The 496,421-nt window shown below is 42.5% G+C and overlaps 6 protein-coding genes and 1 long non-coding RNA gene across 23 annotated transcripts in view; 2 read left to right on the top strand and 5 right to left on the bottom strand.

Moving 5' to 3' along the window:
* Window positions 1-25,655: 25,655 nt before the first annotated feature.
* On the bottom strand, window positions 25,656-41,958 carry LOC144596266 (T-cell-specific surface glycoprotein CD28 homolog). 2 transcript variants are annotated; one of them, XM_078404485.1, is made up of 5 exons: window positions 41,885-41,958; window positions 33,568-33,933; window positions 31,967-32,073; window positions 30,017-30,153; window positions 28,101-28,215 (listed from the first exon to the last, which is right to left on the bottom strand). In XM_078404485.1, the coding sequence occupies exons 1-5, from the start codon at window positions 41,949-41,951 to the stop codon at window positions 28,209-28,211; spliced, it is 684 nt and encodes a 227-aa protein (XP_078260611.1). In that variant the 5' UTR covers window positions 41,952-41,958; the 3' UTR covers window positions 28,101-28,208. The 2 variants fall into 2 exon arrangements, with proteins under 2 accessions (XP_078260612.1, XP_078260611.1); XM_078404486.1 differs by lacking the exon at window positions 30,017-30,153 and having other exon boundaries at window positions 25,656-28,215.
* Window positions 41,959-57,648: 15,690 nt separating this feature from the next.
* On the bottom strand, window positions 57,649-84,708 carry LOC144596265 (T-cell-specific surface glycoprotein CD28-like). Its single transcript, XM_078404484.1, has 5 exons — window positions 84,645-84,708; window positions 74,530-74,910; window positions 73,873-73,878; window positions 62,920-63,020; window positions 57,649-57,687 (listed from the first exon to the last, which is right to left on the bottom strand). Exons 1-5 carry the CDS (start codon window positions 84,706-84,708, stop codon window positions 57,649-57,651), a joined length of 591 nt encoding a protein of 196 aa, XP_078260610.1.
* A 6,374-nt stretch (window positions 84,709-91,082) lies between these two features.
* On the bottom strand, window positions 91,083-107,022 carry LOC144596264 (cytotoxic T-lymphocyte protein 4-like). The gene is made up of 4 exons (XM_078404483.1): window positions 106,936-107,022; window positions 95,269-95,628; window positions 93,019-93,107; window positions 91,083-91,148 (listed from the first exon to the last, which is right to left on the bottom strand). The coding sequence occupies exons 1-4, from the start codon at window positions 106,997-106,999 to the stop codon at window positions 91,083-91,085; spliced, it is 579 nt and encodes a 192-aa protein (XP_078260609.1). The 5' UTR covers window positions 107,000-107,022.
* A 5,046-nt stretch (window positions 107,023-112,068) lies between these two features.
* rbm44 (RNA binding motif protein 44) lies at window positions 112,069-168,361 on the bottom strand. 3 transcript variants are annotated; one of them, XM_078404481.1, is made up of 17 exons: window positions 168,214-168,361; window positions 165,254-165,315; window positions 161,932-162,062; window positions 153,955-155,756; window positions 152,160-152,239; window positions 149,290-149,490; window positions 144,525-144,702; window positions 143,718-143,764; window positions 142,095-142,191; window positions 139,428-139,497; window positions 135,455-135,601; window positions 132,794-132,879; window positions 132,485-132,558; window positions 121,782-122,046; window positions 115,153-115,298; window positions 113,069-113,207; window positions 112,069-112,254 (listed from the first exon to the last, which is right to left on the bottom strand). In XM_078404481.1, the coding sequence occupies exons 2-16, from the start codon at window positions 165,295-165,297 to the stop codon at window positions 113,072-113,074; spliced, it is 3,504 nt and encodes a 1,167-aa protein (XP_078260607.1). In that variant the 5' UTR covers window positions 165,298-165,315; window positions 168,214-168,361; the 3' UTR covers window positions 112,069-112,254; window positions 113,069-113,071. The 3 variants fall into 3 exon arrangements, with proteins under 3 accessions (XP_078260607.1, XP_078260605.1, XP_078260608.1); XM_078404479.1 differs by having other exon boundaries at window positions 165,258-165,315; XM_078404482.1 differs by lacking the exons at window positions 112,069-112,254; window positions 113,069-113,207; window positions 115,153-115,298 and adding an exon at window positions 117,315-117,405 and having other exon boundaries at window positions 165,258-165,315.
* Window positions 168,362-168,468: 107 nt separating this feature from the next.
* On the top strand, window positions 168,469-179,202 carry LOC144595878 (uncharacterized). The gene is made up of 3 exons (XR_013547545.1): window positions 168,469-168,553; window positions 171,407-171,583; window positions 178,862-179,202. It is a non-coding gene; the product is annotated as an uncharacterized LOC144595878 (long non-coding RNA).
* Window positions 177,524-297,021, bottom strand: LOC144595877 (leucine-rich repeat flightless-interacting protein 2-like). Of its 14 annotated transcripts, XM_078403707.1 has the most exons (24): window positions 296,820-297,021; window positions 293,189-293,281; window positions 252,621-252,707; window positions 251,287-251,304; window positions 250,571-250,618; window positions 248,931-248,975; window positions 248,316-248,366; window positions 228,909-228,977; window positions 219,405-219,461; window positions 218,306-218,383; window positions 216,365-216,400; window positions 212,454-212,579; window positions 209,720-209,791; window positions 208,807-208,977; window positions 207,232-207,324; window positions 205,627-205,719; window positions 204,032-204,124; window positions 199,812-199,932; window positions 196,782-196,937; window positions 186,293-186,342; window positions 185,509-185,626; window positions 183,307-183,386; window positions 182,047-182,151; window positions 177,524-179,966 (listed from the first exon to the last, which is right to left on the bottom strand). In XM_078403707.1, exons 2-24 carry the CDS (start codon window positions 293,276-293,278, stop codon window positions 179,856-179,858), a joined length of 1,968 nt encoding a protein of 655 aa, XP_078259833.1. In that variant the 5' UTR covers window positions 293,279-293,281; window positions 296,820-297,021; the 3' UTR covers window positions 177,524-179,855. The 14 variants fall into 14 exon arrangements, with proteins under 14 accessions (XP_078259833.1, XP_078259835.1, XP_078259820.1 ...); XM_078403709.1 differs by lacking the exon at window positions 196,782-196,937; XM_078403694.1 differs by lacking the exons at window positions 177,524-179,966; window positions 182,047-182,151; window positions 183,307-183,386; window positions 185,509-185,626; window positions 186,293-186,342 and having other exon boundaries at window positions 192,104-196,937.
* A 191,569-nt stretch (window positions 297,022-488,590) lies between these two features.
* LOC144596359 (uncharacterized) overlaps window positions 488,591-496,421 on the top strand; it is a 185,732-nt gene continuing 177,901 nt past the window's right edge. The window contains exons 1-2 of the mRNA XM_078404616.1: window positions 488,591-488,629; window positions 491,280-491,380. Coding sequence (XP_078260742.1) covers window positions 488,591-488,629; window positions 491,280-491,380 — 140 coding nt within the window. The remainder of the gene's footprint in view (window positions 488,630-491,279; window positions 491,381-496,421) is intronic.

Genomic DNA, 496,421 nt, shown 5'->3' with positions numbered 1-496,421 from the left:
TTAATCCTATTAAGACTCATTTCTAATAAGACACAGAACAGTACAGCACAGGATGTCCATGCCCGGCATGATGCCAAGTATGCACAAGATCCATATCCTTGTATTCCCTATGTATCCATATGCAACTCCACTGAAACACTTCGGTACAACTTACCCATGCTGAACAAGATGCTCCATCTACACGAGTCCCACCTACCTATGCTTGGCCCATGTCCCTCTAAACCTTTACTATCCATGAACTTACCCAAATGTCTTTTTAAATGTTGTTATAGTACCTACCTCAACTACCTCCTCTGGCGGCTTGTTAAATATACCCACCATGCTCTGTGCTAAAGTTGCCCCTCAGTTTCCTATTAAACCTCTCCATTCTCACCATAAACATATGTGTCCCAGTTCTTGATCTCCATATTGAATAAGATTGCTTATTTAAAATCCTCTTAAATGCCACTTTTGTATCTGCCACCACTCCTGACATTATGTTTCAGGCACTCACCACTATAAGTAAACAAAACATTTGTCCCATAAACTTTGCCCCTCTCATTTTAAATCTATGCCTTTTGAAATTTCCATCCTGGGAAAAAGGTTCTGAATGTTTACCCTATCTATGCTTCTCATAACTTTACTTCAATCAGCCTCTGACTTTCAAGTGAATACAATCCAATTTCTCCTTGTGGCTAATACAATCTAAGCCATGCAGTATACCAGTAAACCTCTTCTGCACGTTTTCCAAAGCCCTCACATCCTTCCTTTAATGGGGAAACCTGAACTGCACAGAATGCTCCAAATTCAACTTAACCAGAGTCCTGTAAAGCTGCAACATGATTTCCTGACTCAAATACTCAATGTACTGACTGACTTACCTTTTGCCATCTTTACCACTCTATCTACTTGTATTGTCACTTTCAGGGAGCTATGGACGTGGACCCCAAGATTCCTCTGTACATCAATTCTGTTAAAGGTTTTGCCATTGGACAATGGACAAAGGCCAGAAATGGGAAGAAGACAAAAGGCTCTAAGGAGGGAATAGGTGGAAGGGGCCGCAGAGTAGGGGCAGGAAACTCCAGCCCTTTGTGCCTTTTTTTATAAATCAACATCTGCAATTCCATGTGTTTACAAAATACAAAGATACTCGTCAAGATCCCAACAATCTATTTTCCTGTCTCCCTCGAGAACGTGTGATAGATCCCATCAGGCCGTGAGGACTTATCCATCTTACTGCTCTTCAAGAGCCCCTGTGCCACCCCCTTCTTGATCTCAAACTGCCCAACTATAATAGTATTCCCCACACTGGTCTTACTGTCCACAGTGTCCTTCTCCCTGGTGAATACAAATGCAAAGCACTCATTTAACACTTCCCCTACTGTACATTGCTGAACTCCAATTTCCTCCTTTATCCTTGAGTGGTCCTACAGTACTTTCTCCCTGGTTGCACTTTTGTTTTTAATGCATGTATAAAAAGCCTTGGGATTTTCTTTAGTCAAACACGTCAAAGACATTTCCTAGGCCCTTTTGGCCTTAATTGCCAGTGCTATATTCCTCAAAGGCCCTGTCTTTCATCTTTTGAAATCTTACACTCGCCTCCTTTTTCTTTTTGATCAAATTCACAGCCACTTTGGCCATCCAAGGACCCCTTACCTTGCCATATTTAACCTTTCTTTTTACTCAAACATGCCAGTCCTGACTGTGATCACCTGGCCTTTAAATTCCCACGTCAGTGTGGATTTACCCTATAGCAACTGCTCCCAATTTACTCTCCCAGCTCCTGCTTAATAATGCTGTAATGTGCTTTACCTCAATTTTGTGATAATCTCTCTACCCTGCAACTCACTGAGACTCCCCTCCCTCGCGTGTCCCCCCCCCCCAATTCTACCGGTCACATGCACACTAGAACAATTATCCAATTAAATTACCAACCTGCACAACATTGGGATGTGGAAGGAAACCAAAGCACCAATGTGAAACCAAAATGGTCACAGCGCAAGCGTGCAAACTCCACAGATGGCATCGGAGGTCAAGTTTACGAGAGATGTGACATAACTATTTTACAAGCTGTGCCATTGTGCTGGTTGTGCACCACTGTGCATCGTTTATTCTTCTGCCAATCAACGTAAATACACAATAAAAAACAAAATGTAGGAAATGCTCAGAGAAACAATTATTGTTTCAGATGAATGACCTTTAATCACACTGATTTCTGAAAAACATAACTTTATATCCATGTCATTATCCTCTCTACTGAGGAAAATAATTCCTGCTCATCCTGATTTCTATCATTTTACAGACATTAATCTTCCTTTTAAAAAAACCCAATCTCAGCCTAAATTAATCTCAACACATTCTCCCACCCTGATAAAATGCTTGTAAATGTCTTTTTCACCATTTCTGGTTGTCAGAGTGTTTACTTGTCATACGTACCAGAGACAAAACAATGAAATTCTTACTTCCTGCAGATTAAGAGACCCATCAATGCAATAATGCAAATAAATATATAACATATGAACTATGATCTTGCGGCCGTTGCAAAAATGTCGTTGCATGAGGGACACGGCCGACCGCTCTGCATTCTGGGGATTTGGTGTTTCAGACGTGATAGTGAGGGAAAAGATGTGCGGAGTTGTCCTTCACAGGGAGAATGTCATGCTGCATGCAGTGAAGACATACTGGAGGCTTCATGCTCTGAGGCAATAAGGGTAGAGCTCAAAAATAAGAAAGGTACATGCACTCTAATGGAATTGTACTGCCAGCCCTCCATTAGGCAGCAGGGGATAGAAGAACAGATGTAGACAGATTACTGAAAGATGCCAAAGCAACATGATTGTCTTAATGGGTGACTTCAACTTCCCCAATAATGACTGGGAATTGCGCAGTGCCAAAGGATTAGATGGGTCTGAATTTGTGAGGTATATCCTAGAGGGCTTCTTGAAGCAGAACATTGATCGTCCAACCTGTGAAAGGAATATACTAGACCGTGTTGAGAAAGGAGCTTGATTAGGTGACTCTTGTTTCAGTGGAAGGGGATTTTGGAGATAATGATCCAAACTCCATAGATTTTAAGATTGTTTTGAATAGGGATAAGTCTGGATCTTGTGGGAAGATTCTTAATTGGACTAAGACAGTTTACAACATTATTAGGCAAGAGCTCAGGAGATAACATTGGGAGCAGATGCTATGGAATAACTCCACGTCTGAAACACGGGAGTCGTTTAAAGGCCAGTTGATCAAAGTTCAGGACCAGCATGTTCCAGTGAAGAAGAGAGATAAGGATGGCAAAGTAAGGGAACTCTGGGTGACCAAAGAGCTTGTAAATTTGGTCAAAAAGGAAGTATATGCAAGGTTTAAGAAGATAAATTGGACAGGGTCTTTAAGGAATATAAAACAAGGAGGAAATAACTCATGTTACGTTCTACCCAATGGTGGTAGCAAAATAAGAGCGTAGCCAGGGTGCTGAAGGTCTTTGATGACATTGGCTCCTGTTTGAGTCAGCGCCTCTAATAGATCCTTTTGATGATGGGTCATGCAAAGTCTACCACTCTAGCTTCATTCATTGCTAGGCATTTGAATTGCTGAACCAGGTCATGATGCAACCAGTTAGTATGCTCTCTACCATACACCTGGAGAAGTTTAATGGAGTATTGGTTGACATACCAAATCTCTTCAACCTTCTAAGGAAGTACAGGCACTGATGAGCTTTCTTTGTGATTGCATCAATGGTATCAATTGAACTTCAGAGATATACCTGCCCTGGGAACTTCAGGCCGTTGAATCTCTCCATCCCCATCCCAATGATGAAGGAACGTTCATGGATCCCCAGTTTTCGCTTCCTGGGGTCTACAATCAGCTCCTTGGTCTTGCTGACATTGAGAGCAAGATTGTTGTCCTGGCAACATTAGAAGGATGAGAGGAGATCTTATCGAAACGTATAAGATTATTAAGGGATTTATTCACAAAATGCTGGAGTAACTCAGCAGGTCAGGCAGCATCTCGGGAGAGAAGGAATGGGTGAAGTTTCGGGTCGAGACCCTTCTTCAGATTATTAAGGGGTTGGACACGTTAGAGGCAGGAAACATGTTCCCAATGTTGGGGGAGTCCAAAACAAGGGGCCACAGTTTAAGAATAAGGGGTAGGCCATTTAGAACTGAGATGAGGAAAAACTTTTTCAGTCAGAGAGTTGTGAATCTGCGGAATTCTCTGCCTCAGAAGGCAGTGGAGGCCAATTCTCTGAATGCATTCAAGAGAGAGCTAGATAGAGCTCTTAAGGATAGCGGAGTCAGGGGGTATGGGGAGAAGGCAGGAACGGGGTACTGATTGAGAATGATCAGCCATGATCACATTGAATGGCGGTGCTGGCTCGAAGGGCTGAATGGCCTCCTCCTGCACCTATTGTCTATTGGCACCATTCAATCAGATTATCAATCTTCCTAAATACATCCTCTAATATGACCAATATTATGCACTTATATGGATTTAAATATAGAGTTTTGTGCATGTCTCCCTCCTCTTGTTTTTTCAGCCTTGACTGAAAGAAGACGGTATTCCACAGGTCTTAATCACCTGATGTGCTTTAGCAATTTGCGGACATGCACTCTAAGATTCTCTGTCTGCATTTTTGGTGGTTTACCATTTATCATGCATTATTTAGGTTTGTTTGCATTCCCCAAATGTATTTTCTCAAGACTGAATTCCATTGACTATTTTTGCACCCATCTAACCTGTCTATTGATGCCATCCTATAGCTTAGAACTTCAGAAACATACAGTTATATGTCACGTAAGCAAGCCCATCAGCCACCCGTCCAAACTAACCATCAAGCACCTATTTACACTAATCTTACACAAATCTACGAGGGAACAAAGGGATCATCACTTTCACGTCTTATTGTAAAATTACTTCTTCTCTAGTAGGTTCGACTACAAGCTGCTCTCTGAAGCCATCTCACAGGCATTCTACACATTCTTTCTCTTGGGATCCAGTACCAGCCTGATTTTCCCAGTCTACCTGCATATTGAAATCCCCATGACTACTGTAACATTGCCTTTCTTACATGCTGATTGTATCTCCTGATGCGATTTGTACTCTACATCCTGCTTACTGTTCGGAAGCCTGCATATAACTCCCATGGTCTTTTTACCCTTGCAGTTTCTTAACTCTATCCACCAGGATTTTACATCTTCTGATCCTACGTCACCCTTTCGAAGGATCTGCCTATTAAATAACCCTCCCCCCTGTGTTAGCCTAATGCCTGCCAGGCTTTGTTCTCCCCCACCTATCTTCCAGCTTTCACCCCCCCCCCCCCCCCGCAATCAGTCAGAAGACCCAAAATGTCACCTGTCCATGTTCTCCTGAGTTGTTGCCTGACCCACTGAGCTACTCCAGCATTCTGTGTCTTTTGCAAACCAACATCTGCAAATCATTGTTTCTAAAATTTAAAGATTTGTAAAACAATTAATTTACACAGAGAGTGGTAGATGCCTAGTATGCATTGCCAGGGGAGGTGTTAGAAGCAGCACAACAGCAACATTTAAGAGGCATTTAGGCAAACGTGTAAACGGGCAGAGAATAGCAGGATACGGACAACGTAGAGGTAGATGGGATTAGTTAAAATGGCATCCTGGCCGGCACAACCATCCTGAACATTAATTGAGCGTCCACAATAGGCAACCAACCCTACCTCAGGATCTCTGTATTCATGTGCCATTCATTCATTCTTTACCCTGTGGTGGAAATCAGAACAGAGCTGGGATTCAACGAGGAGTAGAAATAAAATCCTTACACAAGGTCAGCGGACTCCACTTTGGCCTGTCAATTAGAGATGTTTTAAGGTGTTTTCTAAGTGAGAAACAAGGCTAAGTTGGTGGTGGGAGGAGGTGGAATTCCAGAGTTTGGACCTGAGATGGCTCGGGATATAGATACCTGGCTTACAATGAGCCTTGCATTGTTCAACTGGAACTGTACATTTTCCAGAGATAGGTAGTGATGGGGCCAAGGAAGGATCGGATAAAACTATTTCCAATGTACAAATCTATTCTTAATGTCAACAGGTTATAAATCTACTCAACAAATTTGTCACATCAGATTCTTGTGAAATGAGCGGCTAACCTCAATGTCTTCATGATCATTTCAGGTAATTAGGGTTCCAACTTTCCGTGTCTTATAAGTTTGGCCCATGACATCAGTTTTATTTTCGAGTTTCATTAGTGGCCTCTGTCACATTTAGGTGGTTAAGAAATTTTTTCAAGAGTCGGCAAAGTTTCCAGATTTTGTTTTTGCGCTGTAAAAGAATCTGAGTTTCTGAAGATCAACGATTTCCAGTCATGACATTGCAGAATTTGTAGAAAAAAATTAAATGTTCCAAAAATATACTGGTTAAATTTACGTAGAAGTTTTGATAGAGTAAAATATCACAGAATTTGATGGTTGGTAAACTAACTATTTCCATTGCTCCTGGTGTGTAGCAGGAGAATTGGAGTGAGGGATAGAGCATGCGGGATAAAGCAGGTTGCAGGGAAATAAATGTTGCAATGAGATTAATGGGAATGTTGAGAGATTCAGATCCAGATTAGTTTGTCATTTATACCAGAGTGCAATGAAATGTCGATCACATGAGCCTCACAAAATAAACAGCATTAATACAGTAACGATAAATACACCAATAAATACAATTGACTGCAAAAGAACAGAATGTCTATGTTTATGTCTAATGGTGCAAGGTTGTAGTGCAATCTGAAGCAGTGTGAAAAAATTTAAAGTACAATAACCTCCATCAATTGCCAGGGACAGGTATGTGGTGAATAGAGAACGTAAATGCAGGAAAAATGTTCCCAATGTTGGGGGAGTCCAGAACCAGGGGACACAGTCTAAGAACAAAGGGGAGGCCATTTAAAACTGAGATGAGAAAAAACTTTTTCACCCAGAGAGTTGTGAATTTGTGGAATTCTCTGCCACAGAAGACCGTGGAGGCCAATTCACTGGATGAATTTAAAAGAGAGTTAGATAGAGCTCGAGGGGTTAGCGAAATCAAGGGAGAAGGCAGGCACAGGTTATTGATTGTGGATGATCAGCCATGATCACAATGAATGGCGGTGCTGGCTCGAAGGGCCGAATGCCCTTCTCCTGCACTTATTTTCTATGTTCTATGTTTCTATGTAGCTTGTGGAGGGATGGTGAATAATAATTTCAGTCTTACCAATATTTATTGGAGCATTGTTCACCCAGTTCATTTTGGTAATTGTTCGGCAAGTTAATTGTAGTTATTGTACACACAATCCCAAGAACAAAGAGTATTAATGAAATCAGTGCTAAAATGTGGTGGTGTAGCATACATAAGGAGGTGTGTTTCTGTGTCAGGCACCTGGTAAAAGCCCCCTGCCCTCCCACTGTTGGCTGCAGAGATGGGAATCCAAGTGAATTGTTGCCTTCCCCACCAGTGTTCCTGCAGCAATGAATCACTCCAAGGCCCAGTGTGGATGGGCTATACGATACACCCACTCAGCACTGTGGTGCTCGGAACTGCTTCGGCGAGTGTGGGCTGTTGCTGGGGTTCGACACCATCTACTTTATGTGTTGACAGGCCATTCTAATCTGACTGTTCCTCTCTTTATCTGCTGAAAGCTGCTGTCTCCTTCTGTTTGGTTGCATAATTCTATCCAGACATTTCGTTCAATGGTGATTTAAACAAAAACAAATGCTGCAAGACCTAAAGGGCCTGTCCCACTTAGGCGATTTTAAGGCGACTGCCGGCGACTAGGCTGTCGCCGACAGTTCGCCGGGGTGTCACGGGCATGATCGTGAGGAGTCTTCCAAAGATCGTAGCGGATCTCAGCGCGTCGCCGAGAAATCAAACGGTTTGAAAACTCTTGGCGACAGCTGGCTTGTCGCCAGGCATCGTAGCTTATTGCAGTCGCTGTTGCATGCTGTCCCCAGGTTTGCTAGGTTCTCTTAAAATGCATTTAGAAGCACATAATATTAAAATAAGTAAAGCCATTTCAAAATACCATAAAATGCTTGTTTTTAACCAATTTATTTACCGTCAGGACATTTGACAGGTAGATTGGAGGCGACAGTTTGACGATCAGGTAAAGCCAATCAAACAGCATCAATGAAATGAGAAGCCAGTTAATGATTTAGGTCAACAAGTTGACTGGTTGAGTTCTTCCGGCATTTCTGTTTGGTTTCAGATTCTAGCATTACAGTTTTATTTTTTTCCCATCAATGGTGTTTGGGCCATCAATGCTGCTGTAATGAACTAGTGCTTTTGGGGTAGGCTGTGAGTGGCGTAGGTACCCGCATAATTATTTTATTCTGCCCCTTGGCTTCTCTGATTGCTCTCATAATTCATGGCATTGACAATAAAAGTCAGGAAATCATGATGCACCTTTATCAGACTGTTGTTAGGCCGCATTTGGAGTACTGTGTGTAGTTCTAGTCGCCCCATTACAGGAAGGATGTGGAGGCTCTGGAAAGGGTGTTGAGGAGTTTTGCCAGAATGATGCCTGTATTAAGGGGGTATTAGCTACCTGAACTGTTCTGTCTGAAATGCCAGAGGTTCTTTCATCTCTCTCTCCATATCTTTCAGTAATCACCCAGGGCTTGTGATGGAGTGCTGTGGGGTGGTAAAAACATAGTAAAGGTGAAATAGTCTATTTCTCATTCATCCCATTATGTCTGACACGTGAGCACATCTATTCCATCGCACTGACATAGATGTGCCCAGTTGGTGGAGAGGCGTAGAGCTGAGAGCTGCAGACTTGTCTAATGTGAAAGCACGCTGGCATCTGAACTGCAATTCAGCAAATTTCATCATGATCCAACAGCTGATAAATATGTTTTCAAGAACAGCTTCCTGCAACTGACAATGATATTGACCACAGTTCGAAAGCTGCCACCCACACGGCACACGGATTAAGCACACAGATTGTCACAGTCGGAACAGCATCAGCTAAAAATTGCAAATGTCACAAAAAATATTCAAAATGCAAAAAGGAAGTGAGAAGGGCTGTGCGGCTGGCTGATGTATTGCGTTACAAGAATGTCTTTGTCTGCCTTGGATACAGAATGAAGCACTCTAATTATTCCCATCAAACTTTGCCAGATCAGGCAGAGCAAGGGTTAAAGACAAGGGGTAATGTTACCTCCATGAAGTAACAGTAAAAGATCTCAAGAACAGATTTCAAGAACAGAATAGACATGAGACATGAAGTCTGGATGACATGAGAAATTGAGGCTCTGGTCAGGTAACAAGGAAGCATGGGTCACATATAGGCAGGCAACAGGCATCAAGTGCATTCATGGAGGAGTATTGGGGATCGAGAAGCATATTTAAGGAGGAGGAAGAAGGGTCCCAACCCGAAGCATCACCTATCCATGCTCTCTGGAGATGCTGCCTGACCTGCTGAATTACCCCAGCAGTTTGTGTCATGCTTTATACTTAAGAAGGAAATCAGAGAGCAAAAAGGGTGCACGAGATAGTTCTGGCAGATGAGATTAGGAATATCTAAAGAGATTCTATAAAGAAAATAAGGGGAAAAGAGTAACTAGAGAGAGAATAGTGGTCATCTATGTGTGAAGCTGTAGAGGATGGGCAAGATCCTCAATGAATATGTTTGCTCTGTTTTTTACTGTGGAGGAAGACTAAGGAACTGGAAAAAGTTAATGGTAGTATCCTGAGGGCAGTCTGTATTACAGTCTTGGAGGTGATGGATGCCCAAAACTATATGAAGTTAGAAATAGCAACGATTCATTTTACAGAGCTCTGATCCATCCAACAAGGCGCCAGTGTTTTGTGGGACTTTTGTGCCTATCAAGTTTTCTTAGAGAATTTGACCATCAAATCTATGCCAGCTCAATGTAATCCATCAGTTCCATTCCCCCTTATAACCCATTCTCTCTCTGGCTTTCCCACCACCCAACTATACTCCCCATAATTTACAGCAGCTGGCAAACCTGTAATCTGTGCCTTTGTGATGCGGAAGGAACCAGGAGCTCCTGGAGGAAACCCATATGGTCACAGAGAAAATGTGCCAATCCCACACAAACAACAGCCGAGGTCAGGTCTGCATTGTGTCTCTGAAGCTGTGAGGCAGTTTCTCTACCTGCTGCACCTCTAGGCTGCCTCTACTACACACATCATACCTTTCTGTACGTACACAAAGGAGATACATTTTCCTTCGTGCAGTGCATAAAACCATTGTGCTCCACAAATTATTACTAGTTCCCTGTTGTTTGGACAAGTTGACAACTCCAGGACTCTCTTGTCTCTTAGCAGTTGCAAAACTTCCTTGCATTTTCTCAAAGAAGGACAATTGACTTCTGCCTTGGCTAAACTATTCTCATAATCAACGCCATTTAAGAAAAAACTTGTCTATAGACAATAGACAATAGGTGCAGGAGGAGGCCATTTGGCCCTTCGAGCCAGCACTGCCATTCAATGTGATCATGGCCGATCATTCTCAATCAGTACCCCGTTCCTGCCTTCTCCCCATACCCCCTGACTCCGCTATCCTTAAGTCTACTTGTCACATTGGACAGCTGACATATTGCTTGATGAATTTTTACTGTAACAGTGAGTTCACTTCCAAAACAATTGGTTGAATCTTGCATAGGAGCATAGTAGGTTAGTGAAGGAGCTTTTTAGATATTTTGTGAAAATACAATCCGAATGAACATGACCTAGGCAGGCATTACGCTGTGTTTTCCTGTGAGAAATGATAGGCTTGACTTAGCCTTTGAGAGGCGGCTGAAGGCTATAAAAGACGTGGTAGATCAGAAATGGTTTGTTGAGAAAACTTCAGATAGTAAAACTGGCAGAGAGACAGTGGCTGGGATGTTCTGAGCACCCAGTGAATTTCTGACAGAGAAACATGGTGGTAAGTTCATCTGCCTGAAATTCTCTGCCAGGAATCTTGCTCCTAAATCTTTTATACAAAGATCACCACGTCTAGTGGAGGTCTTGTGCGATCTTGTCCCCCTGTTCAATTCAGGGAGTAAAGAAAGCTAACCAACACTGTCTCCTCCCCTCCAATTACTTGATATCTGAGATTGAGTGAGGAAGAGAGTGAGTGAGGAATCTACTCAGTGATTAGATCAAGCAGCCAAGTAGGATTCAAAGTGATGACACACTAGCTAGTGAGGACATTGCCTCAGAATGAGGGAGCAAGGGAATAATCAAACTTGATCCAACTCAATCTCAATCGCATTCATTTCAATGAAACTAATGAAAATGGTTGCCATTCTACCGATCTGATGCTGATCCGCTAGTCCAGCCTATGACTGTCCGTATCCTGCAAGCCCCCTTATGCTTTCACTAACACCATGCTTCAGAGTGGTGGCTCTGGGAGACATGTGGTGATTTGGACTGTTGTATTTTAGTCAAAGACCGGAGTGAAGCTTCTGTGGTTTGAGGATGGAAAGGATCCTGGCTGCAAATTTTGTCACTGGTCTCTAGGAAGGATTTCAGGGCCTTTGAGGATGTGCATTGGTTCTGTGCAGAGATGAGAGAAATTGCAGCCAAAACTGGAGGGACTCAGCGGGTCAAAGAAGATCTTTTGGGGAAATAAACTCTCGATATTTTGGGTTGAGATCCTGCATCGGGACTGAGGGTGGAGAGAGAACTTGGCTGGGGAGATGGGGAGGGGTGAGATGGGCCAGTGGGTGAATGTGGTCAAAGAGCAGGAGAGTAGTAGAAACCAGAGAGGGGGAACAGTGAGAGAGAGTCTCACAGATGTCCAGTCGAAGAAAAATAAAAAAAATCTTCAAAGAGGCCGTGCCTTGATGAGACTTCACCATGGAGAAGCAAAATGGAGGCATAAGAACAGAATCTGAGGTAGAATCGCAACAAAAGGCAAATTCGGTCTTGGTGCAGGGTTTTGAACTGAAATATTGACCAATCTTTCCCCTCCACAGATGCTGATCCACCTGCCGAGTTCCTCTAGCAATTTGCACTGTTACAGTTTTATATTCCAGCATCTACAGTCCACTTATTCAGTGCAGTCTCTTCAAGGCATACTCCCTTTGAAGAAGATTTTCTCCTCTCTCCAAAAGGAGTTCTGTGAGGCCTTCTCTCAGAGCTCTTCTTCTATGTTTTTTCCACGCTCCTCCTCTTTGACAGGAGAACCTGGTTGTACTCTTTAAGAGCAGAGGAGGTTCCAGGGGTTGACTCTTCATGTGGGGTCTTGTGATTCATGCTCAATTGATAAATCAATTAAAATGATGAATTAAACTGATGCTTTTGATTTGGAATTGTCCTGGTACCCAGCCCGACACCTCCATGTGACAAGAGGCCATTCGGTCTCGGTTCATGTGCTTGTCTTGGGCTCCTCAGTGAATGTTATTGTATCATTGGTGATAACAAGTGGTTGTCCTCATGAATAGTGTGACTTTCAAGCTGCTCTTTTTCTGACGTGGTTTAAACCACAATCTTTACCCCTAATTGTTCTTTGAAACTTTGCTGGTAAATGACGATTTTTTTCTCTCAGTTTTGAATTTCCATGATGTTTTCTGAAAGATGATCATGTACCTTAATACAGTAGGTTTTTTAAAGCAACGGTAGGTGATGCAATAATTTTTTTTTAATTGTCAGCGATGGAATTAATTCAATGTACAGAAACACTCAACGGGTCAGGCAGCATCTGGGAAGAAAGAAAGAGTTGACAATTCTAGTTCAAGACCCTTAATCAGAACTGGGAAAGAGAGAACAGTTGATTTTCGGTTGCCGCAAAGATGGGGGAATGAGCTGCAGAACAAAGGGAATAACTCTGACAGGTGACATTAAATGAGTGAATGTGACAGATAAAAGCAGAATTACCCTATTTTCCTATGTTATATGTTGTTACAACAAGCCTGAGAAACATGGCTAGCAGGTCAGGCTGCACCTGTTGGAGAGGGAGAAACTGAGCCAACATAATCGGTGGATGACTGGCAGAAATGGAAAAGGTTATCACCTAAAGTTGGAAAGTTGACATAGAGCCTGCAATATGGCCAGGTGAAAGGTGAGGTGTTGTTCCTCAAGCTAGGGTTTTGCTGTAACCGTGCAGGAGGGGCTGTAGGCCCAGAGGTCAGAGTGGGGGTGGGATGGGGAATTAAAGTGCCAGGCAATGGGGAAGCAAATCACTGCTTCTTCTGGAAAAACTGTTTGTAATCATGGAGAGGAGAGGGGTGAAAGGATAGATGTTGCACCAATTGTGGTTGCATAGGAAAGTGCTGCCGGACTGGGAGTGAAGGGCAGGAACGGAAAGTGTACAAAGGAGTCACAAAGGGAATGATCCCAGCAAAATGCTGCAATGGGAAGGAGGGAAATGTGTCTGGTGTTGGAATTTTGTTGGCACTGTTGGAAAATGCAAAGAATGATCCACTGAATGTAGAAACTGGTGGGGTGGTAGGTGAGGACCAGGATGTGGTCTGTCCAAGAGAGGGGTGAGAGCAGAGGTACAGGATACAGATGAATGCAGTCTCTTGCTTTACCCACTATGTTAGACGAAGTCTTGGCAAAGGAAGAAGGAAGATATTTCAGAAACAGTTTGGAAAGTCTCATCATTAGAGCAAACACAGCATATATGGGGGAACTGGGAGACTGGAAAGGAGTGGGAGGCCACATCGGCAACATAGCTGTGGGTATCTGTGGGCTTGTGATGCATGTTCAAGGCTTGTAAAAAGCTCCCAACCTGAAAAGTTGTCTGTACATTCCCTCCACAGATGCTGCCTGACCTGATGAGTTCCTCCAATACTTTTGCTCAAGATTCCAGTATCTGCAGTGTCTTGTGTTTCAATCAATACAGTCAATTGATTGAGACTTGGAAAATATGCCAGGTTCACAAATTAATCTGAAACAAAGTTAGCAGAGTTTTCCAGGAAAAATCTCTTGGGCCTTGATGCAAAGCACTGCTTGAAACCTGGCCTGGTCCAATGTTTGGCTCCAACAGCGCAACCTTCTGGACAATTCCTGAACAATCTGGGATAATACGCTTCTGGATACTCTTGGGAACGGGTTGGATGAGAGGTGTGTTGGTGACTCCTCTTGGTACAGGGCAGTTGACAAAAGGCAGCCCTGCACCTGATCTATCTGACAAAATACAACAAGCAACTCCTGTTTATGAATGCACATGGCCTTATCTTTTGCTGGAACTACCCTCATCTGAAATGTAGTCAATTTTGCCAGAGCCAATTGCTGAAGCCTGCCCTGTTCAAAACTGCATATTTCATAGAGGTTCTCATTTCCTACACATGCCTCAGAGTCATTGTTCAGCTGGTAGGGGCCTGGGAGTGGAAGGAGAGACCTTGGGATGCTGGTCTTGTAAGTACCAATAGACAGGGTGGTTAAGAAGGCATTTGGCACACTTGCCTTCATCAACTAGTGTACTGATAATTTTGTCAACATGTTACAGCTGTAAAATATGTTGGTAAGGCCACATTTGGAGTATGGTGTACAATTCTTAATTTTCTTGCCAAAGAAAGTCCATCATTAAACTGCAAAGGGTGCAGAAAAGCTTTACGAGAATATTACCAGGTCCGGAGAGCTTGGGATTTAAGGAGAGACTAAATAGACAAGGACTTCTTTCCATGAAGTGCAAGAGGCTGATGGGTGACATTATAGAGGTTCATAAGATCATGAGGATCATAGATACTGTAACATAAATAGCCATTGTTTTAGTGGACATAAGCTTTCGGTGAAAGGGGAAGGATTTAAAAGGGATTTGAAGGGCACGTTTTTCACTGAGAGGGTGGTCCATATTGGGAATAAGCTGATCCCAGAGGCACATCACTAGTCACAGCCTTACAGACTGAGAAAAAAAACATTCAACCACCAGCCTCTAAGCTTCCTCTGGCTGCTCATTTCATTTACCCACTATCATTTGTGTGAAAAATGTGCCATTCAGATCACCTTTAAATCTTTGCCTTCTCACCTTAAAACAATGTTTTCAATGTTTAGACTCCCCTACCCTGGGAAAAAGACTGCAAGCATTTACCCTATTTATTCCGCCTATAATTTTATAAACCTCTGCAAGGACCTCCTCAGGCTTCCAAACTCCTGGGAAAGCAGTGCCAGTATAGTGAGAGAGTGGTGAGTCTGTGGAATTCTCTGCCACAGAAGGTAGTTGAGGCCAGTTCATTGGCTATATTTAAGAGGGAGTTAGATGTGGCCCTTTTTGCTAAAGGGATCAGGGGGTATGGAGAAGGCAGGTACAGGCTACTGAGCTGGATGATCAGCCATGATCATATTGAATGGCGGTGCAGGCTCGAAGGGCCGAATGGCCTACTCCTGCACCTATTTTCTATGTTTCTATGTTTCTATATCTAGGGGCGGGAGGAGAAAGCTGGAAGAGAGAATGGGCAGGACAAAGCGTGCCAGGTAAATAGATGAACGCAGGCTGCAGGGGGAGGGTGGGGGGGGGGGGGGGGGGGAGGTGATAGGCAGATGGCTGAACGGCCAGAGATGAAAAAGCAGGTGTGAGATAAAAGGATAGAATTGTTGTGAATTGAGAAGCCAGAGGAAGGCATGTAGGTGGAGGGGGAGGGGGAGGGGGGAAATAGGTGTGAGTCCATGTGGGGCTCAGAGGAGATTGCCTAAAATTGGAGCAAATGTTCGTACCATTGGGTTATAAGCTACCCAGGAGGAATATGAGGTGCTGTTCCTCCAGTTTGCATGTAGCTTAACTCTGAGGTAGCCCAGGATAGAAAGTTCAGCATGGGAATGGGAACAGGAATTAAAATGCTTAGCAACCGGGAGATTCGGTAGGCCCTGGTGGACAGAGCGCAAGTGTTCGGAGAAACGATCGCCGAGTTTACGCTTGGTCTCGCCTATGTACAGGAGGCCACATCGGGAACACCGGATGCAGTAGATGAGGTTAGAGGAGGTGCACATGAACCTCTCCCTCACCTGGGAGAATCGATGAGGCCTCTGGATGGCAATGAGGGAGGAGGTATAGGGACAGGTGTTACATCTCCTGTGGTTGCAGGGGAAAGTATCTGGGGAGAGAGTGGATTGGGTGGGAATGGATGAGTGAAACAGTGAGTCATGGAGGGAATGCTCTCTGCACAAGGCAGAATGGGGTGGGAATGGGAAGATGTGAATGGTGGTGTGATTATGTTGGAGGTGTTGAAAATGTCAGAGAATGATGTATTGGATGTGGAGGCTGGTGGGGTAATAGGCAAGGACAAGGGGAACTCTATCCTTGTTCCATCTGGGCGAGGAGGTGAAAGTAGAACTATGGGACACAGAAGAGATGGGGTGAAGGATCCATCTATGACAGCGGGGGGGGGGGGGGCAGTGGGGGGGGGGGACCATGTTTAATAAAGAAAGAAGCTATCTCGTAGACTGGGTGGCCTTGGGGGAAGATGCGGCGGAGGCGGAGAAATTGATAGTAGGAGAATGCATTTTTGCAAGAGGCAGGGTGGGAGGATGTGTGGTCCAGAAAACTCTGGGAGTCAGTAGGTTTGTGGTAGATGACAGTCGATAGCCTGTCCCCTGTGATTTAGTCAGAGAGATCAAGAAAGGGGGAGAGGTGTCAGAGATAGTCCACGTGAACGTGAAGGGCAGGGTGGAAGTTAGTGGTGAAGTTAATACAGTCAGCAAGTTCTTCAGGAATGGAGAACTTCCATGTTCTCCAGAGATGCTGCCTATCTTGCTGAGTTACTCTAGCACTTTGTGTCTTTCTCTTAGCCACGAAGGCAAACATACACTCACTTCCATCACTGTCGACTTGTGTCACTAATATCAGGAAATTATGAACTTGTACCCCAAGGTCTTACTACTGGAGAACGCTCTTCCGGTTCCTGCCATTCACTGTGTATGACCTGGCCTGATTTAACTTTCCAAAATGCATCACTTCTCACTTGCCTGAGTTAAACTCCATCAGCCATTGCCATGCTCACTTTACCAATTGATCTAGATTAAGGGTTCCCAACCTGGGGGTAAATTTTGCCTACCATTAATTGTTATTTGAACTTAAAATAATAATGTTAAAAACAATATTTTAAAATTTCCTCTTTGTCGGTTGCTTTATTATGGTAGAAGTGTAAACTGAAATTACTGAACAAAACAGGGTGGGGTAAATTTACTTTCGAAAGGTTGCCAGTGGTAAACGGGACGAAAGATCCTGTTGTAACCTCAGGTAACCATTGTCCACTAAGCTAATGTTGGTGTCATCTGTGAACTTACTAATCATGCCATGTAATCATGATGTGTATGGGTCAGCCTCTGTCATCCCACCGCTTAGTCAGAAATTCTTATTGATAAAGATCTCATTGATGGAAACCTATCTCAAGAGTTAGCAGCCAGGATTTGAGCTGACTCCAACCCCTTCTCAGCCTTTGTCCAAGCATGGACCCTTCTCTCCCACACCTCATCGTTCCTTTCTGTCAGACATGCTCTGCATTCCACATTGCCAGCGGGGACTGTGAAAGACTATATGTAGGACCTTCCCTGCACCCTGTTGATCTGGCAAGTTCATGCAGAGCAAGCCTTACAATAGGTGTAATGTGCACCAAGGCTGCCTGCCATTTCTGCTATCTGGATGAACCAATATTCCATGTCTGTGCACAGCGTGATGTTGTTGCCTGTCTCCTGCTACGTGAAGGCACTACCCTACATTTCCTGCTCATGACTTAGGTCTAGGCGGTCATTGAGAAGGGGGCTGTTTAACCCAACTCTCTATCTCTCTCACCCAGATATGTTTATTCTTTGGATGAGTGCACACACAGCCAACCACTTATGACCTTACGCAACATGATAGGCATGGACATGGTGGGCCAAAGGGCATGTTTCTTTGCTCTATGGCTCTATGAAATGGGGATACCAGAGAGTTCATCACTGGACCACATTTTAATTCAATTTATTGAGTAGTCTAAACATTTAAAAAAATTGGTTTAATGATTGCATAAAAGGAACGTTTGTGAGCTGTTAATGATGACTCAATCATCTTAATGGAAATTAACAAGTTAATCTTTTAGCAAATCTGTTTTATTCATCCTGCCATGTGTCAGAAATATTGGTTAATCTTTCCATCTCACCGTGTGAAATACTGGCAGCTTGTTTTATTAAATCTTGCTTTTACAAAAAGCAATTTAAAGTTTACCTCTGTCTTAATCTTGTACTATTCATGCAGATTTAACTTAGTTCAAACATGCCTGTTCTGCTCTTGTTATGAATGGGTTTCAATGCTTTCTAAAGATCAGCATTCAATGTCTCTGTCAATCTGTGGTCCAAGCCAATCGGGTGGAGATTGTCCCTCTTGGAAGACTTAGCCAGTGTAGTAAATGTGTTTCAATTGTCCATAAAGCAGATCTTTCTGAGATGAAGATCTCGTAGCCAGATGATGAATGTTTAAATTCAGTTGTTCCTCATGGCCCTTCTGAGTGGGAGAGGTCACTGTCAGAGGAGACATGAATGTTGGTGCAATATACAATGTGCACAGCATGACCATGTTACGCCCATGGTGGATGGAATCAATATTTATGTTGTTGAAAGGGATGTCAATAAGCAGAGGTTAGAGTTGGAGTTACATCTGGGAATGTGGAGAATATTCCACTTACTCCAGTCTTGAGCCTTGTAGATAATAGAAAGGTCTTTGGATGTTAGAAGGTGAGTCAAATGCTGCAGGATCTGACCTGATAATAAAAGACCTTTGAAACCTTTGAACCATGGTATTTATAAGGAGACACAATACAGAGAAAATTAACGAGGATGTTGCCAGGACTAGAGGTGCTGAACTATAGGGAGAGATTGGGCAGGTGGGAGGCTGACGGGTGATTATATACAGGTATATAATATCATGAGGGGAATAGACAGGCTCAATGCACATAATCTTTCACCCAGGGCAGGGGGATCAAAAATCAGAGACCTTAGGTTTAACGTGAAAGGCTCAAACTTTAATAGGAAAGTGAGGGGCAACCTTTTCACTCAGAGTCCTGGGTAAATGGAATGAGCTGCCAGAGGATTGTTGAGGCAGGTATCATAACAGCATTTTAAAGACACTTAGAAAGATACATGGATAGGAAAGGTTTAGTGGGATTGAGCCAAACACAGGCAAATAGGACTAGGTTAGATGGGCCATCTTGGTTGGCATAGACGAGTTGAGCCAATGGGCCTGTTTCAGTGCTGTATGACTTTTGTGATTCTAAGATACAAGAAACTGCAGATGCTGGAATCTTGAGCAAAACACAAAGTGCTGGAGGAATTTGCAGGTTTGGCAGCACCCGTGGAGGGAATGGACAAATAACATTTTGAGTTGGCACCCTGACCCAAAGCGTTATCTGTCCGTTCCATCCACATGTGCCTGATCGGCTGAGTTCCTCCAGCACTTTGTGTTTTGTTCATGGTATTTACATGGCTGGTCCAGTTGAGCTTCTGGTCAAAAATGAGTCAGTCTCCAAGATGATGATAGTAGGAAACAAAATGAAAGTAAAGCTATTGGGCATAGGTCGGTAAAGGTTAGACTCTTGGTGGAGTTGAATATTGCTGGGTGTGTATCCTGTGAATATTATTAGTCATTTCAGCAAATGGGAATGTTCTTGGACCCACCTCCTCCCTTCTCATCCCTCTTGTACTGTGGATTTCTGAACAGAGAACAGCTCTCATTGATTCACTTTCAATATTTGGGAGACAGCTGAGGGGGACTGGGTTACCAGTTCAGTGAACAAAATCAGGCAAAATATTTTGGCCATACAGCCACCCATAGAGCAATGGGGTGATAATTCTGAATGTACTTTGTAAAACTGTTTAAATATAATAATCCTTCAATTATTGTGTCAAATGAGTTATAATTATTACCAATAGTTTATCAATGTCAAACAACTGCATAAACATCAAGGCTGGTGTGAGAATTAAGGAGGAGTTGAGGTGCAGGGGTATCAGTGGTTAGGGTGGGCCCTTACATCTTGGAAAGTCTCCAAGTTGCTGATTAGAATGACGACCCAAATATTGTTCTGGGATATTTATTTAGTTTAGAGGTACAATATAGAAACAGGCCCTCAGCTCACGAGTTCATTCCAACCATTGATTACCTGTTCATACTAGTTCTTTGTTATCTCACTTTCTCATCCAGTTCCTGCACACTATGGACAATTTACAAAGGCCAATTAACTTACAAACTCGCATATCTTTGGGATATGGAAGGAAACTTGAGCACCTAGAAGAAACCCACGTGGTCACAGGGAGAACATGCAAACCCCACACAGACAGCATGGTTGAATCCTGGTCTCTGGTGAGGTGAGGCAGCACCACAACCAGCTGCACCACTGTTGGGTAAAGGAAAGATTGATTAAACCTTTTAGCATCTTCATTGGAGTTTCTAAGCTTTTGTTATACTTATAAAGGCTAACGAGGGCACAGTCACCTAATCAACTTTGATCTAAGGATGTGGCATTTTGTTTGATTGAGCTCAATGGAAAGTTATGATAATGATTGTCATTTTGATAACTGATCATATTTTGTTAACCTTGTTGAGCAGTGTAAGCAGCTGCTTATTGTTGTCCAAAGAAAGCAACCTTGCATCTTCCAGTGGGCTGACCATTGCTGGATTCCAAGAAGACAGTCATCCAATGAAATTGACTGAAAACACGAGGCAAATGGTTCCATCACTTCATGGCAGTGCTTTGAGGTGTGGGTTGGGAGAGTTATGGGGAAGGTCATCAAGAAGCCCAGTCCTCCCCACATCTCAGGTTAGTTCCTGTCATGCAAGATGCCCTGGAAACTGCCAGTTTTTAATCTGCATTGTGAGAGGGGCCTGGGATAGTCACTTTGTGTCTTGAGCTCATATCACTTAAGTTAAAACTTTTTAAAAATCGTATGAGCTCATTAAGTATGACATCAAAATCCTCCTGCAAAGGTAACTGTTCCTCATGTTTTTCTCCCATAATCATACAAAAGCATCAGTTACGGTCTAAATTCATGAAATGACCAATTTATCATTAAAACCTATTTTGTTCACTAATGTTCTTCTGGGAAGGAAATTGCTGGCTTAGTAACGCAGCAAATGGAGCTGTAGTATCACAGTGTCAGTGAGCCAGGTTCAATCCTGACTTCTGGTGCTGTCCGTGTGGAGTTTGCCCTTCAACTGAATTTTGCCCAAGTGCTCCCGTTTCCTCCCTCATCCCAGCGACCTGCACATTGGTGGATCAATTGCCCACTGCAATTTGCCCTTCATTTGTAGATGAGTGATAGGATCTGGGGGAGTTGATGGGAAAGTGGGGAGAATAAAGTGAGATGAGTGTCACATTAGTATAAATGGTTAGTGCGGACTGGGCAGGCTAAAGGGACTATTTCGATGCAGTATGACTTATAAGCTTAAAATCATAAATGTGATTGACTCTTAACTCGCCTCTGATGTGACCCAGTCATCCACAGTTATCAGTTCGTGGGACTGCGCGCTGATCAGTGAAACTGCAGCCCATGGATGGTTCTGTCTAATAAGATAGGTCAGGGAGTACCAGGGGTCTGGATTGTCCAGATCTGGACAGGACCTGGCAAAGGATGCTCTATCATGACATGATACTGATTCCTTCAAGTAAGAGCTGGACATGTCTGTTGTTCAAATGCAGAGTGTTCAGAGCGAGACTCGGCTCGTGCACCCATTCCCATTCCCATCAACAATGTACCTGAGAGAAAGTAGCTGCACTTTTCTGAATTGTCCCAGGTCTTTTTCAACTTTCTCAGGGGAGTGTTTTTGGAGAGATGGTCGAAGTGTATACATTGTGGTAAACAACAAATCACAATCTGCCAAAGATTGTCTGCGTGTTTTCTTTTAGTTTAGAGATCCTGCGCGGAAACAGGCCCTTCGGCCCACTGAGTCCGTGCTGACCAGTGATCCCCGCACACTTATACTTTCCTAAACACCAGGCACAATTTACACTTATCCCAAGCCAATTAGTCTACAAACCTGTAAGTCTTTGGAGTGTGGGACGAAACCTGAGATCCTGGAGAAAACCCACGCAGGTCAGGGGGAGAACCTACAAACTCCGTACAGACAGCGCACGTAGTCAGGATCGAAACCGTGTCTCTGGCGCCGTAAGGCAGCAACTCTACCGCTGTGTCACTGTGAATATTTTACATTCAGGACAGGGGTCAAATCCCAGGTCTACAGCACCTGATGGAGATCAATCTGCTCTGAGATAATCTGCACAGATGTTATTCAAATAGAGACAGTCCCTTGATCTTATCTATCCATCCTGCATTTTCCCTGAACGGACATGTATTTCCCCTTCCCAGTTCAAACAAAAGGGCCTTGAACATTAAAAATTAATTCTATTTCTCTCTCCACATATGCTGCTGAACCTGATGAGTGCACTATTTTCTGTTTTTATTTCAGATTTGCAGCATCTGCATTTTTTAAAATTCACAGCAAAATGCATTATTGGCCATTATTTCAAAGGAATTGGAATATACACTGATAAGCCAAAACATTATGACCACGGACAGGTGAAGTGGATAACATTGATTATCTTGTTACAATGGCCTCTGTCAAGGGGTGGGATATATTAGGCAGCAAGTAAACAGTCAGTTCTTGAAGTTGATGTGTTGGATGCAGGAGAAAAGACCTGAGCGACTTTGACAAGGGCCAAATTGTTATGGCCAGATGACTGGGTCAGAGCATCTCTGAAACGACAAGGCTTGTGGGGTGCTCCCGGTCAGCAGTGGTGAGTACCTACTGACAGTGGACTGAGGAGGGACAAACCACAAACCGGCGACAGGGTGTTGGGCGTCCAAGGCTCATCGATGCGTGAGGGCAACGAAGGCTATCCCGTCTGGTCCAAACCGACAGAAGGTCTACTGTGGCACAAGTTACAGAAAATTTTAATGGTGGTCACGGGAGGAATGTGTCACAATACACAACGCATCACACCCTGCTGCGTATGGGGCTGCACATGGAGGACCAACAGCATATTAGGCAGGTGGTCATAATGTTTTGACTCGTCGGGTCATAATGTTTTGGCTGATTGGTGTAGAGTCTACAGTATGGAGCAAGCTCTTTGCCCATGAAGACCATGCGAACTCAGTTACATTGACTTGGATGAAGGGATTAAAAGTACCATTAGCAAATTTGCAGATGATACAGAGCTGAGTGGTAGTGTGAACTATGAGGAAGATGCTTTGAGGTTGCAGGGTGACTTGGACAGGTTGTGTGAGTGGGCAGATGCATAGCAGATGCAGTTTAATGTGGATAAGTGTGAGGTTATCCACTTTGGTGGTAAGAATAGGAAGGCAGAGTATTATCTGAATGGTGACAAGTTAGGAAAAGGGGACGTAAAACGAGATCTGGGTGTCCTAGTGCATCAGTCACTGAAGGGAAGCATGCAGGTACAGCAGGCAGTGAAGAAAGCCAATGGAATGTTGGCCTTCATAACAAGAGGAGTTGAGTATAGGAGCAAAGAGGTCCTTCTGCAGCTGTACAGGGCCCTAGTGAGACCGCACCTGGAGTACTGTGTGCAGTTTTGGTCTCCAAATTTGAGGAAGGATATTCTTGCTATTGAGGGCGTGCAGCGTAGGTTTACTAGGTTAATTCCCAAAATGGCGGGACTGCCATATGTTGAAAGACTGGAGCGACTAGGCTTGTATACACTGGAATTTAGAAGGATGAGATGGGATCTTATCGAAACGTGTAAGATTATTAAGGGGTTGGACACGTTAGAGGCAGGAAACATGTTCCCAATGTTGGGGGCGTCCAGAACAAGGGGCCACAGTTTACAAATAATGGGTAGGCCATTTGGAACGATGAGGATAAATGTTTTCAGTCAGAGAGTTGTGAATCTGTGGAATTCTCTGCCTCAGAAGGCAATGGAGGCCAATTCTCTGAATGCATTCAAGAGAGAGCTAGATAGAGCTCTTGAGGATAGCGGAGTCAGGGGGTATGGGGAGAAGGCAGGTACGGGGTACTGATTGAGAATGATCAGCCATGATCACATTGAATGGCGGTGCTGGCTCGAAGGGCTGAATGGCCTACTCCTGCACCAATTGTCTATTGTCTATTAATGCTACATTTGTATTATGTTTTATGCTTCCCACATTTTCATTAGCTCCTTCCAGATTCCACCACTCACCTGCATACTTAGGGAATTTACAATGGCCAATTAACCTACTGGCCCATTTGTCTTTAGGATATGGGAAGAAACCGAAGCACCTGGAGGAAATGATAATATGCCAACAAGACAATTTGTCAATCTCATTCAGGATCATTCATAATCTCTCCCTTGCAGTCACAGGGAGAACAATAGCTGTACAAGGCACTAGTGAGACCACACTTACAATACTGTGAACAATTTTGGTCTATTTATTTATGGAAAGATGTTATTTAATGGCAGGCAGTTTGGAGAATTTCACTATGATGATCCCAGATGTAGGATTGGCCTACAAAGAAAGGCTGAACTGATTGGGACTCTGCTCATTGAAGTTTGAAGAATGAAAAGTGTTTTTATTGCAACATGCAAGGCTCGTAGGTGACGAGACAGTGAAAATACAGAATAGATATTTCCATGATGGAGGAGTCCAGAATCAGAGACCATGGTCTCAGAATAAGGGTGCCCAGTTATGCCAGAGGTGATTTTCTTTCTTTCAGAGGGTTATATGTCTTTAGAATTCTTTGGTGCAGAGTGGAGCTGCAATAATTGAGCAACATAGGTAAGGTTCAGAGTGAAGCTTCTTCAATGTATTTCCTCTCTCATCTGTCTCACCAAAGGCGCTCAGAGCAGAAATGATGCAAGTTAGATAGAAAGGAAGGTGGCCTCTGAACTGTTCCTTGTGGAACGCTTTTAAAAATGTTTCATCCTGAATGAGATTGACAAATTGTCTCGTTGGCATATTATCATTTAGACTTTGACTTCTCAAGGAACCATTCCAGACAACGGGCTGTTGAGATTCCACCCCTGTCTGAGTTGAGTTGCAGTCCTTTGCATAGCCTGTCTAGGTTTTTTTGGTTGTATTTTTCCCTGTTCTTTCTCTTCTCATTTTTGAGTTGGATTTATGAAGCAGTACTAAGCAAACAGCACAAGGAAGTAGAGGCGTGTAGGTATCCGTTGTTCAAAGTGTGGACTCTTATACATCGACGAGACCAAACGTAGACTGGGCGATTGTTTTGCTGAATACCTTTGCTCAGCCCATCTGGACCTACCTGATCTCGCGGCTGCCAAACACTTTAATTCCCCTTCCCATTCCCACACTGACATTTCTGTCCTAGGCCTCCATTGTCAGAGTGAGGCCAAACGCAAATTGGAGGGACAGCATCTCGTGTTTTGCTTGGGCAACTTACAACCCAGTGGTATGAATATAGATTTCTGTAACTTCAAGTAACCCTTGCATCCCCTCTCTCTCCATCCCTCCCCCACCCAATTCATACCAGCTTCAGTCGCCTTGTTGAGTCTCATTGTCTGTACTCATTTTCACTTAGCACACAGCTAACAATGGCGTTTCCTTTATCATCGTTACTTTTCTGCATTTCTTTCATTAATTTGTATAACTCTCTACATCACCATCATATCTCTCGATTCCCTTTCCTTTGACTCTCAGTCTGAAGAAGGGTCTCAACCCGAAACATCACCTATTCCTTTTCACTGGAGATGCTGTTTGACCCACTGAGTTACTCCAGCTTTTTGTGCCTATCTAAGGAAGTAGAGGCATTTGGTTAAACTCAAAGATCTGTTTATTGCTTTATGCATGATGGGATAATCAATGCAAGTTTACAGTCCTGAGGGTAAGTTCAACAATAGAATGTGTAGAAAATGATATCTAAGATTTGCAATTACTCTGTAAGTATGTCAACAGCAAACTAAGTGACTTGGCTGAAGAGAAGCATGTAATTTACAAGCATCAACAATAACGCTGGACAACACATGTCTTGAATTTGCACGTCATTGAAGGCCAAGTGGATGGGGCTCCTGAAGCAGTATTTGTAGCTTTCCTTTCCAGCATTGGTCACTGTCCATTGGGAGGCTGTTGTGGTGGAATTCTCCTGGGACTCTCTGGGTCTTGCTCCCTGATTAACTTAGAATTTTGTTCTGCATGACGTGTTTGTGGGTAGACAGATGGTCTATCACTGCTCATCTGGTTTGACTGCTTGTTGCACACTGATGAGGAGCAGTGAGCTTTCAGGTACACGGTGCCTCGATTATAGAGTATCGCTATAACAATCGGATCATTTCTAAACAAATATACTGCACATTGTTCATGTATTTACAGACAGCTAATGCTTTGTGTAATTTAGAAGAACTTTTAAAATTAACTTCTCAGGTTTTGCCATGTCACTCACAGCTACACACACACTTTCAAGTTTGCAAGAATGGGAAAGATAAAAGCAGAATAACACAATTAGACACATCACGTAAATCTACATGCAGAGCCATGTGCTTGCATGATGTTGCATGAACTAGCATGGTTAAAATCATTAACCAAGCCAAACACAAAACTCATCCTGTGTGTATACTGTTGAAAATATATCGACTTGAAGCATTGTTACTCTTTCCACATATGCTGCCTAACCAGCTGAGTGTTTCCAGTATTGTCTTTTTATATTTCAGATTTTCAATATCTACATATTTAGCATTTTCTATTGTATTGTATTGTTGTGGGATGTGTCTAAATAAACTGTTAGGTGAACACAAGAAAATTGGAGCAGGAAAAGGCTGCCAAGCCCCTAAGCCTGTCCTGCCATTCAATGTGATTATGACTGATCTATGCTGACCTCAATTCCTCTTCACTGCTAGTCCCCCATAATTTCTTGCTCTTTCAAATATTATCCATCTCCATCATATATCTAAAGATCTGGCCTCCAGCACACTATGGGGCAGAGAAATGAGGATATTTACTAATATGCAGGTGACCATGTTTAAATGGTCCTCGTGGGAATATATTTTCAGTTCTAGTTTTTCATGCACTTTTTTCTTTTTCCTATCAAATGGTATCTGCTGAAAGCATTGTCTCTTTTGGGGTAGTATAAGAAAATAACTGCAGATGTTGGTACAAATCGATTTATTCACAAAATGCTGGAGTAACTCAGCAGGTCAGGCAGCATCTCGGGAGAGAAGGAATGGGTGACGTTTTAGGTCGAGACCCTTCTTCAGGGGTGCAATTCCATTGGTGTTCAGTGCCCCGTGGTAAGTCAGGATTCATTGAGCAAGATCCTGCGTGATGTTGTGCCACAGGAGAGAGTGGGCTACTCAGATGAGAGTGCAGTGTAAGCAAAACTATAATGAATGGTTTTCAATGTGTGTGGTGCTAAGCATTCGTTATGGCTCCACCTTGGACTTTGATGGTCAGAATATTTTCTAAGTTGGGAGGCACCAAGAGAAATGCTTTGGAAATTCCAAATAGGCAATTTGTTAAATGCCATGAAACAGATACAAAAATAAAATCCTAAAGGATCCCAGACTGTGACCTTTATCTGAAAGGGCTGAAGTTCACAGCGGAAGCCATCTAGACTTCTGAAAGGAATTGACAGAAGGTGTGGAGGTTGATTAGCAATGACTTCAGTGAATGGCGCAGCAGGCTCAAATGATCACATGCTGCTATCTATGGTGCACTCTGTTCTGATATATACCTAAGGAAGGGTGCACTGGGCTTGGTGAGGTGGCAGCACAGGTTAGTTGAATGATATGGAGAGCAGATCACAGAAACAGCTGGTAATTCCCTTGAGTGTAGAATATTTATGAGTGGGACAGTTACCCGTGTGGTAACTGGCTGGAGATGCCCAGGCCTGAGAGAGCCTCAGCCCACCAAATCACCACCAGATTGGTGTGTGGAGTAAGGGGTGGGATAAAGAGAAGTGGAAAGAAGTGGAATGAAGCTAGCAATTCATCTGCATGCAACAAAGATCTGCAACACCAACAAGGTTCATCTGAAACACTTGTGCTGAGGGAATATAACACCTTGTTAGAGTGGGAGATTTGGAAAGAGCTATTGGGGGTCTGGACTCTAGTAGTATTTGCCCATTTCCCCCTCCTAGTGTGATGCAGCTGCTTCTGGGATTACACTGTTCACTTTTCTATTTTCAAACCTAACTTTCATTGCTTATCAATGCAAAGGATGGGAAGGAAGCAGAGGTGAGTGTTTCATCAGAGACTTTCCTGAGTTGCTCAGGTCACCTCAGGAGACGTCTCACATACATTCATGGTAATTTTATATACAACGTAGGGTTAGGTGCGATGGTCAGACTGCATTCTGCGTTTTCTACCAGAGGCGTGGTTAGGAGGTTCCATGTTTATATATTCATTGTTTTGTTCCTCTTGGTTGTTTCTCAACATCTAAAGAATGAAGGAAATGATAAAGGCTTGTAAGTATGAGTAGCTCCATTCATGCTGACAGATCAGACAAGAGACTAATAAATAACAAATTCCCACCTCTCCTGCCATCTTATTGATAGCTAATGGCATTTCACCGTCTCTACACCAAACACATTGGAACTCACTTCCCAGATTGAGATGAAGAGACTACAGATTGTGATTAAACTCTGCTGCTCCAATCACTTCATATTTACAGCTGCATTAGAAATGGATGTCGAACCATTCATTTATGAAAGACCGTCTGTTTCTCAGCTCCATTCACCCACCTGAGTTCCATATCAGGGCACCCTTCCCTATAAAATCCCATTAATCTCAGTCTTGACGGCTCAGTTGGTCCCCAGCATCCCCAGTCTTTTGATGAGAAGATGTCCAGGGATTTACCACATTTCAGCCAATGCTTCCTGATATTGCTCCATAATTCCCAGCATTAATTTTGTGGTTCCTCCCCTGCAGTTGGATCTCCTCACTAAGTGAAGCATTGGCTGTTCTCATCCTGTACCCCCTCCCCCCCCCCCCCCCCCCCAGCCCATTCCCTCCCCACTTACCAGAGGAAATAGTTTCAACGTATGCGTTTACAATGAGCAAATTATCCTCAATCAACTATAGTCAAAGGGTAAAGGAATACAGGGGAAGTATGTGTGACCTGGCTTCAACATTTAACCTTTTTTGACCCCAAGCACTCAATTGAATCAAGAGCTAGTATTCCTGGATAGACACAAAATGCTAAAGTAACTCAATGGGTCAGGCAGCATCTCTGGAGAAAATGAATAGGTGATGTTTCGGGTGAAGCCCCTGATGTTTTTTGTACTGTGGCTGTGAACCTTCTCTGATTGTGTGCAAGCTCTCACATCTCTTTGCTTGTCCACATTCCCTGATTTTCTAAAGTTCAGTCTTTGGAGTTCTTAAGGAGCTTTAAAAAGTGAGCAAGGCTGGCCATTTACCGGGCTTTGAGCAACACAATAACACACAGTATCCCTCTGCAGTCATCTGATGAAATGGGACACTTCAACAGAATTAGTTTCAACCATGCAAGAGCTAATTATACCTAACCACCCCTCAAATCCACAGGATGAGATTTGAGAAATAAATCCCCTCACAAAAATGGGTTCAAAGTTTGTACTCTGGGCTCTTGTAATGATGAAGAATGCTGAAACATCACGAGCCAATTCATCTGCAATTTTTGAGTGGAATGAATTTGCCTGAAATGATGGGGAAGCATAGGAGGAGTGACCTGGGATAAAAGGCCAGGAGTTTATGTCTGCTAGCATCATTTAAGCACAGATACTATTCATGGGCTCCGATGGCATTCACTGTCCAACCCAGTCTGAAGGATACAGGAAAGAAAGGCAAGTGGAAGATGTTAGGTGAGGTTACTGAGTTAGTGCACTGGAAATCTGGGGAATGGAGGGTTCAAATCACAGCAAGACATTGAAGCAATTGAATTCTGTGAATAGAATTTCTGGGTATTAGAAGATGACGAAGGGTCTGTTGGCCCAACAGGTTCATTCACCCACTTTAAGCAAAGGAATGACTCTGGGCCATATGATGCTACATGGACTTGTCCAACTGGCCCAGATGATGGCTGTTTCCAACCAACATCTGGGACTCTGAGCCACTCTCTGTGACTCACCCAACCACCTGGTCTCAGTGGGTTAGGACGCAAACGTTGGAACATGATCAAGCGGGGAGTTGGCTTGCCTGTGGCAGGCAGGGCAAGGCAGGGGGAGACTGCTGGGTTTGGTCGAGCGCGGCTCAGACGTACTTGCCTTGCCTTGGACCTGTCTCCCAGCGCTGGCCAGTCCATGTAGCAGTAGCGGGTTCGTAGGAATTGTGAATCAGTTCACATTTCATGTCAACTGCCTCCTTCATCCCGAGAATACAAACGGTGGCGCCAAGAGGCTGTGGAAGGGGAATCGAACACAGAGCGGAGAAACAGGTTAACGTGGGAGAATCCAGTGGACAGGCAGAGGGAGAGGGAGAACATGGTGGGCTCAGGGGGGAAGTGCCAAGAAGGGTGATGAATCCCTCGGATGTCAGCAAAGTGTCACCCATCTTTTCCCTCAACAGATGAGTTCTTTCAGCACTTTGTGTTTTGCTAGTTCTCTCCACACCTCCCAAGCCTTTATTCTGGAGATGTGAACTGCTCGATGTAGGGAGTGGGAAATGTCGAAGATTTTGTGTGTGTGTGTGTGTGTGCGTGTGTGTGTGTGGTTGTGTGTGTGTGTGGTTGTGTGTGTGTGTGGGTGTGTGTGTGTGTGTGTGTGTGTGCGTGTGTGTGTGTGTGTGTGTGTGTGTGTGTGTGTGTGCGTGTGTGTGTGTGTGCGTGTGTGTGTGTGGTTGTGTGTGTGTGGTTGTGTGTGTGTGCGTGTGTGTGCGTGCGTGCGTGCGTGCATGCGTGCGTGCGTGCGTGCGTGTGTGTGTGTGCGTGTGTGTGTGTGTGTGGTTGTGTGTGTGTGTGTATGTATGTCCGTCCCTCACTCCATCTCCTTTTCTTGCTCTCTGGCCCTCTGTCTTTGACTCATTCTGCCTCTTGGGTACACATGAGTGTGACCTGTCAGAAAAGGGAGGACGTGGTGGCAGATGTTTTACTGTTTGCATAAAATGTTTTTGCAGTGTGTCGGGTGAAGGGCTTGTTTTTTTGCAGATTGTGTTTTCTCACTGTGCCCGGAACTATTACCAGTAAAGAAATACATGGGAGCAAGAGGGCACAGGTCTGGTGGCTTCTGCAGTGAGTGGTTCTGGTGCCTGACAACAGTGTGCCGCCCATGAACATCTCACCCCCCGGGTCACTGATTGTCTGCCCTTGTCTCACTGCCCCTTGTGCTCACCCCACCTTCACTGTCCTGTTGTACGATGAGTGATGGACTAGTTCCTCAGTCCAGAGCAATGGCCCTTGGTGCTCACATGCCCAGGACTATGAATGCACTGCATTTGAAATTTCCCCAGTCTCATCCTCTCCAGCTCTTTTGCCTTGGACTCTTCTCGTTGGCTAGCTAGCATCCACCCCAGGCCCCTCCACCTCTCTCGACTAGTCCGTAAGACTGCTCTTAACTGAGTACTTTTGAAAGCAGTCAGCTCTTTTGTTCCGGGAGGCATCACAATTGATTCTTTCCTCACCTGATATTGTTGCCAGTGTGTTTGACTGGGAATTAGATGAGGCAACCTACATCCACCCAAGGAGAAGTGGGAGTTTGAGAGCAACGTGACTTTAAACCCATTCATTATCAGAAACTCTCACCGATTCATTATGAATTGTGGACCAGGAATAGACTTTTCCTTGATTACTATTTGGTACGTAGCATCTTAGTCAGCATAATGCATGTTTTTTAATGATCTGTGGTCATTAGAGATACTCAGTAATTTGCACGGAACTCTGTAAATACGCACAGCATTTGCTAATCCACACTTGTTGACAAGGATTCAATAACCTGTAAATCACAGTCAATCAGTTACATCTGGTTGTATTCATTAAGGGACCACCTGTACACAAACACTTGTGTATTGTACCTGTGTGCCCTGTACTTGTTAACTTGTGCTGCATTAAATTTAGTAACCTGTGTTGCGTAGTTAATAATTGGTGACCTACACAATGACCTTGTACCTGGCAATTAATTATGTGTACTTGGTAATCTGTTTGATGCACTTGTTAATGCAGCTTGTTCTGAGTAAAGCCAGTGCTAGAACAACATTCCCTTTCCCGTATAATCCTTACCCAGTGCAGGTAGGTGATGACGACACTGTATAGCAGGAAGAGGCCGGCGAGAGCTAGGATGATCAGTGTGGCCTGAGTCACTTGAGGACACTGCGTCTTCTCTGGAACTGATATTGCAAGGTTAGCACAATTTACTGCTTGGACATCCAGTTCAGTAAAATCAAACACACTGGGTCAGTTACACTATGAGTAGGAAAACAGCTCAGAGGAAGGTGCATTCATATAGAGAGCATTGAAAAAATGAGGTTTGGAAAGAAAATAAAGCGTGGGGACAGGGAACCACTGATAATTCAGTGAAAATACCTCTCAGTTTGTGTGGCTCCCCCCCACACCCCTCCACACCCCTCCACATCCCGACCATCTCCTCCATTACCCTCCCTGACCCGTGCCAGTCTGTAAGAATACTCTTTACAGTTGCGAGAGGTGGCGGAATGAATACAGGTGACTCTTTTGTTCTGGGAGGCATTGCCGTTGATCTTGATATTGCTGCTGGTGTGTGGTTGAATGACAGGTGGCTGGTGGTTATATGAGCCAACCACACCTGCTCAAGGGAAACATACCTTTTGTAGCAGCCTAACATTAGCTAGATGGGAGTGGGTTTACAATCATGAATGTCTGTATTAAATGACATTATATTTTTGTAATATTTCCTCAAGAAGGCCATTTGGCCCTTTGAGTCAATGCTGGCTCTCACAGCATTCCCATCTATCCCATTTTTATCCCACTAGATCCAGTGACAAATGTTCATAACCATGGAATGCTGATTTAAATGAATCGGAAGATAACTTTATCTGTGCCATGATGTTATGATCTACAATGCACAATTGGCAGCTTGGTGGAGGTTAATTCCTGACTAGCACAGAAGAGAGAACAGGATGAGAAAAAAAACTGCAATTGAATGGAATGGAAAAGACTAGCTGGATAGCGTTGTTAAGGAGTCAGCACAGTGATCCAGTTAGATTTCTGCATGCCGCATGACCATCCATCTCCCCGCTTCCAAAACTGTTCAGTTATGAGAATATAAGGAACATGCTACCAGGGCAGAGAGTCAGCAAGCAAACCAAACTCTGCTCAACTCAGGGCAGAGGAGAAGCAATTCCCAATGTAATTCAAAATGTTCTTTCAGCCCAGCCCTCATTTCCCTTCCTCCTCTTCTCCCACCCTATAAAACCTTTTTTCATCTATTACCATCTCTCCATCATGCTCCCTTTCTCTTTCTCTTACACCATCACTTCCCTCTGGTCTGATCTGTTTTCATTTGCCTTTTTATCTTTCATTTCTCTGTGTTTGACCACTTCAAACATCCTTCCTCTGGAAATGGGCTTCATGAGCACTTTGTACAAACCCCTATCGTGCTGCAATTCAACTGCACGCGCTGATGGATAGATATAAAATACCACAGATAAATCATATTTGTCATATAATCACTGAACCCTCTTACCCATGCCTTATTACAGGCCTTTCCATTGGTGCTTTTCCTTCACTGCCACTTGTTTAAAAGCTAACGTGTGGATTTTGCATTCAGGCAGAAGGCTTCACAAATGCTGCAAGATCTGCTGAGAGGGCTCTTTTCAGTTTCTGTCTCGGATCTGTGCACTCACCTTCCACATCCGGCTTGATGAAAATCCAAGTTCCATTCCCAGTGGCCTTTGTGTAGGGCAGCGGATACATTTTCTCCACCTTACAGAAGTACCAGTCGCTGTGAGACTTGTCCATGCCAATTAACTTTATCGATATACTGTTTCTGCTTGGCTGGCCTTTACAGTGCAGTACATCTCTCTTCTCAAAGGGCTCCATGCTGTTATTAAACGACGCTACACAAACCTCAGAGTTCTTTTCCTCTTCACCTCTGTAAACGGTGACCCTGTATATCTGGGCTTCCCCATCTCCTGTGGTGTTGTACAAGCATTTAAGAGTGACGTTGTGTCTCTCAGCAATGATCTTTCTGGGTTGAGTAACTTCCATCGCTAGTGCGGGCGAGGGGATGAGAAAGGAAAACAAAATCACAACCTCATTTTAAGCGAAAGTGTTCACTAAGTTTTGTGCTAGATATTAAACGCTCGCCTGAGGAGTGTGCATTCAAAGCCAAGCAGTGGATAAGCATTCCAGTGGCCTGTGACAAACCAATTTCAGTTCAGACTATAATTAATCAATAATTCTGTTTCTTCCATGTAGCAGTTCTCCAGATCAGCATTTATCATCCTCTTGTCCCTGCTTTGCTTACATCATCATCCTTTTTATCATTTAATCTCTCCCACAGTCCATCCTCTTAAGGGCCTTGCATTTTCATTTTCATTTTCATTTTCTTATCCAATTTCCTCCACATCTTGAATGTTTTTATTATGAGGACAAGTTACAAACCCGAAATGTTAACTCAATGTTCTCTCAAAACTTGCTAAGTACTTGCGGTGAATTCTGCCTCATACTCCAAATTAGAGAAGTAGCAGGTTTTTAACAAGGTGCTGTAGTAGGGCAAGAAGAGAAAAAATGAAAGTAGAGGACTGTGGTGGTGGGTAAAAAAGGAGCTATTAAATAGCGAAATAGAAGAGAGTGTCAGCCAAAATGAATTGGTAGTGGGGTATTTCTAACATCTGAAAAATAAGGCCCATGAGAGGAAATGATAATGGAACATCAGTTCAAGAGCTGGTTGTGGGACTGCGGTCTAACTGACCATCAGCCACTTCAGAGCACAGCTGGGGTTTGGCTCCCAGTGTCTGCTGTCTGGCCAGGATAGAAGCCACAGAGACCATCCACAAGCAAAACTCCTTGTGGTGACATTTTATTCTGTTTATTTTTTGTTTATTTAATTTTCAACATCTAGACATTATTGTCTAGGCCAGCATTTATTTCTTACCTCTCCCTCCTGCCCTTGGCGAGGTAGTGGTGAGCCAATATTTTGACCTGTTAAAGCTAGATGCCAAAAGCTTTCCCATAGTACTTAAGTTGCAAAGTAGATCAGTAAGCCACAGAGCTGAAATAGTGATCGAAGCTTTAGTTTAGTTTAGAGATAGAGTGTGGAAACAGGCCCTTCGGCCCACTGATTCTGCACTGACCAGCGATCACCTTGTGCACTAACACTATCCTACACACTAGGGACAATTTACAATTTTTACTGAAGCCAATTAACCTACAAACCTGCAAATCTTTGGATTGTGAGAGGAAACCTGAGCACCTAAAGAAAAACCATGTGGTCATGGGGAGAAAGTACCACAGACAGCACCTGTGGTCCGGATTGGTAAGGCAGCAACTCTACCGCTGGAATTTATACAAATTATTTAAATTGGCAATGTTAGTGATGACCACACCAATACTTTTACTCCTAACAGGGCTGTTGAAAATGGAATTGCAGGATTTAAACTCAGCAACAACAATAAACTGGGGGAAGGCAGAATGCTATGTGATAAAGGGCAACCTGCAAATTGTGGTGTTCACATGCATCTTAAAGCCTTTGTCCTCCTTGTCCTTTTTGGAGATGGAGGTTGTGGGTTTAGGAAGAGCTGTGGGAGTAGGCTGCCTGAGCAACTGCAGCACATTCAGCAGATAATGCACACTATAGCCTTCGGTGGTGGAGAGAATGATCGTTTAGAGTGGTGAATGGCATGCTACATTGTGGATGGAAATATTCTGGAGTGAGCGGAAATGAGTAATTCACTGCAGGACCTGCTCTTATTGCAAGGTATTTATTTGGCTGGTACAGTTGATGTTTTTGTCAATAGCAAACCTCAGGATGTTGATGGTTCAATGATGTCCATGACATTAAATGCCAGAGGCAGGTATCTAGACTCTGTTGGTGATGATCATTGCCTGGCATTTCTGTGGCACTAACGTTACTTGTTATTTCCCAGCCCATGCCTGAATGTTGTCAGGGTTTTGCTGCATGCAGTTATGGGTTACTTCCTTTGCTGAACGGTTATGAATGGAATTGATCATTGTGCAAACATCCCCACTTCTGGTCTTTTGACTGAAGGAAGATCGTTGATGAAGCAGTTGAAGATGATTGGGCCTAGGCCACGAGCCTGAGGAACTCTTGCAGTGATGTATTGAAGCTGGGATGATTGAGCTCCAGCAACCACAACCATCTTCCTTGAGTGCGGTATCACTTCAATCGTGTTTTTCCATTAATGGCCATTGATTTCAGTTTTACCAGGATGCCTTGAGCCACACTCGGTCAAAAGCTATCTTAGGCCATAAGTCATAGGAGCAGCATTAGGCCATTTTGCCCATACAGTCTGCTCTGCCATTTGATCATGGCTGATCTATTTTTCCCTCACAACCCCATGAGACCATGCCCTCTGGTCCGAGACTCTCCCATTAAGACCCGTCTTGTTATCATGCCTCTAGAATTCAGTTCTTTGGTCCATTTTTAGATGCCTGTGGAGTGACTGTACTGGAACAGCTTCCCTGTCCACTCTTCCCAAACCTAACTGCCCTCTAACCTAAAACTCCAAGCAGGAGAGGGTTAATTTACTCATCCTTTTAATCTATGATTCCAAGAATCAGCCTTGAAAATCAAAAAATTAAAATACTGAAAATCTAGCATAAAAGCAGAAAATGCTGAAAGTACCTGTAATCGGAGTGGAGCATGAAACAGAGTTAACATTTCAGGTTAGTGACCTTTCCTTAGAAAGGTTCTCCAGATTTCCCATGAACCCTGAATATTTCCAGAGGATTCTTATTCCAGGAATCAATAGGCTGGCAAGATGTGTAGGAAGGAATTGCAGATGCTGGTTTAAACAATAGACAATAGACAATAGGTGCAGGAGGAGGCCATTCAGCCCTTCGAGCCAGCACCGCCATTCAATGTGATCATGGCTGATCATTCCCAATCAGTACCCCGTTCCTGCCTTCTCCCCATACTCCCCATACTCCCCAAAGATTTATCGCTGAGTTACTCCAGTTTTTAGTGTCTATCATCAATTGGCTGACAAAATGTGTTGGAAGGAACTGCAGAAGCTGGTTTAAATCAAAGATAGACACAAATTGCTGGAGTAACTCAGTGGGACTGGCAATATCTCTGGAGAGAAGGAATGGATGACGTTTTGGGTCGAGGCCCTTCTTCAGACCCTGGCTGACATCAATTGGCTGACGTTCTGTTCGCTTTCTACAAGGCATATATACTCTCGCTTGCCTGTCTAAATGCTTCTTAAACATTACAATTGTTTCTGCTTAGGCCTCCTTTCTTGGCAGTGTTTTCTAGGCACCTATCACTCTCAGTGCAAAATACTTGCCTTGCATATTTCCATTGAACATTCCTACTCTCACCTTAAAGCTATGCCCTCTACTTATTTGAAATTTCCACTCTGGGAGAATTATTCTGACTCTCTACTCCATGTCACAATTTTATAAACTTCTTCCAGGTCTCCTCTCAACCTTCAATGTTCCAAAGGAAACAATCCAAGTTTGTAAAACTATCCTTACAGCTAATAAACTCTAGTCCAGCCAACACCTTGGTAAACCTTTTCTGCACCCTCCCCAAAATCTCCACATACGTTCTGTAGTACACTGACCAGAACTGCACGTGAAACCTCAAATATAGCCTAAACAAAGTTTTATACATCTGCAACATGTCTTCCCAATTTGTATGCTCAATGTCTTGACTGATCTACTTGTGTTGCCATTTTCAGCAAGCTATGGACTTGCACCTAAGTTTCCTCTTTACATTACTAAGGGTCCTATCATTAATTGTAAACTTTTTCCTTGCATTTGACCTTCCAAAATGCAACACTTCATACTGGTGGAGATTGCACACCGTCTCCCATTTCTCCACATATATCTCCAATTGATCTATATTTTACCGTTTCCTTTGACAAACTCCCTGACTGCCCACATCGCCACCAATTTTTACGTCATCTGCAAATTTACTAATTAGCCCACCTAGATTTTTGGCCAAATCATTTATTTATCACGGTAAACAGAAGTCCCAGCACTGATCCCTGTGGAACACCACTGGTCGCAGACCTCTAAGTCAGAGAAACGCCCCTCCACTACCCCTCGTTCTTCTATGGCTAAGGCAATTTTGTATCTAATCTACCAAATCACTGTTTGTCCCATGTGGCTTAACCTTCAGAATCAGCCTTCCATCAGGGAACGTCAAATCCTTTAGTAAAGTTCATATAGATAACATACACTGCCCAAGCCTCATCCATCATTTCCGTCACCTTGGAAAAAACTTTAGTCCAGTTTTTAGGACATGATTTGTACAAAGCTATGCTGGCTATCGCTAATAAGCCCATACTTTTCCAGATGTGAGTCATGTTGGGCTTGGGTGAGGATACCAAGTTCTGCAGCAAACTACTGACTTCCTTGGTTCAAATTTCCATCTGGCTGCTTGCTTCAGGTAATCCCACAGGAAGGCACCTGTACCAGAATCCAGGTTTCCACAGAATCTGTGGCCAATTATAAAAATGGCCTATTCCTCAAGCACAACACTGACATTGTCTAAGGATATATTTAGGAGCATGGAGGTGTTGGGGGGTGGGGGTGGGAGGGAGGGAGGCATGGCTTCATTCAAAAAAATACCAGCTACCACTGGGCTCCGCCATTACCCCACGCACCCCCAATCTTGCCAGTGCCTTTAGATAAGTGTCAGCCCTTGCTGAGTAGCTTTCTCTCTGAGTTTTCAATAGGCTTTGGGTTCCTGACTTGCTCCTGACTTGCTTTGTATTGAACACAAATCTGTGCTGTTAGCTAAGCTCAGCAATGAACTGATGCTGCCTTATCAGAGGAATTGTTTTTTGATAAATTATTTCTCTTTTTACTTCAGACAAAAGATCCAAAGAACAGTGAATCCTCAGTTTAGAGTTCTATGATCCAATCAAATCTTTTTTCTCATTTCCGTTATTCTTGAACAGTTTTATTTTCCTGGTACATATTGATTTAAACAGGGTTGCAATATCTCACTAAATAGACATTTGTACGTCTTCCAAGAACATATACAAAAATAATTCCAGCTTATCCTCAAAGGTTAGTCTCCTTGTCACCAATTGCCAACTAATCGATACGGCCCTTGGTTATTGACCCTCTCACAGCTTTCTAGATTTTTGAGGCACTTTATTAATTCTCCCTTAACCCTTCTTCTGACCCAGCCAAAACCACATAAATAAATCTTTCACCAGAACTTTTCTAGTTCTCCAGCACAGAAACAGGCCCTTTCACCCACTAAATCCATTAACCATATAACCATATAACAATTACAGCATGGAAACAGGCCCGTTCGGCCCTACCAGTCCACGCCGACCCCTTTCTCTGACCTAGTCTCATCTACCTGCTCTCAGACCATAACCCTCCAATCCCCTCCCATCCATATACCTATCCAATTTACTCTTAAATAATAAAATCGAGCCAGCCTCCACCACTTCCACTGGAAGCTCATTCCATACAGCCACCACCCTCTGAGTAAAGAAGTTACCCCTCATGTTACCTCTAAACTTTTGTCCCTTAATTCTGAAGTTATGTCCCCTTGTTGGAATCTTCCCCACTCTCAAAGGGAAAAGCCTACCCACGTCAACTATGTCCGTCCCTCTTAAAATTTAAAAAACCTCTATCAAGTCCCCCCTCAACCTTCTACGCTCCAAAGAATAAAGACCCAACCTGTTCAACCTCTCTCCGTAGCTTAAGTGCTGAAACCCAGGCAACATTCTAGTAAATCTCCTCTGTACCCTCTCCATTTTGTCGACATCCTTCCTATAATTTGGCGACCAGAACTGCACACCATACTCCAGATTCGGCCTCACCAATGCCCTGTACAATTTTAACATTACATCCCAACTTCTATATTCGATGCTCTGATTTATAAAGGCAAGCATACCAAACGCCTTCTTCACCACCCTATCCACATGAGATTCCACCTTCAGGGAACAATGCACAGTTATTCCCAGATCCCTCTGTTCCACTGCATTCCTCAATTCCCTACCATTTACCCTGTACGTCCTATTTTGATTTGTCCTACCAAAATGCAGCACCTCACACTTATCAGCATTAAACTCCATCTGCCATCTCTCAGCCCACCCTTCCAAAAGGCCCAAGTCTCTCTGTAGACTTTGAAAATCTACTTCATTATTAACTACACCACCTATCTTAGTATCATCTGCATACTTACTAATCCAATTTGCCACACCATCATCCAGATCATTAATGTAAATGACAAACAACAGTGACAAACAACATTCTGACCATTAATTATCCATCAACTCTAATCCCATTTACCAGCACTTGGCCTGTAACCTTCAAAGGCAATACAAGAGCACTTCTAAATATTTATTACACGTATTCCAATACAATTCTTCTAAATTCTCCTCAAGTAACTCTAGCAAATCTATACTGTCTCCTTTCCGTGCTCCAATATCCTGTACACAACCCATCTTGGTAAATGATGCCTGTGCAAATTCAACAAAGCCTCACCACCGCTTGGAAAAGGATCCCATCTCCTGCCCCAGTGAAAATCTATACTTTCCTAGCCCCTTTTATAACCTGGACATATTGTGCAGAGATAAAGTACTTTTGAATGGTTTTGGACATAACTTATTTAAACATTCTGTTTAACATCTGAGAATATCGCTACCTTTGACACAAACGCTTGCTCAGCACTGTACGTGGGAGTGTCTGCACTAGATTACAGGCTCAGATCTGTGGAATAGAGTCACAGAATCATACAGTGTGGAAACAGGCCCTTCAGCCAAACGCCCACACCAGCCAACAATGTCCCAGCTACATAGTCCCACTTGCCTGCGCTTGGTTCATATCCCTCTGAACCTGTCCTATCCATGTACCTGTCTAACTGTTTCTTAAATAATGGGATAGACCCAGCCTCAACTATCTCCTCTGGCAGCTTGTTCCATACACCCACCACCCTTTGTGTGAAATGAGATGAGAACCAATAACCAAATGTTTCCACGTCAAATCCCACAGCCTTCGATGAGGGTGTGGGAAAGCCTCTTTAGTTTATCTTTTGGTATGAACTTGGCATCACTGCCAAGGCCCAACCCAAATTGGCCTTGAGAAGGTGGTGGTGAGCTGCCACTGAGCTCTGGTTGTGCCCAATATCACCCAATTATATGCTGCCAGGAGACTGCCCGACTGCCCAAGTCAGTATGAGCCCTGCCTGACCCTTTGCAAGGAAAATTAACATTTGGCACAGGTTGCAGGGAACTCCGACTGCGTAGCATTCTCTTACAGTAAATGTGATTCTTGAACACTGCACAGTAAGAATCAAAAGAAACATAGAAAATAGGTGCACGAGTAGGCCATTCGGCCCTTTGAGTCAGCACCGTCATTCAAAATGATCATGGCTGATCATCCAAAATCAGTACCCTGTTCCTGCTTTTTCCCCATATCCCTTGATTCAGTTAGCCCTAAGAGCTATACCTAACTCTCTCTTGAAAACATCTAGTGAATTGGCCTCCACTGCCTTCTGTGGCAGAGAATTCCACAGATTCAAAACTCTTTGGGTGAAAATGTTTTTCCTCATCTCAGTCCTAAATGGTCTACCTCTTATTCTTAAACTGTGACTCCAGGATCTGGACTCCCTCAACATCGGGACTATTTTTCCTGCATCTGGCCTGTTCAATCCCTTAAGAATTTTATGTTTCTATAAGATGCCCTCTCATCCTTCTAAATTCCAGTGAATATGTGCCCAGTCGATCCATTCTTTCATCATTTGTCAGTCCCGCCATCCCGGTAATTAACCTGGTGAACCCACGCTGCACTCCCTCAATAGCAAGAATGTCCTTCCTCAAATTAGGAGACAAAAACTGTACACAATATCCAGGTGTGGTCTCATCAGGGCCCTGTACAACTACAGTCGCACCTCCTTGCTCCTATACTCAAATCCTCTTGCTATGAAGGCCAACATGCCATTTGGTTTCTTCACTGTCTGCTGTACTTGCATGCTTCGAAGAGACTAAAAGAGTGGAAAATTACCTGGGACCTTCAGGAGGACCGTTAGAAGGCAGATGAGTAAAGTAGCCAGATGGCACCGGTTCATCATGCTGTCTGTGGTGGACTGTTTTCTGGGTGTCTGACACAATGCATATTATAGTCCTAAGGAAATTGGCAGATGACAGGATGCGGTTTGTTAGCGCGTCTGTCCCAGATGTCATGAGTGTGGGGGCGGCTGACGTAGGAGATTTCTGTTCAAATAATTTATTTTAAAAAACGTGGTGAAATTCATCATTTCTAATCTGCTGTGAAATCCAGTGAGTATAGAACGTAGAACAGTAATGTAGAGGAACAGACTGTTCAGCCCACAATGTCTTCTACAGTTGTACCGGGCCCTGGTGAGACCGCACCTGGAGTACTGTGTGCAGTTTTGGTCTCCAAATTTGAGGAAGGATATTCTTGCTATTGAGGGCGTGCAGCGTAGGTTCACTAGGTTAATTCCCGGAATGGCGGGACTGTCGTATGTTGAAAGGCTGGAGCAATTAGGCTTGTATACACTGGAATTTAGAAGGATGAGGGGGGATCTTATTGAAACATATAAGATAATTAGGGGATTGGACACATTAGAGGCAGGAAACATGTTCCCAATGTTGGGGGAGTCCAGAACAAGGGGCCACAGTTTAAGAATAAGGGGTAGGCCATTTAGAACGGAGATGAGGAAGAACTTTTTCAGTCAGAGAGTGGTGAAGGTGTGGAATTCTCTGCCTCAGAAGGCAGTGGAGGCCAATTCGTTGGATGCTTTCAAGAGAGAGCTGGATAGAGCTCTTAAGGATAGCGGAGTGAGGGGGTATGGGGAGAAGGCAGGAACGGGGTACTGATTGAGAGTGATCAGCCGTGATCGCATTGAATGGCGGTGCTGGCTCGAAGGGCTGAATGGCCTACTCCTGCACCTATTGTCTATTGTCTATTGTCTATTGTCTATTGTCTATTGTCTATTGTCTATTGTCTATTGTCTGTGCTGAACATGCTGCCAAGATAAACTAATCTCAACTGCTGCACATGATGAAATTGGCAGTTCAGGAGGACAGGGTGGTGAAGAAGGTATTTGGCACATTTGTCTTTATTGGGAAGGGTATTGAGGACAAATATTGGGACAACATGATATAGCTATTGAAGTTCTTGGTGAGACCACACTTGGAGTCTGTGTGCAATTCTGGTCACCAGCAATAGGAAGGTTGTTATTACGTTGGAAAGAGTGTAGAAGAGATTCACCAGAATGTTGCCCGGGCTTGCAGGCTTGAGTTATAGGGAGAGGCTAGATGGGCTGAGACTTTTCTCATTGGCGTGTAGAAGGATGAACGGTGACCTTATTGAAGTGTACAAAATTGTGAGGGACATGGGTGCAGTGAATGCTCCCAGACTTCTTCCCAGAATTGAGGATTTTAAAACATGAAGGCATGGGCTTAAGGTGGGAAGGGAGGGATTTAAGAGGGGCCTCGGGGGCAAGCTTTACACTGTTTAGTCTGACTTTGTAGTAAACTGTCAGAGGAAGCCGTAAAAATTGGTACAATTATGAATTTCCATACCACTTGGACAGATATATGGATAGGAAAGGATTGGAGGGATATGAACCAAATATAGACAAATGGAACAACCCAGAATGCCAACTAGGTCGGCATGGAAAATAAAAGGTGACGGCCCTGTTGCCATGCTATACAGGTCTACATCTCTATGCCTTTTGTATAGCTTCCAGCATCCCCCTCCCACTGGTAGTCCCCTGCTTTCTCTTTCTCCTTTCATATTTGGTCATATTTGCTGTCATCCACTCCACAGGACTCATTCCAAAATCTATACAATTTTGAAAGAAATCAACTAATTATCCTTTACCTCTAGAGTTACCTCATTCAAAATTCTGGGGTATTGATTATCAGGCCCTTGAGAATTATTTAATTTTGGACATTCTCCCTGGACACTTTTCATGGAAGTCACCTGGCCATGTAGTATCTATTCCAGATAGTCATGGAGTGACCGAGCTATGCAGCATGGAAATGGACCACTTAGTCCAACTCGAAGGTAGACACAAAATGCTGGAGAAACACAGTGGGTCAGGCAGCATCTCGGGAGGGAAGGAATGGGCGGCGTTTCGGGTCGAGACCCCACTTCAAACTAATGTCAGGGGAGGGGGTGGGACAGAGATAGAATGTAGTCGGAGACAGGAAGACTAGTGGGAGAACTGGGAAGGGGATAGAGAGGGAAAGCAGGGACTATCTGAAGTTAGAGAAATCAATGTTCATACCACTGGAATGTAAACCACCCAAGCGAAATATGAGGTGCAGTTCCTCCAATTTGCGCTGGGCCTCACTCTGACAATGGAAGAAGCCCAGGACAGAAAGGTCAGATTGGGAATGGGAGGGGGAGTTGAAGTGCTGAGCCACTGGGAGATCAGGTAGGTTAAGACGGACTGAGTGGAGGTGTTCAGCGAAACGATCACCGAGCCTGTGCTTGGTCCCGCCAATGTAGAGAAGTTGACACCTGGAACAGCGGATACAGTAGATGAGGTTAGGGGAAATGCAGGTGAACCTCTGCCTCACCTGGAAAGGATGGAGTCGAGGTATGTGGAAATTAATTCGATGGGACATGAACATGTCGGCGGGTTTGATTTACCCGCCGGCAAGGGAGGTGCCGTGGTAGTCTGGTGCACTGGCCTCTACCGGACTGAGGCCAAGCAACAACTCTCAGACATCTCTTACTTATCCTTGGACCATGACCCCACAGACAAGCATCGAGCCTTAATCTCAAACACCATTACTGATTTAATCACTTCCGGCTCTCTGCCCTCTAAGCCCTCCAAGCTTATCGTTCCCCAACCCCGCAAGGCCCGATTTTATATTTTTCCCAAAATCCACACACAGAACTATCCTGGCAGACGGGCCCTAGCTATGCCTGCCTCTTTGTAGGGTACGTCAAACAATCCCTGTTCCAGGCGTACACTGGCCCTATCTCCGAACACTATTTCCACTACATTGACGACTGCATTGGTGCTACCTCCTGCACCCATGCAGAACTCACTGATTTCATCAACTTCACCACTAATTTCCATACTGCTCTTAAATATACTTGGACCATCTCAGACATCTACCTACCGTTTCTGGATCTCACCGTCTCCATCATAGGAGACAGACTATTGACCGACATCTACTACAAACCTACTGACTCCCATAGCTATCTTGAAGTTTCCTGTAAAGACCCTATCCCCTACTCCCAATTCCTCCATTTACGCCACATCTGCGCCCAGGATGAGGCGTTCCATACCAGGGCATCGGAGATGTCCTCATTCTTTAGGAAACTGGGGTTCCCCTCTTCCATTATAGATGAGGCTCTCACTAAGGTTTCCTCAATATCCTGCAGTTCCGCTCTTGCTCCCCCTCCCCCCATTCGTAACAAGGACAGAGTCCCCCTTGTTCTCACCTTCCACCCCATCACCCATCAGCCATCGCATACAACATATAATCCTCCAACATTTTCGCCACCTCCACTACTGGTCACATCTTCCCATCTCCAACCCTTTCTGCTTTCCACAGAGACCGTTCCCTCTGGAACTCCCTGGTCCACTCGTCCCTTCCCACTCAAACCACCCCCTCCCTTGGTACTTCCCCCTGCAACCGTAGGAGATGCAACATCTGTCCCTTTACCTCCCCCTGGACTCGAATGGACCCAAACAGTCTTTCCAGGTGAGGCAGAGGTTCACCTGTACCTCCTCCAACCTCATCTACTGTATCCGCTGTTCCAGGTGTCAACTTCTCTACATTGGCGAGACTAAGCGCAGGCTTGGCGATCCTTTCGCTGAACACCTCCGTTTTAACCTACCTGATCTCCTGATGGCTCAGCACTTCAACTCCCCCTCCCATTCCCAATCTGACCTTTCTGTCCTGGGCCTCCTCCATAGTCAGAGTGAGGCCCAGTGCAAATTGGAGGAACAGCACCTCATATTTTGCTTGGGTAGTTTACACCCCAGCGGTATAAACATTGACTTCTCTAACTTCAGATAGTCCCTGCTTTCCCTCTCTATCCCCTCCCCTTTCCCATTTCTCCCACTGCCTTCCTGTCTCCGACTACATTCTATCTTTGTCTTGCCTCCTCCCCTGACATCAGACTGAAGAAGGGTTCTCGACCCGAAACGTCACCCATTCCTTCTCTCCCATGATGCTGCCTGACCCACTCTGTTACTCCAGCATTTTGTATCTACCATCGATTTAAACCAGCATCTGCAGTATTTTTCCTACACTTGGTCCAACTCATCGACCAAGTTGCCTACCAAAGCTAGCCCCATTTTCTCTATTGAAACATAGTAATTGCTACAATTGTTATGGTAGCATGTAATGCAGAGTGCAGGTCCCAGACGAAAGTAGTCCTCTTCTGACTTGACACAGGGACACAGATTTATTGGATGCTCATGATGAGGTGCCATACAGCTAGAATCAGAGGGAGTTGCTCAAAAAGGGAATGCTTAACAATGTCATTACAATGAGGGTGTTAATGACAATTAAGGCCATCTTGTGGTAGTTTGGGCTTTCGCAGGTCAGGATGTGAATTTCAAATACCTCAATATTTTTCCATTGAGAAACTGTTAGACTTATGTATGCAAGAGACATCCTTACAGTTATGGGGGAAGTAAACTGTTAGGTTTTTGGTAGAGACAATGTCCTGTTAAATGTACTCTGTGTACTTGTGATTATGGGAGTGACTGGATTGAGGGAAATAGAGGAACTGTGTGTTTGGAAGTATCATAACTTTGGCAGCTTGGAGGTCTATAATGGTTTGCCGTTATCCATGGCAGGCCACACTATAATTCATTCTTTCGGGAATAAGGGTTCCCCTCTTCTATCATAGATGAGGCCCTCACACAGGTCATCTTGGTAGTCTGTAGCTCCACTCTTGTTTCCACTCCTCCCAGTCGTAACAGGGACAGAGTTCCCCTAAGTCTTCACTTTTCACTTCATCGGTCATCGCATACAGCACATAATTCAGCAACATTTTCACTGCCTTCAATGAGATCCCACCACTAGTCACATCTTCCCATCTCCACCCCTTTCCACTTTTAGCAGAGACCGTTCCCTTCACAACTCCCTGGTTCACTCATCCCTTCCCCCCAGGCCACCCCCTCCCCAAGTACTTTCCCCTGCAACTGCAGGAGATGCAACACCTGTCCTTATGCCTCCTCCTTCGACTCCATCCAGGGATACCGATAGTCCTTTTAGTTGAGGCAGAGATTTACTTACACCTTCTCCAATCTCATCTACGGTATCTGTTACTCTCGGTGTGGACTCCAATATATTGGCGAGACCAAGCACAGACTGGGCGATCGTTTCACTGAATACTTACACTCAGTCTGCCTTGGCCTACCCGATCTATTCATCTAATTATTTTGTGCACCTTTATAAGATCACCCCTCATCCTCTTGTGCTCCTAGGAATAGAGTCCCAGCCTATTATACTTCTCCGTACAGCTCAGGCTCTCGAGTCCTAGCAACATCCTCTCCGCACCCTCTCCAGCTTCATAAACTCTTTCCTATAATATGTTTCCCAGAACTGAACACAATACCTTAAATGCAGCTTTACCAACGTCTTATATAACTGCAAAAGGACCTCTCGACTTCTATACTCAATACTGACTTCAGCAGGGCCTTTGAAATGTTTCCATGTGGTAGACTGCGGAAGATTAGATCACATGGGATCCAGGGAGAGCTAGCTAACTACACAGAATTGCTTTCATTGTAGGAAAGCAGGGTGACTTGGACAGGTTGTGTGAGTGGGCAAATGCATGGCAGATGCAGTTTAATGTGGATAAATGTGTGGTTATCCACTTTGGTGGCAAGAACAGGAAGGCAGATTATTATCTGAATGGTGTCAAGTTTGGAAAAGGGGAAGTACAATGAGATCTGGGTGTCCTTGTTCATCAGTCACTGAAAGTAAGCATGCAGGTACAGCAGGCAGTGAAGAAAGCTAATGGAATATTGGCCTTCATAACAAGAGGAGTTGAGTATAGGAGCAAAGAGGTCCTTCTGCAGTTGTACAGGGCCCTAGTGAGACCACCTGGAGTATTGTGTACAGTTTTGGTCTCCAAATTTGAGGAAGGCCATTCTTGCTATTGAGGGCGTGCAGCGTAGGTTAATTCCCGGGATGGCGGGACTGTCATATGTTGAAAGAATGGAGCGACTGGGCTTGTATACACTGGAATTTAGAAGGATGAGAGGGAATCTTATTGAAACGTATAAGATTATTAAGGGATTGGACACGCTAGAGGCAGGAAAAATGTTCCCGATGTTGGGGGAGTCCAGAACCAGAGGCCACAATTTATGAATAAGGGGTAGGCCATTTAGAATGGAGACGAGGAAAAACTTTTTCACCCAGAGAGTTGTGAATCTGGAATTCTCTGCCTCAGAAGGCAGTGGAGGCCAATTCTCTGGATGCTTTCAAGAGAGAGTTAGATAGAGCTCTTAAAGATGGCGGTGTGAAGGGATATGGGGAGAAGGCAGGAACAGGGTACTGATTGTGGATGATCAACCATGATCACAGTGAATGGCGGTGCTGGCGCGAAGGCCGAATGGCCTACTCCTGCACCTATTGTCTATTGCCAATTGAAACAGAGGGTGGTGATGGAAAGTTGTTTATCGGACTGGAAGCTTTTGACTAGTGGTATGCCTCAGGAATAGGTGGTGGGCCGGTTGCTGTTTGTCATCTACATCAACGGATATATTGGATGAGAATGTTCAAGGCACGTTTAATACCTTTGCAGATGACACTAAAATAAGCGGTATCATAGTCAGTGAAAATGGTTACCAAGAATTACAGAGGATTTTTGAACAGCTGGGTAAGTGGGGTGAGGAGTGGCTAATAGAGTTGAATTCAGCTAACTGTGAGGTGTTGCAATTTGGGCTCGAACTCGGTTGGGACCTTCACAGGATAGATCCCTGGGGAGTGTTGCAGAGCAGATGGATTCATCAGTACAAGTATATAGTTCCTTGAAAGTGGTCTTGGAGGGAGATAGGATGGTAAAGAAGGCTGTTGGCATGCTGGCCTTCATTAATAGAGAATTGAGTATAAAGGTTAAGGCATTATGTTACAGTTGTACAAGACGTTGGCAAGGCAACACTTGGAGTATTGTGTTCAGTTTTGGTCACCTTGGCGTAGGAAAGATGCCTTTAAGCTGGAAAGTGCATTGAAGATTTACGAGGATGTTGCCTGGACTCAAGGATCTGAGGTATAGGAAGAGGTTGGGCAAGCTGGGACTTTATTTCTTGGAGTGCAGGAAGTTGAGGAATTATCTTGAAGAGAATAGACAGAATGAATGCACAGATTCATTTTGCAAAGGTAGGGAAATCAAGAACTAATCATAGAAACATAGAAAATAGGTGCAGGAGTAGGCCATTCAGCCCTTTGAGCCTGCACCGCCATTCAATATGATCATGGCTGATCATCCAACTCGGTATCTTGTACCTGCCTTCTCTCCATACCCCCTGATCCCTTTAGCCACAAGGGCCACATCTAACTCCCTCTTAAATATAGCCAATGAACTGGCCTCAACTACCCTCTGTGGCAGAGAATTCCACAGATTCACCACTCTCTGTGTGAAAAAAAACGTTCTCATCTCGGTCCTAAAAGACTTCCCCCTTATCCTTAAACTGTGACCCCTTGTTCTGGACTTCCCCAACATCGGGAACAATCTTCCTGCATCTAGTCTGTCCAACCCCTTAAGAATTTTGTAAGTTTCTATAAGATCCCCTCTCAATCTTCTAAATTCCAGCGAGTACAAGCCGAGTCTAACCAGTTTTTCTTCATATGAAAGTCCTGCCATCCCAGGAATCAATCTGGTGAACCTTCTCTGTACTCCCTCTATGGCAAGAATGTCTTTCCTCAGATTAGGAGACCAAAACTGTACGCAATACTCCAGGTGTGGTCTCACCAATGCCCTGTACAACTGCAGCAGAACCTCCCTGCTCCTATACTCAAATCTCCTCATAACATACCATTCGCTTTCTTCACTGCCTGCTGCACCTGCATGCCTACTTTCAATGACTGGTGTACCATGACACCCAGGTCTCGTTGCATCTCCCCTTTTCCTAATCGGCCACCATCAAGATCATAAGTGAAAGGTGAGTGGGGAATAATTTAATAGCAACCCAGAGGGTTGTGGGTAAATTGAACAAGCTGCCAGAACAGAAGAAGTAGTTGAGGCAAGTACAATAACATTTAAAAGACATTTGGACAGCAAAAGGCTCACTATGGGCAGGATTTCCCTTTTGAAAAGCCTTAGTATTTGCAGCATTCAGACTAGCGGTTTCACTGATCTATCATTGTAACTTTCAACCAGTTGTACCTCACATGGTCATGCCAGTTGTTAGCCCTGGAGGCCGCTGCTCTTGGTGGTTGTTATATTTATTGTCCCGTTATTTAAACTTAATGAGCTCCTCCTTCCTGGTTGGAGCTCCTCCCCAGACCTGCTCAGTGTGCCGGAAAACATGTCCCGTCAATGTTTTCCTCATCTGCTGCCAGTTTTCCAATGGAGAGAGAAGCAGGGGGAAGGAAAGCATAAGCGGAGATGCAGATCTGTTCTGGAGATCGCCAAGTGCATGCACCTTCCTGAGAAGGAGAGTGGAGGAGGGTACAGTGGCACCATCTACTGGCAAGATGTAGCTCCTGACATGATATCTGCGTTCATCAACATTGGCCATTTGTCTACCTTGCTATTGGCACTTTGGTGGAGTGTTCACCCCTTCCCTTCCCAGCGCAATGCAGGCACATCTTTAGTTTAGTTTAGTTTAGCGATACAGTGCGGAAACAGGCCCTTCGGCCCACTGAGTTTGCGCTGACCAGCGATCCCCGCACACTAACACTATCCTACACACATTCGGGACAATTTACAATTTTACCAAGCCCATTAGCCTACAAGCCTGTACGTCTTTGGAGTGTGGGAGGAAACCGGAGCTCCCCGAGAAAACTCACGCCGGTTTCGGGTAGAAGGTACAGACAGCACCCATAGTCAGCATCGAACTTGTGTCTCTGACGCTGTAAGGCAGCAGCTTTACCTCTGTATCACCCTGCTTCTTTCATAAAATGTGTGCTCTTTTGAGGTCCATTGGTAGCAGAAACTTGTATCTTCCTGATGAGCATCAACTGTACCCTCGAGGAGAGGGATTGTTCAGGTCCCCACAGTGGCTGAGGGTCGGCGGAGAAGTTGAGAGAAACATGCAGTTGCCTTGACTTGGAAAATGTTTGGCAAACTTTCCATCCTGACTCCAGCACGTTCACCTGGAGGCCTGGGGGAGGAGACTCTCAAATCGACCATCTATACATTTTGCAGGTGTACGGTTTCTGCATCTCAGCGGCCCGCCTGGTGTGAGTGGAGCTAATTTGGCCTGCTTGCAGGTGCAGCCTCTGGACAGGCACTTTAACAATTGGCCACTGGAGGACAAGCAATTCCAGGATATGAAATGCCCATTATAGGACAACTGAAGAAGGATGTAGGAGGACTTCCCCTTCTAACGAAATGTGCATAGGATTTGCTTCCATGCCTTCCGCCAGGAGTACCCGAAGGGAACGCCTAAAAGGCAGAAGTCCGGGATCAGGCATCTTGAGAGGGAAAGAGTTTAACTTGGAATCCCATCTGGGCTGGGTTGTCGAGGGCCTGGCCCTGTGGAGACATACAAAGAGGAGAAGGGCACACTGAGAGGTGTGTACGTGAGATCACAGGTCCAAATTCTGCTCACTGGATAAATGGCAGGGTGGGGATCCACCTGAGAGTTTAGGAGATTTTAGTGGGAGGACCTACTGAAGGTTGATTGGACTATGTGCTGATGTTGACAGCATGCATGTCCTGTTGGCAAGCATGAACCATTCTGCATTGTGGGAGAAGCCTGTCTTGTACCTGGACCTTTTCAGACATTGCGACATGGTCACCTCACGCCAGTGGGGGAAAGCACTTTGGTGGCCAGGGAGAGCAGACGAAGGGAAGGACTGGATGGTGGAGCAGTGAGTTCCATGCCGCTTGGTCTCATGGCTGAACCCGAATGCATCATAAGGCTGTGACTGCAGTGATCCCAACCAAGCTGACTTTCATTCTGCTGTAAATGCTAATTGGGCCCAGGTCCCAAAATCATCATGGACTGTTTTTCCAGAAAGCTGTCTATGCCATTCTATGCCACACAGAGATATTTTCTGTACAGGCTGCTCCTACACACCCTCAGCCTTGTCGACTGTATGGCCCCATCGTAGTGCAGCTTTCCCCAATGGAGGTCTCATCCCCCTTTACATTGGGGACCTAGGGTGAAAGTGTTGCACAGAGCAATGCCATACATATTAGACAATAGACAATAGACAATAGACAATAGGTGCAGGAGTAGGCCATTCAGCCCTTCGAGCCAGCCACGCCATTCAATGCGATCATGGCTGATCACTCTCCATCAGTACCCTGTTCCTGCCTTCTCCCCATACCCCCTCACTCCGCTATCCTTAAGAGCTCTATCCAGCTCTCTCTTGAAAGCATCCAACGAACTGGCCTCCACTGCCTTCTGAGGCAGAGAATTCCACACCTTCACCACTCTCTGACTGAAAAAGTTCTTCCTCATCTCCGTTCTAAATGGCCTACCCCTTATTCTTAAACTGTGGCCCCTTGTTCTGGACTCCCCCAACATTGGGAACATGTTTCCTGCCTCTAATGTGTCCAATCCCCTAATTATCTTATATGTTTCAATAAGATCCCCCCTCATCCTTCTAAATTCCAGTGTATACAAGCCCAATCGCTCCAGCCTTTCAACATACGACAGTCCCGCCATTCCGGGAATTAACCTAGTGAACCTACGCTGCAAGCCCTCCATAGCAAGAATATCCTTCCTCAAATTTGGAGACCAAAACTGCACACAGTACTCCAGGTGCGGTCTCACCAGGGCCCGGTACAACTGTAGAAGGACCTATTTGCTCCTATACTCAACTCCTCTTGTTACGAAGGCCAACATTCCATTGGCTTTCTTCACTGCCTGCTGTACCTGCATGCTTCCTTTCATTGACTGATGCACTAGGACACCCAGATCTCGTTGAACTCCCCCTCCTCCTAACTTGACACCATTCAGATAATAATCTGCCTTTCTATTCTTACTTCCAAAGTGAATAACCTCACACTTATCTACATTAAACTGCATCTGCCATGTATCCGCCCACTCACACAACCTGTCCAAGTCACCCTGCAGCCTTATTGCATCTTCCTCACAATTCACACTACCCCCCGAAGATGGACTACTGCACAGTTGGCATTTCTGTAGCTGGAAGAATCAGTGGTCCATGTACTGTCTACACAGAGTGTGAGAGGTTGCATTCCTTTTTTGAGCATTTCAAGGGGCTGCTTCTCACATTCTAGTTGCATTTCAGCCACATACCTGTATCTTTGGGCATCTCGTTTGAAGGAAGGAGGGGGGGAGATGCTTGTTAAAACTGTCTGGATATCATGCAAAACAAAGGTTTTCACTGTACCTCAGTGCACGTGACAATAATAAACGCAAACCTAAACCAAAACCATTGCCCAGTGATGTACCTTTTACTATATCTGCTGGCCTCTGGCAAAGCTAACTGGATAGATTGAAAGGGAACTATGTCCACAGAGGAAATTATTTAGGCATCAATTGGAATAGCATTGTAATTTTCAGTCCAATAATTAATCTCTTTTACATTATTTAACAGGAACTACATCCGTTTGTTCTAAGTACAATGATTACAATTAAGATGAAGACCATTTGATTTATCCACTGTATCAAATTGTTTCTTATCCTTGCAAATCAATAGACTTAAATACTTTATTAGTGATAAATTAAGCTTTTAATGTTCTGTTTTACCCATCAATCCTCACAAATCTAGTCCTCCCATTTGCAACAACCATTCAGCTACACATCTGTCTATTGTTCCCTCCCTCCTCATTAGCCAATTCACCACAGCATTTTTCCAGCCCTTCATGCTGCTGGCAAATTATGGCATTCATAATTAAAGATAGAGTGACTGAATTTACTGAAGATTTTCTGTTGATTGGGAAGAGTTGGCGTGGGATTTGGAAAGGTTCATTATGACTGTCAAAGCATTGTATTCTTTGAAATGTTTGTTATTGTACATGGGAGACTATGGATACATACTTGTAAAGGTTCTTCACAACAGACCAATAACTGAAGCTGAAACTCATCTATCTATCTTCTATCTATCTATGTAGATAACAGTGATTTCGGCTGATTTCGGAAAAACGGTGAACCGTAGCGCCACAATTTTTGCACCACCTTAATCACCACGCTGAACGCTGCTGGAAAATGATATTTTTATTTAATTCGGTCGTATATATTTTAAGTTACAGAGGTTTTAAAGTTAAAAAAAAAAAATTCAAGCCTTTTATTGAAGGCCTTCAGCGTGTGACGTCACAATGCCCCTGTGAGATGAGCTCACCCTGCCCCCCCTCCTACTGATTTATTGAAGGTTTTCAGCGTGGCGCTGCTGTGCGTCTGTGCGCACGCGTGGCCTCTCCTCACTCGCACCAACGACATGGACGCCGTTAGCGGAGCAGCCCGCCCGCGATCACCGGCTCCCCTCTCCTCTCTCCCCTTGCTTCTCTCCTCTCTCCCCTTGCTTCTCTCCTCTCTCCCACACCCGGGAGACCCTCTCCCCGATATCGCCAGGACCAAGCGCGCCGCCGCCCTATCCGTCTCCAGTAGTCCGGGCTCGGCCACAGTAACGGCCGCGCTCCGCAGCTCCCTCCTCCTCCCTGCACGATCCGTAAGTGCTTTTCGCAGGGACCAAGGGAAGGGGGGGGCTGGTAGGGAAAGGGGGGTGGGGGAGAGTAACGGTGGGGGCAATGGGGAGGGTGGGAGGAGGAGAGAGTGGGGGTGGGAGGAGGCAGAGTGGGACTGGGGAGGGGGACAGCGGGGGTGGGGGGTTGGTGCTGGGGGCAAGAGAGAGTAGGGGAAAGGGGTGTGCTGGGGAAAGGGGGGGGTGGGGGAGAGTAAGAGTGTGTCTGGGGAGAGAGAATGGGGACTGGGGAGGGGGACAAAAGGGGTCGTGCGGAGGGGGCTTGGTGGTGGGGGAAAGAGGGGTACTGGGAAAAGGGGAGGTCCCAATCCCTCCCCCCCCTCCCTCTCCCCCTCCCTCCCTCCCTCCCCCTCCCTCCCCCCTCCTCCCCCCCCCCCTCCTTCCCCCCCCCCTCCTTCCCCCCCCTCTCCATCCCCCCCTCCATCCCTCCACCCCTCCCTCCCCCCTCCACTCCTCCCTCCTAACCCCCTCCCTCCCTCCCCCTTCCCTCCCTCCCCCCCTCCCGGTTACAATGGAAACCCTGAGGACGGGCCCACTTGGCCTAGTATGTTACTAAAACTTTCATCTTGTGTATATATATATATATTGCATTTTAGTACGTGCCCAAAATACAGCCAAAAAGGTACACGGTAGCGCAACTATTTTACACCCACCCCACCCACCATTCCCCTGCGGTCTCAATTGATCAAGTTTAGTTACATTTAAAAACAATTAACTTAATAAACTTTAATAAATGCACTCCCCCCCCTCCTGCCGGAGGACTGGCACCCTTACCGGCATGCCCCGCGCCTGACCTTCCTCCCATGGTGCAGTGCGGTGGCAGAGGGTCAAACACGATGGCCGTCACGGCCGAGCTGCTGCTGCAGAAGAGGCTTGCACCCAACGGGGGTTGTCGCGCCCGCAGGAGAGGTTTGGATGGAGGGTTGCCGGGCCCGTAGAAGAGGTTTGCACCCAACGGGGGTTGCTGCGCAGTTGCCGGGCCCGCAGGAGAGATTAGGACCCAACGGGTCCATGCCCGTCTAGTAAACTCATAAAACTGAAGACAGGTTATTGATGTGGTTAAGGGACTGATGCAGTGACGAAGGGGATAAGGACAAAGATTCAAATCGCAGGTGTGGCTTATGGTTCTGTAAAATTTTCTTTAAGGGCTGCAACTATTCTTAATATTTGAAAACCATTCTGGTAATGGGATAGGAAGCCACTATCCATCTCCACCAATGACTCAATAATAGGTTGCACTGTGAATATGACCATTATATTGCAAGATTAAAAGATTAAGCAAATGGGCAAAACTGTGTCAAATAGATTTCACTGTAGTCATATGAAGCTACATTAAAATAATAAAACACAGCACTTCTTAAATGTTCAATAGATATACTTTAAGCAATGGAGGCCCAAAGAGTTATTCCATCAAGTAAAATTTTGCGATAAGATCAGACAGACTGTACCTATATTTCCTGGAAGTCAGAGGTTCAAAGTGGTTTGATTGAATCTTTCAAACTATTAAACAGAACAGAGAGTTCACAAAGAAACTTATTTCCACTGGATGATGAATCTTTGACTAGAGGGCCACAAATTAGAGATGAATGATTTAGGAATTAAATTAAAGAAGTTTTCTATGGGGAAATGAATGGAAAATTCATCAGTCACTGAAAACCAACGTGCAATGCAGCAAGTAGTTAAGAAAGCAAATGGTATTCCAAGCCTCGTAGCAAAATGATTTGAGTGCAGGAGCATGGATTCCTTACAACAATTGATGAAAACGGATCTGGAGACCTATATTTTGTTTTGTTCTCTTTACATAAAACAAAATATATGTCATAGAAGGAGATTCATAGCGGTCATCAGATTCATAGCTGGGATGGTGGGATTATCCAATGAGGAGAGATTGGACAGATTAGACTTGTATTCACTAGAGTTTATAAAATGAAATATTTGAGAAGGAGACAAATATATTTTTAGGTTCATGGGGCCTCAATGTGCAGAGAGCAATGTGTGTAGGATCTTAACAAATTTTAGCACAGGCTGTAAAAACAGAATTACCATCTCCTGCTCCTTTCTGATTCATGATCCACATTTTCCAGGGTCTTGTTTTGGATCTTTATTATCAGGAGTCATGCTGCACAACAGGCCCTGTTGATGCCTGACGTTTGTGTTGAAGGTACATTCAGTGTCTCTGTCTCTCATGTATTCCCATCAGTGAATTGACAGTGCTCAGCCGCTGAATGTGCATGTGCATGTCCACAACTACAACTGATTAATAGACCAGGCAATGTCACTTGGTAATGACAGCAAATTCCCTCCACAATTCATTAGTTTCATGGTTACCATTATTGAAACCAATTTAGGACATTCTTTACTTATTAAGGTTAAATTCTTCAGCTTCCATGATGGTACTACATGATGGTACTCGAGTTCAGTGCTTCAGACCTGTTTTTCCAGTAACCTGACCTCTAAATCATTGAGCCCTCATCCAAAGTAAAGAACAATCTGAATTGAAACCTGACACATTTGCATTATTTCATCTTCTGCTCTCATGGGACTCTTGCCAGATAGTCAGGACAGCCTGGGATATATTATTTCCTGAAGTGGTCTTTGACAGTTACTCATTGCTTTTAAGAGTAGAAATGACACCTGTGAATTTCCTGGTAACACCATGTGGTGCAAGCACTGCTTTGAAATGATGCCAAAACATGCATATGCTAGGGTTTATTGAAGTTCTTATCTTATACATAATGATGAAGAACGAGGCAGTTAACTACTTGTCAGTTCCCAAAATTAGAATAAGTACTTCCATACTGAACCCACATCAGCTTTCCAAATGACCCAGTGCTTAGGTATCAATAGATTCAGGAGGGAGTTAAACAGATAGCCAGGGATCCTTAAAGTAAGGCATCAACTGGTGAGAGAGGGAGGAAAGTCATCACATGGACTGGAAGAAATCAGGCCATCGACTTCTTCTTCTGAAACTTGTTATGTCCGCACATTAATATAAATCTCGTCAATCTTCATCTGTAAAATAAGAAGGTTATGAGTTTGGTATACGTTCATTGCTAAAGAGCTTAGCTGATGAGGTGATTAGTTCAAAAAGGTAATTGCTCTGTGGTGAGCTGGAAGACTTGGACCATAACACGTTTTAATGGCTGGGAATGGAACCAGGGTAAGAGAGAAGAAGACAGGGGCTTGGCAAGACAGGAAGGACAAAAGGTACAAGCAGGATGTGAGAGCAGCTGAGACAACAAAAAAGGAAAGAAGCCAGGAAGGCAAGATATAGGGACAAATGGAAGTAAGAAAAGGAGGATGACAGATAAAGGGAGAAAAAGAATGGTACTCGTAGAACTGCTAAGATTTAGGACACAAAGTACTGGAGTAATTCAACATTAGTCAGCCAGCATCTCTGGAGGACATGGATAGGTGACATTTCAGGTCGGGACCCTTCTCCAGAGATTGTAATGGGGGCATGTGGAGAGGAGAAAGTTGGAAGAGAGGTGGGGGTGAGACATTTCTGGCAAATGATAGATGGATACAGAATAGAATGGTCATATCATTGGGTTGTAAGCAACGCAAGCAGAATATGAGGTGCTGTTCCTCCAGTTTGGCCTCGCTCTGGCCACGGAAGAGGCCCAGGACAGGAAGGTATGGGAAGGGGAGTTAAAATGATCTGCGACTTGAAGATCTAGCAAGCCTTGGTGGACCAAGCACAAGCCAACTCAATAATAATAATAATACATTACATTTATATAGCGCTTTTCATATACTCAAAGACGCTTTACAGGGATTTAGAGAACATAGGGAAGTGAATAAATAGATAAATAAGTAAACGAACAGAGAAAGGAGGCAGAGGGTGGGGTGACCTTCAGTGGTTGAAAGCAGTACTGAACAGGTGAGACTTCAGTGATGTTTTGAATGTGGTGAGTGTGGAGGAGTCTCTGACGGTTTGAGGTAGTGAGTTCCATAGGGTGGGAGCAGCGATGGAGAAAGCCCTGTCCCCCCAGAATCTGAGTTTGGTCCGGATGTGGGGGGATAGGAGATTGGCAGCAGCAGAGCGGAGGGTGCAGGTGGGAGTGTGCCTGTGGAGGAGGTCGGTCAGGTAGGATGGGGCCAGGTTATGGAGGGTTTTGTAGGTCATGAGGAGGATTTTGTACTGGATTCTCTGGGGGATGGGGAGCCAGTGGAGTTTGTAAAGGACGGGGGTGATATGGTCACGGATCGGGGTGTGGGTGAGTAGACGGGCAGCGGAGTTTTGAATGTATTGAAGTTTACTGATGATTTTTGAGGGTGCGCCATAGAGGAGGCTGTTGCAGTAGTCCAGACGGGAGGTGATGAAGGCGTGGATGAGGGTTTCTGCAGCTGTGGAGGAGAGGCATGGACGGAGACGGGCAATGTTTTTGAGGTGGAAGAAGGCTGTCTTTGTCATGTGTTTGATGTGTTTGTCGAAGGAGAGGGTTTGATCAAAGATGATTCCAAGATTCCGGATGTGAGGGGAGGTGGATACTGGGAGACCATCAATGTTGAGGATGAAGTTTTGGGTGGATTTGGTGAGCGTTTTTGGACCAATGATGATGATTTCAGATTTGTTGCAATTGAGTTTGAGGAAATTTGATTGAAGCCAAGATTTTATTTCAGTGATGCAGTTTGTCAGTGTAGAGTGTGTGGTGGGGGAGATTGACTTGGTGGAGATGAGGAGCTGGATATCATCGGCGAAGCAGTGGAAGTTGAGACCATGACGGCTGATTAATTGACCAAGGGGGAACAGGTGTGACAATGGTGTCAGCATTGTATTCTCCAATTTTAGGGAGCATACAATGCAACCCCACCTCCTTTTCCCCCCTCTCTTCTCTGTGCCCCACCTAGCTGAGCACCCATTTCTCTCATGATCCCGTCCACCTTTTCCTTTTCTCCCATCCCCTATACTGTATATGGCTCCAGACCAATAACGTGGTTATTTCTTAACTGTCTCCTCAGATCAGGGACTATCAGCGTTGAATAAGATAAACTGATAGTACAAGCAGGGTCTATACACAATGTGCCAATATATTTTTTCCTGCCTTGTGATCTATTACTCAGGGAACACAAATGCATGAATTGATAGCAGAGTTAAGATTCGTTGAATTGACTAACACCCTCGCCTGTCTATTCTGGATTACATTTTTAAGCGTGGAGCCATTTTTCACCCTTCAAATAAAATAGAGGTAAAATGTGATGATGAAAAAAACTAGATACTGGAAATTAGAGAAAGGCATTTATCAATTTCTTTGATCACCAATGTGGCTCCATTTACTGAATATCACTCTCTGAACAAACCCTCCCTTATTCTTATTTTAGATTTATATTTACAAAGTACCTTTCATTAGAATCATAGAGTCGTGTCATATTGTGTGGAAACAGGCCCTTTGACCCAACTTGCCCACACCGACCAACATGCCCCATCTACATTAGTGCCACCTGCCTGCGTTTGGCCCATATCCCTTTAAACCTGTCCTATCCATGTACCTGTATAATTGTTTCTTAAACGTTGTGATAGTCCCTGCCTCAGCTACCTCCTCCAGCAGCTCGTTCCATACACTCATCACTCATCGCTAAATTTTTCACCAACAAAGTTGAGAATATTAGAATGAACATTTCCCCTCCCACCCGTGACCTAGCTGTCTCACTAGTCTGTTCATCTAAATTGGACTGCTTCCAACCCGTCACTCTATCCTCCCTTGCAAAGCTTATCTCCGCTATGAAACCTGCAACCTGCCCCCTTGATCCTGCCCCCACTGCCCTTCTGAAGGATGTCATTGCAATAGCTGGTCCCAGCATCCTCTCTATTATCAACAGTTCTCTGGCCACTGGCACTGTTCCAACCAGTTTCAAGCACGCGGTGGTCCAGCCCCTACTGAAAAAACCTAACCTAGACCCCACCTTGCCTAGCAACTACAGACCCATTTCCAAACTGCCATTCCTGTCAAAAGTCCTTGAAAAGGCAATCCTTAACCAATTAGTGCCCTACCTGCACCAAAACACCATCCTGGAAAGTTTCCAGTCAGGTTTCAGAGCCCACCACAGCACAGAGTCTGCCTTGTTGAAGGTACACAACGACCTGCTTCTCGCCATCGACACCGGCGACTGTGCAATCCTGCTCCTTCTCGACCTCAGCGCAGCATTCGATACAGTGGACCACACCATCCTTATTGACCGTCTCCGGTATGCGGTTGGCATTGATGGCACTGCCCTGAGCTGGTTCGCTTCGTACCTCAAAGATAGGAGTTTCGCCATCAACATAGGCAGTTATTCCTCTGCTCCAGCTAGCCTCTCCTGCGGAGTTCCACAAGGCTCAATCCTAGGCCCCATTCTCTTTTCTCTATACATGCTCCCCCTTGGCCAAATCATTCAAAGGCACAGCATTTCTTTCCACTGCTATGCCGATGACACTCAGCTTTACCTCCCCCTGAAACCCAACAACCAGTCAAATTTAAACAGCCTCTCACACTGCCTTGAGGACATAAAATGTTGGATGGCACAGAACTTCCTCCAATTAAATGAGAGCAAGTCTGAGGTCATCCTATTCGGCCCCCCCGACTCCATCAAATTGATAACAGGCAGTCTTGGAAGCCTATCCTGCCTAGTCAAACCGCATGTCAAAAACCTCGGCATGATATTTGACTCTGCATTAAAATTTGATAAGCAAGTCAACGCTGTGGTAAAAGCCAGCTTCTTCCAACTTCGAACCATAGCTAAAATCAAACCTTTCCTCAAATTCGACGACACAGAAAAAATCATTCACGCTTTCATTTCCTCCCGCCTAGACTACTGCAACTCCCTATACACTGGGATCAGCCAATCTTCCCTGTCCCGCCTGCAACTGGTCCAAAACGCCGCAGCGAGACTCCTGACGGGTACCCGTAAAAGGGACCACATCACCCCGATTCTGGCCTCTCTCCACTGGCTCCCTGTACGGTACAGAATCAACTTCAAGCTCCTCCTATTCACGTATAAAGCCCTAAATGGACACTCCCCCCCCTACATCAAAAATCTTCTAACCCCCCTCTCTAACTCCAGGTCCCTCAGATCGGCCGACTTGGGGCTATTCACTATCCCACGGTCTAGGCTTAAACTCAGGGGTGACCGCGCTTTTGCGGTTGCAGCTCCTAGACTGTGGAACAGCATCCCTCTCCCGATCAGAACTGCCCCCTCCATCGACTCCTTTAAGTCCAGGCTCAAAACATATTTCTACTCCCTAGCGTTTGAGGCTCATTGAGGAGGCGCTGTGAACTGTTTGCGTGCTACTGTATGTTTTCATTTTTTTTTCTATTGGAACCTAATTCAAATGTACAGCACTTTGGTCAACGTGGGTTGTTTTTAAATGTGCTATACAAATAAAATTGACTTGACTTGACTTGACTTTCCGTGAAAATGTCACCCCCTCAGATCCCTATAAAATCTTTCACCCTTCACCTTAAACCTCTCTGGTTCTCGATTACCTCACTCTGGGCAAGAGGCTCTGGGCATCCACCCGATCTATTCCTCTCATGATTTTATACACCCCTATCCTCTGTCCATCCATATATACAACTCCTAAACCAGTGAACCTCAAACTTAACAACTGAGCAGCCACTACCGTTTGAGGAAATGAAGTCAAACGATCTGCAATGCTCTGCGCAAAGAACTCATACTGAGATTCAGCAGAATCAAGATGATTTTATGAAGGAAAAATCATGTTTGGCAAATTCAATTGTTTTGTTTTAGAAGATGCGACAAGCAGAATAAATGAAGGGGAACAGGCGATATTATGTACCTGGATTTTCAAAAGACATTTAATGAGGTAGCTCACAAAAGGTAATTTCACTGGGTAGGAGTTATATGCTTGGACACAGGATAGGTTAAATGTCTGAAAGTAAAGTAAAGAATAATATGACTCTGTAAGGTTGGCAGTTGTTACTAGCATGGTGTTGTAGGGATCTGTCCAGCGTCTGATTCTAAGCATTACTTTTTCATCATAAGACCATGTTGACTGTGCAAGGAAGGCCAAATACTAAAAAGAGCTGTCACCTCAATAGAACCACATATTAATATTTTAAAGAGCTTCCTGTTGGTCATCAGGGGACATACTGTGAGCATTGGTACTGCAATTATTTGAGGTGAAACAAAGAGGTTTGTAGTTGTTGTTCAGACACACCAGAAATTAACTGGCTGGTGAAGAGTTACCATCATAGTTCATTCATTGGTAACACTCAGCACCATACTTCCATGAGTACGTACCTTGTGCCTGCAGTACACCACTGTCACGGATACACTGTATAGAAGGAGCAGTGCAGCGAGGATGGTGAAAATCGCAGTCAGTGGTAAGCAATGACCAGTCTCTTCTGAAAGAGAAGACACCTCAGATTAATCCCATTATCCTCATGGACATTAACATCCAGCATTGGGCCTGTGTGAAGGATTGGAAAACTACCCATTACAATGTATCTGTGAATTGTGTGGGTTACAGCACAGTTTTAATTGGAGTAGAATTGGATTTAGACCACATTATACTATACAGAGTTATGCCTTGAGCAATGTTACCATAGAGCAGTGAAAAGAGAGGGTGTTTCATATAGTGCTGTGTCTGTGTGAAAGTGTGGGATGTTGGAGGTGGATCTGTCTGTGATGAATAGAAGTGTCTGTGTGAATGGTGGGAAACAGGCAACAGAGGAGAGTCGGAGGCGTGGTGTTTTTGGTAACTCGATACGAGGCACTGTGTGTGTGGGTAGAGAGTTGAATAATAGTGTTCATGTGTGAATTGAATGGATTAGTGCATCCCCATGAATGGTTGGAGATTTTCATGAAGCAGTGCCCTCAGTAAGTAGGAAGGGTAGCAGGGCCTGTGAGCTATGCTACATGTGCAAAAATGTTCCTGTGCAAGAGTAGGTGGAGGAGGGGGATTCACTGTTACCATGAAAGGGTGCTATTTGGTGAATTGTGTGTGAAATAGTGACATGTTGGCCATTTTCATTATGAAATAGTGCCGTGTTTCTGTGGAAAGCACTTAGTGGGGGCAGGGGTTGTGGTGGGCAGTATTGGAGATGCTGTACCTCTAGCTCTGTGCTCCCACAGGCATGAAGTAAAGACTTGAAGTCCGCCTCCAATTTCAATGGCTCTGGATTTCCTCTTTGGTGAGGATGTTGAACTTTTCCAAAGAGACGTTGATCACATCCTAGAATCTGTTTGCCAGCCTGTAAAATCTCTCCCCGTGACAGAACTTGGACGGAGAGCTCAGTCTCACTTTGGGGAGCCCGCTAAAGTGAAAGCAAATGATGTGGTCTTCCCAGCTGAGTTGACTGAGGGTAATTAAAATCTCAGTGCTGGGAGGTTGGTCTGGAAGAGGATACTGTTGTGGATTTAGGGGAATTTTCAGAGATCATGTTGATCGTATCTCTCTACTGCTGCCAGTAGTCCCAGCTTCGGAGGACAATATCATCTGCAATGCAGATGATGTGTTTTGAGTAAGGTTTGAAGTCTTGATCCTCAGGCACTCTCAGTCTCTGGAGTTTGTGTTGGACAACTGAAGGCATTGGGGAGTTTTATTGTCAAAGTCTTCCCTCACTGAAATGTCACTCCTGAGATATGGGAAGTGCCTTGCTTTGGAAAGGACTGTGGATAATGTGTAGTCATTCTCGGAATCATCTCTCAATTTAACTGCTCCACTATGTTTGGCCACACCTGCAGTTGCAGAGGCCCTGATTTCTGGAATTTCCTCTGTAAAAGTATTCTCCTCTCCTTCTCCTTTTAATTAAAATTAATCACGTTTGTTTAGGAAGAGAAATCAACATCATCCAGGTAAGTCTCTGATCAGCAGTAGGAATGCTATTGGAAGGAAGTTTTGAATAGGATTTATCACATTTGGAAATGAATTGGATAATTAGGGACAGTCAGCATGGGTTTGTCCATAACAAGTCATGTCTTTCTAATTCGACTGAGTTATTTGAGGAGGTAACAAAGGTGATTGATGAGGGCAGGGCAGTAGATGTTGTCAATATGTTGTAAGGTATTTGCAAAAGTTTCTCTCAGTAGCCTGATTCAGGAGATTAAGATGCATCAGATTGACAGTGATTGGGAGTTTGTATTCAGAATGCCTTACTCAAAGAAGACAGAGGGTAGTGGTGGAAGGGAGTTATTCTGGCTGAAGGTCTGTATGTTGCTTGTGATTTATATATAAATGACTTGTATATAAATGTAGGTTGGTTAGTAAATTTGCAGACAATAATAAAATTGTTGGAGTTGTAGACAGTAGGAAAGGCTGTTAAAGTACACACCAGGATTTAGATCAGTTAGACATATGTGCAGAGGAATGGCAGGTGGAGTTTAATATGGGCATGTGTGAGATGTTGCACTTTGGGAGGTCGAAAGTAAGGGGAAAGTATACAGTTAATGGCAAGACCCTTAACAGTGTCGGCAAGCAGAGGGACCTTGGGAACCAAGTCCATACCTCACTGAAAGCACATGTACATAGAGTGGTACATAGAACGTAGAACAGTATAGCACTGGAAAAGGCCTTTCGGCCCAGAATGCTGAACATGATGCCTAGATAATCTGATCTCATCTTTGCATATCCATGCCTATCTGAAAGCCTTTTAAACTCCACTAATTATCCTGCTCCAGCATCACCCCTGCAGCATGTGCCAAGCACTAACCACCTCTGTGTAAAAACACTTGCCCTGCACATCTCTTTTAAACTTTGCCTCTCTCACCTTAAAGTTATGCCCTCTAATCTTTGACTTCTCCACACGAGGAAAAAGGTCCTACCCTATCTATGCCTCTGATAACTTAATATACTTCTGTCAGGTGTCCCTTTAAAATCCAGTGCTCCAGAGAAACCCACCCAAGTCTGTCCATTCTCTCCTTGTTGCTGATATCCCTCAATCCAGGCAGCATTCTAGTAAATTTCTTCTGTACCCTCTCCAAAGCCTTCCCATCCTTTTCGGAAAAGAAGGCATGGTATGCCTGACTTCATCAGTCAAGGCATTGAGTAAAGGAGTCCGGAAGTCATGTTGCAACTTTATGACTTTAGTTAGACAACATTTGCACTTTGAGTGCATTTCTTGTCACTGCTTTACAGGAAGGATGTGGAGGCTTTGGAGTGGGTGCAGAAGAATGCTGCCTGGTTTAGCTATAAGAGGAGATTTGACAAACTTGAATTGTTTTATCTGGAACGTCTAAGGTTGAGAAGAGACCTGATAAAAGTATATCAAATTTTGAGGCATAGATAGATAGGGTAAACAGAACCATTTTCTCAGGTGGAGATGACAAAAACAATGGGGCACCATTTTAAGATTCGGGGGGGGGGGGGCAAAGTTTAAAGGACATGTGCACGGCAAGTTTTTTTACACAGGCTGTTAAGGGAGCTTGGAATTTATTGCCAGTGGTGGTAGTGGAAGCAGATTGATGGCGGCATTTAAGAGGCTTTAAAGTAGGCACATGGATATGCAGAGTGCAGAGGGGTATGGATCATGTGCAGACAGTGGAGATTAGTTATCTTGGCATCATGTTTGGCACAGACATTATAGACTAAAGGGCCTGCTGCTGTTCTGTGTTCGGTCTCTGCCATTCTCATCATACATCTTAATACATTACGTGACTCATGGTAAAACTTTGTTTGATAATAGCTAACCCTTTATTTTCACCATTCCAACCTCACTGACACAGCCTGATTTAAAGCTGACACTATTCCAGGGTCTGTCACAGGAAGAGATTACTAGTAGACAAGGATGTGCTCTAAGCCTGCCTGCTTGAAAATATATTCCTACTGACTCCTGGGAATCCCTGACACATTGCACTCAAAGTGGGGAGGAGTGTTTTGAATGATACTGCAAACTCGAAACCAACACATAGAGGCCCTGTGCAAGCAACAGAAACGGGCCAACTCACGATCTACCCACCGACCCAGTCACTTCCTGCCCAACCTTGGAAGTCTCATATGTTGGCCTCATCAGCTATGCAGAACGCACAAAACTGAAGCGGAAACAAACCAATCTTTATTAACTAGCTAAATACAGAGAAGAAGAAAGTGCAAAATGATAAGTTGCTGTAATATTGGCACTGTATAGCCTGTTGTTCCATGACGATGTATCTGGAGACTGGTTTCAGGGCTATATCCACATTCCAGGGATGACTAAATTAGAGACATTGAAGGGATGAAGATATATCTGCAGGTGGCAGTGTTCCTTAATATCTGCTGCCCCTGTCTTTAGAGGTGCTATTGCAGTAGCCTGGGCAAGTACTGCTAAGTATTTTGAAGGTGCTACACACTGCAACCACTGTGTACTATTAGTAAAAGATGTGAGCGTTTAAAGTAGTGGGTCCTTCATCAGAACTCTGGATGTTTTTACAAATGTTCTGATAAAAAGAATATTGCTTCAGTTGGAAAAGAGTATGTGGCCAAGCAAATGTTCTTTAATTTCATCATGTATGATATGTGACATCATTACTCGTCTCCAATAGTCCTTGAGAAGGTGCTGGTGTTACCTTCTTGATTCGCAGCAGTCCATTATGTGAAGGTGCCACCTCGGAGGGTTTCAGGATTTAGACACAGGGGGCGATGAAATAGCACCAATATATTTTTAAGTCAGCATGCATTTTGGAGGAAATACTGTAGGTGGTGGTAGTTCACGGCATCTGCTGCCCTTGTCTTACTTTGTGGTAGAGATTGTAGATTGTGTAGATGCAATCAAAGGTACCTCAGCAAGTTTATGTCCTCCTGAACTCTGACACAATTCCACTCACTATCAGCTACGGTTGTGAGTTGCAAACCATCTATCTTTTGAACCACCCTCCCAGAGTCTTCACCATCTCAGTGAAAACACCTATCAGTCTTCTAATCTCCAGTAAGGTTAGGCCGATCTATCTTAGTCTCTCCTCGAAGGATGCATGGGAAGAAGTGGAGTTGCGCTAATGATAAGGGAGAATGTCGCAGTAGTATTTAGAGACCATGTCCTAGGGGGATCAGCCAATGGGGATTTATGGTAGAAGTTGGGTATAAAATAGAATAAGATCACTTTGCTGGTTTTACACTGCAGTCCTCCCATTAAACAGTGGGCATTGGAGGAACAGATATGTGAACAAGGTGCAGGCAGTTGTTAAAACAATAGGGTTATAGAAGTGGACATTTACACTTTCAAAATATTGACTGGGATTGCCTTAATGCAAGGGGCTTTGATAGGGTGAAATATATGAAGTGTACCCAAGATGTCTAGACAGAGAGTGGTGGGTGCCTGTAACGTGTGCCAGGGGTGGTAGTGGAAGCAGATATAATACTGGCATTTTCGAGGCTTTTAGATAGGCACAGGATAAGCAGGGAATGGAGGGATTTGAATCATGTGCAGGCAATGGAGATTGGTTTAACGTGGCATCGTGTCCGACACAGAGATTGTGAGCTGAAGAGCCTGTGCCTGTGCTGTTTTCTTCTATGTTCTATGTTCAGACTCAGCCATTGCTCAACTGCCCTCATACCATTACATGGCTCAAGATCTGACTTTGTTTGATAACACTCATATAAAGCTTGACACAGCTTGTCCTTCCAAAACTGACACTCTATTCCAGGCTCTGTTACCGGAAGAGAAATATGAATATATTTGTAACTATATTAAGTGTATCCAAGATTTTCTTTCAGACCTGTACAAATAGTTCAACCAAAAGAGGTATACTTGACCTTCTCTTAGGAAATGAAGTTGGACAAGTGGTGGAAGTGTGGATTTGGGAACACTTTTAGAACAGTGATCATTTTTCTGTAACTTTCAAGATAGTTATAGAAAAGGGTATCCAACAAAGCGTTTAATTGTTGATTGTCAAGTTAATGTTCTAAATTGAGAGAATACTGATTTTTGTTAGCGCAAGAAAAAACCTGGTGAATGTAAATGGGGAGAAGATGCTTAAAGGAGGATAGCAAAAGTTTTTTTAGGTACGTGAAGAGGAAAAAAATAGTCAAGGCAAATGTGGGTCCCTTGAAGACAGAAGCAGGGGAATTTATTATGGGGAACAAAGAAATGGCAGACGAGTTAAACCGTTACTTTGGATCTGTCTTCACTGAGGAAGATACACACAATCTCCCAAATGTTCTAGGGGCCGGAGAACCTAGGGTGATGGAGGAACTGAAGGAAATCCACATTAGGCAGGAAATGGTTTTGGGTAGACTGATGGGACTGAAGGCTGATAAATCCCCAGGGCCTGATGGTCTGCATCCCAGAGTACTTAAGGAGGTGGCTCTAGAAATAGTGGAAGCATTGGAGATCATTTTTCAATGTTCTATAGATTCAGGATCAGTTCCTGTGGATTGGAGGATAGCAAATGTTATCCCACTTTTTAAGAAAGGAGGGAGAGAGAAAACAGGTAATTATAGACCAGTTAGTCTGACATCAGTGGTGGGGAAGATGCTGGAGTCAATTATAAAAGACGAAATTGCTGAGCATTTGGATAGCAGTAACGGGATCATTCCGAGTCAGCATGGATTTACGAAGGGGAAATCATGCTTGACAAATCTACTGGAATTTTTTGAGGATGTAACTAGGAAAATTGACAGGGGAGAGTCAGTGGATGTGGTGTACCTCGACTTTCAGAAAGCCTTCGACAAGGTCCCACATAGGAGATTAGTGGGCAAAATTAGGGCACATGGTATTGGGGGTAGGGTACTGACATGGATAGAACATTGGTTGACAGACAGAAAGCAAAGAGTGGGGATAAATGGGTCCCTTTCGGAATGGGAGGCAGTGACCAGTGGGGTACCGCAAGGTTCGGTGCTGGGACCCCAGCTATTTACGATATACATCAATGACTTAGACGAAGGGATTAAAAGTACCATTAGCAAATTTGCAGATGATACTAAGCTGGGGGGTAGTGTGAATTGTGAGGAAGATGCAATAAGGCTGCAGGGTGACTTGGACAGGTTGTGTGAGTGGGCGGATACATGGCAGATGCAGTTTAATGTAGATAAGTGAGATTATTCACTTTGGAAGTAAGAATAGAAAGGCAGATTATTATCTGAATGGTGTCAAGTTAGGAGGAGGGGGAGTTCAACGAGATCTGGGTGTCCTAGTGCATCAGTCAATGAAAGGAAGCATGCAGGTACAGCAGGCAGTGAAGAAAGCCAATGGAATGTTGGCCTTCGTAACAAGAGGAGTTGAGTATAGGAGCAAAGAGGTCCTTCTACAGTTGTACCGGGCCCTGGTGAGACCGCACCTGGAGTACTGTGTGCAGTTTTGGTCTCCAAATTTGAGGAAGGATATTCTTGCTATGGAGGGCGTGCAGCGTAGGTTCACTAGGTTAATTCCCGGAATGGCGGGACTGTCGTATGTTGAAAGGCTGGAGCGATTGGGCTTGTATACACTGGAATTTAGAAGGATGAGGGGGGATCTTATTGAAACATATAAGATAATTAGGGGATTGGACACATTAGAGGCAGGAAACATGTTCCCAATGTTGGGGGAGTCCAGAACAAGGGGCCACAGTTTAAGAATAAGGGGTAGGCCATTTAGAACGGAGATGAGGAAGAACTTTTTCAGTCAGAGAGTGGTGAAGGTGTGGAATTCTCTGCCTCAGAAGGCAGTGGAGGCCAGTTCGTTGGATGCTTTCAAGAGAGAGCTGGATAGAGCTCTTAAGGATAGCGGAGTGAGGGGGTATGGGGAGAAGGCAGGAACGGGGTACTGATTGAGAGTGATCAGCCATGATCGCATTGAATGGCGGTGCTGGCTCGAAGGGCTGAATGGCCTACTCCTGCACCTATTGTCTATTGTCTATTGTTAAAGGTAAAACACTATCTGACAAGTGAGAGTCTTGTAAAACAGAATTAACAAGAGTTCAGGGCCAGCACATTCTGCGAAAGGTCAGGTTAGGCAATGGAGATCTTTCATCTAAATTCACCAAGGAGAAGGATGTAAAAAAATATGGAATTCAGGGAGGGATATGTGGAGGTGTTAGATATCTTGGAATACTTAAGAGTGGATAAATCCCCATGGCTACATGATATCTGTCCCATAATTCTATGGAAAATAAGGAAGGAGATTGCTGGGGCCATGGCAGAGATTTTTCCATCTTCGTTGGCCACGGGTGAGGTAGACAAAGATTTAAAGAAAGAGTGCAACAATACACCAGATAACTACAGGCCTGTGAGCCTTATGTCAGAGGTGGACAAATTATTGGAGAAAATGCTAAGGGACTGGATTTATGTACACTCAGAAAGGCAGCAACTGATCAGGGATAGCCAGCATTGCCATGTGCGTGGAAAATGCTGTCTCATTCATTTGAGTTTTTTAAGGAGTTAACAAAGGATGATGGTAGAGTGATAGATGGACTAAAGTAAAGGTAGGCTCCAATTCTTCTTTCTATACACAGTACTCCAACTGAGGACTCACCAAAATCCTCACAACCCTTTGCAATGTCCAACTTACTGGTTGCCTTCCAAATTGCTTGCTGGGCTTTGGTATTTTGCATTTCATAAACCAGCATGCACAGATCCCTCTCTATATCAACTCTTATTGTTAAAAGGTATTCTTTATTTCTATATATCCAACAAAGAAAAATCTTACACTTTTCCACCCTTTCTGCCACCTGCTTATTTAATTTATATTTTTCGCCAACACTTTAATGCCCTCCTCACATCCTACTTTGCCACCTGACTTTTTATCTTTAGGTCTTTACATCTGTCATTAAGATCTGAATAGCTGAGTATCCAACATCGGAATCTGGGGGAGTTGTTGGGAATGTGAGGAGAGTAAAATGGGATTGGTGTATTTGAGTGCTTGATGGTCGGTTGGTCGGTAAGCTGAAGGGCCTATTACGGTGCTAGATATGTTCTGAATCTATGACTCTGACCTCACGTAGACACTGAAATTTTACCATTAGTTTCTCCTGCTTTCCCTCCTTTAACAAATCATTTATTCAAGCTAATATCAGTCTTATTAATCATTATTTCCGCCTTCATCTTTCTGTGTGTTTCTTGTGTGTGTTTCTGTGTGTTTATTTCCGCCTTCATCTTTCTGTGAGGGACTCCCCACAGGCTACGGGGTTTCTACCCAGGGCTTTTTAGGGTGTGTTCATCCCTTCGGTGGAACTCGTGATGGACCAGAACAATGCACAACCCGGTCCCGCCGACCTCAAAGCCGTCGCGTTAAAGATCCCGACTTTATGGACTGAAGAGCCTGATGTCTGGTTCCAGCAGGCAGAGGCACAGTTTGCTGTGCAGGGCGTGACGGTGGATGAAACCAAATATTTCTACGTCGTTGGCGCTCTGGACCAGGCGACTGCGAGGCGAGTTAAACCTTACCTCCGCGCCCCCTCCCCGGCAGCTAACAAATATGTGGGCCTCAAGGCCCTGCTCATCAGGAGGTTTGGCCTTAGCGACTCCGAGCGGGCAACTCAGATTCTGCGTATGGAGGGCCTCGGTGACCGCCGGCCCTCCTGGAGGACATGCTCGCCCTTATGGGTGACCATGAGCCCTGTTTCTTGTTCAAACATGCTTATCTTCGGCAGCTCCCAGCCGACATCCGCCTGCAGCTGACCAGCTGTGGATGGCCCGTCAGGAGGAACTGGAAGTGCTGGCTGTTGTCTCAGCGGCATCAGGAGGCGCACAGCAAGTCAGGGCCTCCGTCGACCGCGTCTCAGGGTGACCTCCACGGTGAAATCCGGCCGCCATCGGGCACCCCGGCGCAGGCACGTCGTCGCCGCACGGCCCGCCGGCAGTTCCTTCCGATGCCAGCAGAGGACGCTGGTGGTCAGCCCAGTCAGCACCATCGCCCGTACCACCGTACACCAGCAGAGAGGGCTGATGCTATTATCACCGCCGCCAAGCAATGTCGCCCGCCTTGTGCCTTCCCGGGAGTACACCACCTCAATCCAATTCGTGGAGGACAAGTACAACAGGGTGGCCGATGCCTTATCTAGACCCGCGGTCCACGCCGTTCTCCAAGTGGCCGGTGGTATTGATTATTCCGCCCTGGTAGCCGCAAAGCTGGTGGGCGAGGAAATGGCCGCCTACCGCAAGGCAGTTTCGGGCCTGCATCGTCCCCGTCGCCTGGCGGCGTAGGGTGTTCGAGGTGCTCCACAGGCTTGCCCATCCCTCCATTCGGAAGACAACGGCCCTGGTAGCCTCCCGCTTCATGTGGCACGAGCTGCGCAAGCAGGTTGCACACTGGGCACGCACCTGCATCCCGTGCCAGACCGCCATGGTCCAGCCACACGTGCGTGCGCCGCTGCAGGGGTTCTGCGTCCATCGGCAGCGGTTCGAGCACATTCACGTGGACATCGTGGGACCGCTGCCGCCATCCCGGGGCATAACCCACCTCTTCACTGTGGTCGACCGGTTCACGCGGTGTCCTGGGGCTATTCCGCTGGCGGACACCTCGACAGCCACCTGCGCTCGGGCAGCAGTTAAACATCTCCTGCATCCACATCTGTATTGAATACAGTATTGGTCTCATATTTAATGATGTTAATACTTTGGAAGTAGTTGACAGATGGTTTGCTAGACTGAGATCTGGAATGAATGGGTAGTGTCATGAAAAAAATTTGGACATGCTAAGCTTGTACGCACTGGAGTTGATTGAAACATATAAAATCCTGAGGGGGCTTGACAGGGTGCATATGGAGAGGATGCTTTCTCTTGTGGGAGAACCTAGAACTAGAGATCACTGATTCAAAATAAGAGGTCAAAAATTAGAAAAAATGTTAAAGATCTCAAATTAAAAACAGAAAAAAATGGAAATCCAGGAGGTCAAGCAGTATTTGTGGAAAAAGAAATAGTTAATATTTCATGCTGGAGACCCATTGTTAGAATATCAAAAATAAAGAGTTGCCTATTTTAATCACAGATGAGGTGATTTTTTTCTTCAGAAGGCCACAAATCTTTGAAACTCCCTTCCTCAAAGGGCAATGAAAGCAGATTATTTGAATCTAAGGTAATTTAAGGTAAACGTACCTAGATCGCTAATATTCAAGGAGGTAAAACCTTACTGGAGGCAAGATAAAGGAAATGGCGATTGACTTCAGAAAGCAAAGTGGTACATATACCCCAGTATACATTAAAGGCGCAGAAGTAGAAATGGTTGAAAGCTTCAAGTTTCTAGTAAATATCACTATCAACTTGGCCTGGATTACCCATATTGAAGCAATGGCCAAGAAAGCACATCAACGTCTCTACTTCCTTAGAAGGCTTAGGAAGTTCAGCATGTTGTCCCCAACAACTCTCACCAACTTCTGCAGATGCTCCGTGGAAAGTATTTTATTGGGATGCATTACAACATTGTTTGGCAATACTCCACCCAAGACCACAAGAAATTGCAGAGAATTGTGGATGCAGCCCAGACCACACCCAAACCAACCTCCTTTCCATTGACTCCATTTACACTTCATGCTGCCTCCTCAAGGCCATCAGTATAATCAAGGGCGATGCTCTCTCCGGTCACTCCCTCTTCTCCCTTCTCCCATCAAGCATGATGTACAGAAGTGTGAAAACGCAAACCTCCAGATTCAGCGACACTTTCTTCCCAGTTTTTATCAGACAACTGAACGATCCTAACAACAACTAGAGTGCAGTGCTGAGCTACTATCCACTTCATTGGAGACCCTCGGATTATATTTAATTGGACTTTATTAGACTTTATCTTGCACTAAATGTTGTTCCCTTTATCATATATCTATACACTGTGGATAGCTTGATTGTAATCATGTGTAGTCTTTTCGCTGACTGGTTAGCATGCAACAAAAGCTTTTCACTGAATCTTGGTACACGTGGCAATAAACTAAACTAAAATAAAATAAACTAAAGTAGCAGCCCAATATCTCCTGGGACTATGGCCACCAGACAGCGTGTGGCAGAGGTGGGAGAAAGTCAGCCTGGGCACTCACCTGGAGGACAGCTGGCTACCTGATTGACGTTGATGATGGTCCATTGACCGGAGATCTGCTGATATGGTGGCGGGTATATTTTTAAGATATTGCAAATGTATCGGTCTGTGTCGGTCACATTGAGGTCCCTGATGGTTATGGACACATTGCTTTGGCCACACCGAAACTCACATCGGGACAGGTCTTTCGCCTTTGAGGGCTGAATTGTCCAGTTGGAGAAGATAGCAAAGCAGACCACTGATGTTTTATTCAGCACACCTTTATAGAGGACAACTTGGAATTCTTCCTCAATCTTTGTGCCATTAAACCCACACAAGAGGGTGACCTCCCCTCTATGGTTGGCAGTCACAAACCGGGGTTTGGAAGAACTTCTGCTTGGTCCTAAAAAACAAAAGCAATTTTCATTATCAAGAATGCTCTTTATATACAATAATCACCTTCCCTGATGTAGATGGCCCATAAATATTGCTCATCTTTTAATGCCCCTTGAGAAGCTGCTTCCTTCCTGAACCGATGCATGTGATGAAGTTCTCTGCCAGTAATGACAGTCTTGAGCATTAAAAGAAAACAACCCAATAGTTGCTGTCATACCTCACAGCGAGGAATATGGCTGTGGTTACAGGCTAATCATTCCAGCTCTAACCATCGCCAGCTCTTTAGCAATGACCTTCGTTCCATCACAAAGGCAGGGGGAGCAGGGATGTTTGCTGATGATTGCTTAGTGTTCAGTAACTCTACAGTAAACAATCCAGTCTAAGCATGGACTGATAAGTGGCAAATAACATTCATGCCATAGAATGCCAGGCAATAACCAACTCCAGAGAGAGAGAGTCTAACCCCCTACCATCACTGTTTCCCCCACAATCAATATCCTGGGGTCAACCAATTGACCAGAAACTCAGTGGACCAGATGCAGTGGCTACAAGAGCAGGTCAGAGGATGGGTATCCTGTGGCGAATGACTCATCTCTTGATACTCTAATGCCTTTCCACCATCTACAAAGTGCTAGTCAAGGACAGAATAGAATACTATTCACCTGCCTGGAGGTGCGACTGACAACACTCAATAAGCTCAACACTATTCATAACAAAACACTCTAATTTATTGACTGATGATGGCCAGAATGCAAAAAACGTTCTTCACCCCCTATCTGCCAGCAATGCCACATTGAGGGAATTATGTACTTGTACTTCGAGAACTCTCTGCTCCACTACATTCCTCAGGACTGTTCATTTTGAAGGTTCTAGTTCGATTTCCAAAAATGCAACATCTCAGTTATCTGAATTAAACCCCTTTTGCCATTGCTCAGCTCACTTGCCCAGCTGATCAAGATCCGACTGTCATTCTTAATAACCATCTTTGCTATTTACAATACTACCCATCTGCAAATGCACTAATCATGCCTTGTACATTCTCATCCAAACCATTGATATAAATGACAAACAGCAATGGGCCCAACACCATCCCTGAGGCACTCCACTAGTCATTGGTCTCAAGTCCAAAAATCAAAATTCCCCCTCCACCTCCAGCTCCCTACCATGAAGCCCATCCCAAAGCAGTTAGCTTGCCTTCCCTAGGTCTCCCTGTGGCAGAGATTGGCCGAAGTATATTACATCTGCAAAATGCATGGCCATTTCTTACTCAGGTGACCCTGACAGCACCTTCCAAATCTATGACCTCAATCACCACCATACAGGTTCCACTCCATACTGATGGAAAGATATTGCTATTTCTTCATCATTACTGGGTCTAAAAACTGGAATTTCTCATCTAACAAGATTGTGGGAACATGGATATGTGACACTTGACCACTCGTGGTTAAGGGTTACATACTTGAACCAACAACTCTGATCCGATTGTGTAGGAAGGAACTGCAGATGCTGGTTTAAACCAAAGATAGACACAAAATGTTGGAGTAACTGAGCGGAACAGGCAGCATCTCTGGAGAGAAGGAATGGGTGACTTTTCGAGTCGAGACCCTTCCCCGCTGTTACTCCAGCACTTTGTGTCTAACTCTGATCCTATCTCTCTGCAGATGCTGCCTGACCTGCTGTGTTCCTAGAATATTATGTCTTTATTTCAAATTTCCAGTGACTACAGTATTTTTGATTTTCATTTTCCCTGGACTGTCCTTTTAAACAAAGACTTAATTTACATATTTAAAACTTCAAAATCAAAATATGATTCTTGAGGGTCCAGGACACACTCCAGCCACTGTTGCCTGAGGCGAGTCAGCGGATACCACATGCTCCGTCTCCATGGATACTCAGCCGTGGACCAGAGGAGCAGGCTGTCAGCTCAGACGGATCACTAGAGCATCTGCTGTCTGGACTTGAGAATGACCAACTTGGCCAGGCCTAGGAGCAGACAATGAGGTGGTTCCCAGACCAACTCACCCCTCTCCACACCAGGTGGCCAAAGACCAGGAGAATGGGACTGAAGTGCAACTAGACGTTGTGAAGCAGCCTATTCAAATACTTAAGAAGGGGCTACAGCCTCTCATAGACCACATAAATATGGATCATGAACTCCTGCAAGGTACAGAAAAGGCAAGTGGCCAAGCACCCACAAACCAACCTAAAAACCTATAGCACAGCAGCTCACTGCAATGTTCTTCACCCGCAGTGTGCCTGATATCACGTGGGAAGTCCTGGGCTGTTTCTGAACAATGAGCCTCGTTTGGTATTCAACCTCTGATCTTCAAACGGCAGCAGTGTACGATATACATGTTCAATTCCCTTTCTTTGTTAAAGGTCATATTAACGATGAGAAGTGCTGATGGCCTTTTGATGTGCAAAGCATTGAAGTTGTTTTTTTCCTTTTCCTGTTTTGGTAGCATATATTTGAAAAAAACATCTTTAGGAGAACAAATACATTTCCCTGCAACTCGATCTCTATTTCACTGCAGCCAATGCACTTCAAAGGAACTGGTGACTATACCAATATATCACCACTTCTCATTCCTCCTCCTACTTCCAACAAAAAATGATCATGTTGTACAGCTAACCTCACCGCTGGAAACCAGCGCTAGGAGACAACAACTTCAAAATGACCAGCAACCTGGACTTTGCATAAAAGTCAACCCATCAAAGGCCAGCTGCTGAAAGCGTTGATAATGCAGGGGGAGGGGATGTATGCAGAGAAGTGTGCGGGGAGTTTAAAATGGGTTGCAATGTGGTATGTGGTGGAATGCAAGTGGGTAGCCAGGGGGCATGCAGGAGTAAGGCGGAGAGGAATTCAGGATCGTGTGTAAGGGTGAAGGGAGATACGTGGGATATTGGGAGTTGAAGGAACTTCAGAGAGAACACACTCCTGCCTCAGATGGAAGGCAGACTCTCCATTGCATTATACTTGAAGGGGCATTCAGCTATTCACGAGCCCATGGTTCCCCAATCTCATGGGAAAGTCACATTTCCTGACTGCCTCCCTGAGACCATTTGTAATTTTAATGATTGAAAACCTGCGATCCTGACTTGCAGGAATTGATTCAAGGTTATTTAGAATGAAAGTCTACGTAAGAGTCTCCCAAATTACTCAACAACACCAAAGATGTTGGACTGTTTCTCAGAACCTCTTGTAATATAGCGGGAGGATCTTGAGCCCATCCAGTCAATGCCAGTTCTCAGGGCAATCGCATTAATCCCATTATCCAGCATATTTGCCTGAATCCATCTCAAATGTCCATTAACTCCAATCACAGGCTAGCCTTCACCACCCTCAAAATATCTATCTCAAGAATGTGGCATCTATCATCAAGGATTTCCACCGTGAAGATCACCTTTCCTACAACTATCAGGTTCTTGAACTGACCAGCACAACTCAAATACTACCTCAGCAATGGATTTGAATGGGCCCCTCTTCCACTAACGGGCTTGTTTTCTATTTGTGTATTTTTTCAGGAACATCTTGTTTTTTTGCACACTCTTATCCTTTTCACTTTCTTGTAGAATTTATCGTCAATATATGAAAGATTTATTTTATGTTTACCAAACATAGAACATAAAATAATACAGCGCAGAACGAACCCTTACTCCAGCATCTTGTGTCTACCTTCAGTTCAAAATATCTGTGCCGAACATGATGCCTAGTTAAAGCAATCTCTTCAGCCTGCATGTGATCTCTATCCCTCCATTCCCTGCATATCCACATGTCCATCCAAAAACTTCTTACATGCCATATCGTATCTGCCTCAACCACCAAAACACCTGCACCAAAACACCATCCTGGAAAGTTTCCAGTCAGGTTTCAGAGCCCACCACAGCACAGAGTCTGCCTTGTTGAAGGTACACAACGACCTGCTTCTCGCCATCGACACCGGCGACTGTGCAATCCTGCTCCTTCTCGACCTCAGCGCAGCATTCGATACAGTGGACCACACCATCCTTATTGACCGTCTCCGGTACGCGGTTGGCATTGATGGCACTGCCCTGAGCTGGTTCGCTTCGTACCTCAAAGATAGGAGTTTCGCCATCAACATAGGCAGTTATTACTCTGCTCCAGCTAGCCTCTCCTGCGGAGTTCCACAAGGCTCAATCCTAGGCCCCATTCTCTTTTCTCTATACATGCTCCCCCTTGGCCAAATCATTCAAAGGCACGGCATTTCTTTCCACTGCTATGCCGATGACACTCAGCTTTACCTCCCCCTGAAACCCAACAACCAGTCAAATTTAAACAGCCTCTCACACTGCCTTGAGGACATAAAATGTTGGATGGCACAGAACTTCCTCCAATTAAATGAGAGCAAGTCTGAGGTCATCCTATTCGGCCCCCCCGACTCCATCAAATTGATAACAGGCAGTCTTGGAAGCCTATCCTGCCTAGTCAAACCGCATGTCAAAAACCTCGGCATGATATTTGACTCTGCATTAAAATTTGATAAGCAAGTCAACGCTGTGGTAAAAGCCAGCTTCTTCCAACTTCGAACCATAGCTAAAATCAAACCTTTCCTCAAATTCGACGACACAGAAAAAATCATTCACGCTTTCATTTCCTCCCGCCTAGACTACTGCAACTCCCTATACACTGGGATCAGCCAATCTTCCCTGTCCCGCCTGCAACTGGTCCAAAACGCCGCAGCGAGACTCCTGACGGGTACCCGTAAAAGGGACCACATCACCCCGATTCTGGCCTCTCTCCACTGGCTCCCTGTACGGTACAGAATCAACTTCAAGCTCCTCCTATTCACGTATAAAGCCCTAAATGGACACTCCCCCCCCTACATCAAAAATCTTCTAACCCCCCTCTCTAACTCCAGGTCCCTCAGATCGGCCGACTTGGGGCTATTCACTATCCCACGGTCTAGGCTTAAACTCAGGGGTGACCGCGCTTTTGCGGTTGCAGCTCCTAGACTGTGGAACAGCATCCCTCTCCCGATCAGAACTGCCCCCTCCATCGACTCCTTTAAGTCCAGGCTCAAAACATATTTCTACTCCCTAGCGTTTGAGGCTCATTGAGGAGGCGCTGTGAACTGTTTGCGTGCTACTGTATGTTTTCATTTTTTTTTTCTATTGGAACCTAATCAAATGTACAGCACTTTGGTCAACGTGGGTTGTTTTTAAATGTGCTATACAAATAAAATTGACTTGACTTGACTTGACCACTCCTGGTAACGTGTTGCAGGCACCCACCATTTTCTGTATAAAAATCTTGCCATGCACATCTCCTTTAGACTTTATTTCTCTAACCACAAAACTATGGCCACTAGTCTTTGACATTTCCACCCTGGGAAAACAGTTCTGACTAAGTACCCTATCTATGCCGCTGATACTTTTATATACTTTGAGCAGGTCTCCCCTCAACTTCTGAAACTCCAGAGAAAACAATCCAAGTTTGTCTAAACTCTCATAGCTAAAACCCTCTAATCCGGGAAAGAGTTCTGGAAAACGTCTTCTGCATCCTTTTCAAAGCTAACACATCCTTCCTGTAATGGGACAACCAGAACTGTGCACAATGCTCCAAATGCGGGGCACCAAAATCATATAAAGTCACAACATGACTTCCTCACTATTATCCTCAATGCCCCGATTAGTGAAGGCAAGCATATGCCTTCTTTTATCACTATCTACTTGTGTTGCCACCTTCAGGAGGCTATAGACTAGGACTGTAAGATCCTTCCTAAAGTGCAACACCTTATACTTGCTCAGATTAAACTCTATTTGCCATTTTTCCACTCATATTGGTAGTTGATCTAGATCCCACTGTGACAGCCTTCCTCACAGTCCATGACCCCAGCAATTTTGATATCATATGCCAACTTACTAACCAACCTGCCGACGTTTTCTATCTGCCTCACAAACAACAGGGATCCCAGCACAAATTCATAGTCACAGATCTCCAGCCAGAGTAACACCCTTCCACTACAACCCTCTGTCTTTGAGGATTAAACAAGTTCTGAATTCAAACAACCAACTCACTGTGGATCCCAGTGCATCATAATCTTCTGGATCAGCCTATGATGAGGAACTTAATCAAATGCCTTACTAAAATCCATGCTGACAAAATCTACTCCCTAACCTCATTGAACATCTTCGTCATCTCCTCAAAAAACACGATCAAGTTCATAAGACATAACTTGCCACAGACAGAGCCACACAGACCCTCCCTAGTTAGCCCATTTCCTTCCAAACGAGAGTAAATCCTATTTCAAAGAATCCTCCCCACATAGCTTCCCAACCACTGACATGAGGTTCACCAGTCTATAAATTCCTGGATTATCTCTACTTCCTTTCTTAAACAAAGGAACAACATTGACCACTCTGCAGACCTCTGGGATCTTCATCAAGGCCCCTGCAATCTCTTCTCTTGACTCTCTTAATAACATGATAGATTCCATCGGGCCCTGGGGGTTTACCCACCTCAATGTTCTTCAAGAGCCCAGCACCACTTCCTTCTTGATCTCAAACTGCCCTAGCAAATCAGTAATCCCCTCCAAACATTATCAAGCTCAGGGAACTGGGCATCACTTTGCAACTGGATCCTCAATGTCTTCATCAACAGAATACAATCGGTATGAAGTGGCAACATTAAATTCCGTCCGTAAAACTTGTACACACGACAATAAGAAACCAATATCAATATCAATACCAAGTTGCCCACCATCCTGATTTGTAAGTACATTCCTGTTCCGTCATCACTGGTTCTAAATCCTAGAACTCCCTGCCTTCACCAGAAGGATTGCAGTGATTTCTGAAGGCAGCTCACCAGGACACTCAGATCCCAAGAAAAGAATAAATAAATTAGATTCTAATGATTCAAACAGTAAAGTGGTTCTCTTACTTCTTTCAAGATTCAGCACCCCACACTCAACTTATTGAAATTCATCTCCCAATTACACACCACTCTGCAACTGAATAATCACCTCAAATGCATTATTCCTTGGTTAAATATTACCTCCCAACTTGGTGCCATGCACAGTTTTTGAAATTGTGCTTCCAGTTCTCAGCACACATTACTGATGCAATTATCTGCAAGCCTGAGTAGATAGCTTCAATCACTATTCTTACCTATTCTAGGCAGCAAATTATGCATTGTACTAGAGTCTGAAGAAGAGTCCCAACTCGAAACGTCACCTATTCCTTTTCTCCAGAGATGCTACCTGACCCGCTGAGTTATTCCAGCATTTTGTGTCTATCTCACTTGTCTGCCAACTCTGTTCCTAACCATGAATGTCAAGAGTCAAGGGTAGTTTTCTGTCATGTGCAACAGATATGAACAGGAACAATGAAATTCAAACTTGCTGCAGCTTTACAGACTAAGAGATAGTGATAGTGCAAAGTACATAGAACAACCATAGTAATGTGAAGTCCATAAGGGTTTGGTTTGACTGAGGTGACTGATACAAGGTTGTGGTTAGGGCTATGTAGGGTGTTTTTGAAACTGGAAGAAACAGTTCTTTGTCCTGTTGACAGCAACAAGAGAGCATTCCCAGAGTGGTGTGGGTCATTGATGATATTAGGTGCCTTCTTGAGGCAGTTTCCAGTAGATCCCTTCAATGGTTGGCAAGTTGGTGCCACTTGTGTCCACAATTTTCTGACACCTCTTTCTTTCTTGTATGTTTGAATTTCTGAACCAGGCTTTGCTGCCACCAATCGGTACTCTCCACATTTGTAGAAGTTCAATAGACTATTCATTGTCATGCTAAATCTACTCAAAAAGAATTTCACTGTGCAGTTGCATATGTGACAAATAAAGTACCATTGAACCATTGAACCAGTAAGCTCATTCAGCCATCAGGAGCTTTTCAATGCACATTATTAAGCATGAATAGCATCAATGCACACAATTAATAATGTGTGTATTTTATCTCCTTTAATACACAGTAAAAATCTCAATACCCTTCCTGCACATAAAAATGATAACATACTGTGCCCAGAAATCTCCTCATGTTCCTGCACATTAACATCTGCCCCTTTTACAGTGACCAACAGCCTTCGAAATATTTTGTAATAAACATAAAAATTGCTCCCTGAAAATACAGACATACCTCCAAAATATTTCTACATATTCATGTAATATCTGCACCTGAAACATCAACAATCTCATCCTTATATACATAAAAGGAATCGCTACACTATTTAGGCTCTCTAATGTAAAATCGTTCCCTTAGATACAGTTGGCATTGTCACACTAGTCACACACAATTATATACAAATCCCTCATATACACAAACCAGGAATCCCAATGGTATTCTGGACATTAAAGTAAAATCTGCAATTAAAACACTATATTATTCCTGCTCATTAGCATTTGGCCCTAAGAAAAAGATCACACATCTCCATATTATTCTGGTACATCAACATAAAGTCTGCTTGCTGCATACAAACTGTTGTTAACATTAATATATGCCCCTCATACACCGGGGGATTTACACCATTTTTACACATAAAACATCAAATTTGCCCCTTATATACAGAGAAGGTATTTCCAGCATACTAACATACGTCTGCCCAAGATCTTCCACACTGTTGCTAAATGAGGAGAGTGGCTTGAGCTGCTTCTACAGGGAGAAATGGAATGTCGACATTTCAGGCCGAGACCCTTTATCTAGGCAGAGCCAGCAAGCTATCTATTCTAAAAAAAGACACAAAGTACTGGAGTAACTGAGTTATTCCAGCACTTTATGACTTTTTTTGTAAACCAGCATCTGCAGTTGCTTGTTTCGACAGCTATCTATTCTGCATCTGCTCTTTTCCCCTAAATGCAGACTGAGAAAACAGTGCAGGTTTATAATACCAGGCTTACACTGGCCCTATCCCCAAACTCTATATCTGTTACCTGATCTCCCGGTTGCTGGACAATTTAATTATCCTATTCTCCTTCCCATTCCTACCAGTCATTTCTGTCCTTGGTCTCCTCCATTGTTAGAGTGAGGCTAAATGCAAATTGGAGGAACAGCATCTCATATTTTGCTTGGGCAGCTTAAAGCCCAGTGGTATGAATATTGATTTCTCTCACTTCAGGTAGCCCCAGCATTCCCTCTCTCTCTATCCCTCCCCCACCCAATTTGCACTAGCTTCTCATTTTCACCCTACAAACAGCTTACAATGACCTTTTTCCTTTATCATCGTTACTTTTTTGCATATCTTTCATTCATTGTTCTTTATCTCTACACATCACCGTCTATATCTCTCGTTTCCCTTATCCCTAACCAGTCTGAAGAAGGATTTCGACCCGAATCGTCACCCATTCCTTCTCTCCATTCATTCCTTCCTGTCCCGCTGAGTTACTCAGCTTTTGGTGTCTATCGCAGGTTTATAATTGGCTGATCGTCTTTAATCAATAATCATCAAATTTCAACATGTAGATACCTGCTTGACTTTGTGCCTTCAATTTTAACTCCCCATTCACCCCTACTATTCACTCGCCAGTTATGCCGTTATGGCAAGGCCAGCAGCCTGTCTCAGGGTCAGTTGTGGAGTATGTCGGACAAGCGTTATACGGAAACCAAACTGAACATTTGCGACATTGTGGTGGGCAGCTCAAGGTTGGTTTCATCCTCTGGTTAAAATATGTAAAGGGAAACACTTTTCGAATCTCCAGAGTAACAAAATACAAGACAATTTAATTCACACTTTGGAACAGAAAGAAACAGATAGAAACAAAGGGCAAAGTTTTACCTCCCAGTGTGGCGACTGCAGGAAAACACAGGATGAAGAACCACACATTTCTCGTCCCCTCCATTGACCCTGCAACTTTCTGTTATCTGGTATTCGGTATCTTCTGTAATATTTTATGACAGGAAGAGGTCTGTGTGGGAAGGTGCAACCATACACACGTCTGAATCTATTGTCTTCACAGCGCCAGCTCTGTTTAAAGGGGTATGTGAAAATGGTAATAGGGCTCAGTGCTACCTCTAAGAAACTCTCCAGAACAAGCATGTGCTTCCAGAGATCTGTTATCTGCACATGGAGTGAACTGTGAGAAGAATAAGGATAGATTTCAAGATGAGAAAGACAGACCAGTGAAGTGGCTTAAAAATTGGCAGATGAAATTTAATGCCAAGAATTGGGAAGTGTTATATTTTTTTATATGTTTAAGGCTTCCAATTTGAAATTCCAACTGTGGCAGCTTCCTCCGGCAGCTTTTAACTTTAACCATCTTTGATTCAGTAAGCAAATCTGCCCACTAGTTTATTATGCTATCAGCTATTTGACTTCACAGTTGTCCTCTGTTGTGCCTTCCACAGGCACCACTTCACCTGCTCAGTGTTTCCAGCCTTCTCTGTTTTTATTTCAGATTTGCAGCACCTGTGGGGTTTTTCTTTCCATCATCTGTTTTAGTCTTGTCGTTTTGACTTTCGGTCGTATGTGTTGTTTCATTTTCCTCAGGGTATGTGTCAGGAGGACTGTAATTACGTTTTACTTGCTTAGCTGTGGTAGGGGGAATGGGTGGACATTATAAACATCAAGACTGTTTCTTCTCGGGACTAAATGTTGTGCCTGAACCTGCTACCCACAGCTCCCACACTGCGGGCCATTACCATGAATCAGTTTACAAGCGTGTCAGAGTTTTCCATCACACCTTTCTTCTACATCTTGTGGAATTTATGTGTCTTACCGTATTTTGTGGCTAAGCATAGTCTTACACAGCACCCTTGTTCAATAAAGAGGGAGATAAAATAAAGACATGTAGGACAGTTAGCCTGAAAACTGCTGCTGGAGTAGTCTTTAATCTCAGTCCTGGTGACAGGCATGTAGAAAGGCATAAGAGTCAACATACTTTTATGAAAGGAAAGTGTCGTTTCACAATCCTGACAGTATTTTAGAAGATGCAACTAGCAGGGGAGATAAGGGGTTTATGGTATATTGGAATTTTTAAAAACATTTGTTGAGATTCCATGTAAAAGTGGAACATGTAACAGTTTAGGCAACAAGACAAAGTCAGATAACAACTGAAGGTACTGAAAGTCTGAAGCAAAAAAGTAAAGAAAACTGCTGGAAACTTTGAGCTGGTCAGGTTACATCAGCATTAACATTTCAGTTCAGAGACCCTTTATCAGAACAAGCAAGGTTGGAGGATTATTTAAAGGTGGGAGAGAGCAGAAGCAGCTCACCTTCACACTGGCAGTTTGCTGTGAGTGTAGTGCTGTACATTGCTCGGTTAGGACTTTATTCCTTGGAGCACAGGAGGCTGAGGAATGATCTTACAGAGGTGTGTATAATTATGAGGTAAATAGATAGGGTGAATGCCCAGAGTCCTTTACCTAGAGTAGGGGAATCTAGAATCAGAGGATATGGGTTTAAGGTGATAAGGGAAAGATTGAATAGGGGCATCATTTTCATACAGAGAGTGGTCCATATATGCCAGTTGAGCATTTAAAAGTCAAATTGAAAAGTAAAATTTGGAAATATTTTTGTTGGAAGTAGAGATGTGTGGGTGAAGTCTGAGCTGCGGAAGCAATAAATACACAACTCCAGAAGCAGGCGGGTAAAAATACAAAAAACAATAAAGGGATGCAATGGAAGCAGAGACATGGGCATGGAATGCAATGAAGAGTGAGTAGTGTAGTCCATGGGGAGCAATCGTTAGTAGCAGCATAAATGATGGCGGGATGCAGTGAAGAACGAGCATGGCAAGGGCAGAAGGGTGAATAATAAAAGTAACTAGACCAAGTGGACCTGTTGGGCCCATACAACTGCATTGGTGCAGCACCCTCTCCCCTAATTCTCTCCTCCCACAATTCTCTCCTCCCCCAATTCCCCCCTCTCCCCCTCCTCCCCTCCTCCTCCCCCTCACCTCCTCCCTCCCCCACCCCTCTCCCCTCACACCCCTACCCCCTCCCCTCCCTCCCCCTCACCTACTCCCTCCCCTCCTCCACCCCATCCCCTCCTCCACCCCCTCCCCATCCCCTCCCCCCCAGGGTTGCCTCTCCTACACTGGTGCAGCACCCTCTCCCCCCCCACTCGCTCCTCCCCACCCCTCCTCCCCTCTCCCCCATTCCCTCCCCTCCTCCACCTCCCTCACCTCCTCCACTCTTTCCCCTCCCCTTCCCCCCCCCCCCCTCCCTCTGTTGAAAAAGAGACAAGTGAGCATCAAATGCAGTGATGTGGGCAGTAAAAGTAGGGATTGCACAATGGAAGCAACCAAGATTCTTTCCTGCTTCCAGTGCTCATTCTTTTCATTCTCCAATACTCACCCTAAACTGCATTCTATTCCCCTATCATCTATATATTATTTGAAATGTAATTATTTCACCTTTGACCAATGTATCTTCTTAATGCTCTTCATTAATGTACCTCTGTAGCCTCTCGTCTGATGAAATGTAATTTTGAACAATCTTTTGGATTTGCTCCATGAGAAGTTTCCACCTTCTCATCCTGCTCTTCCCCACTGCTCAATTCTGCCGGCTCAGCATTGCTTGGAAAAGCAACTCTCTGCTCTTTAAAAGAATACATTCCTTTGTTTTCTCAATTTTCCATGTCAAGTGGGAAGAGGAACTCAGGGATATCTTTCCCATCGACTGGGGGCCATCCATATATTTGCGTTTGTGGGTTTCTATTCTATCCACCTCCTGAGGTCTTAACATTACTCCCTTCAAATTGTTAATCATCACAATTTCTTCCCTCTGTCCTATACTAATTGATGTTAATGACTATTTCCAGTCCAATCTCCTATGTTCTGGTGACAAAAAACTCAGCCTATCCAATGTCTCCTTGTAGCTACAACTCTCCACCCCAGGCTACATCCTGTCGAATCTCTCCTGCACCCTTCCAATTGCTACCACATCCTTCCTGTGGTGTGGCAACCAGAACTATACCTAATGTAGAGTTCAAGTAATCAAACCAATATTTTGCATGACTACAACGCAGATAGCACCAGAGATCACAAGAGCATGAGAATGGGAGCAGGAGTTCACCACCTGGCCCCTCAAGCCTGCCCCAGCATTCAATATGATTATGGCTGATCAGGCCTCAACTCTTCCACTGTGACAAATCCCTGTCGTCCTCAAAGCTCGGATCTTTCAAAAAATTATCTTGGGATCCAGTGGTGCCCAACCCAGGCGACTATTTGTGTGCTAGTCACAGAAGTGGATCTGCAATCACACATTACAATCGGTCCACACTTTTAACTCTCTACTCCTTCAGCAATATTTCTTACTTTAACTATGATCTTGTTCACTAAACTTTATTCCCTTATCATGCGTCTGTACAGTGTGAATGACTCAATTGTAATCATGTATTGTCTTTCCGCTGACTGGTTAGCACGCACCAACTGTATCTCGATGCACGTGACAATAAACCAAACTAAACTTAAGGATTTTTAATTAGTTAACTTACATAACTTTCTGAGGTAGAAAATTCCAGAGATTCATTACTGACGTCTCAATGAAAAATTATTTGACATACCTTGGTTTTAAATACGTGGAAGCTTATCTTGTATTTATATCCCTTTGTTTGGGACCCTTTTACTCATGAAAATGTCTCCGCATCTACTCTGTAACATCCACTTCAGATCTTATATGGTTCAATATGATCACATCTCACTCTAAAAAGAATAGTTGCCACCTGTCTAACCTCTAATGATAGGAAAATCTTCTCATTCCAGGAATTCACATCTTTTGGGCTCCTCCAATGCTATTACATGCTTTCTTTGGTACTGCCATATTCCAGGCATGGCCTCCCAACACCTTGTACCATTGTAACAGAACATCCCTATTTCTAAACAGCCAGCCCCTTTGAAATAAAGGCCAACGTGTCAATCAGCTTCTTAGCTACCTGCTACACTTTGCCTGCTAACGTTTCACAATTCATGCACAAGAACAGTTAGAACCCTCTGCACTCTTTTGCAGTCTCAGGATAATAATCTGCCTTTTGATTCTTCCCACCACTTGCATAAACTCTCACCTTCCTGTGCTGAAGTCTGTTTGCCACATTTTCCCTGTGGCTCCATTCATTCTCTTGACTGGAGCAGGTGGATCATTGAGCCACACTAAATGCTGTTCATGGGTCCACCAGAGATCCATAGGACCAGAACATCATATTGTGGTGGCAAAATACATGCATTTTCGTGAGACCTGAAAACAAGGGTAATGACATGCTGCCGTCGTCTGTTTGATCTAAATGTAGATTAGCAAAGGGGAAACATTAAAAATGTTCTCAGAAAAGATAGCCAGAAGCCTGCTCTCTTTCCAGCTTCTGTTGCTGGTAGCAATGCCTATTATGAGGTTAATCTGACTAAGTAATCAGCAGTGGCATTTTTATTTGAAATCAATGCTTTGAGGGGGAATTGTTTCGCTTGTCTCTGTTTCAGTTTTGTGATCAACTATGGGTAACAAAACATCGCATCCTTGGGTTTTGGAAACCTGGAATGCTTCCTTCTTGAAATATTTTGAGTGATGGAAAAATACAATGTGGAAACAAGCCCTTCAGCCCACTGAGTCCATGCTGATCATTGATTATCCGTTCACACTACTTCTATGTTATCCCACTCCTGAGACACTCGTGGCAAGTAACCTTTAAACCCACATGTCTTTAGGATGTGGGAGGAGGCCCATGTGGTCACTGGGTGAATGTGTAAACTCCGCAGACAGCACCTAAGGTCAGGAGTGAATCCGGGTCTCTTGTGCTGAGAGCTCCACCAGCTGCGCCACTGTTCTGCCCTATTTTGTGCCCAAATTTGAAAGTGTTGAAACAGGACTGATTGGTTAAACAAAAAAAGAAAATGTTGGAAATTTTTGGTCAAGCTGCATCTGTGGGAAGAGAAACAGAGTCAATACTTCAGGTGAAAGACCCTTTGTCAGGTTAAACAGCTGTATCAAAAGTTACAAAACCAAAGTTGAAACCGATCAGCCACAGTCTAATTGGTACAGATTCAAAGGGCTGAAATACTTCCTCCTGTTCCAGTTTTTAGGCCAGGCAACTATGAGAACCAGAGTCAAGCACATTGGAGTCAGTACCTAACTCCCTGTCTCCTGTCAGCTACAGGTTCAGTGTAAATGTTTGGTTTGGTTCTAGCTATTGCCAAAGTTACTCTTAAATTTGGCTCATCCTAACTTCATGAATATGCAGGGAATATGGGTCACTTGCAGACAGAGGAGATTAGCGGAAATCAGGTTTGTAAGATCAGTGTGCTTATGAGAAGCTTACCAAACCATAGGTACACCATGGCAATAACACATATGTTAACACATCAAAGCAACGATTTTTGGTCCAAATAGCAATCTGCACCACTTTATTGAAAAATATTTTTTTAAATAGAGAACAACTTGGAACTTGATACAGAAGACTTTTTAAGTACAAATACAAAGATAATGCTGGGAACATTTGAAGGTCGGGCAGCATCATTGCTTACAATCACAAAACTGTCCGAACAAATCATGCAATGTGACCTTTAAATACACATAGCAGGACATTAAGCACAGTCACCCTCAACAAACAGCCTATGTTAAACAATAGATATAAGCAATATAAAAGCCACCTCTTGCTACTGCACCCTCCACTGCCCCACCCCCTCCACTGCCACCTAAACAAAGCAGCATTTGTATCCTGAGCAGTAGCAGCCCCATGGCATGGATTGTAGTCTTTGCAGCTTGGTAGTGTTGGTGAACTGTTTCCGTGCCTCCACACCCTTCCGTGCCTCCACATACAGCATCACTCACAAAGATCAGCAGCACTTCCGTGATATATCTCATAGTCCCCCAGTCAATCCCTGAAGGCACCAAATCATGGGAAGAATTTATAGATAAAGTCGGCGTGAATTAGGTTGTGCAAATTCTAGATTGGTCAAGGGTGGTAATTTCTGAACTGCAAGTTGTACTGAAATGGCAGCGTTGTACTGATTCTTCATTAGCTTTCATCAACATTTTGTCGGTGCCATCCCATTTTCTGAATTCCAAACTAAAATAATACAGTTGAAAATTATTGACATCTTATTTCATTTCTTGCTTGATTCTGTTTAAACTGTGATGGGTAGACTGCAGCACATATGTTAACACATCAAAGCTTCATCTTGGTCAAATGTAACAGCTCTCGCATATCTCTCCGATTCACCGCTATTGCTTTTTTCTGTAGTTGCACAAACGATGTTTGGTTGTTTTGATATCTACTCAGTGCTGCCTACCTCCCTCTCGTGGGTGCCATATGCTCATATACAGGATTCACATTGGTATTCTTCATTTTGCTCTGCAAAATAGACATTTACAAAATTATTATTAAAATACATACAGTAAGCAGTTCAAGAAAAACATTAATTTTTGTTTATGTATCGTCTTCAGATGAGGGGGGCAATCTCATCCGGGGAGGGGGGGGAGGAAATAGGGGATGTATGTAGGAACATAATTAGAGATCTTGTAGGGTTGCAGAGATAGGGAAGAACAAAAGTGGTGGAAGGATATGAACCCATCAAAATTAATCTTAAATCAAGATATTACTAGACGAGGAGCCAGAAATCAGAGAAACACTTGGTGATTCAAGCGGCAGTAATTTGGACAAATTCAAGATGTAAAGGCAGATGGGTGCCACTGCAATGGTTGCATATGGTGGTGATGGAAAAATGGAAGATGTTTCCAGCGGATTGGGGCAATTGTTAAGTTGGGCAATTTAACGGAGGCAGAAACAAGAGTTGAGATAACGTGATTCATTGGATTCCTGAGTCCGGGCAACTTCAGACATGGCCAGGGCAAGGGAATGACTCAGAATGAGAAAACTGTTGGTGATCGGGGGTGAAGCCAAAGGGTTTGTGTTGCCAAATGTGAACTGGAGTAGAGGCTTTGAGTCAGGCAAAGTGAGTGAAACAAATTCACAATTATGTTAATCTTTGTAAAATGGCACCCTCACCAATAAAGCGGATGTTTCCAGTAGGGACTTGGGAAGAGAGGAGAGAAATCTTTTACCCCATTTCCTTCCCCTTCCAACTGATTCTCAACTGTGTTGCCATCTCTATGGGTGGGTGGGGTTGAGCACCATGGGAAAATCTGGGAAATGGCCTGTGAGTGGCATTCCTGATCTGTGTCTGTGAAGAGGCAAGGGGTTGATGGAGGAGCGGCTTGGCCAATGATAACCTCAATCTTTGCCCTCCACCCTTCAGTGGATGGGGAAATAAGAACACAGGAGATTGGTTCCACCAAAACACCACAGGGATGAAAAATGCAGGGAAGTGGGGAATAACAGCTATAGGTAATCACAGGCCAAAGACTTTAAAATTGCCTGTGTGTACACATTTGGCATGCTCCGGTCTAAATGGATGGCAGTGTCCAATATCTCTGTCAAATAGGGATTCATAAGGTTGGCATTGGAATTCTAATGGAAGGATGCATTTGTAGAATCTGATAGGACTGGAAACAGGCCAACTCCAGACTATTATTTTCACAAATAATTAAACCCCCTGCTAACAATAATCGAACCATCTGACACTGTTAACTTAGAAAGCCATGTTTTAACCAAATAAAAATAATCCAGGAACGGTTAGAAACATAAAAACATAGAAAAATAGGTGCAGGAGGAGGCCATTCGTCCCTTCGAGCCAGCACCTCCATTCAATATGATCATGGCTGATCATCTAAATTCAGTACTTGTTTTTTCCCCCATATCCCTTGATTCCTTTAGCCCTAAGAACTAAATCTAACTCTCTCTTGAAACCCTAAGAGTTAAATCTCTCTCTTGAAATCATGTCGATCAAGGGTTCATGAAGTATCCCAGGGGTGTAGTGTACAATACTGGGTGAGAACCTGGTAAAGAGTTTCAGAGGTTGATGCTGGAACAGCATACTGATGAAGTTCCAGAAGATGACACTGGGCATCCTCAACCACAGTTTATAGACAGCATGACTTGAAGCACCGCACAATGTGGTCCACTGAGAATCCGACAATACTGAACATTGACCCGAGATGTTATTCTGTTTCTCTATTTACAGTTGCTGCCTGAACTGATAGTTATCTCGTGATTTTCTGTTCTGATGTTTGAAGCTGTAGGGTGTCGGTTCCTGGGAAAGGTCCTGTCTCAGTTCATCTCTGCTTATGCCAGTGATCACAGTAAAGTTTGCTTTGTTACTTACTTTAATGGTCAGAAAAATTATGTAGATCATGCACAATAGAAGCACTAGGGTTAGAATTCCCATAATTAGGAAGAATGGAAACTGAGGACCTGAAACACAAGAAAAATTCATGGATTATAAATTTGAAGATTGTTTATCATCCTAGCAGTTTTAAGGCAAGACGACTCTGATTGTTGATTTAGCATTCCCTCTTAAGGCCAAGTGCCTGACAAATGCCAGAGTTGTCCTCAAAGTGTGCAGTATTCCTACTGAATTAACAAAGATGATCAGGAAATTCATTTAGCAGAGAGGTGTAAATTGCTACCTTCAGGAATAAAAATCCCCAGCAAAAACAAACAACTTTACTATTGGAACTAAGCAGTTCAGAAATATGATCAGGAAACACTATTCCCAGTTGATGGATAGAGTAAATATGGAACTCTTGTTTATAACTGACCATGGATACTGGGACAAATACTGTATATTTTAGAGTGAGATTTGTGGACATTGGAGTGTTTTGAGATAGAAATGCTAAATGGAGTTGTGATGCAGAAGAACCATTACTTGATTGAGAGGCAAGTTAAAGAGTCCCATCTGAAAAATGGTCCCAACCCAAAATGTCGTCTGTCCATCCCTTCTACAGATGCAGCCTGACCCGTTGAGTTTCTCCAGCATTTTGTCTATGTTCAATATTTCAGCATCTGCAGTTTCTCTCTCTCTTGCAGTCTCTCTCTCTCCCTCCCTTTCTCTTCCCCTCCCCTCCCCTCCCCCTCCCCTCCCCCTCCCCCTCCCTCGTAAAGAGATCTGTCGTCCTTTATTTCTTCCTATGTGAAGTGGTTTGAAATAAATTCACTTTTGTAGGAAACAATTTGTACAGATCAAATTCGCATAAAAAGCGACGATTAAGTTAGCAATCACAAATGATTTGCTTCGTGATATTGTGTGTGGAATAAATGTAGGCCAGTACCACAAGGAACTGCAGATGCTGGTTTACAAAAAACCCACGAAGTACTGGAATAACTCAGTGGCTCTGGTAGCATCTCTGAAGGAAATGGATAGGTGATGTTTAGGTTCAGAATTTTTCTTTTCCTTGAAAAGGACCATAGGTTGACCCATAGGTTCTCATTGCCTTCAAGGAAGGGCTAGGGCCTCTAATGACTCATCCAAAAGGACATCTAATTGAGTGTAATCTCATCACACACGAGAGCCAGCCAACATTTTAAGAGTTCAAGCCTTTGGAATTGGATATCCGATCACAATCTGTTACCAATTGATCCACATTTGGCAGACTATCACAAGAGTCAATTGCTGATCTCTAAAACATTGTAGATGCAATTTAGTTCAAAGACCGCTGGGCTTTTTAAAGTGGCCAATGGTCCAAAAAAAATTTAGAATTAAGAATAAAAATACTCCAGATAATCAAGCATGAATGAAGGATTGTGTCTGATCATTTCAAGAGGGAGCATCCAAGCAATTGCCATCCATTCAATGTTGTGCCTCTGTTGTTGTTGCAAGCTTCCTATAATGTGAACTGACAAGGTTAGAATGATTCTGAAAGTCGTTCTTTGAAGGGAAGCTAAAATGAAGGGTTATACATTTATTTGGTTCTATTGAATTAATATTTTGCAGCAATTTAATTTTTAAGGAGCTGATCTTACACTTCATTGAACTTCAAAACTCTGACCTATTGATAAGGAACTGTAGTTTCTTAAGCATTATTGGAATCTATGTCCACAGACATTAACAGCATGGAGCTTGCCACCAGCATTCTCAGTAGAAAGACCACGAGAGAGCAGATTGGGGTAGGGATAAATATCATATCTGTGCAATAAGGGGGCAATTTTCCTCAAATTATGGCTAGGGACATTGCTTGAAGAGAGTAGGACATATATCTACCTAATTCTGCTGCACTTTCCCTTTGATAATTATGCCCATTGCCTTAAATTGAAAGTGTTCCATTGCTCAGTAGGTTTGCCTCATGTTGCCAACCACACAGATTAACCCGAAAGCCAAAAAACAATGGCCTGTTTCCTTAATCATCGTTACTTTTTTGAATATATTTTATTCATTGTCCTTTATCTCTCTACATCATTGTCTATATCTCTCGTTTCCCTTATCCCAAACCAATCTGAAGAAGGGTCTCAACCTGATACGTCAGCCATTCCTTCTCTACAGAGATGCTGCCTGTCCCGCTGAGTTACTCCAGCTTTTTGTGTCTATTTGTGTCTCTTTTTGTGCCCAAAAGCAATATCAATTAGAAAATGTCCTCACATTTCATGTCCTTTGAATTCGGATAGATGATGGTCCCACTTCCCTCACTGGATTCATGAGGTGGGGGGTATAACAACTCAATCTTGCAGAAATAAATATCAATCAGCGAAGAGTGCAGTCCAGATATGATGACGGAGATTTTATTTGGTATTCGTTGAAACTGACAATTAAGTTGCCCATTTGAGTTGAAAAATAGTTCGGTTGAAGATGTTACACCACGGCAAACAGCAGATTTGTTCAAGCCTTTAAGAATTGTTAACGCTAGTTCAGCAACATCATCGGAGCTGTGCTCACATTCCAGAGCAAACTCGTTCATGCTTGAAACTCCCAGACATCTAGGCTGAGAGACATTTAGTCCCACTGTAAGGAAAGAAATAAAGGATAAGCAATCACTATGATGAATTTGTTATGCCCATTACAAGTTGGTGGTGTAATGGGCCAAGCTGCTGTCTCACAGCCCGTGACCTGGGTTTGATCCTGCCTTTTGGTGGAGTTTGCATGTTTTCCAAGGGTCCTGGTTTCCTTCCACATCCCAAAAATATACTGGTTGATTAATTGTCCACTCTAAATAACCTTAGTGCAAGTAAGCGACCAAAGAAATCAAAAGGAAAGTTAATTGGCATGTGAGAGTAAGATACAGGCAAGATAAAGATAGAGGAGGAATGGACTGATATCTAGGAAGCTGGCATGGTCTTGATGGGCTGGATGACTTGTCATGCCGTGGCAAGTAACTACATATCTCTTGTTTACAACTGTTCAGACCATGATTTTACACGCACATTACATGCTGTGAGTTATACATCTCATCTGATTTTACTCTTATCATTAATAAACACCACCTGGGCAAGGTATAAAATTTGAGGCTGAACGGAATCTGTCGGGCCGTTTGAATAAATCTGGTCAATCCGTCAGCTTTAAAAAGTTCAGTGCGTGGAGTGAGGGAGTGAGCGGTACTAAAAGGGAATCTGCTAATGGGTAAATGTCTGGTGCAAAACCAGTGTTACAGGCAATGACCACAACTTGAGAGCAGTCCTGAACTACAATCTACCGCATTGATGACCATCGGACTACCTTTGATCGGACTTTACTGGCTTTATCATGCACTAAACGTTATTCACATTATTCCCATTATCATGTACTTGTACATTGTGGATGGCCCGATTGTTACAATGTATTGTCTTTCGGCTGACTGGTTAGCACACAACAAAAGCTTTCACTGACAGCACACGTGACAATAAACTAAACTCAAACTCATGTGAACAACAAAGTTTCATACAGTGCATTCAGTAAGGTATTCAGACCCCTTCACTTTTTCCACATTTTGTTACGTTACAGCCTTATTTTAAAATGGATTAAATTCATTTTTTTAAATCATCAATCTACACACAATACCCCATAATAAAAATGCAAAAGCAGGTGTTTAGAAATTTTTGCAAAGTAATTAAAAATAAATAACTGAAATATCACATTTACATAAGTTTTCAGACCCTTTACTCAGTACTTTGTTGAGGCACCTTTGGCAGCGATTACAGCCTCAAGTCTTTTTGGGTATGATGCTACAAGCTTGGCACACCTGTATTTGGGTAATTTCTCCCATTCTTCTCTGCAGATCCTCTCAAGCTCTGTCAGGTTGGATGAGGAGCGTCAATGCACAGCTTTTTTTCGGTCCCTCCAGAGATGTTCGATCAGGTTCAAGTCTGGGCTCTGGCTGGGCCACTCAAGAACATTCACAGACTTGTTATGAAGCCACTCCTGCGTTTTCTTGGCTGTGTGCTTAGGGTCATTGTCCTGTTTGGAAGGTGAACCTCCGTCCCAGTCTGAGGTCCAGAACGCTCTGGAGTAGGTTTTCATCAAGGATCTCTCTGTACTTTGCTCCGTTCATCTTTCCCTCGATCCTGACTAGTCTCCCAGTTCCTGCTGCTGAAAAACATCCCCACAGCATGATGCTGCCACCAGCATGCTTCACCATAGGTATGGTATTGGCCAGGTCCTCCAGACGTGACGTTTGGCATTCAGGTCAAATAGTTCAATCTTGGTTTCTTCAGACCAGAGAATCTTGTTTCTCATGGTCTGAGAGTTCTCTTTGTGCCTTTTGGCAAACTCCAAGCGGGCTGTCATGTGGCTTTTACTGAGGAGTGGTTTCCGTCTGGCCACGCTACCATAAAGGCCTGATTGGTGGAATGCTGCAGATATAGTTGTCCTTCTGGAAGGTTCTCCCATCTCCACAGAGGAACTCTGAAGCTCTTCAGCGTGACCTCCCTGACCAAGGCCCTTCTCCCCCGATTGCTCAATTTGACCAGGCGGCCAGCTCTATGAAGAGTCCTGGTGGTTCCAAAGTTCTTTCATTTAAGAATGACAGGGGCCACTGTGGTCTGCAAAGCTGTAGAAATTGTTTTATACCCTTCCTCAGATCTGTGTCTCGACGCAATCCTGATTCGGAAGTCTACGGACAATTCCTTCGTCTTCATGGCTTGGTTTTTGCTCCGACATGCACTGTCAACTGTTGGTCAAGTCAAGTTTATTTGTCACATACACATACAAGATGTGCAGTGAAATGAAAGGTCACCCACAGTCCAGCAATAGAGCAATAAAAATAAACAATTTCACACACAATCACAACCAACACAAAAAAAAGGGAAACAAAAAAAAGAAACATCCATCACAGTGAGTCTCCTCCAGTCACCTCCTCACTGTGATGGAAGGCCAGAATGTCTGTTCTCTTCCCCTGCCGTCTTCTCCCGTGTGTGCCTTTCGAAATCATGTCCAATCAATTTATTTTACCACTGGTGGACTCCAATCAATTGTAGAAACATCTTAAGGATAATCAATGGAAACAGGATGAACCTAAGCTCAATTTTGAGTGTCATAGCAAAGGGTCTGAATACTTGTGTAAATGTGGTATTTCAGCTGTTTATTTTTAATTACTGTATAAAAATTTCTAAACACCTGTTTTCGCTTCTTCATTCTGGGGTATTGTGTGTAGATTGATGATTAAAAAAATGAATTTAACCCATTTTAAAATTAGGCTGTAACGTAACAAAATGTGGAAAAAGTGAAGGGGTCTGAATACTTTCTGAATGCACTGTACGTCAGTACTGGGTCTTCTTTCACGAAAATACTGGAGAGAAGCAGAGGCGAGAATGAAGATATTGCCTGGGCTGGAGATCTTGGTGATTAGGAGAGACTGTAGTTTTTTTGGAATGGAGGAGGCTGAAGTGAGATATGTACAGAATAATGAGAAGCACGGATGGGGACATCTTGGCCACATTATTTTCCCTATCTGACAGATCAATAACTGCACTGGGGTGTTGGGGCAGGTGTGGGGCAAAGATAGAAAATTTTCGAGAAGAGTTGAAGAAGCGTTATGTCAGCTAAAGAATGGTTGGGGTCTGGAACACAGTTCCAGAGAACAGAGGAAGCAACTGCTGCAGGGAGAATAATAAGGGACTGGGGTAAATGAGCTCTCAGTGTGATCTCCACGTTACTTGATTTCCATGCTATGACTATGACTCTCCAGAGTATATTTTCGAGCTCTTGAAGCCCAAAGCCAAAAGCAGTAGTAATAAACTGTTGAGACCCAGAGCACACTAGAACCAGAGACCCCTTTGCAGCATTTTCCTTCAGTCCAGTGATGCTTTCCACGCGCCTGTAGCAAAGCCCTGCAGACTCTCCAGGCTGGCCGCAACAATGAAACCACCCAAACATATCAACAATCCTATTCTCTGGACTTGTAATAGCATGTTACTGTTGTCCCAGCATTGAAGCAGTAACCTGGCATTCCAACTTCCCATGTCAAAAGATGTTTGGACAGGTATATGGATAGGAAGGGTTTAGAGGGATAGGGGCCAAATGCAGGCAAAGGGGAAGAGCCCAGAATGCCAACTTGGTCAGCATGGACAAGTTGGGCTGAAAGGCCTGCTTCCATGCTGCACAGCTCTATGACTCAATGACTCTCTGAGTCAAGTGAGTCCAGGTCAGCAGGGGATGTCTTCACAACATCATCAGAATAGGCAGGTCTGGGGAGAAGCTGCAAGCAGCAATGTCAGGAGCAGGGCCTGGCCAAAGAAGAGTTTGTGCACTTCAGAACTGTTGCTCGCTAAACATCAGATAACAATCAGATTTGAATCTTAACCACAGCTCATCATTTTATGTACATTCTTGTCAGCGCCCACAATTACTCCCACCATTAATGAAAAGATCTTAAAACCTGCAGTTGTGGGAAACCCGAAACAAAGCCACAAAATGAAAACACTCAATCAAGCAGCATCTTTGGAAAGAGACATTTTCGATCACAAACGTTAACTGTTTCTGCTTCCATAGATGCTACACTGTGAAAGTCTGGCATTGAGCAAAAGCAGATAGTTTCACTCAGAATTGAACCAAGAGAAAACATAGGTCACAAACAACACTTGGTGGAAAGACGCAGAGTGAACAAGGAGGAGGGTGCAGGCACAGTTGATTTGTCATCACTGCATTAGCTTTGGAAAATGCAACAGGCTCTTCGTCTCAGTGGTAGAAGTGTGATAAGAACAAATAATCTGTTTTTTGCTAACAAGTGAGAAAAAATGAGGAGAAATCCCCTGCTTTCAGTGAAATAACCTCATGGAATCTGAGTATAACACTGTGGTAGAAAAAAAGCACCATTAACAGGGCAGCGCAGAACCAGCTTTATGTACCCACCTGGAGTTGGTGTGCCAGTCTTTTTATAAGTCTTTGCCCTGCAACCCGCATCGAGGGCAGGATTGCCACCCGCGGAAACAAGTGTGACACCCGCACACTGCCCCTTGACCTTGGGTGGGAGCTGAGTAGGCACATATGCTTGGTGATAGCAGGTCAGCTATCACCAGCTTATCACACTTCTACCATTGAGACAAAGAGTCTGTTTAGTTTCCAACCTCTACCCGTCAGCAGCCTCTCAACACTCTGACAGGAGGGAAGATAGCAGTGGGCTGTTGGCTTCTTGAAAACTCACTGAGCTCTCCCACTTATACTGCCAGCCTCCGCAGCCACAGATAAAAACAACACCTGCCAGTCAGCAACACCGAAAACAAAGAGAGGCAAGTTTTGTCAGCAGACACTGAATGAAAGTTTGCAAAGCAAATACAGTAGATAACAAAATCTAATATAAAACAGAACATTCTGGGAACATCATCAGGTCAATAACATCATCAAATAAATAACATTTCAAGTCTAATGAAGAGATCCTCCACACTCACTGTATATCCAAAAGTTCCATCATTTACATTGTGGTGACTGCCCAGAACTGTTTTCTTGAACTGAAAGTCAATTAAATTATCTGATTGTGCACATCCTTTGACTAATTAGGCAAATAAAGCTGTATTAATCATCTCAGAGAATTTTATTTACTTCAGAAACAACACAATTTTGCTGATCATCAGAATTCTTTCTTTCATGAATTGGTGGTCGGGGCGGAGATGGGCACTGTTGCATATGACTAATTCACTGATTTCCCTGTGTCTTGCTGCCTATTCCACAGTCTCTCTCATTGACTCCGAGGGAAGTGTTTTCCTTGTTACAATAATGTCTATACTTCAAAAAATACTTCATTTCCATCCCTGAAATGTTTAATTTGTTTTCTTAAGACTCTGATCCCAGTCTTCCTAATTTAAAACATATGTTGGAATTTTCCCTTTGGTGATATATTTGACCTTAAAATGATGTTCATTGCAGTGCAGAATATCCTTTGTCAGTCAAAAGTTGATTAGGGTGGTTGACAATAAGAGGAAAGCTTTCAACTTCAGGAGCATAGGCATGGTTTGGAAAATAGGAAAGAAAGAAGGCAAATGGAATTTAACCCAGACAGATGAGAGCTACACTTATTTAATCCAGACCTATGTGAGCAAATGCTTTTGATTCAAAGAAGTGTGAGCTCATATTTTTGTAGTGGTGTAACAAGACAAGGAATGAACAATAAATGGGAAACTGAGAAGAATGGAAAATCCCAGTTGGATTTTATGCGTACAGTGCCCTCCATAATGTTTGGGACAAAGACCCACCATTTATTTATTTGCCTCTGTACTCCACAATGTGAGATTTGAAATAGAAAAAAAATCACATGTGGTTAAAGTGCACATTGTCAGATTTTATTAAAGGGCATTTTTATACATTTTGGTTTCACCATGTAGAAATTACAACTATGTTTATACATAGTCCCCCCCCATTTCAGGGCACCATAATGTTTGGGACACATGGCTTCACAGGCGTTAGTAATTGCTCAGGTGTGTTTAATTGTCTCCTTAATGCAGGTCTAAGAGAGCTCTCAGCACCTAATCTTTCCTCCAGTCTTTCCATCACCTTTGGAAACCTTTTCTGCTGTTTATCAACATGAGGACCAAAGTTGTGACAATGAAAGTTAAAGAAGCCATTGTGAGACTGAGAAACAAGAATAAAACTGTTAGAGACATCAGCAAAACCTTAGGCTTACCAAAGTCAACTGTTTGGAACATCATTAAGAAGAAAGAGCAATGGTGAGCTTACTAATCGCAAAGGGACTGGCAGGTCAAGGAAGACCTCCATAACTGATGACAGATGAATTCTCTACAATAAAGAAAAAACCCCAAACATCTGTCTGACAGATCAGAAACACTCTTCAGGAGTCAGGTGTGGATTTGTCAATGACCACTGTCCGCAGAAGACTTCATGAACAGAAATACAGGGGCTACACTGCAAGATGCAAACCACTAGTTAGCTGCAAAGATAGGATGGCCACGTTACGGTTTGCCAATTAGTACTTAAAAGAGCAATCACAGTTCTGGAAAAAGGTCTTGTGGACCGATGAGACGAAGATTAACTTATATCAGAGTGATGGCAAGAGCAAAGTATGGAGGAGAGAAGGAACTGCCCAAGATCCAAAGCATACCTCCTCATCTGTGAAACACGGCCTGGGCATGTATGGCTACTGAAGGTACTGGCTCACTTAACTTCATTGATGATACAACTGCTGATGGTAGTAGCATAATGAATTCTGAATTGTATTGGCACATCCTATTTGCTCAAGTTCAAACAAATGCCTCAAAACTCATTGGCTGGCGGTTCATTCTACAGCAGTGGTTCTTAACCCCCATGGGGGTTGTTTGGGGGTTTTACAAGGGTCATGAAGGGGTCATAAATGAAATTATCCCATCTCATTGATTGAGTATTGGCAGACATGTTTCATAAATCGGGTTTTTTTTCCCCAACTTTTGTTTCGGGGGTCACGGTACTGACCAAGACTGTCTGATGGGGACGTGGGGACAAAAAGGTTAAGAACCGCTGTTCTACAGCAAGACAATGATCCAAAACATACTGCTAAAGCAACAAAGAAGTTGTTCGAAGCTAATAAATGGTCAATTCTTGTGGCCATTGTCAATCACCCGGTCTGAACCCAATTGAGCATGCCTTTTATATGCTGAAGAGAAAACTGAAGAGGACTAGCTCCCAAAACAAGCACAAGCTAAAGATGGCTGCAATACAGGCCTGGCAGAGCATCACCAGAGAACACACCCAGCAACTGGTGATGTCCACGAATCGCAGACTTCAAGCAGTCATTGCATGCAAAGGATATGCAATAAGATACTAAAAACGACTTTCATTCACATGACATTGCTGTGTCCCAAACATTATGGTGCCCTGAAATGGGGGGACTATGTATAAACACTGCTGCAATTTCTACACGGTGAAACAAAAATGTATAAAAATGGTCTTTATTAAAATCTGACAATGTGCACCTTAACCACATGAGATTTTTTTTTCTATTAAAAATCTCAAATTGTGGAGTACAGAGGCAAATAAATAAATGATGGGTCTTTGTCCCAAACATTATGGAGGGCACTGTAACTACTTGGAAGGTGGGTATTCAGCCCATCTAGTTCAATCCAGGGCCCAGGCAAGCAATTCCATTGGTCCCATAACCCTATTTCTATTTCCCTGTAACTCTACAACCTTTTCTCTCACAACCCCACCAACTTTCCTTTGATTTTTTATGCAATTACAGTGGTAATTATGCAATTCCAAAGGCTAATTCACAGTGGATAATTAAGAGCACACAATAAAGCTGTTCACTGTACCTCAGTACAAGTGACAATAAATAAACTAAATTAAAACTAAAGTTACTAACCAAGATATCACTGTGATGTGGGAGGAAACCAGAGCCTCCTAAGGAAGCACAAAGGGTGACAGGAAAAGTGTTCAAACTGCACAGAGGACTGGATGTCAGGACCATAACTGGGTATCAGAAGCTATGAAGTAGCAGCACAACCCGCGACATTAGTGTCCCACCCTTGGAAATTATGTCCAATGATGTTTAAAAATAACAGATCAATAACGTGGTTAAAATGACATACAGGAGACTTTCCTTTGATGCCCAGGAATAGTATTTGCGAGGTAGGATTCTACAAAATGATTGTTAGGGCACAGCTTAAATAATCTGTTCACCACACAACAGAAAAATTGTGATTACATTGAAGAGAGTTCAGTAAAGATTTATAAGGACACTTCCAGAACTGTAATATTGAGCTATAAGGAAATGCCAGCAAAAACAAATGCTGAGGAATGATTAAATTGAGATGTATAAAATGTGATAGTATGAAGAGCAAGAACTTCTTTCCTCCTAGAAGAGGGAAATCCCTATTCAGCCAGAGGGTCTTCGGATCCAGAAACCACCACCTGTGAGATGGCAGAGCAGAACCCTGTTTAGACAGCACTGTCATTATCTTGCTTTTTAACTTTGATTCCAACCATTTCACCACCATTTGACTGAATCACACCACATGCTGGTGAAATTCATTCATATAAAGAAATTTACACTTCCTCTTATTTATGCTCTACAGTTCTGTTTTCTCGTGCAATTGGGGACTATTTCCCCACATCCATCGTGCGGCCTATAGTTTTGGGTGATAAACAGTGCCCTCCATAATGTTTGGGGCAAAGCCCCATCATTTATTTATTTGCCTCTACTCCATAATTTGAGATTTGTATTAGAAAAAAAATCACATGTGGTTAAAGTGCACATTGTCAGATTTTAATAAAGGCCATTTTTCTACATTTTGGTTTCACCATGTAGAAATTACAGCTGTGTTTATACATAGTCCCCCCATTTCAGGGCAGCATAATGTTTGGGACACAGCAATGTCATGTAAATGAAAGTAGTCATGTTTAATATTTTGTTGCATATCCTTTGCATGCAATGACTGCTTGAAGTCTGCAATTCATGGACATCACCAGTTGCCGAGTGTCTTCTCTGGTGATGCTCTGCCATTAAGGAGGCATTTAAACACACCTGAGCAATTACAAACAACTGTGAAGCCATGTGTCCCAAACATTATGGTGCCCTGAAATGGGGGACTATGTATAAACACAGCTGTAATTTCTACATGGTGAAACCAAATTGTATAAGAATGGCCTTTATTAAAATCTGACAATATGCACTTTAACCACATGTGATTTTTTTTTCTATTACAAATCTCAAATTGTGGAGTATAAAGGCAAATAAATAAATGATGGGTCTTTGTCCCAAACATTATGGCGGGCACTGTATTTCTGGATGAGACCAAGGAGTCTGTTCACCCAAATGTAAGAACTGCTGGGTCCAACCAACATTCATCCCACAAACAACAACAAAAAGGATTGTGTTGGAAGGAACTGCAGATGCTGATTTAAACTGAAGATGGACACAAAAATCAGGAGTAACTCAGCGGAACAGGCAGCATCTCTGGAGAGAAGGAATGGGTGACATTTCGGGTTGAGCACCCTTTTTTTTTTCCAGAAGGGTCTCAACCCGAAACGTCACCCATTCCTTTTCTCCAGAGATGCTGCCTGTCCCGCTGAGTTACTCTAGCTTTTTGTGTCTATCTTCAACAAAAAAAGCATCATCACGTCACATCCTGGAGTTCGTGGCTTTCTTAAAAAACTGTTTAATCCACTGGAATGTAGACATTGCTATCAATGCTGGCATTTATTGGTCAACCCTACTTACCCCTGAAGGGCAGAATAGGAATGACCACATTGGTAGGTCTGGACTCACACGTGGACCAGACCGACAAGGGGTTATGAATTTCCTTTGCTGAACGGCAGACGTGAAGTTGATGGATTTTTATGACTAGCTGTTTTGTGCTTATCATTAGCTCAACAATCATTAAGAGTCATGGAGTCATACAGAACAGAAACTGGCCCTTCAGCCACATTGTCCATGCTGCACACTCAGCCATTCACTCACATTAGGTCCATAGCCACATGTGTCTTGGTAATTTAATACTTTACTTGGAATTTCTTAAATTCTGTGAGAGTATCTGTCCGCACCACCACTCAGTAAGCGTATTCCGTACTCCAGCCACCTTCTGTGTGGAAAAATTCCTCCTTGGATCCCATTAAACCTCCTACTTGTCACCTTAAACTCATGCCTTCTTGTCTCAGACATCCTAGCCATTGGGAAGAGAGTTTTACTTTTGTAGGAGCCATTTATGTTTAGGCTAACTACTGTTGGCATATTATATTATTTTGTCTAGATATATCTTGCCGTATTATTTTGGACACTTGGGGGGGGGGGGGGGGGACATTAGATGCACAGGGTGGTGTATATATTGGCATAAGGGACAGGGAGTGGCAGACACATTGAGGGAGAGCATACAGTTCTCATCAGACCAACGACTGGACAGACCTGAGAACAGACCAACGACTGGGCAGACCCGAGACCTGGGACCAGACCAGGGACAGAGCGGCCAGCTACAACGAATGCGGAATAAAGAAAGCCTGGTATGTTCATCTCCTTGTTTGTACAACTACTTCAATAAACAACCAATTAAACTGGAAATAATGACTGGAAGATCTGTTCTATTAGGTCTGCGTAAGATCACTCCTACTTCCTGTGTAGTAATGGCAAGTGGAAAAGAAGTAATTGGAAAAGTCGGAAAGTTGCCATTACAACTATCTACCCATAATATCCCTCATAATTTCATATACTTCTATTATTTCACACCTCAGCCTTTTTGCTGCAAGGAAAACAAACACAGTTTATCCAATCACTCATAATCGCAATGCACCCTTTGGGACATTAATTGCTTGAATTTAAATTCCCTTTTGCTATGGCTGAATTTAAACTTGCATCACGAAGTCAATGGTCCAGACACTGCTTGACTCTGCACCTTCTAGATCGTGCTGTGCACCGTGTAATTGTTAGGAAACCTTTTTGACAGACCACTGCACCACTTAAATAAATCCAAAGCTATTTGGTTTTAATTGCACCAGGCTTCCAGTCTTCTGCCAGACCCATTGCATGGAAATCTAAAACAAAACTGCAGACAATGACATATAAATAGAAAATGCTGGATATACTCGGCAGGTCAGTCAGCATCTGTAGAGATAGAAATAAAGTCAATGTTTAAGGTCAAAGCTCCGTTTCTCTTTCCACAGATACTGCCGGATCTGCCAAGTGTGTCCAGCATTTTCTCATTTTAATGCTAAGTCCGCGCACCTGTGCTGTCAGGGAGAAATCAAAGGGGAGGGGGCAGAGCTGGAGAATTGGTTATTCACCACCCATAACCCCGAGGTTTTCCCACCCCGTCTATCACACCATCTGCTCCCCAGTCTAGACTTGGGAGCGCAGGGACTTTCTACATTAGATATACCCATTTTGGTATGCTAATGACGTGTCCATGAGAAGGTAATTCTTACCACTCGGCCTCCCGGTCATGAAAATCCAAAGGAAAGCCAGGAATAGGCAGCGGAGCGGTGCCATCAGTCTGGAGATCAGGATCCCAGGCGCTGTCTACTTCAAATGGCAGTGGATATACCCGAGTCTGTAATTTAATAAAGTGATTCGCAGAAAGGAAATAGTTTCGCGCAAGTTACGGAAACTCCAGCCTGCAAAGGAAGAATTAATGCTGAGGCTTTCAATTCTGTTTCTAACTCACACACCCCTTCACTCACATGCTGCGGTACATCAAGAGGTTGGACTGAGCCCTCCTCTGCTGAACTGGACCAAGTCTACAGGAGATGCCTACTGCTTCTCCACTCGCGGCCGGAGCCACGCAAGCAAGCAGTTCTGAAGAAGAGGATGAAGTCAAGGGGGGACAATATGAAATCCCACGCAAAAAGACAGTACGATAGGCGATAGGAAAAAAAAGAATATGATAGGCAATGACAGAGGTAAATATCTGGTAAATAGCTGAGGTTGATAGCAAAGCAAGAGGAACTAACAGGAAACCGTGGAACGAAAATGTTTTATGGGAGAGAAACTTGATAGATAAGTGGAAGGGGGGGGTGGGTAGAGAATGGAAGAAAGCATGTGAGAAACGCTTGAAGATGGAAAGAACCAATGTGAAAAACAAGTGAAATAAAGATCTTGATGAACAACACAGAGCATGAATATGATAGTTGTTGGCTGCAGAGGGAAAATAAAAATTCGCGGAAAGAGAATGTCATAGAAAATATTATAGGAGAGAAAAATGGGCAGTAGCAGAGAAAGAGTGAGCGGGAGTATCAGAAGGAGCAGAGTAGAGAAAGAGGAACACCATAGATCAGACTAGATTCGTTTATGTCATATACACGAGGGTGCATTGAAATCCCGTGTTTCCATAAAGCTTACAGGGTAAATACACATAATAACAAACAAAAGTATTTGTCATTATGTGTATTGTTTACTCTGTGAGCTTTATGTAGTGCAAAAAAAAACCCTACTGCAATGACGGTAAAACTGAATGAGGTAGAGTGAACAGTAGGAGCATGTGACAGCACCTCTGGGAATGGGTGTGAACGAGATGATAGTCTTATCGCAGCTGGAAATAAACTGTTCTTAGACTCATAGAGACATACAGCGTGGAAACAGGTCCTTCAGCTCAACTTGCCTATGCCAACCAACATGCACCATCTAAACTAGTCCCACCTGCCTGCTTTTGGCCCATATCCCTCTCAACCTACCTTATCCATGTGGCTGTCTAAACTTTTCTTAAACTTTGCGATAGTACCTGCCTCAATTATCTCCTCCGGCAGCTTATTCCATACACCCACCACCCTTTGTCCAAAGAAGCTACCCCTCAGGTTCCCATTAAATCTTTCCCCCCCTCACCTTAAATATATGTCCTCTAGTTCTCGATTCCCCAACACTGGGCAAAAGACGGAGCATTTACCAAATCTATTCCTCTCATGATTTTGTACAACTTTATAAGATCTCCCCTCATCCTCCTGCGCTCCAAGGAATAAAGCTCTAGCCTGCTCAACCTCTCCTTTCAACTCAGACCCTCGAGTCCTGGCAACATCCTGGTAAATCTTCTCTGAACCCTTTCAAGCTTGGTGACAAAAACACAAAACTCTAAATGTGGTCTCACCTGTAACATGACCTCCCAACTTTCGTTCTCAAGACTCTTGACAGATGGTATTAGGAGGTTGCAGGGTGACTTGAACAGGTTGAGTGGGCAGGTGCATGGCAGATGCAGAATAATGTAGATAAATATGAGGTTATCCACTTTGGTGGCAAAAACAAGGAGGCAGATTATTATATCAATGGTGTCAGATTAGGTAAAGGGGAAGTGGAACGAGACCTTGGTGTCCTTACACCAGTCACTGAAAGTAAGCGTGCAGGTACAGCAAGCAGTGAAGAAAGCCTTCATAACGAGAGGATTTGAGTACAGGAGCAAAGAGGACCTTCTGCAGTTGTATAGGGGCCTGGTGAGACCACATTTTGTGTATTGTGTGCAGTTTGGGTCTCCTAATTTGAGGAAAGACATCCTTGCTATTGATGCTGTGCAGCGTAGGTTCACAAGGTTTCTCCCTGGGATGGAGGGACTGTCATATGAGGAAAGATTGGAAAGACTGGGCTTGTATTCACTGGAGTTTAGAAGGATGAGAGGGGATCTTATAGGGACGTATAAAATTATAAAAGGACTGGACAAGCTAGATGCAGGAAAAATGTTGCCAATGTTGGGGGAATCCAGAACCAGGGGCCACAGTCTAAGAATAAAGGAGAGGCCATTTGAAACAGGTGAGAAGAAACTTTTTTACCCAGAGAGTTGTGAATTTGTGGAATTCTCTGCCACAGAAGGCAGTGGAGGCCAATTCACTGGATGGATTTAAAAGAGAGTTAGATAGAGCTCTAGGGGCTAGTGGAGCCAAGGGATATGGGGAGAAGGCAGGCACAAGTTACTGATTGTGGATGATGAGCCATGATCACAATGAATGGCGGTGCTGGCTCGAAGGGCCTATTTTCTGTTTCTATGGAGGCTAATGTGCCGAAAGCCTTCTTGACCACCCTATCCGCTTGTGACACCACTTTCAAGTATGTATGCACATGCACTCCTAGATCCCTCTGCTTCACAACACCCCCCCAGAGCTCTACCATTCACCGTGTAGGTCCTGCTCACATTCTCTTTAAATTTCAGCAACCATTCCTCAGCACACCTGCCCAATTGATCAAGATCCTGCTGTAATCTTTGAAAATCATCTTCACTATCTACAACACCACTCACTTGCTAATCATGCCATGTATGTTTTCATCCAAATCAGTGATATAGATCAGTGCATCTGAAACTGGTGAATGGTTCACCCAAGGGCGAATTAAATTATTTTGGGGTGAATGAAACCAGAGGAGTGAATGACTTAATATATATAAAATTTATACACAAGACGAAAATTACCAAAAAACATGAGAAAATTTAGTTGAGGGTGAATGAAATTGTGATAAAGACTCAAGGGTGAATGACACGGTAATAGTTTAATAAGGACTGATATAGATGACAAACAATGGGCCCCAACAAACCCTGAGGCACACCAATAGTCACAGACTTCCAGTCCATAAAAACATCCTTCTACCATCTGCTTACAAGGTCATAAAGAATAGTAGAATTTGGCCATTCGGTCCATCAAATCTATTCCGCCATTCAATCATGGCTGATCTATCTCTCTCTCCTAACCCCATTCTCCTGCCTTCTCCCCATAATCCTCCGACACCTGTACTAATCAAGAATCTATCCATCTTTGCTGTAAAAATATCCACTGACTTGAATTCATTGCCGCAGAATGTTGTAGAGACCAAGTCAATGAATATTTTAAAGGCAGATATAGATAGATTCTTGATCACTACGGGTGTCAGGGGTTATGAGAGAATGCAGAAGAATGGGGTTACGAGGGGAAGATAGATCAGCCGTGATTGAATGGTGGAGTAGACCTGATGGGCCGAATGGCCTAATTCTGCTCCTATTACTTATATGAACTAAAAAGCACTCAACGATTCCTTCCCCTCATTCTCACTAGTACACCTATTCGCTTCCACCCAGTTTGTTCCAATTGGTATAATTCAACTTGCTATTTCACAGCCTTTATGAACGATTATTCTCCATCTCTAACTTCCCTCAATAACCTATCAACAAGATTTCTTTACCAGCAGCTCATCAATGCAGCAACACTCAAGTCATTTTATCAGATACATTTCCCTTATCCTATGCATTGTCCCCACCCTCTCTACAAGTTAAAAATAACTTTTCTCTCTTTCCCATTTCTGAGGGCCTTCAATTTGAAAAATTAATTCACATTTCTCTAACCCCAGATGCTACCTAACCTGCTGAGTGTTTCCAGCATTTTCTGTTTTGTTTCAGATTTCCTACACCTGCATTGATATTAGCTTTCTGGTATATTGCGCATCTTTGCTTCCTAATCTTCAAGTGATGTTGACTTGCATGCAATTTATGGAAGTGGTTTAACACTGTCGTTTGGTCGCATAACACCCTCAAATTCTCTTATCTGTCAGGATAAGAGTACTGTATAAGAGTACTAAAGAGTACTGTATTTTTTTTTCACAAAACAGTTTGCTTAAACATCTCCCCATATCTCAGAACCACAGAATGGTTACAACACTTGAGGCCAAAATCCCGATTAACCAACCCAGCTAGTTTCTCTTCCTTCCCTCTCATCATAGCCCTGCATTTTCTTTTCTTTGGAATACTTACCATTTCCTTTTTTACCACTTTAGCAATGTAGTCCAGATTATAAGCACTTATCACCCCCTTCTCTCTTCCAGCTTTCTTTCTCTCCACCATCACAATCAATACAGTGTCCAGTCATGAAACATCACCCGTCCATGTTGTCCGGAGATGCTGCCTGACCAATTGAGTAACTCCAGCGCTGTGTGCCATTTTCCCCAGATTTTTAGTTTTCAATAGCTCCTCAGCATTTAATTAATACTCACCAAAAGTGGCCTTCCTGATAGGGGGCCTTTAAACTAAACCTAACAGCTTTGATTTTTGTGCCTTGTTAATTATTATCTCCACCCTTAATCAAATACTTCCCTCACCTGTATCCACCCATCACCTGTCAGGCTTTGTCCGGCCCCCATCTTTTTCCCAGCTTTCACCCCCCCCACCCCATTACAATCAGTCTGAAGAAGTGTCCCAATCTTAAATATTGCATATTCATGTCCTCCAGATATGCTGCCTGACCCACTGAGTCACTCTGGTCCTTTAATTTTTTAAAAATTAAACTCTGTCATTTTAAACTAAGATAATAACCTAGCTATCGTTTATTTGTTTATAAAAAAGGCCTTGGTGAGACCGACCTGGAATATTACATGTTAATTTTGTCTCCTTGTAATACTTGTAATAAAAAGAGGGTCACCAGATTAATTCCAGGATGGCAGGTCTGATAAAAGGTTCATAGATTTAAATTCTATATATATGTTACAAAATGTAAGCACAAATTATGCCAAACTCTTATTCAAAGTATTCCGATCACAGATATCCCTCAGTGAACATAATTGCTTCTCATCAATTTATTTAACTTTCTCACAAAATGAAAATATTCAAAAAGAGTAACGTTCTATAATTAACACAATTAGCAGATCAACATTAAAGAGCCTTGTCATAAATGTAGAATCCTCTTCAATTCTGATAATTCCCTCCGATTAAAACAAATTTGATGAAAAATGAAAGGCAAGGCAATGATTATCACACGTTTAATGGAAGCCTGGAATTATTTCTGAGTGTGATTTATCTTTCTTCACAAATGCTGAAAAGAAATTAAACAAGTATTAAAGCACAGTTAATTCTTCTTTACAATGACACATTTCAAATATTCAACTATCATGAACATAAACACACATTCATTACATGCTACCCTAATAACCCTGTGAGTTGCCCTGGCGAGAATGTACAATGACATTTTGAGAGCCTAAGTCATTCAGCTCAGTCCCTTGTTAATGCTAAATTCACTGACCGTAATTTAAGTAGTGGGAGAAATACCATATTTTCCCTCAGCACTCCTATTTTAGTCAATGGTAACATTCAACTTGACTGTTGAATGCCTAATAGAAATGAAACTGATCTTAATCAGTAGTTCAAAACAGATTAATGGTAAATGAGGGGCACATATATTGTGACCAAATATCTTTTTTAGGGAGGCAGAGTGGCGCAGCAGTAGTTACGGTCTTATAGCAACAGAGATCTGGGTTTGATCCTGACTACAGGTGGTATCTGTACAGAGTTTGTACGTTTTTCCTGCAACCATGTGGGCTTTCTCTGGGTCAGCTCCGGTTTCCTTCCATATTCCAAAGACGTGCAGTTTTGTAGGTTAATTTGCTTCTGGAAATTGTCCCTAGTACGTAGGATGGAACTAGTTCACAGGTCGGCACGGACCATGCTGTATCTCTAAACTAAACTACTCAAGTCTTCCATTGTCCATTTTATTAACACTTTTCACTCTTTTCTTCAGATTTCAATGGGCGTAATAATTTTTTATTATTTCAATTTAACTTCATAAATAAAGTACATTTTTGTACACTTGCATTTATTCACATTTATCACACTTACATTTAAATACATACCATTTATTCTTTGCTATTTGTAGATGACTTTCTTTTCAAGATAGCAGATGCCAGTTGAACAATTGTGGTTAGAGCCAAGCCACTTAGCAAACCTTTGTTATTTGCTTTTACTTCTTTCAATGCTTGAATGATTTCATTCCTAAGTATAAATCAAACCATAAATTACTACACCAACGCAATAACATCGAAATATTCAAAGTTAAATTATACATTGAACTAAACAAAAAACAAAGTGCTGGTGGAACTCAGTAGGGCAGGCAGCATCTGTGGATGAAATAAACAGATAACGTTTCGAGTCAGGGCTCTTCTTCAAACTGGAGCATCATCTATCTATTTCCTTTCACACGTGCAGCCTGGCCAGATGAGTTCTTCCAGCACTTTTTTTTTGCTCAAGATTCCAGCATCAGCAGTCTATAATCTTCTACACACTGCACATGTATCTTGTACTCTACTGTAAATCATGCAATACTTAATCTCCCTTAACAGTTGCAAGGCCAAGATATAATTGTCATATTGTTTTAAAGAGTTACGGCATGGAAGCAGGCCCTTCAACCCACCAAGTCCACGCCAATTATCGATCACCCATTTGCACTGGCTCTACGTTCTCCCATTTTCTCATCTACTGCCAACACACTAGGCACAATTTACAGAGGCCAACAAGCCCGTAGGTTTAGGATGTGGGAGGAAACTGGCACACCCAGAGGAGACCCAGGTGGTCACAAGGAGAATATGCATACTCCACAGAGCAGCACCTGGGGTCAGGGTCGAACCTGGGTCTCTGGTGCTGTGAGGCAGAGACTTTACCAGTTGATTCGGGTATTCAAAGGTCATAGAGCTCTACAGCATGGTAACAGGCCAGTAGGCCCTTATGTCCATGCCAACTAAATTGCTTAATCAAGGTACTCCCATTTACCTGCGCCTGGCAAATCTTTCCTATTCATTACCCATCCAAGTATTTTTTAAACAATAAACGCTGGGCCCATCGGAGTGCTGTAAAACAGAAATACCTAAGTGTGCAGGTACATAGTTTCACGAAAGTGGTGATACGGGTAGACCGTGGTGACAAAGGCATTTGGCATGATTGCCTACCTTGATCAGAGTTTTGAATACAGGTTGGAATGTTGTGATATAGCTATACAGGTGCTCCTCAACTTACGATGGAGTTTACGTTCTGAGAAACCCATCGGAAACCAGAAATATCGCAAGTCGAAATGCATTTAATACACCTGATCACATGGCCGGAAGCAAGCTGCGGCTTGCTATGGGTCGCTGCCGTTTGCACCATTGCAATGTCGAAAATTCCAAGCATCGTAAGCTGGGGAGCATCTGTACAAGACATTGGTATGGCCAAATTGGAGTGCTATGTACATTTCTAGTCGTCTTACTTCCACCTCCCTGCCAGACAATTTTAAAGCCACTCAAGCAATTATCCCAACATGATTTGAGTCCCTCTCCGGTTCAGATGCAATTGTTTTTTCTTGTAGAGGTCAATTTGCGCTGATTTAGCTGACCAAAGTTGCAACATGAAGATTACTACAACTGGTCTCTGCACCCTCAAGCTAAAGAGGAGAGAATATGCCAGGGATCTTGTTAATTAAAAGTGCAAAATTAGAATGAAAACATCAGGCAAGAACTAACCTGGGCTTGGCTACTTTTTCTATCACTACATTTTTAGACAGCCAGCCAAAAATCACTTATTCATGTGTGCAGAATGTACAAGCATTGGTCCACTGACATAACTTCTGGAAGTTAGTATTATCAAGGAGGGAAAACTAGGATACATTTACTATTTTTTCAATAAAAAAATTGCTGATTGTATTGAGCATTTATGTTGTTTGCATTGGGATTATCACATGCAAGTCAGGACATATTCATGAAAAATCCATAGTGCAAAACTTAATGGAATTGTATAGGTACACAAATTAAAGACTTTAAGAATGCAATAACATTTAAGAAGCAACAATTTATAGCAGTGATATATTTGAGAGTAAGTTTTTATTAAGTTTGAAAACAAAAGGTGTTAAAAATATAGTGCAGGATTCTAGAACAGGTATTGACTCTAATCATTAGAAAATATTTCTGACCTGTTTGCTTCAGGATACAATTCCAAGAGAGTCTTCATCAGTTTGTTGAAACTACTTAAATTGGCAGAATTTGGGGGAATAAATGTTCCTGCTGCTGTTGGGGTGTTCTGCAGACACTGCATCTGTTTATATTTCCTTCTGCTCATCTGATAAGATGCATGCCAATTAGAAACTTCAATAGATTTGCTTGATGGCAACAATGATACATTTAAATGAAAGATTTCCACTCTCGAGGTTTTGTAACCTTGATTTCTATAATACTTAGTTTTAAGTGCAATTACTGTTAAAATATTAGACATATGGGAATAATTTAGAGATTAAGCTCCTTAAAACACCAATATGCTGACCACCAATCAGCTTTTGGCTGCTAGTTGAGGGTTAAATATTGATGACAATACCAAGAATTAACATTTTTGCTCTTTTGCAAAATGGTGCAGTGGGGTCCTTTACAGCCCCCAAAGGGCACAGATGGGCCTTCTGTAATACTCTCAATTCCACAGGCATGAGTCAGAATTTTGACGAAAATCTCAGCAGTGGAACAAGCCCACAACCTTCTGATTCAGATGATTGTACTGCCAATCCAGCCACAGCTGTAATTCGGCAGAGGGAACATTCTGAGGAGTATTTGAAAAGGAACAAAAGGTACGGTAGCATAACAAATAGCATTACTCTGTCACAGCTCCAGGAGCACAGGTTTCATCCCAATCTCAGGCACTGTGTGGATTTTGTATTCTCCCTATACTGGCCTTTCTGCCCTCAGCCTCCTCCACTGCTAGGTCGAGGTCCAATGCAAATTAGTGGAATATCACCTCGTGTTCCACTTATGATTCACATAATTCTCAAATTTCAGGCACCACTTCCCCTTCTTTTCTCTCCTCCATTTTACCCTGGTCCTCTCATACCCCCTTTTTTCTACCTTACCCCATTCCCGCCCCCTGTCATCCTGTTTCTTTCCTTCCCTCAATCTCCTCTCCCCAGTACTCATCCCTCCCCTCCCTCTGTTCAGTTCCATTCTTCATTTCCTTTTCCTACCAGATTCAAGAATTTACATATTTTTGTTCTCCACTTATCATCCCCAGTATCTGTTGCTTTATCCATTAACCCTCTCACAACCCCCCTCCCCTGACCCCCAAATCTGCCATTTGTCAATCAATCCTTCGTCAGCTATGTCTACCGATTGCATGCTAGCTCATACCCCAGCCCTTCCTTCACCTCGAATGGCTACTTCCCTTACACTCTTTCAGTCTAGAGGAAGGATCTCAACCCGAAACATTTACTGTCTATTTCCCTCCACAGATGCTGCGTGATCTGCTGAGTTCCTCCAGCAGCTTTCTTTTTCCTATGGATTGCAGCTTCTGCAGTCTTGTGCCTCCTAAAAAGTTAAATACTTCTTGCTCTCTTAATTGTTTAACTGAAATAGTGGTAGATAGGTACAATAGGCGTATTCAACATGGAGGGATTCCAAAAACCTATAGTTTTTGGAATAAATAGGACTTTTAGATTCAAAGACATTAACATCACCAGTTTGCTTTTGATCTTCAAGCAACTGCATTAAATACATTTAATTTGTTTTTATCCAATAGGTACTGTGCCCTCCATAATGTTTGGGATAAAGACCCATCATTTATTTATTTGCCTCTGTACTCCACAATTTGAGATTTGTAATAGAAAAAAATCACATCACAATAATACTTTATTAGCTAAGTATGTTTTGCAACATACGAGGAACTTCATTTGCCATACAGTCATAACAATAGAAAGCAACAGGACACACAAAATACATTTTAACATCAACATCCTCCACAGTGACTCCTCCACAGTGACTCCTCCACATTCCTCACTGTGATGGAAGGCGAAAAAAGTTCAACCTCTCCCTTCTTTGTTCTCCAGCGGTCGGGGGCCCCTAACCTTCCGTTGACGGGACGATCTCGACTCCCGTAGCCGGCGGCGGCCATTCCTCATCTGGGCGATCAAGCTCCTGCATCGGGGGGAGGATCTCAGTACTCCCGCGCCAGGCGATCTACCCCGGGTCAGGGCTTGTTGAACTTCATGCAGCTTTTGGAGGTCCTGACCGGTCTCAACCCTAGATTGGGAGCTCCTTATGTTAAAGTCCACAGGCCGCGGTTAGAGCGTCGATACAGACAAGGAATCGCACGCTCAGATGGTAAGTCCACAGCCCCGCGGGGGGTCAAAGTCAGTCCCAGCAAGGCCTCCAGCTCCACGATGTTAGGCTGCAGTGACCGGAGATACGATCTGGAAAACAATCGCATCTCCGGCAAGGTAAGAGATTGATAAGTTTCCCCCGACCCCCTCCCCCACCCCACACATAAAACAAACCAGAACATTTACACCAACTTTTAAAACTTACCAAAAATAACAAAAAGAGTTCGAAAGGGACAGACGACTGTAGGCGAGGCAGCTAGTCGCCCCCTGGTGTAAAAGTGGTTAAAGTGCATATTGTCAGATTTTAATAAAGGCCATTCTTATACAATTTGGTTTCACCATGTAGAAATTACAGCTGTGTTTATACATAGTCCCCCCATTTCAGGGCACCATTATAGACAATAGGTGCAGGAGTAGGCCATTCGGCCCTTCGAGCCAGCACCACCATTCAATGTGATCATGGCTGATCATTCTCAATCAGTACCCCGTTCCTGCCTTCTCCCCATACCCCGACTCTGCTACCCTTAAGAGCTCTATCTAGCTCTCTCTTGAATGCATTCAGAGAATTGGCCTCCACTGCCTTCTGAGGCAGAGAATTCCACAAATTTATAACTCTCTGACTGAAAAGGTTTTTCCTCATCTCCGTTCTAAATGGCCTACCCCTTATTCTTAAACTGTGGCCCCTGGTTCTGGACTCCCCCAACATTGGGAACATGTTTCCTGCCTCTAACGTGTCCAACCCCTTAATAATCTTATATGTTTCGATAAGATCCCCTCTCATCCTTCTAAATTCCAGTGTATACAAGCCTAGTCGCTCCAGTCTTTCAACATATGACAGGACCGCCATTCCGGGAATTAACCTAGTAAATCTACGCTGCACGCCCTCAATAGCAAGAATATCCTTCCTCAAATTTGGAGACCAAAACTGCACACAGTACTCTAGGTGCGGTCTCACTAGGGCCCTGTACAACTGCAGAAGGACCTCTGCTCCTATACTCAACTCCTCGTTATGTAGGCTAACATTCCATTAGCTTTCTTCACTGCCTGCTGTACCTGCATGCTTCCTTTCAGTGACTGATGCACTAGGACACCCAGATCTCGTTGTAAGTCCCCTTTTCCTAACTTGACATCATTCAGATAATAATCTGCCTTCCTATTCTTACCACTAAAGTGGATAACCTCACTCTTATCCACATTAAACTGCATCTGCCATGCATCCGCCCACTCACACAACCTGTCCAAGTCACCCTGCAACTTCATAGCATCTTCCTCACAGTTCACACTGCCACCCAGCTTTGGATCATCTGCAAATTTGCTAATGGTACTTTTAATCCCTTCATCCAAGTAATTAATGTATATTGTAAATAGCTGCGGCCGCAGCACCGAGCCTTGCGGTACCCCACTAGTCATTGCCTGCCATTCTGAAAGGGACCCATTAATCACCACTCTTTGCTCTCTGTCTGCCAACCAATTTTCTATCCATGTCTGTACCCTATCCCTAATACCATGTGCTCTAATTTTGCCCACCAATCTCCTATGTGGGACCTTGTTGAAGGCTTTCTGAAAGTCAAGGTATACTACATCCACCGGCTCTCCCCTGTCAATTTTCCTAGTTACATCCTCAAAAAATTCCAGAAGATTAGTCAAGCATGATTTCCTCTTCGTAAATCCATGCTGACTCGGAACGATCCTGTTTGGGACACATGGCTTCACAGGTGTTTGTAATTGCTCAGGTGTGTTTAATTGCCTCCTTAATGCAGGTTTAAAAGAGCTCTCAGCACCTAGTCTTTTCTCCAGTCTTTCCATCACTTTGGAAACTTTTATTGCTGTTTATCAACATGAGGACCAAAGTTGTGCCAATGAAAGTCAAAGAAGCCATTGTGAGACTGCGAAACAAGAATAAAGCTGTTAGAGACATCAGCCAAACCTTTGGCTTACCAAAATCAACTGTTTGGAACATCATTAAGAAGAAAAAGAGCACTGTTGAGTTTACTAATCGCAAAGGGACTGGCAGGCCAAGGAAGACCTCCACTGCTGATGACAGAATTCTCTCTCTAACAAAGGCAAATCCCCAAACACCTGTCCGATAGATCAGAAACACTCTTCAGGAGTCAGGTGTGGATTTGTCAATGACCACTGTCTGCAGTAAACCTAAGGCTTACCAAAATCAACTGCTAATGGTAGTAGCATAATGGATTCTGAAGTGTATAGATACATCCTATCTGCTCAAGTTCAAACAAATGCCTCATAACTCATTGGCCGGCGGTTCATTCTATAGCAAGCCAATGATCCCAAACATACTACTAAAGCAACAAAGGAGTTTTTCAAAGCTAAAAAATGGTAAATTCTTGAGTTGCCAAGTCAATCACCCAATCTGAGCACGCATTTTATATGCTGAAGAGAAAACTGAAGGGGAAGGCCCCAAAACAAGCTAGCTACAATACAGGCCTGGCAGAGCATCATCAGAGAAGACACCCAGCAACTGGTGATGTTCACGAATCGCAGACTTCAAGCAGTCATTGCATGCAAAGGATATGCAACAAAATACTAAACATGACTACTTTCATTTACATGACAGTGCTGTGTCCCAAACATTATGGTGCCTTGAAATGGGGGGGGGGGGCTATGTATAATCACTGCTGTCATTTCTACATGGTGAAACAAAATGTATAAAAATGGCCTTTATTAAAATCTGACAATGTGCGCTTTAACCACATGTGATTTTTTTCTATTACAATCTCAAATTGTGGAGTACAGAGGTAAATAAATAAATGATGGGTCTTTGTCCCAAACATTATTGAGGGCACTGTATGTCATTATGTGATAAAAGTTAGTGGTTAATTAATTTGAAATATGTAAGAGTAGTCTGGATGTTATTATGTGTAAAGAAACATTCGGGCACAAAATCAGGCTTATGTTCTAATATGATTTGGGTTAGCGTAACAGACTGTTATCAGAAAGAGTCTGGAACTCTCATGTTAGAAGCCCATCTGCAGCCCTTTATTATCTTCATATATCACATTTGAGCATCTGTTGTTACTTCCACACTTCCTCTCCCTATACCTGGCTTCATCTGCCCATCATTCACATTACCACAACCTCCACTGCAGATCTTTCCTGTGTAGCAAGTGAAAGCATTTTGTTTTTAAAATATTTTTGCATTGCAGAAAGTTACATCTCTCAATTCTAGGTGTTCTCTGGATGTCTTTTACCTCCATTATCCCACAATCAATTTCACCCAAAAAGGATACAATTAGTGGATATCACAGTAAATAATTTTTCCTGAATTTTCCTTGAAGTGTGGCCAACTCAGTAAGATTCCAAGTATAAAGATATCAAATAGTTTCTAAATGACAAGAACACATTATATGTCTGGACAAAGTTGAAGGAAGTAGGTTCCAGGACACTTAAACATAGACTCGGCCATGTAAGATTAAACTTCAACAAATGCCAGCCTGGTTGCCAATCAGACATACATGTTCCTGTGTGGATAATAAAATGGAGACGACAAAATTCCTACTGATACATTCAAGCTAGAAAACAAACTTGTTGTCCAGAGTACCTTCAGTGAAATCTTGGGTCTACATCTCAATTCTTCTCAGACGTGAAACTACTTGTGACCCAAGTGAGGAGATGTTTCAGAGATTAAAAATAGCAGAGATATTTAATGGCATCCCAGAAATGATAACAGAGAATGATCAGATCCATTAACTGGCTTTGCATTTACACAGATGCCTTCCTTATTAGTTCAGGGTTCAATTGATGTAATAAGTATACCAATTAGGACAGTACAGTGGTGCAGATAGCAGAGCTACTGCCTTGTAGCTCCCGTGACCAAAATTAAATCCATTTTGCGTCACCTCTCTTCTCTGTACCCTACTTGGATTTGCACCCATTTCTCTCTTTCCCTTTCCCTCTTTCCCCATCCTCCTTCAATGACAATAATTCCTCTGACTCACATTTCACACATTGAAGATAAGACACAAAAAGCTGGAGTAACTCAGCAGGACAGGCTGCATTTCTGGAGAGAAGGAATGGGTGACGTTTCGGGTCGAGACACTTCTTCAGACGTCTTCTATTCTTATCTTGTCTCACACTTTTTGTCCTTTGACATGGCCTTTGTCCAACCGTCTGCCAATCAAAAACCTCCCTCACCTGTATCTACCCATTGCTTACTGGGCTTTGTCCCAAGCCCACCTCTCTCCCAGCTTTCTCTCCCTTATGAAAATCAGTCTGAAAAGGGACCCGACCCAAACGTTGCATATTCATGTCCTTCAGAGTAATTGCATGACTTGGTGAGCCACTCCAGCATTTTTTTATTTTTTTTTGCAGATTGGTCTTTCCCTGTTTAACAATTAACAAGCATACATATAATATTGAATGAATTTCATATTAAACAAAATATTCCTCAAGGTACACCTGGAGAGGCAGTACAACAAACCATCATTTTATAATGTGTTCAATACCTTTTGAGAACCTGCATTAAGAATCTTTGTAGATGTGGAATAAAACTCCTCTTGATGGTCCACTTTGAATTTGGTGTCCTTGGTAACATGATCCTGTATCAAATGCTGCCCCTTCAGTGGTGGTTGTGTATGATTTTTAAGCATGCGATCTCCTGCGATTTTTGCCATGTGGACTTTAATGGACTTTCCATGATATTCTCTTCCATTCATTTCATCCACTGCTCTCTTGGCAAAGTTGGGAGAGGCAACTCTTAGTACTCCACATCTGAGAAAGCAGAAACAAAAAATACTCATACCATTTCCCCATTGTGCCAATCTGATATTAGGTTCAAGAAGATTTCTACTATGCCATGTCAAAAATAAAACAAATATCAGTAAATGGATTTGGTGACCTATCTTTCAGCTCGAAATATTTTTGCCTTTTCCAACCTGACTATCCACATGAAGGAAAATAGGACATTTGGGATCTGAATAAATGGGACAATCAAAAGAATGTCTCAATCAATCAAACTTAAAGGTTTGTGGAAAAAACAGAAGTTGAGTGCAGTGCAGTCGATACACGTTACATAACTTCAATAAGGTCTTCATAAGTCATAGGAGCAGAATTAGGCCATTCAGTCCATCGAGTCTACTCCGTCATCAATCATGGCTGATCTACTGTATCTTTCCCTCGCTACACATTCTCCTGCCTTCTTCCCATAACCTTTGAAACCCTTAGAAATCAAGAATCAATCTCCCTGATAAAAATACCCAATGACTTGGCCTCCACAGCTGTCTGTGGCAATGAATTCCACAGACCAGCCTCTAACTAAAGAAATTCCTCCTCATCTCCTTTCTAACAGTATGTCCTTTTATTCTGAGGTTGAGTCCTCTGGTCTTAGACTCTCCCAGTAGTAGTAATATCCTCTCCACATCCACTCTATCCAAGCCTTTCACTACTCAGTAAGTTTCAAAGAGGTTCCCCCTCATCCTTCACAGCTCCAGCATGTACATGTTCAGTGCCATTAAACATTCATCATGCGTTAACCCAATCATCCCCAGGACGATTCTCGTCAACCTCCTACGTACCCTCTCCAAAGCTAGCACAAACCTCCTCAGATATGGAGCGTAAAACTGCTCACAATACTTCAAATGCAGTCTGACCAATTCCTTATACATCCCTGTTTTTATATTCTAGTCCTCTCAAAATAAATGCTAACATTGCATTTGCCTTCCTCACCTCCGAGGGAATCTTTTGGGAATCCTGCACCAGCCCTTCCAATTCCCTTTGCACCTCCGATTTCTGAATCATCTCCCCATTTAGAAAATAGACCATGCCTTAATTCCTATGACATGACTACAAACTTTGCTAAACTGTATTCCATCTGCCACCTTTTATTCACTCTCCCAAACTGTCCATGTCCTTTTGCAAACTCCCTGCTTCCTCTACACTACCTACTCCCCCACCTATATTTGTATCATCTGCAAACTTGGCAACAAAGCCTTTGATTCCCTCATCCAAATCGTTGATATACTACGTGAAGAGTACCAGTCCCAACACCAACCCCTGCAGAACACCATTAATCACTGACAGCAAACCAGAAAAAGCCCCCTTTATTCCACTCTTTGCCTCTAATAGTATCTCCCCTCTAATACTATGGACACTCATCTTCCTTAGCAGCCTCACATGCAGCACCTTATCAAAGGCCTTCTGAAAATCCAGGTAAACAACATCCACGACTCTCTTTTGTCTATCCTGCTATTTACTTCCTCAAAGTATTGCAACAGAAGGGGCAAGATCTCCCCTTCACAAAACCATGCATACTTTGGCCTATTTTATCATGTACCTCTAAGTGCTCGGAAACCTCATTCTTAATAATAGACTAAAATATTACCAGCCACTGAAGTCAGGCTAACCCGCCTAGTTTCCCCTCTTTTGCTTCACTCCTTTCTTGAACAGCAGAGTAACATTTTAAATTTTCTAGTACTCTGGGACCAATCCCTGATTCTTGAAAGATCACTACTAATGCCTTCACAATCTCTAAAGCTATGTCCTTCAGAACCTTGAGGTGTAGTCCATCTGGCCCAAGTGACTTATCCTTCCCAAGCACCTTTTCCTTAGTAATAGCAACTACATTAACTTCTCATCACCCCACCCTCGAGTCTCTTGAATTTCAGAAACGTTACTAGTGGTCCAATGTCCACTTGCCTCTCTTTTGCTCTTTATAAATCTGAAGAAACATTTGCTATCCCCTTTTCCATTATTGGCTAGCTTACCTTCATATTTCATCCTTTCTCCCTGTATTTCGTTTTTAGTTCTCTTCTGTTGGTTTTTCAAAAGCATCCCAATTCCCTTGCTTCCCACTAATCCTTGCAATATTATAGTGTATGGCTTGTCTTTTAGTTTTATGCGGTCTTTGACTTCACTTGTCAGCCACAGTCACCTCCTTCTCCCCTTAAAATTATTCTTCCTATTTGGGATTAAAAGATCCTGCGTCTTCCGAATTACTCCTAGAAACTCCTGTTATTTCTTCTCCACCGTTATTCCTGCTTCCTTTCCAATTAGCCAGCTCCGCCTTCATACCTCTGTAGTTACCTTTAATCAACAGTAATACCAACACATCCAATTTCATCATCTCCCTCTCAAACTGCAGGTTGAATTTTATATTATGGTCACTCACTCCTGGGTTATTAATGGGTTCCATTTATTTAAGTTCCACAATCAAATCTGGTTCATTACTCAACACCATCCAGAATTACCTTTTCCCCAGCAGGCTCAAATCTAAGCTGCACAAATCCCTCTCTTGGAATCCAGTACCAACCTGATTTTCCAAGGTCTGCCTGCATATTGAAACCTCCCTTGGCCACTGTAACAGCTTCCTCCTGCCCCAATACTCATGCCAATATCCCACAAATTCAAACCCACCTCTCTCATACCGATCTTTGAGTTACACGTTCAACGCTTTAATCTTAATCTTATGCCAAGTTGCTCTTGGCTCAGGGAGCAATCCAGATATTATTACCTTTTTGGTTCTGCTTTTCAATTTAATCCCCAGCTGTTCAAATTCCCACAGCAGAACTTCCTACCGTATTCTAACTATGTCATTGCTGCCCACATGGACCACGATTGGATCTTTCCCCTCCCACTCCAAATTCCTCTGTAGATCAGACATCTTGATGTCCCAAACCCGGGCACCAGGCAGGCAATACAGCCTTCGGGACTCAATCCTCGTGACAGAGTATCGTGTCTATTCCCCTGACGACACTATCCCCAATGACGATACCGGGTCTTTTTCTCTCCCCTATTGAATGGCTCCCTGATCCACGCTGCCATGATTAGGTTGCCCATCCTTCCACAGTTCCCACACTCATCTGCACAGGGAGCAAGAACCTCAAACTTGCTTGACTAGGATTGAGGCCCCTCCAACACTACTTCCACCTCTGCCTGCCTCACTTGCAGTAACACGGTCCTCCTGAACACGGACCAAATTGGAAGCAATTACGCCAAACAGACGTGACTGCCTCCAGAAACACAACATCCATGTAATTCTCCCCGTCCCTGATGTGGCACAGCATTTGAAAGTCCAAACTCCAGGTGGTTAACATTGAACTCAAGTTCCTCGATCAACCACCATTTGCTGCAGATGTGGTCACGAGGAACCACCAAGGGGTCCAGCAGTTCTCACATCATATAGATACAGCACACTGCATGATCCTGCATGCCTCCTTTATGTGTTTCAAACAACTCCTATTTACACTTCCTATTTGCTGCTGCTCTGCACCGGGCTTGATAGGTCAGCACTCTTATCTTCAGTCCTTCGCACTCTTCGACAAGGTCCCACATGGCAGACTTATCCAAAATGTTAAGACCCCCATGGGATTCAAGAGAAGTCAGCCAATTGAATCCAAAATTGGCTTGGCAATAACCAGAGGGTAATGGTGGAAGAGCTGTTTTTTGCAATTGGATGCCTGTCAGTTGTAGTGTTCTACTTGATTTTCGATTGAAACCCTTACTGTTTGTAACATACGTGAATGATTTGGGTGTGGAGGCTAGTTTAATGCCACAAGATGATATTGATGTGGTGGTGAAAGGGTTAAGAAATTGTAGATGAAACTTAATCCTGATAAACATCAGGTTATGCATTTAGGCGTAGTACTGAGGCTGGGAGATACACCATGAATGGTAAGGCCTTAGGGGTATTGAGGAACAGAGGGACCTTTGCATACAAGTGCCAAGATCCTTGAAGATGGCAGCAAAGGTAGATAAAGAGATTAAGACGGGATATCGAACACTGGTCTTCAGTCAGTGCAGAGAATACAGGAGAAGGGAGATTAGGCTTCAACTTTCTAAAATATTGGTTAGACCTCAGCTGGAGTACTGAGTACAATTCTAATCAACACACAATGGGAAAATGTGATTGTGGTGGAGATGGTGCAGAGGAGATTCACCGGGATCATGTTTGAGATGGATGCTTTAGTTATGAGAATCTGTTCTAACTGGAGCAGAGGAAGTTAAGAGGGAACATTATTAAGGTATATGTAGTTCTGTTATACTGGGTGTTTCCCAACCACAAATCGGATATAATACAATTGATGTATTAGGGAAAACTATTTCTATTATGTATACCAAAATGATTATAACATGTTTTCCATCGGGAACTAGAGAACTATTTAAAAGTTATTGAATAGTTCTGCTATAGTGCCTTCCTAGAAAATCTTCCTAGATATGCCTTCCTAAGAGATCTTGTGCCATAGCAAAATCAAGTTATTAGGACAATTGTGTCAACAGGAAAAAGAGGGTTGGGGCAAGAGTGTTTCAGGCTCACAATGACAGTTATATTTTCCTGCAGGATTTTCAAGAAAAAAAGTATTTTCAATAGCAATAAGTTTACTTTTGTTACTAAAGATTTGTTTCGTATAAACTATGTTATGTTGTTTTTAGGAGTCTCAAGTGCCAAAAGAAGTGATTGTTCGTCAACTTCAATGACCACAGCGGTTCAAGTAGAAACTGTGTTGTTAAGAAACAAAACTGTCTGATTACTACGTGGAGGTAATATGGAAACTGATTAAATCCAAGACAGCTTTTTTTTTTGCTTGTCAATTTATAAGGTAACATTTAAGTAGTTCTCCAGTTACCAATCAAAATCTTGTTATAATTAATTCAGTCTAATGCAAACAATATTTCCTACATCAGTCGCAATGTATCCAATTCATGCTATGGAAACACGTCTAGTAGTTGAACTACCTATAACTTGGAAATTGACTAGCGGAAAAGAAGCTGTCGTGCAATAAAAGGTCAAGGGAAAATGTTTTTTGTATAACTTTTTCATTTAAATCAGCACCATTGTATCTTAAAAATACAGTCAGTTTCACTGTAGGTGGGCATTGAAATTGACAAGCAATCACTTTTATTGACACTTGTGCAATGAAACTCTATTAAACAATGTAACATACAGCCTTTAGTACTTGAAAAAGTAAAGTTATTAAAAAAAAAGTTATTTTTTAAATTCCTGCAGGGGAAAAAAACGTATTTACTGGAAATCTGAAATTCTCTAGCCCTAACTCTCTTTTCCCCATTGACATGATTGTTTTTCGAATGTAGCTTTCCATTAGGAGGCTTTTTAATAATGCAACAATTACATCACAGCAGAACTACCAGTATATACAAATTCTGAGTAATATAGATAGGGTAAACTGCAGGAAACATTTCCCCTATGACATGTGAATAAAACTAGAGGACATAGGTTTAGGGTAAAGGGCAAGAGATTTAACTAGGATCTTTTATACCCAGAATGGCAAGTACCTGAAATCTACTGCCAGGGAGAGTGGTAGAAGCAGATTGCCAGGGAGAGTGGTAGAAGCAGACTCATTGATACCATTTAAGAGTCCAGACGAGCACTTAAATTGCCTCGGTATAAGAAAATTATGGGAAGACTGGTCGGATTGTACATGGGCCCGCCTACATCCATACTGTATGACTTTAATTGAGAGGAGGTTGACAATGGAGATTAAATCAATATTTAATCTGGTACAGAAAGAAAAGATGGAAAGACTGGATTGAGATAAAGGAGTGCTTGTTAAATAATGATGTGATAATATTATTTGTTAAAGCTAAAACAATACACAAACAAAGTATTAATTTTGGCCTTGATTTTTTAAAGTTAATATTGATGCTTTAAAAAATCAAGGCCAAAATTAATACCTTCAGTTTGTGTATTGTTTTAGCTTTAACAAATCATAAATTGCTGCCGATAACCGCTAAGTTAATATTGATGCTTAGTAGTTAATGGCAGCAATTTATACTGGTATATATACCACTAATTACTAACAACAAATATCCAAGGTGTTCAGCTTGTATCTATTATTCAAACACAGTGATTTCAAGACCATCTATATATAAAAACTGTGGCAACCAACAAAACACTTATTTCATCAAGGAAATGCGAAGGCAGCATAACCCAAACGTTTTTTTGTGTCCGTATTTAACCACACATCGTCTTTTGTCTGTAATTACTGCATTAATTATGCATTAATGACAGAAAACGCTATTAAAAGCTATTCTAATAACATCTAGCTGAATATCATTCATTGATACATAATGTATGTGGATATCTACAAGTATTGACTGTAATGCTTATAAGTAAAGCATGGGTATCCTGAATAATAATATATGGAATGAGTAAAAGGCTGTCTAAATATGTGTCTTCTATATCTGGCATTAGACTCGGGTAGGATGGTAAGTGTGGCACTGAAAGATTTGCATCTACAACCTCCCATGTTTCAAATTTATACAAGTCATCTAGACAGCAAAAACAAATTCAAATTGATTAAATGTTCTGATAATATAAATAACAGTAAAACAGACAAAGATGATTATATAAATGAGCAGACAAATGAAAGCTAATAAATAAATACATAGGTATGATACAAGGTATAAAGATGCATAATAGAAGTACCAAAATACTATGAATTAAGTTGATTATCAAAAATACATGCAGTCTCCTGGGTCTAATAGCTGAATTGTTGCTTTCAGTATCTTGGTTGTATGTTGAAAATTGATAAATCTTAAGTAAAATTTTGGTATACAGAGATTATGCTAAGGCTGTAGCTCAGTTATATTGTTTGGACATATTAGAATAGTGAATTTAATTATTCATGTTAAAAAAACAGAGAAGATGTGAAGAAGGAACAATACTATAGTGTAAAGGAAATAAGTGGAGGAAAGACCAGAGAGTGAAACATTGTCTCACCTAATGAGATGGTTGCCAAGTCCATTTTTGTCTGATTTTGCTACCTTGGAATACGTCTATGTTAACAGTGCAAAGTGACTTTGTTGGGGAGAAGAACTCTCATGTTTTTGCAGATTAAGTAACATTGAAAATACTTTCAAAATTACACAATATAATATGAAACTAGTGAAAATAAAATTTTAAATGTAGAAAAGGAATTCTTAATAGAAGTGTGATCATTTTAATTAATCTGCCATGCAAGGTAATAGGAATGACATTTGAGATGGTCAAAAATGCAAGTTGTTGAGATAAAATGGTATAGGTAGGATATCAAAAGGGGCTAAAGCACTCTAATATTTAAATACTTTAGCATGAAACAGTATATGGTTACATGCAAACCCTAACCTTTTGACAAATTAACATCTTTCCAAAATATTCCATTAATACAACTTTCCAGAAATAATCTTGTAGAGTATGGTTTCAATTTTACTAATGCAATGAAACACCCATCAAGATAAATTGAAATTTAGTTTTTGATTTAATTATCCCAATGAGCTGATGTAAGAAAGGTAATGCCACTGAGGTGATGGGCAATTTCAATATGCAGGTAGACTGGGAAAATCAGGTTGGTTCTGGACCCCAAGAAAGAGTGTTTATAGAGTGCTTCCAAGATGGATTCTTAGAGCAGCTTGTAATGGAGCCTACCAGAGAAAAGGCAATTCTGGATTTAGTGTTGTCCAACGAACCAGATTTGATAAAGAGAACTCGAGGTAAAGGAACCGCTTGGAGGTAGTGATCATAATATGATTAGTTTTAATCTGCAATTTAAGACGGAGAAGGTTAAATCGGAAGTGTCAGTGTTGCAGTTGAACAAAGGGGACTATGAAGGCATGAGAGAGGAGCTGGCCAAGGTAGACTGGAAAGGGATCCTAGCAGGATTGATGGTGGAACAACAATGGTAGGAATTTCTGGGCATAATCCGGAGGACGCAGGATCATTTCATTCCAAAAAGGATGAAAGATTCTAAGGGGAGTAGGAGGCAACTGTGGCTGACAAGGGAAGTTAGGGATGGAATAAAACTAAAAGAAAAGATGAATAACACAGCAAATAGCCGGAAGCCAGAGATTGGGAAACTTTCATAGGACAACAGAAGGTAACAAAACGGGCAATACGGGCTGAAAAGATGAAGTACAAGGGGAAGCTGGCCAAGAATATAAAGAAGGACAGTAAAAGCTTCTTTAGATATGTTAAAAGAAAAAGAGTAGCAAAGTCAAATGTGGGTCCCTTGAAGTCAGACACGGGTGAAATTATTACGGGTAACAAGGAAATGGCAGAAGAGTTGAACAGGTACTTCGGATCTGTCTTCACTAAGGAAGACACAAACAATCTACTAGATGTACTGGAGGACAGAGGATCTAGGGGGGTAGAGGAACTGAAAGAAATTTTCATTAAGCGCGAAATAGTATTGGGTAGACTAATGGGAGTGAAAGATGATAAATCCCCTGGGCCTGATGGTCTGCATCCCAGGGTCCTCAGGGAGGTGGCTCTAGAAATAGTGGATGCATTGGTGATCATTTTCCAATGTTCAATAGATTCGGGATCAATTCCTGTGGATTGGAGGATAGCTAATGTTATCCCACTTTTCAAGAAAGGAGCGAGAGAGAAAACGGGGAATTACAGACCAGTTAGCCTGACTTCGGTCGTGGGAAAGATGTTGGAGTCAATTATTAAAGATGTAATAACGGTGCATTTGGATAGCAGTAAAAGGATGTCCAAGTCAGCATGGATTTATGAAAGGGAAATCATGCTTGACTAATCTTTAGGAATTTTTTGAGGACATGACAAGTAAAATAGATGAAGGGGAGCCAGTGGATGTAGTGTATCTAGACTTTCAGAAAGCCTTTGATAAGGTCCCACACGGGAGATTGGTGACTAAAATTAGAGCACATGGTATTGGGGGTAGGGTGATTACATGGATAGAAAATTGGTTGGCAGACAGGAAGCAAAGAGTAGGAGTAAACGGGTCCTTTTCAGAATGGCAGGCAGTGGCGAGTGGAGTGCCGCAAGGCTCGTTGATGGGGCCGCAACTGTTTACCATATATATTAATGATTTGGAAGTAGGAATTAGAAGCAACACTAGCAGGTTTGCAGATGACACAAAGCTGGGTGGCAGTGTAAACTGTGAAGAGGATGTTAGGAGGTTGCAGGGTGACCTGGACAGGTTGAGTGAGTGGGCAGATGCGTGGCAGATGCAGTATAATATAGATAAATGTGAGGTTATCCACTTTGGCGGCAGAAACAAGGAGGCAGATTATTATCTCAATGGAGTTAGGTTAGGTAAGGGGGAGGTCCAGCGAGACCTGGGTGTCCTTATACACCAGTCACTGAAAGTTGGCGTGCAGGTACAGCAGGCAGTGAAGAAAGCTAATGGAATGTTGGCTTTCATAACAAGAGGATTTCAGTATAAGAGTAAAGAGGTTCTTCTGCAGTTGTATAGGGCCCTGGTAAGACCACATCTGGAGTATCGTGTACAGTTTTGGTCTCCTAATTTGAGGAAGGACATCCTTGTAATTGAGGCAATGCAGCGTAGGTTGACGAGATTGATCCCTGGGATGGCGGGACCGACATATGAGGAAAGATTGAAAAGACTAGGCTTGTATTCACTGGAGTTTAGAAGGATGAGAGGGGATCTTATAGAAACATATAAAATTATAAAAGGACTGGACAAGCTAGATGCAGGAAAAATGTTCCCAATGTTGGGCGAGACCAGAACCAGGGGCCACAGTCTTAGAATAAAGGGGAGGCCATTTAAAACTTAGGTGAGAAAAAACTTTTTTCACCCAGAGAGTTGTGAATTTGTGGAATTCTCTGCCACAGAGGGCAGTGGAAGCCAAATCACTGGATGGATTTAAGAGATAGTTAGATAGAGCTCTAGGGACTAGTGGAATCAAGGGATATGGGGAGAAGGCAGGCACGGGGTATTGATTGGGGACGATCAGCCATGATCACAATGAATGGCGGTGCTGGCTCGAAGGGCCTAATGGCCTCCTCCTGCACCTATTTTCTATGTTTGTATATGCTTAGCAAGTAGAATTGAGCAAAATAACCAATACTGCAGCTTCCCACAATGCCAAAGTAACTTGGATTGGCTTGAAAAGGATAAAAAATACCTTTAGAAAACTGGTATTTTGCTTTATACACAATTATGGAATATCTTAATAATTTGACTTTAGTTTGATGTCCGCAATATTGATGCTGTGTCCTCATTGTTGCTGGCACAATAGACAATATAATTCTCAGCAAAATAAATACCAAGTATTCAGAAATAATTCCCTGGATTTTGGAAAACCTTATTTTAATGAACCTCCACCTGAACGTCTTCAATTCAACAAAAATTTTGATTCAGCATCATTGTACTGTTCAGACTGGTAGAGCATACATTCTTCTGAACTCAGCTCCAACTACAAAGAATAAACTGATCACTGAAGCAATTACCTGTAATCACTGTGCAAATTGCAAAGCCAAATTCCTGACACCTGATACTTCTGAAAAAGTATTCTTAATTCTACCTGGTAAAAGTGGAAGATAAATTCATTGTTTTATGAATATCATGAGGTTGCATACAAAATAATCAATCACCAGTGATGCTCTTCTGCTAGCAATCGGTAAATTTATATCAGATTTTAACTTTAATACAACTACTTGTATTAACTGGATCAATATTTTGAATAAAACAACAGTATTTTGTTGTGGGTTTACTTTATGGGTGAAATACAATTAAATGGTATGTAAAACATTCAGTACCTCTGTTATTATTCTAGGCAATCCATCCACATAAATGTAACTTGTTTGAGCTGTCTCCCTTTCCACAGATCTATCAACATGAACATCTACAAGAGAAGTACAGATCAATTATTACCCCTGACAAATAAACAGACAAAATTAATAATCAGTGTCCATCTGAATGACATTTTGGAAGACAATGAACTGACAAAGTATTCCATTAGAGAAAACTACTAGTAACAAAAGTTTAGCAACTAAATTTATGAATTCTGTAATGGAACAACAGTCCACATAAACAGACCAGTGCCTTTCTTTGCGTACCCGAGAGAGCCAGGAATTTTGGAAAGGTGTCATTGAATGATCAGTGAAGAAAAACCGAAGTGCTGCACTTGAAATAGGAAATATATATGAACAGACATATCAACATAGAAGGTAGTCCATTCAGCTCCTCGAGCCTGCTCCAGCATTTAATAACATTATAGCTGTTCTGACTGAAACCTCAACTCTATGCCATATACCTTGGTTATGATGCATATCAACTCCTACCTTAGAAATGATCTGGACCAACTACAATTTGCCACTGCCGAAATAAATCAACAGGGGATGCCATCTCACTGGCTCTCAACACGACCACTTGGACAATGAATGCATATGCCAGGGTGTTGTTCATCACCTACAGCTAAGTGTTCAACAACATCACCCTCTCCAAACTTATCATAAAAATCAGAGAACTTGATCTCCGCTCATCCCGCTATAACTGGATCCTTAACAACTTATTTGGCAGATCACAATCAGTCCAAATTGGCAACACTTCCTCCTCGAACATCAACACAGTATCTCAAGGTTGCGTTCTCAGTCCACAGCTCTACTCTCCCTGTATCCATGTGTCGCTAGACACAGTTCCAACGCCATCTTTAAATTTGCTGACAATACCACTGTCGTTGGATGAATAACGGGTAATAATGAGTCAAAGTACAGAAGAGAGATTGAAAGTCTGATTAAATAGAAAATTGTGTTCTCAATGTCAGCAAGTCCAAGGAGCTGATCCCTGACTTTGTGATGGAAATAGAAGATCCACTGAGCTGTCTTCATCGAAGGGACGGTGGTCGAGAGAATCACCAGCTTCAAGTTACCGGGCATGCATGTCTCATAAGATCTATCCTGGACCCACAACATTAATGCAATCAAAAAGGAAGCTCATCAATTACTCTATTTCCTAAGGAGATTGAGGAGATTTGGTGTGTATGGTAGAGAGCACACTAACTGGTTGCATCACGGCCTGGTTTGGCAATTAGAATGCCCAGGAACAAAGGAGGCTACAGAGTGTAGTAGACACTGCCCAATCCATCACAGGCACTGACCTCACCACCATCAAAGAGATCTACAGGATGTACTGCATCATAAAAGCAGTCAATATAATCAAGGACCCATAACATTTCGCTCCCACCATCGGGAAGGTGGTGCAAGAGCTCGAAACCTGTGAACAACAGTATCAAGAATAGTCTCTTCCCAGCAGCCATTAGGCTCTAGAACACTACATAACATAAACCTCATTAACTCTTAATTCTCTGTGGACTGTGTCTTGGGTAGCTCTACGGACTTCATTTCACGACAACCTGTGGCAACTTTTGACCTCCAAGGTCGCTGTAAACTCCCAACTCCAAGGACTCATCAATACAGTTTAATTGAGCTCAAAAGGCTACTGTGATAGGACCAAGCTAAATTAAATTTGCATTTTTCAGGAAGAAAATCTTTATTCTTTATCTTTATACAGTGCATTCACAAATATAAGAGTGTTACACCATGCACTAAATGTTCCACTGCGTCACCCACACATAGATGATTTCAGTTAAATGGATGTAGCATTCTTCAAAGTGCACAGCACCATTGTGGCTGGAACCAGATTGTGCTAAAATTAAATCTTGGAAACTGGTGCAAGCAATTTGAGCCTTGGGACAGAGTGAGAATATTTTCTGAGAAGCTGAGATGTCTCCACACCCTTTCCCCAAGCACATGGTCCAATCATCAGCATCAAATTAGAACAGATAGATGGACTGAATGACAGTGGGGAGAGGCAAAACTTGACCAGACACCAGGATTATTCAAACATCATAGGCTTCAAAAATGTTCTCAAATGGTTACATTTTCTCTGTAAATGTTGGTGTAGAAAAGTGATCCAATTTAGCAAGTCGGCAGATCCGCCTCCATAGCTGATTTCCGAGGCAGTCTTTGCGGGCCAGTATTTTGGCCTAGACGAATCATTTCGGTGCCATTGGACACCTCTCGGAGGATGTTACATCTGTTGGTCCAGCAAAATGGATAATCCAGAAAGGCAGTGGTGGACTGTAGTTTATATCAATACAATCAATGTCATTTATAATTTGCTTGTAGTTACATTTAAATATTTACATCACAACTCAAATTTCAAACCTTGCTGCATTGATGAATATTTTTTTTGGTTCTGTAAAATACTGCCATCAATTCTTAGTTCAACAGATCGAGAATCCTAGTGAGAAAATACCACTCAACACATTGTTCTGGAACAGTTGTGGGAAAGAGTTCATTGAAGCAGCTGTGACTTCTAAAAGTAAAGAAACTTTCTACTCAATGGACAATGTTTGTAACGTGTTTACAGGTCTGTTTTTACATTTTATTAAGTATTTTGGTTATCATTCCTCTTACATTCATTGCTTCTTTGGTCATCTGTTGCTGTCACAGCTTCACCTTGACTATTCACCTTCCCTTCTATGCAGTCAAGTCCACCAGAGGAAGTGAAAGTTTCTTCTGCATCAAACCAATCATCAGTTACTTCAAGATCGTTGGCTGTAGCTGCAGAATAAACAGCAGACGTTTATTAGGAGAAAATAAATTTTAAACTTTACAAAAGCTACAGTGCCTTTATTTGAATTACTTAAAATGATCATGAATAGCGCAATAAAAAAATGTTATGTCATAAATTTCATTATAAAACATTGCCAAAGTTGGTTGGATCTCACAGACAGGACCAAGTTGGAGAAAAAAAATGCAGAAACACTTGTGGATGAATTTATTTGCTTCGTGTTCTATAAATGACTACGAGCAAAAAAATAGAATGCAACTAAATCGAATTCAAAGCTAACTATACAATAGAGTTCATTGTTTGATTTGAATACTGTGGAAAGACTCACGATTCAAAACGGGTAGGCAATCATCTATCAGTTATTTAATCATGGAGTTGTCCATAAAAGATCATTGAATATTTAGTCATAGAGTAATACAACGTGCAAACAAGCCTACTGGCCTAACTTGCCATCCCACCTAAGCTAGTTCCATTTGTCAGTGTTTGGCTCATATCCCCATGAACCCTTTTCTATCCACATACTTGTCCAAATATGTTTTAGATATTGTTATTATGCCTGCTAAATCATTTTTTCTAGGCACTCATTCATATTCTTCTTCTTCTTCTTGCGTATGGCATGCAAAGCCTAAAGTTGTAGGTCAAGGGTAGACATCTAGAACAGGGCAGCATCAGTTGCCGGGTGGATGGCCTTGATGCCATGTAAGATTTGAGAAGTTTTCCCTCATTCTGCAAGCAACACCAAACCAAAGAGCTGCAGTTTGGACATTTTAAACGGGAGACTGGGGCTGATAGCGGAGAAAGGCTGCGGTCAGTTTACCAGGGGATGTCACAATCCGTGGGTCCTAAGATGGCCGCAGGACCTCGTGACCAGCCACAAAAAGCAAAAACCTTACAGCCCAGTCTCTAGGTTTCTGCAAAGCCACGGCCAGAACAATGGATGGATATTGGCCATGCAGAAACCTGCGAAACCAGGTCGAAGTCCAGACACTGGGGCACTGACATCAGCATACTCACAATGCCCCAAGCCGACCTACACAGTTAATCTCGTTAAGGGGGCACAATAGCCCATAGAAAACTACCTGGTAGGTGATGGGAAACCAGTTAAACCCATCACCTCGCAACGAAATACCAATTAACATCGTCTGGCCATCCCCGGTACCCCGGACATAAGCGCAGATGAAAGGGAAAACTCAATACATATCTTTTAAACAAAGAGATCCCGAGATCTGGCGGGAGATAGGACGGGTCAGAATAGTATAACTGGCCACGACTTTTGGGTTTTAAACTCAAGAAGAAATACTTCAAGAAGAAATACTGCAAGTCAAACGGATGCAGGAGGAAGAAAAGACAGGCAAGAAGAAGCGAAGTGCAAGAGAGAGGAACCGGCACGCAACTGAAGAAGAAATACTGCAAGAAAACCTGCAAGTCAAACGGATGCAGGAGGAAGAAAAGACAGGCAAGAAGAAGCGAAGTGCAAGAGAGAGGAACCGGCACGCAACTCGAGAAGAAATACTGCAAGAAAACCTGCAAGGAACGCAAGAAACGGAAGGAAGAAACTCAGGGGACAAGCACGACCCTCACGGAAAGCAGCGGAGAAGCAGCACGAACAGCCAGTAACCCCAGTAATAGCCCCATGGTGCGCATGTACCCCGATCCTGCATATCCTGGACATAGTTTAGTGTAGAGGGGAGGGTGGTTTGAATAAACGTGGGTGTGTACATGAATATGTGTTGGTCAATTTTACGATGTGTCGTACGTTCCCCATCTTACAGCCAAGAAATGTCTAGTAGAACTGTGTCTAAGTATTCGTGTAGTGATGCATATGTCGTTTAGAACTGTGTCTAAGTATTCGTGTGGTTATGCATATGTCGTTTAGAACTGTGTCTAAGTATTCGTGTAGTTGTGCATATGTCTAATAGAACTGTGTATAAGTATTCATGGACAATAGTCCCAAGCGCTCAATAAAAGCCTTTTCCATTTAAACCCTGGTCTTCAAATCTGGTCTGGTTGAATTTTTCTGCACTATAAACGCTCCTGCATCTAAGTCCAGTGTCTAGAACCGTAGGGGGTGAGAGGGTCGAACCACTCACGGGGAACCAGTGTGCGCGGCCTGGTCAAGGGATCAGAGCAAGGCACGGGGACCTTAGGTCGGGCGAAAGCTCGGCGCAGAAACCCCTTACAGCCACTAGGGAAAAGCCTCAGTGAACTCATTCATATATACCGCACCTCTGTGTGAAGAAGTTGACCCTTATATCCCTTTTAAACTTTCCCCTTAAACCTACAGCCTCTAGTTTCTGATTCCCCTTCCCAGGGAAAAAGATTGCACATTTACTCTATCTACACTCCACGTGATTTTATACAGTTCTCCAAGATCACTCCTCATCTTTTATGTTCCAAGGAATAAAGTCCTAGCCTGCCCAACCTACTCCTATAATTCCCGATAACAATTGCCTGAGAGTGTTTCAAAGTTTTTGTTAATCTTCTTTGCACACTTTCTAGCATAACAATAACTATAGTGTAATCAAAGCGCTACACAATACTCCAAGCGCAGCCTCACTAATGTCAACTGCAAAAGCATCATAGGCCGAGACATGGAGTAGGGACGTCATGTTGCAGTTGTACAAATAAATGAGTTTGATCGTACTTGGTATTCTATATAGTTCTGGTTGCTAGACTACAGGAAGATGAGGTCACATCAGAGAGTGCAGAAGACGTTCAGCAGGATGTTGTCTGGCTGTAGTTGTAAGGAGAGATTGTATAGGCCGTGTTTGTTCTCATTAGAATGCAAGATGCTGAGGGGTGACCTTATAATGATTTATAAAATTATGAGGGAAATCTTTTACTCAGGTCAGGGGTTTCTAAAACAAGAGGGCATGAATTTAAAGTGACAGTGGTAAAATTTAAAGGACGGAATCATCTTTTCCACAGAATAGTAAATATTTGAAAAAACTTCCAGAGGATGTGGGGTAGGCAGATATAATTACAAAAGTTTAAAAGATGTATAATAAGTTACTTGGACAGGAAAGGTACAGAGAGATATGGGACTAATAGACAATAGACAATAGGTGCAGGAGTAGGCCATTCAGCCCTTCGAGCCAGCACCGCCATTCAATGCGATCACAGCTGATCACTCTCAATCAGTACCCCGTTCCTGCCTTCTCCCCATACCCCCTCACTCCGCTATCCTTAAGAGCTCTATCCAGCTCTCTCTTGAAAGCATCCAACGAACTGACCTCCACTGCCTTCTGAGGCAGAGAATTCCACACCTTCACCACTCTCTGACTGAAAAAGTTCTTCCTCATCTCCGTTCTAAATGGCCTGCCCCTTATTCTTAAACTGTGGCCCCTTGTTCTGGACTCCCCCAACATTGGGAACATGTTTCTTGCCTCTAATGTGTCCAATCCCCTAATTATCTTATATGTTTCAATAAGATCCCCCCTCATCCTTCTAAATTCCAGTGTATACAAGCCTAATTGCTCCAGCCTTTCAACATACGACAGTCCCGCCATTCCGGGAATTAACCTAGTGAACCTACGCTGCACGCCCTCAATAGCAAGAATATCCTTCCTCAAATTTGGAGACCAAAACTGCACACAGTACTCCAGGTGCGGTCTCACCAGGGCCCGGTACAACTGTAGAAGGACCTCTTTGCTCCTAGGGCAAATGGGATTAGCAAGGACAGGTTTCACAGCCAGCATGAACAAGGTAAATTGAAATGGTCTGCTTCTGTGCTATATGTTTCAGATTCTATGTTTACATTTTTTCAGTTAAATATTATATTGGTTATACATATTTTTGAAAAAGAAAGCTTCTCACCCCGTGTTACAAAATCTTCACAGCCACCCTCTGCTTTATCTGGCATATGTTGATAAAGATCACTGTGTAGCTGTAACACAAGATTTATATTATATTTATATTATATTATTAAGTAGTTTCTAACATGGAATACAGCAAGGGGGATGAAATTACTTCTACACCTAGTGGAACTTTAACCAGTTATTCCTCATAGTTTGAAGGTGTGGGATATATTTTGCAAACTATTTGAAAGTTTAGGATCAGTTATAGGCAAGGAAAAAAATTAAAAACTAGTTGCAGTAAATATGAGGGAAAATCAGAATTCTGGAAGCAAAAAATGTCTAACCAGCTATTCTTGAAGTTCAAAGGCATTAGTGGGGGTTGTGGGGTGGGAGGGGGGGTTTGGACAGCACAGACCAGAAACTCACCATGACCAGCCACGTAACACACAAGTAAATTAGAGGCCTGCACGTTGCGCCATATGATTTGCAACCTATAGCCAAAATCTTTCCATCACATACAAAGAACAAGTCTGGAGTGTTATGGAATGCTTGGCATTTATCTTTTTAAATGCAGCACTAACAACTTTAATGAGTCATGATCCCCATCTAGGGCAAATTAACCTCTTAAATTGGCAGCCCGTAAGTCAGCTGAAACATTTGTTCCTAGAACTCAGCAACTGCAATGTGTACTATGTACAAATGGTACTGCAGTTATTTGCTTCAAGGATATTTTACAGTGACATGTACCTAGGTACAGTAAAATTCTTTGTACTGCATGCAATCTGGTAAAAATCAGACCATAGATAAGTACAAAAGTGCAACAAATGTAGTGTAATAGTAGATTTCACCAAGGCAGTACACAGAGATGTCGTGTTTCTGGTGCCAACTTACCCTTCAAGTTTCAAAGTTCTTACGAGTAGAGTCTCACTTTGGTCTTAAAGGCCCATTGTTTTGGCAGCAGCAATGAGTCAGTGTCGCAGGGTTTAACATGGCCCGACGATGCTGCATGGTGTCCTCCACCGCTGCTCTGCCTCTCCGTGTGGCAGCAGGCCGCATCGGATCCACTCGCTCGGCCTCAGTGAAGCTTCCAGTGGTGCCCGATCCACATGTTCTCCTGACTGCAGGACCTTTAACGACCTACTTCACTGACACCTCGGCCCGCGGACGCACCATCCCCTCGCTCCCGCAGCCACCGCTCAGCCTCTGTGCCCTGGGCGCCACCTCTAAACCCCCAGAGTGCCTCCGAGGGTGCGGGAGGTGTGCACACTGCCTGTTCATCGATACTCTCCTCCGTCCGCTGCCATCTTGAAATCGCTTAGTGTGAAAGCACTTTTTAGTCTGCATTCTCTAACATCAAGAAGGATAAGAGTAGGAGGTGCAGGGGAACACTACTGCCTGTAGGTTCTCCTCCAAGTTGCACACTATTTTGATTTGTAAATATATTGGCGATCCTGCATCTCTGCTGGGCCCAAATCCTGGAACTCCAAAAGATCACTGTTGGAATACCTTCACCAGAATGACTGCAGTGGTTCAAAGTGGTGGCATACCATTATCTTCTTGTGGGCAGTTAGGATTGGGCAATTAATACTAGCCTTGTTCACAAGAATCAGGTCCTGGAAATGAATAAACGGTGTCCCTACATAATACAGCAATATTATTTATAACCAAGCATACAAGGGCAAGGAAAAATTTGGAGAAGGAATAAGCAGAGTTAGCGAGGGACTTCCCAAAGTTCAAGGATTTGAAAATACCATTTCCAAGATGGAAAGTGAAATGCGTAAGAGGCCGGAACCGAATCAGCGCAGTTAGACATGGGGATGTGATTTGAAAATAAGGATCAGTATTTTAAAATGAAACTATAATTTCTATTTAACTGTCTAGCGATGACGGACCTCTCCAGAGATCCTGCCTGATCTCCAGCCCTTTGTGTCCTTTCAGAATGTTAATGATGTGGACAATAGTTCCCAGGTTAAATTGGCACAGCGACGCAGCTGTAGAGCTGCTGTCTCAGTGTCAGATACCTGGGTTCAATCGTGACCTCAGTGCTGTCTGTGCGGAGTTTGCACATTCTCACTGTGACCGCATGGGTTTCCTCCGGTTGCTCTGGTTTTCTCCGACATCTTAAAGACTGCCAGTGTAATTGGCCTCTGTAAATTGCCCCTAGTGTGTAGGGAATGGATGTGAAGATTGAATACCATAGAGCTAGTGTGAACGGGTGATCGATGATCGGCGTGGGCTCGGTGGGCCGAAGGACCCGTTTTCATGCTGAATCTCTAAGCCAAACTAAATCATTTTACAAATTCAGTTTACACTATTAATCCGAGCACTATCTTTAGCCCCTACTCCATAAAGCAGGGACTTCGATATCTAATCTTCCACTTGTCCCCCATCTGTAGTTATGGATTGTAAACAGCACCACAAAGACGTGCAGAAAAATCAAAGTTACATCAAATGCATCACCATTGTCTGTTACTCCATCTAGTGGGTTTTTTAGATTATTTTTTTTTGAAAATGAATTTTGGAATCAGTATTGTCTTTCTGATATCCAGATGTCATTTTGTTACATCACTGAATACATATTCCACCATCTTTCCTGCCACCAATGTTAACTAATTTGTCCTGTAAGCTTCTGCAGCTTACACAATGGAATAAGGCTGAAATTTTAATATTTAACTTAAATATTTACTTCTTCAGATGGCTTTGCAGCTTTGTCATCATCATCTCCGTGATGTTTTCTAATTAAGTCTTCACACGATGGCTCTACATTGAAAGCAACTTCATCGCTGGACAGAAAATTAATTTTTAAAACAAGTCAAACTTCATCACAAAACGGATACATTTCTGATATTTTTAAAATATTACATTTTAGCATTTGTATTACAACAATAGTATTAAAAATGAAAAATTCCAAACTAAAAAATTTGTTTTGAAAAAAAAAGCAATTGTGGAAAGTAAGCCCGAGTTACTGTTAAGATTTATAACACTGATCAAGTATCTCTTTCATAAATAGATTTCAAATTCCATATCATGCTGTAACCTCCCCCTTTCCTATCCAGATCACAGAGTATTTTAGATACTTCTATCAATTTTTTCCCTCATCATTCTCCAAAGAAAATAGTCCCAACATCTATAAATATAATCTTGCAAATGTAATACCAGACCCATGAAACATTATTATAAATCTTTCTGGACCTTCTCACATCCTTCCTATAATATGGTAATCTGAATTGAACCTGAATATGAATACAGACCCAGGTTACAAAATGAATTCTATTTTATCAGACACTCATAAGTCGATTTTGTCTGCAAGTTAGAAAATATACAAAAAAAATCACTTTCTGATAATGATACCTTCACAGTATTGTAATGAATATCATCAAAATGTATATGAGACTGATAAGAAAGAACAAGTATAAAAAGTGGAGAGAGGGGAAACTAGTACTAATGTTCACAAGAACAATATACATTTATTAGACTGTTGAATTGAATACTATAACAGGAGCTTGTTTACATGCATGGGTGAACCTAAATCAAGTGTTCATAACCCGGGGAAGACATATGCTCCAGTAGAGGCTGGATTACAGTTTTAAATAGTTTCAGCCATGACTAATTTGTTTTTACTTTCTATGCCTCTATTAAAAACACATAAAATTGTTAATGTATTATTAACCACCCTTTCACTTTCATTGATTTATATTCACATAACTCTAAATCCCTCTGCCCTGCACACCCTTTGGAGTAGCATCCATTAATCTACATTGAATCTTCTCATTGTTCCTACCAAAGTGCATCAGCACACATTTCTCCACATTTCACTTGCCACCTCTATGGCCATTCTATAGTCTGCCAATATTCTATTATAATCTGTCACTGTTCTCTTTGTAATAATGCCAAGGTTTTTATCAACTGCAAATTTAGAGAATTAAGATTTATAATAATAAAGACACATAATAATAGTACCAGATACCAGATCTGTAGTGAGTTTGCTGGCCTCCAGTGGTGACAGGTTTGACAATTGACCTCATCATCCAATATCACTTAAAGGAATAGGAAATAGCTTGCAGCCATGATCATGATCAAGAGATCATGGCCTACTGCAAAAATGAATTTAATAGGCTGGGCTCGGGTCTCATCATTATCAGACAGTAAAATGTGCTCCGTCTAAAATGGCACATGATGCCATGGATAAAGTACTAGAACTGGCATACTACCAGGACTGCCTCCCAAAATCTATGATTTTTGAGAGAAAATAGAAATAAATAAAATGAATAACTCACCATATTCAAGTTTAATGAGTTTTGAAATTTACCTGTAATTTGAATTGCTCTGATACCGTGAAGGTGATTTTTCTCCCAACTGAAATAGTAAAAAATATATATAATAAACTATCAAAAAATGATACTGAGCTGCAATCATTCCACTTACACCTTCCACATATTAATAATTTACATGTCTTCACTGCTTAAGTGAAATTGTGCCTCACTCATGACCATGGAAACATAACTGTTAAACCAGCTAACCTGGGAGTGAATCAGGATCTTTCTAGCCTTTGTTAGCCAATAGTTTATAATTTTAATTAGGTAACTCGTCAATAAAGCATTCACATTTTATAACTGGAAACTGAAAACTTTGCAAAGAACTTACTAACTTGAACCCTCATGCCAGTAAATGTCCAAGACTCCAGGAAGCTGCAGACTGACCACCAAAATAATTTGGAGAAAGATCTTTGGGGATTGAAATTCTACACAACCAGTTCCAGATAACCATGTATGTCAATGCCCAATAATCTGGATCGTGCTGGGTGAGTAAACCACAGTAAACTCTAAAATGTATAATGTAAGTTAACAGCATGGTTTCAAGTTGGCTAAATTCAGACATTAACTGTACAACATCTGTATATCAGTGATCCAGACTCTTCAGATATGTAATGGGTTGCATTGCTATGGGAAGTAGGATATATTCCACAAAAAGCTAACAGTCATTCCAGGTACATGGATAGATCTGAAGGATGTTAAATGCGATTATGGTTGGTCGCTTTAGAAATCTGGCTCTTCAAACAAAAGATGGAATTTGCCTGGTATCAAATGTACAAATAATTTTTAAAGTGAATTCATACCATAGCAGGAACAAATGTACCATATGACAGATTTAACTCAACAGACAACAAAGGGAGACTGTCCAAAGATATTCCTTCCAGCACTTTCTGCTTCATGCCCTCGTAGTTATTCTTAAGCTCTTGTAACGCAGATGATAATGCTGTGCCATTGTCAGTGCCCTCTTCCAATCTTGGGAACCTTTGATTTAAGAAAAATCTTCTATTACTAAAACTCTCATCTTGTATATTTGTTTGTAAATATATTTGTTCCTGAAATACAGACAAAACGGTACACGATAGCGCGACAATTTTAGGCCCACCTTACTCACCATTGGCCTGCGGTTCAAATGGTTGTTATACTTTAATAAATCACTTTTTAAACTTTAATAAATCTCTCCCACTTGCCCAGCCCAGTAATACCTCCAGTCAGCCGCGCCTACGCAGTAATACCTCCGTGTTCGACGTCACAATGGGAATCCAAACTTAACAGTAAAAACCTCACCAAGAAGTGGATTGTATAGCTCAGACACCGATAAGACTTCAAAGACAACATTGAACTAATCCACTAAGCTTAAAATACTTCACCCAATTATTTTGCTGTTGAACTAGTCATCCAACCTTTGGACACCGTCATCCCCAAAGGGAGTGACAAAATCCGTGAAAAAAATGGAATGAATAACAGTGATTATCATAAAATTGTGTTTTGTTTTTTCCCCAGGAAGTTTAAAAATATTTTTGTAAAATGAAACATGCTTGAGAGAATGGTGGAACCAATCAGTTGCAAGTTTCAGCCAACCTGATAATGTTCACATGTCGAAATAGTGGGGAATGAGTTTTAACTACACAGTAAGTTAGTATGAGTGTGGTTGTTGTGAAGCAGTTAGTTATTTCTATGTATTTCTGAAAAATTGCCTGTAAATTGATTAAAAAAAAATATCCTTCACAAGACTGATATATTGATTCAGATGGAAGAACCCAAAGAGAGTTATTGATATAATTGAACAGAACTGGACAGCAGCTGAAAAGGAGAGGAAGTCAAAAAAAAGTTATCCCATGACAGTCATTATAAATCGAAACTGCATAAATGGATTACCAATATTAAGTTCCAAACTAAAAATAACTTGCCAATACTCATTGCACACCTCTCTTCCCCCATTCAAATTTTTAAAAACAATAGCTAAGCCATGTACTGGAGAGCAGTTAATATCTATGCAAGGTAACTTTGTTTAATTAACTGATAGAGTCATAGAGTTATAGAGTCTAACAGTGTGGAAACAGGACCTTCGGCCCAACTTGCCCACACCAGCCAACATGTCCCAGTTACACTAGTCCCATCTGCCCGCGTTTGGTCCATATCCCTCCAAACCTGTCCTATCCATGTACCTGTCGAACTGTTTCTTAAACGCTGCGATAGTCCTTGCCTCGACCACCTTTCTGGCAGCTTGTTCCGTACACCCACCACCCTCTATGTGAAAGGGCACCCACACGCATGTAATATGTGTAAACGAATCACAAGCTCCTTCTCTCCAACCCCATCTATAATTTATTCCTTCACTGCTCTGTGTACTATTAGTGGGATTTTGAATGTTATTTAGATGTTATTAGAGTTTAAAACATTGCCCATAAGATTCTTCTGTGCTGTCTTTGGCTTGATTATGTGGCAAGTGACCAGAAGCACACCTGTCCTACTGTGGTTGTGAAGTCTTCAGCAGCGAAATTCCACTGTACTCAAGGACTAAAGCTCCATGTACCTGTCGAACTGTTTCTTAAACGCTGCGATAGTCCTTGCCTCAACCACCCTTCTGGCAGCTTGTTCCGTACACCCACCACCCTCTGTGTGAAAGGGCATCCACACGCATGTAATATGTGTAAACGAATCACAAGCTCCTTCTCTCCAACCCCATCTATAATTTATTCCTTCACTGCTCTGTGTACTATTAGTGGGATTTTGAATGTTATTTAGATGTTATTAGAGTTTAAAACATTGCTCATAAGATTCTTCTGTGCTGTCTTTGGCTTGATTATGTGGCAAGTGACCAGAAGCCCACTTGTCCTACTGTGGTTGTGAAGTCTTCAGCAGAGAAATTCCACTGTACTCAAGGACTAAAGCTCCATAAATAGAAATAAGGGAGGGAATGGAGCATAACTGTATGGTAAATGTATAGAGGCAAGTATGATGGCCTGGAGTTGAATGATGGGCCTCTGTGACTGGAAAAAGGGCTAGTGTTTGGTGTTTGTTGCAAGGGACCAAGTCTTCCTGATACACTGCTGTAATGTCCAGAGTGTCCACTGCGTTGCACTATATCCTCAGTTAAATATTAGGTGAGATAGGGTAGGTGAGATAGAGTAGGTGAGATAGAGTAGTGCATGCACACACACGCAACCAGGATCAAGCATTTGAAAGTGCAGTAGATGTTCACAAGGCCCCATCAGGTTTCAAAATTGGGCTTTGGATACAATTCAATTACATTGTGAATAAACATACCGTGTGAACAAACCTTTAGTCTATAAAATTCTTTGCCAGTGCATTCCGAGTTGTTAAGTAAGAACATTCTCAACAAGCTTCAGAAAGCTTTGGCCTAATCATGCATCTGAATATAAATGTTTGTAATCCAATTCATGTGAAATGAATGGGTATGGCCTCTATTGTAAACTGGACAACAGACCTGATGCTTGTGGAGATGTACATTAGGTCTATTATTATTATATTAGATTATTCAAAACTTTATCAACATCAGATATCACGTCAATTCATGTCCTGTGTGGTTATTTTAGCTTAACCTTGACAAATAATGACTGGTGAATGGTAATGGTAGCAATGTTGTTATGTAAAGAATTCTGGGTTTACCATTTTAATCTTTTATTTGTGGACAAGGTTTTGCTTGTGTTGCAATAAATGTTTATTATATGGTCCTACTTTGAAAACAAATTCAATTTATATTGGATATGACTATAAAGCATCTATGGTGTTTCACAAAAAGGAAATCAAACGAGAAAAAATTAGAGATGCAAAAGGAGACAATGGGACACAAAGACTGGGACAAGTAGATGCATTTTAATGACTCTCTTGAATAAAGAAAGGCAGGCTTTGGGGAAGAACACCTTGACAGCTGAAGGGAGGGTGAAAGAATTAAGTATGGGGATGCTTTTTAGGACTATGGGAAAATTACAAAAATAGAGACGTGGGAGAACACTAATGATTTTAAAGAGGTTACAAAGTTTAAAATTAAGGCATTCCTTAATTAGACATAAGAAAATAACTGTAGATGCTGATACAAATCAAAGGTATTTATTCACAAAATGCTGGAGTAACTCAGCAGGTCAGGCAGCATCTCAGGAGAGAAGGAATGGGTGACGTTTCGGGTCGAGACCCTTCTTCAGACTGATGTCAGGGGGGGCGGGACAAAGGAAGGATATAGGTGGACAGGAAGATAGAGGGAGATCTGGGAAGGAGGAGGGGAAGAGAGGGACAGAGGAACTATCTAAAGTTGGAGAAGTCGATGTTCATACCACTGGGCTGCAAGCTGCCCAGGCGAAATATGAGGTGCTGTTCCTTAATTAGACTTGTGTGTTTCAGGAAACACAGAGCTGATTAATTAATGGGAGATGGAATACTGATAGCATCGTTTTAGAGGATCTCAGATTTTTGATGAATAAAATGAGGAGCCCATCCATTAGTATGTTAGAATACATAGTTCTAAAGGTTAATAAAACATGGATTAAAGGTTTCAGCAGCAGATGCGGTGAGGCAAAGATGGTGAAGTACAAATGGAAAAGGATTGGAAACAATATGGCTTCAGAAGTTTAGAAAGGTACACTGATCTTAAAAAGTGTGGCTAAAACATAACATGATACACATACTGATGTGGAACAGTGGAACTCTTGTTATACCAAACCATATTGGGGGGGGATGCTGTTCCTTATTGTCAATTGTCTGCTATAACCGATAAAGAGATTATTATTGTATGTATTAGAAATAACTGCAGTTGCTGGTTAATACACAAAAGTGCCCATCAGGTCAGGCACCATCTCTGGAGAGCAATAGAAGGTGATGTTTCAGGTTGGGACCCTTCTTCAAACTCGAATGGGAACTTGGTCTGGAATCCAGGTGAGTTGACAGTTCCAGCCTGCTGGCGGCCAGGGGAGAGGCGAAGATCAACGGAGTCAATGGTTGCAGACACAGTGCTGGTCGACGGTGGCAGCTATGAAGCTGATGGCACAACCTGTAAATGGCCGGCTTAGCGTCGATGGAAGCGGTCAGGTGGCGGGAGAAACTGGGGAAGCAATGGCAGCAGGCGCGGGAGCAGCCAGGGTGGCAGTGACAGCAGCAGTAGGCACAGCTGGCGAGGCAGCATAGTCCAAGGGTGGTGTCAGCAGCCCGGCCTGGCAGTGAAGGTCGACAGGTCAGTCCTAACTGAAATCAGTCATAAAGAGGTCCATAAAAACGAGGGTTTACTGTACCATGCTGTAAACCTTTATGATAAATGCAGGATCTATCATTGTTATACTCAAAACTCTTCCTGATCTTTTCCCCACCTTAAAAAGGCTGCAAAGCAGCCGTTATTTATACAAATAAATAATGTCTTGATTATTGCTGGTCCTAAAGTTTTGGAATTAAGACTAAGTCAGTCATAGTTGGAAAATATTATGCATGCTTTTTAATCAATATTTTGGAACATTTTAGTTGATCACCTTAAAGCAAGTGCATTAGACAGCGACTATTTTTAAACTGAATGAAATATGATAGATACATGAAGTTCACATTACACTCTCTAAATGCACCTACCCTGAGTCTTCAGATATATTCTTTTCAATATCTACACTGTGAACTCTCCAGCAATGCTGTCGACACATCCAATATTGCATTTTCAAAAGTTGTAACTCTGCCTTTATAGCTCGCTGCTTCATATTACTATAGCAGTCTGATGAATAATTTCCATCTTCGCTGACAGTCAGGTAAACTGGACTCTGTTGCTGCAACTCTGTTCTGTAAAAGCATTGTAAAAGGTGGTAATTAGCAGAACATTTCAAATGTTCAGTATGCCACCAAAGATTTTGGAATACGAACTGAAAACAAGTTAATCACTTACCTTGGTTTAAAAAGATAAATTCTTGTCAGATATTTCCACAACCAGATTCAACTCTCATTTCTAAAATATTATATTCTTTATAACTTCTCACCATAATCCACTCACCTCCAAAACATTTTTCATAATTTCCAAGAGGAATTTTGTGCAGTTCATATGCATCAAGATGTTCCTCAGCACACAATTACCTATCCTTTCTGTAGAAAAATGTCAACTACTAGATAGCTTTTGAAAATGAATCTAAGCTTACAACGTTAGAGTAAAAATGAGGAGAGTCAGATCAATGTGGGGAATACTAATATGATAGGACAGTTGAGATCAAGAAGATGATGTTGGGGCTCTTGAAGAACATTAAGGTGGATAAATACCCAGGGCCTGATGGATCCATCTGGGATTATTAAGAGAGGCAAAGGGAGAGATTGATCTTTGTATCTTTGCTGGCCACAGGCAAAGTTCCGGAGGACTGGAGAACAGCCAATGTTGTTCCTTTGTTTAAGGAGTTTGAAGAAAAATCAAAGCGGTCAACTCTGTGTGGAGCCAAGGGAGATGGGTAAGGTCCTCAATGAGTATTTCTCCTCTGTTTTTACCATGGAGAAAGGCAAAAGGACTGAGGAACTTGGGGCAGTCAATGGAAATGGCTTGAGAGCAGTCAGTAATACGTTCAAAGAGGTGCTGAAGGTCCTGACGTGTACGAAGGTAGATAAATCTCCCGGGCTAAATCAAATATATCCGAGGACACTGTGGGAAACTAGAGAGAAAAGTGCAGGAGCCCTGGCTGAAATTTATGAGTCATCATTAAATATAGGCGAGTTACCAGAAGACTGGATGGAAGGTGGCAAATGTTGTGCCTTTATTTAAGAAGTGCTGCAAGGAAAGAGCTGGTAACTACATGCCAGTGAGCTTAACATTTATAGTCGGAAAGTTACTAGAGAGTATTCTGAGGGATAGGAAAAACATGAATTTAGATGGACAAGGGCTGATTAAGGATAGTCAGCATAATTTTGTACGTGGGAGGGCATGTCTCACAAATCTGATTAGATTTTTTGAAGACATGACCAAAGAGCTGTAGATGTTGTATATATGGATTCAGCAAAGCATTTGACAGGGTTCCAAGTGGTAGGCTGCGCTGGATGGTTAGATCACATGGGATCCAAGGAGAGATAGCTGAGTGGATAGAAAATTGGCTTCATGGAAGGAACTAGGAGGTGATGGTCTTGTTTCTCAGACTGGAGGCCTGTGACTAGTGGTGTGCCTCAGGGATCGATGCTAGGCCCCTTACTGTTTGCATCTATATCAATGATTTTGATGAGAATGTAGATGACAAAATTAACAAGTTTGCAGATGATGCAAAAGTGGGTGGCATTGCAGATAGTGAAGACGGTTGTCAGAAATTACAGCAGGATCTTGATCAGTTGGCCAGGTAGGCTGAGGAATGGTTGATGGAATTTAATACAGAGAAATGTGAGGTGTTGCATTTTGGAACGTCTTACATGGGCAGGACCCACACAATGAATGGTTGGGCTCTGGGAAGTATAGAGCAGAGAGACCTAGGAGTGCAGGTACATAGTTAGATACATAGTTATAACATAATTAGCCGAGGAGTAACTTTGCTCAATTCATTATTATTGATTTTGAATGTTAATTCCTGGATGTGCAAAGGCAATGTCCTAAATAGTTTGCACTATCCTCTTCCTTGAAGGTGGTATCACAGGTAGGATAGTGTGGTCAAAAAGGCTTTTGGCACATTGGCCTTCATCAGTCAGAGTATTGAGTATAGAAGTTGGGAGGTCATGTTGCAGTTATATAAAACGTTGGTGAGGCTACATTTGGAGTATTGTTTAGTTCTGGGCACCATGCTATAGGAAATATATTGTTAAGTTGGAACAGGTGCAAAGATTTAGAAGGATGTTGCCAGGAATCGAGGGTCTGAGCTATAGGGAGAGGTTGAGCAGGCTAGGAGTCTTATTCCCTGGAGTGCAGGAGGATGTCTCATAAGATCATGAAATGATCATATATAAAATCATGAGAGAAATAGATTGGGTAGATGCACAGAGTTTCTTGCCCAGAATAGGGGAATCAAGAACCGGAGGGCATAGGTTTAAGGTGAAAGAGGAAAGATTTAATAGGCATAAGAGCGGTATATTTTTCGCACCAAGGGTTGTGGGTGTATGGAACGAGCTGCCGGAGGAGTTAGTTAAGGCAGGTACTATTGCAACTTTTAAGATAGATTTAGACAGATACATGGATAGGGTAAGTTTAGAAAGATATGGGCCAAAAGCAGACAGGTGGAACTAGTATAGATGGGACATGTTGGTCGGTGTAGGCAAGTTGGGCCGAAGGGCCTGTTTCCATGCTATATGATTTTTTGAATGCATACAAACTCTGGATTAATTAAAGAAAATAAAGAAATATCATATACTGAAAATCTGGTATAAATAGAAAGTGTAGGGTGTACTCTGCAAGTCAGGTGTCAGTTGTGGAAAAGAAAACAGAGTTAACGTTTCAGGTGCAAACCTTTTACCAGTAAGGTCTTCTGGATTAATTCATAGGTAATTAGATCTAGAAATACCTTTTACACTTTTTCTTCAGCTGATCAAGTTCACCGAGAACTTTCCTCAATTTGGTTTTGCATTTATTATTGTCCAATTCCTGCAAGAAAAGGATAATTCTGGATATAGGTTAATTCAGTGTAGTTTATTGTCACGTGGTACCAAGGTACAGTGAAAAGCATTTGTTGCTTTATCCTTAATGCTGAATTATCCTTTTCAGCAGTAAGACAATACATGATTACAATCGATCTACATCCAGTGTATAGAAACATGATAAGGGACCATTCATTTTAGGAATGCTGAAAGGAGGCTGATGGGATAGAAGGTGGGGGGGGGGGGGGGAACGACCTCTTTAACCTTGGGGGGGGGGGGAGAAGATGTAATTTACAGGCCTGATATCTTGTTTGTCCCTCTCCTTTGCGCTCATTCCATTTGTTTACAGTTTCTCCAGACAGTTCATTTGCAAGTAATCATTTCTTGTACCTTCTAAGTAAGCAGCACTGTCAACTGCATAACAGTTCTCTCCAGAGATGCTGCCTGTCCCGCTGAGTTACTCCAGTATTGTGTGTCTACTCTTGGTTTCTAGCCTATTATAGGCATTCCCTTGCATTCTTTCACTACTTGCCCTTTTCTGTAACTCAAAACATGCTTGGTTGCTAACTTTTCCTGATTCGGATGAAAAGTTGTTGACCTAAAACATTGACTCTGTTTCTCTCTCCATAGAAAATAGAGTATTTTAATATTATTTTCAACAACTAAATAGCTGCCCAATATTCGGAGAGCTGTCATTGAAAACAATGAAACTTGCTGCTAGGAGTGGCGGTAAAGGGAGATACAATAGTGACATTTAAGAGGCTTTGAGATAAGCACATAGATATCCAGGGAATAGAGGGTTATGGATCACATGCAGGCAGAGTCAATTAGTTCAGCATGGTATCATGTTCGGCATGGACACTGTGAGTCAAAGGGCCTATTCCTGTGCTGTATTGCTTGATATTATGTGTTTAATTCTTGGAGAAATCTGATGATTCAATTTAACATTAATTGACCACAGTCACCACGAATAACCATACTGGTTGGCAAGTTTCAAAAAAGGATTGAGGAAATAACAGAAGAAAGACAATAATGTCTTCCATTTTGCAGTCAATGGTAAATTAGTGCTTGCCGCCGCGTACCCCACAAAAGATCTAGCGATCTTGGTGGCCTGACACCCCTTCTTTCCCTCCCTCACAAACAAATTATCACACTTTCCCTCTCATTCTAGTTTGTTCCCTCTCCTAACTCCATCCCTTTCATTTCCCTTGTTTCAATCTCTATCTCTTTCTTATCACTACTTTCTTCCCTCCTATTCCCATGCAACCTTCGGTGTCCAAATGACATAAAGCAGCCAACCAAACTGATGATTCTTCAGAGAGGAAACTATAAAGTAATTTTGGAACAGCTTTTTAAAACATTTTTACAAAAGCAGAATCAATGTGAACACATACACATGAGATTAAGATAGAAACTGAATTAACACGAATCACAAATAAATGAAGACAATTCCATGGACTTCCTGAAATTGGACTCCACACAAAATGTCTTCCTTAAAAAAGCAGCTGCATTCACCCTATCTATTTCCCACATGATTTTATACACCTCTTTACAATCATCCTTCAGCCTTCCGTTCTTGGCTACGAAATGTTTTTTCTCCACTTTACTTCCAGCTGAAAGCTCTCCAAAGTTACATAGATTTTGGTTTCATGTGTTACCCCTTAATTTTACTCTTAGAATATGTCTCAATGGCAAACATTTAGGTAATTAAAATAGCCATACCTTTTCATCCAAATTACAATCTGATGTCTGCGAGACAGTATTGGTGCATTTCTCCTCTGTTCCAACCATATCCGTCTGGGTGCCTTGTTGTTTCATGGTTGATTCAGCAATGGACCATTTGGTATTGCAAGCTACAGTTTCGTAGGTCTTACTTTGGCCTAGAGTTGGTCTATTTTTGCTCATTAAAATTATATCTGTGTTGTTAGCTCGGTCAATAACAGAGACCATCGCTGTTGTGGCTTTTTCCGTGGTGAAATCAGCTCTGAAATCAGCACTAGCATCAACAATTTGATTGACCTTGGCAATTAAATCATTAGTGCCTTTGTTAGAAAAGCAATCACGTTTCAACTGGGTATCAATGCAAGTTCTTTGAAACATGGAAGCATTTCCTGAAGGTGTTAAATCTGGTGTTTGGTAGATACAGCCGGTAGATTTATTATTGCCCTCATCTATGTCTAGTGATCCAAAAGCATAATTCGTTTGAACTGTCACATTGGTGTACTGCTCTGTTACCATCACACCTGTAATACTATCACCAACAGCTGACACAAATGAGTCATCAAACAGATTTAGCTGATCCGAATTGTCCAAAAGTTCACAGGACTTTCCGCATCCTTGATTTGAATCCACCGAACTGGATACTCTGTTATTTTGTTTTTGGTTACCTTGATTCCGTAAGACAGGACTTATAGACCCAATCACATTAAGTGCCTCCAATGGTGCTTGATTGTAATTTTCAATTTCTGTTGATGTACTACAAGCAAATTGATCATTAGCAAACTCTGTTGTTTGGTAAGGAAAACACTGTGCACTTTGATGACTATTTTCCAATAATACTGCAGTCTGAAGGCAACGGTTATGATCTACTTGTTCAAACTTATTCCCATTAAGAACTTCAGTGCTGCTATTACTGAATACTGCCTTGTTTTCCTCTGAAAATTCTACAAGCTGTGCTCCACCTGGCCTTTCTGCAGATTCAGAAGAAGATATCCCATTACTTTCAAGTGCAAATGACTTTTGTGTTGAGGTAACAGCAGAAAGGAACAAAGTATCATCTGTGTCTTCAACTGGATTAGAGTAATGTGCAAATTGAATTGATTCTAAAGGAATGCTTGGATATGCTGTTGGACTTTGTATTTTGGGAGAAATTTCTCCATATCTCGAGTAATCAACAAAGTCAGAAAAATCATGGCTTTCTGTGCTGTTTACACTGTGATAACCAGAAATTGGTTCCACATCCAAGGCTTCCGATGTCGCAGAATCCTTATACTCAGGAATGCAATGATGCAGAGTTATTTTCTCCAATTCATGAAAGCAGTCACCAGAAGCTTGTTGCAATGACATTTCACTCAGTTTCCTGTACATCTCAAATTCTGTGTCCAAGGACAGGTTAGTATCATTTCCTTTCTCTTTCACCAAATCCATTTTGCAAGTATATTTTTCTTGATCATGACCAGGCAGTTGGCCAGTTCCCTTGGTTATCAGACTAGTAAATAGATCCTTTACACATGAACTTTCATGGGGAGACCCAAATTCATATGCCGACACCAAATTATTTGAAGGCTGGTATTTTTCTTCAACAATTTCTTCACCAGATCGAATCTGTAATCCCCTATGAAGGGCATCAGATTTTATTCTAAACTCCAAAAGTTGTTCAATGGCTTTGTCAGAAGCAGCCTCGTAACTTGCCTTCTCGCTTACAAGATGAGATCCATCAGCAGTCTTGAAGTACGGAGGCTCTTTCTCAGTAGTGGAGCAAGTTGCAAGGATTCTTTGGTTGTGCTCAAGAAACAAATTCTTATCTATAAAATTTGTAACAATTATATAATTAACACTTGATAACACCATTATTATGGCCCAAGAGGCAATGACTGCTCTCAGTAACCATCCACCAAGCAATACCAAATTATTTAATTAGAACTGGAATAGTTATTTAGGAACTGCAGTGGTATTGGATACTATACCCCTGCTGGGGTCTAGTCCAGAAAAATAGTCAGCGTTGTAGATCACTATTATAGCTTTTCGACAGAGAGGAGATATCTAAAATTAGAGAGTATCGCTTTTGGATAAGATGCAAGAGGAGATCTATGGAAGAACCTTTTCCATAAGTGGTTGGAATCAGGAACACGACTTGTAATGGAGGCAGGTACTCTCACAACATTTTAGTATTTAGGTGAACACTTGAATCGCTGAGACATGGAAAGCTACAGACCAAGTGCAGTTAAATGGGATTAATGTAGACAGATACATGATGGTTGGCATGGACAAAGAGGGCAGAAAGGACAATTTTTGTGCTGTATGGGTAGGTTTGCTATAACGTGACAGCACAAAAATTGGTCCTTCTGCCCTCGATGTCCATGCCGACCATCAAGTATCTCAAGAGTCAAGAGTGTTTTATTGTCATGTGTCCCAGATAGAACAATTAAATTCTTACTTGCTGCAGCATAACAGAATATGTAAACATAGTACACTGTAACCAATATGATAAACAAGAGAGATAATCTGTGTATTAATCCCATTTAACTGCTATAATACAGTTGAGAACCCGATAAATCTTGCATTATATAAAGTTGCATAAAGGACAATTATGTCAATGGGGAAAAGGGTTTGGGTGTACAGAATTTCAAGCTAGTAATAACATTCTTTCCCCACAGGATTTTCAAAGACAAGTGTATTTTCAATACCAATGTTTACTTTTGTTTCAGAAAGTTAAAACCTATAATGTTACATTGTTTAACAAAGTATCCTTACGCAAATGTCAATAGAAACGACTGCTTATCAATTTCAATGGCAACCCTCAGTTAAGATAGTAGCTGTTTTCTTAAGAGCCATTGATGTCTGATAATTGTGGAGAAGCTACATTTTTCTTCTCTAAAGGCACTAAGTGCTGGAATAACTCAGCGGGTCAGGCAGCATCTCTGGAGAACATAGATAGGTGACATTTCGGGCTGAGACCCATCTTCAGACTGATTGTGGGGGCGGGGGTGGGGTGGGGGATTGGGAGGGGAGAAAGCTAGGAGAGACGAGAGGCAGAACAAAGCATGGCAGGTAATAGGTGAACATAGGAGAGGGTTTTTTTGGATTAGGATGATGGTTTGACAAATAGAGATGAAAAGAAACAGAAGGTGTGAGACAAAAGGATAGAAGAGTTGAGAATTGTGAAGCCACTTGAATTGTGAGCTCTGAGTTTTTTTCTGCTTGTCAATTTCCAAAGTGACTAAAGTCATTCTCCAGTTTCCTGATTAACATTCATGTTATAACTAATTCAATCTGCCTAGACAGATAGGGTTCCCCAATTCATCACTTGCATGATATCCATGCATGATTTGTGTTATGGAAGCACGTATATTAGCAGAGCTACCTGTATTTGGAATCTCATTATGAAAGAGAAATGTCAAATTGGCAATAATGGGCATGAGATTATGTAATTAGAAAATCCTGGATGTTCCATACTTTTATTCAAAACATGATCCAAGATGTTTTTAATGCCCCCCCCCCCCCCATAATCTGTGCACACTAAACAAACTATATAAAAAACTGAAACCTTAATTTGTACCCATACTGAATCTGAAATGTGATGATATGTCTTCACAAAATTTGTAAAGTGTAGATTCTATTTGCAAATATAGCAACACAAATTATCCCGGGACACTTTATAAGCAATCAATATACTGGTCTAACCATTCTTTCAGTAACATTACTCAAATGTTTTACAGACTATTTAACCATTGCCATTTCAAGACCAAACAGGGAATAATTTTCCACTGCCCCAGGTGCTCCTAGGAAGCTAAAATGGAATTTTGATGGAAGCCCTCTCAGCTGAATTGTTAACCATTTCCCTTCCCCTTGGTGCTGTCTGACCTGTTCAGTATTTCCAGCATTTAAGTTTTTATTTCCTGAGCTGAATATTCATTTTATTTGTGTTTTGTGCAAGTCACTAATTTAGTAAAGGAGTTAGTGCTAGAAACAGTTGCCCGGAGGATGTGTAGGAAAGAACTGCAGATGTTGGTCTGAAGAAGAGTCTCGACCCAAAACATCACCCATTCCTTCTCTCCAGAGATGCTACCTGTCCCGCTCAGTTACTCCAGCATTTTGTGTCTGCCTGGAGGATGTATGATGTACTGGCTCATTGCCAGTTAAATGATTTGCTGCAAAGCACCCCAGAAAATCACTTTTGACCTAATTCTTTCACCTAGCAATTGATGAAAAAATAATAATTGCTGAGAATTGAGAGTACAACTTAAAAACCATACCACTTTTACTATTCATGAAGATGTTTGATAAGTATGTCTTTGGAGCATTTTTAAACTACAAAACAGAAGTAATAGTCACAACCCTCACAAGAAATGTATTCTCATTTACATCTTAACTCAAAAGCCTTATTCTCAGGCCACAGGAGAACCTGATTGTGGACGATCAGCCATGATCACAATGAATGGCGGTGCTGGCTCGAAGGGCCGAATGGCCTTCTCCAGTACCTTTGTAAACGCCCCTCAAAATTTTGAATGTTTTAGTAAAATCTCTTCCAATTCTCCCTTTTTCCTAAAGTATAGGTCCAACCTGCAAAACCTTTCCTCATTGCTAGAGGAAGTGGCCAATATGAGATATAACAACATTTATGGGATATTTGTGCAAGTACAGTAAATCCTCGGACTTCTTTACAGTAAATGGACTTCTTCATAATGCATTTTGGTTTTAGCAGACTGAACTAACGATGGTTGCCACTCCCACCGCTTGCAGTGCCGGCTGACCGCAGCTCATGCCACCTCTTCCGCCGCTCCATTCCATTCCAGATCCTGAATCATGAAGAGATGGAGTATTGCAAGGAGATAAAGAGCTTATTAATGTGGTATGAAGACAACAATCCCCCTCAATGAGAGCAAATAGTAAAGATGGTCGATAGTTTCAAGTTCTTGTGCATCAATTTGTCCTAGACAAACCATATTGAAGCTATTACCAAAGAAACCCACTGATGCCTCTACTTCCTCAGAAGACTAAGGAAGTCTGGTATGTTTCCAATGGTTCTTACTTCTCAACTTCTACAGATGCACCCGACAAAGCATCCTATCGCTTTGCATCATAACTTTGTTTGGCATCAGTTCTGCCCAATGCCTCAAGGAATAGCAGAGAGTTGTGGATGAAACCAGCCTTCCCCCATTCCTCCCCCCTCCCCCCAATAATCAAATCCTTCTAGACATCATGCTGCCTTGGTACAGCAGCCAGCATAATGAAGGACCATTTCCATCTCAGTCATTCCCTCTTTGCCAATCCCCCATCAGTCCAAAGATACAAAAGCTTGAAAGCGCCAAATCAAATTCAGGAACAGCTTCTTCCCCAGCATGAACAAACTAGTGAATGGTTCTCTCATTAGCTAAAGTTGTATTGCCAACCTCCCAAACTACCTTTGCAGCCTTTGTACTCTTTATTTGATCCGCACTTTCTTTGTGGCTGTTTACTAAAATACTAGTCTGCACTTTGGCATTTTTCTCTTTGCACTAACAGCCGTACTTGTGTGTGGTGACCTGATTATACTTGTGCATAGTATTTGACTAGATGGTATGCTAACAAAGTTTTCAGATTCACAGTGAATGTAACAATAATAAACCATTTCAGAAACACTACAGATTGTGGGGATAATTTTGTGAAAAGTGGAAATAGTCACTGAATATCGTGTTAATATGTCGCGATGGGCCTGTACTTGCTGGTGCTTCGAAGGATGAAGGGGGACCTCATTGAAACTTACTGAATAGTGAAAGGCCTGGGTAGAATGGATTTGGCGAGAATGTTTCCACTATTAGGAGAGTCCAGGACTAGAGGGCACAGCCTAAGAATAAAAGGATGTACCTTTAGAAGGATTCCTTTAGTCAGAGGGTGGTGAATCTGTGGAATTCATTGCCCATGGCGACCCTGGAGGCCAAGTCATTGGATATTTTTAAGGTGTAGATTGACAGATTCTTGATTAGTAATGGTGTCAGGGGTTTTGGGGAGAAGGCAAGAGAATTGGGTTGAGAGGGAAAGATAGATCAGCCATGATTGATTGGCGGAGTAAACTCGATGGACTAAATGGCCTAATTCTGCTTCTATGACTGATGAATTTATGGTTCAGAAACAAAGAAGGGATGCATTCATCACAGATGATAAGAAAATAACTGCAGGTGCTGGTACAAATCGAAGGTATTTATTCACAAAATGCTGGAGTAACTCAGCAGGTCAGGCAGCATCTCAGGAGAGAAGGAATGGGTGATGTTTCGGGTCGAGACCCTTCTTCAGACTGATGAGGTCAGCAGTTGTCCATCCTTGTTTTTGTGAAAAGATTATAGTGAGCCTTGGGGTTGATCAACTGCAGCATTTGCTAAGTGTACTAACAGTATTGACTCTTGACATACTAGGGACTCAATTCACCACTTTACTGCCATCAGTGACCTCACCCACCTCGCACTACTCTCTTTAGCCACTATTACACATCCTTAAACTATATTCTTTGCACAATCCGCAAAGACAGTTCACCCCTAACTTACACCTGATATTGAACTTCTGCCCTAGCACATAATTCTTCACAGCAACTAAAAGTCAATGTCATTTTTGCAAGATAGAACAATATGAGGAGCGTAGTAGCCCTTGGAGAAACACCAGGAAATTGAAGATTTTAAATCGAGAGATGGCTCTTGATCAGCAGAATGAGAAAGTTTGCAATGGCAAAGCCAGTCAAGAGTCATGCAGAGAAGAGTGACAACATAAATGCTTTATCTGCCATAAAACAGATCTTTGAAAACAGATGATTCAATACTTTATTGTCACATGTACCTAGGTACAGTGAATTCTTTTGTTTTTGCATACAATACACAAAGAACGCAAAGATTCGCCACGTATCTGGCGCCGACAAAGTTTCAAAAGTACTCATTAGAGTCCCAAACATATGGGCTGGAGAGGCAGACAAGATTCTGTTCTGAACATGCAAATTCGAAAAGAAAGCTCACAAAATAAAGATGATTCAGGTAGTCGACATTTAGAGAATTGAGAACACACTAATGAATTGCATGACCTAAGGGGCGAGAATAGAGAATAATAGAACAGAACAGAGAAAAAAAAAAACTTGCTGGAAGAAATTATTAATGCCAAACTATGTTTTGCAGGACTGATGTAGAATTCCTAAGCCAATACCAAAAAAACAGATATATCTAAATTGCTCATTGAAGTATTGGCAGGCACAGTACAGCAAAGTTGAAATAGTTTAACTCAAACACCTGTGATGCGACCACACAAGGATTTTCAGGTCTGCTTGTGGCAGATCCTTAAATTGCAGCCTACACAAGTCAAAACAAGTCTATGTCTGTTTGTGTGAAAAATATACCGCTTGCATCCTCTTTAAATCTCCTTTCTCTCAAGTTAAACCTATGCCATCTTGTTTGGATACCCCAGGGGAACAGGATTTTGACTATTTACCCTATTTATGCCTCTCATGATCTTATATCTATTCCAATAGTATTCCAAAATGATTCAACTGAAAAATCTCTTATCTGTACTATAAATAGGGTGAATTCCCCATTACTCAACTTAATTAAACCCCAATGTGTGCTTCATTTTATTTCAAAATTTATGGATTCAAGCTAACAGTGAAAATATAGACAAAATGACCAAACCTTTAAAAAAGTCGTCCTGTGTTTAAGAATGTAGCCAGTTGGTCCCTTTATTTAAAAGGTGTAAGAAACACTAATCTAAATGACAATGGCACAGAAAGAAAAAAATATCACGCACAATTAACTCAAATATTATTTTTCATTATTAAGCCACGTATTGAGCACAATTATTGTCACTCATACCATTTCACCAGGACCAATAAAAAAAATCACATGAGATGTTCATGCTTTCACATGGACAATTAAGTCACTAACCCACATGTTTTCAATTATGAATGCCTTATGATAGCAGTCTAGCATTCTGTATGCCTTATAGCTCTGAAGAATGCAAAGCACGTACCTTCCAAATACAGAGGCAGCTCTGCATTTCTCATTGTTTCACTACAGTTCCTACATTCTCTTGTACTCAATACATTGCAGTAGCTGCACTTTTCACAAGGCCAAATGCAGTAAAATGTCGGTATCCCTGGCCTAGATGGAAAGATAACATGTGAAATTAATGGATTGGAAAAGTTTTGACGCCATGGTTCAAACGTGGCCAAGGGAGACTAACTGAAATGGGTATCATGGTCAGCATAGATAAATTGGGCCAAATAGCCGGTTTCTATGTCTATGGCTCTATAACTTAAAGCAGTTGACATCCTCTGTAAATCTTGCATTTCTTGCCCATGAACAGTACAAAATATATTTTAACACAAAGATTTAAATCACAACAGATATAAATCACAACTTCCAAAATGGCAAAAAACAGAAAAAGACAAGAAAATGGGGGGGGAGGGGGGTTTACCCAAACTTGGAGAATTCAGTTCATACAGTTAGGTTGTAAGATACCCATCTGGAATAAGAAGTGCTGTTCCTTCAGTTTGCGCGTAGTCTTACTTTGGCAATGGCAGAGGTCCAAGATAGAAAGGTCAGCAAGGAAATAATCATAATCATACTTTATTAGCCACGTAAGGAAATAATCACACACAAGGAAATAATCACTCCACAACAGAACACACAAAATCAATTTTAACATGCACACCCACCAGTGACTCCTCCACATTCTTCACTGTGATGGAAGGCGAAAAAAAGTTCAATCTCTCCCTTCTTTGTCCTCCAGCAGCTGGGGGCCTCTTGATGGGACGACCTTGACTCTCGTAGCCAGCGGCGGGCCTTCCTCGTCAGGGCGATCAAGCTCCTGCATCGGGGGGGAATCTCTGCTCCCCCGTGCTGGGTGATCTACCCCAGGTCGGAGCTAGTCAGAGATCTCTTGCAGCTTTGGAGCTTCCCGACATCGGTCTCAACCCGAGACTGCGAGCTCCTTGACGTTAAAGTCTGCAGGCCACGGTTGAAGCATCGATCCCAGGCAAGGAATCAGCTCTGATGGTGTCCATGCCCCACAGTGGGGCTCAAAGTCAGTCCCGAGCAAGGCCTCCAGCTCCATGATGTTAGGCCGCAGAGCGACCGGAGATATGATTTGGAAAACAATCGCATCTCCGGCAAGGTAAGAGATTGAAAAAAGTTTCCCCTGACCCCCTCGCCCACCCCCCACATAAAACAAACCAGAGAACATTAACACAAACTTTCTAAACACACCAAAAATAACAAAAAAAAGACGAGAAAGACAGACAGACTGTAGGCGAGGCTGCCATCGCGGCACCACCCGGTGGTCTACTTAATCTTTCCTCATATGTCAAATGTGCTAGTGTAGGAATCAGTCTCATGGACCTTTGCACTTGCTTTATTGTAGGTATATTCTTCCTCAAGTAGAGAAACCAGAACATACAATGGACTGAGATCTAATAAGGAGTGTCAAGTTCAAGTCTATTTTCATATGCACAAATACAGTGAGGTACAATGAATATCCTGCTTGCAGCAGTGTCACAGTGAGACAAAAACAAATTATACATAAGTTACACGTAAAATTCTGAAGGACTGTGCAAAAAATCAAGACATTAGTGTAAAAACACCATAATTAGAAAAACAAGTCATCTCTCTTTTTGTAATCAAATCTTTTTACAAAAAACATACAATTTTTACATTTCCAATTTTTTGCTGAACCAACATGTTAACTTCAGTGGAGACACAAGAAACTGCAGATGCTGGAATCTTGAGTATAAAACAGGGAATATAATTATATAAATATAATTGAGTATAAGCATCTGTGGAAGGAATAGACAGACATTTCAGATCAGGACCCAAACGTTGTCTGTTTATTCCATCCACAGCTACTTCCTGACCCACTGAGTTCCACCAACATTTTGCTTTATTGTGTTATCTTCATTGATTTGTGTACCTGGACACCTAGCTCTCTCTCTAAGCACCACCATCTTCTGATTTTTGCTCCATTAAAATATATTCTATTTTTAAAATAGTTTCTATTTTTTCTGCCAAAATGGCTTAAGTCTCTGTATTTTTCACAGCTCATACTGTTATCTACCTTTGTATTATCAGCAAACTTGGGTATATTACACAATTATATCACCTAAATCATTAGATTGAATAGTTGGATCCCCAGAACCAATTTGTGGCAATAGTTACAGTCTCCCAACTTGAAAATTATCAATTTATTTTTACTCTGTTTTCTGTCCAATCCTTAATATATATTCTGTTTATCATTCCCAATTGTACAAATTAAATTTCATCTCATGTAACATTAAAGATCTTTGGAAAGTTCAAATACACCCATGAACTTCATCACTTTTATCTATTTTACTAATTACAACCTCACTCTTATCCATTTTACTGGGTAGAACCTAAAAAATGTGATCCATGTTTTGTCTATCATTAATCTACTCACTCTTCCCATTTCTATATCCATTTGCCAGGTGTTCTATTACCACTTTATTAATGAAACATTCCAATATTTTCCATAGATATCTGGTTAATTGATCTACAGATCCCTATAATTTTTCTATTTCTTATTCACTCAAGGAAGGAGAGGGGATGAAAAGAGGTGGTGGGGAGATGGGGTGGGAGGAGATGTATTGAGGGAGAATGAAAGAGGATGTGGGAAAGTTGGACATGACCTCATGTCTGAGTGAGGAATCATAGTTCGATGTAAAGTTGGCAATGTATTCCACGGCTTCAAGTTAATAGTTAGGACACCAGCAAAAATGATCCTGTGAGGAAAAAGTTCAATACAAGTGATGATTTGAGTTCGATGGTCAGTCAGAATTTGGGGTATTCCATTTGTGCAACAAGTGGCAATATCTTTCCTGACCTGTACTTGAGCAATTGATGGCCTTCTAAGTTATCTCAGAAGGTTAAAATTAGGTATTTCATTGCTTAGATCAGTTACCAGTGTGCAGGTCGGTATATTTGCAGTAAAACTGGAGGGTATTCCATCAAGCAGAGCTATCATTATATTTTAGGGTGGAAGAAAGCTGGAAGAGAGGAGGGTAGAAGAGGGAGGAGGTTTGTAGAACTTGGGCTGTTCCAAAATTCTATTTTACTTTAAACTTAAATTTCAAAAATGTCCTAGAAGCTTGGAAAAGTAAACTAAATTCCTAAGTAAATAAACAATGTAAATTATGAAAATAGAATTTTAATTAAATAATGATCACTTGCATAACCAAGATTTTTTTTTGCACGCTTGATTTACTGTTTATTGTATTGATTTACTGTGTCCATTTTGTGGACAAATAATGGTTTTAATGTTAAAGAATCCTATTTCATACCTACTTGTTTTGCTGTGAAAACTTTCCAAGCTCCTGTGGATCATCCATATTCAGACTGCACTCTGTAAGAAATTCATATATTTTCAAATTAGGAAAGCTATATCATTTTTGTAAACTTTCAAAATTAACAGCCGAGCTTTTGGCTGTGTTTCATGACTATATGCCAGCATCTACCTGCAAATTCAAACTTTTTGACATATTCACCAGTAGGCATGTTTAACAAACTTAATTGGATACTCCATTGAAATTAGCATTGAGATACTCCATTGAAGATAAGATAATTTTCTTGAAATAGTTATCTTGCAGTAAAATTGGAAATTATCTCAATATTTTGTGAATTATTGTTTTCCCAAATTTTATAATGCAGTTTATATCATTCTTAATTATTTTTGAATGTTTCGAAATTTCCCTGACAAGAGCATGAAATAATACCAATAAAAAAGATAGTCATCAAACATATCTAATTCAGTTTCATAGGCAGGGCTTGAATAAATATTACCTAATGCAATCATTCATGTAATCGAGTGATACCAGTCTCATTAACCATGTCAGGAGATCTTTTATTCAGTAAGTTCTTCGTAAAAACCATGTGCAAGTTCAAGACAATTGCATTCGGTAGCAGTGAGTGCAAATAGCCAGCCTCAATATGCAAAATCTAGGGCTATTCATTTACTATGAAGTGCCTACTGCAACTGTATATTGCTGCAGAAACTGAAAATCTCAAAAACTTCAGAAAATTCTAGAAATAATTGTCAATCATTTTAGAAACAAAGTTAACACATTTCATTCAGAAGGGTCTCGACCCAAAACGTCACCCATTCCTTCTCTCCAGAGATGCTGCCTGTCCCGCAGAGTTACTCCAGTATTTTGTGTAAAATATGCTTAAATTGTGTCTGTCCATCCCCTACTCCCAATTCCTCCATCTACGCTGCCTCCGCGCCCAAGATGAGGTGTTCCATGCTAGGACATCCGAGATGTCCTCATTCTTTAGCGAATGGGGGTTACCCTCTCCCATCATAGACGAGGCCCTCACAGCCCTGCAGCTCTGTCCTTGCTCCCTCTCCTCCTAGTCGCAACTGAGACACAGTCTCCCTTGTCCTTACCTTCCACCCCATCAGCCGTCGCATACAACATATAATCCTCTGAAATGTCCGCCACCTCCAACGGGATCCCACCACAAGCCACATTTTCCCATCTCCACCCTTTTCCGCCTTCCACAGAGACCGTTCCCTCTGCAACTCCCTGGTTAATTCATCCTTTCCCACCTAAACCACCCCCTTCCCAGGTACCTTCCCCTGTAACCACAGAAGTTGCAACACCTGTCCCTGTACCTCCTCCCTCGACTCTGTCCAGGGACCCCGACAGTCCTTTCAGTTTAGGCAGAGGTTCACTTGCACCTCCTCCAACCTCATCTACAGTATCCGTTGTTCAAGATGTGAACTCACACATCGATGAGACCAAACACAGACTGGATGATCGTTTCGCGGAACACCTTCGCTCAGCCCGCCTGAACCTACCTGATCTCCCTGTTGCTGAACACTTCCCATTCCTACAGACCTTTCTGTCCTAGGTCTCCTCCATTGTCAGAGTGAGGCTAAATGCAAATTGAAGAAACAGCATCTCACATTCCGCTTGAGCATCTCATATTTCAGGTAGCCCTAGCATTCCCTATCTCTCTGTCCCTCCCCCACCCAAGTCACACCAGCTTCTCTTTTTCTCCCTACAAACAGCTAATAGTGGCCTGTTTCCTTTATCATTGTTACTTTTTTGCATGTCTTTCGTTTATTGTTCGTTATCTCTCCACATCACCGTCTATATCTCTGATTTCCCTTATCCCTAACCAGTCTGAAGAAAGGGTCTCGACCCGAAACGTCATCCATTCCTTCTCTCGAGATGCTGCCTGTCCCGCTGAGTTACTCCAGCTTTTTGTGTCTGTCTCCTGTTGCTACATTTTTGTTTCTCACTTTTATTAAACCCTTGGGTCATGGCAAATCTGCCTGTCCCACCTCGCTTGGTTCTCTTGCTGGTTCTCGACCTAACGGCTGCAAAGCATCCAAATCGCATCCAAAGAGCAGCAAGCCCAGGGTTGGCTAAACCCACCCGATTTTTCCATCCAGTTCCAATTTAAAATTTCCTTTCAAAGTAGAAAAGGTTTCAGGAAGAATCACTGGCTTCCCCGTTTGGATTGATCCTATAAACGTTGCTGCAATAACACAGGTCATCCAGTAAACAGGACCGCCTACTGTGAATTGATTACTTAAGTGCGGGTTTACATAAATCACCAATTACGTAAGTCGGGGATTGCCCGAGTATTGTTTCATCATCAAAGAATTTACCATCAATCTGTGGAGGGGTGTCTCTGAAAACCGCAACAAGATTATTAGACGCATGTTAAACAGGTTATCGCGTACTACCCATACTTTCATGGCGAAGACGGCAATATGGACAGAGTAGACGTGGCAAGGGGGCTGAAAAGAGTTGTTTGCACAATGTATCTTCCTCAAACCGAATCTGTGCAAAACTAACTTGCAAAACAACCATCCAAGCACCAGTATTTGAGGGAAGAATCATTTTATTGGGGACAAGTAGTGTGTGGAGATCTCCTGGCGAGGGAAATAATGGGGCGGGGGCTTTGGGGGAGGTGAACTTGTCTTGTCTTACACCAACCGCCGCTGTTGGGCTATAAACTAACGAGGACGATGGAGGGAAAGGGGTGTGGTGCACGAAGGAGGGAAATTGAGAGGAAGAGGGTTGCGGGGGCTCCGCAGGAAAGTGTGAAGTTTCACTGTGAAGGGGAGACCTACATGGTCAGGGCAGGGTTGGAAAATTGGTAAAGGAATGAAAGGAGGCGAGGGCGGGGAATGGCTACGCCGCGGATGAGGAGAGTGCAAAGTATACAGTGGTGGGAAGTCGAAGGGTTGATGATAGCGGATGGGGATCCATATAGATTGAACGTTTACCGTCGTGAGAATCAGCGGCTGATTCTGCAGCTTCCAGACGCGGCGTCCGCTCTGATCCCGCCCACCACAGCGGTGCGGCCGCAATCAAAGATATTGTCTTTGGCCACAATCAATCAAAGATACTAATGCTCTGCCATAATAACCGCCCGCGGGCCAGGGCCAGAGACACCGCCCCCTCCCTCCCCACGGAGCCGATTGGTGCAGCAGAGCCCCGCCCACCAGCTGGCCCGGCTCTCATAGGACGGGCGCACGTCAGTTAAACCGCGGCGCTTGGCGTCCGCACGTGGAGATGTCGCCGGCTCCGGCTCCGGCTCGCGGGCTGGATGTGCGAGCGACGACGGTTTGTGCGGAGGAGCGAGGCGTGTGTGCGGACGGGGCGGGGCGCCGGGCGAGGGTGTTGAGAGGGGAACGAGCAGGAATAGTCCATCTACGACCTCGCCGAGGCTAATAGCAGTCAGATATTGTTGCTACTATATTCCCCATCCGTTGTAAATAACGTTGGGCGCTGTTCGTGTTACGTCGTTCTCTTTCTCGGGCCCAAGGGATTACGGTGCAGCTCTGCGTTATCATTAATGATCCTGGACGCATGACTAATGCGGGACCATTACGTGTTATTCCCATTGATAATGAAGCGCGCTATTTTTCACCATTTAATCTATTGCCGTTTTCCAGTGAATTTTCAACTGCAGTGAATTGAAAGGAAATACTAGAGTAATGCTAGAGTAACTCAGAGGGTCAGGCAGTATCTGGAGAACACGGATAGGTGATGTTTGGGTCGGGATCTTTGATACTCTAAGAGAGGATGAAAACTTTTTCAAAGTAGGCATACCTGCAGGAGTTTTTGCAGTGGAGCAGTGAAATGTAGGCACAAGGATTTGCAGATGCTGGTTTATGACAAAAAAGTGTTGGAGTAACTCGGGGTGGGGTGGGGGTCAGGCAACATCTAACCTTATCTCCAAACTCGCAGGACTTTAGGTCAGCACTCATCTCTCCAACAGGATCCTCGACTTCCTGATCAACAGACCCCAATCAGTGAGGATAGGGGACAAATCATCCTCCACGATAATCCTCAACACTGATGCTCTGCAAGGTTGTGTACTCAGCCCCCATCTTTACACCGTGTACACCCACGACTGTGCAGCCATGTATTTAGTTAATTTTCAAATTCGCAGATGACACCACCATTGTGGGCTGGATATCAAATAATGATGATACGAGAAGGAGATTGAGAATGTTGTGTCCTGGTGTTGAGACAACAACCTTTCAATGTCAGCAAGACAAAGGAGATGGTGATCGATTTAAGGAAGCAAAGCAGTACACAAACCCCAGTTTGCATTGATGGTGCTGAAGTAGAGATGGTAAAAAAACTTCAAAATTCCTTGGAGTCAATATCACCATCAACTTCTGGACCACCCATATTGAAGCAACGACCAAGAAGGCATACCAACGCCACTACTTCCTTAGAAGGCTTAGGAAGTTTGGCATACAAATCTCACCAACTTCTACAGATGCACCATAGAAAGCATTTTATCAGGAATCATCATTGATTGGTTTGGGAACAGCTCCATCCAGGACCGTAAGAAATTGCAGCAAATTGTGGACGCAGCCCAGGCCATCACACAAACCAACCTATTGATTCCATTTATACCTAGTGCTGCCTCGGCAAGTCCAGCAGCATAATCAAGGACGAGTTGCACACTGGCCACTCCCTCTGCCCTCTCCCATCAGGCAAAAGGTATAGAAGTGTGAAAACGCACGCCACCAAATTCAGGGACAGTTTCTTCCCAGCTGTTATTGGGCAACTGAATCATCCTACCGTAACCAGAGAACAGTGTTGAACTACTATCTACCTCTTTGATGTCCCTTGGACTATCCTTGCCTGGACTTTGCTGGCTTTACCTTGCACTAAACATTATTCCCTTATCATGTATCTATGCACTGTCAATGGATTGATTGTAATCATGTATTGTCTTTCTGCTGACTGGTTAGCACACAACAAAAAACTCTTCACATGACAATAAACTAAACATCTCTGGAGAACAAGGATAGGTGATGTTTTGGGTCTGGTTGCATTCATTGCTTGTATTCTGGGGTTCTGCCTCATATCCTGAATTAAAGATGAGATAGATACTGAACCAGCAGGATTTCTGTATGGGATCTCCCGAGATGCTGCCTGACCTGCTGAGTTACTCCAGCATTTTGTGAATAAATCGATTTGTACCAGCATCTGCAGTTATTTTCTTATACTTTCTGTATGGGATGCTGGATTATCAGAGTTTTATAGTGCTAGGCTGTTATAAATGTAAAGGACAGAAGGAGATTGACTGAATTACTACAGGCAAAGGCTGGGAATAAAGGGGGCTTTTGTTGGCTGCCGGTGAGTAGTGGTCTTCTGCAGGGGCTGGTACAGAAAGTTGGTCTGCTACCTTTCACATTGTGTATCAATGATGTGGAAGATGGAATTGATAGTTTTGTGGCTAAGTTTGCAGATATGAAGATGGGTGGAGGATCAGGTAGTCTAGAGGAAGCAGGAAGTCACAGAAGGACTTGGACAGGTTGGGAAAGTAGGCAAAGTAATGGCAGATGGAATACAGCATAGTAAAGTGTGTGGTCATGTACTTTGGTAGGATTAAAGGTGGAATAAATGGGAAGAGGATTTGGAAATTGGAAGTGTAAAGGGACTTAGGAGTGTCCACTGGGGAGGAAACAGGAGGGGTGAGGTGTGGGAAAGGAAGGGAGAAATGGAGGAGGGGGAAAGGGAGTACAGGCAGAGGATCGTAAGGAGGGGTGTGGCATAAGAGGGAGGGGGTGAGAGGGAGCGGACGTGGGTGTCCACCTGCGGAGGGGCACGGAGAGGGAGTGGAATTACTTAAAATGGGAGAATTCAATCTTCATACCATTGGGCGATAAGATACCCAAGAAGAATATGAGGTCCTATTCCTGCAGTTTACATGTAGCCTCATTTTTGCAAATGAGGCAGAGGGCAGGTCATGGGAATGGGTTAAAATGGTTAACAATCCTCGGTGGGCAGAGTGTGTGTTTAGCAAAATGGTCACCTAGTCTTTGCTTGGACGTGCTGATATAAAGGAGGCCACCGCAGCAGTACCAAATGCAGTAATTTACACCCTGTTCTCAAAATCAGTTGGACTATCTGACATTTCTCTCCCTTTCTTGATCTCTGTCTCTACCACAGGGAACAGACTTTTAACAGACATCTACCACAAACCTGATGATCCCCACAGTTACCTTGACTGCCCATCCTGCCCCTTGCAAGATGCGGTCCTTTACTCTCAATTTCTCAATCTCCACCCCGCCTGCTCCCAAGATAAGGCTTTTCACTCCAGGACATCCAAGATGTTCAATTTCTTTGGTAAGTGATTCCCACCCTGCTGTTCTGAATGGATCCCTCACACATTTCTCCCACTGTTTCAAATGGGATAGACAAGGATGCAGTTAAAGGGAAAGAGAGTATAGGAATAATTAAGAAACACCCCAGAACTAACGGGCCACAAAGCTCACGAAGCAATTGGAGAGAATGTCCAAGTGTAATAGGAATCGATGTGGAAGCTGAGATGAGCAAAGGATTATAAGTACTAAACATAGCACAAAAAGTAAGGAAATTTGTGTTTGGTAGATTATTTCTTTGTTGTAACAATGCTTCTTGGCAATAAATCTTATACCGTTGGAAAGCCTGTTTATTTCCCTTTTAAATGGTGCCACATTTGTAAGGAACATGCATTTGTGGGATGAGCAGCAGAGCTGAGTATGTGGGTTGCGCCCATGAAAAATCTGCCAAATCTTCTCTGCCAATGCCAAACAGCTTATTCTGCCATTGACTCTTGTTCGGTGTTGTTTGGTGGATTGGATGATTGAAGTCTGAAGAAACAAGACATATTGGCAATTTAACAATTTATTCATTTAATAAACAGGAGCCTCAGTAGCGTGTGGAAGAACCATACACAGCCACAACAGCCTGGTACCTCCTCCTCATGCTAGTCACCAGCCTGGTCACACACTGTTGTGGGATGGCATCCCATTCTTCAACCAGCATTTGTCGCAAGTCAGCCAACGTGGTTGTGTTGGTCACTCTGGCACGAACAGCACGCCCAAGCTGATCCCACAAGTGTTCAGTGGGGTTGAGGTCAGGACTGCTGGCAGGCCATTCCATCCTCTCCACTCCCAAATTCTGGAGGTAGTCTCTGAGAAACCCTGCTCTGTGGGGGCGAGCATTGTCATCTTGGAGGATAGAGTTTGGTCCCAGACTGTGGAGATATGGGATTGCCCCTGGTTGCAGAATCTCATCTCGATATCTCTCTGCATTGAGATTGCCTCCAATGATGACAAGCCTCGTTTTTCCAGTGAGGGAGATGCCGCCCCACACCGTCACACTGCCTCCACCAAAAGATGTTACTCTATCGGTGCAGCAATCAGCATAGCGTTCTCCGCGTCTTCTCCACACTTTGACCCTATGATCCAACTGCCGTAGGCAGAATCTGGACTCATTGCTGAACATAACGTTCCTCCACATGTTCAGGTTCCAGTGCACGTGTTGCCGACACCAGCGCAAACGGGCCTGACGGTGAAGGGCAGTCATGGCAGGCCTCCTGGCAGCCCTATGAGACCGGAGATCGGCTGCGTGCAGTCTGTTCCGAATTGTCTGGGAGGAGAGCCGTCGGCCATATCGTCCTGCAAACCTTGACTGCAAATCTGTAGAAGACAGCCTACGGTTCCTAAGTGCTGACAGGGTGAGGAAACGGTCTTCTTCGGGTGTCGTCTTCTTGGGACGCCCACTTCGCGGCCTGTCTCTGACATCCCCCGTTATATGGAACTTGGCCTTCACTTTGTAGATGGTACTAGGGCTCACTCCAAATAATGCCGCAACTTGGTTTTGCGGAACATCAGCTTGAAGTTGCCCTATCGCATGGGCCCTATCCAGATCAGTCAAATGTGGCATGCCGATTCTTGGAGCAGACACCTACTGACCATTGTAGCAGGGCCCATGCTCACAGATGCTGCCAATCAGGTGCCAATCAGGCACCTGATTGTCAGCACCTGGGGGTACCAGAAGCTCAAAACAAGAGTCAATAGCAACAGCAGAATAAGCTGTTTGGCATTGGCAGAGAAGATTTGGCAAATTTTTCATGGGCGCAACCCATATACTCAGCTCTGCTGCTCATCCCACAAATGCATGTTCCTTACAAATGTGGCACCATTTAAAACAGAAATAAACAGGCTTTCCAACGGTATAAGATTTATTGCCAAGAAGCATTGTTACAACAAAGAAATAATCTACCAAACACAAATTTCCTTACTTTTTGTGCTATGTTTATATATGAATGGGCGAAGTATAAGAAGTAAAGTGGATGAGCTTGAGGCTCAGTTAGAGATTGGTAGGTATGACATTGTGGGGATGATAGAGACGTGGGTGCAGAAGGATCAGGACTGGGAACTGTATTCAGGGTTATATGTTCTATAGAAAGGACAGGCAGGTGGGCAGAGGTGGTGGTGTGGGATGGAATTCTGTCCCTTGCGAGGGGTGACATTGGGACTGACGATGTAGAGTCACTGTGGATAGAGTTGAGGAATAGAGTTGAGTAAAGGTAAGAAAACACTAATGGGAGTTATCTACAGACCCCCAAACAGTAGCCTGGATATAGGCTGCAAGTAAGTGCAGGAGTATATACTGTAAGTTGCAGCAGGAGTTAAAATTGGCATGTAACAAAGGTAATGCCACTGTAGTTATGGGGGATTTCAATATGCAGATAGACTGGGAAAATCAGGTTGGTTCTGGACCCCAAAAATGGGAGTTTGTAGAATGCCTCCGAGATGGATTCTTAGAGCAGCTTGTACTGGAGCCTACCAGAGAGAAGGCAATTCTGGAATTAGTATTGTCCAATGAAGCAGATTCAATAAGGGAACTCAAGATAAAGGAACCGCTTGGAGGTAGTGACGATAATATGATTAGTTTTAATCTGCAATTTGAGAGGGAGAAGGATAAACCAGGAATGTCAGTGTTGCAGTTGAACAAAGGGGGCTATGAAGGCATGAGAGAGAAGCTGGCCAAGGTCGAATGGAAAAGGATCCTAGCAGGAATGACGGTGGAACAGCAATGGCAGGAATTTCTGGGCATAATACAGAAGATGCAGGATCATTTCATTCCAAATAGGAAGATTCTAAAGGGAGTAAGGCAACCATGGCTGACAAGGGAAGTTAGAGATGGAATAAAACTAAAAGAAAATATGTATAAGATAACAAAGAGTAGCGGGAAGCCGGAGGAGTGGGCAACTTTCAAAGAACAACAGAAGAAAGCAAAAAGGGCAATATGGGCTGAAAAGATGAGGTACGAAGTGAAGCTGGCCAAGAATATAAAGAAGGTCAGTAAAAGCTTCTTTCGGTATGTTAGGAGAAAAAGATTAGTAAAGACAAATGTGGGTCCCTTGAAGGCAGAAACGGGTGAAATTATTATGGGTAACAAGGATATGGCGGAAGAGTTGAACAGGTACTTCGGATCTGTCTTCACTAAGGAAGACATAAACAATCTCCCCGATGTACTAGTGGACAGGATCAAGGGAGACAGAGGAACTGAAAGAAAGTTGCATTAGGCGAGAAATAGTATTGGGTAGACTGATGGGACTGAAGGCTGATAAATCCCCAGGGCCTGATGGTCTGCATCCCAGGGTACTGAAGGTGGCTCAAGAACTCGTGGATGCATTGGTGATCATTTTCCAATGTTCAATAGATTCCGGATCAGTTCCTGTGGATTGGAGGGTAGCTAATGTTATCCCACTTTTCAAGAAAGGAGCGAGAGAGAAAAGGGGAATTATAGACCAGTTAGCCTGACATCGGTGGTGGGGAAGATGCTGGAGTCAATTATTAAAGAGGTAATAACGGCGCATTTGGATAGCAGTAAAAGGATGTCCAAGTCAGCATGGATTTATGAAAGGGAAATCATGCTTGACTAATCTTCTGGAATTTTTTGAGGATGTGACAAGTAAAATAGATGAAGGAGAGCCAGTGGATGTAGTGTATCTAGACTTTCAGAAAGCCTTTGTTAAGGTCCTGCACGGGAGATTGGTGACTAAAATTAGAGCACATGGTATTGGGGGTAGGGTGTTGACATGGATAGAAAATTGGTTGGCAGACAGGAAGCAAAGAGTAGGAGTAAACGGGTCCTTTTCAGAATGGCAGGCAGTGGCGAGTGGAGTGCCGCAAGGCTCGTTGTTGGGGCCGCAACTGTTTACCATATATATTAATGATTTGGAAATGGGAATTAGAAGCAACACTAGCAAGTTTGCGGATGACACAAAGCTGGGTGACAATGTAAACTGTGAAGAGGATGTTAGGAGGTTGCAGGGTGACCTGGACAGGTTGAGTGAGTGGGCAGATGCGTGGCCTTTTCAGGTTGGCAGGCAGTGGCATTGAAAATGGCAATCAGTGGAGAGTGGGCTCGGTGCTGGGGCAGCAACTATTTACAATATAAATGATTTGGATGATGGGATTAGAAGTAACACTAGCAAGTTTGCGGATAACTCTGTTTAAAATTCTTACAAGTGCGTTGCCCATCTTAGTAATAATCCAGTGTATATAGAGTCAAAGAACATAAAAACACGTGTAGAAAAATAACTGCTGATGCTGGTTTAAAATTGAAGGTAGACACAAAATGCTGGAGTAACTCAGCGGGTCAGGCAGCATCTCGGGAGAGAAGGAATGGGTGATGTTTCAGGTCGAGACCCATCTTCAGACTGATGTCGGGAGGGGGCGGGACAAAGATAGGATGTAGTCGGAGACAGGAAGACTAGTAGGAGAACTGGGAAGGGGGCGGGGATAGAGAGGGGAAGCAGGGACTACCTGAAGTGGGAGATGTCAGTGTTCAAACTGCTGGGGTGTAAACTGCCCAAGCGAAATATGAGGTGCTGTTCCTCCAATTTGCGCTGGGCCTCACTCTGACAATGGAAGAGGCCCAGGACAGAAAGGTCAGATAAAAACATGTGTCTGAAGAAGGGAGGAGGAGGGGAGGGGGAGAGTGAGGGGAAAGGGGAGAGTGGGAGGGGAGGGGGAGAGTGGGGGGGGAAGGGGAGGGGGTAATCTTCTTGATTACCCTACCCTGGGTAAAAGACTGTATTCACCTTATCTATTCCCCTTATTATTTTATACACCTCTATACGATGACTCCTCAGCCTCCTGTGCTCCAAGGAATAAAGTCCTGGCCTGCACAACCGTTCTCTCTTGCTCAGGCCTTCGCATCCTGGTAACATCCTTGTAAATCTATTTTGCACTCTATCCAGCTTAATGACATTCTGAACACTTGCTAACGTGGCCTCCAACATTTTGTAGCCCATCTTAAATTGAGGCCATTAGCCACCCTCACCTCATCAGGCACCTCACGATAACTCACTTATCTCAGCTTGGGCTTCATCAATTTCTTCTCCAGTATCCCACAGTATCCTTAGTTATATCTGATCAGGCCTGGGAGATTTATCTTCCTTCACATGTATTAGGATAAGCAGCACCTCCTCGACGATAATATGGACTGTCCTCAAGACATCTCCATTAACTATCCCAAGTACCCCAACCTTCATATTTTTCTCCACAGTAAAAACTGTATTATATTAATACTCAAGTTGAATAGCAATAACTTATTTCTAAATTCTCCCACATTCATGCAATACCACTACCTTGTGAACCTCTATAAATTACCCTAGTGTGCAGATAAGTGGTAGAATGTGGGGGAAGTTGATGGAAATATGGGGAGAATAAAATTGTTTTAGTGGAGAATTAATATAAATGGTACTGGATGGTCATTATGCACTGTGTGTCGAAAGACCAGTTATTGTGTTATATGTCCATAAATCCAAAACAATATTTTTATTGTACAACATTATTTTATTCTTTTCATTCTTGGGTCTCAGTGTCTGGATTAAACATGCTAGGCAGCTGGATAAAGAATAAACCTATCTTCCCATTGGGGTCATTATCTGCAAATATATGGATTATTGTCAAGTTTTGTCTTGATACTTTTATAAAGTGCCGACAGCTAACTTTCTACCCTAAACATTGCTGCTATTTACGATTTTATTTTTGCCAGGACTACTTGCGCTTATTCCAATAAGTAGGATCTATTTTTATATCTTGTCTAAAAGATAGTCATCTATGTGTCAGCTTAAGTTACATGCTCAAGTCTCCTATGGCCTTTTCAGAGAAAAGACAGGTCCAAAGAAGATGGTCTATTTGTATAAAACAGTACATCCGTATTGTATCAGAAATTAAAAATGAACAAAAAAATAACAGAATCGACAATCTGATGGTCTTTGTAAAATGTTTTATTGGTTTGAGAATGTAGTGTCAACATTAATACTTGTGTTGCAGTAATTGCTTCTTGGAAATTGCAGTTGATCTTCCATTCTAAAACAAACTGAATCCAAAGTAATATTTTAAATTCCCCAACAGAAAACTCTCTTAACCAATTATCCTACACACGAGACCTCAATAAGGTCAAGAAAGAAAGCTCAGCTCGCTGCCTGAGGTAGTATCTGTTCAGGAGAACAAAAAAAAAATCAGCATGTACAACTTGTGAAAACAGAATTTTATAAACTACAATTATGTACATTTCTCTTTAAATCAAACAATAGACTGGTTTCAACGGTTCTTTTTAATAATATCCTATTGTTGCCATCTTCTGTTATTGAAAACTTTCATTTGCCTATGGCAAATGAAATCACTTAACACTTCCAAATTCACTTAATTCCTCAAATCTAAATATGTCCCAGTCATATATCTTGGGTAAGAGATGCTTGTTTCTTTTTTTTTATTAAGTGGAAAAACACAACTGTGTTTTTTTTTAAATGGAGCATTCCTTCAGCAGTTAGAAGCATGCTGCCTGTCCCGCTGAGTTACTCCAGCTTTTGTGGCTCTCTTTGGTTTCAACCAGCATCTGCAGTTCCTTCGTACACAGAAGCATGGTTTGTTGCAAATGCAGCTGGATCTGATACTTCAGCTAGAGAAGTTATAAGGTGAGGAAAGGGATGGAAAAAGCCATATTCTTCCAGGAAAGAAAAAATAACTATTCCTTGAACCACAAAGCCAAGTAGGCCTCTATTTTGTCCATTGACAACTGCCTTGTGGTCAAACCACCATCGCCTGTGTCACCACTGATGTCCTTCTTAAAGACAACCAGAGGTCAAACTATTGCAAATTTCACAAAAACTGTCTGTCTATAGTAAATAGCTATACTGTTTCTTAATGGCCTCTTTCATCTCTACCCTCTTTCATCTCATCATTCCAGACAACTGATTTTCATGTTATCGGAGAGAAAACAGTCATTGTTTGGAATATCTCCATTTGCATGTATGTCCAATTTACTGTTAAAACTTCTTTTGTTTTACAAGACAAGATCCATTTGGCAGAATTAAATGAAAATGACTTAAGATAAAATCTGGAGCATTAACTGAATTTAATCCTCAGTATGATAATTTAAAATCGTTTTCAAGACTTTCACTATATTAAGTGTCCTGCTGGTTTGACTTGCCTGAGATGCCCAGAATTCTTGTCTGACTGACTAGAGATTTATTCTCATGACTTGATTCACCTATTCTTTGAAGAGTATGCTATAATCCATGTACCACTTACAATATTCCCTTCCTTTCTTTAGTTCTGCAATCTCCAGTGGTCGAGTCCAGGGCTATGAGCAAATCGTGGTAAAAATATTTTAAAATATGAAACTACAGATTAAGGGAACACGGTGCGACTGGCAACATCCTTCACTGTATTGGCAACTTGACGTATTATTGGTCGCAACCAATAAATCACAAGTCAAGAGTGTTTAATTGTCATATGTACTGGTAACGAAACAATGAAATTCTTCGTTTTACAGGCCAAGTTAGATTTTAATTGTTCTGTTCCCGGTACTTAATGATCTTTATACCAGCATTGAACAAGAAAATTAAGTGCAATGGCTCACCATCACATTTTAAATAAATTATTCCCCCCAGATTCTGGAAATGCAGGCTTTTCTCTGTGGTGGTAACTGAGTAGTTGACTTGGCAGACAATTTCAAGGGGTAGTTAATAGTCAACGATGTTGATGTAATACTGAAGTCACAAATAGGTTAATACAAGTGAGAATGCCAATTATACAATTATAAATATAAATCCAGTTTAAATAAATCCACTGAACCAGTTGTGTTTTTAAAACAACTCAATACCCTTGTGGTTACTTTTTTGATACCATTTAAAAAAAAAGTTCAGTTACTTGAAGCTGATTTTTAAGTTCTTAGTTGGTTGAAGTGGCAAATAAACTCATGTTCAATGATTTTTAGTCCAGTAACATTATCACTGCTCTAACTATACTCCTCTGCTGGGGTTAACATATAGCTTAAAACTAGATCCCCATAAAGCTCGCCTATTACTTGCTGATGGAATCATAGAACAATATAGCATATTATGAGGCTATTCAGCCCATCATGTCTCTGCTATAAGTGTTGACTGCGAAGCCTTCTAAACAAAATGGAGTAAGTCGCAAGTCAGAAACGTGCAATTTTTTTCTCAGCAATGTGTCGTAACAGTGAAGCGTCTCAATACATCTTCTGTTTTTAAAAGCTTTTTTTTTATAACAAGCAGTTGGGCACACATTTGACAGGAGGCCCCTTATTGTTGTGATAGCAGGGCACTCCGGTTAGCTTTCATTTTCTCCAGCCTCTTCGATAGGTGGGTGTTACTCATTTCTAGCTCATCAATTTTATCCAATGCCGAGCGAACCTATTGAGAGGAAGTAGAATCGTAAGATCATCCCAGATTCATACGTGAGATTCAAAGTTACACCATATGTGAGCACCTATCCAAGTTACAACAGCAGAAATGATCATACAATGAAGTTTGGAACACAATAGCAGCCCTGATTTTATTACTTGATTAGATACAGCCCTTTCATTTGGGTTACCAAATTATAGAGAACCCATTGTTTTGGGAAATTTGTAGTTTTTGCATTTTCTGGCCTCCAGAATAAAATTTGAGTCATCAAGTTGCAATTTATTAGAGTATGGAAACATGGTTAAATCACTGTCACAGTGGAAAAGTAAACATTTATCTTGAATAAAACAGCAGTGGCTACAAACTATTTCCAGTTATGTTCAACCCTCTATATGTAGGTGTATGCCCAAGAGAAACTACAGAAAGAAATGCAAGAATTTTTTCAGAGATGAAGGACTGGTAGAGATGAATAGACTGGAGAAGCTGTAGTTGATCTCCTTGGAGCAGAAAAGGTTGAATTTTGATAAATAAACAGAAAATTCTCCCATTAGCGAAATTTAGTCAACAACATAGCTTTAAGGTGAATGGCAGGAGAATCTAATGCAAATTTGGGAACATTGGAAATATTGGAAAGCTGTGGTCTGTAATACAATACCTTAAAACATTTAATTGTATTTTATATTTCTAAAAAATAAATTTGATTTAACACAGTAAGGGGAAAAAAATGCAGGGCTATGGAGGAATAATCACAGATTTAGGCCAAACTGGAATGCTCGTAAAAATAAAACTGGCAGGATACAGAGGCACCGCCTGTCATCACCATCGATGACTACGAACTCGATGCCGTCCATCAGTTCACGTACCTGGGCTCCACCATCACTGACAACCTCTCCTTGGACACAGAGATTGACAAGAGGATCGGGAAGGCAGCTATAACTCTCGCTCGCCTCACAACTCGAGTGTGGACCAATCCAAAGCTGACAGTGAAGACAAAGATAGCAGTCTACAACACTTGTGTCAACAGCACGCTGCTGTACGGCAGTGAGACATGGACTAATATGCCAGACTGGAGAGAAGACTCAACACCTTCCACCTTAGAAGCATCCGCCGTATCCTGGGTATATACTGGCAAGACAGAGTGTCCAACGCCGAGATTCTGTCTCGCGCTGGCCTTCCGAGTATGTACACTACTCAGGCAGCGCAGGCTGCAGTGGCTGGGCCATGTCCACCGCATGGAGGATGACCGTATTCCAAAAGACATCCTCTATGGAGAACTAACAGCTGGGAGGAGAACCATCGGCCGCCCCCCGGCTACGTTACAAGGATGTCTGCAAGAGAGATTTGAAGGTGCTCGACATCGATGTGGAGTCCTGGGAGAGCCTTGCAACTGACCGTACAAGGTGGAGAGGTACCCTGAACCAACATCTCAAAACGGGGGAAGAGAAACTGATGAATGCAGCGGCAGAAAAGCGGGCATGCAGAAAGGAGCGCAGCAACTTCAACAGACCAGAGTCCACACACAGATGTGACCTTTGCGACAGAGACTGTCACTCCCGCATTGGTCTCTTCAGCCACAAGCGAGGTGTGGAGCAAGCGAGGTGTGGAGGTGTGGAGCAAGCAGCCAACTAGGATGGATCACCATGGTCAGCCATGACCAAGGGGGCCTAAGAAGGCCAAACTGGAATGCTCTTGTAAAAATAAAACTGGCTTGATAGGGTGAATGGATTTCTTTTCAGTTATAGCAATTCAATAATTAAATTAAAACATCAGGCAGTGATGTACATAGTTTAACAGCAACTATTAATTTTCTTTTCACCAGAGATCATTTACTTTGAAACAACACCACTATTTACAGGAGCAATTTCCAAATGCAGCAATTCAAACCAAATTTAGGGTTGGCTGTACACACAATACCACATGGGGTATTGCATCAACTAGTGAGACTGGCATGTTGTGAATATAAAAGCACTCACAATAAATAAAATCGCCTTAATCAAGATAAATCTCTAAATGCACATTAGATTTTTGTTTTTGCATCTATATATATTCTACCACTGAGATTCCTTGTACAATTGTCAGGTCATCTTACCTCTCTTTGGAGTTTCCGCTTCTCAGCTTTAAGTTCATCTTCCACTTTCTCTGCATTTTCTGCTGCTGTCTTGCACCGTAACACCTGGCTTTCAAGTCGAATGATCTGAAATAGTTCCCAATTCGACCATGCAACCCGCCCGCCCCCCCCAGAAAAAATGGAACATTAGGCAATTTCTTAAGGGGTAGATGGAAAGCATCACAATAATCTTGATCAAAAAGATATATATGAGTAGCATTCAATAACTGATTATTGACAGTGTGGTAACCAACATACCTCACCGCTTCGCACAATTAGTTAATTTAGCAAGTTTAATAATAATAATAATAATAATATATTTATTTTATATAGCGCCTTATCACATGCTCAAAGCGCTTTACAAATACATTTAACATAAAGACAAACAGACAAACTATCCTGACGGAAAAGCGGCGAATACTCAACGCCAGCGTCCTCTCACGTCAGGGTCCGGCAGCAGACATCAAAAAGCACAAGACACACAGATACAATTTTTTACACAAAACAGCCATCACAGTGATTGCTCTAGGCATACCCTCACTGTGATGGAAGGCAAAGTCTTATCTCCTCCTCATTCTTCTCCCGTGGCGCCACGAGGCAGTCGAGGCTCCCAACCCCTTGAAGCCGTAACTTAATCCGTATTTATATTGTTAACAAGTAAATAATAGCCAATCAATTTATTATTATGCATGTGGTTAGTTAAGCATGGAATGTTGGTCAAAGGTAAAGCGGGGGGGGGGGACTTCTTGTCAAAAATAATGCTAATGAATTTTCAACATCCGCTTGAATGAGAAACTGAATATATGGCACTTCAAAGGTATACTGTGTGGAATCAAGGCCCCTAGTGAGGTACGGCCCAAGCAGAAATAAGGCAAGTACCAACTGAATCAAGATGGTAGAAGTGTATTTTCAATACAATTCCTTGACCTCAAATCACAATTATTTTTGCAATTATCTTTGCTCCAGTGATCTATCTAGGTGAAAAGAATTGTCCTGAATTTTACCATCTTTTTTAACCAATTTTAATATTTAAATTGGATTAGAACATCTAGGATCTGAAAAGCACACGAGGGAGACTGAATAGGTAGGCTGAGATAAGAAGTAAAGTCCCAATATTGGGATGTGTACACAGAGTACGGGAGGAGATTAAAGGCTGGTTGAGAATCAACGACAATAGAGTTCACAAGGTGAACTTTTTTTTCTCCTATACTTTCTCATGCAGGAACACCATTAAATTCTTACATTTTGTTCCAGTGCAGTTATTTCCTGTTCGGTCTTCGTGAGTTTAAACTTGTAATCGCTGATTTGTCTGTTAGCATCTCCTTTAAAAGAAAATTCACCTGTTATGATAAGCCAAGTCTCAGGTTCATTTTGAGATAGTGAAAGATTTGCAAGTGATCAGACAACTGACCTCTAGATTATATTAATACTTGACAATAACATATTTTTAGCAGTAACACAATAGAATGAGTCAAACATCAGGATGAGGTCAGGGTGAAGGGGGAAGAAATACTAAGAAGAGAAGGCCAAAGTAAACATGAAGTTTAAAGGTAATCTGCATGTTTATAATTCAAGATAAACAGAAACAAAACTATGTAAAGGAAAGAACTGCAGATGCTGGTTTAAATTAAAGGTAGACACAAAATGCTAGGGTAACTCAGTGGGACAGGCTGCATCTCTGGAGAGAAGGAATGGGTGATGTTTCGTGTCAAGACCCTTCAGACTTGTTAGGGGAAAGGGAAACGAGAGAGAGACAGTGGTGTACAGAGATATAGAACAAATGAATGAAAGATATGCAAAAAAGTTACGATGATAAAGGAAACAGGCCATTGTTAGCTGTTTGCTAGGTGCAAATGGGAACCTGGTGCAATTTGGGTGGGGGAGGGATGGAACACTCGCTCTCAGGAGGCCACAGGTGGCAGATGCTCCAACGAGGTTGCGGCCCTTGAGAAACTGGACGGCGGGCCCCACAGTCAGATTTGGAGACGGCGTCGCGGAGATGTTAGGAGAGAACCCGGCAGCGGTCGAGGGCAGTTGCTGGCGGTCGAGGAACTTCAAGGAACTATGCACTTGCACTTGGGCTGATGGAACCAGAAGGAGGAAGATGGAGAGGATATGGTGCGTGAAGTGGGTGGGTGGTCGGCAAATGGAACCAGGATGGGGATGGTGGTGAAAAAGAGTGATGGGGTTTGTAGAATGGTCACTTTCCTTCCTTATCCGATTTCAACATTTATAGCCTTTATGTTCACGCTCATTACCCTCCAACCTCAATTGTCATAATCACCATTTGGATGCGCCCTCAACCGCTGCCGGGTCCTCTCCAGACGTCTCCGTGGCGCTGACCCCGAATCCGACTGTGGGGACCCGCCGCCTGGTTTCTCAAGGGCCGAAACCTCGTTGGAGCATCTGCCGCTTGTGACCTCCTGAGAGCGAGAGTTCCATCCCTCCCCCACCCAGTCGCACCAGGTTCCTGTTTGCACCTAGCAAACAGCTAACAATGGCCTGTTTCCTTTATCATCGTTACTTTTTTGCATATCTTTCATTTGTTCTATTTCTCTCTACATTACTGCCTATATCACTCATTTCCCTTTCCTCTAACTAGTCTGATGAAGGGTCTCAACCCAAAACGTCACCCATTCCTTCTCTCCAGAGATGCTGCCTGTCCCGCTGAGTTAGTCCAGCATTGTGTGTCTAGAATCAAAACTATGTTTGATTAATATACAAGCCCAATTGGTCCAACACATTTTACTGAATAACCTCGTTAAATCCTGGCTAATACCAAAAGGCCAAAGACAACATTTCCTGAAATAGACACAGTGGTGGAGTAACTCAGCAGATCAGGCAGCATCTCTGGAGAATATGGACAGACAACTTCAGATTGATGTGGGGGGGGGGGAGGGAGAAAGCTGGAAGAGAGGTGGAAATAAAGCAGCAACTGTAGTTCCTTGTGTCTACAAAATGTTCTGAGATCTGTAGATGTTTACAAGCCAGTATAAGCAGGAAATTAAATGTCAGGCAGGAATGCTGACCTGTTGAGATGTGGTGAAGCAAATGCTTAGCATTTGAACTAAAAAATAGAATTTTGACTTTAGGTAACAATGCAGTAACCTTCTTCAACATGATTGCTACACTTTCTCACTGCTATTATTTCCATGTTATGTAGCTAGAGAGAGCCAGGAACGTGATTGAGCAATTTTATTTACAGATATTCTTTGAAAGTATATATATTTTTAAATATATGCTGCTCAACGTAACAGGGTGAGTGACAATTTGACCAGGTTAGGAATCCAGTGAGCAAGGGTGCCATTCTCAAAGTAGGCCAAATTGAGCGTGAATCCACTCGAGCCCATGAGATCTGTGTTTAGCTACTATCTAATGTGAAATATACTTACACACTGTAAGCAAAGATGTACATTAAGCAGAAGACAGGAATTTGAGACTTACTTTGCGCATCAATCACTTGTACCTCCATCCCATTTTCCAAGATTATATCACTGTTTGCTGCCTTTTCTGTCATTCCACCCTTGGTTTTCTCATCCAGTTGTGCCTTCAATTTTTTAATCTTATGCAAATCAAATTCAAAATCAGAAATAATTTTGCACAAGCTAAATATGAACACAAAATATTTGAAATACTAATCTGACTCACTGTGCCTACCCACAAATCCCCATCCCATTGTCTAACCCCAACTAGTGTGATCTTATCGACAATTAACAACTTCCTAAGATACAGTATTTTACTGAATGCTTCATCACTTAGTTTGACTGACCAAGGCCTTCACTTTATAGAAAGCATCTACTTCATCAATCCGAGCACAATTTGAAACCACAGTCCAGAGATGCAAGATTAGCATCTGACTTAACAGAGCACCAGTTTGTAGAAAATAAACAACTAAAAAGGGTTGAGGGAAACAAGAAAGAATGCGGATCCTGGAACCTTGATAAAGCCTCCTCTTTCCTCTTATTCCCCACTTCCCTCGTTGTTATCTCCCTGTTTGCCTCCTCCCTTTTATTTTTGTTCTGCTCTCCTACTACTCCAGCCAGTTCCTCATCCCCTTTTTCAGTCCTTGACCCTTAACCCCTCTTCTTTAATTTGTCCCATTTTCCCACCTGTTCCCTCCCATTCCCATCTTCTTGTTCCTTCTGAGCCCACCCCTGCAACCTGTTTACACCCTAAATTGCTTTCCTCCTCTTGCCTCACCTGTTCTCCCTACCCCAAGGGTCCTTACCTGTTCTAATAATGCTTCCTTTTCATCTACAAATGTATTCACCCTAAAATCTGCAGAAGGGAAAAATAAATCTTTATGAACAAGCAAGGGCAAAAATCATTAATTTAAAAGAAAAACATAGGACAAAAGAGAATGAGGAATGCTGAAGTTAGTGTAAAAAGTTAAATGAGTTATTCACATACCACAATGCACGGCAAGGGTGAGCCCAGGTTTAGTTCAACGTCAGTATGAGTGCTGGAACATCGGGCTGCATGCAAACAGTCTAATCTTCCATTTTGTTTAGCATGCAATTTCCCTATGACCAAACAGAACTGGAACACAAAATCTCATTATCCTTGTAATTTGGGGTTACATAAAATATTATAACACACCAGAGAGAGAGGGAAGATGAATAAGTGGGAGGAAGAGAAAGGGAGAAATAAAGGCAAGCAGTGGAAGAGACAGACACAGACATATAAAGTGAGATAGACTGTGAACAAGAAAGATTGAGCTGACAGTATGAAAAAAGAGCAAATTATAAAGCAAAGGAGAGACTCAGAAATTACACAGAGGGTGTGTGAGCACGTGTATGACAGAGACAGGAAACATCCGGTGGATTGGCAGCTTTGCTCCTTGACAAAATAACAAATTGCCACCATGCATATCATCAGCCACACACATGCATAGTATATTCACTGTGCTTGACTTGCACAGTAAAAGGATGTGAAGGGTGCCCCTTGGTGTGTTATAATTTCATTGCACTATTGCAATTGACAGGTTACTTATTCCAAAAGGAGTTTACAATTAGTTATTTTAGAAGCTACACATTTATTAGTTAGTGGGAATGAGCAGACAACTTGTGGAAATGATATATGAATTACATGGAAAGACAAATGTTACATAAGAGCTACAGTAAAACACCAAAAATCTAGATGTGATTGTTCAGAAATCCTGATGGTCTGGCATGTTTTAATAATTAGTCTGGAATGTGAGCCGGGGTTGGGGGTAGGTCCTAGACTGGGTTATGTGTTTAGTTATGGTTGGTGGCTGGAACATCATGGATCATGAATCTGGATAGGTTGTGGCTGTACCCAGTGTTGAGTGTTTGTGTATTTCCTGCTTCCTTTAAACTCACCGGCTTCACTAGAAAATGTATTACACTGTTGTGTAACATGAGAAAAAAAGTGAAATAAAAGTCCCTTGGGGTTTTAATAGGCGTCATATCCAATTGTGCAGGAAATTGATATTGGATATCCAATTGAAATATTGCTCCAAAGTCCCAAGGATGTCAGGCCAAAATCCCTAGAGTGCCAGATATTTGCAGTTTTACTGTACTTAGACTTGTCACAAAAATATGATCACCAGGAAAGCATATGCTGGAATGCAAATTTCTATCATTTTGTTCCTGAGCAACGTGAGTCCAGTATGTTACCTTCTAGCTACTCTCAAGAATATAAGCCCATTCTGTGGGGAGTGAATCCATGATGCACTTTAAAAGTAGGGTGAGTGTCTGAGTCTTTGGGGGTTTGCCTGTGTTCCTCACACTGACCCGTTTCACTGATTTTGCCTCATCAACAATGATGTTTAGTTTAGTTCAGAGATACAGCATGTAAACAGGCCCTTCAGCCGACTGAATCCGCGCCAACCAGTGATCACCTGTTTTCTACATTATTCTACACACTAGGATTTATTCTACACACTAGGAACAAATCTCTACCAATTATTTCTCCTTAATATAATGGGTTATGTTGGATGGTGTTTTTTGTCATGCAGTGTAGTGTAGAGGTCTGTCTGTGAAACCAATAGTAATGAGACATGGTCAATGTTTGTGATTAACCCACACACTTAGGTATTTATGAATATCTGAAAAGCTACATCTGTATTTATCCCATGATCGACACCTGTGAGTGCATTGGCAGCTCCTTTCTGATGGAGCTTGCAGGCGAATGGAAACATTTAACAATGTTACCGATTCGTTACAGATACTAACGAATCGGTATTAAAGAAAGCAAACTCAATGCTAGCATTTATTACAAGAGGGCTTGTATACAAAAACAGGGATGTAATGTTGAGGCTCTATAAGGTACAGGTAAGGCCTCATTTGGAATATTGTGAGCAATTTTGGGCACCATATCTGAGGAAGGATGTACTGGCTCAGGAGAGGGTCCAGTGGAGGTTTACAAGAATGATCCCAGGAATGAGTAGGTTAACCTATAATGAGCATTTGTCGGCACTGGGCCTGTACTCGCTGGAGTTTAGAAGAATGAGGGAAGACCTCATTGAAACATACAGAATAGTGAAAGGCTTGGATAAAGTGGATGTGGAAAGGATATTTCCACTGGTGGGGAGACTAGGACTAGAGGTCATAGCCACATAATTAAAGGACGTTCTTTTAGGAAGGAGATGAGGAGAAATTTATTTAGTCAGAGGGTGGTGAATCTGTGGAATTCTTTGCTACAGAAGGCTGTGGAGGCCGTCAATGGATATTTTTAAGGCAGAGATAGATAGATTCTTGAATAGTACAGGTGTCAGAGGTTGTGGGGAGAAGGCAGGACAATGGGATTAGGAGGGAGAGATAGATCAACAATGATTGAATGGTGGAGTAGACTTGATGGGCCAAATGGCCTAATTCTACTCCATTCCTTAGGACCTTAAGTCAGGAACATGATGTACAGAAGTGGCAGGGTTTAGGGTGGGGTCTGGGAGTATTTCAATCCATCCATGTGAGAACACTGAAATGGGGTGGGAAGAAGGTAAGCGGATTGCTCACCCATTGCCCAATATTCTATTCTCACTTTACAAAATGGAGTTTTAACTCGATAACCTGAACTTTTAACAGTGACAGAAAAAAAGTATTTGAAAGATGAGCAATGTGTTGATTACCCTAAACAGAGGTGTTGCATGATTAGAGCAGGCTGTGGGCTGAATGGCTTACTTCTGCTCCCAGTTTTGCTATTTCTACTAAACATAAGAGTCAAAATGCAATAAATTCAATTTAGTAGCATGAACAACGTGAAAGCAGGTTCTTCCCTTCCTTACCCTACTTTTAGTTCAGGAGGTTTGTGCCAACTCCCTAATGATAATCATTAACTATCATCATAGGCAGATCCTTTAGCTCAACCTGCAATCCATCCCATACTTAAGCATGTTTTCCATTCCTGTTACCCTTAGTACTCCTGGAGACTTCAACTGTTTGACAGCAGACCCACAGTTATTGGTTGGTTTCTTGTAATCTTTCTGAATATTCAATTATCGAGTGCAAGACCCAAAGGTAAGCAGAGGGCAATCTGGGACTGGCAAGGGTTTTAAACAAACCTAATCCTGTGCTCAACCATTATGAACAATGCTTTTCAGCAGTGCTGAATTGCCACTTGGGGGAAGATAAGAGCTCAGCAGAGTAACTCTCAAATTATTACACTCAAATCAAGAGATATTGATGAAGGTGGAGACCAGCATGAAGCGGGGACCTTAATGCAGGTACATAACAGATATCTAAACTCATACAGACACATGACACAAAAGGTCTTGGCATGCAGCAAGATATGTGCAACATACCACACCTTTGCATTTACACATGCACAGACATTTTGCAGGAGTTCCTGCAGATTAATCATTTCTTCCCAAATAAAGGGGCAATGAAACTGATTAATCCATTCCCCAGCTCCTCACACATGCCATGGATAAAATGGTTAATCAAATGGCCTGCAGCAACCAGCTAAGTTATCATTGACAGAGTTTTATCATTCTATATTGCCGCTATGAAACGGTAAATCCATATATGCATGTACTCAGGAATAGTCTGTGCCCAAAACCTTTATCACATGTTGATTGGCAGTGTCACAGTTCAACTTAAAACATAAAATACAGAATGACTCTAAACTTAGAACAGTTTGATCAAAATATTCATATTGTGACTTTTTATTCAGATTCCAGCTGTGTCACAGTGCCTCATTTATGCGGTGCCTATTTTAAGACTTAATGACATTAATCCATATGAAAACTGTAACATAAGGCTAGACACAGTGGCCAGTACACTGTGACTTTTCACCTCTCCAAGATACATGTATATATTCAAGGCACAACAATAGGAATTCAAGTAATTTCTGATGCAATCTATGCTTCATTTAATTTTAAGCAGCTGTTCAGGGTTTCTATGAGTGAGCTATGTCTATCTTTATAATTTCACAGCAAAAATGAATATATAAATGAAGTGATATTTTTCAGGGAATGTTCAAACAAAAAGCAGAGGAATAGCAGCCACAAATCATCACATGCAGTTACAGTGCCCTCCAGAATGTTTGGGGCAAAGACCCATCATTTATTTGCCTCTGTATTCCACAATTTGAGATTTGTAATAGAAAAAAATCACATGTAGTTAAAGTGCACATTGTCAGATTTTATTAAAGGGTATTTTTATACAATTTGGTTTCACCATGTAGAAATTACAGCTGTGTTTATACATAGTCCCCCATTTTAGGGCACCATAATGTTTAGGACACATGGCTTCACATGTGTTTGTAATTGCTCACGTGTGTTTAATTTCTCCTTAATGCAGGTATAAAAGAGCTCCCAGCACCTGGTCTTTCCTCCTGTCTTTCCATCACTGTTGGAAACTTTTATTGCTGTTTATCAACATGAGGACCAAAATTGTGCCAATGAAAGTCAAAGAAGCCATTATGAGACTGAGAAACAAGAATGAAAATGTTAGAGACATCAGCCAAACCTTAGGCGTACCAAAATCAACTGTTTGGGACATCATTAAGAAGAAAGAGAGCTTACTAATCACAAAGGGACTGGCAGGCCAAGGAAGACCTCCACAGCTGATGACAGAAGAATTCTCTATAATAAAGAAAAATCCCCAAACACCTGTCCGACAGATCAGAAACACTCTTCAGGAGTCAGGTGTGGATTTGTCATTGACCATTGCCCGCAGAAGACTTCATGAACAGAAATACAGAGGCAACACTGCAAGATGCAAACCACTGGTTAGCCGCAAAAATAGGATGGCCAGGTTACAGTTTGCCAAGACGTACTTAAAAGAGCAACCATAGTTCTGGAAAAAGGTCTTGTGGACAGATGAGACGAACATTAACGTATATCAGAGTGATAGCAAGAGCAAAGTATGGAGGAGAGAAGGAACTGCCCAAGATCCAAAACATACCACCTCATCTGTAAAACACGGTAGTAGGGGTGTTATGGCCTGGGCATGTATGACTGCTGAAGGTCCTGGCTCACTTATCTTCATTGATGATACAACTGCTGATGGTAGTAGCATAATGAATTCTGAAGTGTATAGACACATCCTATCTGCTCAAGTTCAAACAAATGCCTCAAAACTCATTGGCCAGCGGTTCATTCTACAGCAAGACAGTGGTCCCAAACATACTGCTAAAGCAACAAAGGAGTTTTTCAAAGCTAAAAAATAGTCAATTCTTGAGTGGCCAAGTCAATCACCCGATTTGAACCCAATTGAGCATGCCTTTTATATGCTGAAGAGAAAACTAAAGGGTCTAGCCCCCAAAACAAGCATAAGCTAAAGATGGCTGCAATACAGGCCTGGCAGAGCATCACCAGAGAAGACACCCAGCAACTGGTGATGTCCATGAATTGCAGACATCAAGCAGTCATTGCATGCAAAGGATATGCAACAAAATACTAAACATGACTATCATTTACATGACATTGCTGTGTCCCAAACATTAAGATGCCCTGAAATGGGAGGACTATGTAATTTCTACATGGTGAAACCAAAATGTATAAAAATGGCCTTTATTAAAATCTGCCAATGTGCACTTTAACCACATGTGATTTTTTCTATTACAAATCTCAAATTGTGGAGTACAGAGGCAAATAAATAAATGATGACTCTTTGTCCTAAACATTATGGAAGGCACTGTAAGTAGACAGGTAGCAATGTTGTATCACAAAGAGTCTCTCTCTAACCCAAGAGTCACTACACAGTGTTCAGAACAACTCTAGCAAACTTACCTGTCCTGGACATTGATCAGAGACAGAAACCCTACCTGGTCAGTATGCAGTAGTTATTAGAGGGTGATCAGGAGCAAGAACCTCACTTGATTTTGCCATCTCTAATAAGAGAGTCACTGGATACTGGTGAGGAATCTGTCTGATTTGCTCAGCCTAATTCTGGCATGTTGTGACCCAGTTGCAGCCCCTTTCCAACTGCTTTATTGTTCAAAAAGAAAAATAACCTGGATCCCTCCAATCTATATTGTGTACTGACAATTCATATTGATTTTGCATTCAAAACACTTCATTAAGCAGCAAGTATTCATTGTATAATTGCTCAGCATTAACGGAACAATCATGGCCTTGATCTTCATATTGCACCATGAAATTGTGGCTACATGGCAGCAAGAAGATCAGTTTAAGACAGGTAGCCAATTGTGGTCTGAGGAAAGTGCAAGGTTTACCTTGATCTGCTCACAAAGACCGTGCACATCATGGGAAACTGAAAGTACAGGCAAGATGTGCAGGTAGCCAAAGGCTAGAGAAGCTGGGTGCTAGTGAAGCAGGATAGAGCAAGCCTCAGAATATAGTGCAAATAACAGCTCAGGGCAAAATTAAGCTTCATCATAAATGACAAATATACACATTTATATTAAAATAACAATTCTGATAAAGTGATTACAGTAAAATCTACTGACTTCTAATAGATCTCATGATAATGAACACTCATCTTTACTTTTGCTTTTTCTCTTACTATCCTTTGCTATCTTAGAAAGCCCCATTTCATCATCTGCTACTTTCATATTTCCTTCTGCTCCACTTATGTTGGACATGCCCTTCTGACTCTCACTCTGAGGCTGCTCATCATACTCTGCATCCTTATCACAATCAGTGTTAGGTTTTAGATTCTCATTGGACCTGGGTTCAGCCTCACTTTCAGCAGATGTCTTTCCCCTTTCCTCCTCACTCATAGGTGCCTCCTTATCATCTCGAATTTCACCTTGCAACATTTCATTTGTCCCTTTATCCCACTCAAACTGTTGCCCTTTCTCAGAATCCTCATCTTTGCCTCTGATCTCTTGTTCTTCAATACCACTCTGAATATTTGTTGTGTCTTCTATCCTTGTTTTGATTGTCTCAGAGTCCTGTATCTTTTGTTCTTTATTGGCGCCAGAAATATCTCTTTCACTTGTTACAAGAATCACTTTTTCACCATCTTGAATTCTTTGGTTAGTAACTTCCCCCAATGACATGCTACCCATTGATGAATCCTGCTGCCCACCTTCTGTTAGTTCTTCATTTAATTCACACCTTGCTTTTTCATCCTTTTCTTCGGAACTGCTAACAACCCTTTCTGATGTCTGGGTATTATCCTCAAATATTTTATTACAATTATTGGTATCCAGTATTTGCTTTGTTTCTTTCTCATCCCCAGCTTGCAGGTGCTCTTGTGCTGTTGGCTCTTCAGTTATTCCAGTCACCACCTCTCTCACCATCTCTTGTTCAATTTTGTTATCCATTGCCTTATGAACACTCTTGAAATTACTCTCTGGTTTGCCTTCAGATATTTCTTCAAAGCTCTTACTCTCCAATTGATTGGTTTTGCTGCTGTCATGAACTTGCCCCTTTAAATGCCACACAGTTTTGTCATCCATGATTTCACCCAGATTTCCCTTTCTTGTCAGATCAGTAACCTTTGTTTCGTCTGACTTTTCAACTGTACATACTTCATTCTCCTTTCTCTGCTCTTTTCCTAGACTGTCTGTGCCATGTTGTTCATCACTTTTTTGTCCAGTCCTGACTGTTTTCTTCTCTTTATCTTCAGGGTCTTTGAAGTCAAGCCCTTCCACTCCTCGGGGTCTCTTGACTTTTCCCTCCTTACCTCTGGGCCCTATGACATCATCATCCTCTTCTATGGGGCCTTCGAGCTCATCATTCAAATCACTGGGGCTTTTGATCATATCCTCCTCCTCCTCCTCTCCGGACCCTTTAAAATGGCCCCCTTTCTCTCCTCTGGGAACTTTGATTTCATCATCCTCATCTCCTCCCGAGCCTTTGATCCCACCGTCACCTATACTCGAATCATCTGCTACAACAGAACTCATGACCGTATCCCTTTCTTCATCTTTGATGTTATCATCATCTATGGAACTTTTGACCTCATCTTCCTCTTCATTTCTGACCTCATCATTCTCTTCTCTGGGATTTATGGTCTCATCGCCCTCTTCATCTTTGACTTCATCTTCTTTAAAACCTTTGTCCTTAACTTCCTCTTCATCAACCTCATCTTCCTTTTCTCTGGGACTTTTGACCCCATGCACCTTTTCATCTTTTACTTTATCATCCCCTTTGTAGCTTTTGACATCATCTTCTTCTTCATCTCCAACATCATCCTTTTCTCTGGAACTCTTGACCTCATTCCCCTCTTCATCTTTGACTTCATCATCTTCTTTGGGATTTCTGACCTCATTCTCTTCCTCAACTCTGGAGTTTTTTACTTTGTTCCCCTCTATGCCGTTGACACTATTAGCTTCTCTGGTACTTTTAACCTCTTCTCCATCCTTGCCCCTGGGGATATTGACTTCATTGTCTTCTTCAATGGGGCTTATGACTTCAACCTCTTCACATGTGGCATCATCATCCACTTCTTTGAAGGTTTTGGACTCATCCTCCTCTTCAACCTTGGAACAATTGATTTCATCATCTTCCTCTTCAGGTCCCCCAAATATATTTGAACAGGGGCGTTGAAACTCACTTTCATCTGCCAGAATCTTAACCTCACTGCTAATATCTCCAGAGATGTCCATCACAATATTTTCTCCTTGGCTTTCCAAATTTGCTTTATATTCTTTCTGTCTTTTAATGGTACATTCTTTCGGACCAAGAGTCTCATATAGATCACTTCTTGAAATGTTGCTGTTATTTTCCTGGTCATTATCCCCATCATTGCCTCCATCCACATTAGCCTTGGAGCCCTTGACACTTCCTGCACTTTCACTTTCACTGACCTCATCTATCTCCCAACTCTCTCTATAATATGAAATTCCATCTGTAACAGTCTCTTTGTCAGTACCTTCATCCGCTTCATAATCCTCAATGTCACTGTCTTTCATGTTATTCTCACTTTTATCGTTTCCATGGCCTTTAACTTTCCCTTTATCGTCTTCCCCAAGTTCTCTTGCTCTATCCTCATTTCCTTTGGGCGTCTTGACTTCGCTTTCAAATTCTACTATGTTACTCTCATTCTCAGTTTCTATCTCATTTTTCTCCTCATTCAATGTAATTTTCAGGAGACAGTCATGTTCTAAACTGTCTTCCACGTTTTGATGCTGCAACAGTTGTCTGGCCCCATCCTCTGGCTTTGCAGTTGTGTTGGGCTCACCTTCATTTGGCAGCTGTTCTTTTCCTAGTTCACAATCCTTCACTTCCTCATCCTGTGGACACATTTCTGTTCTCTCTTTCACAACCACATCATCCCTCCACTCTTGATCTTCATTATGAATGAGTGCATGGTTGACTTCATCTTCTATCACAGGCTCTTTCTCCCCTCCCAATCGGCAAGTATCATCTTTGTCTTCTTCCAACTCCTGCATGGCTGCTCCAGTTGTTAAACCATTCCCGACCTCAACTTTCTTTGCCATTTCTTCTACTTCTGCCAGCTCTTCAGAAACTGTGAATCCACCAACTATTGGTTGCTTCTTCCTCCCCAGATCATTTAATCCCCCTTTCTCTGTTCCATCTATCTCATAGATGCTTTCTCCACCGGACCTAAATTGATCATTGAGCAATGGGCCAATCTCCTCACTCTTGATTACATCATCCTGAAGATATGATGAGCAGATTTCAGTCTCCTGAACAGTCCCAATGACTGTTTGCTCATGTTCTGCCTTTTGTATCACCACCCTATCTAGTTCCTTCTGATCAACCTGGTCAGATTCACCAGGTATTTCTTGTGTTCTTGTTAAGTTTCTCCTTTTCACCTCAGGTGACACTATCCCTACACAAACATCCTCTCCCAGATCTGGCAACTTCTCCTGCAATTCATGCCCAGACATCTGTTGCCGAAAAATTTCTACAGCTTTTTCTACTACATTCTGCACTATTTGCTGAGTTTTCTCCATAATCATTTGATCGTCAGCTCCTGTTCCAATAACATCATTGTGTACAACATTTACATCATTCCCAATTTCAATATGTTTTTCCTTGATCATCCCTCCATGGAAACCTGGACCCCCTTGTTCATTCTGAAACCTCTCTTCATTATTCAAAGTCTCTTTAGAATTCTCCTGCAGCTGATTCACTTTTATTCTTAGATCACTTTCACTCTCACTCTCCTCTCTGCAACTATAGCTCTGCATTGCTTCTTCAGATCCCGGGGCACTATTTATTCTCTCAGTTACCTCTTTATCTCCAGTGTTTTGTGTGTCACATGCACTTTTCTCTCTGTCATCAGGATTTGGTGCAGTACATTCTATTTGGTCTGCATTTGCATTATCTCTTACAGTCACTGTTGGTGTATCAGTCTCAGTCAGTTCCTCACAATTCTCAGTTTTGTCCTTTTCTTCCACATTATCCATTAACATTTCCCGATTCCCAGTCTTGTCCATCTGTTCATCAGTTCCAGTATTCTGCATGTCTCCTTTTTGCTCAACAGCCTTCAAAATGTCATTCCTCATTTGCAATCCGTGGCATTCTCCTATAAGGATCATTGGAAGAGGTGAAGACAATGTGCCTGAGTTAACCCTTCCGAGTTAGGACCATTATCTAAAGAGCTGTAATTTGACAAGCATTTGTATTCCCCAAGCAAGAAAATACAGATGCTGGAAATCAAATGAATTGTTTTGAGGAATGGCCACTAATCTGAAACATCAACTTTCTTTCTCTCTCCACCTGATTTGCTGAGCATCTCCAGCATTCCCTTTTTTTATGTGTAGCCCCCAGTTCTGGCTTTTGTAAAAACATTGTTGCAAATGTTTTCACACTAGCCCTCAACGAATTTTGATAAAGATTGATTAAACCTTAAAAAATAAAATGATTTACTATTTGTGTGTTTTTTAAGTTTATTTTCAGGATCTGGCCATTGTCAGCAAGGCCTGCTCTTATTGCTCATCTCCAATAGCCCTTGAGAAAGTAAAGGTGCGCCACCTTCTCAAACCACTGCAGCCTTCTTTTTTAGGTACATCCATTATGTTTTTTGGAGCGTATTCCAGGATTTAGATCTAGAAATTATAATATATTTTTAAGTCAGGATGGCTTGTTTTATGTGTTTTTATGTCTTGTATATTTATGTCTTGTGTAAGAATCTTCAGATGTAATGTTCCCATACACATTTGGCCATTATCCTTCCCGATGATATAAGTAGTGATTTGGGAGATGTCGTCAGAGTAACTCCTAGTGTGTAACTCCTGACACACTTAAGCCGCTGTACACCATTGGGGGAGTAAATTAATGTTTCAGGCAGTGGAGAATTGTAGACCTGCGACCATTCAGGCCAGTGGAAAGTATTTCACCACATTCCTGACTTGCAAATAATGTAAAAGGCTTGAGTGTCAGAAGGTGAATCACTAATTCAAGAAAACCCAGCTTCTGACTTGCTCTTGTGTCCATGATATCTATGTAATTGCTCCAGTTGAGTTCCTCCTCAGTGGTGGCCACCAGGATGTTTATGATAGGGTCTCGACATTGTTTGCCACTTATCAGCCCATGCTTAAATATTGCCTATTGTCTGTAGGTGTGGACTGCTTCATTTGTTGAGGAATTGGGAATAGAATTGAACATTGTCAAATCATTAATGAACATCACCAATTCTGATCACATGATGAAAGAAAAGGCACTGGTGAAGCAGCTGAAGTTGAATGGGTCTAGGACACTGTCATGAGGAATTTAAATAGCAATGTGCTGAGTCTAAAATGATTGACCTCCAACAATCTCCTTTTGTGTCAGGCATGACCTATACTGCTGGAGTGTTTTCTCCATGATGCCTATTTACTTTAATTTTAACGTGGTGTCTTGCCGTCACAATTAATCAAATGCTATATTGATGTCAAGGGCCGTCATTCTCATCTCACCTCTGGAGTTTAGTTCAGGTCCATGTTTAGACCAAGGTTTTACTGAGGTCTGGAATAGAGTGCCCCAGGCAAAACCTTTGCTAGACATCAGTGAGTCGGCTCCTGGTGCACAAATGCTGTTCGATAGCACTGTCAGAGACAATTTTTATAACTTGTTAGTTAATTGACCAACAGGGTGATAAGAAGCCAGATTGGATTTGTCTTTCCAAGGGCATTTGAATGGGACAAATCTGGGCAATTTTCCACATTGTCGGGTGGATGCTACTGTTGTAACTGTACCGGAACAGCTTGACTAAATGTGCTGCTAGTTCTGGAGTGCATATCTTTAGGACAGCAGCAGGGATGTTGTTTGGTACCATAGCCTTTGTTGCATCCAGTGCTGTCACCAATTTCTTGATAACTGAATCAAAGTGATTTTTTTGGGAAATGGTGGCAGTGGAATATAATTCACCTTAACGGCCACTTACACTTCAGTTTGTGTGGAGGGGAACCTTTGACAGATGCAGTAGCAAGCAGATGCCAACAGGTGGTAATGTTACTCTGTGGAGAATAATGTATTGAAATGCTCCTGGTAACAACCACATTCTAAATTATATCACCCTTCCACGCTCCAGTCTCAACCACATCAATGAAACTTGCCCTAAAATTCCTTGTAGTTAATATTAAATATAGAATCCTTCCTATTCCCTCTCAGTTCGCTGCTCCTTTCAAAGGAGACACAGTAGAATTTGTCCAATTTAGAGAGTAGCATTATCTGTGCAGTGAACCTCAGCAATGCAGCCACTCCAATTCCAGCTGGCAATAAAGTACTAGCCAGCATAGTGGAATAGCCCACAGCACTGGGATGCTCCCACCTCTGTTATCTCATTCTTCAGTTCTATTCTATACTTGGGCTCTGACTGCAGTCCCTCTTTGCAATCTATAATACACTCAATTTGAAAACCTCCCTCAATTGCTGTACTTGGTAGATGATTATCTTTCAACTTTCCAAAAAGGAGAAAGTCTCGAACAAAATGCTACATTTCCTGCAAGACATTAGGTCAGACACTGCACTTTCATCTCTACCACTTGTTTCTAAATTCAGCCTAATGGCAGGTTTCCCATGCCTACTGGTTGGAAGGGACCAACCTGAAATGGGAATGAGCTGACCACAAACAGACACAATAATATTAACAATTCCTGATGGGTTATGAAGTTGAGAGGCATCAAAAATCAACTGTCACTGCACCAGTTCTCTTGGACACACTGGTGCAATGCACAATAAATCAGGTTAGTTACTGCATTGCTCTATTTATTCAGGTCCGATGGTTCAGCAAGGAAAAAAGTTTAGTTTTTTGCTACTTCAATTAATGCTCTCTAACAGTTTAACTCATTAGCACACATTTGCTCTATGATCCATATCAGTTCCATTCCTGGCTTCTTCCTTTGGTCCTTTCATACTCCTTTGTCAAGAGGATATTTTCAAGGTTGAATAAGTGACTCTTTCAGCATCCTGCACTTACCTAGAGGTTTGTCGCTGGAGCTCTGTTGCTGGGCCTCAGCCTGAGGCCTTGTCTGAGCTGTGTGTGCACTCCCTTCTTTGCCAACATGCTCAGCTTCTCCGTTTGTCATCAGCCCATGGGCCTGGGATAGAGAATGAACTATTGTTACAGGGAAGAACTGACCCCAAATCTTGACAAGTTCCCCACACAAGTACAGAAGCAATATTTAGCCCACCTGGTCATGTAGCTGTCTTGAGATCCTTCAAGCGGCTACCAGATGCAGCACACTCAGTTTGGAGGCCGTAGGCACTGATCTTTCTGATATAACTTGGTATGTTAACAGCTTGGAGTTTACAGTGGGTACAATTGGTACGTTTGTGGATGACACAAAAAATTGTGGAACTTTGGATAGCGAGGAAGGTTGTCTCATGCCACAGCATAGGTTGTATGGAAATTTGGATAAAGAATTTGTAGATAGATTTAATCCTGACAAATGCTAGGTAATGTGTTTTGGGAAGGGGTGGGATACATACAATAAATTATAGGGCATGGTTGCATTCCTAAAAAATGGTCCATACGCTGATATTCCAGAACACAAAGCCACACCATTTGCACATACGTCAGGAAAAGTGGGTTGAAAAAATTGTTTTCACATAATTCTGTGAGAACGAATTTTATTCCTGATCTCAGATTTTTGGGTGTAATTTATGAATTCTGTAAGGGCTAATTTCTGTTAGACAAACAGCAGTAACTTAAAGGTTGCCTCTTTAAGGCTATACTTGGATTATCGTGAGCACTTCTGGTAGCCACACCATCAATTGCACTGGAGAAAGTGCCGATGAAATATATCAGGACGTTGCCTGGATTGGAGGACTTTAGTTGTGGAGAGAGATTGGACAGGCTTGGCTTGTTTTCCTGGAGAGCAGGAGGCTGAGAGGTGATTGATTAGTACATAAGATTATGAGAGACATAGATAGGGTAGATAATCAGAATCGTTTTACTATGGTAAGAGAATCAAAAACTAGAGGGCATTGGTTTAAGGTGAATGGAAGGACCTGATTGTATTTTTCTTTACACAGAGTGCCCTATATCTGGAACATAATGCCAGAGGATATGCTGTAATCAGAAACAATGACTATGTTTAAGAGACATTTGGGCAAATAGGCCTAATGCAGGCAAATGGGATTTGTATAGATGGGCCAAATGGTTGGCATGGCTGTGGATGGAGAGTGCAAAAGACCCGTCTCTGTGCTGTACGACTATACATCTCCACCTTATAGGCAGACAGTATTTTTTTGTGATGGTTCTTGCGCCTTTGGCTTGCCAACATCTCTAAAAAGTTCATCATTATTATTTCGCATTCAGACCACGTGACACATATCTTTATTAACAGTGCGTATCGACAACTGTTTGTCCACAAAAAAAGCACTGCTGATGGGAATACATTTTCCCAGCTCAAAAGAGTAATTACTATCATAGCTTTATCTCTCCAGCTTCTATTCTTTAGTAGAGAACATCATAACAGGTAACGGTCTCCATTCAGAGCTTTGTTCTAGCTGTTCACACTACATACATAGAGTACAGACAGGCTGTTTGACAGCAGGGGGAATCCTAGTCAAGCCCGCCTTGTTCTCACCCAGTAATATTGGATAGGAATTGGGAGATGGAGGCCACAATGATTTCTCCTCTGTGCTCAGAAGTACTGAGACTAACAATAACATTACCCTGGCTGCTGAGCCCAAACTGCTTCCTATTCATCACATGGTTCACATAGAAGATAAAAGATCGTAGTGGAAGGATGTCATTCTGTCTGGAGGTCTATGAAAAGTGGTGTTCCACAGGGAACTCCATTGTTTGTGATATGTATAAATGACTTTCCAAAAATGTAGATGAGGTGGTTTGTAAGTTTGTAGAAAACAGAAAAAATGGTGGCGTTATGGACAGTGAATAAGGCTGTCAAATGAGATGGTGGGATATAGTTCAGTTACAGATATGGGCAGAGAAATGGCGGATGGAGTTAACTCAGGGAAGTGAGCGGTGCTCTACTTTGGGAGGTCAAATGTATGGGGAAAGTATACAGTTAATGGCAGGACCCATAACAGCATTGACATGGATTTTGGGGTCCAAGTCCATAGCTCCTTAAAAGTAGCAACACAAGTAGACAGAGTAGTAAAGAAGGTGCACAGTGTGCTTGCCTTCATTAAGCAGGGCATTGAGTAATAAAACTAGGAAATGATGTTGCAGTTTTATAAAACAATGGTTAGGTCTCATTTTGAATATTGTGTGCAATTCTGGTTACCCCATTACAGGAAGGATGTGGAGGCTTTGCAGAAGATGCAGTACAGGTTTACCAGGATGTTGCCTGGAGTTAACGGTATTAGCTACAGGGAGAGGTCAGAAAATCTTTCATTGAAGCATTATAGTCTGAGGAGAGAACCGATAGATGTTTATAAAATTAAGAGAGGCACAGATTACAGCTCTGCATTTAATACAATCATACCCAGCTGACTGGTCTCCAAGCTGTCCGACCTAGGCTTCGAACACAACATCTGCCTTTGGATAAAGGACTTTCTAACAGACCGGCTGCAGTCTGTCAGGATGGGCCCTCACCACTCTCCCACTCTGTCACTCAGCACAGGGGCTCCACAAGGCTGTGTGCTGAGCCCCCTCCTCTACCCTCTCTATACCTATGGCTGTATACCAACCTACAACACGAACACAATCATTACATTTGCAGACGACACGACAGTGAGGGGCTGATCAGTGAGGGCAATGAGTCAGCTTACAGGGAGGAGGTACAGAGGCTAACAGGGTGGTGCTCAGAAAACAACTTGGCACTCAACACCAAAAAAGCAAAAGAGCTCATCATCGACTTCAGGAAGAAGCAGGGTGACCATCCCCCACTGCACATAAATGGAGAAAGAGTGGATAGAGTCTCCAGTTTCAGGTTCCTGGGCACCCACATCTCAGAAGATCTCACGTGGTCAACCAACATAAACTCTCCGGTTAAGAAGGCACCTCCTAATAACACTCAGGAAAGTCAACCTGCCAAAACAGCTGCTAGTGTTCTTTTACAGGTGCTCCACTGAGAGTGTCCTGACACATGGGATCCTGGTGTGGTGTGGCAACAGTTCTGCGGCTGACAAGAAGGCTCTGCAGAGAGTCATCAACAGCCCAGAAGATCACCAATATGCGTCTGCCTGCCCTGGAAGACATCTATAGCTCCCGTTGCCTGCTGAAGGCATCCTGCATCCCGAAGGACTCATCTCACCCCGCCCATCACTTGTTTGCCCTTCTGCCCTCAGGAAAGCGCTACAGGTCCATCAAAGCGCACACCACAAGACTAACAAACAGTTTCTACCCTAAGGCCATCACCAAACTGAACTCTGCACTGAAAGCACACCCCTCACAGACAATATTTATACTGTACAATATCTACCTCTGTGCAATACTGATATATTCATTTATAATATTTATTTTTATAATACTATTCTGTGCATTATCTTATATTCTGACAAGGTGCAATATCTTATATTCTGATAAGGGAGCATACGTAGGTATAATGTGTATGCGTGTGTGAATCTGCGTGTATGTGTCACAGTGTGTGCATGTGAGTGTATGAACAGTTTTTATTTTTCTCACTCTTTTACTGTTATTTTATTGTTATTTTTTATCTTGTACATTTGAGTTCATGCAGTGCGCCTGAATTTCATTGTATGCACCACTACAATGACAATAAAGAAATTCATTCGTTCAGATGAGACAGTCAGAACCTTTTTCCTCAGGGTAGAAATGCCAAATGCTAGATGGCATAGCTTTAAGATGTATGGGGTAAGTTTAAAGGTGACATGCTGAGCACGTTTTTGTTCTACACAGAAATGATAGGCGCCTGGTAGGCATTGGTATGGGTGGTTGTGGAAGGACACAGAATAGAGACATTTACGAGGTTTTTGGACAGGCATGTGAATATGCAGAGAATTGAGGGATATGGATCATGTGCAGGCAGAAGGAATTAGTTTAACTCGGTATCATGGCAGAGACATTGTGGGATGAAGGGTCTTTTCCTATGCTGTATTGTTCTATGTTCTTGTAATAGCTTGCAAGCTATCCTTGTTGCTGCAACTTGCAATCCACCCCTCCCTAATCATCAAATTCAAAATGCTCATTCATACATGCAACAGAAAGCCCAGAACATCAGACTTCTGACATCGAACAAATGCTTTCCAATCCCGAATCCGTACCTTCAGTCTCTCCTTCAGCATCATAACCTCATTCCTAAGCTCATCTCGATCAATCCTGATGGCTTCAGAGTATTCCTTCTGCCTTTCTAAGGCCTAATGCATCAGTGACAGGAGACAGATGAGAAAAAAGACAAATATATGTAAAAATAGACTGGGAAAAGCAGACTCTGTGGAGGCAGAATTCAAGTTGAGAAAATACAGGCAAGATTCAAAAGATTTAAGCAAGCCCAGCAGGCTTATGTCTTCAACATTAGTTGAAGGTAACAGTTCTCATCACAATACATGGGGGTCAAATTCCTTTTGTTATGCCGTAAACAATTCTTGACACCTCACAGACACTGGAGTGTTACAAAATAGCCTTAGGAGAGTGCGTCAACCTGAAAGGAGAAAAAGACAGCTGTGGAAAATGAGAGTAAGGAGTTCCATGCCCAGGATTCAGTTCTGTTTGGTAGGTGAGGAAGTGCAGGCCTGTGGGAGGAGTATGACCACTGCAGGCATCATAAGTTTCTGTGGGGACAGGCTACAAGATTTCTGGTCAGTGAGAAAGTGGATCACCTTTCAGTTCTTTTCTGCAGTCTTCCACAGTGCTACTTTCTCTGTTACAATCTCCGATCCACATTGTGGCGGAAATGGTGCCCCATCCACATGTATGACAGCTGCAAGTGCATAATAGGTTTCCTTGCACTGCAATGAGCCAGCAATAAACCCACAACCTACTGATGCTCAAACTCACTGTGGGCACCAGTCCTGGAACCAATACTATTTTTGCTATCTTTGCCTCATTACATTCCATTCATTCTCTGAGAGGCACTGTTTCCCACAGAAGTCCTTTCCAATCTTTGAAATAATGATTGCTATGCCCCTAACATCTTTGCTCTTAGGACCTAAGAATATGATAGTAACTGCTCACATGACTCCCTCTCATGCAGATACATGGCGACATGATAATTTGCTTTTGATTCAGGTGATGATGTGTTCAGGCCCAGATCTAAAGATTTAAGCACATAATCATGGCTGATATTTCACTGCAGTTCTAAGGGAGGGTTGTGCTGTTGTCTTTCAGCTGAGGTATTAAACCAGGGCCCAGTATCCCACGATGGAGTTGGTACCACAGGACTATTTATATTCACCTTTCAATCGCTATCACTGAGAAAGATTATCTGGTTATTTTCAGCTGCTGCTTGTGAAACCCTGCTGTGTATGACCTGACTGCCACTTTTCCTGCAGTGACTATGCTGCAAAGGTGCTTCCTTAATAGGCTGCAGTGTCTTTGGTAGACCAGAGGTAATGAAGGGTACTAGTTAAACACAAGTGTTTCTTAGCTCAAACTATAGGAATGAAGCCCATGCTTGTGGAACGTGACACTGCTTTAATACCTTGGAAGAAGTGAAAAGAAATACACAATTGCCTTCTCCCTGTATTTAAAATGCAGCTGAATCTGCTGGGAATATTGGTCTGACCAATCTTGCTTGTCTGTTGTCACCAGAGGTTCTAGCCGCCACTAGAGGTTAACAAAAACTGGTCATCAGTGTTAACGGCCGAGCAAGGATCAGGCAGCCGCGGTGCCAGGTTACTCATGCACGGGTCGTTCCTACCCCAATTTTCTTGTCTTTCCATTCCAGCGTCTCCTGGAGATCAGTAATTTCTTGTGCAAAAGAACGCTGTTTCTGGTTCAGCTCTTTGATTTCCTACCAGTTGGACCCATGTCAAGTAGAGCAAAGGAGGAAAAGGAGAGAGAAGGTAGAAAGGGGTAGAAAGTGAACCAAAGCCAGAGAAAGGGTGAACAGGCAAAAAAGTGGCAGACAAAAAGACAAACCATACTTTCAGCAACAGTTCTCATATCAATTTAAATTAAAATTCCAACTCAAATAATTTAATAAAATCTCTGATTCCAGAAAACTGCAGACTCCACCTTCCCAGTGTCACAACTGGATTCATTCTGGGCTGGGCTGCATGTTATCCCTACTCCTGGCCCACTCACCTGAGTGATATCTTCCTAGCAACCTGCCAGTTAGAAACACAAATTGTTGAGAATTTCGATATTCACTGCTGATCCATGTATTGAACACAGATTACTTTGTGGAGCAGCTGTGCTCAGTCGGCAGCAGTGACCTTGAGCTTCAGGTTGCTTGCCAGCTTAATTTACCGTCCCACTCTGATCTTCTTGGCTGGAGCCTTCTACATTGTTACAATGAGGCTTAATACGAGCTTGAGGAACAACACTTCATATTCCACATGGGCATGCTGGAGCTTGCAGGACTCAATATGAATTCTCCAACCTTAGACAACACACTATTTTTTTTGTTTCGGCCTTCATCATTCTGATCCAGTTTTCTTTACATTGTATAGTCTGTCTAGCTGGGCACATCCCATAGCCTTATCAATAGCAATGTATCAAATAAAGAAGCTTAATCTGCTCATAACAGCTTCCTTAACTGGCATTATCGATTTATTCACATCCAGTTTCATGCTATCAGAGATATTACCTCTGTTCCACATCCCCCTTCCCCACCTTCTCTGCTACCTAAAACTAACATTGTTTTCTTATTCCCAGTTCTGATGAAGAATCTTGGACCTAAAATGTAAACTATTTCCCTTTCCACACATGCCGTCTGACATGCTACATCTTTCCAGAATTTTCAATTCCAACTTTCAGCATCTAGAGCTTTTCTGATTTTTATTTAAGACTGACGAGCAATACGCCAATAATAAGTTATTTTGGGCATAGAATATGCATACAGCACCCAGCCCCAATCAGTGGCTCACACCTATAAAGATGGGATCAAATGTAAGGAAGAGACAAGATTGAAGGGGATAAGAAAGGGTGTTTCAGGATGTTTGATAATGGCACAAGGACACCATGGCAGCTGCAGCATATTAAGTTGAAACAAAGTGCTACTGCAGTAGCTGTACATCTAATTGCTATGATATTGCAGCCAAGTGATCAGTCTTCACATGAAATGGAGGTGGCTAACCCTATCCACACAAAATGTACAACATTTGTAACACACCAAAAACAACCAAATAACATTCATTAACAATTAGATGGGTAAAAAAAGCTTGGCTAATCCTGGAGAAACCTGGATCTTGGCATGGCTAAGATCCTCCATGAGCTACAATGCTACTGCTGCCTGTCGGTGATGGCTAGTGGTTGGAGCTTTGCAGCTGGTTGTCTCTGATGGTTGTACCAATTTACTTACTGTTAACATCTCTTCCCTTTCTTTAAGGCTCTCCTTCATTTCTTCAAACTGATGTTGCAAGATGCAATAAGCGTGTTTTTGTCTCTCCAGTTCCTAGCGAGAGGAGAAAGTGAGGTGTTACAACTTCAATGAGCAGGGCCGTTGAAAACTGATCTACAATCCCAGAAATCATGGTGAATATTGTCCACAGATAATACTCCAGCCAATAACTCCTCCTAGGGAACCCAGAGCAATTTGAGACATAAGTGAGGAAGGCAGGATCTACGTCCATGAATCTCCACACTAACCATAAAAGAAAGTAATGGGAAAGAAGAGGGATATCTGTGGCTCAGCACACTGACAGGATGGGGATTTGTATCATAGAACATAGAACAGTACAGCACAGGAAGGGGCCCTTCGGCCCAAAATCTTTGTACTGAACATGATGCCTCGTTAAACTGATTTCATCTGTCTGTACCAGATCCATATTGCTCTATTCTCTGCATTTCCATGTGCCTACCTAAAAGCCTCTTGAACGCTGCGATTGTATCTGTCTTCACCATCACCCCTGACAATGCATTCCCACCACGCTCGTTATAAAAACTTGCTCCGCACACTCCATTAAACGTTCCCCCTCTCACCTTATAGCTACGCCCTCTAGTGTTGGATATTTCTACTGTTTTTTACCTAATTGATGCCTCTCATAATTTTATATATTTAAATCGTCTCCACTTAATCTCCGACGTACCAGAGAAAACAATCCAAGTCTATGCAATCCCTGAAGCTAAAACCCTCTAATCCAGGCAGCATTCCGGTAAACCTCCGCTGCACCCTCTCCAAAGCCTCCACATCTCTTCTGTAATGGAGCGACCAGAACTGCATGCAATATTGCAAATGCCTAGTCAAAGTCCTACTGAGCTGCACTAGGACTTCCTTACTCTTTTATTCAATGTCCCTAACAATGAAGGCAAGCATACCATACGCTTTCTTTATCATCTATTGTGCTGCTTGCTACCTTCAGTGAGCTGTGAACTTGGACACTAAGATCCCTCTGCACATCAATGTTGTTAAGGGTTTTGCCATTAACTGTATACTCTCTGCTTACATCCAATGTCTCAAAGTGCAACACCTCACAGTTTCTTGGGTTCATCTCCACCCATTTCTGCATCTGACAGCCTTCCTCACTGTCTGCAACTCCTCCACTCATCTACATTGTTAAGTCTAGGCCAAATATGCCAGTTCTGAATCCATACGACCAAGTTAGTGTGAATCCCGTACATCTAGATCATTTATATAGGTCAGAAACGGCAGAGATCGCAATCTACCCTCCTTAGGACACTAGTTCTATGTTATCCCACTTTCTTGTCTAGTCCCTACATATTAGGAGCAATTGTTACAGAGGCCGATTAACCTACAAACCCACACGTTGTTGCAATGTGGGATCAAACCCAGATCTCTGCTGCTGTGCGGCAGCAGCTCTACCAGTGGTGCCAACCTGAAATGTCATGATTATGGGACAGAATAAAAGGCTCATCTACTCCAGGAGCTGCCATCTGCTGTAATTGGCCTATGATGCTGGAAACCTCATCTACGTACCTTGGACTTTTCCTCATGTCCCCTGTGCATCTCTGCTAACTGTTCTTCCAGCCCCAGGAGATCTTCCCTCAAAGTGTCCACCTGATACATCAGATTGGCTTTTTCGTTGTCTAGCTGTGCGTTTGATACCATAGCCTTTTTGTACTTCTCCTCAACCTCCATCAACGAGTCCTGAATAGGGAGGAGAAAAAAATTGTCAGAGGAGCAGCAAGCATCACTGTTATTGTTCAAATCCAGAATGGGCAGGGTTAGCAAAGGAGGCAAAAGAGATTGCAGATGCGCAAATTTATAGGAACGAGAGCAGCTAGAGGAACTCAGTGGGTCAGGCAGCATTGAGGAGGGCATGGACAGTCAACGTTTGGGTCAACTTTCATTTAGCCTGGAATGGTGGTGTATTGCACCGGGACCAAGATAAAGTCTGCCTGAAAAAATAAATACACCAAGATAGGGCAGAGGAGCTTTACTGGCGAGAGGGGGTATTAATCTCAGCCATATATGAGAGAACACAGACAACACCAGTAGTCAGACTCACTTCACCTGTAGAAAGAAAACCTGTGAATTAACCCATCCCTGGGTTAGCAGATTCAAACACTCTCAACGCAGCCAGGTTTGGTGGACAAGTGTATGGAACACTTGATTGCTGGTGAGGGATGGGGGCAAAGGTGCTGGTGGAAAGGGTGAGTGATCCAGAGGAGGAAAGATTAGAAAAAGAATAAGCACAAGAATGAACTGGTTAGAATTTAAATAATGGGTGAAAGGGTGAAAGCATTCAGTCCTGTCCATGCTGTTAATTGGAATCTGGTAAGGTGGAAGGAGATCAGTAGGAACTGAACCATGTTGATTAGCATCATGTCAATACAGGCAACTAAGCACCACTGGGGGAGGGGCTCACACTCAATCCCAAACTAGATACCTTCAGCTCCTTCAACCCCTCCATGTACTTTCCTTCTACATCCTGTATCTGGTCCTTTAATTCAAAGATTTCCTGTTGGTGGGAAAATTGGACAGCCATGAGAACAGAGAGAAAAAGTGAGTAGATGGATAGAAAGGAGGCAGATACCAAAGAGTTGAAAACAAGAAGACATTCAAGAGATACAAACTCAGAAAACAGATAGAAAGAGCTGGCAAGAGAGCAAAAAAGAGAAAGGAGGATTTTCAATAGCAATACATTTATTTTTATAAGCTGAAAATACTAAAGACTGTATGTTCATTGCTTAATATGGAATAATTGAACAAGTGTCAATGCGGTGAAACTGACTAAACAGACAATGATGTTTAATTACTGCGGGCAGATTACATAGAATTCTAGACTGCTTGTTTTTAAGCCAGCTTTTCGTCTGCTTGAAAATGTCCAAACTTTGAGGTGCTCCTCTAGACCCAATCAAAATTGCAATAAAACACATTTAACCTGTGTAATACAAATAGTATTCCCCAATTCATCAATTGTGTTATATCCAATTGGTATGGTATGGTGTGGTACTTTATTTGTCCCATATGCCAAGGTACAGTGAAATTCATTTTTGTATACAGTTCAGTACGTATCACTATACATAAGCACTTAGAACACAGTATGGAAATTCACAGTATGGAAACACACATTATAGTAGAATTATTTGTATTCTTTTCAAGTGTCAAAGCTTACGAAAGAGTGTCCATTTCCAGCGATGGGTGTTGAACATGCATTCAATATGGCCTGCATAAGGGAGCCAATTTAAGAGTAATTAGAGCCTCACTGCTGGAGATCTTTGGCAGAAAACACTGGTTAATTCACTTATCCCTTCAGTGAATTTGAAGGGTTTTGCAGATTCAGTGCTGGTGGTATTTTTCTTGCGCCTAAGATGACTGCTGTAAGTACTTCAGATTTCAGAAACAAAAAACAGGGGAGGGATTACTGCTGCCCAGTATCCCTTGCAATATGCAGCAGGTCTGATCTTGAAAGATCCTTTGCGTCAATGGACCAAGTGCTGTTCCAGGGCATTGAAAGTGGTGGTGAATTTCATCATTGATGTCTGCGAACATTGAGAGGTGGTTCCTGAGTTATGGGAAGGGATACACATTTTCCATCGTCTTACCATGAACCTTTATTGTTCAGTGCCAGGGACAAGTTGATAGCAGATCATTGTCTTGCAGTATCAGGGGCAGATTGATAGTGGACCTTTACTGTGAATATTGAGTGTGAGGAACATCCTCCCTTAAGCTTTAATAAATGAATGGATGGTGACTTGGAACTCAGTCTCCTAGCACACATGAATACAAATATCACCTGTACTCTGCAGCTTGATTACTGAAGGTTTGGGTGACATTAGTAGAGTGTGGTCACCTTGTGTTGAACATCATCCCAGGGGCTCATAAAAATATATAGGTAGAAGATGAATTTCTGTGCATAGCCAAAGTTGAGGGTCTCCAGTTGTGGTTAATTGATATTGATTTGTTATCGTCACTTGTCAGATATAGTGAAAAAACTTTGTGTGCTATCCAGTCAAATCATACCACACAGGAGTATAATCAGGTGGTCCAAAGAGAAAAATATTTAGAGTGCAGAATATTGTGTACACCGTTACAGCTGCAGAGAAAATGCAGATTCGGAAGGTGCAAGGGGCACAGTAAAGTATGATTGGGAGATTGGGACTATACTCTGAGTTTATGAGGGGACCATTCAGTAGCCTGATAACAGCACGGAAGAACTTGCTTCTAGTATGTGCTTTCAAGCTCTTGGATCTTCTGCCTGAGGAGAGAAGAGGGAATGACGGGGTGTAAGTGGTTCTTTATTATGTTGGCCGCTTTCCAGTGCCAGTGTGAAGTGCAGATGGAGTCGATGGGATGGGATGCTGGTTTATGTGATGGATTCTTGCCATCGTAGAAGAGCAGTTGACAAACAAAGTTGTGATGCATTCCAATAAGATCTTTCTAAAGTGTATCTGTAGAAATTGGTAAGTCATTAGAGACATGCTAAATTTCTTTAGACTTCTGAGGAAGTAGAGGTGTGGGTGTACTTTCTTTGCCGTAGCATCAATGTGGTTGGACCAAGACAGATTGTTGGCGATATTTATGCCCTGGAACTTGAAACCATTTCAGCACCGTTGATGTAAAACACCCCTTTTTTCTGGTCATCTCTGAAGACTACCTCCTTCATCTTGCTGACAATGAGGGTGTTGTTGTAGTATTGACACTATTTTACTAAGCTTTGAATCTCATTCCTGTACTCTGATGATATCACTGGCATTAGTAAGGTTGAAAAAGACCACATAGATTGGTTTGTCCTGCTCCCTGTGTTTTCCTTGGAGTTGTCATGTAGTGAAGAATCTTGCTCTTTTGCGATGATGAAGAAGTGGATGAGGAGGACTCTGGCAATGACTTTCCCTGTTTGCATAGTTGGATTTGTCTCCTCTTTTGAAGACGGTCATAACTCAAGTATACTTTAAATATCTCTGTCGCTACCACTCTTTCCAGCTGTCATCCAGAACCTTATCACTTTCTGGTGAAAAGGGATTTCTTAATATCTACCATGAACTTAAAGGCACATTTAGGAAATGTGTGCATTTGTTAATAAATTTCTTATCTGTGTTCCAATTGGATGTGTTTCCCTGGCGATACCAGCACTTAAGTGACCTTTTTCCTTTCCTTCACTCTTCCAGTACACACTTTACCTTGATCTCTCGAATGGAGCCTTCTGTGTCCATTGAGGTAGTGGTATCCCCACTACCTCGCCTTGATGAGGTCCCCCCCAAGGTGGCAAGGGTAGCCGCAGAGAGGCTTGAAGCTGCTCTGGATCCCTGAAATAAAAAGTGCACCAGTTAGCCAATAAAGTCACATGGGCCAGAGTATTCTGCAGTGCAAGGCCAATAACTATGCTTGTAATTCCCAATGCACTTCCATGGGTCTTGTTTGTCATTAATACAACAAAGCACTTTTCACTAATGCAGCTTTCAAACGTTTCAAAAAGATCAAGATTTTGAATTGCATGTTTCAAAAAAAAGATTGATTCTGCACATACTATTTAAGAAATCTCCGAATAGCTTGCAGCTGCCAACGTGTAGTCAAACAACTGCGACCTCACAAGCCACTTCTTATACATGCATAATACAAATACTACTTCACTGGAGAGCACATTACTTGAAGATATTTGCAGCTGTTATTCTAGATGTAAGGAGTTATGGACACAGAATTATTCAGAGGGACCTGGGGAGGCTGGTGGACAATATTTATACAGCAAGGATGCTTCATGTGCAAAAGGTCAATTGGTCCGTTCAGGCCACATGCAGACACGATTGGCAGAAGTTTGATTGTAAGGGAGGTATCTGCAGAAGCAATATCCCATGCAGTGCAAACCAATACAGCAAGTAAGACCTTAATCTTGCCAGATTTATAACGTTGCATCTTTAGCATTTAGTACCATCTTCATTACATTTTCACATTTTACACTACTATTCACTGTGCAAATGCCTTTCCTTACAGCACACACAAAATCCATTTCAATCTCTATTCTCCCTCTCCGATCCTGTATCCCCCATTATCTTTCCACATCTTTGTCTCTCCATGTCGATCGCACTCTCTTCCTCCTCTCCCCATGCCTCTCTTTTTGTCGCTGGGGCTTTGCCCATTTTCCCTTCTACACAGTCTCTCTCCCATTTCACTGCATTCCTCATCATGTCTATAGAAGGGTCTCGACCCAAAACGTTACCCATTCCTTCTCTCCAGAGATGCTTCACTTCTGAGACTTTGAGTAACAAAATACTCACTCTCCTCTTTTACCTTCACTCTTGGCCCTTGGTGTGTCTCATATTCATGCATATAGCAATCCTGTCCCTCTATCTAAAATGCATACATTGACAATGACATTGCTATCGCCCTCTGGAAGGCGACTCCGGACTGTCAAAGCAGCCACAGCCAGACATAAAAACTGTTTTTTTTCACGAGTGATAGTTCTACTCAATAACCAAAGTCTGTAGTCTCTTTTTTGCTCTGGTCTATTTTCATCCACATGTTTAGACCATAATGGTGTATCCTTATTGTTTTGATGTGTTTATGCTTTATTCTTAATTGTTAACTATATGTTTGTGTTGTCATTTGTGAGCGGAGCACCAAGGCACATTCCTTGTATTTGCATACTCGGCCAATAAACTTATTCATTCATTCATTCATTGTATTTACTTCTACCACCTCTCCTAGCACCTACCACTCCGTATTGAAAAAATTGCCTCACAAACTTCCTTTAAATCTTCCTGCTGCTCATTTTAAACATGCTTTCTAGAATTTGAGATTTCATCCCTTGGGGAAAAAATCTCCAACTATCTAAGCTATTAATGCTCTTTATTTTATATACTTAAATATATTTAGCATTGTTGCCATTCCCTACAGGGAATTTACCCATTGAGCCAAGAATTGTCAATGAAGGGAGTCTCTGAGACCTGTAGGAAATGCACGCTTATTAGCCACGTGCAATCCATATGTATGTCACTGAGCTGCACTTGGCCAAGTGGATACCCAAGCTGATTCAAAGTTTATGCACTGCAGCATTTTTAAGACCAAATAAGAGTACACAACAAAAGGGCAGTATAGATGCACTTAAAGTAACGTAACTGTCTCCCAGCTTCAATGACTCAGATTCATTTCTGACCTATGCAGTCTGTGTGTGCAGTGTCTGTGTAGTGTTTGCACGTTCTCGTTGACCACTTGGGTTTCCCCTAGATGTTTCACCCAAGAACTTAAAGAGAAGCTAATTGTTAGGTTAATTGCTTAATGCAAATTATCTCTAGTGTATATGGCTGGTAGGAAAACACTGTTGTGTGAACATGCTTGAGAGAAAATTCTGGTAAAATGGGATTGTTTTGAAGGCTGATATCGACTCTGTGGGCCAATTGACCTCTTCTATGTCTATGGAAATCCAGCAAACCATGTCAAAGAGACAGTAACTTACTTCTGAATTTTACAGCAAATATACCTTTACAATCCCAGGAACGCATGTTTCATGCAGGCTCTACCATTACACATGTACCAAGATGCAATTTTCAAGTAACTGTCATGATTAGCAATGGTAAAGAATACTTGTGACTTGCAATGGAGGGGCTCCTGCATTCTGAGAACTCTCACTGCAGTTGCAACATAAATATGTTCGGGAAACATAAGGGGAAAAAAAGTGATGGCACGGTGGCGCAGCGGTGGAATTGCTGCCTTATAGTGCCAGAGATCCAGATCAATCCTGACTACAGATGCTGTCTGTACAGAGTTTGTACATTCTAACTGTGACTGCGTGGGTTTTCCACAGATGCTCCAGAGTCCTCCCACACTCCAAAGACGTACTGGCTTATAGATTAATTGGCTTTGGTAAAGATTATAAATTGTCCCTAGTGTGTAGGATAGTGCTAGTGTATGGGAATTGCTGGTCAGCTCGGATTCGGTGGGCCATATGGCCTGATTCCATGCAGTATCTCTAAACTAAAAAAGTTAACAAATGCATATTCAGAATCTTGGATAGGCAATAATGATTTTAGAATTCATTAAAACTTATCTTCTGTAAATTCTCCAGGACTGACAATCAATCATGGGTGATTAGCTTCATCATAACCTCATTGATCTGACACAAGTACCAGAGTCAGTAATGACAGAAAGATGCAGACTGCAGAGGACCACAGGGAGAAGGCTGGCCTTGCCACAGCCTACTGAATCTGATGAGCCACAGATTCAGGCTCTGCCTATTCAGAAGAAATGGAGCACAAGTCACCAGTGGACCTGTCCCCTCAGTGCACTAGCTCAAACCCTGACACTGTGAACGTACAGATTTGAGGTGTGTTCCACATGGAAGATATCTATCTCGTTGTTCAGGGAGGAGAGGAATAGGAACTCCTGTTTCATCTCCAGGATGGTGCTGAAAACACAGATGTTTAGGAACATATTTGGTGACTGGAGAACACATCCACATTCTCTTGGGAGCTTGTGCAGCCATGATCTGGCCTCCACTTGCTCTTGTGCCAGGCAACGGCATTGCAGAGGAAACACAGCGGTTGAGATCAGTTTTCTGCCTCTACTCAGGCCAGAGTCCCAATCCTCCAGAACTATGCTAGACTTGAAGCACTAGCAGAGAGGATCCCAGAGACAAGGGCCTCGACTCGAAATGGCACCTATTCCTTTTCTCTAGAGATGCTGCCTGACCCGCTGAGTTACTCCAGCCTTTTGCATCTGTCTTACGATCCCAGCGACAGATGGATACTCTGCTGGGCCTCAGTGCAGCACTCTTAAAGTGATCGTCTGCAATTAAGCCTCCAACATTCTTCCACTGCCATTTTTTTTTCTCTTGGCTTACATTGACATATCCTTTCCTTATCCACCCCTCCCATTCTTATGCACTTAAAATATTTTTAGATGTTCCTAGTTCTGAAGCAAGTTTAATTATCTAAAACATTAAATCTCAATTCTCAATTCAATGATGGTTCCTGGCCCACTATATCCAACATTTTTTGCCTTTTGAGCAGATTTCTGAGGATATGTCATGGAATGTAACAATGGATCCATTAAACAGGGCAGTTGAGGACAGTTCAGGTACTTGCAGCAAGCTCCTCACCTTCTCTGTAAAATCCTTGTCCAACCTCTCCTCCACCTGAAGGATAGAAACAGAGGAAAGAAGTTTAGAAAAAACATTGAGCATCAATGCAATCATTTTCACAAATCATGTAGCAGAGTGTAGCCATCTCATTTATTGGGAGATTGCACCCATTAAGTCATTAATCACAGGTGGTGTCATTTAAACAAAGGTCATTATCAAACAAGAGACAGTGACCACATGTCAAGGCGAGTGGACCAGGAGTGAGAGGGGAAAGAAGAGGGGCCAGGGGGAGGTGGGAATGGGGGAAGGAGAGGGACTGAGAGGTGGGAAAGAGAGGGACAGGGATGGGAAAAGGAGTAGAGAGTTAGGGAGGGAGGTAGGGAAAAAGCAGAGAAAGAGAAGCCAATAGAAATGAGTGAATGTAGCCAATTTGACTTAGTATCCTTTGTTGGAAATGTATTCAAAAATTCAGCATGCACTGTTTAACAGGATCACGCACAATCTTCTCCATTTGTTTTTTCACTTTCTGAGTAGCAAATCATGCTTAATCTGGTAGAATATGTCACAACACTAAATTATACCGCTTTAATACAAATGACTCCTACCATGAATAATAGACCTCTGCCAAGTGTTATTGTGACAGATTTGTATCATTGTTCAACAATGAAATACACTGCAAAAAGTAAACTGCTGGGGGAACTCAATGGGCCAGACAGAATTTGTGGAGGGAAATGGACAATCAACATTTTGTGATGAGGTCCTTCATCTCCAATGAAAGGTATATCCATTTATATTTTCAATAAGTGCTATGTAGTGAGAGACCTTCTGGTACTCTACTCAATTGATAGACAATAACAATCATGCCACCACCAATACTGTAACAGAGTTATGCAGCAGTCCTGTACCCTCCTGTTTAAATCCTAGTGTAATGCAGCAACACGCCTGTACCAATCAGTACTACACCACGGTTTAATATAGTGACAGTCTTGTCCCCGTCAGTATATCCATAGGACAGTCGTGCACCCACAAATATAACAACTATACAGAGAGATTTATATCCATTAATCTTATTGTGATAGTAAGTACCATATGCCAATTCTGTACCAGTTGTAAAAGAGAGACCTGTGTCCCTCAGTATTGCAATGCACTGTTGGATAACGTGAGGTCTATGTCATCTACGCATTGTACTTCAGTATGGTGACAAACCTAGACTTACTGGTCCTGCACCAGTGACATGTTGTATCTATGACTATTAACACTATACCTTGATGTTATATTGCAAGAACTGTTCCCTCAAGGGCTCTATTATAGTCGATAACAGACCTTTAGCCCTTGTTAATACAGAGGAGCTTCTGCCACACATAATACTACCAAATATGGGCCGTCCTCTCACCAGCTAGAGTGTGGTCATGACCTCGCATCTTACCTCATGGAGACCTTTGAACTATCTTTAATCAGAATTTATCTTGCACTAAATGATATACCCTTTATCCTAGATCTGTACACTATGGACAGCTTGATTGTAATCATGTATAGTCTTTTTGTTGACCGGATAGTGCGCAACAAAAAAGCTTTTCACAGTATCCCGATACACGTAACAATAATAAACTAAGCTAAAACAAAAAAAAACTAGAACCCATTCTGTGTTGATCAATTAATAACCTTTTCCATTTGCCAACACCAATTTTGTCAGTTTGACCCTGAGAGTCTTGGAGAGTAGTGAGATATATTTATAAGCAACATTTTCAGAGCAAAACTGACATATGAGTTAAGACCAATGCTTCACAGAAGCAGAATCTAAGATCACAGCTGGCTTTCATAAAATGGGAAAACTATGATCATAGAGTCTTTACAAAATAAATGTTCCTGTTGAGGTCATGAATGAGCAGAATGGAAACCAGTTACACAAAAACAAAGATGTGTACAGTTTATAGACAGAGCACGCAAGATTGTTCTCACCACTGGACTTGCTCGAGCTGAGCTTGCGCGAGATGATGTGCGGGAACTGGAGCCAACTACACAGTTGTATTCTGAGGGCTAGTCAAGGGGAAGAATGGAGGAAAAGACAGAAAGAGAGGGGATTAGATGGAAAGTGTTTTGGGACAGCTTACTGCAGTGCTTCCAAAGAGACAAAACAAAAACATGCGCTGTTCCTCAATGATTGATAGATTAATGAGGAGAGGTACACCACTCGGTTTCTGAGACCAAACTCATCCCATCTACCCCTGTACAAACATACTTTACTTTCCTGAGGAGCCAGCAAAAAGCCCAATTTGAAACTGGCCACATATTATTTAAAAAATTGGGCAAAAAGGTCTTGAGCCTCTGGTATCAAATCAGGAAAGGTGCAATGCACGCAGATCTCGGATCCCATCCATGCTGCCCTCTCCAGTTCCTGTGGTGATAGCCTTCCCCCAAGAATTCTGCTTTCGCCACAACTACAACCATACATTGTAGATCCTACTCCACACAAACGTACATCATGGAGCCCGTTCCATTCATACTCCGTCTCCTAATCCACCTTCAGTTGTCCACTGCAGTCTGTCCCAGACTGTACATTGCACCTAACATAATAAACGGTCACTATATGTTTCATAGATGCACTGAGAAATAACATTTTACACCGTCACAATGCAGACAAAGGCAGACAATCAAAAGTTCAGTCAGACATGAAATTAATTGAGAACTGTGAAAAGACTGCAGTTTATTGATGGAAATCCAGAAACTCAATGTGCTGAGAGCTGAGCCACCAATGATGGAATGATTAACAATGATAATGATCAAGAGGGGCGAATTATAGAAGTACAGTTATAGGCTGGAAAATTATTGAAATAAGAAATGGGGGAGTTGAGAGCAAGTTCATGAAGATATTTGCAAATACAACATAGATGTCACTGCTTTGCACTCAATCCAGTGCTACAGCCTTAACATTGGGACTGGGATTTTCATTTTGACACCCTTGGTACCATGCAAAATAACCAGTGTCACTTTCCATGCAGTTGAAGATTGTGTCAGGAGCTGGAAGCTACATTAGAGAGAGTGGGAAACAGGGCCTTACGGCACGAGAGGTGGAAGTACTGTAGCGACGGCTTGCATTCCCGTCTAAGGTAGACACCTGAAAGAATGAAACAACAGTGAGACTGAATATAACCAACAGGATAGAAGGTTAGGTGTCCACAGCAATGACGCCACTGAGTGAAAAACGCGTTTGTTGAACCATGCAGAGCTGATCAGTGAGTGGGATGTGGAAGGGATGGGCCACAGAAGCGTTATTTGGAAGCCAGTTCACAGCACACCACACAGGGTAAGCAGGTAGTGTACAGACGTATATTGACCCTTTGGATCTGATTTTACCTCAGAATATATTCAGAAAGATAAACTGAAAATTTTCTAAACAGAAATTTGAGGTCCAATCACACTCAAACAGGTTGATCCTTTGAAGGGACTAGAAGGAAGCTGTACTTGACAGAGCCTTCGTGCTGTACCTTCAGGCTCAATCTTCTGGCTCCGCATCTTCAGAATGGAAACTTCCTCTGAGGAGGGGGTCAAGCACATATTGACCAAAATGGCTAAAAGAATTAAATTAAAATTCTAGGTCGCATAAGTAGTCTTGCATTCCTTTGATATAAATGACTGGATTAAAGTGTTTTAAATGTTTGAAGGATTTCCAAGGAAGTAAACTATTTTTTCTTGTAAGGGAGTCCAGGCATGAGGGAGTAATCTTACAGTTAGAGCTGGCCAGCAGATACAGTTTATCTGAGGAGGGTCAGACTGACAATGCAAATCATTTTAGGGCTATTTATATTTCCTTTGCACGTTTCCTATTAATAGAAAAGTATTTTTCTGTTCAAAGATTACTATTGTTTTTGCATTTCTTAGCACTATCTCTCTCCTGGATTCCTTTTAACCTCATGGGGCTTGGTATCTCCAGTGTTCATTTTCATTGTGTCTTGCCCTCGTCATTTTGTGTCTTCCTAGTTTCTTACGGTCTCCAGTGCTCCTCTGCTGCCCTGTCGATGCTTTCTTCCTGCTCAGTGTCCCCAAGCACTTCTTCCCAATGTTTCCTGAGCTTTCTTTCAAGCACTCAAGCCACACTCTGATTTGTCAGGAGAGTACAGGCTACCATGTAACACCCATTCAGGTCATGGAAATTTGCCCTTACCAAATGCAATAATTACTAGGCAAACATTTAATATGCAGAATAAAACCTGCTCTTATGGCATCTATGTGGAATAAAGTAAATAAATAAGCAACTTTTTTTCAACTTGTGCTTCCTGAAGGATATGATGCGTCATGAAGCAACTTTTTTTTCAGCTCGTGCTCCTTGATAATGTGGCTTTGTATTATGGAAAATTGTAAAACAGGTGGTTTTCTAGCAATGCCTTGGGGGAGAGAGGGATTGTGGACGCCTATGATACAATCAATAAATAACAGACAAGTATGAGGACCTCATGTTGTGACCGAGGCAGGCCACACTGTGAACAACAAAATTCTTATGATTCAGTTGTCTCTTACAAAGAATATAGTTAAATACAGCACAGGAACATGTCCTTTAAGACCACAATGTCTGTGCCAAACATGATTCCAAGTTAAATCCCATCTGCCTCACATGGTCCATATTCCTCCCATTCCCTGCATATCCACGTGGCTCTCAAAGTCTCTTAAATGTCATTGTCATATCTGCCTCCACCACCATTCCTGGCAATATTCCAGACACCCTTCACCCTCTGTGCAAATAAAAAACTTGACTTGCCCTGCTCATCTCCTTTAAACTTTTTCCCTCTCACCATAAAACTATACCCTCTAAACTATGACATTTCCACTCTTGGAAAAATGTTCTGACAGTCTACTCTATCTATGCCTCTCATAATTTTGAAAAGTTCTATAGGGTCTCCCCCTCAACCTCTGGCATTCCAGAGAAAACAAGACAAGTTTGTCCAACCTCTCCTTGTAGCTATTACCACCTAATCCAGGCAGCATTCAGATAAATCTCTTTTGCACTCTCTCCAAAACGTCCACATCTTTTATGTTGTGGGATGACCAGAACTGGACACAATACTCCAAATGCAACCTAACCAAAGTCCTATGGTGCTGCATCATGCCTTCCTGACTCTTATACCTCAATGCCCCAATCAATGATAGTGAGCATATTGTGCGCCTTCTTTACCACTCCATCTACCATGTTGTTACTTTCAAGGAGTTGTGGATTATGGATCCTAAGATCCCTTTGTATATCAACGTTGTTAAGGGTCTTCTATCAATTGAATGCCTTCCATTATATTCAACTTCCCAAATGCAACATCTCACACTTGCCCATTTCTGTAACTGATTTATATCTCATGGGAAACTGTGACAGCTTTCCTCACTGTCTACAACTCCGCCAATTTTGGCATCATCTGCAAACTACTAATCAACCCAACTACATCTACTTCCAAGTCATTTATATTACATACAACAGAAGTCCCAGCATTAAATCCCTGCAAACCTCTACTGGACACAGATCTCCAGTCAGAATAACACCCGTTCACCACAACCCTCTGTCTTCTATGCCAGTTCTGAATCCGTATGACCAAATCACCATGAATCCTGCGCATCTTAATCTTCGGGATTAGCCTATATTGGGAGAATTTAAGAGAATGATAGAGTCATACAGCACAGAAACAGGCCCTTTAGTCTAAAACATTAATTCCAACCAAGATGCCCCATCTGTGCTGGTCCCATTTGCCCATGTTTGGCCCATATTCCTTTAAACCTTTTCTATCTATGTACCTATCCAAGTGTCTTATAAATGAAGTGTAGGAACTGCCTCAACTAACTCTTCTAGCAGCTCATTCTATATACCTACCACCCTCGGAATGCCCTTTGAAGCTTTTCCATCTCACCTTAAACTGTCCTCTGGTTCTTGATACCCCTATTCTGCATTAAAGACTACGTATTTTCCACTTTCTTTTCCCCTTGTGATTTTAAACACCTCTATAGGATTACTCCTGTCTCCTGCACTCCAAGAAATAAAGTCCTAGGCTGCCCAACCTCTCCCTTTAACTCAGGCCCTTGAGTCCTGGCAATATCGTCATAAATTTTCTCTGCAATCTTCCAGTTTAATAACATCTTTGCTGTAGTAGGGTGATCAAAACTGAACTCAATACTTCAAATGGAGCCTCACCAACTTCTTGTACAACTTAGTTTAGTTCAGAGATACAGCATGGAAACAAGCCCTTCGGCCCACCGAGTCCACAGCCCATCAATCACCCACTCACACTAATTCTGTTACCCACTTTCGCATCTATTCCCTACACATCAGGTACCAATTAACCGACAAACCCGCCTATCTTTTCCTTGTGGGAGGAAATTGGAGCGCTCAGAGGAAATCTACACAGTCACAAGGAGAACATGCAAATTCCACACATACAGCACCTGAAGTCCGAATCGAACCCAGGTCTCTGGCACTGTGAGGCGGTGGCTCTACTGGCTGCACCACTATGTCTTGTACAAATGTAACATAACTTCCCACTAATGGCATAGTGTTGCTGCATTACAGAGCCAGAGACCCAGTTTTGATCTTGACTATGGGTGATGTCTGTACAAAGATTATATGTGACTGTGTCTGCTTGGGTTTTCTCTGGGTGCACCAGTTTTCTCCCACATTCCAAAGACATGCGGATTTGTTGGTTAATTATTTCTTTTATTTGCCACCAGTGTGTAGGATAGAACTAGTGAACGGTGGTCGGCACGGACTTGGTGGAACAACAGGCCTGTTTCAACGCTGCATTTCTAAACTAAACACAATGTCCTGCCTTACTAAGATCTATGTAGACCTCATCCACTATGCTACCTACAACAATCACTTTCATCACCTCCTCAAAAAAACTTGATCAATCTAGTAAGAAATGATCTGTTGCATACAAAGCCATGCAAATTATCCCTAATTAATCGACTGTCTTCCAAAGGGACTATATTCTATCCCAAAGAATCCTTTCCAATAGCTTTCCTGTCACAGACCTGAGGCTCGTTGCCCTGTAAATTCCTGGATGGAAAAACATTGGCTATTCTCCAGTCCGCCGGGACTTCACCTGTGGCTCGTGAAAATGCAAAGATTTTTCTCAAGGCCCCTGCATTCTCCTCTCTTGATTCTTTTAATAACCTGTGATAGATCCCATCGGGCTCTGGGGATTTACCCATCTTAATGCTCATCAAGAGTCCTTCTTGATCTCAAACTGCCCTTGCATATCTCACTGTCCTCCATGTCCCTCTCTTTTGTTAATACAGGTGCAAAATACCCATTTAGAACCACAAGTACATCTGCTGATTCCAAGCACAAATTTCCTTCTTTATCCTACAATGAATTCTCCCTAGCTCCTGTCTAATAATGGTGTAATCTGTTTTACTCCAATTTCGTACCTTCCGCCAAAGTTCCGACATATCCATATTCAAAACAATCTTAAAACTTGTGGTTCAACCTTAAGCTCCTGATTCAGCCATTCAAAAAAAAAGCTTTTTTCCAGACCAATCAACAACGACTTTAAGATGGCAGTGGCAGTGGATGGAGGAGAGAAGCAGTGCCAGTGGTGCAGGAAGAAATCTTCCAAAGGGAGACCCACTTCCTGGGGAGGGGGTGGTTTGGGTGGGAAGAGACGAGTTGACCAGGGAGTTGTGGAGGGAACGGTCTCTGCGGAAAGCAGAAAGGGGTGGAGATGGGAAGATGTGGCCAGTAGTGGGATTCCGTTGGAGGTGGCAAAAGTGTTGGAGCAGATAATCAATCTACCCCTGGCAGTTGTTCTTTCAGTTGCCAAAACACTATGCTCTCAAATTTTCCTTAGAATATAACTCAAAGTGATGGAATAACTGAACCCTTTTTCAGACTGATCACAGGAAGGTGTGGATGCTGGAGAAGACGTGGGTGTGGTTCGCAGGTGATAGGTGGATACAGGTGTTCGGGTTTGATTGGCAGTTGGGTGGACAAAAGCTAGAGATGGAAAGGGGACAAAAGGGTGTCAGATTAGGAAAAAAGAGGAATTAAATATTAAGCCAGATGGATATAGGTGGAAATGGGGGTCAGAATAGTGGGAGAAATGGGTGCGCATGAATATGGGGGTGGTGGGGGCGAAGAGGGTTGCAGGGATGGGGATACTCATGGTTCCAGCATCTGCAGTTCATGATGTCTGCATCCTTAGAATATGACCCAGTTGAGTAAAGAGGCAATTTTATTATACTAGACCAAGTGGACCCGTTGGGTTCAAATCTACCCTGCGGGCCTCTCCTGGGCGCGCGAGGGGAGACAGGGAAGGGGAGAAGGTGCCACTTACCTCGGCCCCTTGCCACCAGCGCTGCAGCCAGAGCGAGCCGTGGACCCAAAGCCTCTCCTGCATTGGTCTAGCACCCTCTCTCCCACCCCCACTCGCCCCCACCCCCATTACCCCACCCATTGTGTCCGGAAGCTAGCGACGGCTCGCCAAGGGTCCCTGCCATTTGCACCATCGCAAAGGCGAACTATCGCAAGTCAAACCATCATAGCCCACCTCCCCCCACTCGGGCGACACGTAAATATTAGTGAATGGGACGCAACTGCGCAGGCGCGGAGCTTTTGGCGATGAATGGGACCCAACAGTGCAGGCACGGATATGTAAAACTTCGCATCATTCGGCCGTCACTCGGGCGGGTCCCATTGTAACGTCATACATCATACGCAGGTGACGGCCAAAGGGAGAGAAAAGTGAATTTTTAAACTTAAGTGATTTTGAAAGATTAAAAGTGATTTAAAAAAAAAAAATTGGCATTCATTCGAACCCTAGGACAATGGTGAGTAAGGTGGGCCTAAAATTGTTGCGCTATCGTGTACCGTTTTGGCTGTGTCCAGGCACAAATATATTGATATACACACAAACAAACAGAGTTTTAGTAATATACTAGACCAAGTGGACCCGTTGGGTCCAAACCTCTCCTGCACTGGTGCAGCACCCCCTCCTCCCCTTAACCCCTCCCCCATCACCCTTCCCTCCCCCACCACCCATTGTGTCCGGAAGCGATGGGAGGGAGGGGGGAGAAGAGGAGGGGGGGAGGTGAGGAGTGAGGGGGAGGAGGGGAGGGGGAGGGGGGAGAGGGGAGAGGGGGAGGAGAGGGTGCTGTACCAATGCAGGAGAGGTTTGGGCCGAATGGGTCCACGTGGTCTAGTCTCCATTAAACTTTGCCCCTCTCACATTAAATATATGCCTTCTCGTATTTGTTTTTTTTCCATACTGAAAAAAAAAATCTGATTGTCTACCCTATCTATGCCTCTCATAAAATTATATGCTTGTACCAGGTTTCCCCGCAACCTCTGGAATTTCAGAGAAAACAATCCAAGTCTGTCCACGTGCTGCCAGACAGTCAGTAGTAACTATATATCTTGAGAAGCTTCGGCTCACAATTGATGAGCTGAAGTCTCAGATTTGGACACAAATGTATCAGGATGGGAAATGTTATTTACACTAGGAGACAACAATTTCCCCTCGATAAAAGTATTGTAGAATTGGTCAGTCAACATGGACAGGAAAGTGTGAATATGAATAACACAGGTATTGGGGTTCAGAACGTCCAATTGCAGGAGACCCAGTCCTGTACCTGTCTAACAGAGGTAAAGGTCTTACAGCCTGTCAGGGCGAGAGCAGAGAGTGCGGAGTGAATGAGCATCTGATCATCTGACCTTTCAAACCAAAAATAAATATAGTGATAAAGTAAATTGTATATACGGGGAGCAGACATGAGCGGGGGCAGGTCTGTCGATGTGACTGTGTCCTGAAAGGTGTCCTGTCCACCGAGTGCATGGGTTAAACTTGCCTCCTCCAAGCTGATAGGAAATGATCTTGTGGTTGTAGAAACCAATGACAAAAATGGGACAAAGGATGAAATTCTGTTTAAGGGATAGAGACAGCAGGGGTCCAAATGACAAAGGTGATAATGTCTGGATTACTGTGTGCAATTTGGTATAAAATCAGAATACTGAATGTGTGGCTTAAAGTCGAGTTTGGGAGAAACTGGTTCAATTCATGGGACACTGACCTGTATGGGAGGGGTTAAACAGCAAAACTGTCCGGGCAGTTATTCTTGGGAGTTGGGATGGAACAAATAGTCACCCAAATTCAATAACTAGGGTAATAAAGTGTTAGACTAAATAGTATTGGGGGAATGGGAGGATTCTGGTAGGGGAAAATCAGAAAGTTGGAGAATGCATGGTCATTCAGGAAGGGAGAGTGCATTTAATTGCTAAGGTGTATTGGAATTAAAATTAATAACATGCGATTTAATGGCACACGAAAATGGGTCAATGTAAAACTCATCAGAGATAAGGTTGCAAAGTGACCAAGATCAGAAATTAAACATTTCAGTGTATTTTCAGAAAAGATAAAATATCATAGAAAATAAATATTTTAGTTCAAAAAACCTGATAGTAAAACCAGTTGGAGGTAGAGCTAAGAAACAACAATGGTCAGGAAAACATCTGAGAGTTGTATATAGTTTATATAATGTATGTAAGCTCCAGACAATCATGGAGATGTGGGGGTGGAGGGGAAGGGGTGGAACATAAACAAAGAAAGTAAAGCTGCTTATAGATACCAGCTATAAAGTAATCAGGGGATAATATGTATCTGCATACACTTGGAAAACAGAATCAGCAGTAATCAGAGGGAGGATGAATTTATGTAGTGAATCATAGGTGGCTTTCCGCACCAATGGGTTGAGGAATCACCAAGAGAATAGGCTATTTAAAATCTGGTATTGTGTAAAGAGAAAGGGTTATTTCATGATCTGATAGCTTGGGGACATATGAGAATATTTGTATATAAAGACAGTGATTTTGTTCAATCTGAAACCAGGAACTTAATTCTGAACGGAGACTGTTTGGAGGAGGTGACAATGGAGATTGTTGCAGTGCAGCAACTGGTTGGCATCTTCCTTTACTCTATTAGTTCCATTATTATTACCATAAATTATATAAAGTAGCAAAAATAACCCCAACCTTAAAAAAACACAAAAAACAAGTAACTGCAAAGCAGTTAGTCTGACATCCGTAGTTGGGGAAAATGCTTTATCTTATTATTAAGGAAGTGATACCAGGCATTTGGAAAACAATAGCATTCTGCCGAGTTGATGCATACTTTTGGTAAGGAAAATCATATTTGACAAATCTGTTGGAAAATTGAATTTATAACATGCAGAATGAATATGAATTAATTGATGTGCATGACTGAAGTTTAACAAGGCCTTTGATTTAGTGCCACACAAGAAGTATGCTTGTCGTTATTGCAGAGGATTTTTAGTTTGAAAGACATTACTCTAATTATATAGAGCCCAGGTAAGGCAGTGTCTGGGAATACTATATACAGGTCACTAGCCAAGGAAGGATATATGTGCAATACAGAGACTGTAGTGACGGTTCTCTAGAATTACAGGTTTGACCTTTGGAGAAAAAAATTACAAATTAGGCCCTTACTCTCATGCTTAGATAAACTGCATCTGATGTTAAACATACACAATTCTTACTGGAGTTGACAAGGTTATGTAGGGAAATGCTTTCCCATTACCAGCGTATTTCGAACCAGGGGTCGATCTCTAAATGAGGGTTTAACCATTCAGCACTGAGATGAAGAGACATTTCATCAACCTGAGGGCACAGAGTTCCAAACAGTCAACACCTAAGGGGGCTGTGGAAACTCAGTCTGAGAATACATTCTTGACAGATTTTTGGATATTAAAGAAATTGTGGGTTTAATGCAGGGAAGTGATACTAGGTCACAAAGATAAACATTTTACTGAATGACAGACAAGGCATCAAGGGGTGAATGGCCTTGTCTGCTATTATGTTCCAAACCTGTTGACTGGTAACCCTCTACTTAACCAAAAATGCCTGTTGAAACTTACCTCTTTAACCAAGTTTATGGACACCTGGTTTTGATGACCTGCACTAAATTTATAAATCAAATTGTTTATATTCCAACATCTGCATTTTAAAAAAAAGGTCATTTAGTCCTATGTGAATTTAATTTAAGAGATTGCACTTCTGAGAGCTCTAGAGCCCATGCCTGATGCTCCACACCTTGTCCAAGTCTGGCCTGGCTCTGCTCCCAACTTCCTCTCCCTGCATTCTCTAACTATGAGTAATAGATAAAGATGAAGATGGCTGAGAGGAGGAAACAGTAGCTGACAGGCCATTTACATTTCCCATGCCAAGTGTGAATAGAACACAGAGGACACTATGGATACTGGAATATGGAACAAAAAATAAAGCTGGAAGAACTCAATGGGTCAAGCTGTATCTGTGAGGACAAAAGGTGCACGTCGATGTTTCTGGTCAAGACCCTAAATCAGCACGTGTGCGAACACCTTGTGCAAATATCAGTGATGGGCGCATGCATGAACAAACACACACAAGCATCATTTTTTTCTTTTAAAACATCTTGTCACAAGTTAAAAAGAAACAGGATGATTGACAAATATAAAGTTGGAGGCACAAAAGTTTTGGCAAACATTGGTATACATGGACACATAAACATGCATAAAGCAAGATATAACCGAGGAGAAAACAAACCCGTGTTCCATTCTGGGACTTGGCGCTGAGTCCAGTGCTGTGCACAGGGAGGTCAGAATAGTAACTTCCCTGGGAAAAATGCAAGAAAAATCAATCACACCCAGACTTTGCTAACGTGGTAAAGACGTAAAGAAGAGAAAGGAGATTGGGTAGATGAGGGATGGCATTTTGTGCATAGGCAGGATGTGAGGGAAGAGGATGTAGAAAGGGACGTATTTGTAGATGATTTGTAGGGATGGTGGAAGGTGCGAGCAACAAGTAGGGCAAGTTAGAAGGTGGTGGAGGAATGAAGCACTGCAAAGGGAGAGGTTTCAGTGTACTGAAGTAGTTAGCTTATACTAAGAACCCCACAACTCCTCACACAATAAACACACCAGGAAAATGAAAACCAACAAACCACTGCCTCCTTCCTGAGTCGCTGTTTGGCTGATTTCAGACGGTCATCACTATAGCGGGAGCTCTGCACAATACCAGTGAATTAAAGAAACAACAGGACATTACAGTCAAGGACTGCAGCACATTACTTGCATTGAAATGCATTCAATGGTAACAGTAACCTATTCCGATTGTCAAGATTCACACATACTGCACAGGCACTTCAAAAAATACACTGCCCAAACACAGGCGCTACAAACCCCACTAGACTGTTGATTGGGCCCAAATCCACAAGATACAGTGTATTCAGAAAGTATTCAGACCCCTTCATTTTTTCCACATTTTGTTACGTTACAGCCTTATTTTGAAATTGTTTAAATTCGTTTTTTTTAATCATCAATCTAAACACAATACCCCATAATAAAAAAGCAAAAACAGTTTTAGAAATTTTTGCAAAGTAATTAAAAATAACTAACTGAAATATCACATTTACATAAGTATTCAGACCCTTTGCTATGACACTCAAAATTGAGCTTCGGTTCATCCTGTTTCCATTGATTATCCTTGAGATGTTTCTACAACTCGACTGGTCCACCAGTGGTAAATTAAATTGATTGGACATGATTTGGAAAGGCACACACCTGTCTATATAAGGTCCCACAGTTGACAGTGCATGTCAGAGCAAGAAGCAAGCCATGAAGTCGAAGGAATTGTCCGGAGACCTCCGAGACAGGATTGTGTTGAGACACAGATCTGGGGAGGGGTATAAAACAATTTCTGCAGCATTGCAGGTACCGAAGAGCACAGTGGCCTCTGTCTTTCTTAAATGGAAAAACTTTGGAACCACCAGGACTCTTCATAGAGCTGGCCGCCCGGCCAAACTGAGCAATCGGGGGAGACGGGTCTTGGTCAGGGAGATGACCAAGAACCCGATGATCACTCTGACAGAGCTCCAGAGTTCCTCTGTGAAGATGGGAGAACCTTCCAGAAGAACAACTACATCTACAGGCAATGATGGTCCAATGATGGTCCAATTCTATACTGCTATCATTGAGTCCATCCTCACCTTCTCCATCATGGTCTCGTTTGGCTCAGCCACCAAGCATGACATCCGGAGGCTACAACGGATCGTTCGCACAGCTGAGAAGGTTGTTGGTTGCAACCTTCCCCCCAACTGACGAACTGTACACTGCAAGGGACAGGAAGCGAGCGGGCAAGATCATCTCTGACCCCTCTCACCCTGGCCACAAACTCTTCGAAGCACTTCCCTCTGGAAGGCGACTTGAACCTGATCAAACATCTCTGGAGGGACCTGAAAATAGCTGTGCATCGACACTGCCATCCAACCTGACAGAGATTGAGAGGATCTGCAGAGAAGAATGGGAGAAATTACCCAAATACAGGTGTGCCAAGCTTGTAGCGTCATACCCAAGAAGACTTGAGGCTGAAATCGCTGCGAAAGGTGCCTCAACAAAGTACTGAGCAAAGGGTCTGAATACTTATGTAAATGTGATATTTCAGTTATTGATTTTTAATTACGTTGCAAAAATTTCTAAACACCTGTTTTTGCTTTTTTATTATGGGGTAGTGTGTGTAGATTGATGATAAAAAAAAAGAATTTAATCCATTTTAAAATAAGGCTGTAACGTAACAAGATGTGGAAAAAATGAAGGGGTCTGAATACTTTCTGAATGCACTGTAACTCCTCAAAGCCATTGCTCTATCAGGAAAGAAAAGCAGTGCATAATGATCAATTAGGCTTGGAGTGGCAGGAGGATGTACTTGGTGAGATATGAACCTGCCCTTGCTTCAGTTCCTGGACTTGACATTCAGTTTTATAAAGTCAAGAGCAAAGAATCCCCTTCCTTTTTTGTACGCTCCTCAACCTGTCCTGCTACCTGCAAAGACTTGTTCTTGGTGCCAGAGGATAAAGGCAAAACTTTAAAAGAAAATCTCCAAAGTAATGGAGCAAATATCATCATTGGACTGTGTAGACTACGACATGTCTGGGGACTGGGGTCAGGCTGGGATTGGACCATGAACTATTCCCATGGCATAACACATTATCCCAACTATTTTTAATTTAAGTAAGAGTTATTATTAACTCCCCTCAAAATAGATCTTCTTATCTTGCGAGGAATTTACAGGCTGAATTCCAATTAGTCTCCCAACATCTGTAGCGAATACATTGCTTTCTCAAATGCAAAAGGCATGAAGATTTGTTGTATAACCGAGACATAAGAGTGGGAGTTCAAATTTGACCACCGTGGGTGGGATTAAGACCTGCATAGCCCTAAACTCTGACATTCTGAACCGGGATTGCAAGAGAAAACGGTTCCATATAGATATCATCTGCAGTGCTAATTTACAGAAGTTAAAGATTGCTAACATGGGGACCTAGAGCAGTAGAGATTCTAAGATTGGGCTTTGGTCCATCACTCCAAATCAAACCAGTACTTTCTTTGAAGGAATTTGATGGGACAATGCAGAGGAAACGTTACCCTATGGTATCTGTCGTCTCCTTATGTAAATCATTACATCCTAGGCTCTTCACCATTTCTCACTTTCTTCTTTAAAAGCCAAATAACCTTACCTAAATACCATTTCATTTACTAGCTCTTAGAACATAGAATGGTGTAGCACAGGAACGGGCCCTTTGGGCCACGCTGTCTGCGCTAATCTTAATGCCAATTTAAACTAATCCCATCTGCTGACACATGATCTACATCCCCTCATCTGTTACCAGTTCAGGTTCACATGTTCACAAGTTATAGGACTAGAATTAGGCCATTCGGTCCATTGAGTCTACTGCGTCATTCAATCATGGCTGATCTCTGCCTCCTAATCCCATTTCCCTGCCTTCTCTCCATAACCCTTGACACCTGGTCTAATCAAGAATTTGTCTATCACTGCCTTAAAAATATCTGCTGATTTGGCCTCCACGGCCTTTGTGGCAGAGTTCCACAGGTTAACTACCCTCTGACTAAAGAAGTTCCTGCTCACCTCCTTGCTAAAAGAGCGCCCATTAATTCTGAGTTCATGTGCCTGTCTAAATACCTCTTAAATGTTGCATCTGCTTCCACCATCTCACGTGACAGTGTTCCCCAGGAACCTACCACTCTGTAAAAAATCTGTCTCGCACAAATTCTTTGAAATTTCCCCCTCTGACCTTAAAGAAATACCCTCTAATATTTGACATTTCCATCCTGGGAAAAAGACTGACCATTGGTTCTATATATGCCTCTTATAATTTTATATATTTCTGTCAGATTGCCCATCAGCCTTTGATACACCAGAGGAAACAATCCATGTTTGTCCAACTTCTGCGTGTAGCTAACACTCATTAATCCAGAAAAAGTCTTGGTGAACCTCGTTTGCACTCTCTCTAAAACCTCCACTTCCTTCCTTTAATGCAGCGACCAGAATTATACACAATATTCCAAATGTTGCCTAACCAAAGTTTTTACAGCTGCAACACGACTTGCAAATTTTTATATTGAATGCCCAGTCAGATAATGGCAAGCTTGTTGTTCGTCTCTTTTCCACCCAATTCACTTCTGTTACCACTTTCAGGGAGCTATAGACTTGCACCCCAAATCCCTCTACATATCAATGTTCCTACAGGTCCTGATATATACCGTATCCTTTCCTCTTACATTTCACCTCCCAAAACGCAACACCTCTGAACTGTGTGAATTCAACATGAATTGAATTCACACAAATTCAATTCGCCATTTCTCTGCCCATATTTCCAACCCGAAATATATTTTGCTGTCTATTTTGACCATCTTCCTTACTAACCGCACTCCATCAATATTCACTAATATTTTCATCCAAATCATTTTTACATAACTAACAACTGAGGTCCCAACACTGATCCCTGTAGAACATCCGTGGTCACAGACCAGTCAGAATAATACTCGTCTACCAATATCTTCTATAGCCAAGCTAATTTTGAATCCAATCTACCAAGTCTACATGGATCCCATTGCTTGAATCTTGTACATTTATGAGGAATCTTGCCAAATCAGAGCGTGAAGACAACACTCACCACTCTATCGTCATCTATTGTCATCAATGATGTCTCAAATAACCTCATCAAGTTTATGACATGATCTCCACTATCCAAAGCAATGCTTACTATTTCAATTAAAATCTATACTTTTCCTGATGTGAGTAAATCCTATCCCCAAGAACCTTCCCCAGTAATTCCCCTACCATTGATGTGGACCTATAATTTCCTGGTTTGTCCCTATTGCACTTCTTAAACAGCGTGAAGGTTTTGTTGATAGATAGATGGCGAACAAAGGCCAGAGGTGAAAAGACAGAATAAAGATTGAAGAGTTGCGAATTGCGAAGCTAGAGGATGCAATGGAAGGGGTGGGGTGCAAGTCCAGGTTGGGGCACAAGGGAGGAGGGACAAGAGGGGGGGGGGGGGGGGCGGTGGTTTGAAGTTACCTAAAATAGGAGAATTCAATATTCATACCGTTTAGTTCTAAGCTACCCAAGCAATATGAGATGTTGTTCCTGCAGTTTGCATGTGGCCTCACTCAGGCACTGAAGAAGGCACAGGACAGAAAGGTCAGTGTGGAAATGGGAAAAGGAGTTAAAATGGTTAGCATCCCATAGGGCATGGCAGACCTAGAGCAAGTGTTTGGCGAATCGGTCAGTGAGTCTACGTTTGGTCTCGCCGATGTACAAGAAGCCACTGCAGGAACACTGGATGCAGAAGATTACGTTAGAGTGGTGCACGTGAACCTCTGTCTCATCCGGAAAGACTGCTGGGGTTCCTCAATAGAGTCAAGGGAGGAGGTATAGGGACAGGTGTTACATCCCTTGCAATTGCAGGGGAAAGTACTTGGGGAAGGGGTGGTTAGGATGGGATAAGTGAACCAAGGTGTTGAACCAAGGTGGAGGGAGCGGTCTCAGTGGAAGGCGGAAAGGGGTGGGAATGGAAAGATGTGACTGGTGGTGGGATCATGTTGAAGGCTGGTTGGGTGAAACAGTGGAACTCTATCACTGTCCATTCTGGGGGGAGGGGAAGCATCAAACATGGGTCTCTGGTGCTGTAAGGTAGTAACTTTACCACTACGCCACCGTGCTGCCCCTGTTCTTGAGAGGTGTTCCCTCTCCCAAGCTAACTTTTGTTTTTAATGTATCTAGAAAATGCTTTGGGATTCTTTTTCATCCAAGTAGCCAAGGACATTTCATGGCCCTTTTTAGCCCTCCTGATTCCCTGTTTAAGCTTGTTCCTGCTTCCTCTATATTCCACAACAGCCCTATCTGATATCTGCTTCTTAAATATTGCATTATGGAGAGAGGGACATGATTTAACAGGAACCTGAGGGCAATATTTTCACAAAGAGGGTGATACATATATGGAACGAGCTGACCCTTGAATATTCCAGAATCCTGAACCTTACCATCCTTGTTTTTCTTCCTCACAGTTAAACATGCTGGTCCTGAATTCTGATCAGTTGACCTTTAAACAATTCCGATATGTCAGACGTAAACTTGCCCAATAACAGCTGCTCCCAAACCACTCTTCCCAACTCCTGCTAAATACTATTGTAATTAGCCTGCCTTGCCCCAATTTAGCACTCACTTCTCCTCCTCTTATGAGGTCCGGCCTTATCCATAAATATCTGAAAACTTAGGGAGGTGAAATTATTGTTCCCAAACTGCTCTCTCACTGAAACTTCAATCATCTTGCCCGTCTCATTTCTCAGTACTAGGTCCAGCACAGACTCTTTCCTGATTGGACTACCTAAAAATTGTTTCACAAAATCCCACTGGATGCATCTAATAAATTCTGCCTCATCCAAATCTCTTTCACTAAGGAAGACCCAGTCAATAACAACAAAATTAAAGTCACCTCTTTCAACAATCGGTTGCTTTCACATCCTTCCATAATTTGCCCAAGTCCCTACTGGAAGAGTACATAGGTACAGCACAGGAACATGCCCTTCGGCCTTGCAATGTGCTGAACATGATGCCAAATGAAAACTAACTTCCTCTGCCTCCATTCCCTGCATATCCAAGTGCCAATCTAAAAGCCTTTTAAACGTCACTATCACATTTGCCTCCACCACTACCCTCCTGGCAGCTCTGTCCAGGCAACTACTATCATCTCTATAAAAGCTGGCCCTGCACATCTCCTTTAAACTTTCCCTTCTCACCTTAAAACTATACCCTCGTATTTGTTATTTCCACCCTGGGAAAGGATCTACCCTATCTATAATAGTCATTCATAGTTTTATAAACCTCTCACAGGTCTCCCCTTAGTCTCTAATTCTCCAGGAAAAACAATCCAAGTTTGTCCAGACTCTTCTTATACGTAATACTCCCTAATCCAGGCACCATCTTCTGCTTGAGTCTCTCCAAAGCCTCTAAATAAATAAATAAACAGACAGACAAACAAACAAATAAATAAATAAGTCTGTCTGTCTAGCTATCTATCTCTAAACCTCTTGGTTTGTTTGTGTGTATATGTTTAAATGTTTATGTGTTTATGTGTCTACCATGCCCTCTACACAGCCAAAACGGTACACGACAGCGTGACAATTTTAGGCCAACCCTACTCACCCTGGTGTGAATAAATCCACTTTTGTTACTTTTTTACATGCGCCCCCCCCCCTCCCAGAGGACCAGCGGGAGGACTGGCGCCCGTCCTGGCGTGCCTTCCTCTCATGGTGCAGTTCAGCGGCAGAGAATCCACAAGATGGCCATCCCCGCCGAGCTGCAGGAGAGGCTTCGGCTCCACGCCCGGCCCGCAGGGGAAATGGGGGGGAGGGGAGGGGGAGTAGGGGAGAGGGGGGGGGGAGAGGGAGGGAGGAGAGGGGAGGGAGGGGGTAGGGGTGAAGGGGAGGGGGAGGTGGAGGATAAGGGGGGTTGAGGGGGATGGAGTGGGGGGGAAGGAGGGGTGGAGGGAGGGGGAGGGGAGGGGTAAGGGAGGGGGTGGAGGGAAGATATGGGAGGTTGACGGGGATGGAGTGGGGGAAGGGGGTAGGAGGGGTGGAGGGAGAGGGTGGAGGGGAGGGGGGTGGAGGGGAAGGGGGGAGGAGGGGGAGGGGGAAGGGTGGGGGGGGGGGTTTGGGCCCAACAGGTTCACTTGGTCTAGTATCCTCCTATCCTCCTATCTGAGTTCCAATCACCATCCTCTTAACTGAGTACCAATGCAATGTAGTTGTATAGTCCTTCACTTACATCCACTGATTCCAAGCATAAATTCCCTGCTTTTTCCTTGTGTGATCCTACCCTCACCCTAGTTACCCTCCTGTTTTAATGCCTTGGGATTGGCATGAATCCCACTTGCCAATGACATTTCGTGGCATGCTCTGGCCCTCCTAATTCCCTGCGAGACTTCTTTATATTCCTCAAAGGTATGTTTTATTTCATCTTCCTAAACCTAACAAATGCTTAATTTTCCCAAATTTACACCTTCTCTTATCATCCAAGCCTCTCATCCCTACTGTGATCAGTTGGTCTTTAAAAGACATCCACATGACAGACGTAGATTGACCCAATAACAGATGCTCAACATTTACCCTCCCTTTCTCCTGATTAATAATGTTGTAAATTTCCCTCCGGCAATTTAGTACTTCCCAAGGTCCAAACCTATCCTTATTCATAACAAAACTTAAGAAGTTCACCAAGAAGAAAGAAATGTGGGGGAAAAAATGTCACTGGGAAAGTTATATGACATTAATACGGCACATACTAATATGCTGTGGCAATTTGAGATCAATAAGGAGGTGGTGTTGGGTCTTTTGAAAAGCATTAAGGTCTGATGAGATCTATCCGTGGTTATTGAAAAAGGCAGGAAAGAAGACTGCAGGGGCCTTGACGAAGATATTTGTATCCTTTTCAGTCACAGGTGAGTTTCTGGAGAACTGGAGAGCAGCCAAAGTTATCCTTTGTTTAAGGGTCGAAGGGTGCTTGCTGGCTACAGTTTATGACAAGTGATGTTCTGCAGAGATCTGCGCTGGGAACTCGTTTGTGATATATGAATAACTTGAACAATTATGCAAATGTTAGGGTTGTTAAGTTTGTAGATGGCACCAAAATTGGTGGAGTTGCGGATAGTGAGGGACGACTTGATAGAAGTATAAAAAATTATAGAGGCATAGATAGGATACGCAGTCAGAACCATTTTCCCCAGGTGAAAATATTATCGACTAGAGGACATAGCTTTAAGGTCAGACGGGGGAAGTTTAAAGAAGATGTATGGCGCTAGAGTGGTGGGTGCCTAGAACTTGCTGCCAGGAATGGTGGTTGAAACAGATATAACTGTAGTATTCAAGTAATTTTTGGATAGGCACATGGATATGCGCAGACTGAGGGATGTGAAGTGCATGCAAGTAAAGGAGATTAACTTGGCATCGTGATCGGCACAGACGTTGTGGGCTGAAGGGCCTTTTCATGTGCTATCCTGTTCTATGTTGTAGGAGATGTGATCACTGTTCCCAAAATGCTCTCCCACTGTAATGTCAGTCAGCTGGCCAGGCTCATTTCCCAATACAAAGTCTAATGTGATCTCTCCTCTCGTAGTACTGTCCATTTCCTGTTGCAAGAAACCCTCTTGCACACACCTAACAAATTCCATTTTAAACCTCTTGCACTGAGGAAGTCCCAGTCAATATTGGGGAAGTTCAAATCACCAACTACGACAACCCTGTTGTATTTGTATATTTCCATAACCTGTCCATATGTCTGTTCCTCTATCGCCTGCTGACTAATGGGAGGCTTGCAGCACAAAATCATCAGAGTGATTGGACCTTTCTCAGTTTTGAGCCACCTCTGACTTTCCCCCTGATTAGTAATGCAACTCCTCCACCTCTTTAACTCCCTCTCTATCACATCTGAAACATTGAAATCCTGGAATGTTGAGCTGCCAATCCTGTCCCTCTTGCATCCAAATCTCCGTAATATACAAAATATCACAGTTCCATGCACTGATCCAAACTCTGTTCATCTGCTTTATCCACCATACTACGTATTGAAATAAATTAATTTCAATCCATTGGACATCATTCATAAACCCTCCTGAATGCCCTTTGTTTTAGATACATTTGTCATAACCTCTAAATTCCCACCACTCCACATACTCCCCAACCTGTTGCCCTAGTTGCTAACCCTCTGCCACTCTAGTTTAAACCCTCCTGAGTAACAATAGTGAACCTATGTGCAATGATATTCCCCTCCAGACCACAAGCCCATCTCTCTTGTACTTCCCACCTGCCCTGAAAGGGGCCCAACAATCTACATAACTGAAGCCGTCACTCCTGCACCAGCTCCCTGCCCACGTATCTTTCTACTTCTTGCCTCATGAGCTTGTGCAATGGGAAATCTTGAGATTACAACCATGAAGGTCTGGATATTTAACCTAATGCCTAATTCCCTAAATCTCCTTTGCAGGACCTCATCTCTCTTCCTACAAAGGCCACTGGAACCAATGTGGGCCACAGCTTCTGGCTGCTCACCCTCCTCTTGTCAAAGACACCTTGACCCTGGCACCAAGGAGGCAACACACCTCTGGGTCTCGTTTGTGGCCATATAAATGTTTTTCTGTGCCCCTGACTGTAGAGTGCCTTGTTGCTATTGCTCGCCTAGAGTTAGTCCTACCCTGCTGTTCAATAGAGCCAGACATGGCACTCCTGTTCTCACTGCTGCTGCTATTTGCCCCTGCGAGGTAATTCCTTCCATCAGTATCCAAAATGTTGTCATTGTTTTCAAGGGAGGAAGCCTTAGGAGACTCCTGCACTACCTACCTGCCTCTCCTGGTGATCACCACCTGGCTGGATGTTTGGTGTGGCCACCGCCCCCAAACTACTGTGAATAACCCCCCCTGCATAATACTGTGTGCTTCTCAATGGGCCCAACTGCTGCTCCAAGGAATCCATGCGGTCTGAGAGGAGCTGCAGCTGGACACACCTCCTGCAGACATAGCCGTCTGGAACACATGGCTGCTCCCTGATTTCCCATATCTGACATGGGAGACAGACCACTCAATGGAATGCCTTAACTGCCTCATTAATATGACACCGTATGGCAACAGTGAAAAATAAATCTAGTGGATTTGAAAATTAATCATTAAAGACCTTATCCTGTTCTTACCTAGACTCTACATGCCCTCTTCAAGTTTCCGTGCTCCTTTTGCAACCTTAGCATATCTCTTGTTCACAAGCAAGGAAGTACTTTGTGAAGTATGCTCAGTTTTGTAGGCAAAACAGTGGCTAATTAATACACAATGAGATCACACAAAAAAACAACAAAGATCAAACAATGTGTTTCTGCAATGTTGGATCAGGGAGAGATGTTGGCCAGGACATGGGGGAATTATTCACTGAGAGGGCAGACAGGACCTCAGTTTAACAACTGCTACATAAAATGATGCCTTTGACTGTGCAGAAGCGGACTGGACAATCAGGCTGTACTTTATTCTCAGATCTCAAGTGGAAATTTAACCCACAATCCACAATAAGTAAAAAAGAGTTAGGCTCTAGCGAAGCAGCTATTTTGAAAGGGGCTACGTGGAAGTGCTGCTAGTAGGTCAAAGTGCAAACTTTGGTGAATACTGGGCTTTGCTGAGTTTGCAAAAGGAGATTTATATCTGCAAGGATTTGCTGCTTATTCCAAAGTCCCTGCTAAACCTCTTAACCTTAGTTATTCCATGCTTTGCATGGAATTTCTATGCATTTCAACCATACGGAAAGAAGCAAAGGCCAGGTGTCAGAGATGTTATAGGCATATAGAGGCTCACCTATATTATGGAGCTTTACCCACTAATCGCAACTTCCTGGGAAATGCAAGGGGCTACGTCCTCGAGGGGAGCATCAGGCACGCAACACAGCAAGGCATGCAGCAAAAAGATTCACAAGCACTGACCTCCCTCCCCTGTTGCTGCCCCTAAGTATGCAGCAGTCCCGCCCTTGCCCGAAATTGAGTTGTGACAGAAACTTTCAGGTGATCAACCCAAGCAGATGTTAATGATGGTGAATGTCTTGAATGCAGTGACAGAGCATTGCAGGGCTCATCCCATCTTCAGCCAATACGCTGTTTCTCTACGTTCATCCACTGAGGTCAATAGTGGTATGAAAAGACAAGGAATGCTGCACCGCAACTGGTGTCTTTACCCACGCTATCAAGCCACATGATAGCTGGAGCTCACAAGGGATTTGATAGTGGTGGGGTGAATGATGCACAGTAACATCCCCCCTGTCCTCCTTCACCGCTCTGGTCTGGGATGGGTACGCCCAGGACAGACAAGACCCAGGCACTCCTCAGACACCAAGGAGCAAGTTGCATATAGCCATAATTTCCTTCTTCTTTTGGGTCTCCTCAGTGACTTGTTTCACATAGAGTAATGAGAAAGTGAGGCAAATACCACGTGGATAGAGGTTTGGTTTGGGGGGGTCCGTGGAATGCCTCACCTGCAAAAAGATAGGGAAGCAGGTCACTCCATGAAATGAAAGACAAACCATGCCGCAAATGAAGTACAAATCTCCTGCAGCCTGCTTCATGTCCCTCCATCCACTCCAGTTAAACTATGAGGGGTCTAGCTCACCCAAGCATGGATGAATGAAGCACCCAGGAGCAGACAATGAACCCATGCAATAGGGCCAGGGTGTGGCATGAATAATGCTATTGGACCACTATAGAGCCAATGGAGAAAGACTTACTGAGACATTGTCTGTTTCTGCCAGGCAACTGCACTACCCGTCGCACCACCATATTTCCCGCTGAGCAGCCATTTTTCACACTCTACCTTACATGGCCAGTGCCATGGGGTGAAACCTGGGTGTGATTCTGCTCAAAACTCTCACTCATATATTTAATCCACCCGAACAACATGCAACACCCAAATTAACACATGCAATAGCACATACTTTCCATGGAAGCAGTGAGTATAATTTAGAAGAGCCCTAATCAATTGGTATTCTCCACACCCAGTGGAATTGAGGATAAACATGATCCCTTCCTTCCTGCCTCATACATAGTTCAAATATACATCAGTGACTCAGGTTAGTGTCCAATTTTGCTCTGAATGAATGGTGCCTGGAAAGTACAAAGGAAGAAGCTGCCGTAGATGATCTGTAGAGACAATCCTGATATTTCTGCATCAGACTGTCTTGCAAAGCCACAGATTTTTTGCCCTATGTTTTCAATTGTGCATCTTTCAGACAAGGAGCAGGCTGGAGGCAGCTGACATCTGATTGCATTTAAGAACCCATATCTTAAGGAAAAGGTGCCTCCATAGTCCGAGTGACCAATGGATCGTTTAAACCCAGCCTCAGGTTAGTGTGGTAGTATAGTGCTTAAGTACTGGACCATGTATCCAGGCAATAAGTGATTAAATCTCACCGTTGCCATAAAGAAAATTAAAAATGAAAATCACAAGCTCGGATCAGTAGAGATGTCATACAAATCTAAGATAGACACAAAAAAGCTGCAGTAACTCAGCGGGACAGGCAGCATCTCTGGAGAGAAGGAATGGGTGACATTTCGGGTCGAGACCCCTCTTCAGACCAACCCGACTCAACCCAGATTACAGGTACCAACCTTCTACCTCATACAAATCTAACTGGCTCACTGATATCCTTAAAAGGATGCCTTTACCCACTGTGGGACAATGTGTCTCCGGTAACACACAATCAGGTTGCCCTTTGCATGCCACCTGAGATGACCATGCAGCCATTTAGTTGTATGAAAACTGTATAAAATAATGAGGTCCACTGCCACCTTCCCATGGGAATCAATAAATGCTGGGTTTGTCCACATCCCAAATGAAACAAAGTGCATCCATCCACAATACAACACTTAGTCAGGTTAATGACAGTCATGGTCTCCGAGGCACTCAATAGGTTTATCATCTCACCCCTCCAGAGGCACCACCACTCTCATAATCAGCCTGTTGAATAAAATACGAAATTAAATTAATCAGTGAAGAAGGGAGAGCGGCTGATGACATGGATCTGGCCTGCCTGTATCATGTTAGCCATGGTAATGTCCATAAAGGGCAGATCAGGTCATTATACACTGAATGGAGATGGGTTCATTGCTCTGAATTTCAGACTCCTGATGCAATGATTCCACTTGAAATGGAATCATGCTAGCGTCCAGGTACAAAGAGGAAAAGAGCTTCAAACTAGCAAAGTATGGCGTATGATGGGAAAGTGGGATGACACGGGTTTAGGGCATGCATGTTCATGTGAGAGTGAAGGGCAAGGCAGGTAGGAGTAATGTAGCTTGGGTGACAAGAGAAATTGAGGCTGTGGTCTGGAAAAAGAAGGAAGCATGGGACAGGTATCGCCAGTTTGGATCAAGGATATCCATGGAAGAGTTTTGTGAAAAAAGGAGGCATAAGAAGGAAATCAGGAGGCCAAAAGGGGGCAGGAATAGTTCTTCTCATATCCAATGAGGTTTTACGTACATTAAAGGAAAGAGGGCAACCAGACGGAGAATAGGGCCCTCAGACGTCAAAGCAGTCATCTCTGTATGGAGTCGCAGGAGATGGGCAAGGTCCCCAATAATTATTTCTCAGTTTTCCCATGGAGAAAGACATGAAGACTGGGAACTTGGGACGGTTAATGGAGATGTCCTGAGGGTAGTCTGTATTACAGTTGATGAGGTGCTGAATGTCCTACGACGTATGAAGTTTAATTTCCCATCATTGATCAAATATATCCAAGGACAATGTGAGAAACTAAAGAAGAAATTGCAGGCATCCTGGCTAAGATATATGAATCATCATTAGACCCGGGTGAGGTGCCGGAAGCCTGCAGGGTGGCTAATGTTGTGCCTCTATTTAATAAGGACTGCAAGAAAAAGCCTTGGAAATATAGGCCAGAGCATAACCTCTGTGGTAGGCTAGTTACTGGAGATTATTCTGAAATGAGATATATGTGCCTTTGGATTTCAGGGTTCGATTAAGGACAATCAGCATGGTTTTGTATGTGGGAGATCATGTCTTATGAATCTGATTCGGTTTTTGAAGAAGTATCCAAAAAGGTTAATGATGGCAAAGCAGTGGATATTGTCCATTCTACAACCTTAAAAGAAAGGAGAGCTCAGATGGGAACAAGGCAACAAAAGCAGTCAGAATAAAAGCAAAGAGAGACGTAACTAAAAGCCAGCAGTTTTGAATAATTATCTTCCATTTTTACCAAGGAAATGCATCAAAAGATGAAAAGTAATGTGGTACTTTAAGTAACAGGATAATTATTCAATAAACCAGTCAAAGATAAAACCCCTTGTCTGGACAGATGATGTTGTTCATTTTAAAACAATCTTGTGGGCTAGTAGTAAATGTACAATGTGCAATTATTGCACAATAAGTAGTAATGTGCAATTAATAATTTATTAGAATAAGGTGCAATGTCAAAAGACTGACTGATAGCTTACATTTTACCCAATTTTTTTAAAAGTATGTAAATATAACACGTTAGGATACATTGGACCAGTTATCATAAAATTAGTGGTTGCAAAAATAATAGAATTTCAACTAAACAAGAAAATGGGAAAACATCTGGAATAAATAGATTGAATATTACAATGGATTTCAAAAGGTACAGGTCCACCACCAATTTTCCGGCACCCTTGACACCAGAGCCTTTCTGGATTATCCGTTTTGCCGGACCAACAGAGGGCAAGGCTCTAAGAGGAGTCCAACGCTATCGCAATAGTGCGCCAAGTCCACCCAGGGCCAAGATGCCGGCCTGCAAAGTCGGCCTTGGAAGTCTGCTATGGGAATGGATCTGCCGGCTCCGCTGGGCCAGAGTTTCAGAGCCTCTGTCGCAGAGGACAAATTCGACCCACCAATTGGTCGCGGAAGTCGGCTATGGGAATAGATCTGCAGGATCTGGCCATGCCAGATTTCCTGAACCCTGATCACAGGGGGCAAATTCGACCCGATGATCAGTGAGGAAGTCCCAATGAGATCGAGATCAGGTACCTCACCCGATCTAGGTGCCACATTGTCGGAAGGATTTCCGGGAGGGGGGGGGGTAGTATTTCAAGTGCACTCTCCTGGATTAAAGGAGGTGCTGGACCACCAGTTGCCGGAAAATCAGTGGTGGACCTGTAATACCCTATTTGAAAAAGTAATTGAAATAGTCAAGGATTGAACTGAGTGATTACTGAGAGATGTAGTAGATGTATATTATCTGAAGTTTACAAAGGCCTTTAATAAAGTATAGAACACAAAGTGATGGAGTAAGTCAATGGGTCCGTAGCAGCTCTGGAGGACACGGATAGGCAACGTTTTGGGTCAGGACCCTTCTTGAGATTATAATAAAGTGCCAGACTATAAATGAATGGAAAAAGTAAAGTGTGTGCAAATTTATAGACGAGGAGAAATAAATGGATAGCTATTGTTTACAAGATAAAACTAGAGGAGATGAGAAGATGCCAACAAGGAATGCATGGGAAGGGACAATTGCATGAGTAAAAACAATAAAAGTAGTGCGGTTGATGATTAAAAATAAAATGAAATCAAAGTACTGTTTTACTTCAAGAGCAACAAAATTGGAAAAAACTAAACATATGGTGTACATTCTGGTTACTTAATTAGTTGCAAATTAAATTCCAAATATGGAGGGTATTCGCTATCAGGAAATGATAACAGGCTGGGTTTTGTCTCTCTGGGAAAGAGAAGGCAAGAGATGTTTCATCTGATGAAACGTTTTGAAAAAGTAGAAACAAAGTGCAAGAAAATCTATTGCACAGTATAATGTTTACAGACACAACAGAATCTTAACTGAAGCATAATTACTAAATGCACTTAGGTACTTTGTACACTTAGGAAGCTTTAGCAAATTTAATCTTGGTCTGATGATGGTATTATGACTTACACAAGGCCACTAGACACATGGTATAGCTTCAACTATAGACAACTCACAACCGAAAATACGTGAGGTTCGGGCCTATTCCATCATTATTTAAATTGAGCCAGTAGCATTAATTGATTATCCTTAAGTTAACATCTGAAGAAGTAGCCCCCAAATCCAATCCCAGCAAATGATTCCTTGGATCTCTCCCAGCTCCCCCCTCACTCCTAACCCCCTGCAATCATCTCCTTGATAATCTCTTCTTCCATTTGACTATCTGATCTCATAGCATGGTTGTAATGCTATAGTTCTAAAACACCGGGCTGCCTCACCAACAGTCTGTCTGTCCTTTCTTCTGTTTTTGTTATTTTAAGTATGTGTTAAAAGTATGTTTTAGTGTTTCTTGGTTTGTTTTATGTGGGGAGTGGGGTGGGGGGTAATTGGGGGAAATTTTTGTTCAATCTCTTACCATGACAGAGATGCGATTTTTTTCCGTATCGTTCCTCCGTCCCCACTGCGGCCTAACATCATGGAGTTGGCGGCCTTTCCTGGAGACCGGCCCGGCACTTCATGCCGCGGGCGCGGCGCATATTTTAAAACTGCGGAGCTGCGATCCCTTGTCGGGTATCACAAAATACTGGAGTAACTCAGCAGGTCAGGCAGCATCTCAGGAGAGAAGGAATGGGTGACGTTTCGGGTCGAGACCCTTCTTCAGACTGATATCAGGGGGGCGGGACAAAGAAAGAATATAGGTGGAGACAGGAAGACAGAGGGAGAACTGGGAAGGGGAGGGGAAGAGAGGGGCAGAGGAACTATCTAAAGTTGGAGAAGTCAATGTTTATACTGCTGGGCTGCAGGTTTCCTTCCGATCCCTTGCCGGGGATCGACTGTGGAGAGTTCCAACTGCGGGGCCTGAGGACTTTAACATCGTGAAGCCCGCGGTTGAGGTCGACTCAGGAGCTCCATGCCGTGGTGAGAGTTTCACCGCCCCGACGTGGGAGTTTCGATCATCCCGATGTGAGGCTTTGGACCGTCGGCTGCGCGGGCTTGATCAGGGGCCCTGACTGCGGACCGCGGGAGAACAAAGAGGAAGATGCTTGAACTTTATTACCTTCCATCACAGTGCGGAATGTGGAATCCGCTGTGGTGGATGTTTATGTTAAATTTTATTTTACGTGGCTGTGTGCCTTGTTGCTTTTCACTTGGTATAGCTGCATGGTAACTCAAATTTCACTGTACCTTAATTGGTACAAGTGACAATAAATTGATCTTGAAATCAAGAAATCTTAATTTAGTACAAAAATGGGCCTTTAAGCTCAAGGATTCTGCACCAATTTATGTTAATTCTATTTTATTCTCCCCACAATTCTTTCAACACACCCAAATTCTATCACACACAACGCAGAAGCAATTTACAGTGGATAATTAATCCACCAGTCTTTGGACTGTGGTCGGAAACATGTATACGGTCACAGGGAGAAGATGTGAACCCTACAGACAGCACACCAGGTCAGTGTTGAACCCAGGTCACTGGAACTGTGAAGCAGCAACTCTACTAGCATCTCCACTGTGCCTTGCTAACCCTCTCCCTGTACTTGTCCTCAACCATCTCCAACAATTATTCTTGACACCATTATTCTCCCCATTGCCTCTCGCTTCCATAATCATTTCCCCAATCATCTTCAACCACACATCCCTTTCCCCTTCCTGTGATCCTCTCTCCACTATCCATTCAAATTCCTTTCTCCACTACTCTTCCCCTTCACTCCTCTCCATCATGGAAGGATATTGCAGAGGTGTCTCTGGATTTGTAGCTGCAGGTACAAGGCTGCCATTTGGCATAATGGATATGCTCCGACATCAAACTGGTGTGGCAGTAGATACAAAGGCTTGAAAACACATACTACCAGATTCAAGAACAGCTTCTTCCCTGCTGTTGTCAGACTACTGAACGGTCCCCCCAAAAGCTAGGATGTAGTCCCGATCTTCCAACCTACCTCGTTGCAGTCTCGGTACTTTTTCTGTCACTATAACAATATAGTCCTGTAACATTATATTCTGCACTCTGGTATTTTTCTCTTTGCACTACCTGTTGTACTTGTGTATGGCTTGATTGTACTCATGTATAGTATGATTTTACTGGATAGCACACAAACAAAGCTTTTTACCTGATCTTGATAGACGTGACAATAATAAACCAATACCAATACTGTACAACACTGATGTACAGTGCATTGAGCATGTTTATGATTAATCATGAAGATATTAAATGGAATATCATTCTTCAGGTTTTACATCAACCAGAAATTTAAACATATCCAACAGCAAACTTATCAAAGCATGGTTGAAGATCCAACTGAATGTAAAGTGCTGTCAAGTTAATCTTGGACAGGTGGAAGTAAACAGCCGATTTTCAGAGCCTAATTATCAAACAGCCTACCTGGCCTCACCCTCTCCCAAATAGGGTGTCTTCCCCACCCTCGTCCCACGGACACACACATCAAACCATATAAACCAGAAAATGTAGAGAACATTCAGCTTTTTGGGCAGCACCCATAGAAAGAGCAACAGTTGACACTTTAGATCAAAGATGCTTTGTCCTCATGAATTCCTGTTTCTCTCTCGGTAGATGCTACCTGACCTGCTGAGGTTATCCAGCATTCACTGTTTTTATTTCAAATTTCCAGCACCTGCAGTTTTTTGATTTGCAAATGCGATTCCACAATCGGCCAAAATCACAATTAACCACAAACTCAGCCTAATCCAGCCCGTATATAGGTCCCCCGCATACACACAAATCAGAACGCCAAAGCAGCCAGTGTTTCTGAATCAGACTGTAAGGTAGAATAATGCCTTCAACGTGCTATTCACTCAGCGGTGGGATTATCATAGAAATAACTTCTTCAACAAATGGAGAATCAATACAATATCTTAAGAACAGTGCATCTCAAAAGAACATCTATGATCTGCTGTGTGTCAATTCATAATTATAAAACAAAGTAAATTTAATTAAAGACCAGTTTCTGACCAGGTGCAGGGAAGAGCATAGGATAAGTCCTGATCAACATGTTCTATCTTCTGCGAGAGAGATTACATACTTGAACAAAGTTCAAGTTAAATTGTCTGTCAGAAATGTGTCATGGATTTAAAGTGCAAAGATACACATCCAACAATCACTGCAAACGAAAAATAAAATGTCACAAACCCGGGCACTGCCACGACTTCCCACAGATGTCCAGTCATCTTCATCAGATACCTGCACAAGGAACAAGCATGTTAGCACGTAGACAATAAACAACATAGAAGATAGTAGGCTGGGATGATCAGAGGTGAACAAATCCAGCACAACACATAGGTGGATCAGGTGGGAAAGATGGCTGAGAAGAGGGGTGGGGGGGGCGGTGAAGAGTGGAGGATGATGTGGAAAGAGGGCAAAATGGAAAGGGGGGGCAAAATGAAACAGGAGTGGCATAGAGCACAGGGGGGCAAAGAGGAAGGGGGTGCAAAGAGAGAAGGGTGGTGAGAAGAGAGAGTGGGGTTGGAGCGAGGGGTGGTGGGGAGAGGAGTGGTGGGGAGAGGGGGGATTGCGAGTGGAGACCGGTTATTCCACCTGACGAGCGTGACACAACGTGAAGAAAGAATAGATTAAACATTGAAGAGATGGATGAAAGATGAAAGGAAGCAAAATTAGAGAAATAAAAATGTCAGGAGACATTGACAGATTGATACACAGTGAATTGGGTGGGAACAGCTGAAAGAAAAGGGAAACAAAAGAGAAATTGTTAAAGGAGAAAACGAGAGAAAGAAAGAGGGTACAAACCGAAGTGTGTCTTCTGAATCTGCGAGAGTATTTCTCGCTGTCTTCCTGAAGAACCAGGAGGCGGAGGGAAAAAAGCCAAGGTTTGTGAACAGTTCAAGCTGAGATTCAGAAAGTTGTTCAAAATGCTTCAGCAGGCGGGAGATTAATGGAATACACTTCATGCAATGTGGCAAATTCAAAACGAGAAGATAAATGCCTCCAAAACCTGGCTGAATCAAAGAACCTGAATGATTCATTGCTTGCATTCAGAACACAGATAGGGGAGGGGGGGGGGGTGGTTGCCCCTCAAATCAAGGGTCACCTCCTTCACTTTTAGTTCTTAGTGGAGCTTAGGCCAACTAAGAGCTGGTAGTGATACCTGAAAATATATCACATTGAGCAGGTTACATATGACTCCCTCAGATGCCTGCTGACTTATCTAATTTATGTCACGGTAGTGCCAACCCAATATCGGTTGAAGACAGAGCACTGACAATAGTTGCCTGTAGGCCCTGATTGCCCATTATTCTCAGGTAAATGGATGGCACCCCCACCTTTGACAGATACCAACAGAGTGGTTGCAATGAATTTAATACTGAAACTGAAATGTGTCTTTTAAGCCTGAGTAATATTCCTTACAAACCGCATTTGAATTAAATGAAAATTATGGATTGTATATGATGTATTATATATGTGATTGTATGTGATGTATGTATATGATGTATGTAATTGCATAAGGAGTGTACATAATCAATATGATGGAAGGTAGCTTTCGTGAAGAAATTCCTTACATTAAAGGCAGACAATACCAATGTAAAAACCTGCCCTGGACAGCTACAGAGTGAATCTACACCATCAATGAAGCACTCCAGGAAATAAAGCAAATCTCTAGCTACACAGCAGAGGTGGCACAAGGAAGATGAGGTCAAGACCAGTGCCAAGCCAATGATTGTGTTCTTTAGACTTTTGAAATACAGAGCTGAAACAGGCGCTTCGGCCCACCGGGTCTGCGCCAACCAGCGATCACCCCGTACACTAGCATTATCCTACACTCTAGGGACAATTTGCAATATTACAAGCCAATTAATCTACAAACCTGTACGTTCTTGGAGTGTGGGAGGAAACCAAAGCACCCAGAGTAAACCCACGTGGTCACAGGGAGAATGTACAAACTCTGAACGGACAGTAGCCGCAGTCAGGATCAAACCAGAGTCTCTGTGAGGCAGCAACTCTACTGCTGCCCCACTTTGCCGTTCCTCATGTTTCAATGCTTCAATCATTGGCTTGTGGTCATAAGAGCCTATGCTCCCCTCTCCAAATCCAAGTGCCAGTTCACTACTATATTGGTACCTTCACCACCCAAATTTGTTTCCATGGGGCCAGCTTTCCATGTCCATAGTGTGGTGTTGACTGGGGAGGAATAGATCATAACCTTGGGTGGTCACATCCTCCCTTCCCACTGATATAAGGCCATAAGGCATGCATTTGTACAGATCTGAAGACAGTGAACGACACTGGTTTATTCCTCCAAGCCCTGGCTAAGAAGGAATCACTTTTTGCTTAAAGAACTTCAGACACCAGAATCGCGCGACTAAGAATTATTCCCAAATGCCCTGGGTGGGAAAAGGAAAGTCTACAAACACTATGACAGCAGATATTACCATCCATTGCTCGATGTCTCCCCATTTTGTATCCAGCCCATAATATTTCTACAAATAGAAAAGGAAGAGATTAAGAAAGAGAAGGAAAGTCAAAAGGACAGTAAATGTGGAGTAACAGTTTCAGGACTACAAACTGCAGCAAAGCTTGGTAACACGAGAGAGAGAGAGAGAGACGTTAATGCGCTCTCACTGTGGAAGCCTCATATTCAGACATTTCTATCCTCAAGAAAAACTCAGTTGTACCATATTTATACTGTAGGTGTCTTTCTTTCCAGAAAGGAAAAACAACTTGCAACTCTCCCTAGAGCTTAAGGCTGAGATTAAAATGGATGCTGGGCAAGGATGAGAAATTGCCATCTTAATGAATGGGATAACAGGCCAAAGGAGCCTCCACCAGCTCTCATCTGTGTGGGAATCTAAGCTAAATAAATATGGTACATGTCAAGGTAGCAGTTGGGTTATAGTGGGAGATCAGGTAGCTGGAAATTTGCTCCTTGACACTGTGGCTCTCTTGCACTTAATGAATGGTCCTGCTGGCAAGCATCTACAATTATATATAATTGAACCCCCGCAGGAGTCACTGGATTTAAAAAAAGTGTGTGGAATGGGGGAAACAGTCAGCCAGCTAAGTGTACATAGTGGTGGGTAGGGTGTCACCCCCAGATTATTTTTAATAATTAAGGCAAACAAGACACACAAAGCAAAAGACCTCTCACCTTCTGTACCTGGTAGATCTGTCAAGAGAAAGCAGTGGAAAGAAAACAGAAGTCAGAAGTTAAAAGGAATACAACTGTAACAGAGGTGAAAAAGAGACTGAATCAGAGGCAGCTCTAGGCCACAAAAGACATCTTCTCATCCTTGGGATACCTGACACCAATATCTCATATCCCCACCTTCCCATACCAACCTGCTATTTCATTCTATTGTCAATGCACTCTGCAGTCTACAAGGTCCTGAACAACCTAAACAAAAAAGACGAATGGCCTCACTCAGCCATCCCAGTAGGAAACTCCAATGCGTCCACTCTAGGCTTTTTATATAATGTCACTTGTATCAGGGAAAGGAACTTGAACATGCATTTCTTTGTTGCTCGATTTGGTATCTGAGCTGCAGCCAGCCACATAAAATATAATTAAACCTGAATCATTTTGCTGAAGGCATAGTGGGACTGGTGAGACCAGAAGCTCAAATGATACTATGTCCCCTTCTCCTCCCCCCCTCCCCTCTCCATACCAAAACAAATCATTTTCTTGGCAATCTACAAGGTTTGAAGGGCTTCTTGATTCACTTCACCTCCTCCGGTCTAGGTGGTATCTGCATTGTGAATCTCGATGCTTCACTTCCCCTGTGTGCTCCCTCAGAAAGGTCAATGTGTACCTTGATGTAGCTGTACTGTCTGTTTATAGTTGATTAATTGCTCTCCTACACCTTTGTCCATCAATCTTCGATAACAAGCTACCTTGGCGGATGCATTTTCAACCCCCTCAAACTGATTGTTTTGAATTGATGTATTTTCTTTTATCCTTTTGTCGTCCATAATTAATCTAAATCTTAGGTTACGTGGATCTCTCTGTGCTCATTTTGCTAAACCAAATCCAGCAATCCCAAAATTCCTTGTTGGGCAAGGAATATACTGATAACGTTTGTGACCACACTTCAGAATTTCTTTCCACTTATTTGTTCAATGATAATGTTTTATCAATTTATTTATTTCTCCTTAATTGATCCTGCCACAAGTATGACTCTACCTTACAGTAATTTAGATTGCAGATATGGAAAACAGCAGTTATGGTTTGGGAAAAGAAGTTGGAAAGTTCAGGGAAGTTGTATAGAGCATGGAGATTTTTATACTCTTCAATCATCTCTCTCTATATCCAGAGACCCCTATTTCACTTTTCCCTCAGTTGTGAGACTGTAGAGATCCTGCTACACCCAGTAACACAGACCTTTCACTCAGCCCAACCAATGCATCTTTGGCCAGCAATGGAGGAAGCACAAATAAATGACTCACAACTAACATTGATAACGCTTGCTCAGCCCTACTACTTGCCTCCTTCTGCTGTCTCTCCAATTCCTTCATTCGAATCTCTCTCGCCTCAGCTCGTGCAGCTCGTTTTGCAGCCAACCTGGCCTCTGCCTGGGAAAATCAAAAAATAAACATTAGAAACTCTTAAACAAATTTCATGGGAATTTGGTTGATTGTTTTTGCAAGGGTAACACAATGTGTTGATGAGGGCAGTGTAGCTGATATAGTCCACATGAGCTGCAGATTTCACAAGGAAGACTGCTCCAAAAAGGATAGTGCCAATGGATGCATGGTAAGTGGGAAAACTGGATCAAAAATTGGCTCAGTAAAACAAGGCAGAGCATTTTTGTGATTGGAAGCCTGTGACCAGTGGTGTACTACAGGGATCAGTGCTGGTGTCATTTTTTTTGTTGTTATTTTACTGATTTGGATATCAATGTGGGATGTATGATTAGTACATCTACAGATAACACTAATAATTGGAGTTACAGTGAGAAGGATGGTCTTTATTCAGAAGAAGATATTGATCAGTTAGTAAAATGGATAGAGCAATGGCAGATGAAATCCTAGCACATGAGCGGATACACTTTGGGAGGAATAATATGGGTAGGGCAATAAATGCTAGGGCCGAGGGAGTACTGAGGTATGTCCAGTGAACCCTGAGATTGGCAGCATAGGTTGATAAGATAGCGAAGAAGGCCTATGGAATCACTGCCTTCATAGATCGAGGCACAAAATCCAAGAGTCAGAAGAATAAAGTGCAACGTTTTAAAACTTCGGTTGGGCCACAGCAGCAGTACTGTATCTGACTCCGCCTCGTCTGATGTCAGTTATTTAATCACACACTGTTTACAGGGGAGACTTTCCAATTCACGTCATGCACACTTTTTCCTACACCCTGGAGAACCCTTCTGCAGTCACTCAACTTTGGCAAAAACACACCATTAGATCCGTAAGCAATGTAACGCAGCTCAGGTCTGCCTGGCACGCAGAACAAGTCTTTCACTGTAAATCTGCACACATGAGAACAAGCTAACTACCTAACCTCCAGTCAAAATAACACCCCTCCACCATGACCCTCCATTTTCTATGGCCAAGCCGATTTTGAATCCAATCTGCCAAATTACAGAGGATTCCCTGTGCCTTAATCTGAATCACCCTACCATGGCGGGCCTTGTCGAATGCTTTACTAAAATCCACATAGACAACATCTGGACCAAACACTCATCAATTATTTTTAATGCTTCCTAAAGAACCCAATCAATTTAGTAAGACATGCCCCTCCCCTGTAACTAACTCTCTCTCTCTCTCTCTCTCTCTCTCTCTCTCTCTCTCTCTCTCTCTCTCTCTCTCTCTCTCTCTCTCTCTCTCTCCCTCCCTCCCTCCCTCCCTCCCTCCCTCCCTCTCTCTCTCTCTCTCTCTCTCTCTCTCTCTCTCTCTCTCTCTCTCTCTCTCTCTCTCTCTCTCTCTCTCTCTCTCTCTCTCTCTCTCTCTCTCTCTCTCTCTCTCTCTCTCAATGACATCCATACTGCTCTTGTTTATCTGTATAAGAGAACAAAGGAGAACCTGGCACGAAATAATTTGCGACTTTGTCAGCGCCCTTTACTGTTGTCCTTCGTGGCGAATATTTGCATACCTTGGCAAGCAAAGTATTTCACTGTGACTTGTCACATGTGACAATAAAGTATTCAATTCAATTCAAGTCAATGGCCTACTCCTGCCGAATGGCCTACTCCTGCACCTATTTTCTATGTTTCTATGTTTCTATGGTAAGTCAACAGCAAATACTCTGTCTCAGAATTCTAGATACTAAGAACAGTATTTACTACATTTCAAAAGTTTATAATTGACTGTAAAATTCTGTCTAATTTCAACTATTGCTCACATTATTTTGGGGGAACTACCCATCTTTTACTGCACATCATACTGCTACATATGCCAGTTCAGTGTCAACTCTTATCTGATAACAGTCTGATAAAACGTTGTCATCAAATAGTGTCTGTACATTGTTCCGTTCTGCCGTGCTAATTAGAATCTTGTGCAGCTTCCTTCTCTCTCATTGTCTTCCTCACATGAAATTTTTGATATCCTCTTTCAGAAGAGGAAACTGCTGGTTTCTTCTCTGTGGTAAACCATTCAGTTTGGCTATGGTTTGTTTACCTATAGATCAGCTGCAGTATTCTATCTTTTCATTGTGACCTTTTTTGAGCACAGGCCACAGAAGGCAATAATCCCACTGTGGGCAGAGCACTGTTATTGAGCACTGTACAGAGGGATGGAAGTCAAAAGGAGGATGGGACAGTGAAGCAGACATGGTGGTCCAGAGAGGAAGACTCAACAATGATTACATCAGGAAAATCCTGTAGGTTGCCCTTGTCCTAAAGTCAAGTTGAAATGACTGAAGAAGGGTCCCGATCTGAATCGTCGCCTATCTATTCCCTCCACCGATGCTGCCTGATCCACTGAGTTACTCCAGCACTTTGCATTTTTAAATGTTACTGATTGTTCCCACGCTAACATCGTTACTCAGATAGTGGGGTGTAGATACAGAGAGAATAGAAGCAAGGGAACTGGAGGAAAAGGCATGGAGTTGAGTTGGAAAGGGAGACTGTAATTGAAAGAAAAATAGAAAGGGGAAAGATAGAGGGTAGGCAGAAAGTCAAGGGGAGGGCAAGGAAACTGCACATTTTCACTAAGGGATCGTACAAGTTAAACACTGATGTTTCGGCATCCTCGGTTCCAGAGACTTCCTGAATTATCCATTTTTCCAGACCAACAGAGGACACGTGATAATGAAACAACAATACACCCCTGATGACAGCCCTCCCGTGCCTCTAAAGCACCATGGAGTGCTAGAAACTTAAGTAAAACAAATATAAAATGTAAAGTGAAATTGAATGGAATGACCTGTCGGCCCATCCCCTGCTCCCACCATCTCCCTGGCTGTTTGGAGCCCCGGCTTCTAACCCCACTCCAGACTTGCACGATGCACCGGAAGCCTTTCACTCACCACATGTTCCGGTGACATGGGGCTCCTCCCACCGCTCCCTCCTCCCCTCCCTTCCCCGCCTCCTCCTCTGCCGCCTCTTCGGCCCACCACCATCACCTCCTCCCCCTACTGCCACCACCTCCTCCTTCTCCTCCGAAGTTCCACCTTGGAACGGACAGCAGGTGGGAAGGGAGGGAACCCCTGGGTGACCGAGCGCCTTCTGTCGGTGGGGGCACACTGAAGAAGGTGCTGTCCCCTGGGGTTACAATGCGAGTTGCCACAACAGCTGCGTGAACCGGTGAAGAAGGGCTCGCTGATGCAGACCAGCGGCATCAGTGCCTAGTTTTAAAGTGAAACAACACAAAGTGCTAAAGTAACTCAGCCGACCAAATCAGTCTGAGGAAGGGTTCCGATGGCACCTACCCGTGTTCTCCAGAGATCCTGACCCACTGAATTACCTTGTGGCCTTTCGATGGGTGAAGAAGGGCTCGCTGGTGCACCCTGCGAGTCAAGAGTGGGGTTAGAAGTTGGGCCTTTAAATGTCCGGGGAGATGCTGACAGCTGGGGATGGGTCGACAGGTCCAGCCGCTACATCTGACATCTGTTATAAGGGGGTCATTAAACCGAGGGTTTACTGTATTGTCTTTGCAAAACAGTTAGGAGAGATGATTGAGAGCATGGTTGATTCTTTCACGACAGAGAGACGCAACTGAAAAGAGCGCTCACCATGGACAATGCCATCTGTGGCCATTCAGAGAATTTCAACTGAGCTCTCGTAATTGTGTCCGGATTATAGGGGTGGGCGGACCATCCGTTGCCGGAAAATTGGTGTTCAATCTGTATTTGGAAGCTGGGGTCTTTTGAAAATGTCATCCTTTGTCCTCTTGCAAGTTTCACACTATTTCCCTAAACTAACAAAACTAGCACGTAGGTTAAAACAGGCTAGACCAGTGCAGATGCATAAAACAGTCATACCCTCTCTCACTGCACTCAGCCACCCAAGGCACTGGATTCCTCAAGCATTGTACCGGTTTATCACATCACCCGTCATCATCAGATGCTTCACGAGCTCGCCTTCTCTACGAGCTATCGGCAGGAATAATGGTGCTGCTAAAAGCAGACAACCGGTAAGGAAAATGTTCCAGAAATTATGTCTTCCTGTCGGTCAGTGCAGAAAGAACCAAAAGACTAAAGGCAGCAGGATTCAGACAAGCTTCCATATGTACCACACATAGTTCTGTTCAGCCCGGTCAAACTGCAAACCTCTCCCATATTATCTTAGGGGAGTCTAGTACACAGTTCACAGGTAATAGAATCTGAATGACAATTGCCAAATTCAATTGGTCGCATCACACGCTTACCAAATCTCCCTCAGGACAGTTTCCTTTCTGCTGAAGCCACTGGCTATGTGCATCAACGTAGTCAGGCAGAGGTCAAAGCAGGATGGATGAAAGAAAGCAGGACTAAGCATCAGCATTAAAGCAATAGACCACCAGTTCCCCTCGGTTTGCCCTCTCCTTACTGTCCTCAAAGCTCAGAATTGCTCATTCCACACTTCAGTATGAATTGTGTATGAATCTCACCAGAGATGGTGCTGAGCCGCTGAGTTGCTCCAGAACTGTGTGTCTATCTTCAGTTAGAATTGTATTGGCTTTGTTTTGTCCAGCCTAAAAATGATTAATATGGCATTTATCATGGGATTATTAAATCTGTTGCAACAACGCAACAGGAACAGAAATGCAAGTGAATCATTGGGTGCAAAGATAGTTATCAAAATGAGACTTTGTTCAGACTGCTTTGTAGATAAAAACAGAATTTGTGTTTCAGTAAGATCACCCCTCACTCTTCTGAACTCCTGCGAGCGGAGGCCTAGTTTACTCAGCTTTGCTTCAGAAGTCAAGCTCTGTCTCAGCAATCAGCCTTGTGATTCTTCTCTCAGCTGCTTCTTGGGCAAGTATTTTATTTCTTGTTTAAGGAGACCAAGGTTATACAATATTCCAGGTGTAGTCTCAAAATGTTATAATTACAAGACTTCTCTGCAACTTTGCTTCTTAATTATTTGCCATACCTGCATGTTAAATCTCAATGTATAGTTGTAGAATTTGTGCAACTTGAGAACAGGTCGTTCGGCCCACTGAGACTGTACCAACCAACAAGCACCCATTTATCCCAAACTACACCAATTTCATTTTTTGTTCTGGCACAGTTACGCAACAGTAAAGGTGTTGCCTTACAGCGCCAGACACCCTAAATTCAATCCTGTCTACGGGTACTGTCTGTACGGAGTTTGCAAATTTTCCCTGTGACCGTGTGGGTTTCCTCTGGCTGATCCGGTTTCCTCCCACACTCCAACAGCATGCGGGTTTGTAGGTTAATCAGCTGCTGTAAATTGTCCGTCGAGAGTAGGATAGATCTAGTGTGCAGGGTGATTGTTGGTCAGTGTGGACTCGGTAGGCTGAAAGGTCCGTTACCACGCTGTACCCTTAAACTAAATTAAACTCAACTTTTAACCTCTCTCAGATTCTACCACTCACGTACACACTAAGGGCAAGTTGCAGTGGCTAATCAACCTACATCTGCATGCCTTTGGGATGTTGGAAGAAACAGGAAAAAAACTAGATGGTAACAGGGAGAACATGCAAAGTCCACACAGACAGCACTGTAGGTCAAAATTGAACCCACGTTTGACAGAGCTGAGACAATAGGTTTTTCTATTTGCATCATGTGTGGCATCTTGTACAAAGACACCCAAATCTTTTGTAACACCACTATGTATTTGCCTTGCACCATTTAAAATAGATTTGCATTTTCTATTCTTCCTGTGTAATTGGTTAACCTCACATTTTCCCACATTGATCCATCTACCATGTTTTTGCCTGCTCACATTATCTGTCTATGTCTTTTGTAAACTGCGAGCTCGATTTTCGATGACTGGTGGGCCCAGTAAACATCTTCCAATGGGAGGGCTGCTTCCAGTTATTGGATAAAGCTTACACAATCTCTTCAAGTGCAAGTGGTTGGCTCAGCCCTGTCTTAGCTGCAAATCACCTTGACAACCAGCGACGCCTCGCCCCAAACATTGTACACTGTTGCCTTATCTGGGTTGTTATCGTTAAAGTGTTTGAAGCCTTGAAGCATGTTGAGATCAGGATGGCCCATTAAGAAGGATTGTTTAGAGTTACAAACAGCATACAAGATTCGCACAAGAATGCTAAACGTCTTTTGTCAATAATGTATTATATCCTGGTAATTATTTGCTGCTTCAACATGGAAAAACAATATGAGAATGGATAGCACATATTGAAAATGGACATTATGGGCCGAGGGGCATATTCCTGACCTATGTTCTGTGAATTCCTTGCTAGACTATTCTCATATTGTATTTTCTCCGCCTAAATCACCATTATTTATTTTCTTGTTTCTAACATTTACCCGATCTTTGAGGTGCTGTGAGACTTCACAACCAGCACTGCTCCCAGCAGACGAGTCAACAGTAACAGCTAAGAACACACAGAAAACTGATGACAATTTATGTATCTTTTATTTATAATGAATGATCTCTTGCTCTCTTGCTATCCACTTTGCTGCTGTAACACTGTAAATCTCCCCGGTGTGGGACGAATACAGGAATATATTAATTATTAATTAATTAATCTTTGTGCTGACCACAACTCTACACCGTTTGATCTTTCATCTAATTTATTTCCTAATTTGAATTACACACGGATTCCCTTTCCCATAGAGATCATATTCCTCAATGTTATTTATCTTTGAGAATTATAAAATATTTATTTAAGAATCTGCCATAGGTTATTTACCATCTTTTCTTCTAATCTAATTTCCCATTCAACTTTAACCAACTTTTTCTCCATACTTTAAAATCACTTTCACATTTAATGATGTTGATGCAAGTTTATTACTCTCAAATTCAAGACAAGATTTCATCTTGTAATGATCATTTTTAAACCAAAAGACCCTTCACTAATTGAACTCATATATACTTGGCAAGATGCAAAATATATGTGGTTCCTTCTCTCCTGAGATGCTGCCTGACCTGCTGAGTTACTCCAGCATTTTGTGAATAAATGCAAAATATATGTGGACAGTACCTATCAGTCGGGAGGTTGAGTTATAAAAAGTTATGGCTGTTTAAAAGCCCTCATCGCAAGGCAAATTAGAGAGACACTACTATTTCAAATTTCACACAAGCCTTAACTCAGCTGTGAGAACCAGTAATGCTAGCCAACTTTGTCTTTCCACTTCACTCACACACTGCTCCATATTTAGAACTGGGTTCGGATTACATTTCATCCTCTTCGGTCAAACTTTAAATGCAGTAACGCTCAGGGAGAATGCTTCCTATTGAGATGAAAGGTCAATGGCAAGTGACCCCAGCCCTATGTCCAAATATGTAATTGAGAGAGAGAGAGAGAGAGAGAGAGAGAGAGAGAGAGAGGGAGGGGGAGGGGGAGGGGGAGGGGGAAGGGCGAAGGGAGAGGGAGAAAGAGAGAGAGAGAGAGAGAGAGAGAGAGAGAGAGAGAGAGAGAGAGAGAGAGAGAGAGAGAGAGAGAGAGAGAGAGAGAGAGAGAGAGAGAGAGAGAGAGAGAGAGAGAGAGAGAGAGAGAGAGAGAGAGAGAGAGAGAGAGAGAGAGAGAGAGAGAGAGAGAGAGAGAGAGAGAGAGAGAGAGAGAGAGAGAGAGAGAGGAGATGAGAGGGGGAGAGAGTGGGGAGAGGGTGGAGAGAGAGAGAGAGAGAGAGAAAAAAGAGATCAGTTTAAGCTGACATCGTGTTTGGCATGGACATTGTGGGCAGAGCTGTACTCTTCTATATAAGCCATGGCCAGCATGCCAGCTGGACATATCTTCCACTCTCAGAAAAAAAGAGGAAAAAAACTGATACAACATCACAGATGGATGACTGATGCAGCAGAAATCAAGTAGGTCCTTGACTGAAACTTCAATTCTATTTTTCATCCGTATGAAGTCTGACCTGCTTAGTATTTCCAGCATTTTCTGCTTTTTAATTTTGCATTTCCAGCATCTGCATTTTTTTTAGTTTCGGCTTTCTGACAGCTGAAACATCCTTCATCCCTGCCAGCGCCATCCTGCACCGATCATGAACTTTGCCCCATCTGTCTTAACTGTGTCCATTCCACACTCACCCACACCTCCAGGTTTCCCTATGATGTTACCCTGGATCACAACAATTCAATGCTGCAATTGAGGACAATTCCCTTAGTTGTTCATGCTTTGGAAAGTCGAAAGAAATGGATATTAGGGGAGATGAAGGGTCTCTACTCGCAAGGGGTGGATCCGATGCTTAACAAAGAATAGGCTTGGCCTCGGGAAAGTTAAACCACTTCTGCAAAAGATAAAATTCATCCATGTAAATGAAGAGTGGGCCCCAGTGATGTTGCTACCTCCAGCAGGCTGGGTACTGATTTGTCAGCATGCCTTACAAACAGAACCAATGGGCTATATTTTCTTGCCACTTTCCATCCTCCCTAAACATGTGCTCATGATAAACTTTGCTACTGCTGCTGCTTTAACTTGCAGTATCCTTTCCATTATGCTACATAGCCCATTGGGCTGGCAATGCCATTATTTATAATTCTCTTCCATTTTCTTCTCTCGCAAACCTATCCATAATCCCACTTGTACCCAATTCAGATAGCTCCTCCAATCGCACAATCCTCAAGACCTGTACTTCTCCAGTTCTTGTCTATTGGTACAGGACCTACATTGGTTTCCCCAACATTGGTACCTCAGGAATCTGCCTCTTCTGTTAAACTTATTTGTTACAGAAAATACCCCAGAACCAAACCTGAGCTGACATTGCAGTACCCAGAGATTCACTAAACTGAAGTTCTGCCTACTCATTCATTTCAGGTCACAATCAATAATACCAAGAGAGTAAGGTGACATGCGTCAAAGACTACTGATCGATGGCATGAATGTCCATGATTAAGAAGTCCTTTAAGAAATTGATTATGGCACATATCAATTCCTACCTCAGCAAGAACCTGGACCCACTACAATTAGCTTACTGCTACAATAAATTAACGGAGGATGTGATCTCGCTGGCTCGCCACTCTGCACTGGACCACTTAGACAATAAGAACACGTATGTCAGGCTGTTGTTCATTGATAGCAGCTCGCCGTTCAACACCATTGCCCCTTCCAAACTTGTTATCAAGTTCAGGGAACTGGGTCTCTATGCATCAATTTGTAACTGGATCCTCAACTTCCTCATCGATAGGCCACAATCAGTACAAATTGGCAACAACACTTACCCTTCAATAACCATTAGCACAGATGCACCTCAGTACAGTGTGCTCCATCCCCTGTTCTACTCACACTACACCCATGACTACGTGGCCAAAGTTCAAACGCCATCTTAAATGCGCTGATGACACCGCTTTTGTTGGACAAATTATGGGTAATTATGAGTCAGAGTATAAGAGACTGATTTATCTGATTGTATGGTGAGCATGCAATCAGAACAACAACCGCAAGACCAAAGAGCTTACTGTTGACTTTAGAAGAGGAAACTTGAGGATCCACGATTCTGTCTACATCGATGGGTTGGCAGTGAAGAGAGTCCACGACTTCAAGTTCCTGGGCATGCACATCTCTGAAGAATTGTTCTGGATCCAGCACATTGATGCAATCATAAAGAAAGCCCATCAATGCCTCTGCTTCATTAGAAGTTTGAAGAGATTTGGTATGCCGACAAATACTCTCTTGGACTTCTACAGGTGTATGGTAGAGAGCATATTGAATGGCTGTATCACCGCCTGGTTCACCAACTCGAATGCCCAGGAATGAAGCAGTTTACAAAAATTGTGGGCACTGTCTGGTCCATCACAGGTACTGACTGACCTCCCTCCCCCTCGCAATCGAGGGATCTATAGGTGGCACTACCTCAAAAAGGCAGCCAGCATCATCAAAGACAACATCACCTGGCCACGTTATCATTTCACCCCTATCATTGGAAAGAACGTACAGGTCCTCCACCGATTTTCCGGCAACTGACGGTCCACTGCCTCCCTTAATCTAGACGAAATCACTAGAGCGCACTTGAAATCCCCCCCCCAGAAGTCCGTCCAAAAATGTAGCGGCCGATTTCAGCCTCATTGGGACTTCCATGCCGATCGATGGGTCGAATTTGCCTCCTGCCACCGAGGCTCTGGAACTATGGCCCAGCTCGTGCCGACAGATCGTTTCCCATAGCCGACTTCTAAGGCTGTCTTTGCGGGCCGGTATCTTGGCCCCTCCGTGGCCTAGGCCGGTACCGTTTGACTCCTCTCAGGAGCACTTAACCTCTGTTGGTCCTGCAAAATGGATAATTCAAAACGGCTCTGGAACCAATGGTGCCGGAAAATCAGTAGAGGACCTGTATAGAAGTCTGAAAACAGTGATCACCAGGTTCAAGAATAGCTTCTCATCAACCATCAGGCTCTTGAACACTACAAAACAATAACCAAACTATGAGCTGTTTTCGGTTGTACTAAGAACATCTAACTTTTTTTTGCGCAAGTATTGAAGTTATTAATTTATTTAATTTTTCTTTGTTTATTATATGAATATTGTGTTTACAGGCCTGCTGTATCGCTGCGAGTAAGAATTTCATTGTTCCATTGAGGGTACATATGACAATTAAACATTCTCAACTCTCTTGAACCCTCTTTCAGACTGATTGTATTGGGGGGCAGGTGGGAGAAAGCTCAAAGAGAGGTGGGAGACAAAGTCAGGCGTGATTAGGCCAAAGGCCGTTAAAAGGAGCCAAAATGATGTGAGATGATGTGAGATGCATTCTGAGGCCAAAGGGAGGGATGTAGGTGGATGGGAATGGGATTAGGGATGTAGGTGGAAGAGGATAAGGGAATGGGAAAGGGAGCAGAGGAGTGGGAGAAATGGGGATGCATCCAGGTGGGGCACAGGGAAGGGGGGTGTGGGCTAAACAAAATTGGGGCCATGTGTTTTTTGGTTAGTTACCTAAAATTAGAGATTTCAATGTTCATACAATTTGGGTTGTAAGCAACCAAAGCAGAATATGAGCAGCTGTTTGCCCTGTTTGCAAGTGGCCTCACTCTGGCAATAGAGAAGGCCCAGGACAGAAAGGTTGGTCTGGGAATGAAAAGGCAAGTTAAAATGGTTAGTAAATGAAGATTGGCCTTGGCAGACCAAATGCAAGTGTTCAACAAAACGGTTGCAAGATCTACACTTGGTGTAGCTGATGCAAAGGAGGCCATATCGGGAGCACCGAACACAGTAGATGAGGTTAGAGGAAGTGCAAGCGACTCTCTGTCTCAGCTGGAATGGCTGCTGGGGTCCATGGATGGACTTGGGGGAGGAGAGGTAGGGGCAGGTGTTGCATCTCCTGCGGTTACCGGGGAAAGTATCTGGGGAGGGGGTGGTTTGGGTGGGAAGGGATGAGTGAACCAAGGAGTTGCAGAGGGAGATCGAAAAAGGGTGGGGATGGAAAGATGTGACTGGGATCATGCTGAAGGTGGCGAAAAGGTTGTTGAATGATGTGTCAGATGTCAAGGTTGGTGGGGTGAAAGGTCTAGTCATCAATCTCCTTCCACACGTATTTGCCATAACTTCTCTCTCACATGCCGACCCCTTATGCTCTGAACAATTTACCAAGCACTATGCCTTTGGGATGTGGGGGGATACCTGAGCACCTGGTGGAAATTCACCTCCTCACAGAAAGGACATTCAAACAGTGCACAGCCAGCACCAGTGGTCAGGGTGGGGCAGCAGCACTACCTGCTGCGTCACTGGGCCACACTGCTCTCCTAAACTAATGTTTACTCCACAAAACATTCAAAAGAAAGATGTTATCATTATCACATTGTTACTTGCAGAAACTTGCTGTGTGCAAATGGCTGGTTAAAAAGTGATTACACTTCAAAAGTTCCTTGTTAGCCATGAAGTATTTTGTGACCTGGAAAGGTCATTGTAAGTTATTACAGAAATGCAAGTCTCTTTATTTCTTTGTTCAAGTTTACAGTCACTCACATTCTAACCTCTTCTTTGGCAAGTAGGTGGGATGGGGTGGGGAGAAAAATATGCAAAGCTGTAGGGCAAAACAATAAATCAATTTTTAGGGCAGGAAAGGACACAAGTCTGGATATAAAAGATAATAGACCAGTTCTCTGGAAATTAGCCAGAGTGGATTACAAGACACCAATAGGGCATGCAAGCGGGTACAAAATTCCTCTGCAAGACTCACTTCAGCTAATTCACTATCAGGGAGCAAGAAATGTAGGGCAGGGTCTGGAAGCACAGGAGGAACTGGAGAGAGCAAGTTTAGGTAAAAACTAGAGACATAAGAGACTGTTGATGCTGGAATCTTGAGCAAAATATGAGCTGCTGGAGGAACTCAGTGGGTCAAGCAGCATCTGTGGAGGGAAATGGCAGTCCTTGTTTCGGGTCAGACAGGCTGGGAGGGTCACTCCAGTGGTGCCACAATCACGCTCCCGGCTTCAGGTGATGGTTCTTCATTCCAATAGCCCAGGGAAATCTTTCACATTGGATGTAAAAGGACATGCCAAGGAAGACAATGCGAGAAGCGAGTTTCATGTATCTGGGTACAATGATGGATAGAGCTTGAGCAAAACACAAAATGCTGGAGTAACTTAATAGGTCAGGCCGGGTCTGTGGAAGGAATGGATAGGTGATAGAGTGGATGGTCTGCCATGATCACAGTGAATGGCAGTGCTGGCTCGAAGGGCCGAATGGCCTACTCCTGCACCTATTGTCTATTGACATTTTGGGCGGGGATTCTTCCTTAGATTGAAGAAGGTCCTGATCCAAAACGCCACTTATCCATTCCCTCCACAGATGTTGCCCTGACAAGTAGAGTTACTCCAGCAATTTGCGTCTTCATCAAGGTTCCAGCATCTGCATTTCCCTATATCTTCATTGCATCGAGCTTTCCAACTTCACAGAATACTAAATACCTCCAACACTCCATCACTCAATTAACAACAACTGCAAGTTCTTTGGGGTAACATGGTAGAGCAGCGAATAGCGCTGCTACTTTTTAGGTCCAGCAGACCTCTGGTGTTGTCTCTGTGGAGTTTGCACGTTCTCCCTGTGAATACACAAGTTTCCTCTAGATGCTCTGGTTTCCCCCATTTCAGAAAAATGTGCGGGTTAAGTTAATTGTTCACTGTAAATTGCTCTTAGTGTGTAGTGAGTGGTAGAATCTGGGGAGAGTTTAGTTTAGTTCAGTTTAGGGATACAGCATGGAAACAGGCCCTTCAACCCACCAAGTCCACGCCGACTATCAATCACCAGTTCACCCTAGTTCTGTCATCCCACTTTTGCATCCACTCCCTACGCACAAGGGGCAATTTACAGAGGCCAATTAATTTACAAACATGCACATCTTTGGGATGTGGGAGGAAACCGGAGCACCCTGAAGAAAACCATATAGTCACAGGGAGAACGTACAAACTCCACACAGATAGCACCCAAGGTCTGGATTGAACCCTGGTCTCTGGTCCGTGAGGTAGCAGCTCTACCTGCTCCACCACCGTCCATGTTGATGGGAATCTGGGCAGAATAAACATAGAAACATACAAAATAGGTGCAGGAGTAGGCCATTCGGCCCTTCGAGCCAGCACCGCCATTCAATATGATCATGGCTGATCATCCAAAATAAGTACCCCGTTCCTGTTTTCTCCCAATCCCTTGGTTCCGTTAGCACTAAGAGCTATATCTAACTCGCTCCTGAAAACATCCAGTGAATTGGCCTCCACTGCCTTCTATGGCAGAGAATTCCACAGATTCACAACTCTCTGCGTGAAAAGTTTTTCGTCATCTCAGTCCTAAATGGCCTACCCCTTATTCTTACACTGCGATCCCTAGTTCTGGACTCCCCCAACAGCGGGAACATTTTTCCTGCATCTTGCCTGTTCAATCCCTTAAGAATTTTATATGTTTCCATAAGATCCCCTCTCATCCTAAATTCCAGTGAATATAAGCCGTCGATCCATTCTTTCATCATACGTCATATATAAAATAGTGTTAGTGTAGGGTAGCATAAGGGCCTATTTCCATAGTGTATGACACTATCTTCTTCACTTTGGTAAAATCAGGTACATCACGGAGACATACTGTAACACATTCTTTAGTGGACTTCCATCTATCTTTTCTGAGAGATAGCAGGACACAATTAACCCCAGAAGCCCCAAGAGAGATGGCAGGCACTGCTGAATGTATTTGCTCAGTGGATCTGGAGGGGGAGCTATAGCCAGCACTGCTGGAACGAGTCCTTCAGCCAATGGCAGTGCTGCATGGGTCCGTAACCAACCAACAGAAACTTCACGTGGGTCCATCCTGCCTGGAGTAACACCTGTCAAGAAACTCTTTGTTTCTCCATCAAAAACACCAGGAATTTCATACAGAGTCATGGAGTTGTATAGCACAGACATCCACCTATACGGCACATTTGGCCCACCACATCCAGATATCAATCATATGCTGCGTAAAACGACTTTCCCTTCTTCTTCCCATTAAAGGTTCTTCTCCCTTGATTTTGACGACATTGCCGTGAGAAAAATAGTTTGAATGTCGACATATCTATGCCTCTTCTAATTTTATATACACGTACCCTTGGGTTACAGGTGACCTGACGTATGGATATCCAATTTTATGCAAATTCTCCTATATGCTTCCAACGCATTTTTCAAGGTAGTAATAACAAAAGTTAAAAACGTAAAACATCTTGTGGTATTCATTAGTTTAATTATGGGTAAGGTTAGGATGTATATTTGACTAAATGAAAGAATTATAACAAGTTTATTTGGAGCATTACGATAGGGGTAGCAATAGAAAACAGATATTTCGGGTTTACGGAAAAATTGGCTGATGGACATTTCTCAGAATCAGAACCCTTATGTAAACCTGGAACTGCCCATATTTCTCTGGAGTGATCACCCACTCTCCTTCACTCCAGGGCAAAACAGCCCAGCCTATACAATCAGGGATGTGAGCCACAAACTGGAAAGAAGGATAGTTCTACATTTGTTATTTTTGATCTCCACTGAGATACATTTTTATGATCAGTTCCATTTTAATTGAGGGAAATATATAAAGAAAACCTGGGGAAAAAAATCACAAGCTATTTTACCATAATACTAGAGTAAGCTTACCATAAGCAAAGTTTTACCATAATTACTAGAGTAAACGTGATCTCCGCCCCTGAAAGACAGTCCCTCTAGACTTCACTTAATCAGAATGATTCAGTGTTACACTGATAGCAGATCATTAGAAATTGGGTTTCATCCCCAAGTCTTAATGAACTTAATCATAGTTATAGTATAAGAAAATAACTGCAGATGCCGGTACAAATCGAAGGTATTTATTCACAAAGTGCTGGAGTAACTCAGCAGGTCAGGCAGCATTTCAGGAGAGAAGGAATGGGTGACACCCGAAACGTCACCCATTCCTTCTCTCCTGAGATGCTGCCTGACCTGCTGAGTTACTCCAGCACTTTGTGAATAATCATAGTTATTGTCATTGTGGTCTCATAAGTAAACACTTACCACATATTGGAGAGTCATACAGCATGGAAATACAGTGTCCTCCATAATGTTTGGGACAAAGACCCATCATTTATTTATTTGCCTCTGTACTCCACAATTTGAGATTTGCAATAGAAAAAAATCACATGTGGTTAAAGTGCACATTGTCAGATTTTAATAAAGGCCATTTTTATACATTTCGGTTTCACCATGTAGAAATTAAAGCAGGGTTTATACATAGTCCCCCCATTTCAGGGCATTATAATGTTTGGGACACAGCAATGTCATGTAAATGAAAGTAGTCATGTTTAGTATTTTGTTGCATATCCTTTGCATGCAATGACTGCCTGAAGCCTGCGATTCATGGACATCACCAGTTGCTGGGTGTCTTCTCTGGTGATGCTCTGCCAGGCCTGTATTACAGCCATCTTTAGCTTATGCTTGTTTTGGGGGCTAGTCCCCTTCAGTTTTCTCTTCAGCATATAAAGGTCCTGCTCAATTGGGTTCAGGTCGGGTGATTGACTTGGCCACTCAAGAATTAACCATTTTTTAGCTTTGAAAAACTTCTTTGTTGCTAGCAGAATGTTTGGGATCATTGTCTTGCTGTAGAATGAACTGCTGGCCAATGAGTTTTGAGGCATTTGTTTGAACTTGAGCAGCTAGAATATGTCTATACACTTCAGAATTCATTATGCTACTACCATCAGCAGTTGTATCATCAATGAAGATAAGTGAGCCAGTACCTTCAGCAGCCAGACATGCCCTGGCCATAACACCCCCACCACCGTGTTTCACAGATGAGGTGGTATGCTTTGGATCTTGGGCAGTTTCTTCTCTCCTCCATACTTTACTCTTGCCATCACTCTGATATGTTAATCGTCATCTCATCTGTCCACAAGACCTTTTTCCAGAAGTGTGGTTGCTCTTTTAAATACTTCTTGGCAAACTGTAATCTGGCCATTATTTTTTGCGGCTAACCAGTGGTTTGCATCTTGCAGTGGAGCCTCTGTATTTCTGTTCATGAAGTCTTCTGCGGATAGTGGTCATTGACAAATCCACACCTGACTCCTGAAGAGTGTTTCTGATCTGTCGGACAGGTTTGGGGATTTTTCTGTGTAATAGAGAGAATTCTGTCATCAGCTGTGGAGGTTTTCCTTGGCCTGCCAGTCCCTTTGCGATTAGTAAGCTCACCAGCGCTCCCTTTCTTCTTAATGATATTCCAAACAGTTGATTTTGGTAAGCCTAAGGTTTGGCTGATGTCTCTAACAGTTTTATTCTTGTTTCTCAGTTTCATAATGGCATCTTTGACTTTCATTGGCACAACTTTGGTCCTCATGTTTATAAACAGCAATAAAAGTTTCCAAAGGTGATGGGAAGACTGGAGGAAAGACTGGGTGCTGAGAGTTCTCTTATACTTGCATTGAGGAGGCAATTAAATACATTTGAGCAAGGGCGGCACGGTAGCGCAGCGGTAGAGTTGCTGCTTTACAGCGAATGCAGCGCCGGAGACTCAGGTTCGATCCTGACTACGGGTGCTGTACTGTAAGGAGTTTGTACGTTCTCCCCGTGACCTGCGTGGGTTTACTCCGAGATCTTCGGTTTCCTCCCACACTCCAAAGACGTACAGGTATGTAGGTTAATTGGCTGGGTAAATGTAAAAATTGTCCCTAGTGGGTGTAGGATAGTGTTAATGTACGGGGATCACTGGGCGGCACGGACTTGGAGGGCCGAAAAGGCCTGTTTCCGGCTGTATATATATGATATGATATGATATGATACAAACGTCTGTGAAGCCATCCATGTGTCCCAAACATTATGGTGCCCTGAAATGGGGGGACTATGTATAAACACAGCTGAAATTTCTACATGTTGAAACCAAATTGTACAAAAATGGCCTTTAATAAAATCTGACAATGTGCACTTTAACCACATGTGTTTTTTTTTCTATTACAAATCTCAAATTGTGGAGTACAGAGGCAAATAAATAAATGATGGGTCTTTGTCCCAAACATTATGGAGGGCACTGTAGGCTCTTTGGCCAAGATGCCCCATCTGTACAAGTCCCATCTGCCTACGTTTGGCCTGTATCCCTCTAAACCTTTCCTATCCATATACCTGTCCAAATGCATTTTAAATGTTGTTGTAGTACCTGCCTCAATAACTTCTTCTGACAGCTCGTTCTATATATCTACCACCATCTGTGTAAAAAAATTGCCCCTCAGGTTCCTATCAAATCTTTCTCCTCTCACCTTAAATCTGTCTTCCGGTTCTTAATTCAAGTATTCTGGGTAAAAGACTGTGCATTCACCCTTTTCTATTCTTCTCATGATCTGACAGACCTCAATAAAATCACCCGTCAGCCACCTGCGATCTAAGAAATTAAGTCCTAGCCTGCCCAATCGCAACCTATAGCTTCCTTGAAGGTGGAGTCGCAGGTAGATAGGGTGGTCAAAAAGGCCTTTAGCACATTGGCCTTCATCAGTCAGAGTATTGAGTACAGAGGTTGGGAGGTCATGTGGCTGTTGTATGAGACGCTGGTGAGGCTGCATTTAGCGTATTCTGTTCAATTCTGGGCACCATGTTATAGGAAAGATGTTGTCAAGCTGGTGCGCATTACGCTATTAAAATCACCCTTACTCCCAATTCAAGACCCGACATGAAGACCAGCTGTATTCCTGGTGTGATAGGTTTGATTAGAATGATTAGGAAGCCCAAGAGTTAATAAATGCAAACGCAAAGTATTCTCGGATTGGAAACTGCACGAGACATCAGGGGAACATTTTCTTTGTTCTGACCTGCTGTTTGAGTTTTCCATTAAGTTTTTCCACTGAGTTTTTCCATGAAGACAATCCTGCCCCCACCAGTACTGTACCCCAGTAATATAATGACAGACCCGTCCATACCAGTATTTTACCCTAGTGTTAAACAGTGAATAACCTGTCCACACAGTATCACATTTTCTGCTTCGTATCCTAGTATTTGCACTCTCATTTTTCCTCTCCTCAATAAACAAAATCCTTTTATATCATCATCATATCATATCATATATATACAGCCGGAAACAGGCCTTTTCGGCCCACCAAGTCCGTGCCGCCCAGTGATCCCCGTACATTAACATTATCCTATACCCACTAGGGACAATTTTTTTAATTTTTTTAATTTTTTATTTTTATTTTATTTATTTATTTATTTTTTTACATTTACCCAGCCAATTAACCTACATACCTGTACGTCTTTGGAGTGTGGGAGGAAACCGAAGATCTCGGAGAAAACCCACGCAGGTCACGGGGAGAAAGTACAAACTCCTTACAGTGCAGCACCCGTAGTCAGGGTCGAACCTGAGTCTCCGGCGCTGCATTCGCTGTAAAGCAGCAACTCTACCGCTGCGCTACCGTGCCGCCCGTTATACATCAATACATGGCAATGACATGCCATTAATTGTATATTTTTCCCTTACATTTGACCTCCCTAAGTGCAACATCTCACACTTGTTTGGATTAAACTCCTTCTGCCATTTCTCTGCTCATTTCTAGAGCTGATCTTGATCCTACTGTATACCTTCACAGCCTTCCTCACAGAAGCAACCCATGAATCTGAAGCATTGCTGGAGGATTAAAAAGTAGTGAACACTGGCCAATCCATCACGGGTACTGACCTCCCCACTATCGAAGGGATCTACAGGAGTTGCTGCCTCAAAAAGGCAGCCAGCAACATCATCAGAGACCCACAGCACACTGGCCACACTCTTTTTTCACTCTTAATAGGACTATGAAAACTGTAATGTTCAAGAGACACTGTAAGGAGTTTGTACGTTCTCCCCGTGACCTGCGTGGGTTTTCTCCGAGATCTTCGGTTTCCTCCCACACTCCAAAGACGTACAGGTATGTAGGTTAATTGGCTGGGTAAATGTAAAAATTGTCCCTAGTGGGTGTAGGATAGTGTTAATGTGCGGGGATCACTGGGCGGCACGGACTTGGAGGGCCGAAAAGGCCTGTTTCCGGCTGTATATATATGATATGATATGATATGATAAGAGCTACTTCTTCCCAACAACCACCAAGCTATTAAAATGTTAATGCAAGTAAGAATTTCATTGTTCCATTTGGGCCAAATGGCAATAAAACACTTTTGTCGCTCTTGACTATTGGTCATCTCTATTGTGCTCCTTGTTATTCCTTGTTTTTCCGTGTACATATGTTCAGCAATCTTTGCAAACACTCACACTGGGTCAAATTCAGGGATAGTTCTCGTTGCATTGCTCCAGCACAGCAACCAAAAGGCAGGGCACAGTAGAATCCCTCTGAATGTAGGAACCATGCAACCTTAACTGGAGCATGCTTTACACTCCTTTGATAGCGGCACAGGCGAGGGGAGGGAGGTGGGTGGAGAGTGGGGGTGAGGGGAGGGGGGGACCGGGGAGGGGTGTGGCGGGGGTAGGGAGGTGGGGGGGAATGGGGGTGGAGGCAGGGGTAGGGGGGTGGGGGCAGGGGAGGGGCAAGTGGGGGTCAAGGTCAGTGACACCCTCTTCCCTTCCCTGTCCCCCCTCTACGAGGAATGGGCCCAATGGGTCCACTTGGTCTAGTTCCTGTTAAAACTCCTGCCTCAACTCCACTGCCAACCAGACATAGCTGTTGCTCAGATGTGTTGTTCATTGTTGTCTTTCCATCCATACAAAGGTCCAGTTGAAATTCCTACAAGAATACAGTTGTCGTGTTATGACTCTAGCATGTATTCTGGTGTTATAGTTGACTGATTCCATATAGGGAATACCCATACAGTAAAGGCTGTGATATTTATTTCTATACGGGATTGTTCACTGTATATATTGACACTATTTAGAAGGGGGCCAATATGGAGCATTCTTAGAGGTCCTCCAAAGGAGTGTCTTGAATATATATTACTCTTGAATAGGAGGGATATTCTATTCTCAGAGAGAACCACCCCAGTTTGAGGCACCTCCATAATATTCCTAAAACAGGTGCCACCACAAAATATACTGTTCACACATTATATTCTGCTGAATGAAACTGAACGCTGATAAATGGCACACCCTAAGAATTAATATGTTGGGATAGACGCAAACAGCTGGAGTAACTCAGCGGGCCAGACAGCATCTCTGGAGAAAAGGAGAAGGGTCTCGACCCGAAACGTCACCTATTCCTTTTCTCTAGAGATGCTGTCTGGCCCACTGAGTTAGTTAGAAACATAGAAAATAGGTGCAGCAGGAGGCCATTCGGCCCTTCGAGCCATTCATTGTGATCATGGCTGATCGTCCCCAATCAATACCCCATGCCTGCCTTCTCCCCATATCCCTTGATTCCACTAGCACCTAGAGCTCTATCTAACTCTCTCTTAAACCCATCCAGTGATTTGGCTTCCACTGCCCTCTGTGGCAGAGAATTCTACAAATTCACAACTCTCTGGGTGAAAAAGTTTTTTCTCACCTCAGTTTTAAGTGGCCTCCCCTTTATTCTAAGACTGTGGCCCCTGGTTCTGGACTCACCCAACATTGGGAACATTTTTCCTGCATCTAGCTTGTCCAGTCCTTTTATAATTTTATATGTTTCTATAAGATCCCCTCTCATCCTTCTAAACTCCAGTGAATACAAGCTTAGTCTTTTCAATCTTTCCTCATATGTCAGTCCCGCCATCCCAGGGATCAATCTCGTGAACCTATGTTGCACTGCCTCAATTACAAGGATGTCCTTCCTCAAATTAGGAGACCAAAACTGTACACAATACTCCAGATGTGGTCTTACCAGGGCCCTATACAACTGCAGAAGAACCTCTTTACTCCTATACTGAAATCCTCTTGTTATGAAGGCCAACATTCCATTAGCTTTCTTCACTGCCTGCTCTACCTGCACGCCAACTTTCAGTGACTGGTGTACAAGGACACCCAGGTCTCGCTGGACCTTCCCCCTTACCTAACCTAACTCCATTGAGATAATAATCTGCCTCCTTGTTTCTGTCGCCAAAGTGGATAACCTCACATTTATCACATTTACTCCAGCTTTTTGTGTCTTTCTTCAGTTTAAACCAGTATCTGCAGTTCCTTCCTACACATTAATATGCTGGCCGCTGTGTCTAGCTTGGGTCTCGTCCACTTTGTGTGTCTTGGATGGTGGCTCTGCATTTCTAGCTGAACTGCAACAGGAGAGACCTTAGGAAATTTTTGCAGTGAGTTTATGACAAACAAAGGAAATCACAGCATAAACATTACTTTAATGACCCTTGGATAAGGTAAACATTTGTCTGGGATAGAAACCATTCACAGGCTCTAATCTTAGAAAGGAATCTCTTCAAATGGATTTCCTTACAGAAAGTAGCCCACATCCAACCAAATCTTGCTGACACTACAATTTAGAAGCAGCAAACGTTGTTCAGCCAATTTCAGTGAGAAGCACTTTCAGCCTCATTGTAGTCTTGAATTAAATTTTGTACATCAAGTACAGATAAACCACCTTAAACCAGACGATAGGAGAATGGCGATTGCCCGCTATAACGGGGGTTACAGTATTGGAAAAACAACCAAAACACATACACTCTGACACATAATAAACAGGAAAGGACACAAAATGCATTATACTTTACACATTGTAAATAATTTATAAATTAAAGCAATAAAGTGAGCCAACACTAAACAGGGTGAGCACACAATTCTCTGACACTGAGTGGTGGTAAATACCGACTGAGACAATATTCGCTCCGACCACCTAGCGATCACTCCATGAGACGATGAACTTGGTCCTTTGTTCCTGATACGAACGGATGGCTCGGTTACAATAGATTTTGTCCGCTATACCAACATCCGTTACAAAGAGGTCTGTAATAATGAGGGTAGACTGTACTGATCACATCCACAGTGTAACAGAACTGTACTGTTTCCCCTTGGTTTACCTCTGCGATGCAATCTCTTTCAACCTCACTAAGTTTACACTTTCTGCATTGCAACTACGGTTAAAAAATTAATTGGTCTGATAAGAAAACATATTAATTTCTTCAATTTCTCCAATTAAAATCATTAAATCCAGGTCAAATCCCACAGTACTGGAGACACTCAATATTCCTAGAGTAAAGACTCAGAAGAATACATCCATGGATGCAGACACTTAAAGCTGGCAATGGCATGGCTTCATGGTTCTCTCACCACCTCAGAAAGGTGGGGTTCAATTGCTGCTCCAGAGACAGGACCGCAACCATTCTCGGCTGATGGCCCAGAGAATGCAGTGCTGTTGAAAGTGTTGCTTTTTGATTGTGAAGTTAAACTGGACATATGTTCATCCTTATTGTTAGAGATTCTACCACAATGCTGGAGGAAAGCAGGAGAACTCTTCCTGGGTCCTGGGTCCACTTTGTATTTATCAGTCAAATAATGTTGTTAATTAGTAGTTTATTATCACATTTCTGTTGGAGAATTTATCATGTTTCATGTTAGCTGGCACATTTCCCAAATTACATTTCAAAAGTATTTTGTTGGTTGGTTGGTTTTAAAGTGGTTTTAGATATTGCACGCTTGAGAGGTGGGTTATTATTACAAGCCTTTCACTTTAGGGAAGGCACGGTGGCCCTCAAGTAGGGTTGCTGCCTTACAGCACCAGAGACCCGGCTTCGCTCCTGACTATGGGTGCTGTCTGTAGGGAGTTTGTACATTCTCCCTGTGAGCTGCATGGGTTTTCTCCAGAAGAACTGGTTTCCTCCAACACTCCAAAGGCATCCAGGTTTGTAGCTTAATTGACTTGGTAAAAAATATTGTAAATTGTCCCCAGTGTGTTGGATCATGTTAGTGTGGGGGATCGCTAGTCAGCACGAACTCAGTGAGCCGTAGGGCCTGTTACCACGCTGTATCTCTAAATTAAATTAAATTACACTAAACTAATAACTTTCGGTATGTTGCTAATTAGTCCCCACCCTGGTACGTTGATCAAAATTCAGCCATAACAAGTCGCCTGTGGTTAGTAATCAAAATACTACAGGCATGAACTTCCTGTGGTGAGGAAACTGACCAGAATACATGCTGCAGAAAGCCTCACACTTGCTGCTCACCGAGAAGGGATGATTGCTCACTGAGCGGATGGAACTCAGTTACCATCAAGGCCATGAGAACTGTCTTCAGTTGCAGATCACAAACTGATCAAAATTATGCTCAGCTTGAACATTTCAGAAATATTCATAATGTGCATAATCGCGATTAGTTTGCACTTGAAAAAATCTTTCCCGAAGTTGAACTTCATTCACTTCCACTGGTCAGCCAGAGCTATGAGACTGTGAGACTGCTGTGCCACCGTGTTATGACGATGCATTGTACCTTGAAAATTTGCTGAAAGATGCTACTGTCGCCGACTAGCAGGAACTTTTGGCTCGTACACATTATGGAAATATACATCGACATTGAATATACTTAATAATTGCTGGGGAGGCTCGTTCTTTTGATTGGTCCTTCAGTCTACGTCACACTTAGGTTGAAGAACCTATCCCGGTGAAGTGCCAATTTTGCCTCCCCACCCTTCCCAAATGGCACCAAGCTGGTTGCTGAATGTTTTCCACACCCTACTGTGATCTGAGAATCCAGTTCTGGAATGAATAGAATCCATCACAACGAGTGCTGCAGTTAACTGGTTTCCCTTCACAGGGCGGCTGCAAAATGTACCAGTTCCTGTCCTAGTGCTCAGCTCTAGATGTTAGATCAGGAAATGGCACTTCCTTTGTATCTTGGCAACCAGGTTTAAAAAAAAACAGCGGTGAGTTAGGTCTTGGCCCGAAACAAAAGTATGTATGGTTACTCAACAGCTGCCTGGAGAACTGGGCCACAGAGCAAGGCAGCATTCTATATTACAGCATTCAAGTCTGCTAAATATAGACAGGCTAAGAACCCCTGTAGCAGCTCACAAAGACTACAAATAATTTTTAGAATCAGTATTGTTTCCTCAGAATCCATGCATTGTGGAGGTTCTGAGCCAATACAACACTGCCTTTTTTTTCACCTTGCCTCAGGTGGGACTCTACCACATACTTCAAATCCATCCATTTGATTGTTTGCAAAAAGTATAGGAGCAAGAATGAATAATTAGACAATTGCGAACATGGACAGCTAAAAATCACAGAAAGAGGCAGGGAACAAACAGATGGAGGGCCTCACTGAGAGATGGACGATGGGACTGTCACAGTCATTAGAACTGATCAGAGTAACAAGCTTATTTGGTAGGAAAAACAAATTAGAAGTCAGTTAATTGTGATTAATTCCAGGTCTCCTATGGCAGAAAACACTCACAGATAAAGGACAGCATGGTTACAAAGCGGCCCACCAAATACCTGCAGATTTGGCACTGCATGGTACAGACACGAATAAAATGCAATGAAATAACTTTGTTAAACCAAGGAGCAAAGCAGTGGAATATGGCCATGCACATTAGGAGTTCCATGGACTCGTACAACTCTCTTCCCTTGCTGCCAGTACTGATTTCAACCCATGGTTATGAACTAGGCTTCAGCCCAACTCCCACAGGCCCACATTCTATTACTCATGCAAATCACTGGTCTAAAAATAGCCATGCATTTTCAATAACACCATGTCTGAGTTTGTCAGGGTGTGACTGTTACCAAGAATGCGAATCACCCTGGCCTGCCACAGTTACACCTCAGCCAGCACAGTGAGGCAGCATTGTTATAAACAGTAGCAATGAAAGGAGGGCTCCTTCTGCAACTGCTGATTTGTGACATCCCATTAGTCAGCTTTTGGACTTGAATTGAAATCGGCAAAGTAATGCCGCTCTTGTTAATCCCTATGGTCGATCTAAACAAAACTTGCACACACACAGCTCTCAGGTGGAATCCTGCCCGTCTCAATCTGTTGGCCTTCTCCTTTCCTCGCCTGCCTCGATCTGTTTCACCAATGAATGAATGAATGAATACATTTATTGGCCAAGTATGTGCACATATAAGGAATGTGCCTTGGTGCTCCGCTCACAAATTACAACACAAACATACAGTTAACAATTAAGAATAAACCATAAACACATCAAAAGAATAAGGATACAACATTATGGTCTAAACACGTGGGTGAAAATAAACCAGAGCAAAAAAGAGACTACAGACTTTGGTTATTGAGTAGAACTACTACTCGTGGAAAAAAGCTGTTTTTATGTCTGGCTGTGGCTGCTTTGACAGTCCAGAGTCACCTTCCAGAGGGAAGTGCTTCAAAGATTTTGTTGCCAGGGTGAGAGGGGTCAGAGATGATCTTGCCCGCTCGCTTCCTGGCCCTTGCAGTGTACAGTTCGTCAATGGGGGGAAGGTTGCAGCCAACAACCGTCTCAGTTGATCGAACAATCCGTTGCAGCCTCCGGATGTCGTGCTTGGTGGCTGAGCCAAACCAGACCATGATGGAGAAGGTGAGGACGGACTCAATGATAGCAGTATAGAATTGGACCATCATTGCCTGTGGCAGATTGTGTTTCCTCAGTTGCCGCAGGAAGTACATCCTCTATTGGGCCTTTTTGACTGTGGAGTCGATGGTGGGCCCCCATTTAAGGTCAAGAGGCCAATCCTGGCTCAAGCCAGGCAAGGAACAATGGACTTCTCACCACAGGATAGCATCCACACTAGGGATGACTCTCCTGCTGAATACTCCCTCTCTACTCTGTCCAAGGTTTGCTCAAAACTATGAGGACCAATCTTACAAGATTACCAAGGGTCAATTTTGGACTGGGCAATCTGACTAATATGGACGTTGGAATTTTCCAAAATGTAGATCACCTGTAGCAGTCTATCAACTTTCCCCCTCAACCATATCATTCCCTCACCAGCCTCTCGTAACATACAGGTGGGACTAGTGTAGATGGGACATGTTGGCCAGTGTGGGCAAGTTGGGCCAAAGGCTCTACTCTGTCAGACTCTATGACTCTATTGATCTGAAAATGTTCCATCTACATTTAAGAATAGGAACCTAGTAGAGATTTGATTAATGGAGACGATTAATACCGTCCAAGACAAAGTAGCCCACCAACCAAAACGTTAATTCCCTCCATCATCAGGGCACAATGGCTGAAGCAAATTCAGTCTCCAAACTGAATTGCATTTACTCCACAGGTTATTCAGCCAACACCACCCATATACTCATCTTCTAACGGCAAGATGGACAAAGGGAGCTTGTGGATCGGAACACCACCCGCACGCAGCTCCCTTCCAAGACTGGACAAGTAACATAGTTCCCTCATCATTGCTGCATCTATGTCTGGAACTCCCTTCCAATGGCACTATGTGAGAATCCTCATCGGAAGGACTGCACAAGTTCAAAAAGTCACTTCACCACCACCTTCAAGGATAATTAGGATGGGCGATAATTGCTGACTATGGCAGCGACAACCAGATCACGATAAATGAATATAAAAAAGAATTTATAACAATAAATTATTGTAAAATAAAACTGTCAATCTACTCCTTTTTAGTCACCTGTCTAAAGGTTGCTTAAAATTATTTATTAAAGAAACAAGAACCACTCCTCACATTTGGACGGGGGGGGAAATGTAACTTCTTCACTGAAATATTATAAATGATTTTATTCAAAGTATTTCAAAAGTACTTACAAGAGTCAACACAGCTGATATTTCCAAAGCTGGTTAACTCCCCTTGGACATGCAGTCAATTTGTGGGTCAGCCCTGTCTCCCACAACCTTTTTAAAAAAATCAGAGAATGAGATCGCAATGCCAGGGGGGAAACATGCTCGATTCTGCCATTTTTTGCACCGGCTCTGATAATATGAAGCAAATCCAGTAAACACAAAGCCTATTTACAGTGCAAACAGGCTGAGACCTCAGATTTTCCATCATTGCCTTCGATCAAAGAGAGTATCCTTCCCCACCTAACCACAGGCAGCGTAGTCAAGAAATCACAGGCCTGGTCGAGAGGGAGAGACAGAGGGATACGGAGACACGGACAGACAAAGACAGAGACACAGAGGGAGAGACAGAGGGATACGGAGACAGACAGAGAGAGAGAGAGAGAGAGAGAGAGAGAGAGAGAGAGAGAGAGAGAGAGAGAGAGAGAGAGAGAGACAGAGAGAGAGAGAGAGAGAGAGAGAGAGAGAGAGAGAGAGAGAGAGAGAGAGAGAGAGAGAGAGAAGAGAGAGAGACACAGAGAGAGGTAGATAGGGGGAGACAGAAATGTGGAGAGAGAGATGTGGAGAGAGAGAGATGCAAAGAGATGCAGAGATAGGCGCAGAGAGCGAGAGATGCAGAGAGGGAGAGAGAAGCGCAGAGAGGGAGAGAGAGGCGCAGAGAGGGAGAGAGAGGCGCGGAGGGAGGGACGCAGAGGGAGAGAGACGCAGAGGGAGAGAGACGCAGAGGGAGAGAGAGAAGCAGAGGGAGAGATAAAGAGGCAGGGGGGCGAGGGAGAGAAGTGTGGCAGAGATAGAGGTGAGGCAGAGAGAGGGGGCGAGGCAAAGAGAGATGGGGCGAGGTAGAGGAAGGAGTGAGGCAGAGAGAGAGGCGGTGAGGGACAGATGGGCGAACGTGAGGCAGTAAGACAGGTAAAGAGCAAGGTAAAGGACTTTCAGAAAGCCTTTGACAAGGTTCCACATAGTAGATTAGTGGGCAAAATTAGAGCACATGGTATTGGAGGTAGGGTACTGACATGGATAGAAAATTGGTTGACAGACAGAAAGCAAAGAGTGGGGATAAATGGGTCCCTTTCAGAATGGCAGGCAGTAACTAGTGGGGTACCGCAAGGCTCGGTGCTGGGACCGCAGCTATTTACAATATACATTAATGACGGATGAAGGGATTAAAAGTACCATTAGCAAATTTGCAGATGATACAAAGCTGGGTGGTAGTGTGAACTGTGAGGAAGATGCTATGAGGTTGCAGGGTGACTTGGACAGGTTGTGTGAGTGGGCAGATGCATGGCAGATGCAGTTTAATGTGGATAAGTGTGAGGTTATCCACTTTGGTGGTAAGAATAGGAAGGCAGAGTATTATCTGAATGGTGTCAAGTTAGGAAAAGGGGACGTACAACGAGATCTGGGTGTCCTAGTGCATCAGTCACTGAAAGGAAGCATGCAGGTACAGCAGGCAGTGAAGAAAGCCAATGGAATGTTGGCCTTCATAACAAGAGGAGTTGAGAAGAGGAGCAAAGAGGTCCTTCTGCAGTTGTACAGGGCCTTAGTGAGACCGCACCTGGAGCACTGTGTGCAGTTTTGGTCTCCAAATTTGAGGAAGGATATTCTTGGTATTGAGGGCGTGCAGCATAGGTTTACTAGGTTAATTCCCAGAATGGCGGGACTGTCATTATGTTGAAAGACTGGAGCGACTAGGCTTGTGTACACTGGAATTTAGAAGGATGAGAGGAGGGAGATCTTATCGAAACGTATAAGATTATTAAGGGGTTGGATACGTTAGAGGCAGGAAACATGTTCCCAATGTTGGGGGAGTCCAGAACAAGGGGCCACAGTTTAAGAATAAGGGGTAGGCCATTTAGAACTGAGGTGAGGAAAAACTTTTTCAGTCAGAGAGTTGTGAATCTGTGGAATTCTCTGCCTCAGAAGGCAGTGGAGGCCAATTCTCTGAATGCATTCAAGAGAGAGCTAGATAGAGCTCTTAAGGATAGCGGAGTCAGGGGGTATGGGGAGAAGGCAGGAATAGGGTACTGATTGAGAATGATCAGCCATGATCACATTGAATGGAGGTGCTGGCTCGAAGGGCCAAATAGCCTCCTCCTGCACCTATTGTCTATTGTCTAAAGTGAAGTAAAGAAAGCTGCATAAATAAAGAGAAAGGCAGAGTGAGACTGGAAGGAAGAGACTGTGAAGCATGTTAGGCAATGTAATTGTTATTCCAACTGTGCTGTTCTTGTTTTCAGTCTCTTCCTGTGTGGTTGCTCTCCTGAGGCCATCTCTGAGAGGACTGGCAGCTGATGTGCATGGCAGTTGTGAAGCCTGGACGAAGCAAGAGCTCAGCTGGAACCGGAGTGGACATCAGTGCAGGTTGAACTGGTCAACCTGCCACTACCATCTTCACTGTCACATTTTTATCGTGCATTATGTTGGATCAGGAGCAAATAAACTTTATGCCAATCCAAACATCTGAAAGATTCCAGAGCATTGGACTTAGATATGTTAGCAGTACCATTGTATAAGAAAAATGTCAAAGATATCTGGACAAGGGAAAAGAATGTACACATGTAGAAACAAGGAACTGCAGATGCTGGGTTATTCCAAAGATAGACTCAAAGTACTGGATAGACTCAGCGGGTCAGTCAGCATCTCTGGAGAAAAAGGATGGGTGACGTTTCAGGTCAGGACCCTTCTTGACATTGAAAGCAGAAGGTGAGGGGGGGAGGGGGTTAAAGAGCTGGAGGTGGAAAAAGATCAGGACCAATCCGGAATGGCGACAAATGACCTCAGGCAGGTGCCTGGCGAAGGAGCCATTGTTGTCTCGGGAAGGTGTGACCTCAAAAGGAAATCAATGTGGAGAACTGTGGATTCTTACTCCCCTTAGAATCTTTCTTCCTCTTTGGAATGAAATGATCCTGCATCTTCTGGATTATGCCCAGAAATTCCTGCCCTTGCTGTTCCACCGTCATTCCTGCTAGGATCCTTTTCCATCCGACTTTGGCCAGCTCCTCTCAAGCCTTCAAGTCACCTTTGCTCAACTGCAACACTGACATTCCTGATTTAACCTTCTCCCTCTCAAATTGCAGATTAAAACTAATCATATTATGGTCACTACCTCTAAGCGGTTCCTTTACCTTGAATTCCCTTATTAAATCTGGTTCATTGGACAAAACTAAATCCAGAATTGCCTTCTCTCTGGTAGGCTCTCGTACAAGCTGCTCTAAAAATCCATCTCGGAGGCACTCTACAAACTCCCTTTCTTGGGGTCCAGAACCAACCTGATTTTCCCAGTCCACCTGCATATTGAAATCCCCCATAACCACAGTGGCATTACCTTTGTTACATGCCAATATGAACTCCTGCTGCAACTTACACCCTATATCTGGGCTACTGTTTGGGGTCTGTAGATAACTCCCATCTTCAGACTGATTGTAATTGGGATGGGGGGGGGGGGGTAGAGAGAGAGAGAGAGAGGTGGGGGGCAGAAAAAAATCCTGGAAATTATAGGTAGATACAGGTGAGGGGAGGGGAGATTGCTTGGCAGATGGTTGGATAAAGGGCAGAGATGAAAAGACAAAAGGTCGTGAGATAAGGAGAAGAGAGGCGGAAATGTAAAGCCACAGGAAGGAATATATGTGGAAGAGGACAGGGTGGAAGGGAAAAATGGAGAAATGGGTGCACATCTAGGTGGAGCAAAGGGAAGGGAGGGCAGCGGGGAAGAAATGCATTTTGTAGGCTAGTTACCTAAAATTGGAGAATTCAATAAGCTACCCAAGCGGAATATAAGGCACTGTTCCTCCAATTTGTGTGGTCTCACTCTGGCAATGGAGGTGGCCCAGGACATAAAAGTCAGTATGGAAATGGGAAGAGGATTTAAAATGGTTAGCAACTGAGAGATCCAGCAGGCCTTAGTGGATTGACGCAAAATGGTTGCCGAGACTACACTTGGTCCCGCCAATGTAAAGGAGGCCACATCAGGAGCACCGTGCAATAGATGAGGTCAGAGGAAATGCATGTGAACCTCATCTGGAAAGGCTGTTGGGGTTCCTGGATGGATTTGAAGGAGGAGGTATAGGAACGAGTGGTACATCTCCTGCAATTGGAGAAAATACTTGAGGAAAGGGTGGTTTGGGTGAAAGGGATGAGTGAACCAAGGAGTTGCAGAAGGAGCGGTCTTTGCAGAAAGCGAAAGAGATTGGAAGATGTGACTGGTGGTGGGATCATGTTGAAGGTGGTGGAATTGATCTGAAATGTTAACTGTTTCTCCTACCACAGATGTTCCCTGAATTAATTGTATCCAGCATTTTCTGGTTTTGTGTCAGTCTTCCAGCATCTGCAGGATCTTTTTGATTAAAGTAAAGTGAAACACTGAATCAAGCCCATCCTCATATATCCTTCACCCCTCTACAATGTTGATACACACATAGATAAGGTGATCCAAATTTAGGAGGACGAGCTCTTGGTTGTCGAGACCAGTTGTACATTTCCAGTTTTTATTTTTATGAAACCAGCTAAGATGGAAGTACATTTGATTGCTTCAAGTACATCTGTGTTACTTACTCAATGGGGGAACTTTAGATGATTGCACCATCTCCGTCTTGGTGCTCTGAATTCAACTGCACCGAATTATCGGAGGATTGGGACTCCAATAGCAGTCTGAACTTCAGCTTTGAGGTGTTTGGTGGTAATTTGCCTATGCAATTAAAAGTTAGACTTCTTGCAGAGGCCAGCAGCACAACAGCAGCTGCAGGTAAACTGGTGTTCAACCCTTTGCCAGGTCACATCACGCACAGCCTCAGCAACTACATCCGTTTCCAAATAAGAGTCAAGTCAAGTCAAGTCAATTTTATTTGTATAGCACATTTAAAAACAACCCACGTTGACCAAAGTGCTGCACATCTGATTAGGAAAAAAAAGAAACATACAGTGGCAGGCAGCCAAACACAATGGCGCGGCCATCTTGAACAAAATGTGGAAGGGTTGTGGTAGGTTTCAGATAATTGATGCTTTTTGTACTGTTATTGAACTTATAATAGTATTTTAATACTATTGAAAATTATTTATACAGGTTGAACATCCAGTTTTCCAGCACCCTTGATTCCAGATCCTTTCTTGATTATCGTTTTTTCCAGACCAATAGAGTCCACGTGATAATGAAACAACAATACACCCCTGGCCCGCTAATGACACCCCCTCGCGTGTCTCTAAAGCACTATGGAGTGCCAGAAACCTAAATAACACAAATATAAAATGTAAACTGAATGTGAATGGAATGACCTGCCAACCCATCCCTGGCTCCCAATGTCTTCCCGGCCGTTTAAAGCCCCGACCTCCAATTCCACGCTCGACTGGTAAGGTGCACCAGCGAACCTTTCTTCACCCACTGCATGGTCTGGTGAAACAGCTTTTGTTGCGGCTCACGTCGTAGCCCCTTGGGACAGCGCTTTCTTCGGGTTGCCGACAGAACACGGTGACCATGGGGCTTCCATCCCTTTCACCTGCTGCCATTTCTTGCTGTTGGTGGTGGCTTTGTCCGCGCCCTGCTCGGCCGCCGCCGCCTGCTTCTCCTGTCACTCTGTTCAGCCGGCCTGCCCCCTCCCCTCCATTCTCCTCCCCCACCATCGCCGCCTCCTCTTTTTATCTGGAGTCGCCGATGTACTCCACCTTTGAAGCGACTGCAGAGGGCGGAGGGAGCCCCATGGTGATCGAGTGTGTTCTGTCGGTGGTGGCAACCAGAAGAAAGCGCCTGAGGCTGCAACGTGAGCTGCAACAACAGCCATGTCACTGAACCGTGCGGCAAATGAAGATGGGCTCACTGGTGCACCTTGCAAGTTGGGAGTGGGGTTGGAAGCCGGGGCCCGAAATGACCGGGGGAGACGGTGGAAGCCGGGGCCCTAAACGACCGGGGGAGACGATGGGAGCCGGGGATGGGTCAGCTGGTCTGTCTGCTATGTCCCAAATCCATTATTAGGGGTTCATTAAAACTATGGTTTACTATATTGTCTTTGTGAAACAGTTAGGAGAGAAGATTGAGAGCATAGTTGAAAAGGGATTTTGGGAAGCAGCCTTTTAAAGGTGCCCAGTAAATTAGAGAAGGCTTCACAAGAAGTTCAGAGTTCCAGAGGGTAAGAGGAAAACTGAACAGAATTGTGGGATGTGAGGTGGCACGTGGGGGCCAGGCAGAGTTGAAACACAAAAAATGTAAACATTGTTCCAGCAGAGATAAAATTAGATAAGGCCAAGGAGGGATTTCAATGTTTAGATGTAAATAAATAACTTTATCATGACAGAGGGACACGACCGGAAAGAGCGAGCTCTGACAATGCCATCTTTGGTCGCTCAGGGAATTTCAATTGAGCTGGTAATTTTGTCTGGAATATAGGGGTGTGCGAACCATCAGTTGCTGAAAAATCGGTGTTCAACCTGTACCGCTTTTTTAAAACCAAACTTTAGGCATTCAAAGCACTCGAGTTCACAGATAGCTGATTCAGTTTTAGGACTTAAAAATCAAAACCCTCCTTTATAACTTGTGAATGCTGAGCATATTTCTCATCAAGTCCGTCCTGGGAGCTTCAGGGGCGGAAAGGGCGGTCGGCATCAAAAGGGGATCGGACAGGTAAAGGAGCAGCAACTGCCTGGGTTCATTCTCCACTAAATCAAATCAACATGTTAGCCTGATTGATCAGTCTGTCTGTATACCCCTGAAATCTGTTGTGAACCTACCAACTATGTTCTCAAGGAAGTCATTAATGGAGTCAAAGTACAGAAACAGCTCCGCCAGCCCAATGAGTCCACATCCCAGCATCCTTGTTTAAGAGAAGTAGAAATAATCCAGGGAATTATAGGCCGGTGAGCCTCATGTATACAACCATGAGCAAGGATTGTTCGGGATAGGATTTGCACCATTTTGAAGGGAATTGGCTAATTAGGGGTCAGTCACATGGCTTTGTACGCAGCTGGTCATAACTAGATCAAGATTCTTTGAAGAGGTAATGAAGGTGATCAACGGTGGTGGATATTGTCTACATAGGCATTTCATGAAGTCCCCCAGTGTAAGCTGATCCAGAAGACTAAGACGCATTGTATTCACTTGGTTGCATGGATTCAGAACTGGCCAACAGAAGATAGAGAGTTGTGGTGGAAGAACGTTCTTCTGGCTGAAGATCTGAGACCAGTGGAGTTCTGCAGAGATCTATGCTGGTACCTGTGTTATGAATATAAATGACATGAACGTAAATGTATATGCATTAGTTGGTAGGTTTGTTCGAGTTGTGGACAGTGAGGAAGGCTGTCAAAGTATACAGTAAGTTAGAGATCAACCGCAGGAAAATGCGAGATAGAGTTTAATCCGAGTAAGTGCGAGTTGTTTCACTTTGGGTGGTCGAAGGTAAGGGGAAGGTATACAGTTGATGGCCAGACCCTTAATAGCATTGACATGCAGATGGATCTTGAGTTAGGAAGTCATGATGCAACTCTATAGGACTTTGGCTTGCCACATTTAGAGTATTCCATGTGGTTCTGGTTGGCCCATTACAGGATGTGTAGGCTTTGAGAGAGCACAGAAGAGGGTTTCCAAAATGGTACATGCATGAGGGGTATTAGCTACCAGACGTAAATTATGAGAGGTATGGACAGAGTAGACGGTTAGAATCTTTTTACAAGGATGGAGATGTCAAAGCTCAGTGGGCACAACTTTAAAGTGAGAGGGGCAATGTTTTTTTTTATATAGGTGCCTAGAATGCACTGCCAGGGTTGGTGGTGAAGGCAAATATAATAGTGCCATTTAAGTAGCTTTCAGATAGGCACTTGGATATGCAGGGAAGGGAGGGTGGGCGGGGGATAGGGAACTCCACACTGGATTAAATCTAGGTTGCTGCACCTGTGAGACAGCTTCTATTAGCAGCACAACCATGTCAACCCAGACAATGATTAGGCCTATTGACCAGAAGCTCAAATTTTCATGCCTAGTCTCACTTTCGAGAGGCTTGCTGTCCATCAATGATATTAGAGGAACAAGATGGACCACTCCGTTGAAATTGCGGAAGTGTAGTACGCAAAGGAGCGGAACATCCGCCATTTTAGTAGGCAAAACCCACAGTTCGCTATGCCTCTCGCAGTGTAATCAATGTTGTAGGGGAACAGTATGTGTGATGATACCATTAAAATCCAGAAAATATCTCATTTATCAACTCACATTTTTTATTTTTAAATGTTTTCCCCCTGCTTAATTTCTCTAATTTTATTACTTCTTACTGTTTCTGCCCATTTCCCTCCCATCCTTCCTCCTCAGCCCCCTCTTTTGTGCAGTTTCCCTTGTATTGCTCAAACACACACTGCACAAATTTAACATTATATAGAGAGACAAGATAGAGATAAATAGATCTCAAAGTTCCTTCTCATGCATCAGAAGCAACTTTGATTTAAAGCAATGCTCTATTTCTCTCTATCTTATTTTTCACATGATGTAAATAAAGGCATGTTGCAAAGCTGTGAAATGCAGATCAGAATTGTTTGCTGAAAATCCTGCAAATTCCCAACAGTGCAGGAGATGTTTGTGACAGAGAAAAAATCTCCATATTACAGATGGATAACTTCACAACAAATGGGTCAACTCTGATACTAATGGAGAAAAGCAAGTTATCTGAAGTTGTTAATATTTTATTGTGAGGCTGCATATGCCAAAATTGAAGATAGGGAATTGCCTAATGTGGATATATTGAAGGTCAACGGGGAAAAGTTTAAAGGAGATGTATGAGGCAAGTTTTTTTTACACACTGAGAGTGGTGGGTGCTTGTAACTTGCTGCTAGGGGTATTGGTGGAGGCCGATGCAATAACGGCATTTAAGAGGCATTTGATAAGCACATAGATATGTAAAGAATGGAGGGATATGGATCACATGCAAGGAGAGGAGATTAGTTTAATTTGACATCACGTTTGGCATGAACATTGTGGGCTGAAGGGCCTGTTCCTGTTGCAGACTGTTCTATATCTAGATGGACCAGATTCAGCTGCATGAGAATTGGGCTGCGAGCCCAATTGTTCTAGCTGAACAAACTGTGCAGAAATTTTTCAAACTCTGGAATAAGGTCCTTGAGCAACTGCTTTGAGGGTAATCTAGTTTTTAGTTTTAGAGATACAAGCTTACCGAGTCTGCGCCGACCAGCGATCACCCCGTATACTAGCAGTATCCTACACATGAGGAACAATTTACAATTTTTACCGAATGCAATTAAACCACAAACCTGTATGTCTTTGGATTGTGGGAAGAAAACGGGGCACCCAGGAAAAACCCAAGCAATCACGTGAGAACGTACTAACTATATACAGATAGCATCCATAGTCAGGATTGAACCCGGGTCTCTGACGCTGTAAAGCAGCGACTCTACTGTTGTGCCAACGTGTCGCCCTATTAGTTATAAAACTAGTCACTTATGAGCTTAGTTTAATTTAGTTTAGAGATGAGGCATGGAAATGGGCCTTTCAGGCCACTGAATCCACGCCGACCATCGGTCACCTGTTCACACGAGTTCTATGTTATTCCACTTTCTCATCCCACACCCGACACTCAAGGGGCAATTTACAGAGGGACAATTAACCTACAAACCTGCACAAATTTGGGATGTGGGAGGAAACCCAGGGGGAACCTACAAACTCCGCACGGACAGCACCTGAAGTCAGGATAGAACCCAGATCTCTGGTGCTGTGAGGTAATGGCTCTACCATCCGTGCCAATGCGCCGTCCTTTAAAAAACAAGTAGAATATTGAACCTCATGATTTAGGTCATCCAAGCATTATTTAATGTTCTCAGTTCTGAAGAGGATACATCCAAAACCTTTTCCTTTTACGTTTTCTGTTTACAGATGCTGACTGACGTGTTATGCATATCCAACATTTTATTATTAGTTTTAGATATCCAGCAATTGCATGTACTTCTATGGCTTCTAGGCATATTTCAGGTCAAAGCTAGCCTGTCCACCTGTGTTGTGCATAAATATTTTCATAGCAAGGACAGGACTGAGCGCTCTGTAATCTTGCAGATTCCAGTACACAGGTTCAATTGAGCAAATGTCAAGAACTGTATTCATACAAGTTGCCCCATTGAACAGATTGGCAAAGTTCTGGTCGGCACTGGAGGGAGGCTATGCAATCGCCCCAATGAAGTACAACTGTGTATAAGAGCACTTGCACCAGAAACGACAGGATCTCAGGTGCAATTACTTGTGGCTAGTGCCCTTTACACATGCTGCCGACACACATGACAGACGACACAGTAAACCATTAGGTTCCTTAAACCTGTTCCACCGTTTAATAAGATTAATAAGATTATGATTGTTATCCCAACACCAAACTCCTATGTATTTCTTCTTTCTTATCAAGAATCTGTTTGCCCTTGCCTTAAAAATATTCAAAGAGTCTGCTTCCACCACCTTTTGACATTGCGAGTTTTTTGAACAATAACTTTGTTAGTTTTTTAGATCACCAGCTCTACCTGTATATTTGCCATTTGGCAAATCATGTGCCCGTTCACTCAACATCCAAGATTTCCACAATCTCTCACCATTTTAGTTTTCTTTCCAAAACAGACAATTTTGCATTTTCTTACATTATATTCCTTTTGCCAGATCTTTGCCTTGTCATGTAATCTATCTTTATACCTTGAGGGCCAGACGAGGCCATGAAATATCATTGGAAAGTCGGATGAAAAATAATTTGAAGGGCTTTTATTCATACATTAAAAACAAGAGGGTAACAAGAGGACTACTCACGTGTGAAGGAGGGAATTTGTGCTAGGGGTCAGGGGATGTATCAGATGTACTAAACAAGTACTTTGCATCTGTAATCACCAAGGAGAGGAATTGGACTATCAGACAAAACAATGGTGGAGTTACAGACAGTGAAGAAGGATGTCAAAGGATACAGCAGTATATAAATCAGTTATGGATATAGGCGGATATGTGGCAGATCGAGTTTAATCTTTGCAAATGTGAAGTGTCGTACTTTGGGAGGCCAAATGCAAAGGGGAAGTATACAGTTAATAGCAGGACCCTTAAACAGCGCTGATGTACAGAGGGATTTTGTGGTCCAAGTCCATAGCTCCCAAGAAGTAGGGCAACAAATAGATAGAGTGGTAAAGAAGGCGTATGGTATGCTTTCCTTCATTGATCAGCGCATTGAGTCAATTTACAGCTTTATAAAACTTTGGTAAGGCAGCATTTGGAGTATTGTGTGCAGTTCTGGTCACCTATTGCAGCAAGTATGTGTAAACTTTAGAGAGGGTGCAGAAGAGGTGTATCAGGACGCTGCCTGGATTCAAGGATACTAACTGCAAGGAGAGGTTGGACAAACGGATTCTTTTCTGTGGTGACTCAGAGGCCGAGGGGAGACCTAATAGGTTAAAAACATTGTGAGGGACAGACATAGGGTAGACATTCAGTATCTTTTTCCTCCATGGTGGAAATGTCAAATATTAGAGAGCATAGCTTTAAAATAAGAGAGAAAATATTTAAAACAGATGTGCAGGGCAGGTTTTGTTGCAGAGACTGGTGCGTGCCTGGAAGCAGATATGATGTGGTGGTTAAGAGGCTTTTGGATAGACAGATAAATATGCAGGTTCTGGAGGGATATCATTCAGGTGCTGGCTCAGACATCATAGGCCAGAAGATATCTTCCTGTGCTGTACTATGTTATGTTATATTGTTATAGGCTATATCTGTGCTATGTTCTATGTTGACTTCAGCCAGAAGTATTTTACAACAAATATGGTTTTATTCCCCTGACAACCAGGAGCAGGCTTTGCATGTAGAAAGGTGGCACTGTCTCCATGGGGTGACATGTTACACCTGATGCCAGGATCTGCAGAATGATCTGGATGTAAAGTGGAACCCCAGATCTCACAAGTTGAAGCTGCTGAACTTGAAACCTTCTGACAAAATTCTGAATCCTGCAGAAATTCTGAATCTACAGATTAAACATCAAGCTAATTTCAAATGAAGGGGAACCAGCTGATAAATGTTACTGACAGGACATCAAGCTGTAATGAAAGACCCAACGGGCAGCTGTCTGGATTCCCCAAGTTCTCAGATTTATTTATTCAACAGGACTGCAACAAAATAATGAATGAAGGCATCACCAGAGCCTCAAACAGAGCTCAGTGCCTTCTGAACAATCAGCAAGTGCAAGTCTACTTCAGTGAAAAATATGAACACATTTGGAACACTAATTTAAAGCTTCTCACAGTCGTGTTCTTGCCCCAAGCATCTTCAATACTATCTCACAGCTCCAACAGCCCAGGTTCAATTCTGTATGGAGCTGTATGTGCTCCCTGCAACCACATGGGTTTACCCCAGATGTTCCAGTTTTCTCCTACATCTGAAATACATGCTGATTATTAGCTTAATTATCTGCTGTAAATTTCTCCTTGTGTGTAAGTGAATGTAAAAAGTGGAGTGGAGCGGATCATCCAAGCGAAAGACAAGGATAGGGAACAAAGTGAAACATAGGAGTTACGTTATAAAAGATTTTGTGATCTTTATATAGTAGTAACTTAGGAAATCTTTATATAGTTCTAACCGCACTGGAAAAGGAAGTCAAAGACAATGAGCATGTTGACGCCAAAGCTGACAATAATGGCACAGCAATTGTAAAGTGAAGATTGCGACAAATCTAACCAAGTCTATCACGTCAACATTTCACCTCAACCATCAGAAAGCAAACATCATCTCAAAATCACTTTCACACCAAGACAGTGCAATGTGATCCAACCTTGACCTTCCACAACCATCTTTCACAGTCAGGTGAACAGTGCAAAAGATTGCCACAATGGATTATGCTGCCTGTGATGGCAACATTGCTCTTTTCAACAGCCAAATACTTTTCATCAGTGTATGCGTTTGTGTCAAATGCATGGATATCCAATCGGGTTCTGCAATGCCTGCTATCATCATAATCCATCACATCAAATCAACAATGCTGTCCAGCAATCTCTTCCAAACATTTACTGTGCCAAGCAATGCATAGAGGGAATGTACATTACAAACAACCCAGGATTTCCTGTTCAGACAGTTTTATTGACCTTCCCATTTCACCCCAATGTCTCCCAAAAACCTTCATGGATGTGTAGAAAATCTTGAAGTGAAATGGGACCAAATACAGAATGAGCACCTAGTCCCTGATCCAACCTCAAAGCTGCCTGCTTTTGACCTGTGTGAAATATGTCAGGCCATAAATCAGATGCAGGGGCCCAGGTTGTTCAGGAGTTCTGCAGAATAGAACTGTGGCATGACTGATCAAACTATGGATCATGTAGTAATATTGTCTGCTAGACAAATGTGACCGTGACATTAACAGAAATACATCCCCCTGCCTCAAGAGCATTGCATGGTTAACTAACTTAAAACTGGATTAATAATTACTGCTCCAAGTCAGGCACACAAGAGAAGCAAGATCCAACCTACCTCCCTGGCAATCAGATTCAGAGTATCGTCCTCTGCAGATAGTCGCTCTCGGTTGGCAATCCGCTTTCTGCCTGATCCTTGAGTCCCCATTTCCTGAAATATTTGAAATTTATAATAAGAATCTGGTATAAGACAAAACTCTTGGCCTGAATTTTTTTTTTAAGTGTATCTCAAAGAATTGGCAAGAGAGGTAACTTGAGCTATGATTGCTGTTCTGAGTGAGCAGGCAGGTGCAGAGTGCTACCGTGGCCCCTTACACATTCGATCATCAATTTAAAGACGTCACGTGGTGTAACCCCACTAGCTCTTCACTCTCTTATTCAGTGGACCCAGTCGCTTCAATAGTCATTCCCTCTCTCCTCCTCCTGTACCTCTAACTTCACCAAGAAACTTGCCTAGAAATTAGTTTTGATTACACGTTTTTTTTAAATTGGAGATGTGCACATTAAAAAGCATCATGCACACAGTCGATTATAGTCACAGGCCGATTTCACCAAGTTCCTGATATTTTGCAGGTCATCTGACTGGGTGCCAATGCTACAAACACCTATTCAGTGGACCAAATAGTAATGAGTGGACTCTTTCTCCCTTTGTCTGATAAAGCCTCCCAAACCTTTTTTTCTCCCACACAATACCAATAGCATTACATCTCGTCTCTTTCTCAATATTGCATTTGTCTGCACTCTCCCTCTGAAGCAATTTTTTCCCTATCTGACGGGCTGTGCCTAATAAACTCCAATACTGTCCTTCCTCAGATGCTCAATGGCACTCAATATCTCGACCGCACTTGCCCTAGATTTTCGATGGCATTCACTACATTGGGCAAACATTCTCTCTCATATTTTTGTAAACCCGCATCTGCAGTCCCTTGTCTCGGTCTTCTCTTTTACATATTTTCTTTCATACTTCCCATAGATGTTCCATAGCCTACTGTCCAGTAGCCTAGATTTCTCCTCACTTTACACCCCAGTACCTTCACTTTTTTGATTTCTGGATCTCATTCCATCTGACAGTCTCTCAACCTCTTGTGATCTCTCTTAATCCTTGTAACATTATCCAATATATTGATAATGTATCTACCCACCCTGACTTTATAAATTTTTATAAATTCACTTAAACAAATTCACTCTTGGCCCTACTCCACTTGATACTTCGGCCACTTTCCCCCCTCTACATTTGATAAAATTACTCTCCATGCTGCATCCTTCCCCAAATGATTCTGTCTCTCCACATCCTCTCCATTTGAACAGCCTCTTTCTCATAAACCATGCCAGCCAATTAACACAATATTTAGAGAGTGTCTTTATTTATAAACAGCATCTTTCCTGGTTACTGTCGCTCTCCACAATATGCCCATTGCCATTTAATATTTAATCTGCTACTCATTTGGTAATTCCTCTCCTCATCGTTCATTTGTATTTGAATCTGTAACTGTCTCCCTAATCTGCTCCTCGATTTATTTATTTCTCTGCCCCCACGTCCTTGATAATGCCAACTTCTCTCTGCATTCAACATCACTCTATCTGATAGTCTCATTCTAAGCTCTTGATTTGATAGTTCTTTTCTCCTCCACACTTTTAAATGGGGAGAGAATGAGTATACAGCAAGAAAGAAACACAGTACTCAATATGAAGGTAGACATTAGAAGCGGGAATAGACCATTCAGCATTTCAATCTTCATAAGATCATGGCTAATTTGACCGGAAGCTTGAGTTGTAAATCTGTGGAATTCACTGCCTCAGAAGGCAGTGGAGGCCAATTCTCTGAATGCATTCAAGAGAGAGCTAGATAGAGCTCTTAAGGATAGCGGAGTCAGAGGGTATGGGGAGAAGGCAGGAACGGGGTACTGATTGAGAATGATCAGCCATGATCACATTGAATGGTGGTGCTGGCTCGAAGGGCCGAATGGCCTACTCCTGCACCTATTGTCTATTGTATTCCTATCCACTCCCAGAAACTTTCATCCCCACCCATTGCTTAATAATAATTTATATGCCTTTGTTTTTAAAATGTAAAAGCTCAGCTACCATTTTCTGCAGAAAAAAAAGCCTCATATATCTCAAATTAGCAGCCCATAGTTCCAGATTGTTCCATAAGAGTAAACATCCTCTCCATATTTCTAGCAGATAAAACCTAGCCTGTCCCACTTTCCTCTCAAGGCAATCTGGTCAGGTATGAAGATTCCAAGAGAGACAAGTAACTGCAGATGCTTGTTTACAAAATAAGTGCTGGAGTCTCAGTAGGTCAGACAGCATCTCTGGAGAACATAGACAGGTGACATTTAGAAACGTCAGGGAATAGACCCAAAAGTCACCTATCCATGTCCTCCAGAGATGACCTGCCTGACCCAGGGCCGTTTTTACAGCATTATGGGCCCCCGGGCAAAGCAGTGTACTGGGGCCCCTACCGTTACTCTCCCCCACCCCCCTTTCCCTACCAGCCCCCCCCCCTGTCGTGCCGGCGAAAAGCACTTACCGAAAAGCACTTAGCGATGGACTTAGGGTGCTACATTGTTGCGAAAAGTACAGATCGCTGTGAGAAACACTGGGACCGAAAATGTTGCGAAAAAAGCACTTATTGAACCTACATTTTTAAAGTAGTATTTATTTATTGCAAGCCACTTAACATACACAGATCAGCATGGGGCCCCTATGCTCGTGGGGCCCCGGGCAAGTGCCCATCAGGCCCATGCGTTAAGACGGCCCTGGCCTGACCCACTGAGTTACACCAACACTTTGTGTCTATTAGGTATCCAGGTGTTATAAGAAAATAACTGCAGATGCTGGTACAAATCGAAGGTATTTATTCACAAAATGCTGGAATAACTCAGCAGGTCGGGCAGCATCTCGGGAGAGAAGGAATGGGCGACGTTTCGGTGTTAGTCTGTTAAACCTTCTTTGAACTGTTTCAATGCACTAACATCCTTCCTTAATCAAGGAGACAAATGCACTATCATATACTAGGACATTCAGATCCCTTGCAAACCAGTGATCCTAAGAGTCTGGAGAGAAAGAGCTATGGTGTCAAAACAAGTGTGGTCAGTTAATGAAGCTACCCTACCAAACAGCGAGAGAGAAACTGTGACCTTCTTCATTTGAAACTGTCTCTCCTTGGACGGCCCCTTTTCACTTAATACGGCACATCTTCTATATCCTGGCACCCTCCATTGACACATTCACTCCATTATTTTTGGTACAATGTCCTTCCCTCAAGTTTTATCTCTGTGATGGTCTTCCCATGCATAAACTTCCTCTTATCATTTGACATAGTGCCCCACTCTGGCAATCTCCATTTGTCAATCTCTTTGTCAATCTATCTTTTTCCAAACGCTGCTCTGTTGCACTAGATACAATTACTCACTCTGTATATTGCTTCCCATCCATTTGACATTTCCCTTTCATGAACTACATTCACCATCTCTCCCTCGGCGCTCTCCCCCTCTCCATTTGGCACAACACCTCTCCTTCCACACTCCGGCCGGTTCCATTTGATGCACTATTCGGTCGTTGACCGTATATAATCTTCCTTCAGTCCGTTGCAAATCTCTCCTATCTCTCGTGTTATACTCCTCCATTTCAAACGTCTCGGTCCCTCAATCTCTCAGCACACACTCTCATTCTTTCCAGTGTACCTGTCTGTCTGTGTCTCTCCCTCTCTTTGTCCCTGTCGCCCAACTCAAAAGGCTGCCTCCCTTCAGCCCTGCTTCACCAGCCTGCGATCGGCGCCCGGGACTGCTGCTCCTTCCTTGGACTGGCTGCTGTCACACGGCCGCCTCTCAGGGCTCGGCCCCGGCTCCGGTTCCGGATGAAGTCCTGACCGCCGTTTGCAACATATTCCGGGGTCGGCCTGGCTGCTTAAAGGCGTCGTCCCCAACCCTAAATAAATGTCGGCGACCGGCATCTGACTGCTGCCACATAAAAACATTATCAATATATTGAAACAACGCGGGTTTAAAGCATATTAAATCAGCAGACATATTTACTAAAGTATCCCAAACAATTAGTGTATGTGAATCCGAAATATCATTAATCACCCCCTACATATACTAAATGCAAATCTATGTATATTTCAGTTTATCTGGAAAACTTAGTTACCAAAAAGATATTGGAAGCGAGGTATGTTAGTAAAAAGTGACCTGGTTCATTTGCTTTATTTGGAGCAGGATATTACTTGATATTTGGGGACTGGATTATTCAAAAATAATCTTGGTTACTTTTGGTTATGTTATAGTGGGTTACATTATTATATAAGGATAACAGTACACAATCCATTACATAAACATGTACTTATGTTTTATGTATTAACACAGCCACCTTTAAATCATGCATTGTATTTTGTAAATTAATCCTTATATAGCTGATCTATATCTCACTGTTGAATTTGACAGCCTTCTTCTCAGTCAACAAATCCAGCAATCGGGATGTAATCTGCAAATTTACCAAGCAACCCACCTACATTTATGTCCAAATCATTTATATGAATCACAAAAAATAGAGGTCCCAGCACAAATCTCGGTGGAACTCCACTGGTCATAGATATCCAGCCTGAATAACACTCTGCCTTCAATTGGTACACCAGTTCTAAATTCATATGATCAAGTAAATGAATCCCGTGCATCTTAATCTTTTGGATCAGCCTTCTACGGGGGGACTTTATCAGATGCATGATTGCACGGTAGCGCAGCGGTAGAGTTGCTGCTTTACAGCGAATGCAGCGCCGGAGACTCAGGTTCGATCCTGACTACGGGTGCTGCACTGTAAGGAGTTTGTACGTTCTCCCCGTGACCTGCGTGGGTTTTCTCCGAGATCTTCGGTTTCCTCCCACACTCCAAAGACGTACAAGTATGTAGGTTAATTGGCTGGGTGAATGTAAAAATTGTCCCTAGTGGGTGTAGGATAGTGTTAATGTGCGGGGATCGCTGGGCGGCACGGACTTGGAGGGCCGAAAAGGCCTGTTTCCGGCTGTGTATATATATATGATAAATTGTTGCATAAAAACCCATGCTGACTCCCTTATTAGCCCAATCTCTTCCAAATGGGAGTAAATCCTAAAGAATCCTCAACAATAGCTTTCTTACCACAGACCTGAGGTTTACTGGCCTATAATTCCATGGATTCTCTCTACTTCCCTTCTTAAACAAAGGAGGACCATAGGCTACTCTCAGTCCTCCAGGATGTGGCTGAAGAAGATGCCAAGATCTTCACCAAGGCTCCTGCAATCTCCTCTCTTATCTCTCTTAATAACCTGGTATAGATCACAGGCCTTGTGGATTTATGCACCTTAATGCTCTTCAAAAGCCCCAACATCACCTCCTTCGTGATTTCAAATTGTCCTTTCATATTAGTATTTTTCACACTGATTTCACCATTGTCCGTGTTTTTCTCCTGGTGAATTAATTTAATTCGTTTGATTCCAAGCACAAATTCTCTCCTTTATCTTTGGACTGTCCTACCTTCTCCCTAGTTAGCCTCTTGTTTTTAATATATACATAAAAAGCCTTGGGATTTTCTTTAATCCAACTCACTAAATGACCCCTTTTGGCCATTCTTATCACCCGTTTGAATTCATTTTCACTAATTGCCTATTTTTCCAAAGTGACCAAAGCTTGTGCCAGTACACTGAGGCTGGTGGGATTGTTTTGCCTTCTCAGTGAGTGCAAGAGCAAGAATGCCAGGTGGCTCAAAACCCAAGAGAGGTGGTGGCATGGTGGCCAAGTCTCCCTGGACAGTCAAGTGCTCCCGCTGTTGGAATCATGGCTTTGGCAGGAGGCTGAAAGGGCATGGTGCATGAAGCTGGCATTGCTATCAGTTCCCCCGGTGTTACCTGATCCCCGAGCGCCAGTACATCATGGCAGCACAGGAAGCGCTCTGCAAGCAGTAGCACCAGCAGCCCACCCGTTACCCTGGAAGAACTCACAGCCCTAACCCTGAGTCATACCACCAGCAATCAAATAAGACTCCAAAATGAAAGAGTGTAATAGTGAAGCAGCGCTATGCGGGTTATAAGTCAGGTATATCTGTACTGTATAGATTAAATCATTACAGGGTTCTTCTGCTTCACAATTAACTTATCTTGATTAAGTGGAACTGAAGAATAAAAAATACAAGACACAAGGAACTGCAGATGCGAGTTTATAAAAAAAGACACCAAGAGTTAAGAGTGTTTATTTTCATAAGTACAAAAACAGATCAATTAAATTCTTACTTGCAGCAGCTGCACAACAGGTTTATAAACACATTACTCAATAGATTATGTACTAAAACAAGAACAAAAAAGTTCAATAAATAAAAAACACTGATGTAGTGCAAAACAAAACAACACCCAAATTCCTTAATGCGTCCAGGGCAGTTTGTAGTTCGTTGTTTAGCTGGAATTCATCGTGTTCAATAGCCTGATGGTTATTGGGAAGCTGTTCCTGAACCTGCACATTAGTTTTCAGACTCCTATACCTTCTTCTTGATGGTAGGATTCAAATGAGACCACGGCCAGGGTGGCGTGGGTCCTTGATGATGCTGGCTGCCTTTTTGAGACAGCACCTCTTATAGATCCCTTTGATGGTGGGAAGGTGAGTACTTGTCATGGACTGTGAGTGTTTACCACTTTTTGTAATCTCCTTCGTTCCTGGGTGTTCCAAGTGCTGCAGTAACTCAGTGGGTCAGGGAGCATCTTTGGGAACAGGTGACGTTTTGGATCGAGGCTCTTGCTCTAGCATTTGCTGTGTTTTTATGATGAGCTAAAATCTGCAAACATTAAATAGCTTCACTCAGTTGCGCATAGATTGACAACTTTAATGAGGAAAGGAACAGAAAAGAAACTGTAAAACAATGGACTGACATTTACTCACCACTAATGCCTCTGAGATTTTTCACGTTTTTTTTCAATGTAGATTTGAAAATCCAGTAATACACTGCACCTGTGCTTGTCAACTGGCTGTGTGAAGGCTGGCTCTGTTGGTTATGAGATACAACTGTTCTCTCGGGATTCCTGCAATGAGTTGGTGTTTCCTGATGGCTGGCTCCAGTCTATGATGTATCAACTGGTGTGCATGCAGTCTAGGAATAGAACATGGAACAGTACAGCACAGGAATAGGCCCCTGGGAATACAGGCTTGGGTGCATTAATGAGGACAGGGCCTCATTAACCACACATAAGATTCTGACATCATGAGAGAGGACAGAGTCTCTATGTTTGCATTGCTGACTGTACATTTATGGGATCAACATTGTCTAGATTACTGCCTCTAGAATCCGACCAAGTCTGACACATTGGTTCTGGAACATACCTGTTTGTAAGTTAAGAGTTAGGATTGTTTAATTGTCATATGCCTGACAATGGAACACTTAAATTCTTATTTGCAGCAGCAAATGTGTAAAAATAGCACACAGAGATAACATGTAATAAACAAATCTACAAATCTACAAATTAATAACCTCAATACTAGTCTAGGACTCTGAGTAAAGATAGAAACCTGCTCTCTCAACCACCGTGTTTTCACCACAACACCATCGTCCATCACAGAAGAGCAAATGGAAGCCAGGTTCTTATATTCACACCACCTTTTGAAATTAAAAGATTTTACAGCTTTGGTGCATTTTGAGGAAGCTAAGTAATAAATAGGTGATGAAGGTGACTTGGAAAATACTGAGAAGTGCAAGAGTAGTAATAATGTGATAATTTAACACCCAGTGCTAAAACAGGATAATAATTAAATTGAGGATAAAGAAAGGATGAAATTCTTAAGTATGTTTGGGAGAATTTCCTTTCTTGTCATGTTTCCACAAAATAAGGAATGCCGCATTGTTTTATCTCAAGATAAAGATAAAGATAAAGATCTTGACTTTTTATTTGGAAAATGGTAAGAAGCCATTCTAAATAAAACAATTTGATTGGAATATGACACATTTTAGCATATAAAGGAGATCACTTTCCAGGTGAGTGGGTATCAAAATCTACCAGGAAAAAGGGTAAGGAATACAGAGGATTTTTTAAACAGAAGATGGTTGGGATATAGTCTCAACACATGCATTCCTGCCAGGTTAGAATATTCAAAGCCAGAGTTCCCTCAATAACAAACCAACTAGAGACTAAAATGAAGCAGAAAATGAAGCATAAAGAAGCCATTACCAAAGATAGTGGAAATACTCACGTCAGCCAATAGATGTGGAAAGAGAAATAGAATTTATGTTTCAGATAATAGATCCTTTGCCAAAGCATGCAAATGTAAAAACACGTTAGATTCAATTCAATTTGCAGGGAAGATGATGGAGCAGGAACTAGGGCAAAGGGAATATCTCTGACAGGATGAAACACAGGCTGCCTGGATGATGCACTATTCACAACCCAGCTGTTGATTATGTTAATGAGGGCAGTTAGGGAGACAAAACAAAGAAAGGGATATGTTAAATCTGTGAAAACCAGGCCAAACCTGTTTGCTGAGAATACTGGAGAAACCAAACTCAGGGTTGACTACTTTGTGGAATATCTGTTTAATCTGCAAAGGTGACACTAAAATTCCAATCACCTGTTACTGTGATAAACCATTGCACTCCCATCCCTGCATTAGCCCAATGGTGCCAAATTCACATTTGAGGAATAGTACCACAAATTCCATCTCGGCATTCAACAATTTTGATTAACTTCATTTTTTAATCTGTATTAGAACTAGCCAATTTTATTGTAGTATTAACCTAATTCTTCTCCTTCCACATGCATTGCTGATCTGCTGGGTAATTCCAAAAATGCAATTTCATTCAGTAACATGCAATACAGAACTTTTACATGTCTTTTTGGTGTTTTTTTCTTTCTCTCTAACTAGCCTCATTTATTTAGTGAGTAGCCAGGCTTTGTAAACATTAGCATCACCTGCCCATACCTGGCTTCACTCTATCAGAAATATTCCCTTTGTCCTATCAGATTAATAATACACAAACAATCAGTCTGAATAGACTCATGGAGAGATAAACAGGTAGCACAGAAATAGGTCAACCGTCAACCACCCATTTAGACTAATCCCACATTAATACTAAGACACAAGGAATCATGAGCAAAACACAAAGTGTTGGAGGAACTCAATGGGTCAGACAGTTTTGTTCTTTCTGGAGTAGTGTGTCTAATTCTGGACACCTCGCTTTATAAAACTATTAATCTAAGGCAATATTAAACAGATTTATTAGATTTACTCTGAGAGATAAGGGACATTTTTATGTGAATAGGTGATGCTATTCTCCTTAAAGCAGTGAGGATGAAGAAAATATTTGAATGAGATGTTCAAAATTATAACTGGTTTTGGGAAAGAGTTGATAACTAAAAGACAGATTTAAGGTGATTAGACATTCCAAACAAACAGCACCATCAATAACCTTTCCTCAATAAATTCAGCATGAATAATGTGGCAAATTGGGTGGTAAATACAGATTTAGGATAGCCTTCAAACTGGATTTGGATACCAATAGCTTCATTAAGTGCTATGTTATTTGATTTTGTGTGTATGGGGAAGGGATGAATGCTTGTAAATAGATATGGGAATGGTCCTGAATGTGGAAGCAGATCGCAAGATTTCATTTCTAATGTTTAGAAAACTATCCCACAGCAAACCAATTGTTGGTGACCTGAACCATCATGGTCATCCAGGTCTTCTTCCAGGAAGCTGTAGATAGCTGTGATCACATAGAGGTCCTGATCCTCCAAAAGATCAAGCTGTGCTTCTGGCAGTAAATCCTGGTGACATTGGCAGGACCGACTAAAACATAACCTTGTCTCTGTTCACCTGCCCTTTTATTTATTTATTGTCATTGTGTATTGTCTGTAATGTACATCATTGCTCCTATGCACAATGCCTTCTGTGCAACTCTCCTTTGTCCCTCCTGCCTACTGGTCCCCCTTGCTTACCAATCCCATCAGTGTGCTATGTTGCTTTTGAAATGTGCCAAGTATGCGCAATTTCCATTCCTTCCTGAGCATTGTCTGTCTTGTGTACCTGACTTCTGTCTCTACTGTACGATTGTCTTTCCTGCATACCAGTCCCTTGTGCTCCAGTCTCTCCTGCTGAAATGTTTCACCCATGTATCAGAGCTGCATGTGCACTCTTGCTCCAATACACCAATCTTTCTTGAACCTGTCACTTGCTTAGAATCACCTTTGTGCGCCTGTTACCTTGCCCTCCTCAACACTGTTCCCTCCAGTGCATTAAGTTCTCATGCACCTCTCACTTCTGCGTGTCTTCTCTGTATACAAGTTTATTCCAGCACATTTCTGGGATGTGTGTGATAATGGTCCATCTCTTTGGAAGGGCTGTCAAATAGATTTAAAGCATGTCCCATCTCCTCAACAGCATGAAAAGCATTGCTAAATATTTGCCAGAAGTAACTGAGACTTCAGTTTCAACATGAATACAGGTAGTTCTGTTATAATGCATGTTTCCATAACAGGAATTGGATATAACCTGAGTGATGAATTAGGGAACACTATTTGCATTACATGAGCTGAGTTACTTATAATGTGATTTTGACAGATTGAAAAGTTACTTTGGAAATTGACAAGCAGAAAAAGGGACGCCATGGATTTATATAGTACATGGGACGAAAAACCTGTTTTCATATAACCTCTTGGCAGTAATCAGACACCATTGTCTCCTAAGAATACAGCTATTGCTTTAACCGTGGGTGGTCACAGAAATTGACAGACACTTGCTTCTTTGTAACATAAAGTCTTTTATACTTTAGTTTGCAGTAACAAAAGTCAGCTTACAGTATTGTAATTGTTTAATATAGTTTAGAGATACAGCGTGGAAACAGGTCGTTTCGGCCCATCGGGTCCGTGCCGACCAGCGATCCCTGCAAATTAACACTACCCTACCTACACACACTAGGAACAATTTTTACATTTACCAAGCCAATGAACCTACATACCTGTACATCTCTGGAGTGTGGGAGGAAACCCACACAGGTCACGGAGAACGTACAAACTCCGTACAGACAATAGACAATAGACAATAGACAATAGGTGCAGGAGGAGGCCTTTCGGCCCTTCGAGCCAGCACCGCCATTCAATGTGATCATGGCTGATCATTCTCAATCAGTACCCCGTTCCTGCCTTCTCCCCAGATCCCCTGACTCCGCTATCCTTAAGAGCTCTATCTAGCTCTCTCTTGAATGCATTCAGAGAATTGGCCTTCACTGCCTTCAGAGGCAGAGAATTCCACAGATTCACAACTCTCTAACTGAAAAAGTTTTTCCTCGTCTCAGTTCTAAATGGCCTACCATTGTTCTGGCCCCTTGTTCTGGACACAACATTGGGAACATGTTTCCTGCCTCTAACGTGTCCAACCCTTTAATAATCTTATACGTTTCGATAAGATCTCCTCTCATCCTTCTAAATTCCAGTGTATACAAGTCTAGCCGCTCCAGTCTTTCAACATATGACAGTCCCGCCATTCCGAGAATTAACCTAGTAAACCTACGCTGCACGCCCTCAATAGCAAGAATATCCTTCCTCAAATTTGGAGACCTAAACTGCACACAGTATTCCAGGTGCGGTCTCACTTTGGCCCTGTACAACTGCAGAAGGACCTCTTTGCTCCTATACTCAACTCCTCTTGTTATGAAGGCCAACATTCCATTGGCTTTCTTCACTACCTGCATGCTTCCTTTCAGTGACAAACTGAAGACCTTTAGTTTTGAATAAAAGTTGCAGGAAAAATAACAATTATTGCGAATCTGAAACTCTGTTCCCTAAATCCTTTCCCCCATTGATACAATTGTGTTTATAACACAATTTTCTGTAACACAACGTTGCTTGGCAACATATCTATGGTATTGTAAGCAGAACTGCCTGTATTTATTCACATTACATAATTTCATATTCCTGGCCCTTCACATTTAATTTACGGTGAAGTTAAATTGAAAGATGAAACTTATTAATATCTTATAAAGAGGTTAATTGCTCTGATAAGCACTCTCCCACATGAACTAATTAAATCCCTGACCACTACAGGTAGGCTACTTACAGGCATCCAAACATTCAAATGTGGATGTATTGGAGATTACTTGTGGCTGCAATTCAAGATCACAATTTAATTCCCAGCCAGTCCCAACATACACATTTACCTCGGTTAATCATATCAGGCCTGACTTAAACAGACCATTAACTGCATGGCAAGCTCTACCTTACAGTCTATTTTTCAAATTAAATTCTCCTATAAAACATTACCCCATGCCATCACGAGGAGATCAGATGACTATCATTTTTCCTCAAACAAATGGACAAGGGCTTGGATGGAGCATCTTTATGTGACCCAGGATTCTATATAGCTTTGACAAAAACAATGGTACAATGGGTCAACTGGAGAGCATACTAGCTCATGTCCTGCTTTAGAAAAGCCTCACAAGAAGCTTCACTCTTCATTGGCTCTGTTTAAAAAGTATGTAGGAAGAATGTGGAGCATGTGACACCTTTGTCAGCATTGACAATGAATGCTCCGAGCAGGCATCTGACAAATGAGCATCCTGAGACGATGTTATCATTAAAATGGTGGGAACAGGCATAATATAATTGCCAGACTGTAAGACAATGATAGAGATCTCCCACTTCCATTTCTTTCTTTCCTCCACCTGTTCCTATTTTGCTGTCTTTTTTCATTTTTGTTTCCACTTTTTCTATTCCTCTGTCATTACTTTATATCAATCTCTCTCTACCTCTTCCTCTGGTATCTCTTTCTCTTTGTGTCTGCATGTGGAACTGAATGTGGACCTAGAAACACTACTGCCCTACCTCTGGAGAAGTTGTATCCTTTTGTTGTTTGGTGCACTGTTGTGCATGTTTTCCTTAACCACTTGAGACTTTTTGCCCAATTGGAAAAAAAACCCTACAAGTTAACAAATACCAGTTTATGTCAATGTTGCAGCCTTGATTTAATTTTTTTTTATCAATTAGCAAAAGATTATATATGGTAGCCCATTAAATATAAAACCATCCACATTTGAATAGCACTTGTAATGTGGTAAAAACCCTGATGAAGTTTCACAGATGCACATTCAAGAAAAAGTTGACACCAACTTACATATAGAGATATTCGTTTTTTTTTTAACCTAACATATGATAAAAGAGAGTGGCTTAAAGGAGGTGAGAAGGGGAGAGAAAGAGAGAAAGAATTATGGGGGTATTCCAGAGTTTAGGCCTTGGATAACAAGGTCTAAACTCTGGAATTCCCAATCTAATTATTTCTCTCTTTCCCTCCCCTTATTATCCATGAGCTGGCCGGCAGATGCAGCACTGAACTCCCAGTCCATATGTCCACTAACACAACCAAAACACGGACAACTTAGGTTCCCACCTGTCACAGTTGGTACACACTGGAAGCATTTGACTTTGTAATTATTTTTTAGAGCTGCAGTTATCATCGGTCAGATCAGCAATTGTTGTCTAACCCTGACTTCCCCTTGATAAGGTCCTTTCTTGAACTGCTGCAGACCATGAAGTATATCTCAGCATTGTATTTTGACATGGCAACGAAGACTGGTGCAATCTCATCTTAGACACAAGGTGCTGGAGTAAATCAGCAGGTCAAGCAGCATCTCTGGTAGCGCTGGAATCTCATATCAGGTAGCGTGCCACATGATGATAGTGTTGTTCCCATGCACTACTGTCATCGGTCCAACTAGTGGAGGAGGTTGCAGGTTAGGCTGTTGCAGGTGCCGTGTTACTGCAAGGCATCTTTTTAGTGGTGTGCACCACAACCATACTTTACCAATGGCAGAGGGAGAGAAATATTAGAGTGATGAAAGATTGCCAATTAATCAGAATTCTTTGTTCTGAGTGCTAAACCTCTGAGTTGGAGTCCTTCTTTAATTAGAGAAATTTACATCACATTCCTTGTTGATCAGAAATTGCATCCTATGCAAATGGGAATGTTCTAAGGTTTCCCTATTCATCCTTACTTGACTCCCCAAGGTTTAGAGGGATAAAGGCCTAAACACAGGTAAATGGGATTAGCTTAGAGGGGGCATCTTGGTCGGCATGGATGAAATGGGCCAAGGATTTATTCACAAAATGCTGGAATAACTCAGCAGGTCAGGCAGCATCTCGGGAGAGAAGGAATGGGTGACGTTTCCGGTTTTGGCAGTATATGATTCTATCCTTTGGCATAGTTCACATCATTAACTTCCAAAGCTTTTCATCCTCCACTTGATTGGCTTCATTTATATTGTGGCCAGAGATTCAACAGTAGTGGAACCTCCCTGGCTCCTTCCTCATTTGTTATCTCTGTGCTGTCAATCAGTGTTGGCATCCAAAAACAGATATCAGTTTCCCCATTTACGCTGAATGCTCTCAGGTCTACCTCATCACAGCATTCCTCAAGCCCATGTCTTAATGCTGTTTCAAAATTGCCTGATGAGCAGAAATTTCCTTCAGTTAAATATTTGGATGGCTGAAGTCATTGTTTTTGGATATTTGCCTGACCACCATTCACCAACCACTGAAACAAACCCCCAGACCTTTAGATGAGGCAATTATTCATTTTCATTAAGATTGTGACATCCATCTGTACAGTGCTCTCTAACCCCACCTATGCATCAGGTTATCTGCTGTTCAAACACTCATGTATGCCCTTCTAATCTTAGTTTTAATAATTTCAACCAATTTGTTACTGGGGAATTCCATATTCAATACCTTTCATCTCATGCAGAACTATTGTTTGGAAGATAATTGCAAAGAATCCCATTCACCGTAACTCCGAAGCTTCCTGGTCAACACTGGTTACTAAGTAAACAAAATCTTGATTTTAAAAAGCTCAATATTTTCCATTTTCTCCTTGGCCTTTCCTTCTCTACGGCCTTTTTAAGCCCAGCATTGTCCAAGATACATGTTTCACTTCCAAACTCCTGCACATTCCCTAATATAATTGCATTTTCATTAATGATTGTGACTTCAGCGGATGAGGTCCTGAACTCTCCCCATTTCTCTCTCTCTGTTCCTGCAAGCAGCTACTATTCCAACTGTAACTCCAGGTGCCCTATTGGTGGCTTGGTGCTAAATGTTGTTTGCTAATAGAGCATAGTGCATAGAACAGTACAGCACAGGAACAAACCCATTGGCCCATGAGGCCAAGTTAAACTAATCTCTGCCTGCACATGAATCATATCACTCCATTCCCTGCACATCCATGTGCCTATCTAAAAGCATTTTAAACGTCACTACTCTATCTGCCTTCCAATCACCCCTGGCAGCAGAGGAGGAGGATTGGCTAATGCTATAGTGGGTAAGAACAGCTGGTGATGTTTTAGAAACACATGTCAATGGGAAAAGGAAAAGTCAAAACAGAAAATTGTGGAGCTACTCAGTAATATAGAAATCATCTGTAGAGGGAAATAGAATTAACGTTTCAGTCAATGACCTTTTGGTAAAGAATAAGATGTTTATTTTATCATAATATTTCTGATATCACACATTAAAGAGATTAATAGAGTCATGTCTTTAATACTTCCAAAATCACGAGAGAGAGAGAGAGAGAGAGAGAGAGAGAGAGAGAGAGAGAGAGAGAGAGAGAGAGCATTTTGTGAGATCAAAAGTGAAGAGAAAAATTCAAAGTAATGTGAAAATGGAGAGAGTTATGATTAGGTATACAATGCCCTCCATAATGTTTGGGACAAAGGCCCATCATTTATTTATTTGCCTCTGTACTCCACAATTTGAGATTTGTAATAGAAAAAAATCACATGTGGTGACAGATTTTATTAAAGGGTATTTTTATACATTTTGGTTTCACAATGTAGAAATTACAGCTGTGTTTATACATAGTCCCCCCATTTCAGGGCACCATAATGTTTGGGACACATGGCTTCACAGGCGTTTGTAATTGCTCAGGTGTGTTTAAATGCCTCCTTAAAGCAGGTATAAGAGAGCTCTCAGCACCCAGTCTTTCCTCTAGTCTTTCCATCACCTTTAGAAACTTTTATTGCTGTTTATCAACATGAGGACCAAAGTTGTGCCAATGAAAGTCAAAGAAGCCATTATGAGACTGAGAAACAAGAATAAAACTGTTAGAGACATCAGCCAAACCTTAGGCTTAACAAAATCAACCGTTTGGAACATCACTACCATCGAACCACAAGCCTCGATGAGTACACAGACAACTGTGACATCCTATGTCAGCTTTTGCGAGGACAGTTGCATTCCCACGAAGACCCAGATCTGGTTCAACAACAAGAAGCCCTGGTTCACAGCAGAACTCAGACAGGTCCGCCAGTCAAAAGATGAGGCCTACAGGAGTGGGGATACAGACCTCTACAGGCAGGCCAAGTACAAGCTGAGAAGAGGAATCAGAGCTGCCAAGGAAAGGTACTCTGAGAAGCTGAGGAGCAAGTTCTCAGCTAATGACGCTTCTTCAGTTTGGAAAGGCTTGCAAGAAATCATCAGGTACGAGAGGAAAATCCCACGCTTCTTGGACAATCGTCAGCTGACCAACGACCTGAACGAGTTTTACTGCAGGTTCGAGAAACAGAAACATAACCCTGGGACACCCTCCCCCCACCCCCAATCAACACTTCACACGTACTCAAAGTCTGACTCCAGTTTGCAAAGACTGGATCCGTCCCCACCCACTCCTCCCCAAGCAGCAATTCACACCTCCTCGGAAACTGGCTGGAGTTTGCAAAGACTGGCCCTCCCCCCCCCCACCCCACCCATCTGCAAGCACCAATTTGCACATCCCACAGAATAACCAGTTTAACAATAGAAATTGTGGTTTTCTATTCAGAAAACAGAAAAGCCGGAAATCTCCCCCTCCATGTTTCCCCCTCCATCCTCAAGCTCTGTGTCGAACAACTGGCACCGATCTACACAGACATTTTCAACCAGTCTCTGCAAACCTGCACTGTCCCTTCCTGCTTCACTTTTGTCCCTGTACCCAAAAAGACAAGGATCACTGGTCTTAATGACTATAGGCCTGTCGCACTTACCTCTGTAGTCATGAAGACCTTTGAAAGACCTGTGCTGGCCCAGCTGAAAAATAGCACAACCCCCCTGCTGGTCCCCCTGCAGTTTGCATATAGGGCCAATAGATCGGAGGATGACGCAGTCAATCATCCTCCAGCACCTAGACCGCAAGGGGACCTATGCCAGGATTCTGTTTGTGGACTTTAGCTCTACTTTCAACACCATTGTGCCAAAGCTACTACACTCCAAACTCTCCCAGCTGACAGTGCCTGAACCTCTCTGTCAGTGGATCATCAACTTCCTGATGGACAGGAAGCAGCATGTGAGGCTGGGAAAGCACATCTCGGACCCGCAGACCCTCAGCATAGGAGCTCCCCAAGGCTGCGTACTCTCCCCTCTCCTTTACTCTCTCTACACCAATGACTGCACCTCCACAGACTCCTCTGTCAAGCTCCTCAAGTTTACGGATGACACTACCCTGATTGGACTGATCCAGGATGGGGAGGAATCTGCCTACAGAGGGGAAGTGACACAGCTGGCGTCCTGGTGCCATCGCAACAACCTGGAGCTCAATGCTCTCAAGGCAGTGGAACTAATTGTAGACTTTTGAAGAGATCCCCCTCCCCTCCCCCCACTCACCATCAACAACACCATATCTGTGGAGTCATTTAAGTTCCTTGGAACCATCATCTCCAGGGACCTTAAATGGGGGGCCACCATCGACTCCACAGTCAAAAAGGTCCAACAGAGGATGTACTTCCTGCGGCAACTGAAGAAACACAATCTGCCACAGGCAATGATGGTCCAATTCTATACTGCTATCATTGAGTCCGTCCTCACCTTCTCCATCATGGTGCTTAGCCACCAAGCACGACATCCGGAGGCTGCAACGGATCGTTCGCACAGCTGAGAAGGTTGTTGGCTGCAACCTTCCTCCCATTGACGAACTGTACACTGCAAGGGTTAGGAAGCGAGCGGGCAAGATCATCTCTGACCCCTCTCACCCTGGCCACAAACTCTTCGAAGCACTTCCCTCTGGAAGGCGACTCTGGACTGTCAAAGCAGCCACAGCCAGACATAAAAACAGCTTTTTTCCCCACGAGTGATAGTTCTATTCAATAACCAAAATCTGTAGTCTCGTTTTTGCTCTGGTTTATTTTCACCCACATGTTTAGATCGTAATGTGGTATCCTTATTGTTTTCATGTGGTTCTGCTTTATTCTTAATTGTTAACTGTATGTTTGTGTTGTCATTTGTGAGCGGAGCACCAAGGCACATTCCTCGTATATGCATACTTGGCCAATAAACGTATTCATTCATTCATTCATTCATTAAGAAGAGAGCACTGGTGAGCTTACTAATCGCAAAGGGAAAGGCAGGCCAAGGAAGACCTCCACAGCTGATGACAGAAGAATTCTCTCAATAATAAAGAAAAATCCCCAAACACCTGTCCGACAGATCAGAAACACTCTTCAGGTGTGGATTTGTCAATGACCACTGTCCATAGAAGACTTCATGATCAGAAATAGAGAGGCTACATTGCAAGATGCACACCACTAGTTAGCTGCAAAAATAGGATGGCCAGGTTACAGTTTGCCACAAAATACTTAAAAGAGCAACCACAGTTCTGGAAAAAGGTCTTGTAGGCAGATGAAACGAAGATTAACATATCAGAATGATGGCAAGAGCAAAGTATGGAGGAGAGAAGGAACTGCCCAAGATCCAAAGCGTATCACCTCATCTGTGAAACACGGTGGTGGGGGTGTTATGGCCTGGGCATGTATGGCTGCTGAAGATACTGGCTCACTTATCTTCATTGATGATACAACTGCTAATGGTAGTAGCATAATGAATTCTGAAGTGTATAGACACATCCTATATGTTCAAATTCAAACAAATGCCTCAAAACCCATTGGCCGGCGGTTCATTCTACAGCAAGACAATGATCCCAAACATACAGCTAAAGCAACAAAGGAGTTTTTCAAAGCTAAAAAATGGTCAATTCTTGAGTGGCCAAGTTAATCACCCGATCTGAACCCAATTGAGCAGGACTTTTATATGCTGAAGAGAAAATTGAAGGGGACTAGCCCCCAAAACAAGCATAAGTTAAAGATGGCTGCAATACAGGCCTGGCAGAGCATCACCTGAGATGACACCCAGGAACTGGTGATGTCCATGAATCGTAGACTTCAAGCAGTAGTTGCATGCAAAGGATATGCAACAAAATACTAAACATGACTACTTTCATTTGCATGACATTGCTGTGTCCAAAACATTATGGTACCCTGAAATGGGGGGGGGGGGGGGGGGGGGGGGGGACTATGTATAAACACTGCTGTAATTTCTACATGGTGAAACCAAAATGTATAAAAATGGCCTTTATTAAAATCTGACAATGTGCACTTTAACCACATGTGAATTTTTCTATGACAAATTTCAAATTGTGGAGTACACAGGCAAATAAATAAATGATGGGTCTTTGTCCCAAACATTATGGAGGGCATTGTAGGGAGGGTGAACGACTGGGATGAGAACAAAGTGGAAGATAGAGAAAACGAGATGATTAGCAAGAACAAGATTACTCCCTGGAAATTCATGCCACCACATGCAGACCAGTTTCTATTGATATTACCGCCTTTGCCAGGTGGTCAATCGTCAATGAAAGAAGTCATTCATGGAGGCTGGACAGATTGGTGAGTCCATCATGGATATCGACCTACCCTCCATTGAGATCTACAGGAAGTGCTATCTCAAGAAGGCTGCTCATCTCATCAAAGATCCACACCGACCTGACCATGCTCTCATCTTGCTGCTACCAGTGGGGAGGTTTCTTATACCTGAGAAACTCCAGGTTCAGGAAGTTTTTTTCTATCAATACCAGGCTCCCGAACTACCCTGCACAACCATACCTCAGCACCAATCTATTAAATCTTCTACCAAGGTTTTAGATTTAGATTTAGAGATACAGCGCGGAAACAGGCCCTTCGGCCCACCGGGTCCGCGCCGCCCAGTGATCCCCGCACATTAACACTATCCTACACACACTGGGGACAATTTTTACATTTACCAACCCAATTAACCTACAAACCTGCACGTCTTTGGAGTGTGGGAGGAAACCGAAGATCTCGGAGAAAACCCACGCAGGTCACGCGGAGAACCTACAAACTCCGTACAGACAGCACCCGTAGTTGGGATCGAACCTGAGTCTCCGGCGCTGCATTCGCTGTAAGGCAGCAACTCTACCGCTGCGCCACCGTGCCGCCGTTGCACTATGTACTATGTACTTTGACTTACATTATCATAATCGGATTTACCTATAATATCTGATTATTTATCATATATTTATTTGTTATGTTAATCGCTGGTGGTTCTGCTGGTTCTGCAAGTACTATCCCAATATTTAAAAAACATTTAAACAAGTATATGGATGGAATAGGGTTAGAGGCCTATGAGCCAAAAGCAGGCAGGTGGGATTCATGTAGATGGGCATGTTGGTCGGCATGGGCAAGTTGGGCCAAGGGGCCTGTTTCCATGCTGTATGACTCTATACTTAACTCAAATGAATGCAATTTTTAAAAATAATTGATGGAGGGTTTGAACATCCATGCTCTAGAGTGTTCAATAGTATAACTATCACACAATCATCCCCACTATTGTAGGGCAGGATTCCAATTGGAGCAGAGGCATTCCTGGCTCACTTGTATTGCTTATCACTGAAATATTTTTAGTTAGTGAGCTCCATGCATGCAGCTGTGCCCTTGATAGTGAGCCTGTTGGATTAGGAAAATTTTAAATCTCACACGTCACATGAATAAAGCAAAATGTGTGTCATACAAGTGCCTGACAATGACATTCTTTCACTGCTATAGAGAATCCCACAATGGCTGAATATTGCACCATCAACACTCTGGTGTCACACTGACCAGAAACAGAACCAGACCAGCCTAGTAAATATGGGTCAGGTCAGAAGTTGGGTATTCTGTGGTGATTGACTCACTGACACTTTCAGGCCTGTATCACAAAGCACCGATTAAGACTGTGATGGAATACTGTCTGAGTACTGCATCCCCAGTTTCAACTGTCAAGTAGGTCGACACTATCTAAGGCAAAGCAGCCTGCTTGATTGAAAATTTATTCACCACTTCAAATATTCATTCCCTCCTCCACTGGTGCACATTGGCTGCAATCTTTCCCATCTACAAAAAGCACTGTAGCTATTTACTTTTGTTACTTAGATAGCACCTATCAAACCAACAATTACAAGCACTAAGAAAGGCAAGGGCAGCAGGCATATGAGAATGTCACTAATAGTGGAATCAACTTGGTCTGTGATGCACAATAGTAGGAGCTTAAAAGCTGAGATGTTGGATGGTTTCAGGGCTGAATAAGTTTATTCAAAAAAGAATGGATAAGTCATGAAGGATTTGAAGACACTGGTGAATATTATGAAGTGAAAAGTGATCAATGCACTGAGGAAATCACTGCAAATCAGCAAAGACACAGGTGATAGATGTGGCGATGTTAGCATATAGTCAGTACAGTAAGTTCCACTCTTGGTGGGTTTTTGATTTTGCCCAATCTCTACTTTCTCCGTCAGTTTATCTACATCCACTACAATGCCATAATCTCTGGTATGTAATGATTGCTTTTAACCTAACATTGTATTGACTCAAAACCTTTCTGTCCCTGTGTCACTGACTGGATTCAGCATGGAGGTAAGCATCTTTGACAAAGGCCAGGCTTTAGAATTATCTGGGAAATACATAACAGGAGTAGACTATTTAGCCTCCCATCATTGTTGAGTGTGACAGGTTTTATCTCTTTGATTTCACATTGCCTTAATACTCTTGCTCAATGAAAATCTAGAAAGTGATTCAAGCCTCAATCTCCACTCCCAATCCTGGACATGAAGAAATGCGCCTGACATCACACATGGTCTGCACCAAGTTCTGCTGCTGTATTCTTGACTCCTCCACCAGAGAGGATAGTTCTATCTACACAAAGACACAAAACTAAATAGAATAATTTTATGTTTCTAAATCCTTTTGCCATTTAAAATTCCTCACTCTACGATACTGATACAAATTATTCTCTTAATTTTACTTTTTTAATCTCAGTGATATTCAGAGGAATCTGCACTGAATCCTCTCAAAACTAGAATATTCTTGCTGGAGCACATAGCCCAAACAGTTCTGAAATAAATTAAGTGATCCAGGTAAGGTATAATTAGCATCATTTCCATCCAGTGCTTCAATCCCAATGGATTGATTATCTGAATCATTTAAAGACTGCCATCTGACCTATACCCCAGTACTTAATATCCCATGTCCTTATACCTCCATAGTCCCATCATTTCCCACTCAAACATTTCAATCATTACGAGATTAGATCATTCTTTTCCCTACTTCTTTATCCATCCCACAGATGTGTAACCTTTTAGGAGATGCAATAAAACAGCTAAACAATAGCCTAACAAGGAACAAAGTTATTTAAAAAGCTTCTCCTTGATGTATGGAATATCATAGCTGTTCCAGGATATTATGCTGACTGTTTATACATAAAACATCTGCCATATAATTCAACCTCTTTTCCAGTTGGGACCCAGATGTGTCCTAAAGGCAATACACAAGCTGTCAGAATATTTCATTGGTGCAATGTTCTCTGCATAACTTAACTCAAGGCTTCTTTTCAATATCTCTCCAGGATCTGATTGGCACAACTTCCCAGATGATTCCTCGGCACTACATCAGGATCACAGAAATTCTAGGTCAATTGATGCTAGCCAGCAGTTTCTGTGCCAAACATAAAGCCCTTTTAGATTTAGATTTAGATTTAGAGATACAGCGCAGAAACAGGCCCTTCGGCCCACCGGGTCCGCGCCGCCCAGCGATCCCCACACACCAACACTATCCCACACCCACTAGGGACAATTTTTAAAAACATTTGCCCAGCCAATTAACCTACATACCCGTACGTCTTTGGAGTGTGGGAGGAAACCGGATCTCGGAGAAAACCCACGCAGATCACGGGGAGAACGTACAAACTCCGTACAGACGGCGCCCGTAGTCAGGATCGAAGCTGAGTCTCCGGCGCTGCATTCGCTGTAAGGCAGCAACTCTACCGCTGCACCACTGTGCCGCACATAGTCCTACTATTTGTCTCCAGTCTGCACAATGAGATCAAGAGGCAGTGGCAGGAGGATTTAAATTGGATGGCCATATTACACTATCCAAATTTCAATTCATTTGCTGCAATGTTGAAAAATAATTGAAGCACTTGCAAAGGGTAAGTGTGACAGGACTGCCCTCTTGCTGTTGTGTTTGTTAGATTGAGGTTGGGGGATAGAAACCTAGGCCATGAGAGGGGATTAGATGGACAGAAGTACAGGAGCTGGGAATAAACTCTTTGAGCAATAGATATGGATGCTCCCTTGTGATCAAGTTCTATATTTCTGTGTCTGGATTACCACATTTTACAGTTTGGTTAAACTGCTTCACTTGCATTCAATCAAAATATAATCTTAAGGTGGCTTTTGTTTTTAAAAGCTGTCTATTTTCTTCATCAAGCAAAGAAAATGAATAGAACTTGACATGTAGTGGTGTTGGATACACTGTTGGGGGTCAAATCCAGCCCAGCACTTAATTATGGAGTGCTACTTACTTGCAGATAAGAGTACCAGTGATTCCTGATGAAAGCAAGCATATTCTCATATGGGCATTTGAATTAGTAACAGGAAAAAAATCATTCAGCCCATTGAGTCTGCTCCACCATTTAATAAGATCATGGCTGACCTGATTGTAACTTCAGCTAAATATTTCTGACTCTGGTAACCTTTCATATTCCTGCTTATCAAGAATCTACCTATCTACCTATGGAGGTAGGTCTACCTATCTCCATTTTCATAAAATCCTGGTTCCATCACCTTTGAGGAAGAGAGGTCTAAAGTTTTCTAAACCTAAGAGAAGAAAATGAATCTGTCTTAAATGAGTGTTCTCTTATTTTTAAGCAGTGACCCTTAACTCTGGATTCTCTCGGAGAAATATTCTCTACACATCCCTCCTGTCAAGACTCCTTATATATTCCTCATATATATTTCAATCAAGTCATATCTCACTTATTTTTCTAAACTCCTATGGATATAAGCAAAACCGGCTTGGAGGAAGGAGTCAAAGGATAGTTGTGGAGAGTTGTTTTTCTGATTGGAACCTGTGACCAATTGAATGCTGCAGGGGTTGGTGCTGGGTCCTCTGTTGTTCGTTGTCTACATTAATATTTTTGGATAACAATATAATTAACATTGTTAATACATTTGCAGATATCCCAAAATTGGAGGTACAGTAGACATTGAGGAAGAATAGCTAAGTTTACAACAAGATCTAGTTCATTTGGGAAGGTGGAACAAGGTAGGGCAAATGGTATTGAACTCCAACAAGGGTGAGGTTTTGCACTTTGGTATGTCAAACCAGGACAGGACTTACACAGCAAATGGTATAGCCCTGGAGAATGTTGCAGACAGAGAGATCTGGGAGCACAGAAGCACGGGACCCTGAAAGTGACAGGTGTTGATGAAGATGTTTGGCAAACTTGCCTTCATTGGGAAGGGAATCGAGTTCAAAAATTGGCAGTTCTGGTCACTCAACTACAGAATGGATATCATTAAGTTGGAAAGGGTGCAAAGGAGATTTACTTTTCTCTTTCAAGAGTAGTAGGTTGAGGGGAGATCTTATTGAGCTGTCATGGATAAAATGAACGCTCAGTCTTATTCCCAGATTAGAAGATTCTAAAACTAGAGGGCATAGGCTCAAGGTGAAAGGGGAGAAATTTAAGAGGGACCTCAGGGGCAACCTTTTCAATCAGAGGGTAGTCCACATCTAGAATGTATTGCCGGAGAAAGCTATATAAGTGGATACAATTACTTTCAAAAGACATTTGGACAGATATATGGATAGGAGGGGTTTAAAAGAATATGGGCCAAATGTAGGAAAATGTGATGAGCTCAGAATGCCAAGTATATCTGAATAGACTAGGTGGGCCAAAGTGCCTGTTTCTGTACTGTGTAGCTCTATGGCGCTATGATCATTACTGTACATGTTACTCCAGATATTTTGTTACTATTGAAGCATATGCATTCTACTTTGGATTCAAGTTTCCTGACAATAAATAACATTCCAATAATTGTTGCACCTGCTTACTTGCCTTTTGCAAATTTTGCACTCAGTCAATCTCTCTGCATCTCAGTACAATCTCTCACCATTTTAATAATAAGAGTTTTAAAAATATTTTTCATCACAGAACTGACAATTTTACATTTTCCCACATTATACATCATTCCCAGAACTTTGCTCACTCAACCAATCCAAATCATTTTAAAACCTCTTGAAATCTACTTTTTAGAACTTATATTCCTTTCACTCTTGTATCTTCAGTCAATTTGAAAACCATATCTTTGGCCCTATGTTCAAGTCATTCATACAGCTTGTAAAAATTGGAGGCCCCATTGCTCATCCCTATAGTGCACCACTAGTCAAGGAGGTTATCTTACCACTTAACATGGAATCATCTAATTTGGTTAGTGGTTAAAGATGGAGTATGATTGTATGTTAAGCAGGTAAGTGGACTCAAAGAGCACAGGTTGCACAAATTTTAATTTTGCAGTCATCCAGTGCGTTTAACCCGATTGGATGAGCAACCATAAAAGACACATTTATGCAACTCTTTCTTTTCTGATGGAGCCAATCCTCTATCCTATATCCATACAAATGAGTATCCATTTTCCAAAATAACCTTTGGTGCATCACCTTATAAAAAACCTACTGAAAATCTAAGGATGGGCTTTGCTCTCTGTCCTTTCCTATCACGTGTTAATAATATTTAATAATACTCTCTAACCTTGTCTCTACACTTTTTGATATATTACATCTTCCCAACCTTGATCCTGTGTTCCCTATTTATAATCCTCTGTACTTCTCCAGAACACTGGTCCTAACATAACATGGTTCAGGTGTAAACTGTTCCAATGGTACAACTCCCACTTTCCTCAATATTGATACCAATGCCCCATGAAACAGAATCCACTCATATCACATCAGTGTTTGAGCATGCATAAATTTCTCTAATCTTATTTGTCCTGTACAATTTGCACATAGCTCAGCTAATAATATAAAGATGACTTGCTCCTCATGCTGATTGTGCAAAAGTTTTTTTTGTGTTTTGCCTTTGGCATTGATACCACGAGGTACCACAAAGGCCTCCAACCCTCAGTAAATATCCTAAACTCATAAGTTGGGCAGTCAACACTGCCTCTGGTCTCTTGCTATTTTAATGTAGAAAGCAATGTAAATCTTCCTTGCTATACTGTAATTTATAACCAATTGTTGTATTTCTTTGTTCTCCCTAATTGATTGACATCTCCTCTCACAACATCACTGTCAATGAGCTTGCCCACCCTACTGTCCTCATATTCATTCAAATAGGCTGAGTGAACTTTAAATGTACTGGATAACTGCAAAACTAAGATTCCTGCAACCCTTGCCTGGGTCCTCTTGCCTACTGAACATCGAGTTATACTCCATCTTTAACCACTAACCCAAATCAGAAGATCCTATCTTAAGGGGTAAGCTCACCTTGTATAAATCAGGGGGTCAGGGGGTATGGGGAGAAGGCAGGAACGGGGTACTGATTGAGAATGATCAGCCATGATCACATTGAATGGTGGTGCTGGCTCGAAGGGCCGAATGGCCTCCTCCTGCACCTATTGTCTATTGTCTATTGTCTAAATCATTAGGTAACTTTACCCTCCCCTGAAATGTTACAGTTTCTGCAACCCAGTCTCTAGGTCAATGACTCTGAACTAAAAAAATTCAACTGCAATAGTGCAGAGATATTTGCCCTGGTTTGCATTAGCTTTCAGGGTGTCCCATATACCACATCTGTCCAGCCAAGCTCACCATGTAATATTTTAACTACTTAATCATTAATTATATGAATTATTTTCCTATATGGGTATTTATATTATCTGACCATCAAACCTTCAGGATTAATTAGTCTGGACCCTGTCTTCCAAGTTCCTTCAAAACTTTCTTGACTCTGATTCCTATTAAACTTACAATGTTCAGTACTGTAACAAATTTGACAGAAGGATCTAATGCAACCGTTTAGCATTGCAGCGATACTGACTAATCCACATATGGACACTGAAAGATTGCTTGAGTTTGCTTTTTATTTATAGGCAGCTGGCAGCTGTCAGAATTCAGCATAGGATATATCTCAATCAATGAGACCCGTGGGTAGAAATTTGTCCTTGGCCACTTGTTCTAAACGTGTGATTATAGTTGTTTTTCCAATTCCCAAATTCAATTCCATTGTCCCCTGAAGTGAAATTGTACATGCATGCATTTGAGCATCATAGTACAAGAACAAATATCCACACTTGGTGTCCGAATATTTATTTCACAATTTGTAACTAGCTTTATTTAAAATTTAACTCATATTGCTTACATAGAAACATAGAAAATAGGCGCAGGAGGAGGCCATTTGGCCCTTCGAGCCAGCACCGCCATTCATTGTGATCATGGCTGATCATCTACAATCAGTAACCTGTGCCTGCCTTCTCCCCATATCCCTTGATTCCACTAACCCCTAGAGTTCTATCTAACTCTATTTTAAATTCATCCAGTAAATTGGTCTCCACTGCCTTCTGTGGCAGAGAATTCCACAAATTCACAACTCTCTGGGTGAAAAAGTTTCTTCTCACCTCAGATTTAAATGGCCTCCCCTTTATTCTTAGACTGTGTCCCCTGGTTTTGGACTCCCCCAACATTGGGAACATTTTTCTTGCATCTAATTTGTCTAGTCCTTTTATAATTTCTCTATAAGATCCCCTCTCATCCTTCTAAACTCCAGTGAACCGTCGTGGCTATCCCTCGAGGTCGAGGATGATGGTCTACGTTCCGTTGTAGCGATTGAATCAAGTATTCATCGCTTCCCTGCCGGTTCTTGACTAGGAGCTTCCAGCCATCACATAGCCTGCTCCCGTCGCCCTTCCCCGATCGCCGAAAGTCCTAAGTGAAGTTTTGTGCTGCTCACAGATCGAAGACGCCTTGTGCGTGTTTGTTTAATGTGTACTTGATGTTGCACTCCAAAAAGCACACGGTCCTTCACAAATCAATGAACCAATTCCAATGGCAAGGAAACCAAGACAATTGGAGCTGATGGCTTCATCCGCCTTCATAGCCGTTGAATTCCAGATAACTTTGTCCGCCTGGTCCGCCGTTGAGGTCTTGCAGTGTTGATCCAGTGTATACAAGCCCAGTCTTTCCAATCTTTCCTCATATGACAGTCCCTCCATCCCAGGGATTAACCTCGTGAACCTACTTTGCACTGCCTCAACAGCAAGGACATCCTTCCTCAAATTAGGAGACCAAAATGGCACACAATTCTCCCGATGTGGTCTCACCAGGGTCCTATACAACTGCAGAAGGACTTCTTTCTCCTGTACTCAAATCCTCTTTTTATGAAGGCCAAGGGCGGCACGGTGGCACAGCGGTAGAGTTGCTGCCTTACAGCGAATGCAGCGCCGGAGACTCAGGTTCGATCCTGACAATGGGTGCTGTCTGTACGGAGTTTATATGTTCTCCCCGTGACCTGCGTGGGTTTTCTCCGAGATCTTCGCTTTCCTCCCACACTCCAAAGACATACAGGTATGTAGGTTAATTGGCTGGGCAAATGTAAAAACAGGGAAAAAAAAAAAATGTCCTGGGATAGTGTTAATGTGCGGGGATCGCTGGGCGGCGCGGACCCGGCGGGCCGAAGGGCCTGTTTCCGGGCTGTATCTCTAAATCTAAAAATATGCCATTAGCTTTTTTCACTGCCTGCTGTACCTGCACGCTTACTTTCAGTGACTGGTGTACAACGACACCACGGTTTCGTTGCACTTCCCCTTTACCTAATCTGACACCATTGAGATAATAATCTGCCTCTATGGCGAGTCATAGGCGGTGTGCGTTGAGGTAGACGTTTATTGTAAGATTAACAACCGTGACAACCAACGCACTAAACGACAGACAACCATAAATCTTACTGTCCCTCTCGGAGTTCTAAACCAGACTGCCCGGTACCTTTACCTGCGCACCTCCTCACCTCTTCTACCAATCAGAGGGTTCGATGGTCTGGACCAATCCCTGTGCCCCTACATGACCCCCCCCCCCCAGAACCCTCGTCGCGGTACTGGGCAGGTGCCCGGACCACCCGACCGGAGCGGGTGCGGAGAGGAGAGGGGGGCCCCACCGGGGGTGGGGACGGGGAAGCCGGCACCGCGGGAGGAGGGGGAACTGACGGAGCCGGAGGCGGCAGTGGCAAGGCGACCGGGGAAGAGGAGTCCCGAACGGGGGCAGCGAGAGGGAAAACTGCTGTACGGGAGCCGCGGCCGGAGGTCGGCCCCGGCGAGGAGGTTTGGTCTGGGTCCAAATAGGCAGGCTTGAGGCGGGACACCGAGACGACCTCCTGTCGTGTGCCCACTTCCAACGTGAAGGTGACTGTGCCTCTTTTCACTACCCTGAACGGACACTGGTAAACCGGCCGGAACGGGGGACGGTGGGCATCGATGCGTCGGAACACAAACTCGCAGTCGCCCAAGGCCGGCGGGACATGTGAAGGGGGATCCCCGTGGCGAGAAACAGGGACCGGGGCCAGGGACCCCACCCGCGCTCGGAGTGAAGCTAAGAGTGCTGGCATGGAGGGAGGGGGGGTAGAACATTGAGGGAGAACGTCGCCTGGTACCCGCAGGGGCGAGCCATAGACCAGGTCTGCCGAGGAAGCTCCGAGATCGTGCTTCGGAGCCGTGCGGATACCCAGGAGAACCCATGGGAGCTGGTCGGCCCAGTCGGGGCCGGACAGGCGGGCAGTGAGGGACGCTTTAAGCTGCCTGTAGAACCGCTCCACCTTCCCGTTGGCCTGGGGGTGATAGGCGGTGGTTTGTTGCAATCGGGACCCGCACAGCTGAGTCAGAGCCACCCACAGGGACGAGGTGAATTGGGCACCCCGGTCGGTAGTGATGACGTCCGGGAGGCCGAAACGGGCAACCCAATTTAGTGCCAGAGCCCGCGCGCAGGAGGCTGCTGAGATGTCGGACAACGGGAGCGCCTCTGGCCACCGGGTGAACCGCTCGACTACCGTGAGGAGGTGGGTGTAGCCCCTGGAGTGGGGTAACGGGCCAACGAGATCCACATGGATGTGGAGGAATCGGACTGCGGGGACCGTGAACTGCTGGACGGGGGGCCGAGTGTGCCGGTGTACCTTAGAGGTTTGACACGGAATGCAGGAGCGGGACCAGGCGGCCACCTGCCTCCGCAGCCCGTGCCAGACAAAGCGAGCCGCAACGAGAGCCGAAGTGGCCCGGATGGATGGATGTGCCAGGCCGTGAATAGTATCGAAAACCTGGCGCCGCATGGAAGTGGGCACTACCGGGCGGGCGCGTGGCAGAGAAACATCGCACGAGAGTTTGGTACGCATGGGACCACAGGCTACCTGTGCCAACTGCAACCCCGAGGTGGTGTGGGGGTACAGGGAGGGGGTGTCTTCCAGGCGCTGAGCTTCCGCGAGCTCCTGGAAATCCACCCCGGAACTTACCTCGGCAACCGGGGAAACCGCCGGTCTGGACAGGGCATCCGCCACGGCGTTTAGTTTTCCCGCAATGTGCCGAACGTCGGTGGTAAATTCCGAAATGAAAGTGAGGTGTCTCTGCTGGCGGGCCGACCACGGATCGGAAACCTTCAAAAAAGCAAACGTCAGTGGCTTGTGGTCAGTGAAAGCCACGAAAAAGCGACCCTCTAAAAAATAGCGAAAATGACGGATCGCCAGGTAGAGGGCCAGGAGTTCCCGATCAAAGGCACTGTGCTGAAAAACGGCAAAGGGTGCCTGAGGCCGTTGACCTGCTGTTCTAAGACGCCCCCCACCGCCACGCTGGAGGCATCGACGGTGAGGGCGGTGGGGGCAGAGGAGCGCGGGTGGACGAGCATGGTGGCGCTCGCGAGGGCAGGGGACCACACGAGCTCGGTGGGGTTACCCGCGAGGCATTGGAAAAGGGGGTGCATGATCCGAGCTGCCGCCGGGACGAATCGGTGGTAAAAATTCACCATGCCTACAAATTCTTGTAACCCTTTGATAGTGTCGGGGCGGGGAAAGAGCGGATAGCAGCCACCTTCTCGGGCAAGGGAACGGCACCGGCCTGTGTGATCCGATGACCCAGGAAATCGACTGAGGATAGTCCGAATTGGCATTTGGACGGGTGTAGGATCAGACCGTGGTCCTGCAACCTTTGGAATATGGAGCGCAGGTGGGACCGGAGTTCGTGAGCCGATCGACTTGCCACGAGAATATCGTCCAGATATATGAACACAAAAGGCATACCCCGACCCACATGATCCATGAGGCGTTGAAACGCCTGGGCGGCGTTTTTGAGGCCGAAAGGCATCCGCAGCCACTCAAAAAGCCCGAACGGGGTGATCGTGGTGGTCTTAGGGATGCCTGCAGGGCGAACCGGGATCTGGTGATACCCTCGGACTAAGTCCAGTTTTGAGAATACCGTGGCACCCTCTAGGCTGGCAGAAAAATCCTGAATATGTGGGATCGGGTATCGGTCAGCCTTGGTGATGTCGTTCAGACATCAGTAATCGCCACATGGTCTCCACCCCCCAGATGCTTTTGGGACCATGTGTAACGGTGAGGCCCACGGGCTGTCTGACGGGCGTACGATCCCCAGCCGTTCCAAAGTGAGGAACTCTTCGCGAGCGACTGCCAGCTTATCAGGGGGTAGGCGTCGGGCTCGGGCGAAAACAGGCGGTCCCTCCGTAGGGATGAAGTGCACGACTCCGTGCTTGGCGGCAGGTGCGTCGAAACGCTGGACTAGGAGCTCCGGGAATTCAGCGAGTATCGCAGCAAACGGGTCGGAGGTCGTGGTGACGGCCTGGACGGTCAGGCTGGATGACACGGAAACCGAAGGAGCGGGAGGGTCAACGCTACTGGACGACGGCTGCAGGCTCTTCCCGCGGACGTCAGGGATCAATGAAGAAGCCCAAAGGAAATCCGCTCCCAGGATTGCCTGGCCTACATCCGCGATGATGAAAGTCCAGTTGTAGGTCCTGGAACTAAAGGACAGAGACATGTCCCGTGTTCCGTAGGTACGGACAGGGCTACCGTTCACCGCAATGAGTGGGGGGCCGGTCTTACCTGATCGCGCTTCCTGGCAGGATAGAGGCACAATGCTGACGATCGCCCCGGTGTCCACGAGGAAAACGGTACCTGTATGTTGCTCAGCAAGGTAGAGGCGATGGTTCTGGCCGATCGAGATTGCCTCTACATTTGACCGGCCGAGGCATTTCCCGAGAATGTGCAGGGGCTTCTACAGTTGCGTGCTCCCCACCATCTATGAAAGAAACACCAGCCGCGCTGGTGTGTTTCTATGTCACGGGCCTGTTTCAAAATGGCCGCCGTCGACGTAGCAGCTTGGCGGGTTTTTTGAAAAGCGGCGGGCGGATGGGCGCCATCTTGGCCGCGCGGTCAGTCGCTCACCGGTGTGGAAACCCGATTTACTGAGCTGGGGCACCTCGTCTTTGCCGCGACCAGTGCGTCCGCCTTTTCTGCGAAATCCATCGGGTCCCCGAAAGTAACATCTGCTAGGACTACGCGGACGTCCTCTGGCATCTTCTCGCGGAATGCCTCCTCGAACATGAGGCATTTGGTGTGTTCTCCCGCTAGAGTCATCATCTCCGTCATGAGGACCGATGGCGGTCGGTCCCCGAGCTCAGGTAAGTGCAGGAGTGTGCTGGCCCGCTGTTGTTGGCTGCGGCCGAAGGTTTTCAGCAGCAGCGCCTTGAGGCCCGCATACTTGCCGGTCTCTGGCGGGTCGGTGACGTACTGTGCGACCCGTGCGGACGTCTCCAAAGACGTACAGGTATGTAGGTTAATTGGCTGGGTAAATGTAAATGTAAAAATTGTCCCTAGTGGGTGTAGGATAGTGTTAATGTACGGGGATCGCTGGGCGGCACGGACTTGGAGGGCCGAAAAGGCCTGTTTCCGGCTATATATATGATATGATATGATATGACGCTCAATAGATGGTACAACCTGGTCTCGTCCTCCTGTACTCCCCGGAGGTGGAACTGTGCCTCCGCTTGGGCGAACCACAGGCGTGGTTGGTGGGCCCAGAACGGGGGCAGATGAACGCCGACTGCGTGCGGCGTCGATGCCTCCCGATGGGACATCTTGGTGATCTGTGATCACGTCGGGGTCACCACTATGGCGAGTCGTAGGCGGTGTGCGTTGAGGTAGACGTTTATTGTAAGATTAACAACCGTGACAACCAACGCACTAAACGACAGACAACCATAAATCTTACTGTCTCTCTCGGAGTTCTAAACCAGACTGCCCGGTACCTTTACCTGCGCACCTCCTCACCTCTTCTACCAATCAGAGGGTTCGATGGTCTGGACCAATCCTTGTGCCCCTACACCTCCTTATTTTTGCCGCCAAAGTGGATAACCTCACACTTATCTGCCATTGACATCCTGGGGAACACATCAGACAAAACCAAGAGCAGCATAGAGGTTCGGTATACAATAATGAATGACTTGTGTCTTAGTATTCCAAAACCTTTCCACCATTTGCAAGGTACTAATCTGGATTACCAGAAGAACAGGTTAATTCTTGCTGATATCCTTGCCAGTATTCCGCTCACACACAAAGATGTCAAAAACTGATTGTCCTCCCATTAGTGCCATTTGCTTCTGGCTATCTGGAATTGGCAACTAGGTTAGATTTTTTTGGAACACTGTGATCACTGCTTCACCAGTGTGCACGCATCTTAATGACATTACGCTTCCTATTCCTATCCACATCCAGTTCAAACACTGCGACTGCGAGCAGAGAGGGGTCTACGCAAGAAGATGATGAGTGGATTTTGAAAAACTTTGGAACATTTGTATTATTGTAAGTAAATTCTGTATATTTCAGGACTGAACATTCAATGCGCTGTCTTGGAGAGAGGAGATGACATGTTAATCACAGGAATTGCCCTGCCCTCAGCAGATACAAGATCAGAAATCAGTGCATAAACAGATTAAGGTAAAGAGACCAAGTGTAATGATTGTGATTGAATGGTGATATTCTTATTCCACAGCTTGCAAGACTCAGAAAATGGGATATAAATGAAAAGCAATTTTAAAAGATGATGGTAAATCAGTAGCCAATAACACTGAAATTGGGGCTGTGTATAAAATAGTCAGCCAGTTTGCATTTAGTTGCTTTATGGCACGTTACTTTGCAGGGCTATATCTGTACTGAATAAAAGGCTACATAAGAGGCTACATTCATCTGCTTAAAGAATAGTAATTTCAGTGAAAATAAGTTTGAATCTCTGCAAGGAATGGGGTAGAGGAAGAGAGAAAACATTAAATTACTGTCCAAGTATCTAGGTTAACACTCCAGTACATTATTGATAAAGTTTATTGTCAGAAGCGCTGTCTTTCAGATGATACATTCAATTGCACATCATTTGCCATCTCAGATGGGCAAAACAGTTGTCACTTGATAAGGAGCATGACTTGTTCAATATTTCCTAATCAGCCAACACACAATTAAGTTGTTCATTTGTTAAATATGATTGCTGCTTTTTAAAGATTGCTGCATGCAACTTGTTTACTGTGTTTGCTGCATTGCAACAATAACTGCAATTCAAAACAAATGTAATGCTTATAAACTTCTATGGGATGTTTTGAGGTTGTGAGAGACATCTTATTCTATCATATTCTCTCTATCATATTTGCTGACTCTTGTCCCCTTCCCACTAAGCCTGGCACATTCTGGATTTTCTGAAGTGCCATTCCCACATTATCAATCTAGCAAACCATAGAAGTAATTTTTAGAAGAGACCAAAACTGCACACATTTCTACAAATGAGATCTCACCATGAAGGATGAAATCTGAGTTTTCCTCATATTCTTGCCATATACTTGGGCAAATTGGGGTATTGGATGCTGAACACTTGTGGCCTTCAGTGATGTCGCTCCTAAAGTCCTTGGGAGGCATTTTTTGCAGATTATGTGTAATTGGGTGTTTAAATAATGTTGTTTTGAAACCTTTAATTATATTAGAAGCCTTCAGTATGAGTGAACAGTGATTGTCATTTTTTAAATCAATGAAGCTGAAATCTCAGATGATGAATTCAGAGCATTGCAAGATTGTTAATGGGTGGTTTAATGCATGACAACACAGCACAAAAATCTTGTCCAGAAATTAACAGATGATAATAGCAACTGGCACATTCAGAAGACTGAAGAAAATTCCTTCATTTGTGTAATGCAATTATCAATGTTTTGGCATTAGGCAATGAATTTCCAAACGGTTTTCATTATATTTTTCAATTATTTATTTCTGCTTCCTGTATCTCCCAGTCCTTGGATTTATTCTTCTTGGCATCATTCTCGTCTCTTCTTTTATTTCAAAATGGTCCTTAAAAAGGTGATCCAAATATGGTCCTTAGCCACAATTGGATCATCTTTCTTGTGAGTTTTGTTTCTCAGTGGAACATACATTTATTGAAAAAATTGATATCTTTCTTTAAAAGCTTGCCATTGCTTATCCACTGTCAAACTTCATAATCCATTTTAACAACCTACTGTTGCCTATTCCCCCACATAATACTTTGGCTTTATTCCAGCTTAACCTGCCTCTTTCACGAACTACATGCAGAACACTATTATTCTCTAATCACTTTAACCCAAAGAATTATTACTAAACCCTGCTACAGTACACAAGACGAGATCCTGAACAACCTGCTTTCTACTTGGTCCCGACACATTGTTCCAAATGCAAAGAGTTGGGTTTCCAAAGAGAAACCCTAAATTGTTTTTGTGAGCCTTTGTACTTTTATGCCTTACCATAACAATTGCATTTATTTTAGTTTATTATTGCAGTGTGTACCAAGGTGCAGTGAAAAGCTTTTGTTTGTGTGCTGTGCAGTCAAAGAAAATACTATATACCATTACCATCAAGCCATCCACAATGTACAGATAAAGGATAAAACATTTAGATGAAGTCCGATTAAAGATAGTTCAAAGGTCTTCAATGATTGAAGGTCAGGACCGCACTCCAGATGATGTAAAGGTCGTTCAATTGCCTGATTACAGCTGGGAAGAAATCTGGAGGTTGCACTTTCAAACTTCTATACCATAAATCCTTTGCCAGTCCTTTTCACTTTCATTACGTGAAACTGATTGGAGGGAATACGGTGCAGGTTTGGATGTGTATCTAAACAGGCAATTGGGATTTTGTTGATGTGAAATAGTTGGCAACTTTGAACATTCAGTAGCCTATAAATGCTGCTTATTAATCAGAGGTTGTTAAGCATCTTTTTTTTTTATCACCACAGCAGCATAATCTAAATTAAATCTAATATTTCCAACCAAGACATTGGGCAGCTATCTCCTATAAATTCTGAGCATGACCATTCTTATTTTATTCTATTTACTATACTTACAAATCTTTACAATCTAGTTATTAAGAGCTTTTTGGAACAATAAAGAATCATTTACAGCATAGATATGAGCAGACAAGGAAATATTTCAGAAAACTATTCCATGCGTTGCATGGGAAAATCGTAAGAGGAGTCTAGTAGATTCTACTTCATCATTCAATTAAATTGCACCTTTGCTCCATGTAATGGAAAAAATGGCTACTCCAATAGATATATATATATACACGAGACATAATGCGAGAGGTCTTCAGGGGATACGCGGCAATATTCAGCTATGTACTACTGAAGCCTAGATTCATTATTAGAAAAAAATACGGTGGTTACGAATTATTTTACACATGCATATTTGCAAATAAATTATATATTTTGTATGAATTCTCCTACTCAAGTTGTGATAGCTGCTGCATTTGGGTAGTTTGCAGACTCCCGCACAACTCATAAATTTTTGTTTTCTCGTTTTTCGACAACTCGTAAGTCTTTTTTCTAGCCCTTAAATTCTCAATTATGGATCATTGGTTAAAAACTGGGCGTATAAAACGCACAAGAGAGAGCAATAAAGCAGATAGAAGTAGCCGCAGACAATGAGAAAACGTCGATATATCTTGACGATATGAATGTAATGAAATTGAGAAGTGTGTTCCACCTGACATCTCTAAAGGACCAACTAAGAAGATGAAGAAACTTTGTAGGTATGATGTAAATTACTTGAAATATGGATTTTCATGGATGGGAGATGAAGATGAACTGGCTCCATTATGTGTCATTTGTCATGAAATTTTAACAAATGAGTATGAAGCCTTCCAACTTGAAGCGCCATTTTGAATCGAAACATATCGAATACAAAGACAAACCTGTGGAATTTTTTGAGAATAAATTTAAAGATTTTTAAAAAACTCGGAAAATAATGTGGGGCCTGACAGGAAGTGAGAATAAAAAAGCCTTATTAGCTTCATATCTGGTGTCACTCTTAATAGCGAAAAACGGCGCACTGGAGAAAATTGGTGAAACTCTGGTCAAACCTGCAGCAAAGATAATGGCAAAGTAATGATCGGAGATGACGCAAAAAGGTATTTTGATCGTATTTGCAAGGACTACAACACCACATTGGTATTTTAGTGGAGTAGATAGAATATGCCATACAGATAAAAACAAAAACAGGAGATCACGGGCAAGGCAGCATCTGTGGACGCAGAGGGATAGTCGATATGTTGCAACAGGAGTTCCTCCAGCAGCATCTGTGGAGGCATAGGGATGGTAAAAGTTTCAGGGCGTGTTCCTTGTATTAGGAGTCTGTATCCACAGACTGGGACATGACCTGAAACATCAACCCCTTGTCTCCATAGATGCTGCTTGACCTGCCAAGTTCCTCCAATAGTTCGTGTTTGTTCCAGATTCCAGCATTTGCAGTCTCTTGTGATTTATCCTTTGTACAACTTCAAAGAAATGCAACATATTGTTCCAACCTGATTTTTGTTTCATAAAACCTTATTGAACTGGTGTGATCACCTTGGATTTTTCTAAGTGTAATATATTTATTATTTTTAACATTTCTCTAGATCGATATATATCTAACTGGCCTTGCCATTTTTTTTGGCATGTGTCTCCCCCATTCTTGAATAAAAGAATTACACTTATTATTTTGCAAATGTAATAGAGCCTTCCCCAAATCCTGGGAATTTTGCACAATTAAAAACAACGATCTCTTCAGCTGTTTCTTTTAACACCAGATTGAAGTAAGTCCATCAGTATCTGGAAACTTGTCAGCCCACAAGTCCAACAATTTGTAAATCGGCACCATTGCAGCAATTATTATTTTCTTGAATTCCCTCCTCTGCAATTTCTAAGATACAGCTATTTCTGAGAAATTACGTATCCTCCATCATACAGACCGATGCAGAATATCCGTTTAATTCATCTGCTTTCTTGAAGAGTTTGACTTATCCAGCATGGAAACAACCCCTTCGGTCCAACTTGTCCACGTTACCAAGGTGCTTACTTCTCATCCCTTTTGGCTATGTTTGCCCCATATCCCTCTAAATCTTTCCTACACACACACCATGTCTATTAAACATTGTAACTGTACTAGCCTCTACCACTTCTTCTGGTAGCTCATTCCATATACCAACCACCCTCTCCGTGCAAAAGCAGCGCATTTCATAAATCTATCATCTTTTCTTCGTAATTAAATCACCAGACTGACTTTCTACAGGACCAACATTCACTTTGTTATCAGGCTACAGAACTGTGTCTCAGACATGGTGAGCAACACATCAGGCCCCATAGGGGGTGGTCCTCTCTCCCTTCCTGTTCACCATCTACGCCTCGGACTTCAGATATAACTCGGACTCCTGCCACATGAAGAAGTTGTTGGATGACTCTGCCATTGTGGGCTGCATCAGTGAAGGGAGGGAAGCTGAAAACAGAGGTGTAGTCAACAGCTTTATTGAGTGGTGTGGGCTGAATCACCTGCTGCTCAACATCGACAAGACTGAGGAGTTAGTGGTGGACTTTAGGAGGAGAGGAACACCCTTGCCTAAATCAATGGTGTGGATGTGCAGTTTAACAAGGAGTACAAATACCTCGGAGTTTATGTGGACAGTAAACTGGACTGGTCCAGGAACACTGAGGCCCTGTACAAGAAGGGGCTATGGCGAGTCTGGAGGCTTGTACTTTGTTAAAGAAGTTTATTGCGGTAGCAATAATCAATTACAAAGGATAACAACCGAGATTACAGACAACCATTAATTCAAACTGTTCACATCGAAGTTCTCTTCCCACTGACTGGCTTTTGGGCGCCAAAACCACCACGTGACCTTGCTGGCCAATCCGAGGGTTCGACTCTCAGGACCAATCCCTATGGTCGCTACATGACCCCCCCAGAACCCGAGGTACGGAACCTAGCAGGGAGCCGGATTTCACGACCAGAACGAGTAAGGAGAAGGGCTGCAGGAACCACAGGAGCAGGCGGTCCCGGATCAGGGGGAACTGCAGGAGGACGGCCCCATCGAGGCGGTTGACCGACCAGGACAGGGCGGTCCTGATCCAAATGTGCAGGTTTGAGCCTGGACACAGAGACGAGCTCACTCCTGCCCCCAACATCCAAGGTGAAGGTGACCGTCCCTTTACGCAACACACGGAACGGTCCTTCATAGACTCTCTGCAACGGGGAACGATGGGCATCCCTACGCAGAAACACAAATTCACAGTCCTTCAAGGCAGGCGGTTCATGCACCATGGAACACCTGTGACGCGAAGTAGGAACTGGAGCCAGGGAACCCACTCGCGCCCGGAGTGATGCTAAAACCGCCGGAACCGAGGGCTGCTGACCAGAGGACTCCGGAAGGAAATCCCCGGGCACTCTGAGTGGCGAGCCATATACCAGTTCCGCGGACGAAGTTCCGAGATCCTGCTTAGGAGCAGTACGGATGCCCAAAAGGACCCAGGGGAGCTGGTCTACCCAGTCAGGGCCGTCCAGCCGCGCACTGAGGGCCGCCTTAAGTTGCCGGTGAAACCTCTCCACGAGCCCATTAGCCTGTGGGTGGTACGCCGTGGTCTGCTGCAACCTGGAAAAGTACAGCTCCGCTAGCGTAGCCCAAAGGGTAGAGGTGAACTGGGACCCCCGGTTGGTGGTAATGACGGACGGAACACCGAAACGGGCCACCCAATGGAGGGCCAGGGCCCGGGCACAAGAGGCGGCGGAGGTGTCGGACAACGGGAAGGCCTCCGGCCAACGGGTAAATCGGTCAACCACCGTGAGTAGGTGAGTGTAGCCCCCTGGAGGAAGGTAAAGGCCCAACTAAATCAACATGAATATGGAAAAAACGGACTGCAGGGACCGCAAACTCCTGCACCGGAGGTTGGACATGCCGGTGAACTTTAGCGGTCTGGCAGGGAACACAGGATCGGGCCCAAGCGGCTACTTGCTTCTGCAGGCCATGCCACACAAACCTAGCGGCTACTAAGGCAGAGGTGGAGCGAATGGACGGGTGCGCCAGCCCGTGAATGGCATCAAACACCCGGCACTGAAGGGCGGCCGGCACCACCGGCCTGGGGCGGGGAAGGGAAACATCACACCAGATTTTGTACCTGCAGGCCCGCAAGCCACTTGGGCCAACTTCAACCCCGAAGTGGTGGACTGGTATGCTGAGGCAGAGTCTGCCAGGCGCTGTGCCTCCGCAAGCTCCTGGAAATCTACCTCGCATTCCACCGCTGAAATTGGGGAAATGGCTGGCCTGGACAGGGCATCAGCAACGGCATTAAGCTTACCCGCGACGTGGCGGACATTGGTGGTGAACTCTGAGATGGCAGTCAGGTGCCGCTGCTGGCGGGCCGACCATGGGTCGGACACTTTCGAAAAAGCAAAAGTCAATGGTTTGTGGTCAGTAAAGGCCACAAATGGGTGGGCTTATAGAAAATACCTAAAGTGGCGGACAGCTATATAGAGAGCCAGAAGCTCTCGGTCAAAGGCGCTATATTTCAGCTCAGCTGGATTAAGCTGTCGGCTGAAAAACGCCAAGGGCTGCCAACTGCCATCTACATGCTGTTCCAAAACCCCTCCCACCGCCACGCCGACGCATCGACCGTCAGGGCCATTGGGGCGGAGGTGCTCGGGTGGACGAGCATGGTGGCGTCTGCCGGAGCCACTTTAGGCCGTCTCAGCGGCCGCGGACCACTCCAACTCGACAGGTTTGTCTGCGCGACAGTGGAAGAGCGGACGCATGAACCGTGCCGCTGCCGGCACGAACCTGTGATAGAAATTCACCATCCCCACGAACTCCTGCAGCCCCTTTACCGTGGTGGGTCGCGGGAATGCACGAACAGCCTCCACTTTTTCGGGCATAGGAGTGGCGCCGGTTGAGGTGATCCGGTGTCCTAAGAAATCAATAGAGGGGAGGCCAAATTGACACTTGGAAGGGTGGATGATGAGCCCGTGGTCCTGAAGCCGCCGTAACACGGTCCGTAAATGGACCAGGTGTTCCTGCTCCGAGCGACTGGCGACCAGGATATCATCCAAATAAATAAAAACAAAAGACAATTCCCGACCAACATGGTCCATAAGCCGCTGGAAAGCCTGCGCCGCGTTTTTCAAACCGAAAGGCATACGCAACCATTCGAACAACCCGAACGGAGTGATCGTGGCAGTCTTCGGCACGTCTTCCGGATGCACAGGAATCTGGTGGTACCCCCGCACCAAATCAATTTTGGAGAATACCGTGGCACCTTCCAGCCTAGACGAGAAGTCCTGGATGTGCGGTATGGGGTAGTGGTCTACCGTGGTGACGTCGTTAAGACGCTGGTAATCTCCACATGGTCTCCACCCCCCAGATGCTTTGGAGACCATATGCAACGGAGAGGCCCACGGGCTGTCGGAACGACAGACAATGCCCATTTGTTCCATCTTCTGAAATTCTTCACGCGCTTCCATCAGTTTATCCGGTGGCAACCTCCGGGCCCGAGCGAAAACGGGGGACCCCTCGGTGGAAATGTAGTGGACAACGCCATGCTTTGCAGAAGGTGCGTCGAAACGCTGAACGAGCAGCTCCAGAGACTCAGCCAGGACCGCAGCATACGGGTCGGAGGTCGCGACGACGGCCTGGACAGTCGGGCTGGGCGGGGTGGCCGGCAGTGGAGCAGCGGGCTCATCGCTGCTAGCGGAGGATCGAAGGCCTTTACCTCGGACATCGGCTACTAGCGAAAAGGTCCAGAGGAAATCTGCGCCCAGGATTGCCTGACTGACTTCCGCGACGATAAACGACCATTCGTACGTGCGGGTGCCTAAAGACAGATACATTGCCCGCGTACCATATGTGCGGATGGGGCTACCGTTAACCGCGATGAGAGTAGGCCCTCTCTTACCCGATCGGGCTTCGAGGTCGGTCAGCGGTACGATGTTGACTATGGCTCCCGTGTCGACCAAGAACTCCGTGTCTGTGAATCGATCTCTGACGTAGAGGCGTCGATTCTGGCCAATCGCAACTGCCTCTATGTACGATCGGCCGAGGCATTTCCCGAGAAAGTGCAAGGTGAGCGGCAGTTGCGGGCTTCTCCACCCCATCTCAGATGATAATAACACCAGCCGCGCTTGTGCGGATCTTTTTGGCGGGGTTTCGGAGAAATGGCGGGAGTTGCGGCGCCATCTTGGTGCCGCCGCGGGCTGCCCGATGGTGCTGAGACCCTGTTGATCGAACTGTGTTTTTTCGATTTTGACGCCATGAGCGCATCAGCTTTCTCTGCGTATGCCACGTGTTCCTTAAAAGAACAATCCGTGAGCATAAGCCTAACATCTTCTGGAAGTTGCTCTCGGAATGCCTGCTCGAACATGAGGCAATCCTTGTGCTCACCTGCCAGCACCAACATTTCGGCCATGAGGGTGGACGGCAGCCGATCTCCGCGATCTGGTAGGTGCATAAGCCTCTCAGCTCGATCATGCCTACTGAATCCGAAGGTTCGAAGCATGAGTACCTTCAGCGCCTCGTACTTGCCCTCTGCCGGAGGGGAGGTAATGAACTGCATCACCCGCGCGGACGTCTCGGGCGGTAGGGCACTGACCAGGTAATAATACTTCGACTCATCCACCGAGATGTTTCTCAGGTGGAACTGCGCTTCAGCATGGGCAAACCAAAGTTGTGGTTGATGTGCCCAAAACGGAGGAAGATGAACGCTGACCGCGTTTAACGGCGGTACGCCGGGCGTTAGAACCAAAGCAGAGGCGTCTTGTCCCTGCATGGTAGATGATCGGCTAGATCACGTCAGGGTCACCAATATGGCGAGTCTGGAGGCTTGTACTTTGTTAAAGAAGTTTATTGCGGTAGCAATAATCAATTACAAAGGATAACAACCGAGATTACAGACAACCATTAACTGAAACTGTTCACATCGAAGTTCTCTTCCCGCTGACTGGTTTTTGGGCGCCAAAGCCACCACGTGACCTTGCTGGCCAATCCGAGGGTTCGACTCTCAGGACCAATCCCTATGGTCACTACAGGGCAGAGCCGGCTGTACTTTTTGAGAAGGCTCTGCTCCTTCAAAACCTGCAGTAAGATGCTGCAGATGTTCTATCAATCGGTGGCAACCAGTGCCATCTTCTTCCCTGTCGTGTGCTGGGGAAGCAGGGCGAAGGCCGCGGATGCCAACAGGATAACAAGGTCATCAGGAAGGCTGGCTCTGTCCTGGGGGCAGAGGTGGATTCATGGAGGTGGTCTTGGAGGGGAGGATAGTCTTCAAACTGTATTGACTTGGACAATACAGCTCACACCCTCCATGACACACTGGTCAACCCAAGGAGTATCTTCAGCAACAGACAACACCAAGATGTAGTACAGAATGCCACAGAAGATATTTTGTCCCTGTGGCTATCAAACTGTACAACTCCTCTCCCTTCTGTCGTGGATGTGCAAAGATTGACTCCCCCCCCCCAATCTTTGCACATCCCCAATTCTTTCCAATCGTCACTTTAATTTCATGTTTCATGTATCTTGCGTTTTATGATTGTTGGCAGATCAATTTCCCTCCTGGGATAAATAAAGTTCTATCGTACATATCAGCTATATTTTTTATACTTGATAAGACTGCCCTCTTGTGATGAAAAACTAGAAGAAATATGCCATAATACCTGTTCACCGTCACCCTTTTACAACTCACCTCACCTATGGCCGCAGTGCCCTCCTCTCCCGGTCAAACCAAAGTATTGGCAGTCAGTTTCATGGAAAGACCAAAGTCACTGATGCCATGAGTTGTGTCATTCTTCACCAGCACATTCCTGTTGTAGTATTCTCTGTATGTAATAGCTGACACATTGATCTGGAAAGGCCAACTACTTGTTGATGTTATCATGCACTGCTTGAATTTGTTTTCCTCAATTCTTCACCTTCCTTTCTTGCTACCACTCGACAGTTGAACTAATCCCCCGTCACGGTCAATGTCCTTAATTAAGCTTCATGTAATATCATTGTTTCTTTTCATTAACACTCTATTAACTTCCATTGCGTTGCCATTCCTTTAGCAAACATAGATTTTAGAGCACATCAGGTCATTTCCATTCAATGCTGCCAAGATGCAAAGAATGTTGAAAACGTATCAGATGATCTATCACTTTATTTCACCTGAGCAAATGGTGGAGGATAGTTCAGAGCCAATGGAATATCTCACTGTATTCCTTTGCCACTATGTTAGGAGAAAAATGTAACAGAAGCACACTTTCAGATGCTCAAAAGCATGTCTGCTTGCTCACATCTCATGCAAATATTCTCGGCAGTATACTCCGTCCCCTACTGTACTCTTTCTATATGCAAGATTGTGTAGCCAGACATCTTCAAATTTGCTGACGATAGCACTGTTGTTGGACGATTAACAGATAACAAAGAGTCAGAGTATTGGAGGGTGTTTGAACATCTGATTGAATGGTGCCAGAATAATAACCTTGCACTTAACATCAGCAAGATCAAGAAGCTGATTTTTGACTTCAGGAGGGGAAAACTAAGGATTCATGAACCTGTCTTCATCAAAGGGAAGGTGGTCGAGAGAGTCAACAGCTTCAAATTCCTGGTCATACATATCGCTGCAGATTTGTCCTGGGCCTAGTACATTTATGTAATCACAAAGGAAGTTCATCATCGTCTCTATTCCTGAGAAGATTGAGAAGATTTGTTATGTCAACAAATATTCTATTCAACTTCTGCAGGTGTATGGTAGATATTATATTAACTGATTGCATCATGTCTACTGTAATGGCAACTTTCCAACTTTTCCAGTGACCTCTTTTTCACTTGCCATTACTACACTGCCATTACTATGCATACCTAATAGAACAGATATTTCAGTCATTATTTCCAGTTTAATTGGTGTTGTTTGAATTAGTTGCACAAACAAGGAGATGAACATACCAGGCTTTCCTTATTCTGCATGCAAGTTGTAGCTGCCTGCTCTGCCCCAGGTCTGGTGAAAACTATATGCTCTCCCTCCCTGTGCCTGCCACTTCCTGTCCCCTATGCCCATATACATACACCACCCTGTGCATCTAATGACTGCCCCCAAGTGTCCAAAATAATACTGCAAGATATATCTGGACAAAATAATATAATATGCCAACAGTAGCTAGCCTAAACATAAATGGCTCCTACACAGGCCCCTAATTGTTCTACAGATATAACTAAACAATTACCAATAAACATTAAAAGGAGCCATAAAAACTTTACACATTATCAAAAAAAAGGTTATGTACTATGTGTTGGCATTTAATCTTCTTTAATGATTCTTCAATCTTCTTCTATTCCTTATATTTAGTGCCATAAGTCTTTCCTGTACTTAGGTATCAGCTTCTTGGAGCAGACATATCTTTGTTATCTGTCTTTCCAAGATATTGCTCTTAGTCTGAAGTCGAACTGTGAGCACAAGACCTTGTGTATCTGGTACGGTCTCCAATATTCTGCCCATTAGCCAGGAGCCTCGTAGTGCAGTGGAATCAGCCACCACAACAATGTCACCTGGAGCAAAGCTTCTTTTAACCTTTGACCACCGCTGTCGTTCTTGGATTAGAGGCAAGTATTCTTGTGTCCACCGTTTCCAAATGAAATTTGTCATATATTGCACCTGTCTCCATCTGCGTTTAATGTATAAGTCTTCCTTTACAAAGAGTCCAGGTGGTAGTATTGGCTTGGTTTTCAACAGAAGATGATGATTTGGTGTGAGTGCTTCCAGGTCCATTGGATCATCAGAACTTTTGGTAATGGGTCGATCATTTAAAATTGCTTCAACTTCACAAATTAAAGTTTGCAATCCTCATCGTCCAGAACTTGTTGGCTAAGGACAGAGTGCAGCACACTTCGAACCATGCGGATCAATCGTTCCCAAACACCGTCGTGATGGGATCCTGTTGCGGGGTTAAAGTATCACCTTATCCCTTGCTGAAGCATAACACTCTGGATGTTGTACTGATTCAAGCCATTGAGTGCTTCTCAAATCTCTCCACTCCGATAAAATTTGTGCAATTGTCTGATCTTAAAGATGAAACTCGACCTCGTCGACAAATGAATCTTCTTAATGCATGGATGCAGGAGTCCGTGTCAAGTGCAGATGCAACTTCACGATGTACTGCTCTACTTGCCATGCTGTTTTAAAGACGTATCTCCTTTTCAACCATTTCCTTTAGTTGGTCAGAATCTTTTTCAAAGCTACTCACAGTAGTCTGAATCTCCTTTCTCTTTCGAGTCAACTGCAAGAGTGTTGCCCTTACTTTAAGAATCCAAGCTACAGCAGTCTTCAGATTCCTCCATGATGAGAAATAGGTGATCAAAGAGTTTGTGAGGCTCAATGAATTTTTGATAATGATGTTCATTGTGATGTCTTGCTTGATTTCTGGATCATTAGCAGAGATTGCAGATTCCGTGATGTTTTGGCCATTCTCTGTCTGGCTTACAAACTCTGGTCCCTTGATCCATCTATTACAGCATAAGAAGAGGTCTGCTGTTAGTCCTCTAGAGGCTTCATCTGCAGGATTTTCCCTTGTGCCAATATTGTGATACATCAGTAACATCCCTTACAAAAGAGATCACGTTTACTACAAATGTTTGGAAGCGTTTGGTTTTGTTGTCGATGTACTTAAGTACTGTTGTGCTATCGGTCCAGAAGATGGATTTGTCCAGTTGAATCTGTAATTCTATTTCGCAGCATTGTGTCAACTCTGACAGCTAGGACTGCAGCTGTAAGCTCCATTCTGGGAATTGTCATTTGTTTTAATGGTGCCTCTCTGGATTTTCCCATTATGAAGGCAACTTGCACTCCTTTGTTATCGTCTTCCAGTCTTAGATATGAAACAGTACCATAGCCACTTTCGCTGGCGTCTGAAAAGTGGTGCATGTGTGCATATCTGATTTGACCAAAGCTTGTGGGCTTCATGCACCGGTCCACTTTAAACTCCGCCATCTTCTTGAGATCTGCTAATCATCCTGTCCATCGCTGAGAGAAGGTTTGGGGTATGTTTTCATCCCATCCAAATTTTTTCTTACAGAGCTCCTGCAAAATCAGTTTGGCTGGCAGAGTAAATGGTGCTAGAAATTTCAAAGGGTCATATGTAGAGCTGACCACGGACAAGATGCCACGACTTGTGTATGGTCGCTCCCGTGCAATTGTGAACGAACACATCTGTTTCAACGCACCAGTGCAATCCCAGTGCTCTTTCAATTGGCAGATTGTCTTTGTCCAAGTCCAACTCCTTGATCTCTTTGGTTCTGTTTTCTTGTGGAATGGATGCCAAATACAGCTTATCCATTTTGACAGCATGAATCCTCCCATTTGGCAGAGTGTGGTCAGGTCTCTTAGCATTTGAACTGCTTCCTGTTCCGAAGGCATGGATTTTAAACCATCATCTACATAGAAGTTGTTCTTTACTGGGTTTGTCACCTCTGCTGGAAAGTGAGCTTTGTTGTCCTGCAGTTTTCCTTAATGCAGAGTTTGCACAACTTGGTGATGACACGGCTCCAAAAAGATGTACCTTCACCAAGATCTTGTTGCACATCAACTAGATCTTGCTGCACATCACCCTCGGGCTACCACAGGAATTGCAAATAGTCAATTTGGCTTTCCCATACCTTCTGATGAAACATTGCTTTGATCTCAGCCATCAAAGCAACTGGTTCTTGTCTGAATCTGATAACTCCATGAGTGAGTTGGTAAAGTCTGGACCCTGCAGTAGTTGGCAGTTCCTTTGAAGACTGCACCACGGTCAAAGACCACCCTTAAGGTTCCTTTCCTTGAGTGATACACCCCATGGTGAGGGATGTGCCAGAGTTCTCCATAACTTCGACTCAGCTGCTACCCTTTCAGCATAACCATTGTCAATCATTTCTGTGAGGAAAGAGGTATCACAAAATGCTGGAGTAACTCAGCAGGTCAGGCAGCATCTAGGAGAGATGTGAGGAAAGATGTATATTCATCATGAAATTTCTCATTCCTGCCAAACTTGCGTTTCAGGCTCTGGATGTGCTGCTCTGCAATGCCACAGTTATTTGGCGTTTTCTTGTTTGAAAGGTAAGTCTAGACAATAATATCCCTCTATCATCCTTGCTGAGCGATTCACAATATCTAAGAATTTTACATCTTCTCTGGACATTTCCTGTTTCCTTGTTGGATCTTTCATTGAGGTTATGATTGTATTGTTTGACCAGTAGCTCCTCTAGGTTTGCAATGGACATTCGATTGACAGCAGCAGCAGGGCAGCCATTTACATCCCTGTTGTCGTTGTCCCTTCTCAGGGGACCATAGATGACCTCACAGGGTTCTCACAGCATATGGTCCATCCCCAAGGCTGTTAACCAGCTTCCAAGGTTCCAATACCTTTGAAGCATTTGTTCTGATGAGTAGGTCAATGCCAGTGTCTATTTCAGGAATCTTGATATCCTTCAAGTAAGACCATTGTATCAGGTCTTCCAGTCTGGGAATGCTTAGCTGGGAAACTGGCATATGTGAACACATCAGATAGTTGAATAAAATTGTCTTTTTCCAGACTAGATATTTCCAAACCTGAGATCTGATGACTAATCACGGGCTTCACTTGGTTCATGGTACGCAAGAGAATTCTGTCCTGTAATGCAAAAGGTAGATGAACTTCCATGATCCAAAAATGCGTATGTTTGCAACACTGTATCCCTCTTGTGGCTCTTTACTTGTACTGGTACAATGGAGAAGATGCAGGTCTCATCACCAGCCCCAATATGCCCACACATATGAGGTGAGAGAACAGCATTACTCCCAATTGCTTTCTCATTCCGTTCTGAATGTTCTGGTTTCTTTTCCTTGTTCTTTTGTTCAACATGAAGTATTTCAGGATGATTTTGGTTGCACACATCACAAGTCAAATGACTCTTGCAGTCTCTGCTCATGTGTCCTAATTTTAAACATACAAAACAGATTCCCTTTTCCTTTAAGAAGTCTATCCTTTCTCTGTGCCCCTTCTTCCTGATCTGTGGACACCACCCCAATGTGTGACCACTTTTATTACACAACAAACAAGAACCTTGAGAATTGGGAGTAGATACATTTCTTTTCATTCCACCTGTTGTCAGATTTTTTTGCACCTGTGCTTCTACAGGTATTACTGTTGTTGCAAAACTGTTTCCTCTTGGCCTTGACCTTTCTCTTGCCTTAGCAAAGGTAGAGCTTTTTACAGTTGCAATTGGCTTAGTATCCTGGATGTTTCCAAAAAGTGGATCTGATAGTGTCTTCACTTGTTTCTCCATGAAGTCTACCAGGTCAGAAAATCGAGCTCAATGTCCATGCTTTTCCTGTAGCTCACATGCGCTATCCCTCCACTTGTTTCTGAGCTTGTAAGGCAGTTTTAGAAAGATGGTCCAGATTGGAAGCGACATTCATTTCCTCTGTGTAGGTGAGATGTTCCATTGCATTGCAACAACCTCTAAGGAATAGTGAGAATGCTTGCAATGCTTCAACATCCTCTGATCTGATCACTGACCAGGCCAATGCCTTGACCCTATATGCAGTGGCAATCTTATGTTCATTACCAAAATGCTCTTTAAGCAGATTGTTTGCTCTTGGAAAGCCCTGGGCTGGAGGCAAGTGTTGGCAGGTGCGGACCATGTCTTTTGTATGCCCTCGTGTATTGTTCTAGAAAATGCAAGCAGTCACTGTCATCATTAGTCTTTCTTTCCACTCCTCTCTCAAATGCCCTGATGAAAACTTCAAACTGCAGAGGATCACTAACATAAACAGGAATGTCTCTTGGTGGTAAAGTAGAAACAAGATTTTGTTGAGCCAGAAGAGCAGTGATGTCATTTTGCCTCTGAATTAGGTTACGGATATCACCTTGGTTTCCATCATTCAGTTCAGGGGGCTAGTGCCCCTGCACACCCTTTTGCATATGAGTCTGTACATTTTGCCTTTAAAGAGAGTATTGAGTTAGATGGGTCATGTCATGAGCTATAACAGATGGTCCATGAGTTGTTTGTTTTGGGCTGACAACCTGTTGCTGGGAGGAAGATTCAATTCCCATCAACACATTCTGTCTTTGTTGCACTTGATCAGGCAAGTATTCATCTGCATGTGGATCTAATTTAGCTGATGCTTCCTTTTGAGCAGTTCCTTTTCTCAAATAAGAGCTCATCCCATCAGATACTCTACAGCTGCTTTCTTGATCCCTTGGCCTCATACATTAATCTTTGCATTGGTTGCTACCAGCTCAGTTTCTAGTTCCAGCTGGTCCTTCTTTCTTTTAAATTGTTCCTCTTGTGCCTCAAGCTCATGCCTTTAGTTCAGGGCAGCAACCCGTTCCATGAGAGCAGCCTTTTCTGCCTGAGCTTTAATGGGGACAGAGGAGGTTGAAGCTGCACATGATGAAGAACTGGCAACTTTCTGACTTTTCCAGTGACCTCTTTTCCACTTGCCATTACTACACAGGTAAGTAGGAGTGATCTTATGCAGACCTAATAGAACAGATCTTCCAGTTGTTATTTCCAGTTTAATTGGTTGTTTATTGAAGTAGTTGTACAAACAAGGAGTGGATTTCCTTATTCTGCATGCAAGTTGTACTGGCTGCTCTGTCCCTGGTCTGGTGAGAACTCTATGCTCTCCCTCCCTGTGCCTGCCACTTCCTGTCCCCTCTGTCCATATATTTTCACCACCCTGTGCATCTAATGACCGCCCCCAAGTGTCCAAAATAATACTGCAAGATATATCTAGACAAAATAATATAATATGCCAACAGTAGCTAACCTAAACATAAATGGCTCCTACATCTACTTTGGCACCTTGGACGTCGAGGAACGAAGGACATTACAAAGACATTGCATGGTCCACCACAGGGTACTGACTTCTCCAATATCAAAGGGATCTCAGCGGAGGAAGGGAAGAGACTCGACAAGCTGGTCAGGAAGGCCAGCTCTGTCCTGGGTTGCCCCCTCGACTCAGTGCAGGTGGTGGGAGAGAGGAGGATGATGGCAAAGTTAACATCGCTGCTGGACAACGACTCCCACCCCATGCAGGACACTGTCACTGCACTGAGTAGCTCCTTCAGTGACAGACTCCTTCACCCCAAGTGCGTGAAGGAGAGATATAGGAGGTCCTTCCTTCCCACTGCTGTGAGACTGCACAACCAGCACTGCTTCCAGCAGACGAGTCAACAATAACAGCTAAGAACACACAGAAAACTGATGACAATTTATGTATCTTTTATTTATAATGAATGATCTCTTGCTATCCACTTTGCTGCTGTAACACTGTAAAGTTCCCCGGTGTGGGACGAATAAAGTAATATATTATAGGAGGCATTGCCTGAAAAAGACAGCCAATATCATCATACCCATGCTGCCCTGGCGACATGCTCATTTCATTCCTACCATTGGGAAGAAGGTGCAGGAGCCTGAAAACCTGACCTACCAGATTCAACAATAGCTTCTTCCCAAAAGCCATCAGGCTCTCAATCACTGCATAACACTAACCTCAGCAGCTATGAGCTTTCATGGACTCCATTTGATTGCACTAAGGACTTGGATTTTTTTGCACAAATATTACAGGTGTTATATGTTGGATGGAACTGCAAATGCTGGTTTACACCGAAGATAGACACAAAATGCTGGAGTCAGGCAGCATCTCTGGAGGAAAGGAATATGTGATGTTTCAGATCGAGACCCAAGAAGGGTTCGACCCTAAAAGTGACCCATTGGGTTACTCTGGAATATAGTGTCCATTACAGGTATTAATTTCTTACATTTTGAAAATGATTATATGTTATCAGTGTATATTGTCTTTACAAGCCTGTTAAACTGCTACAAGTTTCATTGTTGCATTGTCAGTACATATAACAATTAAACACTCTTGGCTCTCAACATCAGTTATGTGGAAAATGTAAGAGACTATTATAACCTAACATCAGTTGGGAAAAAAATGCCAGAAGCTGCTTGGAAAACATCAATGGGATAAGGCAAAGTCATTATAGATTTTTGGAAGGGAAACAGTTTTTAGCATACCTTTAAGGATTATTTTTGTATATGCAAATCCTCCCTTGCCAAATCTGTTCACCATTTCCCTTCAGTGACACATTATCTTTCCTTCCTCAGTACACAGTTATCCATCCCCTTATAGTGATCAATTCTTTCTCAGGACCACGTTACCCACATTCTTGCAATGATCCAAAATCTGCCTCCCTCAGTACCATTAACATAACCACTCCTTGCAATTAACTATCCGCAGTGCCATCATTAACAATTTTTATTATACCAATCTTACTGTTAAGGCTCAGACTGAAGCTCCATTCACATTCTTGATGCATTCAAGAGAGTTAAGGTTTCAAGGTCAGTTTATTGTCACATGTACCAATTAAGCTACAGTGAAATTTGAGTTACCATATAGCTCAAGGGATATGGGGAAAAAGCAGGAACAGGGTACTGATTCTGGATGATCAGCCATGATCATATTGAATGGTAGTGCTGGCTCGAAGGGCTGAATAGCCGACTCCTGCACCTATGTTCTATGTTTCACACAATTTGCCCTAAACAGTTTAGATGGACTATTCTTCAATTAAACAAAATTGTATTTGCATGATTGTCAGCTTTTGTGATTCTGAAAATGATACAATGACTTGTCAAGAACTATTCAGATACTTGATGAGAAAATAAACACCTCCATGCCAGTCAGTATCTTTGATCAAGTTGCAATTTGGTTTGCCAACCCATTGAATCACAGTATGTATTGCTTTCAGTATTTACCACCTGTTTTATTGGTATGAGAGGAGCCAGCATTCCATGAATTTAGGAATAACCCCTGATTATGTGTACCCTCTTAAAATCAGGCACCCTCTTTCAGACAATAGGCTCTAGTGAGACATTAAAACTGACAATTATATGGGTAAAGACGTTAGTGAAAATTTAATCAATTTCACACAATGCTGGAGTAACTCAGCAGGTCAGGCAGCATCTCAGGAGAGAAGGAATGGGTGAAGTTTTGGGTCGAGACCCTTCTTCAGACTGATGTCAGGTGGGCGGGACAAAGGAAGGATATAGGTGGAGACAGGAAGATAGAGGGAGAACTGGGAAGGGGGAGGGGAAGAGAGGGACAGAAGAACTATCTAAAGTTGGAGAAGTCAATGTTGATACCGCTGGGTTGCAAGCTGCCCAAGCGAAATATGAGGTGCTGTTCCTCCAATTTCCAGTGGGTAACTTTGAAATATATGCATTTGAAGTGAATTTGAAGGAATTTCTTGTGCTGTGGGAAAATAGCAGAGGATGTGAAATAATTGCATAGCTCTTTCAAAGCACATCCTACATTGTAAAGGAAATCAAAGAGATCTGATAGGTTTACAAGTACAACAAGGCCTTTAGTTTATTTCCCTCACTGCACTGTATGCTTAACATGCCAAATGATTCTAAATCATCTAAGGTAACTATTAATAAATGAATTAGCAAATATAGCAGCATCACTAACTATTAATAATAATGGTGAGGAAAGTTGTAATCTTCACTACTACAAACTTGATTATTACTACACTACATGTTGGTAGGAAGCAATCTTTATTCTTTATCTGTGAAAAAAGTTCAAGTATACTGTGGCATTCTTGAATTGGATGTTATAACTGATCATTTCCTCCACTTCTTGTTTAGTTCCCCTGATTAAAATTTGATAAGAAATTCATCACTTTTGCAGGCAATTTTCACCCTGCCCTCGGTCCACTTCCATTCTACTCACTCAGTTACTCCATTTATGCCACATTTGCCCCAGTGTTGAGAAATTCTTCACAGGTGCTTTGACATGTCTTCCTTCTTCTTTCACCAGGTTTCCCCTCTACCATGGCATGGTAGACAGAGCTCTTGATCACATTTATCTATTTTCCATACCTCTGCTCTCATGCAATAGTAATCCAATACAATAGTAACTTCCAACTCATCTTAGTGATTATATCTATGTGCTGTATAGTATTATCTGATCTAATTGGATATCGTACAAAACAAAGCTTTTCACTGCACCTCGGTCTACGTGACAATAATAAACTTCAAAACCAAAGTTTATTATAAATCTCAGCTTCGAACTCCACACGCAGTGCCTTTTTGGTTGCCAATTGACCACACTCTTCATTGTTCTTTTGCTGTTTCAGATTCTTTGTATATTTTGGGACCTGAATTCTAATTTCAGATGGCAGCGAATTTGAAACGGAGATGCCACTCGGTTGGAAATAGTTAACATCTTATCAAATGGCGAAAAAGCGGGATGGGTTACAACTGATTCGTTATTCGCTTCATTTCAGTGTAACATAGCTGAATAAGAGCTTACTTAGCCGCAGCCAGTATTATTTTTGAGAAAACACTGCAACAATAACGTTTCTTTGGAGGAATTCGCAACCCAAATCAACCGTCATAAACTATTTCCCATTATTCTCCAATGTTACAAATTAATCCGTTGTAGTGAATTAATTACTGCGGAACTCGTGGGTTGGCTGCGTTGTTGAACACATAAATTTACTGTTTTAATAATCCACAGGTAGATTTTAGTCTGAAACAAAAACCGAAGTTATTTTGTGGCGAACAACACGCTCAACTGACCAACCAAGTTGGTGCCACAACTCGCCGTGGTCGAGAGCTCGGTGGTGTTGGCGTGGAAGGATGTCGGGCATGTGCAAAAAGACAGCTGAGTCCAACGGTCCCGCGCGGAGGTTGGGTTCGAGCCTAACGGTCCCGCGCGGAAGTTGGATTCGAGCCTAACGGTCCCGCACGGAGGTTGAGTTCGAACCTAACGGTCCCGCGCGGAGGTTGGGTTCGAGCCTAACGGTCCCGCGCGGAGGTTGGGTTCGAGCCTAACGGTCCCGCGCGGAGGTTGAGTTCGAACCTAACGGTCCCGCGCGGAGGTTGGGTTCGAGCCTAACGGTCCCGCGTGGAGGTTGGATTCGAGCGCCCAAGCACTGGGAGGCGGCTCGAGCTTAACGGTTCCACCTGGTAGTTATTGATGCGCGCAGCCTGTCGGCATGGCGGCGAGAAGAAGGCAACAGCAGCGGGGGGTGTGGAGTCACTCTAAATTGAGGTGAGGGAGAGGCATTGCAAAAAAGCAGATGTTGAGAAATAGAAGTACTAGGAACAAAAATAATGAATTGGAAATATAAAGTAAAGTAAAGGAAAATAGAGGCTGAAAACTACTGAACTGTGATCAAGAACTGTGATCACAGAAGAGAGCAAGAACTGTGAAATAGAGTGCTCAGACTGAGAAAGGCGTAGTAGTGGAGAACCCGACCCTGAAATTCCAAAAAACAAAGGCTGGGGAAACACCCGGTTATTGAGAACAGGTACAAAAAATACCAGTTAAATGATTGGAAAACAAAAAAATAAAATAACTAACTGTGAAAGAGCACATGTGTAGGAAGGAACTGCAGATGCTGGTTTAAACCGAACATAGACACAAAAAGCTGGAGTAACTCATTGGGACAGGAAACATCTCTGGAGAGAAGGAATGGGTGACGTTTCGGGTCGAAAGTCTTCTGTAAAAGAACAAATATTGAGTGAATGAGAATAGCCACGATAAATGCACCAAGAATAAAGATTGAGAAACACTTTGTAAATGATAAGGACTAGGAAATACCAGTAACTAAGTGAAGTGTGCACATGTGCGGGACTCGGGCAGGCGAGGCCTGCGGAATCAGCGATAATTTCCAGACGATTTGAAGATATGTATTACGGAAATGAGTTGCTTAAAGCTTAAATAAAGTTTAATTAAATTGGAATTTTCATTTGCCTCACAACACTAAGAACACTAACAATGCAGTAATGGGACTGAAATGTCCCAACAGCGGGAACAGAGGCTGAAATGCACCCTAGGATCGTTTGCATTACTTGTTAAACCTCAAGCATTGAAATAACTGCAGCTTAAGTCACTGGTCTTTCCTATCTCCTTGTCAATCTTGCTCTCTTTGACTACAGTATTTGCCCTTTATGTTTGGAAACCCCCCCTCCTCCCACACTTAATCTATCATCAATCCTCCTGAATAGCACGAGCAAATCCCCTTACCAGGATATTGATTCCCCCTCGAGTTCAGGTGATGCTCTCCCCAGGACGACATCCCAATAATAGAAAAACCTGAATCCCTGCCCCCCCCCCCTACAGTCATGCATTCAATTGGCCTATTCTCTATTCATGTATTTACCAGCACTTGGCAATGGGAGTAATCCTAAGATTACCCTCTCGTGGTCCTGCTTTTTAACCTCTTTTCCAGCTCCCCATGTTCACTCTGGAGGATCTTATCCCTTTTCTTACCTATCTTTGGTCCTAAAGTGCACAATGAGCTCAGATTGCTCACCCTCCCTCTTGAGAATGTTTTGCAGCTGCTCCGAGACATCCTGGACCTAGCAGTAGATAGGCTGCACATCATCCTGGAGTCCTTTTTTCAGCCACAGAATTTCCAGACCATCCCCCTAACTATAAAGTCTGTAGCCTTGCTTGACTTCACCGACTCCATATTGCTCAGAGCTAGACTTGGAGGCAAAGACTTTGCCGCTGCTGCTTTCTCCCGAACAGTCATCCCTCCCAACAGTATCCAAAAATGTATACTCATTATCATGGGGAATGGCCACAGGGGATTCCTGGACTCTCTGCCTACTCCCTTTATCCTTTTACGGTGGTCACACAGCAAATGTTTGTGTGGATCTTGGGTGTGACCACCTCTAAAATTCCTATCTATAAGGCTGTCATTTTCCTTGATGTTCTTGAGGTCATCTACCTGCAGCTCAATTTCTCTCAATTGGTCAGTCAGAAGCTTTTGAACAATTAAAAACCAAGTGTGGTGTGCAAGGCTAGAAATCGTCTAGTCTCTTGTGGATCTCATTTCCTACTATACACTTCTCTCCTACCATGCCGTTGTGACCTGCAGCAGAAGAGAAGGTAGGCAAAACAATGAAGAGGAAACATGAAAGGGAAGACTTGCAGGATGAGGAAAATTTGGACCATCCCAGCAGCATCCACAGCAGCTTGGGATTGGCCAATACCTAGCAATCTAGAGAACAGCTACAATCTGCCCTACTGTCAGGGAATAACTGGCATGCAAGACTTACACGTGACAATAAACTAAACTGAACTGATGGACAGGCTACATACTTCTCATCCCCAACACCAGCCTATGGAAACGCATTCTCTGAGTTGGTAACCTGGGTGATGTGCAAGGACTCCTCAACGGACCTTGCACATAAGGAGATGTGTGGAGAGGAGTGTGTTCCCACAAAAACCATCTGTGTTCCTCAACTAGAAGCCCTGGATGAACCAGGAGGTCTGCAATCTTCTGAGGACCAGATTGCAGGCATTCAAGTCTGGTGATGTAGAGTCATATAAGAAGTCCAGATATGACCTCACTAAGGCCGTCAAAGTGGTCAAAGAGACTTTCACTCTAAACTGGTGGATGAGATGGACATATGGCAGCTATGGTAAGGCTTGCCCGCCATCACTTCCTACAAGGCAAAATCAAAGGGTAGCTCAAACGACAGTGAGGCATCACTTCCAGATGTGGGCCAGACACAATTCCAACTCCATCTTTAAATTTGCTGATGACCCCACTATAAATCTCAGCTTCGAACTCCACACGCAGTGCCTTTTTGGTTGCCAATTGACCACACTCTTCATTGTTCTTTTGCTGTTTCAGATTCTTTGTATATTTTGGGACCTGAATTCTAATTTCAGATGGCAGCGAATTTGAAACGGAGATGCCACTCGGTTGGAAATAGTTAACATCTTATCAAATGGCGAAAAAGCGGGATGGGTTACAACTGATTCGTTATTCGCTTCATTTCAGTGTAACATAGCTGAATAAGAGCTTACTTAGCCGCAGCCAGTATTATTTTTGAGAAAACACTGCAACAATAACGTTTCTTTGGAGGAATTCGCAACCCAAATCAACCGTCATAAACTATTTCCCATTATTCTCCAATGTTACAAATTAATCCGTTGTAGTGAATTAATTACTGCGGAACTCGTGGGTTGGCTGCGTTGTTGAACACATAAATTTACTGTTTTAATAATCCACAGGTAGATTTTAGTCTGAAACAAAAACCGAAGTTATTTTGTGGCGAACAACACGCTCAACTGACCAACCAAGTTGGTGCCACAACTCGCCGTGGTCGAGAGCTCGGTGGTGTTGGCGTGGAAGGATGTCGGGCATGTGCAAAAAGACAGCTGAGTCCAACGGTCCCGCGCGGAGGTTGGGTTCGAGCCTAACGGTCCCGCGCGGAAGTTGGATTCGAGCCTAACGGTCCCGCACGGAGGTTGAGTTCGAACCTAACGGTCCCGCGCGGAGGTTGGGTTCGAGCCTAACGGTCCCGCGCGGAGGTTGGGTTCGAGCCTAACGGTCCCGCGCGGAGGTTGAGTTCGAACCTAACGGTCCCGCGCGGAGGTTGGGTTCGAGCCTAACGGTCCCGCGTGGAGGTTGGATTCGAGCGCCCAAGCACTGGGAGGCGGCTCGAGCTTAACGGTTCCACCTGGTAGTTATTGATGCGCGCAGCCTGTCGGCATGGCGGCGAGAAGAAGGCAACAGCAGCGGGGGGTGTGGAGTCACTCTAAATTGAGGTGAGGGAGAGGCATTGCAAAAAAGCAGATGTTGAGAAATAGAAGTACTAGGAACAAAAATAATGAATTGGAAATATAAAGTAAAGTAAAGGAAAATAGAGGCTGAAAACTACTGAACTGTGATCAAGAACTGTGATCACAGAAGAGAGCAAGAACTGTGAAATAGAGTGCTCAGACTGAGAAAGGCGTAGTAGTGGAGAACCCGACCCTGAAATTCCAAAAAACAAAGGCTGGGGAAACACCCGGTTATTGAGAACAGGTACAAAAAATACCAGTTAAATGATTGGAAAACAAAAAAATAAAATAACTAACTGTGAAAGAGCACATGTGTAGGAAGGAACTGCAGATGCTGGTTTAAACCGAACATAGACACAAAAAGCTGGAGTAACTCATTGGGACAGGAAACATCTCTGGAGAGAAGGAATGGGTGACGTTTCGGGTCGAAAGTCTTCTGTAAAAGAACAAATATTGAGTGAATGAGAATAGCCACGATAAATGCACCAAGAATAAAGATTGAGAAACACTTTGTAAATGATAAGGACTAGGAAATACCAGTAACTAAGTGAAGTGTGCACATGTGCGGGACTCGGGCAGGCGAGGCCTGCGGAATCAGCGATAATTTCCAGACGATTTGAAGATATGTATTACGGAAATGAGTTGCTTAAAGCTTAAATAAAGTTTAATTAAATTGGAATTTTCATTTGCCTCACAACACTAAGAACACTAACAATGCAGTAATGGGACTGAAATGTCCCAACAGCGGGAACAGAGGCTGAAATGCACCCTAGGATCGTTTGCATTACTTGTTAAACCTCAAGCATTGAAATAACTGCAGCTTAAGTCACTGGTCTTTCCTATCTCCTTGTCAATCTTGCTCTCTTTGACTACAGTATTTGCCCTTTATGTTTGGAAACCCCCCCTCCTCCCACACTTAATCTATCATCAATCCTCCTGAATAGCACGAGCAAATCCCCTTACCAGGATATTGATTCCCCCTCGAGTTCAGGTGATGCTCTCCCCAGGACGACATCCCAATAATAGAAAAACCTGAATCCCTGCCCCCCCCCCCTACAGTCATGCATTCAATTGGCCTATTCTCTATTCATGTATTTACCAGCACTTGGCAATGGGAGTAATCCTAAGATTACCCTCTCGTGGTCCTGCTTTTTAACCTCTTTTCCAGCTCCCCATGTTCACTCTGGAGGATCTTATCCCTTTTCTTACCTATCTTTGGTCCTAAAGTGCACAATGAGCTCAGATTGCTCACCCTCCCTCTTGAGAATGTTTTGCAGCTGCTCCGAGACATCCTGGACCTAGCAGTAGATAGGCTGCACATCATCCTGGAGTCCTTTTTTCAGCCACAGAATTTCCAGACCATCCCCCTAACTATAAAGTCTGTAGCCTTGCTTGACTTCACCGACTCCATATTGCTCAGAGCTAGACTTGGAGGCAAAGACTTTGCCGCTGCTGCTTTCTCCCGAACAGTCATCCCTCCCAACAGTATCCAAAAATGTATACTCATTATCATGGGGAATGGCCACAGGGGATTCCTGGACTCTCTGCCTACTCCCTTTATCCTTTTACGGTGGTCACACAGCAAATGTTTGTGTGGATCTTGGGTGTGACCACCTCTAAAATTCCTATCTATAAGGCTGTCATTTTCCTTGATGTTCTTGAGGTCATCTACCTGCAGCTCAATTTCTCTCAATTGGTCAGTCAGAAGCTTTTGAACAATTAAAAACCAAGTGTGGTGTGCAAGGCTAGAAATCGTCTAGTCTCTTGTGGATCTCATTTCCTACTATACACTTCTCTCCTACCATGCCGTTGTGACCTGCAGCAGAAGAGAAGGTAGGCAAAACAATGAAGAGGAAACATGAAAGGGAAGACTTGCAGGATGAGGAAAATTTGGACCATCCCAGCAGCATCCACAGCAGCTTGGGATTGGCCAATACCTAGCAATCTAGAGAACAGCTACAATCTGCCCTACTGTCAGGGAATAACTGGCATGCAAGACTTACACGTGACAATAAACTAAACTGAACTGATGGACAGGCTACATACTTCTCATCCCCAACACCAGCCTATGGAAACGCATTCTCTGAGTTGGTAACCTGGGTGATGTGCAAGGACTCCTCAACGGACCTTGCACATAAGGAGATGTGTGGAGAGGAGTGTGTTCCCACAAAAACCATCTGTGTTCCTCAACTAGAAGCCCTGGATGAACCAGGAGGTCTGCAATCTTCTGAGGACCAGATTGCAGGCATTCAAGTCTGGTGATGTAGAGTCATATAAGAAGTCCAGATATGACCTCACTAAGGCCGTCAAAGTGGTCAAAGAGACTTTCACTCTAAACTGGTGGATGAGATGGACATATGGCAGCTATGGTAAGGCTTGCCCGCCATCACTTCCTACAAGGCAAAATCAAAGGGTAGCTCAAACGACAGTGAGGCATCACTTCCAGATGTGGGCCAGACACAATTCCAACTCCATCTTTAAATTTGCTGATGACCCCACTGTTGTTGGACAAATTATGGATAATGAGTTGAGGAGAGGAGGGAGATCGATCGTCTGATTGAATTGTGCTAGAACAACAACTTTGCTCTCAACATCAGTAAAATCACAGAACTGATTGTTGACTTTAGGAGAGGAAGTCCAAGGATCCACAAACCTTTCTTCATCAATAGGTCAGTGGTGAAGAGGTGCAACAACTTTAAGTTCTTGGGCGTGCATATTTCTGAAGATCTGTCCTGGATCCAACATATGTTTGCAATCATAACAAAAGCCCATCAACGCCTCCACTTCTTTAGAAGATTGAGGAGATTCGGTATGTCAACAAATACTCTCTTGAACGTTTACATGTGAGCCGATTGACTGGTTGCATCACAGCATTGTTTCGATAACTCGAATGCCCAGGAACAAAGGAGATTACAAAAAGTGATCCATCACGAGTACTGACCACCCCACCATCGAACCAATTTATAAGAATGCTATCCCAAAAAGGCAACCAGCATCATCAATGACCCGCACCACCCTGGCTATGCTCTCATTTCACTCCTGCCACTGAGAAGAAGGTATAGGAGTCTGAAAACTGTAACATCCAGGTTCAGGCACAGCTTCTTCCCAACAATTATCAGGTTATTGAACACACTGAACTTGAACTAAACTCTGAATTAAGAACTGTCTGGGTTACACAAGGAACTTTGTTTTGTTTTTACACTATATTGTTTTGTTTTTGTTTATTGAACATTTTTATTTGTTTATTATATTATCGATTGGATACTGTGTTTACAAACCTATTATGTTGCTGCTGCTGCAAGTTTCATTGTTCTGTTTCGCTACAGATGACAGAACATTTGACGAGTTCTGTCACTATAAGAGATTACAGTCAGGATCAGAGGAAATATTTCAAGGTGTTCTCAAAGCCTCTTAGAAAACGAGCAACATTCCCGCTAATGTGAGAATCCCAAGCCCGTGATCACTCAAAATGGAAAAGGAGTCATCCCAAAAGGCAATGAGCATTGAAATTAATACAGAAAATTCTGGAAAACAGCTGGTTCAGCAGCTTCTGAGAAACAGTTAATGTTTCTGGTCAAACCAAAGAGGGAAACAAGTTAATTGAGGTAGCATTGAACAACATAATGAGCACATTGAGTTTTTTGTTGCAAACATGTGGAAGCCAAACAGCCAGGGCCGAAGGAGCACACTATCTCCCATATTGCCCAAAATATTACCTCCTTCCTCACCAGTGATTGATTAGATGGGTGTCATCAAACCACGTCAGAAACATAAAACTGGATAAAAACAACATCTTCTGTTAGTCTCCTTAACAAAAAAGGAGCCTGAGAATACTCTCCATCCGTGCATATATTAGAAGCTGCGCTGCTGTATATCCTCTGCTTTGCTGCCCTGTGAATGAATTGATCAGTGAATTGTATGCAATATATGTTTTGTTTTAGATTGATGATTTTGAGCAGTGTGTGTCCATGTGCAAGTATTGATGGGTGGGACAATTGGATAGAGCCCTTGGCTGATTATTAATTAATTTTGAACAAATGGTTGAACACATGTGTAAAGCTATTGTGTGAAGAAGTCCAAGCTTCACATATATAATGTAAAGTTATGATACTTTCTTCAATTCTGAAAGGTAAATCACAATATATTAATAGGGTCCTAGACTGACATTCCCAACCACATAGAAATACCTAACCTTTCTGTTTCCCTTAATATCTTTGCTGGCTGGGTATAATTCAATTAAGTTTATACGGCACACAATCTAGAGCTCAGGATAACAAGCTAATTGCATACAAAATTGGCTTGTGGAACATCAATGTTTAGATTGGAGGTCTGTGACCAGTGGGGTGCATTTGGAGTTTGTGATGAATCCACTGTTTATTATCTACTTTATCGAGTCGAATGATAATGTAGTTAACATTGTCAGTAAATTTGCAGAAGACACCAAAGGACGGTGGGCTGAAGGGCCTGTTTCCATGCTGCATCTCTAAACTAAACTAAAAAATGGTTATATAGGGACAGTGAGGAAGGATATCTAAATTTACAACGGGATCTAGATCATTTGGGAAGTAACAACTGATTTGTGACAATCAGTAACAACTTTGTTTCCTAAGTCCATGAACTCATTGAATTCATAATGATTACTTTTGGAAAGTATTCATAGAGCATTCGGCTAGTGGCAAATTCAGGGCATTTAAAAAATCTAATATCTGCTTCCTTGCTGGTTATGACACATTGCTGCAAAATTGTCTAGAACAAACAAAAGAAGTACATTACCTTTTCTGACGAGCTAGTTTGTATGAAAGTTGAACCTCCCTTTTTTGTGCAATCATTACCTAACCTTTCAACTGATAATTGGCATCCACAATTCCAGCTTTCCAATGTGTTGAAAAGTGATTTCTGATTTCACTTCTCAGGGGACTAGTTCTAATTTTACAGTCATATCTCTCTTGTCTGGTTTCCCTGTCACAACAAATAATTTATCTCCACCGTGGGTACAATAACATAATGGTTATGTTATTGGATTAATAATTCAGAAGCTTTTCTATTGAGATGGGTATCAGTGTGTATAATGTCCTGCTGTCAAAGGTCAGAACATTTTAATGACTTTAAATCAGGCTCTTATTTTGTAATTGGTCCCATGCAAATGTTTCCATAACCAAGATAAGGTGAAATGGCTTGGCACTTTATTGGGGTTGACTTAAACAACCAGGAAGCTGAAAGGTTAAGGGCCTGCGTTATTCTTTAATTTATCATGTTATGCAGATTGATGAGCAAGAGGAGCTTTTGGAGAATTTCAAGATATTCACACAGATAACCTCAAAATTTATGGCATTGTAGTTGTGCTTGATTAATTTGAGGGGCAGACTGAGAATAAGTAACAAGAAAGCTAAAAGTGGCCAATGGAGTAACAGCGAGGCCAATTCTGCTTAAATCTTTTTGTTATAAAGGACCAGAGGAAGTAGCTCTGCTTCCTTAATTATTCCCAGATCACAGGCAGATGTGAAATTTTAAAAAAAACCTGCAGAAAATGCGATATGGGTCCAGAGATTCATTTGAGTACAGTATCAAAGAACAAAATCTACCAAAGTTTATTTGGGCTTGGATCTATACAAATGTCCCTTGTGGGGGAATAAAGCTGAAATGACTGGATATTTGGATTTGTTACTCTGGCATGGTTGGCACAGTTGTAGTTGCCATCAATTACATGTCATGTATTCACAGCACCCTGGGATCAACTGAATGGGATTGTATTCCATCATTCGGCAGCTTCCATAGACATAACAAAAGGTTCATACAGCATGGGATTCCTTGGGAATTTCAATAATATCTTTTTGACCACAGTGTTAAAATATATCAAAGACTGAAAGACTAACTTCTGGGTAATAGTGAAATGAAACTAGTTGGGCACCAGCAGTGCTCCCAGAGGACAGTCAGATGTGTCATTGAGAAATCAGTTGAAGTTGCACATAGTGGTCCAGAAGTATCGAGACACGTTGAGAGGACTCTGGTGAAGTGCAGAGTTAGCTTTAATTACATTATCAAGGGTTTCAAAGGATATTATTAATTTGATATGTTTAGCATATGTTGATGCTGGTTGAATCAGGCACACCATTGCCTATTCAGATAATGAACTTGTGGCAAGAATGACTGTGGAAGAATATATACAAATCTCACTTGCCTCATTAATTCCATATTCCTCAATCGCTTGCACATTCAAGTACCTGTCCAAATGTCCTTTATCCTTATTGTTGCTATTATCACGGCTCTTTTCCTCTCTTCAACACCATAATCTCATCCAAACTCATCACCAAACTCCTTAACCTTGGAATCAGCACCCCTCTCTGCCACTGGAGTCTCGACTTACTTTCTGACCCACAAATCACAATCAGAGGATAGGTGACAACACATCTTCCATAATAATTCGCAACACCAGTGCCCTGCAAGGATGTGTTCTCCCAATACAGTCATGACTGTGCAGCCAAATTTGGCTCCAACTTATTTTACGAGTTTGCAGTTGACACCACTGTGGTGGGCTGGATGAGATTAAGTACAGGAAGGAGAGAGAAAACTTAGTAACATGGTGTCAGGTTAATAACCTCTCCCTCACTGTCAGCAGGACAAAGCAGTTAGTTATCGACTTCAGGAAGCATGATTGAGTACTTGCTTCAAGCAGTGTCAATGGTGCCGAAGTAGAAATGGTTGAGAGTTTCAAGCTCCTTGGCATTAATATTACCAACAATTCGCCGTGGACCAACTACATTGAAGTGACAGTCAAAAAGGCACACCAACAACTCCCCTTCCTCTGGATCCTGAAGAAATCCGCCATAAATCCAATGACTGTTACAAATTACTACAGATGCACAATAGAAAGCATACCATCATGTTGTATCGCAGCTTGGTTTAGAAACAACTCTGCCCTAGACCACAAGAAATTGCAGACAGTTGGGGCCGCAGCCTAGTTCGTCAATCAGACCAGGCTTCCCTCCACTGACTATCTACACTTCACACTTCAAAGACGTCCCACCTCAGTCATTCCTTGTTTTCCTTGCTCCCGTCGAGCAGAAAATGCAGAAGCTTGAAAGCACGCACTTACAGTTTCAGGAACAGTACTTCCATAAGGTAGAGTACTGTCCAATTCACCTTTACCCCATTGAGGACATTGCACTTTCTTTCTGCAACTGATGAGCTACATAGCTGAGAACTATCTTCTATACTCTATCTTCCCCTTTGCTCTACCTATTGTTCTTGAGTTTGGCGTGATTGTATTAATATAGTATTATCTGATTTGATTGGATAGCATGCAAAACAAAGCTTTTGATTGTACTTTGGTATACATGATAATAATAATAATAACCTAAATCTCCCTTATTTTTTCTTCCTTTTATATCCTTCCTGTCCTTGTTTCCTCCTCCCCACTCCTGGTCTTTTCCTCACTCTCTTTTAAATGATTTTCTAAAGACATTGTATCACATTGCGCACATTAATGTTTATTAATCATTTGCTTATTTTCTTCCAGACTTTTAGCAACAGCCCTTGGGGTGAGTAAATTTCCTTCATTTTTAAATTTTGCAGTACAGGTCCACCATCGATTCTTCTGGCAACTGGTGGTCCGGCACCTCCTTTAATCTGGACAAAATTACGGGAGCGGGCTAGAAATGACCCCCGGAAGTCTTGATCTCGTTGGGACTAATGTGGCTGATCGGCGGGTCGAATTTGCCCTCTGCGTCATGGGCTCTGGAACTCTGGTTAGCTGTAGCCGGCAGATCTGTTCCCATAGCCGACTTGTGTGGCCAATCAGTGGGTCGGATTTGCCCCTTGCTGCCGTGGTCTGGAACTCCGACTCTCTTCCCATAGTTGACTTCCGAGGCTGACTTTGCGGGCCGGTGGCCTAGGCGGATTGTTTCGGTACCATTTGACTCCTCTCGGAAACCGTGACCTCTGTTGCTCTGGCAAAATGGATAACCCAGCAAGGCACTGGAACTGATGCCGGAAAATTGGTAATGGACCTGTATTCCCTGTGAGTTAAGAAGTTCAGAACCCTGAAAGAATGACATGCTCCACTTAGCTTTTCATTCTAACCATGCCTACAGCAGTTCAACAAATTATATCCTGGAGGATGAAAATAAAAGGTCTTGCGGAGTATTAAGAATGTTAAATGTTGTTTGCCTATCTTAAACAGGGTTAATATATGTTAAAGTCAGTGGTTTCACAGTGAACTTTTACAATTCCCAATTGGAGTAAACTAAAACTTTTACAATAATAATTAGTCAGGGCAAATTCATTAATCCCAAACTGCCAAGAAAAATATACTATTTTTGATACATATCAGAAAAAAAGGTTAACATTTTTCACCACTAATTTTATCATTTTATTCAATACATATTAAATTATTGCTTTATATCTCTATAAATGAGGACCACATAGACATCATTTTATATAATGTTTTCTCCACACTAAAGAGAATATAAAATAAATCTGAAAAAGTTCTTAAACCACAGATTCTTTCATGTGAATCAGAATTGTATCCCCTAAAGTTATCCTTCCTGAGATACAGTGCCCAAAGTAAAAATACATGGTGGGATGTGATCAAGACTGTTCAATTGATGCATAATTTTCCCTTTTTTCAGTTCCTTTGGAATAAAACAACAATATTATATTCACCATTTGGATTGCTTTTCTGCATTTGCTTGGGGGGGGGGGGGGGGGGGGGTGGCGAAAGGCTGAGTGGACAGAGTGACGAGAGGATGGGGAAGCAGTGGAGCAAATGTAGGGAAGGAAAAAGTAGCAGCTGGTGGGAGGGGAGGGAGCCCTACAGTGACTGAATACATCCTGTTGGTGGCGGTGGCCTGAAGAAAGAGCTGACGGCCAGGGGCTGCAATGTGAGCTGCAACAACAGCGCATCAACTTGGCGATGTGGTGGATGAAGTCGGCTCGTTGGTAGACCTTGCGAGCCAGGGGTGGGGTCAGAACCTGGGTCTGTAAGTCTCCTGGCTGGCTATTGCACGCTTAGAGTATAATCTCATTAGACTGATTGCATGTTTCTTATTTTTGAAGTCTACCCATATTGCCTTAGTGGACAAATCCTCCAGTATGTATCAAGGAATGGGTGATGTTTCGGGTCGAGACCCTTCTTCAGACTGATGTCAGGGGGGGCGGGACAAAGAAAGGATATAGGTGGAGACAGGAAGACAGTGGGAGAACTGGGAAGAAGGAGGGGAAGAGAGGGACAGAGGAACTATCTAAAGTTAGAGAAGTCAATGTTCATACCGCTGGGCTGTAAGCTGCCCAAGCGAAATATGAGATGCTGTTCCTCCAATTTGCGATGGGCCTCACTATGACACTGGAGGAGGCCCATGACAGAAAGGTCAGACTGGGAGTGGGAGGGGGAGTTGAAGTGCTCAGCCACTGGGAGATCAGGTTGGTTAAGGCGGACTGAGCGAAGGTGTTGAGCGAAATAGCCAATCCTGCGTTTGGTCTCGCCGATGTAGAGAAGTTGACATCTGGAACAGCGGATACAATAGATGAGGTTGGAGGAGGTGCAGGTGAACCTCTGCCTCATCTGGAAAGACTGTTTGGGTCCTTGGATGGAGTCGAGGGGGGAGGTAAAGGGGCAGGTGTTGCATCTTCTGCGGTTGCAGGGGAAAGTGCCCGGGGAAGGGGTGGTTTGGTAGGAAGGGACAAGTGGACCAGGGAGTTACGGAGGGAACGGTCTCTGCGGAAAGCAGATGGAAAGATGTGGCCAGTAGTGGGATCCCATTGGAGGTGACGGAAATGTTGGAGGATAATTTGCTGTATACGCTGGCTGATGGGGTAGAAGGTGAGGACAAGGGGGGACTCTATCCTTGTTACGAATGGGGGGAGGGGGGCAAGAGCGGGGCTGCGGGATATAGAAGAGGCCCTAGTGAGAGCCTCATCTATAATGGAAGAGGGGAAGCCCCGTTTCCTAAAGAATGAGGACATTTCTACTAGGGCATCAGAGATGTTCTCATTCTGATACCTTCGATTTGTACCGGCATCTGCAGTCATTTTCCTACACAATCCTTCAGTATGGACTCTGAGTGCCGCCGTGACATTCTTCCTGATTAGTAGACCAACTACTCCACCTCTTTTAGCTCCCTCTCTATCACGTCTTCACTAACGATCTAATCCCAACTGTACTACCACTACTTCCTAACTGCACTACAAATTCTTCCTAATTTTCAGTGTTGTAGTGCTTAATATACAGCTCTTCTTCATCAGAGAATCATGGACCTATACAGTAGAGAAATAAGTCCTTCGGTTCACCTCATCTATGCTGACCAAATTTCCTAGCAGCTCGTCCCACTATCTCTGAGGGAAAAAGTTGGTTCTGTAATCCCTTTTAAATCTTTTCTTTTTCACCTTAAACCTACGCACTCTAGGTTTAGACTCCCCTATTCTTTGGAAAAGATTGTAGCTATTCTCCGAATCTATGTCCGTCAGAATTTTATAAACATCAGTAAGGTCAACCCTCAGGTTCCTACGTTTCAGGGGGAAAAAACACTTAGTTTAGCAAACCTTTCTTTGAACCCTCCAATCTTGGTAATATCCTCTTTTTTTAATGGTTTCTAGTTTAATGTGTCCTGCCAATATCAGGGTGACCAGAACTACACACAGTATTCAAAATCTGGCCATACCAATGTCTTGCACAGCTATAACATGATGTCCAGTACCTGTACTCAATACCCTGACCAAGGAAGACAAGTGTGCCAAGTGCTACTTTCATGGAACTATGTACTTACACCCCAGATCTCTCTCTTTTGTTTCATTCCCTGGGGCTCTACCATTTATTGTGCAGGTCCTGCTCCAGTTTGTCTTATCAAATGGAACACCTTACATTTATCTGAATGAATCTCTTATTTGCTATTTTTTGGCTCTTTGGTTCAGTAGATCCAGATCCCATTTTCATCATAGATAATATTCTTTATTGTCCACTACACCTTGCTGATGGTGAGGCCCAAATTGTTGATGCTGAGAACAAATCAGTAATTACATTTTTTCATCGCATACTGCGAATCAATATCTAATCTTTACCCAAAGTTTTCCTCCTATCTTTCAAATTATTTTGAAACAAAACAAAAATAAAGTTTAAAAAAATCACATGTACTCTGTCCTCAGATGCTGATGATGCGGAGTTTGAATGTCCTGTCCTACACTAGGAATCTACACTAGTACCCAAATGAAAGACACTCTTAGAGTAAGAGTGTCTTTCATTTGGGTACTAGTGTAGATTCCTAGTGTAGGTTCATGGCCAGAAAACCTGGTGTAGATTCTGGTGTAGATTCTCCTCGTGTAGATTCATGGCCAGAAAACCTCGGGGAATTTGATGGGCATGTCATGACTGTAAATAAGTTTCATGGAAATAAGTTGGTTTATGGGACTTTCGGAAATGTGAGCAATCATATGCTGAACAGCCATGTCATCAGAAAAATAGGTCATTCAGCTCCTCACGGTGTCTATCCTATTTGTACAGACCATGGTTTAACTTTTATGTTCCCGCTGTTTTCTTAGTAATTGAGCCTTCACAGCCCTCTTGGTTAGATATTTTAAAGATTCTCTATCACAAGGGTTGAATAAATTTCTACCCTCAGGGCCTGATGAACCTTTGGACATCCTCTTTCGCAAGTTTAAACTTTCTTAAATAGGGAAACCAGACTAGGAATATGAAGTGCCGTTATGCCAGTTTGCATGTGGAAGCTTACAACTCAACAGTGTGAACATTGAATTTTCCAACTTCAAGTAATACTCTCCCACACCCTCGTTCTTTCCTGTTTCCCCCACCCCCATGTGCTTGCATTTCTCTCACCACCTCCAGTGATCCAGCTCATTTCCTCTTCTCAGTGCACTCATATGCCATCCTGAGTTCCCCCATTTTAAATAGAAACATAGAAATATAGGTGCAGGAGTAGGCCATTCGGCTGTTCGAGCCAGCACCGCCATTCAATATGATCATAGCTGATCATCTAAAATCAGTACCCCATTCCTGCTTTTCCCCCATATCCCTTGATTCCTTTAGCCCTAAGAGCTGGATCTAACTCTCTCTTGAAAACATCCACTAAATTGGCATCCACTAAATTGGCATCCACTGCCTTCTGTGGCAGAGAATTCCACAGATTCACAACTCTCTGGGTGAAGAACTCTCTGGATGAAGACGTTTTCCTCATCACAGGCCTAAATGGCCTACCCCTTATTCTTAAACTGTGACCCCTGATTCTGGACTCCCCCAACATCGGGAACATTTTCCTGCAGTTAGCCTGTCCAATCCTTTAAGAATTTTATATGTTTCTATAAGATCCCCTCTAATCCTAAATTCCAGTGAATACAAGCCCAGTCGACCCATTCTTTCATCATATGTCAGTCCTGCCATCCCGGGAATTAACCTGGTGAACCTACACTGCACTCCCTCAATAGCAATAATATCCTTCCTCAAATTAGGAGACCAAAATTGCACACACAATACTCCAGGTGTGGTCTCACCATGGCCCTGTAAAACTGCAGTTGGACCTCCTTGCTCAAATCTTCTTGCAATGAAGGCCAACATGCCATTAGCTTTCTTCACTGCCTGCTGTACTTGCATGCTTACTTTCAGTGACTGATGTATAAGCACACTCAGGTCTCGTTGCATCTCCCCTTTTCCTAATCTGACACCATTCAGATAATAACCTGCCTTCCTGTTCTTGCAACCAAGGTGGATAACCTCTCATTTATCCACATTATACTGCATCTGCCACGCATCTGCCCACTCACCCAACCTATCCAAGCATCCTCATCGTAGCTCACACTACCACCCAGCTTTGTGTCATCTGCAAACTTGGAGATGTTACATTTAATTCCCTTGTCTAAATCGTTAATATATATTGTAAATGACTGGGTTTCCAAGCACTGAGCCTTGCGGCACCCCACTAGTCACTGCCTACCATTCGGAAAAGGACCCATTAACTCCTACTCTTTGTTTCCTGTCTGCCAAACAGTTCTCTATCCATGTCAATACAGTACCTCCAATACCATGTGCTCTAATTTTGCACACTAACCTCTTGTGTGGGACCTTGTGAAAGGCTTTTTGAAAGTCCAGATACACCGCATCCACTGGCTCTCCCTTATCCATTCTGCTTGTTACATCCTCAAAAAATTCCAGAAGATTCGTCAAGCATGATTTCCCCTTCATAAATCCATGCTGCTTTCCAATTGCGCTTCAATAACATCTTTAACAATCGACTCAAGCATCTTCCCCACTACCGATGTAAGGCTAACTGGTCTATAATTCCCCGTTTTCTCTCTTCCTCCTTTCTTAAAAAGTGGGGTTACATTGGCTACCCTCCAGTCCACAGGAACTGATCCAGAGTCGAGAGAACATTAGAAAATAATCACCAATACATCCACGATTTCTCGGGCCACCTCCTTGAGTACTCTGGGATGCAGACGATCAGGCCCTGGGGATTTATCTGCCTTCAGTCCCAACAGTTTACCTAACACCATTTCCTGACTAATGTGGATTCCCTTCAGTTCCTCCCTCCCACTTGATCCTCGGGCCCCTAGTATTTCTGGGAGATTGCTTGTTTCTTCCTCAATGAAGACAGAACCAAAGTATTTGTATTTCTTTGTTTCCCATTATAAATTCACCTGTCTTTGGTTGTAAGGTTGCCTTCACTAATCTTTTCCTTTTTACATATTGAAAGAAGCTTTTAGAGTCAGTTTTTATATTTCGCACAAGCTTTCTTTCATGCTCTTTTTTCCCCCCTATTAATTAACCCCATTGTCCTCATCTGTTGAGTTCTAAATTTCCCAGTCCTCTGCTTCCTCTGGCCAATTTGTATGCCATTTCCTTGGATTTAACCCTAGTTACCCACGGTTGAGCCGTCTTCCCCGTTTTTTTTTTGCCAGACAGGGATGAACAATTTTTGGAGTTCATCTATGTGGTCTTTAAATCTTTGCCATTGCATCTCCACCGTCAACCCTTTAAGTATAATTTGCCAGTCTATTCTAGCCAATTCCAATATCATACCTTCTGTCTCATTTCTTTAAGTTTCTTTTCCTCCTCCTATTCTTCGTCCTCTTCAACCCACATCCCTCCAACATTACATTGCACTCCATCACTTCTTTCTATTAGAGTCTGGTAGCTAATTCGAATTTTGGTAAACAATAGACAATAGGTGCAGGAGGAGGCCATTCGGCCCTTCGAGCCAGCACCGCCATTCAATGTGATCATGGCTGATCATTCTCAATCAGTACCCCGTTCCTGCCTTCTCCCCATACCCCCTGACTCCGCTATCCTTAAGAGCTCTATCTAGCTCTCTCTTGAATGCATTCAGATAATTGGCCTCCACTGCCTTCTGAGGCAGAGAATTCCACAGATTCACAACTCTCTGACTGAAAAAGGTTTTCCTCATCTCAGTTCTAAATGGCCTACCCCTTATTCTTAAACTGTGGCCCCTTGTTCTGGACTCCCCCAACATTGGGAACATGTTTCCTGCCTCTAACGTGTCCAACCCCTCAATAATCTTATACGTTTCGATAAGATCTCTCATCCTTCTAAATTCCAGTGTATACAAGCCTAGTCGCTCCAGTCTTTCAACATATGACAGTCCCGCCATTCCGGGAATTAACCTAGTAAACCTACGCTGCACGCTCTCAATAGCAAGAATATGCTTCCTCAAATTTGGAGACCAAAACTGCACACAGTACTCCAGGTGCGGTCTCACTAAGGCCCTGTACAACTGCAGAAGGCCCTCTTGGATGAAGCAAACAGTGTGAAGAATAGCACTAAGATCCCAAGGTTGTAGAATGTGCTGGAAAACAAAGCTGAAATATCAAATTTGAAAATTATGCTTTTTCAAAAAGATGAAATGTGATGTCAAGTAATTTAAAACTAAAAAAACAAAAACAAAATAAGGATTTCTGTACCTACCGATATTACAGTTTTTTAAATGATGTACAGAGCAATATTTCAAAAACATCAGTTATTATTTGCTATTTTAATTACCGAGGCAAAATTCTGGAAAATTAAAGAAGCAGAGGGTGCTGCAATAAAGGACGCAAAGGAAACATAACCATTACAATATGTCATTAATATGAAAAAAGATCTTCACTGTATCAAACTTTCTCAACCATGTCTTTATTGTAATTAAAAATTCTTATTACTTTCAAATATCTAGTATCCTCGTGACCTTCTTGTTGATTGCATTCCGCCTGATATGATTAAGAAGCATGGAATGAACTCTGAGGTAATTGTATTTGGAAATAAAATGAAATGATTCTTAACCTTTGAGGAGCTTTTTGTTTCAGCTGCAGATTTTAAAAAAAAATCTAATTTCCACTCCTAAATACATTGATTCATGCTGAGGCATATCTCAACAAATGACAGTACCACTTTGGTATTAAATTGTAGTTGAAGTCTAGGCATGAAATGGAAAGGCAAAAAATACAATTGATGATGGAAATTTGAAGTAAAAATAAAAAATGTTAGAGATACTGAACAGGTCAGGCAGCGTTTGTTGAGAGAGATATGAAAGATTTAGTAGGAGGTAGGAAGAAGGCAAATTGCAATGTTATTAGGTAGGAGCTTGGGAGGGTACACTGGGAACAGTTGTTATTGAGTAAGTTGCCATCTTTCATGTGGTAGTTGTTTAAAGACCAGCTGATCAAAATTCAGGATCGTCAATTTCCAAATTTGGATGATCAAAGAGGTTAGAAATTTGGTCAAAACAAAAAAGGTGTATGTAAGGTCTAAGAGAATCTAAATTTAAGAGGATCAGATTGGGTCTTTGAGGAATATAAAGAAAGGAAGGAAAAACATATGCGCGATTAGCAGGGCCAAAAGGGGCCACAAATGGCTTTGGTGAGTTGGATTAAAGAAAATCCTAAGGCTTTTTAAGAGGGTAACCAGGGAGATGGCAGGATTGCTCAAGGATAAAGGAGGGAATTTGAGTTTGCAGTTGGATGTAGTCAAGGTACTGAACGAGTATTTTGCACTTGTTTGCACCAAGGAGAAGGACATGGAAGTCAGTGAAGACGTAGAAACAAGGAAGTGCAGATGGTCATATAGTCATACAGTGTGGAAACGCGCCCTTCGGCCCAACTTGCCCACGCCGCCCGACGTTTCATCTTCACTAGTCCTATTTGCCTGAGTTTGGCCCATATCACTCTAAACCTATCCTTTCCATGTACCTGTCTAATTGCTTCTTAAACATTGCAATATTGCACCTATCCATTTTCTCCAGAGATGCAGCCTGACCTGCTGAGTTACTCCAGCACTTTGTGTCCTTTTGTGTATTAACCAGCATCGACAGTCCTTTATTTCTACAGTCAAGTAGATGTGTAGATTTTTGAGGTCTGTTGGCTGATCAAGTGTTTAGGAAGTTACCATATTCAACTTTGGGTTTCAGAACTAGATCTCGAGTTGTCATTTAAAATGTACAATCATCGTTGAATATGAATCGCATGGCATTTAGCTTGCACTACTGGAGTTCATATTGCCTGCCGTACATCAGTGTCTGGTCTTCCGGTAATCCTGGATCGTGGGGACTGTCTTCTTTCTTTGTACCTGTCTGCTCCAGTTAATGCAGCTGAAGACCTTTGTGAAGGTTGCTGCAAGATCACCGGGAACCTAAAGAGAAATACCAGAGGTCATCCAGATGCAAATCTACCATTTGTTTCTCAGTAATTTTCAACTTTGTGTTGTATACTTCTTTATCTGCTGCCTTCTACATAACCTCCCACTCAGAAGGATACAGTAGAGCCTGAAGTCCTCTAATAGTTGCCAGAAGAGAAAGTGAATTTGGGCAATTAGTGGAGAAATGGCTGTATAAATGACAAAGTGAAGAATGTTAGCCAATAGCAGGGAAGGTGGATTCTTTCTGGATGATTTGTCAGGGTCAATCTCATTGGCTAGAGAATTTCTTGAGGATTTTGCATCATGATCTTCATGCCCAGGAAGACCCACTCCATTCTGTTGAATCTATGTGTTGAGAATCTTCTCTCTTGTTTCTTGAAAACATATTATGGATAACTATATCCTGAAATCATGATCACGGGCTCTTCCTGAACACTTGGCAAGCCTACAAACCTCACATCTCTGTATATCAATTTAACTGCTTAGCCTAAAGTTATTTTCAGGGAAAGGGATTTTCTTTTCACTGTGAAGAACATTGGCAATCTTTCTAATATAGTGCTGCAAAGGAAATCATAGAGCATAAATCAGCTAGTACCTGGAATGATTAAAAAGACTAGTGGATTCAGGGTAGTGTTGTCCTTGATTTTGATGGAAAAAATAATCTTGAAAATGCACGATGACTTGAGCTCTGCTTGCAAGACATCACAGATGTTCATGACTGACCTAAAAAACTTTACCCTCTGAATACGCTGCTTATTGGAGAGCTGGAGAGAGATGCATATCTTCCTGAATATTAGTGAAATAATCATGAAAATCTGCTCCACCCTTGGTGACTTGGTTTTATTTCTATCTTTCTCCAACACCTGGGAAGACTATTAAAAATCTTATTTACGAAGTGCTGTGTAACAGTTTCTAGGTCAATACTTTGATTAATACAGTATTTCATCAAGGGCAGTGTTGTCAGCTTATTGAACATTCATGGCAGACTGCCCTCGATGTATTATGAATATTGGACTACTTTCTAATTTTGAAACTTGCTGTTTTGTTTTTGAAAAGTTACTTGGAAGATGTATAAAGATGTCAAAATAATAGAAGTCTACATTTTCATAGGATCTCCAAAGAAGTCTCGATTCAGGACACTTCACTGCAACACTGAATGTAACGTGGAATATGAAAAATTATGAATATAATGTCGCTGTCATTAAGAAGTGTGTCCAGTTTCTGGATTCTGGGATTATCAGGTAATGATTCCAACAAATTTTTAGAATTTTTTTACAGGTAATAAAGATGCAAAATGAGTGCAAAGGCCTACAACTTGAGTGCGAAATGGAGACCCTCTTTGTAGTCCTGAAAACGCATGGGCCAAGGTTAGCAAGATGATTGTTACCTCGGTGAGTGGTAAATCAGCATGGGAATTGGGGCCCTGTTGAGAGAACAGGAGTGCAGCAAATATCACTTGGTGAGCCAGATACCAAACCATTGGGATTTACGAATCGTTAGAGGTAGCAGTTTATCAGAATTTGACTATAATTATGGAAACTTTAATGATCATAGCCTAGAATCACACTCTATTTTCAATAAGTCAAAACTTATTAGAAAAGGATACCCAAAATGGTGGCGCTGCCCTAGCAGCTGCGGCTTACCTGCGGTCCGTTTGTCTCTGTGTTTTGTTGTTTTTTTTGGTCTTAATTCTAGTTGTGATGTCGTGTTTTTGTGTTTGTGTACTATGTGCGTATATGGGGGGGAGGGGGGGAAACTGTAAAATTGTAAATGTTTCCCTTCTGAACGGAGACCCGACCTTTGTTTTCTGGGTCGGGTCTCCGTTCCTGCTGCGGCCATTTTAAAAAAGGGAAATTAGAAGTATTGGGAATTAATGGAAATAACAATAGTTTAGAAAAAATTGCCGATCCAGCACAAAGTCTTAAAAATGCCAAATTATTAGAGTTTTTACTGTGGTGGGGTAAGATGCTCTGGATGGAATTAATATAACTACTTACTAATTAATGTTATGCTGAGATCTATATACAAATTTTTAATCTTAATACATCACAAATTTTAGACATGATCAAAATGTTTCCTTTTAACTTTGCTCACAGGACTCTGATAAGTTGTGATTAAATTCTTAATGTACTTAAACTCATGTGAAATAATGAAATATTACGATATGTAAATTTTCATAGTCATAGAGTCTTACAGCGTGGAAACAGGCCCTTTGGCCCAACTTGCCCACCATGTCCCATCTACACTTGTTCCACCTGCCTGCATTTAGTACCCGTCTAAATGTTTCTTAAGCATTGCAATAGTACCTGCCTCAACTACCTCCTCTGGTAGCTCGTTCCATACACCTACCGACCTTTGCGTGACAAAGTTACCCCTCAGATTCTTATTAAATCGTTCCCCCCTTACCATAAACCTATGCCCTCTGGTTCCCAATTCCCCTACTTTGGGCAAGAGACTCTGTGTGTCTACCCTATCTTTTCACTCATGATTTTGTATACCTCTATAAGATCACCCCTCATCCTCCTGCGATCCAAGGAATAGAGTCCTAGCTTGCTCAACGTCTCTGATAGCTCAGGACCTCAATTCCTGGCAACATCCTCGTACATCTTCTCTGCACCCTTTCCAGCTTGACAACATCTTTCCTACAACATGATGCCCATAACTGAACACAATATTCTAAATGCGGCTTCACCAACGTTTTATACAACTATTTGCACAAGTAGTAATTCATACAGTCATAATTTTATTGACATTTTAGAAAACATATCATGAAAACAAAATGAGAAAGACATAAAATAGATGTATTAGCATATACATCCAAATTATTAATTGTTATCATAATCTTGCAAGGAAGAAAATCATTTAATCATACAGCACAGGAACAGGCCCTTTTTCCCAGCTTTTCTATTTGCATGTATTGGACCCATATTCCTCAACATCATTCCTATCTTCGTATCTGTCCAAGTGCATTTTAATTGTTGTAATTGTATCTGTCTCTATCACTTCCTCTGGCAGCTTGTCAGACAACTCCATCCTCTATGTGAAAACCCCACCCCCAGATCTTTCTTAAATGTCTCTCCTTTCACCTTAAATCTGTGTCCTCTAGTTCTAGACTCGTCTGGCCTGAGAAAAAATAACTATCCTATTTATGCTGCTCATAATTTCTGTTCATCCCTGAGCTAATGACAGCTCTCCATTTTAGACAACATCCTGGTGAATGTTCTGTATTATCACTAGTACTGCCATATCCTTCCTGTAATGTGGCGACTAGAACTATACACAACGTTCAAAGTGCAGCCTAACCGATGTTTTATACAGCTTCAAAATGACATCCCGCCTCATTTCTTTTCCAAAAATAAATTTTATTCAGAATAAGTGGTATCTTCAAAACAAAATCAAAGCAAAAACCTTTCATACATTCTCAGTATCTCTTTTCAATGGTGTCACACTCCGTAATGTTTGTACCAATCTTTAAACAAAACAGCCTTGGCACTCATGTGGCCCCATGAGGTGATATCCCTTTCCTTATTTTCCCTTGTCCCCACTAGACTCTTCTTTTTCTTCTTTCTTTTAGTTTATTGTCACATGTACCGAGGTACAGTGAAAAGCTTTTGTTGCATGCAAACCAGTGAGCAGAAAGACTATACATGATTACAATTGAGCTAACCATAGTATACAGGTACATGATAAATGGAATAATGTTTAGTGCATGATAAAGCCCAGTAAAGTCCAATTAAAGAAAGTACGAGGGTCTCGAATGAGGTAGATCGTAGCTCAGGATGCTCTCTAGTTGTTGATAGGATTGTTCTGTTGCCTGATGACAGCTGGGAAGAAACTGTCCCTGAGACTGAAGGTGTGCGTTTTCACACCTCTACTTCTTGTCTGATGGGAGAAGGGAGAAGAAGGAGAGACTGGCGTGAGACATGTCCTTGATTATGCTAGTGTCCTTTCCGAGAAAGCGCGAAATGTGGATGAAGTCATTAAAAGGGAGGTTGGTTTGTGTGGTGGTCTGGGCTGTGTCCACAATTCTCTGCAATTTCTTGCGGTCTTGGATGGAGCTGTTCCCAAAACATGCTGTGATGCATCCCGATAAAATGCTTTCTATGGTAAATCTGGATAAGTTGGTGAGAGTTGTTGGAGATATGCTGAACTTCCTAAGCCTTCTAAGGAAGTGCTTTCTTGGCCATTGCTTCGATTGTGGTGGTCCGGGACAAGTTGCTGGTGATATTTACTTCTTGCAACTTAAAGCTTTCAACCATCTTTACTTCGGTGCAGTCTATGCATACCGAGTATGTGTACGGTTTCATCTCCTGAAGTTGATCACTGTCTCCTTTGTCTTCCTGACAATGAGATACAGGTTGTTGTCTTGACACCAGGTCACGAGGCTCTCAATCTCCCTCCTGTACTCTGTCTCATCATTATTTGATATCCAGCCCACAACGGTGGTGTCGTCCACTAATTAAAAATTTGAATTGAATTTGTAGTTGGCTGCACAGTCGTGGGTGTTTCTAAGGAGTAGAGAAGGGTGCTGAGAGGGCATACTTGCAGAGCACCAGTTTTGAGGATTATCATAGAGGATAATTTATCTCCAATCCTAAATACCACCAAGACCAAGGAGCTGATCATCAACTTCCGTAGACCACACAACGGGGAATGCGCCCCGATCTTTATCAAAGGGGACAGTGTGGAGAGAGTGTCCAGCTTCAAGTTTCTGGGCACTCACATTTCAGAGGACCTAACATGGTCCAATAACACTGCTGCGCTGGCCAAGAAGGCACAGCAACGACTGTTCTACCTAAGAACACTGAAGAAGTCTGGTCTACCCCAACAGCTGCTGACGACCTTCTACCGCTGCACCATAGAGAGCATCCTAACACATGGCATCCCTGTGTGGTATCTCAGCTGCACGGAGGCAGAGAGGAAAGCTCTTCAGCGGGTAGTCCATAGAGCTCAGAGGACCATCGGAACACAGCTACCAGCCTTGGAGGGCATCTACAACGCACGATGCCTCAGAAAAGCCACCAGCATCCACAAAGACTCTTCACACCCCTGCAACAGTCTGTTCGAACTTCTACCATCGGGCAGACGATACGACTTTTACGCCCGCACCTCCAGACTCAGGAACAGCTTCATCCCCAGGGCCATAGCTGCTATGAACCGGTCCTGCTGAACCGGATGGTCACATTGCACAGTGAACCGGCACAGATCTACTTGCACTTTATTCTGTTTTAAAACTGTTCTAATTTGTTTCATTGGGTTGTTTAAATTAATACTGACTAGCTAATTAATTTATTGCATCATATGGGAAGCGCATTCCCAATCTCGTTGTACCCCTGTACAATGACAATAAAGATATATTGTATTGTATTGTATTGTATTGTATTGTATTGTATTGATTGTGGTCTGTTAGTCAGGAAGTTGAGGATTGAGTTGCAGAGATGAGTGATGATTCTCAAGTTCAAGTTTGGTAATGGATGGGATAGTGGTGTTAAAAGCAGAGCAGTAGTCTATGAATAGAAGTCTGATGTAGATGTCTCTCTTATCCAGGTGTTCCAGGGATGAGTGTAGGGCCAGGGAGATGGCATCAGCCCTGAACCTGTTGTAGCAGTAGGCAAACTGCAATGGGTTAAGGCTGCATTTAAGACTGGATTTAATGCTTTCCATAACTAACCTCTCAAAACACTTCATGATGGTGGACGTCAAGACCACTGGACGGTAGTCGTTAAGGCATGAGATCTTAATTTTCTTCTGTAGCGACCATAGGGATTGGTCCTGAGAGTCGAACCCTCGGATTGGCCAGCAATGTCACATGGTGGTGCGACCATAGGGATTGGTCCTGAGAGTCGAACCGGCTGATTGGCCAGCAAGGTCACGTGGTGGTTTTGGGCGCCCAAAACCAGTCAGTGGGAAGAGAACTTCGATGTGAACAGTTTGAGTTAATGGTTGTCTGTAATCTCGTTTGTTATCCTTTCTAATTGAATATTGCTGCCGCAATAAACTTCTTTAACAAAGTACAAGCCTCCAGACTCGCCATATTGGTGACCCCGACGTGATCTAGCCGATCATCTACCATGGAGGGACAAGACGCCCCTTCTTTGGTTCTAACGCCCGGCGTACCGCAGCTAAACGCGGTCAGCGTTCATCTTCCTCCGTTTTGGGCGCATCAACCACAACTTTGGTTTGCCCATGCTGAAGCTCAGTTCCACCTGAGAAACATCTCGGTGGACGAGACAAAGTATTATTACCTGGTCAGCGCTCTACCGCCTGAGACGTCCGTGCGGGTGATGCAGTTCATCACCTCCCCTCCTGCAGACGGCAAGTACGAGGCGCTGAAGGTACTCTTGCTTCGAACCTTCGGATTCAGTAGGCATGATCGAGCTGAGAGGCTTATGCACCTGCCGGATCTCGGAGATCAGCTGCTGTCTGCCCTCATGGCCGAAATGTTGGCGCTGGCAGGTGAGCACAAGGATTGCCTCATGTTCGAGCAGGCATTCCGAGAGCAACTTCCAGAAGATGTTAGGCTTATGCTCACGGATTGTTCTTTTAAGGACCCCATGGCATATGCGGAGAAAGCCGATGCGTTCATGGCTTCCAAATCGAAAAAACACAGTTCGATCAACAGGGTCTCGGCACCATCGGGCAGCCCGCAACGGCACCAAGATGGCGCCGCGACCCCCGCCATTTCTTCAAAACCCCGCCAAAGAGATCCGCACAAGCACGGCTGGTGTTATTATCATCTGCGATGGGGTGGGGAAGCCCGCAACTGCCGCTCACCTTGCACGTTCTTGGGAAATGCCTCGGCCGTTCGTACATAGAGGCGGTTGCGATTGGCCAGAACCGACGCCTCTACGTCCGAGATCGATTCACGGACACAGAATTTTTGGTCGACACGGGAGCCATAGTCAGCATCGTGCCGCCGACCGACCTCGAAGCCCGATCGGGTAAGAGAGGGCCTACCCTCATCGCGGTTAACGGTAGCCCCATCCGCACGTATGGTACGCGGGCAATGTCTCTGGCTTTCGGCACCCGCACGTACGAATGGTCGTTTATCGTCGCGGAAGTCGGTCAGGCGATCCTGGGCGCAGATTTCCTCTGGGCCTTTTCACTAGTTCCCGATGTCCGAGGTAAAGGCTTTCGACCCTCCGCTAGCAGCGATGAGCCCGCTGCTCCACCGCCGGCCACCCCGCCCAGCCCGACTGTCCAGGCCATTGTCGCGGCCTCCGACCCGTATGCTGCGGTCCTGGCTGAGTTTACGGAGCTGCTCGTTCAGCATTTCGACGCCCCTTCTGCCCGGCACGGCGTTGTCCATCACATTCCTACCGAGGGGCCCCCCGTTTTCGCTCGGGCCCGGAGGTTGCCGCCGGACAAACTGGTGGTGGCGCGTGCAGAATTCCAGAAGATGGAAGAAATGGGCATTGTCCGTCGGTCCGACAGCTCGTGGGCCTCTCCGTTGCATATGGTCTCCAAAGCATCTGGGGGGTGGAGACCATGTGGAGATTACCGACGCCTTAACGCCGTCACCACGGCAGACCGCTACCCCATACCGCACATCCAGCACTTCTCGTCTGGGCTGGAAGGTGCCATGGTATTCTCCAAAATTGATTTGGTGCGGGGCTACCACCAGATTCCTGTGCGTCCGGAAGACATACCAAAGACTGCCACGATCACTCCGTTAGTGTTGTTCGAATGGTTGCGTATGCCTTTTGGTTTGAAGAACGCGGCACAGGCTTTCCAGCGGCTTATGGACCATGTTGGTCGGGATTTGTCTTTTGTTTTCATTTATTTGGATGATATCCTGGTCGCCAGTCGCTCGGAGCAGGAACTCCTGGTCCATTTGCGGACCGTGTTCCGGCGGCTTCAAGACCACGGGCTCATCATCCACCCCTCCAAGTGTCAATTTGGCCTCCACTCTATTGATTTCTTAGGACACCGGATCACCTCTGCCGGCGCCACTCCTTTGCCCGAAAAAGTGGAGGCTGTCCGTGCCTTCCTGCGACCCACCACAGTAAAGGGGTTGCAGGAGTTCGTGGGCATGGTGAATATCTACCATAGGTTCGTACCGGCAGCGGCACGGGTCATGCGTCCGCTCTTCCAGTGTCTCGCAGGCAAACCAGTCGAGTTGGAGTGGTCCGCGGCCGCTGAGACGTCCTTTGAGGCAGCTAAAGTGGCTCTGGCAGACGCCACCATGCTCGTCCACCCAAGCGCCTCCGCCCCCACGGCCCTGACGGTCGATGCATCGGATGTGGCGGTGGGAGGGGTTTTGGAACAGCAGGTAGATGGCAGTTGGCAGCCCTTGGCGTTTTTCAGCCGGCAGCTTAATCCGGCTAAGCTGAAGTATAGCGCCTTTGACCGAGAGCTTCTGGCTCTCTATTTAGCTGTCCGCCACTTTAGGTATTTTGTAGAAGGCCGCCCATTTGTGGCCTTTACGGACCACAAACCATTGACTTTTGCTTTTTCGAAAGTGTCCGACCCATGGTCGACCCGCCGGCAGCGGCACCTGACTGCCATCTCAGAGTTTACTACCGATGTCCGACACGTTGCGGGTAAGCTTAATGCCGTTGCTGATGCCCTGTCCCGACCAGCCATTTCCCCAATTTCAGCGGTGGAATGCGAGGTGGATTTCCAGGTGCTTGCGGAGGCACAGCGCCTGGGAGACACTGCCTCAGCATACCAGTCCACCACTTCGGGGTTGAAGTTGGCCCAAGTGGCTTGCGGGCCTGTGGGTACAAAAGTCTGGTGTGATGTTTCCCTTCCCCGCCCTAGGCCGGTGGTGCCGGCCGCCCTTCAGCGCCAGGTGTTTTATGCCATTCATGGGCTGGCGCACCCGTCCATCCGCTCCACCTCTGCCTTAGTGGCCGCTAGGTTTGTGTGGCATGGCCTGCGGAAGTAGCCGCTTGGGCCCGTTCCTGTGTTCTCTGCCAGACCGCTAAAGTTCACCGGCATGTCCAACCTCCGGTGCAGGAGTTTGCGGTCCCCGCGGTCCGTTTTTTTCATATTCACGTTGATTTAGTTGGGCCTTTACCTTCCTCCAGGGGCTACACTCACCTACTCACGGTGGTTGACCGATTTACACGTTGGCCGGAGGCCTTCCCGTTGTCCGACACCTCCGCCGCCTCTTGTGCCCGGGCCCTGGCCCTCCATTGGGTGGCCCGTTTCGGTGTTCCGTCCGTCATTACCACCGACCGGGGGTCCCAGTTGACCTCTGCCCTTTGGGCTACGCTTGCGGAGCTGTACGGTTCCCGGTTTCAGCAGACCACGGCGTACCACCCACAGGCTAATGGGCTCGTGGAGAGGTTTCACAGGCAACTTAAGGCGGCCCTCAGTGCGCGGCTGGATGGCCCTGACTGGGTAGACCAGCTCCCCTGGGTCCTTTTGGGCATCCGTACTGCTCCTAAGCAGGATCTCGGAACTTTGTCCGCGGAACTGGTATATGGCTCGCCACTCAGAGTGCCCGGGGATTTCCTTCCGGAGTCCTCTGGTCAGCAGCCTCGGTTCCGTCGGTTTTAGCATCCCTCCGGGCGCGAGTGGGTTCCCTGGCTCCGGTTCCTACTTCACGTCACAGGTGTTCCATGGTGCACGAACCACCTACCTTGAAGGACTGTAAATTTGTGTTTCTGCGTAGAGATGCCCATCGTTCCCCACTGCAGAGGGTCTATGAAGGACCGTTCCGCGTGTTGCGTAAAGGGACGGTCACCTTCACCTTGGATGTTGGGGGCAGGAGTGAGCTCGTCTCTGTGTCCAAGCTCAAACCTGCACACTTGGATCAGGACCGCCCTGTCCTGGTCGGCCAACCGCCTCGGCGGGGCCGTCCTCCTGCAATTCCACCTGATCCGAGACCCCCTGCTCCTGTGGTTCCTGCAGCCCCTCTCCTTACTCGTTCTGGTCGCGAAATCCGGCTCCCTGCTAGGTTCCGTACCTCGGGTTCTGGGGGGGGTCATGTAGCGACCATAGGGATTGGTCCTGAGAGTTGAACCCTCGGATTGGCCAGCAAGGTCACATGGTGGTGCGACCATAGGGATTGGTTCTGAGAGTCAAACCGTCTGATTGGCCAGCAAGGTCACGTGGTGGTTTTGGGCGCCCAAAACCAGTCAGTGGGAAGAGAACTTCGATGTGAACAGTTTGAGTTAATGGTTGTCTGTAATCTCGTTTGTTATCCTTTGTAATTGAATATTGCTGCCGCAATAAACTTCTTTAACAAAGTACAAGCCTCCAGACTCGCCATACTTCGGCACTTGAATGATAGTGGTCTGCTTGAAGCAAGTAGTTTCTCAGAACAGAGTATGGAGAGATTAAAGATGTCTGTGAATACTCCCGCTAGTTGGTCCATGCAGCTTCTAAGGATGTGGCCAGGGACTTCGTCCAGACCAGTCGCTCTCCGTGGGTTCCGCCTTAGGAAGGACAATCTAACTTATGCAACACTGACCCTGGGAAGAGGCACACGTGAGTGTGATGGGACAGATGTCATCGCCTTGTTGGCTTTTTGCTCAAAGTGAGCATAGAAAGCATCAAGTTCATCATTTAGGGCTGCACTATCACCAGTGATGTTGCCTGATTTCATTTTGCAGCCAGTGATAGTATTCAGACCTTGCCACATTCTGAGTGTGTCCGAATGATTACAGCGGGACTCAAAGTTGTCCCTGTATTGTCTTAGAAAGGTTTCCCTAATGGGTATAAAGTCCCATTCACCCGTACATATCCAGGGCCTGATTTCATCCACCTTAACCGTTAGGCCTCACATCAAAATAAATGAAGTTCAATTTAAGCAGAAAGAGGCTCATTGTTCTGTTGTCAGTGCATATGACAATTAAACACTATTGACAACCCTTCACCAGAACTAGGTAAAGTTAGATATCCAGCATGTTTTAAGTTGCAGTGAAAAGGTGGAGTGGTCAAAGAGAATATCTAACATAGAGTAGAAGTAAAGAGAAAGCGAATGGCATAAAAGTTAGCAAAGAGGATGGTAAAGGCTTGCCAATTACAGCATCTGGAGGGGTGCAAGTGTAGGAGTTGCACGAGGAGAGAATAAAATCATGCTGTGAAGATTCATAACACTGGAGGCTGATAATCTGAAATTAAAAAAGAATACGAGAAATATCAAGCAGTTCAGACAATATCAGTGAGAGCAAAACTGTGTTGACATTACGCATATGCACACTTTTTGGATAACAAGAATTATAAATTGGAATAGGAATTAGTAATTTTGAAATTAGCATTAGGAGGAGGAAATGGATTTAAGATAGATATAAACTGTATTACTATGGTACCTTTTGGGGTTGAAGTTAAAATAGGATGCTTTACATTGTAACTTGACTTGTACTTTGCCTGAGAATGATACCTGCTGATGCTGGTGGAAAATGTGATATTTCCAGCACTAAAATCATTCATTTGAGTTTTTGAAACCGGGAAAAATTAAAGAGAAGGATTAAATACCAATGAAGATTTGATTTATTTAGAAATGGTTTTAAATAGCTTCTTCTTTCGTGTCCATCATCCATGTTTCAAATGTTACATCACTGCCATCGTTCATCCAGAAAAGCTGAGTGAAAATTATTCTTTGGCAATGTAGCAGAATTAATTGCAGGTTACTTTTAAATTCTGAAGATATCTTCATTGATCCTTGACACTTAATAGAGATTGGTAGGTTTTGATGATCTATTATATTTCTTACACTCCATTAATAAATGCATTTAACTTTGAAAACCTGCTACTTTAGCTATTAAATTACTAGGTAATTGCAAACCGTGAGCTGATGTGTACTAAAGCCCAAGTTTTGGCTGCGCACTTTATTGTATTTACATATTGTAGCAGCATTCTCAGGAAGGTTTTTTTTTCTTTTCTGAATTTGATATAAAATAAATTATGTGGAGGCTACAATAAAGAAGTGATTAGACTTGAAATTATACCCCCACCTCTTCCAACTGTTTGGATGGGAAAAGTACAATCTTAAGATATGAAAAATATGATCCAATCCTTTGTATCCACATCTATAAGGAAAATTAACATAAAATCATGACATTTCATTGGGATGGTTGGAAAATAAAATATGAGTTCAGTGTTCACAGCTGATTTATGAGTGTTTTCTGGAAAATTATTTTATCATAGAACTTGCATTAAAAATAATTTTACAGCTTGGAGAGTGATGAGCGATAGATTCTTTTAATTCGTGTGAGGCAGGTCACCATCATTTCATTTATTGTAGGGGAAGCTTTGAGTGGTTGATGGGGAGAACAACATTCACAGAAGTTCTTTGACTGCTGAAGATGAAAGTTAGTTTTACAAAAGGTGATTGCAAATATCTCCTGCCACCCTCATTTGAAGATTTATTGGACCCAGTAGCTCTCCATTACCAGTAGCTGTTATACTAACCACAGCTCTAAATTTATTTGCCTTGGTTCCTTTCAGGAATGTTAACCCTGTTTTTCCTTCCAAAGATGGTGTAATCTGAGTGTTTCCCATTCAATAATCTGGAAGGTAAAGTAATTAGTTGTAAAAGTAGAGGAGACAAAGGCTGACAAATGAAAAAATAAAAACAGACCACCTTTTATGTACCCGCACATAATCCATATCCTTCCATTCCCTGCATATCCATGTGCCTATCCAAAAGTCTCTGAAATGCCACTAATGCATCTGTCTCCTCCACAAAATGTGTAGGAAAGAACTGCAGATGCTGGTTTAAATCAAAGGTAGGCCCAAAATGCTGGAGTAACTGAGCAGGACAGGCAGCATCTCTGGAGAGAAGGAATGGGTGAAGTTTCGGGTCGAGACCCTTCTTCAGACTGATGTCAGGGGAGTGGGCAGGACAGAGATAGAATATAGTCGGAGACAGTAAGATTGGTGGGAGAACTGGGAAGGGGGAGGGGATGGAGAGAGAGGGAAAGCAAGGGTTATTTGAAGTTAGAGAAGTCAATGTTCTTACTGCTGGGGTGTAAGCTACCCAAGTGAAATATGAGGTGCCGTTCCTCCAATTTGCACTGGGCCTCACTCTGACAATGGAGGATGCCCAGGTCAGAAAGGTCAGATTGGGAATGGGAGGGGGAGTTAAAGTGTTGAGCAACTGGGAGATCAGGTTGGTTAAGGCGGACTGAGTGGAGGTGTTCAGTGAAACGATCGACGAGCCTGCGCTTGGTCTCACCGATGTACAGGAGTTGACACCTGGAACAGCAGATACAGTAGATGAGGTTGGAGGCGGTGCAAGCTGAAGATACAAAAGTTAGTGGTTTTGCAGATAGTGAAGATGATTGTGAACGATTGCAGCAGGATCTGGATCGATTGGCTAGGTGGGCGGAGTGATGATTGATGGAATTTAATATAGAGAAGTGTGAGGTGTTGCATTTTGGGACGTCGAACAAGGGCAGGACCTAAGTAAATTGTAGACTGGGTGGTGTTGTAGAGCAGAGGGATCTAGGAGTACAGGTACATGGTTCTTGAAGGTCGAGTCGCAGGTAGATAAGGTTGTCAAAAAGGCTTTTGGCATTTTGGCCTTCATCAGTCAGAGTATTGAGTATAGAAGCTGGGAGGTCATGTTGCAGTTGTAAAGGACGTTGGAGAGCGCGTTTGGAATATTGTGTTCAGTTCTGGCACCATGTTGTAGGAAAGATATTGTCAAGCTTGAAAGGGTTCAGAAAAGGTTTACAAGGATGTTGCCAGGACTAGAGGGTGTGAGCTAGAGGGAGAGGTTGAGTAGGCTGGGTCTCTATTCCATGGAGTGCAGGAGGATGAGGGGAGATCTTGTAGAGGTACATAAAATCATGAGAGGAATAGATCGGATAGATGCACAGTCTTTTGCCCATAGGGGAATTGAGAACCAGAGGACATAGGTTCAAGGTGAAGGGGAAAAGATTTAATAGGAATCCGAGGGGTAACTTTTTCACACAAAGGGTGGTGGGTGTATGGAACAAGCTGCCAGAGGAGGTAGTTGAGGCTGGGACTAGCCCATCATTTAAGAAACAGACAGGTACATGGATAGGGCAGGTTTGGAGGGATATGGACCAAGCGCAGGCAAGTGAGACTAGGGTAGCTGGGACATTGTTGGCCGGTGTGGGCGTTGGGCCAAAGAGCCTGTTTCCACACTGTCTCACTCTATGACTTTATGACTCTAACCCTCCCCCAACCACCAATATATTGGAGGTCACCATTGACTAAAATACAACCAGACCACTTATAAAAATGGTATGGCTACAAAAGCAGGACACAGGCTTGGTGAACGATTCACCCCTGGATTTGCCAGATTCATTCGCCCCATCTATTAGGTATGTTGAGAATGAAATGGACCAAATGAATTAAAGAAAAATATATTAAGTTTTTATACTGAAATTCTGAGCCTAATATCTTGCATCTTTCAATGGCTATTACACAACTGTTGTTTTTTTTCTATATTCTTTGTTTAAATTTTTTTTTCCGCAGTCATTGATATTTTCTAAGACAATTGAACAGTAATTAATAGTGACATTTTTGCAGTTGGGGAAATATGGACGTTTAACCAATCTATAAATGTATACTTTTTTTCCTAAATTTTCTTCAGTTTCAATGAGCTCCGCATCATAAGGCTTACGTTTTTCACCTTTGAGCAACCGTACAAGAATGGATTGATAATAGACAAAGATATCTTAATGAAAGTCCTCAAGGTAAAGGCAAGTGGTTTGGAGTGTAAAGCAGAGAACTTGATTTAGCTATTTTGGCAACTATAATAAACTTGCAGTTCATCCTAATAACTGAACTTAGACTGTGCATCCCATGTCATGGACAAAGTTCATAATCTTGTGCTAGAAATGTGGGCCAATTCCCCATCTATCAGATACGTTGGAGATGAGGTGGACTGTATTTAGAAAAAACAAATAAGGTTTTTATGTGACCAATCTATAAAAGTAGCCTTTTTTCCCTAAATATTCTTCAGTTCTTTAACTACTCATCACATGACATACAGCCTCAATAGAGAAAGTTCCCCCATTCTAGAACAGGATCTAGCCTATCTATGTCCCTCGTAATTTTATAAACCCCTATAAGATCATCCCTCAGCCTCCAATGTTCCAGTGACAAGAAACCTAGCCTATCAAATCTTTTTGGAAGTATGATTAATAAGTTTACAGATGACACTAAAGTAGGTGGTATAGTAAACAGCGAAAATGGTTATCAAGAAATATATCATGATCTTGATCAGCTAGGCAAATGGGCCAAGAAATTATGAATGGAGTTAAATTCAGGTAAGTGTGAGATGTTGCATTTTAACAAGTTGAACCAGGACAGGGCATTCACAGTTAATAGTAGGCCTCTGAGAAATGTTGTAGAGCACGGCGTTGGTGAGACTGCACTTGGAGTATGGTGTTCACAAACTGCATGGACATCTTTGATATCTCCCTACTCCATTCTGTGGTATACACCTGCTTCGAGGAAATCACTATCATCCCGGTGCCAAAGAAAAGCAAGATCTCATGCCTTAAGGACTACTGTCCAGTGGTCTTGCCATCCACCATCATGAAGTGCTTTGAGAGGCTGGTTGCAGAACGCATTAAATCCAGTCTACCAAGCAGCCTTGACCCACTGCAGTTTGCCCACAGCCACAACAGGTCTACGGCTGATGCTATCTCCCTGGTCGTACACTCATCCCTGGAACACCTGGACAAGGGAGACGCTTGTGTCAGACTCCTATTCATAGACCACAGATCTGCTGTTAATACCATTCCATCCAAGCCAGATATCAAATAACGACGAGACAAAGTACAGGAAGGAGATTGAGAATCTTGTGACTGGTGTCAACATGACAACCTTTCTCCCAATGTCAGCAAGACAAAGGAGATGGTAATCAACTTAAGGAAACAAAGCGATACACTTACCCGGATATACATTGACGGCACCAAAGTAGAGATGGTTGAAAGCTTCACATTCCTAGGAGTAAACATCACCAACAACTTGTACTGGACTAGCCATATCGAAGTAATAGCTAAGAAAGCATACCAATGCCTCTACCTCCTTCAAAGGCTTAGGAAGTTTGGCATGTCCCCAGCAACTCTCACCAACTTCTACAGATGCGGCATAGAAAGCATTTTATCGGGATATATCACAGCATGATTTGGGAACAGGTCCATCCAAGATTGCAAGAAATTGTAGAGAATTATGGATGCAGCCAGACCATCACACAAACCAACTTCCCTTCCATTGACTCCATCTACACTTCTTGCTACCTTGGCAGGCCAGAAGCATAATCAAGGACGTGTCTCACTCCAGTCACTCCCTCTTCTCTCCTCTCCCATCAGGCAAGAGGTACAGAAGTGAAAACACATACCTCCAGATTCAGGGACAGTTTTCTCTCAGCTGTTATCAGGCAACTGAACCATTTTATCAACAAATAGAGAGTGATCCAGAGCTCCCATCTGCCTCATTGGAGACCCACAGACTCTGTTTAATCAGACTTGACTTTGCAATAAACACTATTTTCTTTATCGTGTATCTGTATACTGTGGACGGCACGATTATAATGATGTATAGTCTTTCCGCTGACTGGTTAGCATGCAACAAAAACATTTGTACATGTGACAATAAACTAAACTAATTACCAAGCCAATTTTGCCAATGTACCTTGGATCCCATATGGCTAAACCTCCTAAACCAGCCTACCATGCTGGACTTTTATCAAATCCTTGCCAGCTTTCATGTAAACTTAAGGAATTGGCTCTAGAAATCGTGGACGCATTGGTGATCATTTTCCAATGTTCTATAGATTCAGGATCAGTTCCTGTGGATTGGAGGGTAGCTAATGTTATCCCACTTTTTAAGAAAGGAGGGAGAGAGAAAATGTGAAATTATAGACCAGTTAGCCTGACATCAGTGGTGGGGAAAATGCTGGAGTCAATTATAAAAGAAGAAATTGCGGAACATTTGGATAGCGGTAACAGGATCGTTCCGAGTCAGCATGGATTTACGAAGGGGAACTCATGCTTGACTAATCTTCTGGAATTTTTTGAAGATGTAACTAGGAAAATGGACAAGGGAGAGCCAGTGGATGTAGTGTACCTGGACTTTAAGAAAGCCTTTGATAAGGTCCCACATAGGAGATTAGTGGGCAAGATTAGAGCACATGGTATTGGGGGTAGGGTGCTGACATGGATAGAAAATTGGTTGGCAGACAGGAAACAAAGAGTAGGGATTAACGGGTCCCTTTTAGAATGGCAGGCAGTGACTAGTGGGGTACCGCAAGGCTCGGTGATGGGACCACAGCTATTTACAATGTACATTAATGACTTAGATGAAGGGATTAAAAGTAACATTAGCAAATTTGTGGATGACACAAAGCTGGGTGGCAGTGTGAACTGTGAGGAGGATGCTATGAGGATGCAGCTTGACTGGGACAAGTTGTGTGAGTGGGCAGATGCATGGCAGATGCAGTTTAATGTGGATAAATGTGAGGTTATCCACTTTGGTGGAAAGAACAGGAAGGCAGATTATTATCTGAATGGTGTCAAGTTAGGAAATGGGGAAGTACAAAGAGATCTGGGTGTCCTTGTTCATCAGTCACTTAAAGTTAGCCTGCAGGTTCAGCAGGCAGTGAAGAAAGCTAATGGCATGTTGGCCTTTATGACAAGAGGAGTTGAGTATAGGAGCAAATAGGTCCTTCTGCAGTTGTACAGGGCCCTAGTGAGACCGCACCTGGAGTACTGTGTGCAGTTTTGGTCTCCAAATTTGAGGAAGGATATTCTTGCTATTGAGGGCGTGCAGCGTAGGTTCACTAGGTTAATTCCTGGAATGGCGGGACAGCCATATGTTGAAAGACTGGAGCGACTAGACTTGTATACACTGGAATTTAGAAGAATGAGAGGGGATCTTATTGAAACATATAACATTATTAAGGGATTGGTCACATTAGAGGCAGGAAACATGTTCCTTCTCTCCCGAGATGCTGCCTGACCTGCTGAGTTACTCCAGCATTTTGTGAATGGAAATTGGAGGAGCAGCACCTCATATTTCGCCTGGGCAGTTTGCAGCCCGGTGGTATGAACGTCGACTTCTCCAACTTCAGATAGCTCCTCTGTCCCTCCCTTCCCCTCCTCCTTCCCAGATCTCCCTCTATCTTCCTGTCTCCACCTATATCCTTCCTTTGTCCCACCCCCGACATCAGTCTGAGGAAGGGTCTCGACCCGAAACGTCACCCATTCCTTCTCTCCCGAGATGCTGCCTGACCTGCTGAGTTACTCCAGCATTTTGTGAATAAATCAACATGTTCCCAATGTTGGGGAGTCCAGAACCAGGGGCCACAGTTTAAGAATAAGGGGTAGGCCTTTTAGAACGGAGATGAGGAAAAATGTTTTCAGTCAGAGAGTTGTAAATCTGTGGAATTCTCTGCCTCAGCAGGCAGTGGAGGCCAATTCTCTGGATGCTTTCAAGAGAGAGCTAGATAGAGTCTTAAAGATAGCGGAGTCAGGGAGTATGGGGAGAAGGCAGGAACGGGGTACTGATTGTGAATAATCAGCCATGACCACATTGAATGGCGGTGCTGGCTCAAAGGGCCGAATGGCCTACTCCTGCACCTATTGTCCATTGTCTATTGTCTATAAACCAAGCCAACTGGGTTGCCTTTTCCAAAGTTCTTAGTTAACTTTTTAGAAAAAATTATTTTGATTTGTGAAATGCGATTTCATTTGCACAAAACCATGTTGACTCCTGCTAATCAGCTCCTGACTTGTTTCCTAATCAATCCCATATGACAGCATATTTCCTGTGGCTCAAAACTTTGAAAATGCCATATAAAATGCTTCTCTTTCAAATGTTTCTATATAACATAACATAGAAAATAGGTGCAGGAGGAGGCCATTCGGTCCTTTGAGCCAGCACTGCCATTCATTGTGATCATGGCTGATCGTCCACAATCAATAACCCCTGCCTGCCTTCTCCCCATATCCCTTGATTCCACTAGCCCCTAGAACTCTATCTAACTCTCTCTTAAATCCATCCAGTGATTTGGCTTCCACTGCCCTCTGTGGCAGAGAATTTCACAAATTCACAACTCTCTGGGTGAAAAAGTTTCTTCTCACCTCAGTTTTAAATGGCCTCCCCTTTATTCTAAGACAGTGGCCCCTGGTTCTGGACTTGCCCAACATTGGAACATTTTTCCTGCATCTAGCTTGTCCAGTCCTTTTATAATTTTATATGTTTCTATAAGATCCCCTCTCATCCTTCTAAACTCCAATGAATACAAGCCTAGTCTTTTCAAACTTTCCTCATATGACAGTCCCGCCATCCCAGGGATCAATCTCGGTCTCGCTGCATCTCCCCCTTACCTAACCTTACACCATTGAGATAATAATCTGCCTCCTTGATTTTGCCGCCAAGGTGGATAACCTCACATTTATCTACATTATACTGCATCTGCCACGCATCTGCCCACTCACTCAACATGTCCAGGTCACCCTGCAACCTCCTAACATCTCTTCACAGTTTACACTGCCACTCAGCTTTGTGTCATCCACAAACTTGCTATCGTTGCTTTTAATTCCCTCTTCCAAATCATTAATATATATGGTAAACAATTGCGGCCCCAACACCGAGCCTTGCGGCACTCCACTCATCACTGCCTGCCATTCTGAAAAGGACCTGTTTATTCCTACTCTTTGATTCCTGTCTGTCAACCAATTTTCTATCCATGTCAACACCCTACCCCCAATACCATGTGCTCCAAATTTACTCACCAATCTCCCGTGTGGGACCTTATCAATGGCTTTCTGAAAGTCTAGATAAACTACATCCACTGGCTCCCCTTCATCCATTTCCCACCTGGTCCCCTGCAAAATGTCTATCTCCTACTCCCAATTCCTCCGTCTACGCCGCATCTGCGCCTGGGATGAGGTGTTTCACACTGGGCGTCAGAGATGTCCTCATTCTTCAGGAAACGCGGCTTCCCCTCCTCCATTATAGATGAGGCTCTCACTAGGGTCTCTTCTACATCTCGCAGCTCCGCTCTTGCTCCCCCTCCCACCACTCGCAACAAGGACAGAATCCCCCTCGTTCTCACCTTCCACCCCACCAGCCAGTGGATCCAACAAATCATCCGCCAACATTTCCGTCACCTACAACGGGACCCCACCACTGGCCATATCTTCCCATCCCCTCCCCTCTCTGCGTTCCGCAGAGACTGTTCCCTCCGTAACTCCCTGGTCCACTCGTCCCTTCCTACCCAAACCACCCCAACCCCGGGCACTTTCCCCTGCAACCGCACAAGATGCAACACCTGTCCCTTTACCTCCCCCTTCAACTCCATCCAAGGACCCAAACAGTCTTTCCAGGTGAGTCAAAGGTTCACCTGCACCTCCTCCAACCTCATCTATTGCATCCGGTGCTCTAGATGTCAAATTATTTACATCGGCGATACCAAGCGCAGGCTCGGCGATCGCTTCGCTCAACAATGCGCTCGGTCCGCATTGACCAAACTGATCTCCCGGTGGCCGAGCACTTTAACTCCCCCTCCCATTCCCGGTCTGACCTTTCTGTCATGGGCCTCCTCCAGTGCCAATAGTGAGGCCACCGGAAATTGGAGGAACAGCATCTCATATTTCGCCTGGGTAGCTTGCAGCCCAGTGGTATGAACATTGACTTCTCCAACTTTAGATAGTTCCTCTGTCCCTCTCTTCCCCTCCTCCTTCCCAGATCTCCCTCTATCTTCCTGTCTCCACCTATATCCTTCCTTTGTCCTGCCCCCCTGACATCAGTCTGAAAAAGGGTCTCGACCCGAAACGTCACCCATTCCTTCTCTCCCGAGATGCTGCCTGACCTGCTGAGTTACTCCAGCATTTTGTGAATAAATACCTTCAATTTGTACCAGCATCTGCAGTTATTTTCTTATATTATTTTCTTATATTATATATCCATTTTACTTGTCACATCCTCAAAAAACTCCAGAAGATTAGTCAAGCATGATTTCCCTTTCATAAATACATGCTGACTTGGACTTATCCTTTTACTGCTATCCAAATGCACCGTTAATACCTCTTTAATAATTGACTCCAGCATCTTTCCCACCACCGAAGTAAGGCCAACTGGTCTGTAATTCCCCATTTTCTCTCTCGCTCCTTTCTTGAAAAGTGGGATAACATTAGCTATCCTCCAATCCACAGGAACTGATCCTGAATCTATTGAACATTGGAAAATGATCACCAATGCGTCCACTATTTCTAGAGCCACCTCCCTGAGGACCCTGGGATGCAGACCATAAGGCCCAGGGAATTTATCATCCTTCAGTCCCATTAGTCTACCCAATACTATTTCTCACCTAATGAAAATTTCTTTCAGTTCCTCTACACCCCTAGATCCTCTGTCCTCTAGTACATCTAGGAGATTGTTTGTGTCTTCCTTAGTGAAGACAGATCCAAAGTACCTGTTCAACCCTTCTGCCATTTCCTTGTTACCCATAATAATTTCACCCGTGTCTGCCTTCAAGGGACCCACATTTGACTTTGTTATTCTTTTTCTCTTAACATATCTAAAGAAGCTTTTACTGTCCTTCTTTATATTCTTGGCCAGCTTCCCCTCATACTTCATCTTTTCAGCCCGTATTGCCTATTTTTTACCTTCTGTTGTCCTTTGAAAGTTTCCCAATCTTCTGGCTTCCCGCTACTCTTTGCTGTGTTATGCATCTTTTCTTTTAGTTTGATTTCATCCCTAACGTCCCTTGTCAGCCACGGTATATGCGAGGGTACACACTGCTCCTGAATTATGTTTCCAGAGAAGATCAATAATTCCAGGTATTTAGATGAAGTGGCCATTTAAAAAGTTATAGGGCAGACTGTGAATATTAGACTGGATGACAGTGGAAGACAATTGGTCCTTTTCTTGGAATTAATGCTGCATTCATTTACAGTGTTTTCATTAATTTACAGCGTTTGCATTAATTTACAGTGTTTACAGTTTAAAAATTTGTGTTCACTAGTTTGATTGCTGGGATGAGCGAGATTGAGTCCGATGAGCTGAGAAAAATAAGAGGAAAGCTTGTTGGAGATGTACGAGATTCGGAGGGGACTAAGCAGGGTAGATGACAAGAGATTTTCACAGGCTGCTGAGTCTGGAACTGTAGGCATAATCTCAGGATTAAAGGGTTGAGATAGAGAAGAGGAGAAATTCTAATGAAGTGTCTTCAACTTGAAAGATTTAGTCTACTCTTTCTGTAGATGCTGCTTGAGTGTTTTCAGCATTTTCTGATTTTTTTCAGAATTCTAGCAGTTTTTTGATTTCCAAGCGAAGATTTTTTTTTCACTGAGGATTGTGAATCTTTGGAATTCTCCATTCCAGAGGGCTTTGATTGCTCAGTTAAGTGAATGTGGTCAAGGCTGAGATTAACAGATTTTTGGATACAGAGGGATGTTGCTAAAATGGGAGAGTGGACAAGACACAAGATTGGACCTAAACCTGTTGAATAATGAAGCAGTTCCAAGGGGGCAAATGGCCTGCTTTTGCTTATGTTCTTATGAAATATATTTTTTAGATTTGTAAACTATTAATAGCTACATTGGAAGAAGCTTGATGCTAACAGTTCAATAATGTCTCATAGGACTAGATTTATTTTGCCAGCTTGTTTGAAACTGAGAAATGCAAGGCGGTCCTTCTCTGACATTATTGCCAAAAAAAAAATAATGCATATGCCTTGTTTGCTACTGTCAACAGGCTAACAAATCCTCCTGTGTCAGTAGCCTCTGAGCTTCTATCCACCAGGGCCTGCAATGAATTTGCCTCCTTCTTCACTGACAAAATTCTGAAAATTAGACAAGCAGTCAATGCCTCCATATCAGGTACAGGATGTGTGTCATCCTTGTGTCCACGTAAAACCAATTCAAATACCATGACACAATTTTGTGCGATCAACCATAAAAACCTGGAGGACATTATACAACATCTGAAATCCTCCTCCTGCTGCCTTGATATTTTACTAACAGGCGTGTTCAAAAATGTTTCAAATTATTTGGCCTCAGATCTACAAACTGTAAACACGTCTCTTCTCTCAGGTGTCCCCACAGGCCCTGAAAACTGCAGTCATCAAGCCACTCTTGAAAAAGAACAATCTAGACACGTCACTAATGAGCAATTACAGGCCCATTTCAAACCTTCCATTTTTAAGTAAAATTATTGAAAAAGCTGTTTTTCAACAGCTTAACAACTTCTTGTCATTAAACAACTGTTTTGATGTCTTCCAGTCAGGTTTTCAGCCACACCAAAGCACCGAGACTGCTCTTGTTAAGGGCTCCAATGACATCCACTTAAATACAGACAGTGACAAAATTTCAGTCGTAGTATTACTGGATCTCAGTGCTGCATTTGACACAGTCGACCACACCATATTACTAGACCAATTGGAAAACTGGATTGGACTTTCTGGCACAGAACCAAATTGGTTTGAATCCTACTTTAAGAACAGGGACTACTTTGTGTCTATAGGTAATTACACATCAGAGCGGACAAATATGATGTGGAATTCCCCAGGGCTCCATTCTGGGGCCTCTTCTGTTTAACATCTACATGCTTCCACTAGTTCAGTTTATGGAAAACAACAAAATAAGTTACCATAATTATGCAGACGACACACAAATTTAAATAACCATATCACCAGGGGACTATGGTCCAATTCAAACTCCGAGTAAGTGCATTGAACAAATCAATGATTGGATGTGCCAAAACTTTCTTCAATTAAACGAAGACAAAACTGAGGTAGTTGTTTTTGGAGCCAAAGAGGAACGATTAAAAGTCAGCGCTCAGCTTCAATCGGCAATGTTAAAAACCACAGACAAAGCCAGAAATCTTGGTGTAGTCATGGACTCGGACCTGAATTTCAACAGCCACATTAAGACAATTACAAAGTCAGCCTATTATCACCTTAAGAATCTATCAAGGGTTAAAGGACTTATGGCTCAGCAGGATTTGGAAAAACCTGTCCATGCATTTATCTTCAGGAGACTTGACTACTGTCATGCTGTCTTTACAGGTCTCCCTAAAAAATCAATTAGACAGCTGCAGCTGATTCATATCGCTGCTGCTCGAGTCCTCACTAAGACCAAGAAAGTGGATTACATCACTCCAGTTCTGAGGTCTTTACACTACCTTCCAATCTGTCAAATAATTGATTTCAAAATACCACTGTTGGTTTATAAAGCACTGAATGGTTTAGGGCCAAAATACATTTCTGATCTTCTGGTACATTATGAACCATCCAGTCGTCTGGGACAGGTCTGCTTTCTGTCCCCAGAGTCAGAACTAAACATGGGGAAGCAGCGTTTAGTTTTTATGCGCCACATATATGGAACAAACTCCCAGAAAACTGCAGGACCGCTGCAACTCTCAGTTCTTTTAAATCGAGGCTGAAGGCCATTCTGTTTGATACTGCCTTTTATTAAATCAAATAATTATTCATTTCTTACACTGTCACTTTTAATTTTGTATTTTATACCTGTCTTATTCTATTTTAGCTTGTTTTTATTTTCTATTCTCTTTAATGACTTTTTAATTGCTTTTAACTGCTCTTTAATGTTTATGTGAAGCACTTTGAATTGCCTTGTTGTTGAAATGTGCGATATAAATAAACTTGCCTTGCCTTGCCATGCCAATGTAATGCAATTGTAGGCCAGTAAAAGTGCTGAGAATCATAAATTAAACTGGCCACTCGTTCACTGTTGGAGTCATATGTGAAATCAATTAATATGGAATATTTCATCCTGATATCTGGTATTAAGTTTTGTATTTTATTTTATTTCTCTCCTTTATGAGCCAAACTATATAATACATTTTAGAAAATAATCAGCATTAAAGTTTGCAGTACATAGGGTAGTCTACAACCAAGTCTATTTTCAGAGTTCCAAAAGGATGGGACCAGAGGGTGTACTTACATATTAAAAACGCTAGAGTGTGCAGGCGATCTACAGGGTAGGATTTAAGAAGTTCATTCTCTTTAGAGTATGACTGCAGAAAGTAAAAATAAACCAAATAAGTGAAAAGATTTACCGCTACTGATAATATAATTAAAATTGCCTGATGTCAAGCGTACCTATTACCATAGACATAAACATATTTTTTTGCAGTTGTGGGAGTAACGTGGCTGGCAGGCAGTTGGCCTGGAAATTCAAAATACTCTTATCTAAGTAAAATGTTGGGCAGAGATTCCAGAATAGTGAGTGCCATGCACGAGTCTATCTATTGGTATTGACATCAAAAGAAATGATTTGAGTCCACTCTTTGAAATGGATGTTTGTCTCTTGGCACCTTGTTCTATGATTTAGAAGCAATAAAAAAAACAGCAGGAATAAGCCAATTGGCTCTTTGGACCTGCTCCAACATTCAATATGATCATGGCTTGTATATTTTCAGTATATCATTTATGGTGTCTCCCCATATTCATTGACCCCTTTTGCATTCTGAAATATATCCATCTCCTTCTTGAATATATTTAATGCATTAATCTTGTCTGTCTTCTGTGATATAGAATTTTACAGGTTCATTACACTCTGGTGAAGAGATTTTTCTTGATCTTGTTGCTAGGTGGCATATGTTATATCCTGAGGCTGTGACTCTGAGCTCTCCAGTTATCAGGAACATCCTTGCGATAACCAGCCTGTCCAGTTTTGTTAGAATTTTATAGACTCTTATGAGCTTATTCTTCTAATATCTAGTGAATATTATAGACAATAGGCAATAGGTGCAGGAGTAGGCCATTCAGCTCTTCGAACCAGCACCGCCATTCAATGCGATCATGGCTGATCACTCTCAATCAGTACCCCGTTCCTGCCTTCTCCCCATACCCCCTCACTCCGCAATCCTTAAGAGCTCTATCCAGCTCTCTCTTGAAAGCATCCAACGAACTGGCCTCCACTGCCTTCTGAGGCAGAGAATTCCACACCTTCACCACTCTCTGACTGAAAAAGTTCTTCCTCATCTCTGTTCTAAATGGCCTACCCCTTATTCTTAAACTGTGACCCCTTGTTCTGGACTCCCCCAACATTGGGAACATGTTTTCTGCCTCTAATGTGTCCAATCCCCTAATTATCTTATATGTTTCAATAAGATCCCCCCTCATCCTTCTAAATTCCTGTGTATACAAGCCTAATTGCTCCAGCCTTTCAACATACGACAGTCCCGCCATTCCGGGAATTAACCTAGTGAACCTACGCTGCACGCCCTCAATAGCAAGAATATCCTTCCTCAAATTTGGAGACCAAAACTGCATACAGTACTCCAGGTGCGGTCTCACCAGGGCCGGTACAACTGTAAAAGGACCTCTTTGCTCCTATACTCAACTCCTCTTGTTATGAAGGCCAACATTCCATTGGCTTTCTTCACTGCCTGCTGTACCTGCATGCTTCCTTTCAGTGACTGATGCACTAGGACACCCAGATCTCGTTGAACATCCCCTCCTCCTAACTTGACACCATTCAGATAATAATCTGCCTTTCTATTCTTACTTCCAAAGTGAATAACCTCACACTTATCTACATTAAACTGCATCTGCCATGTATCCGCCCACTCACACAACCTGTCCAAGTCACCCTGCAGCCTTATTGCATCTTCCTCACAATTCACACTACCCCCCAGCTTAGTATCATCTGCAAATTTGCTAATGATTAAGCAACCCAGTATCACCTTGTATGTTAGTTTTGCCATCCCAAGAACATAGAAAAATATCCTTCCTCAGAGAAGGAAACAAGACTGCACAAACCCCAAGGTTTTGTGAAGCGGCAGCATGACTCCATAGTCCTGTACTCAAATTCTCTTGTAATGAAGTCCAAGTTGCCAATTGCATTCCTAACTGCTCGCTATAACTACATGCATGCTTTCATTAACTGATACACAGGACTCTCAGCTTTACTTGCACCCCTTGTATTACCATTCAGATCTGTCTGTTTTCAAAATAGACCATCTCACATTTATCCTCATTATTTTGCATCTGCCTTCATTTGGCCACTCATTCAATTTATCTATTCACACTGGAGTCTTTCCCTATCCCAGCTTTATGCAAAGTTGGAAGTTGTTCATATATCTTGTAAATACTTATAGCCCAAGCACAATCCCTGCAGCATCCACTGAACACTATCTGCCAACCATAGAAAACCATCTCAAAGTTCATTGAGATTCGTTAGTAATGCAAACAGAACAATTTGGTGATATTGAGGTAAATAAATTGAGAATTGCAGCAAAAGATGAGGAAGCCATATTAAGCTCTATACCTACACTTTCGGCTTTAACATCTGGCAGATCTTGGTTGTCGTGGAGGAGCTGAGTCTATAGGCATTGCGCTTCAATTAAAAGCAAATGCAATATCTTCTGTGAGAATGCTATTGCTGCAAATGTTTCTCTTCCTCGTATATCTGGCTCTTCTGAGATTTCTCTGTACTGGAAGCTCTTGTCTATTCCTGACAGCAATTAGATTAGTGTAAGTGTAGAATTAAATCTCCTGCCCCAACCCTCTCTGGAATTCATCAAATCTGACCTAATTCAAATGAATACTTACAGTTCTCTTTAACAAAGGGTGAGGCATGACAGTCAAATCATTAGATTAATAATTTAAAGAACCAGGTTCAAATATTGTTGTGACAGATGTAGAATTTAAAATGTTAATAATCTAAAATTGTTTTAAAAAAGCTAGATATTATTAAAGATGACCACAGAATTGTTACAATGCTTGGCTGGTTCATAACGGGATGAACTCTGCCATCCTCATTCACGTCGTCCTTTAGGGATGATTCCAAACCCATCAATGTGGTTGGCTAAAATGGATAAGCAAATCAATTGAGGGCAATTAGTGCTGATCATGCTCAGTGATTGATGCTTAGATCCCGAAATGTTAAGCAATTAAAAAAACATAATATATAAACCGAAAGGTCAGTTTGGTTCCCTTTAGATAGAAGGAATGTATAGGAGATTTGTTCCTGCCAGGTTTCCCATGCGTGATTGACAAATGGCTTGAATCCAATGGCTTTAGCCCAGTTTGACAGGCTGGCAATGATTCTAAGTTGACACCACTAACTCTGTACTTGGCATATGTTCAAATGTTTTGGCTAAAGGGCCTTTTTCCATGCTCTATAATAATTTGACAGCATGGTGCAAATACTGCCATGCTAACTAATTTAATATGCAGCTAAACATGTGTTTAAAAATATCCACTTATGATTTGCAATAAAATTGGGTTTGTTTTCCCTGGAGTGAATTAGGCTGAGGTAATCTGATAGAGATATATGAAAATACAAGAAAGATGGATTGTGTAGATAGAATCATTTTCCATGCTTGGTGTGACAAAAACAAAAGCCATAAATTTAAAGTGAGAAGGACTTTGATTTTACGCAGAGAATGATTTGTAACTTGAAACTGCAGCAAGAGTCGGTGTTGGAATCAGATACAATCACTACGACACTTTAGACAGGCATTTGACTAGGCAAGGCAGAGAATGTTACAGACCTTATGCTGGAACATGGGATTGATGTAGATGGGCAAATAGGTTGGTGTGGACATGCTGGGCTGACAAAACTGTTTCTGTGCTGCACAACCTCATGCATCTATGCTTCAATACTTTGTGTGGAAGTTGCAGCAAAGATTGTGGAAAAGGAGGCAGAGCCAACTTCATTGCATCAACTCCATATCCACATAGATCTCAGATAAATGAAGACAGCTCAAAGCAAGCAGCAAGCATCAATTGATTGATTAATCCATCGATATCAGAGCATAATTTGCAAACCTGTGTAATTCAATCTTGTTGAGAGAGCAAAATTTGAGGCTATTCATTTATTTTTAAGATTGGAAGTAATTTTTTTCCCCAGCCCTGTCTGTGCACACAATGATCAGAGATTAATGTATCCTAGCATAGATTTTAATGTATCATAATATAGACACACCTTCCAAACTAATAAAAAACACCTATATTTTCTTAATGTCACATAACATTCAGTCTTCATTTGTTCTGAACTACCCTAGGTTATCAGTTTTATGTTGTAAGCAAACTTAGATGTGCCAATTATAGACACAAAAAGCTGTAGTAACTCAGCGGGTCAGACATTATCTCTGGAGAAAAGGAATAGGTGATGTTTCGGATTGAGAACCTTCAGATTGAGAGTTGGGAAATGGAAACAAAAGATATAGACGGTGATGTAGAGAGATCTACAATGAATGAATTATATGCAAAAAAGTAATGATGATAAAGGAAACAGGCCATTGTTAGCTGTGGGCTCGGTGAAAACGAATCACAGACTATGAGACAACAAGATGACTTTGAAGCTAGTATTCAACTTGGGTGGGGGAGGAACGGAGAGAGAGGGAAAGCAAGGGCTACTTGAAGTTAGAGAAATCAATATCCATACTCATCAGGAGGTTACCTGGGCTTGCGGCCTTGAGTTTTAGGGAGAGGTTGGCTAGAATGGGACTTTTTTCTTTGGAGCGCAGGAGGTTGAAGGGTGACATTATTGAGGTATGCAAGATCATAGATGTCCATTGAATGCTGTCAGTCTTTTTACCATTGTAGAGGATTTTAAAATTAGCAGGCACAGGCTTAAGATGAGAGGAAAATTGAAGAGGAACCTCAGTGGCAAAGGGTAATCCATATCTGGAATAAGCTGCCAGAAGCAGCTCTAGAAGAGGATACAATTACAACTTTTAAAAGGCCTTTGGACCAACATGTAGATAGAAATAGTTTAGAGGGCTATGGGCCAAATGCAGGCAAATGAGACTTGTCCAGTATGCTAATTCAGTCGCATAGAAATGTGAACACAGGGTGATTTGTACTTCCTTAATATCGACTGGGACTGGCTTTATGCCAGAGGCTTGGATGGGGCAGAATTTGTTTGTTGCATGCACAGATTGTTCCTTGACACAGTGTTGTAGAAGGTCCAACTAGGGAATGGTCCACATTAGACATTTTACTTGGGGATAACTCTGATCAGTTGATCTTAGTTTCATTGGGGGAGCGTTTTTTTACACAGAGTGGTGGGTATCTGCAACATGCTGCCAGGGTAGGTAGTGGAAGCAGATGGTAGAATTAGATGTGGTAGACACACTTTTGAACAGGCAACGGATAGAGGGATATGAATAATGTGCTGACAGACGGATTAGTTAGATTGTCATCGTGGTAGGCTGAAGTTCTGTGCTGTACTGTGCTCTATGTTCTATTGCTTGTGAAGTGATGCTTGGTATAAGTTCTTACATTGCTGACATTACAACAGTGATTATTTATAAGTACATCATTAGCTGTAAAGTATTATGAGATATTCTGTGTTTAGTTTTAGTTTAGTTTAGAGATACAGTGTGGAAACAGGCCCTTTGGCCCACCGGGTCTGCGCCGACCAGCAATCCCCGCATATTAACACAATCCTACACATACTAGGGACAATTTCGTACCAAACTCCATACAGACAGCACCCGTAGTCGGGATCGAACCCGGGTCTCCGGCGCTGTAAGGCAGCAACTCTACCACTGCGCCACTGTGACGTCCTGCTTTATAAAGCGTATTGTATGGTTTGAACACTATCCACAAAACAGGCAAGAATTGTTTTATTTCTGATATGCAGTGTGCAGAATGGGCTCAATTTTACGTGTAACTGAAAGACAAGGTGACACCTTAGGTGAGGATGTGGTAATGGATGTGGGGTCTTTCAAAGATGGTATCTCACCCATTAAAACAAATTGGTGATTGCAAATTAGCTTAGTATGTCACAATTACATGCACTGGATAAATTAATTATTGATATGTTAATTTATTCCACATTTTTACCCAAAGTTTATAGTCAAATTGCTTAATAGACTTCCAGTATTGTTTATGGGAGGTTTAAACTAATTCCTTGGTAAACAAAACTTTCAATTTGACTACATGCTTAACCATTGGTTCATGCATTTGCCCCTTTCCCTGGTACTCCACAAGTCAAGTGTTAATTGTCATATATACCCCGAAAAATGAAATTCCTATGCTGCAGTTCTATAGGCACAATAATGCAACAATACAACTAATAAATATACAAATGCAATAATACTATACATTATTAGTTATACTAGGTAACAAGACCATAATAGTGCAAGCTGAAGTATGTAGTAAAACCTTATAGAAAGTCTATAATAGTTCACTGCTGAGGTTCATCAGTGATAGGGGCAGAATTAGGCCATTTGGCCCATCAAGTGTACTCCATTTAATCATGTCCGATCTATCACTCTGAACCCCATTCTCCTGTCTTTTCCCCAGGACTCCTAACATCTGTACTAATCAGGAAGGTAGGGTTGTGTAGGGTGGTTCAAGAGTCTGATAGATTTTTTAGGAAGAATCTATTCTTGAACCTGGATATAATGGTTCTCAGGCTCCTGTTCCTTCTTCCCAATGGCAGCAGCAAGATGAGAGTGGGGCCTGGGTGGTATGGGTCTTTGATGATATTGGTTGACTTCCTAGGTAGATCCATTTGATGGTGGTGATATGAATACCTGTGAATGGGCAAATTCCACCACTTTCTGCAACCTTTTCATTCTTGAGCATTCAAGTTTCCAAACCAGGCCATGCTGCAACCTGTCAGTATGCTCTCCACTATACCCCTGTAGATATTTGATAGTATTCAGCAACATGCTAAATCTCTTGAAAAATCTGAGAAATGTACAAACTGTTTGCACATGAAAGCTTTCAGCACATTCTCCAGTGGTTCAACAACTTGCATTTACCTAAGACTTTTAACATTATAAAATGTCATAAGGAGCTTCACATGTGCTATAAATATGTCAACATTTGACACTAACTCACCTGCCATAGATTTTCGACATCCAATACTCATGACGAATCAGCAATTCGAAAAAGCTGGCATTGCAAAAGCACGATGATAGCATTTATGTAAAACTTAAAGTGATGGATTTCCATATATTTTTAAAAAGTGCAACATTTAAAAAAATCAGATTCTGTCTGATATTCCTCTGTTCACAGATGGTTACATCTGACACTGGGTTTGCAAAGATGGGCAGCAACTCTATGCACAATAATGATATTCCATGATTTGTGCGAACGCAGTTGAATTAATTTTAATCAATCTCAGATAGAAAATGGTTCACTGATTTCAGATGGACAGAATTAACCTGTAGTCAATAGGCATGCCAAATGATGTGATTGCAGCCTTAAATTATAACAACATCATTTATAGGGCTTTGCAATGAGTTATGATTGTTAACCATTAAAAGGGTATTGTGACCATCAATCTTGTTTTATTTAAATTCTCACAACTGTATTTTCAAAGTCATCCAGCATCACCTTGTGAAAAAAGCAACCAGGAAGTTTCTCCATGTAGCGGCAGTGTCAGGAGAAAAAATTGGTACAAATCCATCACACTGAGTCCTTACCGATTTCCTTTACATGCACTGGGTTTTCTAGAGAAAATAACATGTTAAATTACTTGGCTTTGTTTTGGAATTGGGTGTTGCACCACACTGGTTGGTTTCCTATTTGCATTAACTTACCGAGTGTTAATTCATCATGGTGCATCTGGAATATGAATGTTCATAGGTACTTATATTTTATTTAAAATATTTGCTTTGGTTGTGTGATACATATTGCTATTTTTGGGAGGATTTTATGAATCCCTTCCCTGTGCTGATATTCACCCAGCATTGAATCACCTCTGCTGGTTTGATTGCACAATTCTTCCAAGCTCAGAGATTTCTATGTGGTAACAAGAAAGAGATAGCAACTTCCATCAAGTTCAACAGAATAAATAAGAGAGAGCATGGAAACGGGGTAGTTTACTAATGTATGGAGTAGGTGCTGCAACTTCACAGCAACTGCCTGCACATTGTGCTGGACAGCACCACATCTCAGCAATGAGCAGCTGGACTGTTTCCCTTGCATGCTGAACTCCAGCCCACACAAGCAGTCTCTGCACAATGATTCATTGTTGGATTTCCATCACATTGCTACCCAGCAGCATGCAGTATTTGGAATGACAGTTCAGGTTCTCGCCCCATAGCATGCAGATAGGAAAGAGTCTGTGCCAGGTTCCCAGCCCATAGGCAGCAGCATTTGGGAAGGTGGGATTTGCATCAGGTCCCAGTATGACAGTGCTATCAGTAGGTTTCCCTCTATTTATAATGTGCAGTGACCCCATTTAACACTATGCAACACTCATTCTGGCAATGCATCCTGACATAGCAGTACAAGCTATAAATCTTAGTATTTCAGTGATCAAGTATGTCAGTGCTCACAGTGTTTTTTTAGCAACATTATTGTAAATAGAGAAAATTTCAGCTGATTTTTAAAATTTAGTTTGTCATAAACATGTAATATAAATTAAGTGCCATTGTGAAAGTACACAAGGAAATTACAAGCACTCTCCCATGTTCCACTGATCATTTTGAGAAACAGAAAACTGAACAGGACATGCCAAGTTTTCCTGAGAAAGATAAACTGAACATATTCCAGTGTAGCATTTCCTTTATCAATACATCATCAACAAAATGAGACCTTGTGACATATACATATTGGTGATTATATATTTTCAGTTTGTAAATAAATGATGAAAAAGAAAATTCAAGGGAATTCTTGAAAATACAGAGATGAGATTGAATTTGGTTCTCAAAAATCAAGGAAGATAAGCATTGTCCATAAGTTGGGGTCACAGAACTTATCAGTTTCCAGGTAATTCAAGAGTAACAAGATCTGACACAATAAATTTCTGAAAGCAGGCTATCTGCTTGATATGTCTGTTCTTTAAAAATGCATTTATTTAAAAATGTGAAGATCTGTATCAATATGCTGTTAGCAGCCTCCAGGAAAGGAAAGACATATTAAATGTCACAGCTGAGACATGGCAACGTTCTCAATACATGACAGGGGTTCAGGGCTAATATGATATCAAAAAGATTAGTTTAAAGAAAATTACATTGATTACTTCATACCTTGATATACAAGATTGCAAGTAAGTTTCAATGGATCTTTTGTCATTTTCTATTCTATTTAAACTAGTTGCAAATCAAATATTACTTAATTTCTTTGTGCGAGTTTCTTATGCAGTTTTAATTTAATTTAGTTTAGAGATACAGCATGGAAACAGGCTAGGGTTGCCAACTGTCCCGTATTAGCCGGGACGTCCCGTATTTTGGGCTAAGTTGTTTTGTCCCGTACAGGACCGCTCTTGTCCCGTATTAGGCCCGGGGGGCGCTGTAGGCCCGGACACTTACTAGGCCCCGACACTGTAGGCCCCGACGTTGTAGGCCCCGAGACTGTAGGCCCCGACGCTGTAGGTCCCGACACTCTAGGTTTCTAACATTTTAGCTCCAGACAGTCTAGGCCTAAAAGAGTTTTTTTTTTTACATGTACATCGTCCTTTATTCACAATGCTTTCAGCAGCATACTAGCTTCTATCCAAACATGCATGTTTCTTTAATTGTATACAATACTTCCAAAATAGGCCAGTACCAGTCAGAATAAAACATCACGTTTGACACATACATCACAGCCATTATCTGGTAAACCAAACTAAGATATGAATTAAATCATTCTTTATCGAGAAACCACGTTATATAGTGTAGAAAACTAAAATTTCAAAAGAGTTAAAGAAAAGTTTTGTTACATTTGAAAAATTATGCCTTTCAAATCAATAACCAATCTTAAAAGTCTTATTTTCTGTGTGTTGACGTACAACACGTCGTTGCCTCGAATAAATGCAACTCCATATTTGTTCTTAAGCTGACCGTTTACATATTCTTCTGTCTGTTCCAGTGCTATGTTCATATATCCATCCAAACAAGTTAAAACACCTCGGTAATCCACACCCGAGTTCAGTTTAACCACCACTGGCCTCCCTATGATTTGTTTTCACAGGCTCATTTTGCTTTCACAGGTTAATTTTGCATCCTTCAGCCTCTGCACGGTCCACTGATGGCTTGATTCGAATGTGGCCCGGACAGTTCCAAACCCCCTGCACCCGGAATCTGGAGGTTGCGTAGCAACCCACCTCCCGGCCCGGGCGGCCGCCATTGGTGGAGCAGGAGCACGTGGCTGGGTGAGGTCACGTGGGGCGCAGGGCGGTGACGTCACCTTGTCCCATATTTGGGAGTGAGGAATTTGGCAACCCTAAAACAGGCCCTTCGGCCGGCCGAGTCCAAACCGACCACTGACCATCCATCCACACCAGCTCCACTCTATCCCATCTTCCCACCCACTTCCCATACATTAGGGGTAACCCATAATGACCAATCTTCCTACAAACCCACATGTCCCCGGGATGTAGGAGGAAACCTGGAGCATCCAGATGAAATCCAGCGGCCAGAGGGAGAACGAGTAAACACCACATAGGCAACACCCGAGTCAGGTTTGAATGCAGTTCCTTGGCGCCGCAAGGCAGCGGCTCAACCAGCCATGCCACTGTGCCGCCCTTCTACAGATTCACTGTAGAAGGTATCCTGATTGGTTGCATCATGGCCCGATCCATCACAGACAGCTCTCCCCACCTTCACACCATTCACACCAGGCGCTGCAACGAGAGGGCAGCAACTGCCATCAGGGATCCCCACTATCCAGGCCATGATCTCTTCTCACTGCTCCCACGGGGCTGGGTGTGCATAAGCCTGAAATCCCAACACCACCAGGATCAGGAACAGCTACTTTCCTACAACCATTAGATTCTTGAACTGACCTGCACAACCCTAATCCTACCTCGTCAATGGAACGCTATGGCACCACCTCTTTCACTGCCGAGGCCTTGCTTTTTAAGTGTGTATTTTTACACTGATGTATTAATATTTATTTTTGCACTCTTTTTTTAAAATGCCGTTTTAACCCATTCTTAACAATTGTGTTATTAACTACTGTAAAATAGTGGTCAGATGGATGCTGCATAAGCATGCATTGGTCATAATATCATGAATCATAACTTCTGGGTTTTGAACTTCATGATGATGGATATCAGAGCCATTGGACTGTAGTCATTAAGACACACTACCTTATTTTTCTGCGGCACCAGGATGATTGTCTTTTTGAATCAAGTGGGACCTCTGAATGGTGAGAGGTTAAAGATGTCTTTGAATACCCCTTCTAGCTGATTTGCACAAGTTCTGAGAACGTGGCCAGGGACTCTATCCGGACCAGTTGCTTTCTGCAAATTCACTCTCAGGACGGCTGAGAGTGTTGGTGCAGGCGCACCCAAAACTGGTGGGGTGGGTGGCATTCAACCACCAACCTTCTGTTTCTTAAGTGGGTGCAGAATGCAATGTTGATGGGGGAGGGACACATTGTTTAAAACACTAGCAGTGGGTCATGTGCTAGTTCCTCTGCCTGCTGAGAAGTTATAGTACAATGGTCAGCATTCATTGATCATGGTGTACCAGCATGGAAAATGGAAATTAATTCTATTTTTCGCTTAAATATTAGGAAACTAAGAAGTGACATTTAATTGATCACACATGCTCCCCTATTTCTGCAACATCCTTTTTGAGGAAATGTGGAACTTTATTATGGTGAATGCATGAAGCTAGGGTTTCAACCAAATGCAATTGTCTGATTAAGCTTACAGTGTGAGAAAACAGGAAATTACTTCCAAACTGCAATGATATTGCTGAAATAGTCATCAATCCTCTGCTATTGTTTTACAAATCTCTTTGTAAAACCAGTCAGTCACAGAATTAAAAAAGGCAAGCAATTGCAGAAGGTCAATGAGGATGCCTGCAAGATTAGTTGGTTAGTGGAGGGAATGCCAAATACCCTCCATGATTCCGAAGGCCAGGCTACAAACCATGTTAGTTGGTCTAATGACCATAGAAAGTAATTACTTTGGGAAGTGAACGCAGTATCCACCACTCAACCATCTGAAACATGTTTGAGAAGATTGAGAATTTTATCCATTTTCAATATGTTACTGGAATGAAGTTCAGAAGATTATTTTGAGAAAGTTAGAGGAAGTAGAAAGGAGGATGCTCATTGAAAGTATTAGCACTGATGTAAATCATTGGCCTGAAGGATCTGTATCTGTGTTGAAAATTCCTTGTGAAGTTTATGAAAGTTTTTTTCTAGCATAAAATCATCATCATCATATCATATCATATACATACAGCCGGAAACAGGCCCTTTCGGCCCTCCAAGTCCGTGCCGCCCAGCGATCCCCGTATATTAACACTATCCTACATCCACTAGGGACAATTTTTACATTTACCCACAATTAACCTACATACCTGTACGTCTTTGGAGTGTGGGAGGAAACCGAAGATCTCGGAGAAAACCCACGCAGGACACGGGGAGAACGTACAAACTCCTTACAGTGCAGCACCCGTAGTCAGGATCGAACCTGAGTCTCCGGCGCTGCATTCGCTGTAAAGCAGCAACTCTACCGCTGCGCTACCGTGCCGCCCTCAGGCAGAAACTATTTATTCTAGTTTCACCATTGAAAATTACCATTCAATTTCTTTGTGCTTTTGGAGTCTTCTGTTGTTTCTAAATGAATGTGACAATAATTATCATCTGAGTGAATAATTGAACCACAAAGTGCATTCTTTTCAATTGAAGAAACAAAATAATTAAAGAGGTAATTAGACAAGATATGCACAAGGCATCTACTTCCAACACTGCGTATTTCCTGGAGTTTCTTATATTATAAATGTTTACATCTATTCTAGTCTTACTTGAATGTCAAGATCATAGATTTCCTGTTTATTCTCTGCAATAGTGTCAAATGATTGTGGTGCTCCTTTCAAGGTAATTGCTCTGAGAAGGAAGTTACTCTTGACTGGAACATGCTATCAAGCCACCTTCCACATTCAATTCCTCTTCAGACTGGTATTTGCACCTGTCTTGAGAAATGGCAATGTGAGGGAGATGAACTTCCGCTGTTTCTATTCTAACATTCGATCTTGAATGGATGTACAGGATGTATGTTCGAAAAACAGCTATCTGATCCGGAAGGCCCTAGGAAACAACAGTTGTAATCTGATCATCATGGCATAAAGACGTTTTTTCTCATTTATCATTACAAGATCCTTATGCTGTGTTTCCATGGAAATAGAGGCACTGACCAGTCCTTGATTGCTTCTCAGCCAGTTGCAAAGATCAGTTGCAAAGTAAAACAAAAATTTTACTCTGTTGCTGCTTTATTGAATACAAATCTCCCAAGATGTTGTTACAACTATCATTTACCATAAATCATCCAGGACAATAAAACCCTAGTTCTTTCTTTTATTTTAGTTCTGCATTCTAATTTAAAACTGGACTCTCGAGTAAGCTTTCAGAGTGCATGCTGGAATCATTCAAGTGTTTGTTATCCTATTTAAACAATTTATCCTATTTAAACAAAACTACCCCCCACCAATCTATTGGCCCGTGTTCAGTCACTAGCATGTTCAAGGACTTGGCATGGACGAATGAATACGCCACAATTGTTACTGACTTCATAAGGAATTTTTTTGAGGAGTGTGTCACAAAAACTATCTGAGTGTTCCCATCCCGAAGCCTTGGATGAACCAGGATGTGTGCTATCTTCTGAGAACCAGATCTCGGGCATTGAAGTCTGGCAATGTACATTCATACAAGAGGTCCAGCTGCGACCTTGATAAGGCCACCAAAAGGGCTAAAAGGGAGTTTCGCTCTAAACTGGAAGATGAGATGGACGTTTTAACAGTTCAAGTGACCACGAAGCATCACTCCCAGATGAGCTCAATGTGTTGCATGCACGGTTTGATTGGGAGAACACTGAAGTGCCTTCCCGGGACCCTATAGCCTCCAATTGTATTACAATCTCAGTCATAGCGGGCGATGCCAGGAGATCCTTCAGGAGGGTGAACCTATGATCCACGGAAAGCATCTGGACCTGATGGCATACCTGGTCGCATTCCCAAGATTTGTGCGGACCAAATGGCTGGAGTTTTTGCTGATATCTTCAACCTCTTATTCCTGAGGTCTGGGGTTCCTACCTGCTTTAAAAGAGCCATCAATAATATTAGTGCCCAGGAAGAGTAAGGTGACATGCCTCAATGACCACTGACCAATGGCACTACTGTCTGTGGTGATGATGTGCTTTGAGAGCTTGGTTATGGTACATACCCTATCAATTCCTACCTCAGCATGAACCAGGACCTACTACAGTTTGCCTAATGCAAATACAGGTCAAATACAGGACCTAATACAGGTCAACAAAGGATGCAATCCACTTAGACAATAAAAACACAGCGAAGTGTGACGTGTTGCACTTTGGGACGTCTAATAAGAGCAGGACCTACACATTGAATGGTAGGCCTCTGGGAGTGTTGTGGAGCAAGAGGGATCTAGGAGTACAGGTGCATAGTTCCTTGAAAGTCGAGTCGCAGGTAGATAAGGTGGTCAAAAAGGCTTTTGGCACATTGGCCTTCATCAGTCAGAGTATTGAGTATTGAAGTTGGGAGGTTATGTTGCAGTTGTATAAGACATTGGTGAGACTGGATTTAGAATATTGTGTTCAGTTCTGGGCATCATGTTTTAGGAAAGATATTGTCAAGCTTGAAAGGGTTCAGAAAAGATTTACGAGGATGTCGCCAGGACTAGTGTGAGCTATAGGGAGAGATTGCGTAGGCTTGGTATCTATTCCTTGAAGCGCAGGATGATGAGGGGTGATCTTATAGAGGTGTACAAAATCATGAGAGCAATAGATCGGGTAGATGCACAGAGTCTCTTGTCCAGAGTAGGGGAATTGAGGACCAGAGGACTTAGGTTCAAGGTGAAGGGGAAAAGACTTAATAGGATTCTGAGTGGTAACATTTTCACACAAAGGTGGGTGGGTGGGTGTATGGAACAAGCTGCCAGATGAGGTAGTTGAGGCTGGGACTATCCCAAAGTTTAAGAAATAGTACGACAGGTACATGGAAGGGATAGGATTGGAGGGATATGGACCAAGCGCGGGCAGGTGGGACTAGTGTAGCTGGGACATGTTGGCCGGTGTAGGCAAGTTGGGCCGAAGGGCCTGTTTCTACACTATCACTCTATGTCTCTATGACTCTAGTTTGGCCTGTTGTTCATAGACTCCAGCTCGACTTTCCGAAATCATCATCCCCTCCAAGCTGGTTTCCAAGCTCAGCGAATTAGGTCTCTGCGCATCCCTCTGCAACTGGATCCTCGACTTCCTCTTCAACAGGACAAACAGCATGAATTGGCAACAACACCTCCTGCTCAATAAATATCAGCATAGGAGCAGCTCAGGTTTGTGTGGTCACTCTCTACCCATGACTATGTCGCCGGACATAGTTCCAACCCCATCTTTAAATTCGCCAACGACACTATCATTGTTGGATGAATTACGGATGATGACAAGTTAAAGTATAGGAGGGAGATTGATCAACTGACCAAATGGTGCCAGAACAACAACCTTGCTTTCAAATAAAACCAAGGAACTGATTAATGACTTTAGAAGAGGAAGGCTGAGGATCCACAAACCTGTCTTCATCGGGGGACGGTGGCGGAGAGACTCTAAAACATAAAAATTCCTGGGCTTGCAAATCACTGAAGATCTGTCCTGGACCCAGCACATCGATACAATCATAAAGAAAGCCCACCAATGCCTCTATTTCCTTAGAATATTGAGGAGATTTGGTATGTCGATAAGTAATCACTTGATCTTCTACATTACGGTAGATAGCATATTGACGACATGTATCATGGCCTGGTTCAGCAACTCGAATGACAAGGAACAAAGAAAATTGCAAAATATGGAGAACACTGCCCAATCCATCATGGGCACTGACCTCCCCACCATCGAAGGAATCTACAGGAGTCATTGCTTCAAAAAGGCAGCCAGCGTCACCTGAGACCCACACCCTGGCCATACTCTCATTTCACTCTTGCCATCGGGAAGAAGGTATAGGAACTGCAACGACAAGGTTCAGAGAACAGCTTCTTCCCAATAACCATCAGGCTATTTATCTCTACAACCTCCAAATAAGCTCTGAACACAGACCTGGGGGCATTGTTTTTGCCTTTGCACAATCATCGGCGGGGGTAGGAAGTAGATACTGGACAACAAAACAAACGGCACACTATCTCAATAAGAAATGTGAGCTGAGAAAAATAAAAATAGGCAAAATTGTTTTTTTTCCTTCATGTTTTGTGCTTATTTATTTAATTTATCCCCACATAAATGTTATTCCTCATCATGCATTTTTAAGTAGGGATTTGGGAATTCTGAAAGGGCATATTTATGTAACTCAAAGAGCATAAGGGACGGATTGCCTGCATTTAGGAATTCACATTCATCTTCACGGGACAATTTCACTGAATAAACAAGCAGGAAGTGGCAGAAATGCTCTCAATGGTAGCCCAATCAAATGGTTCTACACAATTTCTCACACTTCCTATACTTTTGATGTATTACCATTGTTGTCAATTAAAAATATGCTGATACTCTCAGAGTAAAACCTGCAAAAATGTTATTTCATATTTTGGCATTATATACCATTCAACGTTTTAAACTTTGATTTGAAAAGCAATTTTTTTTCATTAAAAAACACGAGAAATGCACAAACAGTGATCATGGCTTCTATTTACGTTCATGGCATAATTCAATCGGTATGTTCATTGAGTTATTAGGTCTATCTATTTGTAGTGTTAGCATGTTGTACATTCACAATATCATAGCACTCTTTGCCTCTTTCGACCATACACACCTCAAGTGAAAGAGGTTTTAACACTGGAATGAGCTCTTTAATGTCTAGTGGTAACGGGACCTCAGAGAGCCAACTATGCCATCTATAAATTCACCGACGATTCCACTGTTGTTCGAATCACCGGTGATGTGTCTGCGTATTGGAAACAGATAGAACACAACAACAACGTCCCAGGCTCATTTTATCAGTCGTGAGATGTGTTAATAGTTTCAGATTTCTGGATATTAACATCTTGCATGACCAGATCTGGGCCCAGCACATAGACATAATCATGACAAAGGCATGCCAACATCTTTGCTCTCTTAGAAGTTTGAAAGGTTCAGTATGTCGCTGAATACTGTAACAAACGTCTTCAGATGTACTGTACAAAGTATCTTGATTTGTTGCATCATTACCTGGTATGACAATTCCAACACAACGGAACTTAAGAGGATGCATAGAATGGTCAGAAACAGCTACTTTTCTAAATCTATCAAGTCCTTGAACCAACCTACACAACCCTAATTCTACCTCGATAATGGAACATTATGATCCACCGCATGCACGACCATGGACCTGTTTATTTTTGTTCCTAATTATGATTTTGCACTGATGACTTGTTTTTGCACATTCTTTATTTTTGAAATTTTACGTGTAATTTATAATTTATTTGTAATTTGGTTTATGTTTGTCTGAGATTATGTGTCTGCAAACAAGATTTTTGCCAGGAAGCATCGCATTCACTAACATAATATTCTTCTCATGACCTGCTGAACACTTATGGAATGAAAACCTTTTTGGTTAATAAAAATATCCAGATTATCTGTTGGATCTGTTAGCAGCCCACAGGGTCAGTTGATGTTTGCACATCTTTCATTAGGTACTAGCAATGTTAGCAAATCCAGTACCCAAGAGGTACCATTCATTGAAATCATTGAAAGTTATTCCTTCATGAGTATAATCTCTTTGATAGGTAATCACTGTGGTGAGTGGCAACTGAAATGATGAAAGTGAATTGATCTAGTGGCATGGGAGTTGAAAGACAGACCTACATCTCCACAGAGAGCTAAGGGCAGTCCTGTAAAATATTATTCACAAAATGCTGGAGTAACTCAGCAGGTCAGGCAGCATCTCGGGAGAGAAGGAATGGGTGACGTTTCGGGTCGAGACCCTTCTTCAGACAGACTTGTACCAGCATCTGCAGTTATTTTCTTATACTACCTGTAAAATATTATGTCTCTCAATTATTGTGAATTTAGTAAACCTGAACCTTCAAAAGCATTTTGCACCTGATAGGTCCAGATATGATGTGGTGTCTCTGAGACTCTAGGAACATAGGCTTTCTGCAGATAGACTTTGTGTCAACTTCATGCTTCAAAAATTCCCCAACATTCCCTGCGTGATATGTCGCAGCTATCCTGAAGCCTCTATAAATGGAGTCCTGCCAGTTGTCTCTGCACTGTGGTACCTATAGAAAGAATAGCCTAGCTACAACAAGGATTTGGTATTAATTTAGCACACTCCACGGTCATTAAGAGACCTTGCAGTCCAATCTGCAGTTTGTTCTGAAACAACATTGTGAGGTTTTGTAATGTCAGGAGAATGTTTCTTTAAATTAGAAGCAGGATATAGCATACTGTCTTGTTCTTCATAGATTGTTCCACAGTGGTCATTGTGTAGAACTTTGAGGTCCAATTTATAGCAATATTGGTCTGAAACTTATGTTGCTTAATGACTGAAATGACTAGATGCCCATTTGACACTGGGAAAATATCAGGCCTGCTGACATTGATCATGACTGGAAATGCCCTGATCAATTTTGCAAATGGTGCTATTTACCCGGGAAATGATTGTCAACACAATTTGCTCCGAGTAAAGTCAATTTTAAATTGTATAATGCTGAAAAGATGGTATTGCAGAATCCAATTTCTAACTAATAGAATTTAAAATGATACTTTATTTTCCTGAAAGCTATTTGGCTTGTGTCTTCCAATAGCCAGATCAGACACAGTTGTTTCAATGTGTAGGAAGGAACTGCTGATGCTGATTTAAACCGAAGATAGACACAAAAAGCTGGAGTAACTCAGCGGGTCAGACAGCATCACTGGAACAAGGAATAGGTGACATTTCGGGCAAGACCCTTCTTCAGGTCTCGACCCGAAACGTCACCTATTCCTTGTTCCAGGGTCATACAATCTACAGATTGCTAGATGCCAAGAATATATTTTCTCCAGAGATGCTGTCTGACCGGCTGAATTGCTCCAGCTTGTTGTGTCTATCCACAGTTGTTTCAATTCTGTCTTGTCACCAAAATTATTTCTATGATTGCCATTGTGGGGATCGCACTAACTCTCTTCCTTTGTTATTTTCAAAAGATGGAGTGGTTCACTTCTACAGGATATTTTATGTCGTAAATCAGCTAAGATCCGTCAAAATTCACTCAAATGAAAAGAGAAAGCTTAATTCATAGTCATTTTAGGGAATTAAACTTAATACCTTTGGTTAAAACCCAAACTATGAATCCCATGTATAGCATACCAAAGAGCTACCTTGGGCAGCTGTTTATTGTGATTTAAAATATTGATATTTTGGATTATATTCGCAGGCCTGAAATTTCGGATTTGGCTTTATTTTAACAGTGACAGTTCATGCAACTTGTGGGTAGATAATCCTTGGATTAAGCAACCTTAATTGACAACAGGAGCTACTTTGCCAGGGTTATAATAACTGCCTGTCATGGAAAGGATTTAAAATCAATGTTTAATCTATTTCATTAATTAAACTGATACCCAAGAGTATTGTGTATTTTAGTGCATTTGATTGAGTAATTGACCTTAATGGAACAATGGAGTTTTTTGCCAGGTCATCAAGAGATAAAATGTCTCCCCATCCAACAATTAGTTCCATAACATAACATCACATATTTGTTTTAAGAACTGCATCCTTATCTTGTGATAGGTAAAGGAAGAGATTGTTGGGGCCTTGGCAAAGGTGTTTGTACATTATCTAGCCATAGGCATGGTCCCAGAAGCATGGACAGTAGCCAGGATTGTTGAAACAAGGAAATGCAGATGCTGGTTTACAAAAAAAATAATACACAAAGTGCTGGAGTAACACAGCAGGTCGAGTAGCATCCCTGGAGAACATGGATAGGTGATCTTTCCGGTTAGGACCCTTCTTCAGTAAAGAATATACCTTTGTGCAATGGTGCTAGAGGTAAAATCATTTAAAGGTGGAGATAGAGCAATATTTGGAGATCAAGGAATTGAGGTTATGGGGAACTGGCACATAAGAATTGTGGTTGGCCAAGATCATATTGAATGTGGGTGGGGGGTAGGGGGTGGGCAGGCTTGAGGGGTCTAGTGACCTACTCCTGCTGCTATTCCCATTTTCACCAAACCCAGTAAGAGAGCAAATTGAGCAGAGCAGAGATAACTACTACAATGGAAGTAAAAAGAAGAGATATGCAGTGCATGCAGAAGTATCCAAATAGGCAATGATACAACACGTAATATTCCTATGAAATGTGCATAGAGACTTGAAGAGGCAAACAAAATATCATAGTAGTGCCTCTGGGCACATGCAGAGATAAAATTAAAAACGGAGGAATCAAAAGGTATTTGAAGAGAAGTGGGGTGCTTAATCTTGGAAGTCGTGCAGCCCAGTAAATGGCGCTGTTAATAATCAGGCAGTGAGTATAGACTACTGCAAAAACGCTGGATAGCAGGAGGAACAATGCCATCTAGAGCTTTATAGCAGTACATCCTCCAAGATGTGTTCCATTAGCTGCCAAAGAGAAAATGAAAGCTGATGGTGGACGTGGTCATTGTGATTGTAGGCGCTTCTAAAGTTGAAGATCTGTTTGCATCACCATAAACAATAAAGCATTAATGATTGATTCGATTAAGACAATTGCAGACATTCTGCCAGATCTGAGCAGTATAAAAATCTACAGATTGCTAGATGCCAAGAATATATTTTCTTGTAGAGATTGTGGAAATTGGCAGGGAGTGTTTGTTTCTAATGATTTGTAGCAGATCATGTGCAAAGTACTGGGGTTGAGGATGCCTTTTGGGATCAGCTGCATTTTATTTTTCAGTGGAAGAAAATACAAAAGCTGCAGATGGTGGAAATTTGAAATAAAAACAGATATGGGAGAAACTGACTAGGTAAAAAGAAGTTTTGAATCTCTGTACTTTATAACTTTGCGCCCAGGTCCCTGTATGAATGAGTCATGGTGCACGGAAGTGCTTGAACACAGTGTTGTTTCCAATATCACTACCATGAAATTCAATTATGCATGATTGGTCCACAGATGGCGCAGGCCATTCAGGCAATAATAGGTCTTTATCATGAATGTCGGGCTTGTTTTGGTAAGATCTTGTCTACTTGCATGTATTCTATTGTGCCTGCATTATTACCTCCTTATTTACTGCTAGATTTGGCAACATTTTCTCGATTGGATCAAGATTTTTTAAATTATCACTGCTCTGCCTCTATCTTCGCTAGATGGGCCAAACCTGACTTTGACTATCTTTTATTCTTTATATGTATACTTATCAATCATTATTTTTGGTCTATTTGGTAAGAATAGAACTCTCTGCACCTACAATATGTCTTGAACTTCGTACATTACAGAATATATGTAGAAGCTGGATCTCAGTTCTCTTGTAATACTGCTTAAAGATATTGCCTAATTTCTGTATCTGCTTATCTGTACCATTTTACATGGATCACCAACCCCAATAATCGACCCTCAAATCACTTTGGACCTAGATTACTTATAGCATTTCATTGTTTAGAAATTATTTTTGTCTATCCCTTTTAGGTCCAAGGTATTAACCTCTAATCTGTCACCCTATTGAAATCCATCTGCTACATTTCCAGACATTCTCTTAAATAGTTTACATTATACTCTGATATTTCGATATTCACTGGTTATAATGCCTCCTCTTTTGATATAATTGGAAAACTTGAATATGTGGTTTTCTATTCCAAAATATGTTTTTTAAAAGAAATGCAGTGAGTAGTTCAGGCCTCAGCACAGAATTTTGTAGGGCACTACTAATCATCTCCTACCGTATTGAGTCCCTTCGTGACACAGAAGACTTCAAATGCTAGAATCTTGAGAAAAAACAAATTGATGGAGGAATTCAGATTGAGTGTTTATCTACCCTGTCTCCCTTCAAATAAGCCTTTGGAATAACTAATCATGTCCAGTCAAAATACTTTGTCAAAATGTTCACCATTCTAAAAGAGTTCTAAACTAAAGTAAAGTCCAAACTAAAGTAAATAAATGCACCATGCTTTTATCAAATACTTCACCGATAAATGTCTATTAAGTCTTTACAATTCATTAACTTGTTGATAATAAAATCTGAAGCTCAAATTATGTGTTAGGATTAAGGTTAAATAATGCATCAATTATGCAATTTAATTTGAACATAATGATTGTATGCAATTAGATTTTTTAGACAACTTCCTCTGATGAACACCCTTGCACAGTCCAGACTTTTATTGTATGCAGTAATTAAGTAATTTTGTAAAGTGCCCAAAGATTAAACAGATAATTCTTTAAATGTGCTTTATTTTGCTGAGTATTTTTTGTATTCTTGTGAGTTTTCTTGAATAAAAAACATTTAAACAAAGCTTGGTAAGTTTGTAGGTAACAAAGCAATTTTGTAAAGCAGAAATTGCATAAATGATCATTGATAGTGATTTACTCTAGGTGTCAGTCTTGGATCAGTGGTAGCTGTACCTGATTCACATGGTTTTCAAACACCATTCCAGAACATTCAGCACATAATATAAGATGACCATTTTTGTTCAACAGATGCCAGTGGTAATGCTTGCATTTATTGTCCATCCACAGCTGTCCTTAAATTCCTCACTTGATTGGTATTGTAAGATCTCTGCAACTAAAATGCTGTTATTCAGGTATCATGCTGTGCATGCTCTGGTGAATGTACTTTTGATGAAGTACTTGGATATTTGGTGTTATGTGTGATTTTTATCGATCCAGCAAGAGTCAAGTGTTTAATTGTCACATCTGCTGGCAACAGAACAACAAAATCCATGCCGGCCAATAATGCCCAATCTAAGCTAGTTCAATTTGCCTGCATTTGGCCCATATCCCTCTCAATCTTTCCTCTCCGTGGACTGTCTAAGTGTCTTTTAAATGCTGTTATATTACCTGCCTTATCTACCTCCTCTGGCAGTCCTTTCCATATACCTACCACCCTCTGAGTGAACAAGGTGCCCCTCTGGTTTTTATTAAATCTTGCATCTCTCACCTTAAACCTATATGCTCTGGTATTTGATTCCCCTACCCTGGGTAAAAGACTGTGTATTCACCCTATCTATACCCCTCATGATTTTAAACACCTTTATAAGATCACCATTCAGCCTCCTGCACTCCGAGGAATATAGTCCTAGCTTGCCCAAACTCCCTACATCTCAGCCCTCAAGTCCTGGCAATAACCTTGAAAATGTCCGCACTCTTTCTAGCTTAATCAATAATACATTAAATTATTAACTGTAATACAAGGTAACCATAACAGTACAAAATCGAAGTCCATAGTGTAACCAAAGTAACAGCCCACAGAAGATCATAGTTGCTGAGGTTAGTGTTGTGTAGTTTAGGAGTCTGATGTTTGCTGGGAAGTAGCTGTTGAACCTGGAGGTTACAGTTTTCAGTCTCCTGTGCCATTGCAAAATGAGAGTGTGGTCAGGGTGGGTTGATGATATTGTCTGCCTTTTTGAAGCAGTGCCTCGAATAGATCGCTTCGATCGTTGGAGATCATTACCCGAGATGAACTGGGCAATGACCACCATTTTCTTGTAGTCTCCTTTGTTCCTGGGTGTTCAATTTGCTACACCAGCCTGTGATGCAACCAGTGAATATACTCTCCACTGAACACCTGTAGAAGTTCAATAGAGTATTCAGCGACATATTGAATCTCCTCAATCTTCAAAGAAAGTGGAGCCATTAATGCGATTGGATTAATGTGCTGTGCCCAAGACAGATTTTGAGAGATATGCACGCCCAGGAACCTGAAGCTATTGACTCTCCTCTGCCGTCCTGTTGATGATGACAGGTTCATGGATCCCTGGCTTTCCCCTCCTGAAGTCAACAATCAGCACCTTGAGATTTTCAATCTCCCTCCTACTCTTCGTTACCCGTTATTCATCCAACAATGGTGATACCGTGGACAAATTTAAAGTTGGTATTGGAGTTGTGTCTAGCTACACAGTTATGGTTATAGAGAGAGTAGAGCAGAGGACTGAGCACACAGTTTTCAGCTACTTCTGTTGATGGTTATCGAGGAAGAAGTGCTGTTATTAATTCATACTGATTGTGGCCTGCCAACGAGGAAGTTGAGGATCCAATTACATAGGGATGAGCAGAAATCCAGTTCTCTAAGCGATGATAAGTTTAGAGGGGATGATTGTGTTGAATGCTGTGCTGTGGTTGATGAACAACAGCCTGACGTACATGTTCGGATTGTTCAAGTAGTCCAATGCAGAGTGGAGAGCCAGCGAAATCATGTCACCTGTCAGGTTTCATATCCAGAGTCAAGTTCATGTCTATCGACTCTCAGGAGTAGCATATTGGCAGACACAGTTGCGTTACCATAGATGGTTAAAGCTCCTGTGGATTCAAGTGTGGATTCACTGTAAATCAGAGGTAGCATACAGGTGGAGACAAGTATGCTGCTCTATAAGTCTCAGTTACAGTAATAGTAGGAATTGATCTGTCACTGTTTAACACTGATAAGCAGGACTGATGAAAGCAGGCCTATCAATGTATAATACTGAATACAGTACTGGTGGGGCACATCTGTCACTGTGTAGCACCAGGATATTATACAAGTGGGGACAAGTCAGTATCACAAGAATTTTTACTTCTACATTAAAAACAAGGGGGCAATTAGGTAAAGGTAGGACCGCTCAAGGATAAACAAAGGAATTTGTTCCTGGAGCCAAGTGATGTAGATGAGGTAGGTGAGATACTAAATGAGTACTTTTCATCTTTTATCAAGGAGAAGGGTTTCATCATGGTGGACAGTGAGTCAGTATGGGGAATACTAATATGCAAAGGAAGATGTAGATTAAAAAGAAGGAGGTCTTGAAAAGCATTAGGATGGATAAATCCCCAAGGCCTGATGCTATCTATCCCAGGTTATTGAGAGAGGCAGGAGGAGTTTGTGGGAGCCTTATTGAAGATCTTTGCATCTTCTTCAGCTACAGGTGAGATCCCAGAGGACTAGAGAGTAGCTAATGTTGTTCCTTTGTTTAAGAAGGGAAGTAGAGAGAATCCAGGGAATTGTAGGCTGGTGAGCCTCACATCAGTGATCGGGAAGCTAATGGAATGGTTTCTTCGGTAACTAATGTTATGCCACTATTTAAGAAGGGATGCAAGGAAAAGCCTGGAACTATAGACCAGTGAGCCTAACATCTATGGTAGGTAAGTTACTGGAGAGTATTCTGAGGGATAAGTTATATATGTATTTGGATAGACAGAGGCTGATTAGAGATAGCATGGTTTTGTACGTGAGAGATTATCTTATGAATCTGATTGAGGTTTTTGAAGAAGTAACCAAAAAGGTTGATAAGGGCAAAGGTGTAGATGTTGTCTATGTGGACATAGGCAAGGCACTTCATAAGGTTATACATGGTAGGCTGCTCTGGATTGTTAGATTGCGTGGGATCCAGGGAGAGCTAGCCGACTGGATAGCGAATTGGCTTCATGGAAGGAAGCAGAGAGTGATGGTAGAATATTTTTTGGACTGGAGGCCAGTGACTAGTGGTGTGTCTCAGGGATCAATCCTGGGCCCATTACTGTTTGTGGTTTGTCTCAACAATTTGGATGACAATGTAGTAGACATGATTAATAGGTTTGCAGATGATACTAAAGTGGATGGTATCATCAATAGCGAAGATGGTTATCAAAATTATAGCAGAACATGGCATGTGGGCTGAGGAATGATTAATGGAGTTTAATGCAGATAAGTACAAAGTGTTGCATTTTGGGAAGTGTAAGCCCAAGGCGGGGCCCTGGGAAGTATTGTAGAGCTCAGGGATCTAGGAGCACAGGTATATAGTTCCTTGAAAGTAGCGTCACAGGTGGATAGGTGGTCAAGAAGTCTTTTGGTACATTGGCCTTCATCAGTAAGGGTATTGAGCAAGGAAGTTGGGATCTTACCCACCTCTGTCTGGTTCTGTGCCATCTGCTAATCAGCTCTTCCAATAACACCTTCCTCGCTTATCAGATTCTAGCACTGGCAGCCTTTGTGTTCCTGTTATTCGCCTTCCAGCAGCTATCTCGACATTCAACCTAACCCTTCACCTGGGTCCATCTGGCTTTTTTTCTCTCTTTTTTCCCATGTCTGCCCGGTTCAATATCCTTCATCCCTCTCTGGTCCAGCAATCACCTTTCACTTCTGTCCCATGACTCCACCTCTCCTCTTAATGCTACCAACCTTTCCTCTCCATTCTCAGTCCTGATTCAGGCTTGACCCAAAGCATCAACCATTTATTTTCATCCATAGATGCTGCTCGACCCACTGAGTTCCTCCAGCAGATTGGTTGTTGATGCAGCGTGCACTGTATGTTGATGTCCCCATACTCTGTTTTCTGTTCTATCTGCTATTTATCTTCCTTCCACAGGAGGGCCTAATGCATTGTCTCCCCTTCTCAGTTCCTCTGCTGCCAATTTTGCAACAGATAGTGCCTAAGTATGCACATAAGTGCTACAGACCCCAGAGTCTCATTGTGTGGACTTGAATGGGTCTTCTAACTAGCCTCGAAGTAGTCGTATCAATCCCTATGAAAACACTGCTGGCTGCAGAGTGGATAGTTAACAGCCAAGGAAGGAGGCAATATTCCTTTTCCTGCAAATTCCAGCCATCCATCTGCTGTGATAGTTGATTTTTTTCTCATGGTTTATCAAGTTCAAGGAGTGATAGCTCAGGGTTTCGAACAGAAGGCTGAAGTGCCAAAACCATCGCAATTATTCCCTGATCCTTCAGGAAGTTTGCAGTCCTTGCCAATCTTTATGTTTCCAACTTGATCATGTCCATTCAATGGTAAAATTATATTTACCTCTGCCTTAATACTCTATTGCTGCAATGCACAGAAAAAGAGGATAAATAGCATAAATAATATCCTATCACCTGGAACCTCCAAAGTCCAGGAAACATCAAGTGTTATTAATTTTAGTGGTCAGGACATGAGTGTGTTACTAGAACTATGTCTTAGAAAGCCTTAGCTTTGCGATGAATTGCTCATTGGAAAACCAGGTACAAGACTTTGGCTGCTTAATGTACCTATTGGTATATAGTCTATGAACATAAACCATTCTTGCCCTTTTTCAGGTCTCCCAGGCATGTCTCATCTATATTAGAGAAGTAGCAATTGTAGAACTGACATACACCTCACTCAGGGTCTGGTGTGACCATCCAGACTCCATTGTTCATATCTGAACACTGCAGAAATAATTGTCACAAAGCTGAGTGGCCCTTTACGTTTTACAACTGCAGTGGATGGCATGGGTCTCTAGAAGGAGCCAATAATGTTACTAGAACAGAAAAACATAACCCATTTCCAATTACGATCACTCCAATTCGTATTATTTGATGGATAATGTCATTGTACACATCCTATATGCTAAATGTTTGAAGTTCACCATTATATTATTTGCCTTGAATTGCAAGGTCAATGTTTGCCAGCTGCACGAATCACGCAGGGTGACAAAACTTTGGGGATTTATGCCTGAAAACTTTGAAATTAAATTGCATGTCTCTGAAAAATATCATGGTGCACCAGCCATTTTCTAGACATTTCAGTTGAACATCAGCTGGAGAGAAGCAACCAAAACCAGCCAATTAGGGACAGAATGGTAGAGCATTTGAACTGAAAGATAAGCTGTTTAGAAAGCCCATTGAGATTGGTCATATAGCCTAAAGACCTGTGAAAAAATAACTTTTAATTGCTGCTATGAAGAAGAATCTATACCAGTAGGCCTTAAAATATAAAGATTGGACATTTGAGTACTGTAGAAAGGTGTTATTCATTGGCAAAAGGCATTTCCTGATGTTTGGTCGGAGAGTCGGTGAGAAAATGCCACATTGACCAGTCTGTCAAAGATTCTGAAAAGAAGAGTTTCTGCGATTGTTTCAGCTACTACGCTGCTGGTTCGCTGCACCAGTTGACGGAAAAATGAGATCTCCACAATATATTGAATTATTTCAGAGAAGAGTGGTGCTGGAGATGGCAAAGATTTTCCAGATGGATCTAGGATATTCCAGCAAGATCTGGCATCATGCCACACATCGAAGATGATGACCCAATTTTTCCAGCAGAAGCGTCTTATACATGTATTAGATTGGCTTGGTTTACCTTGAGACAGAAGCTCATTGAGGCCATAATTCAGCTGTAGTATCGAGCTGAAAAAATCCCCGGAAACTGCCAGAATCTGGTCGATTCAAAGTTACATTGTGTCAATGACTTGACCAAGAACCATGGTGGACATAAAATGTACTTATGACATAATTGTACGATGATAGTGAATAATAAGCCTTCCGACATGTATATTGTTATATTTGAGTGTATGCTTGATTCAATTAATTTGCACAAGGATGTATATCTATGGACATTTTGTTAAGTTCTAAGGGTAGGCCCAATAAGCTTTGGCTTCTGCCTACACCTTTATTTTTCGGTCAGAAAATATCATGTGTGATTATATTGTTTTATTTTTTGATACAATGATTTTGCACTATTTAACTTTCACAACTGTATGGTCAATCTGTTGTATTGTATTGACCAGAAAAAAAATATTTTTTAAAGTTAGAGATTAAATTATAGGAGTCCAGACTGAAATACATGAATCATCGTGAGATGCGGGTGAAGTGCCAGAAGACTGAAGGGTGGCTAACGTTGTGAATCTATTTAAGAAGGGCTGCAAAGAAAAAACTGGGAACTATGGACCAGCAAGCACACCACTTGTAGCTGTTACTGGAGAGGATTCTGAGGGATAATATATACATGCATTTAAAAAGACAGGAATTGATTAGGGATAGTCAGCATGGTTTTATGTAGGAGAGATTGTATCTCAGGAATTTGACTGAGTTTTTGAACAAGTAACCTTGATGAGGGGTCAGGCCATAGACGCAGTATACTTGAACATTAGCAAGGCCTTTAATAAGGTCTGCATGGTAGGCTGTTCTGGAAGGTTAGATCACGTGGGATCCAGGGAGAGCTAGCTAATTGAATCAGAAATGGCTTCATGGTAGGAAGCAGGGTGATGGTGGAAGGTTGTTTTTTGGACCGGAGGCCTATGACTAGTAGTGTGCCTCATGGATCGGTGTGGGGCCCTTTACTATTTGTCATCTATATAAACGATTAAAAAAAATTCCTTTCTCATATGTTCCTAAACGATTGAATCTGGAAAACAGTTAGAAGTTGTAATACGAAAGAAGTACAGGTGAACCATCGATTTTCCGGCAACGGGTGGTCTGACACGTCCTTTAATGGGGACAAAATTGCAAGAGCGCACTTGAAATCTGCCCTGCAGGTCCCCCTGAAAATCTGGTGCTTAGGCTGGGTGAGGCGGGTGATCTTGTTGTGACTTCCGTGACACTCACCGGGTAGAATTTGCCCCCTGTGGCCGGGGCTCTAGAATTCCGGCCCAGCCGAAGCCAATGGATCAGTTCCCACAGTCGACCTCTGCGTTCGATCGATGAGTTGAATTTTCCCCCTGCAGTCTGGGCTCTTGAAATCCGGTCCAGTCAAAGCTGGCAGATATGTTCCCATTGCCGACATCTGCGGCCTTCTTTGCGGGCCGGTATCTCTGTTGATCCGGCAAAACGGATAATCCAGCAGGAATCTGGAACCAAAGGTGCCAGAAAATCGGTGGTGGACCTATACTTGGAAATTGGAGTTCACCCTCTCTTCATGTGTGGTGATGCCATTAATACCTGCTCAGTTTTCACAAAAAGAAAGTGACAATGGAAATATACATTAAAGTAACAAAATGGTATTTTGCACACCTATTCATATGCTAGAGTGGGTTTTGTATGATATGTCGTTTGGAGTTACATGCAACTTCTGCAGCTGCCAGGGTGTTACGCCTTAAAGAAAATCTGGGGAATGATAAGCAGTGGTATGTGTCCGGTATGTGTGTGGCTATTCTCCAGGTTGATCCAGTGCCGTAATCAGGTCTCGTGCTTCTGTGAGGTATGGATTCAACAATTCAAAAGGTACGACAGCACTGTGCATAAAATGGTCATGCTGAGGTCGTTAAAGGAGTTTATAGTGATTCTTCTGTGCATGTACTCAACTTTGAAAAATGAATTTGACAGAAGTGGTGAGTCAATGTTATTTGGGGACCCTTCAGTTCAGGTTTATTTGCTGATTTGCTTTATGGATTGCTCCTTGTCTTTTGAGACTGGCAAACAAAGGTAGTGTGCACGACCTCCTTGCACTAATTTATTTTGGTAATTGTGGAAATGGATCCTTTGCCTGTTGATAGCATCATTAACTTGGGTGCTGATGCTAATGCTGGAAAAATGTTGACTGGGTAAAGGTAAATCACACAAATAATTTATGCACATTTGTGTATAAAATTATCTATGAATGGATCCAGTATTGAAGATTGTTAATTTGACCATGGGAATGATCATTTTAACAGGGTAGGATGGGTGCTTTTGAATTGGCAATAATTATTTTAATTTTATTCAGTTATTTATGAGCCCTAATACCCAGAAGAAATTTAGTTCCATATTACCAGGATGTGGCCAGAGCTAGAGGGTCTGAGCTATAGGGAGAGGTTGAGTAGGCTGGGACTCTATTCCTTGGAGCTCAGGAGGATGAGGGATGATCTTATTGAGTTGTATAAAATCATGAGAGGAATAGATCAGGTAGATGCAGAGAGTCTCTTGCCCAGAGTAGGGGAATCGAGGACCAGAAGACATAGGTTTAAGGTGAAGGGGAAAAGATTTAATAGGAATCTGCGTGGTATAGAAAGCATGGTGGGTGTATTAAATAAGCTGCCAGAGGAGGTAGTTGAGGCAGGGACTATCCCAACATTTAAGAAACAGACAGGTACATGGATCGGACAGGTTTGGAGGCATATGGACCAAATGCGGGCAGCTGGGACTAGTGTAGCTGAGGTTTGTTGGCCGATGTGGGCTGGTTGGGCTGAAGGGCCTGTTTCCACACTGTACCACTCTATGACTATGACACTATCACAAAGCATTATTAGTCACAAAAATTGTTAGCTTGTAAACAGTGTCAGAGTGATATTGTGTCTTTGTTGACTAGATTTTAGTTTCATATACATTTTGTTTCAATTCAAATTTAAAGGCTTATTTGCTCAAATTCAAAATGAAATTTGAGCAATATATGGTGCCATATGTATCCACATTTTCCAAATTGAAAGGAAAAGAAGAGCATTTGTATTAACCATCACGTTTGATGACTTGGCCTGAAGTGTCGCATATGAGATAATATGTTCTGCATCACCGATCAAACTTCACTTGGGAATAAACCAGGTTAAAGACAGCAATTTTTTCTTTATTATGTAACATGGCTATGTAACATTAGTAGTTGGAGATTGGGTATTCAGATCTATTTTCCTTGCAGGCGATTGCAACCAAAGTTTATTGCTCCTCTGCCAGATCTAATAGAGATGCCTAGGGATACAGATGTACGAGAAACATAGATGACTGCCACTTGATTGAACAACAGTGAAATATAGTTTGTTGGAAGGAACTGCAGATGCTGGTTTTTCACTGAAGATGGACACAAATGCTGGAATAACTCAGCAGGACAGGCAGCATCTCTGGATAGAAGGAATAGATGATGTTTCGGGTTGCGATCCTTCTTCAGACTGAGAGTCAGGGGAGAGGGAGACAGAGATATGGAAGGGTAGGGTGTGCAAACGAGAGATCAAGGGGGATGCGGTTCAAAGAAAATGTAGAATAGATCGTTAGCTGAAGGGAAGTTGACAACAAGGCATCCAATCAGTAAAATGTAATCAGGACAGTCAATTGTCAGCGAACTAGGAAGGGGGAGGGATGGAGAGAGAGGGAAAGCAAGGGTTACTTGAAGTTAGAGAAGTCAATATTCTTACCACTGGGTTGTAAGCTGCCCAAGCAAAATATGAGGTGCTGTTCCTCCAATTTGTGTTGGGCCTCACTCTGACAGTGTGGGAGACCCAGGACAGAAAAGTCAGTATGGGAATAGGAGGGCGAGTTAAAATGTTTAGCAATCGGGAGATCACGTAGGTCCAGGCGGAGTGAGCAGAGGTGTTCAGCGAAATGATCGGCAAGCCTGCACTTGGTCTCGTCGATATATAGTCCACACCTGGAACAGCGGATACAGTAGATGAGGTTGGAGGAGGTGCAAGTGAACTTCTGCCTTATCTGAAAGGACTGTTGGATGCCTTTGTTGGAGTTGAGGGAGGAGGTATAGGGACAGGTGTTGCATCTCCTGCAGTTGCAGAGGAAAGTACCTGGGGAGAGGGTGGTTTGGATGTGAAGGGATGAGTTAATGAGTTGTGGAGGGGACGGTCTCTGTGGAGGTGGGAAGATGTGGCTAGTGGTGGGATCCTGTTGGAGGTGGCAAGAATGTCGGAGGATTATATGTTGTATGCGATGGCTCATGCGGGGGAAGGTGAGGACTCGGGGGACTGTCCCTGTTGCTACTGGGGGGAGGGAGAGCAAGAGCGGAGTTGTGGGATACAGAGGAGACCCATGTGATGGCCTCATCTATGATGATATAGGGGAACCCCCAGTCTCTAAATAAGGACATCTCAGATGAATTGCTTTGGAACATTTTGGGCGCAGATGTGGCGTAGACAGAGGGATTAGAAGTAGGGGATAGAATCTTTGCAGGTGGCAGGGAGGGAAGACATGTAGTCTAGATAGCTGTGGGAGTCAGTAGGTTTATAATAGATGTCGGTCGATAGCCTATCTCCTGTGATGGAGACAATATCAAAAAACGGTAAAGAGATGTCAGAGATGGTCCAAATGAATTTGAGTGCAGGATGGAAATTAGTAGTGAAATTAATGAAGTCCGTGAGTTCTGCATGGGTGCAGGAGATAGCCCCAATGTAGTCGTCAATGTAGCGGAGATAGACTTTGGGGATAGGGCCAGTGTACGCCTGGAACAGGGATTGTTCGATGTACCCTTCAAAGAGGCAGGCATATATTTAGAACCATTTTTGTTGCTTTTCATGGTGTTTGCAGGGTACTGTGTTTTGGGAATATGACAATAAAAGCACTCAAAACCTTTCACCGTACCTCAGTACACGTAACAATAAACTAAATTAAAAATAAATAAAACACTATTGACTCTTGAAGTAGACAGAAAAATCTACTGAACTGTGGCAAGCATGTTCACGTAACAGGAACCCTGGAATTACAATAGAAGACGTAAGCTGTCAGACTTTTTCATCAAATACATATTAAAATAAACTTGAGGATCAAAATATAAAACTCATCTGTTATGTAAAACGGTAAGTGAAATGGAACAAACTCCCTGCAAAATCAGGTGGGGAAATGTTTTTTTTTCATAAACGCTGCTATTACAAGAGTAAATAAGTGATTAAAGAATAATTAAAAGACCATTAATTGTTTTTCTGATTAATTTTGTTTCACTTGCCCGAAGGCAGGGAAATAAATTACAGAAACATTTAAAGTGCAGGACTTACTGGCTAGTTAAGAGAGATACTTGTGCAGCTGGAGATGTTTATAGATTTTCAAGTCATGAATTTTCACTTAGACCTGCCACGTGTATGAAATTCACTTAGCTCTGTTTCTGAAACATCAGCAATGACAGTAGTGACTGGTGATAGCAGTGAAGGTAGTAATAACAGTGACAATTACAATGGGGAGATACCAGTCAGGGTTTTGACAACAGTGACGGAAGTGATTTCGGTGACAGTGGTAATGTTAGCCTGGACATGGAGGCTTAGACTATTGCTAAATCCAAGATCGCAGGTACAACCTGACCCATTGGACATGTTTCTTTTGAATTCAATGAATTAAGCACTCATTATATTTATTGATTGAGCTCATAGACTGGGAAAATCAGGTTGGAAATGGACCCCAGGAAAGAGAGTTTGTAGAGTGCCTTCGAGATGGATTCTTAGAACAGCTTGTACTGGAGCCTACCAGGGAGAAGGCAATTCTGGATTTAGTGTTGTGTAATGATCCTGATCTGATAAGGGGACTAGAGGTAAAAGAGCCATTAGGAGGCAGTGATCACAACATGATAAGTTTTACTCTGCAAATGGAAAGGCAGAAGGGAAATTCGGAAGTGTCGGTATTACAGTATAGCAAAGGGGATTACAGAGGCATGAGGCAGGAGCTGGCCAAAATTGACTGGAAGGAGGCCCTAGCAGGGAAGACGGTAGAACAGCAATGGCAGGTATTCCTGGGAATAATGCAGAGGTTGCAGGATCAATTTATCCCAAAGAGGCGGAAAGACTCTAAGGGGAGTAAGAGACACCTGTGGCTGACGAGGGAAGTCAAGGACAGCATAAAAATTAAGGAGAGGAAGTATAACAGCAAAGAAGAGTGGGAAGACAGAGGATTGGGACTCTTTTAAAGAGCAACAAAAGTTAACTAAAATGGCAATACGGGGAGAAAAGATGAGGTACGAGGGTAAACTAGCCAATAATATAAAGGAGGTTAGCAAAAGTTTTTTTAGGTACGTGAAGAGGAAAAAAATAGTCAAGGCAAATGTGGGTCCCTTGAAGACAGAAGCAGGGGAATTTATTATGGGGAACAAAGAAATGGCAGACGAGTTAAACCGATACTTTGGATCTGTGTTTACTGAGGAGGATACACACAATCTCCCAAATGTTCTAGGGGCCGGAGAACCTAGGGTGATGGAGGAACTGAAGGAAATCCACATTAGGCAGGAAATGGTTTTGGGTAGACTGATGGGACTGAAGGCTGATAAATCCCTAGGGCCTGACGGTCTGCATCCCAGGGTACTTAAGGAGGTGGCTCTAGAAATAGTGGAAGCATTGGAGATCATTTTTCAATGTTCTATAGATTCAGGATCAGTTCCTGTGGATTGGAGGATAGCAAATGTTATCCCACTTTTTAAGAAAGGAGGGAGAGAGAAAACGGGTAATTATAGACCAGTTAGTCTGACATCAGTGGTGGGGAAGATGCTGGAGTCAATTATAAAAGACGAAATTGCTGAGCATTTGGATAGCAGTAACAGGATTATTCCGAGTCAGCATGGATTTACGAAGGGGAAATCATGCTTGACAAATCTACTGGAATTTTTTGAGGATGTAACTAGGAAAATTGACAGGGGAGAGTCAGTGGATGTGGTGTACCTCGACTTTCAGAAAGCCTTCGACAAGGTCCCACATAGGAGATTAGTGGGCAAAATTAGAGCACATGGTATTGGGGGTAGGGTACTGACATGGATAGAAAATTGGTTGACAGACAGAAAGCAAAGAGTGGGGATAAATGGGTCCCTTTCGGAATGGCAGGCAGTGACCAGTGGGGTACCGCAAGGTTCGGTGCTGGGACCCCAGCTATTTACGATATACATTAATGACTTAGATGAAGGGATTAAAAGTATCATTAGCAAATTTGCAGATGATACTAAGCTGGGGGGTAGTGTGAATTGTGAGGAAGATGCAATAAGGCTGCAGGGTGACTTGGACAGGTTGTGTGAGTGGGCGGATACATGGCAGATGCAGTTTAATGTAGATAAGTGTGAGGTTATTCACTTTGGAAGTAAGAATAGAAAGGCAGATTATTATCTGAATGGTGTCAAGTTAGGAAGAGGGGATGTTCAACGAGATCTGGGTGTCCTAGTGCATCAGTCACTGAAAGGAAGCATGCAGGTACAGCAGGCAGTGAAGAAAGCCAATGGAATGTTGGCCTTCGTAACAAGAGGAGTTGAGTATAGGAGCAAAGAGGTCCTTCTACAGTTGTACCGGGCCCTGGTGAGACCGCACCCGGAGTACTGTGTGCAGTTTTGGTCTCCAAATTTGAGGAAGGATATTCTTGCTATTGAGGGCGTGCAGCGTAGGTTCACTAGGTTGATTTCCGGAATGGCGGGACTGTCGTATGTTGAAAGGCTGGAGCAATTAGGCTTGTATACACTGGAATTTAGAAGGATGAGGGGGGATCTTATTGAAACATATAAGATAATTAGGGGATTGGACACATTAGAGGCAGGAAACATGTTCCCAGTGTTGGGGGAGTCCAGAACAAGGGGCCACAGTTTAAGAATAAGGGGTAGGCCATTTAGAACGGAGATGAGGAAGAACTTTTTCAGTCAGAGAGTGGTGAAGGTGTGGAATTCTCTGCCTCAGAAGGCAGTGGAGGCCAGTTCGTTGGATGCTTTCAAGAGAGAGCTGGATAGAGCTCTTAAGGATAGCGGAGTGAGGGGGTATGGGGAGAAGGCAGGAACGGGGTACTGATTGAGAGTGATCAGCCATGATCGCATTGAATGGCGGTGCTGGCTCGAAGGGCTGAATGGCCTACTCCTGCACCTATTGTCTATATGTGTTTCCTACTTTAAACTTGCCCTGAGATAGAATACTTCCAATCATCGGTACTTGCAAAACTATTTAATTGATATAATAAGGAAATTACATTAATGCATAAATATTGCAATCAAGAGTACATCCCAGTTTTCAAATTTTAATTCATACCTAAAAGTACCAGGACCAACATTTGGTCAGATCTTCTGCTTAAACGTCAACAGATCTGCAATGCACTGACATATAATGGAACACTACAGACCACCAAGACTATCCTCGTCTCGGCTCAGAGCTTGTTTCATGAAGATTCCACATGATACAAGTACAGCAGGTCCTTTTGAAATTAATGAAAGGTTAAAAATAAATGTAATAATCTTTGTAGTTGTTTTAATAGTTGCCTTCTTGTTACTGAGCCTGGGGGCCACTTTCAAAGCTATTCTGAGGAAACAATGTTATTTACATCAGGAGATTTCTAGCACCTTATATGCTATTCAAAGCCTTTCTAACCAGCTGGAAGTTGACCTTCTAGTAGAGATCTACATTTAGGAGCATGCAAGAATGTTAGAATGAATAAAGTCGTATCTAGGCAAAGAACTGTTAATTTGCATGTTGGCTAAGTCTATGGAGCTTGCTCTGGCATAAAGAAGACAATGGGAGGATTTAATTCAGTAGTATAAGGTTACGAGATTTCGAGACATATTAAACAGAAAGGATCTATTCCCTTGGTAGAGATGTCGAACATTAAGGAACATCGATTTTAGTTACTTCATAGAAGGATTTGACAGGAGTTGTCAAAAATATTTTTATGTACTTTTATGATATTTACTGTCTGAAAGGGTATTGGAGGCAGAAATGCTCATCACTAAATGATAACAGGATAAGCACCTAGAGACCTCTATCCCACAAGAGTACAGCCTGAAGAATTAGTAAGAGGAATTAACTTAAAAATATGTTTTTTTGATTGGTCTGGTTTATGTTCACAACTCTCTGTCGCAGACCCAATCTTTTAGCATTCGATCCATAGAGGTGCTACTGAGCCACTCTTGGTGATGGATGTTGAAGTCTCCCAACCAGAGTATAATCTCATTGCTTCCTCCACGTGGCCATCCAAATGGAATAATATTGATTCATCGGCCGAGCGATAAAAAAACAATTGTACAAAAGTTTTTTTTGTATTTACCAAGCTAAGTGACTACATAAATGACAATTTATTTAGAAGTAATCTAGAATAAGAGCCAGTTTGTAATAATGGTCTACAATTTTTTCAAGTACGCATACTAAAAATGTTAAATAAGTAACTGCAGATGCTGGTTTACAAAAAGAGACACAAAATGATGCAGTAACTCCGTGAGTCAGGCAGCATCTCTGGAGGACGTGGATAAGCAATGTTTTGGGTTATGAGCCTTCTCCAGAGTGGTGTGGGAGGGGGGAGGAGGGAGGAGGGGGAGGGGGGGAATCTGGGGGTGGGACAAACCCAGGCAAGTGATAGATGGATACAGGTATACAGGTGAGGGGAGAGTTGAATGGCAGGTTGGTGAACAGAGGATATAGATGAAATGAAGAGAAAAGACTAAGATAAGGAAAGTAGTGGCATGAAATGTGAAGCATATGAGGCATATAACTAGATGGTGAATCCCCTTTCCTGCCCCACCTCCCCCTTTCCCCTTCTCTCCCCATCCCCCTTCACCTATATCCTTTCCTCTGGTTTCAAATTTAACTCCTCTTCCTATCCAAACCACCCCCTCCCCATGTACTTTCCCTTCCAATTACTGTCCCCCCACTTCCTCCCTCACATCCATCCAAGGTCCCCAGCAGCCCTTCTAGATAAGACAGAGGTTCACATGTCTGAAGAATAGTTTCATCCCGTAAGGTGACCCATCCTTGTTCTCCAGGGATGCTGCCTGACCGGCTGAGTTACTCAAGCACTTTGTATTTTTTTTGTGCATTAAACCTACACTTGCAGGTATTTGTTTCTAAATGTTCACATATACCTCTTCGAAATTCATCTTCTACATTGTGATGCATCTTCTGCTCCTGATGTGGCCTCCTGTACATTGGCGAGATCAAGGGTATTCTAGATGACTGTTTCACCAAACATATGCCCTTGGTCTGCCAAGGCCTGCTGGACCTTCCTGTTTTGAACTATTTTAACTCTGCTTCCCATTCCAATACTGACCTCTCTGTTCTTGCCTCCTCCATTGCCAGAGTGAGGTCACATACTAACTGGAGGAATAGCGCCTCATATTCCGCATGGTAGTTTACAACCTAAATGTATGAAAATTGGATTTGTCCATTTTATGTACCTGACCAAAGCTCCCACTTGCCTCATTTTTCTTTCCCTACTCTTCTCTCTGCCACACCTGGATGTGCACCACTTTCTACCACTATCCTGCTCCACTTTCCCCATCCCCTCCCACCTATATTCCTTTCTTTGACCTCACATTTTATGCCTCTTTACTCCTTATCTCACAGGCTTTTGTTTCCTTTTCATCTCTGGCATGTGTGCACCCATCTGCCAATCAACCCCACTCACCTACAACCACCTATCACTTGCCTGCCTTTGTTCCAACCCCACCTCTCTTCCTATTGTTTCCTGTGAATCAGTCTGAAGAGGGTCCCAACCCAAAACATTGCTTATCCATGTTCTCCTGAAATACTGCCTGACCTGCTGAGTTCCTTCAGCATTTTGTTCTTTTTCCTCAAGATTCCAGCTTCTGCAGTTCCTTATATTTACTTATCACTTACCTGGCTTTATTCTGCCCCCACCTCCCTTGTGGGTTTCTCCCCCCTACTACAATCAGTCTGGAGAAGGGCCTGACCCGAAACATTGCCTACCCATGTCCTCCAGAAATGCTGCTTAGCCCGCTGATTTACTCTAGCACTTTGTGTCCTTTTTAGACTAAACTTGTTACCAGCTTCAAAAATGTAATATACTCTTAGGCTCAATGACACATCTACATTTTGTACAGGGTTCAACTCCAGGATTTAACTTTTCTTCTCAAGTTATTATTGTTTCCTTTTTTACTTAATTTTCTACTTGAACTTATTTTCTACCCCTCCTTACAATCAAAAACTAGATTTCAAGCAACTCACAGGCAAAGTTTTTAACAAAACCTTTCATAAACATAGCACAGATTACAGGAGTATGATTGCACTGCCTTAATGATGCTTCACACACTTTTTTACCAATGAAAACTCTGTATTGATTGGTGACAGCATTTGTAAATGATCACATTGGTCAATTTGTGAGTTAGGTGTAATTTAAAGAATGTGGAAGTGGAAGCTTGGTTCCATGTGTGCATTTATGTATATGCATTTGTGCATGCTGCATACGTGTAGAAAGAAAGTGGTTTATCAGTCTTCTCAAGGGGAATTAACAATGGGCTATAATTGTTGGCCTTGTCAATAGCACCTGGAACCCACAATATGGGAGATACTGTCAGAATAATGTTAGGAAATAACTGCAGATGGTTTACAATGGAGTGGTTGAGGGAGATGGATGGAATGACACTTAAAAGGGTTGCTTTGTCTTGAAAGGATATGTCGTTGAACTTAAGTTTTATTGCAATTGCATTCATCCAGGCGAGTGGGAATTATTCCAACACACTCCTGTGTCTTTGTGGAGGTTGCTCCTTCCAGAGGTGCTGTGAATAGATGCATTTGCAAAGAAAAATCAATGTGGACAAGGCCAAATAGATTTATCCCTTGTATCGACTCAGGCATGACCTGCTGCACCCTCAATCTGACAGCACAGATAGTGGTGGTCTTACTGAGCCACTTTATTGAACTTCTAAAGGTGTACAGTAGGGAGCATACTGTCCGCTTCAGTAAGTCGAATGGCCAGGAACAAAGGAGGCTCCAGAGTGGGACACACTGTCTGGTCCATACAGGTATGGACTGCTACACCATCAGAGGAAGGTGCTGCCCCTAAAAGGCAACCAATATCATTAAATGCCCACACCTTCCTGACCATGCTCTCATTTTGTTACTACCATCGGAAAGAAGGTACAGGAGCCTGAAAACTGTGACCACCAGGTTCAATACAACTTCTTTCCTGCAACCATCAGCAGGCATGTGAATTTTCCGCGTTTCCGTGGATTTCCGCATTTTAAAATCCATTTTCCGTGCTTTTTGCATGATTTCCACGTTTTTCACTTTGCCAAAATCGCGGAGTAATTGGATGGAAAAAAGCAAGAAAAAAAAGCGCTAGGGTTCCGCTAGAGGTTGCTAGGGGTTCCGCGAGAAATAGCAGCTAATCATTGAAATCCGGACAAAATTACAAGAGCCCACTTGAAATCCCCCGCCCTGGAAGTCTCCCCGAAAATGTGGCACCTAGGCTGTGCAAGGCAGCCAATCTCGACCTCATCGGGACTTCCACGGCCGATTGGTGGGTTGAATTTGTAACCTGCAGCCGGGGCTCTGGAACTCCAGCCCAGTTGGAGCCAGCATATCTATCCCCATAGCCGACTTCCTTGGCCGGCTGGATAAACCAGCAAAGCTCTAACTAAGAGTGCCAGAAAATCAGTGGTGGAACTGTAATGAGTAAATATTAAATTTAAGTGCAAGATAATATAACTAAATAAAATAAAATAATAAAAATGTTATTAGTACACAGTGATATATTCACATTATTTTGTAATGCACTAAAAGAGGCTTGAAACTGGTAATTTTGAGTGTACATTTTTAAAAATGTTCCACTTTTTTTACCCCCGCTGTACGCCTTGCGCATGTGCTCTTTTCTTTTTTTTTTACCTCGCTCACATGCATGCATCAGGGTCTTGAGCACTAAACAACACTAACTTCAGCAACTATGATCTTCCACACACTGTGTTATTGATTATCATATATTTATCTGTGTGTTATTGCATTACAGCTTGTTGAGATGCAGCAAGTAAGAATTTCATTGTTCCGTTGTCATATGACAATTAAATAATCTTGACTCTCTGGACTCTTGGTGATGGGCATTAAAGTTCCCCATCTGGTGTATATTTTGTGCCTTTGCTCCCCTTAATGCTTCTTTCAAATTGTGTTCTACTTGGAAGAACATAATTCAACAGTTGAGAGATTATAGTAGGTGGTAATTATTGCCCACATTTGATGTAATTTTAATCAGTTCACTTCAAGGAGACACTTGTTCAACATTATATGTATCGCATGGGTATGATTAATGCAAAAGGTCATTTACCTAAAATGTTACCTGTTTAATGTTACTCACACTGCTGATGCATCTATCTGCCTAAGCATTTGAAGCATTTTCTGTTTAGGCTCAGGTCAACATTTGACCTATATTCCAGTAGTGTGTTTGGAATGTTTTTTATTCAATCTACGTACAATACCATAGAAACATAGAAAATAGGTGCAGGAGGAGGCTATTTGGCCCTTCGAGCCAGCACTGCAATTCATTGTGATCATCCACAATCAATAACCTGTGCCTGCCTTCTCCCCATATCACTTGATTCTGCTAACCCCATAGAGCCCTATCTAACTCCCTTTTAAATTCATCTAGTGAATTGGCCTCTACTGCCTTCTGTGGCAGAGAATTCCACAAATCCATAACTCTCTGGGTGAAAACGTTTTTTCTCATCGCAATTTTAAATGGCCTCCCCTTTATTCTTAGACTTTGGCCCCTGGTTCTCCCCCAGCATTGGGAACATTTTTCTTGCATCTAGCATGTCCAGTCCTTTTATAGTTTTATACGTTTCTATAAGATCCCCTCTCATCCTTCAAAATTCCATTTAATACAAGCCCAGTCTTTCCAATCTTTCCTCGTATGACAGTCCCGCCATCCCGGGGATTAACTTTGTGAACCTGTGCTGCACTGCCTCAATAGCAAGTTCTTCCTCAAATTAGGAGACCAAAACTGCACACAATACTCCAGATGTGGTCTCTCCAGGGCCCTGTACCACTGCAGAAGGATCTCTTTGCTCCTATACTCAAATCCTATCGTTATGAAGGCCAACATGCCATTAGCTTTCTTCACTGCCTGTTGTACCTGCATGCTTACTTTCAGTGACTGGTGTACAAGGGCACACAGGTCTCGTTACACTTCCCTTTTTCCTAATCTGACACCATTGAGATAATAATCTGCCTCCTTGTTCTTGCCGCCAAAGTGGATAACCTCACATATATCTACATTATACTGCATCTTGCCATGCATCTGCCCACTCACTCAACCTGTCCAAGTCACCCTGCAACCTCCTAGCATCCTCTTCGCAGTTCACACTGCCACCCAGCTTTGTGTCATCTGCAAATTTACTTTTACTGTTACTTTTAATCCCATCATCTAAATCATTAATATATATTGTAAATAATTGCGGCCCCAGCACCGAGCCTTGTAGCACTCCACTCTCCACTGCCTACATTCTGACAGGGACCTGTTTATTCCTACTCTTTGTTTCCTGTCTGCCAACCAATTCTCTATCCATGTCATTACCCTACCCCCAATACTATGTGCTCTAATTTTGCCCATTAATCTCCTGTGTGGGACCTTATCAAAGGCAATAGTATGAGCGAAAAATATTCTCAAGTATTTTCTAACTTCAAAGCCCAATGAAATTGGGTTAACATATGATGAGTGTTTGACAGCTCTGGGCATGTACTCGCTGGAGTTTAGAAGGATGAGGGGAGATTTCATTGAAACTTACCAAATAGTGAAAGGTCTGGATGTGGAGAGGATGTTTCCACTAGTGGGAGAGTCTAAGGCTAGAGGGCACAGCCTCTGAATAATAGGACGTACCTTTGGAAAGGAAATGAGGAGGAATTTTTTTAGCCAGAGGTTGGTGAATCTGGAATTCTTGGCTACAGATGGTTGTGAAGGCCAATTCATTGGGTATTTTTAAAGCAGAGATTGACACGTTCTTGATTCGTAAAGGTGTCGATGGGTTACAGAGAGATGGCAGGAAAATGGGGTTGAGAGGGAAAGATAGATCTGCCATGATTGAATGGCGGAGTAGACTTGATGGGCCGAAAGGCCTAATTCTGCTCCTATGACCTATGAACTTGTGAAATATCAACTAGACATGTGCAATTTGTGTCCACTCGTCTTTTCCATGTTTATCTGACTCCCTCAAAACTGTGCTGCCAACTCAATATTCCTACTAAAGCCAGGCTAACTCAAACAGTTAAATGCAATTGCCAGCTTTTCTTGAGGCTTGAGCCAGTCACACATAAACTTCTGTTGGTGTGTGCACAAGAGAGTAGATTGTCACAGCTGTTCAGTTGTTGTTCAGATTAGTTGTTCAGCCAGTTATGATTGCAAACCGCTTGGAAGTAGCAAGGAGGTAAAACCAATGGGAAGGCTATGGTTGACAGAAAAGTTTAATGAATCTATTTTTCCAGTCAGAGCTCGATAGGTCAGTTCCAGTACCAATGACAATTTCTTTTAAACATTTAAATATCATTTTCAATTTCTTCAATAGCTCAAATAATAATTATATAGCTAAGTCGTGCATATAAGCAAGATGGTAGGTTTGATACCTAAACTGTGAACGGTTAATATCAGATAACATGAAAAATTGAGCATTCCATAATAGTCCTGAGTATTTTATACCAGGGCTTGGAAAGGGCTGGGTGTTCCCTTACTTGATCACCATCTAGTTCTGAAACAAACACATGTAAGGATAATAATAATAATAATAATGTATTTTATTTATATAGCGCTTTTCATATACTCAAAGACGCTTTACAGAGATTTAGAGAACATAGGGAAATTAATAAATAGATAAATAAGTAAATAAATAAACGAACAGAGAAAGGAGACAGAAGGTGAGGTGACCTTCAGTGGTTGAAGGCAGTACTGAACAGGTGAGACTTCAGCGATGTTTTGAATGTGGTGAGTGTGGAGGGTCACACATGGCTCCAGTTATCCAAATTCATAAGCTTCCATCATCTTCAATGCACCCTATAAAAAATTAGACTGCCAACATTTTCATTTCTTGTTTTTGGGACAATGGAAAATCCAGTACATATTGTATATTTCTATTGGTTTGTTTGGCCATTTCTGGAAGTTGTTCAAAGTCAACCACATTGCTAAGGGTCTTGAGTTATATATTGATCAGACTAGGTAAGGATGGCAGATTTCTCTTCCTGAACGGCTTCAGTGTACCAGATGGATTTTACAATAAGTAAAGCAGTTTCAAACTTTATTTTCCAGATGTATTTAACTATTTGAATATAACATCCCTCTCACCTCCCTCTCACCTCTGCTGAGATTCAAACCCAAATCTCCAGCTTCCATTTGCTAGCAGAATCTCCACCAATCTCCATATACTAGACAAGTATATGGAGACAAAATAATTGGACGAGGTAATGGAGGACAACTGACATGTGTACAATTCTACCACAACAGAATATTTTAGGCACAAAATGCTGGAGTAACTCAGCGGGCCAAGCAGCATCTCGAAAGAAGGAAAGGGTGATGTTTCAGGTCAAGATCCTTCTTCAGGCTGAGACTCTCAGACTGAAGAAGGGTCTCTTGACCTGAAACGTCACCCATTCCTTCTCTCCAGAGATGCTGTTTGTCCCGCTGAGTTACTCCAGCATTTTATGTCTATCGTCGGCGTAGCAGCGGACCAAGAGGGGGTCCAAAAAGAATCTGTCATATCATACTGGAGATAGACACAAAATGCTGGAGTAACTCAACAGGTTAGGCAGCATCTCAGGAGTAAAAGCATGGGTGGCGTTTTAGGTCAGAACTCTTCTTCATACTGGAAGTACTTAATGAATTATTGTAAAAATAACTTTACTATTCATATATCCCATACTGTACACAGCCGGCTCTTGTGCTGGCGACTTGTTGGTTAATTTATTCTGCATCTCATCACCTTTACCTGGCCTCAAAATGTTTGAAAAAACAGAGTATGAGGAGAATTTTAACTTACCTAATTTAAGTGCATTGTATGTGAAATTGTCATAACATTACATATAGGTAATTTATGATGAGATGAAATTTCTTTTTCAAGAGTATGTAAATTGTTGATTTTTTTTACATTGGGGGATTTGGATACTTATTTGTTGATTATATTCAAGACTGAAACTGAATACTGAGGGAAACTGTGGATGTGGGAATTTAGCAGAAAATGGATGAGGGATGGGATCGCCCATTATCGTACTAAATAGAAAGAACAGTCTCAAGAAGTTGTATGACCTACTTTTGCTTTTTTTTCTTATTTGTTATATTCTTAAAATATACCTGAACAGAATTCTTTAAGAAGCAATTTTACTTCTGCCTCAATTTGATGTACCTGAGCTGAATGCTCGGATGCTCACATGAAAATGGAAAGTGTTTAATTCTCCAGGCTAACGTATCTTCCCCCCAAGAATAAAAGACAGTATTCAGTTCTTTCATTTAAATACAATTTGGCACAGTTCAAATTATACACTGCAACAATAAAACAAGATGCAGACCCAGCAATCAATAAGGTGCATTAATATCATTTTTAACACACTGATTAATAAAAAAATCTAGGAATCTGGTTCTGACCAGCAAATAAAAATAATGAAAAGAATAATATGTCTTGAGCAGAGCAGGAAAACCCGATTTAAAATTGCTGCATGTTTAGCTTTAGTTCGATCATAATAGGAATTGTGATTTCCTATTAAGTCTTTCTGCTCCTTTATATTTTTTATTTTTCAGTTATATTATAATTTAAAATCTTTTAATTGTGCTTTAGATTTCCAGTTAAAAATGGAAATATAACTGTTTTGAGAAATGTCTCTTTGATAGATCACATTTTTCCCAGTTATTTAGAATCTAAGCTTCTAGAAATATTTCAGAATAGGATTTTGCCTTAAAGTTTTCTTGTGCATGTATTGTGAAGAGAGTTGCAGATTTTGTCCAGTTACTGTGAAATGCAAATAGAAGTCACTGTGACTTCCTGGCATGTATTGATACAATGGTGGCAGGAGCAACAACTTAACTATGATGACTTACACTTCAACAGTTAGATTGTTGTTATTCAAAGACAATTTCCACCTAGAAAACAGGAAGAACTGCAGGACGAATAAAGTGGGATCTTGGAGTCCAAGTCCATAGCTCTCTGAAAGTGGCAACAGAATAGATAGAGTGGTAAAGAAGGCATATGTTATGCTTACCATCATTGGTCAGGGCATTGAATAAGAATCAGGAAGTCATATTGCAGCTTTACGAAACTGCAGTTACGCCGCATTTGGAGTGCAAATCTGGTCGGCCAATTAGAGGAAAGATGTGGAGTCTTTGGAAAGGGTGCAGAAGGGGTTTACCAAAATACTACCTGGATTAAATGGTAATGGCTATATGGAGAGTTTGGACAAACTTGTCTTGTTTTCACTGAAGCGTCAGAGGTTGAAGCTGATAGAAGTATATAAAATTATGAGAAGCATAGATTGGGTAGACAGTCAGAACCTCAAGGATAGAAATGTCAAAGACTTGAGGGCATAGGTTTATGGTAAGAGGGGGAAGGTTCAAAGGAGATATACAGGGCAAGTTTTCTACACAGGGAGTGTTAAGTACCTAGATTACACTGCCAAGGGAGGTGGAGGTCGCAAAACTGACAATGGAATTTCAGAGGTTTTAGGCTATGCAGGGAATGGAGGGATATGGATCATGTACAGGCAGAGGAGATCAGTTTAACTTGACATTATGTTTGGCACAGATGTCAAAGAGTTTAGCAAAGAGTAGCGGGAAGCCAGAGGAGTGGGCAACTTTCAAAGGACAACAGAAGATAGCAAAAAGGGCAATACGGGCTGAAAAGATGAAGTACGAAGCGAAGCTGGCCAAGAATATAAAGAAGGACAGTAAAAGCTTCTTTAGGTATGTTATGAGAAAAAGATTAGTAAAGACAAATGTGGGTTCCTTGAAGGCAGAAACGGGTGAAATTATTATGGGTAACAAGGAAATGCCGGAAGAGTTGAACAGGTACTTCGGATCTGTCTTCACTAAGGAAGACACAAACAATTTCCCAGATGTACGTGGACAGAGGATCAAGGGAGACAGAGGAACTGAAAGAAATTTGCATTAAGCGAGAAATAGTATTGGATAGACTGATGGAACTGAAGGCTGATAAATCCCCAGGGCCTGATGGTCTTCATTCCAGGGTACTCAAGGAGGTGACTCAAGAAATCGTGGATGCACTGGTGATCATTTTCCAATGTTCAATAGATTCAGGATCAGTTCCTGTGGATTGGAGGGTAGCGAATGTTATCCCACTTTTCAAGAAAGGAGCGAGAGAGAAAACAGGGAATTATAGACCAGTTGGCCTGACACTGGTGGTGGGGAAGATGCTGGAGTCAATTATTAAAGAAGTAATAACGGTGCATTTGGATAGCGGTAAAAGGATTGGTCCAAGTCAGCATGGATTTATGAAAGGGAAATCCTGTTTGACTAATCTTCTGGAATTTTTTGAGGATGTGACAAGTAAAATGGATGAAGGAGAGCCAGTGGATGTAGTGTATCTAGACTTTCAGAAAGCCTTTGATAAGGTATCACACGGGAGGTTGGTGAGAAAAATTAGAGCACATTGTCTTGGAGGTAGGGTAATGACATGGATAGAGAATTGGTTGGCAGACAGGAAGCAAAGAGCATGAATAAACGGGTCCTTTCCAGGGAAGGCATGGAGTTAAAATCATTAAGATACAGTGCTTTCTCATTTTGCCACTTCTCCTGCCTGATCCCTGCTACGTTAAAATTGGGACTTACATGCTGTCTTGCCAGCATCTCATAGTTTAACCATAGCACAGTCACTTTATTCATGGTTTTCTCACATGTTTTAATGGGTCATTCCCTCATTGATCAATCTGTATGAAACTGTTAATGACTCATCACCTTCTTTGCCACATTCCATTGCATACAGGAGCACGCATAATGCAATGTACCAATCACATTTAGTGTTGAGCAAAAAGCGGCATTTAGGTCATTGCTGTTAACTTGGTTATTGACCTCTGATACCTTTGAGAATCCCAGTGGTTGTCGGCTATTCCTGAGGCGGCCAACAACAAGAATCTCTTTTCTCCATTTGTATTCCCATATTTCAATGTATTTGTGAAATGTCTCCTTGGACATTCAATATGTTAAAGTTTACTGAAAGCAATTTTGGCAGAGCAGAAAAATTGATCAGTTAAATATTTCACTCTGGAAAGATCAACGAAAGTTCCAATTCATTCCCCACAAAGTATGTCATGAATTATTTATAATTATGGATTTATACTTGTCCAGTCAGAGCAGCTTCTCGGGTTTTTGAGAATTCGGCTGGAAGGTGTAGTTCATCAAAAAATGTTCTTTTTGAAGCATTTTTATCATATCATATCATATCATATATATACAGCCGGAAACAGGCCTTTTCGGCCCACCGTCCGTGCCGCCCAGTGATCCCCGCACATTAACACTATCCGACACCCACTAGGGACAATTTTTACATTTTACCCAGCCAATTAACCTACATACCTGTACGTCTTTGGAGTGTGGGAGGAAACCGAAGATCTCGGAGAAAACCCACGCAGGTCACGGGGAGAACGTACAAACTCCTTACAGTGCAGCACCCGTAGTCAGGATCGAACCTGAGTCTCCGGCGCTGCATTCGCTGTAAAGCAGCAACTCAAATAATAATACTTTAAAATTATGGCCACAGTCAAATGTTCTCAGCTCCTCTAATGTCTTAAAGTGCTGTGAATGCTGAATGGTTTAGTATTTTCAAGATGGAGTTCAATAGATTTTTGAATATGACGAGAATAAAAACCTCTAGGTATGGTGTGGGAACTTATAGTTAGGTACAAGATTGAACTAGGCTTAGTAGTGAATATTTTTCAGCTGCCTCATAAAATTGAGGGGCAATGTTGATGCTGTAGCAAAGGAAGAAGTGTTTGAAACATAGGATAGGATAAACAAAGAAAGGGAGGAAGCATTATGTGGTTTAGAAGCTTTGAAAGTAGTTAAAGAATATCTTTGGTAGCGGAAGAAAATAAACAAGAGACTCTGACCATTCCAACCCTTTCTGATTACAGGAGTGGTACCAAGGATAATAAAATTGATTACTTTATACCACAATTTCAAAAGTAAGGGACAATCGAAGTTACTACAGGCCAGTTAGTTTAACTTTGTTAGTATGAATATTATTAGAATAATTTCTCTTGGATGTTTAAACTTTTATTTAGATTGGTACAGATTAAACAGGGATGGTCAAATTGGATTTGTTAAGAGTGGTTTGCTTCTTCCTAACTTTGAATTTTTTAAGATATTGATAGACTTTCAGTTGGGCAGGAATATGTTCAATGGAATTTAGTGCTCAGGAGTTTGAGGTAATACTTTTAGGAAGGTATTGCAAGGCCAAGGAGTACACAATAATGGGAGGATCTCGTGGGATGTTGAAAAATGGAGAGAGCTAGGATGTGTTAAATTGCAGTACTGCCAAACTGCCCAATTCTGTCTTTGAGTAACAAAAGAGTGATGTGGAGAGAGTCAGTAGCAGAAAATGACACATTACCTGATGATTCTACAGAGATGTTATTGGATGAAATTTGGGCAAACAGGGATTAACTGCTGCATACAGATCACAGGAATCCCCAAAGATTGATATTTCAGATATAATGGAATAAATTTGTAGAGCTGGTTGTCTATATTAGCTGAGATTGCAAAAGAGACATATGCCATCACATTTGTAGAGGTGGTGCTATAGGTTATAAGATATATTAATTTTTGTTCAAGAAAACCACAAATGACATGGTCAGTGGCCGATTGACTCTCTCAGCAATGATGGCTAATTTCTTATTTAAATGCTTTGGAAATAGTCAGGATTTGAAAGTTATCTGGAGCACAGGAATGGACCAGTATATTTTGCTTAGTTTGTGGTATCTAGTATCAATGGCAAGGCTGGCGTTTATTACCTATTTCTAATTGCCTCTGAACATAGAGTCAGAAATTTATATATGGAAACAGGATGGAATATACGACAGGAAACAAGCTCTGTGGCCCAACTCATCCATGCCAACTAAGTTGCTTACCTGAGCTACTTCCATTTGTCTGCTTTTGGCCCATATCCCCTTAAACTTTTCCTATCCATGCACTTGTCCAAAATGCCTTTTAAACATTATAATTGTTCCCATCTCTACTGCTTCTTGTGGCAGCACGTTTCACATACCCACTAACCTCTGTTAAAAACTCGCTCCCCAATTCCCCTTTAAATCTTTCACCTCTTACCTTAACTCTGGGGCCTCAAGCTTTAGTCTCCCCTTACTGAGCGAAGGTCTTTGTCCATTCACTTTATTTACTCCCCTCTTGATTTTATATACCTCCATTAAGTATCCCTCGGCCTCGTGCACTCTCGTGTAAAAAGCCCAATCTTTCATTTTAACTCAAGTTCTCCAATACCAGTAACTTCCTTGTGAATCTTTTCTGTGCTCTTGCCAGTCGAATGACTTATTTCCAATTGCTAGGTGACCAGATTAGCATACTCCAACTGTGGTCTCACCATCATCTTATATAGTTGTAACATGACATTCTAATGGAAACACAAGGAATTGGAGTTGTTGGTTTATCAAAAAATTCGAAAGTACCTGAGCAACTCAATGGGTCAGGCAGCATTTCTGGAGGACATCAACTTCCACTCTGCCCTCAAATTCAGTTAGACTGTCTCTGACACCTATCTCCCCTTTCTCGATCTTTCTGTCTCCATCGCAGAGAACAGACTATTGATTGACGTCTGCTATAAACCCACTGATTCCCACAGTAATCTGGAACACATCTCCTCCCCTCCTTAGGATGCCATTCCCTACTCTTAATGTGTCCATCTCTGCTGCATCTGCTCTCACAATGAGGCTTTCCACTCTAGGACTACCGAGATGTTCTCTTCCTTTAGTAAACGTGGTTTCCCCCTGCGGTTGAGGACGGATACCTCACCTGTGTCTCCACTGTGTCCCGCAGTATTGCACTGGCTTCCCCACCCCGCTGATGGAACTAGGATAGAGTTCACTTCACCAGGTTCTGCATCCTATGTGTCATTTTCTGACATTTCCACCACGTTCAACATGATCCCACCATCACATCTTCCCATCCCCATGCTTTTCCACTTTCTGTAATGACCACTCCCTTTGAAAACCCTGGCTTCACTCATTCCTTCCCACCAAACCACTCACACTTCAGGTACTTTCCCCTTCAACTGATGGAGATGTAATACCTATACCTCCACATCCTCCCTCACCTCCATCCCAGCAAGACCCCATCACGCTTTGCAGGAGAGACAGAGGTTCACATGCACCATCAACTGGATCTGGTGCTCCTGATGTGGCCTCCTTTACACCGGTGGGACCAAGCGTAGATTAGGCTACTGTTTCACCAAACACTGGCGATCTGTCCAGCAAGACCAACAGGAACTCCTGGTTCCAAACCATTTTAACTCCCTTTGCTATGCCCATACCGAGCTTTCTGTCCTTGGGTCCCATTGTCAGAGTGAAGCCATGTGCAAACCTTGTTTTAGTTTAGAGATACAGCACGGAAACAGGCTCATCGGCCCACTGTCCGCACCGACCAGCGATCCCCGCACATTAACACTATCCTACACACACTAGGGACAATTTACACTTATACCAAGCCAAGTTACCTGCAAACCTGTATGTCTTTGGAGTGTGAGAGGAAACTGAAGATCTCGTAGAAATCCCATGTGGTCACAGGGAGAACGTACAAACTCCGTACAGACAGCATCCGTGGTCGGGATTGGACCCGGTTCTCCGGTGCTGTAAGCGCTGTAAGGCAATAACTATACCGTTGCACCACCATACCGCCCGGAGGAACTGGAGGAACAGCACCTCATTCCACTTGGGCTGCTTACAACTCAACCTTATAACATTGGGATACATTTTCCAATTTTAATAATACAATTTAAATCCAATTTCCAACATTAAATCCTCCAATTTTAATAATACACCCCCCTTTCTCCTCTCTCTTTCCTGTGCTCCCCACCCCACCCCAGTATGTACTGATTTCTCCCATTATCCCGTCCTTTAAACCCCCATCTCTTTCCACCTATATCCCTTTCTCTGGCTTTGCATTTTACTCCTTTTCTCTCCATATCTGACACCCTTTTGCCTTATTTTCTTGTCTACACCTAACTGCCAATCAAACCCCTCTCACCTGTATCGACCTATCCCTTTCCATGGTTTCTCCCAGCTCCACATCTCTTTTCCAGCTTTCAGACGACCCCCCCGTTACTACAATCAATCAGAAGAAGGGTCATCTATCCATTCCCTCCACAGATGCTGACCTGACTCCAGCACTTTGAATTTTGCTCAAGCTTTCAGAATCTACACTTTATCTCAAGAATAGCCAGATTCTCTTTATTCACAAAATGCTGGAGTAACTCAGCAGGTCAGGCAGCATCTCGGGAGAGAAGGAATGGGTGACGTTTCGGGTCGAGACCCTTTTTCAGACAGCCAGATTCTCTTGTTGCAGATGAACATTAGCTGGTACTACTGTTGTGCAAACTTTACCATTGTACAAAATAGTCTGTTTCCAAAAAATCTGGGAACGACGGACTGCGAAACTTCAAATTAAAAAGAATTCCACAGAATGTGCTTGTTATTTCATGAAATATACCTCCACAGCAGTAAAACTGACACATGCAGATTATGTACAGTGAACTTAGAACTGGACTCTGAGTCAGCTTTGCAACCTTTCTTGTTCCTGGTGACAGGGCTTGATTTAGCCTGAGAAGCGTAACTGATTTTGGCGGCCAAAATTGATATCCAATACCTGCCTGAACCACGCAGTTCATTTAATTTATGAGATATCAAGATTGCTCTGTTTTGGTACAGCAGCTTGAAGGGTGAAAGCTGTAGCACAAAGCTTTTTTATATTGATTTGTGGTGCTTTGTTGATTGTACAGAAATATTGGTTTTGTTTGTACATTAATTTCTTTTTTTTTTTTTAATAAAATTTTATTGGGGATAGGTACATAACCTGTTTACATCTTTACAGTCATACATTTTTGAATTGATAACATTGTCAATTATTATTATATACCTTTTACCCCTTTTTTTAAATTTATTTTATATAAACTAAATAAAGCTAACGAAGTAGATGAAGTGAAGAAAGAAAAGAGAGAGAAGAAAACTAAAAACAAAAACCAATTTAAAAGAAAAAATAACTAAAAACAAAAAAAAAAAATAAAAAAATAAAAATAAGGAAAAAATTAGTTAAAGAAGAATGGAAAAATTTATTAAAATAACAAAAACTTCATTCGAGATATATTCGTACATTCCAAATTATAGCATTTCATTCATTCTTTAGTCCGAGTGCTAGTCAGGTTCCTGTGCTGAACTATTCTGACCCTTTAAGTAATCAATAAAAGGAGACCATGTTTCAATGAATACTTCCTGTTTGTCCAACAGGGAAAATCTGATTCTTTCCACGTTTAAGGTCTCCGTCATTTCTATAATCCACATTTTAATTGTGGGGGCCGTAGGGCCTTTCCAAAATTTTAGAATTAATTTTTTTCCTGTTATTAAACTATAATCAATAAAGTTTTTTTGTGTTGTTCTGAATGTTTTATTTAATTCTAATTCTAATATTCCGAGTATAATTAATTTTGGATCTGGGTCCAATTGTGTGCTGGTTATTTTAGATATTATACTAAAAATATTTACCCAAAATTTTTTAATTTTTATACAGTTTGCAAACATATGAGATAATGTAGCTTCTAAATGTTGACATTTATCACATTTAGGTGAAATATGTTGGAAAATTTTATGTAGTTTTGTTTTGGAATAATGTAACCTATGTAATACTTTAAATTGTATTAGAGAATGTCTGGCGTTTAGTGAACACTGATCTATATGTTGCAAACTTTCTTCCCAAGTATCTTTCGTTATTACTTGATTTAATTCTTTTTCCCATTTTTGTCTATATAAATCCGTAGAAGGCATGTCACTGTCTAATAAAATATTATATATATAAGATATTAATTTTTCTGTATTAGGATGTTTGTTCCAACATTCGTCAAGAATTTCTGAATTTCTAATTTGAAAATTTTGGGAGTTCGACTTTACGTAATCTCTAAGTTGAAGATATCTGAAATAATCATTTCCACGAAGACCATAAATCTGTTGCAACTCCTGAAATGTCAGAAAGGTGCCTTCCTTATAAAGTTGTCCCATATTTTTAATTCCATAATTCTTCCACTGTGTAAAACCCCGGTCTAACCATGAAGGCTTAAACAAAGAATTATTCACAATTGGAAGAAAAAGCGATAAATTATCTAGTTTTAATGTCTTTTTTAATTGTTTCCAAATTCGTATAGCACTAAATATTATAGGGTTTTCCCTATAAATTTTTTTGTTTAATTTAGACGTGGCAAATAATATCGAACCAATATCAAAAGGCAAACAATCTTCCTTTTCCATTTTTAACCAGTCTGGTTGAAGATCTATTTCTTCCAACCAGAAATTCATATTTTTAATATTAACTGCCCAGAAATAAAACAAAAAATTGGGTAAAGCCAGGCCTCCATTTATTTTTGATTTACACAAGTGTCTTTTATTTATCCTATGATTCTTATAATCCCAGATGAAATCATTAACAATAGAGTCCAATTTTTTAAAAAAGTTTTTTGTCAAATATATCGGAATTGTCTGAAAAAGGTATAATATTTGCGGTAAAAAAATCATTTTTATGGCATTAATTTTGCCTACCATTGAGATGGGGAGTGTTTTCCAGTATTGAATATTCTTATGTAGTTTGTTCAGTAACGGGGGGAAGTTTGCTTTAAATAATGATGTATATATCTTAGTTACATAGATACCTAGATATTTAAATTTTTCATTTACAATTTTAAATGGAAATTGTTGTATTATCTGTTTGTTATGTTCCCTTATTGGCATAATTTCGCTTTTATTCCAATTTATTCTGTATCCTGAAAGTGATCCAAATTGGGTTATTAGCTTTAATAAGTTTGGAATACTAATTTCTGGTTTTGTGATGTAAATTAATACGTCATCAGCATATAGAGAAATTTTGTTCTCTGTGTCCTTTGTGTTATATCCATGTATTTCCGGATGCCCCCTAACTCTTTCTGCCAGTGGCTCAATAGCAAGCGCAAATAATAATGGGGATAACGGGCATCCTTGTCTACAACCTCTAGCTAGGCTAAATTTCGATGACAACCTTTGGTTTGTAAATATTCTAGCCGTGGGATTTGTATATAACAGTTTTATCCATGTACAGAATTTCTCCCCTAGCTGCATATTTTCCATCACCAAAAATAAATAAGACCATTCAACCTGATCAAATGCTTTTTCCGCATCTAGTGAGATTATTGCTAGATCTTCATTAATAATTCTCTTGGAATATATAATATTAAATAATCTTCTTAGATTATAGTATGAGTATCGTTTCTGAATGAAGCCTGTTTGGTCAGGGTGTATTAATTTATTCATCACCGTACTTAATCTATTCGCTAGTATTTTAGTTAAAATTTTTTGATCTGTATTTAAAAGTGCAATTGCTCTGTATGATCCCGGGTCTTCCGGATCTTTATCAGCTTTAGGAATCAGTATTATTATAGATTCATTTAAAGTATCTGGAAGTTTCTGTTGAGTATATATATACTCATACAGTCTATGTAAACGTGGGCTAAGCAAATCATAGAATTTTTTATAAAATTCGGAGCCTAAACCATCTGGTCCTACTGCTTTACCGTTTTTTAAAGAACCAATAGACTCCTCAATATCCTTTATCGTAATCTCCCTTTCTAATAATTCTCTATCGTTTGAATCTAAACCTTTTAAATTACATTTTTTTAAAAAGTCTGCTATTCCTTCTGATTGTGCTACGGTTTTAGTTGAATAAAGGTTCTGATAATATTGAAGAAATCTATCATTTATGTCCTTGGGCATTTTTAATAATTCTCCTGTCTCTGTTCTAATTTTATGAATTATTTTTTCCCCTTCCATTTTTCGTAATTGACGTGCTAATAGTTTTTGTGGTTTGTCTCCAAATTCAAAATGTAATTGTTTTGTTTTTTGATAAAGTTTTATTACTTGTTCTGAATACATTTTATTTAATTTATATTTCAATACAGCAATTTTATTATGTTTTAAAGTAGATGGCATTCTCGCATTTTCTATATCTAGTTGTTTAATTTCACTTTCCCTTTCCAATGTATGTACATTAATTTCAATATACATACTGTCGGAAGCTTTTAAAAACAAAAAGTATTTTAGAAGATTTAGAAATAAAACCAATGCAAATTTGATGCCAGAAGATTAACATGCTTAAAAACAGAACACCTTGTAATTGCATGATGCATTAAATGAGTGGTGCATGACAGGCATTTGTTTGAATGCCTGCTGCTGCAGAATTCTCTGGTGCAAATTGCCACATGCTACAAAATAGTCCACGCGCATGTTGTGCGCACAAGGTCTTTCACTTATATAGTAGAATATCCTAACTAAAAGGGTTAAATTCTTGTGTCTGGGTTCTCGAGGTTGGATAGGTATAACAGTCGAATAGTGGGGAAAAATAAATCTGGGTGGAGCAATGAAAATCAAGTGGTCTATCAGGAGGACCATAACTCAAAAATTGAAGTCGGAGGGATGACTGTCAACTGCAGTTACTGTTCGAGAAATATTCACGGCATTGTATTTTAGGATTGTGGACTGAGATTTTTGAATAAACAATATTATTTCAAGTTACTGAACATGCCATAACAAACTTTCAAGTAGGTTTGTAGGATAGCCACATTTATGTAAATAGTCTCTGCCAATATTCAGGGAAGGCATGGTGGTGCAGTTGTAGAGATGCTGTCTAACAGCGCCAGAGACCTAGGTTTAATCCTGACTATGGGTGCTGTCTGTACGGAGTTTGTACGTTCTCCTGGGAGAACCGGATGCTCCGGTTTCTTCCCATACGCCAAAGACATACAGGTTTGTAGGTTAATTGGCTTTGGTAAAATGGTAAATTGCCCCTAGTGTGTAGTGATGTGTGCGGGGATCACTGGTCTGTGTGGACTTGGTGGGTCAAAGGGCCTGTTTCCGCTCTGTATCTCTAAACTAAACTAAAACTAAACTAATATGAATGAGTTTTTGCAAGCAAGTCTCATTATTGTACAAAGACCAGATGTAGAAAAAATTGATCTGAGCTTCAACAACATGAACACATGTGATATGAGAAACGGCTGTAGCAGGAATTCCTGCTATCATTACCCTGAGAACTACTAAATCCAAGACTCGAACTTTAGAGCTGCAAAATGCTTTAAGGAAGACAATCTCTATATGTAAGACTGGAAAAACAAAATGGATAAGAATAGTGCCAGTCAAGCAAAGTCCCAATGCAAGGGAAACAAATCCGGTAGAAAACCACACAAGGGAGGTTTGCATAACATTGAGTTTGGTGTGTAATGGGAAGAACTCGGTTTGAATATATCACTCATGATATTTAACAAAGAAACATTGATATCAAAAGTAAAGTAAGGTTCAGTGAATGAAATATTGATCTGAATATTGCACAACATTCTATTATGGGAAGGGAGACATTACCAGAAATTTAGTTGGGTGTGGGAAAAAGAGTAGAAGAAGATAATTCTGCACACAATGCTTGGGCATGATAATGTGGCAGGAAGATTTGTCTATTGATCTGACATTGACAAAGATGTAGAAGGTCCAGCAAGTAGATGTATGGTATGTCAGAACTGTCACACACTATCTCCTAAAGCACCAATTTAGTCATGAAAATAGCTGGCAAGATAATTCCATCGCGTTTATATTGACATTTGTGAAAAAGTAATGTATCCTATTTTGAAAGTAATTGATCAGCTGAAGTGGTCAGAAGTCAAGTGTGGGCTCCTCCGCTACTATGGACTAAAAATCGAGGAAGTAAGATCAATCTTTTGGCCCACATGGTCTGCCTGAAGACATTGTGTCAAACAATGGCCCACTTTCAGATCTTTCTCATCTGAACAAGTGGTGACATGTTAATGAATGGATGTTGCAGCTTTATCGGACTTTAGTCAGGTGCATTTGGCATATTGTGTGCAGTTCTAGTCCTATTGCATGAAGGATGTGATGGCCTTGGAAAGGATGCAGAAGGCATTTACCAGATTGCTGCATGGATTTGATATTAGCTTTTGATGGGAGGTTGGACAAACCTGATAAAAGTTTATAAAATTATGAGAAGCATAGATAGAGTAGACAGTCAGAAATGTTTTCCCCGGGATGGAACTGTCAATGACCTTTGGACCTAGCTTTAAGGTGAGAGGGGCAAAGTTTAAAGGCAATGTTTACACAGAGAGTGATGGGTGCCTGGAACACGTTTGACGAGGGTAGTGGTGGAGGCTGATATGATAGTGGGTTTTTGAAATGCAGGACGGAGGGATATGAATCACGTGTGGGCAGAGGCGATTATTTTAGTTTGGCACCATGATCAGCACGGACATTGTGGACCGAAGGATCTGTTCCAGTGCTGTACTGTTCTATATTCTATAATAGGAGACTCACAACAATGTTGGAGGAGTATGTGGATGAGGGGAAGCAGAAAAGAGAGAAGCATCATAACTTAAGCTACAAGAAAAAGTTTGACCTGCATAATAAGTTTGGGACCTCTCAGCAGGTTAGAGATACAGAATCAGGGTATCAGGAAAATAGTGAATGTGGACAAGACAAAGAATTGTCCAGTGAAAATCTGTAATTGATTCCATAAGTCCACTTACTCCTTATACATGATACTGGGAGCAAAGCAAGGAAGGACTATGAAATTAAAGATGTTTCTGAAGTGCAATCCACAACTGGTCAGGAGGAGATAATATGATATTGCTGATGAGAGACATTATAAGCCATCATTGAATTGAAAGTTGATATTCTAACAATGTGGCACCATCACTGTTGGGGACATCACAGATAGTACCCACACTTGTGGCTCAATCAAACTAGTTAAATGTATAAAGTTTAAAAATATGTGAATTTATGTTTAAAGAAGGGGATAACGTGTAATGTATAACGTAATATTTTTTGTGATCAATAATTGTTGTTTCAGGCTGTTACTATTAAGGCTTGTGGCAGGTAATTATTGGTTACAGGAGGTTTAGACAGTCTAAGAGGATATGTCTTATTTGAAGGTCCTTGTGTCTCGTGTATGTTTGGCTGGACACAGTGTAAATAGGCTTTGTTAGCCTTTAGGAATTCACGGATTTATTATTTTTTAAATTGTGAAAAAATTTAACAGAATCTTATGTGTTGAATGTATGAAATACAGAAAATAAAAATGCAGGTTCAGTAATCAATTAGAAAGGCTAGTAGTACACTGTGGTACCAATGGAATGGAAAAAGTTTTGCTGAGGTTGAATAAGACTTTTGTGAGGTATTATTTAAAGTAATGTTCACAGATTTGATCTTTGTTTCTAAAGAAGGGTAAACTTGTTTTAAATTCAGAATAGTGAAGATCTACTAGATTGTATCTCCGGATGAAAGTGTGGTTCTGTGAGAATAGATGGCAAAAAAATAGAATAAGAGATGATTTAGAATAAGAGATGATTTTGTGGTGCAGAGAGGTAACTGAGAAATTGAGATATTCTTAGGAAGGTGCGAGCTGGTAGAACTACAGAATATTAATAACATTGTAGAATAATTATTACACTTGCTGTTGATTTTACATATTGTATTCATACCAATTGAAAAAGATAATCATGGGATTTCAGATGTACATCTACGTACTGTTTAACTGTGGTAAGGATTCCTGCCTCTACCCTCATTGTAAACATTGAGTTCCAGATTCTTAACACGAGGTGAACAATTATTTTCTCATCTCCCCTCTAATCCATCTGCTAATTACTCTAAATTCATACTCCCTTCACAATTACTCTACATAGGTTCCTCATAATTTTATTCATCTTTTAAAAATCTCTCCTCAGCTTCCTTTGTGCCAAAGAAATCAACACCTGATCTAATATTTCTTCATAGTTGCAGTTTTGAAGTCTTGGCACCAATCTTGTGAAGATCCCCCCCACCTTCTTCTATGCAATCACATATTTCCTGCAATGTGGTGAGTAAAGCTAAGCAGTGCTGAAGATGTGGCCTGTTTGTGTTGCCATGCTGTAGGATGGATTTGATATTGACTAGATTGTAGCCCGGGATGAAAGCCTTTTTTAGCAGCTTATTGATTGCTGGTACCTGCAAGGAACCGTGGATATACCCTGTGAGGTTCCTTCATAACTCAACATCACTTAGTATCCTGCTACTTATTGTATGATTCCTTGCTTTTCAACCTCTCTAGTCAGAAAAAGGACTAAAGAAACAAGGAGCAGCAGATAGTAGCAAGGAGCAGCAAAGAGGGTTTCCACTAATGCGAGAGCCTAGGACTAGAGGTCATAGCCTCAGAATTAAAGGATGTTCCTTTAGGAGGATCAGGAGGAATTTATTTAGTCAGAGTGTGGTGAAGCAGTGGAATTCTTTCCACAGAAGGCTGTGGAGGCGGTCAATTTATATTTTTAAGGCAGAGAAAGATAGATTCTTGATTAGTACGGGTGTCAGGGTTTATGAGGAGAAGGGAGGAGAATGGGGTTGGGAGGAAGAGATAGATCAGCCATGTTGAATGGTGGAGCAGACCAGAGGGGCCGAATGGCCTAATTCTGCTCCTGTCACTTATGTCCTTATGAATTTATGCTCCTACTCATATATTTTTGTTTAGATTTGTTTAGTTTGGAGATACTGCACAGTTTTTACTGAAACATGTTGGCTGGCACACAAAACTACTTTACTTTCTCATGCAACGTTTTGCCTGATTCCTCTAACCTTATCTCCAGCAACAGGTGCAGCAGGCTCATGCAATTCGTTGTCATTAAGAATAAAACTTTTCAGTCAGGTGTCTTTGCTGCTTTCCTTTGTTCACCCAATCCATGTAGGGCGGCACGGTAGCGCAGCGGTAGAGTTGCTGCTTTACAGCGAATGCAGCGCCGGAGACTCAGGTTCGATCCTGACTACGGGTGCTGCACTGTAAGGAGTTTGTACGTTCTCCCCGTGACCTGCGTGGGTTTTCTCCGAGATCTTCGGTTTCCTCCCACACTCCAAAGACGTACAGGTATGTAGATTAATTGGCTGGGTAAATGTAAAAATTGTCCCTAGTGGGTGTAGGATAGTGTTAATGTACGGGGATCGCTGGGCGGCACGGACTTGGTGGGCCGAAAAGGCCTGTTTCCGGCTGTATATATATGATATGATAGATTCTTACAGATTCTCATTGCCCTGAATGAGCTTATATTTTTCTCATGTTTCTTTTTTTTCCTTCATGCCTTTTTTGAGCTTATCTTGCCCATAATGCTCACATCCAGTTTATTTTTCAATTTGGCCACTAAACTACTGACTGCCCAATTTTTCCACCTATTCCTAATATTGCCATGCCATTCATTATTCTCTTTTATTGGACATTGTTCTTCTTTAAAATCAACCCAATAAAGGAATCCTTGACTTCCATTGCTTAGCAAATGTGCCTTTCTTTCCTGAAGTTCTTTTTATTTTGAATCCCTCCAATTAAGTCCACAGTCGTACCACATCATTTATCAAAGCCAAAAAAGGCAACTGTGATAAAGGTAAACTATGTCTTATTATCACTCCCAACCTTCTGTAATATTTGTCAAATTGATGTACTATCTCCCTGCTATTGAGGGCGTGCAGCGTAGGTTTTTAGAAGGATGAGAGGAGATCTTATCGAAACGTATAAGATTATTAAGGGGTTGGACACGTTAGAGGCAGGAAACATGTTCCCAATGTTGGGGGAGTCCAGAACAAGGGGCCACAGTTTAAGAATATGGGGTAGGCCATTTAGAACTGAGATGAGGAAAAAAAAATTCAGTCAGAGAGTTGTGAATCTGTGGAATTCTCTGCCTCAGAAGGCAGTGGAGGCCAATTCTCTGAATGCATTAAAGAGAGAGCTGGATAGAGCTCTTAAGGATAGCGGAGTCAGGGGGTATGGGGAGAAGGCAGGAACGGGGTACTGATTGAGAATGATCAGCCATGATCACATTGAATGGCGGTGCTGGCTCGAAGGGCCGAATGGCCTCCTCCTGCACCTATTGTCTATTGTCTATAAAGCCTCTCCATTGTTCACCAGATGAAAACAGAAGATACTGGAAACAATCAACAGGTCAGGCAGATTCAGTTTCCGTTTCAGTTTAGCTTATTGTCACGTGTACCGAAGTACAGTGAAAAGCTTTTGTTGCGTGCTAACCAGTCAGCAGAAACACAATACGATCACATTCGAGCCATTCACAGTGTACAGATACATGAAAAGTGAATAACATTTAGTGCAAGATAAAGCCAGTAAAGTCCGATCAAAAATAGTCCAAGGTTCACCAATGAGGTAGATAATAATTCAGAACTACTCTCTAGTTGTGGTAGGATGGTTCAATAAATGCCTGATAACAGCTGGGAAAAAACTGTCCCTGAATTTTTCACATTTCTTTTATCCGATGGGAGAGGGGAGAAGAGGAACAGGCCAGGGTGCGACTCATCCTTGATTATGCTGCTGGGCTTGCCAAGGCAGCGTGAGGTATAAATGGAGTTAATGCAAGGGAGGTTGGTCTGTGTGATGGTATGTGTGACGTGGTGGCAGCTCCTGTGGAAAGACAATGAATTAATGTTTTAGATCCAAGTCTCTTCAGAACTGAGAAAATGAGAAAACGAGTTTCGTTCCATTAGCAGAGAAGGTGGGGGTGGGATGGATAAAACAAGGGAAACTATCCAATATGATGAGACCAATTGAGTAAACATAGCAGTTGGAATAGCATATTATGGCTCTTTGAAAGTGTAATATGTTGTTCACAGAAAGGCTGTGGCTGTTGTTTCTCGTAAGATTCATCCTGTACTCTTCTGCGATGCATGTACATGTACAATGTCAGCACCCATTTTTCTCATGCACTCCGCACCCACTGAAATGAATAAACAGAAATTTCCTTCAAATATTAGGAAAACAGGCTATCCACATGCTGACAGCTCGACATTGCCCTTGATTTAATGCATTGATTTTTCAATATCCACTGTTGTTTACAAATCCTTCCACGGCTTTGCTTCACCCTACCTCTGTAATTGCCAACCCATTAATTCTTGCTATGATATTTGCATTCCCCCATTTCTACTCCATTGAGTATTTTCATTATTAATTGCTCCACTATTGCTGCAGTGCCTTCAACTACCAACAATCTAATATCTGAAATTCCATCTTCATCTCTCAATATTTTTCTTCTCTTTTACCATATTCTGCCTAATATTTATTTATTTCACTTTGTGTCAAAAGCTGTTTGATAGTACTTCTGTGTAGAACATGTGCTATATTATATTTGCATAAATACAAGTTGTTCTTACTGGTAATATTCTCTTAAGTCCTTCACAAACAATTAAATTGTCTTTAAGAAATCTGCACTCTCTGTTATACTACTGTACCCATAGCAACTTCCCAACTAACCTTGTCATGTAATGTAATTTTGATTTAAGAGCATATTGTCTACAAGAATACTATTTAATTATCTTTACACTGCTGTTTTGTCTTGTTAAGGTTGAAGTGTATTTGGTATTCATATCTTCTCTTTTTTTGGCTGTATTCATGTTCATCAAAATCAGCACCCTGAATCTTTACGAATGAATGCTGACCATGAAACTACAGATTGTTATAAAATCCTATTTGCTTTACGAGTATCCTTAAGTGAAGAAAAAGCATGGTATTTGTCTATCAGAATGCTTCTAAATCTACAGCAAAGTGGTTGACTCTTAAATTACTCTTAATGAAATGAACTATTCAGTTTGAACAGAAACAGAATAAAAATAAAAATGGATGAACCACCCAGAATTTGGAATGAATTCAAAATGGATGAACCATCCAGGACAGAATTCAGACATGGCAAAGTGTCTCCCAGCCCAATATTTTGCAAAGTCCTTATAACACCCTGATGTACTCACTTACAGAATCATATCCCAAAGGCAACGTGACAATCTTCTCCCTCCAGCAAGGCAGACCCACTAGAGGTAGTAGTACAAAAGGAATCAGTGCTGGAAGCCCTCAAGATTAATTGCAGTGACTAAGTGGTTTTATTACATCAAGGCAAACATGGTCAAGGTTACCGACTGGTAATTACCATCTACTGTTCTTCCTCAGGTGATGAACTTGAACTTATTATATCACATCCAGTAGATAATAGTTTCTTACTCGCAGATGCAAAAAACTTCGAGTGACATGAGATATGCTCCTGAATTAAGTGGACAAACGTAGTTAAAAAAGGATCCTGTTTGGATAAACATAGAAATGCAACAAATCTATAACTGACGATTTGTGTTATCACTGTCCAAAGGATATTTGCAATAGGAGCATAGAATAGTTATCCCAATGTTTAATATTTTGATTGAGTTGAACGCAGAGAACTGTAACATGAAAGCCATTGTCAAGAGTTTGGTAAATTGGCCTGATGTAACTGAGGATTTAAAAGACTTAGTGTTTATGTGTAGAATTTGCCAGAAGTGCAGAATGGCATCACCCTAGGCACTGTACCAGCTGTAGAGACCTACATGATCATTTCAGGGCCCAAATTCATTATTTGTTTTGGCTTATTATTGCCATAACACAGAGATAATGAGAACTTTGTTTTGCATGTTAATCAGGTAAATCATTTATGCATAAAACAATGCAAAAAGAGAAAGGAAACAGAGTACAGAATATATTGTTCCATCTACAGAGTAAGTGTAAATGAAAAAAGTGCAGCAAATTGCAATGAGGTAGATTGGGAGATCGGAATAACATCCTTAGCTTATGAGATGTCCATTCAATAGTCTGAAAACAAAGGGGAAGAAATTGTCTCTGAATTTGATGGAATGCGCTTTCAAGTTTCTGAGGGAGTTGATGGGGGGGGGACGACGACGACGACAGGATGAGGTGGAGGTGGGGTTGGGGAGCTGGTTTGCATGATGGACTGCACTACACTGACAGCTCTATGCAATTTCTGGACTTGTTATGGTGCATCTGTAAAAATTGGTGATATTGAAGATATGCCAAATTTCCTTAGTTTTTGAGAAAGTAAAAGCATTGGTGTGGTTTCTTGGCTGTAGTGTCAATGTGGTTGGACCAGCTCCACTTCAGCACCATGGATGCAGACTCTAGGGCATGTACTCCACCCCGCTTCCTGAAATTGTTGATGAGTTCCTATGTTTTACTGACTGTGGCATCAGATTGACAATGCCAATACCTACACTCACAGTAGGGGTAACTCATATGATATGGTTTTTAAGTAGTGAATGACAATAGTGACAAGAAAGTCTGGGTCTGAGTGGGGCACAGTCCCTCATCTTCAATGTGCATGTGGGGAGGCACTGGCAATCTCAGGCTTGACCTGTTGGCTCAATCGTGGCCTGGGAGAGGCTGGGTATCTTTGGCTTATCCCAGAGGCTCAGTCCTGGTCTCAAAGGAGAAGGCACAATGATCACAGGCTTGTCCCTGAAGTTCATTCTAGTCTCAAAAGAGGAGGTGCTGGCAATTCTGGTGTCTCAGCCTTGACCTTGAAGAGGAGGCACTGGTGATCTTGGGCTTGTTCTGGTACTCAGTCTTTCCTTGAAGAGGAAGCACTGGCTGAATTTACTTACTCATTCACTCATTTGCTCACACACTTATTTATTCTCTCTTTCTCCATTTTCCCACTCTCATTCTGTCTCTATCTGCCTTTTCGATATGCATATTCTTTTTGGAAAAGTCAAAGCAGCCACAAGTACATAATATGAAAAGCAGTTCAGTTGCACACGGTTATCGTTAAAATAAGCTTGAAAGGCAGCATATGTAATCCTAATAGCATATAGTCCACAAATTGTGTTAGCGGTTTATGCATATCTGTTTGTATTAATTTTGTATCGTATCTAGACGATATGGGCAAGTATGATGGGCACGAATTTCCATAATAGTTAATTATGATTCCCCACGCTATGATTCTGCATCCAAAATTCAGTCTCAAGAGACAATTGCATACAAAATATGCTGCACCTATGTTATATTTGTGTAACCACAACAATTAAGTGCAAAATCTATCCTAAGATGTCTGTCCAATTATAGCTTTTTCTGTAACATGGTAAAATATTGGCAACAGATTGCAAGGATAATGCTGAAACACCTGTAATGAATTACATTATTATATATGTCAGCAAAAATGAAGCAGACTAAATATCTCTCTTCAGTTGGTATTGATTTGTGAAAAGGATAGACTTAAATAACAACTGGATCAGAGCAATAAAAGTGAACTGTGCTGAGTAGGCAAGTCTGTTATTGGGTTCCAACTTGCTGTGAGTGTTTTTTATTCAGCTTCTTCAGAAAAGTTTGCTCATTTGTGACTTGAAATCCAATTTCCTCTTGATGTTTAGTCAGCTGGCAGTGTAAAGAATGTCACAATGAGACAAAAATGCAATCCCATCTTGGTGACCTCATTCAATAATGTATAGCGGCTGATAATACCTCCTGAACTTTAAGCATGATGTTATGTAGTCACACTGAGGAAAAGAACCTTGATATCTTCATCCACTCAGTGAGACGTACGATGACCTTGGTAGAGTAGGTCAGCCTCGGTTTGAAATCTTTATCTATCTCTTAGTTGTTTCTTGACTGGACTATTTTAAAGCACTGGCTATCATCCCATCTGAGAGGCATTCAGTCTAATGAAGTATCTGATGAAATTTGTATTAAAACAAAATATGCGAAGACTGATTGTTTATTTTGGATGTTTGCTTTTTCTCTTTTTGCTTTTATTTATTAAAGGGGGGATATAACCATGAGGATTATGTAACATTGTTTATCCCTTGTTTATTCCTTTATGAATTGTAACATTTAATTAACTATGACTAGCTGCTCACCACACTGTAATTATAAATGTTTAAGTGAGCAGAAATAATTTACCTATCTGGCACGAGATGACAGCTAGGATGTTAGCCTTTTTGTAATTTTTGTCTTTATTTAGCTAAGAATCCTTGTTTTCATGGGACACAGAACAGTAGAATACATGACAGCCTTCAACCCACAATGTCTATGGTGAATCCAAGTTAAACTAATCTCAACCTACACATAATCCATATCCTTCATACCCTGCGACATTCAAGTGATTATCAAAAAGCTTCTTAAACACCACTATCATATCTGCTCCCACACCATACCTGGCAGCATGTTTCAGGCACCTACCACTCTTTGTAAAAAAACGTAGCCACACGCATTTCCTTTAAACTTTCCCCCATTCACCTTAAAGCTGTGCACTCTAGTCTTTGACATTTCCTTCCTAGGAAAAAGATTCTGATTGTCTACCCTATGTTTTACTGTCTGTCATAATTTTATAAACGTCTGTTAGGTCTTCCCTCGACCCGCAATGCTCCAGAAAAAAACAATCCAAGTTTGTCCAACTTCTTCTTATAGGTAATTCCCACTAATCCAGGCAGCATTCTTGTAAACCTCTTCTGGAACCTCTCTAAATCTTCCACATCTTTCCTGTAAAGGAACCCCAAGAATGGCATACAATGCTCCAAATGAGGCTTAATCAACTTTTTATAAAACTGCAACATGACTTCCTAACTCTTATATTCAATGCCTCGACTGAATGAAAGCAAGCATAACATACACCTTCTTTACCACTCTAACTGTGTATCCATCGCTACCAACTACTATTCCCCGATCCAGAGGCAATGTTATCTCAAGAACAAAACAGAGGGTCCTTTTCAGGACACGCAATCACAGTTCTGTCTTTCAATGTTGAAGGAATTTCAGCAGCTAAACAGGAGCTACTAGGTGACATCTGCGTCAGAAATCAGTGTCAAGCTCTGTGTTTGCAAGAGACACGTGACATCCGGCCCCATATTCCTGGCATGAGATTGGTGGTTGAAAGGCCATATGAACAGTATGGAAGTGCAAATTTTGTCAAATTGGGCATCCCAGTCTGTTCTACATCTATATTTGCTGAGAATGATATTGAAGTATTGACAGTGCATGTTGATGGAGACACTTCGATCACCTCTGTCTACAAAACACCCACTCGGAAGTTTCATATTCTCCTGATGTGGTTGGTAAGTGCAGAAACTATCTATAGGAGACTTTAATTGCCACAGTAATCGATGGGGTTATCAAGATACAGACGAGAATGAAGAGCTGTTGGAAAACTGGATGGTCTCACACAACCTCCAACTCATCCATGATCCTAAGCTTCCACGGTCATTCAACAGTGGACAATGGAGAAGGGGATATAACCCAGACCTCATTTTACTCTCTGGCATTGCTCCTCCTGGAATCAGAAGAGCTGGAGCCAGTCAAAAAGAACGCCTCAGACAATCAGAGGATGAAAGACACCCCCTACATTACCACCCTTTGCTACCTCAGCGTTTGAAATCACACAGAAGTTTCCTCTCTTCTATCCATCCCCTGGACTGCAGTGCATCGTCCAGAAGGCTCAAACTCTGGGAAGAGAGACTAAAGAAATCTCTGGAAGACATTCACATGGCAATCGATCCCTCTGAGAAACTCCCAACAGGTTCTGACCAACCGTGGATAACCTGGCGCAGTCTCAACAGACTGCGGACAGGCATGGGGAGGAGCAAATCGAACATGCTGAAGTGGGGATATACTGAAGATGTGGCAGACTGCGAGTGGGGATGGGGCCTCCAGACTATGGAACATCTCCTGAGCTGATATGCTGCAAGACACATGCACTGTAAAGGATCTTGTAGAGGCCAATGATGTGGCACTAAAATTTGCCCGCTATTGGTACAGTTGTTTGATGACACGAGTAAAAACCACTCTATCGCCTGGTGTCAACACTTTCAAGGACTTGGACCCCAAGAACCCATCCATACATTAATGGTGTTAAAAGTCCTGGCGTTAAATGTGTACTTTCTCCTTACATTGGACATTATTAAGTGCAACACGTCACCCTTGCTTGGATTAAACTCCATTGCATTGTTTTCAATTTGAATCACTGACTATTTTGAAGTACCCTGCCTATTGTAATGCATTAAAGCATTGTTGTAATATAATGTAAGCTCCATCTGATCCTGATAAAAAATATTGAAAAATTACTGAAAAAGAGGGCACAAAACAGTCAAGGTAGTTTATTCCCAGAAAAATGCACAAAAGTAGGACTTGCATGACTCCTGACATGATTGGGCACAGTTTATCTCAGCTGAAAGGTGTCAGCCCTTAAAGGCAAATTCCCCAAGGCAACCAGACAGCAGAAGTTGCAGGGAAGAGTGAAAGAGCTTTCATATTTAGAGAAAGGAATAGCAAAAATCAGCTGAATGAAGATAGAGGTCTTGTATTGCAAAATGGGGTAGGAGATCCTCCGGGGCAACTGTTAGAAGAACATGGGAAGAGATGACAAGCATTCTCTCCTTCAGGAGTGAGAATACCTTTAGCATGATATAAGTAAATAACTGCAGATGCTGGTACAAATCGAAGGTATTTATTCACAAAATGCTGGAGTAACTCAGCAGGTCAGGCAGCATCTCGGGAGAGAAGGATTGGGCGACGTTTCGGGTCGAGACCATTCTTCAGACGGATGTCAGGGGGCGGGACAAAGGAAGGATATAGGTGGAGACAGGAAGATAGAGGTAGATCTGGGAAGGGGGAGTGGAAGAGAGGGACAGAGGGACTATCTAAAGTTGGAGAAGTCGATGTTCGTACCACTGGGCTGCAAGTTGCCCAGGCGAAATATGAGGTGCTGTTCCTCCAATTTCCGGTGGGCCTCACTATGGCACTGGAGGAGGCCCATGACAGAAAGGTCAGACTGGGAATGGGAGGGGGAGTTGAAGTGCTCGGCCACCGGGAGATCAGATTGGTTAACGCGGACCGAGCGCAGGTGTTGAGCGAAGCGATCGCCGAGCCTGCGTTTGATTTTAACGTGGACCGAGCGCAGGTGTTGAGCGAAGCGATCGCCGAGCCTGTGTTTGATTTTAACGCGGACCGAGCGCAGATGTTGAGTGAAACGATCGCCGAGCCTGCGTTTGATTTTTTAGCATGAAGTCATTCCTAAACAAAAGCTTGTCTACAAAATACAATTCTCTTGCAAACACACACACACAAATGCATGAGTGCCTGTGTGTGCAGACATTCGCATGTACACATACACACTCTTACTCAATCTACATTCTATATGCCCCAGCCTCTGCCATGCCACACTCCACCCTCTCAAGATCCATGCACTAACCCCCAAACAAGTCAAGACTCCGAAGTTAGGACAATAAAAGGTTGATCGATATACTTTCATTTGGGCAAAGACAGCAGGAGAAGTGGAATGGCCACACATACAGGATGGGGAGGGGCCATGAAAGCTCACAACCTCATTCGACTAGAGAATACCATCCAACTTATCGATAGTTATCAACAACTTATCCAACAACTCAAGGACCCAAACACCTCCTGTGATAAGAAATCTGCCTGATATGCTCACTATCTGTTTAATACCATTGCTTTCAATTCGATCCACTGTGAAGCCCTCTTTTCTCTGTGTTTAATGACTATGAAAGCATTTGGAGTATATCGGACAAGTGCAGCCTTCTTCTGATTTGGCTGCAGATATGAGGATAGGACCCCTGAATACTGTCAATTAGATTAGAGGGAGCTGGAGGTAAGATTGCCGGAGAGTAGTAGGAAGTGGACAATGACAGTGATGAGCACATTTTATCATTATGCCTGACACCCCACAGCAAAATAGGAAGAAACAATGGACACCAGTAGGCAGTATTCTGCCATTAAGCCAAAGGGAACCTGTGCTCTCTCCAGAGACTAGGGGAGGTCCATACATCTGAATTGTCCCAAAAGATGAGGTCTATGATTGGAATGCTCTCATGACAAGGTTAACGGAATCAAGGGATACGGGGAGAAAGCAGGAACGGGGTACTGATTTTGGATGATCAGCCATAATCATATTGAATGTCGGTGCTGGCTTGAATGGCCGAATGGTCTACTCCTGCACCTATTTTCTATGTTTCTAATGTGAGTGCACACTGTATAATGAGATTATTGCCAAACCTTCCTGGGTTAATGGAGGAAATCATAAAGACCATTGAAGAGTCCATCTCAATGCTCTCACAGGACAGTGTTTGGAACCAGGGGCCTCTGCTATTCACTCTGGAGACCATGCACACTTCTTTCTGCAGTTGTACCATGATCCTATGGGAGGTTTAATCTCTGCAAGAAGCTCATTGGAAAATTACAGTAGGGAGCTGCTTTATATCCTCATTGGCAGCTGTTTTCATTGACCAAAGAGGTATCTTCTGTGAGTGAATTGTTACTCACAATAGTCTCAATGATGCCACTGATGAGCATATTTGCATTGTTCAAGAGCAAAGTGAGCCTGCAAGTTTACAGATTGCAATTCTGCATTAACAGAGATGCAACACGTGTACAAATTACTCTTCAACTGAAGCAGAGACGTGGCATGAACTCGTCTCTTCTCCGCACGAGTGGAGGCATGTCTTTTCCCACTCACAAACCTCTTCAACAGGAACAAATCCCACTCGGATTGTGCAGAGAGCAATTCTGAGGAGAATAATAATAACACCAGGAACCAGACACTGATCCAGGGTCTGCCAGCAGGAGCAACCCTGGGTTTGGAGGATGAAGCCTGCCATGGCAGTACAGACTGAGTACAGCAGATGCACCATTTTATAGTTTGTTCCCTCCGAGGTCACATAGTATGCAGGTTCAAGCTAATGATATCATCCTTGCTTGAATATCAAGTCACTTCTCACTACAGTCTCAGGCAGTATGCACATCTGTGTAGCTAGTCCATCAGTCATAGACTGCTTCGTTCTGTCAAGGTATTTTACAGTATTTTCTGAAAGGTCTGTCAGAAGGACATCTTGATTGCTATGCACAAATTAGGCCAAAGGGCCTGTTTCCATGCTGCATGAATCTATGATAGTGTAAACATTTATATGAACGGAGGTTAAGAGAAGTGTTTTGTCAAGCTGGGAGTTATCAGTGTACATGTTGAAACTGACAATGATATTGTAGAAAAAGGAACTGCAGATGTTTGTAATACACAGTGCAGGAAAGAGGTAGGGGAAAGAAAGGGTGTGTGGGGGAGAAAGGGGGAGATTGGGTGGGATTAGTTAGGGGTTGCCTAAAATTAGAGAATTCAATGTTCATACCATTGGGTTGTAAGCTACCCAAGTGCTCGATCCGTCAAAGCCTACTGGATCACCTGGTTGCTAACTGTTTTAACTCCCCTTCCCATTCCCACACTGACCTTTCTGTCCTGAGCTTCCATTGCCAGAAGGAGGCTACACACAAACTGGAAGAGCAGCATCTGATATTCTGCTTGGGTAGTTTACAACATTGGGTAGTTATTTGAACATTAAATTCTCTACTTTTAGCTAATCTCTAACTCCCCCCCCCATTCTCCCCCTTTTTTACTTATCAAAAACTCCCCTTGCCGATGTCAACCATGCTCACCATGCTTTGTCCTGCCTCTCCCCTTTTCCAGTTTTCCTCTCCCCTTCACAATCAGTCTGCAAATGGGTCTCGATCTGAAACTATTGTTGCCTATCCTTGTTCTCCTGCTGAGAAATGCTCAGAGGCTGCTTGATCAGCTGAGTTGCTCCAGCGCTTTGTGTCCTTTTAAATGATATTGCAGAGGGGAGCATATAGCTAAAACATTGAAAGGTCCCAGTTATAGATCCTTGGGGGATATCAGAGATAACAATGTTTACACGGGGGTCTGAGTCACATAGAGCAGAAACAGGACTTTTGGCCCACCTTGTCCATGCCAACTATCAAATAACCATCTACACTGAACTCATTTACCAGCACTCGATTTTTAGCCTTCTATAGCTGTGGAAGAACAGTAAAAACAGGAACAGCTCTTTGGCCCACAATGTCTGTGCCGAACATGATGCTAAGACCTAGTCTGCCTGCACATAATCCATATCCCTCTAGTCCCTATATATCCATGTGCCTATCCAAAGTCTCTTAAATGCTACTATCATATCTGCTTCACCTCACACTAAACTCCATCTGCCATTTCTCTGCCCATTTCTGCTGCTGATCAATATTCCTGTGTATACTTTGACAGTCTTCCTCATTGCAACTCTAGCAATCTGGACTTACTATTCAACCCATCTGTTCACATCCAAGTCATTTATATATAGAATTGTTGATTATTTGGCTTTAACTTGGATAGAAATGGGAAGGTTATCCCTCCCTTATTGAATATAAACAATAATTGAACAGGAACCAACCGTGTTCCTTCCCACTTTGCATAATATCTACTTGTAGATCCATTCACTTTTTCTACTGACTGCTGAGGCTGTTCTGTTCTTTGAAATGCCTCTTGCACTCTCCAAATCAAAGTACCTATATTCATCATTGATGTACACAAGAGTCTAATAAGAAGGCCAAAATCTCAGAAATAAGCAAATTTTAACACGAAAAAAATGTACTAGCAAAGTGAATAGATTCTCATGGTCTAATTGTCTGTAGCTGAATGCCCTTTTAATTGATGCATCTGGTGGATTGAGTAATTAATGTGAAGAGATTGGATTTCAGCCTTTTTGAAACACTAAACTGTTACTACATTAATACTGAAGCCAATTGGGTCTTTAACAACAAATCAAGAATCTGGCTAAAAGGCAGTTGAAACAGCATTTGCATAGTTTATATGCAGAATGAAACACTAAAACAAATTTGCTACCTTTCTGTGCACAAATCATGGAAGAATGTGTCAGCCCTTTAAGACACATCACCAGGACAGCAGTAACACACAATGAGGACAGAGTTGCAAGGAAGAGCATGGGCTTCCATATTCATGGAGAAGGGCATTGATGTGCTCATTAGTGATATGCATGATGGAATCAATTTTTTGGACATTGGGAGTGAGGAAACCTGCCAACTCTACGATGAGAAGAGTCTGGTAAGCAATGGCTCCAGTAATCAACTCCTGAAAAAAGATACTCTGGACCATGGAACAATACTGCAAGAAATTTCATGATCTGACTTGATCTGTCAGGATAATTTCTACACCAACGTGAATGAAATGGGAAATTGCATCCTTCATTGTGCAGAAATAATAGACATTAATGTGGCAGTTGATGGTACTACTGAAGACTAATAGTGTGTTTTTGTCTGTGATGTCATTATTTAATGAGTATGTTAGTAACTATATACTTCAAAATGCATTCACTGTCAGTGAACTTTCTAAGATGTTCGAGCAGCCTGCAGTGAGCTCTGAAGATACTTGGTCAGGTATGTCAGCATTTGGTAATTTGGTGCCTTTAATTACCAAAAAAAAACCAAATTATTGCAATGTGGTCCTAGTAATGTTGAGACTATTCCATAAAGTTCATAGTTGAACCTTTGAGATCCAAACTATGTCAATAAGGGGTATCAGAAATAGAGGTATCAGAAATAGTTATATCATTAAGTGTGTGCCTGATATCAGAAAAACATGAGGCATGCTAATGTGAATAGTGCACAGAACAACTTGGTTTAATTTCCCAATGGGCACTATGTCAGATAGAAATGAGCCCGAAAGGAATTTACGATTAAATCGATTTTTGTGCAATTTGCATGTGTCAACTCGTTTCAACCAATCCTCTTGCAGGGTTTAAGCTGGCTTGGTTTTATTTGTTGGTTAGGTGCATGATATTTTTTAAATGTTACATTAAAATTATTTAGGATTTTGAAAAGACACTGATTTGCATGAATGAATGAGGCCTATCTTTGCAGGGTGCCTTAGCTGCCAAAAAAGTAGGGTGAGATTATACAGTGTTCATATGGTATTAGAGAAAATATGGTCAATATGCCACACCAATCTCTAGAGTATGTGCATCATTCCTTCCCTGCCAGGATGCTTTGAAATTGCCCTTGGGTTGCTGGAATAGATCTTGACTAAGCATGTATTTATAAAAGCTAATACTAACAGAAATAAACCAATTTATTATTATCTGCTTTACATTATTGTGCTTGATTAGATTATTCCCATTTCCTATTGATTACTTCCTTTTAGAAATATTCAACCCAAACAAAAACAGCGTTAACGATACGATACAATACAATAGAACTTTATTTATCCGAGGAAGGAAATTAATCTGCCAATAGTCATAGAACATAAAATCCATGAAACATGAATTTAAAGTGACGAGTGGAAAGGATTGAGATGTGCAAAGATTAGGGAGGGAGGGGGGGGGGGGGGGGTGTAGTTAGTCTACCCCACGACAGAAGGGGGAGGAGTTGTACAGTTTGATAGCCACAGGGAAGAAATGATCTTCTGTGGTGTTCTGTACTGCATCTTGGTGGAAGCAGTCTGTTGCTGAAGGTACTCCTCAGGTTGACCAGTGTGTCATGGAGGGGGTGAGCTGTATTGTCCAAGATGCTCCGCAGTTTGAGGAGCATCCTCCCCTCCAAGACCATCCCCCATGAATCCAACTCCACCCCCAGGACGGAGCCAGCCTTCTTGATGAGTTTTTTAATCTTATTGGTGTCCGCGGCCTTCGACCTGCTGCCCCAGCACACGGCAGCGAAGAAGATGACACTGGCTACCACTGATTGGTGGAACATCTGCAGAATTTTACTGTGGACGTTGAAGGAGCGGAGCCTTCTCAAAAACTACAGCCGGCTCTGTCCCTTGTACAGGGCCTTAGCGTTCCTGGACCAGTCCAGTTTACTGTCCAGGTACACACCAAGGTATTTAAACTCCCTGGTAAACTGCACATCCACACCATTGATGGAGACGTGGGACAGGGGTGTTCCTCTCCTCCTAAAGCCCACCACTAATTCCTTAGTCTTGTCGGTGTTGAGCTGCCACTGATTCAGCTCACACCACACAACAACGTCGAATTAAGAAAGAGAAGCTATAATTTTTTTCATTTGTTTTTGAAAATCATTTTATTTTTATATCAATCATTGTTTCAGAATTTGGCCAAATGCCCAGTATTTATAGCTTCTGATATTAACCTAACAATTTCAAATTAAGAACATTTTTAAACACAAATTTAATTTATTCAGCCAATGAGAGGATAAAAGTTTACAGGAACTGAGAATTGCCAACTGAATATTGACACATTCCTCAATAATGAGCAAGTATGCAACTGATATATTTTAGGATTATATTTACAGGATATTTACAGGATTATAAGTGGAATAATACATAGCGGTAGATCTAGGGCTTTCTTGTAAAAGTAACAAATAAAACAACTTTCTCGTTTCAGATATGTTCTCGAGTGGTAGCTCCAGAGAAACTGATGCACCGAATCAAGCATTGGAAAAATACATACACTGTGAAGGACCGTATTCAATTTTATGAGTTCATGGACTTATTGTTGCTGTAAGTGTTGAAATTCTATTCCTTTAAGCAAAAAAAGACAAATACAGTTACAAAAGTAACTATAGGAAGAACTTTTTCAGTCAGAGAGTGGTGAAGGTGTGGAATTCTCTGCCTCAGAAGGCAGTGGAGGCCAGTTCGTTGGATGCTTTCAAGAGAGAGCTGGATAGAGCTCTTAAGGATAGCGGAGTGAGGGGGTATGGGGAGAAGGCAGGAACGGGGTACTGATTGAGAGTGATCAGCCATGATCGCATTGAATGGCGGTGCTGGCTCGAAGGGCTGAATGGCCTACTCCTGCACCTATTGTCAATTGTCTATTGTCTATTGTAGCAGAACAACTTGTGCAAGTACAAACAAAATGGCTCAGGTATTCAATGCAGAATACATAATTCACAAACCAAAAAGGGTTGGGAACTTTGAAAGTGAGAAATTTTAAGTAACTGATACTATTTCAAGGACATATTGGAGAAATTAGAGGGTGCCCATCAACAAATAACTTAGATAGAATAGTTTCCATTCCAAGATCCTGAATGAAGCAGCTGATTAAAATCAATTCAGTAAAGGGATAAAGAATGCCTGAGCATTACATAGTGTAACAGCTGCAAAGAAATTGCAGATAAAATAAAAGTGCAAGTGCCGCCCGCAATGAGGTCAATTGGGAGTTCAGGAATACATTCTTCCCATTGGTCCAGTTAAAAGTCTGATAACAGTGGTGAAAAAGCTGTTCCAAATATATCCTTAGCATAGGTTCATTGAATCTATTGTTCCTGAATCTGGTGGTATAAGAGATTGACTGGGGTGTCAGCTGTCGTCCCAAGGCAGAGCGTAGTTAGTAGCTAATTAGAGGAGTGAGGGAGGGGGCTTGTTCAGAACAGATGTGAAGGGTTGGGCTGCATCCACATGCCTTGCAGCCTCAGGTAGAACAGTTTCCATACCAAGCTGTGATACCATCTGTAGAAATTGGTAAGATTCATTGGAGACATGACAAATTTCCTTAGTCAATATAGTTGGTACAGGACAAATTGTTGGCCATATAAATGGCTTGGAATTTGAAGCTCTTGGCCATCTCCACTTCAGTACTATTGATGCTAACAGGGACATACACTCCATCCTGCTATCTGGAGTCGGTGACCAGCACCTTCATTTTGCTGATATTGAAGCAGAGGTTGTTGACTTGACACTATGCTACTCCACGCTTTATCTCCTTTCTGTATGTCATCTTGCCATTATTTGAGATCCGGACCACCACAGTTGTTCCATCTGCAACTTGTACATGGAGTTAGATCAGAATTTGGCGACACAGTCGTGAGTGCATAGAGAATATAATAAGGGGCTGAGAACGCAGCCTTGCGAGGCACCGGTGTTGAGAATTACCATGGAGGATACTGTGTCCAATTTTGGGGCGGGTGACATCGTTCATCTATGTGGCTGATTAAGGGGTAAAAAATAAAGAATTGGAATAAATGGGTCACTTTCTCGTCAACAAGTTTTTATGAACAATACACCATAATTTGCATTATGTGGATTATCAGTTCATTATATCCAAATTTGCTGAAGATACGGAAGACAAAGAAAGCAGCATAGGATTAGAAGCCGGTTACGTGATTGGCAAGGAGGCCATTCACTTTAATAGGAAACAATGAAAACAGAAGCCAGAAAATGTAATTGCAGAAGTTTTTTCAATGTTATGCAATTGAAAATCATTTATTCCAGCATGAAATGTGATGACAACAATTTCCTGCTAGTTGATGCTACTAGAAAGTTAACCCTTGCGAGCTCAATGCAATTCCATGTCACAAATATCGAATTGTTAGTAAAGAAAGCAAACTCAATGCTGACATTTATTTCAAGAGGGCTTGTATACAAAAACAAGGATGTAATGCTGAGGCTCTATAAGGCACTGGTAAGGATGCATTTAGAATATTGTGAGCAATTTTAGGCATCCTATCTGAGGAAGGATGTGCTGACTCTGGAGAGGGTCCAGAGGAGGTTTACAAGAATGATCCCAGGAATGAGTAGGTTAATCTATGAAGAGTGTTTGTCCGCACTGGGCCTGTACTCGCTGGAGTTTAGAAGAAGGAGGGGGGACCTCATTGAAACACACAGAAACACAATGGGTAAAGTGGATGTGGAGAGGGTGTTTCCTTTAGTGGGAGAGTCGAGGACTAGAGGTCATAGCCTCAGATTTAAAGGATGTTCTTTTAGGATGAGGAGAAATTTCTTTAGTCAGAGTGTGGTGAATTTGTGGAATTCTTTGCCACAAAAGGCTGTGGAGGCCGTCAGTGGATATTTTTAAGGCAGAGATATAGATTTTAGATTAGTACAGGTGACAGAGGTTATGGGGAGAAGGCAGGAGAGTGGGGTTAGGAGGGAGAGATAGATCAGCCATGATTGAATGGCAGAGTAGACTTGATGGACCGAATGGCCTAATTCTACTCCTATCACTTATGACTTTATGATCTAATACACGCAATGAAGACCATCCCTGTGCAATGTTCTTTTGCACCTAGGGGAACTTGGACCATGACTTCTGGAGTTACTGGTAGTTGGACAATAGTCAGGAAATGGTGTTGGGTAGACTGATGGGACTAAAGTCTGATAAATCCCCAGAGCCTGATAGTTTGCATCCCAGGGTACTCAAGGAGGTGGCCCTAGAAATCGTAGACGCATTGGTGATCATTTTCCAATGTTTTTATAGATACTGGATCAGTTCCTGTGGATTGGAGGGCAGCTAATGTTATCCCACTTTTCAAGAAAGGGGGAGAGAGAAAGCAGGGGATTATAGACCAGTTAGCCTGACATCGTTGGTGGGGAAGATGCTGGAGTTGATTATCAAAGATGTAATAGGATTTACGAAGGGGAAATCATGTTTGACAAATCTTCTGGAATTTTTTTGGGATGTAACAAATAAAATGGACAAGGGAGAGCCAACGGATGTAGTGTACCTGAACTTTCAGAAAACCTTTGATAAGGTCCCACACAGGAGATTAGTGGGCAAAATTAGAGCACATGGTATTGGGGGTAGGGTATTGACATGGATAGAAAATTGGTTGGCAGACAGGAAAGAAAGAGTAGGGATTAATGGGTCACATTCAGAATGGCAGGCAGTGGCTAGTGGGATGCTGCAAATCTCGGTGCTGGGACCGCAGCTATTTACAATATACATTAATGATTTAGATGAAGTAACATTAGCAAATTTGCAGATGACACAAAGCTGGGTGGCAGTGTGAACGGTGAAGAGGATGCTATGAGGATGCAAAGTGACTTGGACAGGTTGGGTGAGTGGACAGATGCATGGCAGATGCAGTATAATGTGTATAAATGTGAGGTTATCCACTTTGGAGGCAAGAACGGGATGGCAGATTGTTATCTGAATGGTGTCGGGTTAGGAAAAGGGGAAGTACAACGAGACGTTGGTGTCCTAGTACATCTGTCACTGAAAGTAAGCATAAAGGTACAACAGGCAGTGAAGAAAGCTAATGGCATGTTGGCCTTCATAACGGGAGGAGTTGAGTATAGGAGCAAATAGGTCCTTCTCCAGTTGTACTGCACCTGGAGTATTGTGTGCAGTTTTGGTCTCCTAATTTGAGGAAGGACATTCTTGTTATTGAGGGAGTGCAGGGTTGGTTCACGAGGTTAATTCCCGGGATGGCGGGACTGTCATATGATGAAAGAATGGAGCGACTGGGCTTGTATTCACTGGAATTTAGAAGGATGAGAGGGAATCTTATAGAAACATATAAAATTATTCAGGGATTAGACACGCTTGATGCAGGAAACATGTTTCCGATGTTGGGGGAGTCCAGAACCATGGGCCACAGTTTAAGAATTAGGTGTAGGCCATTTAGAACTGAGATGAGGTCAAACTTTTTCACACAGAGAGTTGTGAATTTGTGGAATTCTTTGCCTCAGAAGGCAGTGGAGGTCGAGTCACTGGATGCATTCAAAAGAGAGTTAGATAGAGCTCTTAGGGCTAGTGGAATCAAGCGGTATGGGGAGAAGGCAGGAATGGGATACTGATTGTGGATGATCAGCCATGATCACATTGAATGGCAGTGCTGGCTTGAAGTGCTAGCAGAGTCTTAGAATCCCCCTTGACGATATAAAAGCTCAGTGTATGGGAATGCGAGTCTATGATGCAGCTTAAATCAGTTTGCCCAAGCAGGTATAGAACCTCACCCCCATAGGCCTGTAGCGTGCCCGAGGCCTTTTCAATATGTTCAGTATTACGTATCTTTTTAAACGCAGCCAGCGAGATGACATTACGTTTGGCACCGGTATCAGCTTTAGCGGTCACAGGTTTGTTATTCACAAACATGGTTACCTCAGGGTCACGTCGCTCGTTAGAGGAAGGGAAGAGAGAGTAAACAACTTTAATGAAATTCCTGTCTAAGTATTTGTTTGAGGAGGGATTTCCTGACAGTGCATTGTAAAAATTAAGGCATGACCATAGATAGTGATTTAAGTTGGAGATTACTTGGGATCCAGAATTGGAGGAGTACCACTGTTTTGAACTGTTCCAGCACTGGATGAGGTTGTTTCAGTTTTCAAAATTTTCCATGATCTCAGGAGGTATCAACGAGGCCATGCAGAGAGTTGAAAATCAAGCCAAGAATTTTAAATCATATTATTCCTCAACCAGGGAGGAAATGTATTGTATGTCTGGAAACACAGTGGTCATAACTAATTGAGATGGTTCAAGGTTAGGGCATGGCAAAAATCTTTTGGATGGCCTCAAGTATATGACATTGGTGAGGCCACATTTGGAATATTGTGTGCAGTTCTGGTGAAAGGAAGATTATCATTAAACTGAAAAGGATGCAGAAAAGATTCACCAGGATGTTACCAAGACTTGAGGAGTGACACAAAGAGGGGAGGTAGGATAAGCTGGGACATTTTTTTATGGATCGTAGGAGGCTGAGGGGTGACTTTGCAGAGGTATAGCATATCATGAGAGGCAAGGATAAGGTGAATGGTCAGTCTTTTTCCCAAGGTAAATGAGTTCAGAATAGAACCTATTCAGGAGGGCATAGGTTTAAGGCGAGAGGAAAATGATTTAAAAGAGACCTGAAAGCAATTTCTTTCATGCAGAGGGTGATGCATATATGGAATGAGCTGCCAGATACACGGGACAGGAAGGTTTCAGAGGGATATGGGCCAAATGTAGGTGTGGAAATAGCTCAGTTATAAAACATGGCTGGCATGGACAAGATGGACCAAAGGACCTGTTTCCATGCTGTATGACTCTAACTTTATGAGGAGCAGAATGAGAGAAGGCTACCCAGACATGCACTGAAAAAAGGCAAGTGTTGAGACAGCAAGACAAGGATGAGGGTTTCTTTGTTATGTATTTGAACTTGGATAATAAACAAGGTTTGGAGTGTTGGGAACGCAGGAGATTCAGAACAATGATGTATACCTTATACCTTATACCTCACAAGTTAGGCCATACTCTCGACCTAGTGTTATCGTCCGGATTCCCAATCAACAACATTGAAACTACTGAAGCCTGTCTATCGGACCACAGCGCTATCATTTTTGACGCATCTCTGCCTTTATCTCCCGCAAAATCTCATCTCCCTGTTCGCTACTCCCGCGACATAAATTCATTGACTGCCAGTAAATTCTCCGAGGCTCTCACAGCTGCCCCCAACATCTGCACTATTGAGGCCTCTCCCCCCCATCTCAGCACTGAAGATCTCGCCTCTTTATTTAATATCACTTGCTCGTCCATCCTGGATTCTATCGCTCCCCTTAAAATGAAAAAGCCTAAGCCCAAAGGTCGGCCGTGGCTCAATGACACCACCAAAGCCCTAAGAAGGGAGTGCAGAAAATCAGAAAGGAGGTGGAAATGTGACAAGCTTCAAATTTCCTTCGAAATTCTGAGAAACAATCTTCTCAAATACCAGGAAGCAGTAAAGTCTGCTAGAGCACAATACTTCTCCGACCTTATTTCCAAAAACTCTCATAACTCCAAGGTCCTATTTAGAACAATTACCTCTGTCATATGTCCCGCCCCCAGTACCAGCTTAGTTGGGTCCCCTGCTAAGTGCGAAGAATTCGCTAAATTTTTCACCAACAAAGTTGAGAACATTAGAATGAACATTTCCCCTCCCACCCATGACCTAGCTGTCTCACTAGTCTGTTCATCTAAATTGGACTGCTTCCAACCCGTCACTCTATCCTCCCTTGCAAAGCTTGTCTCCGCTATGAAACCTGCAACCTGCCCCCTTGATCCTGCCCCCACTGCCCTTCTGAAGGATGTCATTGCAATAGCCGGTCCCAGCATCCTCTCTATTATCAACAGTTCCCTGGCCACTGGCACTGTACCAACCAGTTTCAAGCACGCAGTGGTCCAGCCCCTACTGAAAAAACCTAACCTAGACCCCACCTTGCCCAGCAACTACAGACCCATTTCCAAACTGCCATTCCTGTCAAAAGTCCTTGAAAAGGCAATTCTAAACCAATTAGTGCCCTACCTGCACCAATACACCATCCTGGAAAGTTTCCAGTCAGGTTTCAGAGCCCACCACAGCACAGAGTCTGCCTTGTTGAAGGTACACAACGACCTGCTTCTCGCCATCGACACCGGCGACTGTGCAATCCTGCTCCTTCTCGACCTCAGCGCAGCGTTTGATACAGTGGACCACACCATCCTTATTGACCGTCTCCGGTACGCGGTTGGCATTGATGGCACTGCCCTGAGCTGGTTCGCTTCGTACCTCAAAGATAGGAGTTTCGCCATCAACATAGGCAGTTATTCCTCTGCTCCAGCTAGCCTCTCCTGCGGAGTTCCATAAGGCTCCATCCTAGGCCCCATTCTCTTCTCTCTATACATGCTCCCCCTTGGCCAAATCATTCAAAGGCACGGCATTTCTTTCCACTGCTATGCCGATGACACTCAGCTTTACCTCCCCCTGAAACCCAACAACCAGTCAAATTTAAACAGCCTCTTACACTGCCTTGAGGACATAAAATGTTGGATGGCACAGAACTTCCTCCAATTAAATGAGAGCAAGTCTGAGGTCATCCTATTCGGCCCCCCCGACTCCATCAAATCGATAACAGGCAGTCTTGGAAGTCTATCCTGCCTAGTCAAACCGCATGTCAAAAACCTCGGCATGATATTTGACTCTGCATTAAAATTTGATAAGCAAGTCAACGCTGTGGTAAAAGCCAGCTTCTTCCAACTTCGAACCATAGCTAAAATCAAACCTTTCCTCCAATTCGACGACACAGAAAAAATCATTCACGCTTTCATTTCCTCCCGCCTAGACTACTGCAACTCCCTATACACTGGGATCAGCCAATCTTCCCTGTCCCACCTGCAACTGGTCCAAAACGCCGCAGCGAGACTCCTGACGGGTACCCGTAAAAGGGACCACATCACCCCGATTCTGGCCTCTCTCCACTGGCTCCCTGTACGGTACAGAATCAACTTCAAGCTCCTCTTATTCACGTATAAAGCCCTAAATGGACATTCCCCCCCCTACATCAAAAATCTTCTAACCCCCCTCTCTAACTCCAGGTCCCTCAGGTCGGCCGACTTGGGGCTACTCACAATCCCGCGGTCTAGGCTTAAGCTCAGGGGTGACCGCGCTTTTGCGTTTGCAGCTCCTAGACTGTGGAACAGCATCCCTCTCCCCATCAGAACTGCCCCCTCCATCGACTCCTTTAAGTCCAGGCTCAAAACCTATTTCTACTCCCTAGCGTTTGAGGCTCATTGAGGAGGGGCTGTGAACTGTTTGTGTGCTACTGTATGTTTCATTTTTTTCCTTAGTACCTAATCAGATGTACAGCACTTTGGTCAACGTGGGTTGTTTTTAAATGTGCTATACAAATAAAATTGACTTGACTTGACTTATATAGACACCTTATATGTGTGTAGGAAGGAACTCAGATTGTACACCTTATTCTGATCTACCTGCATAGAAGTAAGAACAAGTGGTCCCCAATCAATACCCCTTGTCTGCCTTCTCCCCATATCCGTTGATTCCACTAGCTCCTAGAGCTCTATCTAACTCTCTCTTAAATCCATCCAGTGATTTGGCTTCCACTGCCCTCTGTGGCAGAGAATTCCACAAATTCACAACTCTCTGGGTGAAAAAGTTGTTTCTCACCTCAGTTTTAAATGGCCTCCCCTTTATTCTAAGACTGTGGCCCCTGGTTCTGGACTCGCCCAACAACCTGTCCCACTCACTCAACCTGTCCAGGTCGCCCTGCAACCTCCTAACATCCTCTTCACAGTTTACACTGCCACCCAGCTTTGTGTCATCTGCAAACTTGCTAGTTTTGCTTCTAATTCCCTCTTCCAAATCATTAATATATATGGTAAACAGTTGCGGCCCCAACACCGAGCCTTGAGGCACTCCACTCGCCACTGCCTGCCATTCTGAAAAGAACACGTTTACTCCTACTCTTTGCTTCCTGTCTGCCAACCAATTTTCTATCCATGTCAACACCCTACTCCCAATACCATGTGCTCTAATTTTGGTCACCAATCTCCCGTGCGGGACCTTATCAAAGGCTTTCTGGAAATTTAGATACACTACATCCACTGGCTCCCATTCATCCATTTTACTTGTCACGTCCTCAAAAAATTCCAGAAGATAAGTCAAGCATGATTTCCCTTTCATAAATCCATGCTGACTTGGACTTATCCTTTTACTGTTATCCAAATGCACCATTATTACCTCTTTAATAATTGACTCCAGCATCTTTCCCACCACCGAAGTCAGGCTAACTGGTCTGTAATTCCCTGTTTTCTCTCCCGCTTCTTTCTTGAAAAGTGGGATAACATTAGCTATCCTCCAATCCACAGGAACTACTCTTGAATCTATTGAACATTGGAAAATGATCACCAATGCGTCCACTATTTCTAGAGCCACCTCCCTGAGAACCCTGGGATGCAGACCATCAGGCCCAGGGGATTTATCATCCTTCACTCCCATTAGTTTACCCAATACTATTTCTCGCCTAATGAAAATTTCTTTCAGTTCCTCTACCCCCCTAGATCCTCTGTCCTCCAGTGCATCTGGGAGATTGTTTGTGTCTTCCTTAGTGAAGACAGATCCGAAGTACCTGTTCAACTCTTCTGCCATTTCCTTGTTACCCATAATAATTTCACCCGTGGCTGCCTTCAAGGGACCCACATTTGACTTTGCTATTCTTTTTCTCTTATGCCTGCATTACTCTTTTTATATATTATCTAAAAATGCACTGCATAATTTTTTCTCTTCAAAACAAGTGTATGGGTATTTTTACATATATACACAGACACTTAAGATTGAATTAGTTGACGAACTTCCTTAATCATTTTGATCCCCTCAGCTTTGTGCAAGTCTGATGTTGCATTAGTTCCTTGAATTAGGAAAGTGTAACCTCCTGGCTCAACTCAATGCTGTTTGCAATTATGCTGTTAGATTTTGAAAAGTCTTAATTCTATACAGTCGTTTAATGTATTTTGAAATCATCTGATCGGTTGGATAAAGTACCTTGTAGGTCGTGATTACTGTATACTATTTCAGACAAGATACTTGAATTGCTTCACCACTGTCCCATTTCTGTAACTTCTCTTTGCACTTTGGTCTGTGGCTCTTTCGCCTTGTCTAAATAGTCTTTTATCATTGCCTTTTGCTTTAATTGCTGTCTTTTTACTATTCCCTTTAAGTTGTTATTCACTTTAATTGAGTACAAAGGCATTTCAAATATTTACAATCCTGAGAGAGAAAAAAATTGCCTGGTCTTTGTCTTAAATGGGTGACTCCTTATTTTTAAATACTCTTCCACAAGAGCAAGCACCACCTCCATATCCACTCTGACATGACTCTACAGGATCTTATACGTTTCAATCAGTCTCCTCCCACTCTTCTCAACTCGAGTAGATACTAACTGAGTTCAGTCTGAAGAAGGGTCTCGACCCGAAACGTCACCCATTCCTTCTCTCCCGAGATGCTGCCTGACCTGCTGAGTTACTCCAGCATTTTGTGAATAAATCGATTTGTACCAGCATCTGCAGTTATTTTCATATACTAACTGAGGCTGGCCATCCTTTTCATAAAATAATCCTCTTATTCTAGGCTGAAATCTGGAGGAATGCAGAGGTTGAAAAACATCTATGGTTGGAAAGGAAGGCAAACTTTTGGGTTGAAATTCTGCATTAGGACCTAATTGCTTTCTGTTTTTTGACTTCAGCTTGTAACACATATTTTGTAGAAGTTGTGTTGTAAGGGCCACAACACTCTGCTACAATACAACAACAATTTCCAGGTAGATAACGGGGACGGCAGAGACTGTTTACAAAAAAAGCCACTAAGCACTGGAGTAACTCAGTTGGTTAGGCAGCATCTCCGGAGAGCATGATTAGGTGTTGTTTCAGGTCAAGACCATTCTTCAGGCTAATTGTGTGTGTGGGGGTGGGGGGAGAAACCTGAAGAGTAGAGGGGCAGTCAAAGCCTGTCAGGTAATAGGTAGATATAGGTGAGGATAGAGACAGATTCACCATCTGAAGGCTAGATGAAAAGACAGGTGTGAGGTGATAGGAGTGAAGATTTGCAAATTGTGAAGCTAGAGAGATTAATGTAGGTGAAAGCGGAGGGGGGGGGGGGGGGGGGATAGATGTGAGTCCAGGAGGGACACATAGAAGGAGAGTGGGGGGAAAGGGGGAGGGGTTAAGGAGGCAGTAGGGAGAGGTGGAAGGTTGGAATGGGAAAATTCAATGTTCAGACTATTGGGGTATTAGCTACCCAAGCAGAATATGAGGTATTGTACCTCCAGTTTGTGTGTGCCCCACTCTGGCAATGGATGAGACCTGGGACAGAAAGGTCACTATGGGAATGGGAAGAGGAGTTAAAATGATTAAGAAAACGTTAGGTCTTGGCGGACTAAGAGCAAGAGTTCGGCAAACCGGTTTGCTTGGTCTCGACGATGTAAAGGTGGCCACATCAGGATCACCGGATGCAATAGATGAGGTTACAGGAAGTGCACGTGAATCTCTGTGTCACCTGGAAAGGCTGTTAGGCTCCCTGGTTGGAGATAAGGGAGGAGGTGTTCAATCCTTTGTGGTTGCAATTCTCAAGTGTTTGCTAAGCATCTATCTATCAATCTATCCATCTATTATTATATTACTAAAACTCTCGGTTTGTTTGTGTGTATATGTTTATGTGTTTAAGTATTTATGTGTTTATGTGTGTACCATGCCCTCTACACGGCCAAAACGGTACACGATAACATGACAATTTTAGGCCCACCTTACTCACCTTTGTCTCGTGGACCCTTTGAAAACAAGTTTCATTCAAATTGGTATTATATTTTTAGTTACAGAGATTTTAAGGTTTAAAAATTACCTTTTAAACCAATTTCATTATGATCTTCAGTGTGTCACGTCACAATGGGACCCGCATGAGTGCCAGCCAATGAAAGAGGGGGGCCATGGAATCATGGCCAATAAACTGACTAACAAATGCGCTCCCCCCCCGGCATGCCCCGCGCCTAACCTTCCTCCCGTGGCAAGAAGGCAAGGTGAGTCGCTACCCTCTGCCCTTTCCTCACCCCCTCTCGCTCGCACCCAGCCCCGGGGGAGACTCCAAGCCGGAGGCAGATGGTCGTCATCCCCATTGTCTCATCATCCGCCTCCGTCTCCTCCAGCGCCCGCTTCAACCGATGGCGTCGTCGAATCCCCGCTCCCTTCCACTACTTTTAAGCAAATTTAAAGATGGGAAATGAGTAACAGAAAAACAGATAGTTTCTATTAGGATGGAGGGCTGGGGTAACAAAATGACAGAATATGGCACCATGTGAAATAGGTGGTAATGGGTTATTATTGGTGGTCATGAGTATATCTGTTGTATGATGCTTTTATTAGATGTTATTAAAAAAAACTTACTATCCCACTATTCTGACACAGGCATTGTAACTACTTATTCTTCCAAATTCTGTCCCTATTCCCTTCAATTGGAATTACTGATGCCATTTAACTCTCACTCCTTGACCCTGAAATTGGTATTGTTTTGAATAACCTAACATTTTGAAGAACCCTTTAATGTGATGCAAGTTATGACTCATGATGTGGCCTGCATCTTTGAAGAGTGAATCTAGGTGCCGAATTTCACTGCCAGGTCAATAAAAATAATATCTTATAATTTCATATTTAAATTTGAATATTTGAATATTTATGCAGAGTAATTTGGGAAGATCAGCAGGCTTTGGAAAATACTGAGTGACTAAAACATTCTTTGTAATAAATTTTGTAATAAATATTATGGAGAAAACTGATTTTGAAAATTTATTTCAAAGTAAGTCCTTGAAAATGTAAATTGACAGTGGAATACTAAAAAAAAAGCTAAATGGGCTTAGGATACGATGAGAGTAGAGCTGACTGCTGATTTAAGTTGGTAATGAGGAATGGCGAGCGGTGAATTATTTCAGAGTCCTATTTCCCAGTTCTTTGCTATTTCATCCTGATAATCTTCCAATGATGTATCTTCACTTATGTCATTATTCTCAATGTGTAAATGTGATAGGATATTCAACATCTGGGGAAGCAATTGGTGATCCTTGTGTCCTCCTGATATCTATAAATGCACACATTGCAACTCAGGGAATTCAATGTCAATCACAAGCAGAGATCATGCTTGATTTTTCTATTCTGATCCAATTAGTTGTTCGTAAGTGGGAACTGAAGTGAGCACCTTCCGATGTATACTGCATATTACAGCACAATTGAAAGTGTGCATCTACAAGGACAGTGGAAGTGTCGCATTTTAATATTTAATGGCACATGTAAAAGAATTCAAAAGATTTGGGCTGAGATATAAAACAGTTATCAGAGCTGGTGCCTATAATACCTCACATATAATCAATTAAATTGAATGTTTATGTGTTGCATAGTGAGCATTAAGTGCTATTTCTACTTTATATCTCCTCTGAAGTCAAATTTTATTTCCTACTTTTTTTCAAAAAGAAAAATAATAAGAATGAGTTAAACTTGCTTGTATGTATTCTTTTGTAAAAGGGTCCCGATCCAAAACATCGTCTGGCCATTTCCTCCAAATATGCTGCTCGACCCTCTGAGTTCCTCCAGCAGTTTGTTTTTTGCTCAAGCTGTATTAGAATCTTTGCTCTGGTTGCCTTAAAATGGTTATTTGAATCCCAGTGAAATGCTCAAGCTTGTGCTTCGACCTCATCTTCCTTGAACTGGCTGGAAGATAGAAGCTTCAGTTTGATCACAGAAGACTTACAACTTTGTCCTTTCTGTTCAGTAGGAATGCAGAGTTGCAGCCCAGTGTCAGAGGGCAATATACAATTAAAGTGTGATATCTCACAATTATAACATATCTGCATCTTTGCCACTGCACATCACCATTCCTCCTCCATAATTCTATTGATTCCTGTTATGGTAATAGAAAGCAATCTGGGACAAATTGGTCCTAAGCAATCAGGTCCAGATTGCTTAGGAATTATTTAGTTAAAGCATTCTTCAGAAAGCAGGTACCAACAGCTCTATTTGTAGACAACTGGTGGAGCTTTTAATTTGCTTCATCAACCCTGTCACCATCCCCTGGTCAGGAGGATGGAACCATGTTCCATCCAGCGGAGGTCAGTGGAAAGTAGTACACTGCTGATATGTAGTACAGCTTAGAAGTCCACAATTGCATTGAATTGCAGGAGGCTACCAAATCATAACGGACAGTGGAATTTTTATTTGATGATTTCAATAGTGTCATCAAAGAGAGTTATGGCAACATCCCCTCAATTGTCAAATCCCTGACCTTGTAGCCAGACGCAGGTCCAGGGGCATCTTTAAATTCACCAACTTCTTCTTGCGTATGGCATGCACAGCCTAAAGTTGTAGGTCAAGGGTAGACATCCGGGCCTGGGCAGCATCAGTTGCTGGGTGGATGGCCTTGATGCCACCAGGGAAAAGCCTCAGTGAGCAGTCCTTCACGATGTGTGGGATGGTTTGGTCTGGATATCCGCAGTCGCAAGCAGGGCTGTCTGTCTGTCAATACAACCAACAATAATGTCTGTCAATACACCAACAATACAACCTTTGTTGCATGAATTAGGAGAGCAATGAGTAAGTACAAGAGGGAGATCGATAATCTGATTGAATGGTGCCAGAGCAACAAACATACTGTTAACTTTAGCAAGACCAAGCAGTTGATTCTTGATTTCAGGAAAGGAAAGCCGGGCATGCATGAACCCATGTTCATCGACAGTATGTATCTCTGAAGAACTGTCCTGGTGACAGCTCATTTATGGAATCATAAAGAAAGTTCATCAACACCTGTTTGGCTGCCTGCCACTGTATGTTTCTTTTTTTTCCCTAATCAGATGTGCAGCACTTTGGTCAACGTGGGTTGTTTTTAAATGTGCTATACAAATAAAATTGACTTGACTTGACTTGACTGTACTTGTTCAGACATTTGAGGAGATTCATCATGTTGATGAATACTGTATTGAATTTCTACAGGTGTGTGGTAGAGAGCACACTGTCTGGTTGCATCATGGCCTGACACGATAACTCAAGAATGAAGGAGGTTGCAGAAAGTAGTGGACATTGCTGATTCCATCACAAGTACGACCTCCACATCAACAAAGGGATCAATAGGGAGCGCTACCTCAAAAAGGCAGCTAATATCATCAAAGACCCATCCCACTGTGGCCATGGCCTCAACTGGCAGCTGCCATTGGGAAGTGGGTGCAGGTGCTGAGAACCATCATCTCCAGTTTTAAGAACAGCTTCTTCCCATCAACATTGGACTCTTGAACCACACTTCACAACTCTAATCACAACTCTATCTCAGCATCAAACTACTATAAACTTTTTATAGGTTGCACTATTATGGTCTGGTTACCATGTATTACTGATAATTTATTGTTCTATTAATTTTGCATATTTTTTCATTGTGTTGCGTTAATGTGCAGTAAATTTTATTGTTCAGTTCCCTGTACATATAACAATTAAACACTCTTGATTCTTGGTGGAACTGCCCTGCGTGAATTCATGTAATGTATCACAGAGTCATAGTCATAGAGAGAGACACAATGAAAATAGGCGTTTCGGAAAACTGAGTCCATGCTGACATTCGCCCATCCATTTTACAATAACTATATTAATCACATTTTATTTGTCACACATTTAGTTTAGTTTAGTTTAGAGATACAGCGCGGAAACAGGCTCTTCAGCCCATCGAGTCCGCGTCGAACAGCAATCCCCGTACACTAGAACTATCCTATGCACTAGGGACAATTTACAATTTTACCAAAGCCAATTAATACTACAAAACTGCACATCTTTGGAGTGTGGGGGGAAACCAGAGCACCCGGCAAAACCACACTATTATGGGGAGAATGTACAAACACCGTACAGACAGCATCTATAGTCAGGATCAAATCCGGTTCTCTGGCGCTGTAAAGCAGCAACTCTACTGCTGCACCACTGTGCTGTCTCCCTAGATTCTACCACTCACCTACACGAGGGGTAATTTTACAGCAACCAATTAACCTACCAACCCACATGTCTTTTGAATGTGGGAGGAAACGAGAGCCACCTGGAGGATATCCATAGAGCACAGGAGACTATGCAAATTCCCATCAATTTGCAGACAAAGTCTGGATTGAACCCAGATTTCTTGAAATATGAGGCAGTTGTTCTAGTTGTACTACTATGCTGATGTGGAATGGAGGGAATAGTATATTTCAAAACAGGCTGATGTACAGGGTTAGTGGTGGGAATATATCATTGTTATTACTTGAAATACCATGGTAGCTGCCAGGAAAGTGGACACTGACTCTCATGATTCATAGTTACTGATCACATGCTACTTTCTCAGCTCTGCTGCTGTGCCACCCTCCTACCCTTAGGTTTAGTTTAGAAAAGGTTTAGTTATGAACAGAATTGAGCAAAGCATTATCTCCATCTGTCTAATTAGGAATCTAAATATGGGTGATTACATTTCTGCTAAGTAAATAAAAACTGAATAATTAACATAATTGTTAATTGTGTAATTGTGCTGCTGGTATTGACATGGTAAATGCACATGTACTTTTATATTTTTGTTCATTTGCTGGAAAAAACAAGATAAAATGAAACAAGGTAAAAGCAAACCACTGTTGATGCTAGAAATCTGAAATGTATTGAAAAATCGCAGGAAATGCTCAGCAAACCTGTTGACTATGGTTATATTACTTTCTATTCCAGCTGGAACTGAATAATTTCATTAGTTTTCCCTTCAATTTCCACCCATCCTTCACCTTCACATGGAGAACTAAGAGTCCAGTGAGGATAGGGAACTGAAGGAAATTTGGATTAGTACTGAAACAGTACTGGAGATGTTGGTGAGACTGAAAGCTGACAGGTCCCAAAGATGATCTACATCTCAGAGTTTTGAAAGAGGCAGTGATATAGGTCTTGGTTGTATTGGCCGTTATTGTTCAGAATTCCCAGATTCTAAAATCCTTCCTGTAGATTGGAGAATACCAAATTTGATGACACTATTCAAGAAAGACAATAGAAAGGAAACAGAACTACAATCCTACGGTAGTTGAACATTGGTGGGAGAAAAAAATACTGAAAACTATATTAATGAATTAACCAAACATCTACAATTGCAGAATAGGACTGAGCAGACTCAATGACATGAAAGTGAAGATAGACCAAAACAGCCAGAGTAACTCAGCGGGTTAAACATCGAAGGATTTGGGATTCAAATGAGGGTGGTGAACCAATAGAATTCTCTACCACAGGTCACGGTAGAGGACAAGTTACTGAATATTTTTAAAAAGAGATACATTTCTAGTTTTAAAAGGCATCGAGGAAGTATGGGGAAAGAATAGGAATTTGATGACAAGAAAAAAGATTAGCCATTGAATGGCAAACCAGGCTGGAAAGGCTGAAAGCTTGGTCCTGTTAACATGTTGTTGATTATGTCTGATGCTTATATGTAGTTTAGATCTGAGCAGCAGGGGGCGGGTGTGAGTAATATAACACACTTTGCAGAATAAGTTCCCAGCTTCTTGCCATTGCTTCAACTCAGCAATTATATTTTTCTACTATATCTTTCACTGGTATGCTTACAAAACAGATCAAAATTAGGAGCCAGACTTACACATGACATGCCCACATTTCTAAAACTGCAAAGGCAGGTTGGTCCTTATGAAGTGGGTATGCCGATTTTCTTTTATCTGACGTGAGTTTTACAAATTGAATGACAACTAGCGCATTTGCTCCTTATAAATAATACAATAACTCAGTAAACCCTATAATGATCACATGCCACTTTTATAAATGTTACACCTATAAAACTGAACATTGAGAAGTACTTTTTAAAAATCAGTATTGCAGACACTTCACAAAGCTTAATGAATTCAGTTTTACTTGTATGTGGGACAATTGGCTGGCAGTATTTTAAAGCTTAGGCATATGTGCAGAATGGGCTTTTGGCTGTCATTTCTATTTAATTACCATAAATCCTTCCACTAACTAAAGACTGAAAGAATCCTAGGCTGTTCAGGAAACGGAATGGGAATGAACAAAATAAATGTTTCTAAAATGTGCATATTGTGCATCAATATGACAATGTCTTTGACTATTGTTTGGTGAGAGGAAACCTCTGCTAATGCAAGCTTCCATTACACTAGGGCAGGGGTCTCCAAACTATGGCCCACGGGCCACATCCAGCCCTCCACGAGATTTTATCCAGCCCGCACCAAGCTCTTAACACATTCCGTGTGGCGGGCTATAGGGGGATTGCACGGCAGGCGAGGTCATGACCCCTGACCCGTACTGTTGTCATGCAAAGCCTTCTGGAGAGGCCATGGCCTGGTCCACCTCGGCTCCCAGCGCCTGGCCCAGGTCTTGCTGCTGCTCGGCCTCTGCTGCCGATCGGCCTCTCCCCGGCTCGACACTCCGCTTCTCCTCTTCCATCGCCTTCTCCTCCGAGGCCATCCCTAGGCCCTTCGTCCTCAGGCCCTGGCGGGTCGCTGACCTCCAGCACTTGTTGCTTCTGCCCCTGTAGACCCTGTAGACCCCTCGGATTGGGTTTTTCCCGTTGCTCCTCTCCTAGTTCGCTCAACCCCGTCCTCTCCTCCTCCTCTTCCTCCTCTTCTTCTCCCCCCGGTCGGTGGCCCTCTGCTTCTTGGCCTTGCTCTCCTGCCTCCCTTCCTGGCCACGTTTCCCCTTCTCCCGCCGGCTGGCCAGATGTCTTCCCAGCTGCCTCTTGCATCCGCGGGCTTTGCAGCCCTTCTCCCGGTACCTCTTCCTCCGCCGGATCCTCCAGCTTCTTCCCCATTTTTTACAGCACAAAAATGGACCAGCATTTTTTTCAAGGTAAGAACGTACGTGTTGCATGTGTTACTAGTGTAATTGACATTTCTTTATTTTTCCCTACGGCCTGCAAAAATGTGCCAAATACATAATGTGGCCCTCATGCTGAAAAACTTGGAGGCCCCTGCATTAGGGCATGATGTAAGAATAAAAAGTGACAAAACATAAGGAGCAGATTTTTAATCATGCTGGTAATTGGTTTAGTTGAGATTGGCAGGGGCAGTACAATTTCAAATATGTATTTCAAGTTCATATTACCTGAATCACTACATTTCATTTTTTAGTTTTGTCTGGCTTTTGAAAATGCATAAATGAGTTGCATTTCAAGGCAACAAAATTGACTTTGAGTAAGTGATAAGAACATTCACAATATTTTGATTATAAACGGCCAGTGATGAACAAATAATATGTTACATGTCAGCAATAAAGTCTTGACTTTACTTTAAAAATAACGAGCAAGTACTGATGGAGAAGCGACAATTGCTTGTTACTTCCAGCAAATCATTTACTTTTGCCTATTGCAAACTTTACTCATGATATTTAACCTTGGCGGAATAAAGAACCAAATACATCACATGGTTGAATCAAACAGATCCATATCTGTATGTTCCATAACTTGACATAGAGAGTATTAAAGTAGAATTCACATGATATCCTTGGATATTGCCTTTTATGTCAATGTTCAAATAGTCAAATGTGACAAACCTAAATGTGAATTGGTAGGTATATTGCAAAGGAAATTTATTACGCATATTAAATATCTTTGGACTAAATTCAGTCAGACCAAATTAGTTTAGCATAATACCAGAAAATAACAAACAGGCTACACTTCCTAACTTTAATAATTAATCCTGCTTCATTCAAATACAATTATTTCCAACGTGGTTGTGAAGAATGTCTTCAGTATATATATATGAGGAGCAGGGAGTGAACAATTTATATTGGAACTTGAGCCACCATAAATTTATACCCCCTCCTTTAAATGGAAAAACCTGTGAGATTTTAATGTAATTTAATTTTTTTTTTCCCAATCTTTTTTGGATTGAAAAGACACATCATAAACTCTGTAATATTTCTATTTAAGTTATAAAGCTAATCAAGAATGCTTCAGGATCTGGAACTCCTTTTCACCTACATCAATTTACTAATATTACCAAATCTCACAGAGGACCTTCCACAAATGGCATGGTCCCATCAGCATATGGAATTCTACTTTATTTATTGTGTTTCCATTTTATTGAGAATTAACAATGTATTGAAAAGATATAACAGTTTTATCACAATTGCCTTGGTGTTTGTATTAAATATTATTTAAAGCTAACAAGTGCACAATGACTAGTTATATGTTAGGCAAGGGCAAAAAGAGTAATACAGAAACATTATTACTATGTACGGTACTTAGGATGATGCGATTACAAGGTGAGGATTCTTGCATTAGGATAATCTGTTCTGCATGGTATCTCTGCTCAATACAGTGAACTTATACTGATTGTAAATTAACTCACCGGTGTGTTCAGTAGGTTGTTAAAGATATTGAATACCTTTGAAAAAGATCACCAATGCCACTTCATTAAATACACCACATCAAAAGGTTTGCTTAAGGCAATAGGTGAGTTAAAAATATATTGGAATGTCAGATCACTTTGTTTTTTTATAAGGTAAAACCTATAAATGAACTTTACAAAGTAATAACTCGTAAAACCATATTTTAAACTTCACAAATTACACCTCATTGGTGATAATGGATTTTTTAATGTAGCATGTGAGGATCAGGATTTATTTGTACCCGAGAGCTGCAATGTTTAAAAACTGTTTCTAAGACGTCTACACAACTGAACACGCTAAAATCACACACAATAAATGGGAGAGAACTGTATATTCTCCCTGTTTAAATACGGTTAGGACTATTATTGGAAACTAATTGGAAACTACATTTTGAATCCTTACATTTGAAATGTTTATACTGAGTCCTCAATGATACTATATTGTAATCACAGACTGTTTACCCCATGGAGTTGGGTTTGAATCCAGCACAGGAGATGTGGCAAGGCTTTTTTCAGTTTCGGTCAGGCTTTCATCAGAAAAGGGATGTTTTAATGGTTTTCCTGGTGGATAAATTTCACAGCTGTCATTCACATTCAAAAAAGTGAGAAATTGAAGATTTCTCGTTGGTGGCATTCTACTCAGATCTGGCACAGGTTAAATATCTAACCCATCCTGATTTAAGCTGCATAATTTTTCAGGGGCAGAAGCAGCGTAATCCTAATACTTGGGGCAAAAGTAAAAAACCATTGTTGAGATACACAATGTTGTGGCTACTGCAAGATTATGGATCTTCCTTTAAAACAATAAATATGTTTAAGAAAAGGACAGCAAAGGCCACCTTCATCCCAAAATGCCATTACTCCTGAGATCCTTGCTATTAAAAAATACAGTCCTCTGGGTGCCCATGGTGGGTGGTGCAGATCTCCTGTGCAACCAAATTGCTTCCCTTCATTGCACCTTGGCCATTGGAAAAGCCAGTAACCCAATTGAAGTGGATGGACCTATCTTGCTAATATTTGTCTTGAGTCCAAATTGAATGTTTTCCAAGTTTACTTGAAAGGCATGTTGAACATCTCATAAATGCTTGTCCATTCTGTACCTAATACTATCAAATCCTATGTAGCTGCCTGATTAATAAAGTCACAGTAAATGAAGTGTTCACTTTCACTCTGTATTCTTACACAGTAAATAAAGTGTTCACTCTGTGCTGTCCTTTTCTTAAGCTCTTGTCTCTTGTCTCTTGTAGTGGTCACCCATTCTTTCATGTAGATCTACAACAACAGGGGCTGTTGAGAAGAATAATGACGAAGAGAAGAAGGAACAAATGGAACTTTTTGCACATCAACTGTAAGGATGCCAACAATTAATAATAAACTTTGGTGGTGTCACACAGCAATGCCATATTGTTGACTGCCACCAGAGTTGAATCCTGGATATCCATTGACATGGAGGCCCATTGCAGAGACCAATAGAATTATTGTACTGATGTTTTCAAATACTTGTTTTTTCTCCAACTAGAAAGTATATAGATTTGATCCACTATTAACGAAAAAAGTTAATTTACACCACCTTCATTTTTAGCATCCTTACAGTTGATTTGCAAGAAGTTCCATTAGTTCCTTCTCTTTCTTTTCATCATCTTTCTTCTCAGTCTCAGCACCTGTTGTTGTTGTTGTTTTAGATCCACACAAAATAATGGGTGACAATCACAAGAGACAAGAGCTTATTTCACACAAATACATAGTAATTGTGAGTACTTCTAGTCATTCTCTGATGCCGTTTCCAGGCCACCTACCATGATATTTTCCGCAGCATACTCCATGCACAAAAGTGAATCAATTAAGTGAAGAGCTGATGTAAGAGCAGGAGAATTAACCTGCTACCATGGTTGAAATAGTTTTAAAACAGTGTGTGCGAAAAAATGTCAACACCTAATATTAGATTCGAGAATAATAAGTATTCCAATGCTCAGGATCCTCAAGGAAGCATATCGAAGAGTAATCTGAAGAAGGGTCTCGACCCGAAACGTCACCCATTCCTTCTCTCCCGAGATGCTGCCTGACCTGCTGAGTTACTCCAGCATTTTGTGAATAAAGTAATTTGGTATTCCCTTGTATGCACCTTATTTAGGTTTTTGCTACAATGGTCAGCTGTTTTGTAATTGAGATAGTTTATAATAATTGCCATTGCTACATTTTTCCATTATATCTGAACATTATAGACAGACAGAAAGGCCCAGTACAATTTCATGGGCTTCACAAATCTCACACAAATATCCATGTTTACGTGACAAATCAACAAAAACATTGTGCTGTATGAATGAATTTTGTTTTACAGGGAAATATCACAGTCATATGGATTACAGCGCAATATAATTTATATCAAAACATGTCACTAGACAGCAGTTAAAAAATGTTCTTTCAAAACTGATTAAACAGTCATTAGAGATTCTGTTGCTGTCATTTTTGTGCTATTAAGACACTAATGGAATTGTGTACTACATTATTTATAATGCAGTACCATACTGCTAAATGTCTGTTTACATCCCTTAAAAATAACTTAGCATTTGCCTTTTTCAGTTTCCTTTTTTTCTCATTGCTGAATAGTTTGTACTTCCTTGATTATAAAGAAATACTTAGAATATGAGGCAATCCTGGTAGGTTTGCATGTTCCTGTGAACCTAAATCTCCTCCTTGAACCTTGCGATGCTGTTGGCAGCGAGCTACGTAACATTAATCTCATTCGAATAAATACATGGTGATACATGCCCATCAGGAAGATATATGCCTTGCTTAGGAATTAGGTTTACCTATTAAAGGTCAAAAGCTCATATTGTTGATATAATCTTGATTAGCCAACCATCCTATATGTTAGCAGTCACAAGTGTTGATGATGGAAGAATGAATGTTAAGTCCAGTGACACCAAATAGTTTTATCCTGGGTAGTGCTGGAATTCTTGAATGTTTTTTGACCCTGTCCAAGAGTTGTGAATTCAGATTATCTTTGACTATAGACAATAGACATTGACAATTGGTGCAGGAGTAGGCCATTCGGCCCTTCGAGCCAGCACCGCCATTCAATGTGATCATGGCTGATCATTCACAATCAGTACCCCGTTCCTGCCTTCTCCCCATACCCCCTGACTCTTTAAGAGCTCTATCTAGCTCTCTCTTGAAATCATCCAGAGAATTGGCTTCCACTGCCTTCTGAGGCAGAGAATTCCATAAATTTACAAAACTGACTGAAAACCTTTTTTCCTCATCTCCGTTCTAAATGGCCTACCCCTTATTCTTAAACTGTGGATCCTGGTTCTGGACTCCCCCAACATTGGGAACATGTTTCCTGCCTCTAACGTGTCCAATCCCTTAATAATCTTATATGTTTCAATAAGATCCCCTCTCATCCTTCTAAATTCCAGTATATACAAACCTAGTCGCTCCAGTCTTTCAACATATGACAGTCCCGCCATTCCGGGAATTAACCTAGTGAACCTATGCTGCACGCCCTCAATAGCAAGAATATCCTTCCTCAAATTTGGAGACCAAAACTGCACATAGTCCTCCAAGTGGGGTCTCACTAGGGCCCTGTACAACTGCAGAAGAACCTCTTTGCTCCTATACTCAACTCCTCTTGGTATGAAGGCCAACATTCCATTGGCTTTCTTCACTGCCTGCTGTATCTGCATGCTTCCTTTCAGTGACTGATGCACTTGGATACCCAGATCGCAGAACGTCCCCTTTTCCTAACTTAACACCATTCAGATAATAATCTGCCTTCCTATTCTTACCACCAAAGTGGACTAGTACTTCATAGAAACTTTATGAGGCCAGGTTTCACTAAGTAAGCCTCTTGAAGCAAACATAGCTGGTCCACCACTCAAGTTATTGCACTGTGGTGACTTTCAACATGTATGGACTTGAGTAGTTGGATAATAGGAATTTCAATGATGGTAGTGATTTCAGTCACAATGAAGGATGATGAGTTGATTAGCATGAGAAAATGATGATGGGGCGCCAAGTAAGAGAATACGATCTCAGTGATGGTGGCACATACACCTGTAATAGTGTTTAGTTTAGTTTACTTTACTTTAGTTCATATATACAGCATGGAAACAGGCTTTTTGACCCACTGAATCCACGCTGACCAGCGATTGATTTACTTATCAGACAATTTTCTCAGGCAAGATTTTATTTTCTCTTAAATTGTTGATTTCTTGCTCTGGAATCTAGTGCAGGCAGCCTTCTTTTTATATGACCCTAAAACATGTGATCTTCCAGCAGGAAGCCTGAAAGAAATGGGTTACAGCAACCATTAGTGGATTTAGGAGCCATCACTGAAAGCTTAAATTATATTCCAAAAGTGTTTACATCTCCCTGTATACTGTGATATGAAGTCTGAAGAAGAGTCTCGACCTGAAACGTCACCCATTCCTTCTCTCCCGAGATGCTGCCTGACCCGCTGAGTTACTCCAGCATTTTGTGTCTACCTGTGATATTGATTAATTGACTAGGAAGTTGGATAGCTCAAAAACATGAAATCCTTCTTCAAACTCTATAAGGACAGAAATTGTAATTTAGAGTACCTCTTCCTCATTTGTCCCACATGCTGAAACATTGGACTAGGTGAGGCAAGAAATCCTTACTGTATGTCATCTGGTTATGTCAACGTTCAGCACCCCCCTGTCATCTCTGTTATTCCCGAATAGTTTCATCTTACTTCATTTAGGTACTGTCCATGGGAATATTATCTGCAAAGGTTATCAAAATCAGTATTGACAATATCCAGCTCTAGTGCATCTCTCTTGATCCCTCAATCCAGATTTTTATACGATGTTTCCTTCTAAATATTGTCTCTACTGTAGTTATTGGGTCAAGATTTGACATCAGTGGTAAGAATTTCTAAGCTCAATGTTAATTTCGAAACAGTTTGCACTTAAGACAGTCAGGAGTGTTTTATTGTCATAGTACTGACAACAGAACAATGCAACGTAACAGGCCCGTAAATGCAATAACACTCAGATAATATATAATATCTAAACAAACATTAAACTAATAACCGTAGACACAAAGTGCTGGAGTAACACAGCGGGTTAGGTAGCAGCTTTGGAGACCATGGATAGAAGAGTGGGACAGTTCTTCAGACTTTCAGACTGAGGAAACCAGCACTTTGTCTCCAGAGTTAATCCAGCATTTTGTGTCTTCAGAGTTATTCTAGCACTTCCATGTTCTCCAGACATGTTGCCTGACCCACTAAGTTACTCCAGTACTTTATGTATTTTTTGTAAAGCAGTGAGGAATGTGGGGAATTCATTCGTTAAACAGCGCAACTCTACAGTACTCTAGAACTGCTGTCAATAGGTAGACAGTCTAGCTCATTGAAAGAAAATTGAGGATTTTACCTATCAGCAGAAGGGCTGCGCATTCCTCGATTTGGTTTCACATAAAGCAGCAACCAATGCTAACAGATTTACCTGGATGAAGAGCAAGAAGGCTATTGAAGCCCTTTCTTCAAATGCTGCATAGTTTAGTTGTTTATGTTCCATTAATTTCAAAGAACATGGTTAACTTTACTTGGGGGAGAGGGGTTGGTGGAGGGGGGAACAAGAAGAGGGATGAGGGTGGGCTGATGGTGGATTGAGTGGGTAAACCTTAAATTTGCCCACTTCAACATAATGTACAACAACGGAGAGAATGATTACTCCACTTCAGAAGATTTAGAACAGGGGGCAGTAGAAACTTCATTTCACAAGAATTGTGAGGTTGAGGAAATTATTACCATGGTCAATCATTGAAACAGAAACTGTCAAAATTCAAGATTGGAGGGGAAATAACTTGAAGAGCTGGATGAAAGGGTGGTTTAGTACGATTAGAACTAATATCTCATAGTGAAGTAATCATTGACTAGTTGAGTCAAATGCCTATTTCTGCCTTGTGACTTTATATGCGTCCGACAGGAATAAACTAAATAGGTGCAAAATGTTACATGTTTAGAAAAGTTGATGAATTTACATATCAGATATCTGTTTGGCCAAATTTAAAGCATCACCATAATGAGGTGGAGAGGCCTTGGCTGATCTTTCCTTTTTCAGGCCCTGTGGTATTTGTGACAATTATAGTAACTTCATAATTCCTTGTGCGTGATCAACTCACCGAGTTAAAAACCAGAGATGCAGCTAGTACCTCTTGCTTTGCATCATGGGCCACCGATCTACTGAAGTTTCCAAATTAGTGGGTGAACACTGATATTTATTTCATATTTTCTCAACATAAAAGATGTCCTTTGGTTCATTGAGTCAATGCTGGTTCTCAGAACAATTCCATTGGCCTACTTATTTCTGTAACCCATTCTCTCAACCTCTCCCTCACCCAAACCTATCAAACTGGAGGCT

The sequence above is a fragment of the Rhinoraja longicauda genome, chromosome 8, assembly GCF_053455715.1.
Source record: "Rhinoraja longicauda isolate Sanriku21f chromosome 8, sRhiLon1.1, whole genome shotgun sequence".
In the NCBI taxonomy this organism is placed as follows: domain Eukaryota; kingdom Metazoa; phylum Chordata; class Chondrichthyes; order Rajiformes; family Arhynchobatidae; genus Rhinoraja; species Rhinoraja longicauda.
This window is presented reverse-complemented; position numbering and strand designations above follow the sequence as displayed.

What these genes read in the sequence shown, in the direction of transcription:
- LOC144596266 (XM_078404485.1), bottom strand. Translation starts at nt 41,951, where the DNA reads ATGATGAACCGGTGCCATCTGGCTACTTTACTCATCTGCCTTCTAACG. An exon ending in CATCAAGCCGGATGTGGAAG is followed by an intron (nt 32,074 to 33,567) that starts GTGAGTGCACAG and finishes TTGCAATATCAG; the next exon opens with TTCCAGAGAAGACGCAGTGT. An exon ending in TCATCACCTACCTGCACTGG is followed by an intron (nt 30,154 to 31,966) that starts GTAAGGATTATA and finishes CCCCTTCCACAG; the next exon opens with CCTCTTGGCGCCACCGTTTG.
- LOC144596264 (XM_078404483.1), bottom strand. Translation starts at nt 106,999, where the DNA reads ATGGCACCGCTCCGCTGCCTATTCCTGGCTTTCCTTTGGATTTTCATG. An exon ending in CATGACCGGGAGGCCGAGTG is followed by an intron (nt 95,629 to 106,935) that starts GTAAGAATTACC and finishes CTTTCCTTACAG; the next exon opens with TGGGACTAAATGTCTCTCAG. An exon ending in TAATTTTTCTGACCATTAAA is followed by an intron (nt 91,149 to 93,018) that starts GTAAGTAACAAA and finishes TCTATTTTGCAG; the next exon opens with AGCAAAATGAAGAATACCAA.
- LOC144596265 (XM_078404484.1), bottom strand. Translation starts at nt 84,708, where the DNA reads ATGGAGGGGACGAGAAATGTGTGGTTCTTCATCCTGTGTTTTCCTGCA. An exon ending in TGCAGTCGCCACACTGGGAG is followed by an intron (nt 74,911 to 84,644) that starts GTAAAACTTTGC and finishes TTTGTTTTTTAG; the next exon opens with GACCAAGCAGAAGTTCTTCC. An exon ending in TGGTGTACTGCAGGCACAAG is followed by an intron (nt 57,688 to 62,919) that starts GTACGTACTCAT and finishes CTTATTTTACAG; the next exon opens with ATGAAGATTGACGAGATTTA.
- LOC144595877 (XM_078403694.1), bottom strand. Translation starts at nt 293,278, where the DNA reads ATGGGGACTCAAGGATCAGGCAGAAAGCGGATTGCCAACCGAGAGCGA. An exon ending in GACATGAGGAAAAGTCCAAG is followed by an intron (nt 207,325 to 208,806) that starts GTACGTAGATGA and finishes TCCTCTCGCTAG; the next exon opens with GAACTGGAGAGACAAAAACA. An exon ending in GGAAAGACAAGAAAATTGGG is followed by an intron (nt 204,125 to 205,626) that starts GTAGGAACGACC and finishes CTGATGCATTAG; the next exon opens with GCCTTAGAAAGGCAGAAGGA.
- rbm44 (XM_078404481.1), bottom strand. Translation starts at nt 165,297, where the DNA reads ATGATCCACAGGAGCTTGGAAAGTTTTCACAGCAAAACAAGTAG. An exon ending in GCTGCCTCTGTATTTGGAAG is followed by an intron (nt 155,757 to 161,931) that starts GTACGTGCTTTG and finishes CAAATTTTATAG; the next exon opens with ATAAGAATTTGTTTCTTGAG. An exon ending in CTGAAGAAAAAGTGTAAAAG is followed by an intron (nt 149,491 to 152,159) that starts GTATTTCTAGAT and finishes ATGCTTTTACAG; the next exon opens with AACAGAGTTGCAGCAACAGA.